The 493,996-nt window shown below is 42.9% G+C and overlaps 4 protein-coding genes and 2 long non-coding RNA genes across 16 annotated transcripts; 3 read left to right on the top strand and 3 right to left on the bottom strand.

The window, feature by feature from the left end:
• Positions 1-12,349: 12,349 nt before the first annotated feature.
• Positions 12,350-177,346, bottom strand: PRKCA (protein kinase C alpha). 4 transcript variants are annotated; one of them, XM_062612590.1, is made up of 18 exons: positions 176,622-177,346; positions 156,508-156,539; positions 102,042-102,124; positions 70,760-70,871; positions 69,904-70,032; positions 58,588-58,744; positions 58,358-58,492; positions 57,566-57,662; positions 49,907-49,936; positions 38,804-38,947; positions 37,904-38,077; positions 34,959-35,050; positions 33,299-33,361; positions 32,678-32,816; positions 22,938-23,018; positions 21,440-21,547; positions 18,895-19,035; positions 12,350-15,029 (listed from the first exon to the last, which is right to left on the bottom strand). In XM_062612590.1, the coding sequence occupies exons 1-18, from the start codon at positions 176,648-176,650 to the stop codon at positions 14,865-14,867; spliced, it is 1,911 nt and encodes a 636-aa protein (XP_062468574.1). In that variant the 5' UTR covers positions 176,651-177,346; the 3' UTR covers positions 12,350-14,864. The 4 variants fall into 4 exon arrangements, with proteins under 4 accessions (XP_062468574.1, XP_062468571.1, XP_062468572.1 ...); XM_062612587.1 differs by lacking the exon at positions 176,622-177,346 and adding an exon at positions 160,077-160,488; XM_062612588.1 differs by lacking the exons at positions 49,907-49,936; positions 176,622-177,346 and adding exons at positions 42,600-42,623; positions 160,077-160,488.
• Positions 174,010-180,923, top strand: APOH (apolipoprotein H). Of its 2 annotated transcripts, XM_062612591.1 has the most exons (8): positions 174,010-174,162; positions 175,311-175,487; positions 175,924-176,020; positions 177,364-177,440; positions 177,991-178,179; positions 178,755-178,934; positions 179,427-179,624; positions 180,519-180,923. In XM_062612591.1, the coding sequence occupies exons 1-8, from the start codon at positions 174,099-174,101 to the stop codon at positions 180,587-180,589; spliced, it is 1,053 nt and encodes a 350-aa protein (XP_062468575.1). In that variant the 5' UTR covers positions 174,010-174,098; the 3' UTR covers positions 180,590-180,923. The 2 variants fall into 2 exon arrangements, with proteins under 2 accessions (XP_062468575.1, XP_062468576.1); XM_062612592.1 differs by lacking the exons at positions 175,924-176,020; positions 177,364-177,440.
• Positions 179,462-183,422, bottom strand: LOC134160516 (uncharacterized). Its single transcript, XR_009963578.1, has 2 exons — positions 182,425-183,422; positions 179,462-179,654 (listed from the first exon to the last, which is right to left on the bottom strand). It is a non-coding gene; the product is annotated as an uncharacterized LOC134160516 (long non-coding RNA).
• A 363-nt stretch (positions 183,423-183,785) lies between these two features.
• Positions 183,786-368,827, top strand: CEP112 (centrosomal protein 112). 6 transcript variants are annotated; one of them, XR_009963570.1, is made up of 28 exons: positions 183,788-183,961; positions 184,709-184,829; positions 185,257-185,447; positions 186,062-186,228; positions 192,194-192,290; positions 194,433-194,507; positions 202,826-202,873; positions 203,007-203,075; positions 213,886-213,972; positions 216,042-216,141; positions 217,327-217,445; positions 219,714-219,857; positions 222,555-222,709; positions 222,948-223,077; positions 223,812-223,904; positions 225,054-225,113; positions 227,603-227,682; positions 241,565-241,700; positions 244,797-244,904; positions 256,342-256,524; positions 283,938-284,168; positions 298,462-298,524; positions 302,636-302,785; positions 324,874-324,963; positions 338,330-338,431; positions 340,756-340,820; positions 342,138-342,192; positions 368,743-368,827. XR_009963570.1 is itself a non-coding variant. In XM_062612572.1 (27 exons), exons 2-27 carry the CDS (start codon positions 184,730-184,732, stop codon positions 342,139-342,141), a joined length of 2,847 nt encoding a protein of 948 aa, XP_062468556.1. In that variant the 5' UTR covers positions 183,789-183,961; positions 184,709-184,729; the 3' UTR covers positions 342,142-342,575. The 6 variants fall into 6 exon arrangements, 4 of the variants coding, with proteins under 4 accessions (XP_062468557.1, XP_062468558.1, XP_062468559.1 ...); XR_009963571.1 differs by lacking the exon at positions 368,743-368,827 and adding an exon at positions 343,107-343,125; XM_062612572.1 differs by lacking the exon at positions 368,743-368,827 and having other exon boundaries at positions 183,789-183,961; positions 342,138-342,575.
• On the bottom strand, positions 303,299-321,166 carry LOC134160513 (uncharacterized). Its single transcript, XR_009963576.1, has 3 exons — positions 320,894-321,166; positions 306,277-306,537; positions 303,299-303,439 (listed from the first exon to the last, which is right to left on the bottom strand). It is a non-coding gene; the product is annotated as an uncharacterized LOC134160513 (long non-coding RNA).
• Positions 368,822-392,487, top strand: AXIN2 (axin 2). Of its 2 annotated transcripts, none has more exons than XM_062612577.1 (10): positions 368,822-369,672; positions 375,366-375,506; positions 380,760-380,862; positions 382,735-382,875; positions 383,086-383,573; positions 383,689-383,868; positions 384,153-384,371; positions 385,078-385,173; positions 386,439-386,606; positions 390,631-392,487. In XM_062612577.1, exons 1-10 carry the CDS (start codon positions 368,849-368,851, stop codon positions 390,755-390,757), a joined length of 2,487 nt encoding a protein of 828 aa, XP_062468561.1. In that variant the 5' UTR covers positions 368,822-368,848; the 3' UTR covers positions 390,758-392,487. The 2 variants fall into 2 exon arrangements, with proteins under 2 accessions (XP_062468561.1, XP_062468560.1); XM_062612576.1 differs by having other exon boundaries at positions 383,686-383,868.
• The last annotated feature ends 101,509 nt before the right edge of the window (positions 392,488-493,996 follow it).

The following is a 493,996-nucleotide window of genomic DNA, read 5'->3' as shown; positions in this document are numbered from 1 at the left end:
CGGAGCCCGAGCGGCAGCTGCTGCCCGGGGCGGTGCCCGCTCCCCCGGGGCGCTACCGAGGGCAGGGCAGGCTCCGGCTCGGGTTGGGGGGCTGGGATATGGAACATGTATAAATGGATCCATTGATCCCTCAGCCCCTGCCCCTCCGCACCCGGCGGCACCTCCCAGACATCCCCCCCCCGCTTTAAACTTCCAGGGCTTCACATCCAATTCGGGACCCCCCCTCCCCGAAGCCGCCTTCCGGGAGTGCTCCCCCCCCCCCCAACCCCGGTCCTGGGAGCAGCCCGGCCCCGACACGAGAAGCGGCACCCACCTCCCCCCTCCGCTCGGTCCCCGGCACCCACCGGCCCCTCGGGCGCTGCTCCGGCGGCGGGACGCGGCCGTCGGCCTCGGGGATGCTCCGCGCCGCGGAGGGAGGGGAGGGCATCACATGGCGCCGGCGGGGACAGCCCACCTCTCCCTCTCTCCCTCCCTCCCTCCATGCCCCTTTCCCTCCCTCTGTCCCTCCTTCCCTTTCTCCGTCCTCCCCTTCTCCCCCTCCCTTTTTCTCCATCCCCCCCCCCCCTCCTCCCTCCCTCTCGCTTCTCTTTATCCCTCCTTTCCCCATTCCTCCCTCCCCTTCCACCCTTTTCCCTTTATTCCCCCACTTTCCCTCTATTTTGTGCTCCTTTCCTCTACTCCCCTCCTTTCCCCAGCCCCTCGGCTGTAGCTGGTGGCTCCAGCTCACCACGGGGCAGGGGTAGGAGCCAGCACTGCCCCTCTGTACATTCTCCCTTCCAAGCACCCCCCTCCCAGCCCCTCTGCACCCCCTAACCTGGAAAGCCATGGTCCCCTCTGGGGTGGCAGCGCTGAGTGGGTGATGCACCCTGGGACACAACACATCTGGGAGCTGGGGAAAGGAAAACTGGCTCTGGCCACTGGGTTAAACACATCCACAGCTAAGGACAGAGCAGACAGCGGGGAGGGCTGAGGGCAGCAAGCCAGTGTGCTGGAGAAAGCCAGCTTGGCAGGGCTGGGACCAGGGCAGGGAGAAAGCCAGGGCTAAAGGAGAGGGACACAGGGGCAGATGCTGTGGGCTCTGGAAGCCACGTTCAGAACAAGTGATTCAGCCAAAACACACAGAGTATTAGCAGCAGAGCCAAGAATAAGCAGACAGCTCCATCAGTGCGTCCAGCAATGGGACACTTCAGTGGATACAGCAGGAAGGACGAGGAAAGGGTCACACACCATGCGGGTGACTCCTGCTACGTGAGCTGCCAGTCCCAGCAGCGGGGCCAAGGGCAGCTCACAGCACCATTGCAGTGCCTGCAGCTCAGATTTGTGCAGTGATTTCTGCAGTGAGAGCTTATTCTGTGCAAGGGCTTTGCATGTGCCAGGGTGGCTCCTGCCGTGGGGAGCTGGGCAGTAGCAGCAGTGGGGCAGCTCCAAGGGAAGGCACCTCTGACATCTCCCAGCAGGAAAGCAACAAAAGCAATCTGTTAATTACAAGTCTGAGAAATTCAGTTTCTAATAAGCACTTGGGGCACCAGTTCCCAGGGCTCTGGCTAAAACATGCTGCATCTCTGCTGGAGGCATCCTCAGTTAGCAAAACATGACTATCCTAGATGGAATAATTCAAAGTAAAGTGAGATATGAGATGCAGAGGAGGTGTTGGTTGGATGGCTTGTTTGAAGTCAGTGCTCTGGCTTGAGCTCTGCCTTGATTGATAGAGATAATGGAAAATGATGCAGATGTGCAAGATTTGATTTCTCCAACGAGAACACAGTGGAGCCCCCAGTGAGATGCAGGCTGGTGCAAACCTGCCTCCCAGTAGGGCCCCAGCTGGCAGCCAGGGCATAGTGGTTATTTGATTTGAGGGACTGCACCTCCACATATGTTCCTCTGCCCCAAATTACAGCAATACTTAAGTTACAGCAAATTCAGCATGTTTTCCTGGGCTCATCTCTCGGCCCCCTAAGGAAGAATTGGCTGGCCTTGCAAAGATGCATTTTTCAGCGTATCCTTCCTTGCAGCTGGAGCTCTCAAAACAATCCCCAAAGGTATTCGGTACCTCTCATTCACATTTGAGGAGGAACAGAAGGCAGCAAATCCATCAGAGAATGGACAGTAAGGAGAGAGCAGGGATTTGGTCACCAGTATGGATTCTGCACTGGAAAATGGAGGGCAAAGAGGTGATGCCCTCTGGTACCCCAGCCCCACGCAGCCCCAGAGAGGGGGCAGCTTCCCTGGGATGGAGCTAATCAGCAGGGAATTACCAATAAAGTCAAGCTGCAAGAGGCAGGCTAGACCTGGATGTTCATCATGTTCTGTCAGGGTACATTGTTTAATACAGTAATTGGCTGCTCTATATTGGTAAAAAAAACCCAACAGCAAAACAAAGCAGACCTTCACTTCCTCCAGCCAGGCAATCTGCTGTATTAGCTGCTTGGGCCCTGTGCAGGGTTATTTGAATACAGCATGAATAAAGGCTGCAGCTCATACAGCCAGTGACATAATTAACCATTACAGTGTGAGAGGCCCCCAGCAGCCATGCATATAATCAATTAGAAATACACATTTTGGGCTTCAGTCCCCCCCCCTCCCCCCTTTGCTTCTGTGCAAATGTGCTTGGGCTAAAACATTCAGATGGATTTTCCATTGCTGTTTGTCTCACACAGCAACTTCTGCCACGGCAAAGCACATGCATGATGCCAGCATTAACACCAGGAGTCTCCCACCAGCATGGCAGGGCTGGGCTGCAGAAGGGTACCAGTGATGCCTCCCAAAACTCCAGGAACACAGCTGAGTTTTCCTACCTCATTAGCAGCAAATCCATAATTCCTTCCCCATAACACCTACCTCCTACTGACAGCAAAAGATGGGGAATGTGAAATGGAAACCCCTTCTCCTGGCCAGAAGCTTGGTGTGGCTGCTCCAGGCAGGACAATTAACACTTAGCATCTTCTCAGCATCCTCCAAAACTTGGGGAACAGCTTTTGGATTGATGTGACACCATCTTGTGTCACATCTCCAAAGCAGCATCACTTCAACCACCCCACTTTTCACTATTTCCTGCCTTGCTCTCTCCTCCCCAAGAGGGAGGGTCCCTCACCACAGCTACATGTGGGGCCAGTGAAGCTGGGTGGGACCTTGCACCTCACAGGGTGTTATACAGCTGTGTCAGCAGGGCTGAGCTTGATCCTTGTGCTGGTGGAGCTGCCTTGAACACCATGGCCAAAACTAGCATGGATGCATGAAGTTCTAAGAGTGCCTGATCAGGCAGCTTTATGATGCACCCAAGATCAAATCTTAGAGGTGAGGAGGGATCTGAGCTTCATTGATGGCCCAGACCAGATGCAATCCTTTACATCGGCTCTCCCTGGCTGTCTGCAGTGCTGCAGGGTGTTGAGAGCCCATCTCAGCCACAAGTGTTTAATTCCTGCAGGTGGCATCTGCAGGGAGCCTCTTCCCTGGCCTTTTCCCTTCCAGCAGAAGGCTCTCAGGACATTACACAACAGAAGGCCTGGTCCTGTCATCCTGGGCTAGAGGCTGATAGAAGCCCTCAGGTTTGCCTCCCATCCCACTCCCTTCAATTTTATTCAGACACCAAATCTGCCCAGCAAACTCACTGGGATGAGGTAGGTGCCCACAGGCAGCCACCCCTCAGGCCCACGTGTGGCTCTGGTCTGGCATCAGACAACAGCTATCAACCAACTTTAACTGCACTCCAGGCTGTAAAGGAGCATTTTGGACACAGGAAGGGAAAAGCTGCGCCAGGCAGAGATTGCACTGTTTGGCCAGGGAAAGAGGGGAGCAGGTAGATGCAGTGATCTGGCGATGTGATGCTGAAGCTGCTGTGGCTTGTGTGGGAGGTGATGGCTGCTCCATGCCAGCTGCCTTGGTGCTTGCTATTTTTGTCATTTCGTGGGCAGCACGGCTGGAGGGAGGCTTGGGCAGACACTGGAGCACTGCAGAGATGCACAACAGCCTTGGCATGATGCTTGGGGGAACCTGCTGCCACCCCGCTGCCGTCCCCATGCAGCTCCACAAGGTTGGGAACCACTTGTTGGAGACTTCTGAGATGTTCTCTTTCCATGAGAGGTTTTTGTAGGACAGAGATCACACTGACAGCAAAACTGCCACCAGCAGCCTGGGTCTGGGATCCACAGCAGCAGCACCCATGGCTGCTGTGCAGCTGGGATGCAGCGTTAGGATGGGCAGCTCTAACCAGGTCTGGTTACATGGCAGCAGTCAGCACACCCTCAGCCAATGCCTGCTTCTTATCTCAGCAGCATCATCATCATTTTCTTAGCTTTCAAACAATGAATGTAGGAAAAGAGGGAAAACTCCTTGGCACCAAAGAACACCAGGGACTGGTTTTCATATCCCGCTGGCACCGTGACTAAATGAAAGGGATTAACCCCTGTGGGCTGCTGGAGCTGAAGCTCCGTTTGCGGTTTCTCCTGCACATCCCTGCTCCTGGAGCTGCTGCTTGGGAGGAAGCACAGGGAGAGATGTAACTTTATTTTTATCTCGGCACCCACACGCAGTGCAGAGCCTTTCGCAGCCAGCATCCCCGAGAGGCTCTGCCTCAGGGGTAACAACAGCGCACGTGTGAGCCAAGCTACATACTTGGTTCAAGAAGTAATACCTTCTGTAATCACATGGGTCTAAATGGAGCTCATCAAAGCTCAGGATGTGCCAGTTGAGGAGTTTCACCTTGGCAGCTTGGCCGGTAGCAGCCTTGGCCTGGGTGAGCAGGCAGCATTGAAAGGGCATGAAGTGCCCACATCCCATCACTTCATCCTACAAGAGGGCAGTGCCCTTCAATGAGACAAGCTAGAAGAGATGTGGCAGTAAGTCTGCTCTCACTGCTGGTGTTTTGTTAACCCTCTGTTGAAGGAGTGGATGTACCAGTAATACAACCCCTTTTGTGAGTAGTCTCTGGGACTGGGACCCACCTGGGCTCCCCATCAGCTGGAAAACAGGCTGCTTTACAGGATGAGGGATGGCTCTGGCCACAGCAATCAGATTGAAATGGTCATCTCTGGGAAGCAGTTTAGATGGCATTAATTATTAAAGCCTCATAACACTTGTATTAAGAGTAATAGTTTTCCATGTGATTTATAGAGCACTGAAATTCATTACCAATCTCTTAATAATGTTATGGTCAATCGGCCACAAGACTTATCCCAAAAGGACCAGGAACTGATCCAGACAGTTTTGGGATGCTCTCATCCCTGGCTTGTGCTCTTCTCCTCCTTCTGGCACTTGCACTCATTGCTGGTTCCTTGTATAACCATTTTTGATGGATTTGTCCCAAAATCACACCTAAGCAGTGTCTGAGACATGGTTACACTTGGAGGAGAAGTAAAAGAATCCTGTTAAAAGAAGAGTGTTTCTGGAGGTGTCACTGAAAGTGTTGAAGCTTTAATGAAGTTTTATATGGATGGTTGTGGAGTTGTTTTATGAGGATTAGGAAGTCTCCCTGTTATGGGCAGTTTTATCAAGCCCTCTGCATAGAGGAGCAGGGTAAGGGGTGATGGATCAAAGGCTCATCCCTGAAAACCAGCCTTTGCTGGGCAAACCCAGCAGCTGAAATCCTGCTACAAAGAACCGAGCATCCCAATCCCCTGAGCATCCCCACTCCCCTGGGTGTTTGTAATACACAGCCCTGGAGCTCGCAAGAGCCAAACGGCTGGGGTGGGGAAAAGCTAATGGGAATGGGGATAAAGCCATTGATCTTGGTGGAAACAAGGAGCTTTCCAAGCACCTCTGCATCCTGCAACCTCCTCTGAGCATTGCAAACCGCTCTGAGCAGCTCTGGCTTGGCCTCATGACGGGGTGTCAGAGGTGAATTAGTTTTCCTTCAACTAATGCAGGGAACATCAGAATGTGCACACGGACCCAGAACCCAGCTCCTTTCAAACACAGTTGAAACAGGAAATTTGCACGAACCCAAATACTCACTGGTGACTACAGCACGTGCCTCCCATGCTCCTGAGGGGCAGTGTCAGGCCCTCCATTGCATCTGCTGCAATATCCAGGCACAGGGGCAACGTACTTCATATGACATTAAAAGCCCCATCGCTAGCAAACAGCCAGGCTGCTGTTGTCTTATGGGAGCAGCTGAACTCTTGCTCCCTTGTGCTATGGGGAAGGTCTGGACCCTCCAAGGACCAAGAAATTCATTCCCAGCACATGAATCACAGCACAGAGGAAAGAGATGGGTGATTACTGCCAGCCTGGTTGGGTGAGAATAAGATCTAAAACACCTCTAAGCAAACTGCCAATGCAGGGTTGGTGTTTTTTCTCACCCAGGTATCGTGCTTTGAATTGCTTCTGGAATGTTTTCCTCTCCTTCATTACATTGTGCAATGACATCTCCTGAGGTAGGATGCTGGGTGCTGACTCAGGGACCAGTAATGAACACTGGAAGTGGCAGCTGGTGTCTGACACTGTCACCCTGGCAGCAAATGCGACAAGTCCCCGGAGAAGGCGACAGCACTGACTCATTTCCCATGAGATCTGCCTCATTTTGTGCTCCTCCTTTGGGAAAAGCAAGCAAAAAAGAAACCCTTGCAGGTAACTCCATGGGCCCAGACTTGCCCTTGACTGTTCTGGTCCGATTCCCACTTCTTTGGGTTTAGCATCACTTTGGGAAGGTGACATTTGACAGATGCAGTTTGGTAAAACATCCCTTGGAGGACAAGATACCCGCAAGTGGCAGGAGTTTTCCTGTTTTGGGCCCCTCATTGATTTGTCTTTGCTTTAACACAGCTCCCCAGGGCTTACTCAGGGCTTTTTCAGCCCAGCAGTGAGAGCTGCCCTTGCCAAAGCAGGTGAGACTTGTAATCACCTCGTGGTAATTAATGCAGCCATCAATTCAGCTGCCCTAGCAGTTCTCAGAGGAGACGGTTGTATTTGTGGCTCAGGAACCAGCTCTGTGAAGATGTTCTGATATTTGTCAGTCAAACACCCAAATCTCTAAAGCGATTCTGGGGCTGGGAAAGGCAACCACGAGTAACTGCTGTGATTTACCTAGAGCTGGGAGCAGATCTGATGGAGGCTGTCATGTATGGGATGTGGGTGGTGTGGAGAGATTCCGAAGTCCACCCTGAAGGGCACAACCAGGAATGAAATCCCACCCAGCTCCTGTCTGGACAGCCAAGGCGATGGGAGATGCAGGTCTAGCAGCACAGAGTGCCAAGGAACCCTTTCCTCTTGCCCTGGATGCAGCGACTCAGGCAATGATGTCTCCTTTAACTCCTGCTCTGCAGGAAACTCTCGAGGCCTGAGAGGAGACGTGTTTATGGCTTCAGGAGTAGCTAGGACATTAGATGAAGGCTGAGTAGCATGCAGCAGCCTGGAAACACTGTCTCTGTGAAAAAGGGAAATGAATTTCAACCATTCCTTTGGGCAAACTCAGCCAGGCTTTTCTGCAAATGAAGCTAACCCAATTAATGCACTAGCATGGGATTCAAGACATTTGAGATCAGGCAGAAAAAGAAGTCGTTTATCAAGTTGTCACAATATTTGTACATTGTCAGCCTGAATGAGGCAAGCGCTTGAACTGGGGGTGAGTACAGGTGGTGGGGCTGGGAGATTGTGATCCCTCCCTCCAGGAGTGTTAAAACAAGCATTTCATGGCAAAAGTGGGCCCCTGGGCATCCTTAATCACGTTAAAACTAAGCCCTCTCCCCAGGAAGTGGCAGAGGGTGGAAGGAACCACCTGGGCTCACACACACAGGGATGTGAAACAGAGAAGTTTGAGGTTCCTCAGGGTCTAACTGCTAGGAAGGAGGGCACATCCCTCCTCCATCACATCTCACATCGAGCACTGAATCAGAGCCTCCAGCCTCAGACCTCACTTCATCCTCGGGCTGTGTTTCCCTGCGGCGTAAGCACCCGAAGCAGCTCAATGCTTCTAACAGAGCACAGCAAGCAGGTCAGCCAGGGATGTGCTGGTCCAAAGAGCCACTGCTCACCTCTCAGCATGCAGAAATCCTCTCACAGACACATCTAACCCCAAGTTAAGCCTCTTTCCCCCCTTATTAACAGGAATTAACAAAGAACCCAGGTTAAAATTCCATGTATGGATGGAGAATCCAGGTCTGGGTCTGGCCAACCTCTGCGGCTCATCCCACTGTAATCTGTGCACCCTCTGGGCTGCATGGTGTCCGTTTTGAAATGGCATTTCATAAAGCCAGCCCAAACTCTCACCCAAGTAATGATCAGTATTTTTTATTCATACACAACTTGCTTTGAAACTACAATTAATATTTAACAGGAGCATTTCATGCAAACGAGGATTGAAGATACAGCGATCTGAGAAAAAACCCGATGCTGTGATTTATACATCGGTCCTGCCCACTGCACTTCCAATGACAGTGATTTTTTAATTACTTTTTGAAAAATGAATGGCCTCTCCAAATCCTCTGGTAGAATCTCGCAGATAAATGATAAGAAATAAAGCTCTCCCTCTTATAAGCACAAAATCCGGGTCTGAAAAGAACACTAAAAACCATGAATGAGTCCAAGGTGGGATTACTCCTTGTTTAAAAAGGTAGTATTACAGGAACATACAATCACTTTACAGGTTTCAGGTGTGCTCTGTGTACTAAGCCAAACGTGTGGGAAATGCACGTTTTTAAAAGATACAAAGAGCTTCATGTCATTGAAACTATTTTCCTTACATTCGTTTTAATAGCACAGGAGAGGATAAATGAAAGGCTTTGTGGGGAACTGTCACAGATTAAATTGGTATTATTACTGCAAGATTGGTTTTTTTCTGCTTCAAGTCAGCAAGTCATCCCAATGTGCAAACTCCACTGACTTCTATGGGATGGGAAGCCCAAATGTCTGTGCTCTGCTGAATACCATTGGGCACAAACACTTTCTCAGTAGTTTTACAAACTGGGGTTTATAAGCTCCAGTGTACTAAGCATTGTGTACTCAATGCACTGAGTATGCAGCGAGCTCCAAGCACATAGTGATTCCACTCCAGGGTGCCCCGGAAGGCCAAGACAGGAGCGCACAAACCTCTGGGAGGATGGAGCCATTGGCAGTTATTGGTTCAAACAGAGGGGAAATAGATAAATATAATAGATTTCAAATAGTCATAGAATCATGGAATGGTTTGGGTTGGAAGGGACCTTAAAGCTCATCCAGTTGCAACCCCTGCCATGGGCAGGGACACCTTCCACTAGACCAGGTTGTTCCAAGCCCTGTCCAACCTGGCCTTCAACTAGTCCTTAGGAGAAGGTTTATAAAGATTGGAAACATCATTTTCCTTCCTATTAACATATTTCTGTCACCAACTTAAAAGTATAAAATGAATGTAATGTCAGCTTTAGACTTTCCAATGTATCCCACAGTGAGAAATGAGCTTCAACAGAAGCAGGCTGGGGCTGGTTATCAGTGCTGTTGCTACTCTTACTGCACATCACTGTTTAAAATCATTAACAGACTCCTGATTTTATATTTTTTTTTGGTCAATTGACATTAATAGAAGAAAAAACATTGCTTTTAGGGCAGTTTTCTTTTAAATCTGAATTATGGTGTCACACACAAGGAAAAGAAACACATGAGGATACAAGACACATGGACACATTAATATATCAACGGAATCAACCTCTCATGGATGGCCCAGCTGCATGAAGAACATCACTTCTCCTTCAATAGGAGTCAGTGTAAACATTACCAGAAAACTGCTGTGCTGTCTTTATTCACCCACAGGGACTCTCACCCTCCAAGAATCAGTTCTGCTAAGACTTCCATCTACATGGAATTTGTCAACTGCACACAAATCTCAGTAACTGGAAAAGAGGTGAATCCTGCTCACCCATACCATCAGTAAGCATCACATCACCTCCACCGCACCCTGACTCTGGTTAACAAAAGCTGGACTCCAGGTTCTCTTAAGAAAGGTATCGGATTGGCTCTTATTTCTCTTCACACGTTTTCAGCTGAATTACTAAAGTTCTATAAAAAGTAGAAATAGCATGGTATATCCAGCAACACCACGGGAATAAGCTGATTTAGTATTAAAAATTACAATAATACTTACACAACTCTTTTCAGGTTAAAAGTGTATTAGAAACATTACCTAAGAAGTCCTCACACCTCCCTGTGAGATATGTAAGTATTATTATCCCCATTTTACAGATGAGGTAACTGAGGCAGAGAGGTTAATAACTTGCCCTCTCTCTTAGTTTTCTTAGGAACAGGAGGGCTGTAGTGCATGATGATTATTCATTATAAGGCTATTTAATTACTAGTCATTACTGGCACAGTTACTGGCTGATAGGAAATCACATATACTTAGGGAGTCAGTTCTTTAGCTCTTCAACTGAACTATTTCAGATCCCATTTAAAAGCGTGGAGCTGAGGAAAAAGGTGCTTTAGCTTGTCTGCTTTTCTACTTGGCCATTTAGTGCACAGAGGTACCACCGCCTAGCGCTGACACCCATGTTTGTGAAAAGACAAAACCTATGTACAGTAGTTTATGGTACTGACCAAAAGAACTGAAAATCACATTAGATGTTTCCAGAAGTTACATGGCAGGCCCAAAAGCTCACTGTAAACTCAATACTGTAAATATGTTTCTACTCATATCAAAGCTTTATTATTGGATTATTATTATTTCCAGTGATGTGTTTTGCTTAATAAGGAGGGTCTTCCCCCTCTGCTAATTGCATGTGTCTCCTGTGGCATCTAACTGGGATTGCATCTGGATGCACTGAATGAGGAAAGAGACTTTGAAGTTGTACCATTCCACCCCGGCCCCTGAGCATGTCACCCTCCCATCTAGAAGGCAAGCTCCTCTCTCTTTATCTTACCAATTTTACAGCATTATTCAATCAAATTCACCCCAAAAGACAGGATGGACTGTAAAGGCCAGCAGTGTAACATGAGTTTCTTTCTTTCTAAACAGCTGATTTCCAGAACTTTCTTCAATGTGTAAAAGGAAATCCAATTGTATTTCTGGAAAGAATAAAGGATCAGAAAGCTAAACTGCAGTTCTCCTCTAAACTGGATTAAGGGGGAGTATTTTGTAATGGGAACGTGCTCTCCTCTCCTCATCTATGTGCAATCCAAGACTGGCTGGTGGCCAAGTGGCTGTGCTGGAAACCCACCACCCTGCTCAGCTGACTCAAAGGTGGGTAAGAACACCCAGGTGCTTGAATAATGAAGAAATTTACCTAGGAGACAGTTAAATTCCATTTAATCCCTGAAAACACAGCTTGGAAGTTTACACTGCAGACCTGTGCTTCCCCCCAACAGGAATGGGGCTGCCCCAGAGCCCCTTGGGATTCAAGTGCATGTGGGATGGAAACAGCTCCCAAAACTTCCACCCCAGCTTGAGTGTATTGTAATTCTCAATTTGACTTGTAACGTGTCTTTTCACATTACGGCTGCTATGGAACACAAGTGAAAGAAAAGCAGTTCTAATGCCTCTCCCCCTGTTGATGCCTGTTCTCTAGAAATCTAAATCTCCTGAAAAACAGTATATAAATAAGGTCTGTATTTAAAAAGATACAAAAAGGCTGGCTGGATACTTCAGTTCTACTTGCCATTATAAATTCCTGATGGTAAGAAAGCCACCTAGAGTTCTCATTAAAGATTCCAAGCATGAGCATTCACATACAAGGGCATTAGGCAGAGCAGTGAGAAGGAGCACAAATACCGAATCCCTGCTTAATACAACCCTGTCTTGTTCCTGCAGGAGCCCTGAGTTCAAAATACCTTTCATAAGCTTTACAGAAACCTACAGAAGGTGACATGAGCCGTCACAAGCGCAGGGACTTGAAGTAACAATAATAAAGAGGAATTCCTGCTTCTACATCAGGAAAACTGGTGAACAAAATGCCCAATAAACCGGTTTTGAAAGTAGCCAAAAAATGAGCAGCTCTGTTCAGATGCTGGACCACCCCTTTAATGCCATGTTCTGGTGCGACCAGCACCCACCATCGCAGCTGTGCCAGAAACATCTGCCCGCAATGGGGCTTCCCTGTACAATGCACATTTCACCAGGAACACCAGAACTGTTTGGGCATGTCTACCCATGCGATATCCTGCTTGCTTCTGGCACAGCTCAGTTCTGCCCCTACAATGCTTTTCCTCCTTCCCAAACCCGTGTGCTGCGATTTCTCCCAGTATTTTCCTTTTTCTTAAGTGTCTTTTCCACTTCACATTCTTAGAACACACCTAACGCTGCCCCTCGCCAGACTGACTTACTTGAGAGCCCCTTCTTTATTCACATCTGAGCCTCAGTAATCTGTTGCATCTATTACCTTCTACAGCGTGATGCTTCTGCATCTTCCGGGCTGTAGCAGACTAATAATATTCAGAAAAACATAGTCATGAATGCAGAATTAGTCCACGTGCTTTATGGTGAGTACCATATATAATACACAGAGAGGAAAATGAACTCCCAGACCTGGCTGGTAACTTATTTGACACAGAATGGCTTAAAAATTTGACTCCTAAAATGTTTTAAAAATGGTAAGTTCTGTTTATTTAGGCAACAACCCGAGTTCTTGCTCGTTGGTCAATGCCCCTCATTAGCCGTGTGTTTTCCCATGCCTTGGAATGGTTCGGTTCACCCATTAAAGCCTGCTGTTTGCTCTTACCCAGGGTGATGCTCTTTGCTTCAAGTTGGGGCTGCAAAAGGATTATCACCAGGCAGAAGTGAGACCCCTGGAGTGTTGTGAATCATGTGTCCTAGGCACCAAGAATACAGCTTCCGAGCGTGCCCCAGGAGCAGAAACACAGCAGTGACCACTCAAATCCAGGTGTGTTTCACACACAAACTGTCCCGCTCCACCACGGGTCACCCCCGTTAGTCAAACCCATCCACCTGGATACCAGTTTGCAGGATTGGATCGCTCTAACAGAATCTTTGGCACAGGTTCCATGTTTTATTGTCATAAAAGATGATTAGAAAGTAGATTCCCCTCCCACCCCCTCCCCAGTTACATGTTCTAGTATAAATTTAAGTCTTTTATGGCAAATATCTTACTTTTTGAATATGTTTACATGCTGGAAAAACTGTAATCAGTCTGCATGCAGCAACAGAGACATCATGCTTCCGGCATCGGCATGCACATCTGACAGACAAAAAGTGCCTATGGCTGCTAACAGGAACAAGGCAGAAGGGAGAAAAAAAGAAGGAAAATGCACTGACTACTATTTTACATGCTGTAACAAAACCCAAATATGCACAAAAAGTATTCACTGATATCTGAATTAATATCTTCTGGTGAGTTGTAAGAAGATCTATCAAAATTTTTCATCTAAGTGATAGGAGAGGAGAAGATTGCATTAATTACAGTGTTCATCATTGCAAATAAAGTCGATTTCCTTCCCTGTAAGTGATAAGCAGACGTAAAACGAAAGCCTAATTGAACCTTGTATAAAACCTGCAGGTAGCCATTAGAGTTTAAAAGTATTTCTACTTTTAAAAAAAGAGATTATTCCCTAAGCCATTAAGAATATCCAAACCCTAAAGTAAAAATCAAAATGACAGCAATAAAACATTTAGCTAAATCTAAATGATGTCATTCAGAACAAGAAGGTTCACAAATAAAGCACAATTTGTTTTATAAAATCTTTATAATACTCTATGCTGGATAAGATTATGTTGATATTATAGATCTGCTTATTATTAACCCTTATTATTAAGAGTTATTACTAAACATGCAAAATTCATTGCATGAAGCGTATGTAAAATGTATTAAATTCCATTCTATCAATAAAACAAGTTTTAGGTGCTTCTTTTTTCAGGCTTTATTACTCGACAGCCCAAAGTTTCCTGAATTAAAACTGATTATTTTTATGTCTCACTTAATTTTCATGAGTTATTCTGAAGGAATCAGGAAGTCACTTGGGGCTGTATGTGTTGTGAATTTAGGATATGTAATGCTTTCTTCCATTTACTGCCCTATACTGCAGACTATAAATAAACACAAGTAAATAAGTAAATAAACAAGTTTTCTTTTACATTCCAGGTTAACAAATCCCATAGTAAAATACTGGTATTAGAACCGGTTAGCAGTAAACTTGAGGAGTAAATTAACTTAACTGAACAAACAATGGCACCCTGGATCACAGAATAATCTCATGGAGATTAAAATTCACAGAAATATTATTAAAATTATTACTATTATTATTATTATTAAAGACAAAAATTCACCCTTGAGTTTATCACATGCTACTTAGCAAAGATCCTAGAGATCTGGCCACCGCTGAAGTGCGTTTAAACTTGGAGTTGCTTATAGGATCATAGCCACAAAGGTCTAATTTGATTTTATCCCCCCCTCCCACCCTCACCCAACTTGGTTTTGTCCTATTTTCATAACAACTGCTTTCAACATTCCCTTTGCAATGCCTCTCCCTCTCAGTGATGCCTCCATTCCAGCCTCTTGTGCTGCCCACCTCCCTGAAGTCACCGGGAGGAGCGGTCCCTCAGGAATCGGTGCGTTCGTCTCCCAGCATCTCTACAGAAGGACTCAATATTCGAGGTGGTTTTATTCTTTCAGAGCACATGTTAGATGAATTCTAACACAGCAGAGTGGAAAAGGGAGCAAAAGGACAGCAGGAAGTTACAAAAAGATCAAACGTACCAAAAACTGGGTAAGTTTTGCCAAGTCAGTGGCACCTTCTAGAAGGGTAAGTGGGCACCGTGCACTGATTTATCTCCCATTAAGACAACACCGCTATTGCAAAGCCAAAAACCTGAATTAGTGGCCTTTCCCCCCCCCATCTTACACTTTCTAACCCTACAATTTCCAGGCCTGAATGGAATCAAACAAGGCAAAAGCCTAAACATTGTAGGGTTAAAGACCATTCCCTGCTGCGGGATCTGTTCCCGTTCTGCTGCTTCACGCTACATTTTGTAAAAGGGGGTGTATGAACTGGGGGTTGACGTAAGAGAACCCTTCGAAATCTGTTTGGTCTATGTTAGCAATGACCAGCTGATCCGGAGGCGTTAACACCGGCTGTCCTCGGGTGAAGAACTTGTCGAAGTTTTCGGCACCTTTGCCACACTGCAAGGAAACAAAGAGAAACAGGAAAAGGGCTGAAAAAGCATCGGCAATGGATTGGCAGTTCCAGCTTTTTGTGTGTTTTTCAGGACACATGTAAGCCTTTCCCTTCTTTCTCCTATGTAGTTAAGAGAAAATCTTCTTTTCAGCTATTTTAACAACAAAATCCAGGCAAACAGAGAAGTTTTTAACAGACAAATTCTGATGAAAAACAGAGTCTGAGAAGTTCCCACCTAACAGAATGAGGCGACGAGGTAAAGAGGGTGAAATATTCAGAATTACTGGGATATAAAAGGAGAAAGAAAGTATTTTTATGGACATGTATTGGCAAGAGATACTTTATCTGTGAAGTCTTTTAATTCTTCTTAAAACCTTTATGATGCAGAACTGAATTTTCCTCTTAGTCTCTGTTTCCTTCACAATCTGCAGAAAGCTAAATGCAATTCATCCGTATGCTCTGGTTCTCCATTGTACAGCATATAAGCTGGTAAATTCAAAACAGCAGAGCTTCAGCCCTGGGGACCGCCGAAGGGAGCTGGTGCAGGGAGCGCATCCTGGGATCCTCATCCCAAAATGTGCTATCACAGGTTTCCTCCATTTTTTGTCTAAGAGAAGAGACACATCATCTCACGAAGCCCAGCTAAGAAGGTGGTTATATATAGTGACACATGAACACAACCCATTCAGAATAGAAAACAAAAGAAACCAGGTTGCAGAAAGGATAGTTTTGAGTAATGCAGAGAACACTCGAAAAGGCAGGGCAGTAGCATTAGAAGCAAGTTAAAAAGGATGAAGGGGGGACCAGAACAAAATTAGCTTGGGTGCAAGAAAAAAATGCATGTCTGGGGACGACTACGCATTGAATACTGTGGAGAGGTCTAAAGGAAACGGGTCAACCTCATCTCAAAACTCTACTGTAACAGATATTCAAGCAAAATGTGGTTGTATGATAAAGCACTGAAGCTTTCTTCCTGTTGTCCCTCTTTCCTCTCTATCCATCCCTACAGTGTATCTATATGTGGATTTAGAGGCTATAACATGACACTATTATCTTCAGCCTTAAAGGATAACTTGGAAAGGGTAGAATACGGTTCATAAACAGACCAACATTAAACATTGATTTTTCTAAACTAATGCAACATAGATAAATCTGTGTATTTATAGGAGAAACCAACTGAAGAGGGCCCATTAAGGGAATTCAAGGGTGAGATGTTTGGCTGTCTTGAAAATAGCACAGTTGCCAGTGTTCTTGCAAAGCACCTGGCACATCCTGGACTGGCACATGCCATCTGATCTGAGCTGCAAAGAACTTTTGGTGCCTGAGGCACAAGCTGGTTTATATTTCAGATGCAAAATGCATGCTCAGGTACTGGACTGCAGTGCTCACAGGACACTTGTTCAGTCTTGGAAGGACACAAGCAGAGGGACACTTCAAGAGGTTAAAGGCTAAAAGTAATCTGCTTTTTCATTGAGGATTCTCACTCACCGAGTACCCTGGTGCCCACTGAAGCCAATGCATTTTGGTACAGAATCTCTGGAGAACAAGAATGGACAGAGCTCAACTTTGACAAGAGGAAATCTCTGCATCAGTGGAATGAAAGTCGATGTATCCCCAAATTAACAGTCAAATTTATTCAGAGGCAGTACAGTCAACTCAGAGCAGCAAAGAAGTGCTATTTATACAGGGAAGACTTTATGCTAAAAAGATGTTCTAAAGATACACATCACCCTTCTACAGAATAATGCTTTTTTGTCTTTTATTCTTCTTTTTTCCTCTTCTTTTTTTCAGCAAGTGGAAGCTATTCAAACAAACTGTATATTGAAACCAAAATCCCCGACTTCATTAGGTCTCTCACTATTGCTTACATTAGTAAAGGCTAAGAAATAACTAATGTGAAATTTGGGTATTTTTTTTTGTGTGTAAATATAATAATTTATCAATTATATTATAAAAATATATTTTCAATAGAATTTATAAATATTAATAATTTTGCATCTTCATATACTTATCTGTCTTCACATTAAAGATCAGCACTGTGTTAATGCAGTATTAAAGCAAAACTGGAAACAGGGACTCCTAGAACTCCTAAACTTACAAGTAAAACGTTCTTGCCAAATAACCACTCTGTGTCTACAGCCTGTGAAATGTCAGTCTGGAAGGGAACACATTATTTAAACTGACCAACTGCTGACCTGAAATCTGCAGCTCTGTGTTTGAATGAGAACTATTCCTGTGTGCAAAAGCAGCAGGATTATTCCCGCAGCAATGTGCTTCCTAGAGAAGATGCACCTACAAACAAACCCTATAAATACATCCACATCTTCAAACAGGTTAAGGGTTGTGTGATTTTTTGCTTTCTAGAATCAATATCCACCCCTGGAGGTATTTAAAAGACGTGCAGATGTGGCACTGAGGGACATGGTTTAGTGGTGGACTTGGCAGTGCCAAGTTAATGAATGATTCTGATTCTAATGCAAACAGAATCAGCAACCACAATAAAAAGTTATACCCAGGGTATGTAAAGATCAGACTTGGATTTCAAGTCCTTTTCATCTGGCAAAGTTAGGCTCCATGTGAATATGCCTTGGTGTATTTAATAGCAGCCTGTATAAACAAATCAGGTCCTGATAACTAGGGAGATAGAGCACAGCTGCTCTAAACAGGAGCCAGGATCTGCCACAAAGCGTGCTATGATGGAAGCAGACCACACTTCAGGAGTTTAGGACCTTCATGCTGGTGTTACTTTTAACTAGAAGGAGGCTCCATGGACTCAGCTCCTGAGCTAACAGAACGTAGAGGTGTGAAGGTAGGTTTCCTTTACGATTATCTTTGACTCAAGAAGCATGCAATGAAAATCTTCCATAAAATGTGCTTTCAAGAGGTGCAGCTCCCTTAGACAGAGAGCCCTGGGGATGAGCTGGTCAGGCCTGGCAGCACCACATGTTCTTTACCTATTTACACCCTTCCCTGCGTGCAAAATCCACAGCGTATGAATGAGGTTTTCCCTGGCACAAAACACTCTTCTCAGCATGCAGCTGTCCCAGTGATGTGAAACAATCACTTGTAGGCGAATGTGTTCTTGTGATACCACACCACCGGGTCTCTATGGGTAAAGGTACAGAGCAAGGATCCTCTACCTGCAGTGCTACAGCCAGCTACACATCTCAGTTGAAACAAAGAAAGTGTTGGAGAAGAAAGAGTCAATGTTAGGGCAAAACAGTTTACAGCTGTTCCTGGATGTTTGTCCTCTAGTGTGCAATGCTTTTCTTTGCCTGTCAATACAGCGGATGGTGCCCACTGAAAGAAATCCTGCATCAACAAACACAGATCTTCAAATTCCATTACACAAACAGCCCTCATTCTAAGAACATCTTTCACTTGTTTGGATTTCTAAAACACTCCTGCAGATAGACGTGCAAACCATGTAGCAAACATCAATAATAAACCAGGGATCATTCTTGCAAACTCAGCAGATGTCACTCTAGGATGGGGAATCCAAACCCCATGTGCTGTGTACGCCAGTAATTCAGATACCTTTAATCACTAACTTCGTATGTTATTCAGAGGAGACAGCTGGGAGCTGCCTTTATTACAGTGGCTGATGTGAATATGCTGATTTTCCCTGTTTTAACTTCTCGTGTAGCATGTCCAGACTCAAACCACTGAGAGACTTTTCCGCATGGCACACTGTACACAGGGTTACACCAGAACACGAGCAGATTTTCAGACTGGTCTGCCATAATCCAATTGCCTTATTTTAGCAGTGTCCCAGATTTGCAGCACCATCACGCCAACATTAATCTCACCCTGCGGGAAGGCATGACTGCAGACACCATTAGCGAGGGAAGTACTTGGCATCTCACTCACCACTTTAGGTTTGAAAGGTGGCTGAATCTCTCTGTTTTCCAGTTTTTCCCAGTCGATCCTTCTGAAGAAAGCATGTTCCCTGATGTCTCTTTCACCTTCAAGGCCACAGCCAAGGCGTTTTGCCGGGTGTTTAGTCATTAGCTATTAGGAAGAAAACACCAAGTGATTAAACTCAACGCAGGAATGAAAGTGAGATGGACTTTCCCCAGACCACAGCGCTCTTGCTCGTCTCCTGAAGATCCAAGTTGCTGATAAAATTGTTTTGAAAAGCTAATATTCACATTTTGAAGGTTACTTTTCTGGTTTGGTCACTGGAGACAGCACATCAGCAGGAGAATGAAGGTCTGCACTTGAGCAGAGGTTGCTGCTGGAGGTCTGGTGGGCAGGCAGTGCCCGGGGCACATTGCCATTTGGTTTCTTCACAACTCACTCCTGAATTTCCCCTTTGGTCTTCCAGTTCAGTCTTATAAATCTCCAGAACAGCTCCTGCCCTACCTCAACCATCAATTAAACTCAATAAATGCCAGTATACTAAAGCTGTACAAAGTACAACTCCCCCTGCTTCATTTTTCTGGGCTTGCTCAAGACATCTCATTACAGAGCCTACAGTTTGTTGGCACCCGGCTGACAATATCTAATCTGCGTTTCCTCCCTTGCATCCTTAATGACATCTTGGTCAATACTATACTCAGTTGCACAGATAAGCAGACGGGGAAAAAAAAGCAAAACCAAAAGCCACCAGCTTTGCATGCTTGGAAACAATAATGTGATCCCTTCATTAACAAGCTCCTCAAAATCTTTTCCACTGATATGAACCTGAGGAGCTGAGCAAGGCAGCCTTCACTTCTCAGTTTCAGCATTGTGGGGACTGTTTGAAGCTCCTTTAGAAATTCTATATGATTGATACATTGCTGGGAGTGATACCTCAACATATCTTTTTAAAACCTCAGCTGTTCTGCTTTAGCCTCCCTCCAAATGCCGAGTTGATCAGAGTCCAATTTTGAACCTAAAATAAAAGTAACTCTAAGCAGACTTTGGGAATTCAGCTGCGCACCGGGCTGGGAATCACATCCTACCGCAAGCCTCCCATTTCTGTTACCTTTTCTAAACCCCTTAACAGTAGGCGACAGAGGAAAACATGAACAGTGGTTCCAGGAGTTTCATTTTTTCCTGCATTCACCAAACCCAACAAACTGAATCAGTGGAACAGATGTCAAGCAGACAATTCAGCTTCAAGAGCACAGCGAGCACATTTGCCTTGCCCAGCGGTGCACGGTCCCAGGATTGCTGAGCTACTGCTGACTACAAGGTTCAGAAGCTTTCTCATATTGACTTGCTAGATCAGGCATAATGCCTACTGAAATTTGGGATTAATTTGTTAGTTTAATACAGATGATGAACATATTAATATCACAGAGACTTGACCTTAAACCTAGGAGGCAATGCAATTTTAGCTTTCTGACCTCCCTAGCAGAACAGCAGCAAGCAGGAGAACTGAAAACAGGGTAATTAGATCAAGTTCAAACTATGCTGTCTGAATATATGATTTTCATGGGAAGGCATCAAGAAGAATGTACTTTACAAAATCATCATGTTTAGTTTTTGTTGGCCAGCCATCTACACTGGGATGGATTCCACAAGTAGAATGGTCTTTCCTTTTCCTTTGTTTTTTCTAAACAGCTTTTCTATTCCTTAATGATTTTTCCTTAAAGGATTAATATCCAGCTCATGTACAATGCTTCATAAATGGTTGCAAAGGAAAGGAAGAAAGTAAACACCAAATTAACTGGCACTAAATGCAGTGATATTTTATCAGTGGAAATAAGATATCAGGGAATGCTTTATAGAAGGTGGTTTGAAAAAGCCACACACTGACAGTACTACAGGGAATCACATGGAGCCAAAGCAGAAGTCAAATGAGTTCTTCTTTTCTCTGAGCTCATCCCCTGAAGTCCAAAAAACCCCCAAACCTGAAAGCAAATTAAATTACCTAGGAATTTAAGATCAATTTCAGGCCACACAGGTTACCCCTGGGTCAGGATTTCCCCATGGTTTTCTTGCATTTACACTAAAGACTTTCACATAAGCTCATCTTTACCTACATTTAAATATTATTAACTCTCTAGCTCTGCTGCTGTCATTGGGCACACTGGGCTGAAGACACGCTGGACTACTTGGTATCCATCCAAGCTTGGAAATGTCACCTGCAAAACAGCAGTTGTGCTGCAGAGGGTTGAGAGGTGAGGTGGGTGGAGATATTCCACACTTTGGATTTGGTGTATGGATTCTGCTTTGGATTTGGATTTTGGATTTGGCAGCTACTGATCCTGACATTTGCTCTTACCATAAGAAAAGCTGCAACACAGGAAGAGCTCAATGCTCACCAGTGACACCAAGCGATTGGCGCTTCATGACAATTTAGCTTAGCACTGCCTGACAGAAGTTGCACTTAAAAATCAGCAGTGCCTTATCAAAGCCAGACAAATTTAGTTATTCACAAGGATTGCCAAAAAGGAACTTAAAGATAAAAAAGCATCTATCTCACCCCCTTGCAGATGGAGACGGCTTCTTTGGACAGCGACTTTGGATAGGAAACATTATGCTCCATTATGGACTGGAAAAGCTCATCTTCATCTTCTCCATCAAATGGAGGCTGTTGAAAATAAATCACAGCAGTTATTTCCTTTTTTAATAATCCTCCACTTTTTATAAAATGGCATGACAATCCCGTGGCCACACTGGGTCAAACAAAGTTGCATCCAGCCCAGCAACCTGCCTCCTGTCAATCACAGATGCTCAAAGAGATCGGTACACAGCAGTGGTCCTTACCCAGGAACAGACACCAAACTCCCAGCCATCTGCAGCTTGGGTATCTTCTGACCCAGAAGGGTTTATCAGGCTCAGGTAGAAATTGAGGAGAAAAGTTCATTTCTGCCCCCACACGGCAGCCAGGTTAATGAAATGTGTGCAGGATTATCTTTGTGTCCATCTTTTATCAGTTTTTAAAGCTACTGTGCGCTCAACAGTCAAAATACTTAAAAAGGGTGAACTCTGGAGACTGACTTTTAATTCCCTTGATCCATTCCCCACTTAATTCCAGTTATGCTCCAGTTTGTTTCACAAAACATGGCTGTAGGTTCTGCTTCCGTGAAAGGGAAGCTAATCACAAGAAACGGCTGCATTTTATGTTTAAAGATAGGTGATGAAGAAAGTGCCCGTGGGGGAGAGATCAGGAGCAGGACTCAGCTAATGGTAGATCTCATTTTCTGAAAAGCATTCAGATGCCTCGTATTTGCAGTGCAGACTGTAAATGTTAACAACCGCAATTGCTACACTCTAGAAGCTTTAAAAATGCCAACTGGAATTTGGTAGAGAAACTATTAAAGGCACTTGTTAAAAATGTATGTTTTAAGCTTAGGAACTGCATGCCTCTAGCCAACACCCATTGAAAGCCAACTGCAGAAATGTTTTCCAACTCAAGACTAATATAATTCCTTAAAGTTGGTAGTTATCTGCCATTCACTGCTGTACAGTATTGCCTTTCTACATGAGTGACTCAGAGAGCAGCATCGCATTAACTGCGCAGAATCAGGGGTCTGTAGCTGAGCACATTTCAAGTAGCGAGACCCCTACTTTACTGCTATTACATACAACACAAAACTGTATTATTGTGACTTAACTGCAATGCAGAGCATGTACACACTCTCATAATGTTTCCCCGTGCTTTCAAACTACTAAATGGCATTTCTTCAACTTGACACGCATTTTTCTGCTCAAGTGTCTCCCATTCAATTTTGAAGATGGCTATTTATAACATTATTACGGTACAAAGAAGCCGTATTCAAAGGCAGTGCTTGATTATGTGGGTGCAATGGAAAATGCTTAAAGCATAAATACATTCTTAGTTCAGTCAGTCAAGACTAGAAGGAGATAATGTATGAAATGCCCCAGTCTTGTCCTCTAATGGTCTAGGCTTTTAGGCAGCCTTGAAAGACAGCAGCTGCGGGAGGAAGTCACAGTGAGCATGAGAGGGTAACTCTTACCTGGCCAGCCAACATCTCGTAGAGCAGCACTCCATATGCCCACCAATCCACAGACTTCCCATAGGGCTGGTAAGCAATAATCTGTATAATCACAAAAACAAACCAAAGAAAAACCCCTATGTTAACCAACACCCAGTGACATATTAGATAGAGACACGCAGAGAAAACATATTTCCTCCAAAAAGCCCAGAACACCAGTCCTGACATCCTCACTCCAGGTAATCACTGGTTTCAGTCGGAGTTGGATTGTTCTGCAAATCCACCCACATCTTTTGGTACTCTGATAGCCTGGGAAATGTGGCTCTTGGGAAACCCCGGGACGTGCACTTGAAGGCAAAGGAGGAAGTACGGCAGCACAGTGTAGGAGACAAGGCAAAAGTATTATCCATCCATTTGTGTCAGCTTGAAATCAGGAGAGAAGACTCACTTCACTTATAGGCTATCAATAGTTAAGCCCTTCTTTTCAGTATTCATGTTTTTGTTCTGCTATAAAAGGGATCCAAAATGAAGAAAAGAGCAAAACCCTGAACAGCCCAGTTTAGCATGACTAAAATACTCAGTACAAAGCCAGATACCAGCAACACCAGAAAGAAAGGGCTTTCTGCTGTTCAGCCTAATGGAACTATCAGGTATTTTGCATCTTCTGGGTTCACATCTGCCTCAAATTGAAGCGCAAATTGAGTTCTGACACACTAAAAGGCTGTGTGCGGCAAGAGCACGCAGGTCCCCTCGTGCCATTTGCTTTAATCGAGGCTTCTTCAGAGGTGAGTGTTCATTTATTTAAGAGATGCACTGGGCATGCTAGAGAGGAGTTCTGAGGTGCAGGTTTCTCTCAGCTCTCTTTCTAAACCACTGTGAAGGGATACTGTGAATCGTGAAGAGATGCAGGATGTCCTGACCACTGTCCATCCGCAATGGACAAGGCAGTACCACAGCCTCCAGCCCCAACGCCACTGCTCCACTAGAATAAGCAGAGAACTGAGGCTGTCATGACTGCAGATGGGCTTGCATTTATTTCCCTGTTTACATGCTTTTTTATTCTTTATGAGACGAATTGCTAAAACACACATCACATACCCTAGACTTTTTAGTTGTCTGCAAGAGAAGTTAAACTGGCAAGTTCTATAGCTTCTCAGGAAAACAGTGAGTCACCAGTTCAATAAAGCAGGACTGCCTGGCTACTAAATAAAATTACAGTCTCTGGGAGAATATATGTTCTTCCTGGGGATAACAGCAGTACATGAATTAAAAATTACTGCCATGTTTCTAAGCAAAGCATTTCAAAACCAATCGTACTTTGAAATGTATAACACTGACTTTGCACCTCAGGACTGCCTCTGTTAAGAAAGAAAGAAGGGTCATTGTAGTAGGGGATTCCCTTCTGAGAGGAACAGAGGGCCTGATATGCAGAGTTGACCCTCATCATAGGGAAGTGTGTAGTCTGCCTGGAGCCCGGATCAGGGATATCACCAGGGCGCTCCCCAGCCTGGTGCACCCGACAGACTACTACCCGCTGCTGGTCTTCCAGACAGGTGGGGAGGAAGCTGCTTCCCGCAGTCTGAGGGGGATGAAGAAAGACTACAGGGCCTTGGGGCGGATGGTGAAAGAGTCTGGGGCTCAAGTGATCTTCTCCGCACTCCTTCCATCTTCCACTGATGATGTGGGAAGGAATGGGAAGATTCAGTTCATGAACAATTGGCTACGAGACTGGTGCTACAGGCAGGGCTTTGGATTCTTTGATAATGGCTGGTTTTATAGGGCACCAGTCTGGATGATGTCAAGTGAGAAAGGTTTGTCTCACAGAGGCAAAAGGATACTGGGGCACGAATTAGCAGGGCTCATTTGGAGAGCTTTAAACTAGATTCGAAGGGGGATGGGGTTGTTGCTGGGCTTGCCCCAGTGGGGCAGCGCTCCAGAATTAATGAAGACTGGGAGGCCTCCTATAATCCTAGGGTGAAATCGGTGTGCTCAGCTCGCTCCCTGAAATGTCTGTACACCAATGCGCGCAGCATGGGAAATAAACAGGAGGAGTTGGAAACCTGTGTTAAGTCAGGAGACTATGATCTGGTGGCAATTACAGAGACGTGGTGGGACAGCTCACATGACTGGAATATAGTCATGGAGGGCTATGTCCTTTTTAGGAAAGACAGGCCAGCCAGGAGGGGTGGTGGGGTTGCTCTTTATGTGCGGGAGGAACTACAATGCACCGAGTTCTGTCTGGGGACAGATGATGAGCGAGTTGAGAGTCTGTGGGTGAGAATTAAGGGGCAGGCTGGCAGGGGCGATACTGTTGTAGGTGTCTGTTACAGACCACCAGATCAGGGTGAGGAAGTTGACGAGGCCTTCTACAGGCAGCTGAGAGAGGCCTCACAGTCACAGGCCGTGGTCGTCGTGGGGGATTTTAACTTCCCTGATGTTTGCTGGAAGGACCACTCATCAACCCAGCCGCAGTCCAGGAGGTTCCTCCAGTGTGTGGATGATAACTTCCTCCTGCAAATGGTGGATGAGCCGACCAGGAGAGGAGCGCTGCTGGATCTCATCCTCACTAACAAGGAGGGTCTGGTTGAAGCAGTAAGGGTAGAGGGCTGCCTTGGTTGCAGCGACCACGAGATGGTGAAGTTCAGGATCTTGTGTGGTAGGACTAGTAGAATACCAAGTAGAATTGCAACCCTGGACTTTAGCAGGGCAAACTTTGGCCTTTTCAAGCAATTGCTAGGGGAAATCCCATGGGCAAGGCTGCTTGAAGGAAAAGGGGCCCAAGATAGTTGGTTGACATTCAAGGACTGCTTTTTCCGTGCTCAAGATCGGAGCATCCCGACACGTAGGAAGTCAAGGAAGAGGGCCAAGAGACCTGTGTGGCTAAATAGGGAATTGCTGGGTATGCTCAAGTGGAAGAGGAGAGTTTACAGGTCATGGAAGGAGGGGCTGGCCACTTGGGAGGAATATAAGGCTGCTGCTAAGGGATGTAGGAAGGCAGCTAGGAGGACTAAGGCTTCCTTAGAATTAAACCTGGCAAGAAGGGTCAAGGACAGCAAAAAGAGCTTTTTCAAGTACATGGCAGACAAAACTAACACCAGAGGCAATGTAGGCCCCCTGATGAACGGGATGGGTGCCCTGGTGACAGAAGATGCAGAGATGGCAGAGTTACTGAATGCCTTCTTTGTCTCTGTCTACTCTGCTGCAGGCAGTCCTGAAGAGCCCTGTACCCCTGAGACCTTAGATGAAGTCAGGTCGACGGAGCGACTTGCCTTAGTCGATGAGGAATGGGTTAGAGATCAGTTGAGCAATCTGGACGTCCATAAATCCATGGGTCCAGATGGGATGCACCCGCGGGTGCTGAGGGAACTGGCGGAAGTCATTGCTAGACCACTCGCCATCATCTTTACCAAGTCCTGGGAAACGGGAGAGGTGCCTGAGGACTGGAGGAAGGCAAATGTCACTCCGGTCTTCAAAAAGGGCAAGAAGGAGGACCCGGGTAACTATAGACCGGTCAGCCTCACCTCCATCCCTGGGAAAGTGATGGAACACCTTGTCCTTGGTGCCATCTTAAAGCATATCAAGGATAAGAGGGTTATGAGGGGCAGTCAACATGGCTTCACCAGGGGGAAATCATGTTTGACCAATCTCTTAGCCTTTTATGAGGAAATAACACGGTGGATGGATGATGGCAGAGCGGTGGATGTGATCTACCTTGACTTCAGCAAAGCCTTTGACACAGTCTCCCACAGCATCCTCACGGCTAAATTGAGGAAGTGTGGACTGGATGATCAGGTAGTGAGGTGGACTGCGAACTGGCTGAAGGAGAGAAGCCAGAGAGTTGTAGTCTATGGGGCTGAGTCTAGTTGGAGGCCTGTAACTAGTGGAGTGCCTCAAGGGTCAGTACTGGGACCGGTATTATTTAATATATTCATCAATGATTTAGATGAGGGAATTGAGTGTACTATCAGCAAGTTTGCTGATGACACTAAGCTGGGAGGAGTGGCTGACACGCCAGAAGGCTGTGCTGCCATCCAGCGAGACCTGGACAGGCTGGAGAGTTGGGCAGGGAATAACGGGATGAAATATAACAAGGGAAAGTGTAGAGTCCTGCATCTGGGCAGGAACAACCCCAGGTTCCAGTATAGGTTGGGGAACGACCTGCTAGAGAGCAGTGTAGGGGAGAGGGACCTGGGGGTCCTAGTGGACGACAGGATGACCATGAGCCAACACTGTGCCCTTGTGGCTAAGAAGGCCAATGGCATCCTGGGATGTATTAGAAGGGCGGTGGTTAGTAGGTCGAGAGAGGTCCTCCTTCCCCTCTACTCTGCCCTGGTGAGACCCCATCTGGAATATTGTGTCCAGTTCTGGGCCCCTCAGTTCAAGAAGGACAGGGAGCTGCTGGAGAGAGTCCAGCGCAGGGCAACCAAGATGATTAAGGGAGTGGAGCATCTCCCTTATGAGGAAAGACTGAGGGAGCTGGGTCTTTATAGTTTAGAGAAGAGGAGACTGAGGGGTGACCTTATTAGTGTCTATAAATATATAAAGGGGGAGTGTCACGAGGATGGAGCCAGGCTCTACTCAGTGGCAAACAATGATAGGACAAGGGGTAATGGGTGCAAACTGGAACACAAGAGGTTCCACTTAAACTTGAGAAGGAACTTCTTCTCAGTGAGGGTGACGGAACACTGGAACAGGCTGCCCAGGGAGGTTGTGGAGTCTCCTTCCCTGGAGACATTCAAAGCCCGCCTGGACACATTCCTGTGTAACGTTATCTAGGTGTTCCTGCTCTGGCAGGGGGATTGGACTAGATGATCTTTTGAGGTCCCTTCCAATCTCCAGCATACTGTGATACTGTGATACTGTGATACACAACCAGAGGTAATAACAAGATTCCCAGGTGGAAGGTCCTACATAAAGGCAATCTTTATTACTTGTCTTTTAGCAGTAATATGGGCTTTAAAATATATATTTGGGACATTCATTTCGTATTATTGTGGTTCACATACTTGGTTACTCTGCCTTCAATTTCTATCACCAGTAAGTTCCCAGAGGCTAGCTGGAATCAGTGCTGCTTCTCAAAAGACCAAAGACTTGCAAAATCTTATCCAGAAAGAAGACTGGTCTTTATATACAGAAAATGGTAAAACCCATTTTATCCTCAGCCCTTCTCTGACCATCTCTCCAGGCTTTACGGAAATGAGCATTTTATCAAATAAAAGGGATATTTTTCAGAAGTCATTAATTTATCAGGCAGAACATTTTGTACAATAAGGGCACTCTGGGAAAGTGGCTTTGATAGGAACAGTTTATTTCAATTAGCAAATGAGAAAAAGATGGACCCGGAGCAGCGAGAAAGAAAATGCTGCTACATCACCACAGCTCCCAGGCTGGCAGTGGGGTCTGTCCAGGAGCAGTCTGCTCCCTTCCTACTGTGAGAGTTTGATGGGATGACCGAGGAGAGGAAATCTTTTAAACATGGCAACGCAATGTCATAACGTTGGAGGTGTGACAAAGCATGGACTCAGTGTTTGTTTACCCAGCAAGAGGTGAGTCAAGATGAGGCTGCTCTCTGAATAGCATTGTCATCAGCAAATGTAATCTGCCCTAATTAAATCTGCCTGTGTGAGAGAATATCAAGCAGAATCATTGAGAGAGACAGAATCAACACGAAAAAGCTCCTACATTTAACCTAACATATGGTCAGTCACTAAAATTTGTGTCCTATTTGGTGCCACATGTCAACATCAGCTGAAGCATCTGACAAAGAGACCAGTGCCCCCTCTGAGCTGGCACACACTTCCCTCGCCTGAACCAGCTGGATGATGAAAGAGTGGGATTGAGAAGTAAATACGGACATCAAGGCTGGAAAGGTGCCACTGCAAATGCAATGAAGACACTTTTGTCCCTGAACCTATTGCAGTAGGAAAAGGTGGCACTGTCCATGTCTGCTGCTGTACACTGGAAGTCTTTTTCCTTTAATCCTAACCAAATACGCCCTATCTGAATCACCAGCTTTGTCCTGGCAAGGATATGACACAAGTGAAACACACAAAAGCCATCTGCCACGTTCATTCACCAACCTGCACGTTGTGCATAGGATCTGGTGCTTAATCATAATATTGGGAGCTATTCAAAGTGTTCATTGGAAAATGTAAATGAGAGGAAAGAACGCTCACTTCAGGGAAGGAGTTACATGTGGGAGGAAGTAGATGAGTTTTCAGTATACAGTCAAACATGCACTGGTACAAAGTCAGCAAATTCTAAATGTCGTATCTGCAGTAGTTCCCTCCTCCTCATCCAGAAATCATCCTGGTATTACCTCCCAGCTGCTGCACTCGGAGCCATCACCGGCTTTGCAGCAGCTGCCAAAATAATCCTGTCTTCATGGAACAACTCTGATACCTGGTAGAACAAATAGGGGTACATTAACATGACCTCCCCTCTCAGCGCAGTGTGCAGAGCAGACCCAGAGCGGTGAGGGAGCTCAGCTGTCTAGAAATGAAGACCTGTACCCTCCTCCAGATATGATCTCTGCCTTTACTGGCCAGGGAGGAGTGGAAAGTTGACAGGATGCTTCCCTTCCCCTCCTTCTCCATCATTAATTTCAATTACTGCCTTTTTCATCTCCTTTTCCATGTCACATGGCCCATTTTACCTCTCTATTAAAGAGCTCTGCCTTTCCAGGGTCTGTGGATTTGAGAGCTCAGGAGGAATTGCTTTCATCAAGCCAAACTGGCAGAGGAATGTGGATTGCTTTTTTCCTTTTTATTTTCTGTTTTTCCTCCAAGGAAGGCACAGTTAAGAGCAGGACACAGATTAATACCAGCAATTTGGAGGAATGTTCAGATCACTGCAGCTTGCAGCTGGTAGCCAGTTGGGATGAAAAGATTATATCCCAGAGGCAAGAGAATGTCTTGTGTGAACGCACCTAATGTCTACTGGAGAAGTTAAAACTCAGTTATTAAAAGAATAAATATTACTAGCACAAGGAACAGTCAAAGGTACGCTCTCCAAGCCTTTGTAATACCTACCAGCCTCCCAGCATCCTGGCAGATGCAAGTTAGAACTTAAGATTTTGAGGCTATTGGATGGAGGAGAAAGGAAACTGAGCTTTTAATTTAAGTTCTTTGGAAAGTTAAAATCAGCACCCCAGCTGCTGCAGGGATGCTGATGGTTCAGCACCACACCACAGGCAGCGGGCTGTGCTGGCAGAATCCCTTCCAGCTAATCCTTTTGACATCCATCTCCTTCTGTCTCTCTTGACTGGTCAAGGAAACACAAAGACGTAATTGATTTCACAGCTGTTTTATCAATCCAACCATAAATATTTGAGTTCAGCACATCAATAAGGAGATAACCACTTTCTGCCTGACAGAAGTGGTCAGACCTGGGATTCCTGTGGAGTTTAACCTCTGCACTTCTCTCGAATTGCACAGCATAACAAAATGAATATTAATTCCAGTGTGCTACACACCTAAGTAACAACAAATGCAAACTTTCCCAACCATTAAAAAAGAAAAGTGTAATTTTACAGTACTCCAAAGTGTGCAAGTCCACTTTGCTGAATGCAGCATCACATTCCTCTGCTTTTCTGTCTGGAGATTGTACACGTGAAGCCAGCTGAGGTGTCCCTGTATGGTCCTTCCAGCCATCCTCTCTCTGAACTGTCTGTGGATACCCCATATAGAGGCAGCATGAGCTCCTCCAGACCCCACTGCTGTCACATTATTTCCCAGATACTAATGAAAAGAGCTAATTCACTACATCTGAGTGCAACACACTCACAGGACAAGTCTACTTCAGATACCTTCAATGGTTCATTTAGCTCATTTATCTCTGCCCAGCAGAGAAATGGTACCGCGCAAATGCCTCCTCATTATAACCTATAATAAATTTAAGCCCATGGAAACATGCTGAAATGCTCCTGCAAGCAACACGTGGACTTTACTTTTACCACAGACCTAGTTAGCAGTTTGTCAGCTGCAATAATGTGTTCAGAAATGAAAGAAAATCAGCCAACTAAAGAAAAATAAGTCTATCTGTTTGTAATGCAATAGAAAGACTGATTTCCTTCCAGTTAGTGAATGTTTTGCTCAAAGGCTTATTTCTTTATGTGATATTTCCCAATAAAGTGAAATAAATCATTCCAACGCTGACCCATATTGAGCATTTTGGCACTGACAACACGTTCTTTGGTATTATCTGGCACCAGACTATTGCCACAGAAAGGACACTTTTTAAATGTGTAATATTGGCTTCATTTATGTTTTGACAGGCAAAAATGAAATACTGCTTTGGTTGTTCCGATATCCTTATGCAAGCAGCAGCAATTTGGGAAAAACAAGGTTTTGGAATACATAATATTTCACTCTGAAAAGCGTAAATAAGCAAGAGAAAAAAATCAAACTATTTTTCATCCCAGTTTCACAGAAATGACAAAATTTACCTTAGATACTGATTTACTTGTCTGTGTATAAATCTCCCATATTCCAGCAAACATTCAATTACAGCCAGAAATGTTCCAGCCAGAGCTGCCTCTTGCCCAGCACTCAAGTGAAAAAACTGAGTATCTTGGATGAGGATCCAGCCTCTTGCACTGAATTTGCAGCCAAACAAATCAAGACTCTTGAAAGCTCAGTATGGCCAAACACCAGATTTTAATATTCATATATTTGAATCATTTCCACATCACCACATGTGCTTGTTTTTAATGTTTTATACCTAAACGCTTAAAACACAAATCACATCCAGACTTCAAATCTTAACCCTAAGCTCGTATTGATCACAGTGCTTGAAACGAGAACCGTGCTGCTCACCATCACATTCTCACTTCGGACCCATTTTAGTTATGTTCGTGTTTGAATCTGATTTTCAGTGGCTTGAATGCAGCACAAGGATCACCAAGTCACACAAAACTCAAGGCAAATGATGGATTTCTTATGTCAACTCTGTTCAAGCCCTGATTTATCTTTTGGCTTTGTTCAGGCTTCCAATGACTGGAGCTTTCCTGAGATCAAGAGCAATAACTCATCATACCTGTGTACCATTTATAGAATCACAGAACAGTTAGGGTTGGAAAGGACCTTAAGATCATCCAGTTCCAACCCCCCTGCCATGGGCAGGGACACCTCACACTAAAACATCTCACCCAAGGCCTCGTCCAACCTGGTTTTGAACACTGGCAGGGATGGAGCATTCACAACCTCCCTGGGCAACCCATTCCAGTGCCTCACCACCCTAACAGGAAAGAATTTCCTCCTTATATCCAATCTAAACTTCCCCTGATTGTAAGACGTGGCCTGGAAACGACAAAGTAGTTTTGCAGGGAGGGCAGAAAAGGCTTCAAGACCTCACGAGACCCCTCCCAAAAAGCAACAAATAGTTTGTGGTGTCCTGAAAACGCCAAACAACCCTTTAAATGAGGGATTTTGGCAGCTGTAGGAAAAAATACATTAAAGAAGCTGGGTTTGCTCCCAATAAAACGTGTGCTGACCTCATCAACAACCTCAGCAACAAACTCTGAAGCTCTGATTTAATAAGAAGTCAGGTTTTCAATCAATCGGGTATTTTTTAGAACAGGGAAGTCTTATTGCTAGTACTGTATTAATTCACAAAGTTATTCGATATACCTGCAGAAATATAAATGGTACCATCCGCAGAGGATCCAGAGTGACAGCAATCCGAACTTGGTGGTGTGAGATTCGTGTAGGGACAATTTTCATCTGAGAAACTAAAAGGTTCTTGAAATGGTAAATATTTACCTCTGGTGCAATGTAGTCTGGAGTGCCACAGAAGGTCCTGGTTGTTACTCCATCTAACATATGTTCTTTGCACATTCCAAAATCAGCAATTTTAATGTGTCCTTCTGAATCCAACATCACATTATCTAATTTCAGATCTCTATGAAGAATCACAGTAATTTAATGTTAATGTTTAGGATCAACTAGGGCCAACTTATCTACATCTGAGTGTAGGTGAGGAACATGTGTGGCTTTTCTGAGGGGTGGAGGGAACAGGGCTGCACATGCACAGCAGCCTGGAGGGAGCGGGGCACCGCACTGCAGACACATAAGAAGGACCATAAGCCCTGAAAATGGAAAACCAATGAAGAGATGGCTGTGTATGACCATGAGCACACTCACACTGAGACTTCTGAGGGTGTGAAAGTGTTCAGCAACACACAGGAATTCACTACATAATGTTTTTCATTTTCAAGAGTTTTCATTTGCACTGGGCAGAGCACAGATGTTGGAAACGCTCAGGTCAAGCAGTGACACAACAAAAAGAACACTGCAGTGATTCCTTCTTACAAAAAAGGCTTTAAAAATGCACAGAAACTGATCCTTTCTGTTCAGAAATAGTTTATGTCAGATTATACTCACCTATAAATAATCCCTCTGTTATGGAGAAAGAATAACCCGATTGAGATCTCAGCTGCATAGAACCTGCATGAAAAAAAACCAACAGATTTCTTATTGCCTCATGATTTCCTTCAGGCAAAACAGTCTGGAAATGCATCACGGTAAAGAATGATGGCATAATAGCATATAAAGTATATAATATACATGGGGTATCCACATAAAGTAAAAAAATACATATTGCAGGCGGATGACATAAAAGATACTTCAAATTGGCTTTAACAGAAACATTTTGAGTATTTGATGATAAAATTACGTAGAATTTAGAAAAAAGTATGAAAATATCTCCCCAGACCACAAGAAAATAGTGCAGGAGCACAGCATTTTACTGCTTTGATCTAACTCTGCCTGCAAAGGTCATTATCTTTAATCACATATCAAGGCTGAACGCAGGATGCTGCTCAATGTACATCGCAATTTACATGCCCTGAAATAAGCTGCAGAAATGGTATTCCTTCATACAGGCTGTTAATAGATTAATTACATAAAGCTAATTAAAATGATTACCATATAAACTATAATTGCTGAATGCAGTTAAAAGATATGTAACACTGATGGATGTTTGAAGCCAGTTGCTGTGGAACTGTGCAAATTATATGCAAGAGGATTATTTAAAGATGAGATTAATTTTTAGGCTAGCATAAGGGAAAGGGAAGCTCAGCTCAAACACTTGATCAGAGGTGTTCGTGGATGCGTGTGCTGGAAGATGCTCCACAGGCATAAGCTGTCATAAAGTACCATAGCTTTCAACGGGTGTTGGCAAGTTACATTAGTTGGGAGTCAAGGAGGATCTGACACCTTCTAGTTTTTATTCAGCAAGTTGTGAAATCTTGCTCTCTATCTCAGATATTTATATTTAGAAGGCCTCTCATTTAAGGAAGCACTGATTACTTACATCAAAATGAGAAATTATTTCAGCTTAATTCTTGAAACAGTTGGTCACACTTGATTTCAAAGTTTCATTGGGAAATAATTTATGAAACACTAATAAATGAGGATGAGATGACAGAAGCATGACTAAAATGGTACTGATGGATGTATTCACATTTGATATGCTACAGATCATTATCAGTTGCTCACTGATATGCCAGATGTACAATTACCTAAAAGGGATCATGTATATAAACAACTTCTAATCATTTATTAGCTCCTCACAAAACCCCTTCAATAATAACACCAGAGATATTCTCACAAGCTATACATTGAATTTATCTTGTATAAACTATGATTTATATTGCAGTCCTGAGTCTATTGGTATTGCCTTTCCCTGTAACATTAATTCAGTCTGAAATGTTCTAATCACTTTTATATTCGCCTTGAAAAACAACACCAGCATAACAAGTAACATCTTTAATTTCCTGATGCCTTGTTTAAATTCTTGTCACTTTTAAAGTAGGCATCGCATGCCTTTGCTCGTGCTCTATTTTTCAATAGAAAGGCACAGCTAACCTTGGTCTATGTGTGCAATTTTTAACATAAATTTCAGCTTTGGGGCCTAAAAAACACAATTCAAAAGGCCAGCCTTGACTTCATACTGAACCTGACAGGCAGAAGAAACCTAATCCTCTTACTGTGTAGAATTAAGATGATGACATGATTTAAATATATAAACATGAACACTCACACTGCTTGTGGCTCCTTAAATTTTCCTACTTGCTGAATGTGATACATGAGATCACCACCATTCACATACTCCATAACAAAATAGAGACGGTCCTAGGATAAAGTATTAAAGATGCACATAAATACATTACAGAAAATATCAGATAAGCATTAATCAGGAAATAAAGTCACTACTACATCATTATAATGCTTTATAAGATTATTAGGACTGGTTGTACATTCTGGCAAAATTGATAGGTCATGAAATGGAAGTGGAATGTCTTGTAAAACCAGCAAGAGTATATGGACTGATGAGATCTGTCTTGATCTTGCCAATTTTAGTGATGTACTTTTACATAATACTAGTCTACAATGGTTCCCATAACTACTCACATGCAGTTCTGTATGAAAAATCTGACTCTCTAAAAATATATATATCTAAAAAACAAGGATGGTTGAACATTCTTGCTTTGAGGCCATTTCTAATCCATCCCAGTAAGTTTTCCTTTTGAGGATGGGAGGTATTCACATATACTTCTTTTATGATTACGAAGAGGCAAGAAGAAAAGTTGTGTAGGGTTTACAAAAGTATCTGGAACCTTTACAAGTGACTCTATATTAATCTCTTGCAGGCATGAATTTCAGCTAGAGGAAGATGGCAGTAAAAGTATTGTGGAGGGAGATTGTTCTTGCACAGTGAGGACTTTTAAAGGCCATATCCAGGTATCTCAAATCAAACACAACCATAACATATTTGGGTGCACTTCAGGCGTGTTTTCCACAGTGACCTTCAGACAGTAAGACTTCAAGCAGTAAGTCTATTCACCAGCTTTCAGAGGACTACAGCTGAGCTCTTCCAAGTGACTTTGGAAGATTACACTGTTTACAAACATGGGTGATTTAGAGTGGGTGACTCTGACCACCTAACGTTACCCTCTGCAGTTATACCATGATCCTGACAGCAGATGAGATACATTAACAGTCTTCCTCCCACTTATGGAAGACAGATTGTTGGCTTCCTCCCATTTCCCTTCAGCTATTTTGGACAGAATCACTATCCTGAAGTATTCGTAGGAAAGTCTGGATCCAATATTCTGATGGGAAAGAGATTCATTAGTAAGATGCTTTTGGTCAATCTCTTTCCTTCACTGATTGAAAGTCTCCCATCATCCAGTAACTAGGATTTCAGATTATTAACACACATTACAAAACTGTGATTTCCTAAGCTGGGTCCAACAGACAAGCCACGAGCAAAGTGTTCCTTTGGGTAGATCTGATTTATAAAATTCAGATTTTTGTAGGAATTGTGTTATTGCAAAATAGGAGCCCGTATCTACAAGCACTAACCAAAATCATCAATTTCCCTACGACCACAGTTTATGCCTCTTCCTTCACACACAATACCTCATTTTTACAGCTAATATGAAGCCTCCAGAATATTTCATAACACCAAGTGCAAACTACTCAACACTTTGGAAAACATGAAGTAAATTAGGCAAAGGTGTTAATGATTTATCTAGGCCTTATGTAGCTCCACTGCTCTTGTACATGATAAGACAAAAAGTGATACTGTCAATACTAAAACCCCACTTTTTTTCCTCCATTCCCCTTTGCCAGAAAACACCAGACATTTATACTTTTAAGATTTTACATTTAAAACACAGTTGCTCAAAAGAAAAATAGGACCAAACAAAGTGATTTTTTCATTTACTGCTGAAAATAATAGTAGGTTTTTGGCTACTAATAAAGCTATATATAGAACTAGAGGGAGATAAGTCTATTTCTGACTAGGACTTCTTATAAGTATCTTCATATTGTAAGTAGAGGCAGCAAAACCAGAAGAAAGCAAGCAAGCAAGAATTACCAAGTGCAATAGTTCCCACATTCATGTTTTATTGTGATTAGTTATGTCTGCAAATCTGCTGCATTCAGGCCATTTTCTGCTCAGAGATTTGTAGACATTAAAGAGAGTTTGAAAATGCCTCTAACAACACAGACAATTATGCTCTGAAATGGTGACGGGATGGCGTGGCTTGCTTGTGGAACATTACAATGTTATTCATCCAAACTAACTGTCTGTTGCTTGTTCCTTTGGTCTTAGAGTAAAAGGCATCAACAATGTAAGAGGTAAAAGATAAGGAATATTCAAGTGGAAAAACAACGTGTCCTTCCATCACCCCATCAAGTGACAACACAGCCCTGAGGCACCAGTACGATGCCACTGTCATAACCATCATAAGATGGCTACAAGTTAGCCAAGAAGAGCCTTGATTTCTTGTGAATAAATACCTCTACGCAGTCTGGAACATCTGGAGCCAGTTCACTAGTGGTGGGGTGTGCACCCATGCCCACACTGGAAATCAAAAGCACACTAAATGCCAACTCTCTACCACGCAGCTTTCCATATCATCCAACAGACTGGCACGGTGCCGCTGGACCCTCACATCCATCCTGCAGTCTGTCCCTGGGAGATGTTTTGCAGTGTGGTGGGGCAACGTCCACCTCAAGTATTCATAAAGAAGGAAGGAAACACCCCAGTGTTTTCCCTCTGTGCTGGTGTGCCTGAAAACTAAATTAAATCCACCAACACTGATTCATGACTATCACCTCATGATATAATAACAACCACTGAGACTTTTCAAGTTGCATCCTCAGATCCTTAGAAGCATTTAGGAACCTTTGGGAATTTGGGCTTAAGGCTCTGCCTTAGCAAAGCACACATTATTAACTTATGAACTGTCACACTGGTCTGCTTGAATTACTGTATGAAGAGCAGTAATTAAACCTAGGTTTTGTATTTAACACACAAAGTGTTAACTACATGCAGTACCTCTTTCTTCACCAATTTCCATGTACAGAATCTATGATACATAGGTTGGATGATAATAAAAGTTACTGAACTGATAAAATCCACGGTCACATAGTACGGAAAACGCCAGGGTTGCAAGAAGGACAGAGCTCACTCACAACTGTTTGGAAACAAGAGTGAAGCTGCGTCAGGAACGGTGGTTTGTCTTGCAGCGCCAGGACTCGCTTTTCAACCATTGTACATTCAACATCATCATCCTGAATCACCACATCTTTTTTCAGTATTTTGATTGCATACAGCTCCTCTGTCCCCTTCCTGTCTGCCAGCATCACCTGCACAAAGAGAGGCAAAAGGGTGAAAATCTTCCTTACCTGCCAAGGAGGGAAGGTGACTTTTATGCCCGAAGATTTGTACAGACAGCAATCCAGCTTTTCCTTTTAATGGTATAGACTAACTTGATCAAAACTCCAAAAGTACCATCATTTCTCACCCACTGCAATGAGCTGTACCAGTCATTTCAGCCAAAGCCTGTGCCAAGCCCCTCTGGTTGATCGCAGGCACATTGCCAAAAGGGCTGATAAAATGTTAAGTCCATGGGGACTTCTTCAGTAAAGGGCACTTTATCACAGAAGTACTTGTTCAAATAGAGAGGAAAACCAGCAGCCCTTTCTCTGAACTACCAGATTTCAAATACGTGTATGCTATTCCTGCTTTTCCCCCACTATTCAGCCTTACCAATGTTGATGACCTCCAGAAGTGGCAGTGACCTAGGTGGCAAAGCCAGAAAAGTAGACTTGGTTTCATTGAAACTGCCAAGAAGTGAGGATCTAAAAGGATGTTTCATCTGAGTGCTTGTATTTTTATACTGCCAATCATAACTGAAGCCTGCTAGTCCTTAAGGAATCCCCCTTTTCCATGTTAAAAAATCCTCCCTCAAAAACGCACATCCTTTTGGCTCTGGATTTTGCTTCTTACAGATCTATAAATTCATCCTTCCTCAAGGACAGAAAGATAAAAAGAAGAATGTGACTGAAGAGCTATCGAGAATTCATTCCTACCTTCCCGAAGCTCCCCTTTCCAAGAACCATGAGAAAGTTGAAGTCTGTCAGCTTCACCCTGTCCAGATTGTTGGATGGCACACTTGAGATCCTGTCTTCTGTTGGAGTAATGACTTTGTTACCAGCTGGCCCAAGTTTGGCTTTCTGAAGAACATACACACACATACACACACAAAAACAGGAAAGTAAGAAGAGCAGCCAGTTTCCTTGGCAGAACGGATCACCGGGTGAAGGTTAGAACTGAAGATCACTGGATCTGAGGTGGCATTCCCAGGAGAAAGGCTGCATAACAAAAGCTACACAGACACAACTTCAAAGACTCATTCCAGCAATACTTTTGACACCACTGAATGAAGTGGGAAACTGTGTTCATGTATAACCAGATAAAGGCAGATATCTGGTTAGAAGAGCAAAACCAAAGCGAAAACCAAAGCCAAAGGAAAAAAGAAATCACTCATTTTCATGCCAAACGCAGCCTCATCTGGTGTTTTTGTTTGGAAATACAAAAAATGCTTTTCCAAAATGTCATGCTACAATCTACAGATGGTATTTCAGGGCAGAAACAGACTCTTCAACACATTCTCTTTTAAAATGTAATTCTTCACATCACTGCATAGCAAGAGTTAGGGAATCTTTGACATGCATTACGAAAAATTACCTACGTTAAGAAAAAAAACCACACATGAGAATTAATGCAGATGAACATGGCCACTTTCAAACCAGCAACACAATCAACTTTGATTTTCAATCAAGTGTTGATCTGGAAAAGGGAGCGAGGGAAATATTACATACAAAGGCTCTGCCCCGGCAACAGAGTCTGGTTTGCAGAAGGTTGCAACAGTCTCAGTATTTCATCTAAGACACCATGTAATTGTTCAAGTAAATTGCATTTCAAATCTCAAAGTTAAAAGAAGAGAAAAAGTAAGACTCACCAAAAGCCAATGCAGGCTACAACATAATACCCCTCTTTTTCTCAAAACAATCCCATATACCAGCAGAAGTAAAGCCTTTGGGATAGAAGCGTTTTCCCCCCATCTATCTAGTGTGTCTGGCAAATCACTTTTAATACGGTCACTTTACTTTGTGCCACTGACATATGCTCCATGTTTAAGGAGAACTGCTTTTCTCACTGCAGAAGTACAGTATTTGTGTATTATCACTGTTTTACAAAGAAACTCACAGAAAGAAAAGTTTATTCAAAGTCATGCAACAAATCATCTTAGAAGCCTGGCCTGGCATATACCTTTGGCAGCCTCGCTGGAAACTGGAAGATACAAACTTTCCCCTCCACAGACAAGTTTAAAACCATTAAGATTGAAAGGGGAGACTCGATCCATGGACTCCAGTATTTTGCTACTGCAGGCAGTAATGTCAGGTAATCCTCTGATAGAATAACCACGTGTCACTTGAAAAGCATATTCAAACTGGATGATTCTTCCTTCAGCTTTATAAATGCAGACAGTCTGATACCTGGGATATGAATTTTGGCAATTGTGATCTCTCTTCTTTAAACTGCAATACAGCTTAAAAGGTGCAATTTCTTCCATTACCATTGCTTGCATGAAAGCAGCACAAAGAAAGGAAGAAAACCCCCAATATCCTTTATTTGTACAAGATGAAGACATAGTTTAAAGAAAGAGCTTTGCTGGCCATGCCTTTGTGATGCTCTCACATATGGGATCTCAGAAAAACCATGCTGCTCCTCAGACACAAGAAGCAATTTCAATATCCACCTTTTCACTGAGTTCTAAGTCAGGCACTGAATGGAAAACACCAGCTTTATTTCTTAGACTTTAAACGCACTGGGTAGGTTGTCCACAGCTTGGTCAAAAAATGTGTAATTCAGAACAACATTATTATTACATCATTAAATTATTGGACCCTTATCAAAGGTCCATATTTCCCTTCAGCCAGGACACATCATGAGCGTGCTCAGGAAAGTTTTTCACATTTAGATGTGAGCTCCTGTAACTGCCTTCTGGCTTAAGGTCCTAGTAAAAGCAGAGTGGGAATTTCACCACTGGCAAGCATGTAACAGGAGGATACAATACAATACAGGAGACAATAATAATCCAAATCAAGGCATTTCATAGATGATGCATTAAGAGCTTCCCAAGACACTACAGCAATGTGTTTCAATTATGACTTAGCTCCAGGCACATCACTTTGTCATCTTCTTAGTACTATTTAAAAGAATTTACAGAGATACTGGAGCAAAATTAAGCTATGGGCATGGAAATGAAGTTAGATAAACATAGGGAAGCCATTACAGATGCTACCACCTGTGCCACCAAGTTTGTGAGGGGGCAGAAATAAACCCTGAAAGATCTATTACTTATTACCTGTCTTTGAGAATTAGCTGCTGTGTATACTCCATGTTATTCAGTTCACCCTGAAGCACAACCCTAAACCAAACATCTCTTATGAGCTTCATGGAAGTTTCTATACTCAGCAGAGATGTCACAGCTCATCAGTAATAACTGACATTGATGGATATAAGGACAGCCTTTAACCTTGCCCTTCATTACAGAACTTAACGCAGAATAGGGGGCAAGACAAAAGTATGCCAGAAACTCAGCTAATGATGTCTGGTTATGACCAAAGGATCAGGAAAATGTCTTCCAAGTATTAAAACTGCTTTACATTAAAACCAGCAGATCTACAGCATTTTCTTTACAGAAAACCTACAAAGTGAATGAATGTCGTGCCTTATACACAGGGTGTTGACTTGCAAACTTCCTTCATACAGAGAAATGTTAATCTCTTCCTATGACCTGCCTGGGAAATAACTTGCTGAGCAGATATTTCCCTCAGGTTTTTGAATACCTCAATAATATCTCTCAACATGGACGCTGTCTTTTCACATAAAAATGAATTTATGTATTTCAGGCACTTCAAAGCTACTGTTAAAATACAGCCAGGGAGAGAAGCACAATGAAAATACATATAATAGACAAAACATTACATTAGTGATGCATTTTAATTCACATAGATTACATGTAAAAGCACACACCGTTACGTTTACTGTCACCTCTGCACCCACGACTGCCCATGATGAAGACCATTACTGTTTATTAGAAAGCAAAAGAATCTATTTAAGGCTTATGCTCTGTTAAGGCTAACTTAAGCACTAAACCCAGGACAGATCGGGGATAGAAGTGATTTCCAGAGCTCCTGGGAATGCTGATTCACCAACATGACCAATCACAGAGGGATGAGGAGACCCAGGGGGTATTCCAGTGTCTGTGGATCCACAGCCAGCTGCAGTACATGTGTATTCTCATAAGGTCAAGAACAGGGAATGTTTTAACATGCTCTCAGTGAGCTGTACCATGAGTTTGATAGGCCTTGGATAATGCAGAGAGAAAATGCCATGCAACCAACACACTCTTCCTGATTCCTGGAGCAAAACCAGTTCTGCAGCTACAGAAGGGACATAAATGCAAATGATTCATAAAAGCTTACTGGAAAAGAGCAATGATATTTTGCCTCTTGTACCAAGACTGAAGTTGAAAATAGCAGAATCCTACTTGAATCCACCTTTGCTTTTCATGGATATCAAAACTTGCTGACGTTGAAGATGGCATTCCAGGCCCTGGATTAATTTTCAGTTTCCAACTGCTTGGTTTAATACATTTGATGAACCCACAACATCATTACACTGAAGCCAGCTTGCAGCAAACCAACCAGGAAAACTGTATGTTAAAGCTAAATTAGTTTGCATGGTAGCAGCAGAGTTAATCTAAGAAGAAAACAAGACATGCACATCATCTTACTTCCTCTGGTTTGGACGCACCTTATCTCGGCCAGTTCGTTTACCCTGAAACCACAGGTGAGACACACTTCACATATTCAGCCCAAGTTCACCACTCCATGGAGTGTTACGAAGGTACAGTGTGTTACACTGCAGAGTCTCTCATTTGGTTATGTGCTTTTTGGAAATGATACTTCAGGTCGTGCAGTAAAACTGGTTTTTTACTGCACATTTAATTCAAGTGTAGCAATTTTCCTAGATATCTGTATCTAGATACAGATATTAGTAAGGGTATCTATAGGGATGCTGGGGAGGGACTCTTCATTAGGGACTGCAGTGGTAGGACAAGGGGTAACGGGTTCAAACTTAAACAGGGGAAGTTTAGACTGGATATAAGGAAGAAATTCTTTCCTGTGAGGGCGGTGAGGCACTGGAATGGGTTGCCCAGGGAGGTTGTGAATGCTCCATCCCTGGTAGTGTCCAAGACCAGGTCGGACAGAGCCTTGTGTGATATGGTTTAGTTTGAGGTGTCCCTGCCCATGGCAGGGGGTTGGAACTGGATGATCTTTAGGTCCTTTTCAACCCTAACTATTCTATGATTCTATATGAGAAGAAAAAAAAGTCTTCTCCAACACCTAATGAGAAGTGTGGTGCAAAGAAGCAAAAGAAGTGATTTAGGGAATAGCAATTTACTATTGCATTAAATTTTCAACTGCAAATTCTCATTGAGTCTCTTCAAAACTTTCTGTCTGATTTTTTATTGTGAAGACAACGTAATGGGGCAAAACAATAAATGTGCACTTTGGCTCCTCTGCCCTCCAGTTATTATCTCTAGGTCAGAAACGTAAGATTCCAGAGCAGAAAGACTGAATTGGTCGTTTTCCCCTTTAGCCAATAAATAAATAAAATTCATGAAGAATTTAAAAACCAGTCTACACAATCCGCATTCCTACTTTCAGTCTCTTTAGGGCAATGAGTTACATATCATAGTGTTAGTGCTTTAACACCCTGTATCGCTCAACTTCATTATTCCTTATCTCTTGCAGTCAGCTCACTAACACCGGATTTGTTCCCATGCGGAAAACCAACGCAGGGTTCCAGAACAACCCAGACCTGCTGCCACACCCCAGCATCCTTCAAACACAGCTCCAGAAGGGAGAAAGCCTCATCATTTCCCATGGAAAAATACTGCAGCCAACAAAAGGCAGGGAATCCGCAGCTCACCAGAGGATGCACTTCTCGGTTGTCAAGGCAACTTGCTCTTTGCAAGCCCAAGATGCCCAACGGGGAGATCTCTGGTAAATTCTCCAGGGGAGGAAGTGACAAAGAGAAAACAACGCTGCTGACTTCCCATCCTGTGTGCAGGTACACACACATACAGCACACACAACTTCGACATGGAAACAGCCCCATTTCATCATTACCGATTCGCTCCACTGACACCTACTGGGAAAAGAAATGGAAAGCTTTGCTCCCAGCAGCTGAGCCACCCAGGGACTCACAGCTCTGCTCTGCATCACACATCAGCATCCCCTCCCCTTCTCTAGAGCAGACTCCACCTAGCGCTGGCTGCTCTGGCATTCAGCTGTAAATAGCAAATGAAGGATGCGACAACAAAGCAGCACTGGCTTCAGTCTCCATTCCAGAAAATCAGTTTTGATAGCGTGAGGGTCAGCAGTCTAAGGCCTGACTGAGCAGGTTTTATCTGGGGTCCCAAGATCTGTGTCCTCTTGCCACAATTCAACCAATTCCTCTGCAAAACTGACAAAATCACAGCTTCTCACACTGCAACAGGTTCTCACCAGTTCTTTATTAGACCCCAACACGCTCTTTGGATGCCACCGGATGATGGAACAACCCATCTCACAGTAGCTCATATTGTTCCCAATGTTTCTATTCCTAATTCTTAAATTAACCCCAAACCGTAACACACCTGCAGGCAACACTCTGTGCACCACCTGAAGAAATGGCAAAATGGGCAGTGAGAAGGAAGGAAAGAACAGTCTGAACAGTGACATTCCAGTTTCACTACTACAGCACAGGAGGCTTCCGCTGCAAGTATGAAACCAACGCTCGGTTATGTCTGTCACTACCTGGACTCTACACCAGAAGCATCAGAGCAGCTCAGATCTCAGATGAACTGTAGATACTGTCACTGACAGACCTGGCAAAACTCATACCAAGGATGTAAAAAGGAGAAACTGAAATAATTTACCCAAGTCTTGAAGGATGAAAAGCCCTATTCAGGTTTCCAGTCATGAAAGCTCACTGGGGATTTTGATCAACACATTGAGCTATCAGCAAGCCTTTAATAAAGTAAATAAATGCAATAAATTACAAGTCAAATCTGGAGGAAAAAACCTCCCATTCACCAAATGTTCTCCATCATAGTGGCAGCTTGTTTCTTAGATTATTGCATTTCCAATTCCATGTAATTATAGATGCTATGAAGGACCATCAATTTCCTAGTTTATACAACTTAATTATCAGGATGCTGAGAATTTGAAATGAGAAAGCCCACTTCTAAGCCCCAGCAAGACCTAATACTTCACCAGACTGAGTCTGAAGCTTAATACCATAACCTAATGCAAGCTTATAATTCATTAGTGGAGAGTTTTGTAGTCATGGAAACAACAGAAAAGAGAAAGAGCCTAAGCTCTGGATGATTTAGCAGCCCATCAGCTCGAATGAAGGTGGGGACAGCACAAGCACTACACCTTGCTCCAGCCTGAGCTGATGTCATTGCTGTTACAAGTCAACAGGGGGAATGAACTTCCTTGGCCACTTTAGCTGTTTCCCTACAAAACATGCGCTGAGCAATCAGGGGAGATGCTTTTGCACTAAATTTCCCATGAAACAGAACAAAAGACGCAGTCTCAGACTTTTCTGCTTCTTTCCTTGGCTTAACAAATGCTCATAAAGAAGACAGCAACACGTGGCTTGTCCCATCCCGCTGTGCACTCTCACTGATTCTTATTTGTTCCTTTCAAGAACAAATTAACTAATGAACTAAATTACAGGAACACATTGCACTCAATGTATACACACACATATTTACCCGTACAGAAAGGAGCATACTTGGATTAGACTGGAGCAGACTGGGATGCCTACAAAAAACATGGCAGTATAGCAAGACACACCGGTGCTGGAGTGATGAGCTGGACCACAGGCATTACTGAGGATTCACAAGGTTTATACAGATCATTTTTCAGCCATGTATTCCTTGCTGAAATTACAACCTAGCAAGACTTCCTTGCAGCGAGAACACTGAATATAGGCAAAGAAGCAGAATGCTGTTTATATGCACTCATTTATCATTTATTTTCATGACAGCTGTCACTATGGTGAACTGTGACATAATGCAATATATAAAAATGGAAATGACTTTTTTACTTCAAAAGCTGAAGTAGTTATTGAAAAAGTAGCTAGGAAAAGAATTCTCATCATTCTCATTGCTACTAAAAAGGCATGGAGGCAAACAGGATGTTTCATAAAAATATAAATGGGGAGGGTGATAACACTCTACCTGGGAGTTAAATATGGACTATTTTATGTCTTTAGTTTACTTCCCCCCTCATTTCCTCTCCTCCTCCCCTTAAACTTGTGCCATATTTACCCTTTGTTTAATAACAGTAAGTTCATTTAAAGGATTTGCCTGAAAAAAATAATTGTGCCATATACAAAAAGGATTAGAAATGCCTTTCTGCAGAAATCCTGTGGAAGAACACAGGAAACCCACTCCTGAAGCCCACTCTTGTGCTAAACTGCTTTGCTCATCGCATAGGAACGATGGTATCAGGGTGCTCCTGAATGAATTTGGATTACAGATAACAGAAGTGGCGTGTCAAACAAAGGGTCCTGGGCAATTAGTAAAACAGAATTACATTTCCTAATCCTAGCAGGAGCTGGGTACTTGGATCCCATGCCTCTATTAACACCCTGCAGGCTCACAAAACTGATGAGCTTGTTCTACTCAGTGACTCACAGATTTCCACTGAGGTCCATTACTTGCAGATAGCATATAAAGATGAGCATGATGGAGGCAGAAAGACAGGGAATCATGGAATTCCTGAGGTAGAGATGAACTGAGCACCGTAAAGGTGAGCAGAAGCAGCGCTCGCCAGCACAGCAGCAAATGACTAAGTACTTTGATTAATGGAAAAGTCATCGGTTCCAGTTAAAAACCTTGAGTAAAGTATAAGAATGCTGCATTTTATCCAAACAGCAGTTTAATTTAACGGCTTTGTGTCTTTCTAAATATATACCTACAATCACTTTGCACGATTTCATTTCTTTCCGGACTCTAGTTTGCCAGCCGCTTGCTTTGGGAGCTATTCCACGTTCTTTACTGACCCCGTGTGGTTTCTTACTCCAAGCAGAAATTACTTTCGCAAGCTCAACGTCACGTTCAATGGGAGTTTACTTACGATAAAGGCAGCAAGAGACTCCTAAAGGACAATAGTTTAATACGCCATTCAGAGCTGCTTATTCTGGGGGGTTATAACCTCATTCCCTATTCATCTCTTTGTTAAATGCTATTTATGTTGCTATATAGAAGTTAAAACTGTATGAGGTACTTGAACAGATGATTTCCAAGTGATGCCCAAATCTGCCAGGCTCAAGACTAAGGTAACTATATCCCCTAGAAAATGTAGACAATGAAGTCAAATGACTATGAAAAAGAGTAATATGAAAAGGGATTTATCTACCTTAAGTTTAGGATTTTCAGAGGATACTGCCCTGGACAGCGGATATCTGGCTGTGAGCAGTGAAATGCAGAGAGGGAAGAGCTCCCAGGTTCCCATTTGGCACTGTCAACATGTTTAATCTGTTTAATAATCCTGTGGCCACCTGAGTCTACTTTGTTTTCTGCTTTTATTGCCAAACACGCCATCCCCTGCAACAGAGCAGTGTCTAACGACATGAAATGTAATTAAAGAGGCTGCCTAGGAATAATATTCAAGAATTCTTGCAGAAATATCCTGCGGTAGCAGTAATAAAAACCCCAGACAACAAATACGATGCTAGAACAGCAAATCCCTAAGTGACAGAAAGAGAATTGCTTTTATATATGCTCCCTCATCCTTTAATTATGCTAATTACTGCGAAGTTTCACTAATACAAAAGCCTGGAGTGTAGAATTTGCTTTTAAGCATAAAACTCATTTCTATATAGCTAAAAAGAGTAAAATTCTGATATAAAATAATCATCAATGACTTCAGTTCTACCTGAACTTAGTGCAAATCTCAGCCACCGAACACCGCAGCCATGAGACACTGCAGACCAGGACCGACTTTAAAACCTTGGGATTCTGTATCCAATGAAACTATTTAGCACACACAGGCACACACACAAAGCTGAAGGTGTTTTCTGCATGATGTTAAGAAAATAATCTGATTAAATATACATGTTGCTGGTGGAACAAAAGCAGCAGAAATGCGTCATGCTTCCCATGTCTGGTAATTCCATAAACAAGTGCTGCTGCTCTCGGACCTTGTTCACAGCATTCTCACATTTGCTGTGATATTATAAAATCATGTTTGTACATTTTACTGGCTTCTAGCTCCAAAGGGTTACCCTATCCTCGGGAACACAGCCTGCCTCCTTCATCAGCTCCTGCTGCTTCCTTTCAATTCCAATCCTGGGAACACAACCTCCCCAGATGTCCCACATAAACTGATTACTTACAAAATCATTTCCATAGACATGCTAACGTCAGTGGCGATTAGCCTGCAGAATGCAGCATGCAGTGATGCTTCTGAGCCCAGGTTAGTGATGCTAAGTCACTGCCAGCAGCAAGCAGAACGGGGATTGGTAATAAAGTAGAGAGAAAAGACAGACAATAAAGAAGCAGCATTTTATCCCATGGAAGTCTCCTCTTCACATCAGAACCACTTTCTTTGTATTCACATTTATGATTCGCAAGGACTAAACATGAATTTTGCCTAGGAAGCAGCTGTAGGAAACTGTTCTCTTTTCTTGGCAACACTTCTTTGGTGACCACACAAATAGACCAAGGATCCTGTCAGCTGTATCAGTGCACTTCGAGGTCTGTATTTTACAACAAAGCGATCAACACCATGTTAGACGTAACTTCACGTTTACCCCAGAGGTGTTATTTCAAGGTAGATTTGCTCTGGTTTAAAATACATTTACACAGAGAAACTTGTAACTTCCCTGCATTAAACAAGTTTCATCAATGAAACCACCATGCCATTTTACTTTCAAGTAAGAAGAGGTGTAAAGCATTGAGGGAGGGTAGTCCTCTTCTGTACAGGCTTTTCTGAGATAAAGATACCAGATAAAGAATCAAGGTTAAGAAAAAATAAGTTACTGATTGCATGGCAAATGATTACTGCACTAGGAAATACTTGCTAATGACAAATACTCTTTGTTTTTCTGGTTCAGCATTAAAGCATTTGGTAAAATCATGCATTAATGATATCAGCATCTCTTCAATCATAAAATGTGTCTTTTAAATTAAGTATTTTAAGCTTTGCGCTATAAGATGCCAACTGCTTCAGGTCAACTTAAATTGCAAAACCACTATCTGAAGATGATAATGGGTTCAATTATTACCAGATTCTTGAAACAGTTTACATCACAGAACTTCAAATGACGTTTAAATTGTAATTAACCAATGTCCGAAACTGAAAGCAGGATTTGTGTCAGTAACCTTTTTGCCTTAATAAAGCAAGAGGATTTGTTAGAGATACATGCAACAAAAAGTTCACACATGTACGTTCTCGATGCTGATGTGCGCCTTTTACGGCACTAATTCAGTGATGTGGTGATTAGTGAAAGAAGGAAAATGGGAAGTAGACAGGTGAATTGGTATTTCAGGTATCAGAGCAACTGTGCATATGGGTAATATCTTATGATATAATATACTCCAACCAAGATATAGCAATATATGTAGTATATTATGTAGTATATTATATCATAAAACATACATGCTATGTTATGTAAATTTATCTATTGAAATATACAGTGAACATGAGCATTATCAGATCTGTGGAAGCTAAAGTTCCATGAGTGTCTTTCAAATTAAAGATGCACCATTTTCCATTTTCCATGAGAAGGTGGCATTCATTTAACTAATTCCTTCAGAAGGAAAGGCATCTGCTGAGGTTTGAGTAAGAAAAATTTGGATCCAGGGAGTACTTTATGACAAATCATAGAAGATGCGTATTTGGTTTTTTTATCCATTAGAAGAGCTTAAACTGGGCAAATAACAAGTGCATCCTTAAAATAAGGTGAGAATGAAAGTGAATTTCATCAACTTCAAACACTGGTAAAGAGGACTGTGTGGAGAGGAAGGTGTGGGAGAACACCAAGGAGAAAACTACCTTGAAGAAGTGGATATTTACATGACAGTCCTGGAAGAGACAGGAAAGGGAGAAACACTGCTTGGTTAGTAAAGGGCTTGCAAAGCAGAACAGCAACAATTAGTAGCAGAAGTAAGCAAAATCAAAGCAGCGAGAATACGGAAATGGACACGTCTGCTACACAGCAAGTCACAGAATAGAAACCATGGTGTTAATACCCTGCCAGTACAGAGCATGATGCAGCACAGTGGTCTGCACGCAGCTGCTCTTCAGTGCGAGCCTGTCGTGTACATGCACACGCTTCATGCATGGAACACTCTGCAATGTGTTAAACCACTGCAATGCATGAAGCTACATGTATGCACAGATGTGTGCAGGCTGGGCTCTTCACAACTAAATAAGCACTGCAGAGGGGTGACAGCACAGAAGTTAGCTTTGATTGGGTTTGGCCTTGTTTTGAGACGCACATTTAACCTTTATGTATGGGATGAAGAAATCCCTGCTGTCAGTATGATTTTCTACATTCTTCACCTTAAATCACAACATACAGGCTGAGAAAAGCCTTACAGAGATCACAAGCTGATACAAACTGAGACCAGAGATGTATGTCATCTGGTTAGGAAATTTCAGGTTCTCTAGTTTCAGATATGATGACTCAATGGGAAACCTCCAGATAAGTGCATATGGGAATTCCCTGTGCCAAACTATAGCATAGAACAGATGGAGTCATCTAACAGCATCTCTATGCTGCTGCAAAGTATTCTCTAATGATTAAATATGCACAATTTAAAAATAGGAATGAGTGCCATGGCCAAAAAAAGCAGCTCATCTTTTTCTCTCTATATATACATAATGAGTGTGTATTGATGTGCCAGTGATATTTTGGCTGGTCATGATTTCAGTGCAGCTTAGTGCCTGTTTCCTGAAAAGTAAATTTAATCCTTCTGTTTACAACCTGAAGTGTCAGCAATGTTAATTCTCTTTCCCATGTCACCTTTGCTGACCTGCCTGAAGTTATGGGGATTGCTTCTCAATGGGAATGCTATTGGTTAGATACGGACAAAAACCATCGCCAGCCTTCAAAGACTTAAATGTCTTTCACAGCCCTTGCTAAGGCTTTAGGCAGAGACCTGAGGAACTGAACTCGCACATTAACAAAATCACAAGCTCCTCTACAGGACTGAGTGAAAATACCATATTTAATCAGAAAACTCACTGGGTTCTTCAGAAGCTACTGCAAGAGTCCCTGGAGTCATCTGCCAAAGCCCTGCCTATGGACCTGCAGTACTTTCACCCAGCCTCCAGCTCAGCACTGAAACTGCTCTAGGATGTCACAGACATTGATTAAAGGAAGAAAGCGTCCTTCTGACCTGGAACTGTTGTGAATTACCAGAAAAATACCAGATTAATGAGGAAGCGCTGGCCTTCTCCTTTCTAACAGAGCCACCCAAAACTGCTCGCAAAGAAATACTACTAAAGGGAGTGTTAAAGATCTAAGAAATGCAGCACCTGCAGAGAAACAAACTGAAATGATGCACTGATGCTCAAATGAAAGAGGTTTCTCTAGTGTTAGACTATTAACACTGAAAGTCACCATAAAGCCTTAATTGTGCCTTGAAATCTGTGGCAATTTTCCAGCATCGTTTAACACTGCCTGTGCTGCCACAAAGAGGACCCTGATGGTGTAAATACGTGTTAGCTTCCTATGCAACAGACTGAGATAGGCTTTTACATACAGACTGAGATAAGCTACTTGTTCAAGTCTGCACAAGGATTAACACACAAGTTTGGTTGAGCAAAATGCTGCCCTGCTTCTGGAAGAGTTTACAGCACACCAGAAGTGGAAACACCTACAGCTCCTGCCTCACTGGAGCAATTAGTGGCATTTATAAGCCTGATGCCCAAGCACACTGCCCCTGTTCTTCTATTTACAATATTAAGGCACTTTAGAAGACATTTTCTTTAGGATCATAATAATAGCTCTGTTTAGAAGCACTGAGATGTCAACCAAATGTCACCACTGACTGTACACTTCCAATTATCAGATGTATCTACCCTGTTCTGATCTCTCTTCCTTCTCTTGTTATGATTTGATCTGTTCAGTCTGCAAAAGGGAAGTACAGGTCTAGCTTCTGTACAGCTTTCATCAGTGATTCCACTGCACAAAGCCTCTGAAAGCATAACCTGAAAACGGCCAAAGCAAGAGTGCGGTGTGTCCAGAAGCACTGCAAAGCTGGGTCTTGTCACTTCTTGGCAGCAAAATTATCCCATCAGGCAACTGGACAATAATCATAGACTCACAGAATGGTTTGGGTTGGAAAGGACCTTAAAAGTTCATCCAATTCCAACCCCTGCCATGGGCAGGGACCCCTTCCATAGAGCAGCTTGCTTCAAGCCCCTGTGTCCAACCTGGCCTTGAACACTGCCAGGGATGGGGCAGCCACAGCCTCTCTGGGCACCCTGTGCCAGCGCCTCAGCACCCTCACAGGGAAGAGCTTCTTCCTGATAATAAATAAGAGCTGCTCCTGGATGGTTTATCCAGCAGCTGAATCAATCCCAGAAAGGGGAGACTGGAAATACAGTGCACAACCAGTATGGCCACTTTCCCTGGGTACCCTGCCTGGCCTTCCTACCACACACAGGTTCAGAGATCTGGCCCACGGTGCCAACTGACAGATGGAAATGGTACCTGATTTTAGGAACACTCACTGGTAATTATTTTGCAGAAAACATACTTATCAGGACAATGCCATTGTACTGTGGAGGGATTTCATTGTTATTCATTTCACTAAATGGAATGGTACAAAACTCACTGCCAGAAAAAGCCATGTGCACTTGATGTCTCAGCTGGAATCCTAATCAAGCTAGCAGCCGCAGCAGCAGGTGTGGATGGACGTCCCCAGGAAGCACATCCTGAGGTCCACCAGAATGGTCCCATATGGATCCCCACAGTGGGGACAGCAGTCTGAGCTCTCCCACAGAAACTAGGGGAATGATTTTGTTCTACTGAAACCCACACAGAGAGCTACAGTAAAGGAAATAATGAGAGCAAAGGAAAATGCCTGACATCTTTAGACTATGTACCAGGAGAACCATTACGTACCTTCCCATGGAATGCCTTAAGACTATATGAGCACTAACCTATTCCCTCATAACAACGTGCTTGGGTCACCTTAAATACTAAAGCTGACTTTGGCGATTCAGATTGCTCCCATCACTTAATGTACCTTGTACTTGGTAAATGTATCCATATGTAAGAATTACAGCTACTCTGCTCTTTTTCTAAGTAAAAAAAAGTCACTGCTATGGACCATAACAGCTGCTTTATTTTTAATAGCATCTTCCGTGACGGTGATGTGGAAAGAAGGGAACAGACAGGAATTAACCAGCCTACTTTTAAACCAGTGCTATTCTATTATTATTCTAAGGTGCTATTTAAGTACCAAGAAGTGCTTTGCTAAGCAGCAAATTACAGGAAACGGGGCTTGGCAAACTAAAAAAAAACTTTGCACAAGAAAAGTTTTAGAATTTGCACGTTTCCCCAAATAAAATAACGGAATAATGCTCTAAATGGCAAAAATTACTGCTCAGATCAGAGCCAGGTTTGAAAACTACAATAAGATTGCATTATGTCAATATTCTGCTTTTTGGACTGGCAAAATACTATAAGAAGTATATAACAAATAGTAGATATTGTGGTTAAAAGACTTGCTGGTTTGAGTTCACGGAGCCACCTGGGAATGTTGGGAGTTCCCATGGCAACCTCAGCATGGACAATTACGGAGCAGCTACAATTACTCTGAATATGCCTGTTGAGAGCAGGGTTTCGTTTTGAGATGGCCACAAATAATGCCACTCCGGAGAGAAAATTCACACCCAAAGGTTGAAACCAAACGAAAAACAGTGACAGATTTTATCCTGCCTCCACTTCCTACAGGAGTATATTTTTACCTCTAACTATTAATAATGATGTATCATCTATAAATCACTGAAGACAGATTTGATCGTACTGCTAAATGAGCAGATAACTGATTTGTAGGGCAAGATCCAGAACATAGATTCATTACAATTTGCTGCAGAGAAAACAGTGCACTGCACCTACAGGCAATGTAACTTCATTTCTATACAGCAGACAACTTCGTATGGTAATACATAACAGAGTATAGAAAAATCTACTTAGTGAGGTCTCTGTGATTCCATTAATGAAAGCACCATCCTACTTAATCCTCCTCTTTCTTTTCCACATTTGGTCCCATTTGTTGGCTAGGATCTCTAGCTACTGGGTGCAAGTCAGGTGTTAATTCATCTGGTTTGCAATTGCCAGAATGAGCCATGAGAAAACTTCTCATCACAAATAGTTTCTACTGTGCAGTTACAAATGTAATGAAGAGAATGTTTCAATTTCTTATTTATTTCTTATTTATAATCCTGTACAGTTACTTGATGGTAGATTTACACAGAATAAATGACTTAAAGCATCTGTGCCAGAAGGTCCAGTCAGTAAAGCAGCATATCAATGAGATCTGTGTGACTAAAAAAGCACATTTAAATAAGAAGTCTGGGTTGTTAAAGTGGAGCGAGAGGGATGCAATAGGATTGTGTAAACAGTCTGAAATCAGTGAGAGCTTGAGGCCAAATCTTAAAGATGCCCATTGAACTGCAGACACAGGCAGATACTTTACATTTGATTTAAATGAGAGGTAGCTCCTAAGTGCTCTTGGAGAGCTACTAAGTAAGTTTCTGAACTTGAGTCAAAAGGGCAAAGTCAGGTTTAAGGATGCCTTCGATTTACCTATTTTAAGACCAGAAACTGGTTTCAGAAGTTTCAGCCTGCCCAGGACAGTGGTTGTGTCACCATCCCTGGAAGGATTTAAAAGACGTGTAAATGCAGTGCTTAAATCCACCACCGTGGCTTAGTGGTGGACTTGGCAGTGCTGGGTTAGCGGCTGGACTCTTAAAGGTCTTTACCAACCTAAGCAATTCTATGATTAAATCACAAATAGCAGCATGTTTCTCTGCACTATCTACTTGTTCCTTAGTACAGGGTACCTAAAATAAAATGACTATTTAAGCCAAGATATATATGATAAGAAAAATAATGTAAGAGATGATCAGTCAGCACCACTTATGTGCCATACCAGAATAGCTAATAAGTTAAATACCACCATTCAGACATCTGTGATGATTATTTTTACAAGCTATAACAGTAATCCCCCTCGAAACCAAATATGAACATTACTTGGAAGCGCTACTTCCCCCTCTTCCTTTTTACAGTGGTATATGTTGGAGAGCATGAGGCTGAACCTAAACCCTTTTACCATGTAACACTGCATTGTACTAGCCTCGGTCTAGCTATAATCATGTATTTTGTTTGGCTACCAGTATTCCCATAAATCATCACTAAGCTTTAGAACTGTTCATTATGCAACTCTAAATGATACTGCTGGAGACACTGTGTTCACGGAAAACCTATTCCCTTTCCTTGATTAATTCAGACCATTAAAATAGCACCAACCAGGCTACCTGCAGGAGAGGGAAAGCTTCAAATACACAGTGCTGAAGCTGAACTAATTACACTTTGAGACAGACTAATTATTTCTGGGGCAGAGCTGACCCCATATGAAGCTGCCATTTCCGGGACCCAGTCCGGTAGCTTTACACAATGCAACCTCTCATGATTTCTACTTTACTTCATTGCAGGACACGGATAAACCCTGACTGTTTGTTCTGCAACCAGTGTATTTACAGTAGACTTAAGAAAATAACCTAAGAGATTGTAAATTCAATATGCAAACATACTGCATATATGTCCTCCTTCCCCTCTACTCTGCCCTGGTGAGATTTATTAAGGGAGTGGAGCATCATGAGGAAAGACTAGCTGGGTCTTTATAGTTTAGAGAAGAGGAGACTGACTATAAATATATAAAGGGGGAGTGTCACGAGGATGGAGCCAGGCTCTACTCAGTGGCAAACAATGATAGGACAAGGGGTAATGGGTGCAAACTGGAACACAGATTGTAGTGAGGGTGATTGCCCAGGGAGGTTGTGGATGGAGACATTCAAAGCCCGCCTGGACACATTCCTGTGTAACGTTATCTAGGTGTTCCTGCTCTGGCAGGGGGATTGGACTAGATGATCTTTTGAGGTCCCTTCCAATCTCCAGCATACTGTGTGTGTGTGTGATAATAGCTGACATTTTCAAATAGACAATTGTAGTGATCTGTCCTTGTGCTGCCTCTGTCCTGAAAATAACAGATAGATTTCTATACTTCTATCACCAACATACGCATATCCACCCAATTCCAGACTCTCTATATTGCACAGAGATGTGGAAGAGGTGAAAAGAATTATTTTTTAAGCTATTCTTTTTTTGGAAGGATAAAAAGCGAATATGATCTTGACTAGAAAATGACCTAGTGCAGCAAAATAAAATCACACTGGTCAGATCACAATTGTAAAAAAAAGAAAATGGAATGGAGATTCAAATACTTCTCAAATGTGTAACAGAAATCATAGTTCATGCTGCAGACAAAAATATGGTAGCTGATCCAAATGTGTTCAGAAGAAATTGATGCACCTTTTCTTTTTCTTTCTTGAAAGTTGAACATGTGCCGTTTTTCCTCACTTTCTTGGGTTAACCCATCTTTTATAATAACAATGTAGAATTCTGCCTGATGGTGAACATAAGAAATTGCCATTTCAGGTTGAAAGGTACAGGCGTGTTCGCTTATGCACAACAGGTACATTAATTACTTGCTGGATAAACAGCTATACCAGAGTTGTAAATGTTCGACCAGAAAAAAGGAAAACTCTAGTGTAGATTGGAAGATTTCAAATTCAATGCTGTGTATGCAGCTGGGAAAACCAGTCAGGTCAGATGAGCTGAATCCAGTGCAGACATTAGCAACACACGTCGCTTCCCAAGCCCTACCTTTCCTGTTGCTGGTTTTAATGGCCAGCAAGTGTTTTGCTGTAATACTGGCTACAGCTGCCAGAAGAAGCAGACCTGCTGGCTAAGTCTGCTCATTAAGAAGCAATTCCTTTGCGTGGCACAGGGAGACCATGCTTGTGACTACCAACCACTCCAATCTGCACCGCAGGAGGCAGGAAGACTGCGGGAAGTATCGCTTTATCTTCAGTGTTTCTTTTCTGTACGTAGCCAGCAATACTTCCAACCCTTCAAAATTCCATACCCACATAAAAGCTGTCAGAATCTCACATCTACAAAGGTTTGGAGGCTCCAAATAATCACTAATTAACACTGTAAATATTTTCTTTAGAAGAAAAAGCATTTAGTGTGAAACATTCTAAGTATTAAAATACCGTTGTTTCTGATAGTTTAATTTGTCAGCTAATGGAGATGAGAGTGATAAGGGCTGGCAGATTTTGCAGCAAGGATTAAAAGACATTGAAATTATTACATATTCTTGACAAAAAAGGTTTTCAAATACCAACTCACAAGTGTCAGGGGAGAGAAGCTGAACTGTCAGAAAAAATGGGACAACTACTGAATTACACCATGTGGTCCAACCTCCAAGAAACCCAAAGGCACATAGTGCTGTCACAGGCAACAGAAACAGCAGCACTCTAAAATGTGTCTTGTAATACATGGGTTTTTTTGGTAATACAGTGGAAAGTGCATGTAATATATAGTTGCACCCATCTGTGCTTAATCCTCACCTCAAACTTCTGCCGGAGCTCTGCGTTTCCATCTTCATCAGCATCTGGAATGGGAACATTATAATATTCACCTTCCTCTTGATTCAGCAGCTTGTACCTGTGGAACGTTTGAGAAAACAACAGTCACTGCACAGTTTAAGTGCTGCTAGATTTAACATGGGATTTAATCGTATTAAGTGTGGTTTGTATCAATGTCACAGATAAGTGAAGAACTGCTTTGAAAGATCTAAAGCAAACTCAGAAACAGAAGATGTTTAACCTAATGTTAGAACTTTAATCCAAAACTATCTGCCAAGGCAGGTTAATGGACAAGGAAATTCCACCATCCTGGGGTATGATGGGAGACATCAACCTTCAAGAACCTTTGTCTCCAGTGCTTCTACAGCCACAGGCAATTGACAAAAGGTACTTTTTGAGTCAATGCAATGAGTTCTATTCCTAGTTTACTTGTTAGGACATAAGATGGTACTTTACAAAATCAGTTCCCATGTACTTTGAATTTGCAGAGCTATGTATAACATGATACACTTTGTAATGAATATATCATATTCATGATAAAAATAAGTCTTAGCACAAGAGCATGTACACAGAACTGAGTGTACAGCAGAAGCTTCATGAACACCACCAAAGAAAAACGCTCCTTTTCTTATCCTCCTTTGTCATAAATAATCTGTTTCTTAGGCTTAGCTGCATTTTCAGTGCATTTACAGCAAGAAACTCCAAACCAGATTGATTATGTTGAAGAAAAATACTGGAATGTGTTATATTCTCTCCTCTTTCCAGAACTCTCACCATCCACTGGCGGGCATTTTCATGAGCTCTGACACTCCAAACGAAAGGGATCCCATGAAATCGTTTCTGGTCGTTCGATCCCAGTCCCAGACCTCTACTGATAACCGTCGATCTTTGTCTGTGGGTTTTAATTTACTAAAAAGGACAGAAACAGAGGAATGTTCAATGCAACACTGAAATAAAAGAATCAACCCGTACACAGGCGCTTCATTAAAAGGCATTCAACTTACAATGTGAATGATTCATTCCAGTCTGGATTCAGAGTAGAACGGATGGTTTTCGTTTTCTGTTTACTTTCATTCTTAGGATCAGGGATGAGCTTCAGTTTAACATAAGGATCTGAAAGTCCATTTGGATCCATGGGAATGAGGTTTTTTGCTTCTCGCACTGTCAACATAAAACATAGCTGATTTGTATGGGACTACAAATCAACGTAAAGAAAGCAGTTATATGTCAAACCAGTTATTGAAACATGCTGGAAAATAAAACAAGCAAGACATGAAACCCATTTGTCAGACTTGGCATGGAAGAAGCTACTTGCTGTAAAGTAAGGCTGCACTTAGCGTTATTTATAAGAACGGTAGAGAGAAATGACAGGAGAGAAGAGCAATTCACAAACAAGAAGCACCTTTCAGGCAGCTCTTTTCCTGCAATGGAATGATTGAATGCCCAAATATATCACTATAAATTTTTCAGTGCAGATCTTTTATTTCTTCATCAGTCTTAGGTTATTACAAATACAGGACTATCAGCCAAATACTATGAAGGTGATATAGCCAGATCATAATAGGTTTCAGAACACTGCTAATTTGCTACAATCCTTCCTTGGAAAGTACCTAACACTAAATGTCCCTCGGATTCCTGGTTTGTTCATTGTCAGATGGAATCACTGCAAGCATTTTATCATGACAGCAACCAAAGTAAAAGTGCAGAGAAGACAAGTTTAAATTCAGCTTCACAAAAAATGCTAATGTAGCTTCTATTTTTGCAATGTCAAAAGAAGGCATGAAGTGAGTTAATATATCTCTTGTTGCTACTGATCCCCAAAGAGAGACAAGAATAGTCAGCAATCTGAAAGGGGTACCATTCCTTGCAAAGACACATCTCTGGAACAAGGCAGGGATGATGGGTTACAAAATGGCTCTTACTGGGGGCTTGGCAGCTTTGGGGTTTCAGCCTGGCTGGAGTTTCTGCAGCACTTGTGAGGTTCATTAAGTAGCTCAGGAGTCACTGAAGGGGAGTGAAGTATTCCAATGGATGAGCAAAGGCAGCACTGCCATCCCCCCCTTGCAGAGGACCAGCTAACACCCACATAACATTTACACTACAGTAAGGTTTTATCCTGCATTAACAACATTGAGCCATCAGCTCCTGCTGAACCTCAGCAGAAGAGGTGAGTTTTCCTCATGCTGTGCACGCCCCATCCCACCCTGTTGTGCTGTGAGGAACTGCAGTGATTGAGCTGGGATGGGGAATTCAGTGATTGCAACAGGGCATCTCAAAACCTACAGGGAGCAGCAATCCCCTGGGCTTGTTTTGGACAGAAAGCAGCTTTCATTCAGGAATTCTTTTGTGGGATTCATAGTTTGAGATTAGAATTGTCCCTGGAAGGAAAACAACAAGAAGCTTTGAGGGTGACATGGTTCCTAGGGTATGAAGGAACACCAGCATTTAGGAGTCACTAAACTCCTACTGTCTGTGTTTTCAGCTACTGCTTTCAGAGAGTCAACCTCAGGAGGGCTGTTTAAATTTACCTACTTAACTGAAGAGATCTGAAAGGAAATTTAGGAAAGATCAACCCTTAAGTTACCCAATAGCTCTTGATGGAAAACATCTCCTACAAAAGGTTGAGCCTCAGAGTCACTTAAGAACTCAATCAGAGCAGATCTTCACCAAAAGATAGTTACGGTTTGCTCAAGGCTCTCTCCTTCTTTCCCCCAGATTTAAATAGCATTTCATATTATGAATGAAAATTACAGACCTTCCCAGGATTTCAACCTGTTATTTCCCAGAATGGAGACTGAATGGCATCCAAGCAACACAGACATTTTATAAAGTCTCATTTTCTCTCCTTATTTACAGAGTAAGGGGAGGACACTCTGATGACGTGTAAACCAGCTGAAGTATGTCTTTTCAAAGTGTCTTTTGTTCTCCCTTTAGAAATAAAGGCAGGGCTGGGGTGGACTGACAACTGTGCTGCTAAAACAGAAAGAGATGGTCAATGCATGTAAAGCACAGGACAGGTATGTATTCACACGCTGATGTAAGTCGCTCTAGGCTGACAGACTCCTTTTACATGATGGAAAGAGTGTTTCAGTATTGGTAAAGACTGTGTTCTTCCAAATGACATAACTGCTAAGTAATGATTTAGTGCAAATTTACTACTTAGCTGTTGTGTCATCTGATCCAAGCTGTAGAGGGGAAAAACTGGGGGAAAACAACAGCCACTGCCACAGAAAGTCAGTAATTCCAAGCAGTCCAACCTGCTCCATTTAATGAGAGAGGATCAGATGTGGTGGAACACGTTGGAAGAGAGAAATACCAGATATAACTGGTACCCTATATCCAAAATGGCTGTAGAAAGCAGGTGGAGTACAGGAATGCAAGCTACTTATTTGGAACACGGTAGTTTATTTGTCAAGATAATTCTCATGCAGAACAGATACCCTGATGTAGATTAATTATTGAAATTAGATCCTGTCTGGAAAGGCATCACATTAACCTGAACCAACAGTTGATAATGATTAAGTTTCGCTTCTGAAATCTGTGCTTTTAAAATGAGGCAGAAAATGTGTATGGGCTAAAATCTTAAGGCAAAATGTATTTCTGTTCACTATGTTACTCAAGTAATTGTACCAGAAAAAATACACCGTGATTTAAAAGAACAAAACAGAAACATGCATTTTTTCTTGCAGTGTTTCATCTGTAGTTTTCCACAACCCCTGCATGAAGCTGACAGTGCTTTGCAATTGGGGAAATGATAGCTTTCAGTCCAAAGAAATTGCCTCCACTCTCATTTTACTCTGAGTTTGCCTTCTGAGGGTCTCTGCATGCAGAGAAAACCTCTTCTGTTCTCAACTCATGATGAGAAACCTTCATCCAATATTAAAATTAAGCACACTGAAAGGGATTGTCAAATACTTTTGAGGAATAACATCAAGATTAAATAACTTGCTTCAGCTGAATATTTACAGTCCCAAAGGGACTAAGAACCATAAGTGAGTGAAGGATGAAGTGACAGCTTTCAATGCAAATTGCTCGCTCTCTCATCTTACACGTGGGTTTATTTTGGGGGTTGGGTTTTTTTTCTCTTCTTGTACGCAGCACTTGGGACTGCACTGCCAGGTTTGGCACATGAACTATTGCTTCAAAATCCACCCTTTCATTTTTATTCTCTACTATTATTTCTATACTGTAGTTCGGCATAAGTAAGGAGCAGAACACTCTACGCGTTCTCCAGCTTCTCAGGAATACACACTAGTAAGTTTTCCATTCAAATTCCTTGAACAAAATTGCTTAACAAGGTGCCTTCATGGTTAAATTTTACCTGGAGATGCTCGGTGTGAAACGGATAAGTTCTGAGGAACTGGCTGGGTGGATGCAGAGCCCTTCTTGAGGCTGTACTATGGACTGCTCCTGGAGAAAGCCAGCCCTGATTAGCCTTGATCCATGCCTAGAAACCAGCCCTGACAGCAGGAGAAGGTGGCAGCCTGTGTGAGACTACTTCTTTTCACAGCAAAAGGAAAAAAGCCCTCCAAATACCAGAAAAGAAGTTCAGAAATGAACTGGGAAGGAAAGAAGGAACATTACTAAATACAGGCTGCCAAAGAAGTCATTATCTCACTCCTTGTTTTAAACTATCTGGCCCATTTGCACTTTTGTCTGCATAATTAGTACCCTTAGACATCTTTCTTCAACTGACTTAGCACTTCTTTTCGTGAGGAAACAGCATGATGGTACTTGTGCTTATAAAGAATTAGCATCTATGTGGTCCACCTCTTTAAGAGCACCCTATTTTTAACAGGATAGGTCAGGTTTCTGTAAGAGGATTTAGAAGGAGATTTCCCCTCCCCACCAAAGGCACTACCTCTTGTGTGTGGCTGAAACAGAAAAAGTGAAATGAGAAATAAAGACATTTAAAGTGAAATGAAAAATAACACCACGAAAATACATCAGCTTACTGCGGCTGGATTCTGCTATAGCTGTAATGATGGCAAGCAATCTCATACTGCTCTATAATTACCAGTTAATCAAACTCAACGCTGTGATAGAGATGTCACTCTAATTTGCAGATGGCTGAAGTGAGATAACAGTTCAGCATCGCTTGGAGTGTAACTTGGGTGAAACTTAAACTACTACTTGACAGTTTTCTGTCACAACTATTAAGTTATAACTATCCATGACTTCTGTACTGAGGAAACATACATTTCCCAACATTTTGTCTGGATTAGACTCTTAAGAGGGGCTGAGAAAGCACTCATGAAAATACATTAAAGAGAAGTACATGTTGAAGTTTCGAACAAATCCAGCGTTGACCAGGTTTTCCTTCTGAAAACCAGAAATATTTGTCAGAGAGAAAAAATGTGCCACTTTCCTCCTCATGGCTAAAGAAGACAACACCATGGTGGTGATTCAGCAGAAAATGTAGAATATTTGATGACTGTCCTATGGCTGTTCTTATAGATGTGCTACTTATATCCAGCAGTATCCGTCCAGAAGCCATGCCTAAAACTGGGACGCCCACTTTTCCAGGAATAGTCTAAAGCCATAAGCAAATACAGAGCTGGTTCTTAGGCATCCGTACTTTAAATAAGTATCTAAATAAGACAGAGTGGGCTGGTAGGGAACAACTGACATTTTATGTAAAGAGAAGAAATTCAGGCAGCATTTTGAGGAGCTCAGCGTGCGGATGACGAACCCAGAACTTCTTTCATGCAATCTTACAGGTTACAAGTTGCGAGCCCCATGCAATTATGGGTTTATAACTTCTTGTGATACCAGCAAACAAATTTAGTCATGGGAATGAATCAATAAATGCTATTGTCCCTGTAACAAAGCTGAACTATCAACAGTGTGAGTTTATTCAGCTCCTTTTCAAGTGAGTCACAGCTACCTTTCTCCTGAATTCCCAAATGTTGATAATAAACCAGTTCACTAATCACAGCAACCATTTCTTGCCAATCTTTAACTCCCTGCAGGCAACTCAGATGAGCAGAAATCCCTCAATCACACATGAATAGCTGCTTTTAAAAGATGATTCAAGTCTCAAATGGTCTCTCTGGCAAACTATCCAGCAAAATGATTGAAATGGAGGTGGCTGTTAGCTCCAGTACATCCTGGAGTTCCTGCCTTCCCACAATAAAGCATTAGTAAATTATTCCATAATTCTTATTACTTCCTTAAGTAATTTGATACAGATTGCAGTGACCTGCCCACTACATGGGTTACTTAGGTGGATAACAGTATTCCCAACCAAAGAACTTTCTCCCCAGAACATCACCACACTCCCCTTACACACAGTTTAGAAGATTCACCTATTACAGAAAATACTCCATCTCCCTATCTGTGTACTTGTACTCTCTCAATGCAAAATCCAAAGCTGCCTCCAAAACTGCTCAGCTTTCACTGAAGATTTATTATAAGATTTTATTAAGGCCATCTGATTTTATTCAGACTGAATGCTTACCTGCTGGAGCTGGTTGTGACTCTTGTACAACTGGCTCCAAAACAGATCCTGCTTTTCAATGTCCAACTTCTATGCAGTTTTACATCACTAAGAGACCCTTCAGAGATGAGACTTTTCTCTATTCCATAACTACTGCCTCAGCAGCTAAAATGTCTTTTAATATCCCTCCTGAGACCAGCATCTAATGAATGTAGATGACTGGAACTCCTGCCCTTCACAAGAGTAGATGAACCAATGTTGCAGAATACTTCATTCCTATGTATTTATTCATATTCCCTCCTACTAACAAAATAACATACAGTCATCTCTAATGGTACTTAGTAAGTACTTGGTGTCTGCTAAAGGCTCTCAGGCTTTGATTTCAACTGGAAATCCCATAGGAGCAACTGTATTTGATAAGATTGAGTTTATAAGAATTACCACCATAAAAAAAAATGTACTACTGGGTAGGACAGGTACTTCATAAAACACAAGTCTTAACACAAGATGTATCTAATCATCTGAAAAGGGATTTGGACTATTAAATTTTAACTCTTATCTGTTTATACTCCTACATAAGTATGTAGCATTTTAGTTAAATTTGTTATATGCATGCAGATGGCCATTTCTGAAATGCTAATCTTCCTTTTAAATGCTACGCACTGCCCATTTCTTTATGGTAAATTAAATTTAATGAATGAAACAGGAAGATTTTAGCTGCTGCCGGGGTTGGCATTTGTAAAAGGCAGAGCTCTTTCTGTAATGAATGCAGTGACCCTGCAGGTTCTGGGAATGCCAGAAAAGAGATCAGATATTGGTGAGATAAACCATGAGTTTTGTACTTTTGAGATGTTAAAAATGCCTCCCTCGTGCAAGTCATTATTTGGGACCACTTTATAGGTACTTGGTACTAAAAGCTGGTCAAACAGAGTATTCATCTATGTTCCCTTTTAAAGTTGTGGATATTATGAAATTAATGCTAACAAAGACAGACTAATACTGACCTAGACAATCGGAAGTGGAATTATGTCTGTGTGTGTGTGGTGGGGGATCCTTTGAGGAAACAGTTTTACAAGCATCCAGAAATGTGCCCAAATTCCCCTCAAGCTTGTTTGGGCAGAGGCTCTTCACTCTGCTGCCTGCAGTGACCACTGTGACAAGACATTAACGTGCAGTGCCATAGGGTGGCTCAGCAGCCAGACAGTCACAAATGATGTGAAAAATGTAGGGAGAGGAGTACAGAACTCCTAGGGAGATGACTGCTGGAGAGCCTGTTCGGTGCTCCCAACCTCTGCCGAGGTCACTGCCAGGTTTCCTCTTCTTTTAAAGAACAGAAGCATCAGTGAAGAATAAAACCAGGTCTTCTGTATTCTTCCAGCTAGGAAAAACACACTTTGAAAACCCTGAAAACCCCGGGCTGTGTATATATGTATTTTAATAACATTTATGTAACAGCAGGGTGCATTAGCTGACAGCGAGTCACCAACACCCTGCCTCTAAACCAGTGCCTGTGTCGGGAGGCCAGCTCCTTAGTGTCAGCTCCTGCCAAATCCAACTTCCAGCAGCTCGCAGGTCACAGTTTAGGATCCCCATCAAGTGCCAGATGGGCTTATTTTCTCACAAAGGTTACTGTTTACTCACTAAAAAAAAGAGAAATCAAAACTGGGATTCAGCCACCTGCCAGCTCATTGGAAGAGCTCTGAATTATCACCTGGGTCAAGAAGTAAATGGAAGAGTGACAACACTTCTAATGCACATCAGGAGGAAGGAAATTCAGTGCAAAAGCATAGATTAAAAATAGCCAAAACGGCTTTACTTTGCCTAAAAGCAAAATCCCCAACTCAGTCCAAGCCATGAAAGGGTCACGAATTCAGTGATTGCAGAAAAAAGCAATTTAGGAGTGTTCCTATAAAAAGAGAACCACCATGTTGATTTACTGCAAGTGCAATGAATTATTAATATTCACTGTAACTCTCAAGCTAGTAGCTATAAAATAAACCACTGCTATTTAAGAACTGCAGCACAAATGAGCACTGAATGAGGCATACTGACTAGCCCTGGAATGATGAAGTTTGGCAAAGTGTGCCCATACAAAATTCCTACTTGTGAAAGCATTCAGTCTCTAACACTCACACAGAAAAGACTGAATGTCTACCTTCAAGCACCCAGGTTGAGGATTTGCCCTCATAAACTGGAAATCATTATGTTTTCATATAGGACTGAATCATTCCCACTATTAGTTCAATTCAAATCTTACCAAACTACTTGGGTATTTCAGATAATCTGACTGAACCAATAGCCAGCTCCATTCGGCAGTGCTCCGCTTTGATTTTCCCCTAGTATTCACTAGGAAAAAAAACAGTCCTATTTCCAATATTTTATCAGTAAAACACTCAATTTTACTCTGTGTGTGGGTATTGTGGCCTTTTTGGAAACAAAAGCTGCCACAAAACCCTCAAAGCAATTATGCAGAAGTGAAACCAAATTATGAAGGATTAAACAAGTGTTCCTTAAATGAGCACATCTTGCAGGCAGTGTTATGGATGCTGCATCATTGATGCGTGCCCTGGCTGGGACTGGGATGGTTGAGTTGCCCATCAAAGTGATTTGCAAGATGCCAACCAGAATGGCAGGTCTCCATTTAGCAGCACAAATGTTTTGCATGCAATCACGGCTGGCTAGGATGGAATCAGCAGGAGCTAATTAACAACCAAAACAGGATGCAGAGCAGAGATATTAAGGAATTCAGCTGAAGGATTTCAACACCTACAGAGCAATTCCTTTGATAAAGATTCAGGCAAAGGCTCAAACTAAACAGCCAATCATTCATTATTTTTCCTGCTGTTCATAAACCCTCCTGGGTGTTTAATTCACCTCCCTTCCCAAAGCTAAATGCAGTGGTGATGTGCTTGGCAGCTTGGGGAACTGCCTATTCTAGCAAAGGTTTTATCAAGAAATATGGTAGAAGCAGTGCCATACTAGGAGAAAAGGAGTTCAAATGCTTTGCACAGGAATATGTCCATGAACTACCTGACAACTACTAATTTTCTCTGCTGTTAAACATGCACAAAAGGTATCCGAAATGTCACCCTGTGTGGGTTTAGTCTGTATATATGTTTTTTATTGGAGAAAAGGATCTGCCTTTCAGGGTAACTGTCATTCTTATTTAAAGGAGTTTTCTGAAAGCCTGGAAATGCTGGCGAGCCTCAACCAAAAGGACTTAAGAGCACGGTAATGGTTATATACACAACAAGGTTCTAGTAAATGGTTTTTCTTGTTGTCCAGAAACCTACTTCACTGTAGGATGGAAATGCTTTATTTATAAACACAGAAGTAATAGCATTTGCCAAGCCCAACTGCACCAAAAAGAGCTACAGGAGGAAACCTACAAAATACCTGTAACAATTTTACCACATTCCCATAGAATCATAGAATAGTTAGGGTTGGAAAGGACCTTAAGATCATCAAGTTCCAACCCCCCTGCCATGGGCAGGGATACCTCACACTAAACCATGGCACCCAAGGGTAAACCATGCCACCCAATATCTTCTCTAATAAAACTGTGAACTGAAGGAATACCTATTTGTGTAACTGCTTTATAGTGCCTTGGTACCACACACTTGCGACAAACATTTTTGCCCCTAAAACAATTATAAACCTGTGTAATCATCAGAAAATAACTATGTGCTATTTGTCAAATTATGTGCATTATGGCAGGAAGTTTAAGCCATATTTAAGAACCTTGCTGCAAAGAAGCCTAAAATAATGCAAACACTAAATTTAGTCACTTGGATGAGTTTCGAATTAGTATCTCTCTCATGGCACAATTACTTTTAGAATCTGCATCAGCATCTATGCAATGCCTTGCTACTTAAGAAACCACCTTTCTGTTAATGACAGTACCTTGGACAACTTCACCCCTCCTACGTCAACAGGAAGCTATCAGAAAAGTTAAGCCACAATTAGGTATCACTTGGGATCTGCTCTGACCCTAACTAACATGCATCGTACTTCTACATTTTACAAGGTCTGTCAGGAGAACGTGGAGCTGTTTGGATTTAGAGACGACTAAGCCATGGATGAATACAGTGCCAGGAGTGTGCTGGTTCTGTGAGCTGTGAGAATTCGGTGTGATGGTCAGATTTGGTCTGCATGGAGACCTCATAGCAGCCTTCCAGTATCTGAAGGGGGCCTATAGGGATGCTGGGGAGGGACTCTTCATTAGGGACTGTAGTGACAGGACAAGGGATAACGGGTTAAAACTTAAACAGGGGAAGTTTAGATTGGCTCTAAGGAGGAAGTTCTTTCCTGTTAGGGTGGTGAGGCACTGGAATGGGTTGCCCAGAGCGGTTGTGAATGCTCCATCCCTGGCAGCGCTCAAGGCCAGGTTGGACGAGGCCTTGGGTGAGATGGTTTAGTGTGAGGTGTCCCTGCCCATGGCAGGGGGGTTGAAACTGGATGATCTTAAGGTACTTTCCAGCCCTAACTATTCTATGATTCTATGATTTCCTTTCTGTTGGCTACAACGGCTATGGTCTCTATTGAGACTCATTCCCCCCAGAAGAAATGCGGGAGTGGTACCCTGCTCCTGTTTCAGTGTGGACACTGAATTCAGTCTCTTGCAGTACCAGTTTTGCAGACGTGTCAGTGTACATGTAGATTTGTTGCCTTCAGTGCTGGCCACGTGCTAACCAGCACGCTCTCCTGAGGTAAAAGCTTTTGATGATTTGTGTTTTATGCGCATCTTCTAGTCCATTTCCTACATAAGGTCATACTTACTTATATTTTATATGTCCTTAAAATGTTGAGCCATAATAAAATCAGGTTTTTCTTTTAGAATTTGTTTTACAGACTTACCCCTACACTTATAAAAAATAATAATAATGAAGATTTTGTTGTTATTCCCTCCCTTATTTAACTTCTGTCCATCCTAATTCCTGCCCTGTGGCCTCCCTTTGAATAAATACACTGCAATGTGACTGGCAAAGAAAATTGTTTGCATTATTTGTGCCCAACAGAAAGGCAAAATCAATAATAAAGTTCACTCCCAACTTTACATTTCAGGTATCAGATACATTCATTAGAAGCTGACCCCACCTAAACAAGAAGGCACACACAGAACAAATGTCATGCTGTAAACACCAATTCTCATGCAGACCCTGAGCAATGAACTCCACTTTCTGACACAGAACAAGGAAGTCCTGCTGGAGTTAAACAACATTTCACGTGTCTATTTAGGGGGACAGAACAATCCTTCATCTCACAAAATACATTTTCCAGAGCTTTTTTCTGGAACCCCAGAGCTGGAATGGCTCGCTGGGATGTGCACAACCAAAGCTCACTCCTAAATCCTGGGAGAAATGAACTGCTACCCTCTCTTTCCTCCCCTCTCTCCCTCCTTCCCATCTGGGTAACCTTCACTTTACAGAATGTGGTGATTTCTTTTTCATTTCATAACTCACTGATAATATTTGGGATTGAATCCAAGTTGCTATGGCTTATTAAATACTCTGAAATGCAGGAAGCAACTCCTCAGCTGATGAAAGCCCAGAGTACTTCTGAAGATGATGGCTAACTTCCTGACCAGCTACAGCTATCCTACTGGGCTGCTCTCTGCATGAAAACCAACATCACAGTTATTTTCTAATGAATATTCCTAGGTTTTTAAAGCTATTGCTACCGCTTGCATTTGTCTGTCTATCTTTGTGAACACCAGTTCACAGCTTCTTGATTCAAGGACATGTCGAATGAAATCCTCACACTTCTGAAGGGCAAGACTCCATCACTGGCTTTAACACACAGAGGTGTGACAAAGATGCATAAGCCCATATTGTGTATTACACACTTAAGAATCTGCAAAATTCCAAAGTAAGTTGTGTACCTGTTACTTCCAGTTTGTCACCATTGACTTCAGCTTTCAGATAAATCCTTCCTCGTTTCTCTGTGTGATCCATGCCGCAGAGGCTTGGCACGTTTATTACACATTGCTTATGAACGTTCATATCACAGGCTGTGGGTATAAAAGCAGTTCAGACAGTCATGAGAAGCTAATAATACAACTACACTGCAAACACTGAGTGAAGAGAAAGTTAAGATTACAGTGCTTAACTGCTGGCAAGCCTTTCAGGTTACAGCTGTATGTTTTCAACTGAAGGACATGGCTAGTTTGCACCCTGGGTTTTGCAGACAGTGAATGAAACAGAGAATCAAATAATCTACTTCAGAAAACTAAAGGTATCATTAACAAAGTGCAAGGGAAACAAGTGAAAATGGACTAAAGATTTGCTGGGAATACGGTTAAGACAACAGAGCCCTCATGCCAGCATTAGCAACAATGGGAGCTAGGTTTAAATTGATTATTTGATTTTTCTAGCAGGAGACTCCCAAGAAGAACGAAATACAAGTGAAATATTGGACCTTGGCTACCAACTGAACTCGGATTTCAGTCTTCAAGAGCACACTCACCCTGACCAGTCTAAAAAGAGGCTATCTCAAAACTGCAACGGCAAAGGCTCTTCAGCCACATCAAACTGAATACACCGTGTTCTCAATAACACAGGTGATTTTCATCAATATATTATTACAGTACTGAAATACCCACTTGAAATGTAACACTGCTATAAATAGCTGACATTTGAAATGGTATTTTCCACAGAAAAGAGCTAAGAGGCTGTTACCCACTGTTTCCACTTACAGAAGAAAGCACCCTTTTGATAACACAGAAAATCTTCACTTACTGTCACATTTCATCCCTTGGTGCAGAAGCCCATAAAGCAGTGACCCACAATGGTCACAGAAGGTCGGGCTCCCATAGGTGTGGATCTTAAATTTGTGCTTGCTTCTGGGATCCTGTAGGGAAAAAACAGAGATTCCTTTGCTTTGGTGTTGTAAGAAGGACTATGTCAGAACTGTATCAGAGAACACAGGCTTGTTCCTGTGATTCATCGTCACTAAAATTCCCCCATTTACCGACTGGACATTGTCACCATTCTGATATGATGACACCAATTGTACCAGGAGAGGAGGGAAGTAACCGCCAAAGGGTAATCTGAAATACAGTCAAGTGGCTGTAAAATCAGGACCCTGAAGAGGGGATCGACTTGAAATGTTGCAATCTATAATGTATATTACTGTAAATGAAAGTGAACAAATTCTAACTTACAGACTACTATTCCCATCTGATTTTTGAATACAGCAACCTAAAGTGAGGACGTTTTAAGCCCCCAGCCTTCTAATTTAGGACCAGTGAAAGGGAATACACCCAAATCACTTATATGTACCACGTGTCCAAACACATCTGTTCTTTCTCCAGAGATACAGGTCCCCTTTGGAAAGCTAAAAACATTTGTATGAAAGGAACAAATCACATCTTCAATATCTTCACCCATGGCAGCCTCATTCCACGTATACACAGCCACAGAACTTCACATACACCAGATTCCCACAGCCTGTTCCCAACACCTGGAGATGCACACTGCACAAACACATGGTGCGACAGCTCCGTCCTCCTGGGCACATCACCTGTACTTTGGTATCCGTTAGGACCAACTTCAGCTCCAACTCTATTATAGTCCGAGCTCTCACTGCACAATTCCGATCAGAAGTTGGGAAGAGGAGTAAGTTTTCTTCATTAGGAAACATTCACTGGGGACTAAAATCAATTCTTGCTCACAGTCTTTTCAGCAAAGACCATGCAAATTAAGAAAAGCTGGGTCTTTCTTGCATTAAAACACCTTGAACAAAACCACAACCTCAAAATGAGACATCAAAAGGTTTTTCTTCTGTTTACATTTTATATTAATTTACTTTCATATCAGAATTCTCAAATGGCCTTAAAAAATTAAGTAACTTTCCAAGTTGCATCTGCTGAGAAAAGCTTTCCAAAAAATCCAAAGCATTGGGATTGTCACACAAAATGGAAAATCTGCCAACTCTTTCTGCACACAGAAAAGATTCCTCTAGGATAAGAACTTTCTCAACAAATTTAGGAACTTCTCTCAGTAATTATCATTAAAATACAACTAAGAAGGCAAAATCTTCCCTTCAGAATTTACTGGATTGCCATATTATGCTTTGTGAAGGTTTTCTGCTTGTTTCAGAACGCATAGTGTGAATTTTTTTGGCAATGATTCTAAGTTTTCTGACGAATCAACGACCATTGGTTTTCACTGCACAGCCAGAAATTCGATATACAGTATCGAGGAGAGCAAGTAAAGACTTTCCATTAAGAATTCAATTTGAGACTATTTCACTAGTTCTGTTGGTTATGCAGCTTGAGATATGACAGGCAAACTAATAACAACCATACTTCTTTTGTAAACACAGTTAATCTAAATGGAATGACATTCAATGCTCCGGAGAACATCTGTTTCGTTATTTATTAAAGATATAGCTAATGGGTCTTGTGGTGCAGGTCATGGGAACATTGCTTTGCTGAAGGATTATCTGATGGATTGCCTATGACTATATGCCTTCCAAACAAATTCGAACCCGTTTTCAAAGTTAATTCTTCCTTAAACTGTTTTATTTAGAAGACATGGGGGGACTTGTTGCCTTACAAATACAGACACTTAACCAGAATTTGGTGAGCACATCTGCTGCTGAGAAGGACAAACCCCCAGCAACTGAATAAACAGATTTTGAAAGTTGTGTTTAACATCTGACATAAAAGTGGCATTTATAAGTATAAAGTAATGACATAGAGGGGAAAGATCTATGGGAAATTATTATAATGAATGTCTACTAAACACATGGAACCTGTATATTATACTGAAATTGTATCAAGCACTTCCAGATAATTCCATTTCAATCAATGGAATATACATGGTAATTAAGTTAAGCAGGGGTGTGTCTGTGGCTTAAACATGCTGCGACATGTAAGGACAGCTCTACTGCACTCACTCCAAAACAGCCAGCGAGGGCCCATGTACTCCTGCACTTGGCCCTATGTAAGCACAAAACACCAGGAAGCGCATTATTCTAAAGCAATGAAGCAAAACCAGGCGTGTGAATAAATAAATCAGGTTGGATCAATCCTATTTTGTGCTTCAATCCTATGCACAGGTTTTGGTAAATTGAAGCACATAAAACAACTGTTATTTTGCAAGCAAGTCTGAGACCATACAGAGAAAGATCGCTATACATCCATCAGAGATGTTAAAACCTTTTCATCTCATTCCCTATATTAACAAGGGCTATTCACACACTCAGAACTACCCTTGAACCTATAGGGTACACTTTAAATACTGTATTACTAATAATTACTACATTGCCAGTAGTAATTACCTGTATTATTAACAGCAATTAAGTTATTAGTTGTTAATGCAGTTTTAATACTTCCCGGTGTTAAATATGCAATAAGTGACTTACACAGATTATTGAGGAAATAGCTTTGACATTAGTATTTTTCAGCTAGACGTAAACTCCTGAGTTAGAGGTAAATTCCTATACATTTTCTTCATATACCACCTTCTAATCAATGTAAACTTTCAATAGTTCCCCCAGCACTGCTGGCAGTCATATTTCATAGTAAACACAGGGAGCCAAGCCAGGATATGACAGATGAACTGCCAAATAGTGGCTGCTATTTGCAAGAGAACTGAACTTTGCACTAAACTTGGCATAGATTAATCGTGAAACTCTACAGGGAAAACCCACTTCTGTTTCCAAAATCCATCAAAATTATGAAGGGAGAAGTGGCAACGGGAAAGCAATGGGGAAGCACTTGTTAAGTGATGAATGATGTGTTCGATTAAAATGCATGTTATTTTCATGCTAAAATGTGAATTCTTTGCTGTTATTAAGACCACCCCCCATTTTTGTGTGCACAACTGAATGCAATATGCCATTCAATGGGAAAGGAGCAAATCAGTGTTGTAGACATTTAAATATTTGCCTTTGAAAAACCTTTAAATCGGCAGAAATCTAGTCAGCGCTCTGCAATTCGCCTGCAGTACAACAGAGTTTTCAGAGCCTGTAATGACACGCATGGGTGCAGCATCCCTATAAAGATGAAACAGCAAACAGTCTTCTAAACCCCATCATCTCTGGAAAAACCAAAATATTAGTCATTAGTCTCACAGCTGAGACATGCTCATGCAGAGAGAGGCAGCCACAGAATCGCATGGACCAGATCTGCGTTGCACGGACTTGTGCGATGTGGACCTATAGAAAGAACACTGAAAACAGAGCAGAAAGCTTTAAAACATAAATAAATGAGTTTGCAGGAGTGACTGGCCCAGTTAATCGGCTCTGCTCCTATTAAAAGAGGTTCAGATTTGCTCCAGAGCCTGGCCAGGAGATGGGCAGGAATCCTGCCGCACTCCAGCAGAGGGAAGCAGAACACAGAGGCATCTCACCAGACCCACACGTTAGTCACTCCATGTCCTGCCATCCAACTCCATCTTGCCCCCTGCAGCAGCAGTGCCACCACCCCTGCTTTTTTTCCTTTGTTTAGCTAAAATGAATCCATTTCCTTTATTGAGCAGCAACAGAAAGCACCCCTCTGTGAGGAATCATTCCATCATTTTTCTGGCTCAAAGACGGGGGTGTGCAGTAATTGAAAGTGCATGGTTAACCACCAGCACACGTCAAACTGTGCTTTAACACGCTACAAAACAGCTTATGAGTGTTATACTGCTGAATTGCTTCTAAAAGCTCTCTTTTGGTTATAATTTTATTCCTCTTGATAGCAACATTGAACCGGCTATAATTTTGCAGGCATTAAATCATCACGTTGCTTTGAAGTATAACATATCCAAACCCCCACTTTGTGTGAGGTTGCATCAGCGGAGATTTGATACACAAAGCAGCATCATATTATGACTTGCTAAAGTCCCATCAATAGTGTGCAACTTGATAGTACCAATAACTGTCACCAGATCCATGTAGCTAAGACCAAATCCTCTGAAACTGTACAGATCTTGTCTTTAATTCAGCATCTTCTGGGTTACACAGCCAGAACTGGTGGGGTTTTTGGAAGGGATTTAAATCAACATCACAAAGCTGATCTGTCAGTGCCAGAGTCTGTGCCAGCGATAAAGGCAGGGGAAACAATGACTGTTTTCAGTCATTAATACAACACACATACATTAACAAGGCATTAGGCAGGATGTAAGATTGATTTGCTTATTAAACTGCCTATAGTTGGTGAAAGGTGTTCGTTTGGGTTCTTTTCATTTCTGAGCTCTTTTGGGGATCATTAAGAAGCAGAAAATGCAGAAGCGCGAGTGCAAAAATATGCTGGGAGAAACAGAAAATTCTGTTTTCCATTACAAAAATAACTTTTGAGGAGTTCTGCAGCAGATGACCCGGAAGGTCCAAAGGTTGCACCAGGGCTTACAGCAACAAAGAACAATCTTGTGTAAATAAATGCAAATACATCCACTTTTCCATTTCCTACCTCCATGACAGAACCACACGAGTGCTCTTCATCCCCAACCAAATGCTTAAAATACATTTATTTACTAGTTGAAAAGGTGTAAAGGAAAAATAAAGTGAAAACATCCCTAATCCCTTCACTTAAGTGAAAGAAAAAAGTAATTTCTGGCATTATGGTATGAACTTTGAACTTCTACTGAAAACAGAAAGGGAGACAATACCTTAAATATATGCAAAACCCATATACAAATTGTTATATGAGATATGGGAACAACACCCCTCTTTACTAACAGAAAAGCCCTGCAAGACTGGCAGGTCTGTTTGCCTCACGTTAATACACAACATCCTTTAGACATTTCCTACTGTGATGGAAACACTGAATCCTGCATCTTTCTTAGTCCCCCTCCAAATGCCTTTAAAGTATTGATTGTGAGGGGTGCTGCTCTAGCAGATCAATGAAACCACTGCAGTTTGTACCACGTGTATTTTCCTTAAAACAGCTTTAATTTCCCCAGGTGAATACCAAGTTAATAAAACACAGTTAAGAACCTAGCATGTTTTTCTCTGTATGCAGCCAAACCCCACATTCAACCCACGCTGTCCTCAGGCAAACTTCCATTTCATTTATCAAAGTCTTCACACTCCACTTCAGACTTCAGCTTTTCTAAACACCTTCCAAACAGCAACTACAACATCTAAGACCCCATTCAGATACCATGTCTGCCTGAGCAGCTTTCTTCACTTTGCTATTTATTTTCCTGCAGAGATAACAAAAATTGGTTGGTAATGTGCATCTTCATTTGAGAAAGCAGCTTCAACCTCAAGGAACTAAATGCTTGCACTTAAATAACTTCCAGGACTTAAAATATGGCTTCTATGAACCCAGAAGTAAGAAACAGCAAAAAGTCATTGTTTAACTGGTCACCAGCTTTGTCCTTCCCTGACTGAATGAGGCTGCATACATGGATGAGGGAAAGCAAAGAGAATCTGAGACTCTTGGGAATGACTAAGATCACATCACTTTTTATTACAGAACGTACAAATGTTTAAAGTTTGTTTCACGTTTCCTGCCCCACAGCTGCCAATGTAGGGAACTTTTATTGCTTTTAGGAAAGTACAATAAAAGGTGAGACTTCTACTGCCTGAGGAATCAAAAACACTGCAGAAGGGCTGAGGCTGGCAGGACCTCTGGAGACCAGTGAGCCTGATGCCTGGCTTAAAGCAGGGCCAACTACCGATGAGCTGCGTTCTGCAGCGACTCATGGGGTTACTCCTCCCCATCCCAAAACTCCGCTGAGCTCCAAATCTAGCTGCCAAGCACTCCAAAAGCCTTCTACGTGTTGACATATTGCTGCTAAGCATGCCTTCCTGCAATTCAGCAGAGGAATGACCCAACCCGGCTTTCCCACTTGGTGAGGAATTATAGAGTGACTCTTTCCAGGATTCCCACCCTCCAGGCAGGATTTGGCATTTGACTGTCTGGAGTGACTCTGAGGAACTACTCAGAGAAAGCATTCACCCACCAGCATCTGCAGGATGAGAAACCATATGCACATCTTAACATACTAGTAGCTGTTCAGAGTTAAGAGAATGCCACAGAGTTGCATTCAACTCTACAGTAGCAAAAGAAGTGGTGACATAAGAAAACAAAGACTAAGCAAAAATATAGGTAATAAAACATATGTAAAGTAGTCTCAAAGACTGTACAAGGAGGCAATGGAGAAGAGAAGACGCAGGCTCTTTTCATGATGGATGTCAGTGGTAAGGAGAGCCCTGAGCTGCTGCACAGAGGCCACAGAGTGTTGTGCAAACCCTGCTGTGCTGCTTCAGACCCATGCAAGCACAGTGGAAAGCAGCAGCAGAACAGCAAGTTCTAAACACAGCCAATTCATCTATGGGTTCAAGGGCTGGGACTGCATTCTGAAATGAAGACTGATTCTCAAGCTCTGTAAAAGAAAAGTCTTTCATGATAATAAATGACACCCCAGCCAAAAGCAACAACAACAATGATCTGTTTTCCCATCACTGGTACTAAAACCACTTTTATTCTCTGAAGAGAAATAAGAAAGTACACAGACAGAAAAAAAAATCATATTTAATATTGATGCTTATCAATGAACAATTTCCTTCTCTACGCGTCTACTGAAGGGGACAACCTGACCACAGTCAGAAATGATTCCAGGCCAGAGTTTTCAGTCCCCTCCTGGAATTTAATAGTTTTAATTGAACAAAACAGGTGGTCATTGAATCAACTGATTCTGATTGCTGCCTTTTGTTCATGTTCTTCTTGTATAGAAGACTACTGATTTGAGTTGGCAAATGGAGAAAGGTCTGCAGGACTGAACTCACAGGGATTTGTAACTTCCTAATTACTGTAAGAACAGTTAAATTCCAAAGGGACTCACTGTTTACCGGCTATTTTTTCTTCATTGTTTTTTAATGAAGAAACTGCAGTATAATTACAGAAAGTGCATCAACAAAAGATCCTGTCGGAAACTGATTCATGACTAGGAACAAATGGAGCAAGATTCTGGTTCAGATACAACTCAGCTTCATGTTACAGTGAATGCATCATTTCAATAAAGACTGAATCCAGGGATCTGGATTCAAAAGGAGTACTAGAAAGACAGAGGCAAAGCTTAAAAACCTCGTATCACCTAGGCTGAGAAAGTTGGGGCTGTTCAGCCTGGAGAAGAGAAGGCTGCGTGGAGACCTCATAGCAGCCTTCCAGTATCTGAAGGGGGCCTGTAGGGATGCTGGGGAGGGACTCTTCATTAGGGACTGTAGTGACAGGACAAGGGGTAACGGGTTAAAACTTAAACAGGGGAAGTTTGGATTGGATATAAGGAGGAAATTCTTTCCTGTTAGGGTGGTGAGGCACTGGAATGGGTTGCCCAGGGAGGTTGTGAATGCTCCATCCCTGGCAGTGTTCAAGACCAGGTTGGACGAGGCCTTGGGTGAGATGATTTAGTGTGAGGTGTCCCTGCCCATGGCAGGGGGTTGGAACTGGATGATCTTAAGGTCCTTTCCAATCCTAACTATTCTATGATTCTATGACCTATTAGTTTTATTATTTAGACATTTATTGATTTGGAAGACAGACACTTTTCAATGCAGAGTATCCTTTACACCTAGAATACATTTTACAATATATAGTTTAACATTGATCAAAGGGAAGTAATTTAAACAAATTCCTGTTATATAAAAGAGTTTTGCTACTTCCTGATAGGTACAATATGCTGAATTGTTTAATATTAAAGTCACACGGCAGTTTCTGTGTCTTCCAGTGGAGCTGAAATGTGGCTGGGTGTAGTGCATCATGACCGTGATACAGGACTTACCACCACTAGGTAATGTCATTGTCACTGCACTGGGTGACATCAGGTTGCACAACGATTATTTTACATTAATATATTTATGCACAACGATAGAATTAAATCTGCTTTCCCATTATCCTCAGATGAAGCTTACACTATCGCTTCACTCATTAAAGAGAGAAGATGAAATGAGATAAAGGCTGAAAATTAATCTCATCTAAAATGCCCTGGCTTTGCTGTAAAAGCAGGAGAGGGGTACATATTTATCCAAGAATAAAGGGGAAAATGGCAACAAGAAACTCCCTTTCAGAAGCTATGGCAGCCATAAGGCAAGTTCACTGTTAGCACGGTAAGAATTAAGGGAGCATCTTCATGACTTCAAACTTCCTGGCTGCTGACAACTGCAAAAACGAAACAAACTCAAGATCTTATTGGTAAAGCCAAACGTGCCCGCAGGTAGTTCTGGCTAACGTGGTTTGTATGAAGGTCTTTGCAACTATTAAGTGATAGATCTGAGCCCAGAAAGATAAGTTGATTTGCAAATGTCTCAGAGTAAAGTAGCGGCGGCACTGCGAGCGTAGGTGATGAAAGCAGCTTGGAAGCTATGATTCTTGCCTCTCAGCTTCTTCAATATGCGAGGCCCTGGATAATAACTGGTTTCCATTTCCCACTCCTCCTCACATGGCAGAACTCTGCTTTCCCCTCTAAAATGGTGAACGCTACCAGAAGAACCCACTAATTTATGAATGCACACCTTGCACGGTGGCACCAAACCCTTACCCCTATTTACACGGCACCTTGTCTCCTTCCCACCTCCCACTGCAGCATCTGTATACTTCAGTCTACTTCTATGTAAAGACATTTGTATGTCTGCATGTACCGCTACCAAACGGAAAATGTAACATCCATATACATCAACATATGCTTCAAAATCTAAGGCAAACCCCACTAACTTCTGTACAGATTTGTTTGACACCAAGCACTGCAGGAGGGTGTTTCCTGAATGGTGAAAAAGAAATCCAATGAGAAGTTTGTCTGTCCTGGGTTATTGCACATCCCAGAGCTGCACCTCTATCTTCACCTTCAGGTTAAGTACTGGCACACTAAAAGATTCCTCTTGCATGCTCTCAGTCAATCCTTTGGAAGAGTTTTCTGTATTCTCTACAGAGTTTAAAAGGGATTTAATTTAAATGCTAACATCTGTGTGTCTCTCTCATCACAGACCCCAAAATCACCAACGCAAAACCAGTTCACACACACAGAATACTGCAATCCAGGGCAGTATTCTATGTACATCTATAAACCTATGGAATATCACTTCAAGAAAGATGGCACGATGAAGCTCAACAGCTGTGGAAAGGCACAGAGATACAGGAGTAAAATCAGAGTTGCAAAGAAGCTGTGCAGCCATGACAAAAGCCACAGTGCAAGAAGTGTATATTTCTCATCACTTTATTCAGCTCCTTATGTCACAGCTCAAGAGCTCACTTAAATGCCAGGCCGACGGTATACTTGCATTTCTGCAATTTGCAAAGAACAACCTTTTGTTCCTTTTCTTAACACCTCCATTTTAAAAAATCACATGCATGCTAATAAATATATTAATATATTACACTGTCCGTTGCAAAATTGGGTTTTTGCTTATTTTGCTATAACGGGGGTTGCAACTAGATGATCTTAAGGTCCTTTTCCAACCCTAACTATCCTATGATTCCATGGCAAAACTGTGCTGATGGTGCACAAAACCAGGAACGGTGATTTTTGAAAAGTCAGAGAAGTTTTGGGTTCAAACTCAGTCAGAATTTCATCACTCAACAGCCTCCTCGTGCAAGAACTTGCGGGGTGTCCTCCTGCTCCTCATTTGACAACTTTATTAGAGACAGACACAAATCTGAAACACCCAAGCAAATTGTCTTCAAAGTTCCTCACTGAATAATTCATTTTTGCCTGATATTTTATACAGTGGTTAACCACACACACAAAAAGAAAGGCAGGCAGGAAGGCAAAATATGCATAATTTAAACATACCCTTTCATTTTTGTTCTCCATCTCAGCTCTGCCTTTCCAGAAGGACGGAAGCTAGTACCTATAAACCAGGCTGTCATTGCACAACATGGGCAGGGTTTTGTTCTCCGGAGACAAAAATTCCATGAATGACTGCAGGTACAAATTCTATTGACAACTGAAGGATGTGATTGAAATATGTTTATCTCAAGATCTACACCTCAAGGTGAAGAACACTGCTTTCAAGAAATCACAGCCAGAATCATATCACTGTAGACACTAATTCACAGTGTCATTGAATGGTCTTTTACATTTACATATAACCCCTGAAACACTATTTATGCCTTGAACAGATGTTTTCCCATATGTCTGTATAACCCTTCTATACAGTAATAACTTTCTATAATAACTATAAAGTAATTCAAACACATTACATTTTGCAGAACAAGGAATATAGAGACATTGGACTCATTAGTATTTATAGGGTATTTGGTATCTTTTCTATAGTGAAGTATCTTCTCTTTTGGAAAAGTCACCAATCCTACTCCTCCAAGCAAAGCTAAAAACCCTATAAATAGGCAGCTAAGACTAATGTGCAATATGCTCTGACAATAGCTTTTGTGCTCAAATCCTGACCTTACAATGGCGGAGATCCCAGCCAAGCTGTCTGATCCACAGCGTTTTTCCATGGTCGTTATTTATTAGGCTGACCAAAAAGTCAGAAAACAATAGTGAAACTCGAAGGAAAAGTTAGTGGCACACAATAAACCCCTGAGAGAATGCCAGGCTTTTAGCACTGCCTCCTGATCCTCCAACATTTGGCAGTGCTATCCGCGATTTAAAATGAGAGAGAACTCGTGTGATTTAAAATGAGAACTACTTGGAGAGAAAGGTGCTTCATTGTGACCACAGTTGAGAGCACGCTTAGGTTAAAAATAAGAACTGACACAAATTCTCTGTCCCTTGGGGAGACTTTGACCCTTTTGAGGTTTGCTAATCAAAGGACCTGAAGGTGGTAAGGACTGTTGGAATCGCATTAGAAGGGTGAGCTCGAGTGCTTGAGGCCCTGAAAGAAGAATTTCCCCATGGCTGCCACCTCCGCTCTGTCCTAAGGCTGAATGAGTCTCGGCTGCTTTGCAGCATGAGGAAAAGTCCTTACAACATTTAGCAACGCATAATAATAAAATCCATAAATATTTAATATCTGCCAATTAACTCTGCACTGTTCAAATCAAGGAAAAAACACAGAAAGCCCTCACCAAACCATTCAGTACGACTGCAACACCATCTCCTTGCTAGGCATTTTGAGAATGCCCACCCTGAGACCATTCCATGCACACAAGTTTCTGTGACAAGCATTTTTCCTTCTCCTTCTTTAATGAGTGTTTTTCCCACGGCTGTTGATGGCAAAGGAGCTTCCCAGATTACACTGAAGGCTCTGCATTTGGAAGAAAGCCTGCACAGAAGTGTTCTGCTGGCAGAGCACTTCCAATGAAGGGAAGATGAGTTTAGACTCCTACTGTTTATTTCTCCGAAAACACTCGTGGGCAAGAACATTCCTTAGTAAAGCCTCCAATGATGAAGATTTCATAGCCATAGAAAGCATTGCAGTCAATGCCTACACTGGAGAGTGGGAATGCCTGTAAATATTATGTTCTCCTTGTAACTGGTAACTAAACTAACAAACCAAGGCCAAACTTTCAAACAAGCCTAGTCTACGGCACTGATTGTAAGAGTTCTTGAGTTTACAGGTCTCTTCTGCATACATTCCTCTTTCCTCCTTCCTTTGGCATGAAAGCTCCCAGACAGTATAAATTAATGGTATCCTACGTATTGCTAGGGAAGTTCATCCTCTTCAGTAAGCCTAGTTCCATTTTATACAGAAAACGTGTATCTGAGAGCAACAGACAAAAAAGAAAGAGCAAAAAAGAAATAAATAGGGTTTTTTTTCATTCTCTTAACAAAGGAATAAAATTTGTGCCATTTTGGCTCTATCCTGGTTTTACAAAACGCAGTCAAAATCACGTACTGGCACTCCCTACACTGACTACGCTGTAATTAATGGGCCAACATGAGGTAAGTCAGGCTGGATCCTTGTCTGCTCACTGCATCATGTACCACTTAGCCACGGTCTTTAGCCAGGAGCTCTGCAGACTGAGACTGCTATGGGGGAAATGGAACAACTGGAGAGATCCTCAGATGTATTTGTAAAAGGTATTACAGCGCTATGTTTAGTCAGGGATTACCAACCAGGCATCCATGAAAACTGCTTGCATGGCAGCAGAGTAAGTGCATTTTTCCGCATCTGCAAGTCATGTAATGTTCATAAAGAAAAAGAAGAGAAACCACTCTTCCTCTGTAATCCCAGTACACATATTAACATAGGCTTTTACTAACACAGGCTGGTAGCTAAGCCTTCGTAAGGCTGCAACAAAAGCAATCATTAAAATTAATCCCAGGAACAAATGGAACTGCACAATATTAGTCCTGCTGAAAGGTCTGATCTGATAAACATGCTGAGGACTGACACGAGGAGCAAAGAAAGGAAGGAAAAATAAATCTCTGAAACCCAGTTTTGCTGACACTGGTCAAGTGACGGGCCTGCAGAATCACACCAAAATTAATGCTGTCAATGAGATGCACATCTTTCCTCTGTTGTGGCCATCTTGGCAATGATTTAGGCATTTGCAGCCTGTCAAGAAGAAGCTTAAGGAAATTCAAGGTGGTTTTTTTACTTGAAGATAAAAACAAAACATAAAATTTAGGAAGAAAAATCCTTCCATAATGGACTACGGCAAGTGCAAAACATGGAAGAACTTGACTGCAAACCAAGTATCTATAAATTGGCAGCCAGAAATCACATTATGGCTCCTTAAGAAATCACAAAAAACCTCTCCTCACCATGAAACGCAACAAAGCCAAGACGACAATAACTGATGTCCTCCAGATGAACTTTCACATTTAAAAGAAAACAAACGGTTTCAGATAATGCTTTTACAATGTCCATAATCTAAGTTATTAGATGGCAGTATCATGCAGTTAGCATGAAGTTACTTAATACAAAAACAAATGCCTCTGCTACACTTTACACTGAGGACTTCACACTCAGGGAAAAACATCTTTCATACTCTGCTCTTCACTGGGCCTTTGATTTTGGTAGAAAGCAATTCAGATTTACACTAAATGCTTTATCTGCAGAGAATCTGCAAACTTCATCAAGTGGAGGGGACAGAATGTATGAAGATATAGGAAAAGCCTCATATAGCTCCTAAAATCCTAATCTGATTTACAGCATTTCCACCAAATTCATGGAGCAGTTGTGCAAATAAAAAGCACACAGCACAAAAATACATTACACTTTCTCAGATAAAATCAACATCTTAACCTCTTCCCCATATTCTGGACATTAATGTTAAGTCAAGACCCTGCCTGAGTGCTAATGCTACTTATGTTTTAGTTAGAACATTTTATGTTGCCCTTTATGAGATCAATGCCCAGCTATAACGCCTTGTAACAGTGTGTTGCAATGGGCAATGACAAAGCCATGCCTTAACACTCTCCCCCCCATAAACATGCAGCACTGCAATAGGCTTCAACTTAACATTAAACAGCTTGCCCCTGGTTACCATGAGCAAGGTGAAAAACTCCACAAAAAAACACAGATCTGATTATGACTGACTGAATCCAGCAGAGAAATCTATAAAAATGCATTATTTAAGAAAAAAAAAATCAATTGAAAACAAGAAATATGTCAGTTAGAAAAATAAAATCAAATTAGACTTGAAGTAAAACAAAACACATGGTTACAAAATAAAAACCTGCAATAATAATGTGTTAAATATTTACAAAATACTATGGTCTTCCCTAAAGTAAACATGCTCTTAAAATATTTGTCTCTGTTACCCACTGTTACTGTTAGTCCCAAATTCACCCAACAGCTTTAAACTCATTCATTGCCTTACATCCTTGCCCAGAGCTTCTGCCATTACCTGTGTGCCCGGCTCGTCAATCACAGTATTAAAGACTGGCACCTCTCTACTTACATTCATCACTTCTCCCTTTTCCTGCAGCACTTAGCATCATTAATTTATCAAGTCTCATTCCATTCAACTCCCACGGCTCCTTTAAGCATGACAGAGCAAGGTCTTGTTGTATTATTTTTATGTTTTCCATAGCTCATGTCAGGCACAACAAATGAGGCTGCTCTGCAGGAGCAGCACAGCGCTAAAAGGGAAGCTTTTAGCACAGCTTAATACAAATTGAAGTACCCAGAGTAGAAGCACAGCTCTATGCTGCGTTCGTATTCTTCCTTACAACGGAGCAGCACCCAAAACAACCAGACCTGTCTCATCCCTCTATTAGATGATCTATTTGTAAGGTTACATTCCAGTATTTAGTGGTTTTTATTATCAGAGTAATAATAGTTTGCTAAATAGGTTTTCTGGAGATTGAGTAAGTTTTGAGCCTGTCGACCACGTGATGCTCTGAAATCTGTTGTCCTACAGAAAGCAGCACACCTGAGCTCAGCACAATTCAGTTAACTCATTAGCTAATGCCAGACATGGTGCAAACCTTCCTTAGAGTGTCATCTGGGCAGCTTCAGAGGTTGCAATAAACCTGGGTTTTGACATGCCACATCTGATTCCCTGAGCAGAAGCTTTACCAGCAGTGCCAGGAGGGGGTTTTTAGGGTTTTTCAAGTAACTGCTGTTCCAGAACCACAAAAATAAACGCAAAAGAAAGCTCTCCCACTTTCTTTTCCTAATCAATTACAAACTAATTTCATTTGAAAGGCACTGAACTACTGTCCAGAGATTTTACAATATGCAACTGGCAGTCCTGTCCATCAGCAAACTACTAAATACCTACAACTAAGAGAAAGAGAAGAGAAAGCATCACAACAGGTCTGATCAAGTAAGACATTGATCTGTGCAACTAAGCCCACTGAGCTACTGATTTCATAGACTAAATACAGATACTAGATTTTCTCCTCTCTCATTATTACTTTTTGTATTATACTGCATTTTCTATAACACAGAACAAACAACTGAAGTCTCACCCAACAAATCACTGCAACAGCAGCAGTTCTCAAGTGCTCCAACAGTAAAATTCAAGCAGTATGCCCAATTGTGAGATATTAACTTGAAGTCCAACAGCTCTGCACTTATTTTTTCCCCATTATGTTTGACCTGGCTATGCTGCTGCACTTCATCTTCTGGCCAGTGTTTCAGATGTCTCACATTCATCTGTGCTCCCGGCCTATGAATGGTGACAGAGGCTAATCAAGTATGGATTTAAAACTGCATGAGTGACTTTATCCCATCATTTAGCCTATCATTTTTCCTCCACTACCAGCTACTCTGTCAATATACGTACCACATGTCTGATTTCTGCTCTAGACGCAGCAACCTTCTTGCTGGCCTGAACATTTATACTTTCTTTTTTAGCATGCCAATAGGTTTCAGACCCAAAATACGCTATCAGTACAGATATGTTCTCGTGTCTCCTAAAACATGAAACATTGCAGGACTGGGTTTTCTTTTTTAAACAATGCCAGGACCCAATATAACGTATTTATTTGATAGCCTAAACTGGGAAGTTTAGAAAGCAGGCTACCTACTGAGCCAGTAACTCATGCAAAGCTCTGGTTTCACAGTACAGAGAATAAGCAATCCACTTCCTGTAAAATTATTACCCCCCAAAAGCACAGAGCCAAATACATAAAGTCAATATACCATGTATTCAGTGAGACATATATTTGTGCACTCCTGCTCCTTTAGGACATGTTGTGCTGATTCCCAGGAAAAGCTTCCTTCCCAAAACCAAACAGTAGGAAAAAATGACATAACCTCAGGTCCCCTTTGGATCAAAAGATACCTGAGCAGTGCTCGGGATAAAGCTGCAGCTTCCACCCTGCAGTTTATAGCAGGAGCCCCCATCTATGCCCTACCTGTACCTATCCATCAGTGACCCCACCAGCCACCGGACCTCAGTGAAGGAGATACCAGCTTTGCCCTGGGGTCTCCACCAGCCCCATCATCCGACATGCAGAAGTGACCCGAACCAGAAGACGAGGAAGACTGCTTTATGCCCAACTACTTGCTTTTCTTTGTGATTCACTCAAGTCTTTCCCTGAAAAAATTTACATATCATTAATTTAACACAAATAATAGTTTATTTTCAGCCTGCTCCAAGACTCTACTAAGTAACTATTAAAAACAATAGGGTAACATTCTCCCTTCTGTCTAAGCAAAGACACTGCGAATCAGGTACTTTGTAAATCAAAGCCTTCTCTGTTAAAGAAAGAAATGTTGGATGCACAGATTGAAGTAATGCCTGAAATATTAATACTGGATGTTTCCTTCCTTTCTCTCCAGAGGATAATGTATACAATTATAACCCTCTTTACACAAACTGCATGTTAAAAAATGGATAGTAACAAAAGCCATGGATGAAAAACACTACAGGAAAGTATTAATTATGCTGGTGTTAACGAAAAAGAAACGTTAAATGTTAAATCTTTACCCTAAAGCTTTCTGCACCTCTCCTTAATTAAACATGTGCTTGTGTTCAGATATTACCGGTTCAGTTACTATGCCCACAGCATCATAAAGCTAAGAGCTTAGAATAAGAAGTCAACCCAGTAAAATGGTAATTTATTTTTGTGATAAATAAATAATTCTGTAATAATTCTGTCATTATTTATAATATAGATTATATTTTGTAATAAGTAAATCAGTCCCCTGCAGGTTAAAATTAAAACCTAACTCTTCCTTCAAAAAGGGGATATCTGTATGGAGTCACTGGAAACATTAGAACTGTTAGAGAAAGTATGTGACAAAGGAATAAAGAACAGGAATCAGAGGCAGCAAAATTAAAGCACAGAAACTGGAGATATCACACTAATGGAACACTGTGAAGAGTGGCTTGGGAAGAGCCCTTTCCCGAGCTCCTCATACTGTGTGATGATGAATATGCAACATATCCAGGGAATGCACTGGGCTTGGATCAGGCTCCTGTGCACAAAGGCCACCATCAGATCAGCCAACTACCATTTCTAGTGCACACTGAGCCAGCAGGAGAGCCTAACACATACTGAGCCTGCAAGTGAATGCCCCACGGATCTTGTGTGACTCCAGGCAGATCTCAAAACGATTTCCACTGGTTTTAATGTCTGGAAACAACCTTAACGTACAAAGGTTGAGATGCCTGTTCTGTATCTAAGAACGGAGCAGTGATTACGCCAAGCACAACGAACAAAACCCCTACCACCAACCTCCCAATCTCTAAAAACTGTGCTTTAACCAGTGCGAAAAAGAAACTTCTCCTTGAATAAATGGGTGCCACATAAACATGAAATCAGTATGCTGACAATGAGATATTCCCATTGTTGGGGCCTCATGAATCCTGAAGCACAGACATCTGCTTCCCGATCTCTGGGGTTTTGAAGTATTTTTAAACTCTGAACAAAGAACACTTAGTACCACATACTTCCAGTTTCACAGCTGGGTTATTTTAAGTAGGCAAAAAACCCTCATTGGAATATAACTTTCTTATTTTGAAATATTTTAGCTTGAAGTTATTAATCTGTCCCCTGAGAATTCAGAACATCTTAGAACAGTGCTTTTAAATATTCAATATCTTTCGAAGATACAATCTTTTCACATGGCCTTAAAATAAATGCCTGAAATATCACACTATAATAACCCAAATGGAGCTCTTGTTGAAGGAGGGATTCAGTTTCTTGATCACAAAACTCTCAGTCTCCAATTCCCTCCCCTCTAAAAGGTAAAATGCTCTCCCCATGAACATTTCCTGAAGATGAGAAGCAGGTACCATGCATTTTCACAGTGCTCTGGGAAGGCAGAGAGCTACAGACATGCACGCTCTGCAACAGGGGCGGGTGTAGGATGTATGTAAGGTCAGGAGAATGGGAATTCTCTCCAGTTCACCCCATGATCCAGGCAGGACTCATTTTCCCTGCAGCTAATTATCGATTTGTAAGATCCCTGTGTTAAGAGGCCCTCATCTTGCAGAGACACCGAGATGGTTGTGGAGCGCCTGAAGGCTTGTGAGAGGTGCTGTAAGAACGCGGAGTGTCAGGCTGACACCCACTCCTTGCTGTGCTGCAGCAGAGCAGGCACACGGTGAGGAGCATCAGGGATGCCTCAGCACAAAACCAGACAACTGAATTCCTAACCGGTGGCGAAACCAGCAGGAGAGAGAAGCCGTCGGATGAATTCACCCATGGAACAAAGACCGCCAAGTGTGGTGGGATGGATGAAATGTCCTGACAAGCAATACATGATTTCCTTATGAAATCAACCTAAAAAGTGGGAAAGAAGTGTGCAGCAAGCTGAGCAGAATCTGTGCTAATATTAAAAGCCTGCTTTCGCATTTGCTACAGTTTCATTACTGACTCGATGATTGTTTCTAGGTTCTTAATGAATTCAAACTCAATTTACTCCAAGTAACATCCAGCTTTAGTAAATTTTCATCTTACATATTGACAATGAAATTAGATTTCCCTCTTTAGTGCAGGATGACGAATTTTGTGGCTAAATCTCAAACTTCAAGTCCAAGCGCTAAGAGGTACTCCGTCAGCCTTCCCTGAATGACACAAACAGCCAGCAAGATTAATTTGCATGTGATACAGAACAACAGAGAAGACAAAAAGTCTTCTTTTTTTTTCCAGCAAAATAATATGATTTCTTTTAAAATGTCTTTAAATAGGTTTTAAAGAAAATCGTGGAATCCTATTGCAGAGTCACAGCATCTCACAATGTACGCACAGAGGATATTCTGGATGCAGCAGGCTTATGCAAGGGCAGGGCAGTGACATATCCCAAAGGAAAACCCAACACAGTGAAGAAGCACAGTTATGAAGCATTAACATGCTGTTAATGAACTGTTTGCTTTAGACAGAGTGGTTTAAGTCTGCTGGGCAGTTATTTACAACAGATTAATCTGCACAGTAAGAACTGGCTGTATGTTTCATTGTCTTTTCCATTTTTACCTCACTCTCCAGCAGAATCTAAGAATTCATTCTCATTGACAAGACCTGTAGCATGCTGCTGTGTTCAGCAGTTCTCGCTCTTCCAAGGGCAGCTCCAAATGAAATCTGAAGGCCACAAAGAAAATCTTAAAGGATGGCAAGAGAAAATGATTTTATTATCTGAAGGAAAGGTGGGCAACTGCTCAACACTTCTGCCAGCCAGTTAATGAAGATACTTTGGCAGCATCTTCCGCAGAGACTACTTCCAGCAAGAAATGAAACACCATCTGCATGCATAGAGAAGGGAAAAATAGTGGCTTTGTATTAAAGATGAGTTTCTGATCAGCTGTCCAATATGAGAGGAGAGTTAGGGCTTGATAAAGTAATAAAAGGCTAAATTTGTGTGTTAAAAATGCGATTAATTAATTAAAGATAGCAAACACTGAAGTGAAGGAATATACCAACCACTACCAATGTCCAGGCAAGTGAAACCCCTTTAATAATAGCTTCAGAATCAAAAATCATAGTTTACCTTATTTTAAAGTAACTATTACATCTGACTGCCATCGCCATATGACTTGTAAGGTCATAACTTACAAACCTATCAGCAGTTCATATTCTTTACTGATTGTACCTTTCGCCATCTATTCAAGAACAGATGCCCAAAAAGCTCTTAAATAGGGCTGAAACTTAAGATGTCACCCGAAGCACAGATTTAATGGAATAATTCAATGCTATTAATTATCATTAGAAAAGTTACATAGGAAATGCAAAAAGGCTGAAAGATTTTTCATGTCTCCTCATTGTAAGCATTAAGCATGGAACATTTGCCAAGTCATCATACATGGACCACTGTAGCTGGTTCTGTTAGCTAAGTAAAATACCTTATCTATAGTAAGAGCACCCTTGCATATTGTTTGTAGACAACTGGTCCTTTCACACCTGATACAAGAGACCCTCACTTCCCCAAAGAGCTCTGCAGACAAACTTCTGAGCATCAGGAAAACAGCAGCAGCAGAGATGATCATGGACTTAGTGCAAACCATGCCAAGAATTCCAGCTCCGATAATGACACCTGAGGATGGGATCTGAGTTGAAAACCACGACAAACTTCCCAGGGGTTTACTCTTTAAGTTTCTGTTGTAAATGGAAAGAGACACATTTTCATCTCATTTTAGTAAAGCAGATTGCCATCTCTTCCTAACTTTTTTCAAGCAGGCAGTAAATGTTGTCTCAAGAAATAAGTTGTCATAAAGGGACTGTACAGACTAATAACATGCTTTGAAGAGTATTAAGGAGGTCAATCTGCCCAATTCATTTTAATTGAACTAGACACAGATGGTATATGATTTCATTTAATTAGGCTGTAGATAAAGAACATCTCCACATAAGGCATGCCAGTCAAGGATAAATCATTAAATAGCAGTATATACTTGAAAACCCTTAAGGCCAAAAAGCTTGCTGCGTAACTGAGGACATTGGTGCAGTATCCCTTTCCATCAAAGGATCAACAGAAAGAAAATGGACAATCCCATCAGAAATACTACAGAAGACAATATACAAATGTCTAGTAAATTAAGAAAAGAGAGCATTTTGAGAAAACCATATTTATTACAAAACTAATGCTAGTTCTTTCATTATACAGACATAATACAATAAGGCATAGTGCTCTACCATAAACTATAGTTACAATTAAATAGATTATTCTACCCATCCATTAAGCAGATCTAATTATGGAATATCATTAGCAAGGCCTTAATTCAATTTTTTTCTTTGCTTTTTGATTACTACCTATTAGTTTTCTCCCTTTACTGACAGACTTCACTTTTAAGTTGTTATCTTTTAAGGCAGAATAGCATTAAGAGACTGGCCATACTTGGATGATTTTGCACAAGGCTGGGGCTATGGGAGAAGAATGCTTTTCCTGGTCTATTTTTTTTTACATTATTATTCTAGCAGGATTTTGGAATCAATAGTTTTCCTCCCCGTGGCCTTATTTATACCTCACCTCTTTTTATCACAATGAATAAAATGCATATAAAAGCTGCCAGGCTTACAGAAAAAGATGGAGGTGACAGTGTAAATGCTCTTTCAGGCAAAATACATGGTGCTTATGGGCACATTTACTTCCACAAACTCTGCAGAAGCTGCACAGCCCATCACTGTGGCCTGTGCAGGGAGACAGAGACATCCACCTGCAGAAGAAATGTCTCCAGACATTTGAGTCTCCCAGAACAGGAGGACTGCAGGAGTACACCATATAATACCTATGGCATCATTCCTTATCCCATTCTCTATTGAACAGAGTCAACGTTTTTTATCTGATTTTGTAGGTATCATTCAACATCATTATAACGGCAGCAGAGCGTGTTTATTCCATCGTCACTAAAGCCAAAGGTATTTCTGCCTGGGAGTTTGTAGATGCACAGAACCCCTCTATAGAATCAACATTTTCCTCAGCTCTCTGAAGGGAGTAGGGGCAACGCAGTACATTTTGTGTCGTTTCAGCTTTTATTACAGTTGTAATCTTACACCGTCTTTATTTTCCTGTTAAAGAAACAGTTTAAATACCAAGTTTGTAAATCAGGCACAGTTCATTAAGCACTGAAAAGCCTCCCACTGACTTGGATGCAGATTCTGCACTGAAGTTAGAAATGCCCAGAAACCCACTGTTTCTGAGACCTTTTCCTGGATTTGCCTTCACCATCATGATTTCCAAAGCAGCATTTTGCACTCAGTACATTTTACAGACCAGTTTGCCTATTCAATTCATTTAAACTCTCACTTATGTAGAGAGTTTTTCCTTGAAAAATAAGTGGTTTCTTAAACCTAGTGTGCTGAGCCAGTATTACCTGCAGCCCTGAGGGTCTTCTTTCCATCCAGATATCACTGTGATGCTGTTTAAACATGCAAGTACCACAAATACTTTATGATATATGGTGATAATGTTTATGCACAAAGAGGCACACGACTGCCTAAAAAAGGCCACTGCAAACAGCATGTATCTGATTAAACAGATGATTTTAACACACTCACACGCTCCCAGGTTAGGTGTCATGATTTATTAGTCTAATTCTCAAGGCATCAAGTGCCTACCTGCAGCTCCTGTTGACTCTGCTGGTGAACACAGGCACTCACGAACATGAGGAATGAACACTATCTGTGTGTACATGTCAGACGTGTGTCCATGGATGAGGAATTTAATATCCTCTTTAGAGCAGGGCAAATTTTGCCAAAGGCCTTACTTAAAATTAAACCCTAAAAAGCTCCTGTTAAACACATCTCCAACGACGTGCTCTCAGAAGACAAACAATCTTCTACTTCAGGAGGAACCTGAATTTTAAATGTGATCATTCTGAACCACAACTTCAGGAAATGTTTAATTTTTGGAAGTCTGTATTGATTAAGATGCATTGGTCTTTTACTGCAGTGACTAATAACCCAAATTCTTGGAGTGTATCCCAACAGTATTGGCAAAACAAGCAGTAATGAACCTGAGTGACTGGAGCAGATAGATTAAAAACAATAGAGTGCAATGTGTTGACAGCGAATGGGGAAAAAAAAAACCAAAATGGCACTTTTTTCATCATTTACTTTAGAATTACTTGAAAATAAGCTTTTATTATAATAGCCATTTCTGGACTATTATGTCAGTGATTTAATCTAGATATACACCGTATCTCCTCACCAGGGTGCATGGAGTAGTTCAGGTGCATGTTCTAGTGCAGCAGCAGTCTTCTCATTTGACCCAAGGGCTTTATTGTTACCCAATATAAAGCACTAGGAAATCCTTTGATTTGATTTGAGTTTACAAGATCAGTAAACACCTGCACCTCCTCATAGAGGAGCAAAGGATTAGGCTACAATGGTAGGGTAGAACATTTTCTACTCCTCTCATTATACAACGTGCCTCAAGCAAATAATAATAATAACGATAAAAAAGGATGTGTATTTCTATTTCTCTTAATTCTACCTCTGTGTAGAATGCTTCTAAATTAAGCATGTTAAATATAAAACCATTTGTGTTTGACTGAAGTCTTTCATATTGTTTATTGCACCCCCTTTCTGCAGGAATACTGAACAAAGTCTGTTGATTGCACAGTTCTTTCTCTCCTCATGAATGGTCCAATCACACTCTTGGCACATGAAGATACAAGTAACAGATGTTAAACAAAACTCTGAGGGATTACACATTTCCCATAAAAGCTACAGGACTGCGTTCATTTCTACTGGTGGGTTTTTCCACCACCCTTCTATCTCTTTGCTTCTGCCTCTCCAAAAGTGTGTTCCCTCTTCTTGCACCCTTTAGAGCCCAGAACCATTCAGGAGCTATCAACAGAGAATGTTTAATTCCCTTATTCTAATTGCCACTATTAATCCAGAGTACTGACTTCATTAAGATTTAGAATCAAACAGAGAGAACAAATAGAACAAGATCAACATGACAAAATGAATGAACTTTGATAACAACTACACAAAGGCTCTGGTTATTAACATTCTTATTTAATTAAATGAAATAAAAAGCTTTTTAATATTGTAAGGAAAAAAAGAATGCTATTCGTGTGTGTTGAGGAACAGGATTTTAGGCTTCAGATTCAATACAACATGGCTCATTTACTTGTAAGCAGGCCAATCTGCAGGTACTAATACAGACCTTGGGAAATAAAAGTGGATTTTGACTAAGGAAGGATTTCATACAGCTATTTATAAGAAGAGATAGCCAGGTCTTCTTCCTGTTGCATGTAGGATTATAGGGCTCAAATTGTCTTCAACAAAAGGCAAAGAAATTTCTCGGGAAGAAAACTGTAATTTGGGATAATCCCAGTTTGAAAACCAAAGACTTAGCATTTCCCACCTCATGATAACGTTCATTAAAGAGAATTAAGACCCTCAGATTCAAAAGATGCTTTTTAAAGAGGGCTTACATAAAAATCACTTTATAAATTATACTGCCTCGAGTAAGTTTAGATTTAATGTCTGTGAAGTTAACAATTTGCTATTACTCTTACTACTTATCCAGTGCAATAGGGTCTAACCTAAATAGTTACTATAATAAGTAGGTTTCAAAAAACTCCCAAGTTTGGGGCCATATGCATTTTATAACTATTTTTATAGAGGGTTTTATCTCCTTTCTGGTCCATTCGTTGCTGGTCTGATGCTCCTGTTGCCATAGAAACAGACCTGAAGGGAGCTTTGTTACAGATCACAATGGTTTTCCCAACACAGAGACGTTTCTTTCATACCTTAGTTCAGCAGGTACCTTCTCGGGGGGACAGAAAGAAGAAAGGATAAATCAATCAGTGACTCTTCTCTCTATTAAGTTCTCATTAACGGAATTTATTACACGCTTTTGCTTTTAGTTTATGAGATCAGCCTATGATCACTGGTACTTTAAGGGTTAAGTTTCATTAATTACATGGGCCACGCTACGGCTTATTTATTTGCAGGGGAATAGTGGAAATCCAATTACAAAAGGAATCCCGATTGCTGTGATGTTACTGCCACAGAAGCACCGTGATTTATTTTTTCAGGGCAGGTAATATGCAGTTGGCTTAAGATCTGTGTGCATCCAGTTTCGTCAGGTTGTTATCCTCTAATAAGCGTGCCCTCAGACCACTGGATGTTTCATGATAAATCCAATCTTTTTCCAAAAGCTGAAGAAATGTCTATGAACTACTTGGATCTCTTAAGAGCATCACCCCAACCACAGCAAAAAAGAAGAGGAAACAAACGAGGTAACAAAAGCATGTCCAAGAATGAAACCAAAGTGCTCCTGTTTAATTAAAGCTACCCAGATGCTTTACCAGGAACACAAATGGAAAAGGATGATGGCTGCTCTCCTGCCAGTCACGATGTTTCTCAAACCTCTCCTCCCTGCTCTTCTTCTCTTTGTCATCTCTCTTTTCCAGGGTCAAAACACCTTGATAAAAGAAACTTGTTCTCTCCTGCAAAGCACAAGTTGTTCTTTCCCCCCCAGCTCCATGGGTGGTTTCCTGGAGTTGGTTGGTTTATATTAAGAAACTGAGGCTGTAGCAGTTTCAGTGGGCCCCGTCAGCACCGTTCTGCCAGCACCCCAAGGAAACAGCTATTTACAAAGATGGGTATGCTCTCTGGTGACACATTTGAGAATTATTTGTGGCATTTGGATCTACAGTGCTTTTCAAAAGCAGCCCACTCGTTTTATTCCAAATTGAGATTTCATCTAATTTTGGTGTAAGAGCTGCCACCTCAAAACACAGCCCGTGCTAAGAGCATCTGGCATTCTGCAAGGTTTTCTCAGTGGTCTCTGCATGTTCCCTTGAGCTAATAAGTTCAGTGTGCCATAATTAGGCTTTTTCTTAAAGAACCCCCACATCCCCATTGTGGGGATGGTACCTGCTAGAAACGTCCATGGTACATCTGACACGTGACGTCTCATGCACGAAGAAAGCCTTAAGCACTCTTCCCCCTTAAACCCCAATATCATGTCCTCATATTTATAAAGAGTAAATATGAGATGACAAGGAAATAATCAAATTCAACTCAAACCGCAGAGCAAACACTTGGAAAGTAAGGAATAATGTCAACTTCAATTTGGGGGATTACAGACAGTTTTGATTGTGAAACCAGCACCCAGCAGATTGCTTCATGGGTTGTAGTTACGGCCACTACAATGCAACCCTATCAACAAGATTGCTTTCTACTATTGGGAATAACTTTGCTGAGAGTTCTCCTTTTATAATATCACTGCCTAATTGTTCTCCAGTGCTAACGTATGAAAATCACTGATATTTTTAGAGCCATCATTTATATACATTTCCTAACTGTACTGCCTCTGTTTAGCTATAAACTCTTACAAGGCTATATGTTGTACTGTAGACTGCACAGCAAAAGCACAGAAAATGAAAACATAAATTCTGGTTTTTACGATGCCGTTATTCGGCATTGTTCTGGATTGGGAAAATACCAATATTCTTTATAAATAAAAAGCTTTGAAAAGCTATGGACTTTCAAAGCTCACAGACTAGAATAAAAACTAGTTAAACCACATGCCCTGTGTGCCTCAGGTCCAAGCTCCATGAGCTGAAAGACGGAAGGGCTGCAATGGAAGATGTGCCGCTGGAGTCACACGCTGTGTGTAGGCAGTCACCCGTCACATATTTCCTACAAGGGGGGGGGTGTATAAGAGAGGATTCACACAGCTCTTGGCAACACTGCAGTAAAATTATTCCATGCATCTTCTGCAGAGGGACAAACTACGAGAGTCAGTTCCGGGATTGCGCCGTAGGCAGAGGGAAGGAGCAGGAATTAGAAGTAGTGATAAAAGTTTGTGAACCTGTTCCTTTGCAATTTAAATCTGCTTCTTGAGGATCATTCACTCCAGCTCAAACGCTGTTTTAGTTGCCACAAAAGCAGCCTGAGCTTTAATATAGGGAATAGATGGTACCTCTCAGTAAATGATAAGTGTCAGTACATGAACAGCTTTCAAGCAGAAGCTGCTTCCAGCTACCTAAACAAAGGCATTCAGGTGAGCAGTGCAATGAACACCTCTGTACAGCCACCTAAGAGCAATTAAAACCTGTCTCTGGAGGGCACTGAACAGTTGCTCAGTGCCTAAGCTGTGCCTGGGTACCAAGCGGTGGTGAAACTCCCACAGGCAGGTGAGCAGCAAAGCTCTGACACAGGCAGTGCCTGCCAGCGGGTGCTGAACATAAGGTGGAGAGGGTGACATATGGCTGGAATTTACTATTTGAGATGGGTGGGGAAAAGAGCACTTGGATGCTGAAGTATCCAGTAATGGGAGAGGAACGTCAAGGGCCATAAGATGCTGCTGCAGTTTAAAAGCAATTGATGGGGGAAACTGAGGCACGTCCTGCCTATCAGACTCATGAACCCCCTCTTCAGATGCCAGCTGAGTATGAGCAGAATATCTACTGAATATACACAGAGCCCTTTGTGGCAGATTTCCTCTGTAATTCTTTCTCTTCCATTAGAAACAGTCTTACCTCCAGAGTGATTCTGTTCAAAGTGAAATTTCATTGTCGATATACTCAGCTGCCCACATTTCCTACCGAGCCATTACAGCTGTGCACAGCACCATTTAAGAACTATTTAAATAAATTATAAAAGTTGTAAAACCTTTATTTCTCCATAAACTACTTTGGACACTCTGCAGAGATTCAAAAGTCTGGGTAATAGAAACATCCTTTCTGTTCTGAAACACGTTTTAAAGTACTGCATCGACTGTGATCTTGTTCATTTTGGGAACTTAGGACTAAAGCTTCTGGGAAGGGGGAGTTGTAATATAGTAAGGAATAGCATATTTTGACAAAAGTGTGCTTGCATTGTGATGGTTTTATGTAAGAGTATTATCTACCGTGCCCATCTAATCATGCCCACCGTAAACACAGTGGGATTAATGATTTAATTAGAAAACAGACACACAAACACACTGAGTTGGTACCTCCATTTTTAAATTGAGGGCGCTCTAGATTTCCTTTGTTTAGGGTAGACAATGAAAAACAAATGCATTTATTGCATCAGAGCTGTTTAAGAATCGCTTCAAGGAACCCATACAGCCTGTATGAATTCAAGCGAGCACTTATTGCTAACCTGGCAAGCAGTAAACTCTATCTTGCCAGATCTTCCTGCCTTTGTGTATCTTCTGTGAGGAAGTGAGAAGGGTTTTATTTTAATTAAAAAGAAGATATTTCTAGGACAAGACTGCCTTTTATCCAAAATTCAGATTAGCAATAATGTTCTCCCCCCCTTGGTGGCTCACAGTTGAACTTGATCTTAAGGTCCTTTCCAACCTAAATGATTCTATGAGTCTGTAATACACAGACATAAGATACATCTGTATCTTATCAACTGATTCTCTTCTAGGTGCTTAAATACTAAGAACTCACTGCAATTTTGAGTATCAAAGCCAGATTTAACCTCCCCGGACAGTAAAGTCACTTCCTCTCATTTAGGTTCTTTTCACTTTTTAAATCAATAGTGATTTTTTCTTTAATTCTATGTGAAATGGAATCGGGAACATTTAACACATCACATGCAGTGTGAAACACTTTCTGGTCCCTATATTCCATTAACAAAGGGAGCAAAGATTTAACTCTCAATTTTAAAGTATCCCTTCTGAAAGAAACCTGACAAGTTACTCCTTACACATCTTAACAAAGCAACAGTCAATTTCTGAGGTTGCTCTTAGATTTTTATAGTAATTTCCTCAAGTTTTAAAGCATTTAATCAATGACTTGAAATAGTTTTTTATGAACACCAAGCAATCTCCCAAAAGCAAGCAGCTAAATTAGAGATGATGCTTTGTGCAACTTAAGAGTATAATAGCAGCAGGAGCTGTTAAATTGTACTCAATAGCATCACCATAAAAAGAGTTGGCCATGAAGAGAAGATGAAAAATCTCTACTCAGACTACAGAGGGACATCAGATAGCAGCAAAATAACACCCTGCCAAGCATAAAGGAAACAAAGTTTTCTGGTTGCATGAATCCTTATTTCATCTGAAACAGGATATTGTTCCCCAGACACCATCATTTCAGTGCTAGTCAAGGACAACCACTTTATTTGCAAGTATTATCTTCCTTTTGGCACAAACACAGACCTTTCAACCTTGTATTGCAGCTAATCCGAATAAAGCAAAACCAAGGTGATTTTAAGCTTTTGCCTCTTTCACGCTCACCTTTATTAAGGCATTTAACTTTGAAGGAATATAAAGAACAGGTTCCCTTTTCTACAGCAACAGAATACTGCATCAAATAAAACTGTTACATGAGGAGACAATACGTGTATACCACTATTTTTAGCATGATACAGACCACAGGACTTCTATACAACTGAGTAGTCAGTTTATTAAATACTTGATATATAGGAAAGCCTAGAGAATAAGAAAAGGTCTGTGGTTAGCAGAGCCTGAAACCCCTTTTGTTTCCTGAATTATCTAGTGTATTTATACCTAGTGTGTAGTCCTGTGTATTTATATATTTAGAAGCCAAAAAACAACTTCTGTTACAGATGTTAAAGATACTAAGAGTCTACTGAAGCTGTCAGTGGAGCTCCCCTTCCTGCAGGAGGCTGCTACAGCCAGAAAACACGAGTTTTGAAAGGCAGAGACACAAATCTCTCTGTACACAATTTAAGGTAGCTCAATTCTCTCTTTCAAAAGAGCATTATTTTAAGGACACACTTTGACCTTGACCTTCAGCCACAACCACAGGTTTAGCTTTCATGGAAACCAGAATGAAATGCCTAAACATGAAGGGTTTTTTCCCCTTCCCAACCGACTAATAACCCCACCATAGAGACCTGCCATGCCCCGGGGCAGGCAGGGTCAGTGCCGCACTATCGCGCCTCAAGCCACATCTATAAATAAGTCCTTGCCATCGTGTTCCAGATACCTCCGACCTCAGCAGGGAGGACTGGGAACACTCACCTGCAAGAGCTGCCTGCAGGAAACATCTCCCTTGGCTGTGAAAGGCAGCTTGGCTTCCGAGAGGGAAATGCTTTGTCTGTTGTTCTGCAGTCTAACCTTGACCATCACCCATTGCAGGGCATCTATCTGACTGCCAGACTTGGATTCTCCTTAGTAAATGCAACAACTTCAAGTGATAGCTGTTCTAAAGGTGTATTTGTAAGGATTGCCTCATTTATGCTAAATGTGCAGTGCATGCTAATTTTGAATTTTTATAACAGGCAATAAATATTATAACAATTAATTTATAATTACTACTCCGGGAATTTTCATTTTATTAATGACAGTATTGCTCTTAAAATTAACAGAAAGGTTGCATCAGGCAAAGGCACCGGAGAATGTGAGTATGCAAATTAATTGTGCACCTGCACGAAATAATTTAGAAAAGGACTTTCTTATATTTAAAAATCTGCTAAATATTATGATAACCTTTTTTAACACACTGCATTTCAGAACAAAGCTTCCAGTAACTCAGACAGGGATAAGTTACTGAATTGTAGAAGGGGAGACATTACAGTCAAACATTTCAGTGAATTAAAGTATAACATTCTGAAATCCTCTTCGTGTAATAAGTCCCACTAATGTAGCAAATTTTAATAGACCATATTTATTTTCTGTTTGCTTTTAATCCTCAAAGTGGTTTTGAAATATTGCTTCTGTGTAAACATTGAAAATGATTATTTGGTAACCCAAATACCAAAAGAAGGCATTAGGCTGATTTATTTAATCACCAAGGCCCCCCCAGAATGAATCATGAAATGCAGTCAGCAACATTAAGGACTATTAACAACCTGCCACACAACCCATTCTACAGCCATGAATTGATTCTCAATAAAATTCAGTGGTCTCACCCGTAAGTGTTTGTTCTCATTTATGAACTTTAGGAAAAAACCCTAAAGAAGTCACCTTTCAAATGACAAAGAATCAAGAACACTTTCAGAAGTCAAACCATCCATGATAAGTGCAGAAGACCTACTTGTGCCACCACTACCAGTGTCAATCAGCAGTAACAACTGTATTTAAATGTAAAAACAAGATAACTTTTTAACATCCCAAATTTTCCAAAACCCCTTTTGGCTTCTGCCCATGTACTGTCCATTGATCTTATGGCTGGCATATTAAAACAATTCATGAGGAGCTCATTAAAACCTAGCAAGAAAGGTCTTCTGGTGCCTTTCATCAAAGGAGATAATAGCCTACAATCTAGGGCATGAATATGTTGCAAGAAACAAAACAGAGCCATTCAGACAAAGAACTCTTGGAATGCATTGTTCCCATAAGCAGATGTTAAATTACTTCACTGTACAGCAGAATCTATAAACCCCAAATGAATGTTATTTTTATGTGAACAAACAAGATTAGTTTATTATTTCAGCAGGGTGACACACGATTCTAGTGCATGTGTCTCACCGTGTAAGCAGATGTGCTCAAAGTAAAAACTGGTTGTTGACCAAGAATGCTATGGGTATGCAGAAGTATTGACACAGCAAGATAGAATGAGTGTATCCTGACTGGAATACAAGCTCAAACATCACTGTAATTGCTTCAAAAACCTATCTCAGGTAAGTCACTTGGATCACGATTAAACTGTCATTGCATTGAAGCTAGAGATCATTGTGTGCAAATGATAAGGACCAGAGTCAACTCTGAAGATGTACCTTGAGATAACGTGGATACAAAGAGTATCAACAAGCTGTTCATGATAGCTATTTGTAGTCCAAGTGGTTTTTAAAAGTTCTTAAGTGAATATTTATCATAAAGAGCTTATTGATAGTGCTTACAATTAATTCTCACAGTTAGGTGCAAAGAACATAAAACTATCTGTAAAAGCAACATATTAAATGTTAATGTACTTACATCAGTATCAGGTCCCTTGTCAGCCCCAGGACAGGAAAAGGTAACAAACTCATGGCATCTCTTATGAACCACAAAGCAGCAAACTAGTAGGAAAAGGGAAACCAACAATTAGAAAGGCATGTGTTAATTTTTTTCCTATTGTAACAAATATAACAACAGTGGAAATAAAACTTGCAGTCAAATATTTCACCTGTAAGTCAGTGAAAGAAAGCAGAGCCTAATATTAAATAAGGGCACACAAGAAAGGCAAACATCAAGTAAACAATATAAAGATGGACATCAGAAAAATCCAAAGACTCTACACAACACTGAGTATTTAAGAGAGCCCATAGTGTTAAAATACAATGTGGGATGAGCAGTTCCATAAAGCCATGTTTCCTGAGTCTAAATCCGTATCTGTAACAAGAACTGTCAAAGTGCATTCAGGCAAGAGCAGGAGGCATAAATAAGGAACAAAACGTGCTTGGGTATGGGATGTGTTCACCTGTATGCCTTGGTGAAGAGGTCTACGACATCCAATGTCTTTACTACTTAATTACTTGTGTAAGAAAGCAAAGTCTGGAGACTTTTGTAGAGAATAAAGTGTTCTCATATCACAGAATAGCAGGAGATAATGGGGGCAAAGAAAATGATTTCCCCATTACAATATGACTCCCATTTAACAATGGGCAAGGCTATAGGTTGTCACACAACACAGGGCATGCGTGTCCTCCCAGACCACATAAGAACAATTTGATTGGTCCCGAGTGTGCTTACTTTGAGAAGCAGGGATTTTTGCTTTTCACCCTCCCTACAGGTTATTTTTAATATTAAGCTTAGTTCAGCTACTCCAGAATTGCTCCACATTTTAATAAAATGGAACAATTTAGATTTGAGACTGTGCAAATACCATGAAACAAACACACACCAGCAAGCAATGAGTCAAGAGATGATAATGAAATGATTCAAAAGTAATTCACTATTTCTTTACATACAATGCATTCCCTAAAGACTTCAAATTTTGCCTTTCCAATACATAAAAATACACTATTTCAAAGGATGCTTCTAAAGAATAAAATAGATTTCACTCAAATGGCACTTGCAAACACTGAATTTCCTCAACTTCAGTGGAAACCAAAATAAATTATCTCTGTTTTTCCAAACAACTCATTTCCTGAGGCATCTTTAACAGCTCTTTCCCCCCATTTAATATGTATACAAATTTCTTTCACCTCATCAAGAGAGCCGAGAAAGATGTTATCAAGTGCAGCTTCATGTCAGTGCAGCACACAACGATGACTCCTCCATAATGCCAGACTGGCCTCATTTACATCCTTAAGTCAGCCGTCTGGCTTTAAAGAAGTCTCATCACCCTCATATCTTTCTCCAGCTATTTTTCATCCTCATCCCAAGCAGCAATTGTTTCCAACAGTTCTATTTCTGACACGGCATATGTTAATTCTTTGGGCAAATGGAATAAAATGGGCTTTGCTCTGCTGATTCCAGATATGCTCTGTCGCCTTCATATGAGCCAGAGCTCTGGCTCAATGTATGCTGCCCACTTGGTTGTCTAGTTTGTTCATCATTCTCAACCCCAATGAATCCTACAATTATCATTTCCATGGTTTGTTTCTACCAAGTGGAAGATCACTAAGTGGCAATTACTATTAATACTACTTGCAGCTGAAAAACGTTTCACTTCCAAATTGTATTTTTGGTTCCAAACCTTCCACTCTTGAAGACAAAAGCCCGAATAAATCACATGCAAAAAAAATAACATCCTCATTACATCCTTCAGGAAACAGAAAAGTTAGCTCATTACTTTTGTAGGCAGTGATCATACAGCTGCAAATGACAACGTATGCAAACGATCTCAGAAACACTTCAGGGAAGTTGTAGGACTGAGCTGCTCTACCAATGCCTGCTTTTCAAATCAGGATCTTAAGACTGGCTACTCCAGCTCTGCCTTTATTCAGCAACAGTCTGTGTTACAAGAACTCTGCATTTCTGGGCATCTATTTTGGGCAGTATTTATGAAATAGCACAGTCACATCCCACCTCTGAGCTGACAGCCTCACACAGCATGTTAAAAAATGCATTTAGCTGGAGAAAATGTCAACCTTGGTTTTAATATGATATATTCTAAGTGTCAGGATAGATACATAGGAAAATCACTGCCACTCTTTGCTACAGCCTCAGACCATGGTTATGAACTTTAGCTCCATGAAAACAATGCTAATCACACTACAATGGAAACTCCAGTTCAGCTGCCAAAACACACAGACCAGACAGCATTTGTCCTTTGGGACTTGTAGCTGCACCTCAAAAAAGTCATTCAGGTTTCAGTTATCAGTACTGACTACTGAACTTCTAAAAACCTTTCTGTTCAGCCAACAGACCAACTGGTGTGTGCACATCGACACGGGCAGTCTCAATTCTTTTGCCTTTATTTCCTATTTCTATCTGTAATGGGTTAACTCTCTCCAAAGAACTTGTTTCCTTAGGGAGCAATTCAAAAGCATCAGACCTATCTCACCTTTTGAGAATACTCAGATAGATTGACACAAAACTAAACAATGGAATGAGCACCTCTCCTGGAACCATAAATCTGAAGGGAAAAGAATAAGGGTGAACTCAAATCTCTTGTTAGCACTCATCATTTCCATACACCCAAATTCTCATTTTGAAATTCAGCCATTAGAGTGTATTTCAGCATCAGTTTTAAAGTTTTCTTACTTTCACAAGGCAATGCCGAGCTAGAGAACTCACGTAAAACATTCTTCATCCACAGAAGTGCAAATAGAATGCTATCTGCTTAAAATAACACGCCATTTTTTTTTCAGGAACAGAGATGAAAAATAACCCCTCACTCGTTACTTGTTTTGAAAAGATGTTAATAGCTTCACATCACTTACTGCAGCTGGTAAGAAGTCACATTATGCTCACCACCTTCTTGTAATGAAAGTTATTACTCTGCTTTGCAGAGACTGCCAGGGAATTTGTTGCTTTACATTTTAACAAGAGTGTAAGTGAGCTGGCACGCATTATGCATAGTAGCTCGAGAGCAAGTGGTATCTTGAGGCTGACAGTTATGATGATAAAGAAAATTATTGAGGTATTTTCATGTTTTGACAGCATGATTTTGATCTGTGGTATATAGAATATGGTTGCAGACATCCACCCTTTCCAGCTCTGGGCTTGCTAGAGACAAATAATCTCTCAGCAGCCCAGGGAGGGGGCACGGGGAGGAAGGGAGAGAACAAAACAGGCCTTGTGCTGCAAAACCAGAGTAGCTGCTAGTTCTCCAAGAGCATGCTGATCCCTTGCCCTCCATCCTCCCAGCAATGCTGCAGAGAGCAGAGAATGCTAAAGGGGGGAACACGAAAACAAGGAAGAATGTGCTACAGAGCACTCGGTGCGCTCTCAAAGCAAACAAACAGGAGACGCACTACGTGATAGCTGGGATTTATGGCACGCAATGGGAGGGCAATTCATTCTATCCAACACTTCTCTGTGCATGCAAAATACTGAGAAAAACATGTTAATAATATATATACTGTCATCAGCCAGAGTTACAGGGCACTGCTGTAAATTTCCAACTGTTTTCTCAACTGTGATGTGCTGAAGGTTATCTTGATATATATCGTTGGGTGAGAGTTATCTGCTGAAAACCACTGTTAGTTGTAGCTTTCAGATATGACGCGAGACTGATGGGAGAAATGAAATATTACAATAATAAATAACAGAAGCAATAGATGATCTATAAAGGAGAAAAGCCATTGTGGAGCCCCAGTCACCCACACATCCTTTAGGCGCACGCCTGAAGAGCTTCACTACCACAAACATTGCAAAGTGCAGTGGCAAAAACATCAAGTCAAAAGTCACAGACTTCATAATTTGGAGTTATCAGAACAGTCCAACAGACACTTTAAACAAAATACATCCTTTTTATACTCCCGCTGCTGGGAGGGAAACAGATGAGCTCTTCCAGACAGACATGAATATTGCTACCACACTAGCTATTTATTCAAGTAAAACGAATTAAGCCGCAAACCTAAAGGGCAAAGGGAATTCATTTCTAAGAGACAAACTGAACTGTCAGTTATTTGCTATAGAGAAATTAGTGAGGTTTTTCCAAGTCATCTTTGACTTGTTTTTCAATAGTCAAGGGTATTCTCCCAATTTTAATGATGAATTCATGAAACTTTAACTACTGTAAAAATAATGTATGAGCTTCCTGTTTAAACAAACTTTAAAGCTGTGGCTCCACTGTTATGACATTATTAGCTCCCAACAACAACAGCTATACATATTCTTGCCTCCATCATTTGTTTCTAGTAGTGTTTCTTCCCAAGGAAGCAGTAGAAGCAGCCTGGTTGGCCACAACAGGGAAATAACTCTTGTGTCCACTCAATATTTGTTGTTAGGCTTTGAGTAAGAATTCATTGTGAACTGGACTAAGGAGTTGCAACGTAAGTATAACAGGCATGAAAATCACTCTCTGCCATTACCCTCAGAGCACACTGGAGAACTTCAAGGGCCTCTACAGCAGCTTGGAGCACTGCGTAATTTTATGTTGCTGTTTCACATACTTTGCATTTCCAGTGAGGCCACAGAATTTCCCCAAGGGGCCCATATTACTGCCTGCCTTGTGTCTTCTGCACGACACCGAGCAATGAATGAATTTGGCACATGGCACGCATTAGTTCAGTCTAAGATTAAATACAGCAATTACATTAAACGGAAATAGGCACTACTTCAAAATAGACAAATCACTTAAATACCAACTACATTTGTTATTTAAATAAGCATTACTGTTTAAATAAATTTACTAGGAATAGATTAAACTCAGGAACAGGAAATATTTCCAGAGCAAGAAGAGCAGCAATTAAGAAACAGGATTTAGTAAAACTTGTCTTTCTCCTTTTCTGAATAGGATTATAACCCACAAGGAAGTAATAATGGAGATCCCTTTCAAGGCTGTAGATTCTAAACCAAACCCAAATCAGAAGGAGCCCTACCTTTGACTGCTATGAGCATACTGAATCCACAGGGAATTCTGCTAGAATTCCATTTCTCTAACTTTTCCAACATATATAATTTATAACATGTCAGCTAGGTTTTTCTGCCAGTGTTTCACCCCATCTAGAAGAGAGTGCTATCCCAAGAGAGTGCCCAGGCTAACTCTCACAACTGCTATATGCTATCTTTCCACTTGGCATTTACAACTCTTCTCACTAGAACAGCCTGCAGCGCAGTGAGATACAGCCTGTTCCAGGATAACATCGTTAATAAGAAACTGTCTCTCCCCATCACCTTAACCTGTTACTAAGCTGCTTAAAGCTCTTTTGTAATAGCATACGGCCACACAGCACCTTCATGGCACTAATCTGCATAGTGCTACACACTGCTTGCTCCATGGGTTACCTTTATTTCCCTTGCTATTTCTGCAGAACTCAAACTACCTGCTCAAAGCAGCGTCAAACACCTACCTTGAAGTCGACGTACAGAGGCTACACGAAATCGATACTGGTAAATTAGGGCTGATTCCTATTTCTAAGCACCAAGTCTAGCACTCAATAACTGGTTTGTGTATCCTCATCCATCTGACCTTGCTGCACAGGTTGTCAACTCTGACAAGTTCAATCAGGCTAAACAGGTTGGGGGAAGGACACAAGCAAGATCTCTACTAGGTGGTTTTAAAAGAGAAAGTAACGGTTAACTGCAACATCATCTTATTTGTGTGAAAGCATTACACAGATCGTCCGGACAGTCTTAACTACTCAGGTCATTAACTCCTTTACCCTAAGCATAAAGCAGATGGATGCTGCCGGTAAGCTGGCTTTGCCAGAACTACAACAGCGTGCAAACACAGCCTGCATGCCTGGCAGAGAACGCGCAGATATATTTGCATCTACCCAAATAACTCTGGCCGACCTGGTGGTTCTGTGGGATAACATTATAACTATATACCTGCGGCGACATGTCACACATTGTCAAACACGCTGCATTTAGTAAAGCAACCAACACGTTCAGGTTTGTCTGAACGCTATATTCAGATACACACCCCATTTGCCATTTCTGTCTTCCATTACAGGGAAAAGAAGGTTCATAGTACTGGTTTTTCCCCTAGAACTGTAGCGCGATGCTTGCAAAACTGAGGAAGAGCTTCAAAGTATTGAAGTGTTTAATGAAATATGAAATATTCAACACTGACTACTTGTTAATTATACACTTTTTAAATGACAGAGATCACCACCTCTATGTAAAGTCCTTGTTAAAGTTCCACAAGCTATTAATCTCCCTGCTTTGAGGCGTCCCATTTTATAAATGAATAATAACCCAGAAGTCATCTGTCAAAACCAGTGCTGGAACAGCTATTTCAAGAACTTGTAACAGCAAAAGAGATGACCCTCTTTTTTACATTGCTTCTGGAGTTTGAATTCTCTTTAGTTTAAAAATCTGCTGATCCGAACATGGTATATGCCAGCAACAAAGACACTCTGGGTGTCTGCTGTAACCTGCTTTGGAGCTGTGTACAAGCATATCAGCAAGGAACAGCACAGCTCTTTCAATTAAAGAGCTGACACAATATGAAAGCCCACAAACGGTTCCTGTGAACACTGAACATTAGTTCTTGATTTTCCAACTAACTCCGCAGCGACCCTAATTGCAGAACTGGGATGCCTTAAATGAAGCTGCTGCCTCCAGTTTGATGTATTACCTACTGCAAAAATAAAGGGCCGAGAGAGGCAGCACTGTGGAGCAGCACAGGCTGTACGCATATAAGACTGGGAAACAATGGGATTCAAGACGAAACCGACCTCGGGAATGCAGCTGTTGGAGTTTGTTTTCTAACACAGCTGGAATCCTGGACGGCGGCAGAAAACAGAGCTTTTGGAAAATCACGGTGACTGCCTCTGCCGATGCTACAAGACATGAGCATCACATCTAGCATGAAAAAAGAACGAGGTCCTCAACAACGAAACCTCCTCCGACACTAAGAGCAACCACAATGGCTTTGCTTTCACAAGCCCGGCCGCCATCCCAAGCCACATTGTTCCCATTCTGCCTCTTCACCACCCAGCCCAGGGCTGGCTTGAGGGAGCGCCAGCTCTGGAAGCTGCTGTGGGCAGAGCTGCTCCTCGCTGCCAACCAAGCTGAAAACTTGATTGTTCAGTCACGAGGTGCCTCATGCACCAAAGACAAACGTCGGGGAGATTTATGTGATTCCTTAATCTTTCATCTCGCATTAAATCACCCCCATGGCCGATTTAACCCAGCCTGCGCCATGCTCTGCGGTAAGCATGGCAAACTGATGGAATACAGAAGGCATGCTCCTACAGCTGCAAGGTTTTACTGGTTTAGAAATAGTTTACAGTATTTTGGTACTAATGTTATAGCTTGTTTTGCTCCGCACTTTACTCCATAATTTAATGATACCAAGCTAGTGGAGGCTGTAAACCAAAACATTTCCTTCCTTCAGTGCGATGTGTATGGACACAATAAATACAACAAGTGAAATGCCAGATCTGAATGCCAAGAGCTGCACATTAGGTATTTTAGTATATTTTGGATTTAAGTCTAGGCTTTCTGTTGTGTTTGAGAAACCTTACACATACTAATGAAACTAATGAGCCTTATTTGCCAGTAAACTCAATCCACGCACTGATTCCACTGTTGCCAAAAGACAGTATTTATTTTCTTCATGATGGGAAGAAGTGAGGCCAGGATGACACTGAACAAGCTGTTTGAAATACGAACAGAGCCATATCCCAAGTACTAAACTGCAAGAAATAAGCCTCCTATGATACCTGCTCGGGTACAACCCTGGTAAGAGAATTGTTTCACAGTTGCTGATACAACAGGGACAACCACATAATTCTGCATTTACTTACATATGCAAAAGGCCCTAAAAAGATGATAGAAGTCTTTGATATGAACTTTCACACAATCACGATTCACAATGTTTTTTGCAACTCTTATCCAATTACGTACATCTTATTAAAGGGTCATCTGTTAGAAACTTCGGTATCACTTTCCTGAGCGCATCAACCACTGACCACATAGTTTCTTCCCAAAGTAACTGCAAGTTCTCAGGAAGAAAAACAACAAACAAAACCCAAAGCTCTGCACTACATCCCTATTAGTTAGAAATCTATTGCCCATGTAAGACAATACACACGCAGCGAAGCCAATAGGCAGAAGACGGTTTTTATCTGCAGTATGTTAGAAGGGTACATTGCTTACTCATAACAGGCACATTAATTTCTATGGTTTGGCAGATACCAAAATTACATGGTTGAGTGAATAACACGTTATAGTAATTCATTCCAAATAGCAAAAGTGGCATTTAGAGGAAATACCTGCGGACTCAGAGGTAGGCAGTATATACACAGCTAAATATGAAACCATGGAAACATGTCATTTAATTACGAATGAATTATTTACATTTGCAGTAAGACATTTAAAGAAGAAAATAACTGAAACAAAGAAGTAGTTGAGATGGGAGATCTGCAGCAAGAAAACCTGTATGGCAAGAGGCAGTGGAATGGGTCACCATACAGTCACGGTTAACTTCTAAAGGTATATTTTGAGCATGAATTCAAGAAGATTTAACTAATTGTACCCCCGTCAGTCTACTAATTCAGCCGCAGGCTTTCACATACAGCCCTTCTTAGCTTACCCATCTTGGTTCCTAGTGCTTTGCCAGCTCAAACATTTTCACTCTGAGGGAAACACTGCATCAGCATGCAGAGCTGACATAGTGATGATTTCCCAAGTCATGCTTAAGTGACCACTTTAATTTGACATATGGCACACTGCTGTCAAAACCACTGGCCCCATCCACTTGCTTCTATGTCTTAACATTTATGCAGGCAATTTTTTTTGGCAAGGCTGGGTTTTAGCTGGACCAATTCCCCAGGCTAGCTCAATACACAGAGCACGAAAGTTCATGAAGCACAAAAACAGAACAACTACAAGACCACCACAGTAGCCTAGATTCATGCTAGAGGTTCTAGATAAAGCAGACAGGATAACAACCTATATGAATGGAAAAATGTAACCCACCGTGCTCAGTTAAGTCAAAGAACTGAGATTTCTTTGGTTTATCATAGGATCATAGAATAGTTAGGGTTGGAAAGGACCTTAAGATCATCAAGTTCCAACCCCCCTGCCATGGGCAGGGACACCTCACACTAAACCATCTCACCCAAGGCTTCGTCCAACCTGGTCTTGAACACTACCAGGGATGGAGCATTCACAACCTCCCTGGGCAACCCATTCCCGTGCCTCACCATCCTAACAGGAAAGAATTTCCTCCTTAGAGCCAATCTAAACTTCCCCTGTTTAAGTTTGAACCCATTACCCCTTGTCCTATCACTGCAGTCCCTAATGAAGAGTCCCTCCCCAGCATCCCTATAGGCCCCCTTCAGATACTGGAAGGCTGCTCTGAGGTCTCCACGCAGCTTCTCTTCTCCAGGCTGAACAGCCCCAACTTCCTCAGCCTGTCTTCATACAGGAGATGCTCCAGCCCCTGATCATCCTCGTGGCCTCCTCTGGACTTGTTCCAACAGTTCCATGTCCTTTTAATGTTGAGGACACCAAGTGTCTAAGTGGCTGACAAAGATCATTTTTCAAGTATAGGCAACATTCCTAGCCTTTAATCTTTGCCTCAAAATGCTCCCCAAAATTTAACCTATGTTTGAGTTCTAAGTTCTTAGAATAATTGCAATTCTTGTTATTAAGTCATATAGAACCTTGACTCTGAAAGTAGCATACAAGCACTTTCCACTGTATGGTGAGGACAGATTTGTGCGGTTTTTCCTGGCTCCCTGAAGCAGCAATAGAAGCAGTATTTCTTACTTTCTGTCAGACAGAATGAGTCGTATTCTCCTGATGTGGAAAGATAAACACTATTTCCTATCCCATATATTTACTAAAAGCAATACATTAGCGCAAGTGAAAAAACGAGGCAGGGCTGTCAGTGATGTGTTAGCTGAGATCCATCCCAGAATATTGCTTACAACAGGCCAAGAATTTCAAGCAGCAATAAGGGACTGGAATTCAGTAACCCATGACTCAACCCCCCAAAAAATCCCTCAGAGATCGCAACTCATTCCTCCTCGCCATGGAACACGCACAAAGGGTCTGCAGTCCAGAAGTGAAGCACATTAATTTCTGTCATCGCTGTCTTTTCAGCCTATTTTTATTCAAGGCTTTACTGTAGGACACGTTAGCACTTTAGAAGAGATCATAAAGGCCACTGGAAAGAATTAAAGCATTCTGTAATCGCACATCAAATCTATAACTTGTTAGGGAAAACAACCACCAAGATTTGAGCTCTCAGCTGACAGGTTTTAAAAGCAAAGATTAAGAGGTAAAATAAGAAATCTCTTTTTCATGTGTGTTAAAAAATAATACAGCCTTTATGAATATTTCTTGAGAAGAAACCGCTGAAACCACCTTCTTCTGAGCTTTAAAGATTTTCTGACATAAATAATAACTATTTTCCCTCCCTAACAGTCCCCCTTCTTATATACAGCACAACAAAGCAATTCAGCATTTTCATAATAAGCATTTAACATCACTAGAAACCAGGCTTTTACAAAGTGGGCGCAATGTGCTTATGGCTACCTGGGATGCTGTGTTATTCCAAATCGAGTAGAAGTACTGGTGATCTATCCATTCTAAAAGACAACTTACTGCTAGAGGTGTAGTACAGATCACCCCACCAGTGATATGGATGAAATCAAACAGACTTTTTTCCAGGAAGAATTAAGTATAGGCCAGAAATATCATTTATATTATTAATATATTAAACTTAATATTAATCTGCATAACTGTAACACTCCCAGCACTCCAGTGAGTCAGAGGTGTAGGGGGAAGAGGTAGAAACCCCAACCAACAAAAACCAGACACTCTGTTTGGCATCCAGCCCCAAAGGGACATCTGGGAGCAGTTTGTCACTAGATACATGAAGGATGAAGCACAGATCTGCATTCACTGGGCAGCATGGCAGTTGGTTGACAGTCAGGTGCCCACTTCCAAACCACACTGGCATAAGAATGGAACCCCATGCATCCATGCATACAAGCAAAACACAGTCAGAGCAAGGAGTGCCACTGAGTAGTTTCCATAAGCCCATATAGAGATAAGACATAGATACCAAAACCAAAGCACTTCAACAGGACAAGATTCCTTTGCCTGCTATGATGCCCATACAATGATGATGGAAACGGTAAGAGCTGAGAACCGGTGACACCACCTCAAGGTTTACTGAGCAGAGTACATGATCCAGAAAGCTTGTGGCAAGCCACCTCACTTAAGTAGTTTCCCCAGTACTACAATCTGTGTTTATGCATCTCTTGCTTCCCAAGTCACATAATTCAGACATTCAATGTTGCCTGCAAGTTCTAACGGATCAATGTCTGCACTTGGCAATGTTTCTCCTTAGGCCTCAGTTTAGTAACAAAAGTTAACCCATAGCTAGTTTGAAGCAAGAAAAAAGCCACTTTTTCCCTTGCAAGATTTGGATTTTAAGTCCTTACAATCAATAAGCTGAATAATGCCCCTTTTATATAATGCAGCTCATGCATTGCATCTCACCCACACTCCTTAAATGCTGTTTAAGGTTTCTGACTGTGAATATTCCATTATTTCAGCCAAAAATAGTCTTTATTTTCAATCATTATATGCCTTGTAATGCTGCACACCGCAGTGTGCTTAAATCCCTTGTGAGGCGAGTAAAATAATGCAGTAAAACTGTATGAAAGCAAGTGATTTCTATAAAACTGCATGTTCTCTCTGTAATCAATGTGAAACTGTTACAGACGTGAATGCAAAATAACACATCCCAGTGGACTCCAATTGGCATGCAAAGAGAGGAGTTCTACCTGAGTTACATTGAAGTGCTGTAATACATGTAGAACTAAATTCAGGCTCCAAAGGCTGAAAAAGTGCATCCCACATACAGAATAGTATCATACATCAACAAACTCTTACATAAGGAATCAAACTTCCATTAGTGCCTGGATGCAAGAAGAACTTTCAGTGTGGCAGGAACTTTGCTTCAAAGCTGTCATGATTAATCTGCAAATAGGTCAATCATCAATTCAGTTAAAATGGGACTAAACCGTGTCAGGGTTGGTCACAAAACACTCCAACTAGAGTCTTGCCATAGACTGCTTCTTTGGGAAATGAATTTTTTCACTAGTCTGGGTAAAAACATCCCTCCAAATTGGAGGGCAAACCTACAACTACAGTCTACAGTTTCAGTGCAGCAGGAATCCTCTTGTGACAGAGGCTGGCTGTGCTTGATGAGAAGGAAACAAGCTAAACAACCTCAACCTGTCAAATACTTCACTAGAGAAAGGAACATTAGTCTGTAGTTTCCTATCTGCTTCACATAAGCTTAAACCAGCATCACTGCTTAAAGAAACACTTCTGTTACCTGCCTCTCTCCCCAGCTGACTATTCCTGACCTGGACCAGGCCCTTCTTTTTACTGGTGCTTGCAGCTGAGTGGGCACATAGGGATTCAGTCAAGGATCCCCTCCTTGGCACATTACTGGTGCTTATATGCTGATGCAGTGAAAAGCCCTTGGATGGGCTGGTGCACAGACAATTAGCCAGGCAACTGCATGAACAGCATCTCTAGGGCAGGAGCAGACTGCTTTCAACTTGGAGCAGTGTACCTGGTTTGTGGAACGGCATCATAGTCATCACTGAGAAAGGCTCAGCATCTTCACAACAGAGATCAAGCAGGAAAACTCCTGGTTTGGGTTTTGTCCCCTATCCCCAGCCATCCACAACTCCTTCATTTTAACATTACATACCTCCAAAGCCAAAGACTGTCCTTCAAAATACTAGTTGTTGAATTCTAGGAAAATAATTACAGAGGCCGCAGAGTTACATTAGATGTGATGGGGGAGGATTTCTGCAGCTGGAAAGCCAATGGATGTGCTTGTTCTGAAAGTCACTGACTGGATGAAACTCGTTATGAACAGCTTTATGAAAGTGACTCAGAACTTGGAACAAACTGAGGATGAGTAACAAAAAAAGGGGAAGAGAAAAAGATGTGTTCTGTTACTTCAAAAATGCGCAGGGCTGACAATGTGCATTGAGGCTGCTGAGGACAGAGCCCTGGGTTCTTTATTTCAGTGCCTTTGTATTTGTTTCCTTCCCTGTGCTGCCTTAGGAGTGCAACTGCGGAACTAAAAGGGGGTTTTAAGGTTTTCTTCTTGGACATAATTCTGCTAAGCAACAGCTAACACTATTACTGCTGAAAATATAATACCAGGTATTACTATAATCAGGAAGTCATAGTTAATTTCCCTGACGCATAATGGAACCTCATTCTTATCACAGAACTTCCATACTTACATAAAACATCTTGTTTTACAAAATACAATTGCAACTGCTTTAAGCTGCTGTAGAAAAGCCACCAAAATTGTAAACTTTTCTGTTAAACTACTTCTACACTGGTATTTCATTCACTTTCATTTGTGAGATAGAACAAAGATGGCACTTATGTCTTAGAAGTACACAAAGGTTAGGAGTTTTAGTTTGGATTTTACATCCATTCACAGAGACATTAACACAGTGCATCTATGAACAAATGCAAGGGGTTTCACGAGTTCAATTGTGCTAATTAGTCATATTTCAGATTGAAATGACTCTCTGCTCGAAAGAAAAAGATTAGGGCTTTGCTTCTTGCTCTATTACCCAACTGGCATTTAAGTCAATCTGCTAAAAGTGTATCTGCTTCAATGGAAGCTCAAAATAACCCATTAAAGGAATATGCAAATCTCTGAGCTTTTATTCCTTTTTTTTCTAATACTTTAATCTAGTAAGAACATACTACACTACTAAGAAATTCTGGCTAAATCTGTTATTCAGCCCCTTTTTAGTTCTTCGTAATTCCACTTGTGCTGTCATGAATAAGACAAAACTAAGCTATTTTCCTGGCAAGATGTTTAGAACAACTTCAAGTACTTCAGCATTCAGAATGCTTAACAGGGTCAGGAAAGCCTTTCCACTGGCCAAGGCACATGCTCAATTGATACTTCAATAGAGATGAGAACATGGGTAACAACAGAAAAACCACCACGGCATGGACCTGAGGTGCCCCTAAATCAGAAGGCTGCCATAATAAGATACTATTCCCCAAATCCTACCAGGAAAGCTGGATTGCCTTTCAGCCATACTGTTAAACACAGCTGCATCATGAAATTCATTTAGTGATGTTATTAATAGATTTGATATATATAAAACATGTTGAACATGAGGAATATGCAAGAATATTGATTAGACCAACAGCCTGCTGAAGGAAGACATTGCCTGCCATGGTTTTGCTGCCTTTGGAAGAGACAGTGCATCACCGAACCCCATAGAGAGGCACAACAGGAGGCTGGTATCTACTGAGCAGTGACAAATAAGGCACTGTGAATTCACTAGAATGGCTGATAAAGAAAGAATGCATTTCATGGAAAGCGCTAGACCTACACCTTCCAAAACCCCCTCTACGTGGATCAAAATACCAGCTCTTTACATGAAACAGTATTCAGTCATTCAATGGAAATGGAAACTAAACCAAACAAACATAGACTGCTCCAAAGAAACTTTCTAACAGTCTGTGTTTTACATCAACCAGCTCATTTTATTTGGAGTAAGAGGCAACCGAACTTCCATTATACCCGTGGTGTTTTGACAGCAGCTGGCACATGCTGCTCTGATTTACAGGGATGCACATTCTAGCTTTTGTACAGAAATGGCTCTGCCAGGCTTTATGTTGGCCTCTTCATATCAAGATGTTACATGTGAGGCTTTGTTAAATGGGTTTAAAAATGGCCTATGGTAAAAGAAGAAAGAAATGAAACCCCATGTCTTTTTTAATGTGGAAAATTATTCCTACTTCAGGGTAGCTATTGGATTTCATACAAGAATTACTGAAACCTCAGGATACTCAAAAGGCTTTCAGCATTTTCAGTGAATGACTCTCCTTTCAGGCATACTTTGTCCATTTAAATTCTACTTCCAGTAATGCTCTACACATTTACCGTTTTGTTAAAGAGGGATTTACACTGAAGTCTATTTTGCTTTAAGAGGAAAACACATTTATGTACATGTGATGGCTTCTTGTGCCTAGTGCTTACATTCATGTTAATACACTCATGTTAATGCCCCCCTTGGCTTCCTCCAATCCCGCAGTCAGCAGAGCTCTCCTACCTGTTAAGTTAATGGCCACAGAAATCCAGGTCTTCACTTTTGCTGAGTGACACTTGACTTAGTTTCTCTCGTTTCCAGCTGACTTTTCTTTGTCAATAAAACTGTTATCCCTCTTCCTGACTGAGGCAGGATGATTCATCCAGTTACAGTAGGAGGGGGGTTGTGTTGGGTTTCCCGATGATTACAGATTTATAAATGAACACCAATGGGATTTATCTCATCCACATGTTTAGACATTTACAGGGATCAGATCTGTTTGAGATCATTGCTTTATAATCAATGGAGGGAAGCAGGCATTTCTTCCTCTTAAAAGAAGTGCTTTATCACACCCTGATGTACGTTGCCTGCATCATGTGGAAAGGTCTCCTATTAGAAACGATGGATACCACTCTTAAATAATGCTTTAGGATGAGATTAATCGCATCTGACGAGAGCCCGTTTCTCTCCATAGGCTATGAAAGGATTGAAGACAACGTGTTTAAAATTTACGTTGGCATTTAAATGTGAACGGATTAAACTCATCCTGTATGTTGGCTAAAGCAAAATAAGGTTTAAATTAATAGGATAATCTGGGTGTGCACTGTGCTTAGAACCAACTCCTGTAGAAGCTGATGCATCTGCCTCGTTCCTCCAAGCACACTGCCTCAAATAATGAGAATTCCCTGCACTAGTGGGACCAAAAGAGAACTGATGCACTGCCTCCTGCCTTCTGGATTCCATTAGTAGGACACTTACTGAAGATTTCTTTCCTAGGGATTTCAGGATAAAAACTGTTTTATCTTCATTCTGGTGTCTAAGTGCTACCCTCCTTCTACCTAGTGAGCGCTTTGGCATTTGATCATGTCAACTTTTCTATCTCATTCTATATACAGAAAGTGCAGCAGAAAGCTCTTTTAGGCCCAAGCAGCACATGTCTAAGGACAGTCAAACCAGCCCCCTATAAATAGAGCACATTGACTTTCATCATTTTCAGTTCATTCCTTCCCTTTTTGGACCAATTTCTGGACATATTATGCAAGCTGGAAGAATAGATGCTAATTCCCTGGTGGCTATTAGTGTGTCTAGACTCATTCATTGACCTAGATGATGCCTTAATTGCATCTTTTCTATCTGATGGGGAAAATATACTCCAACTTTTCCTGACTGCACCCTTTGTCATTAAGTTTTCTAACTGAAATCACCGAATTTAATGAAAAGCAGTTATACTCCATGTTCTCTGAAATTGAGTTATGTGGAACACTTAATATGATCCACAGGAAACCTCTGTCCATTTAAATGTCTGTTTTCAGGACCAGATTTTTTGGCCCTTGGCTAGCAGACAAGGCAGCGGTGCTACCTCTGAATCTTACCACCTTTTACAACATACGAGGTTAGACTGAATAAGAGAAAAAGCTGAATTTACATGTATGTTTTTACCAGCACATTTTCATGTTATGGAAAGAAACCATTTCCAGATGTGTTCAACTGTACAAACTGCTCATAAACTTACAGGTTCATAAACCAGGCTGTACCCTCACATCACGCTCTGCATAGCAATGACAAGATGAGAACAAAATAAAGCCAGAGGCCGCGGTGTAACTTCTGCTATTGTTTTTCAAGTGGAGAATTAACATCCTTTCTCTTTGCACAGCTCACCAAATGCCCGAGTACAGCCACTACACAGATTACCAATGCCATTTTTTGATTAACTGGTAAACAACTGGAATCTCTAGGTGCAAATCCATGTGCATGTAACAGTTCTTTGTTTGCAGCAAGGAACCTGTCCCTCAGATGAAGCCACGCATTGGGTAGATGCATTATTTCATGATTTTAAGATTAGAAGAGCCTAAGAAGCTTTTGGACTGGATGCTGCATCAAACTGACTCTGCTGCGTCAGTGAGCACTAAAAGCCAAAAAGTATTAGTAGATTTAGCAGACTTAAGCGAGGATGCATTTCACTGATTACTTCCTGCTAATGAAATTTTGTTTTAATCATTTAAACTATTAATGTATCATGTGTATCAAGAACGTAATAAAGAGCTACAGTGTGCGCTGTGTATCAGGTGCTGCTTACAGGATACTTTCACCTCTATGGAATAACAGGGTTTTGTACAAAAGCAATCAGCTTCTGATGTTAACCTCTTTTATCCCAATCCTTTCTCTGTGTAATACCCAACAGGAACAGCAATTGGAAACTGCTTTTAAATAGTCTCCCAGGTTTCCAAACTCAAATAAAGCATGAGGACTTTACCACTGCAAAGTCTGGGCAACAGTGGGAAGAAGTACCCTGTGTCATCCAGGATGCACAGACAGCTCACCTCAATTTAAGGCACAGGAATCCACAGGGATAAGTTCTCTCCCTCTGTGCTTCCTTTGTGGGAGTAGAATGCCTTCACTGCCAAAACATTCTTCAGACCTCTGATCCAGTGATGGCATTTTATGGGCCCATTCTAGCATATACACGCACACAGAAGATGCAATAAAACAATATCCCAAAGCTGTATTATAATAAAAACTTGAAACAAGCCTGCTTTGTAAAATGATCTTTTTCTTCCTTTACTTAATACATTAACACCCTTTTCCATTCTTTCAATGCCTATTTTTATTCTGCTCAAAACATGACTGTCTTCAGGGACAACACGCTCATTGAAAGTATGAATGTTTCATTCATGGCCTCTGACAGCCCCAAAAAAGAATTTTACTGCAGAATATATAATTGTGTATTTTCCTCCACCCGAGTCCCATCATGAATAACACTCTTTCACACCAGTTTAAGTGATTTCCTGGAAAAATATGATGACTGCAATCCTTTGGCTCTTCATGTTTGTGTTTTTTTCCCTTACCATGTGCTCAAAAAAATGTATTCAATGCTAAGGCAGCAAATCCTTTCTTGCTGTGGCTGATCACACTCCTTTCATATCAGTGTATCCAAAATGATTATACCAGAGCAGGTTCTATATCTAAGATTAGTTCTATATTGTCCAGGTAATATCTGCTGAACAGCAGCCAGCTTCCTAAACTGGATACAGAAATGGGTTAGGGATAAACACTGAACTTCACCTTCTGCTTTAATAATTTAGTCTTAAGAATGTTCCAGGGGAAATCTACTGCCTCTAAAAGGCAGTAACTGAAACACAAAACGACTTTGTCGTGGTCTCTGAAGGAGTTGGTGCAGATTATTTTAATGTGCCAGTCTGAATCTTGTCACGCAATACAAGAACGGCTTCTGCTGACAGCTGTATCTTGCCATGGAGCTCTCTGGATGCAGTTTTCATCCACTTCAAGTTGAATGCCAGGCAGCAGGAAGTTTGTAGGCAGCAACTGTTACAGCCAGATTCTAGGTACTAGATAGTAAAGGAGTTTTCGAGGGGTTCTTGGTTTGGGTCTAACAACCTAAATCCTAAAATACTTCTTTTAAAGCATTTTAACAGAATAATTCCAATGGTAGGTGTTGTGAAGAAATGTATGAAAACAAAAAAAAAAACACCTGTATTTTTGTAAAATAAAGTTATAATGAATGATTAATTTTGTCCCCTTTTAACTAGTCTCCAATTTCCACTATAGATTGCTAAGTGCACATTCATCATAAGCACGGTACCGTATTTTTCCCAGCGACAAACTCGCTCTGAACATCTTTCTAAAGAAGCTGCATCACAAACATGAAATGTTTAAAAGTTTCAATAGTTCAGTAAGAAAGGACCTAAAAGGAGATCAAAATAACGTAAGGATTTTTTTCTGGTGTGATGTCATCCAGCAGCAGGGAGAACAGGCTGAAATAACTGGAGAGTTCTCCCCTATCACTAATACATAAACCGCTTCAATGACTCACAGGGAACAACCATTACAAGTTCTACTGAAGGACATTTTTAAGCATTTTCTTACTTCTGGTCACAAAGTCACGGCTTTGCAGAGGCAGTTAACAAAGTATTTCTAAACCCTAAGTGGATTTTGTTAGCTCAGGGGCTGAAACCACGGTCATCTCCCCAAATTCTGACAGTCTGTAGCATTGACAGTAGGGCAAAAGACCCCATATAGCTTAACATTTATTCCAGAGCAGAAAACCATGCAGGCAGGTTTCATTTTAAAACAACAAAGAAGCATTTGAAGCAATGGACTTGAAGCAATGGACGTGTCTGCTGAGTGGAGCAGACAGACTCCGGCGGGATGCCATTTTCATTATTAGTTCAGTGCAATATCCCAACTTGCTGAGACAGCTACAACCAGAGAAGACAAACCAAAGCTTCTTGCACTGGGAACTCCTTACGTGAGAACTGCCTTGATGCAAACTGGAGGAGCTCAATGAAATCCTGTCTCATTTTCTTTAGCAATTTGGAGTTTCAAATTTACACTAAGACCACAACAAATGCCCTTTTCTATTACGCATATTATAATACTTTAGAGAAGTCACATTCAAATGTACTGAAATATGGTCAAATGGACAGAACAGACACATTCACTATGCTTTTAAAAAGAATTACTGACAATAATGTCCAAGTGATGATCATGTCTCGTTTTTAAAATGAACTAGTATTGGTAGAACGCAGTGCGACAGCTCCAGGATAGAGCCTGTGCACCATAATAGCTCTCTACATTTTCTCTTTAGCTTTTGACATCCTATGCCCTTTCCTTACTCTTCACCTATTTTACTAAATGTAGGCTGATGTCTGCCAGAACCAGCTTCTAATACATTTTGTAATCTGTTGAATTACAGTACTTCAGTGCTGTGGGGCAAGAAGAAGGACGATTTCTTTCTGACAGTTGCAGAAAAGCCTGTGTGAGCCTGAAGATGTAGTTAAAATTGGAACCAAACTAATGCAGCTGTTTCTGAAATAGGCAACATGGGACAAACATTTAAATTCTTGCTGCAAACTTCTCTAGCTTGGCCTTAAGAAGTTAAACTTGTATTTGGGGATCAGATTAGCTTAATTCAGAGAAAATCAGGTCACGTAAAAAACCATAGTATTATAACATCTGCAAGTTTCCCAAACTACCATTAGTAGCACAGTAACTTGAAAATGGCTTTAAAAAATAAATGTTAAAGTCTTTGGTCCTTACTGGAAAAGTGTATTTAAGAATCAATGTATAATTCCAATGGCTTGTTACTGACTTAGAGCAGCTCACTTCAAGCCTCACAGTTTTTCGGTTTAGGTTTTCTGTGGGCCCTTGTTTTCTTACTGGTTTTGCATTTAGAGATTAATGTTTGAATCAAAGGCCCTTAGAAGTTGCTAGGTGACTGAGCTGGAAAAGTCTAACCAAATAAGAAAAGCCCTTCTTGAAGATGAGCTGAAAAGGGAAGCAAACGCTATTTGTTCACCTCACTGCTGCCCCAGCCTGAATAAAAGAGACCTTCAAACTAAACCAAATGGTTTATTCAAAACATAAATACCTTCTTTCTTTCGTTTTTGGCAGAGCCCTCGAACAACCTCACTGAGCAGCAAAACACAGCATTAATGAATTAGAACTTACCCCTATGTACGTTTGCTTCTTATAAAAAGCAATGTCTAAACTTACATTAGTCTGGAAAGCTGGTAAGTTGCTGTTACCCTTCTACAGATAAACTGTTTTGAATGTGAGCTCAAGCATACTATTTTTGACATGTTTGGACGTTTGCCTTTAATAGCCTCATTCAGGCTAAAGCGGGTTATTAGGGAAGTCAAGACACAGACTTGCAGAATAGAAACATGAACAGCAAAATAGGGAGCAATACATGAAACCAGTAATTTAAGAAGGAATCCCACTTGGAAGAATATTAGTGTTGTTGCTCACGGGCAGGGTAGTACAGTATGTGCTGCTGACCTCAACTTCTGTTAGAAGACTCATCAGGACATAGAAGAAGGACCAAAAGGATTAAGACCATCTCCAGAACTGTTTATGAGGTGAAGCACAAGCCATGTCACATATTCTTTGTAGAATGCATTTAACCAAAAGTTCCTAAGAGAACTTGGATGTCTCACACTAAAAACTACTTTGAGCTGCAGGAAGACCTCGGACATTTTTTGTTCTTAAAACCTGAACATTTCTAAAGTATTGAACATCAAAATGTCACTTTAATATTTTTCAGTTACCAACCTTGATTTCAACCAAAAATGAGGTTCAGACAATTCTTACGGTAGAACTTGAAACCCCATTCTGAAATAGTAATAGGTAGTTTCCCCACAGGAATACATGTCAAATGTTTGTGAGTTTTAACCTTTCTTGCTGAACTGCTTTTGTTGTCATGCCATCCTTTGTTTCCAAGGTAGCAGGAGCAAACAGGAATGAGTACTGAGCCAATCCTGTGTGTTTTGTATGGACTCACGTTATTCCTCTAACTCCAATCTGTTCTTCTGTGCAAAAATACCAGTGTTCCTTTCATATAAAATTAGGATACAAGAGTCTCTTCGAATGGTAAGGGAATTTATTTCAGTCATTCCTAGACGATAGCTAAAAATCAAAGTCAACGAATTAGACAACTAGAACTGAAGTTGACAGAGCTACAGGCTCCAAAGTTACAAAGAACAACACTGTGAAAAGTTCCATATGGGAAAACACACTCTTCAGGTACTTCAGTGGCAACAGCCCTATAAAGGCAATTCACTGCCTGAATCCCACCAATTCCCCCAATATTCCTAGGCATCTATCGCATCTGAATTCTCCTCCCTGGCAGGATATCTGTTGATTCCTGCCAGCTTCGAACAACCAACCCACCATCTCTACAGATGACAAAGAAAACTGGGGCAAACATTCAATTTGACAGCTTGCTGGAGAAGGATAGAGGAAATCAATTACAAGAGATAGGCAAATATCTTCTCTTCCTCCTCCTCCATCATTGAGAAGAGCCATGCTGCACTGAACATTATGGCAACAGCCCCGTTCAGTCATCTGGCACCAAAAAGCAAGGCTGAAAGGTTACTGCAAATAACACTCCTGACCCTGCCTAGAGAGATTACTTGAAATAAAAACAAAATGTTAGCACAGCACTAATCTGTCTGCCAACAGTGCTCAGTTCCTTTGAGACCGAACTTAGAAAACCTTCTGTAGAGAAGCACACAAGCAACTGGGCTGCAAGTGCGCAGGAACTCGGGTTTGCTCTGAGGTCATTTCAGAAGTTTTAATTAATCTCATAAAAAGCCTTTAAAACCTCCGCAGAAGGTGAAGAACACAAAGACCACACCGAGTATTTTGTTTTGCCTTTGCACAGGCTGGAAACAAAGCAAATCACCATTTCCATTTAGCTTATCCAAGAGGCTAAAGAGAAAAGGGCACGATCAGGAAAAGGAGGGAAGGGAAAGGGAGGGGAAACACGTGCTGATTGCCGCACACTACAGAGATGAGAAAAGTGTTACCCAATTCTGGCCTCCATATGGAACTACGTATGCAGTACATGATACTGTGTGGGAAGTGTGCTCAGTTTCACTTGTTTAACAAATACAGTAGTATTTAATCCAAACAGTCACATCTAGTACAACATGTGATGAGCTTCTGGAAACAAACCTCTCAGAACAGCAAGTTTATGAGCAGGTGAATGTCTTCTCCATTCCCAGATCCAATTAGGAAGCTGCCCTTCATCGCTTTCAAAACTCCTTTTCCCTATTTATCCAACTGGGTTTTCTTCTCTTCCCATTTACACACAGCTCTTCTATGACTCCATCTCTCCAACAACACTCTCACTGTTGGGAAACAACTGCCCCTCTGAAATTTCCATAGTGAACTGTCTCATGTTCATCTTACTTTCAAGAAAGAACTTCAAACACTTTTTCCATCTCCTTTCCCCCCCTTCCCTAAGTAATTTTATAACTATTTTTTTTTCCATCATTTTCCTGTGGTATTTTCTTTTCCTGTGTTTAACAGAGAAAACAACTTGACATACAGCTAGAAAAACACCACACAAAATTAAGTCATTCTAATGATGCAACTCCTCCAAATTTCAGCAGATGGAAATGTTATTAAAAATAACAAAGTTTTCCACGTGTATTTAGTATTTACCCAATTTCATTTTGGATGTGGTCTCAAAAAGATTGCACAGGCTGAAATGAGAGCCACAGTCCCCATTTAGTTTGTGTTGCCCCAAGAAACAGAACTGCAGTCAACGCCCAGATAAAGCAATTCAGTTGGGAGCAGAATACTGATTTTGTCTTTCCACATTAACATGGACAATCCCAACAATGCCACCCAGAAAACATTATGTAAGGCTGTCTGAGATATTCAAATGAAGTTTTGTTAAATTTGTATTTAGAGCTAGAACATATGATCAGCTCAGCATCACCAAACTACCTCATTAGCCATCTGCTTCTTGAAATTGTTAAATATGTATTATATACCTCTAACAAAAGAGTATTTTACCAACCCATGTAGTCTTCTCTAAGCATATTAAAGCACATAACAATGAAGTCTCCTCTGAGCTAATGGGAAACCAGACATCTCAATCCATAACAACTTCTGATAGCCAAGAAGAAATATCAAATAAACCCAATTTAAACCCAAACTCAACCACCCATAGTCTTTTTCCTCATTAGAAAGAAAGCCTGTACACCAGTCTTCACTCCATGATGACACTTAGCTAGTTCCTTAGGTCTTTCAATTCTTCTCTCAAGGCATGAGGACTTGAACACCAAATTACACAACACTTTTATTTCCAGAATTTACTTGTTAAAAGTGTCCAAGAGCAATAAGAAGTTAACTTGCCCATTTCCCGGGGGGGGGGGGGGGGCTCTAAACACCTGAGATCCCTTTTTACAGCTGTAGGATCAAGCCTGCAAACAGAACCAAAAACTCTTTTCTGTGATGGCACTAACCTCTATGGCAAGGCAGAGACTAGAAATGGAAACACACACAGTTGCTGAACCAGTCAGAAAGGAATAATAAAGCATTCTGGCTAAATTTAGTCAAACAATATAGGTAACAGTAATTTCTTCAACAGCCCCCCTCCTTTTAAGAGCAGCTCCACTCTGAGGAGCAAAGACTCTAAAACCTGAAGTTTCCATTTTGCTGCTTTACTGATCTCTTAACCAGCAAAGGACCATTAGAGCTCAGCTAAACCAGCACAACAATCCTAATGCTATTAAGCAGACAATCCAATAAAGCCATTTCCAAGTCGTGTTTGTCATTAAAGAGAGCTGTAAGTGAACAGCAAGCATGTCCCTATCTGAAAATCAGTGATGCGAATATCTTAGAAATAGTTCTGCCAAGGCTTTTAGCTCAATATAACAAGAACCAAGAGGATATAGTTTCAGAATATTCTTATTTTTAATGCTGAGAAGTATTTGTGCTGCACAATAAATAACCTTTTTATGCAGACTGGGCACACAGTAAAATGTGCCGACAAACGTGTAGACAACTTACTTGGCCAAAATTCGACTGTCATGTTTGATGCCAAAGAACATTATCCTCCTGTATGTCTAATTCCAGTATTAACTTTAACTGCATTTCCAGCAGTCATGTTTCCAGTCATCATTACTGTTGCAATGTAAATCCCTACCGGATCCACTCTGCTTCTGAGGAATTTTCTCTCTGCTTTGTATCCTCAAAAATGAAACCAAAAGAAGTATCAACCTGACAGTGCACTCAGGTTACCACTGCAGAAAACAGCAGCAGCCCCAGTACCATAGATTCTTAAAAACAACCCCAAAATTTATATCTAGAGCTGCTTACATGTACTAAAATGGAAAGGATGGAACCAGAAGGAGACGTGCACATGGGCAAACTCATCTGCTAAGCAAGGGGACAGCCACTTCTTCACTACCAATTAAGCCTGCAAAGCTTAGTTTGAACAGACTAACAGAGATCAAGGAGCAGCAAGCTTTAGTGTTGGCAGACAGATCACAGGATAGCTAATACATTATTGCTAGTTTAATTATTATGAAAGTCAATTAAATATTTATAGTAATAAATTAATAAAGATCTCTAATTACATCCTTATGAATATTTAATATGTAAGTGGATTAATAAGGCAAAATTTCCTGAACTGAACTATACAAACTCCTGCTGGACACTAAATGGAATTATTCGTGCCTGATGCAGGGAGGCAAAACAATTGCTGCTCACATATAATACATTAAAAAAGAAAGAAAAATAGCTGTGAATGAGAAAGACCATGTCTCTGCACTAAAAATAACACCAGTACTTTAGCTGCAGATACCGACATATAAGCATTGCATACCATGGAAGACAAGAAGGATGGAAATTTCATGCTGCCTTGATTTTAAGGCAGCTCAATAGTTAAGGGTGATTCAAGGACTTCAGAGTCATAGAATGGAAGCATTCCTGTCCAAGTAAACTTTGAAGAGCTGGGGACAAGAGGAGAAAAAGAGTTTCTTTCCTGTAAGGAAAGATTCTGCAGAATATTTATTTAAGAAAAATAAATGAACTTTGAATCATAGATTTTAACCATCAAGACAAAAGAAAACAAATTGTCTGAAGTACCTCCTACCTGGAAACCACGAACAACCGTTTCATTACTTCTAATTTCTACTAACTTCAGCTTCAGTGTATCGCTTCAAGTTTGTGCTCAAGAGACGGAAGGCATGGCCATCTAATTCCATTAAAGAAATGATTCTGCAAATGCAGTCTGTATTGATCATTTTGGACATCAAAAACCCCAACTGACACTGTGCAATGGGGAAGTCAGAGCTGAGCTGTAGCAAGGGAACTATTTAGGAGACAGGAGAGATAAGGGAGAACAAATGAATTTATTGAAAACTTGATGCATTTCCAAGGAAAACACAAAAAAATGCGATCAAGTTGCATCTAAAAATTATTCGAGGGTAAGAAAAAGGCTGAATGAAGTTTTAATCATAAACCTGTATTTTTAATGGATGCGCCAAAGAGAGCACCTCTACGGCGTATTTTGAACCCAAATACCGAGCCATGAGTCACCTGCCTCCCGAGCAGGCAGCTCCTTTGTCTGCTGCAGCTCGCGCATTGTAAGAGAGGAATCACGATGCTGCACGCAAGGACTCCTGCACTTTGAGATTCAGCACATGAGTAAACAGAGGAGGGACTATTCCCACAGCGCTATGGGAAATGCTGCATGTAAAAGCAGCGGCGAGGGACACGGGTGCAGCTGCAAAAGCAGCTTACAGAGCTTACACTGTGTTTTTAATGAAGCAGCAGCCTCCAGCCCAGCTCCCTCCACCCGGGACAGTACATTTGTTCAACTTCATAGAACACAGTGACAGCTAATGCAAAAAGAAACACTACCACCGCATTTCTTCGTACATAGAGACCACAGATTTATACTGAAGTTTTCAGATAATGAGATTCGAGCTAAACCAGGGTCTGACACATTTATACAAGTTCTGACAATTCCCAAGTTTGCTGACACTACCTCCTACAAAACTCTTCCATATAAACCCCCCATTTCTAGTTATATCCCACTCTTAATTTCTTTTAGAAACAAGTGACCAAAGGATATCATGTTCTTCTTAACAACCCAGCCAGACTGAACCACCAAGCCAGCACCAAACCCCCACCAAATCTGAATGCATAATAATGCAACACAAGCTGGGGTGGCATGGGCGGGGGGGGGGGGGGGAGCACATGGGACACGTAACCCAGAATATCGAGTCACATCCCTATTTAAGCTACAAGGAAAGTCACAGCTCGTAGGACACACAAGGTGCAGGCAGAAGCTAGAAGAGTTTAGAAGCAAATACAACTGTGTTTTATCAAGCCCATTCCTGATTTCTGCAATTACAAAGTCACAGAAAGCTATAAAAACCTCATCATTTAGTGTAACAGAGTAATAAAATAAAATACTTTAATAAAAAAAAAATAAAGCATTAAAAGTAAAGAAGAATATAAATACCAAATATTACACCTAAAGAAAACAGGATATTAGGAATCCAAATGAACTTTTAGATCTGTTAGTGTAGATAAAGCACAACTGGGACTAATATATAGTTCTCAACTGGTTGTTTTTTCTTCCCCAGACACATTGAGGAAGTAATACTGGTTATTTGCCTGACCATATATCCAGGTCTATAGAAGCGATAAAGATCCTAATCATGCACCCTGGAGGCCTCCTCATGCAAATGATTTCCTCAAGACCAGGCCCTGTATTTTTGCATGTCACCCAAGGACCCGTGCAATGCATTACACTGAAAAACATCAAGTTTATCCATGGCACAAAACAGAAGCACTGATTCACCCCAGAGCCTAGCTCACGGCATCATCACTAACCCACACCATCAGCCCAGGTTCACTAAATGAGAAGTAGTAGATGAGACTGGGCCAGGGTCTGCCAGCCAAGCAAGTCAACCAGCCTCAGGGGTGAACACCACGCAACCAGAGAAATTCCAACTGGATGATAGGAAAACTATGTTCATGACGACGGTGGTCAAACACCGGAACAGCGATGCTCTGCTGCCCAGAGGCTGGGAAATCACTGTCCTTGGGAATATCCCAGCTCCAACCAGACACAACCTTGACCAAACCAGCAAGACCTCAAAGCTGATCTAAGTTTGAGGTTGGCGCTGCTTTGAGCAGACCAAATGACTTCAGGAGATGCTTTCAACCTCCGTTTAGTCCACATTTCTATTCCGTATCACAGCTTCATGGAAAGTGAGAGGTGGGGGTGAGGGGAAACAGTTCACTCTCAAAATACTGTGCAGCTTTAAAGAGTGATTCAAAAGGTCAGATTATTAGTTGGGGAAAGGAAAGAAATGTCATGTTCTACTTTCATTACCGCCCACTGTAACTTTACAGTTGAGTGATATTCACAAAGAATATGAAGAGTTAGATTAAAGCTTAATCTTGAGCAGGTAGTAAAGGCAACGCTGTCGGCAGAAGCTCATCTATTAACTAGAGAAGATGGTAATAGCACAATAACAATCTTAGATCATTCACCATCTCCCTTCTTTTATGTAGTCACTATTAAACACGTTACCAGTGTGTATCAGCGTCGCCAATGTTAGTGTCAAAATGTCAGACAAAATTAGTGACAGGATACAGTGAAGAGTTCTTATTGTTGCTGCTGATTTTAATGCAAGATCACAGAAATGCTGTGGCACATTCTCTTAGAGGATAACTGCACTAAGACCTCCAAGCAGCAAGGCCTGAGGCCGCCAGCAGGGAGCCTGCCTGGCTTTGGGGCAGCAACACTTGTCAGCTAGCAGGAGAATGCTGTATTTTGTCCTCATTGGTGGCCTCAGTTTTAACTTTCTAATTTCTGTCATTAGTAGAAAGTAGGGCAGCATGTCACCCATAAGCCACAGGCTTAAGCTGCTATGAACCCATAAGCTGCTATAAAACAGTCACACATTCAGCACTTCAGAACTGCCAAAGCATAAAGGTAAAAATACCCTCATAGCACCATCAGTCTGGATCAGCTCAAAAAGGTGATTTCTTCTGTGAGCACTGACAAAGGCTTAGCTATAGGATAAAGCAATAATGCTGCTACATCAACTGTATGGCAACAGTGAACTAAAGGGTTTATTCTTGTTGCACGTAGATGTCTACATGCTACAAATTCCATGCACAAAAAGTGCCTTCACACGTTCCTTCGTGTGTTACTGACATTCCAGCCGAGCAGGGCAGGGTCTGATGCCATTTGCAAAGGCTGCAAGCAACATAATTGCCTTGTTTGTTTTTGTCCGTGCCTCCCATTACCTTCACCGCAACATTTACATTGAAGAGATATTACCAGATGCAAATATATACACAGTTGTAATTCAAGCATAACAAACTGTAAAAACAGTTTAAGGCAGTAAAGCTGCCTGATAGAGCCAGGAAGGGAAAACACCATGTTCCTGACAACAGAGCTACACCAGAAACGACAGCAATTATCTTAAAGCAAATGTAAAACCTGCCTGTAATTAAAAGCACATGCAAGAGCATCCTCCTGGTTCAGTTTCCTGTGCTTATGTCTGCAAAGAAAGGTCTTAAATGTGCTATAAAAACTGTACTGGGGAAAATTAATACATGTAAGGAGTGTAGATGCTACCGTAACTGATTGTGAGAACCCTGTGTCCCAGTGCTTTGGAAGCATTGGAGATGGAAAAAAGAACTGTCGTGGTTTAAACCCAGTCAGGCAACTCATTCACTCACTCCTCCCCTTCTTTCCCTCCCCCTACTCCCAGAGGGACGGAGAGGAGAATCGAAAAGAATGCAACTCCCACAGGTTGAGATAAGAACAGTTTAGTAACTGAGGTATAACAGAGATCACTGCTGCTACCACCAATGATAACAATGATAAAGGAAATAACAAGGGAAGAGAATACAACACCTCACCACCAGCCAACCGATAACTCGCCCCCCCAGCCCGACCAAGCACTGACCGATACCTCCTCCAACACATACACATGTGCCTCCAACACACACAACCCCCTGTGTGCACGTGTCCCCATGTGTGCACACTCCCTTGCACCAGTGCTGAACATCCCTCCATGCACAGGACTCAGGCCTGCACCCCGGGCACTCACAAAGTCCTTGGTTGGGGTAAACATCACTTAGCAACAACCGAAAACATCGGTATCACCAGCACTGCTCCCAGGCTGGAAGTCAAAACACTGCACTGCACCAGCTACCAAGAAGGAGAAAAATGACTGCTACTGCTGAACCCAGGACATTCTGCTACAAAGGAGCCTGAGCAAAATGCACCTTGGCACATACTGAAGTGACTGCAGCTCACTGAGCAATGCCAAATTCACCTTTAAACTGGCATGCTCAGGGAGTAGCGTATTTTTTTCTGCTGAAGAGGGTAACTCAGTTTAAGCTGTAAAACCTACTTGAGAGGCTGAGTAAGTACTTGGCTGACTCACCCTATGTCACCACAACTTTATTGGTAGAGGTAGTTTAATCCTTGGGTACTTCTACTACTTGGAGTCACTGCAACATCTAAAGGTCAATGTAATTACTGCCACATGCTCCCAATTCTCAACATGAGGAATTCCAAGCAAGACTGGGACTTTTCATAATCCTGCTGTTAGGCACATACTAAATCAATTTGCTAGACCCCAGGCACACCGTTCAGTATCGTACACATCTGAGCTCAGAACCAGGAATTCAGCAACTCACGAAAGGCTGTGCAAGTTGAATGAAACAAAACCCAGAGGTTCTGGAAGTCAACAAGAAGTGAATGTAAAGAGAGACAGGAGGGTGTCCCCTGGAAGATTTCTCTCAAGAGAAAAGGTGATGTATAATGGAACACTTCAGCTACATGATCCAATGCACCTGAATGGTTACTTGCCTTACTTAAATGTTCTTACGTCAGCAAAACTGCTCCTGTTTAAGTACTTTTGCTAAGCCAGAAGTGTTTGGATTGAAGTATTTTGGATTGTTATTTAAGATCTGTTCCAAACGCTGAAAAAACAATTACTTCAGGAAAAAAAATGCTGCCATTTTATCTCAATAGCTTGAAAAGCCAGTCCTATGCTTTTCCAATTAAACAAGTTACAGCAGTAATAAAAAACCTGCTGAGTCCAAAGATATGTTGATGTTTCTGAGGAAAGTCAAACAGCAGACAAGAAATCTCCCCCAAGGTTGCATACAATACTGGCTTTAAATAGGCAACGTTACCTTCAACACTTAGAGAATACTCCACTTCTATTCATCAATAAAAAATTGCAGAACACTAAAAACTTTTAAGAACTGGGTTTGCTCACTCCAAACTTTTCTGACTCGATTAGCCATTATTTCAGGCTCCAAATGCAACTATGATTACACGGCTACGTGCATGGGTTGAACAATGAACTGAATCCACACCTCTGACCTCCCCATCTCACACTGCACTATCTACAGTTCCTTAAAGACAGCCAACTTGTTTTCTCCCCAGTCCATTTTTCAAGCAGCTAAAGAAATAACAGGGAAAAGGCAGATCAATCACCGTGTTTGTGTTCTGTTACCCTGACCTGGAGCTTGGAAACACAAGTGGTTCAAAATGGATCAGTTCTGATTTTCTGTTTAACAAATAACGATTTCTTTCTGTATCACTAATGGAGCCTGAAATGAAAATGGATTTTCAGTTGAGCCCCTGCTCAGACATTGGTGTCATCATCGAAACCAGCCTCGCTCTAGGAACAAGATTTATCTTGGCTACCCATTACACGGAGGCAAGCAGCTTACAAAAAGCATATTCCCAGGACTCCCACAAACGGAGCCAAACACCAAGGTTACGTAAAGTTTGAGATTCTCTAGGACTTCACTCATCAGGTTTATAAACCTAGAATGAGGCCAGCTTTGGCATCAAACTACCTCAGCCACTGCAAGCAACGGCTTAACACTCACTAGGGTTAAATCCTCATATACCCTGGGTTTCTTTAAAATACCTTAAGCACATGGTAAGCGCTCAAACCCGCTCCCAACAGAGAACCTGAGCATCTTTGCCATAACACAAGGGTATTTCCGCTACAAATCACTGCCAAATTCTGCTCTGTTTTCAGACACCTTTAGTGCAGGTAAGTACAATACAATAGCTTGCAGAAGCCAGCTGCACAATTCAGTCTAGCAAAAACAATCTGTACCAAAATGGGTGCAGTTGCCACTTCCTGAGACCTCGCTGTCAGTGTGGGAGAAGACAGAGGGTAATTCTACTTCAAATACTGCATAACCTGAGCATTTTAAGACCAGCACTGAGCTTTGCTATTGCATCTCTAATGTACCCCATGGATGGGAGCGAAGGCATCTCTCTAAATGCAGACCTCTTTAGAACTATATATATATATATTCCTTGAAACAAGTTACAGAGGAAATAAGATTGCAGGGAAAAGGCTCTAGCAAACTGTTTAAATCCTATCTGTGTTTTATTAACAAGAAAAAGACTCATTAGACAACCACTGTCCTCCCTCCCCTAATTCATCATTTAGGAATGGTAAGGAGAGCACTCCCTCCTTTATACCTAGAGGACATACCCATCTTACTGATATTTGGCATAAGAAAGGGCTGAAAACAATTCAACAAGACAACATCAAAGCCAAATTAAGGAGCATGCTGTACTCTGAATATAAAATACCTTTGAATACAGACTTTCAACACCACCTGTACATGGCTTTTACAAGCTCATGACACGCATTAGGCCTAACCTTTTCCTTCTGCAAATTAAGGAAGGTATTTATATTGCTTATAAGACCTGAAAGTAATCAGTAAGGAGATGGATATGCAGCTTTTAGCTGTCTACAAGACTTTGATTCTCTTAAAACCCAATGCAATCCTTACGGGAAAAGTCTGCACAGCAAGACAGCATTGAAAGATAAATGACATGAACAAGACAGGTCTGTCACAAGACAGAACCTGCATAAAGAGTGAACACTCTAAAATCATGCAGATTGTCTGCTATGGCTCCTAATGGGCTGATTTTAATCCAGGACATACCTCTCTTTCTCAACGAGAGGTTGATTAGGTTAATGCAAGGATAGCCACAGAGCTGTGAAGAGTATATCCTTTGAAAGCATGCTGTAAAATGAGACCGAAGGGGTCAGTCAACCGTTTTACCAACGATGTCTAACATTCTCCATCAAACTGAGCAGTTTATCATAGGATTACAAGAAGATTACTGAAATGCATCATATAAAAAACCCCTCCAAAACAGATTTTAACACAGCGACAGCCTGCAAGGAGGAAAAATACACGAAATCTGGTAAAAACTTCTGAGCCCTTTTACTTGCGCTTGAGCCTTCATCTCATCATAGCTTTCTGTTTTCACTAAAACAGCAGCTTCCATACATTACAATAATAGGATTTTTATTTCAATTCTTTTTTCCTATCTCATCAGCACTTACCAGCTCAATAAAAACATATGAGCTGAATAGAGCAAAATCCTACTTAATTAGACACAGAGGACTGAAAAGAACCTCCAAGGGTAACTGAATCCAGCTCCTTGCTCCTACCTACAACCATGACACAATTCTTTTCAGAAGGTCATATTAAAATCACTTGGTTCCTTGGTCTGCTAATCTCTTTGGAAAGCTATTCCAGGACAACTGTCTTCCAACAGTCAGGAGACCAGCAGCTCTCATCCTAAACCTCATCCTAACAAGAAATACAAGCTTATCTGTCCTTGGATGAACACACAGTCACTGTCACAACTGATGCAAGTACTTCTGAGATTAAAATGTCACTGGCATCACTGTAGGTGAAAAGCAGAAAGTACATGATAGAAATTAAAAGCCTATCAGTGCTGAAGCAGCCTGTTTTAAATGGACAGCAGCAGCCTTCGAGTACTCAATGAAGAAACGTCTTCAGTGTCTGTCAACCAATTCCAGCAGTTGCAGAGTACAGCAACAGCAGAAGCAGTAAACAAGCAGTACAGGATGGATAGAAGTGGCGCGTCCATCACAAAAGTAATTTGTAATTCTGAAATCGTTGTTGAAGAAAGACCAAAACTTTCAGCTCTTTCATTTAAAATAATCAGAGGCCAATAAGCTCGCCATTAACAGAGGGGTTTTCTGTTTTAGCATGGCAGAATCGGTGAAAATCTAGAGCACATCACCTAAGACTTAAGGCTTTGCAACACTGTCAAGGAGACACAGAGCTCAGAATAACCATAGTTACAGGAACCTTTACACTGCATATGCAGAGAGCACTACAGAGAGCATTTGGTTGGAAGCCTCCCCATTTAAGTGTTTAGTTAATAGACATTTGATGGCTGAAGGAAGTAACTATTACTTTGTAGCTCCTCCATAAATTACCTAATACAGCAAAACACACACACAATATAAATGATCAACACAGACACCTTCCCCTCATTTAAATTCCTGGTTTTCAAATACCAAACCCACTGTCAATACTTCAGTTTCCCACACTTCAGCCTCCCCTGGTTAAAGCTTCCTGTATCAAACACAGGTACCCATTTCTGTTCACATTTAACAGTGAAAACTACAGAGACAATAATTAACTTTTCCAGTCTAACACCGCCTTAAGACTTCTTACATCATATATTTAAAGATATTAATAGAGGCCCTAAAAATAAGCATCACCCAGAACAGCCAGGAGAGATACCTAATACTCAACAAAATGCAGTCAAGGGGATGAGCACCACAGCTATTTTTAGCAAGAATGAAATTTGCTTTTACATAGGAGTTAAAAGACTAATCCATTTTGTGGGGAAATGGAAAGGTTGAAAACAAAGTGCATGGACCATGCCAGAGCTGGCTGGGTCTGGGGGTAACACCTCACCTCACCTCCCCAGTACACAGATCCAGGTCAGACAACGCTATTTTTGGTATCACTTATGGCAAAATTCTCATGCATTTAAACTGTGAAGTGTATCCCTTCCAGGCCACCCAGCAAAAGCATGGAAAAGGGAGAGAAGATATAGTTACAATTAAAAATACATTTATATCTAAACATAAAGCTAGCTACATTCAGTCATTGTACACATGTATGTATCAATGTTCCAGAGCGTCAAACCACCAAAATCAAATACAAAAGAAATCTTCACTTAGACACATTTTAAAGGTTTGGGTGTTATTTAAAACAAAGAATAGAGAAATAAATTGATTTAATTCCAAAATACTAAAACCTACAATATTTGGGGAGAAATGCAGACGTTTCTTGTATTGTGACTCAAGTCTGACTACATCATGATTTCAAATTAGTATTATTTCAGCCTTAAATGCTGTAATTACACAACAACTTGATATAAATAAGCTCCAAAAGATTACAGAATATGAGAGATGACAGCGCTTGGTCCAACCAGTTTAACTTTAAAAGACAACTGGTGAGTTTGTCCCCTAAATTTGAGCACAGAATGAGAACTCCAACTGCTGACTCCTCTTCCTAAGTATAGATTAGTACCCAGTATAAATGAGTAGATTTCTGACACATTTTGAGGACAAAGTGGGCTTCAGCAATACTCAGTTTAACTATCTCGCACCTAAGCTTATGTAAATGACTACGAGAAGAGAAAAATAAACCCAGCAGGAACAGACCTTGAGAACTTCCCCACAGAGTGATACCAGACAGAAATAAACCCCAATTTGCTTCACTCACAGCAGTGTGCAAGCAATGCATTTCTTCCCATTACTTAAAATGATTCTCTTGGTAAGTAAAATCTGTTTCCCCAAGCATTCAAGACAAAGCAAGCTTCAGTGCATAGCTTCTGCTGCCATCACTATTAAGCTCAGGGTAAGAAATCTTCATGAACGTTGTAACAATCAAAGTAACCTACATACAGGATAACTGACAAAAAGGAACCAAAGGAAAACATCTCTATGAGAAAAAACCCCAAGCAGAAGCATTCAAACAATACCTCATAGAGAACATACAGTCCAGTACAATATTTAATGATCTCCAACAACCAACACCTCCAAGAGTCTTAACAGGAGGGAAACAAGGTGTTTTAAATGAACTTTCTGATTCCTTTTAGAGTTCCATAAATAGAACACGTGAAACAACCCACTGAAACCTTTAACAAGGAGGAAGTACAAGATGACACACACTGTTAATGCTCATTCAGAACTATCTCCACAGCAACAAACATTCCAAGTCCCAAGGAGAGCTTATCCGGTACCAAGATGAGGCTGACGGTATCAGTACTCCTTAGTTAATTATTTCTAAAGACTAACAATTAATGTCTGGGGGAAGTGGAGTGGTTTCCTCTAGATCTTCCTATGCAAGATGTTTCAAGCCTTACCACTTCAAATATGAAGTATGCTTCCGCTGGCAGAGGCGCTTCACAGGGAAAAGTGAGATATTCTCCCTATACAAGCTAAAACCAGCATGACACTGAAGTGTCAGTTTTTAAAGCTTTTAATAATTTTATTTAAATAAAAGGAGGAAAAAAAACAGTTTTAAGTATAATGCCAATTTTTCAGGTTTTTATCCATTCATGAATGAATAAAACCCAAGCATCTGAGGGCTGGGGGCAGCAGCGATCGAAGCAGTGCTAAGAATGGATGCTCTCTGATACAGGTCTGACAGACCCCTTCAGCAAGGACTGAACGCAGGGCAGCTCCTTGGCTTCCCAGGCAGGTTCTGCAGCTTGTGTCAAGCACTGTGCTGCCAAAGCTATGCTGATACCAATACCTGCACTACCTGAAAGGTCAAACTGCAGCTGTACCAGCTGCAGTCCCCATAGGAAACGCAGTGCTTACACATGGATGCCTCTCCCTGCTCTCCATTGCAAAACAGGAAATAATAGAACAGCATTTCATCAGTAGGGCTTGAAGGGATTCATAACTTTGGGGGTTCTTTTATATGACATTAATCTATTAAGTACTTCAGTTATATCGAGCGCCTACAGCACTGTTATGCAGCACTAGGATACTCGCAGAATCCCTTACTCTGATAAACATCCACATTAAACTTGGACCACGTTCCAAGACATCAAAATGTGCCATAAGAGTACCAGATTCTTCCTACACCACATACCATAAAAGTCACTCTTCCTCACAAGATATCCCTCAATAAAAGGCTGCAATGTCACAATATACAGGGTAGGGGTTCTGATTATTTTTAGCCCAGGCCAGCTGGACTGCTGTAGTTCAGTGCGATTTGTTGAGAGTAATAAAAGGAACCTGATAGTAAAGAAAAGGACTTGAGGCCACAGAATTTCATTATAAATTGATTTCTAATTATAATATTAAATGACTACACAACATTTAAAGAATATAAAATTGTTTCAGAATACATTTCTAAAGTACTTTTATTTCTGCAAAAATGGATGCTAGTGGCAAAGCAAGGTAATAGAAACCAGAAGATCCTGCCACTTACTAATTGCATTTTTGATGGAAGTGCTATCACAAGGCATTAAGGAGACTTAAAAGCACAAACTGCACTTCACTTATTGCTAATAATAAAACATGAGTCAAAAAAAGAGGTCTTCCTAAAGGCTTAATAAGAACTAGAAGGGAATACTTCAAATAAACGTGAATAATGAAAAAGTGATGAAATATAAAATTGACTTATTTCAAATCCATGCAAAACAACATCCTATGGAAGTTTTAGTTTCTTAGAGTATGTTCCTTCTCCGAGTTTGACATTCAAAGTGCTCTAAAACCACAGGAGCCTTGTACCAAAGCGCAGCCCAGCTGTGTGTGCACCCCAGGTCCCCAGCTCTCCTGGTCAAGGCATCTGCCTCCTGCCAAGGCTCTTCCTGATCACTCTTTTCTGCTTCCTGTTCGTCATTTCCTTCTCCTACATTTTCACATGGAAAACTACCTCAATGGCACAAACTCAGGGCAGGTGAACTCTTGCCAGGCACAAATCCCTTCCTGGCTGGGAGAGAATGAGCCCACACAAGTTCTACTCCAGACACTGGAACTATTTGAGCTCCAGAGGCAGCTTAGGGCAAGCCAAGGCATTTCAGATTGAACTCTTCTGCCCCACTGCTCCAGGCTCCAGCACAGCCCTGCTGTGCTGAGGTTAAGAGTGCGATTTCTACTCTTATTTCTGAAATACAGAATCCTCCTTCTAGACCACGGCACTGATTTGGGGTTGTGATTAACCCAGTAGAATTTTAGCCAGTCATACGAAGGGAATCAAACTGATGTGCAAACATTTGCCATCTCCAAGATAAGTTACACACTCTCCCTCCAGCTGCTAAACTAGAAAGAAACCGACTCAAATTGTGGTCAAAGGAGGAGCTGAAGATAAAAGGTGTTCCAGGATAAAAGCAGCGAGGCCATTAAGTGCACTCCCAGAACCGAGAGGGTTTATAGCTGTATTTTTAATACATCTGTTTCATTCCACCAGCTTCAAATAAGGAAACATCCCAAAGATGGTGATAGCATGCTGAATTTGTTGCTATCTGCAGAAATGAGTTACTATAAACAGTTTTTCCAGGCTTTTTAAGACGCAGCTGTACCGAGTTTCCACCAGAATCAAAATCGCTAAGACACTGATTTACTGCATCGTCTATTCCACAAAGGTGGTGACAGTATCCCACCACCAGCCCATTTTATGCTGAAGACACCCTCGCCACACATTTTAATCTTATTATCTTTAAAGATGGAACACCATCTGCAACAAGCTTTTAAAACAGACTCCAGTGATGATGACAAGATTCCCTTAGTATGACTGGGTAAAATTTTACCATGTTAATCATGACCCAAAACCAGTGTCATGGTCTAGAAGGATCCCAAATTGCAGAAGTATAGTAGAAATCACTCTCTAACCTTAACGTATGTTCGCCTCTTCAGCCCTTACACCTAACCTTCAGCTGCAGACAGTGATTTAACAAAGCCAGGGTAGTCGACACTGTTGGTATCCATAATAATGTGGGAGAGATCTCAGACCCACATGGGCTTCCTAAGTTAAATCCTGTAATGGACTAAACCAGAGGAAGCAGTACATTGACTTCCCAACCTAAATACATAAAATCTTTTAACTATGAAACCAGAATTTACACCTGTCAAGCAAGTGATAAAATGACAATACTGGAGCAGTGACAAGCTGGGGTCTGGCACGGGCAGGGCTGCTGCAGTTTAAACTCATCACAGAACTGAATTAATGCCAGCTAAATGGATGACCTTAGGAACAGATTACTCAGGAGCAAGCAGCCATTGAGAAAGTTATCCATTATACATTTGCTCTTATTTAAGCAACCCTTGAGTCATGTAGCATCCTACAGAAAGAAGGCAAAAGAGGTGTAGAAGAGAATACACTTCCCCAGCAGAAAACTAAATGGAAGGGTAAGATAACACAACTCACTCTTCAGGCATAACAAGTTATAAAAATGAGTCCTCAGTGAAAGCCAAAATTAACTGAATCTGCTCCTAGACAATAACCTCCTCGGAACGTTCTGCTTAAGAAACCACCCCACAGCTTCTCACCAGCCAAAAAAAACCACCTTATTCTGCAGAATAAAGAGCAAACACTGGAGATGCTCTGATCAGGCAACACTATAGACCACTGTGTCACCGCTCTGAACCGCACCACTCTGTACTGACTCATCCCTTTAATATTCAAACTCCCTAGGACAAGGATTCTTGTAAAGCATAAATACATCTTTGCACAAGACTGTGTAGCACAGCAATGAAAGACACACACAAAAGCCCTGTCTTACAGATTCACCTCGTGTCCTTGGTTCTGACACAACCTGTGTAACCTAAGCGCTGCTAAATATCACCGGTTTACAGGTGGAGACAAGATCAGTCTAACATACAAATGAGACTATGCAATTACATTGGTAATGTCTTGGAGAGCCTCAAATCACTCACAGAAATGCAGTGCTCCTGTCTAAAGACAAGACTTAAAAAAACAGAGACCTTTTTAGTTCAGAGTACCATAAGTGTGTTATGGTCTGCACGTCCTTGTATGAAGGGAAAGCCTAAGGGTATGTATAGAGAGGTTAATAAGCAAAACTAGAACATTTGGGTCTGATAAATTTCTGTCTTGCAAACATATCAGTAACCTATGTGCAAAGACTTGTGTTACCAGAAAGCTCAGTGTTTTCTCAGGAGACAGCATCCAGGGTTTTTTGACCCTACAATAAAACACCACCTTCACAAATGGCTCCCTTTATAAAGCTGATCTGGAGACACAGACACAGCTTTCAAAACCACACTGGTTTAGTGCATTCCTCTAGAGACAGCTTGGAGTTTCCCTTCAGAGCAAAGATCATTCTGGACACTGTTCAAACTCTGACATTTCACACTGTTCACCAGAATCTCTGTGTAAACTGGCTGCACAAGATAACTTATCAAATATGACACACAAAGGGAGGTTTCCACACCCCAGACTGACTTGAAAGCAATTCACATTTAAAACCAGCGCTGACTAATTTTAGAACTATTATGCACATACTACATGTGTTAAATAATAACCGTTTTCTACCTCTCCTAAACCCTAAGTCCAAAGTACACATTAGCAGAAGGATTGTCTTCTATTTCCAGTCTGAAATTTGTGAAGGTTTCATTACCAAGAGCACTGAAAGCAGCTGACATTTCATCCTGTGCTCCTTCTTAACACAGAACTCATTATCTTCCTTCAGGGCTCCCACTTCAAGTGCCACATCAATGCTCTGCAAAGTCCTGGCGCTGTAATTGCATTACACTTTCAAGAACAGGTAAAGAGGGGCTTGTGGCACTTGTGCAGAGAGGATGTGAAATGGTGAGGAGGGAGAAGGCTGGGAGCACTTCCATCAGGGCTACGTGGTAGGCAACTTCAGAATTAGGACATGCTGTTACAAACACAGCAGGACATCAGTTTCTGAGAGCAGACATGTGGCCTTGAAAAGCATCCTCATGGCAACATGGATTATGCCATTAAATCAAATTAATAAAATATCAAAGTTGAGGGCTGAGCAAATGGTAAAGGGTTGATTCAAAGTCTTAATGCTTTCCTTTTGAAGGCAGGAACAAAGACAGCATTCTTCCCCAAATAAGCAGGCAATATACCTAGTGGAGTTGAAACTAAAGCTGGAATTATTATCCAGGCCAGGTTGGACGGGGCTTGGAGCAACCTGCTCTAGCGGAAGGTGTCCCTGGCCATGGCAGGGGTTTGGAACTGAACGAGCTTTAGGGTCCCTTCCAACACAAGCCACTCTGTGACCCTATAAGCACCTAAACCCTGCAAGCTTTACCTGTTAGAAAGCCACTGCCCACCAACCCGCACACTGGTGGAGTTCAGACTGACAGAAAACCCCAGCAAACCACAGGGCTCACTTTGGCAACAGTCAGAGAAACAGAACAGTTGGAGAGAAGCCACAGGAACCCAACTCCAAGGGGGTCTGCCCATGCTTCTCAAAAGGGCTCATTCACATGGCCCATGCCGTGCTGCTCAGCACAGCTGTTCCTACGGCCACTCCCCAGTCCAGCAGTGTTTTTCCCATCCCATTTCACAGAAGGCACAAACTATTTCCAACAGATGCGTTTTGTACTCCAGTAATTTAGTGATATTTCCTGATGACTGCTTAATACAAAAGCTGTAGCTGGTTGATCCAAAGATGGCATCTGTTACCCTGCGTCTCACCATCAGGTCAGAATGGATTTCTCACTGCAGAGAGAGATACCACGGAAGAATAAATTACTCTGGTTTTAAGCCTCAACCCAGGGATAAATAATTTGCCCATGCAATGAGGGACAGAATTAAGGGTTCTGTTATTTCAAATATGCTGTAACGTATTTGTTAAATTTGTTATTGGGGGGGGGAGGTAATGTTCAGCATTTTCTTATCAATATTATAGACAGCACAACAGAAAATACCTCTTGATCCTTTTCTCAAGCAAGATCATTCTCTTCCTCATCACCCATCCAATTTCTGTCAATTTAATCAATGCTATATAGCAACATAACCAGGATGGAAGACCCCATCACCTTAAAGCTCCGTAGTAACTACAGACAAAACTTGGCTCAAGGAGCAAGCTTCTCCTACCACATCACTCATACGCAAACCCATCACCTGAGCTGTCCTTACACACAGCAGCACAACAGGGGAGTTGGGTACTGAGGATTTAGCTGCTGAGAAGAAGTTTTAGTGTATCACGTTCTGCTCCATTGATAACTGTATTTTAAAATCAGGGCGTGGGGTGAAAGCAAAGAATCATCTCCGCATCATTAAGCCTGGCAGAACTCTATTTGTTGAGAAATGGGGAGAGATGGAGGCTTCTCCTAAAAGGATCAACACTGTGCAGCATGGTAAAATCATCCAATTCATTTCACACAGCGTGCTCATGTATTACACACGCCCAGGGGATGAAGCTATTCTCCGAGTTTCCTAGGAAGTAAGGGTTGCCTCTTCTCACTACTGCATCTTAGCTACTGTTATGGGAGATGTGTGTATAATGCAAAATCTTTTATGCATGGTCCATAAGTCGGCCACTCTCTTCTCATGAGGTATATATTTATATGCAGTGAATGTTTCAGGTGGTGTTTACAGCTCTGTCTTTACAGCCGTAATGAATGTAACTTAAATTACATCAACTGTTTATAAGACAGGGTGGTTTTATGTAAATTTTAAGAGATATTATCATGCTACTATTGAAATTTCAATACCAAGCTCAAGCAAATCATTTCCATTTGGAAAGTGATAGGACAAGATGCGCATGTATCAGCATGCCTGGCATCCCTCTAGGTTACTAAACCTTCTGCAACAAGGGCATCTCACTTCACTACATATTAATGCAGAATTCTGCATAATATGAGGTTACAGTTATTCAGAGGATCTCTGCACTGCAAATAAACCCAAGTATTAAAGTCTATACTATTAACTACAGATTAAGGTCAGACCCCAACAGTTGTTCCATACAGAACAACGTAACAGACAGACATTCACTGCCCGCGATGCCGAGCCATCCACACAAAGCAGCTTGCAAGATCCAAGCTTTAAAATATTAAGAACATTTATTGGCTCAACATGAATGCAATCCCACGCTCTCACAAAGAGGACCCCTGACTGCACAACTGTGGTTTAGAAGGTGTGGAAATACATCAGTTGTGCTACCTGCTGGCCAGCCTCGTTTCGACTCCATACACTTCGCATTTGATGGCTCTAAAATTAACCCTGCTGATTTTACCACCCCTTTCCTTTTTCATTTTGCCATGTTAAATGTCAAATGGTCCATGTCTGACACTGCCCTTTTAATTATTACAACAGCTTAAAGATGATACCACAGCCATCCTCCTCCTTCAGAGCGAGGCTCAATGAAACATGGGCAGGGGTAAGAATTCAAAGGTCAATATTTGCATGAGTTGAATGACAGCCAAGAAAAAGCGAGATTCATTAAAAATCTGATTCTACAGGAAGTTCTACAATCAATCACCTTTTTGGGGTATGGATTTAAATCACAGAATAAGCTCCAGGGATAGTGTTTAGGGCCTCATTAATAATAACTGAGCATATTTATCAATACTTCTTGCAGAAAGCTTGTTATAAATACCAGCACAAACCTGATCAGACCTGCCTAATACATTAATGATATATGATGGAGTCTTTTATTTCCTTCAATCTTCAGCTATGTATTTACTTAGATGATCGATACTCCAAATTACAACGTGTCCATAAATTTGTGCCCCTGCATCAATGAATTTGTTCACTCAGTATCTTCTAACATGAAGCCTCAGTCACTGTCAGTCACATTAACAGAACAATAAAATGTGGGTGATGGGGTACCAGGATTCAGAAGTACTTAAGATGACAGTAGCACTAAAGAGCCTTGAGAGCTTATATGCCCATTATGTCGCTTAACAACTGAAGCTGTAGGTGCAGCACATGATTATAAATACACACAAGAACTCAGACCCAGAGAGGAGTTTAAGGCACAGGCAGGAAACTAAAGAATCTAAAGTCAAAGACCTACAGAAACCAGGAAAGGGATGCAATGGTGATGAAGGTTTGTCCTCCCTCTTCCCACTATAGAAACGGCTCTATTATCAAGTCTTTTACAGTGTTCTCATTACATTTTCTATTTATAAAAAAGGAAACCTGGACAAGGACAAGGCATATTAAGCAAAAAGTCAAAGTCAGGTGTTTCTGCTCCATTATATGTGTCCCAGATACTAAAGCAGTCCCAGGCTGCCAGGGATATCCTGTTTGATGGACATTCAGCAGTACTCCTGATGCTAGTGGACCGTGTCTTCAGAATACTTGTCAAATATTCAAACCCACAGAAGCTACATAAAGCATTTGCTGCCAGGAAATGGTGATGCAGCATATACCAAATTATGAATAAAATACAAGCCTAAAACACTTGTAATATGATGTATTTATAGCCTAAAATGGAAGTGACACCTGGTCTTGTACCAGCTTTAATAACATACAACATGACTCTGGTTTTGCAAAGTGTTTGAAGAAACCCAGGCTCAAGCTCAATTAACTGAACAAACCTGACAACTAAACTGCTCCTCATTACACAGCATCAGGAAGCTGACACCAGGCTTCAGTTTTGCAGAAACCATCGAAATAAGCTTTGCTGACTTACATGTCACCAACGGCAAACCTTGCAGGCTGTGAAACTGATGTCTCTCAGGCACACCTGCATATCTAAGGCAGAACAAAACACTTGAAAGTACTCCTCAGTGAAACAACTGGCAACAGCATACAGCACACCAGAGCGTAAAATCACCTAATGCGATCGCACGCTGTGCAGTTGGCATAATGACTGAGAGATCTATTAGGGAACAATACCGCTTCTGTGAATATGTATAAAACATATCCACCACTTGCACTTTAAAACCCTCCTCGGCATCCACGTGGGTTTTCAATGCTCCTTTTAGGAGGTAAATCAGGGATATTACTGCAAAGGCAACTCAGAAACTAACACCGAAGAACCTGGGTTATTTGTACCAACACATAGATCAGGTTTGGGCAAGCAAAGAGCAAGACAAAGAAGCAAATTACCATGAAAAAAACCACCACCTTTTTGCCCACTGACATACTGGGGTAAGAATGGAATTTTATTAAGCCTTTATATCTAACTAAATGCACTTTATTCCCCAGGGTCTTCAGACAGTTGCAGCAGTTGTGTTTGTCATGAATGTACAATGCAATGGAGACACCGCAAGAAGTAGTTTAACCTCACACCTGAGGATCCCTCAATAACAGCAAAAGGAATTCTGAGCAGTATCCAAGCATCACAATATTTGAACGAGAATACCCCAAAAAGTCCAATTTTCTCCCTTTTTTCTGTAATCTTGCAACATTTGTCTCAATTGGCCCATACACATACAGAGGAGCTGGAAAACATGCACCCCCAGGAGTGCACCTATTGCTTTCAGCTGTGTTCACATCCACTGGTATTAAAGAGAAATTCCATTTTGCAAAAATACATCCAACAGATGCAATTTGTAAAAGCCAATGAGAAGGAAGAAAGGTAAAACTGACATACTGGGAATGCCTTCAAATTTAATTCATTTCAAGTAAAAGTCGGCAAACAAGGTAAGAGCAATCCAAACTCTGACTCATTTTAGGGCACATCACACATCAGCTAACCTGCCATTAAGGAAAAACTTGGAAAAAATTATATATGCCCTTAAAAAATCACTCCTGCGTTAGCTTATTTCCATATTTATTGGAACATGATTGGTTTTTAACACTTCCAACCAAGCTCAGGGCATTGTCAGGCTTCATCTATTCAGATTATGAAAATCGGAACAGGAGAAGCTCGAGATGCCCAGAACCTGTCAGCACCTTGGTGACATCTGGCAGGATGTCACCTCCAGACACACAGGAGGTCTGCCTGGATCAAAGCTTGTACCTAGGAAATGGAAAACTAGTTTGGGTAAGACTTAGGAGGGCAGACACTGGGTCTTCACCCAGAGAATCGGGGATGCCATGGAAATACACACAGCGGGATGCAGAAGCAGAAAGAATGACACTGCAGAGATTGCACAAGCAATTACAAGGGGAATCATCCTGCACATCCCAAAAGTTAGTTTCAGCTTCTCTACAGAGGGAACTGGTAAGAATGCAGATCGTGATTACTAACAACAGTGCTTTGGGAAATGAAGAAGCCTTTAAAATCAACCCACTACAACACTCACATACGCAACAGCGTTCCATAAAGAAAGGTGTATTTCAGTACTCTGTGCCAGAGCAGAAAGATTCACCTTTTCCTTAAGATTAATGACCAATTACTTGAGAACAAAACTACTTTGAAGCAGATTCTGGTTGATGTCCTGGTGAGTAAAACAACGAATTAAAACCCAACACAGAACAGGAGCTGAAAGAAGAAGATTAACTATTCTTCCAACTCATCCTCGTACATGAGTAATGTTTTGTTTACTGAGGAACTAAAATAGCACATTTAGCATAGAGGTCCAGTTAGAAATGCTAGTCATTTTAAATGAGTGAAATACCTGCGCTTTGAAAAGAGAGCTACATTGGGAATAAATCTTAACACTCCTCAAAATGAGAGCACCTATCTTCAGTCTGTACCTTGTAACGTCTACGTTTCCTACATTTAATGGTAAAATAAGGAAGGACAGTACCTAATCCACTTTTGAGTCAATAATCTTTTCTTTTTTAACCATTACAAGCTTCATTTATCTATATGCAAATGCTTGAACGTACAGAATATTATTAGCTTTATATTCAATTCTTTTGATTGAAGCTAAAGAAACAAAAGGGGCAATTGCTGCAACTCTAGTTAAAAATTACAATTTTGGTTTCCAAATATGGGCCATTTCCTTCTCAAAAAGTAAAAAGAAAGCAACTTGACAATTATTAGGCAAGGTAATAAAGCCTTGAATGTGTCATCCGAGCTATTTGTATAGATCATTGTCCTGTCATAGATGCTCCTGATAGTGCCAAAACCTACCTATGTGGCTGTAAATGAAAAGCAAATAATCTTCTAAATCTTGACTGGCCATCATATAAAGACAAGCATTAATCAAACTTTCACAGCTTCCTTTTAAAAGCCAACAAATTGAGAGCAACAATGACCAAAATTGTATTTCTAGTTTAAAAAGTGTTGTTTCTTTATCAGTCTATGGAAATGTTAAAAACTTTTCTAAGCAAGAGGAGACAGACAACAATAATAATTCCAGTAAGCTTTTACATTTCCAGGGACACATCCCAGCCTTCTAATAAAGCTCATTTGATGGAAAGGTTTTTATTACTAAAGACAGCAATGCCATTTCAAAACCTGCACGAAGTCACTGGAAGATATCCTGAAAAAAAAATGCCTGTGTGTCTGCAGCACCTTACACTCCAACTTATATAAATTGGAGAAAGGAACCCAAAAACTTCATGTAAATCAAATCATAACCATGAGATCAGGGTGAGCGACGATGAAACCCACAGAAGGATACATATGCATGGGTTTGGTTGCCTGACTTACAAGGTAACTAATAGGAACACATTTATGGAAGGCAGTGCTCATACATAGCTGCAACTGGAAAATTAACAGTGGAAAACCAACCCCCAGCACTCCCAACCTCCAGCCTTCAACCAGCACTGCTGCAATCAGTTCGAATTACAATGTTCAGCATCTACAAGAACTTAAAAACACTTAAAGGGTAATTCCCGTTATTAATTATACACAAGAGACTCCTTTGCTCCTAGACTTCCATGTTTTCTACGGCAGATGTAAAAGCTGAGGAAATGAACCCAAAATATTTAAGCAACTTATTTTTTCTTACCTTTCACCCTAAAGAGAAACAAGCCACAAAGACAAGCTTAGAAGAAATCATTATCAGTGCATCCCAGCAGGGAAATCTGTGCCCTTTATCTTTCTGCAACTTTCTCTCCAACGTTTCATTAAATTCCACTCATGGCATAAATCACATCCGTGAAAATCTTGTATAAAATTAACACCATATGTGCCTGCATATCAGCAGCATCACACCAAAACAGAGGGGAAAATAGAGAATATGCCAAACTTTATCTTGCCCAGGACTCACACTGGTTTATCTGTCAACTCGGAATGTGCTGTCACTCCCACATGTTTAATTAGAAGCTGAAAAGCTTCACAGAACTACATCCAGGGCACTGGAACAGTCAGTTTCTTTTAACTGGAACACACTGCTGGGATGTCTGAGTGACTTCCAGTAAACAAAACAAAACTTAACATGTTCTAAGTGTGGGAAGGGTGAAGATGGTTTTGTCCTTGAAACTGAATACAAGAAAAAGGCAACAAACTTTTGCTGCAAGATAAGATTTATTTCTATTCCAGCTTTGATAAGCACAATATCAAGCAGGAAATCTTCTAGAGAAACAGAACACAATGGCATATTCCTCTATTGTATGGTCAAGTGCTATGTTGAGTGACTTGGGTATTGTGCATCTAGAATCACAGAATCATTAGGTTGGAAAAGACCTTTAATATCACTAAGCCCAACTGAACCCAGCACTGCCAAGCCCACCACTAAACCGTGTCCCTAAGCACCACATCTAATAAGTCTTAAATACCTCCAGGGGTGGTGACTCATCCCTCTCTGATGTATAGAATTTTTTTGTGGTGCACATCATCGTAGTAACAGAAAATCCTCACCAACATCCTCCCTCTTCTGACAGGGATGGATGTCCTTTTGTCCCTTCTATACGCAATGATGTCAGGAACAACATATCCCCTCCCCTGCACAGAAGACAATTATTGACAGCATAACCTGAATGTCCACATTATCAAGGAATGCTCCAACAGAACACTTGTGTAAAGAAAGACAGTGTTAAGAACCCACATGGCCTGCATCTCAGGGGCTTTCTGTCTGATGACCTCCCGGATGAAGATAGGCTGAGGAAGTTGGGGCTGTTCAGCCTGGAGAAGAGAAGGCTGTGTGGAGACCTCATAGCAGCCTTCCAGTATCTGAAGGGGGCCTATAGGGATGCTGGGGAGGGACTCTTCATTAGGGACTGCAGTGATAGGACAAGGGGTAATGGGTTCAAACTTAAACAGGGGAAGTTTAGATTGGATCTAAGGAGGAAATTCTTTCCTGCTAGGGTGGTGAGGCACTGGAATGGGTTGCCCAGGGAGGTTGTGAATGCTCCATCCCTGGCAGCGTTCAGGACCAGGTTGGACGAGGCCTTGGGTGCCATGGTTTAGTGTGAGGTGTCCCTACCCATGGCAGGGGGGTTGGAACTGGATGATCTTAAGGTCCTTTCCAACCCTAACTATTCTATGATTCTATGAGCTACAGCGTGATCCATGAGCCACTGTGCTGATCTACCTCAGCTCTGTCTGGTACGAGCCAAAGGAATCCACTTTCCATGTTCCACAACCACCCAGCAATGCAAATCAAAGCACTACGAAAGCAGGGATGATTGGGACACACATTCCAAAGGGCTTTCCTGGTCTGAACCAAGAACTCAATTTGCACTCATTAAGACTGAGGAGTTTTCATGTGTATCAGTGCTGTTCTCAGTACAAACTTGGTAATTTTCCTGAGATCTCCAAATTCAACTGCAGGGATAGGAACAGAATCTCAATTTATTATCAGGCAATTAACAGGACCCTATTTCCTCATACTACGGGACATTTGTTGTAAAGGGAAGGGAAGGGGCAGCCAAAGGAGGGGAGGAACAAATAAACAAAGCTGACAAGACAAACACACAACAAGCATTTTACCTGCATGGGTTTAATCTGCATGTCAGATTACCTGCATTAAAAGTTCCTTTGAGGAGTCCACAGACACAGAGTCCACAGATTAAGCTGAGGGCAAGAGGCTGATGGAGAGGACAAAGCTGGCTAGAGGAACCACGGAAACTGTGTGTTCAGGTAGAATATATGATCCCACATGGGGGGTTTGTTTTCTTTCTAGTACAGATACCTCCAACTCATATGCATGAAAATATATTCCTGAGTCAGCTAATTTAAGTACATCCATACAAAGTTTCCATTTCAAAAGCTGATGGTTCAGTTACATAGGAAGCATCCAGAGTCACAGACAGCAGCTTCCAAGGCATTCATTTCTCAGCCTTTTAGAAACACTGATGTAAACTGTAGCCCATGACTAAGAAGTAACATAGAAAGCACAAAGAAAAATGCATACATTGTTCAAACTGTGGTCTGCAATATCCGATCTCGCCACAAAAATCATCATGATACAAGAGAGGCAGCTCTGGCATGCAGAGGAGATCTCACTTTCCATCTTATCCACCCTTTGGCAATAACATTTCCAACAAAGGGAGACAGAAAAGCTTTTTATGAGAAGCAACACAGCAATGTAATGCATTTTTCTTTATTAGTTTTTTTGGGGGGGTACAAGGGAGGATGAAGATAGGAAAATTAACAAGAAGCTGTTGGTAGGGGTAGCAACTATCAGGATGGAAAACCAAGAACGAAGCCTTGATCCATACACAAGGAAGAATTAATTGTGCTGCTGCTTCTATAAACATGTTAGAAGTGGGGGTTAATGAAAACTGCACATGTCAAGCAGGCCACAAGTGCTCAGAGGGTTCACTGGTTCAAATCTCCAGATCACAGATATAGCAAAACAAAGTTTTTGGCCACCTCCCTACAGAGAACTTCAATACAGCATTTTAAATGAAAGTATGGGATTTAAAAAGGCAGCAGCAGCAGTGCGTTCTTTGGTCTTTTCGCTGTAGAACAGAGGTTAAGAACTAGCAGATACAAGATAACACTGAGGGAATGAAGTGATGGAGGGCTGCTTTACTGTGCCATTGTTATGGGATCTGCAATGATGGTATAAAACAATAAAATCCAACCATTTCCAGTTTTAGTGAAGGGGTTACTAGAGATGCCCAGCTAGCACAGAACCAGCCGTGTCAGGAAGGGCCACTGGAGTGACACGAGCTATTCCAAAAAGCTCACCAAGTCGACCTAAGATAAAATTCAACACACAGCAAAAAACAGCCTGAAAAGAAATTGAGGGAAGATAGGAGAAAAGTGGAAAGAGCAGCAGTGGCACAGATTAACTAACATAATAATCTGCTTTAATTGAATTTTAGGTTTTATTTATGTTAAGGAGAAAGCAACGGTGAAACACTTCCCTAGCTAGCTCTTATCCTGAAGCCAAGGATCTCCTTTATCCACCTCAGCAGACCCTGCAGAAACCATGGGAAAGAGGGAAAACTTGCAGTTAACTACAGACTTTGACCATCTGGGAGAGAACAAATGCTCCAGGTTAAGGGCCTGGAGTTGATCACGTTGATGCTACTGTACCTAAAACTATGTTCACCCTGAGGAACTCACGGAGCCTGCAGAGCTGAACTTAAAACAACCCCTAAACACACGTAAATACACATTCTTCAACGTACATGCTTCACGTCTCGGTGATCCACTATTGCTTGTGCTCTGTTCACCAGAAAAGCTTTGCTCGCAAATCAGACAAAGGAACAAGTACAGGGTATACTCAGAGTATTAAGAAATAGTATCAAAAGAATGATGAAGCCAAAATTGCACTGAAAAGCTTCCTTAATTTAAAGTCTGCTTTCTTAAAAGAGGAGCTTTCATACCGTGGCAGATTGAAAATGCTTTCAGTTATTCCATTTTTCACATTCCTCTTGCAGTAATTCAGGTGCGCAACAGAGAAAAGCTTTCAGCACTGCAGCCAGCCTGCTGTCCTGCTCGGCAACATAAGGGAACAAGACAAAGCTGCAGCTCCCTTACCTGATTTTACCATTGTGTTTTCACTACCACAAAGTGAGTCAACAGAAAACAGCAAAACCAGAACTCCTGCTTCAAAAGCACCGTGTTTTAGAACGGTTCATGTCTGTGTAACTGAACAGTAAAACACAAATATCCAACAGCTACACGCAGGAGGCAGTAAGAAATATATCCCTTAGGAGAGAGTTAATCCAGCTGGACTCTTCCAAGTTCATTTTCAAATTCATATACACTACAGACAGGCCCTGACTTCTCACTCTGCTAGATTTTAACCCCAAGCCCTCTCTCTGAAAAACTCATTTCTGATAATGCAGCAGAATTCTACAGCCTCTCCATCAAATAACGTATCACAGCTCCCACTTGGAAACCTAAGTTGCCATTCTGAGTAATTATTTGGTAGTATATACAGTAGATAGCCACTTCACGACACATGCATTAAGAGTGACAGACTACTTAGGATGTGGACTGTCTCTCGCTAAGCATTTGCACAGGAATAATGCAATTGCACCCTGAACTTCTGCTGCATCAAGGGCATTTAAAGTCAGACCAAAATTGAATTTGTCTTTTGCAAATTCATAGGGATCCCATAAAAATAAGGGGAGGGAATTTTGCAAAGCTTTTTTAACAAAATAAATGACAATACTTCTCTTCAATTCTGAATGAGATTATTTCTGACCTCACTGAAATGAGTTATTTCAACGAGAAATAACTCATTTAAATGGGTTTATGCAACGCTGAAGCTGAACATTACAGCAGAAATACAGGCATCAGAATCAGAGAACAAAAATGATTACAGGCAACTGAAAACATGTTCCAAAGCTCAAAGAAAAGGTATTAATGGTCAAAAGAAGATCATTACAATACAGCATTAAGCTTTAATTTTAAAAGAATTTAAACACAAAATAATGCCTTTCTTTTGAGGGCATCTCTTAAAAATAGAACTAGAACTGCATTTTGTGTGACACTTTTAAAGGAAACTTTCAAAATACAGAGAATACTGTGCAGGCTGCAGTGCTGAATAGTGCAGAAGCACTCCGGACTCCTGTTTAACTGAAGAATCACTAACACAAACATTCATGGAATAATTGCAGTTGCTTAGAGCAGAAGCATCATTTGAGTTTGATGCATCACTATCACGGACCTTCCCTCTTCCCTTTGGTAACAAAGGCCAGAGGAATTTAAAACAACTTTGGAAATAATAAACCCACCCCGCTCTGAAACCTGCCTGACATCAAGTTTCTGCCTCGCAGGAGATTTTACACCACCTTGAAAACAGAGCTAGAACAGCTTCTTATAATGGAAATTCTGACAGGCCAAGAGCTACAGTAAGAGCTGACACTGTAATAGTCTTTCCTTCCCTTCAGGTCATACTGAAATCTTCAGTTGTCATTCTTCTCTGTAAAGATAGTTGCTTAATTACAGAAACTGGAGGTTTTGCAACCTACCTCCTAGTTTCACACTTTAATTCTTCCTGTTCTCACTAACTCCCATCACTAATTTGTCTTTCCAGCTTCAGCTGGTGGCTTCTTGGAAGCTTCAGAAAGTTGAACAGCAAGAAATGAGATTCAGCTGCTTAACTTCATCACAGAAGCTTCATTTTTCAAATGTACTGTCCCTAGAGAATGAACTCTGATTTTGATCACAATCAAATCTAATGAACGATGGCAACAATCCCACTACTTCAATTTATCAGTGCACCAACACTAACTCACTACAAACTACCTGAAATTCAAGTATTGCTTAAGAGATTTTTTTGCCTGTGTAAGAAACCAGGCAAGAACAAGTCTCCATCAAAGAGGAAGAGCAGAATCTTGGTCTGATGCAGACAAAAGTCAGGTTTGAACACATTTAGATTCCTAGAAAGTTATCACTTCTGAAGCACTTAAAAATAAATCAAGCTGCTCTACTGCTTTTACCGTGGGTTATGTTCATGCATGGCTTTGGAGAGAAAATGAGACTGAACTCCAATTTTTAGCTACCTTTATAAAGATCAGTCCTCATCAGACAAAATTATCTGTGGCTAAGTCGAAGGACAATGGTAAAGGGATTCTGTCCACAGAATCCAAAATACTGGAAATCAACTGGAATACCAAATTTGGATCCCATCCAATCTGAGGCTCTAGCTGCCTGGCTGGAAGACAGCAGAAAGCCAACACTGTGCAAACTACAAGACTTGAGATAGATAATGTATAATTTAAAAGCAGCTCCAATTAGTTTCTGTATACCAATGGAAATCTGTAATAAACATCTAAATAATTCCTGAAGTCAGAACCACTGAGCTAGCCTGAACGGGACTTAGGAAGTGCCATTTCATTAGCAACCAAGGACTAAAACCCTGGTTGCATGCTTACCTTCATAAGGTGTGCAATGTTTTCACTAGATGTGTGTGCCTGCAGGTTGCTACTTGCAGAAAGAAAAACATTTCTTGCAACACCTTTAAAAGGCAACATTCTTTTACATTCAGTTTCTCAGCGCGTTAATTGCAAGAAGAACCAACTAGCATCAATTTTAACAAGAATACCACAGAATCCATCATTTCTCTAAGTAAAAGCAACATTCAGGATAGTCAAATATGCTCTGAAGCATTAGCAAATAACCATTAAGAATGCAATGAACTAAACAACCAAAAGGCTTGCTAATGAGTGCACGAGGTACATCTGCAGGTGAAACGAGAGGGAAGAAAGTGGGAGAAGAGAACAACAAGAAGCCTCATCCTTCAGTAAGCATACGACACTGGAAAATAACAGTTGGGTGTGGGGATTAAATGCTAAATAACAGTAAGAATTTACTGAAAACACAGGGTACGTGAGAATGCAGCCCGTCACGCTCTGGCTTTCACGCACACAGTTATCCTCCACTACAGCAGCTTTCAATTTCCAAGGTTAGCAGAATGTATTAAACTGGTGATTCTGTGCAAGTGGGTTTTTTGTAATTGAGTATTACGTAAGGCAGAAAAATGCTGCTTGTCCTAAAGTGGGAGTTCAAACCAAAGGTCCTCCTAAACACACCGCGGATGAGCATTAAAAACAGGGAGTCTGGGTTATGAAAAGAAGCCATATGACTAAAAAGTGAATCCATTTTCCAAGACGCCCACACAGACAAGAGCTTCTGATGTGAAAAATGGTCTCTGCAAAAGCTCAATTGCACAGATTATTTTCAGGAGGAGATAGAATCTGCACCACATGCAGATTATACGACATTTACTGTGATGAGGTTGAAAAACCCCACGTTATTCTGCGTTATTACAGTATGAACAATGACTTGATCAATGTATACGAGATAAACACCAAGCATTGCTTAACTCAGTAACCATCTTCCTTTCACATTTACACAGCAGAGATGCTTGATTTTTCCAGGCTAGTTTTGCCTACCTTTAAAACAAGGTACAACAATGTGTGTTAGCAAAGAGTTTGTGGCTTACCTTGGCACTGAAATCCTTGCTTCCCAAATCCCCTGTATAAAACAAGGAAAACAGAAAAGTCTTAGTATGTTTAGTCACAATTTCTTCTCAATGATCTGTAACAACATGAAAATTGCTTCATAGTCAATTACTTCACATTTTGCTAAGACAGCAACAGATCTGAAAACCTCAAACACGGAGCAGCCCACCCATTTCAGAGCACAGAACAATAGCTGTCACCAGCTCTGCAATTTCAGCTGCTGGCAACTCTGTTTTTATTATTATTATTTTACAAGCTATTTTGGATCGACAATTACAATCATCTGCGACTGCTGCATAATATTTCAACTCATTTCATGCCACACGTATACTTAACAGCAATGTAAAACACTCCAAGTTCTAGGAAAGGCATCTACAACAAAGCAGACTTAGTTTTGCAGCCAGATTTGGCGACCGCATGCCAACGGTGTTACGTGGCTCAGCAAGATACCAGTTGCTTGTTGTATGGCAAGGTTTTGCTTGTTTCACTATGAATGAGGAGGGGACAGGCCCAGCAGTTTCACACTGATTATTCTTCCAGCTTCCTTGCTTCATTTCCATAACAAAACACAAACGTGCATGTGATATTATACCAACGAAGCCAGTGACACACAAGCCTTGTATGTGGTAGCCAGAGTTCCAACACGTATTATACCTCTGGCAAGTTGCACTGTTGTTGGGTGTATTTATTTATCTTTAACCATTCAGCATTCTCTTTCCACAAGAATAAATATTTTGAGTAGCCTCCCTAGTCAACATTTCTCTGCATTCTCCCTTCTTTGCAGGATGTTTTTCATCTGGAGAGCTAGAAACGCTTAAACTCAAAGGGAAATGAACAAGAGGCATGGACTGGAAGAGCCAGCCAGTAGGCTCTATGCAATTAACAGCGTGAAGATTAATTATCAACTGTGGAAATTGGTTTTAAAAAAATTATCTCAATGATTTTCCCACTTTTTGTTTATTTACTTCAGGCCAAAGCTGAAATTACACAGGCTTGAGCACCTCCATCAATTTCTACACAAAAGTCTCTACGTGCTAGAAGTAGGCCTACTCACTGAATGATCTGGGTTGGAAAGGACCTTAAAGATCACCCAGTTCCAACCCCTGCCATGGGCAGGGACACCTTCCACTAGAGGAGGCTGCTCCAAGCCCCTGTGTCCAACCTGGCCTTGAACACTGCCAGGGATGGGGCAGCCACAGCTTCTCTGGGCACCCTGTGCCAGCGCCTCAGCACCCTCACAGGGAAGAACTTCTGCCTTTTATCTAATGTAAATCTACTCTCAGCTTAAATCCATTCCCCCTTGCTCTACCCCTACATGTCCTTGTAAAAAACCCTACCTAGAAAAGTCCTAATCTAACCGGAAGAAATGTAGCTTAGTTTTGTTACTTGGCAGCACCCACGACTGTACCATACTGGTGCTCTGCTGCTCTTATCTCTTGTCTTCACAAAAGCAAGCAGCACACACTGGAAGTGTGCAAACGTACCTGCAGGGAAGCTGACAGCAGGACCAAGAACACGAAACAGACTTGAGATAAATGTTCATCCTTCTAAACAGACGTATTTGTAAAGAACATTCCTGTATTATCTGCTCTGCAAGCTGAGCCAACCTTCAGGGTTTGAGCTGAATTCATATGCGAACCAGCTGCAGTCCACCCCCTGATCACTTACAGTGTATTTTAAGGAAAAAGTCTTTAAAATACCAACATTTCAGGAACAAAGAGAAAAGGTGTTTAAGGAGATAAGGAGGAACTGAACTATTCTGGCAAATCTCACCCAGTCTAATGTAATCTAAGAAAGAGACTCTATTTGCACAGTTCACTGAAGGGCTGTATTTACTATTCCTTATACCTTAAAGCATATGTTAATTGCCACATGTCATGCTGAAAATAGATGAAGCACTTTTTATGGTGTATGATGCTTATTCAGGAGTTGCGCATCTCCAAATGCAGAAATGAAACTGAAGTTTGAGTTGTCAGATGATGATCTGATGAATGCCAAGAGCTTCCTTAGGCTCACCAGCAAGAGAGGACAGAAGAGCAGAGCCACTCTGCCCACCACCAGTGACAGGACACCCTCTCACCTCCAAATGAATCCTGTCACCTCATGATTCCACTTCATTTTTTGATTGTGCTACTTCTGTGCACAAACACAGCCTGACAATAAGCCTGCAGCGGGTTCACACCTCTCAGCTCATCCTGGTTTAGATTAACTTTGATGCAGTTTCTAAAGGTCTCTCACTTTTACAATCCCAAACTTTGGTGCTTTGGTTTTCATTTTAAAATAGGAAAAAATAACAGAGAGAAACCAAGAAGTTGTCTTGTTTCTTCGTGTTCCCCACCATCTCATTTTCCTCCCTGACTCTGCAGACAGACAGATTTCAATCACTTCTGGAGTAATCACGGTCTTTCCTTCAGCACGCAAACCGAGGGACACTCAATAAGGAAGGCAAAGGTCTGTGCCCAGACACATTAACACGTGTGAGAAGGGCAAGACACCTGCGGCAGGCACAGAGCCAGCCGGGTGCAGACCCCCGAGAGCCTTCACAACTTTGGCCGAAACAAATCACAGCTCGTTTTCAGCTCGGAAACCTGCAGCGAGAGCTTCAGCAGCAGCGCAGGGCTGGGGCTGAGCCGCAGCTCGGGTAAAGGTGAGGAAGCCCGGGCTGTTTATGTCGCACACCCGCTGAACGTACCAACACTCACCTAAACACAAGGGCACACGCCCGCTCCTCCTGCCCCACGGCCGAGGAGAGCGGCTCGGCCTGCTCCGGCGCCGCAGTCCTGCCCAGAGAGGGCACGGCACCAACCGAGAGGTGCGTGTGTTCCCTAACAGCTTAGTAATAAGGGTGTTGGTAGGAAGTTTTCCTCCCTTCCTCCCCTCTCTTCTAAAACAAAAACCCTCCCTTTACTAAACACGTACTGTAGCAACAGCGTCCCTGGGCATTCCCGATCTCCCTGCCCTCCCCTCTGCTGCAGGAGGAAATAAAGCCGGCACTGATCTCAAAGTTGACGGCAGGGCTGCAGAAGTTGTGCCACACAGCAACACCCACAGCCTGAAACAGAAAACCCTCCGTCCCCACCGCGGCAGCTGTAACGCTGGCGGGGCTCCCCTTCGCTACCGGGAGGCGGACACCGGGACGGGGCTTCGCGGGGGAAGCCGAACAGAACCCGGGTCCGGCGGGTGGGACACAAGAGGCACAGCAATACCCGCATGGACTGTCTGGGGAGCGATGTCCCCAGCGCGGGTCCTCACACCCCGCTGATCCCTGCGGCACCGGCGCTGCCCCCGGCGAGATCAGGGGCTCCCCGAACCCGGGGTGGCCCCTCGAAGGATGCGATCGAGCCGGGGGCAGCGAGGCGATATGGGCTGTGCCAAGCCAGGGCTCACCTGCCCGCCCCGGGGGGAGAGCGGCGGCAGCGGGAGGGGAGCGGAGGGACGGGCGGTCACCGGGACCGGGGCACAGCGCCTGCCCCCGGCGGGGGCATCCCTTAGAGCAGCTCGGGCCCGGGCGGAGGATTGGGGAGAGGAAGGCGCCGGCGGGGTCGCTCACCAGATGAAGTCGGTGCAGTGGCTGCAGAACGTGGGCTGCTTGAAGAAGCGCGCGATGAATTTGTGCTCCTTCACCTCGTGCACGTTCTTCTGCCTCAGGGCTCCCTTGCGAGCGAAGCGCCGCGCCGCGTCCGGGGCCGCGCCGGGCTCGGAGCCCGGGAACACGTCGGCCATAGCGCCCTCCTCTCCTCCACCACCGCCGCCCCCCCTCCTCTCCTGCCGGCAGCCGGCAGTCACCGCCCCGCACAGTCCGCCCCGTCCGGCGGCTGCCGAGGCTCTGGCGAACGGCGGCGCTGGGCGCTGCCTCCGGCTCCCGCGCCTGACGTCGGAGCGGCGCGTAGGGAGCGGGAGGAGGATCCCGGCCCCGGGCCCGCGCCGGCTGCTCCGCCCGCGGGGTGAGCGAACCCCCGGCCGCCGGCGGGGCGGGGCGGAGCGGAACGGAACGGCCCCGCTCCGGGCCCGCCCCTGGAGCCTGGGCAGAGGAGGCGGGGTGGGGGTGTCAGCACCTGCTGCCTCCCGTCAGCGGCCCTCGCCCCGCCGCATGGGCTCAGCGGGGTCGCAGGGCTGCGCGCACCGCCCCGGGTCTCCGCGCACACGGGTTCCTCGCACGCATTGGCACGGAGCGGCTCCGTTCCGTGCCTCGCCCGCGGGCAGCAGCTGCCTCCCTTCACACACCCCCCCCCGCTCCGGCCATGGAAACTGACACCGCGGCCCTCGGCAGCCGCCGGCCCGCTGCCCCTCGCCGCTGCAGCACCGCCTCCTGCCGCCTTCCCTCCGTGCAGCTGCTGCACCGGGCCCCAGGCACCCCGCCCTCCACCGGCTTCCTGCACCCACCGTCGGGCGGGCTGTTGCACCACAACAGGCAGCGGGGCAGCCCAGGCGCGCTCCTCCTCAAACCTTTCCGCTTCCTGCACGTCCCAAACCCAAAAGCACGCGTGCAGACGGTGTCCGGGGCCGCTCCGAACAGCCGCACATCACACACCACCACCAGGCGGTCCAGGGAAGAGTGGCCTCACCCTCGCACCCCACTTACCTTTAATTTACCCTCAATTAAATGTGTAGGAAACACACAGCAAGACTTTCCCACCAGTTCATCCATCCAACACAAGCACAAAAGGCCTTTACTGTGTTTTTATGCATCACACCAACAATGTAATAAAGTATTCTATAAGATAATGTATCATGAGATCTATTATTCATCTTTGTCTATTCACATAACACATGAAATGGTCACAAGTCTCTCGAGACAGAAACATTATCTGCCTGTGGCACACCTACATCCTCATACAGCAATCTCCACAGGTTCAGAAAAACACCACATAAAACATGACTGCATTAACATAAAACCACAATATCTGCCTCAAATAAAGAAAACAAGGGCTAATCATATATTTTTATCATGTTTTTAATAAGTGTTATTCCCATGGCTACAAGTCTTTACCTATGGGAAACATGCACATTAAAAGCTTCTCTACCCCTATATATCATGGCAATAGACTCACAAGTCTGTCTGTGTAAGCACATGTAGTGTGTTTTATTTCACAAGAATGAGAGCAAGCTAATTAAGTCAAATTAAGTCTATTTTTTCCCTGATGGGAGAAGTGCACATGGATATTTACCACAAAACAGAAACAACTCGTTACACACTATCTTACTCTTGCTTTTAAAACCTAGTGCCAGCCCAGCCAAACAGGCAAGTCCATGGTATTTCATCAAATAACTGATGACAGGGTTAACCCCTTTAAGCTTTATTCTTAACCTATAGAATCAAAGCAGGTGCCCTATAAACTGTTTCCATATGCCTGTGCTTCATGGACTATTATTTTACAAGCAAGTGCTTTTAAATTTGATCTGAAAATAAAAAAAATAGAAACATTTTTTATTTGGTTTCTACCTATTCTACACACTTCAAATCTCTTATTCCTCTTCTGAGGAAATGGATTTTTCTTGCCTTAATTAACTTATGCCAAAGCATGAAGAGCACTAAGAAACATTTTGTTCTCTCATTAAGTGTTCTATCAAGAAATATGGAATGTATTTAGTTCCATCCCTTTAGTGCTGGATTACAAACAGCTATTGAAACTGGAGATTCTGAACCACACGCAACTCGCATTACATCAGATTTGGGGTAATCTCTGTATTTGGTTATTCCTTAAAATCTCACAAACCTGCTGAATCATCTTGGATTCCTGTTTCTTTCCTGAGAGTGACCCTGCTCAAGATTCATCCACTGAAACACAGTCGAGTTGTCAGTTCCAGGCTCTTAGTTCCAGCACCAGGAAATTGTTAGGCCCCGGGGAAGAGCCAGACAACACCAGTCGTGACATACCACGATCACATTAGGATCACTTTGCCTCTGTAAAGCAACCGTTTTATCTCAAACCTAATGATGATTTGTGCATTGTGATTATACACATCAGCCAAGAGAAAAAATCTGTTATGTCTGCATCAGTGCTCTGACGAGCATGTAAACCACTACCACACAATCATCCCTGACAGCATATAACTCCTCTTACTGCTGTATTTCGAATACATACCACTTACACAGTGCTTTTTTGTAGCTATATATATATTAATCTTGTCTTATATCCTTATATTCAAACGTCAAGAATTGTCATGATGACCAAGATACTACAAGGAGATACTGTGTTCCATTCACCAGGCCCTTCTGGTACATGCTATTGTAATACTAGCATCCTCTTGCTGGGAGGCTTTTAATTGCTTAGCCACCCATTTTTCCTACTCTGCACTCAGGTCCTGCGGGTGATGCTGCTCCTTCCTCTACACATTACTGGAGGAAAGACGTCTGCCACCTCTTCTGAGGACACACATTCCCCACCAGCAGCCCATGACTTGTTCTTTAGCTTAGGGTAGTGTTTGCAATTTGTTTCTGATTCAGGCCATGTGGACAAGGAGTCAGCATGATTGTTGTTTGTGTTCAGGTTATTAAATCAGAGCACCAGCTTTTCCAGTCTCCTGGCAAGCAGCTTCAGTATTCCTGACTCCAAAGTGCCATTTACAGGGTCTTGTGATGATAAATTTACTCCTATATGAATATGTGGATAATCTCCTAGAGAGTTCTTCCCCCATAGAAATTCCCATTGGATGGCTAATGAGGTTTTTTCTCTGAAGAATCTGATTACTGCTGTGACAAGCATAACTTCTCAAGCCTGTTCTATATTTGCATCGATACCATGCCAGGTCTGTAAGTGCAAGCATCTGTGTTCATTCTGAAAGAGGCTTCTCAGTCATTCTGCTGCCTGTGAAATGCCTTCTCTTTTTACTCATCTGCTGGGTCAGCATGTTACTGCTTGTATCATTTTTGGATCAAAAAGCAATAAAAAAGTGTCTCCTTCCTAAAGGAAAAGTGTCTGGATTGTTCTGGCCCTATTCACGTGTGCTGCACTGCGTCAACTCAAAGACAAAGCCAAGGAGAACACCTTTATCAAGTTCTTTGGCAGTTGTGGCCCTCTTTTATTATTTCCTGCTTGTGAGAAATACTCAACAAACAGGAGTCACTTCCTGCTTGAGACCTATAAGGAAGTCCACAACCTAATTTCTCCTCACATTTCAAAGCAAATTACAACCACTTCCTTTTCTAGAGAGTTATCAGAGCAAATAGCTATTTCCCAAATCCCCTTTAGGAAGGATAACGTGATCGTTGCAAACCTGCTGCCTGAAAATGATTTGCTTCACTCAGTCTCATTTTCCAAAGGAATTTCCATACAGTCAGGTTATGAGGCATTTCTACCAGGAATACTGATTTGCCATAATGAAGTCAAAAGCAATTATCAGCTTCCACTAATAGAAGGACTTCAGAGTAGGAATTCAGACGCCAGGTTTTCTTGATGTCTTTGTCCATGCAGCACATACTTTGTTTGAAATCACCTACAGAGTTCAGTATTGAAGCTCCCATTCATAAGTTTGTCATGTTTTGACCAGTAATTATGGGATAATGCCCACTACTCCTATGGGTTTTCCTGGTCCTACCACACTTCATTAACACACTGTTTGTTGTTTTTGCCCAGACACTTTGGCAACAATGTTTCCTAAAGGTTTCCCTCAGAAAAAGGTAGGATGTCCCAAATATATATATATATATTCTGATATATATATATTATAAATAAACACACTTGTGTATTTGCATGTCTGTTATCCCAGTGGTGAGAAGGAGGTAGAAATGTTTTGTCTCTGTGTATCAACACCAGTTTCTGCATCTTTTTGTGTCTTTCTACATCTGTGCGCTTGCAGTCTGCACAACTCTACCTGTGTCTCTGTATTCACACTGATTCTCTGCCCTTTTGCCCTCAAAGTTACCCAGATTGCAGGTTGGGAAATACTGGGTTATTAGATTTGATTAGTAAATTATCCCGCAGACAGCTTGCTTACACACAGTAGTGCTAATGTGAAAGCCTGAATGTATGTATTAAACTATGGTAAAAAAGAAGACTAAGTGCAGAAGAAAAGCCCTATGAGAAATGAAATATCACAGAAAAATATATTTCGGAGAAAACCTGCTGGAAAAAACTGGTATCTTATAATAACTAATAACTAATACCATAATAACTAAACATCTAATAGTAACTAATCATTTGCCAGGGTTGAAATTGCAGATCATTGAGACGTCCTAATCAAAAAAATCCTGTCTCCCTTTGTGACATGTAAATGATGCCATTATTCCAACTCGAGTTTCCTGGAAATTGGTGCCAACCCTATTCCTCCTGCAGACAGCTTGTAGCTGCCTCTGAATTATTCTCACAGCAGTTCTCCATAGAATTGGAAATAAATGGCTGATGATATACAGAACATTGCATGTAAATACATCCTTTTTCAGTATCAGTGTTCTCATCAGAATAGTGAGTGACAACCTATTGCTTTCTTTTCTTATATTTCAGGTGTATTAGGAGCACGGTAAAATATTTCCTAGTTTTATAGCTGAATCAGAGCTTGAATGCTGTTCTGCACTGAAATGCGATGGGGGTCCTTTGGGATGTTTCATGAGGTTTTTTCTCTTTCTAGATTGTATAAATAAGCATCTCTGCCTCAGCTGGAGGATTTGCTATCATTGTTGTTTTGCAGCTTTTGTCCTTCCCACCAGCAATCACTCTGGAAACTTTTGAACATCTCTACCAAAAAGCAATTCACATTCCTTTGAGTGCATCAGAACAATTCTCTTGTGTAGGCAAGTTTTCAGCCTTTAACTGTATATGGAAAAAAAAGCAGACTCAAACTTTGAAATACGAACGAAGCACTGAGAGGACGCAGAAGAAAAACAAACCTCTCTTGTACCAACTGAACAAGGGAGCCTTTATTATTTATTCAGAGAAACATGGCACACAGATTTGTAAGAAACAAAGTAGGTGGGTTTTGCCAGAGACAACTGAATCCCAGGAGAACCAAACACAGGAAGCCAGTGCTGGTGCAGGATGGTTCCACTGGCTCAGGGCAGCGAGGAGGCCTGGGAGAGACCAACAGTGGGTGTTACTAACCACAGACCTCAGGCAATGCTCAGAAAGTGAGAGATTCTTAGGAGGAAGTACCATACCTGCTTGCCCTTTTCTCACTTCTTCTTAGGTGTGTGCCTGTGGTCCCTGTTACAGACAAACTGCTCGAGATGGGTTAGATGGGCCCTGCCTGAACCAGCATCACCACTTCTGTGGCCTTCCTTTTTTAATTTAATTAAAAAGGATATGTGATATAGCACTACCAGTTGATGAAAAGTTACCCTCCAAACACTGTTTTCCCAGTCTTTTTACATTAAAAGGATGAGCTAAACATGGAGGGTTTAATTCTGCAGGTAAAAGGAACTGCATACACATCTATAGGCGATCCCCTGAAAGTAAAATACGTCTACCAAAAACCGGTTGGGATAGCAGAGTCACTAAGCCATTCTGAAGCCTTTTCCTGATAGCCTGATGGACTTTCCAGTGCGCTTTTCTGACACTAAACTGACAAAGAGTAAATTACTTTATACTGCTTGTTTGCTGGAAAACACCCATTTTGGAATACCAGCACGACTAGCACTAGATAGCTCCGTATCTATCTGCTATCTATCTGTCTATGGAGCTATCTGCTATGCCTGGATGGCATAGCAGGACAGCACGTACAGTTTCCTTATGCTAGTCATGGGCCATACCATCCCACTGGCACTGAAGTCAAAGTGCACTCTAAAATCTAAGTGCACCACTGCAATATGAACAGAAAGTGGTATATTTTATTTACCATATTCCCACATAGCTTCTATTGAAAGGGATGACAATTTTGCAAGAGTAAGCTGAGTTGAATTTTGCCATATGAAGCTGAAGTGTAAACAGGCATTATATATATTGCACTTGAAATTACTTTTGACAGCTGAATACCATTTACCACAGATACAAGAAATAGTAACTTTCATGTTGCATTTGAATTATTCTAGAGAATAGATGAGAGAGGCAAACAAAATCGTATCAGCTGGAATATACACGATATTCACTCCTCCTTCTGTGCCACCATTATATTATGACATGTTGACGCAGAGAAAGCAGAGCACCATTTTCAATGGTCTGATTTCCAATTACACCACGTCCGTCTGTGCTCTACACAAGTGTTTACACTTATGGAAACACTAATAACTGAAATGACAAGAGTTTGGCTGGACAAACACAGCTTTAAAATGTTTGTTTGCTTTAGAACTGAGAAGAGAAAACACTGACGCACAAAACCAAGCTGACACTAATTTCACAGACACCATTTCAAAACCCCAAAGTGGCAGTTAACTGAAAGATGAAGCCTGGAAAACCTCTCTGCCACAGAGATGTAACACGAGGAAGGATTCTGTTTCTTAGCATTTAAGTCATTCAACTCCCCACTGGAATTTTCATTTTCCAAAAATCCCAAGAATCTGTCCTTTAATGACAGTACTGACTATTTTTGGTCCTTTAATCCAGTATTGTGGATTAAAGACTGGAAAGATTAGCAGACTAATACATATCATAACAAGGGAACATCTCCTTAGGTTGCACTAAGAAGTCTCATGTTCCCATTCCGTTTCACAAGGCATGATGACCTTAATAGCCCAAACTGCTGTTTGTATGTGAAGAAAATGCTACAGATGCTTAAAATACTTTTGTTCCAGAAAACATAATTTTAACACTGAGACATTTACCCTGCAATGCTGCTGGGGAAAAAAACCTGGGGCAACATTTGGCATGTGCAAGTGCCAATGGAATTTGCTCCAGAGGTATTGTGTCCGATACTGAAAGAGGAGAGATTTAGATTAGATACAAGGAAGATATATGCCTCTTCCCTGTGAGGGTGCTAAGGCACTGGCACAGGGTGCCCAGAGAAGCTGTGGCTGCCCCATCCCTGGCAGTGTTCAAGGCCAGGTTGGACACAGGGGCTTGGAGCAAGCTGCTCTAGTGGAAGGGGTCCCTGCCCGTGGCAGAGGTTGGAACTGGATGAGCTTTAAAGTCCCTTCCAACTGAAACCAGTCTGGGATTCCTTGACTGTGTCACGTCTGTGAGACAAGAGCGAGGCAGCTTGCTTTCTGCACATTTTCAACTTGTATCGTAAATATTTTGCACTTTGTAGAGTACTTGGGATCTGTTCTTTCCAAAACATCTGGGCTTCTCTTTTCAAAACTTGGATTTACAAGAATGTCACTGATATCAGTTCTGGCAATGCTTGAATGATTGCAACCCTATTTCATTCTGTTGCCAAAATGCTGGCAGCATCTTTGTGTCTCCCTGTGCAGTGAAAAATCTCCATGTGCCATGAGTACAGCGACCGGTGATAGCTATTTTTGTTATTTTCACATAAAATTACAAAATAAATGCAAAGCTCCAACAAAAGCCTGGCTGAATCCTGATGCAGATTACAATGCTAGAGTCAGAACTTTCAGAGGTACACACACATGTGGGGATGGTCAGAGCAGCTGAGAGGCTTTCTGGAAACTGAAAGAGCGAGCTGCATTTTCCAAAGAAGCCAATATACCAAAAATGTATTTTAATAAAGTGAGCTCTCTAAAAACCATGGCCTTCATTTAGTTGTCTAAATAGAATTTGAGCCCTTCTGAAAACCTGATTCTAGTTACTGATACTGGCCCCTTCAAAATCTGCTTCCTCTTAGAAAGGCTTCACCCTGGATTTATTGCTGGAGATTAGAGGCTGTCACAAAGGGAAATCAGTTTAGCGAGATCTCCCTCCTCTCTAATGGTCCCCACTATAAAAGTACCATGTTCTGTGGTACAGTAGGAGTCTATTAACAGGATCCAGATGCAGAATAATGCTATGTCACGAGCATCAGCCACAGGCCACCTCGGCAGAGGTGTCTGAGGAGCTTCAGCAGCAGTGTGATTTTTCTAGCAAAATCACTCCAGACAAACCGATCTTCCCTATTGCGTTAGCCCTAAACTCATCCACTTCTGTTTAAATATTCAAGACCACTCCTAAAAATCAGCCTGTAAAAGTCAATGGCCTTCCTTCTGGATCCCACATTTTGTGACATTTTTAGTCCCAAGGCTACATTTTTAGCTTTTTCAGGCTTGTCAATCAACAGTGAAGTGAGGAATTCCGCTTGTTGGAGTACACTTGCTAAGAACAGCAGATTAAAAAGACATGAGGAAAAGTCAGAATCAACCATTTGTGTTGAGTAATAAAGATTGGGGAAAAAATCCTAATCCTCTGCTTTTGTTAACTGCATATAAATGGATTCAAATCATGCATAAAAACATTGATAAAGTCCCATTTAAAAAAGCCCCAAATGAAGCCAGTGACAATACTTGCGCTGGCTTGGGAAGGTTTTGGGTTAGACCGTAAGGGAGATCAGTATCTACTGTTTGATTACACTGTACAGGAGCTGAATCACAAAGAAGGTAAATTTATTCATCTGGAACACTCTGGACTTCTGCCCAGAAAGAATTTAACAGATGATATCCACGGGTTAATAGAGATCATAGGACCTATCTAAATCGACGCTGTCGATTTGTTAGATGATCCCAATGGATGCCTCTGACACAGCCAAATACATCAATTCTAAGCTGATTTTAGACACATACACTTTTCAATGAAGTTTTTAACGTGGATGAATATACCAAAAGCTTTCCTGCTTGTTAATCCTCTTATCCATCATTTGGGAAAACCAAAGAAGGCAGTGAATAAATCTGGTGGTAGCTGGGCTTTCTGACAGCATCATGGGTGCATGCCAAGGGAGGCACAGGCAAGTGAAGAGTGTTCTCATTCTCCCTGAGAAATCCTTTATTGTCAATCCTAGGATGACAGCTAGCAAGGATTGCTCGGCTGGATCACAGAGTGGTAAAATGCCAATGACAGTTCTGTTGTGCTGAAAGTGTAAAGTGCATTCCTGCAGCACACGCTTCCCTTGGAGAGCCTGCATCAGCTCCTGACCAGCTCTGAACTCTCCCCAGCTTGTAAACAAGATGACAACCTGAGGCAATACATATACATACACAGAAATTAAAAACCCCAAGGCCAGATGTTGCTTTCACAGCATGTGGCATTTGGTTTAACAGGAAGCAGAAGGATAATAATGAAGATAATCCTGAAAAGTTTGTTTCAAGCTTGATGAGAAAAAGAACAGTTTGGCTTGAGCTTGGAGAGCACCCTGTCTTTTCTGACCTTGCCATTATGCTGGCTGGCTGCTTCCTTGAGTGCAGTTGTTTATCTCTACATCTCTGCTGAGGGAAAAGGCAAAAAGGTGGGACAAGGCAGAGAAGGGTGAGAAGGTCTGTGTCCTTACTCTGCTTTTATGTCGGCATCTCAAAAGTTGTCCCTCGCAGATCTGTTCACTGTGGATTCAAACTCTCAGAGAGAATAATTTTCCCCCAAGGCTTCATAATTTAACATTCCCCATGAAGAAATGTAACAGAGGATTTTTTAGATGGGGTTTTGATAAATTTACCAGAGGAACAGACTGTTTCACAATATTTAGGTCGCAGTAGGACTGCAAGAGAGATTCTCCGGATTTTCTGTGCAGGAAATGAGAAGGCGGAGAGGGGGAAGGAGATTTCAAGTGCTCTCTGGTTTTGTACACTGTGAGTTTAATGTGTGTGAAAACCAGAACACCTTCATGCCTCTCTCTGTGAGAGAATCTAGGCCTGCTATCACCCAGAGAATTTGTTAATGCCAGCCCTCTGATATCTCAGATTAATGCAGGATTGGGTATTTTCATACTACGCTTCCTGTAAACTGGTGGGTGCTTAAAAGTGATTTAAAGTCAAGGACTAAAATGAGAATTATTTTACTGACTTCAGATAAGACATCCTGAAACATCAGTGCCAACAAGCACTGCAGTTTGCCCCTAAAATATGTTCCTAAGTGAAAATAATCTTTACTTATGTCACCAAGACATAAGGTTCTTTCAGGTCACTGTCTTGTTACTGTGTGCTTACTTCCAACATCTCCAAACACATGATATAGAAACCTTCATTGGAAAATAATACACTGCAAATGGATCTCGGCTTCTGGCTGGCTATTATTATTTTGCTAATAATAATATACCTGCAAACCATCTATGCATTAAAACATGAAATGCAGGTGATATAAAACAAGTCAGAATGGTCTCAACTTGTCCAGAACCAAAAGCAATTCTTTTTATTGGAGGCTAAAAATGACTCAGTTTACCTTCTTACTTTTTGTTATCTCTTTGGTGCAATGGAGCACTCACTTCAATATTGGATGTGTTGAGTAGAGGTGATAAAAATGTTTGTGCAGTGCATAAATAAACTTTGAACAAATATTAATAGAACTATCTTGGCAACATGAAGGCTAATGATTGGACCCATGACTTAACACCTGCTCCCACAGAGGAACATGGATACGTCCGTTTGCCATCTGGCCATCACCTCTTCATACTCCCGAGGAGAAATGGGTGTACACATGAAAACCCAGCAGCTGACACGTGAAACAAAAGGAACAAAAGGAATCTGAATATCTTATCTTTGCAGTAAAAAGACATGATTGTTGGTCCAAGTACAGTCCCAAGGCCAGCGTTCATGTCAGAAAGAGTGCCTCAGAAAGCAAGTGCTGGCACATAAGGGAGAAATGCATTCAGGCCTCTCTTCAATATTCTCCCTCAGTGTCCCTAATTAATACATTCCCGTGGATTTGAGAAACACCTGCACCTTAAACTGCCTGTGTCGTACATTTTCTGGTTGGAAAACAGCCACAAAATCTTGAGAATGGCGAGTAATGCAGCCCTGACACTTGTTTTTGGAAGGAGAGGCTGCAGGAAGCCTGTGGCAGGATAGGAGGTGTGACCTACCCTACGCTATCAGGAAAATTACTGCATCAACTGGAGGAGCAGAAAAACAGATTAGAGGAAGGACATAAGGTCTGGCTCATTAGCTGAGGAACTGTTACCTCGCACTGACCTTCAGGCTGTCTTGTTCTTGCACACTTTTTGCATATCTCCTGGAGAGACCAATTCCTGTCTGAAAGTCTTTGTCTACCTTATTATTTTGTGTCCTGATTATTCAATGTCTTTTCCTATTGCCATGGCAGCTCCAGTTGACCCCGGTGTCAATGAATGCTGCTGCCGAATAGACTGGTTTTCATCATAACTTTTCTTTTAGCATCTCTTTTGCTCCTTCGCTTCCCTATGACACTTTCACTTCACTTCTAAGGCCTTTGCTGGCTTATCCTCTTCCTCTCTCTTACTCCTTAGTGAAACCATGCTGATTGGCCAGTGATGCTGGTCTTCATCATTTAATTGCTGTCTTTGCAAACACACTCTCCTGATCTCTGCTATGCTGCCCTTTGTATTTTTGTCTGGGCAGGACCACTTCTGCAAAGCCAGTTTGTTCACACCCCTCCTGCATATTCTCCTTTCAGGTGATGCTAGCACAAACCCAGGTAACAACTAGACTGCTGTGATACTGATACTCTGTGTATCGCCCTAGCTGACATCATCTCAGGGTGTTCTCACACTATGTGCTCTGCTTGTAGCTACCATTTCTCGTGATAGTATTTATGTGTTCACTAATGAAATGAAATTTGCTTCATGATTTGGTTTTATAGGAGCTATAATACTAAATAGCACATGTGCTAAAGGAGTGGGTTGGATTTGATGGAAAATTAGATGATATATATAATTGCATATTATCACCAAATACAGAAAGAACTGGGTTGGTTTGCTCATGCTTTGCCAGGGTGATTCCATACAATAATAATTATGTCTTCTCCGGTTAATGGAAAAGACACAGCTATTTGTAATATACACTTTCATGTTTGCATTGCAGAGAAATACATTTGCAGAAAGAATCACAATATTGGCAGTTATTATGCAGTTATGTGAAATGCATACTTAAATATTCATTCCTCTCAAATCCACACACAATTACTCAGTTTTGCTTCCAATTTTAACAGCAGTAAAGTCATCACACAGAAAATCTATGGAAAAATTCATGTGTATGTAATTTAACCCCTTTTTTCCCCTCCTCTTCTTAAAGTACAATAGAAAACTTTTCAGTTCACGTTTACACCTGTATGGTACTTGGTAGAGTACGTTCTGCCATCTGCTGAGCACAGCGAGAAATGCTCGTATGGTCAATGTTGAAATGGATAAAATTGTGCCCATTTATTCCTGGGCTGTTTTAAACATCGAAAAGACTCTAATCAAAGTAGCAGGCGGACCTGAGGATGGATTTAAACCAGAGGCAAGAAAGTTCATTACAGAACTGCAGTCTGTTGGGAAGGGAAAAGATAGTTGTGAAATTTTGCAGAGGAAGAGAAGAGGAAGAAGCAGGCTGGGACAAATGGGAAAATAATCAGATGTAGACACAGAAAATGAAATCAGGGCTTCTTTTCTGCTGATTTAGCAGTGGAACTCTGCCCTTTGGCACTCTGTATTTGGTAAACAGTCTGAGCAGGACATTGCAGCATTGACTTTCAGAGAAGATTAGCGTGTTCCTGATCGCTTAATAATGTTGCTAAGAAGTGTGTTTTAAGTGGAAACAGAGAAACTTTCTAAAACAAAAATAAACAAACTATTTCAGATCACAGCAGTAAGAGTTTGACATAACCTAGCTGCTCGTTAGAGCTTCAAATGTCCCTCACTCCCCCTCACAGGCTGTGAGTCAGCAGGGGAGGAGGATACTGAGATTAGAAACACCAAACTGTGGAACAATGATTACACAAATGTTATTTTGGTTGCACTTCAGATGCTCCTGCAGTTAAAAATCTGCTAAATTAGGAGAACTGCAGTGATCAGAACCTCAGCTGGTACCTGTGGAGTTTTGACTCGATGATCCCAAACTGCAGCGCCAAACCTAATACCCAAAAATATGATTGAAGTCTGACTGCCTTGTCACACATAAGCACTGTCCAGAATCCCTACTTCACTTTCCCTGCAGCGCTGGTGTTGTGAGCACTGTCTCTGCTGTTTTTAGCTATCTGTTAATTGAAACATGCTCATTGATGATGTAAGTCTGTTCAAACAGGGCCCTGAAGCCTGAAATTTCAGGTCAGGTCTAATGTAATGTAAACTGGCATGAAGCTGGTATCATCAGTTATGATGAGGCATATGACAATATAAGTGTCACTCCAACAATTATTATTTTGCCTTAAATAGATTTTGTTAAAACTCTCAGGAATCATAGAAATACATGCTCAAATGATAAAACAAGAGTTTCTTGGTGACAGTTCTATCTGATCCAATGTCATATTCCAAATATCCTCATTCTCTAAAGATATTGGGAAGATAATACTGTTTTTTTTCAAAACGTGATGGTTTTGAAAACAGGAGATGCTCTGCAGTCCCAACAGGAGATGCTCTGTAGACACAACCGGAGAGGAGAGGTTTTCAGCAGAGATGGCTTTTTGAATCCCTGCATTATGTACCAATGCAACATGTGATGGTTGTTTCATCCTTAATTACAAGCAATACAAAGAACCTTTTATCTTCTGTTTACCAGGATGGGAATAAATACAAAGAGTTAATATGTAACCATCCCTTTGTGGGTGCCTTTATTTTTAAGGGAAGAAACACTGTCCCGAGGGTCATTTGGGACACTTGCGGGCCGGCAGCAATGTACTCCCTGGCACTGGTGGTGTGCGCCGTGGCTCTGAGCCACTGTTCTCTTGCAGGGAAAGGTAAGAGTCTTCCACTTTCTAAGGGCAATGCTATTCTCAAGTGTGAATGATGGAAGCTGGAGAAAGCAACAGGATTTAAAAGCTAACTTTAGACAATTCTGGTCAACTGGTTTGAATAGGAATTTTCTCTGAGAGCTGTAACCTCTGGGGTTCTTTTTCCCCTCCCTTCCATTCCTTCCTCCACCCCTTCCTATGGTGAGGTGAGATGCTGTATACAAAAGAACAAAATGGAGGAAAATGAAGAAGTATTGAGGCAAGTTGTGGACACCAGGCTGCCTGCAGGCCGAGGGGCACTGTGTGTGCCAGGAGTTAACCCTTGCCCTGTTCCTATGCCCAGCTCACCTCGTTTTCCCCTTCACTACAGGGGTGGCTTTGCACAGATCCTGCCTTGCTTTTCTCCTTCTTCCCCCACACCAAAGGCTTTGGGCACTGTTTCATGTTCTCTCTCCCTCTCTTTGCCATTCATTTCTACAGCACAAGCTTTGCGTCCCTCTGTTCTCTCCCCACAATCTCAGCAGGAACATCTCTCCATGTCTTCTGCAGAAGCACAGTCTGCACCCTCCATTCCTCCCTCGCGGCTCCCCTCTTGTTCGCACTCTCTGGGTGATGCGTTGTTCATGCTGTCACCATGTGAAAGCTGTTTTGGAATCAGAACTGTCTAATGTAACCAAGTGCCCCAAGAATAGAAAACTCAGGGGATTCAGAGAAAAAGAAATTTAATTAAGAAAAAAAGTCTCATTTTGGGCTGACCCCACCAAACTAAGATAGATAAGAAATGAAATGTATTAGTTTGTTCTAAGTCCCTCTCACCTTCTTTTACCCATTATAATTTACCATAACTGACTCACTTTGCAGAATACCTTCAGAAATCCATTTTGAAGCAAAAGTAAAATTCAGTACAAAAAAAGTGACACAAAATCTCACTGGGGCCATTGATAGAGCTACTGAGGAGAAGAGGACATATTTCTTTCTGGCTAAATGCTTACAGCAGCCACGAGCCATGTCAAAATGTTATATACCTATAGATTACAGAAGGACAGTATAGCTCAGTGCAGGAACATAGCATAGAAACCTGTGCTTCCAGTTGAGAAATAAAACCAACTCCAGTTTTCTGCCCAATTTCTTGTAAAGCGTCTCCTTTCCTCCAGTCTGTTCCAGACCACCACAAGTGCTATTTGCCACCATTGATGTAGATAAAAGCGTGTATGAAGTGGGTGAGGAAGTGGAATATACCTGTAGGCCTGGGTTCGTCCCCAACAATGGCCAGAGGAAGTACACCTGCCTCCCGACTGGCAAGTGGCCTCTCAACACGCTGCTGTGCCTACGTAAGTAAAACCAAATCAACCCTACAAGTAACAGGGGAAGGCTCTTCCCATGCATGTCCCATGCTGTCCCTTATAACTCTGCTCCCTGATGATGAAGGTTGGACCCTGAACCTTGATCTGACTCGGCCCAGCAGTTCTTATACTCTAATGACATATACCAGTTGATAACACCTGCATTCACTGTATCCCTCACTGTTCATTTTTGTCATTTCATTGCACAGGATTTATTTTCCTCAAATGCTAAAAATTATTTAATCACAAACACTTTGAACCTGCTGTATTTTGACAGACATGTAGAACAACTCGACTTCTGAAATATAGTACACAGAAGTGGAGAAATGTGAAATACACCAGGACCCCTTCATTAGCATCTTGTTTTCATTATCCTCACACCTCGTGAAATAATATTATCCTTTTTTTCATCTTTAATTAACAGCAAAGAGATGTCCCACTCTTGGACCCTTGCCGCATGGAAAAATTGATTTTGTAGACCTCCACTATCAGAGTTCTATAAATTTTTCCTGTGAACCAGGGTAAGAGTTCCCTTCCTCATGCTGTTGAATAAATAACCTAAATCACAGTATTACATTCTAGTGTCACCTGCTGCAGTATTGCAAACCAGGGAACTTGGAGAACCACACATAAAACCCCACCTCCACTTCACATATTAAAAAATGAAGCATATCTGGTGATCCTCCTCTGTTTGGTCTTGGCTGTAACATCCTAAAGCTTTGCTACTCCAAAGCAGTGTCTTACAGACATAGAAAACACTAAAATAGCAGAGTTTTTAGGCAAAGATCTATTCTGGACTGCTGTCCTTGCTTTTGAAATCCTCTTACATCGTAAAATGAAATCCTACAGCAGGGAGAAGATAATCTCCATCTAAATTGTTATGCTGTTAGGCTCTGGAGACTGAGAATTTTATTTCTATGCCTTTCTGAGCTCAATACACGAAAACATGAGGTTAATCCTACTTCAGTCCCTGGAGCAATTGCACTTGTACTCAAGGCTACTTGTTAGCTTTAGAAATGAGGATGCATTTAAAGAAAAACAGTTCTGTTAAATACAGGGAAATATTTGATAGTAGCATGCAGTGCATTTTACTTGGGTAACGAATGAATAAACAATGCTTACCTGTGAAGGCCATAGGTGAGACATAGCATAGAGTGCACTGAACAGTATCAACAGCCTCAACTGCCTCCTTCTCCTGCAAAAGATGAGCAAGGTAAGGAATAAATAAATTCAAGTATGACACCAAATATAGCAATGGGACTTGATTCAGTTTTGCTAATTGTAATTCACTGGTTTTTAGCTGTGTGATATTGAAATGGTAGATTCACTATGCAATTTAAAACTCAGAATGAGTGCAAATAACGTAAGTACAGAGGATGGGAGAGAAGCATTCAGAGTGCATATGGAAATTAAATGGGGCTATCTGGCACTAAAATAACGCACCTCAGTGACTTTAGCTCTTAATAGTGCTTAGACCTTTGCAATAGCTTGATCTGAACTGCCATAATTAGCTAGGAATTCCTCCCAAGAAACCATACAATACCATACAAAACCATACAATAGCAATCACAGATCAATGTTCACTCCTTACATATATCCACAGTACTAATTCATTGTAGAAATTAATATACAAGATGGAATATATAGTTCAAACAGCAAAGTATCAAGCCTTTTGTCTGGATACTTCAATACTAACAGTTTTGAATCTAAATTCCCTTTGAGGTCAGTAAGTGCTAGAACTAGAGAAGGATTTCAACTGACTCTTAGGTCTGTTTATGAAAAAAGGTAATGTTTCTTGTAAAGAACAACTTGATTCCTCTCTGTGGTCATAAGCTTCCTGATAATCAGTTCTTCTTGTTTTCAGTTACAACCTTGTCGGGACAAGAATAAGCCAATGCATGGCAGATGGAAAGTGGAGTGGAAGTCTTCCACAGTGTCAACGTATGTGTTTAAACACTAAAGAACTTCTCTATCATTACAGAAAGATTCCTTTATGTTGCTCAGAATTACATATACTCTTATTTAGAGGCCTCCCATAGGGCCATGCAAAAAAGGAAAAATCAAGAACTCTGTGTGTTTGGTTTCAGATGTGTGGATTCTAGTTTTAGAGAAATAGGGTTTAAAGGTCTGTACAAAAGGCAGGATCAGGGATGCTATTTACAGCCAAATGTAAGATGCTTATCCACTCAAATTCATTCTCCCAGTGTATAAAAAGAGGACACTGTCACGACTTTCCAACTGTTCCAAGTGGTTTTGCTATAACCCGTCCTGCATAAAGACTTCACTGAGAAAGCAATATACTGCATACTATTGTCTGAAAAAATACAGCAAAAATAATGAATTGCATCCTTTAAGACTTTTAATCTGATTTTTTTTTTCATAGCTACACTTCCACAACGGGCAGTGTGTGTCAGTTTGGTTGTAAGTATGTTGCTCCTGTTACTCTAGTAATAATTTATCTTTGAACTTTTATTCCTATGTGCTTTTCCAGCGGTGACTTGTGCACCTCCCTCGCTGCCTGAATTTTCAGTCCTTTCTTACCGTCGCTCAAAACCTGGAAACGTTTCTCATTTCCTGGACACAATTACTTTTGAATGTGTGCCTCCCCTTGCACTTATTGGGAATGAGACAGCCACCTGCATGGCCAATGGGAACTGGAGCAGCATTCCAGAGTGCAAGGGTAAGTGATGTACTTTTATCAACGCCTAACGATATTCCCTAGAATGGTATATATAAAACTGTGTGATTTTAGTTTTACAATTGTGATTGCAAACACAGAATTATTCTGGAAGTCAGACTCGTGCGTGCAAGGTGATGGCTAGCGAGATTACACGCAATGTGGGATTGACAAAATATTTGCTGCAGGTATAAAGGTTATATAAACAAAACCTGCTAAATGTAGTCCACAGGGGAACAGGGGCCTGGCTACAGAGCACAGGGAATATTTTATTCTATGAAGTGGAATTACATAAGAAACAGAAAACCTCACCCTTAGTCCTAAGAACTTCACTGCTTTCAGTGAAGCTGAAGTTTTTGGATATACATAGTTTTTGGTCATAACCACAGATTGCAATAGGTGTGTATTTAAAAAAAGTAATATTTAGTTATGATGGGGTTTAAACCATCTTCCTCTGGCTGTGTTTTCCTGTGCAAGAGGCTGAAATGAACCACCATGACAGTTTTATGTAGTTTTTGAAGTAGACAGTGTGTCTTTTGGAACCGCAACACTGATAAGGCTTTGTTTTTGTACCCCAGTTGTCACATGCCCCACTCCAACAGGAATAGAAAATGGATTCTTGGAGTTTGTTGTTCGTAGAACATACCACTATAATGAAAGTGTCAGCTTCGGCTGCCAGCCCAGCTATGTGCTGGAAGGACCTAAGCATTCCCGGTGTGAAAATACTGGAAACTGGTCCACAAAGCCAACCTGTAAAGGTAAACATATACTGTCTGTTAGAAACCACTATCAAACAACTTACATACATATAAAGAACACTAAATGACCACCACACTGACAGTGAGCTACTACTCCTTTGTGCAAGAAGACACGGAGGAAGGAAACTGAGATAGTAATTTGAAGGCCACTGCTAACATTGAATGTTGTATGACATGATGAATCTGAATTAACTTCAACAACCAGCCATGTACCTTTATTTTACCTGAGTGTTTCCTCTCCTTTTCCTACTTAGTATAATTAGGAATTTTACTGAGGCTGGATTTTCTCTGGATACTTTTGACCACATACTTGAATATCTGAATTTCTTTAGAATTGTCATACCAGCAGAAGTACTTTCTATGTGTGAAACACATTATTTTCTATTCCCAAATATCACTTGTACAGATTTCTGATGGGATCTAACCTACCCACTTTTCAAAATAAAGTTCCAATTATCCTTACACGCTGCTTATATCCGGATTGTTTTACAGGACCATGTAAAATACCTGTGAAGAAAGCTGTAGTATTATACAATGGTGAGAAGAAAAGAGTTCAGAATGACCTTAAGGATGGTGTTCAGCATGGTGAAACTGTATCCTTCTTCTGCAAGAATAAAGAAAAATCCTGTGCCTATACCGTACCAGTCCCATGCGTGGATGGCAACCTTACTCTCCCTGCCTGTTTCAAAGGTAGGAGCTAGGCTGATCACAGAACAGCTTCTGTTGCTGGAATAACAAGCACTTCAGCATGGGGGGCAATGTCATAATTCATCCTCAAGCCCTATTTGGCTAATTCATCAGCCTTGTACTAGAGCTATTGGGTATTTTGGAAGAAGTGGCCTGAGTGAAGGAGAGAATGCACAGCAAGACTTCTTTTGATACATCAGAGCCCCGCTTTAATTCCTGTTCTGTTCTCAGAAGGTGTTATATTTGGAGGTCTATATTTTAGGACCTATATTTTAGGTCTAGCCCAAAGTAAAATATGTAAAGTATTATGGGTTTTCATGAAGCCTTGGATCAACAAGTTCTCTAGGCGTAAAGATCCTGAACACTGCTGCCGCCTTGAGAACCTGCCATATTTACTCCTATTCTGGTGACATATGACTATGTGCATAATTCCCACATTATGCTGATTGGTAACACACTGGTCTGACTCTAGACCAAGAGTGTTATGAAGCAGCTAAGAGCTGTAGTGAGGAATTGCTGCTGGAGGAACTGATTCAGGGGCATGCAGGTGTTTAGAATAAATAAACAGACTAAATAGTGAAGTTTGTTAACAAGAGGAAATGCTTGGCATTTCTTTTATCAATATTCCTGGCACAGAATAGCCCTTGTAAGTTTTATTTTCCTTTTAAAGAAGTGAAGGAGAAGCACAGCCTATGTCTGATGAAAACACCTCACATTTGCCATGGCTTCTGGTGGATGTAGCTTAGCCTTCCTTAAAATAGAAACTGAAATAGTATATTTCTTCTAGTGGTTTTACTCAGATGCAAAGGTTGATTGCCCACCTAGGAGGGTCCATGAGACCTGTTGTTTTCAACTATCACATTTCAAGAATATAACCCAAGTTCTTGTTTTCAACAGAACGTGGCTTTTTTTCAACTCTTGTGAAGAAGGACCCATCAGACATGAAACCATGTGAAGATCAAGAATGAATCTCAGAGAAGCAATACAGTATGAATTTTCTGCCTTACTGAGACAAAACATTATATATAAGAGAGGAAAACTTAGGTCCTGTGAGTGTAAATTGTCAAGTGAACTCCAGACTCTTTGCCAATGCATGCTCAGCTCTTTTCCCTTCCACCATCTCTACCAGCCTCTCTCGCAAGTTTTGCCACATTATTTCAGCCATTAATTCTCATTCTCTTCTCTTTGCCTTCCTCAAAACCCCTGCAGTGCTGCTTCTCTTTCCACACTTCCAACATTTACATAAACTGTAAATGACTTTCGCAACAGTAGTCCCTTTACAATAAAGTAATTTTCAGCCAATAGTGTGTCCTTTTTTAATATTAACTAATCATCAATCAAATCCTTTAGCTCTTAGCTGCTTTATACAGAAAGGCCATCATTAGTTATTAGCTGGGTTCCGATTCCATTACTGCTCTCCTGTGATAAGGAGTGGACCTTTAATTATAGATGGACAGAGGGTCATTAGCCAAGGATTTTCCAGAATTTACCCAAGTAGAAAGACTCAGATTTCCAAATGTATCCATCTGTGGTTTAAATGTCAATAGCATCAGATAAAGGCTTCTTTTACACTTAAAAAAATCCCCCTATTTTGTTAAAAAAAAGTGAAAAATGAGACTATTTATGGTTTTGAGTTTTTAAATTCAATCTCCAAAGCGTAACTTGAATCTCTGTTTATGCTTTTGAGATTCTAACCTGAAACCAGTGATTTAAACAGCTGTTAATTTTTACCACTATTTCAATATTACACAAGGCAACTGACTCCTTTAAAAAAAAAGATAATCGCACACCATTGAGCAATAGCAATGATTTCTGGTCATTAAGTAGCTTTGAAGTAAGCTACACTTCTAATTTCATTTACGGTAGATCATTGGTATGATCCAGTCTGGCAAGTTTTGTGCTTATGTCTCTATTTCCATTGCATTTCCATGGTATTTCCATTGTATTTCCATTGTATTACATTGTACAAAAGTAATTCCATTCATAAAAAAAAATAATTATGATTTCTACATACTAGAAAGTGATAGAGAAATCTTCATTGTGCACTTACCATAAATTGTGTATGTGATAATAAATTGTGTATGCGGCTCCCAGCAGCAGTGATACAGTAAGCAAGCTACTGTTGAACTTTCCAAAAGGACAATTTACCATTACGATTAAAATACTTGTAAGATGCTACAGCTACTTTGAACGTACTGGAATTATTTTACTATTGAAGGCTGCATGTGCATATTTTATTAGTATAGTAAAGTTTAGTAGTATAGTAGTCTTTTAGTAGAAGCCTTATGCTTCCTAATTTTAAGGAGAGATTGAGGGAGATTTTATTAAGTATTTCATACTTTGTCCTCATCAGCAACTTAATTCTCTAATGCACAGATAGACAAATTCATGCTAGCAGCTGAATAAAGTGTTTTGTTGGTAGCATGCAAGCTGTGTTTTGGTTCCTAACATGTTTAAGTGGGATCCTTGAATGCCGTTTGACTTACAGGCCAAGATATTCATAACTACTTTTAACACATACCTAAACCAGCTGGCAGGAGCCTATCTGTGTGGACATCTAGTCTAAATGTTGTGTGGGTACATCGCTGGGATCGGGATGTTTGGGACGGAGCTGAGATACCCAACACAGTTTAATATTAACTTGTCTTTCACAGCAGAACACTGGGAAGTTGCCGTAAGTGAAGTTAGCATGAAACACTGCAGAAATGCCATTTTTCCCCTGAAATGATTTGTATTTTATACAAAACCAGTTCCCTCAGGAACATTAAGATTTTTCCAAGCAAATTTCCTCAGTTTTTCTTACCTGTACAGCAGCATAACAACTGATGGCGTCAGCTGGCTCTGCTTCCTAGCTGGATATGCAGTATTTGAGTACTTGAAAGAATCACCCTTAGGAACCAGTGTTCTTATGCTGAATTTATTATTTAGTCTCCTGCAGCAAGAAGAGGGAGGGAAAATGAATCTGTGACTTGCTAAGTCTTTGAAGCAGGGAGGTGTTTGTGAATCAAAACTTTATAGACATGAAAGCTTTTCTTCCAAAGTCTAAAAAGTAATGTCTCGCAAGTAGAGGTGTTCCAAAGGCTGGTACCAGTGAGTGAAATCTGCCAAAAAGATGTTTGAAAGAATGCCTTAAGCTGTGCTCGCATTACTTGTGGCAACCTGCTGAGACAGTTACAGAGATAAGAGAACATGGTAAAATGAGATGAAAACAGAAAAGTACTGAACGTGCTTTGCTTATACGAACATCTTTTTACAATTCAAATTGGGAACTTGATCTGTATTCTGGTTGGGACATCTATGTGTTCTATAGTGGTGTGTCTACAGGGATTCCCTCAGGAGGGCCACTGCACGTCAGAACTCAGCATGTCCCAGCCGCAGCCTTGGCTGGGGACAAGACCTCAGCTATTTCTTGCATTTTAGTTTTTCTTTCTCTTTCAGATAGAAGCTATGCAATTGTTAAATCAATGCAGGTAGACTTCGACCTCTCTGGCCACCCTGTTCTGTATTAGTAAACAGCGCCAGAAACTGGATCTATTCCATCAGGAAATGTCTCCTGGAATACTGGTCCCCATTCTGCTCTGCCTCATGTTCTTTTCCACCGCAGAGCTGATTCTCAGCCGGTAGCAATTAAGCCAAAGAAACACATCTCAAGGAACCCAAAAGTTCTCTCCCGCTGCTTCTGCACCCTCACTTTCCCAGCCCAGGCTCTCCTGCAGTGCTGAACACTGGGTCTGTCGCTGTGCAAGGGACCTAAATCAATTTCATTACATTTCTGGCATGCCCCTTTTCTCCCTTGGTGCTCCCTCCTCAGGGTTTGAATGTGTGTGCATAACGGAGTGTAATAAATAGTTATTTACACGTAAGTATATCTGGGGGAAGCGCTGGGTGATGATCGCGCCATTCGGTGCGCTGGGCCCGGCCGGCACAGCCGCTGCTGGCCGTGTGCGAGGGGTATCGATCGCTTCAGGCTGCAGTGAACGAGCACGGGCTGTGATTGTTTCCCTCCTGTAACAACCGCCTCCATCCCGGTGTCCTCTCTCGGACACAAGAGGCTGTTTCCGTACCGGCTCCCGGGCCCAAACTCAGCCCCTCACAGCGGCACCAGGGTAACGGCTCCCCCCCTGCTCCCCGCCTGGGGCCCGGCCGCGTCTCCTGGCGACCCGCGGGAGGCCGCGGAAGCGGAAACGCGCGGTGCCTGCGGGGCCTGCCGGGAGCGCGGGTGCGGCCGGTTTGAACTGCCGGCCGGGCCGGCTCAGCCTTGCCCCGCCGAGGGGAGCCGGGACCCGGCGGCCCGGCTCGCTTCCCCCGCGGAGCCGGGGCTGTGCGTTGCGGAGAGCGAGGTGAAGGGGGCGGCGTGTCCGGGGGGCAGCGCGGGGCTGGGGTGCGGGACCGGGGGGTGGTTTGTGGCTCCCAGCATCGTTGTGAGGGAAGGGAAGTAGGAACGCGGTTGGTTTCCCTCCTGCTGAAGCTCAGAGGGCCCCGGGGCTCGGCAGGGAAGCGGGACCGGGGTGTGTCGGGGCTGTCTGCCCCCAGGGAAGAGCCGCAGCGGCTGCTGTGCTGGGCTGAGATTGACAAGGAAGTGTGCCAGCGGCGAGCTGGGACGCAGAGAGGTGCATCCTACAGCGGGGAAGGCAGTGCCGTGAGCTGGGTTCAGGAGCTCTCGGTGCTCAGTTTCAGCTCTCCTTCGTTAATAAATCAGTTCTGACAACGTGTGTTGGTCCTGTTGCTCTTAACCCATAGGTTTGTCATTGGTTTTCGTTCCCAAAGCTAGTTCTCAGAAGGAAAAGCTACCAATGTGGCTATGAAACAAATGCCTGTAGGTGTTTATGCAAACTGTGTGTAATTGAATGCGGTTTTGTGTGGTTGAGTACGCCTTTTCCAATCTAAACTAGCACGCTCTTGTAAGTGTAATTCAATTTCTTCCCTTTGCAATTAATCACTCTTATTTCTGTGCTTGTTTAAACATAAAGAAGTATTTAGGTTTATTGTCCTTACAGTTAAAAACACATCTTTGCATGGGCTAAGGTACAGACACTGAAGTGTAGTGGGGTTTGATCTTTTCTATTCCGATGTGAATGCTTTTGCAGGTTACTTCATGCTCTTTCAAAATGAATGGTGAAGAGGAAGTATGGGGAAAACTCGATGCAGAATTTGATCGCTGTGTTGTGGATATGAAGCCTCATGTTCTAAACCTACAGCATAGGTCAGGTAAATGTGGTAAAATGTGCATCAATAAAGACTTTTAAAATGGATGAAGATTTATTGTGTATTTCAAACAGAAACACTCATGTAAGCAATGTGTGGTAGTTAATGGGGGCTCTCGCAGCGAGTTCAGAGCTCTTGGTGACTTGTGTGTTCTGTGCTTACTAGGGATTGATTCTGAGCATGCTGTTTGTAGAAGTCATAAACCTCTGGTAAACGTGATTGATAGAAAATGTGGATGACTTAAATTTCAACTCTTGTTAAAGACTTTAGGTATTTAACAGCTTTTGCCTTTGGTTCGGTCGTTTGGGGGGGTGTTTGTTTTGCCTTAGAAGGGAAACAGCTACAAAATAGGTGACTGGCTTCTGTTTTTCCTATGTGTTTGATTTGCTCTGGAAACGTGCAGTGCTTTTATGTGTATTTATATTCCTAGAACGACAAAGATGTGCCCTGTGGATTAAAAAACTATGCGAACCCTCTGGAGCGGGCACAGGAGTAGCGGGCAGGAAGAATCGGAACCTATATGCGAAACTCCTGCTCCACATGCTAAAGCGAGGTGTGCTGGAAGGTCCTTTTACACATAAACCAGAACCAGGAATGCTGAAAACTTTACCTTCGTACATGGTGAGTGTAGTTTCTTTATCAGACAAGCTTGCTTAAACATACTCTGTAAATGCTTTTGGGTCTTTGCTTTGGCATAAATGTGAAAACTAGTCCTGAATGGATGTAGGCATTTACATTGTATATCTTGTAACTGGTGTTGGTCAAATCTTTCAATGTGCAGAATCTTTTATTTTGAAGAACCTTCTTAAAGCTTCAGGTTCTTGGAAGGCATGTAAAAATAACTGTTCTGAAGGATCAGAAAAGTAATTTGTGTCTAATTTGAAAAGATGGAATAAAATACTCAAGGCTGTATTTTGTCTTAATCAGCAGATAGTTCTTATGAAAGGAAAAATATGCTTAAATGAGGTGACTAGTAGCCATCTTTAGTGAGATTAACAGTCCTAATCTATGCGAAAATTGCTCATATTGAAAGAAGAACTGGAAAACACTGAAACCATTGCCCATTGTACTGATTTCCATGGGTTGGGAAGGTAGTATGTGCAGGCCTCACTGACTGCAGTGGAAAAAGGATTTTTATACTTCAGATATGCCTGCAAGTAATGACCTTAGCAGTGTAAAGAATATATTTCTGTAAATGTATTCTAGTGTTAATCTTGCATTTATTTTAATTGTAGTCAATTTATTTTGATGAACCAAATTCGAGAAGCGTTCGGAGTAGTAGCCCAGACTGTTTACCTGACTGGGTAATGGGAGAACTGGGAAACAATGACTCTAAGCATGAGGTGTCGTGGAGTATATCTTCCACAGAGGAATTTTCTTTAGCAACACCACCTACGTATGGGTAAGACTTCTGTATTTGCTTTATTCAGTATTCGATTCATGTTTAACAGATGTTTATAGTGATTTGGACTGATGGTTACCATGGGGTGCCAGTGACTTGCAAAAAGAGCCTGTTTGCTCATATAGAAAATAGTCATGGTCTGCTTTTTTGCACCATTATCTCTCTTCATGTTAATACTTTCTGTAGACTGGTAACATACTCTGTAGACTTCAGAAGTAGATAATAGCTGCTGTTCTGACATTCTAAATGTCAGTCAAATAAGCTGCTACTCTGGTTATGTTTCTCAGACCTTGGATATTCTGATGGCAAAGCATAGTAGTCAAAAGGAAAGAGAATTCATACAGAATTACTTTACTTGGAGAGGAAAGCACAGACAAATGTGGACAGGCAGTAAGGAAGAAGTGATGTGGTTAAAGACTATAGATGCAGAAGACTCAGATTTTTCTTACAATAGGTCAAAACAGTCGCTGTTTTTGGAGTTCTTGTACAGTCCTGTTTTCTGCATGCTGATTTATGGAAACTGGAAAGTGGTGTTAATTAAGGAAGTTGAGGTGGATTAATCTTCACTGTTTCTGTACAGTTCAAAATATAAGGAATGTACAGTAAGCAAGTGACCAAAAATGTGGGGAGAGTAAATGTATGACATTAAAAAGCAATTGTAGTCTGAAGTCATAATGCTGAAAGGAGCATTTGCATCAAAGTTTTTAAATGGCTTTTTTTCTGTAGGGAATAGAAATATAAAAAAGCATACAGGTGGTAGCTTTAAAGGAAGCTCTGTCGTTGCTCACAGGTTTTATAGAAGACACAAAATAGTGGCTCTCCGCAGATAAGCAGGTGTTGCTGTTCTGTGACAGGAAGAAAAGTTAGATGCATACAAAGAAAGGGATTTGATCCATCTTTTTGTGACCAAGTTAATTTGTTTTGAACACCTGTTTGTCTTGTTTCTCATCATGGCTTCGTTATGAAATAGCAAGATTTCTTTGTATTTCCCATAAGCTTCATGGATCTTGGATTGCAGAAGGTCAAACTGGACCAGCTCTACTTGTTAAAACTTAGGAGGCTAAAAGCCAGAGGTGCTGTCTGTGAGGTACTCAGCCATGTTTTGTTCTCTTGTGTGTGGAAGATTGTTTGCATTGACTTCATCCTTGTCTCAACAATCTCTCTGAGTTTGATTTCAAGTGTTCTGATTTATATCATGCTGTCTGCCACGCATACATGTGCTTTGTTGGTGACTGGCACCCTCTATGTCTAGATCCTGCATGTTTGTCATTAGGGTAACACAAAAATTTCAGTACTGCTTATTTGCAGCTGTACAGCAGAGCCCTGAATACCTGTAGCTGCCCCTTGTTATGGCAATCCATCAGGTAGTCTCATTTTGTAGGTTTGCAGGAGCCAGTAAGTTTGAGCTGCATCCTTAGTTCCAAAGAGTTGCATATAGAGCTGTTCACAGAGCAGGTAAAGGGATGAAATGTATCAGGCTTCTCTTTCTGGTACCTAAGAAAAATATCCCTGCAGTACTGAAGTTGTGCCAAGCTGGCCGGTTGGATGGTGTTGGAAATCACAGGCTTTTTTCTGCCCTATTTTGTGTGAATCTGAAGCAAATTTTAGTTTAATCTACATTCTGCTCTTAAATCTTGACTTTCCTTCTAGTTTCTCCTGCGCAGTGCAACTCTGTGCTGATTATCGAGACCCCTGTTGCATTTTTTTTATGTGACTGCATTTCCGGCATGGATGGAGCTGCCTCTTGTTTGCTCATTTTGAGGTTTAGTTAATGTTGAAACACTCTGAAATCCCTGGAGAAAAAAGCATTCTTAGTGTGACTATTGCTTGAAACTCAGTTGGTACTGTGCAAGAGGAAGTAAGTGTTTGCTGTACTTCTATATGAAACTCCTGGCTTGGTTTCATTGCATTATAAATATGCACCCAGGTTTTGTTTCAAAAGTCTAATGCTTTTTTAAGTGTTCCCTTATATTTTTCATAAGTGGTTATTGTTTGCTGTTCTTCCTAGTTTTTAGGCACACTTATGTTTATGCTATATATCACAGTGCAGTCTCTTGGGTTTCTCAGTTACTCAGCTGTGATTTGGGTAGATGACAGACAGGCCCTCTTGCAAGTCACATCATGTTGATATTGAGTATCGAGAAACTTTTCCTTTTGTGTATCCATTAACTATGTAACTCCTAACAGTCATTACAAAAATTGCTCTAAGGACTGATGCAGCTCCTCTTTCTGAGTCCTGCTGTCTATACTGTGGGGTTGTCTGGTTGCTTGCACTCAAATGCTCTGACATGAACCTGTGATTTCGATAGCAGACTTGTGGTTTAAGACAAAGGTGGAGAACAGAGGAACTCCTAGCTGTGTTACCCTATTTCTGCTTTAGGCTTGATGATACAAAGAACAGTTGGGAAAAGCTGTTCAAATACCCTCAATTAAAAAAAGAATAGGTCTAACCTTATGAAAACAAGCAATGTGTTATGTTTTAGAAATGCTTTTAGAGGCCTCAGCTAAATCTGTGTTAGATAGCATTGTGCCATGTAAAGATAGCTGGCATAGATCTGATGAGGTTGTCTTGGTTGCTGGAGTAGCGCCATCATGATGCAGTATCAGTTTAGATACTAGGAGCAATAAAGCAGTATCAGCACAACTCTCCTATCTAGAGGTAGGAGATAGTAGATACAGTAGAATATTGGAGATCTGACCCTTTTACCCCTTAGCTGAACCTAAGATTCAGCTCGGTCTTGCAAAGTTCCCCGAAACATGGGCAGGGTGGTGAAGCTTTATTTCATTTATTTCGTTTACTTTTCCTTTTTTGTCCTGTGGGACTGTAGCAATCCCTCCATTGGCAATGGACAGATAGACCTCACCAGAGCCTTGGGAACTTTGGAGACCTGTATTACATGTTATTTCATGTCAGGAGAAGCAAGTAAATGTGATGGAGTCAGTTATGGGTTTAAAGAAATCTGGAGGTGAAACTTAGCTGCGTAGGCATGCTTCTGCTAATGATCAAGCATGGAGCTGTGTCTAAGGAAATCTGAGTTTGTGTTGGCAACTAGAAATCGTGATAGCTTTGTAGATTACATAAATAATCCTCATAGCAATGAGAAACTTAGGTTAAATGTGTGAGTTAAGCAGGAAGAATTACTAAAGGCAAATATTTTGTCTGCTATGTTTTGCAGAAATAGCTTATTTAATACATATTCACATGCGTTTATGTTAAGATGTTCGCCATACTCAACATACACATCCCGTCTTTCTTTGTGTTTACAGTTTGGAATGGGCTGTTCATGCGTTGTGAAGTGTTAGGATTTGTTTCTGGGCTCTGCAGTTTGTACAGAGAGCCAGCAGATGGTGGTCTTGTTACATTACACTTGTGCGTCTACTCAAAACTTGCATCGAGCAAGCTGTCCCCATAGGCATGTAATCTGTGTAGCTGGATGAACGTTATGCATTCCAGCCGTGTCTGTGTTCTTACAGATAGACCACAACGTTTTCTCAAGGCAAAATAGATAATGTCAGTGAGAAATATTTGAGTAATTTTTTGATGTTTGTTTATCTCAAGATTCCCTCCTTTAAAAGAAGCAGACAAATGGAGAACTTCTTTTCATAGTCATTCTTATCTTGCAGTACATATACTTCTATGTGTGAAGAGTCTGGCTTTTCTGTACAGAGTTGTTTATCTGGCTAAATAAGAAGCAGATAGACAAACCTTGCTTGCAGGGTGTAAATGAGTAAGACCAAGCCAGCTGGAGCTAGAAAGGTGCATCTTTATTTTGAAACATGAGAGGATTGGCTTCAGCAACGTATAGCTTGGTTTGAAGAGAAACCTGGGCTTTCTGACCCCATAGGAGATAAATATATGTATGTTTATAGATCATGCCTGGAAAACATTGTTCAAGGTTAGTGCTGTATACCAGGAGGAACCAGTGAGTTTCCCTTACTTTGTTCCTAGCAGGAAATTATTTACTGATCTCCATTATTAGCAGCAAATTGCTTCCTTCTCCCATGCTAGCTCACTGTTTTGGCTGAAGCAGGAGGTCACAGGGCTGGTGTCAAGACCTTTCTCTACTCACCTGCCATGGGAGGAAAAAGGAATAATCTTGTGATTTCTGGAGCCTGACCCGCGTTAGCAGAAGCCTGGAGAAGGGAGTGCATGGGCAGTATGTGGTTGATAGAAGCAAACTTGCAGTCCATCCTTAAGAATCTCTTCAAATTCAGTTTATAGAATCAATTAAAGCAATTTTCTTTTCAGCTCCTCTTCAAAATAGCAAATAAAGAACCAAGAATGTATCTCGTCTTCTCTCCCCATTTTGTCAGTTTAAAATACTGCATGTATAACTTGGATTGGTTTGCGTATTTATTGATATTCCTTAATCTCTTAATGATAGGGGCATGAAATCTCTTTTTCTCTCATTTTGAACAATTGGGGCTGTATTGAGTTGTTAAGTAACCTGAATACTGTTTAGAAAAGAAGCCTGATAAAAGTGAACATCTACTGACATGCAAAGCTTTGTCTCCTTTTAATGATTGATAATTCTGTGTCAAATGAAATCTGGGTAAGACAGATATGATCTGGAACATGCTGAAGACAGTCATTGTATTCTTATATTTCATTTGGGTTTTTTCACCTCTAATACTGTGCTTATTTAAACTATTTACAGCTTTGCAATAGTTACTTTGCATCCCTACCCGTTGTTGGTATTTAGTGGTGCTGGAAGGGAAGGTATGCTCCCAGTTGTTCTGTCTCACTGTTCCCTGCTGTTTTGTTGAAAGCTGGGGCTGTGCTTCATGAGAAGTTCGTCTGGGTTTGTCTTCCTAGAAGTGACTAGTTTATATTGTACATGCAACAGTTGTCTTTCTGTTCACAAACACTTAATTTGTCTGTGTTTTTTTGGCATCACGTACTGTATAATTTGCTGCCAGATGGAAAGAAAGGTATTTTAGTGGTCTGATTTGATTTTAATATAGTACAGTTAGTTCATTTCACCTTCCTGTGACTTAACAGGAGTTTTTAATTACATTAAGATGTGTGGGTTTGACAGTGGAGTATATGCTGAAGGGTGTTTCACTACTGTTTTGGATCTTTTGCTCCATCAGCCTATCTAATAAACTCGTATAACTTTCATTTTATTTTTGTCCTAGGCAGTTCTTTTCTTTCATTGTTCTATGGTTGAGAAATCTGTTGCCCAGGTACATCAGTGAAGGTTATCAGCGCCTATCTGCTGTTCTTAATTTCCTGTTGCTTATGACTAAACAACAGGACTTTGACTAAAGGTTTTCCAGAAAATCCCTGTCCCCTTCAGTACAACCAAACCACTTGAGTCGATAAAATAGAAATGCAACAAGTACAATCTTTAGGACTTTTCTTTGCCATGTTGCCCTCCACTTACAAGTCATCACTTTCCTGTTGAGCTCTGTGTAGTGCTTGCCCTTGTCTTCAGGTGTGTATGTCCTATGAAACATACCTTGATCTAGCCTCACGTATTTTTGGTCTTAAAAGTCTTCTCTTCTTTGGTGCAGCCAACCATCACCTTAATCTCTTCCCCTAGATGCTGGACTTTATCCTACGCTGTCTCAGATGTTCAGTGATTTTGTTTTAAAAACATTCTTCTAAATCATCCTTCTCAGTTAGCTTGGATTTAGTCTAAAAATCTGTTGGCAGATGCTGGGTCATTTGGTAACAGAAATGCAGAGAACACCGTTATCATGTACATCACAGTATATTAATTTCTGGTATTTCAGTTGGTGTGGGAGGTTTTGGTGTTGTGTCTTTCATGGAATGCTGAAGGCTTTTGTTTGCCTTTAATAAGAAATTTTTCCTTTTTTTTGTTCTACTATTTTTGATCTTTGCATCTTGACAATTATTTTGTATATTTTAAAAGATTTTATTTTAAGATTAACTTCCTTTGTGTGCCACAAGTTGCTGAAAATGAATTCTCTCTCTGCTTACTCTTTTGGTTAATAATAGGGAAAGATTCAAGTACAATGAGAAACCAGCATTAAGATCACATTCTATGAGTCCTCCTCACCGGACAGCTGAAGACAACCCAGCCACACCACAGTCTGTAAGACGCTCCTCCTTTTTGTCATCAAACTTGCTCTAGTTTCAATGTATTATTTCTGTATATCCCCATAAAGCTGTTATTTCTAATTGCATGAAGCACGATCCATGTGTACAAGTGCAGACATTTGGGAAAGAGTGATAGAAAGGACTAACGCTCATCAAAATGTGCCCTCTGCAAGTGCAGGGGAAAAGAACTTCTTGCAGGATGCTCTCCATTAATCCTAACAGTTGACCTCTGTTTAGTGTAGTGTGATTAACGTCTGCTGCATTGTTTTCCCTAGGCTTGGCAAGCTGACTATATTGACATCATTTTGTATTTTGCAATAGTAGATTAAAGAAAGCTGCATAGACGTCTTTGGCTCTCTTTAGTGATGGTTGACCTCTGAAATAGCGAATTTTGGACAGTTTGTTTTGTCAGGCTTTCCACGGGCAGCGTTGTGGCTGATAGAAGGACACTAAACAGACTTCACGTAAAACCCTTTTAGTCCAAAATATTGAATGGTATTATATGTATAATTGCAAGCATTTAAACTGAAAATTCCTCCTGACAACTACATGTTATCAACAAGCATCGTGAATGTATTCCGTAGCCTTGCAGCGTTCAGTCTTTATTACTGGAGAGGTCTGTCTGACACGGTTCCTTTGCCATAGCCAGTGCTTCTATAATAGCTTTCACTCCTCCATGAGACACTGAATTTGCTGTATGTATATTGTGGGCTTGCCTACAGTTATTGTTTTGATTGTATCAGAGGAGAGTTTAGAGAGCATGCAGCTGGAAGTGGGCTGTTGACACCCGAGCAGTTCATACAGACTGTTCTTGCCCTTCTTTACTGGGCTTATGACGATGTGATGTGTGAGTGGGATAAACTGGCAGCTTGCTTCTGAGGTCTTTGTGAGGAAATTTGTGTTCTGATACGTGTTTGGAATAGAGGACTAGCGAGGGATGCTTTACCATGGCAGGCTACAAGTGGTTTGTGGGCAAAAAATGAGTGTCTGCTCTATGCTCTGGTTGGTATGAGTGTACTTATGTGTGTGCTAATTGTGTATATACAAGTGTGATTTAAGAAAGAAATAACATGATAAAAAATAAAAACCAGATGCTGGATTTACTAAATTTCTCCTCATTGGTTTCCTGTTTATTTTACTTGACTTAAAGAAATAGCTTTTATGGAACAGCTTTTGTAAAGAAAAGGGTTTTCTTCAATTGAAACCTGGATCTGGGGCTTTAAAGCTTCTGAGTTTTGTTGTTTTGTTTATGCTTTTTGTTCTTGGCTCTGCCCTGGAAGCCTGTGGCGATGTTAGACAAGTCAGTGCACGTCATTGTTCTTCAGCTCCATATATTGGATTCTACTGTGATTACAGCTTTAAAAGGGCCTTTAAATGAAATAATTCTCTCTTGCGTTGCCAAACAGTTTGATGAACGTTTGGCTGGCTGGAACAAATAGTATCTTGTTCTGTTGTCAGTGATGCGCAGATGTTCTGGCATAATTCAGGCCCAGGTAGAGGAACAGGGAGTCTTTTAAGAAACATTAAGAACTGCCTCAACCAAGTGTTGATTAACTGAAGTCAAAGCTCCATTCACTGTATGTTTATAATGAATGAGGAGATTTAAGACAGATTTGCTTGCACGTCAATATGCAGTCCTCTTGCGAACAAAACTTAATGTGACAAAGTAATCCAGGCTTCAACGTTCTGATTTTCTGGTTATATCTGCCCACTGTAACTATCCCTGCCTTGCTGTGGTTTCCTTTAATTACTATTACTTTTCATTTATTTGGAGGCTTAGGGAGTGATTTCTGGATTAGCCACATAGAAACTCCTGTGGAGATGGATCATTCCTAGCTTGTTGCCTGAAGAACAGAGTAGTTTGATATTTGTTTAGTAAACTCACCCTTTGTAAAGGAGAGCCGTTGCTTTGGAAATAAGTAAAATAAAGAACAACATTAAAGTGAGGAGACAGCTAATTTATCCTTTGAATTCCTTTCTTAGTACAGTATCCTACTGGTAATGGAGCTATTTAGATTAAAGCTGCCAGAGGTGTTAGGAAGCACGGTGTAGGCATAGCCAAGTCAATGAGTAGCTTATTTTCTTGCCTATGTATCTGCCAGCCCTTCTGATCTGTTTGGCTTTTTTTATGTTCCAGGACCATCGTCATAAAAAACCCAGTTCTTTGGATGACAGCGACCTCGAAGCACGCCTCAATAGTTGGAATCTTGGGGTAAAATAAACAGAGTACATTACTTTAGCGACAAAAAGTCCTTAGTGATGTAGTTTGCATCTGGGAATTTAGTCAACAAAACTTGACGTAGGAATCAGGCTTTTAGACAGGAATTGGTAAACTTGGGAAGGTTAATTATGAACACATCTCATCTTGAGAAGAAAATGTTAAAAATGCCTTTTTTTAAAGCAATAATAATCTTATTTAATATTCTTACTGATAAATTAAGCAGAATAATGCTACCTGCTGGCCAAGACCAAGTATCTTACCCTGGACAAAAATCAGATTGTTTCTTATAACTTGATAATGTTATTTTAAATCTGTGCTTGTATATATGACAGAAGAGTTTGGCTTTTTGTATTACTGTTTGTTTTTTTTTCCTAAGGAATACAGAGTTTGCAAGCCATTAATACAATTTAGTGTTTTTTTGCCAGAGTTTGCCTCTCTTTGGTAGTGTCCAAGGTGCTTTTCAGTGTGTTAAACTCTTTCCTCCCCTTTCAACAATTAGAAACTTTAAACCAATGCTGTGGCTCTAATTCCTGGAAAGAAAAGCGTGTCTTTATCGAGGGAGGAATCTGAGATGCATTTAGATTTTAATTTAAGGCCACTGTTATAATAAGACTGTATTCCCTTGGTTGTATTTTCTGTTTTATTAGCCCACAACAACTCTTAAGATCATAATGTAAGTTCCTTCTCTCTGTAGCTGTATCCTGCTATTCTGTTGTTGTGTTTTGTCTCTTAAAACTTTTTACCTGTACCTCCAGATCTTTAACCTATTTGATTAGGTTTGATGTCCTCATAACAACATATTGAGATCACTTTTAATAAAGAGGGTTGTTTTTGCCTCTGTCATTTTCTGTGTATTCTCATAGTTTCAAAGCTCAGTTGTTTTTGGGAGGGAGGTGAAGTTAGGAGGGCTGAGTTTCTAATGAAATACTTCAGCTTTGGTTTTTGTAATGGTTATGTATTTTCATGTTGTCATTTTCATCAGTTGCCAAATAATCCTTATTCTTCCTACACTAGTGTCAGTCCAGAGGGATATGACAGCATTTAAAAATCTTGCCTATTACACTCAGTGTTTTGCATTGAGTGTTAAGTTCTCAGTTGAAAACATAAATGATGAGAGAATGTTAACTTTTTTGTGTCCTTCTTGGTGTTTCTTGTGCTGCTGTGGTGCCTGTTAGCATTCTGAATGCAAGTTGCTTGCTTTACTTGTGAGGGAGAAGGAAGTCTTGGCCTTGAGATGCTCCAGGAGCTGCCCAACCACTTTCTCTGAACTAAAGGTTGAGATTAGTGAAGATGTTAGCCTGGGTGCCTGGTGTTGCTCCTTGATGCTCCTTGTATTTGATAGAGTAATATGAGAACCATTTCTAGCACTTCTTGATTTAGGTGAATGTATTTTTGGGCATTGTAGTTCTGTTCTAGAGATCCACTCTCTGCACTAAAAGCTTTTCAATAGCAGCCAGCTCTGGTTTGTGAAAGCTCTGTGCAGGTGTCTGAAACAAGCATGCAAGCAGTCACTTGCAGGTTTTGGGATATTTGGACTGTATAAATACCTGGATTATATGAGCAGATAGTTGTAATACCTTGAGCTTTTAAAGCTGATGAAAAAAGGAAACTTGCTCATGGCCATATTACAAATTGTTCCAGCTGATGTTGACAAAGGATCTCTTCATATCCAGCATTTTTATATCAGTGTTGATCTGCCTGCTTGCTTATCTCTTTAATTTTATTTGGGGTTTGTTTCTTTTTCTAATTGAAATTCCAGTTTGCAATCATGTTGTGTTGATAATGGATGGTTATTAAACTGGGATGATCCGCCACCGATATGGGAGCAATCTTGGATAACAAATTGGCTACCGTGACACATAAATCAGTTTTTCAAGTCTCCTCTCCAGGGATGGTAATTAAACAAGTCGCTAGTGAGAGGCTTTGATTGCTTGATAAGACTTGTTGGGAGTTGGGATTTGGGGTTGTAAAAGGGAGGTCTGTAAGTGGTTGTTGTTGAACAGTGTTCCCTTGCTATGGATCATGGCCTGCAGTGGGCTCTTAAAGGGTCAAGGTTTTTTAAGTAGGGTTATGTACTTAAAGAAGAATATTTGATTATTAAAGATGAAAACTAAATGATGGCAGCACTTCAGATTCTGTAAGGTTTCAGTTCAAGATGTGACTGCTATTACTTTTAAGCATTTACACCGTCATAGGAGCACCTAGCTATCTTTTGACAGCTAGCCACATTTGCAGACCATTTGAGAAGCTTAATTTACAAGTGATGCCCCTCAGATACAGGAGACCCTTGACCCAAAAGGATACTTCAGTAGTGGGGGAAAGTTAGGGGAGGAAATACAGAATGGCTTTTGCTTTGGACTGCCTAATATAAATACAGTTGTTTTAAAAAAGCTTTCAAGAGTTCCTTGGGGTTTGTTTTTGAGTCCTCCTTGTGCCTCAAGGAATAGATGGTGAATCAGGGTTGCTAATCTGGCAAAGGATGTGTGCTGCTGTGTGTTCTTGCAGTGATGGGGACAGAGCTGATCCTGGGAATTTTGGACAAGTCTTTATACAAGGATTTTTCTCAGTAAGAGTCCTTGAAATTTTAGGAAGCTGTTCTTATTTCAAGCAAATGTAGATTATGGTAAAGAATCTGCAAACATCTAGGTAGATGCTGTACAAAAAGGTGAGAAAAACCTTAGCATCTTCCAGCTGTGAGTTCTTGCTAAGCCTTCGCTGTTCCACTACAGGCTTGTCTGGACTATAATGACCAGTTATACACTGTTAATTTATTTTTGCCCTTATCTCTTGGGCTTTGACTTTGATATATTCTAGATTTCCTCTTCTTCAAAGATGGTGTGTTTTTAAGGTTACATACTGAATGTGTTTCCACTCTTTATGATATGCTTACAGCAGTGGCTGAGCTATTATTATGACTATTATTATTACTACTATTAAAAGTATTGTGAAGAGTTTGGATAAGTAATTTTATGGTGTCTCTCCTAAGCAGGGAGGTCAGAGCTTAATAGAGAGTAATATGGAGGCTTCAGATACTTGTTGCTACTAGTAATAACTTTTGCTACACGAGAAGTAAGACTTTGCTAATATTGCTGCTTCTCATGAGTAATAAAAGAACTTTTCCAGTTGCCTTGCAGCATTCCTGATTATCTCTCAAACATTTTATTGTTCAAGTTCTTTAGATTCTAGTCATGCATGAATAAATGTTTAAAAGGAAAAAAAAAGAGCTAAGCTTTGATTGTGATAAATTTGCCTTTTATACATGGAATACTAATTTTAAATACATTATAACAATGTGCTTTTCTTAGCCCTTATTGACTCTTATCTAAACTGATGTGGGACTATCCTTTAGTAAGTGTTCATGCCTTGAGGCTGCGTTTGCAGTGTAGAAAAGACATCCTTTTGTATTGCCATTTGAAGGGGAAAGTTTCAGAGCCAGGAGTTTAGACAGGCATAAGTCGGCTTTAGTTGTGTTGTTGCTTTCCACTTTGTCATGATTTAGCTATTTCAGAACATAACACAACTCAGCTAGCTGATTTTATTAACAGCTGTCAGTAGACTTGTATATGTTCTTGCAGATTTAGTACATTTCATTAATAGGAAATCCTCACCTTTCCTTTTGTTATGTCTCAAGAATAATTAAATATTGCAGTATCAGGAAAAGAAGTTACTGGATAATGGAATTAAACTGGCTTTTTTTTTCTTCCTTTTCTTTCTTTCCTCTTGTTGTTAAGCTTTTTGGACTGTAGACAAACACAATTTTGGGGTAGAAAATTAATGTAAAGGAACATTAAAGAATTTAATCCTTGCATTTTCTTACCTGACCTGCCTATATATATATATATATATATGTACTTTTTCATGATGCTTCCGATACATTTTCACTTGTCACTGAATTGTAGCCCATTTGAGGTGTGACAAAGCAACTCGTTTAAACATCCCAGGAAATTCAGCACTTCATTTTAGGTTGAAAGCATACAAAGAGGTTGTACCCGCAGAAACAGCAAAGGGGTTTTTAATCAGTGAGAATACAGTTTTTCATCACTGGAATTCAGCCAGGACAAGAATTAACTCTTTAGCCTTTACCAGAAGTAATGGGGGATCTTCAGCACAAAGAACTGGGATGCTCTCTCTTAATATGGGAAATGTTTTTGCCTAATAAAGGTTTAAGAGGACTTGGACCAAAGTCTAAGACCAAAGAATTGCCTTACATTACATTACATTACAAGTGGCTTACATTACATTCTTCTTTTTGAAGAAGTTTTCTACCACACAGGGTTAATGTAGATGTGAGCACAGAGGATTCCTGGGTGGCTACAGCAGCAGTGTACCTTGTGCCTGTTTTGTGTACTTGGCTCACATCTCCCTGTGTCTTTCCAGTCTAGTTAAGCTCGCCCATTTCTGTACAAGGCATCTGATTATCTTTTGTTTGGTTTCTTAGTCTCTCTGCTTACAGTAAACATACCTACTGGATATGTTGTGGCCTCCGAGGGCAGCAGCGCTGTAAAAACTTTCCCACAGTGAACTCCAAGTGGTGGTGTGACTTCAAAAAATCAGTTCCACTTCCATGCTGACAAACAGTCTTCATGTGCTTTAATGTCCTTCCACTAAGCCTGCAGAAGCAGCATTAAAGCGAGCTTCCCTACGAAGTATGATGTTAGATAAGAATGTCCTTACTCAAATTTCCTGAAGCTACTCAGCAGTTATTTCTGTAGGGAACATGCTGGCTGGCCGGGTTTGTTAGATTAAAGTAAGAATTTAGGGCAAGGTTCAGTTTAGCTGTTTACCAGTTCAAAATCTTAAGTGTTCTTAACTCTTTCATGTGTGTTTTTTCCATCCTTGTTTTGAAAACAATCGCGTTTTGTCTTTGAAGGAGCTTAAGGGAGAATTTGCAGCAAGCCTGATGATCCAATTGTGTTGGTTTGGGGTTTTTTTTCCCCATTGAATCTTAATATATCCCACTCACCTTCTGACTCTGTTATTGAGCTGTAATAAGCTACAGTTGTGCATTATTGAAGATAAATATACCTTGATCAATATCTTCCGAAGAATGAAATGTGACTTTGGAAGCATTAACGTCGTCATCGTGGTATTTACTGTGTCCAAAGAGCAGAAGCTTTGGTCTAAGTTTCCAGGCTATGACAGTTATAAAGCCTGTACGGTATTTCCAGCCCAAGGGATGAAATGTAGGTGATGTCCTGAGGATGAGTCTTGCAGAAGTATTTAGGGCTTAGAATTGTGCTCTTTCTGTGCTGTCATTGCTTTTGGGGGGGAGACCATTTCAGCTCAGTTTGGTTCTGTCAGTGCTGCACTCATTGCTTGTGTTGGTAGCTTTAAAATGTTTACTTCAAAAATGCTTAGTTTTGACTGCTTCAGGTGTTGTTACAATAAATAGAAATTAAAAATACTGAAGTTAAAGATTATGACTGATTTCCCTCAAATTCTGTTTTGGAATATGTGTTTTTAATGCAGATTTCTGCCATTCCTCTTTCAATTTAAGGAGAATGGGTATATTTTCATGCAGTAGATTATTTCTGTGCAGTAATGGGGATCTGATCATCCAAAGCCTTCCCTACTCAAGTACTATAAGGTGACCGTGCCAGTCCCCACGGATTGCGACATGGTTTGCTGTCTGTTTAACTGCCTAACGGAGTAGGAGAATCCAAAAGCTTTCCTACAAAGAAACTCAAAATGCCATTTTTGTTAAGAAGTGGTATTTACAAATTCGAGTTCAATTCTAGTTCAAATAAAGATGTCTTTCATGATGACATTTATTTGGTTCATACTCTTAAAAAAGCATGTGATTTACTGTTCTTCTCATGGCAGTCCTTCAGTTTCATACATATGTATTTTGGTTTGTCTTTGACCTTTTGGTTATTATTTTTAAATTTGCATGTTTCTCATAAATACAAGCTGCTTTTTTCTTTTTTGGGGCATTCTTTATTGTGATACTCCTTCTTTAATGTGGTAGAATTCTGAGAACAAGAAGTTTTGCAGAAGACCAGCATGAAAAGAATGAATGTTGAGGCATTAAATGTTTACAGATCAGTTTAAGTGGATATAATCCACAACAAGTAACAAAGTGGGAACATTTAACTTCAAAGCACATATGGCTGCTGTTACCAAATCAAAAAATGCAAGACTTGGGCCATACAAAGTACTAGAGATGCATTTTCTTTCTTGTAAGCAAGTAGTATATACCTTAGTGTTTGGTTTTGAAATTAAGACTAAATAGCTTAATTTCATGGTCAGATAAAGGATTGGAATTAACTGTGAATATTTACAATCATTTTCAGCTTTAAAAAAGGAAAAGTGAATGATGATGTTTTACATGAGAGGGCTTCTGGAAAAGGGTTAAGCCTTTGAAATTTGGTTGGGAAAGGCTTTCAGTGCTATTGGCTGCTATTGGTTCAGGGAGTCAGATCAGGGTTTGCCTTGAGCTTCTGGCTTCAGGCCTTTGGTCCTGGGTATCTGTACAGGTGGTGATTAGAGGTGTAGGATGGGTGAGGATGCTGGTGAAATAAGCTGGAAGGAAGAGTATAATAGTGGTAAAATTAGAGAACTTTTAGACAGAAAATACTATTGCACATACAAATGTGTAGAACAAAAAAAACCCTCTAAATTTTTTCTGGCTTAGCATTTCTGTGCTTATTTCTATCTCTTCATTATTATTATTATTTTCTAATCGCTGTTATCTGTCTGCTGTGTTAATGCCCCGTGATGTTCTCACTCCTGTATTCCTCTCCTTGCCAATCTTCCGTGTCCAAAATGATTGAGTTTGGTTTTGCAGTAAGTGCATGCACAATTCCTTTATTGACTGCTCTCTGCCCATGAGTTTTGCATGCACAAAACCCCAAAATAAAACCAACCCAGGATGCTTTATATGAAGGAAAATATAATGTATCTGTTCTGGTAAACTCACTGACAGTATAGAGAAGTGGGGTATCAGTTAAATTATTGGTTTTCCTATACTTTCAGTTACAGCATTAAAATATTAGATAATATGAAATAGAATGGATGTGTTAAATGTGAATATCTGCAACTACTTCTGGGGGAAATAGGACGACTCTTCAACACCATCTAGAAATCCTACATAACCTTTTAGGATAGGAAATGAATAATACTATATCAAATTGAAATTTCAGAGGGTTTAAGCCTTCCTTTCACTGATAAATCCAATGTGAAACTTTATTTAATAGTCCTGGAGAAAGTGCAAGCATTTGATACATTTACCATGGCTCGGAGATCAATTTGATCTTAAATAAAATAAACTAAAATGCACCAAATGTTGTAAGATGTGCATTGCAATCACATTCACATTCCAGATCTCACTGCCACGTTTTGCAAGATTATACCTTTGAAAGCTTTTCTTGGGTGTTATGCATTCTCTGTGATGTGATATTTGAGCCTCATTGTTGGAGTAAATGAAAAAGATAGAGCTGTCTGATAGAGGAAGTGGGTTGTGAACATGTTTTGTATTCAGTTCTTAAAAATAGTGATTAAAAGAGCTGCTTTAATTATACAGTGGTGTTAATGAATGATTTCCTTATGTTTTGTCTCTGTGGCTTACATGTGTGGGTATAGTTTCAATGTACTTGACTGTAATTTCTCAAAAACACTAGATGAAAATCATTGTAATCTGTAAATTTATTCCAATTTTACCGATTTAAATGTGAGTTTATCCAATAAAGTTGGGATCTTTTGCGTAAGCCAGGTATTCAGCTGCCAAATTCCTTTAAAACATGCATTGATGGAATTTTTACAACCACAGGGGGTTGGGGGAGAAAAATAAAGTGCAATTTTTGAACCATTTCCATTAGGAAACACTAAAACTTTAAAACTTGCTGAGTAGATCATGTCCAGCAGAATGATCCCTTATGAAGAGTGTCTATTTCTGTAACTTGTAGAAGATGGATGTTTGCATTCCATGGAGTTCATTTCTTAGGGATCATTGAAGTGCTCTAAAGGAGAAAGAATTATGCACAGGAAAACTAATGTATGTGTTACTTCTAGGTTATAGCCGTGTGCCTAGAGACATGCTGATTTGCAGATAAGCTGTGTTTTAGTAGATAATCAAATCTTAGTGCAAAGCAGTTCTTGAACTGGTGTTTATAACCAGAGGCACACTTAAATCTGTTCAGTTTTTGTTCTTAGAGTGATAGAGTTACCGGGTTAAGTATTCCCACCCTGGTTCAGACCACTAGAAGTTGTCATTGCAAACTTGATTGAGTATTTGGAGATATTTCTTACTTTATAGAAGAAATCATAAGACATTGTTGGCGTGATTACTTTCTCTCTGACTTGTTTTTCAGTTAGAAAATCCAAGATACTTGCGGGAAAAACCAATGCCAGTGTCTTTGGTATGTATCTATATTCCCGCAATGTTTTATAAGGGGGAACAACGTGCCTAATAGTCTTCGTTTCTGGTTAGGGTGGATTTTATTTGGAGTTACTGCTTTGAATTAAGTTGTTTTGAACTCTTGCATTCAACAGATGACACCCAAAATGGGCCGAGGAAGAAGCAGCCCTGTAAGTGATGAGCAGGCGCTGTTTCGGAGAGAGGTAAGATCCTTTTTAGTCTTTTGGGAAAAAGAAAAGGACACCCAGATTAGTAAATTAGGACATTTTCTTGGGAAATCGGGTATTTACAAACCAGTTTGTTGTGGCAGAAGGTCTCATGGAAGAGAGCTTTTGCTGAAGTGCCAGGGCTTGTCATTAAATACGGAATGTATTTCCCAATTACTTAGAGAATAAAGGCGACTTTTGGAACATATTTAGTTTTCCTTTGAAGGAATTCTCAATGTAGAACAGTTTGAATTCTGGGAGATTTCCAAACTACCTTTTAACAGAAGCAATGGAAGCCTTGATTTAGTGACTGTTTTTGTTAACTTTCTGTATACCTTTAAAAATCTACAGATCTAGGCCTTGTTTCCATTAGGTAGGAGTTAGAAAGGAAGTGACATCATTTCTAAACCATTAAATTATCCCTCCTTTTACATGGTATCTTATAAGGATGCTTGAATTGTAACCTTCCTAAGGTTACTTTTGAGACACTTTAGAGTAAGTCTTTAACTGGGATGCAGGGGAGGCTAAACTTGGTTTGCAGGTATTTCCATTGTTAATAAAGTAATTGTAGAATCCCAGACTGGTTTGGGTTGGAAGAGTCCTTAAAGCTCACCCAGTTGCAATCCCCTGCCATGGGCAGGGACACCTCACACTAGACCAGCTTGCTCCAAGCCTTATCCAACCTGGCCTTCACAATGTATATGAAAGTCAGCTTTGTGTTGATAGCTGTTGGTCTAATTCAACACTTACCCAAGCAGCCTGCTGTGGCACTTGCGTAATACGTGTGCCTTTCACTTTCTCTGGTATAATGTTGGCTGTTCTTTTGTATTAACAATATTGAAACCACCATTGCCTTGGGATGAGGCAAGGTTTCATAAGATGTGAAAATAGAGCAAAAAATAAAGTAAATTGAAAGCACAATGCTGTCATGTAAGTACTATTTTCAACTGAAACAAACAGGAATGCATGCCAAACAGCTACATAAAATACAGCAAATACTTTGCTGGGTCAGTGGAAAAATCCTCGAAACCACACAGTAAAAAATCCTGTCCTCTTTGCTAATGGTACTTGACTGTGGGCTAGTTTAAACTGGAAAGGTTATAGCAGTATTTCACAATTGCCATGTGTGTGCTGTTAAGTAGAGAACTTCAGTGTGTTTTTGTCTTGTTTGGTTTGTGAAGCTCAATTAAGAATAAAGCCTTTTCACTTATAGAATGTGAATGTATTAAGAGAAAAATAGTGCTGTACCAACGGTTTGGGTAAACCTTTAACTGTTTTCAACCTCTTTGTAGTAGAACTGGAGAACATAAAATAGGATAACTGTGGGTTCTTTGCTTTTAACCTTTAGACCTTTGTTCATAAACTATTCCTGCACCTGTTTTGACTCTGTAATGCTGAACACATGGCCATTTTCAGTGATAGCCACATCCCAGATTTATGAAAATAGGAATATCATCAGGCAGTGGGCTTTAGTCATATTTTCCCCAAATCCTTCTGACATGGATTAGACCATTTGGGAAACTTGTCGTTACTGAAAAATCATGTGCTCAAGCAAAGAAGATGCAGGAAAGCAGGAATAGATTGGCTTTCAGCAGTACAGCAGACCAGAACAGATGGCCTGACTGCCTTATCTAGACAAATAAGAAGTGTCTCTTTGAACTTCACCTTTGGTCATCCTGAATGCCACCCGATACTGCACAGAGCAGAGGAGGGGAGAGAAAAAGTTCTTAGTTGTGATAGTTCAGAACAACAGAACGTAACTGTTGCTCCAGTACGGGCTTGACATTGTTCTGGAATTAAAGCCCAGATTTGTCTCTATTAATAAAACATGACGCTTGTTTAACCTTTCTCAAGCAACCAAAGCATCCTTTAAAGGAGTTTGGGGGTTTCCTTATAAAGTTCTCTTCATTTTTCATTTTGTCAGCCTTAATTTTTCTTTCCATTTTTCTCCATTTCCTTCTGTTTTCCTTCTGTAAGCAAAGATATTTATCTGTGTGGACTCGGCAAAAGGAACGTGAACAAACCTGAGGCAAGAACATTGGAAATGATTTTCTCTTTTTATCCTTTTAAATTAAAGGTTGTAATTCATACCAGGAGTACATTTGTACTGAGCTGTATAGCAGCCCCTAAATCATGTTGCTTTAGACAAATGCCAAGCTTGATGCTTTGTGCAGTAACTGTATTATGAAGTTTCATCTATTAACTGAGAACATGGAGTATTTACAGTGATTTTGTTGACTTTATCACTGTTCCTGTCACTTCTCTGTTTTGCTTTTTGGAAATCCAGTGATAAAGTCTTTGGACACTGAAGCGGCGGCTGCTTTTCCAGGTTCTTGTGTCCTAAAGCAGTCAGGCAGAAATGGTTGATTTCCTAATGTCAGCTGGAGGAGTAGTTACTGCAGTGCAACTGGAGGGAGGAATAACTCTGGGGCAGGCAATGGGTAACTTTGCAAGAAGATAGGGAATACCTGCAGGACAGCTTGCACTGCTTTGTCATGTGGAGTGAGGACTGTGAAAGAGGGAACATGTGCCCAGGGAAAGGAGAGATGAGCTGGGTGGTGAATGGAGTCTGGAGAATGGGAAAAAGACATCTTTTTTTCCCCCTGAAAATGCATTTTCATGGGTCAAGGACCAGAAGTAAGATGAAAATGAAGAGGTTTTAGTTGATTTTTATTATGTATCCAACAATTGTGTCTTCAAGGTGCAGCCTTTTTTAAAAAAGCTGTATAGAACCTTTATCTTTGTAATCATTATTTATGTTCTTCTCCTTTTTTTCTGGTGAATGAGCACTCCATTTATTGCATTACACAGGTATTCTTTGTAAAGACCATCAAGCTGTGTATATAGTATTACTGCACCAAAAGTGTTGGGATCTAGCAATGTGTTTATGTTAAGATAAAATCAGCACGCTGCAGTGATGATGTTATGGTTAAGTCTTGGTCTGGCTCAAAGTGTTCTGAATTTAAGGTGTTGAAAGCAGCAGATTTACTGTGCTTCTCGCTTATCTGGCAAGAGATTATGACTTGAAATGGGGAGAATTGCATAAGGGCTGCAATACAGATTTTCCCCAAAAGGGACTATATATAGGATATAAAGGAAAGAATGCAGGGAGGAAAGCAAGTGGGAGGGAGGGTGAGTAACACTTGCAGGTTATCATGGGAAAGAGATGGGGTTTTAGGAGAAGGAAAAACACACTTGAAGATAAAAAGATGTTTCCTTGCAGTCGGAGATGGTGTGCAGTGAGCACTGTCCTTTTGGTTTTGATTTCTTCCTCTTAATTGCTCTGTTCTGTAGCAAAGTATTTAAATACATGAATTAAATGTTTACTGCAAGCCAAATTAAAAGCAATAAATACAAATGGTATGGAGACAGTATCCCGAAGGAAGGATTCTTGTAATTAAACTGAGCTTTTACCAATGTAAAAATAACATTATTGTGATTTGAGCTATGTCGTGGATTTGATGTTTTTTCCCCATTGAAAACAGATATTTGGTAACAAAATCTATCAGTCTCGTTCTCTTGTATATTATAATGAAATAAAAGTGTTTGTGTGCTCATGCGTATGTACGTTGTGTATCTGCTTGGTGGATGGCTACAGGTAAGTATGTGTATGGAATTGGGAGAGCTGAATACAGCTAAAAGAACCTATGTAGGCATGTAATGGTTTATTCCACTTAAACATATTCCAGGCAGTGTGTATTGTGACTTCAAATAGTCTCTGGTTCATTTGAAGGTTCTTTTATCCACAAACCTGATGTCTATTTTGAATGCAGTGTCTGATTTATATTGACAGTTCACTTGTAAACTGATTCTCACCACCAAGTCATCATTCTGAATAGTGATCTGCTGGTTCGTGTTTAAAAACACAGCAGTCCTGACTTCTGTTAACATGATTCCTGCCTGATTAATGTCCTCTTCCTAAAAACATATGCAAGTTGTCCTTTGTCTTCCGTGTGAGGAAATCACATCCTGCCTTGCTTTGATAACTCTTCAGAATGCAATATCATAAACCCCAAACCTTATTGTACTGCTAGCCTGGTGTGAGACATACAGTGTGTGTCAGGATGAGACATGCTTCCATAAACGTACTTGTGATTTATAATTCCTGATGCTAATTGATCTGGTCGTGCAGCTCTATGTGGACATGTACAGTTCCTTATTTTTTTTCTCAGTAGTTTGTGAACTATGTCTTTAATTATTGCACATATGTGCTGGAGACATTGGCAAAGATCAAAGAGGTAGGTTAGCAATTCAAACTAGTGTTTTAACCAGTAGAATGTCCAGATGGTTGCCAAGCAGCTGGGAATTAATCTTTCCCTGCATGATTAATCTCTACCTCAAAGTGTGTCTCTCTTAGTAAGAAAAGAAGAAAGTTTGATTATTTTTCTTTGTCACATGTATGGATTCTGATTTCTAAGGGGGAAAAGCCATTGACTATTAAAAGTAGGTAATACAGCCTCTTGTTGCTGCATGTTGCACTTGTGAAATGAAGGTAGGAGCACAGTTTTAAGGGCTGTTTTAGGAGATCCCGAAATGAGTGTAAAAAGTCCAGCAGCTGCTGAAACACAGCGTGTTAAAAATGAAAAGGAATAACATTGGGAGTAAAAAGTGTTGCTGACTCAGTGTATAGAGACTCATCTACTTCACTGGACTCGGTACTGTGCAGAATTAGAGGGAGCTATCTCCTATTATACTCGGATTTTACTAACTCCCTTTGAAATCGGTGTGATTTCTGCATGTTCACAAGGTTCAGCTGGGTTCAGTTTTCAGTGCTGGCGATTGAAGATACGGTTTGTTGCCGTTTTGAGCTGTCACTTATGAAACTGCATTGAGAAGTTATTACCATGTATAAGCTTTCACAGTTTCCAAACATGCTAAGCTTTTTTGGTACCCCTGATGTCAGAGGCACTACTGCTAGTGGCAGGCGTATTTGTGACGTATAGAAGTAAGACGGACACTTGCCACTCCAAATAAAGCTGTTAAGTTGACGCGATGTGGTGCTAATACACAGGCTTTGTTTATTAGTTATATAAAACATCCTTCAGGGTAAAAGTACCATTTCAAGTTATTGTAGTTGTTGGCATAAAAAGCTGTACGCTTTTCTCCCTATTCCCACCATTCCCAGCTTGGAAATCTGTGGAAAAATACATTGTTCTCTCCTTCAAGAAACTAATGACATTTGCATATGAATAAGAACAATTGTCCAATTATTTTCCTGTATACAGTAAACGTGTATTACTGTTCAGTGTCATTTAAAAGCTGGCGTGATTTGATTTAGGACAAAGCCTGTAATTTTTAGTGGCTATAAAAATGGGGCAATGTCATATTAATTTTTTCCTTTAGTGAATATCCAGTTTCTGTTCACAGTACTCTGTAAAACTTAACTCGAACTGGAAGTAGCAGCTGTAGTGGTTTTAAAGAGCAAAGATACAAAGAAGGTTAGATTTGTGGAGAGAAGTAGAAGTGTTTGTTAGGTCAAATAATATAGTCCAGATCATAAACATAGACTTTCGTGGAGGGGCCTTTGAATCTGGGCAAAATGCCATGTTTATAAAGGGTCTTTTTACATTCCAGTTTCTGGCTTGCGGGTTTCACTTTTTTGATGCTACAAATCTCTTTATGCTTTTAAGACCTGTGGTCATATTTGATACTTTGGTCATGATGTGAACATTTCACTTCGCTGTAGACACAGCACATTGGTGAGTCTTCTCTCCTAATGCACTTTGCCTGTTTTAATTGTGGAGGTTTTCCAGCACTTGGCAGTCATGAGAACGGAATACGATCACTACGTGTATCCCGTGGCTGAAAGCTGGGGTGTATTTCAATGTGCATCTTACGTATTTGACCCTTCCCACTTTCTTTTCATACTATAATGTGTGTCCCTCTTCACTTAAAACCACTTCAAGAGCAGATATTGATCTGCAAAATTCCTTAAGCAAGTAGGTAGAAGCTGCTCATTAAATACAAGCTGCGATATTAAGTTATTCATCATGTGACAAGCATGCTGGTTACAGACATCTGAATGCAATGGAGTTGGAAGTGGGGAGTGTTTTTCTGCATACTGTAAACTCAGTGCAAGCTTTTCAGCAGTTCAGTTTTGAAACTGGAAGATCAGTCCAATATGATTTAAAGTTTATATGTATTGTAGAAGTTTCTATTAAAATAAATTGCTATAAAGGATGAATTTGCTTTCTTTTTTTTTTCCATGACAGTGATTTAGGTATTTAGGTGGTTATTCTGACTCTTCACTTGCTCTAAATGTTTAAAATATGAATACACTTCAAAGCAAGTCTTAAATATTTTTGTGGATGCAATATAAGCTATCGAAATAACACTGGGAAAATATAGCTTGTTAATTATGCTGTGAAATGCATTGTCCCAAATTACTTTTGTCTGAAGTCGGTGTGTCTTTATGTGGAATAAATCTTGACTACTTTGCAAGGACAGTATCTCCTGCCTTGCTCTGCCTGTATAGTTTAAACCTCTGTATAAATTATCAGTATTTATTTTTATAACCCTGGATGTGAAAATGGAGTGAACACAACTCCGTAGAAAGTCCTGGTTGTTTGTTGGTTTTGTGTTTTGTGGCTGTTTGCTTAAGAAACCTTTTTCTTCTATGGAAATATCAAAGCTTTGTGTTGTGCGGATTTCTTTTAGCAGCTGCCTAACACCAAGACAAATAAGTTTTGTTCTATATTGTAAGATACACAAGCCATTGTTCCACATTGTTAGTTCTTACTTTGAAGTTCTCATTTATTGTTTACATCCTTCTCCCCCTTCCTCTCTTCCTCCCTCCCTCCCCCATGTATTCATAGGCTTGGAAATAGCCCTGGCAAGCCACAAGTACTGTTTTGTCAAATAGCCAGAGAAGATCTCTGATGGATGTGAAACCTTCAGGATGCCACCTCTGGCCTGAGGGTATTCCCTGTAACAGGAGCAAGTGAACAGCGAGGAGTAGTTCAAAGTTATCTCGGATTGATATTGTAAATCTAATGATTGACTTAGTTTTGAATTGGGTGTTTAAGTATTTCTACAGGTTCTTGTAACTGGTGACAAGGTGAACGTTTCTCTTCCGTCATGAAAAGCTGAGATATCACCTTCCCCCCGCCCAGGATTTATGGCAGTTGCAGATCAGACTCTATCCGTTTAAGTCTGACAGTTGTTATTTCCTCTTTCATAGCACCTAACCCATGCTATGAAGTACAGGACAGTGATAGGATGAAACCCCTTTTCGGTAACTATTCACTGCTTTTGGTGGTGTTTTGTTGTTTTAAATTAGGAAGAAAGTGTGACTAGGCACTTAAAAGCAGTTCTGTGGATACCACCCTCCATGGCTTTAAATAACAGGGACAGCACAGATGTTTGACATCAGTGTTGTTTACATGGCCTTAGGGTTTAATTGCCTCATACTCTTTGTAAGGAGAATAAACAATGACAGAAATCCAAAGGAATGATGTGCAGGCAACAGCAATGGCTGCATTTCATACATAGCTGCAGACTCCTGGACTATAGCTAAATATTCTTGGTTTAGTTTTGTTTTGGGTTTTTGTCTGAATGGTACCGTGCCAGAAACTCGATGTTCTCTGCTGCCTCTTAGCTAGTAATAAGAGCTATTAAACCTGATGAGCATGAGCGCAGTTAATTGCTTCTAACGAGGTGAATGACTTTACTGAGTCGTTTTTATCTGTTTTCTCTAAACCTCACAAAGGGTTTTGATGCTGTTGTAGGTTATTTTGTTTCTCAATATGTGTTTAATAAATGAAATAACAGCTGAAGTGCGAAGGGTGCCGTAGAGAAGGGTAGCGCATAAAGTTACAGGGCGCTGTTGCACGGGACATTGAGACTAACTCAGCACATGAGGTTTGGCGTTTGGTAGCTACAGATACGTGGTATGGTTTTCATTTGAAAGATAACTCCTTTATTGAAATCAGTATTTAATAACGTGCTTAAACTTCAAAATGGAAGGGGAGAAGCTTCACTCCCACTTGTGATGAGCCCATTTACTTCATCCCCAGCCTTCATGAGATCACTGTGAAAAATGTGTTTACACGACTCAATTTCTTTATCTCCTTATGTGGTGAGGTTGGAATTCCATCTTATGCAAAGGGCGGGTCAAAAAGGAGATTTTGACATGAAGCCAGTACTCCAGGCTTTGCTGTAGGACGCTGGTTTGTTGTATGGATGTTTCTGGCTTTTCCAGCTGTTTTCCACAGAGAAAATTTGAAGTGTGGGGTTTTTAAACCAATATATCTTTAGTTTGACAGCACATGCTCAAATGAACACTTCCAGAAGCTGATATGTGAAGATACATTGTGTCATGGAGCTGTGGACCATTTTAAACTTGAAATGATGTTGGAGAGTCTCCTATTTTATTCTGTTTTTTTACCAGTTACTCATTACGAACACAGCCTTCCTCATAAGACTAGAAAACTGTGTGCACATCAACTCCTGCATTTCAAATACACAAGTAAACGTGAGGAGTCCCCTAAAGGGGCGAAATCATGGAAGCTGTGGATGAAGCAAAGAGGGCAGTAAAAACGGAGCACTGAATCTTCATTAATTTCACTGAGTTTATAGAAGCTGAGGACCGTGGGCGCTTTTGAAGGTGTCACCTTCTGAGCCCGCAGCTGGAGAGGAGTTGGTCTTTGGCATCTTTCAAGAGAAGAGAGATATTTCTTTTTTTAATCTTATTAAATTTAATTTAATCTTATTAAAATTAACCTTATTTAATCTTGGACACTTTTTTCCCATTGCTTGGTTGCAGCTACCTCTCCTTTTTTGAAAGTAGTCCCAAATCCTCGGGTTAAGGCATGGCTGTTCTACTGGGAGCAGTGGGATGAATGAACTAAAATTGATGAGAACAAGCACAAGTGCTAGACTGGTGCTAAGTGGGAGGTTAATGACCAGGAGCAGGAGCCAACTTCAAGTGCAGGCTTTTCTGCTGTCAACCTGTGGCAAAACGGCCACGTGGCCGAGAGCGGTCACCATCACTTGGAAATCCATGTCCGTATTTAATGCAAGGCAAATTTTAGCTTTTGATTGATCTTTATGTTCCTTCAACCTGTAGAATAATAATATGTGGACCAGATTTCAGCTGATGCAAACCACTGAGGACTAATTTACATCAGCCAAAACCTCATCACTTTATTAATGAGTTTTAAATGTAATGTGTTTGTGCGGATTTAATATCTATGTGAGTACAATAGCTATACATCAGTCATTCATAAGCTTTTAATGTAATTCAAGTAGATTGGAGTCTCTTTCATGTTTAGTTTCTAGTATCTGTGTTTTTACAACACCTTCATATTTATTTATGGAATGTTCACAAACTGTCTATGTGGAAGTGGATTTGCTGTGCTCTTCTTTAAAATCAACATTTATTTATCAGCTGGTACTAAGATTTTCTTCTATAATGTCACTTTGTTAGGGGGATATATGCATACATTTCTTTTCATAGATACATATGAGTCTATTTCATGAATAGAACATGCATTTTATTGTGATGCTTATTTCTAGATGATAAAAGAGACGGCTGACAGCCCAGAATATGATCTGTTTTCTTTGGATTAATTGTCAAGCTAACTTCTTCCCCCCTGGTAATTTGCATGAGACTGTGTACCTATTTAGTCTGGGAAGAGAGGTGGCCTTTCTGTATGCAGTGTAATAAGCAGGGGTATACTTTGGGTATCAGTGGATGTAAAGCCTGGAAATGGAAAGAATTTGCTGCTCTTCCTGCTTCTGTCCTCAGTTCTCGAGGAATATCCTATAGTTACTGCACAGCGTTTTGCATTTCCAAGTTGACTTGGATTTCTGTAAGTCACTTCCAAGTCACAATAAACAAACGTAACACAAAGTAAGCGTATGGAAGAACTTACTAACTTGCAGCGTGTCTATTGTTTGTATGTGTTAGATAAAGATTCATTTGTGAATGGCTACTTTTGAGAAGCCAAAGGAATAGAAATTAAGTCAGAATGAATAATGCTGTCTGCAAGCAAGGGAGGTTGCTGGGATCGGTCACTCTGAGGAGGCTTTTCTCTCCACTTAGCTTTGGGAGCAGCAGCAGTGATTAAATGTTGAGGAGGAATAGCCTGAATCTACACTTGAGGTGTCACTTGGTCTTCTAGAAGACAGAAACACAAAATACCTGTCATGTCAGCAGTCCTGAGGACAGACAGAGGGAAAATATGCAGCAGATTTAACAACACCTTAAAGAGAAAACTGGGTCTCTAAGAAGTGGCAATATGTTATTGTGTCGGAGGGTTCAAGTACACTGCTTTGAACAAGCACAAGCAAAAGCAGGAAATGCATGTTGGCGATCAAATCCAGCTGTGATCTCCTTAATTCCATTATAAGTAACCTTGAAAAGGAAATGTGTTGATGATGTGGATGAATAATAGAAAACAACCACAAATAAACACGCATCTGGGCTAAAGGACGTTCTTTGTATAAATGGGACACCTGCCTCCAGAGTAAAAGCAAGTTTACCGTACTTGGTGTATTAACAGAAGTATTAAAAGCTTCATTCTGAAGTGTTTATTTAAATAAAGGACAATAGCTTTTTCTGGGCAGTAGCAGTTGGGTTTATTGCCAACTAAAACATCTACATTTAGGTTGACATCTTTTCTAACACTCTTAGCAAATACATGTGAAAATACCAAGAAACTGAATATAAAGTTTTTCATAGGAATTATTTGTCAGTGACTTCCTGTTCCCTTCTCCATGCATAATTCAAAAGTTCTGTAAAGGTCATTAGTGTAATTTGCTCTTTATTTTAATGCAGTTGTATATCTCTCTTTTGCTTTTGAAGCTGGACATTAAAATGAAAATAGCAGAAGGTAAATTTCATGAAGACAAACTTAAATTACAGCAGAAGCACGATGCTGATGTTCAAAAGGTAAGAAATATAAGGAGGAAATTCTTTCCTGCTAGGGTGCTGAGGCACTGGAATGGGTTGCCCAAGGATGTTGTGAATGCCCCACCCTGGCAGTGTTCAAGGCCAGGTTGGACGAGGCCTTGGGTGATATGATTTAGTGTGAGGTGTCCCTGCCCATGGCAGGGGGGTTGGAACTGGATGATCTTAAGGTCCTTTCCAACCCTCACTGTTCTGTGATTCTATGAAATGCCGGTATCTTTTTCCCAAGTTACTATGCTAAGACAATGGAGATTCTGACTGTAATAAAGAATTAACACTTGCAGTTTAACTTCTTCACAGTTGCAGTTAATGTGCCTTGAAAGGTTGTAGGTAACAGTTTCATAAGCTGATAGGAATGCTGAATATTCTATGATAACATAAACTTAGGAAAAGAGAAACGCGTGCAGAAAGCAGATGAAAATAGAAGGTGATTTGTTTATTTGTTTGAACAAGACAACCTATTCTACCAGCCTAACAGCTTCTGTGGATTCCTGTGCTGATGAAATGTAAGCCCCTGATTTCTCTTGTAGCGCTTGTACTATAGAAAAACGGGAACAAAACCATTTAATTAAATGTTTATGGACAGAATGCAAGAAATAACAGTAGGCAAATCCACAAGTGTATCCCATGTGTTCCTATTAACACAGAGTAGGGCTTGTTCTTATGTCTCCATTTTGACACTGTATCTTAAAGCATGGGCTGGTCAATAAACAGTTCGTTATTTATGTTATTGCATTGTAAAAGCTCTATGTGGCTTTTAATTCTTCACAGCAATAAAGTGACACCAGATACACTTCCTTTGGGTTAGGCTGGATTTGTCTTTATTGTGTTGGGTAACACCACTTTGGGGAAGATTATAGAAAGCCTCTCAAAGAGCATACTGTTACTTTTAATGCCATGTTTTATACATGTGGGATAAAATTCAGCCAGGTCCTAAGCACCTCCTGAGCACTCAGATCCCTGTTAGATGCTCAGCATCGGGGTTGTGCTGACTGATCCTACTGTAAGCTTCGCATTACCGAGTACCTCTTGTGTTGTTTCTTAAGGCTGAATCACAGACTTGGAGGAAGTGAGTTGACACAACACTATGACACATCAAAGCCTCCTGAAAGGATGTTAATATTTGGTCAGGTGCATATTTGGCTCATCTGGTCTCCAAGTCTGCAAGCACAACTGGCTAGCAAAGCCGGGAGCCTAAAGGAAATGGCTTTTTGAGACTAAGAAAGAGTTTTCAATGCTTTCTCATCCCTGGACTTGTCAGCCTTTCCTTAACTGATGTTAGAATTCAGTCTTTTGAAGTTGTTTAATAACATTGGATATTTTAGAAGAGGTTAGATAGTGTCATATTAATCTTTCAAGACACAAAACATTTAATGCAGATGAGGTAATATTGTTTTAAGATGAAAGCTTCTGCTGATGCGAGATTTGGGGCACTGTTATAGAATTTCTGACTTTAATGGTTATCTTAAACACAAAGTTTAAATTAAAATTCTATCTCGAAGTGTGCAAATATTCAAGCGTTTTTTATCCCCCCCAATCAGCATGTACGGAACAGTGGATGCAGTTACACCTCATCTACTTGCTGTATTCCCAGTCATTGTTTCATGGAATGCATGCAAAGAATTGCACTTGGTGAGTGTAATGCAGCTCACCAATTACTTACTTTTTAAAGCTGGTGGAATTGTAGATGCTGTTAAATAGTATTAGGCAACGTAAGAATGAAAAAGGAAACAATCCTTTGTGTTGGCAGTACTGGCACCATGAAACTTCCAAACTCAGCAAAAGTAACATTGGGTTTGTCCAAATTTCAAAGAAAACAAAAAATACCAGCCTAAAACATGGGTCTCCTTTTTAATCAACATTGCTGCCTACATTCATCTAAGTCAATCCTTTGTTTAGGACTTGGCAGGCTTAGCTGTGAAGATCTGGTCACCTTGTCCTGCTTGACCTAAGCAATCCCTTGACAGAGATCAGTGTCTATTATTTGTGTACTCATTGTAGTTACGGAGTTTTTTGGATTTCTTATAAGGTATTATGAATTTTCCCTACAGATTTTGGATAGGAAGAATGATGAAATAGAAGCCTTGAAGTCCCTCTACAAAACCAAACAAGGTGAATCTGAGGAGACCATTAGAAAACTGGAGACCAAAGGTGCTTTTTTTCTCCATGGTGATGGATTTCTGCATGGTGGTATTGTGCTGCATCCTTCTTGTGGCTATGGGCTTACATGTGCCTTCTAGGTGCAGATGTCCCTTTCCTCTTCATTTGCAGGTCTTGACCTCTTTCCTTTATGTTTTTAGAGGTTTGCCTGGATCTTTGCTGTCCAGTTTCCAAGCCATATTTTCCAAGAGGCAGCGTGATGCTGTTCTGTTTCATACTCATAGGTTTCATGAGCATCACCAGAAAAAGTTTCTTTGATGATTCCCAAGTATTTTGACCACTTATTTCAAACCTTCTGGAATCTCCGAGGTTAATGTATTAAACCTTCTGGAATCTCAAGGTTAATGTATTTATACGTTCAGTACATTTTAATCAAACCACAACATACTTAGGACTGTTACAGCAAGTGTTCAAACAGGAGTAGTCGTCCTGAATATGTCATAAGCACAAACTTGGCCTGAGTGTGGCTTGTCAGCAGTTTTCGAATGTTATTTTCTTTTAGAATTCCTTGGAGTCCATTTACACTATGGGCTAAACCACAATGTAAAATAATCCACAAGTTTGGCATTCTACGTACTAAAAGCAAGTGAATTCCATGTATATTGTTTCCTGCTCCTTGTCAAAGTAAATTGTCCAGGAAGGGATATGGTGCTTCCGTTGGTTGCGCTCGGCTGTAACAGGTTGTGTTCAAGTCGCCTGCGCTCATGTCGGAGAGTGAAAATAATCAGTGACTTTTGAAAAGTGAATATGTACCTGCTTTGTTTTCCATAGAATTTGTCAGACTGAATTCTTGGTGCAGTCACTTAAATTGGGGAACTTAATTTCCTTGTATGTCTTGGGCATTCAACCTTCACAAGAACCTTCTCTCCTCAGGGTGCACGTAAGCTCAGGGTAAAAGTGCCTGTTTTCTTTAGATTATACAGAATTTTGATGTATATTTACTGCTTCAGTAAGGAAAACTTACTATGAAGTAGTTTATAAATAAAGAAGGGGAACACAGAATCCAAGTGCTACATTTTCCAGGAGCATGTGCATTGAGTATTTTTAAGAGAGAAACAACCATCAGAAAGCCAGGTCAATTGGAAAACGGATATAATCCAATTGCATCCCTTGCCAGCACTGGCAAATCCCAGAGGTATGTCTTGAATGGTTGTTTTATTTTCCCATTTTTGACAGTTCAGACCCTTCTTCGTGAGTCTCAAGTCATCAGAGAAGCGAAAGAGAAGCAGATTGTGGAGTTAAAGAAGATGTGTGAGCAAAGCAATGAGTCTTTGAACAATGAGTGGGAGAAAAGGGTAAGGAATAACTTGCTTTCTTTGAAAGATTCCTACAGTGCATATGTGAGAAAATGCATTTTGTTGCTTAAAAGTTGAAATAGAAGAAATACTTTTAGGACTATTTTCTTCTGCTGATCTTTTTGTTGCTGGAGTCATGTTGCCAGACTCTTTGCTGATGCTCACACCCCTGCACCCTGCAGCTGGGCACTCTATTCCTAGGGTTCATCTGGCCCTCTTGGCAAGTCCTGGGATGTATTAGGGACCTGTTTGTTTCTGGTTGACCTGACACGGAGTTTTAATCTCAGTAAACCTGCTGCTACCTGCTGCCACGGTGCTTCCTTTGAGCTCTTCCTTTTGCAATGGGTCGTGAATTCTTCAATGCTTTTTTATGTATTGTTACACTCAAGCCAGCAGCAAAGTGGAGGGAAAAGCATCTTTATGGTGAGACAGCTTCACCTTTCTCCTGATTACTGTTGGTATTGTCTTTCTTACCCCTCTCAGGAGAGGAAGGGTCACAAAAAGGGTAACACCAGCTCCCTCGTAGATGGAGTTTTGCCGCTCTGTGTGTGGAAGTGGTGTTGGTTTTAATTCTTGTCTTGTAAGAGCTAAGACATAAATCTTGTCCTTTGTTCTTAGGTCCTTGAGGAGTCAGCATGAGGTGGGGTTTTCTTGTTTTAGAGGAGCATTACTTTCAGCCCGAGGTCATTCCCCTTCTTGCAGTTACCTGGCAAGTGCTGTTCCTCCAGCTGTAGCTGTCATCAATGCTGCCAGTGTGCAAAGAAGAGGGCAAATTGAAATGCTAGTATTAACTTCATGGAATTATAGAAGTGAAATCAGAGCATGTATCTAATGGAAAAAAGTGGATATAGCGGGAATTACGAGGGAAATAAAGTAAAAGCTTTAACTTTTACAGTAACAATGCAATATTTTAATAGCTTTATAATTACTTCCTTCTGTATATAGATACAAGCTGTTTGAATAGATGTTGCTGACAATAACGCAAATATTATTGTAGTCCGGTGTACAGGAGGGAGAGACATTCCTGGGATTTTTGGGTTTGTTTATAGCTCATGCACCTGGAGATGAAATGTTGATTTATTTGTTTTCCTTGATTGCTTTTAAAAGGATCTGGAATTCAGCAGATCTTCTGAACCCCACAGTATATGCATGATATTTGCCATAATTTATTAGCATTCTTCTCCGTTGGATGAATCATAGAATCATGCAATCGTAGAATAGGAAACCGTTACGAGTTTCTGGATGAAAGCTTCTATGTTAAGTTCACGCTGTTGAAGTCTGTTAAATCATGGTCCAGATTCACAGACACCTCCAGAATTCTACATGATAAAAATCCTTTGCTCTGGCAGTAGGCAGGGTAATGAATAACTTTCTGCTTCTCCATATGTTGGACAGAAACCTCTATATTTGTGCAAATTAACCTGACTTTAGCAGTGCGTTTAGAAAGATGCTTTTAGAGTCTATGTTGCAGTTTTTTCCTTCAACTCCGAAATGGATTTGTTAGAAACTTGAGAAATACCCAGTAGCTGTTACACAACCAATGCCCCAGACAAGTTTTGTATGCTAATTTCATGTGACATTATTCTTTACTATTGTGTAGACAGAAAACTTCGATTTAAGGCTGCTTAACTAGAAAGAGAGGCCACTGGTGTTTAGGATATAAATCAGGCATTAATAATGACAAAAATAATCCTTTTATTAGACAAGTAGATAGCCAGAGCTCTCCAGCTTTTTACAAATGGAGAGGCAGATAAACCACCAGTGTAAGTAAGTGGGGAGAGTATTAGTGTTTCTGTAATAGAAAGTCATTAATTTTGTGCCACACCCACTGGTGTTCAGTTTAAAATATGCAAGCAAATAGTGTATCAGAGTGGCAAAAATGTGGTTTAGCATTCTGTGTGGATTGTTATGCATTTGAAAATTACTTACACGTTTAAATGACATTCAAGGCCAGGCTGGATGTGGTTCTGAGCAACCTAATCTAGTGGAAGATGTCCCTGCTCATCGCAGCGTGTACGGACTAGGTGGCCTTTGAAGGTCCCTTCCCACCCAAGCTATTCTATGATTCTGTGACTTGCTCATACTCCTGAATAACTGCTTTACAGGGTCATAGTGGACCTATTTAGTGAGACAGTGATCTAGTTTTGTTGTAGAGGTCGGAAATGTGGCCTCTGCTTCTCAGTTATTCTGTTTCTATACTATAATAATGCGATATTTATGAATGCTGTTTTATATACCACTTATTTCCTAACCTTTTTTGTGATGCAGCTTCACAGTGCAGTGGCTGAAATGGAAAAGGAGAAGTTCAATATCCGGAAGAAGCACACAGAAAATATGCAGGAGCTGCTGGAGGACACCAACACTCGTCTTGACAAGATGGAGGAAGATTATTTGGAACAGATAAAGTCAACTGTAAGTTACTCGTGAATATGTCACAATAGCAAGTGTCTTGTGCAGTGTGCACATTTCATGCACTTGTGTATGTAAGTGCTGTTGGGCTGAAAAGTGGTTTTGGTAGTGCAGTGCAGTTGTTCTCTGTTGGGAGAGAACAGTGGCCTGGAAGCTGGTCCAACCACGGATTTTCTCCCAGGTAAAACTCATTGAAGTACAGCCCTTCAAGTGAATGCTGCTCAGATACGTGTTTGTGCTGAAGGACTAGCATTTCTTACTGCCTTTGATTCAAGTTATAAATAAGGATGTATATAGTATGTCTGTTTTTGTAAGTACATGTGACTTCTTACTATGACCTCCTCTTTGAGCGATCAAATGCTTCTAGTAGATTAAAGAGCAAATAAACCATATTTTAATAATTATTGCATTGTTCCAATTTATTGCATTTCTTCCCTAGAATAATTAGAAACATGTGAGCAGGATTTTGTGCCTGGTATATAAATGTTGTAAAAAGGCAAAAAATTAACAGGTATCCTCAAGAAAGCATCCTGTACTTTTTATGAGGATGAGGTAGGAAGAAGATGGGATGAGCGGAAAGACAATGTCAAACAAAACTTATTTCTTTATTAATGAATGTTGTATTTAAGAATTAGCATTCAGATCATGGCATAGGTAGCAGTAAATACAGAGGGAAAATGGACACAGTCTGTCAGCAAGACTGAATTTAAGAACCATCAAAAGTAGACAGATCTTGCTGAGCAGCTTCTGATTTAATAATTAAACAAGGTAGAGTTCAAGGCAGGGCTTAAGATGAAAGATGAGTCTGTCACTGGAAATTAGTTTTCTTTTTTCTCTCTTCTCTTTCTTTCTCTCTGCTGATTTTTGGTGGTTTTGTTGGTATTTGAGTTCCCTTGTTCAGAGTTTCACATTGTTGAGAATGCCAGTGCTGTTAGCAACTGAAATTGCCTGAACTATTTAATACCATAGGACTGATAAGCAGGGGGTTGTGCATTGAACATGTATTAACTTCCTTGAGGGCTGGGAAGGAATTGTGGTGTTTGGTAACATGTTAGGTATAACTTTTCTTGCCTGCTTGTTTTTTTTAATCTGTTCTAAAAAAAAAAACCCTCAAACAAACCCTCACCCCCAAAATAGACAAAAAAAGCCCCCAAACCACAAAAAAATCCCAACCAAACCCCCACCATGCAGCCAGCTTTACAGTGATGGAAAACTTTGCTGCACTGTTTCTGAAGTATCTTAAGCCAGTTGGTGAAGTTCAGGTCACCGTTCTGGCTGTGTGAGGTTCTTGCATTAGCCCAGGCTCATTTAACTGTCCCATGCTTACTGGGGGTTGGAACTGGGTGATCTCAAGGTCCTTCCCAACCCAAACCATTCTGTGATTCTATGTGACAATTGAGGTGCTGGCTCGAGATGGCAGATGTCTGCGTTTTGGTTTTACTTTAACAGAGGGTGACAACACTGTTCCACTTCCCTTTGGACCTTTGTTAATGTAAAAATAACTATGACACATCCTGGAAGGGCAGCTGCATCTTAGTTTTTTGACTCCAGCTCTGGAGTTCTTTCACTTCCATGCTTATTAACATAAATGTAGGGAAGAATGGGAAGCAGTAACCTGCCTGTCCTCATTCTGCTCATGTTGAAATTGTTTATGTTACAGGATGAAGTTCTGGGGAAAAAATGCACATTTTAATAGATGTTTGTAAATCATTGTGAGGAAATCACTGTAATTAAACAAATGATGGGGAGAAGTAGCTTAGGGAAAGGTAAACCAGCAGACACTTGAGGAGTGCACTCTCAGTCCTGATACAGATTGTGCACAACACTTCCTTTTCTAGTAATGAAATGGAGGCAGTGCACTTACCTTACAAGATGATCAGTGGATATAGTTAATATTTGTTAATTGATTTCAAACACAGCTAGGTAGCATTTGCACTGTTAATGCAGCATTTGTGTTACAACCTTATATCCTCCAAATCTATAGCGGGCATTACAGTATCTTTTCATTTACATCCTTGGATGTGGTTTTTCCCAAGTGTGCACATAAAAATCTATCGTTCTTTAGCAACCCTAGTGCATTGCTCCTTGTTTTAGTTTAGGAATTTAAGATATATATATATATATATTTGTATGTCTGTAAACATATGATGGTTGTAGGAGTACTTTGAAGGATATTTCAGTATGAAAGAGCTACAGATTTCACTGACTGCTATACAGTTTGATAAGTTTCTAGCTGACTTTTATAGCTGCTCATTGCCATAACAATCGGTAAAATCTTATATATATATATATGGATTTTTCCCCAAATACCCCTTCCCACATACAGGTTGTGCTAGGGTGTGCTAGTGATAACACGCTCTGTGGTTCATGGGAGGTCTAAAATGCTTTCTGTGCATCCATTGCGGTTTCCCTTAGAAACGTCTGTTGTGTTTCCCATTTTAAAAGAGTAGAAATATAGAAATCAATTGCACGCATTCTTTTGCTCGGGGAGGAAGATTTGTTACTTTGCAGGGGGGAGCAGGCCTCTGTATTTTGAAGATTTATATACAGCATAGAATTTACGGTCGTGATTGATGACACTTCTGCTGTTGTAACTCTTGTGTCTCTGGACCACCAAAGAACCTTGTTGCTTTAGGCTACTGAATAACATCGGGAGCATCCCCTAATTTATTCTGGTGTTTTCTCAACCTGTTCTTTCAGAACCAGACTGTCAAAGAACTGGAGGCTCGTGTCCAGCAGTTGACTGTGGAGGCTGAAAATAGTAATTTACAGCGTCAAAAGTTATCTCAAGAAAAGGCTGATGCAGAGCAGCGTTACCAGGTGCTGTGCTCTGAACTTCAGGAAGCGAAAGCAAGGTAATTCGTTGGCTGTTGCTGGTTTTAACATTGTATTAATTGATGTAAAACTCATTTGGGAACTGACCCAAGTGACCACTGGAAGGAGGATGTTATCCTTCCATTATTTATAAGCGTTTCATTCTGCTACAAGCACGTGGTGCAGGCAGACTCGCGTACTCTGTAGAATTGATACTGAGCAGGTAAAATGCCAGAATATGAAGGCAATTTCCATATTCTGTTTGCTTACTGCTTGTAGGCACAGCTCCCTTCAGAAAGACAAGGACCATATTATACAGGAATACGAGAAGAACATTCAGCAACTACAAAGTAAATATGATGTTGATATAAATTTTATAAAGCAGGAACATGCTCTCTCTGCAGCTAAGGTATGCTTCCACATGTAACAGGCATTAAAATGTTGTTGAAGTGGTCTCTTCAATAGAAATGTGATGCTTATGAATAAATCCAAGGAACTCTTCAGTTCCCAAAGTTATTCATGGGCATAAGTTTAAAAACAAATTGTGATTTACTTTTTCATTCCCAAATTTGACTGAAAAATCATCTGAAGTTGTCTGAAAATTGTGGCGTGTGTGTAAGTACATACAGGTGGTATTTCCATAGCTGATTCAGATAAGGGACAATTAATACACTGATTTTGTTTGTGTACTTCTTTAGAAAGTCCAGATATCTACCAATATGCACAGGTAGATATATGGTATATATTTAATGCAATTTTCAAGGTAAACGCTTGTAGAAAAGGCTCATGTTTTAAATCTGCCAATCCTCAGAGCCATAGGACAGATGGGGCCTTTTGCATTTATTTACTGGAATTCTGGGAGCTTTGATGCTACTTTGCTCCCTTTAAATTCCAATTGTTAGTGCCAAGGGTGTTTTATTATTGTCTATTTCTAGTGGTTTTGTTCACATTTCTAAGTTAACCAGACAGACACAAGTGACATATCCAGAGTTGTAAACTCGTACATGTGTTTTTTTCCCAATTTGATATTTTTTTTCCAGTTTCCAGGCACCTTTGAGAAATAAATGTAAACTCATTAAAGATGTATCTGTGAGGCCAATGAGGAATGCAACACAAATTCCTGGTTTTGTTAAATCCCTGCAGGCATCCGATGCGATTGAAGAGTTACAGCGTAGTGTGGCTCTATTAAAACAGCAGCTACAAGATTCAGAACATCAAAGACAGCAACAGATGAGGGTGAGTCCTGAATTTCTTTCTCAGGAATGACCAGCTATTTTTACTTGTCCCAGTGAATTGAATGTTTAGATGGCCTTACTAAAATGCACTTATATATAACATGCATCTTCATGTATTTAATTCAAAGAAATGGATAAAGTGCCACCTCATGCTTAAAAGTTGATATAAAAAGTATGACTAAGGCATCACTCTGTGGGTAAAAGCAGAGAACTTTTTAACTACTTGTTGTAATTCGTTGAGTAGAATCACGGAATAGTTAGGGCTGGAAAGGACCTTAAGATCATCCAGTTCCAACCCCCCTGCCATGGGCAGGGACACCTCACACTAAACCATGGCACCCAAGGCTCTGTCCAACCTGGCCTTGAACACCGCCAGGGATGGAGCATTCACAACTTCCTTGGGCAACCCATTCCAGTGCCTCACCGCCCTCACAGGAAAGAACTTCTTCCTTAGATCCAATCTAAACTTCCCCTGTTTAAGTTTGAACCCATTACCCCTTGTCCTATCACTACAGTCCCTAATGAAGAGTCCCTCTCCAGCATCCCTGTACACCCCTTTCAGATACTAGAAGGCTGCTATGAGGTCTCCATGCACATGTTAAATCAATATAGAGGTATATAGATTTTATAGAGAAGCATATCAAAGAATTGCATATACCTCTTTTTTCTCCTAAACTTTAAACAGTTTTAAAGTAAGTCTCAAAATAGTTTAAATTTTTGTTGCTATTTAACAGTTCACTTCAATATTCCTTCTTCCTATAGGCTTTTAAATGAATCCTTCTATCTCAGGATAATGAGTTAAACATCCATATCATGTATCCATCCTGTTTGAGTTTGGCATCTACTTTTCCTCCTATGCCTTTCGTTTCACAGTTGATGTAGTACAGAATGGCATTTTAATAGTTCAGGAGAGCGAGTTGCTGTTTCTCTTTAGAAAACATGAATCATGACTTTTAAGATAGTTTTGTTACATGTGGGTATTTTTGCTGTTGTTTTAATTTGTATGTCAAAAGTCTTTAATGATATAAAGTGGCTCTTGAATTTGTATTGATTGTTCTGTACAATAGCAAATACGTGTGTGTTAAATGATGACTGAAATGAAAGGAAAATGTGTGTTCTAAATAGACAAATCGTATCTCTTCCCTTGCAGGATCAAGAATACAAGCTTCAACAGGAGAAACTTCACTTGGAGCGTGTGTATGAAAAACAGGTAACGTTATCAGGAAAATACACCATCTTAGCCATATTTCCAATTTTTTTTGGTATACAAAGGCTAAAGGTTGAAATTCTGGAATGCCTCAAGAAGTAAATTTTGGCATCTAAACATTTTACATGGGTTGGAAAAATAATCGGCGAAGTTCAAGGAGGATTTGAAGCACAGCTCTCTAAGGACAGAGATAGCGCCTCTGAGGCTGGGAGTCTGCTGTCAAACACTGGAGGCTGGGAGAGCCTTCCCAAAGATGTGCCACTGTGAGCCTGGCCTGTTTGTACTCTTCTGTTGGCAGCTGGTAGCTGCTGCTAGAGGAAAGATGATGAACTACATTGAACTTAGCCTGCCCTGTTGTGGGTGTTCCTGTGTTCTTCCGTACTTCTTTTTCCACAATATATCTTTATTCCATGCTTCTCCCTGATTTGAATGTGTTCTCTAAGTATTGTCAACGTGCATTGTTTTAACATCAGAAGCTGAAACTGAGAAATGTAATTTTCATCAAACCCACTTCATCTTAATGCACTTTGCAAATACTGTGTACTCTTTTAGACTTTAAACATCAATGGGTTTCATATTAACCTTCCATTTTAGTGACATTGAACTCGTGCGTGAGAGGGTGCGTTGGCTGCCTGTTTAATTGAAAGGATGTTATGCAAACATATCATTTCCAAATGTAATTTTATAACATAAAATAACAAATTGTGATTATTACTCATCATTTGGTAATAGCATTTGCAGCATGAATTGTGAGATTTTGGTTTGAGTTAGTGCCTTCTGCTTACTTGAATTCAAATACTTTTTCATTCCAAGATATGTTTTGGTCTGATCTTAGCCTTCATTTGTGTTTTTAGCCAAGTCATGTTTTTTTTATGAGTGTTGGCTCACTAAAAGCCTAGGATTTAACAATATTGCAGGTCAAAATAAAGATATAGTAGTATAATTTTGATATCTTCTAGCTATTGTAGTTTAGTAGACATTGGTTTATTGCAATACATCGCTTCCACTGCAGATAAGTACAGACTAAAAGTGACTGGTAATATTTGCAGGCACCAAGTCGAAATGCTATCAAATTGCTCACATCTAGACTATTAAACTTCACAATTCTGGGCAGTGAGGTGGAGGCATCCATGCTACCTGCTGCAGTGCTGCCTGTCCTGTGTGAATCTTGAATGAGGTTTGAGGATCATTTGGGAGGATGGTACATAGCATGGGCTAAGAGCATGTCAGTGATCCTTCTCCTCCAGTAAGGACAGGTTCTGAGTTGTAACTGGGATGTAACTGTGTTTTCTAAAGCAAATCTTTGAGACAGGAGGAGAAAAAAATACATGGGAAGAATCTAGGGATATAAATCCATAAAATAATATGGATTGGCCCATAAAATACTAAAACAAGCTTGCCCTCAAGTAAAGGAGTAGTGAAGTCTCTGGTGCAATCTGTTCGCTTAAGAACCTACCCATTATCTAATAATCTTTATTAGTCTACAGTGGCTATTGCCTGCTAGGATATTTAAACATCAAACAAAAACTAGGTAGTAACCCTAAATGTCACTGTTTGATTCAGTGTCCTTATCTGCTGTATCAGGAACCAGTTAAACTAAATGGTTTTACAAGCCAAGGAAACACCTGCTTTTTATAAATAATCTACCACTTGTTTTCCAAACACTGAGCTAAGGATAAGAACAGGGACACGTTACTCCTGAGAGCCCTTCTCGAGCCAGCTGTTGAATGCATAGGACTATACCAGGTTTGGCAGTACCTTCTTTACTCTGATAGGCAGCCATGGGGCTGAAAGCTCTTTCAAACCAAGTGTTCAGACTTCTGTGTAATAAACACCTGCAGGGAGCTGCTCATAGCAAAGCATCTCTACATTTGGTTTTGCATTGGATGACTGTACTCTTACACTTCTGACTACACAGAATTAAAGGCTTTCTATAATGATTCCAGCACTCTGGTTTGATTTCAGTGGGGCAGGACTTCATTAGTAGTAAACCACTTTTCCTTGAAGTGTTACTTTCCTTAGAGTATCTACCCTCAGATAGTTAATGCTTGAGTATGACTCTAAAGTAAAGTTAATTACTGCCATTATGTTTGATACTCTTATTGTGGAAACAATGGATAAAAAGTACTTTGCTTTGGGTATTCACAAATTGGTAGGTAGGAACTCTGCACCATAAGGAATACACGTCATTATTTTAGGCATTTTTCTATGTGCTTTCCTGTATGTATCTGTTTTATGTCATTACTGGTATCTCTTTATTGTAGAGGATAATACTCACTTTGACAAGAAAAACAATTGTATTTGCTGTATTTTCATACTTCATCTCTGTTAATTCTTATTCTTGCATTTTATGTTAGGAATATATACATGGTTGTCTGCATCCATGCAGGAGAAATATTGAAATAAATAGGCTTTTATAATTTAAAATAACTTTGTTTTCAGATCTGACTGTGTTTTAGCTAAAATATGTTTTTTTTTCGTTTCAATGGTAGATTCATGGCATCCGGAATGATCTTGATAAAGAAAGAGGGGATGCTCAGAAGAAAATTCGCAAACTGGAGGAGACATTGAAGTAAGTGAATATGGAATAATTGTTGAACCATCCCCAACTTTTTAATCAAATTTATTAACTAAACTCGTGCTCTGTCTCATGTAACTGCCTGCCTGTGATTTGTCTGGGTTATTGTCCCATCATAAAGCTGCATCTCCAGGGTTCTAGTCAGCCATAAAAATTAACAGAGTAAAGCAAGAACCGAGGCACCCAGATTTATGGGCTTTCAAGTGGCAGGAGTAAAACAGAATGGGAGTTGGTGGTGTCAGTGGGTCTTGCCTTGTCAGATGAATGAAGCCAGCTTCGACTGAGAGTAGATACAGAGCAGGCAAAGAATCCAAGCTAAAGACTTGATGCTTTGGATGATTTTAGAGGAAGGGAAATTTTAAAGAGGTATTTATTTAAGTTACATTTTAATTTGGTTTAGTATGTTATGTTTGGGCGGGGGTTGGTTTTTATTTCCATAAATTAGACCTTTAATGTAGATTTTTTCCTCTTCGATATCCCACTTTGTGTGTGAAAACTTGTGTTTCAAATGTGGCTCAGGCTCAAAAACGTTGTGCAGCAAAGAGAAGACACTTTTCATTAAGTAACTTGGAACAGCTCTTTTGCTGCCCTTGTACATTAAAAATCTAATCGGGACACAACAAGCCTGATGTTTTCTGAGCAGAGGAGTGGTTTACATACAGCAGATGCACTTACAACAAGATCCACTCTTGTTATGCTGCTTCCATTCTCAATTATGTAAAATATTATTTCCATATGTTCAGCCAGTTTAAATTCAAAGTTACAGGAATAATTTTTAGGGAAAACAGATTATTCTGAGAGGAACCAGAAGTGATTTGCTAGAACTATTCAGTTGAGTATTAGGCTGTATCTTATCTAGGCTGATAGAGGCACTGTGAAGATACTTTTATTCAATAAAAGTCACGGGGCTGAAGTCTGTATTCCTTTATTTTATAATCTCTTAGGTATTTGGCATAAATAGAGGCTATCTTAAATCACTGCAGACATTAATAAAATCTCTAGCTTTTAATCTGTAAATTCTTTACAGACAATTATTTATAATTTTAGGGAAATTGAATCGTTATCAGCTGAGCTTAATCTTTTAGTATTTTAATGTCTGATTCATTGATAATAGTCACATAAATTACCTTCCACATCTTTCAAATAACATGTCAGTTTGCACTTAAGTTAATACAATAAGTCTGACTTTGCAGTCCATTGGCTGCTCAGAATTTATTCCTCATGTGGGTGCTCTCAGTGCAGAGTGAACGTGGTTCTACTCCTCATCAGTCAAGTAGTTGTGAAGTGTGTTAGTGCGCTGTGGATTTGAATTTAGTTTTAGTTACTAGCACTGCACTGAGAAGCTGTTGTAGACAGCTGAGGAGGTCCACATGCATTTCAGATACTCCCGAGATGTAAGTAAGCTTAGGTTTAATGTATGGGTTAGAGTAAGGATTTGAAAGACTCAAGTTCCAAGAGCCCAGTTTCCTGGTGGATGCTTCAGGGCCCACAAATGAAGATGATGTTGGCAGAGGCCAGCCCTTGTGCTTGGTGTGAATGGGTCCTTTGGCCAAAACTGGGGATGGGTCAGTCCTGGAGACTTTGTGATGGGTTAAAGCTGTGTCTAGAATGTTTCCTGCAGCAAGTGATTAATGTGTATTCCCAGTTTTCAAAGTGTCTTCTAATATGAACTACTTCCACTCATATTGTAGAGTACTTTCCCATCTCTGCTTCCATGTCCTATGGCACTCTTATGCTTACTTTATTTTACTGATTCAAGGTGTTGGAAATACTGGAGTGATTTCTGATATTAGATGATATATCACTCTCATAATTTAAAGTGGAAAATGTTTTAATTTTGGAGATACTTGTTAATAGTGAATCTGTGCTACTGTTCTTTTGGTTGTTTTTCTAGCAGTGATTTGGGATTAGTAATGGAATTAGTAATGCTAATAAGTAATCATTTTGTAATTGAATAGGTAAAAAATAGCTTCATGTATTTTTGCCTGGATGGAGACAGAAGTTGGAAGAATCATCAGGGTGAATTTGTGTTCCTGAAGATGAAAAATACTGTATTTATAGAGGTGTAGTGCCCTAGTCTAAGCCCAGCGTATATTCAGCTGGCTGGTTCTTTCACATTTCAGCTCTGGTGCAGAACCCCTGGGGTCTTGCATCTGTACAGTTCTGATCTGTCAGTGCACAGGACTTAAGAAGAGACTCATGTGCCCAGTACAGGGGAACTGCTAATCCTGCAAGGCACACTTTCTGGAAACCAAGTCATTCATTTAGTACCAAGAGTTCTGGACAATATTATGATTTTATATGTGCTTATATAGGATATAGGTAATAGATAACAGGTGTAATATTTTTGTGTCAAAAATGGATGACTTCCTTATGGCTTCTTTTTTCCCCATTACTACAAAATTAGTCCTTTTGCTATGAATATGAATTCATAAGATCTAATGCTTTATGTGAAAATGCTTTGTTTCGCTGTATTTCTTTCCCTGTTTGGGGAATGGAATTAAGTAATTACAAGCTGAGGCAGACACAGTAAACCTTTAGAACATGGCCTTCTCTTCCTTGACATGGGTGAAAATAAAACAACCTTATCTTCCTTGACGTGGGTGAAAATATGGTTCACCATCTTCAATAGAAACGATGCCTTGTGGAATTGCAGCTCAGAACCCAGTGTGCATCAGTGATTTCTCATAAACCGCTTTGATCTGAATGCACTTTGATTCTGAAATGGCCACAGGATTCTATCTGGAGCAGCTAGTCAGCTGCAAGCACATAGAAGGGGAAGTGGCAGGTATTTTAGTGGGTTGTTTTTTTCGTTATTATCATTATTTTCCAGTGGTGTGACAGCAAACAGTGCTGTTGCAGTTTCAAACATCGCCACACAGATGCATAATGAAAGTGATTTGAGACATCGTGTGGAATAGTAAAATCCCTGTTTCTGAAAGTATCTTTCACTTCAGAAGACCCCCAGTGTTGCCAGAGTTTTAATGCAGAATAGTGGTTTCCATAGTTGATGGAAGGGTTTCTCTTTCTTCTTCTGAAGTTTATGGTAGAAATAGCTGTCAAAACCACATCTTTTGTGACAGAATTGCTCTAATCCTCATGACTGTTGGGGGTGACTTGTAGGTATAAATTTCCTCTTTAGTTGAGCAGTGCATGTCATAGGCAGTGCCTAATAACGCAAGTTACTAGAAGTGCTGTGAGGATTTTTCTAAAGTGTCATTTAAACTGTATTTATGTGCTAACAAAGTGTTCCTAAAAAAGTTCCTGTGTAATTGGGGGGGGGGGGGGGGGAGGTTGTTTCGCTGATCTCTCTAGTTTGGTTGCATAAAATGTGCAATGAGAGTTTTAATGCGGGTTACAAATAGGCTACATCTCTGTGGTTCTCAAACTTTAAGTTAGGGGAGTAGGAAATGAAGAGGTGTAGTTACATTACAATGTGTGTGATTCGTTGTAATTGTGCAGACTGGGTTGAGTACAACAGGAAAAGACAGTAAGAAAAAGAAACCCTGTACCCGTTTGTTGCTGAAGAAATTGCATGGAAGAGAAAGAGAAGCCCTAGTTGACATTGTACAGCACTGGTACCCGGAGTGGCTCTCAGCGTGATCTGTTGTGTCCTGCTCTGTGAAATTTGGACACCTGTTTATTAAATATGTTTTTTTTTGCTCATATTTTTAATATCTGATTTTTCATAACTTTGTTTACTGGGCTGTAGGGAAGTATTTCCCATTTTATGGAAGAATTGAAGTGTAGGCGCTTAGAGACTTGCGGCTATATTTAAGGAACTGGAAATAGGTATGGTGTTGATGTGGTTTAAAAGCAAGGCAAGGACATGTATGTTAAAGGCTCTTTAACCATTTTTACTCTTGTTTCCATTTCAATGATCATCTGTGAAACAACTTTACTTACCTGATCCAACCTTGAGTGTTGTTCCCAATAGTTGTATTGCAGGCAGAAGATTTATGCAGTTTTCCTAAAGACCTAACAAATGGCTGCTTTTGACAGTAAAGAATTGTGTCAAGAATAAAAATCAGGTTACACTGTGGTGTTTATCACTTAGCAATAATTCCATCAAGCTTAAAATGTCTCAGTGGGTAAGCTCCCTTCAGTTTAGACTTGCTTTGCCCGTTCTCTGGCTATCAAGACACCTGCTGTGTCTATAAGTAGCAGGTTTTAGTAAATATCTGTCTTGATTACTAAACAAAAGTGGCATTTAACTTGTCATAAAAAGCTGCAAACGTTCTGAGCTGCTGATGCCTTATTCGGTTTGATGTTGATCACAATATTAAATGTCTCTCTTCAACAGATGTTGCATTAAAAACTGACCTTTGGTGCTATTAGCCTTCAAAATATAGAAGATGAACTCCAGCCCTCTGACTATAGAATGGGTTGAAGGCATATTGAAGGTTCTATTTTCATGAGAATAATACCTTTCCTTTTTTACTGTTTCTTTGGGTTCCAAAATAGCATTGTAAGGCACAGAGAACAGTCTTCCTTGCCATTGTGAAAACAGCAGTAGTTTCATGAAACAGCAATGGCAGTGCATGTTCAGGAAGTATCCTGGAGAGAAGTCTCTGGTGCATTCACAATTTAAACATTCAGAAATTAGTGTTGGGGTGGTGTTCACAGCAATGATCCCAACGCTTCCCATGGAAGTATCACAGTTCTGTGGCATTATTTGCAGGCAGCAGAAGTGTGCGTACTTTAAGGCTGGCCTCCTTTATTTGCTGATTAACAGAAAGACTTAGACCCTTGTTGCTTAAGATCAGAGGTAAAAATCTCTTTTACGATCCCAAGAAAGAGCAGAATGTCCATGCACATTATTAACACTTATGTGCACCATCAGTGGTCGAGGTATAGCTGCCAGCCTGACCTACAGCAGGGAGGATATCAGGTGTACAGGAGGAAACATTTGGTTTACAGCAGTTAGTTTGAAGTCCATTTATATGCTATTAGTAATAATATATAAAACTAGAGATGAAACAGTAAAGAAGGGAGGATTTGGTTGTAGAAATAAATAGGCTTTGAAATGTTAATACAGTATATATTTAGACCACCTCAGTGGTAATGTGGTTTAGCTTTGCCACTTCCATTCTGGAGTCCATAATCCCTTTATGACTGCCAAGAAGTATAAGGTTTGTCCATCTTGAGATGGAGATTTTGGACTAAATTATAAACATATGTAAGAGTCGAGGCTCTTCTCTGTCACCTGCAGGGAAGTACAGACCTTGCTGCTGCTGGTGGTTGCTCAGGATGGTGGTTGTGATGGTTCTAACATGCTGGGAATAATGATGGAATCTGATTTAACGCTTTTTGGTTTGCATGTGTTGTAATGAAGTGTTCATTCATGTACGCTACTGAAATACAGCTTTCCTGGGTTCTTACTCCTCTAGTCTGTAGTGTCATTGAAGGAAACACCTTTTCAAAAAGCCCTGTTAGGAGAAATGAAATTAAATGCTACATCTGCAGGTGCAGATGTTGTAGTGGAACACTGAAGCATCGAGGGGTGCGTGCACACTATCTACAGTTAAATACTTCACAGCCTTCTTCCTCTCAATCTTTGCCTTTTAAACCAGTCCATGGAGCCAACTCTGAGCCCTTTGCAAGTGGTGATGAGATAGAGCAAATGTTTAGCAGCTGCTTTATCTAAAGTCACTTAATAAAATTGTTTGTTTCCATAAGAAACTGGCAGCACCCCTCCTTTTCCCTGTTGCTCCTCATCTGAACTTGTTTCAAACTCTTCTGGGGAAGAAAGAAGGGTGAAACTTCCCAGAAACCAGCAAAGCTGCTCCTGTCTATTAACCGGGTTTGTATTTTTACAGCAGTTCCTAAAAATACAGCTTTCACAGCACTGGTGAGGCCACCTCGAATCCTGTGCTCAGTTCTGGGCCCCCCACTACAAGAGAGACATTGAGGTCCTGGAGCAGGGCCAGGGAAGGGCAGTGGAGCTGGTGCAGGGCCTGGAGCACAAGTGTGATGGGGAACGGCTGAGGGACCTGGGGGGTTCAGTCTGGAGAAGAGGAGGCTCGGGGGGGCCTTATCGCTCCCTACAACTGCCTGAGAGGAGGATGGAGCCAGGAGAGGGTCTGTATCTTCTCCCAACTAACAAGTGACAGGACAATAGGAAGCGGTCTCAAGTTGCACCACGGGAGGTTTAGATCGTAAAAGGGGCAATTTAAAAGAAGTAAGGGGATGTGAATTTGAGAGAAATAAATGGTGCATATGATGCTTCTGAGCTAGTAAAGACGGAAACAGATGAAGGCAAGGATAAAGTGTGAAGATAGATGGCAGAAAGAGGTAGAATAAGTAGAAGTGAATAAAACTTCACTTTGTTTTGCTGCTTAGAGCTGCATAATTGTTGGATCCCAACATTTTTAATAAATTTGGACTTTTCAGAATGTACGGAAGTTATATTTTTGAAACCCTGAGATTTACAGTGGACCTGGGGAATTTGGTTATACCAAAGCCTTTGAGAGCTTTATTTTTAAACAGCTGCTTCTGCAGAATCCTATTGCATGGATTGTATCATATGGACTTCTTGTAGTGATGTATGTCATAAAGGCTGTGCACAGTGAAAAATACAACTGCCTGATAATCATCAATACAACAATAACTAAATGGAGTCATAGCTTGAACCACAAGCTAATTCATTAATGTATTTTTTTCCTTCCTTGTTCCTCGAAGCTGCATCCAAATTCTGAAGAATTGCTGTTGTTAATATTTTTAGGATAATTGCCCAAGTGAAGCTGTTTTGTCCTTTAGTTACTTCCATTCTTCCTTGAAAATGAGGTATTTGTGTGTGGAGGAATTCTTGTAGGAATGGAAAAGCTATTACTATTTAAAGCCGGAAATACTTAAAGAAATATGAGACGGCATTGTCTTTAATTCCAAATGTTGCAATAAAGAACACTGTTAAGAGTTTATGCTCATGTTCGTTGTGTTCATCCTTCTCTTTCAGTAACACGCTCAGTGTTGTCTCGTTAGAACAGTTGCAGCATGATGAAGAAAGCAAACTTTGTGATTTGAAACCAGGGGTAGCGTTAAGTGGCTGAGGAATGTGGATGTCGTTTTACTCTTTAAAGCAGGGTTGTGTGGTTTTGGTTGGGTTTTCTTTCCCCCTCCTGTAAGAATCAGTGGAAAAACACCCGGCTGTTCTCCACTTGGTGCTCGGCTCCAGCATCTGAAACCTTTTAGGGCAAAACCAGTCAAAGTTTCCAGCATATTGTAAACATTCCTTGAGCAGTGGTGACCATGCTGACATAACCCTCGCTCCGGGGGGCACGACGTAAAGCATGAACAGAGGACCAAAAAATGCGGTAGCTTTATTTAATAGTCTCACTTAAAAGAACAAATAAAGTGTTCTATTAACTATTTACAGCCTTTCATTTTCTTTCACCAGTTTCTCTGGAGACCTCCTGGCAATAATGAAATATGTATTCAAAGGAAAGCCCCAGCGGTACCAAGAAAAGTAACAGTTGATTTTTAATCCATGTCTATGGGATCGTTAAGTCCCTCAAGATGGTTATAGAGATGTCTTTTGACATCTTCTTAATGATATCAGCTAGGAAAATGGCTCGATGGAACGTATAGCTTCATGAAATGGAAAGTATTGCCTCATGAGAGGAACGGCAGCAGTGTATCATGCTGTAAAACTTAGGTTAACTGCTGTAAATCTCTATCCTGATAATTAATGTAGTTAGGGGCTTCAGTTAATTGCTCCAAAAGGCTGCCCTTTCACATTAGAGTATCTTTTAGCTTCAGTGCAGTACATTTCAAGGCCATGCCAGCCTCCTAGAAAGAGGTGATAAGCTCAGTAGTAACCCATCATTCCTCAGCACTGAGTTACTGTATTGTCCATTACAGCTTGGATATTATTATTCTGAATCCTAAACTATAACAGTACAGTTATTTTAGCCATAAGAATAGTTACCTTAAATATATAGAATGACAGAATGAAGACTGTAGCCTTGTACCTCCTTAACAATCTCACTGGTCTTATTTCAACATCTTTGTCTTTGATTTGCAGCTGCTGTTGGCTCTGTCACTCATCTTGGGCTGGTTTTTGTTAGTGTGAAGTGATTCTTCTTGCCTGGATCTCTTCTGCCTGGTGATCTCTCCCATAGTTTGTCCTTCAGATGGTTTATTTTAGTCACCCTCCAGCTTTCTGTGCCAGGGTAGTGCTCTCTGATCCCTCTCTTTTCCTTCTTTGCACCTCTTCTCTGGGTATCTCATGAATCTATTTCAGTAAATGTGCTGCTTTCTGATCCACCTTTTAATTACCATCTTGTCTCCTCCTTTCTGAGCCATCATCTATACCTGTCTCTCTCCCCCTATGTTCTCCTTGTTGCGATTTAGCTCATCTCATCATGTGAAAGCCATGGCTATTAGTCTCTGTTCTAATCCTCCTCTTGATAACTGAGCCTCTGTGGCCTTTCATATATGTGGTATATCTAAATCTTGGTAACAGTTTCTGCAGCGCTGAGCAAAATCATAACGTTTTCCTTTCCAGCCACATTTACATCACTCACCCAGCCTTTTAACCCACATCTCATTCATCATTCTGCAGTTGCTGGTTTTATTCTGTTTGCATATCACCTAGCACAACAGTACCCTGTCATTATTATAATGAGAAATAGTTATAATAATTATTAGTGTGTTTAACCAATGTCTAGTTAATTTGCCACCCATTAATTTTGAACGTAGTGCATTATTCTTCTTACTTCACAGAAGTGTGAAACTACACACGTGGAATATTATTTACTCTATATTCATTAATGGCTTTAAGTAGTGGCTTTATTAATGTTATCTCATGATTTATTTCAAACATAAGCATATAGTTTAATAATTGCATTGTAAATATCATTATAGCTTACTGGAAAGAATGCAGACCAGCTCTTTGATGTCAAATTATGCAAACTGTAAACTGTGGATTTGTGCTTTTTCTCGTAAAGACGAGCTCATCTTATACTCAAAATCAGGGTCTGAAAGATAAAATTGTTCCCTACTTCATGTATTTGCCTTTATTTCTTTGAAATGATGAAACAAGTTCGAATGCTTTCTAACAGCTTCAAAATATTAAAGGCCCAAACAGGATAGGGATGATGTTTTGAAGGCAATAAATATTTCAGCTTCACATTTCAGTCTTTCTTCTTTGTTCCTTTGATCTGGCTTTGGTTTAGTTATCATTCCGCTTGAATGACTTCACACTGTCTTTCTTCCTCTCCACACCAAAAAGAAGTGTTCTGCACATACTCCATATGTTTGGGTGCTCGCGTTGTAGGAGAGCCCTTGTTGTTCCTCATTGCTTGCTAGTAATAACTGCCTCTGTGTAAGATACTCTAACCACAGCTAAGATGGGTACATTTAGGCACAATATGTAGTTTACATGTGAAGCTGTTACTTAACTGTCACCATTTTGCTTGTGCATCGGAAGAGTGTGCATGTTTGGATGAAGGTTGTGTTTTTAGCTACTTGACTTGCTGCATATGATGTTGTTTATCAAGTCGTATTCTCCCTTGGGAACACATGTCTATATAGTTTTGGGTTCTTTTAAATCTAAGTGGACTACATAAATGGCGATAACTGATTTTGCTTCAACACAGACTTTTAAAAAAGTCAGTTTTTCATTTCTTGTGTCAACAAATGAAGCAGAAAGCTGTTTAGAAACAAACCCAGCAAGATTCACCTTCAGCTGCCTCCCAGCAAGTGAATAGTTTGCAGTCTGGGGGGTAGTGAGCAATTTTCCCTCAGGAGTATTAATATGTGGGAAGGAGAGGAGGGAATGGGCAAACACGTATGTTACTGCAGCAGATCTAAATGCGTAGGATCAGTGCATATACGTAATGCAGGATCAGGAGAGCCTGGCCTCCTGAAGCAGATCACTGTTTGAAGATCACTTCATCGGTGGGGCTGAAGGCTCAGCCATTTCTTTGCCTATACTTCAACCTTATAGAGCAAGATTAATTGTTATGTACAGGGATAAACCCAGAGTCAGCCTAAGCAGTGACAGACAAGAGCTGAAGCCTCTTGCTCGTGTAGAGTCCATCAGAAAACAAGCTCCAGGAGTTTCTTCAGTGACAAAATGCATCCTTACCTTAGAAATGATCCTTATCCTCACCAGAAAAGCTTTGCTTTTGTGCTCCAATACAAACAACAGTCTGCTTGGACATGAGTGGGCTTTCACTGTTGCCAGCAGCACTGGAAAACCTGGCAAAGAATTTGCATATTCATGAATTAAAGCCTGGTATGATTTTTACAAGGAAACCTCAGGAGTTTCATGGTTAGTTGTTTTTAATATCATTCAAAAGCTCTTTAAACTACACACAGGGAGCCTGGATGTGCATTTGCTAATGGGATGTGGACCTCCGTCCACAGAAGTTGTCCACATGTAGCTCGGGGACATACACGTTTTGTGCATGTGTGTGCTTACATGCAACCTAAAGTGTTTTAACTTGTAGAAAGAGGCTGAGACCAAGGCAGGTGCATCCCCTGCTCTTGTGGGCTGTTGGTGAACCCTTGTTTTCATAGTGGGAGCAGTGAGGACCCTGTGAGTAGCAATGCTGGTTCATACTACATTTGCTGCGACATCTTGAGTTTATTTAACCTCTCCTGTAAATCGCTGCGCTGCCCTGCGTTTCATTAACTTGTCTCGCAGTGCTGTAATGGCTTACTGTGTTTAGTTGTTATCTCTTGGAAGGCATTCTATGAAGCAAGGAAAATATTTATGATTAAGCATGAAGAGGAAGTATGTAAGATGTTTATATTTTCCATTTATCAGTACACTTCAGAGTGCTGCTCTCTGAAATTGCAATTCTGGACTTCACAGTCAACTTCCACTGCGATGGTTTGTGCTGTGCAAGATTGCTCATTCTGTTGCCATATCCTTTATACACTGAAACAAAGGGAATTTGCTGCTTTTTAAATTGGGGCCAAAGAGTAAATTCACCCTATTTTTATATTCAAGCCGGCTCAGCTTGAGGGGATTTGAGTGATGTAATTGTATTGTATTCAGCCCCACAACTAGTCCAACTGAAAAAAAATAATCTTCAAAGTGAATATTTTAGTGCTTCATGCAAGGCACATGGCTGAGTATCTTGGGGGGAAAAAAGTAAAGCTTTTCTTACATTTGTGAGCTGCGGTCCATTGTTGTACGTGGTTTCTAAGCTTCTGTACAAATCTTGACTGCACAGAAAGTAGAGCTCCCACATCCTTAAAAAGTGAAGTTTTATTCCTGGTTATAATGAGATGTTGCATTTATTCATGGGATTAAGTCCTTAAAGGAAGGTGCATAAAACCAGATTCCTAAAGGTTTGCATCATAATATTTCCAAATAAAAATATATTCCTAAGGAAGAAGATGCATAAATTCGGAGGCTCACTAACAGCACGAGGACTGACATATTGTCCTTTTACATTTAGATTTGTTGCATTTCTGTCTGACTCAACCAAACATGTTCCAAGGTCTCTTGACACCAGCGTGAATATTCTTGAACAAGCTTCAGGTTTTAGGTTTTGTTTCCAGTGTGGAGTTGGAAGTATTAGCTGTAGTTTGTGGGGAGGGAGGTTTGTTGCCCAGTGTCCATAACTGAATTAAGGATGCTGGGGAGGAGAGGCTGAGGTTTTCCTCTGTGTTCCCTCCAAGGTAACACATGCGGACAGCGCTCCGCAGGTGAACCTGATCCCATCTTCTCTTTCAGGATGTTGAGCTCTACACAGGTCTTATAAGAGGCTGAACCAGTTTCTATATTCTTTCCTGTGGTAGATTTTGTTAGAGATGGGAACAATGTGCTCGGTGTAATTCGGTATCAAACCTAAACATGTCTGTGTTCAGCAGCTCCCTGGTACATGGGTTTCAGGGGGATAATTGAGCCAGATGCCTTTGCAGCTGGAGCTGCTGCATAACTAACTCACCGGATAGCTCATCTCATTTTTAGCTCTGGGGGCATCTTTGGTGTGCCCATGCTGAGAAATGTCTGAGGATTTTTATACTTGCAATTTTGAACTTTTGGGGCCTATAAAGTAGAAATTTAAATCCTAAATGGTCATTCTTCCAGTTGAATTTAGACGGGGAGAAAAAAATGTTGATTTTAGTGGTGTTGGATTTTTGCTGTGTAATTTTTACTGTCTTGTAAATGAGTGGAGAATATGGCAAATTAATATACAGATATGCTTCCCCCTCAACGGAGTTAAGAAAATAGCATTGCTGAGGCAGTAGAAAAAAAGCATGTCTGTATAGGAGTGATGGATGCCATATTTGAAGAAAATTTGTTCATGGTGTTCTATGAATGCAAACCCTAAACCCCTGAACAATTATCACCAAAACCGTGGTGCAGGATTTTGTTCTGTTTTGCCCCAGTTTCTGCTGAGTAAGAAAGGTATTTCCCTTTTTCTAAAAGGAAAGCAGCAGTCTCCTCCGGTCTCGGTTATTCCGTCAGCTGCGAGTAAGGTACCAAAATCAAGTATTTTTTTCAAGTACACCTGATGAAAAAGCTCTAAAAGTAAACAGTAAGATCCTCACTCAGGGCTTGTGGCGTCTCTTTGATCTCTTTGCTAACAGAATTGCCCCGCTTTCCTACACTGCAAGTAGACGCCTTGTGAAGATGGAGGATTATGTTCTTTGTCCCATTGTCTAAGTCTAGTATGAAAACCACAGAAGAGGATGTGAATGCTGTAACTTTGGGCTTGGCAGCTTCCTGACCTTTATAAAAGGCTTGCTCAGTGCTGTAATAGCTGGTTCAGCGCTGGCAGGGTGACAGACTAGATGAATTAACAGGTCTTTTCCATCTCTTGTGTGTCAGATTCTTTGTTTTATATGGAAATAATTTCTGTCAAAATGGGAAATTCAGCATGAGGTACTTCCTCTGCCTGTAAAATGGAAATGTCAACCACAGGTCTGCTTGAGTGTGCCTTCTGTACCAAACCAGCATTGTCCATACCACCATTGGGTTCCCTTGTGTTTTGACTCAAAGTCAGGCAACTCCACTGACCTGCGGTAATAGAAATGTGTAGTAGAAAGTTAATACCGCTGCCTCATTGTTTTCTATGTGAGGAATCACAATGGGATTCCTTAAGTATTTACAGGCTATCACGATTTTTACCTGTGATGTGCCAATGTGGTGACTGTGTCCATTTTTCAGATGTTTGTATATATATGTCTCTATATGTGTCGTAGATATATATGTGCATGTACGTAAAATGTTATACATGCATTACTATTGATAAACTGGATGTCTTAAGAAACCCACACTGATGTCTCAAGTCTAATATGTCAGACAGTATAGGCTGTTAATATGAAATATCATTGCATAAAGATTTAACATCTGTCGTTACTTTAAAGGCTGAATAGGCATTACAGCATTATGGGTTTCTAATAGATTAAGAAGGTACTATATGCCACACATTACCCTGCTTTGCATTTTAATACATGTCAAGCAGTGAATAATCCCGCATCTTGTCTGAGCAAAGATGGCACTGGGATAATTTTGTGTTTGTTTTTAATGGGAGATGATGATGATGCTAAAAGGAATTAATTTAAATGGGGGGGGGGGCAATGCACTTCTAAAGGTGAGCCTAAAAAAGGGGGTTACCCAGCAGGCACTGAACCATTCAAGTCAACGCAGACTCTGAAGCTGGAGGTATTGTCGTAAGCCCCGAACGCCGTGTTTAGGCGTGCGAAATTCAATCAGAGAAAGCGAAAATAACTCCAGCCTTCTATTCCCTTCTTCAAAGTCTTGCAAAGGGAAGTTTGGCAGAAGCTGGGACAGGAAATTGGAATCTGAATACTATTTTAAACTGATCGGGTTAAAGGCCTCTCTTTTACACTCGCACACTTGTTCTTTTATTTGATACTTGAACTCTGAAAATTTTCTGTGACTTTCTAGGGAGAAGGAGGAGCAGCTGACTCGGGTGACAGAGGTACAGAGGCTGCAGGCCCAGCAGGCAGATGCTGCCCTGGAGGAGTTTAAGCGGCAGGTGGAGCTGAAGTCAGAAAAAGTCTATGCTGAAATGAAACAGCAGGTGAGGAGGTCACAATGCCAGCCTTTCTGAAACTCTGTCTCAGTAGGATAGCATATTCTGATCTTATAATGCCAGAAACATGCTTCACTTGAGAGTGCGACATCAAAATCTTTCACAATGTAGTGTCTTTGCTAGCAAGTCAGAAAGGGATGTTAGCGGATGTTTCATCTTTCTAACAAAGCCAGAATTGTCATTGTTATAAAGATAGCTGCGGTTATGATACTGATTAGGGATTTTTCAGGAGTGAGAGTATAAAGTGTTAGTTTATACACCCCTGCGGAACAACGGTTGTAATTTTCCACTTAAATGCGTGTCTCTTCCTACTCTTTTTGGGAGGACTCTGTCTTCCGTTAATGAGGTCTTGTAATCAGTTTGAGCCTAAACAGGGGCAGAGCCATTGTGGCTGCTGGCAGTCCTGTGCGCAGGGCAGAAAAATCCCATTTTCTAGTCCTGAAAATTAGTAGCACATATTTCTATATAAAGATTTTAGTGGTTTAAGTTCCTGATGGAATAAATAATAGTTAAGCCGTTGCTCCTGGGATATTACATATGCAGCGCAATGAGTGAAATAAAGAAAAAGCAACAAGTGATCAAAAAGAAGGGAAGAGAAGGGAATATTCCCTGAACTTACTCAGATGGTCAAAATCTCAGTGCGTAACTCAACCTTGTTCTTCCTGACCATGTGCTCAGTTCTCCAATCTCGCCTGTAGCCACCACACCTTGCTGTTGACAGTAGGATGCTGCAGTCTGATGCTGTAATGGATTTCTAACAATGTTGGGTTATAGTTTAACAAATTCCCTTCTCGTTCTTACGAAATTTTTCTTCCTGAAAATCTTCAACAGAAGTGAGACGTTGAATAACACATTGCTGATATTTTTAAGATCTGTGCAGACAGCAAATAATAGCATTTGGAAATACAAAACAAGCAAGAACAAATTTATAAACCCAGGATTTGTTCTGCACTCTAGATCCATGGGCAACACAACAAATCCTACGGTTCTCATCTGACATTGTCCGCTCTGAGACTCTCCTCCAAGCTCTTCACGATGACTTAAAGTAATGTCTTTCTTCTGCTCCAAAAGAGATATAGTCTAATTTTAGAAAGACTAATAATAGTTTATTCACTTTAAAAAAAGGCCAGTGAATAAAACCAGTCCAAACCGCAAAGATGTGCAAAAGAATTAGGAAAACTTGAAGTCAATTCTTATTTAAAAGTGACTGCAAATTTCTTTTAGAATATTGCTGTGTTCTGGGAAGTTTTGAAAGCAAATTTTCTTGTACTCCATGAATCAGCCATGGCTTTATTCTCTCCCTACTTGAATGCTAAAATCTAGAAGCAGTCAGTGATATTGTACGATTGAGCAGTTCTGTTCTACAGGAGCTGAGCTTCAAGGAAATACATCAAAGAAACACTACTGAAGCCGTCTTCATAGCTTTGTCCTTTCTCATTCTTGTGCACACACATCCTCTTTAGATAAATCATCCATTAGACTGTAACGTAGTGGCAAATTCTGTTTTCTTTTTTTTGTTAGGTGGAATGTGTTACTCCTAATGCAGAAGCCGTGGTAGCTATAGCAACACTGCTTTTAACTACTCTAGAAATATTGGGCTTCTAAAACAATGTTTTGGCGTGTGGTGAAGTTAATAATGGAGATAAGAAGGATGGGGCCTGGCATTTTCAGTTCTTGTAATCAATATTTGATTCACTAGTTCAGCTCTGGTATTTTTTTTGCCATCTGCTTCCTATTTTGTCAAGCTGAGATTCTTAAGAGTCACCTGATGCCCACTGACAGGTGAGTGGTACATTATAAACTCCAAAATGTACATATTTTCTAGTAATAATTAGACAAAAGAAAGACAATGACTGTGCCATGGGACTTTAGGTCTAGTATTTCCTGGATTTCTTTCTTTATTGGTCTCAATAAAATATGGGCATGGCCATGCAGTTTCAGTAAGTTTGGGTGCAGAAGAAATTAGTCCTAAAATATTCGTTGAAGTCCCTTTTCTTATTAGCACATAGTAGCAGTGAGGTTCGGAAGCTACTGGAAGGGTAACTTGTTCCTTTCTATTCTATTTTTCAGCTTTCTATCTGGCCAACTATTCCTTGTCCTGTAGCTTTCTCTTGCTGCAGTGTTTTCCAATATAATGCTTTTCCCATTCCAAGTACTGCCTTTTCTCCTCTTTCCCTGGCTTAGAAGTGATGTCCAGGCCGATTGGCAAAGACATCTGTGGAAGACTGAGCACTCCCTGGGGCCAAACAGGCTTTTGGCTCGTGGTTCAGGAATTTGGGCTTTTATTCTTTTGGTACAGCAGAAGGACTTGTGGCTGCACTGGTCCTCCTGACAGCTACACCCCTTCGCTCCCATTTTTAGGGAGATGGTTTATTTGCTGCTTGTGTTGGGACCTAGATCGAAAAGTCATTGATGAGTATGCATGGCTGCATAGTACCTTCTGTGTGCATATATATATTTATATGTGTATATATGTATTTTCCTCTGGAACCATGCCTGATGTGCATCTGCGGTTGTGCTTTTGATACAAAAGCCTTTGTTAATTGAGTTATGAAATTGCTTCCTTGATGCTGTGTGCTGGAATTGGTGGGACTCATTATTCACAGGCGATGACTATCTTCAGAGAACTTTACTTGCAGCCAAATAATTCTCTTTTAAGTTATTTTACTGATTTAATGTAAACTTACTTTAAATGTGGAGTTTGTGCACTGACTCACAAGATTTCCCTTGAATTTCCACAGGCAATGTAATTTTGAGTGAAATATATTTGAGTCTTAAATATGACTAGAAAAAAACATTCGCTTAATTTTGATGGGATGTTTCCCACTGTTGAGTGAAAAACAGAGCCAGTATTTTGCAATCAGGGAGTGGCATTGTATAGGTGGTCACTGTGTCCTTAAATAACTAATAATCCTGTAGGAACTGAATATTCCTTTCCACTACACACAAATAGCGTCATTATCATTCTCAGCAAGTTGTATTCTGCTTTGATGGTCTGTGAACAACTGTAGAAACATCAGAACGGTTTCAAGCTATGCCTTTTTAAAACAAAAAATTAAATATTCCCTTTCTTTTACCATGTAGATGGAAAAGGTTGAAGCAGATCTAAGCAGATCAAAATCGCTCCGGGAAAAGCAATCCAAAGAATTCTCCTGGCAATTGGAGGAGCTCAAGCAGAGATACGAGCAACAGGTCAGTCGGTTTGCTCCTTCAAGTGGAGGGGAGGAGGGACACCTGCTCACACAGATGTAGGTCAGATCCTGTTCTTGCTGCGCATTTCTGTGCTTTGTATAAAGACGCAATTTATAGTGGGCACAGTTTATGTGATGGGGAATGGAAGGGGAAAAAGTCTACATAGAAAATATTTTTGTTTCCCTGTTGTGATCCTTTGTACCTCTGCCTCTTTCAAACCATTTCCCAGGCTTACAGGTGGCAACACCTATTTTCATAGTGGCCAGATGAAATTATTCAATGTGTTATCTGTTTTTCTTCTTTTCGAGAAACAGTGTTTTACTCTTTTTATCATCTTTTAGCATGGGGAGTGTTCATATGAATGCTTGTTTTGGCCCACTGATAGTGAGTTTTCTGTATTGTAGTATAATTTCAGGGTTGGGAAGCATTCAGGAAACATTTGGGTGGAGACAAGAAAGTCAAATTCGGTACTGTTGTGAAGTGGAAATGGAAAACCAGAGAGAAAAGTAGACAAATTATTGTGCGATACAGGCTTGAGAGCTATGCAGCTGAAACAGCCCATGAAACACTTGCGTAAGGAGGGTACTTGGTCATGGAAGTGACGTGGCATCAGTTTGGGTAATGCCTGGTAAAGGATTGAATTTGTAATTTATAGCAGCGATATGGTTAGTCTTAATCTTAAAGTTCTCTTATCAATGTTTTTGTGTGGATTTACATTTACACCAGGTTCTTTTTGTATTGTCATTTCTGCAGCACAAAGCTCCTTCAGCCCACCTACAAAGCGGCATGAGCTCAGTTCTTCCACTCTTAATATTTCCTTTCAGTAGTTCCAACTACAGTTCTGTTTTGCTATATCAGTCTCTGTTTACGCTTCAGAACTTCTAAACCATTTTTAAAGCAGATTTTTCCTTGCCTTGTTTTACTGCATATTTCTTTGGCTGTTTCTTGGGGAGGAATAGAGTGATTTAAACTGTTTAAATAGAGCAGTAAGTTGGAACTGGTGGTGCATTTCAGCAGGGCTCCAGCAAACATCCAGTTCTGAAACAGACACCCAACCAAAACAAAGAATACTTTAGCTACCTGAGAAATGTAGTAATTGCTTTGAGATGTTCTGCTTCGAGTGCCTGAATCTAATTGTCAAATGGCATTTACACACAAAGGGAAGGAAAGCTGACCTTCAGATATATTTTGTGTAGGTTGGTGTGGTGAGTGGCAGAAGTGGCACTCACGGCATACTGGACAATTCAGTTGCCTGTAAATGAAGTCAAGTTGATAACGAAGAACCAAATTAACTAATGTATTACTAACCTGAGAAGCATCTTGGAAGTGTGGGAACTTGAGAGCTGCATCATGTGAATGGTTGCCTCTGCTTCACAGCACTCTCCTTGGATGCTGATTTCAGAGGTAATACCAGTGTGAACATGGAGTGTTGGTTGTGGGACTGAAAGATTGCCTGCAGGTTAGGCATACTGATATGTATTCATAATCAGAATAGTTAGGGTTAGAAAGGACCTTAAGATCATCTAGTTCCAACCCCCCTGCCTTTTGAAGTTTAACCATGACAAGTGCAAGATCCTACACCTGGGTCAGAGCAATCCCAGGCACAGCTTCAGGTTGGGCAGAGAAGAGATTCAGAGCAGCCCTGCGGAGAAGGGCTTGGGGGTGCTGATGAGAAAATGAACATGAGCCGGCTTCAGTGTGCGCTTGCAGCCCAGAAAGCCAACGGTATCCTGGGCTGCATCAAAAGGAGCGTGACCAGCAGGTCGAAGGAGGTGATCCTGCCCCTCTGCTCTGCTCTCATGAGACCTGACTTGGGAGCATTGTGTGCAGTTCTGGTGTCCTCAACATAAAAAGGACATGGAACTGTTGGAACAAGTCCAGAGGAGGCCACGAGGATGATCAGGGGACTGGAGCACCTCCTGTATGAAGACAGGCTGAGGAAGTTGGGGCTGTTCAGCCTGGAGAAGAGAAGGCTGCGTGGAGACCTCATAGCAGCCTTCCAGTATCTGAAGGGGGCCTACAGGGATGCTGGGGAGGGACTCTTCATTAGAGACTGTAGTGACAGGACAAGGGGTAACGGGTTAAAACTTAAACAGGGGAAGTTTAGGTTGGATCTAAGGAAGAAATTCTTTTCCTGTTAGGTGGTGAGGCACTGGAATGGGTTTCCCAAGGAAGTTGTGAATGGTCCATCGCTGGCAGTGTCCAAGGCCAGGTTGGATGAAGCCTTAAGTGAGATGGTTTAGTTTGAGGTGTCCCTGCCCATGGCAGAGGGGCTGGAACTGGATGATCTTAAGGTCCTTTCCAACCCTAACTACTCTGTGATTCCATGATCTTTATCTGATATTTAGATCAATATATATTGATATATGTATGTTTTATCTATTTTCCTGGAAAAATAATTAGGAAAAAAGTCATACAAACCATGGCAGTCAATATTTTGTCAACTTTTCAAACACATGGGAATCCTTTCGTAAAGCAAAGCAGAGATTGAGGATCTCGCACTATTTGGTTTCAGCTGTCACATTGTCACTCCTGGTTCCAGCTTCATCTGATTCAGTGCCACTTCCTTTTGAAGTATCCACTGAGAACACTCTTAGAGAGAAACCAGTGGCTTTTTTCTTCTTTAAATATCCTTTAGCTCAACTTTGTTCTCCTCGCAGCTGCTAGATTTGAAAGTATATTTTGAAGGGAAAAAAAATAACTCCAGCAGCACCACAGTTCCTATCTGCTGGGAGCAGCTGCTCTCGGCACTTCAAAGCCAGTGGACACCACAGCGAAGGCCTCAGCCTTTCCTGCCTTTGAAATGGTTGCAGTAGCTGTAGTGGGGCTTTGTGGCACCGTCAGCACAGGAAAAAAAACCTGTTTGGTTTGTTGCACCCCCTCCTTTTTTTCTGTTTTCCTTTTTTTTTTTGGCTACTTTTTAATGACATCCTCAGTTTGGCTCAGAATACCTGGGAAGTGTTTCTGCTGAAATCCTGTTCCACAAGCCCACATTTGCGAGAACACATGCCCAAACTTTAAAGTAAGTTTTTTTAGACAGGGAAATTTGACTGAAAAGTGAATGAATTTGCTTGGTTTTCTCACATCCACATCAGTTGGGCACTTTCTGAAAGCACATCTCTTATGGTACCCGGGGGAGCTCATGGTGGAAGAGGGCTTTGCTCAGGGCCATATCGCAGTAGAGTTATGGATGTCGTCACCTTTGTTTCAAGCTGATTTTCATAAATTGCCGTGAATGGAACTTTTCCAGTGAACTTTTGGAGATCTTGATGTTTAAATGGCATTAGGCTGCTTGTTTTTCAATAAAAAAATATAGTAATACATCACTATTACACCCCCTTTTTTGCTATGAATAGTTGCTGAAGAGCTATGATTAAGTGTAAAAAAAATTGAGATGCAAGATGAGCAAGAAAGACAAAGTCTATGAACCGTCGTTTTCCCAGCAGGTAAAATGCACTACAAAACACTCGATGACTTATTGTGATAGCAGGATGGTGTTACTTTGCTGAGTTAGGGACACATCATTCCTGAGATAGATGCCAAGCTGAATGTATAAATAAGCCTCTTGTTTTGGTTCCTCTTCAAGTGTTTATTCCATTTTAAAACAATAATTCTCCATGCTTCCATAGCAAAGTGGAAAGCTGGTACGTGATAGCTGAAGAATCTGCCCCTGTCTCAGGAAATCCTTTTGTGAGACATTTATTGTTGGGTTCCGACTTCTGTAAAACTTGTGAAGGAATAATTAGAGTTGTCTTGCCCTATTTAGCCAAGAAACGGGACACCTTCAGAAACATTTCACTGGGTATTTAACAGAATCGCTTTGAAATCACGTTAAAGATGAGAAAATGGTCTGCACTTTCAAGTTGGGAGCCAGGCAGAGGTCTGGCTGAGCTTAAATATGCCTTTTGTATTAAAGAAGGGAAAGTAAAGAAGTGCAGAATCAGCTGGTTAAAAGAGAAGAAAGCATGTCTGTAATCTTAGCTGCCAACAGCAAGGACAAGTACCTGAGGTAGTGTTGTGAAATGTCTTACTTTAGCGGGGTGCTGGAGCAGAGGAAAACACTATTGAGAGGAGAGGAAGAATATTCTTTAGATCTTTCTGTGTGTTTTATAACTTTTTAATGGGGTTAATTTAAAGAAAAGAGTGAAGCTCTCTCAAGTAAAATATGAATGTTGTAATCACAACCATTGTTTTTATACAGAAGAGTATATGTTTAAAACCAAACATCTCTCGCAGTGCTAGCAGCACCGTTTAATATTAAGGATCCAAGCACAATCTCGCGTGCTGAAGTGTTATTTAGATTAACATTTAATGGTTGGGCATCTCTCCTGTCAGCTTTTAGCTGTTTAACTCCGTGCCAAGAGATGTCTCCAGTGTTTGGATGATCAAGTCTGTGATGATGTTTTGCTGTTGGTTACGGCTGTGGTGATGGTTCCTTGAAATGCTGGAGGTATTAACGGCGTTTTGGACCTGGGTGTTATTTTATAGATTTGCCTTGGGGATTTACTCAAGGGTATTTCGGTAGGAAACGGTGTTTAATTCAGATGTGCAGGAGCTCAGCAGCTGAGTGTTCTAAAGAGCCTCACTGGGAATGGAAACGGAGCCCCCGCGGTCAGTGTATGTGCCCCCCTTCCCCCCAGGGGTGGTATTTACCCCCTCATCTGATGGCCGCCATTTTGTGCCCCCTCAGGCGCCATTTCAGCGCCCCTCACAACAAGAGAGACCTTGAGGTGCTGGAGCGGGGCCGGAGAAGGGAATGGAGCTGGTGCAGGGCCGGGAGCACAAGTGTGATGGGGAAGGTCTGAGGGAGCTGGGGGGCTCAGTGTGGAGAAGAGGCTCAGGGGGGACCTGATGGCTCCCTGCAGGTGCCTGGCAGGAGGATGCAGTGAGGTAGGGTCGGTCTCGTCTCCCAGTGAACAAGTGACGGGACAAGAGGAAACGGCCTCAAGCTGCACCAGGGCAGGTTTAGATGGAGCTGAGGAACAATTCCTTCCCCAGAGGGTGCTCAGGCATTGGAACAGGCTGCCCAGAGCAGGGCTGCAGTCACCGGCCCTGCAAGTGTTCACACACCTTGGAGACGAGGCCTCAGTGCCATGGGGCAGTGGTGGCCTTGGCAGTGCTGGGAACGGTTGGACTGGATGAGCTTAAAGGGCTTTTCCAACCCGGTTTATTCTGTGATTCTATGAGAGAGTGGTGTAAAGGCTGCGACCTGGTGAGAAAACAGGGAAAATAACAGCATATGTGGGGATTAAGTGTTAAAAACCAAGAAACTGCTGTGACTGGGGATGGGACCTGGAAAGGAAGCTCCTAAGGGAAAAATAAGTTCTGTTCATGAAAAGAATTTGAGTAGCTGTGAAAAGGCATTGCAATGGAGCCTAGAGCTATTTAGGCTGGAAATGTCATTTGGTCTCATGGACCAGGAGCACTGGAGAGGCAAGTCCTGCAGAAGGGGTCAGTCGGAGGCTTGGTGTGGGCTGAAGGGTCCGTTGAGCATGAGCTTGGCTCCTGGGGAGCCAGCGTCCCTCAGTACCTCCTGCTTTAACCGAGGCCACTCTGCCTTTCTAAGGAAGGGTGAAACGATACTTCTACACTGGACATGGTGAGTTTATAGTCCTGTTGTTCTTTGGTATATTACCTTATATATTATCCATTTTTAGTATGCTAGTTTGGTTCTAAGGAGAGGCTTTGTCAAAAGCTTTGTTCCTCTCCTCTTTGTCTATAGTCTATTGGAATCCAGCCTGTTCTTGCATGGAGGCCAAATGAGCGCATTAACAGAGGCTCTAAATTTTTCATGTCATCAGCAACAAGCTGCATAAATTTCACTTAATAAATTAATCTAGGATGCATAAATGTTTCCTTTGAACCATCCTAACATGCAGATGAACGCCATTTGCGCTGAATATCTGAGGAATAGTTTCTCCAGTCACCAATATCAACTTTTCACTTGATGATAGAGGTAGAACTCACAAATGGGAAAAGGATATGAATTTAACCTGCAAGTAAAGAGTGGGTGGAAATCTCTGTACCATTGCTGTTTACAGAATTGTTAACGAAACAGACGAGTATTTACACTGTCTCCTGCAGGCATCTAACATGTGTGTGATTCAGAGTTAAAAGCCTAAGCTCCCTGTATAGTAAACAGAATCAACTTTGGGAGGGGGAGGAGGGAGAGGAGAAGATGATTCCAGGAGCATAAATTGGTGCCTGCAGTAAATGGCAAGTCAGGCTGCGAGCGCCTCTGAAGTCAGTTCTCTGTGTTTAAAGGATGTCCTTGGATAAACTCTGAATCCCTAAACAAAGACTGTGTACAGTAAACTGTGTACCAGAGCCTGCTACAAGCAGGGATTTGCAGTGACTCAAAGTATATTAGTTTGAAAGCAATATTTCTGTTTGCAGAGCACATTGGGTTTACTGGAGCACGGCTGGGGAGGGGAGTGGGACCTGCTGATGGTGGTCGTGGTGCTAAGCATGATTTAATCACCCAGATGCAGCTTCATTTCCAATACACTGCTGATTTAAAAGCAACTTTACTCATGGCGGGAAGATAGGAGGACTGAGGTGAGGTTTGTGCTGCCCATGCTTTACAAACATTACAGTTCTGAAATGCTTTTCTAAGTAAAAATGTACAGCTCAGGTATATCATTTTATATGCACAGTGAGACCATGCAGGTATGTTGTAGTAGAGGGGAGAATAAATCAAAGTGTGGTTTGGCTAAAGACCAGCCAAATTCTCTTTTAGAGAATTTCTTGCAGTTCTTAGTTTGCAGTTGAAATAGAGTTATTAGTGATTGATTATAAGGTGAAGTATAACAGGAAACACAGTCATGCCTGTTAAATTATTGCAGCCTGCAATGAGGTAGTAAGTAAAATGCATTCGCTATGCATGTACATTATCCTAGATGTATTTGCTACTTCAGTTGTAATATGTGGTTCTGCATTGATGTATTTTCCACTGTCCCATTTGCCCTTGGCTTATTACAACCCTTGTATCTTGGGAATACTTTGAGTTCCAAATTATAGAAAAATCTCAAAAGAAGTGTACTTTTAAAATCCATTTAATTTTTCTGCTGCAAAGTAGTTCTGGTGCACTCCCTCCTTGCAGTGAAGATTCCTCTTTTCTGCCCAAAGTTATGCTAAGCCAGAGCCCAGCATGATTAATACTCGATCCTCCAGCCTGTTATATCAGATTACTTTTAGCAGCAGTGTATTTGTGGAGATGGGTAATCCCCATATCCTCATGAAACATGCACATTTATTTATAGGCTTAGGAGACAGAAAATGCTAGATTTTACCAGAGTTGTTGTGTGGGGATAGCTCATGTGTTGTGTGCTGTGCTGGGCAGAGGTTAGGGCTGGTTTTGAGCAGAGTAATGATAATGAAGACACCTGATTTACACTCTTAAATGCTTGTAAAGTAGAATCACTGAAAAATAGATGTGCTGTACTGAATGTGTTCAGCTAAAGAACTGACATGTATAACTTTCTGGTGGCTTCTCCTGCCCTCAGAAGTTCAGTCATGCCAAAATAGTGCTCATAAAATCATCCTGCCATGCAAACCCATATTTTATATAGGTGTTACTTACAATATTTCTGGAATTGGGGACATAAATTTACATGAATTTTCATACTTTGGTGTCAAATATTTATTGTAGCAGTTACATTTTTCAAAGAGGCAGTGAGCTAACTAATTTCCTTTGCCTCCTTTGGGGACTATAAAAAGAATTTCAAAGGCATGCTTGTTCTTAAGAACAAGTCAAAATTGTTCTAAAATTGAAAAGCCTAAAATTAGTGTGTGATGTAAAAGCACAAACTGGATAGTAGAAGGTCTTGTCTATATGAGGGGCTTTAAAATGGTATTTGCTGATGTTGATTATATTACAAGTATTTGGCTTCTGAAAATATCTTCTGCAACCAGTAGGCTATTTACTGTAGAGCTTTGTTCTTCTGATGCACAAAGTGAACAAGCACTAGCAGCAGCTTGATTTTACTTCAGGCCTTTATTAGGTTGTTAGCAAGTTATTCTAAAGCATCTCTGCATTTGGGTGCCATTAGGTCTGCCAGCATTAGAAGCCCATCATTCATCAGCAGCTGTGGATGTTGGTGTCCTGTGTAAGATGGGCGTGAACCACACTGCCAGATCTTTTTGGCAGTTTGTGTGTATTTCTGTGAGTGAATAGCAGAAGACTGTCATGAATTAATATTTTTTTGGCTTTTTTTTGTGAAGAATTTTGTCATCTTTTAAAGTTTTGGTTTTTTTTTTCTCTGCAAAAGTAAGGAAATATTACATTTCAGTCGAAAGCAGAAATGTAAAAACAAATGATGTCCTTCTGGTGGTGGCTTAGTAAATGGGCTGTTGGCTGTTGCCTTGAATAAGGTTTTATCATGCTGGTGCAGAAAGAATTAAAAAATGAAGGATTCATGTAAAAGGAGATCATAGTTTTAAAATATCGTGTTACTTGGTAGTAAGTGTTCCAGGGTAACAACAGATATGTCAGCTCAGTCCTGCTTGGTTTAGTGCCCAGGCCATGGCTGGAGATAGGAACAGATGTACAGAGAAGAGAACAAGAGATTTTCGTCTTTGGGAGGGCAAAATGAGGGAACATCTAAGCCACAATGAAGATGATCTGATTATGGTAATGGGGCACACACTATTATTTAATGAATGTTTCTTTTCAGCATTGCCAATTCACAATTCCCATTGTGAATATCGTGTTGCTTGCATGGCTACAATGTAGAGCACCTAAAACTGTCTGCCTTCTAGATGCTTATATGCTGTAGTTGAGCAGACATTTTAATGTCACTTGATGAAGTGTTAAGCGCCTAAGGGTAGATGCAGAAAGATCTCAACCCAAAGGACATGGTTTTGTTATCTCATTCATAAAGACACTATTCCAAATTGGAGACAGAACCCATAATGATTTATGAAGTATAATTTTTATGCAGTTTCCTGTTGCTGAAAATCAGCACGGGTTTATTATTTCTTTTGTTAGTATACATTAAATTTTTTTCCTTTAAAAAATAGCCCAGCAATAATACAAGAATGAGAGAGAGAGTGGAAAAGAAACTGTAGAGCTTGGCAGCAGTTCTGTGGAGAACAGGAGGTTCAGTGGGTGCTCACCAGTGCAGTCCAACAGCTACTCAGTCACTTCAAGTTATTTTTACAGGAAAGGCTGTTTTGTTGGTTGCAAATGTTGAGTACTTGTTAATATTCGTTTTCTAATCTTTGAGGGAAGAAAACGCTGTGGTCCCTGTCCTTCTCTCCATCTCTACTCCCTGTCTGTAACATCTAAAAGGCAAAACAAAACCAACATGGGGAGTACTTTGCATCAAGTGATGAGGGGTTTTATTCTTCAACAGATTTTCCTGTTATAAAACACCTTCCTTCACACCACCATCCTTCCTCTTCCCATGGGGCAGACTGAGGGACACCTTGCCTGCAGGCAGAAGGACCAGTCTCTTTTAGCTCTTTCCACCTCTTCACTTCAGAAATGTTGTGTCTATAAGATAAATGCTGTGAAGAGTTTATTAAAAAAACCTGTAACCTCTTTGGTTGGGTAAACTGGTGGTGGTTGTGTCCAGTGCAACTGGTTGAAGAGCAGGTTCTGTTCCTCCTCCCTTCCTTTGGGTGTGTGTTCCCTGCCTGCTGCTGTTTCTTGTCTTCAGTTTAAAAAGTGAAAACCTCAAGATTGGAGTTCCCACAACAAACTGTCTTATCCCAGACCTTGCATGGCACAACCAGCTGAAAATCCAGTAATTAAATAAACTTTGAATAGAAAGACCTCCCTTCTTGTTGAATCTTCTTTAATGAGGTCTGATTTATGAAAAAACACTAGACAGTTTTTCCTGTAACTCAAGGAAAGCCTATACAATTATCTTAGGGGTAAGAAGCCTTTCATTTAGGCGCACTAAGGACACTGCTGGCATCTGGAAAGAAACCAGTTTTGTACTGGTTTGTACACAAACTTTGGGCAAAACCCTTGACTTAAAGAACTTCTTGTAAGGATCCCAGGCCCAGCATAGATAATGTGTGCCTCCTGGGGGGCTGATGCCTTTGGGGACTTCAGACATCTGTTGATGAGCTCTTTAGTAATATTAAATAATGTAGATATGTTAAACCGTAGAATATTACATCTGTTCTACTCGCTTCGTTCTTGGAAGATGCTCCCAGCCACAGCATGGGTGATATATTTTACTTTTAAACCCTGAATATGCTCATCTGTAGCTTGAGAAACTGCTTATATCTTTTTTTGTTTCACTTGGCTTTCAGGTTTAAGGTTTGAAACGACACAAACAGCTAATATTATCCCAGAATTGAATGCTACAGCTTTAAGATAAGGTGCAGGGGCGCTCTCGGCGCACACACAGCCGCCTCCTCCCATTCTCTTGTTTTTTTTTCTCATGCTGAAAATACCCCACCATATTCACGATAACAGCGTTTATTTTTTTTTTTTATACTTTCCCCCCCTTTCCGAAATCCACCAAAACTGAAGAAAAATCCAAGTGACTGTTCTTAGCAGCTGTGTGGCCCGGAGTTCAGTGGGGAAGCGGCTTCCTGCCGTCCCTATTCATCACCTGCTTCAAAGGCAGCCTGGCTGCTCCAGTGTGCAGGCCAGGTAGGGTGCCATTGTGCGCAGGCGGGGAGGATTAGTATCAAAGCTGCGGCAACCAGGCCCTTGGTCTCGGGCTGCCATTCAGTCTAGCAGGGAGAGGCTAAGACTGGCCAAGGTCACAGCATCCAGTGTGGTGCGGACTGGGAAAGGATCCTGAGAATAGAGGGACTTCTTATGAAATCATGGCGCAAGCTTGCGGCACAGCAGGTGCCCTTCTGGAACACATACATCTGTTTATGTTGGGATAGCGTAGCTGACAACGGGATAATAGAGCTTTGTTTTTTATAATTTTCCCCTTTTTTATTATTTATTTATTTTAAAGAACTACAACTCTATATACGACAGCGTTGAGTATTGACGGGAAGAGCACTGGCTTTGGAAATCATAAAGAAATCTTTAAAAGGTTTAATTGCTGGGGTGGGGGGTTGTGTGTGTATACTTAAGCAAAGGGGAGAGCAGGCTGCCTATTAACCATTTAGGATCCTCAGCCCTGCTGATGAGCAGCAGCAGGATCCGGGGGGACTGTGCACAGAAGGCGACAATGCCATATTCTTTTTTCCCCCCTATCTTTTCTCTTTTTGTCCGCTCCGACATTTGTACTAACACATTGGTTAAAGGATGTGCTGGATTTGCTCGGTTGTCTCCATTGTTGGGATTGTCTGGAGGAATCCTGTCACGCTAGCGGTGGCTTTTTAAAAGGTGAGGTAATAGTGACGTAAAAATAAAATTGCCAACTTGATGAAATTAAGGGGAAATTAAGCTGTAGACGAGTTGTCATGACGACAAGGATGTTCTATTGATGAACTGTACTCCTCACTGTCCAATCAGATAGTGGAGCTGAAGCTGGAGCATGAACAGGAGAAGACGCACCTATTCCAGCAGCACAACGCAGAGAAGGACTGCCTGGTCCGAGACCACGAACGGGAAATTGAGAAACTGGAGAAGCAGCTTCGCGCTGCCATGGCAGAGCACGAGAGTAAAACTCAAGAATGCAGGAAGCGAGACGGGCAGGTAATGATCAATAATGCTTGAAAGGCGGCCGCTTATTAGGAAATGCTGATAATTAGTGGTTCCCGTTGGCAGCATTGTTGGTGCTGCACCCTGGGTGAGCATTTGCGAAACTGGCACATAGACGTGATTTAGTTTTTTCTTTTTCCTTCTTTTTTTTTTTTTCCGCTTTCCCCCCTCCTTTCCCACTGCTGAATAGGGGCTTTAACTGCAAAAACCACAGGTAGCCAGATTAAAAATCCCATGGTGCGCTATAACTCGGCCTATTTATAATCTTGTCTCATTTTCTTTCATGATGGATTTGTTTAAAAAAAAAAGGTATCTCTTCTTCTCTCCCCCCCCCCAGCCCTCACACTCACCCCCTCCTTTTCTCCTTCCTGGGCAAATCCATGTGAATTATATCTGCTTCATTCGGATGCTTTTTTTTTTGTTTTGTTTTGAAATCTCTGCAGGTAACTTACAAATGCCTTTATTTCATTTTGTTCATGTCCTTTTGTTTCAGTTTGGTATTCTAGATTTGCATTGTGTGTTTGCCTCCGTATGTCGGGTGTTTGATAAGATGATGTGGCTTTGGGCTTGCTCACCATCACGTTTATTTTCCTACACACACACGCACCCCTCCCATCCTCCATCTCTGGTCACTGTTGGAAGCCATTTGGCAGAATAACCCCCAGCTGGGGTAGTATTTGACTCTTCAAACTTCTGGATGAAATGCACACTGTCAGCATGGAAAATGATCTTTATGAGTTTTCAGTTCAAAACCTATCTGATAGCATTTTTTTCAACGTATTTTGTGAGGATGGCATGGTGTATTTTCCTAAGAGCCTATATAAAAAAAGGCCTGCAATGGCAATGTTTAAAAAGATGGAGGTGATTTTGTAGTTGAAAGAGTATTCAGAAAATAATCTTTACTAATCAGCATTAGAATTACTTATCATGCACGGATTATTTTATCCCAAAACTGGACGTTTTGGGAAGGCGTCTGTAATGATGTATGTTTTCCGCGCACCACCGCCTTCCCTATGAGATATACGACTCTGACATTGAGGCGTTTTCACTTTACTTTCCTGTAGACTAGTGGGCTGTGTCTTTCACTGGCAACTTTAACATAGCTTAACGAAATTGAACATTAACTTTAATTTTTTCTTTTACCTTTGGATGACTCAGACTATTGAAATGTGGCTTAAGTAAGTCTATTGGAAAACAAACGGCTGGTTGGGGGAGGATGAGGGATACGTTGCAAAGCGAGGACTTATTTCTCCATTTCCACCATTATGGTTTTCCAAGGAAAATGAGAGATACTTTTGTGAGAATGCTTTGAAGAGGATATACAGGTGGCGTCTGAAAAAGTGAACCTCGCCCTTTATTCTCCACTTTATTGTAACAGTGAACAAAGACTGAAATTGTTGAAGGGTTTTATCTTTGCATTTTTTACTTTGGCCCAACGTAGATGCATCGTAACTATAGAGCTCTTTGAGAGTGCCTTGTCAAAGTTGTATCATCCTCTTGCCCACATTCCTGATGTTGTGTTTGCATGGCACTCAAGTTAAAAAAAAAAAACCTGGTTTAAAATGATACAGAACTATTCTGTCTACACGCCAGCATTCTGCATATTGCTCTGCATAACACTGAATACAAAGGTAAAGAGACTATCTTAAGCAAATTCAGAGAATCTGGGAGGTTTCTTGTAAGTGTATCTATTTCATTCTGTTGGGGGTCATTTCTGGCAAAGGCTGGAGCCCGAAGTTGGATTGTGCTTTCTCTTTGCAATGGGATGTATAATGCTACTACAGGTGTTACATAGAAAGCTGGAAATTATCGCAGCTATTAGGGAAACCTGAACAGTCTTAATAGCAAAAAACTTTGGCCTTTTTACAGGGCTTTTCTTTGAATATCCCTGTACAGTCACTTGAACATTGCTGCCAATGAGAATGTCATGTAAATCAGGGAGGGAAGCGCGGTTGCCTTTGATTAGAAGAGCTGTTTATTTAAATTCTAGTAAGAATCTATCAGCTTTCAAGGATGCAGATATTTTTCCGTTTGGGGAAATAAATTGTTCTTCGTTCCTTCCTCTAGTCTTTGTGTTAGGATTCACTTTGTCTTTGCAGTGAGCTCAACAGACAATACTGGTGTTCTGTATGGAATTATGGCACGTATTTTTAATAACTTTTTAAAATATTTGCATATATTCTCCAAGAAGCATGTTTGACCATCGAATGTGCTATTGGCCAATGTCCTTTCTGAAACATTTGTCAGCCTCTGACAAAGATATCAGTGATTTAATGAGTTTACGTAAACAGAGCTTTGAAAAACCTGTTAATTTTGAACCATGTTTGGCAGCAATATGCTTTAGGACTGCTCTATGTGACAGTCGAGGTACAATGAAACAGGAGAAGAGGCCATTTTGCTTCGCTGAATGAAAAGTAGATTTGCTGGGCATTTAAAAAAATTTAAATAATAATTAGAGTTAATCACATAGAGCAGCGTGTTTTGAAGGACCTATTTGTTCAATGTTTAGCAAAGGATGTGAAAGCACTGTTATTAAAGGTATTTATTCTTCCTTAAATCCTTTTCCATATGAAAGAGTAGCGAATGTTTAGATTACATATTTCTTAGTATATTCCTAAAGACGGCTGTGATTGAGTATTGCAGAACAATTTATTACACTGTTACTGAAAAGATTAATTTATTCTTATATTGCCTATCCAAGGTCTCTACTTGCACATAGCTCTTCAGCTACTGTAAAAGATAGTATACAAAGCGGGTAGATTTTATTCAAATATGAATATATTAATGCTTTAATCACAGCTAAAGTACAAAAATTAAGATTTCAGTGCATTACCAGATTTTAATGAAATAAAATAATGTTACTGCTTCTTTGAAATACAAGTTTTAATATATTTTCAGGAAAGGAACTTGACACACAGGAATTACCTTTTGTGTTGCTGGTGAATTTTTGGGTAACAGTTTCATTCCACTTTAGCTCTTGGATTTCTCCATTTCTAGGAGGCTTGCTTAGATTTTTTTTCACCTAGGGTTATAATGCTTGGGGAGGAGTAAATTGACATGTAGGTCAATAAAAGTCAAAGCAGTACAAAGGCTTTTATACCATGCTGTGTTCTTGTAGTCTTTTAAATGCTCTACGTTTTCTATGAACTGCCATAATATTGTTATTCTTGAAAAAGTAACTAATAATACAGGATTCTTTCTCTTTTAAAGGGTAGTTTTGAATCACTACTTCTATTTAATTTAGATTTTTATGTTACCTGGCTTTTCTTTAGGAGCAGTTTGTTTGCTCATTCATTCCCCACATCCCTAAATAATTTTAGTTTATACGCTAGTTCGCAAAGCAGGGAGCCCCTTGGATGACAGAGATCTTCCTTTGTTTTAATAAAACCAGCCTGGCTACTGAATTGGTGATTTTTCTGAAGCAAGACTTACGATTACATAGAATAATACATCTAATTTGCTTCTGTGAAATGAGATAGCGAGGTTAGGAAATCCTAATAACCAGTGCCAGGTGGGCTGTGGTACCAGTTGTGCCCTTACATTGTCCCTTTGTCCTGTGAATGTCATTGTCTCCTCAGCATCTGACATGTGCCCTCAACCAGCTCAAAGATTTTCAAGTTCCATCTTCTGTATAGATATGGATCGTTTTTGTGCTTCTTTGATGTTGACCTTCGGGCAGGAAGAAGGGGAAAAAATATACCCCTGTAACTTCAAATGTGGCACTTGGCAGTGCAGCAAGAGGAGAAAAGTTTCCGTGAGGAAGCTGAATTCCCTTTCCAGGTTCTCTCGTGAGATAATTGGCAAGTCCAATGTTTTCATCCATTTGTAATTGGGTCAAGAGTAGCGCAAATGCTGAGGCACGTTTTGCCAGAATGTGTCACTGATGTCTGATCTGGGAAATGAGGCTTCTTGAAGAGAAGATCGCTGCTCTTTGTGGGTGTCTTAGGGCTCTCAATAAACCATTATTCATGGGGAAAGGAGAACCTTGAACAGTTCTGAACTCAGGCAAACACACACATTGAGAATGGAGGTTGTTACGAAAAAGGAGCAGGCTGGAGGTGGTGAGAAGAGTTAATGAGGTATTTTCCCATGGCTGAAGTACCCGTTTTTTTTTTCCTCTTTTGCTTTTAGCATTTCCGCTGATCCCCTTGGCCTTTACCATCCTGGTTTGCTTTATCTTCTCAGAACTCAGTGGCTCCTCCCCTGGTGCCCAATGTACAGGCAATTCTTTGACTTCTTTCTGGCTTCTCCTTTTTGAAAATTTGCTTCTTCCCACTTGTAAATGGTGATCTTTCCGCAACTGGTGTTCTGCACCTGGTTTTGTCTGAATTAATTCTGAGCTGTTTGAGCCTGTTAACAATAATAACCCAACCCAGTAATGATCATTAATTTCGTACCAGCAATAATAGTTATTTTTGTTCCAACAAGTCCTTGGTATATGTTTATAGCTCTGTAGAGATAATTACTGTATCTACAGAGTGGGGGGAACAGATTTATCTTACCTTCCTGTACATAGTCAGTCTGAAGTGTTACTGATATGTTTGATGGAGAGATGGAGAGCTTTATCAACTATTGACAAGAGAAAATACAGAAAAAATCAATAGAAACATTATATACTTGCTCAGTGATAACTAAATACCCCAACACATGTGTCTGCGTGTAAATATTGCTGTAGCAGTTAACTTTTCAGTATTATAATACTAATACAGAAGAATTTGGGGAGCATTTGTTCCACAACAGGACACCTTCTCAAACTTTGATCTCAAAGACCCTATTGTTATCATACAGATAAATCACTGATGAACTCTTCTGCTTCATGTAATTGTTCTGTATCTCCAAACACCAGTTTCCACAGGGTTGTTATTCTGGTATCAGTGGAAGCAGTTTGCCTAATCATGTCTGGAGGGTACAGATAGATGTAGCTTGTGAAACATTCAGATGTTGGTGATGCTACTGAAGTCACTTCTGTATACAATCAAGAGTAAATAGATTCTATGACTCACTTTTTTTCCTTTGACTCCTTTTTCTTTTCTTAATGAAAGATGTGTTTGGCATGAGAAGAAATGCATTGTTGGCTATACAGCCTTGCTCTGCAGACAGTTTAAATCATGGACTTGCAATCTAAATATTTGTTTGTTATATTTTACTTGGAAAGTGGCTGTTGGGCTGACAGTCAGGCTTCTGTAGACACACAGCCGTTCCCTTTTAGCCTTTCCTAAACAAAAGCTTTTGTCTATATTGCAGCATGTTTAAATTGCCACCAATCAACCCAGGAAAATGAACGTTGACTGTTGATGTAAAATATTTAAAGTACCAAATATTTGTTGCAACACTTCCGTGGTTTTCCTTGGTTGTTATTCATATTCTGCTGACTCAGGGTTGGGATGGATCCTTCTGATGGTGAAGCTGTACTAAAATCAAGGTTCTCATGATGGGTCCTATACAGATGTTCAAACTGGGCTTTAACTAATAGTGTAGCTGTGAAGTTGAGTGTTTAATAAAAGGGCCAAATGCACCAGTCTCCTGGGAAAGTGTTCAGATACTATACTGTGCTGGGCTCAAGTAATCAACACAGCTGGTTTAAGCTGTACTTGTGTAAATGCAGAGGAGCTGTGGGAAGAATCTGGCCTGCAGCACAGATAATCTTTGAGATTAGAGGAAAAAATGAACTTTTGCTCTAAAGCTGAAGCACACATTTGAGGCTCAGAGTTCCCTTCAGAAGTACCCCCATCAAGGTGAGAGTCTGGGCCTCGTGTGCACCTTCCCCTTCCCACCCTGGTGAAGCCACCTTGCCACGTTTGTAGTTTCACATCAACCACTCTGCTTCTGGTCCCCAGTTCTAAGCTGTTGCTTCTGTTTGAGCTGCCTTTCAAAAGACTTGAACAAGCTATAAACATCTGCCACTTCCTTGCTTAATGGAACCATCAAAGCACTTCTGTGCTGTACTGGGTGATCATCTGTGATCTCTTCCACATTTTTCCTTGACTCTTGCTTTTTACCGTAGGACTGAAATTAGTGAGGAATTAGGTGCAGGAGGTGGCACTTTACTTGCTACTCTGTCCTTTTATACTTCAGGCTTCTCAGCATTTGAAATGTTTACCAAAGATGTTTTTGGAAACCGTACATAACGGTGCATAAATTATCATTTGCTGATTAAAAATGTTGAGTTAGCTTAGGAAAGAACTGACATTTTGTGCTGTCTACAGTGTAGGTAAACGAGAAGGCAGTTGCCATAGAAACTGGCTCATCACAGAACAGGAACTCTGATTCTGAGATGGAGTTCTTTTCAGCAAAATGGACTTTCTGTTTGTATAATATGAAATTGAATATATGGTAATTATTATTGCATTGTAATCAACACTTTTCTATTATTTCTTGGTTTAATTTTAAATATTGGCAGCTGAAAAGGTGGAATACATTATTTCACTTGTGTAGGGAGAGGGCGTATATCATATGGCAGTAATTTTCTTTTTTTGCCAGTACTCCCTGTTTAGGAAAAAATGATTATTTCCTGAATAGAATAAATATAGAATAATTTCTCTGAGACAAAAAAATGAGATCAGTCTTGTTCATCAGCAGGGTAAAGGAGCTTTATGCCAGTGTTTAAACATATGCTCTAGGTGTGGCTTTGCAGATAGGGTTTGTGTGTGATGGCTGCAATGAATGATTACTAACAGACAGTAAGCTATACATGGTATAAAATTATTTTTTAAATTAAAATGATATAATGGAATATTGAAGTAATAAATGATCAAGTACATCAGTAAACACCAAAGAGGTAATAGTAACTGTGGATTTGAGATGGGGTAACATAATTCCTTAAGCAGAGAGGCAGAAATGCTGTGTTACTCTGCAGAAATGGTCAACTTACAGTATAAGCTCTTGTAGGTGAATTCAGTGTGGCAAAGCCAGACTCTGAAGTTGTTTATTGATACTACTTCCAAGTGTAAGAGTCTAAATCTTTGCTTTTGAATGACTTTCTTTGATATTAGATTGTTCCAAATGTTACAGCTAAACTTGTTTGGTAAATGTCTGCTGTACAGAGAAGGGAATGCGTCCTCACAACGTTATTAATGGTTTTTAGTTCTTTTGTGAATATATTATAGTGTGCTTGACAGAGTTGTTGTGTAGAAGGAAGTTGACTTCCCTGAGTCCATAGAACAAGTACAGCAATTTAGAAAACAGCAGTGATACTTACTTCAGATATTCCACTGGATGGCTGAAGGGACATCCTCTAATGGGAGATCAGGATTCAGACTGAAGTTTTTTCACAGCATCATAGAATGTTTTGGGTTGGAAGGACCTCTGGAGCTCACAGTGTCCAACCTCCTGCTCACAGCAGGTCTAACTTCAAAACAACATCGTGCTGCTCAAGGCCAAGTCCAGCTGAGTTCTGAAATCTGCAATGATGGAGATTTCGCAACCTCCCTGAGCAACCTACTGCAGGGCTTTACTAATCCGTTGTGAAACTTATTTTCCTTTATATCCAGTTGGAACTTCTATTATTACTACTTGGATCTGTAGCTTCTCATCCTTTCACTGCCACTTTCAAGAAAAGTCTGCCTCTGTCTTTTTCTACAATTCCTTACACTTGGTTGAAGACAGCAAGTGTGTTTTTCCTTACCTTTCTGTTCTCTAGGCTGAATAAACTGAGTTTGATGAGCTTCTTGAAGGTCCTATCAAGTGACAAATGCCATAAAAGTCTGTATCAAAAGCCTTGCCAAAGTAAAGATGAAAGTTGTTGACAGTTCCCAGTCATTCATTTCACTGTAGAAGACCATCAGTTTGATCAAGCATGATTTGCCCTTGGTATATCCAGGTTGGCTGTTGCCAGTGACCCTTCATTCCTCATGTGCCTGGAAATAATTCCATGGAGTTTTACTCCATCATTTTTCCAGTGATGGACATTAGGATATCCTGTCTGTGACTACCTACTAGCATGCTATGTATTGCAGATTAAATAGTTAAATTTTTTAGAGTGTGCTTTTTCTCTTGTCCCTTTTCTGGAGAAAGATGATCCAAAATCAATTTAGTCTCTCTTCCTTAGGTCAGCAGATGTTAATTCCATTCACTCACTGCCACCGTAAATCAGGGTTTGAACAGTAGTCTAGCTGTTAAATGATTTATCTGATAGGAGAGATTTTATGATCCATTCAGTTCCTCAATTCAAAGGTATTATAAATACCAAATGAAAGAATGAAACACTGGACGAGAAATTATGACAATCTGTAGTTTGGAATGTTAACACCACTTGTTTTGGCAGCATGACTGGTCTTAAAACAATAAGATCCATATGGATGCTAATTTTCCCAATTTTAGGTAATAAATACAACCTCTTTATGGTTTAAGTAATGATGTTACTCAATCCCACTGCAGGGTCCAGTAGACGATTTCATGATGAGGTAATAAATAGCAATTTTGGAGAGCTAATTTATTTGTATTTTTCTTTCATGTGGTTTGTGATGGGGGAAGAAGGAATCACAAAGCCAGTGAAAAGCTTTGCCCTCTCCTGTAGCTGACATGCTTTGGCTGAAGATATGTCAGTTGAGAAATATGAGACCATCCATAAAGCTCTGCACGCTCCCACATTAAAGTATTATAGAGAAACCTTCAAGTGGAAAACCAGTAACAAATTGCAGCTGAGATGGTTATGTTGTGCTGCACTGTCCTGGGTACCCCACCACGAACTGCTTCCTCCTCCGTATGTTGCTTTAGTCAGGAAGAAAACCGGAAAGCTTCTCTGGTTTTGCTTTTCATAGACAAGAGCTATGAAAGTTAAAAAAACACGCACCCCCTGATGGGTTCTCTGTGGATCTGAAGATGATGTTACTGGCACAGACACCAGGCTGAGTGCTTCACTGTTAAACATCTCTGCAGCTGTTTCCCCACAGGCCCAGCCCTGGTGTCTGTAGCAACTCTTCAAGGTCTCATTTTCTGCCTCAGATGTTAGGAATTTGCTAACCCATCAGCTGGAGGGGTAGCCAAGTGCTCTGCGCTCTTCTGTTTCAGCACCGCTCCTCACACTGCTGTGCTTGGTGTGTGCTCCCAGCTCCCTCCCCTTGCTTTGGCTTGAAGGCAAGTTCCAGATCCACCCCTTCCATGCTGCTCAATCTCCTTTCATACCAAAGCACCAACTCTCAGCATGCCATGCACAGTTTAGGCTGGGTTTTCTCTCCTGCCAGTTCTTGGCAGTGAGTAACAACTATGTGCCAGTGAAGCAACCCTGACTGAGCTCTGTGGGACATGCAAACCAAAGAAATGGGGGAAGTCTGTTCAGTGCAAGGAATCATGTTGGACCTGGGTGGTGGAGCCTGTTGGTTTGGTCAGCCCCGCTGTGCCCCAGCTCCTCCAGGGAGTCAGCTCAGAGAGACCATCGCCTATGTCCTCTCTTCAGAGCTGGGCTCTGTTTGGTCCTCAGGCAGCACTGGCTGCCCTGCGGAGCATTGGAGAGTCCACATGGTCATCCGCATTTCCCATCCTGATTCACTATCTTCTTGTCTTTTCTGCTGCCATTTTGTGTTCCTGTTTTCCCTCACACCCAGATAACAGCAGGGATTCTAGGTTCTGCATTTGGGGAAACTCCAGGTAGAGAAATCATCGTGTGTCCTCAGCTCTAGGCTTTGGACATGTGCTAGCCTCATACATTTAAGCTTAGAGAACCATATATATCTTTTTTGCAATTTGTCTTTTTTTCTCCTTGGAAAACTTTTTTAAAGAAACAAATTAGAAAGAAAATACATTGGTTTTATACAGTGAGTCTTTTCAATATGAAGTCAGGCAGCAGAGCTGCTCTTTGGTCCAGTCACCTTTGAAGAAATGATTGCCATCTCACTCGAACAAATACTGTTTCTTCATTCTGAAGGAGTGGCACAGCCTGTGACAGTGATACGAGGTCTTTAGTGTGGATTTCATGTGAAGAAGTTATTTTTCACAGTGTGACTTTAAAGTCGACTTTTTTCCCCCAATTACTTTACATGTTGGCAGCAAATTAGCTTTGAGGGAATATTGTGCACATCACAGCTCTCTGTTGATGTACTGGGGAGTCAGTTTTGGATCTTTTAGCTCAGTCAGACCAATGACTGACATTGTTCATGTCTCCGTTTCTGTAGATTTGAAAGACTTTCTTTTGACAAGGAAGGTGATGTGGAAAAAAAAGAAGCCAAAGTACATGGAATGATTGGCAAAGTGATGATATCATCAAATGTTCAAAGCCTTTGCAAATTGAAGCTTATTAGGCTGACATTTTGTCTTCTATTCACGACTAATTGGAATCATGCCTGGGTGCATGATGTGGAAGGTACTTAATACCCGAATGTTTATCATGACAAAATGACAGAAATCGATGTCAAGGGTGCTGTGGATTTCTGTTTAATGGAGAAAAACAATATATTTCAAACTGCAATTACATATCTCACAGTAATTTATATTCATATGGATGAAAGTCCTTCTGAACTATTGCAACTATTGTGAACTATTCACCCCCTAAACTATTGGCCTGATTGTGAATATTCCATTTTTAGGTTTGAAAGTTGCTGTTCAGAGTTCATAAAAACAGCACTGATGTAGTTTGAAAAAGAAAATAAAGAATGAGAGAGACAAAAACCCCTGACACAGTGTTTTTACTTGAAACGGATCTGACAAATCCCACGAAGAGTGAACTCCATCTCTTGCATGGGTGATACAATTCTTCTAAAGTTGCCTCTGACAGCTTGAATTCTTTTGTAGTCTATGCTTTCTGCTGTATTGGCATCTGTAAAATGAGTTTAGAAAAGAGAAATAGCAAGGAAAGTGGGTTTTGGAAAGGCAGCTGCTGCAAACACAGATGAGGCTGGAATATTGGAAAATAGCTGTGTTTTGTCTTGCTGTGTTTGGTATCATTGGGGATGTCTGAGCTCAAGGTGCTTACCCCTGTCCTGGGCACGTGCATGCTGTCTGGGTGGCACACATGGCCACTGTGTTGTCCTACATCTTCATCTTGGAACTTAACGAGGTTGAATTCAGATCTCGATTAAACCTCTGGTGTAACATATATATTTATTCAACAGTCAGTGAAAGATACTAGTTGTTAGCTGTAATCATCACCTGAGTGATTTCTAATGAAATACAGATTGAGCATTGCAAGTAATGTATTTAAAATTGAAAATAAATAAATAAATAAACCCCCAACACAAATCAGTGTAGTCTGGGTGCTGATAGGAATTACTGGTCATTATGGCACTGATACAGCTGCCTGTATATTACTGTAGACTCCAACAATCCTCTAACTAATAAGATGTTGACAAGCAGTAGTTTAGGGGCTGATGGTAATTATCTGTATTGCTGGAATTCTCTCAGGCGTCTGAGTCTACGCTGAGTTAGTGAAAATATGGAGTAACATATAGTTCCTGTCCCGTAACATAAGCTCATAACATAAATGTGCTTACAGGCTATTAGAAGTGGGAGCAGCAGACAGGAGGTTGAGGACCTATGATACACAACAAGGTTTATCAGTAGGTTGGCATGGTTTGAACAAGCAAGCAGAAGACGCAGCACGAGGTGGTTCCCTCAAGTGGCTCTACTAATGACATAGGGAAAATGCCTTTCCATGGTTTGTAGCATTATCAGGAACCTAAAGTATATTGGATACACGCCATGTCTGCAGTTGCTTCTATCAGAGGTTTCTTATGTGACTGAATAGAAAAGGAAGAGTGTTTGAATTTAAGAGGGAGATGAGCGCAGGAAGAACATTTTTGTCTGTTCAAAGTTTGGGAACCCTATAATGATTTACATGCTTATATAAATGCTGGTTTTCCATCTTTCAAGCTACTCTTAACAACAACTAACTGTAAGCTTTCCAAAACTCTATCTTGTATTGATTTCCTTGTAGAAAAGCAAATTTAAAGAACAATTTGTTACTGTACCATCTGATGGATACTCTTGTTGGGGAGTGGAGGGGAAGAGAATGAAACAGAACCCAAGTTGTCTATGTGCCACTGGTAATCTTAAAGAGAAAATACTTGTTTTCCTGCTAAAGTCAGTGTGTTTATGTGTGTATATGTATGAGCATATGTGTGTATGTATTATTGCCCTCTAATGGATAGAACCTGAATGGCTCAGCTTCACATGCTTATATGAGATTTCTGCAGCAAAACATTATTTTCAGGGTGTCTGATATTGCAATAAACATCTTGCAATGTTTATTCATGTCTGATACATCTTTTGTGTGTAATGTGCCTTAAGTTTGTAACATGAATTTGAAATGCAGTAGCAAGTCCTGCAGTTTAGAGTCCCACAACCTTTTCTTTGTTCCCTGCCGGTTTATTTCAGCTAAATTAGAACTGCTTAAAATTTTATTTTCTGATTTTACCATAGTGCTAAAACAACTGAATATGAACAGAAAGCACTAGATCTCTGTGCAACAGCAGCAGCAACATTTTCGTGTCAATGTTTTCTCTTCAAAAACAATTTGAAGAGAAGTAGATGAGCAGAGCTTCCTCCCCTTGCTTTATTTCATCCAAAGCTTACCCCTGTCTCAACACTCCTGCTGAGAGCTCCACATAACCAGGATCTTTCAAGCTCCTGAGATGTGGTTGGAAGAGAGAGCGAGATCTTCATCTCGTTTCTCTGTTTGACACCCTGACTGTAGTGGTTGTTCCCTGCAGCCATTTCCACCCCATCCTGCTGAGCAGCTTCCTGGCTGCTCACGTGCATGGTTTGTTTTCCAGAAAAAGTGGTGAAAGTGGGTAATGGAACATTCATAGATTAAGGCTCAAATCTTCATGAGATTTGTTATAAAGTCAAATGTTCTAGTGATGAATGGTAGAATAGCTTTTAAATATAGCTATCTTTGAAGGTAACTTTAGAATAACCTGACAAGGAAAGCTGCAGGTTAGTTGTAAATTGGATTTACAGCTGTTTGTACTGAAAGTACTCCACTTCTACATGTTTGTTATAGTGAAATCCTAACATAGTTGTATTTTTTCCTAGCAGGATTCCATTTCCATTCAGTAAATACCTTTGGGAGAATTAGATTTCAGAATTACATTTCTTTTCTCTACAGCTATAGACTATTCCTTTTCAAAATTTACAATGCCTGTGTTTGCAGTTGGATAACTATACAGTGCTGTGAACATGTAGCAGGACATCTGTTGCTAACAGCTTTCTTCATCTCCAGCTGTTGGTGCATGCAATTTCAGAGCAGCAGTGAGCATGCAACAGTTCTCTTCCTTCCCTCGAGGAGGTTCATGATGGTGGTGGTAGGCAGCACGGTTATTACATGGGAATATGGTTCCTGATAGGTACAGATTGCAACAAACCAAATATTCACAATTATGAAGTCATATAAATGAGCTGGGGAGACCAGCAACTGATTTCACAGAGCTCTGTGTTAAGGCACCTCCAATCTCTATATGTTAAGTTATTGCCATGCCCATCATATTTCTGTTTCTGATGCAATTAACGAGCTGACTCTAGGTTGGAAGAGCAGAAAGAACAGTACATTAATGAAATTCCCTTGTAATGGCTGTGTGTTCGTATGAATGACTTCTCCAAGGTGTGGTACAGCACAAGGGATGCAGTGCTTGCTTCTCATGGCCCTCCCAGGGCTGGGCTGCTTCCTTGTGCTCTACCTGCTCAGCTTGACAGCCACTTTCACAAAAGACTATTGTAGTGATCTGAGAGCTTACTCCCGGGAGCAAAGAGATTGCCTCTGGGTTTGGGGATACTACATTTTCCATTCTTGGTGAAAATAGAAAAAAAAATGCATTTAACAGAGTGATGATGGGAACTTCCTTTGCATTTATAAATATTGGTGTTTTTTTCTTCAAAACATGGTGTTTCCTAGCAATATGTTGGGTTTGTTGTTTTTTTTTTTTCTGAGAAGTGTTATTTTCCACTTACAAACAATGGCAGCCAATGTATTGTATTGTTTAGGATCAGTTGAGGAATTTTTCCAACTGTTATTTTGATGTGATGACCTTGTTCATCAGTGGATTATGAAAGCTCTGATTGTTTAGGGCACAGGAAGGGTACAATACATTACTGGGTCACATGTTCCCTTAATGCATGCACATTTTGATGGCAGTAGTAATAGCACCATTAAAGAACAAAAGGTAGCAGGCATAGTAGCTCTGTATCTGGCCAATCCCCTCAAATTACCATAAATATTTGAGCAATCTGAATAGTTTTGGACTCTAGTAAAGCTTTCCTGTTTTTATCTGGCACTGAAGGAATATGGAATAAAGTATTCATTTAACAAAGTATAAAAATATGTATGCTATGCAGTTATAATCATGTGTCATTAATCAGAAAATACTGCAGAAACTCTGACAAATTAAAAACACAAGGATGTGTCTGCAAGGGCTTTTTCAGTCATTAAAAAGCTGCTTCACCTCTCAGGCAAACTATTTAATGGCAACTTCTTGCTCAGTGTACTGACATCTTCAAAGGCTCTGACATCTGTCGGCCTTTGAACTACCATTAAAAAATATTATCCCATTTCCATTCTTTTATGCCCATTTTTTTAATTATAGCCCTTCTTTCAAGTTGGGAACATGGTTGGTTTAAATGATGCTGTCCTTTCGTTTTCAGCCACCCAGCTGCGGTTTGAATAAATTGATGTAGAATCAAAGGCGGGACTTTAAAGGGAAAAGGTTTGATGGACTTGGACTCCGAACCAGATGAGGTTTTATGATGAAAAGGGTTTAATCCCAGCACAGGCATCGCTTCTATCAGTCGAGCAGTACAAAGCGATTCATATATATAGGTTCACGAGAAATGATCTTTTTTTTTTTTTTTTTTAAACAGCACAGATCTCTTCAGGACTTGCAAATGTGGCATTAGCTAATATTCAGAGAGCTGATTTCCTTTCATCCACCAGAAGCTTATGATTATAGTACAGTTCTCGAATTGGAAATGAGAGCTGCAACACAGGTTTAAAGCTCTGCTGTCTGATTTGTATTCAATATACATGTCACTGCGGGACAAGCTAGTCTAGGCCGAGCTGGTTCAATAAAGGGAAAAACAGTTTCAGCATCTGAGATTCGGGGGGGCATGGGAGAAGGTACCAGTTAATTCTTACCTGTGCTACCCAAGTATCGCGGTGGATACTTAGTAGATTGCTATCGTTTCTAAAGCTGTGCAAACAAAACCTTGTGATAACGTTTCTTTGGCATCTTTTTCATCTGAGGCTGAGAGAAAATGCGCAGCATTAATCAATAATGGCTTCTAATGCAGTCATTTATATGGAAGGCAATGTTTGTTTTTTAGTGCATGAGTTTCAAGGAGGTTTAGCAGAGACTGCCTTGCTATTCCTTTATAGCAATAGCTTTCCTTACTGTGGTAATTAGGCATGCAGAGGGAGAAAGCTGAAATCTCTGCCTCAAAAAGGCATCAGATGCCATTTGTCAAAAATGCCGCCTCATGGTACGCAAGAAATAATCTAACAGTTCCCTGATCTTTGTGCTTCATGTTAGTAGAAATGTGGTACACAGTCATGATTCCTTACTTCTACACAGTAAGATCGTGTCCTTCAAAACAGTGATACTTGCCACTAAAGTAAAAGCAGTAGGTTTCAAACTTTGTGTCCTATAACTTATGTCCTCTGAAAAGACTGTTCTTCATTGTTGTACCAAAAGGAGACTACTCCACTTGGTGCTCTGCCTCTAGTCAACGGTTTCTCCTTCAAGCCCTTCCCACAACTGTTGTTCCTTGCCAGAGTATTCCGTTTAGGGATAATACATTGTTCCTAATTTCCAAATGCATTTTGGGGGGGGATTGGGGTTGTTTTGTTTTTTTTGGCAGGGTGTGAGTAGTAAATATAAACTGGGACCCATATAAATGGATATACATATAATGGGTTATTTTATTTTACTCTTATTTCATAGAATTTGCACGTTTAGTGTGTTTAGATTTTACATTTAAACTAAATATTTATTCAAAGTGCACAGTAGATTCAAAACAGTTGCATAAATAAATCTGAAGAAATTCCTGCCCCAGGATGCAGTGGCCTATTTGTCATTCAGAAAATGAAGTGGCATCAACTGCATTCAAGGACAAACCCAAGAAGGATGAAAAGGCTAGAGATCAATGTAAAGGTGCCAGAAGAAGATACTGAGCCAAAAAAAAAAAACCCACCCTACTCTATTCCAAGAAAAGAAATGTTATGCACACAGTTTTCATTTATTTTGTACAGATCATCCTCTGATCTTGTCTTTCTGAACTAGCAGCTGTGGAGTTTGATGCTTCCAAAAGGTCTCTGAACTTGGAAGAGCCACTGTCAAGATGATGGGAATAGTGCAACCAGCACTGGAGGATGAAGGTGCAGAAAGGGAGACTAGAAATGGTGTCAGCTCTATGTGTGTGACAATAGGTGCCATAATCTGATGCCTTTGCCTCCAGCCTAACAGCCAGGTTAGGCTAAAGGCTTCCTTCTCTAGGATTTTCATCCTTGGATGGAGGTGACTAATTTATCTGATTTGATATAAGGATTGGTACTAAAGGTAGTCAATCAGAATATGCTTCTTCCAATTAGGAGCTGATTTCAAAAAGGAGAAAGTCAAAAGTTGTGTGTCTGTGTAATTCTGCATCTTCTTTGGGTAAGCAGTTAATGTACACATAGCAATGTACCACAACTGATTTATTAACAGAAATATTGCAACCATTGTTCCTGCCTTGCAGAAATGAGGCTTCTTTTGAAAGTTAGAAAGTGATTATTTCTTTAAAGTCTAAACCTGCAAATGACACCATTTTTATTTCTGTACCTGCTGGATTTCAGGATTTCTGCTCACACATGTTCCATTCAGGAGACAGGGAATGAGGACTTCATGTTTGGTTAAAAACTGTCATCTTTGAAGTAGCAGCATGATGTCAGTAATGAGAGAGTTTCCTGGTGTATTAGGTTCTTTAGTAGAGCAGAACAGTACCCACACGCTAATGCATTTAAGTCATCTTTAGTCATCAGCACAGAGAATAACAGCATCAGGTGCCTTAGTTGGCTTCCTGTGGTTATCTGGAGTTCTGAAAAATTCTCTCTATTTCACCTTGATTAACAGTCAGGGCAGAGCTTGAGCAGTAGCATGAATTTCAGTCTTCCTTAAGTCCCTCAACTGTCTATTGAGGACATAGTCATGGCAGATGACTTGAGCAGGAGTCATTTGGATGCATTAAACAAATGGGGTTTTGTTTTAGCAATTCTACTTACAGTGAAGACTTTTCATTAGTTGACAGGCAAAGACATTTCTCATAGACAATACAGCCTGTACCTCTTCTGGGGACAAATTAGGAATTATAATACATTTAATTTTGCTGCCTCATAGAGATGAATGTCTGTAGTAATCCTTAAATCTGTAATACATCATGTCTGTATTTAAGTCAGTATTACATGTTGTTCAGGAAATGTTAATGCTTTTAAATTTAATACATGGAAAATTTAAATGCAAATGTTTTTTAAAAGCTTTGATTTAGGGGGTGCTGGACACAGAAACGCTCTCAGATTGATGGGTATTTCTTCCCATCCACTGCACAGATTTTTAGCCTCCATTTCTGTAATCCACTGCAGAAAGTCCTTCCTTAAATAGCAGTTGCTTTTCTTCACTTACAGAACAAGCTTTGGTCCAGTGTTATTTCAGAATTGAACATATCTTAACATTCATCCAAAAGGAGTATTTTCATTTCATATTCTGAACTACAAAAAATAAAGCTACAGTTTTCATAAAGGAAAGCAGGGAAGACTAAACATGTATTCCTTGTAATTTTCATCAATCATCATTTAGGGATAGGTTGTTACGGTTTTATGATACAGTAAACCTGGCTTTGGATATAGACTAATATTTATTTTTATTTAGCCATTCCATATTTTATCTATATTCTGCTTTCAAAAGTCACTGTATTAAGCAGGCATTTATGGCTGACTTTTTCTTATCTCCATTACATGGAAGTTCCATTAGTGCAATTATGTGGATTGTTAGGTGTCAGTTGAATGTCTCCATTGAATTTCTTAGTAGAACGACAGAAGGAAATGTCTCCTCACCCCTAGTCCTTTCTAGGTAGGTCTCTTAGCATTCTAATTCAAATCTCTTTGTTTGTACAAAGAAAATTATAGCTGTAAACATCTCTTTAATCAGAGAGATGGAAGGCTGGATGGTTTCATTTTTGACTATTTCAAAGCAAATACAGTAAATCAGGTAATAAGAAACTGTTCTGGAGCTGTATTCTAGGCAAGAGGGCCAAGTCTTTTACAGGTCTTAGAAGTGTTAAATGGAAAATGTATTTACATTTATCTCCATTTCAATTTGGCAAGTCATCCTTTCACTTTCCAGTGCACTGTATTGTTTAGTTACACATGTAGGCTTGAGGTTCTTCTGTTTGACTAAAAGTCGCTTTGTTAAGAAGGCCGTGACAATAACCAACCTACATGAAGTTCTGCTTTCTAGCTGCTGTTAACTAAATTGGAATCAAATGGACTTATGTAAATTAAGAAATCAAAATAAGCTCTGCTAATTTGAAGTTCTTTGTGGAGCTGTTCACATGGATGTCTGATTTTCTTTCTCCCCCTCTCTCCGCCCCTTCATTTTTTTTAAAGCCCAGTTTGTAGCTTAAATGTCATTTACATTAACTGGGATTTAAGCAGCTAACTGGCAGCTTTGAAAGTCCAGATCTCTTTAGGTGCACTCCTTTTGGAAAAAAAATGATCAAAATGTCTGTTTTCCTTAATGGTACTGCACACCATGAAAATTTGCTGCCCCTTTCTGGCATGTAGGCAGAGATGTAGGAACAAGGATTGTGCCAGGTTTTTCTGTGTAACTTGCATTTTGATACCTGTGTCTTGTGTGTTTCTTTTTAGCTTTCAGAAATACATATGGCAAAGTTAGTGTTTGTAGCAGTACAAAAGAATTCCTAAATTTGCTATTATTCCCTGCCCATGGCAGGGGTGTTTGGAATTAGATTATCTTTAAGATCCCTTCCAACCCAAACCATACCATGATTCTAGTATTCTACAGCTTGATTTCTAAACTCTGAACATTTGATTTATGCATGTATTAATAACTTCATCCCATCACTGCAGTGTAGTTATATAGAGGGTAAAGATCTCTTCTAGTTCAGAAGTTAGATATTATCACCAGTGTTATGGACAGAATTTTTTCCCTCAAGAATAAGAACACTTAAGTATGCACAAAATACTGCATAAGCTACAATAAAATGCATCTGAGTATTGAAGCTTCAGCTTTGCTGATATTTAAGTGTTTCTGGTAAGTACTAGACTACTGATCAGGATTACTTCTAATTATGGCTGTGCTAGCAAAGCTCCTGTACTTCCATGATTTCCTCTGGAAGAGCCTGCACAGCCCTGTGCTTTTTGGAAGGGCTCTTGAGTGAGGTGAGACCAACCTGTTGGTCCTTGAACTGTTGCTCATTTTCACTTCATTTCACACCATTTCATTTATCTGCTCCTTTAATTACCATATTTATGGGCCTATGTGTTCTTACCCAAAAGGCATTTAAATTTGACAGTGTAATGTATGGTGCTGTGAGAGCTAAATAGCTGTTTATTACTTATCCCTGTTAAGTTGTGCTCTGCCACATCATTACCCATGTGATAATGTGTGTGACATTTGTAGAGGTTTCCTTTGCAAATCAAATCTATCTTTTCAGGGATTTGTAATATCAACAGATTGCTGATTTTACCAGCAATTGGATTCTAAATTCTTAACATATTTCAATTGAAATTAATATGGTACAGGAAATATTTTTAGTATAGTTGGTTAAAATGGTCATAATAAAGTTAATTACAAAGCTTTATTTAAAGATGACAAGAAGCTTGAGCTATTAAATTTCAATGACTCTTGCTAATTCATAAATCTTTTAAAGTCCTGTTTGAGGTGTGATATCTCTTCAGGTTTAGGTTGTAGCTTAAACAGAAAAATTCCTCTTTCAGCACTGCTGTGTGTCCTTTTTATCTTTGTTGTTTTAAAACGGAGCTACAAATAGAGCTGTCAATGGGCTGAACTGGCCAGTTGAAATTCATCTGGCATGGAGAAAACAGGTATACTGGGCCCAGTGGGTCCAGGTGGGTAGGACACTCTGTGGACAAAAGTATCTGAGAGCTCTTAGGACTGCCTGGCCCTTGGTCCTGTGCTTGGTTGCCTAACTCATATGTTTTAAGGGTAAAAATCACTGTGATAGTTCCCTTAGACCACAATGAGATCAAGTGCCAGCCCAATTGTTGTGACTTGCCAAATTTGCAGTAGTAAGATTTCTTAATATAAACCAATTTTGTTTTAAACAGAAATCAGTATTACACATCTTTGAAGTTCTTACAGCTGTATTTTTTTCTAAGCATCAAGCTGCAAAAAAATAATGTTTGTTTACTTTTTAGGACTCATTGCTTATTTTTGTGATGGTGGAGAAACTTGTATTATCTGTTTCTCAGCACTTTATAAAGCTTTGTTTATTAGTAAGTAAGCTAAACTAGTTCAGTTTCCCACTTTCAACAGATAATCCCTTCTGAGGTATTTTACCACCAGTTGCTGTGTGACTGGGATGGGATATTCATCCACCTCTTCTGGGACATTGCACTGATCATGGGTTAAAAGGGAGTCATTGTCACCACTGGCTCACTGGGTGCTTCTACTTTGTTCCTCATTTTCCTTTTAATTCTCCATCATCAAAGCAAGGTTTGTTTTTACTTCAGACTTCCTTTCCCTTGACTGGACTGATCTCCTTTCAAAAATAATCCACTACCCAATAACAAATGTTATGTGTACCTCATCCATCTCTGTCACATCACACCAGCAAAACAGGACACAAAGGAACAAATCTCCCTTTCAGAAGGGTTCAGCTGATGGTTTCACATTGTGCTCTCTTCAAATGCATGCACTGATTTTAATGCTCTTCCAGTTGAGAAAATGCTGACATGAGTATTGGCACAGGGAGGCAGATGCTAGGTATCAGGGGTTCAAATGGGGCTGTTACTTACAGTCTAATATTTTAGGTTATTATCCTAGAAAGTATCATTGTGATCATCTGAACCCAACAGTTCATGTCTGAGTGAAGTCCATGGAATTGCTCAGAGGTTTTGGGTGGCTTCCTTGGGTGTTTTAAATGTTACACACAAGCAAAATTAAACACACCAAATTGAGACTTACACAGTCATCTGCAACTGCAGCCAAGACAGCCCAACATGGAAAACTTTTGAAACTCTGTTTGAAGGGTTGTCATGATCCACTTGAGCAATGCAGTGGTCTTTAAAGCGATGCCCTGTTTCAGCGGCCTGAGTACACTCAGCAGTGAAGGGTTATTGCAACTTCATCTGCTGGAAGATGTTAGTCACTGTACAAACTGCTGAAGCAACACCTAAATGACTAGATCTGAGCCTCAGGGAATAAGTTGACTTGGATTTGATTTTAACTCTGCATTGCTTGTTTTTGTGACTTTAAAATGCCCTCAACACTGAAGCTGAATGCAATGATGGGTGGATGTGGTTTGGTGTGTAATGCACTGAGACGGTGGAGTCCATGTATTCCACCACTGTGGGTCTAAAAGATGCAGTCATACTCCAGCCTCTTCCTTAGAAACTGATCCAAGTAACTACTTGATTGGGTTGAAGTAGGAGCTCCTGAAAAATAAAGGGAAGATTTATCTTTATTGTTTTTAATTAGACTGTAGTCATTGGGCCCTTTTCTCATCTCTGTTGCCTGTAACTGTAGCAAAGCTTCAGCCATCAGCACCAGATTTTAATTGAAACTTTTTGCCAACTTTATATTTTCTTATGCAATTTACTTTTTAAAATTAAGAGCACATGTTTTCCTTCCAAATAACATGCAGTACATTTTTTGGCATTTTAAATAGGCCAAAGTGAGTGAGCAACCTTCTTTTTTTCTTTCAAGTCTATTTTTTCCCTACAGGCAAATTGCTGTGGGCTTATGACCCACCCTTTTTATGACACTATTTCAGCACAGATATTCTTAGTTAGAATTCTGAGTTATTCCTTTGAAACAGAAATAGAAATCACCATATCAGCTAGCAGTTTCTTCAGCCATGGGGCTGTCATACGTGCACACACAGACAAGTATGCCATATAAGTTCATATGCAAACACTATCCTGTCACAGAGTTTACATATTTGTATTTTTGTTTCATTTAGGATACACTGTGAATTAGTGTTTTCTTTCTATTTGCTTTCCTATATGTGAATTAAGAGCCATTTTACAAGATGATTTCTTGTTTGGGGTATGCTGCCTTGGAAAAAATCACAGAATAGTTAGGGTTGGAAAGGACCTTGAGATCATCAAGTTCCAACCCCTCTGCCATGGGCAGGGACACCTCACACTAAACCATATCACCCAAGGCTCTGTCCAGCCTGGCTTTGAACACTGCCAGGGATGGAGCATTCACAACCTCCCTGGGCAGCCCATTCCAGTGCCTCACCACCCTAACAGGAAAGAACTTCTTGCTTATATCCAATCTAGACTTCCCCTGTTTAAGTTTTAACCCGTTACCCCTTGTCTTATCACTACAGTCCCTAATGAAGAGTCCCTCCCCAGCATCCCTATAGGCCCCCTTCAGATACTGGAAGGCTGCTATGAGGTCTCCACGCAGCTTCTCTTCTCCAGGCTGAACAGCCCCAACTTCCTCAGCCTGTCTTCATATGGGAGGTGCTCCAGTCCCCTGATCATCCTCGTGGCCCTCCTCTGGACTCGTTCCAGCAGTTCCATGTCCTTTTTATGTTGAGGACACCAGAACTGCACACAATACTCCCAAGTGAGGTCTCATGAGAGCAGAGTAGAGGGGCAGGATCACCTCCTTCGACCTGCTGGTCACGCTCCTTTTGATGCAGCCCAGGATCCGGTTGCTTTCTGGGCTGCAAGCACACACTGAAGCCGGCTCATGTTCATTTTCTCATCAACCAACACCCCCAAGTCCTTCTCCGCAGGGCTGCTCTGAATCTCTTCTCTGCCCAACCTGTAGCTGTGCCTGGGATTGCTCTGACCCAGGTGTAGGATCTTGCACTTGTCATGGTTAAACTTCATGAGGTTGGCATCAGCCCACCTCACAAGCGTGTCAAGGTCCCTCTGGATGGCATTCCTTCCCTCCAGGATATCAACCGAACCACACAGCTTGGTGTCATCGGCAAACTTGCTGAGGGCACGCTCAATCCCATTGTCCATGGCAGCGATGAAGATGTTGAAGAAGACTGGTCCCGACACTGATCCCTGAGGGACACCACTTGTTACTGGTCTCCAGCCGGACATGGAGCCATTGACCACAAGCCTTTGCGTGTGGCCATCCAGCCAGTTGTTTATCCACCGAGTGGTCCATCCATCAAATTGATGTCGCTCCAATTTAGAGACACGGATGTCGTGTGGGACAGTGTCGAACGCTTTGCACAAGTCCAGGTAGATGCCATCAACTGCTCTACCCCTGTCCATCAGTTCTGTAGCCCCATCATAGAAGGCCACCAAATTGGTTAGGCAGGATTTGCCCTTAGTGAAGCCATGCTGGCTGTCACCAAGCACCTTGTTGATTTTCGTGTGCCTTAGCATGCCTTCCAGGAGAATCTGCTCCAAGATTTTGCCAGGCACAGAGGTGAGACTGACTGCTCTGTAATTCCCTGGGTCATCCATTTTCCCCTTCTTGAAAGTGGGGGTTATATTTCCCTTTTTCCGGTCGCTGGGAACTTTACCTGACTGCCATGATTTTTCAAATATGATGGACAGTGGCTTAGCAACTTCGTTCACCAGCTCCTTCAGGAGCCGTGGAAGGATTTCATCAGGTCCCATGGACTTGTGCACGTTCAGGTTCTTAAGATGGTCTCGAACCAGATCCTCACCTAAATGGCTGTGCCATGGAATTGCTGTGAACACCTGCATTCTTGGTAAAAAAGATACAAATCTCTTATTTCATTTACTCGTATGTATACAACCAAAATAAATATTACGACATTTTGATCCATAAAAGGCAGTAAGGAGCAATAACATTTTGGATCTGTTGTACATTATGAAGTCTTCATTTCTTATGCTTAAGCCTTATGTTTAGCACTAGAATGAGTTGCTCTGGTAGAGCGTTTAAGATGTATATTTCTCAAACTAGCTTTTGTACTCAGTTTGTTGTTTGGACCATGCAAACAATTTGGGAGGCCTGGTTCACAAACATAATGCTCAGCAGCCAGGAAAAGGCTTTAAGAAACCAACAGTGAGAAGGAGAACTCAGTTTTACAAAGAACCCAAGCAAGCATCATGCCTTCAGATCTCAAGCATGAGAAGTGAGATTTTGTAATTGCTTCTTTTGTTTTTCCACAGAATCATTAGGAACAGACAGCTGCTCTCAAGTTTTATATTTCATGGATTTTTCACAACTGAGGATTATGTCATCTTGGGTTGTTTTTTTTCCTAGTAATGCTAATTTGCCTACATTTAAATCTAATAATAGTTTATTAAACCTGGCATGTGGCAAAGCAGAATCTTAGTGATGGAAAGTTTGGGATTCGTTTCCATTAGCAGTTTGAAGATATCCATGTCATACAAAGTTGTCTTATGCAGCAAGTTGTTCGGTTGTAAGCTGCTTCTGCCAGAGACTTTGTTTATGGGAAAAAGTAATCTGGCTGTGAGAACTAGACTTATTTCAAAGTAATGGACAAGAACTATGTCTCTGATCCCCAATATAAGCTTTTTCCAGTCACTTTGGAGAGATTAGATGTCTCTTAACATCATCTTACTAGCAGTGAAGTTGCTCCAAAAGGACTCCTTTAATCATATTAGTTTCACTGCCATCACCCCGTCTTCAGATTCTTTCTTCTTTCCTAATAGAACCAAATCTCCTTTTGCCATCTATGAGGTCCAACATTAATGCTCCTTTGCATGTTAATTACTGTTACTTTACCCTACTTCAGCCCACTAGCTATTTACTCCCATTTTGAATCCAAAGACTTGGAGCTGTTACTTTTTCCACGTGGCAGTAGAAAATGCTATATTGTGCTATTTGGCTTTTCTAACAGCTTTGTATAAGAGCTATTGATTATAGAACAAAGTAAAGGAGAAAGATGGAACAGTTGAGTTAAGAATTCACATCTCTATGGCTTGTAATATGATTTATGAATGAATTTTCCCTGTATTATAAGAAATTAGCCTTAGCTCCATATCCTATATATTTAATCAAACTTTTTAGGAAAAAAATACCTCAGTTTAACTTATACAGGGAGAAACAAAGTTTAAGAAGTTTTTTGTTTTAAAAAGAAGGAATAAAAACCAAAGGAAAGCAGTGGTGGAGGAGGAATGAGTTCTCCAAAAGAGCGCTCTCAGATGAGAATATAGTTGTTACTGTTCCAGGCAGGACTTGAGTTGGAGCATTTATTAAAAAAGCCAAAGTCTATGTATGTCTGGTAAGAACTTGGACTGTATCATCCCATAGAAACTGGAGTTATTAACTCCGTTGACTTAGTATTGCTTAGGTTTAGTGAAAGCTAGTTAGGCTGTCCTTTTATGCTCTTGAGATTAAATCATTTTCTGAAAGAATTACAAAAGTACATTGTAGATTATAATTACAAACTAAAATGCACTTTACATTTTTAGTCTGTATACAGATTTAATAAAACAATTAAACATATGTAGGGGAAAAGATCAGGAAAGGAAGGAAAGGATCTAGTGCAGATTACACTATATGAAACATATGTTTGAGATAATGCTGATAGAGTTGAAATATGTGGCCTGTGTTATACTTCTGTATACAAATGATGTGCTCATTCCATCTCCACGCATGCACACACACAATTTTACCTTTGACATAGTAGGGAATAATGCCAGTGAGTAATTAGGAAAGCATGGAAGCAAAAGTCAGTCCTGTGCTAAGTTTCTGAGATGGTTGATATTATTTAATACATATTACAGCTGTGATAGTTGAAGGACACAGCTGAAGGTTTGAGGGGAATCAACATGTCTTTTATTACACCATAGAGTTCAAATAGTTGGAAAAAACTAGGCAGACTTTCAAGCCTCGATTTTCCTCTCTCAGATCACAGTATTTATAACAATCTGTCTTGGGATATTAATATACAAGGCGATATATCTGATAGTCGTTCACTTCCCAACTTTGGCCAGAAATGAATGTTTCTTTTTCAAAGCTTTGCAGTAATGTGGTTCTCAGAGACTGCAAATAGGTGGTTTAGCTGGATACAGGTAGTATATTAAAAATGTCTGAAGAGGAAAAATAGGAGTTGGAGAGATCAGGGCTCTAGAATCAGTAACTGACATTCCAGGGCAATGGGATCTTTAAACATACAGTAATTTTCATCGGACTTTCTTGTGAAACCTTTAATAAACTGGAGCTGAGTTGCCTACCTTTGTTTGCTAGAACATCAGTCTCTCATCTCTATATTGTCACATCCTTTAGGAAGGAATTCCAGGGAGCTGCAAAGTTGCTTGTGAAGCAGGGAGGGAAAGGGGAGAATGCTGTGTGAGGCTTTTAGGGAAGATGCTCATTTTCCTAATTTATGAATGAAAACATACATGTGCTTGCAACATCACACATTCCACTTACTTGTACGGGCATCTGCAACGTCCAGATGCAATGCTCTTATACTGCATTTGAGAAGCTACAGAAGACATACACTTAGAAAAGTGACCAATAAGAGTTACTTGGAAGTGTAAATCTAAAGTAATAAATGTATACTCTACTGCTACTGCACAGCAGCAATGTGTATTCTATATAATCCAGGAGTAACACAGCTTTACTGGAGATAGATTTCATTCTTCGCCCTCCTGAGGTCCCCCATGGAAGGCAGGCAGTGAGATACTGTTCTGCTGCCGCTCCACCGCTCTGCCTTCTGCATCCCACAACATAGTTTGCTCCGAAGAACTGAAAGGTAATGTCAGAGGGTCGTAGATTCTGAAGTCTGTCTCTTGCATTTTGAAGGTTGGGCATCTTATCTATATTGTGTTTGCAGAGATTGAATGGTTCCCTGCACTGGTCCATGTCATCCTCTCAGCGTGGTCTGGTTCCTCACCCAGAGGAGGACGTTCTTTGATACAAATCCTTGTGTACATTATGATGAAATACAGTCTATAATCTGTAGCAATGATTGATGATACGCTGGTATCTTATTAGAAGTCAGCAGGTCATTTCTTAAGGGAAAAAAAAAAAACATGGTTAGGGTTAGGACATTACATAACAGACAGTATATGTAGTGATTATATGCCACAAACTATGGGGCACCTCCTCCAAAAAGGTAGATCTTGCTCCATGTATGCTTTAGGCAGGGAGGGTCTGTATTCATCTGCATGTATGAAGAGAAGGGGAAGAGCAGTAAGAGAAGCCAAGAAAAAGGATAGAGAATCCTTTGAGTCTGCTCCCTACCCCAGCTGACAGCCTGAGAAAATCAAGTGGGTTTGGTTTTGTAGGTGTGGGGTTTTTTTACACTTTGTTTCTTCTTTATTTCAGGTTATCTGTGATATGGAGAACCAAATCCACAAACTGAAGGAAGAGCTTATTCAGGTGAACACTCAGCGGAAGCAGCAGCTGCTGGAGCTGGGCCACCAGTGGGAAGAGGAGAAGCAGAGGGCAGCTCGAGACCATGAGGTGGTACTGAACAAGTTGAAAGTGGAGGCAGAAAAAAATATGTTAGACCTGAAAAGGATACATACAGCAGAAACGGAGAAGGCTTTAGATAAGGTGAGAGGTTCATATAGCTTTGCTTCTTGTGGTCTGGCCAAAGGGGAGGAATCACACCAAAAGGCAGACAAGTGAAGTTTCACTGAGGAAAACTGTTTAGAGGTCACCTGAGTTGGAAGAACAGACGTGTACTTTAGATCTGATATTGGATGCCACAAGCATGGCTTCTCCGTGCCTGTGAAGGGCAGCAGTGGCTGCTGTATCTGTTCTCCCTGTGAGCAGAGCTGGGGCAGCACCTTCAAGCCATGGGGAGTGTGGAACAGGAACGACCACAGCACTTGGGAGATTGAAAAATCCACATGATTTCAAAGGCAAAGCCAGCCAAGGACTAGGCTGGTTACTTTTCCTTTGCTGGAATAGATGGAGTAGAAAGGGCAGTTCCATCTAACCAAGCTTTTTCCCCCCTTAAAAAGAGGGAAAGTTCTTACGGAGGAAAAATTTCAGGCAAGGAAACTGGGAGATGGTAACAATGGTTGGTCTACTTCTGCCTGTGTGCATGGGGTGAGCAAGGCCTCTGTGAAAGGCTTGAGAATAGAGATTAATGTTACATCAGATAACAAATATATCAAGGCTTCCCTGTGCACTGGGGTCGCTGAATGCACATCACCTTGTTGTACTGGGGTCTGAATTGAAGTATTTCCCTGCGTTCAGGATGATATGAACTAAACCATGTGAGTTTTCTTTCAAAAGCTAAACTAAAAAAAACCCTTACTTAATATTTATAGTAGATACTGTGTATATGTAAGCAGATAGTCGTTGAGGTATCTTTTATATGCATTAATGTAATAAATAATACATTTTGTTGCAAAGCGAAATACAGTGGCACAAATTAACAATCCACATAGAGTGTTTGAACAGCCTTTGTGAAAGTGACATTTCATTTACCTGCGTCAGGTTCTTGGTCTGTAATTTTAAGCAGCGTTTGGAGGATTATGTTGGAAATCAGCCAGCCTGAAGCCATTAAAATGGCTGTGATCAACAATTCACAATCTTTTCTGAATGTAAGGAAAGCTCCGCTTGGCATAATTATTTAAAGCCAAGGTCACAGAAAGTATTTAAACCTTTGAAATTCATCATTAAAGGATTAATTTTAACTCAGGAAGACATTGTCATTTTTGCTTAAAAATGGAATTTGAATCTCAATTCTTTTCTTTCTTTGATCTTTTTTTACATGTGTAGTATAGCAAAAGAAAAGTTAACTTCTTTACATCCTCAAATTAAAGTTACAAATAATCCTTCATGCGGCAATATCTTTAATAGTCTTGAATTGTCAGTTCTGTCAGAAATACTATTTTTTTTAATTTGGTGGATTTTTTCCTATTTTTCCAAAGAAATTGCTAATTTGAAGCTATATTAGCTTCTATTGAATTATTTTTTATTATTTAACCTACTTCCCTATTTTTACTTCTAATGAGAAGAGCACATGTTGAGTAAAAGAGAAGAGGAGGGGGAAAAGGTACCTCTGATGGAAAGTCTCTCACAGACACGTGAAAATACCCTGCAGTACCTTCAAATCTTCATTTACCCTTCTGTTTCATTTCTGTCTTCCATATGTAGAGCTGTGGAAATTGGCTGCAAAGTCCAAAAGTCAAAGTAGCTTAGAGAGCAAGCTCCATTTACAGCTCAAAAGTTACAGTTTCAGCTAACCTAGTTCAAATCTTGATCCTATTAAAGTCCACAGCACTCAGATAAAATCTCCTTCATCAAAGGAAGGGGGGAAAAAAGCATCTTATTTGCAGCATGAGTCTTGTTTTTAAAAGTCTTTTTATTTTTCTAGTGAATCTTCTTGTCCTGAAATTTAAGATAATCTGGGAGAAAAAATTCTCCTCTGAATTTACTTTTTTCCCTTGCCAATTCTTTAAAGATTGCTTAAAAATCCAAGGGGAAGCTGAATTTCACTGTTACGGTTGGAACATCTGACTGTCCATATTTTCTGAAGGTCAGGCCATTCCCAAGTGAAGGATCTCATCCTTGTGGTCTGTTTTGTGAGTTAGAACAGTGATTTCTGTGTGGTTTGCTTTGTGTAATTGTGCACTGTTGTTCACATGAACATGATCAAATAGAAATGAAATGGCTGGCACTTAAGTGAAAGGTAAAAATGAGTAGAAGGAGATACAGAATCCCGATGGCATTGCCCTCCCCATATCCCTGCTCCAGTGGGGATGTGAAGGGGGAGAAGGGAGCAGAGATAGAGGAAAAATTTTCATTGCAAGCACACTGGACACTTAAATAGTTGTTGGTAGTTGTAGACAGCTTTTCAGTCTTAGGGACACATAATTTACTGAGGTCTTTAGTTTTTTCTTGCTTAAAAAATCTCAGCTTTAAAGGTAGTACATTGTCTATTGTAGTGTGCATTTGATTTTGTTAGTGATTCCAGCATATAATGCTAGAAAGTTGTTCAATAACCATACTACAGTAATGTTTTTGAACCTGTGATTTTAAAAGCAAGTATCTTTTGACAGTTGCTGCATCGCCCAGTCCCTAGGGAATGATAAGTGGGAAGGATGTAGAGAAATCAGGAGTGAAGTTAAGCCAGGTGCTGTGGAAAAAAAATATCCCAAACAAAACCAGGATACCTGGAAAGAAGAGAGGGGTGGGAGGAAGGTGTTTTAAGATTTGGTTTCATCCCTCACTATCCTGCTGATTTGATTGGTAATAAGTTAAACCGATTTCCCCAAGCCGAGTCTGGTTTGCTTGTGACACCTCCCTCTAGCTGCTCTGCTCTTGCTGGGGCAGGGCAGGAATTCATCTTCATCCTTGATTTTTGCTGGATCAGGTGCTGTGGCCCAGTCACATGTAATCATCTTATTGCTCACCTTTTGAGATGTAACATGGTAGTTATATTAGAACACATACCTACCTTCTCGGGTAAGGATAACAAATGTTAATGTCCTTAAGGTCGGGTAAGCCATGCTGGACATAAATGAGACAAAGCTGATAGCATGGAGAAATTGAAACTGCACTTACCATGGTCTGAGGACTTCAGTACTTCCATAATATCTGTTATCTGTCTCTAACATAAAAATGACTTCAGAATAGCTCCAATTTATTTCTTGACTATTAGTTCAGAAATCTTAAATATCATTTCAGAAGCAGACTTGTATTCAAGCATAATGATTTTGATTTACATTTAAAGAATAGATTTAATTCACTTGCACTGCATGGTATCAAATGTTTATCACATTTTCTGATGTGATGGTAATTTTATTTCTTTTATTTGACTCTATATCTCATTATAATGAAACAAAACATACACTGTTAAAGAAATAAACATATCAGGGTATGCAGAGTACTGTAGTTGGATTCCACTAATGACTGATTTCAGCAGGAGGCAGGTGTGTTGTACGTTGCATCAGCAGCACTTACGGCACAAACGCGAATCAGCCAGGTGTAATGGACTGCACAGAGCTGATGAGCATTTTCAGGTTTGCCAGAAATTGCTAAAAGCAAGAGACAAACTGCGTTTCTAACTGTGTGCAGATGTGAGGCTTGGCTAACACCACTGTTTGTAATGTTCAACTGTGATATTTTCTTGGCAAAGAAGATGAGTGTTCAGAAAGCACAACCGGAGCAGATCAGTAGACATGCTAACGATGCTCCAAGGAAGCAACCTTGGAACAATGAAAATATCCCATAGAAAAGTTCTTTGAGCAGCACACATGAGTAAATTGGAGTGGGACAAAAAGGTGTGGTGAGGTTTTTTTCTTCTCTAAATAATTTTCAACATTTAGCTTTTTATTGACTTCTTTTCTGTGTTTAAATAGGTATCTTGAGTCATCATGTTAAATCTTTACATAGGTTCCAGGAACATCTAATTCTCTTCCAGTGCTGCTTTTCTTGTGGAGAAATAATTGACGTTTTTGTGTATTGACTGTACTAAACACAGAGGAGATTTAATTACAGGATGAAGCTGTAGTCAAAAAAGTCAAACACTTCAGTTTCTGGGCTGCAGCTCTTCTGATATCAGGACAGTTGTAACATACTTCAATCTGGAGAGATAGGACTCCAAAATAGCAGTGCAACCTGCCCAGAGCAAGGCAACTCATGCTTGAAGACTTTAATGATGGAGCAGTTAGTTGTAGTCTGAGATTCCTATTGTTTTAAGTAAGTATGGACATTTACAATGTTTTCTAGTCTGTACCTGTTGCAATCACTCCACCTACATCTGGTGGGAAGTCAACATAAAACTGAAATGCCGAGGGAATTCAAAGATCACTGTGTAAGTGACCACGTCCCTAATTAAGAATAAGTATTCTATTTAATAGTTCTGGTTTAATATCATGGTTTTGTAACAGGGCCTTTTTCAATGATTGGAAGACAGTGGCCTATAACTGGAAGCTGCTTCATTTTTGAGCAGCTTCTACTTGCATGCAGTTGGCAAATAAGGTACTAATAATGTGTTCCAGAGAGCAAGTTAGTCCTTCCTTTAGCATCAGCTTTGTGATGCTGGATTAATTAACTAATACAGCCCTAGGATGGGGTCCAGTTGGACGTATTCATTGGGCATATTTTCATACTGCATATGGAGGAATACCTTTAATTCACAGTATCTGTTCTGGCACTGGACTCATATAGATGATGTCACACTGTTCAACACTGGCAAAGAAATAGAAGATGAAGGGAAAATATGACATCTTCAGAGATTAAAGAGATACTCCAAGAGATACTCTATTAAAGTATTGAGTTTCCCCTAAGCGATTAAGTTACTTCTGCTTATAAAGAATAAGCATTGCATGCTTTCCATTAGCTTACATTGTTCAATACTGTCTCTTAGCCCTTGTTCTTCTCTGCCAACTCTTCATTTCATTAACTACCAAAAATGATTTCATCTTTGTATTAAGACCTTCTGGGAAGGGGACCATCTCTGCAACAATTCCATAGGTTCCTGTGTAGACTTCTGAGCATAATGGAGCCTTTGATCTGAGTGACACCTTTCACTTCATTAACTTGAACAATAATAGCCATAGGACAGACAGCTTCATCTGTGTGAGCATCCAGATGTACTATTTCCACACTCATTGTGGTGATACCCTGGTTATTTACATGGGGGCAAATAGGTCAACCATAAAATGTGGACACATATTCTTCCTGAGTATAATGATACCATTAAATTGGTATCTAATTATAATGTAGATGTATGTTTTTTCTCCTTGCTGAACACATCCAGGACCTCTACCAGTTGTTGTATATGTGCCACTTTTTTTGACTAAAATTCTCAAAAGTTAGTTTGAATTTATTACATAGATTCTTTTGCTTGAGCCTTAGCTATGAATAAGCTAAAGAGCCTCTAATTCTTACCAAGAAGAATTAGCACAAGAAGTGTAGATTGTTTAATCTATAGCAAATTGAAGGCCAAATGAATCATTACCTCATTCTCTCCCTTTTTTTTCACCATACTATGTGTTTTGGAGAAGGCTGATTGCATGTAGGCTCAGTTTTCTCTAATTCACTAATTTTACTTATCTTTACATCCCAGGGTATGCTATAACACTAGGAAAAACACTGGCTATTTTTCAGTAATTCCAGCTGGTTGTAATGAGAGATTACTTTTTATTTATTTTTATTTTTCAACAACTTGGCCAATTCATTGTTAGATTCTTTGCAAACTGTTGAATGAGCACCATCTGCTCTGGGTGCCCAGCCGGGGGCGAGAGGAGAGATCCTACACTGATGCCCTAGTGCTGGATGCTGGTACCTGCAGCCATCACTGCTGACTTTAGTGGGGCTGGTTCATGCTTTTGTTTGTGCAAACAACAGTAACTGGTGTTTGTTGCCTGGAGTCAGTAAGTACTAAGTGGAAATTTCCCCCAAACCTGAGTCAGCACAAGCCAAAGCAAAAGCTGCCCCATGGAAAGTGTCCATCACATCCCTGCTTAGGTCAGTATTTGGGTATCTGGATTTTTTACTATAGCTTTATCTAGAAAAAATGCTCAGTTATCAAGACCAAACTAATAGATTACAAACTAATATAAAACATCTTTATTACATGTTTGTGTTCTGGCACAATTTGAAAACATTGTTTATACTTATTTGCTCTTTCTTCATATCTTTATAATAGAGAAAAGCTGCAGGTGGCTTCCCCCCCCGCTCCTTTTTTGAAGGGGAAGGAGTGTTTGGAAAATAGGGAAGGGGTAAAATGATATTATTAGTCCTTCAGAGTCTTTAATGTGAAGAAACAAAAGTGTTCCAAAACGACTGGCTTACAGCTGCAGAACATGTCACGGAGTAAAACCCACCTTCATTAAATGAGTGAGAAAGAATTCTAATTGTTTTGAAGTTCTTATGATCAGGCTGCGAATGCTTCATTGTAATGTGATACTAAAGTGCCTCAATTATGATTTGTATATTTTGGTGCCAGAAGGTTTTTTTCTTATGCTAAATTATTAAGTTCTGTCAGCTGCTGGGCTGTCATATAGAGATACAGTAAATCACATTATATTTTGTCATGGATTACACAGAGCAATAAATTTGGGAACAGAGATCAAAGTAGTTTCACAATCACATCTGAGTGTAGGAGGGGTGTTTAACTTGTAGAAAATCTGATTTAGGTGAAACTGTTGCAGTTCTTGTGTGAATTTGAAATGAATTTGAGTGTTTGCTTGAAAATGAGTAAGGTACAAATCCCCACAAGAGCTCTCCTGTATTTAGTTCGGAGGAGTCAATTCTGACCTACAGCTGCAGGATGGAGAATGGATAAATAATTAAACACTAGGAATGTTAAGAGTCTCGCAGTGTCTTATTTATGTTTTTAAATGCTTTCATGATTGAGCAATATATTCCATTCTCTTTTAATTGGGACTGTGCTGGACTTGTGCACAGTTAGTCATCGGGATGGTAATGCCTTCTGGCTCCATGAAGTTGTCGTTCTTTTGGGGAAGCTTTGTTGTATTTAAAACTACAAAAACTAATACAGCATAATCTTGCTAAGGAACACTGATTGCTTTAGATCAGAAATTTGTTAGGGGATTTTGTTGTATTTTCGCTGTTTGTCTTTCCAACTGTCAAAGCTTAACTTCTGTTTGGCTCACATTTAATGATGTAACTTAGTAATACCGAGTTAACTTAGTAATAGTGAATCTGTCCTTTCATTTCCAGTTTTCCTTCTATCTACTAAAAAAGTTCTATCTCAAAATGATACATATGTAGGATTTTTTCCTAGTCATTATCTTCTTAACACTTGCTTGTTATTGCCACAAAATTCAACTTAAAACAGCAATGGAGAATCTAAAGAATAAAACTCACATTTTTATCCCTTTACAGTCCTTTCAGGAGCTTTACAGTCTCTTCTTGACAAAAATCAAGGCATATAAACTTAGCTGGTATAATGATAAAGTGCATGGGTCTCAGAAATCTCTGATTCCTGAAAGAATCATGTATTGTAAAGCTTATACATACTAGTCTTTAGCTGAGACTACTCAAATCCTGGATCAGTGTCACATCTTGGTACCATCGCCTTCTATTTGGGGAGGAAACTTTAGCTTTGACTTGCATCTTCAAAGATGTTTAATAGCCTTTCCCTTTGTGATTCTACTGGGTGTCAGCTGTTTGGGTACCAAAACCATCTGGGCCTGAGTGATACAAGCTATTCTGTAAACTTCTTTGTGTTAGAGTGGGAGAGAAAGGCAGAGTGCACATGAGCAAGTGAGGTGCCCAGTATTGCTGATGAATAAAGGCAGCTTGTAAAGGCTCAAATAATTCTCTTTGGGTGCATATTTTACTTGTTAAGGCTCTGAAAAGGAAAATGCCACCACTTGTGATATAATATCTTAAGCCCACTTTAAATAACCATCTGAATTGAGTTGGAAAGAACAGAAGAAAACCAGGAAATACTAAAAATTGTAATCCAGAAATGTGTTTGTGCTGTACCAGATTGAGGCATGTAGCTGTGGGAAAACTGGGCCTGATGTGGAGAGTGTTGCAGTCTCAACATCTTCACTAGGTTTACTCAGTTCATCTTATTTGACTGTTGAGCAAGAGAAGGAATTGTGCCATAATGTAAAAGCCTCTGAACTGACAAAAAAGTTAGTATTAATGGGAAGTTAACAAGAAATCCCAAGCAAGACTGTCTGGCATGATAGATGGTAGATGCAGAACAATTACATATATTATGATAGAGTACGTTGATAATTGGAATCTTTTCATTTTAGGAATCTCTGTCATCACAAAATACAACATTGATTTCCCCGATAGTCATTTCTCAGATGATTGATGAGAACAAATCAAAGGGAAACTGGCCTGCTTTGCTCTTGCAGCCCAAGATCCCCCAGCCTGATGCCTATCAAATGAAGCAATATTTTGGCAAAATGTCACAGTACCTCTTCAGGTTAATCTAGAATTCCCTGTCTGTCCTTTAAATGCCTGGTGCTTGCATCAGTACTATCTTGTATAAAGTATAGTTAAGGCATTGAACAATTTCATGTGGCAAACCCCCACTATTAGCCTGGTTTTAAAACCTTGTATTGTATACAAGGCTTGTGTTTTAGGCCAAATTTTGTAGTTGGTGTTAACTAAGGTGCCTGGCTCACTACAGTTTTGAATAAAAATCAGTATTAATGATGCTGGGAAATATTTAGGTGCTCAGTACACACATTTAGATGAAGTGAGTAATTGCATATGAGGGTAAGGATGGTGGCATTGTCATCAGACTCCATGCAGTTAAGTCTCGTAGAAGACAAATGTCTGTATTTAATTTCTCTACAGAATTTGAGGATAATTACAAATACACTGTTGGTTTAAATGGAAAGACTGGAAATCAGAGATTTCCTAAGGCATGAATTGCAGAAGCAGCTCTTCAGTAGGCCCCTGTTAAGCAGAGAATTGCAATACACTGCAGAAAGGCAATTCTCAGTACAGGTAGAGTGTCAAATTCATTTCTATTCATTCTTGTTCTTTTCTCAGTGAGAAGTACTCAGCACATGAATGACAGGGTGTTTTTTTTTTTTCTCCTAAAGATATATGTTTAAAGAAAAAAAGAGAAAAGAAAGATTTATAGCCCTACAAAAGTGAAATGGAAAATAGAATATTAATAGGATTTTGGGATTTCTATCATTCATTTTCAAAACCCTTGAAGTCATTTGGTACTTGGCTAATTATTCTCTTAACATCATTTTGGATATTGAACTATTTTTAATGGTCTTTTGGGTGGCTCAAATTACATATTTGAACTGGTTTGCTATTTCCTCTGTGACACAAAGATTCATTTTTCCTTTTGGTATCTGGTTGGTGGGAACAGCAGTAGAAAGAACAAGATACTGGCATAGGGAGTCCCCCACTGCTGGTATTAGAGGTACATGAGGAAAATACATGTTTCAGGCTTTGAGGTCGAAATGAAATTTCTGTGTACAATCAGATGAACTTAAAAGGTGCTCTACTAATCTCTGGAGTTTAAACAGATAGGGTACAGAGCCGTTTAACATGCTTAATAACAAAAATTGCTCCAGTTCGCCATCCTGAAGGTCATTTTCGTTTGACATCTGTCAAATTACACAATCTTGAATTTTAGTACAAAGCATAATACTGTCAAACTTAAATAGAAATATTCCAGAATGCGGAGTGGTGTGTTGTTTTTTAAGGTAAATGGGCCCCATTTACATTAGTTCTTTGATGTTAAATTCTTTGCTGCACATCAGAGAACAGTTGCTTCTTCCCTGGAGCAAGTTTTCTTTCTTCTCCTTCCCCCACCCTTTGATTTTCTTTTCCTTCTTCTTTTTTCCCCCCCCAGTTTGCTTACACTTTTATCTAACTAATTACGGAGGATCAGCCTCTGTATGGCCATCATTTAGCTAGTTGCAGGCATTTTGAAAGAATTACTCTTTCATAGCTAGTACCCTAAACAGATTTCTTAAAGCTGCCTATTAGTGAATATGAGTGTGTGTGTATATATATATGTATATATATATAACCCTCTAGTTTATGAGAGTTATGTTTGCAAGGGTTTTCTGTGTTGGGAGATTGAAATCAAACTGAAACACCGCTGAACCAGTCACAAACTGTAATTCATAGATAGATGAACAGGATTTCCCTATGCATCCTTAACTCCTACAGATCTATGTGCATTTGGGTTGCAGGAATTAGTTTTCCTATTAATTTTGTGCATGATTGCAGTCTAACTTTCCAGCCAAAAATCACCATTCCAAAGCTGGAAGATAACGAGTTATGGAATCGTTCAGGTTGGAAAAGACCTTTAAGATCATTGAGTCCAACTGTAAACCAGACACTGCCAAGTCCCACTAAAACCATGTCCCTGTGCACAGATTTGGGCTGCTCCAGAAAATTCTCAACAGCTGCATTTTTGATAATCATTCAAGACGTCTTCAACGCCTTCATGGATGTTGGTGGAGGATGAAGTTGTCCGTGTGCCTGCCAACCCCACAGTGCAGCCAGAGCTACTACTGACACTGTGCTGGTGAGCAGCCCCTGGGGCTGTTCAGGGCGCGCAATCCATCAAGTAGAACTAGAAAAGTCCCCTTTAATGCATCATATACCTTAAAAATAGCATATAGAAACTTTGCAATTCGGGTAGGACATGGTATGCTTTCATGGTGTGGTCACACCATAGATCCTTTGCTCTTTTATTCTTAGCACTGCTGTTCTGTTTCATGAAAGGAAACACTGATGCTCAGCTCATGTTAGAATAGCAGACACTAATTCAGATACCACGTCTCCAGTGCTAAAACCAGCTTTAATATTCACGTGAAATGTTTTGTTGAAGTCGGTGCAGTTTTGCTCAGCAACCACAATATGATGCTTTGAGGCTTGTTATAGAATTATAGTTGGTTTTTAAACCCAATTAACTGTAACAAGGACATAATCTTTTTAATGCAAAAGTCCTCACTCTGTAATACAGAGTAACTGCATGTAAAATTGTCCTAATCAGATAATTCAGCTAAAATATGTATTAACTGTGTGAAACTAAACAGAAGTTAATTTTTGAATCGGTGGAATTCCTCTATGGCTTATCCAATTGAAACCTTTTTATTCTAAGAATGGGTATTACAATTGATATTTCTGACAAGTTTTTGCCAAGTGTGAATTCCAACAGCTGCCTCTCGCACACGGAAAACTAGTTTAAGACCATTAACTCTATTTGCAGCGCTGCCCATCTCTACAAAAAGAGTTAGACTTTAATGAATACTGGCTGACCCTCCAAATGTTCACCTTCCAGTTGGATTCTTATTCATTATGTTTCTGAAATAGCATGTAACCTGCAAGTGAGGGAATGCCCTTAAAATAATACAGAAGCAGCTTGTGCTTCATACAATGCATGAGCAGAGCAGCCTGTTATAAAAGGAAACTGCTGCTTGTGTATACCAGGCCATTTTGAACCTGCTCACTTGTCAAGATAAATGTAATATAAATCCCCTGTGATGTTCACAGTATGCAGCTATGTGTATTTACTTTGCTGTAAGTCATTCCTTTCAAAAAAAAAGGTAAAAAGGTGCTTTTTTGTGTGTAGCAGTGCTGTATGTGCCCCAGGGGAGGAGGTTTATGCCTCCCTAGGCTGCAAAGCAACAGCCTATAGGCAAGAGGTATTAAATTAGGTTAGTTGCAGGCTTTAAAAAGGGAAAAGTTTTATATGTCTGCAGTAAAAGATGAGGGAAAAGAGTGTTCCTGTGCATTGCCATGAATTAGCTCTTCTCAGCTGGCCAGTGTGCTGTCACATATGGTAACTGCTTCTGCAGAGCTTCCCTGGTGCTACCTGTGCAGTTTGTGATGATGCAAGACCTGTGCGGTGTTACAGATCCAAAAGAAAATCTGAAGTCAGCATGGGGCAGTAGTTGTTAGTGCCACAGGGTCGGGATGCAGCCAGTTTTAGAAGCTAGAGCTGTTCTAAATGTGTTGTCACCATCTCCAGTGGCAGCTTTGGTAGCTCAGTACTTCTGAAAATCAGACCCCTCAAATAAAGATGTTTTGGACTGCAGTGAATGCACTAATTTGTGGTTGGTTGATGACTGGGAGACAACTTGCATATATATTTTGCTAATTGGTATTTGTTAAAGGCATTATAAAATAAAATGTCATAATTCCCTTTAAATAAACTGGTAGGATGTACTTTCTTTGCCTTCAGTTAGGACTAAAGCACAGAAATTTGGCATATCTTTCTTTTGGCTGGCCTCTTTCATGTCTATAAGAGGTCATCCTGGTTCTACTCAGTGTGCACAAACCATTTCCAATTTGTTTATGGAACTTATGAGTGGTTTCTTATTATTTATTGGGATTTCTTCTATGGGTTCAGGAGGTTATAAAGCTGCTTCTATGAAAGATGAAGTCTTTTACCCCAGGCTACTTGAGTGAGAGCAGCTGTAATGTGATCTTCTCTGCGGTGCTTGCTGAATGGTATCTCTCTGGGAGTAACAGCAATTTATATTATTACTGTAATTTATATTTTTACTTTCTTTCCCTAAAGATAAACCGGCAGATTCAGGCACTTGATGATATGCAGTGGTGGTAAAACGTAATCTGAACCTAGACAATAGTGGAAGGAGTGTTAACATGGGTCAGCCTGAATACAAAGGGAAATGTAACACACACACAGTTCTCTGGCATAACCCCTTTTGTGTTACTGCTGTCTTTTCATTTATGCAACCCCACAATATGCCCCTGCAGTGTTTGTGGCACACTTCAGATGATAAATGTGGGAGTGGAATTGCATTTGGTTGGTACTCCAGAATTCTTGTATATGCTGTTTTAAAACAATAATAGCGCCATTATCTCTATTTATACCAAAAAAAAAAAAACAACAAAAAACACGTGTTCTCAAAAATCATGCATACACAGTTTTGATTGGGTTTGATTAACTGGCTTTGATAAGAATTGGGTTTAATTCTTAGTAGGTTTCTTAGTACCACCAAACAGATGACGTATGGACCTCAAAGAACTTCATAATCTCAGAATTTGAAGGGATTCAGAATCTTAAATTGTAGTATCATGTACAGCTGTAAGATTATTTTTAACTGCCTGTAATATACTTATATTAAGCTGCACCATACAGAACTGCCTGGATTGCACAGGATGATTTGAGCCCTATCAACCCCAGTGGTGATTCGCAAACACACTCTGCAACTTTAAGCCCCTCAATTTATAGTCCAGTAAAATCAATAAGAGTGTTTGCTTGACTGAAATCCCTGGTGTTTGCAGACATGGAGTTTCAGTCCTGCAGCTGGATCCAAGCAGGGTTCAGAGGCTTTGGGGTGGGGGGGTCTCCTTGTCTTCTGTGGTCCCCCAAAACACACACTGGCACATGGGCAGCTGATAGAGCATGTGTTTGTGTGCTGGATGCTGTGCCGTAAAACTAAGGACGACAGATCAAAGATTGGAACATGAGGTCAGATAGATTTTGAAAACTTAATCAGCTTAAATTTGCTTCAGGACTCGACTTTGTAATATCCTGCCCCCCTCAGAAAATAGTTCTCTTAGACACCTGTCCTCAAACTTTAGAGCCAAGAACATGTGAGTGTTCAGCAGTTCATCCGAGGACAGTGTTTTGAGGCTGCTCTATCAATATAATGCCATGGCATTTTGCAGGAAAAATACAAATCAGAGTTGTGCTCTGAAATGAAATTGAATCTATTTTAAATTGTTAGTATTATTGAATTATTTTTGAGATTAAATGATGTGAGAAAAAAAAAAAAAGAGCTGCTTTCCTCAGAGTTACAGAAATACTTGCTCATTGGGTTCCAATATGACAAAGCTGCCTTGTGTTCAGTTTGCTCTCTTCTTTATCTTCAAGTTGTGGAAAAAAATGCTAGGAGCAGGAAAGAACTGGGTGTCCAGGAGCTCCCAGTTGGTTCAGCTGTGTGTCGGGTCGATTTTCAGTGCTATCGCCACCTTTAAACAGGTAGGGACGCCCAATGGGACAAAAGGCAGTTGCAGGCACCAGGCTGAGACATGAAGCTGTGTCCTCCATGTCCCCGTGCCTGGGACTTTCTCCTTTGCTTCTCCCTGCATTCAGAAACGAAGTCACCCCAATAAACTCCTGTGTGCGTTGCCTCCTTCCCCCCCCCCCCCCCCCTCACTCTCTGGTTTTTAATCTGCAGAAGTCTTTATGTTTTTCTAATAATTGGCAGCAGAGGTACAATTTCTCCCCTCTTTCAAGTGATGAATAGTTGGCCCGAGATCAAAGACAAGCCCTCGCGGTTTTTTGGCTGCCACAAAAGGGCGTTGGAGTTGGCGCGGGTCCCAGCCGCTCCGCGATAGGCATGTGGATGAGGTGCCAAGCGGAGGGGTCGGTGGCAAAGTGTCTGTACACGTTCTTCATCTGAGCTAATCTGGTTGCCTTTTGTGTGTGTTTCAGGCAAACTGCCGGCTAAAGCAGGCTGAAAAGGAGTACAGTCAGAAGCTGGCTAAATCCTCGCAGGTAGGTAGCGAGAAGACAGGAACCTCAGGTGAACGCATTTGATTTGGAAACTTGATGAGAAGCGTAATTATTTCTGCTCTGAACTGTAGGGCTTGATGATAAAGAGAAGCCATAATCATTTCCCAATCCAGTGTCTGTCTTACTGATTTTAACCTTTCAAATAAGAAAGAGCATTAAAGCTGACTAGAAAATATGGGTGGTGGTTTTTTGAGTTCAAAATTTTATAGAATCCCAGCCTGGTTTTTGTTGGAAGGGACCTTAAAGCTCATCCAGCTCCTGCCCCTGCCACGAACAGGGACACCTTCCACTAGAGCAGCTTGCTCCAAGCCCCTGTGTCCAACCTGGCCTTGAACACTGCCAGGGATGGGGCAGCCACAGCTTCTCTGGGCACCCTGTGCCAGCACCTCAGCACCCTCCCAGGGAAGAGCTTCTGCCGAAGAACTCATCTCAGTCTCCCCTCTGGCAGGTTAAAGCCATTCCCCTTGGCCTGTCCCTACAGGCCCTTGTCTAAAGCCACTCTCCAGGTTTCCTGTAGCCCCTTTAGGCACTGGAAGCTGCTCTAAGGTCTCCCTGGAGCCTCTCTTCTCCAGGCTGAACAAGCCCAGCTCTCTCAGCCTGTCTTCACAGGAGAGGTGTGCTCCAGCAACCTACTTTTTCATCTCCTGAGCACTCAAGAGGTCCGAATCCTCCCCCAGTCAGTGGGAAGGGAAGGTGAAGTGCCGTGTTAACCAGCTCATCTCATAAAATCAGGAACATTCACACAACCAGGGCTTGCATTTAGTGTTACAAGGTGATGGTTTCCAGCGCAGCCAATGGCAGAATGGCATTCCCAGTTCTGCCATCTCCGTGGTCATCATTGCTCCTAGGCCCTTCAGCATTTCTGCCCAAAATAGCACTTTGAAGAGTGTCAGTGCCCTGAAAGCAAAGTGAGTTTGACGTGAGTTGTTGTTCTTCAGAGTAGTCCTTTGAACATGGAAGATGAAGATGGGTGTTGAATTTACATATATACTTAAAAATGTGAAGACAGGATGATTTTGAAATATTCCAGCTGTCAGTTTGATTGATAGGCAATATTGAAGTGTGAAAACTGATGGAGATGCAACCAGAAGTTAAGCTTTTAATAGTAAGAAAATTGCCACGAGGTTTTATGTGAAGGTGTCATTCTTCTCATTCCTCCCAACCACATCAGAATGCCTGCACTTGCAAAGTGTGTTTTCAGCAGTAGTAATAATAGTCTCATAATGCCCTTTAAAAATCAATAAAAACACTGCAAAGAATGGTTGAGAGGCCTCTAAACTGGGCAGAAGTGATCAGTGAGACAATAACAAGAAACTGCAAACTTTACTGGTTTACCAAAATTTATTAAAACACAAGATTTAAACTTTTTGGCTACCTTTGAGTCTCTGTATCACTTGTCCAAACTGTGACTTTAGTTGTTTCCCTGAAGTTTATTGGGCTATCACTGCTACACACTACATTTTTTTCACTGCATTTATCAGAAGCATTGGTAAATAAGTTTTTACATTATATTTCTAAATCCTGATTTATATTTTCTGCGCACGTATTTGCATACAGAGAGATTGTGAAGTCTCCATCCTTGGAGACACTCAAAACCTGACTGAGCAGCTAGCTCTGGTGACCCTTCTGCTCTCACCGGTTCCATGATTCTGTGATACATCAGAGAAGATGCTCTCCTAAATATCTTTTAATAATTTGTTTTGGGCCTTACATAGAAAGAAAGAAACAAAACCCAGCACCCCCCATTTTTTTATCTTGCCACCTGAACCTGAATAGCAGAAAAATTATAAAGCTCAAAATGTAACATTTATTGCATGCCAGACCTGAAGGAAGAGAACACTTTCATTGCTGATTCTATTTTACCTCTTGTCATTTTTATGCTGTTGTCATGCCTAGTGAGTGTGATCAGTCAGCCTCTCTGTGCCAGACATAGTTTACTATCAATACAAAAATGGGTCTTGGTCCATTTGTTGAAGAGAGATGGAATAGAAGCATTTAATAATTTAATTTAATAATTTAAGCCTTTCTGAATGTTTTAAACAAAGGCTGAGCGAAATTGCTGTAATTGTTGCAGGGGGAACACCTAGGTGCAAGGTAATGACTATTTAACCTCAATGTCATAATGAATTTTGTCAGACTGAAATTGTTTGGCCTGTAGAATAGTCTCAAAAGGGAAAATGTGAGACTTTCTCTTTTTTTCAAGCTAGGCATTGCTGTAGCTAATACACTGTTCTCTTACTGGGGAGAGATGGACGCAGTGGCCAGAGCTGGCATCCCTCCGTGCTCTCAGTGGCAGACACAACACATGCATCATGCATCAGGGCTATTTGGCACAATAAAGGAGTTTCACCCTGATGTCTGAATGTCTTTACTTTAGTGGGCTTGAATCAAACCCCCGAAGTTACTTGGACATAGGGGGGTTTGTAGCTCAGTATTAATAATAGGTCAGTTGCAACTTTTCTTGTGGCCATGTTGCTGACAACATCTGTCTAATCTTACTCTCTGTGGCCTCTTGGAACATTCACTTTTAACACCCACACAGAGGAGAGATTTCAAGACATTTCCTCTGAAGTTTATACAAAGTAAACATATTTTTTTTCCTCTGAAAAGCACTGCACAAAGCACATCTTTCTCCATCAATTCATGCTGAAATTGCCTCGCATGCATTTCAGAACTCCTGTGCGAGCCCAGGGACTTAACCTAGTCAAAGCTTTAAATCTCATTCTTGTGTTATATGAAAGGGTTTGTTACAGGTTTGCATGGCTTCAAGTTGTTATCTTAATATTTCATGTGGTTTTATATGATCCGTATAAGTGGTTACATACCAAAAAAAGCCAAATTTATGCAAATTGTGGCAGCTGAATGATGGCCTGAATTGCAAACCCAGTGGCACTGCTTAATTCTTCCTAAAGAGTTACACCTACCCAGATAATCTCTACACTTTGGCACACTGATCTTATTAATAGCCTTGCTTTTAATTGGTGTATTGTATTACTTAATATGTATTTGGTTTTAGAAAAGAAATACAGGAATATCCATGTAGGTTTTACTCTGTGTTACTCTCTTAGGTTTTCAGGTAGTAAAACAGAGAATTAAGTTTTCTGTAGAGCTTCAGTCAGTCCTGTTTCCCTTCCTCTGTGATTTTAGTACCTTCATTTGTAGCATCTCTCTTATTATGTTAGTCCTATCCTAGTAGTAGTGTTTAAAAGCCATTTTTTTTTTCCTAAAGAACTGTGTCCTTAATATATCTTAATGTTTCTCTACCAAAGAGGAGGCCTTGAAAACACAGAGGTCCGAGCACTCTGTAATCCCTCCCTGACTTGCCTGTGTGCTGAAGTGTTCTTAGAATTAGACTATATTATGCTGCTACAGCAGCTTTACCTTAAGCTTGCATATATACATTGAAGTCAGTGACTCTCCCATATGTTTAAGTGCTTTGCTGGGTGATGACATGTCAGCATAAAATTCTGTAAATATGCCGAAAGGATCAGGTTTAGTTATGACTTTTCCCAGTGATAAAAAAGGTGAAACAAGTACATTTCAACAAATCATGAGCGACTCACGTAAAAGGGCTGGTTTAAGGGTCCTGGACATTGAGTCAGGTCCCCACTGTATTGCTAAGCAGAATATGCTCCTTTCAGCAGCTCAGAAGTTTTCACTATCAAGTTTAAATTTCACTCCAGTATGTAAATGTGGGTGTTTTTCTTCTCTGCAGTATCAAGTCTCAAGCTATAAAGTATCCAAACACCACAACCACCATGTGAATTTGCACTGCTGGTTTCAGTGCAGTGGCAGGCTGGAAGCATGCTCTGTTCTAAAGATCACAGATGTGCTTTGTTCTCATGAGTAAATATTTTGGAATGTCATAGTGGAAAACCCTTCCAAATATTTTGTGTTCAGCAGTTTTTGTCATTTGCAGCTTTATTTCTTTTCTCTGCATGGAATTTCATGCTTGCTAGTGTGTCATATGTTAATTTAAACTATTTAGCTTGCGCAGCAGAGTTTGCCAATGCCATGCTTGTAGCGAGCATAAAAACATGCAAAGTACATGCCTTTAACTGAAGAGAGATTTAGCATGCTGTTTTCTTTTTAGATCATAGCTGAACTTAAGACAACCATTTCCTCTCTGACAGAGGAGAGCAGCCGGCAGCAGCTTGCCGCAGAGCAGCGGCTCCAGGAAGTTGTACAAAAGTTTGAAGATAAGAAGCAGCAGCTGATTATGGATAATGACAGAGCAATCAAGGTAATCTGGGGATTTTAGTCACTGATGCTACTGGCTGTTTGAGTGTAATTAAAAGTTCTGCAGTGGGCAGATGAATGCAGGTATCATTCCTGTTCACACAGCGCACACTAATTCCATTCACTGGACCTTGACTTTGATGTATCTGATGACTCAGGCTCGCGTTCCTCTAGCTGATCATACGCCTGCATAAAACCTTTGGGTTTGGCGAGTCTAATCCATCCACTTCAGTCAAATACTTCAGACTTTCCTGTTCTCTTTCTTCTAGTATTGACTCAGATGTTTTAACATATTTTCAGCACCTTTATATGAGTGCTTTTAGTACTTGGAAAAAAAAAGGTGAAAATAGGAGAGCCCACTTGGACACGGGCTTTAGCTTGGTTTTCACAACACTTTCTTAACTTTCACATTTAAGGCTACAATGAAAGAAAGTATGTTCTTAGGTTCCATTGAAAACTATGCAAAATCTGTGCTAGATATGAATGGAATAAAGTATTTCTCATGCACAACTTTTTTTTCATTAGATTTCTGATGCATCAGAGTTGCGTTGTCTGTCCTGTGCCAAAGAAGCTTTAAGAGACTATGTGTTCTGAATATTTGGGCTCTGCTTCTTGCTGCTTTCACATCTTGATTCAAAGCGACTGCAGAGAATCCCACCTGCAGAAGCAAGCAGAATCAGTTTTTAAACACTTTTCCTTTCAGACTAGTAAAGAGCAATGGAAAAAGTTAAAACTATGCAATCTGCAAGGGCTGACAACAAAAACACTTCATTAAAAGTTGTATAGAAGAAGGAAATTCCTTCCTTTTTCTTTGTAAAGACATTTACTAGTGCCAAACAATGAATAGTGGTGTTAAATCCAGAAACTCATGGTTTCTGCACAGGGTTTCTGAGCAGTGTCTCAGCACTGGTGCTGCAAGTATGTTTTGTCAGATTTGGTCAGCTTGGGGAAGAAGTTAGAGAAAATGTTATCCTTGGAGTTCCTGAACTTTGTTTAGTATCACTACTATTGTACTGCTAAGAAATATTCCTTTGAAACCACTGATTTAATGGAATTTACTGTAAGCCAGGTACCCAAACAGAAAATTCTTAGGAAGGTAAACGGCTGTGTATACTTCTGGAAACAGAAAGAGGTGGTTTTAATACTCAATCACTTTGTATTTTTTAAGAACCACACATACTTCTAGATGAGCATGTGTACAAATACTTTGCTTTTATTAGCTTGGGGCAAAAAACACTGGTTTTCATGGAAGTAGAATCCTAGATACGCTGGAGATGAGGAACAGCATCTATCCTAGGGCAAGCTGAAGACTTTGAGGGGTGATTAAAAACATTCTAAAAACAAAGTAACTCTTAATATAGCATAAGCCTTTGAGAAGACTTAATATAGTAGAACCTATTAAAAATACTACGGTTAAAATACAGGCATTTGCTAAATATAACATTGATTTAAACTAACATTGAGAAACACATTGCAATTTCCTTTCTATGGTATTGAGTGACTTCCTGTAAGACCTTCCAGTTATTATTTACTTTCAAAGGGAGAAATCCACTTTTACAGAAGCAAAGTAGCTCTCCAAGAAATTTTGGATGTAGTCAGTAAAGTGATATCCAGATCTGGATGCCATAACACATGAGGTCGATGTTAATTCATATTTTTGACTTGCTTTGCTAGTTAGATTTCTGCATTGATATTTCACAGTTGTATCTAGCTCCTTAATGTTGATTATTTTTTAAAATAGTATCTTAAACATTAGTAAAAAAGAATAAATAAAACTTTTAAGATCGTTTGGCCACTTTTGACAACCTAAAAACCCCAATCTGAGCAATGCTTTTTGGTTTCAGGTGGCCTCATTTTGGGTCAGTTTGAAGCAAATGCTTGGAGTACTTGCCATTCTGTATTACATGGTGATTTATCTGGCCTAAAGGCAAGTCAGACTTTGTGCTGTCAGAGTCATAAAATCAGGATAAAATCTTGGCTCACTGCGTTCCTTTCTTGTGGGTTATAAGGTAACCAGTTTGGATGCCATGGAGTTGCGATGTCTAATAACGAAGAGCTGAGCAGCAGTGGTCTGACACAGTGCTGAGCAACTGATGGACTCCTGTCACTGCCTTTCCTCTGCTGTTGAGTTTGAGCTTGTTGGGATTACAACGCTGTTGGCACAGAATAATTCCAAAAGTACAGCTCACCCTTCAGTAGATATCTTTGCTTTGAACTTACCAGGACTTGTATTCTTTGGAGCAGAGTACAAGGACAGTGGAATTGGCCTGGCATGGGGCAAATCCAGCAAAGCTCACCTGGTCTCTGTGCCATGCCTCTCCTGTGATGTGCTTACACTTCAAAGATCAGGAACCATTGGTTTAGACCATAGGATTAGTTGAGAGCACAATTATATTAATGCCCTGCAGATGCTTGGAAAAGCTGCTTAAATTGCCATGTCTGTTAACCCATTTATGATGCTTCAAACTGAGGTTTTAGAAGGCACCTTCCAGTCAGGGTTTGGGTGCTGAACTCCTCTGAATGCAGTGCAGGAGCTATGCTGGTCACTGAGGTGTAGTATAAACTTATTGAGGTTAAATTTATGAGTGTTCTGGCATCCCAATAGCAATCCAGCCACAACAACCCCAAGCTTAACACAGACAAATGGTCAAAGCATTTACCTGACTGTGCTGCTGCTTTGGGCAGTGGTTGCTGGCTGGACTTGGCACTAACATAAGGCTGATTGAATTGTAGAGATACCTTGAGGTTGTTTATGAAATCCCAGCCTTAGGATTTTTATTTTATTTATGAAATCCTTTTGGATTCTGGTATTTAAAGTGCAAAACAGTTCCTGGGATTGGAACTGCAAAACATGTTCAGAGCATTTTAATGAAGAAGTTGATGGCCAAGTGGGGACTCCACATCAAAAAGTAGATTCTGGAAAGCAAAGGATGATGGAGAGCATGCAGTGACAAACCCACAACAGAAAAGGGAGAAAATGATGCTTTTTTGCCAGAGGAACCACATTTGTTGTTTGGCTCTCATTCCAGATTCTAGGATTCTGTTATATCCCCTGAATTAACACCAAAATTTCATTAGCAAAGCATGGTTTGAAGATGACATATTTCAACACTTTGTGTGTCAGCCAGCTTATGATCAGTCTAATTCTGTTAATAAATAAGACTTAAAAGATTTCTAGGAAAGAATGTCATATAATAATGTTCCACTTTGTGTGAACAATTTTGAAACAGTTGTTTTCCTTTGTCGTGTTTAAACATGTTGAGAGGGCAGAAAAAATCAGAAGTGGATTTTATAACCAGTGCAGAACAAAGGAGAAAACTTCTGGTTTTAAGTTGTCTGGGCTTATGTGGGCATTGAGTGTTCTCAACATCATCATGTATTGTTAGATGCTGTTGTATCTTGGAGCAAAAAGATCATTTCCTCTGTGGAAGGGTTGGACTGGAGATTTTAGCAACACAGTGAGATTTCTCGATGCAACTATAACAAAATCCTCACCCTGCTGTAGCTGTGCTAGGGTCAGTCCTTGTATGGGGTCTCTATTTCTTTTTGTTCTGGAATACTATTTCCATAGGGGGGTTTATACTGATATTCCTCTATTTTAGCACGTCACAACGAGAGAACATGGTGTCTTGGGCTTGTTGCTTGCAGCACCCATCTGCCACCCAGCCCACCTCTCCAGTCTGCCCATGTCCTGCTGTGCCAGGTCCATGTGTCCTTGTTTGGTTTGCATTATCCTCCTCCCTTCATGTTTGGTTCCTGCTAAAAGTAAAACACATTATTTTAAACCTTGGGATGCTTGAAAGCATTCAGAACATTTCATTAAGGGCATCTCATATTTTTGTTTCCAGAAAGCAGTTGTCAAAATATACTGATGGTATTTACAGACATCTCTAAAACACAGTGAAAAAGCTAAGTTTGTGTGTAGTTACATTTCATTATCAGCCATGATTATTAGCAAATTCCATTTGTAATTACAAATAATATTTTGTATTAAAAGAACAAGCATGTCAGAGCTATGAGAACATTAACTAAATGACTAGAGTCCTGCAGAAGTATTTAGTCTATTGTCCTCAAAATACCTTTTGGAACACCACCATCATACTCTGCAATAGCCAATGTTGGGTTTAGTAAGAACTTATTTGTTGGGTTTTGGAGCCAATCACTAACAAAACTGTGCAGTGCTGGATGGTTGGAGTGATTCTAGAGGTGAGATTGCCCAGTGTTAAAGCCATGTCTGACAAGTGCATTTGCGGTCCCATCAGACCCTTTTGATGAAGCTGGGCAGGTTCAGTTCTGTACCTGGTTGGGAAGGCTGCTGACAAGTTTCCAAGCCATGGCAAGTAAAGGAGGAACAATTTACATGTTGAGTATTTTCTCTGTGTTTAAAGCACAAAGACTGGAATGGTTGGATGCAAAGCGATGACCATGAGTAAGTGAGAGCACTGAGGACATTCGTTAGGGAAAAAAGCCCTGAAAGCTTAGTGTAAGCTAAAAATTATAATCTAAACTGTAGGGTAAAGTGAAGACATATGTTATGTCAAGGACACTTTGTTAAGTGAGTCTTGACTTGCTCTCTTCTCCAGCATACACTGGTTCAGTAGGGTTAGCTGTTATAGTCTAGACTACTGTTGAATAGCTGCACGATAGACTTTTGCTAATAAGACCCACATTATTTATAAGCTTTTTTTAATATTTTATTATATTCTTTAACTTGTCTGAAGGTGGGGTGGTTTTTTTTAGCTAATAGCGCCTGTAAAAAGGAGGTCAGCATTTCAGTGCTGAAGCTGACACTTAAGTCTTACAGGACATCTGGTCAGAATATGTATTGCTGTTTGTGATGGTTCAGTGGCAACAGACATGCAGGATTCTGTCAGTCATCGACGATCTTCAGAGCTGTGTGTGTCACACAGTTCTCCAGAGAGATCTCAAATCCATCTAATTGCCTTTGTCACTGAACATTACCATGATAAACCATTTGGCATGGTGAGGTAAAGAGTTTTAAGGGACAATCTTGATGTAAAATACAGGGAGTCATTTTTCATGGATCTCTGTCGCTGAATTTAGTCTATAATAATACTAATAACTCTGCAGTGTCTTTTATTAGTGGGGAATTACAAGGCACCAACATTTGTACCTTAGCATTGTAAAGCAGGCATTAAAATTTACCAGGCAAATAACATTATCTTGCTCCTAATTTGCTGTATTCTGTTTGATCAGCAAAGGAAGTCATGTCTTCCACAAGAATAGGTAAATGAAATCTGCAGGTCTTTTCTGGTTTTGCTTTCTCTTTTACATGGGGTCAAAACTCTGAGGCACCTGTTTTTCATGGTCTTTGTTTATATGAATACTGGTTTCACCCAAATTTTGTCTGTTACAGAGATGAGGGTTTAGCCCCAAGCTTTTCAGCTGTGCTCATGCTCTGTCTCTTGATTCCATTATGTGGTTATCTTTAAAAAGCTCTATTGGCACACTCATTATAAATGATCATGAAAATAGGCTGATTTCCCTGTTCAGGTTAGATAAATATTGATCACAACTGAAATTTTGGGTTTAAAAAGCCCTCTCTCCCTTTCAAAATTGTATCTCTCTTTTTCTGTTGCCACAGAAATTATTTCATTGTCTGCAGCATAGTACCTTCTCTTCAGATTTACAGGGTTTCAGATGTTTGGCCAATCAGGCAATCCAAGTGGCTGAGCATCTGTAAGTACTTTATAATATCTTTGACATGCTTTGTGAGACAAAGAATTGAGTCATCTTTCTTTTTCCTGCAGCAAGCTTTGCACTCTGGCATTTTTCTTGACTTTTCATGTCTCAACACATTGAAGAACTTACCATGGCCAACAGCAAAATCATACTTACAAGTTTATAAAAGACTAGAACTAGTGCTTGCCTAGTCCTCTGAACTGCAGGCCAGATTTATCTGGCAGGTTTTACAGTTTGTATTTTCACTTTTTCCCACATTGTCATTGTTGTCTTCAGTGTTTTGCTTTCCCTCCACAAGGCACTTTGCCTCGTAACAAAATCTCAAGTCTTATATAGCTAAGCTATCAGTTTATTCTAATGAGTGGACTACACTGATTTTGCACTGGAAAAATGGTGGGAAAGGATGCAAAGCAAGCCGTAAAATTCACTGCTTTTAACTGACAAGACAGGAGTAATAAGGCTGAGTGGGGTCCAAAGCCATGAGAAAAGTACAGAGAAAACTCTTTTAGTAGTAACTTTAAGTAATGCAGTCTTAAGCCTACACAGCCAGTTAAGAAGGGCAGACAATGTTTATCACAATGATAGAAGAAAATGAGAATCGGCTTTTTTAAGGCTGCTGTGATGGTTACAGTTTACTGTTGCATTTCAAAGGCATTTTGCTCTCCAAAGAGCACAGGGAATTTTATGTGAAGGAGAAAGTGGTGCTTAGAAAGGCAGAGCTGAGGAGATACCCAGGAGGTACGAGGCAGACTGCCTGGGAGGAAGAGCCTGTGCTCCAAAGTCTGGGATTTTACTGGAGAGGGGAATGAAAAAGATGAAGATAAAACCAAGTTTCTAACGTCCTCCAAACACAGGGCATCTGTAAAACAGTCTGTGCATGGGACTGTGTAGACTTTCCAAGGCCTGTTCTTTGTTCCAGTTCCAGTGAGTTCCTGGAACACAGCCTCCTTCCCTGCTCCTGGAACAGCCTTGACTGCAGGGCTTCTCCAGCCGTGTAGGTGGAAACACAATATGTGTGAACTATATATTCGACCAACAAAAGATTGCTGGAGAAAATGACATCTTCAAAGCAAACCTTCTGTAGTCCACAAACATTTATTACTCTGTAGTAAAGGTTTTTAAAGCCTGGCACAGTAACACAAGTGCTGGGTTTGGCAAATAGAGATTTAGGGATGTGGACCCGGTCTACTTATCAACATGTATTTCCTTTAGATAGCTATCTTATCGCATGGCTCATCCCAAATAGCATCAGATTGCTCATGCCCACACAATTTCCAGTATTTGTGTAAACCTTTTATTTGCAAAACTGTATGTTCTTATACAGGTTTGCTTTTGATTTTGTACTATTCATGGTGCTAGCTGCTCCAGGGCTATCAGCAGGAGAGAGTCACTGAGGATTTCAGCTTTATGCATTAAAATGCTTCTGCCAAACTGAGTGTTGACTTTAGAAATCTTCAGATTCCATTTAGAATTTTCGGCTGGCTCTCCTGCTTTCTGTGTAACTGAAGCTCAAGCAGATCAAATATCAGAGTGTTTTTTACAAAACGACTGGCTAACACTTTCTGAATGGCAGATCACAGTGAAATAGAAATATCTTTGTTAAACTTCCCATTTTCATGATAGTTGTGCTTTTCTTAAGTGTAACAAGAGAAACCTGGTGAATCCAATAGCTGTACAAGTTAACTACTAATGTTTAAAGGCAGAGTAGCAGTAGAACCAAGTGGTCAGTTAGCACTCAGTTTTTAGAAGGCATTGCCTTATTTTCTGTAATTAGAGTGTTTTTTTTCCATACAAAATGAAAATACCAATTGTTTCGTTAGCATTAAAAGATTAGTTACAAAGAGCTACTAAAGGAAAGCAGCCAAAGCTGCCATATTTCTGCCACTTTCTTGCATCAGTGGAGTTGAGAAGAAAGGAACTTTCCAAGTTCCAGTACTGTACTTGAAAAGGAAAAAAGTATGCGGTGACTTTTATCTGTGTATTCAGTAGATCAGATGGCAAACTCCCCCAGACAGCCTAGCAGGGGAGCAGCTTCTGCTTTTCTCAGTAAGCCCCAAGTGGTGTGAAGCAGCACCAAGTACATCAAAAGCTACAAATGTGCATCGAGTGTAAAGTTTGGGGGTTTCAAAACCTCTGTCTAATTAGCACAGCTCGTATATTTGTGAGTTCTAGCTCTGACTTTCTCATAGTTGCATGCTCAGCAGAAGTGGCTTTTTCATCACACAACTTTGTGTAAGCAGTTAAACCTACAAATACTGTCACCAAACCTGACCCTTCGGATCCTTGGTACAGCCCTATCTTGTTTCCTTCTAGCATCAATCACCCCATTGTGCCCAGCTAGAAAATGTGAGGTGTAGCTCTTAGCCAGTTTTTTTTCTAGAAGAACAAGATCATTTTAATTGAATGTTATTATCAGCCAGTTCTTGTGGTTTGATGTGGATTCCAGATGAAGCAGTTCATCTGCTTGGAGAATGTGTAGGCACTAATATCATAACCTCAGTCAGTTTTTGCATGCTTCCGTCCTAAGGGAAGTTGGTTTGACTTGCCCTTCATTGGACATTTAGTGTCCTGTTGGCAGGCAAAATAGCACTAGAGACCAGAAACAGAAAAAATGCTATTCTTGTATCTCATGCTTTGCTCCTTTTCCCATTAAGTCTGTATTGTAAACATTTTCCATTAGGCCCTGTATACCTTGCTGCTGTGCAGTTCAACGGAACCACCTCTATGTGTTCATACAGTACATGTGTACATAAGAAGGTGAAAAACTAGGTGAATTTTATTGAAAATACACATTCTTCTTTGAGCCTTTTGCATGTGCATAATATGCACACTCCATCTTGCACTGGAGTTTGAGATGCCTTCCCTAAGAATGTTTGTTGTTGCTTATTCATGCAGCATCTATACTGTGTTGATTCTTATCATTGATGAACAGGATTTGATACAGTAATTATTTTGTTTACCCTTGAGAACATGCAGAAGATGACTGAGGACTTGAAGCTGAAGCTCACAGAGAAGACGGGGAGCCTCAAGGCTGAAACTTTTTCTTAAGCTCTTCTGTGCAGGCATCAAGAGTTTTGTATCTTTGGCCTCTTTAGAAAGCCTGAGATCCTCCAGTGAGGAGATTATTTTATGGAGCAAAAAGAGTTCTCCTGTTTTCTTCTTCAGGGGTCTGTCTGTGCAATTTATTCTCAGGAAACTGGAGTAAGTGTTGCCTACAGGATAAAATTCAGGACTTTAAATGAGCTTCTTGGCAGCATCCCCTTCGAAACTGCCAGATAACAGAGGACTGGAAGAGCAGTAAAGCAGAGATTAGTCAAGCACAACAAAAACCTTACTCCTCTGACACAACCACTTTTTAACTTCTGTTACTAAAACTGTCTCAGCTTATTTTTAGTTCAAGCATTCACAGCCCTGAAGTCAATAACTTTAGTTAAGTCAATATGTTAATGATTATGAAACCAAATCCTTCAGCACTGATGTATGCTCATGGATGAATCTGATCTCTGATAGAACAGTTATCTGCAGTGTGATGAAGATGCCTGTTGGAACTGCCTTCACCAGCTTGGCCAGCCAACCAGGAGACCCAACATTTGCACTTTTAATGTTGAGTATTTCTCCCGCATTTGGCACCTAAAGAGCAGTATATCCTCAGTGAAAGCCCCAGATTGCCAATTATGAAGAATTCATTAAGATCTGCTGAAGTTCAAAGCAAAAAGGCCAGTTCCTCACAGGTCAGGGCAGCTCTTTTAATGGTTCCTGCTTTGCCTCCAGCAGCAGCTCATCTCCAGAACCTGTTTATTTTTCTGCCAGGCCTGTTGGCAGGTGAATAGAGTCACATCAGATCACCCCGTGAGTATTTTTATGCTGGAAACCTATGCCCTGAGTATGCCATTTTCCTGGCGCAGCATGGCATGAGATCATGGGTTTCACACCTGTCCATGTTGGCCTTAGAAGACAAAACATGCAATGCACCATTCACTTCCCTTTTTGAGACCTGTGGTGAAGTCACAGCTCAGTTTTGCTTTGGGGTTTGCTCTCTTACAGTTTAAACTATCACAAAGGATTAATGCTTGCTGCGTGGGGAGGAAGGAGAGCATCACTTGATCATGTCTTGAAAACAAATCAGATCCTTTGTGAAACAAAAATGATTGAATGCAAGTTCTTCTAGAAAGAGATCAGGGGAAAACAAACCAGACCGTTTTCCTGGGAAATAATTAGTTAGGACATGTCAGCACCACATCTGGATGCACAGTACATCCACATACACTGTGGTTTAGGAAAGCACAGCATTTGTGCTCTTGCCAAATGGGCAGCAGTGCTAGTCCAGAATTCATCCAGGCTCCTGAGAGTCTTTGTCTCAGGAGTGCAACATTTTAATTCCAGTAGAAGGTTGCACTAGCTCCGTGTGAGAACTGCTGAAAAGTGATCAGATCCTGAAGTGCTCTAATGTTTCCTTTGTATTTTCTACTGCCCTGGGGCTGCCAGGGCTACCCGTGTGTGGCACCATGGTCCAGCTTGGCCTCTTTATTCCTGTTGCCAGCGTGCCTCCCTTCTCACCCATCATACACCCTTACCAGCAGGATCTAACCTGGAGGAGCTATGGGAAGAGGATGTGCTTATCCAGGGAAGGATGGTGCCCACTGGCGAGTGCCCGACCCGTTGCACCCGTGCCAGGAGCCTCGGGTGCTCTCCACACTGCTGCTCTTCCAAGTTTGTTATGTAAGAGAGGGTGAAAGTACAAACCAGAGAAAACTAAACATGAAAAGTGAGTTTGTTTGCTTCCTGAGGAGCTGGGGAGTGGCAGAATGAAACTGCATAAATAAATATTGAGGCTACCAAAGGTTAGATACCTGCAGGAACACCTGCACAATGGGACCAAGCCAGAACTCTGCAGGCAGCTCGAAGGAGAAAGCTGATGTGTGTTGGCTCGCTCTGGCTTCAGGAAACAAGCATTGCTTTTCTCAATAGGGCGATATTTAAATTCCTTATATTTTAGTTCCTAATGTTAATATCATTCGTATCCTTTACAGTTTTGCACTTGTTATTTGGCAAGGTAAAACAGCAATTACTGAAGGCTAAGTAGCAGTTTGAATCATATCAGTGGGTTTTATTTGTCTGCATTCCTGGAAACACCTTTGACCACAGCTGTTCTCTAAGCCCCAAGGAGCAGCTAATACCTGATGTCTTGTTTTCTTCCTCCTACCAGAATAACACATCACTTCTGCTTACGTTTGTGTCAATCTGACAAGTAAGCACACAGGAAAATGTGAAGTGAGGGTGTCTTGGTGTAACCCCAGCCAGCAGCTGAGCCCCACACAGCCACTTGCTCAACCCTCCTCCCAGTGCAATGGGGGAGAGAATCAGAGGGGTGAAAGTGAGAAAACTCACTTATAATGACAGTTTAATAGAGAAAGCAAAAGTCTTGCACATGAGCAAAGCAAAACAGGGAATCCACCCACCACTGCCCATTGGCAGGCAGGTGTTCAGCCATCCGCAGGCAAGCAAGGCTCCATCACATGTGACAGTGACTTGGGAAGACAAACACCATCACTCTGAACACCCTTCCTTCCTCTTCTCCCAGCTTTATATGCCAAGCATGACATCATATGGTGTGGAATATCCCTGGAATCAGCTATCCTGGCCGTGTCTCCTTCCAACGTGTTGTGCATCCCCAGCCTCCTCACTGGTGGGGTGAGGAGCAGAAAGGCCTTGACTCTGTGTAAGCTGCCCAGCAGTAACTAAAACATCCCTGTGTTATCAACACTGTTTCCAGCACAAATCCAAAACACAGCCCCACACCAGCTACTGTGAACAAAGTTAACTCTATCCCAGTCAAAACCAGCACAGTTGATGGGCAAAGGATACAGTGAGGTCTTTGCTGTCCCTGTTAACATTTATACGTGCCTTAAATGTTAAATGCTGCTTTTTCCTTTCAGCTGTCCTTTACCAGGTCTCCCCTCTGTCCTGAATCATATGGAAATGTGCATTTGCAAGTCGAGTTTGGTGTTGCTGTGGACTCATTTGCTAGCACCTGCCTTTAATAATCCAGCCTCCATGGTGTATGTCAGAAGGCTTCTGTCCCTTCTCCTCTCTTAACTTGCTGTTTGCGAAACCTGCCTCTGCAGAGGACAAGTTTATTTGTGCTGCCTTATCAGATCCTGAAACTGGATTGAGATTTATGCAACTTTAACAATACCGGAATTCTTAGTGCTTTCACCTGCACCATGTATTGTTTTTCCTGCAGTTTATGTCTTGTTTTGTGATAAGGAAAAGTTTTGGAGTGTGCATAAGTAGCTGGAAAGCTCTGCTCTGTGCTGCACAGGTCTAATGAGAGACGTTCAGATGTAGCTGCACAAATGAGAAACCGGTGGCGCTCCAGAACTCGATCTGTTTTCTGTTATTTTTAATGTTCTTGCATTTTAAAAATGTCATTCATACAAGAATATTTGGAACTACTTACATATAAAAAAACATAAGAGAAAATGAAAGGAGCCTGCCTTCCTTTTAGATGTGCCAAGCAGGTTTGGCAGTCTTTCGCTTAGCACTGATCAAGAGCTCCTCAGCCAGCTGAACTCTTGTAGCATTTTCTACCTGTGCAGAACCATTCTCACCAAGCATTGCTGAAACCAGAAGACACCAATTGCATTATTTCTTTTGTTCAGAAGGTTTGGGATGGTAAAAGAAGTGTATCGTGGATGTCGAGATTTGACGCTGGTCAGTCAGAAGCCTGAATGTCCTGTAGAAGATAAACTGCAAAGCTTATTTTGGTTTGGTTTGGCTCAAGGAGAATAGAAGTAGCTGTGCTGGGTCAAACTGGAGTCCATCTGTCTGTCTTCAGGGACATGGTGTCTGTCATAACAGTATACGATTAACTAGATCAGAAACAGTCTGGGATGTTCTCATCAGTTATGTTAATGTGTTTTTTAAAAAGTATAAAGCCAGTGCTCTATAAAATAGATACTTGAAAAACAGTTTTGGTTTTCCTCAGGCTAGCGAGATTACAGTTTCGTAATCTGTTTGACCAGCTGCAGAGCACAGTCTGTTTCATTTTGTCTTTTTAAGTAAATGAGTTTCATCTCAACATGATTAAAACAAAAAAAGAATCAAGCTTCAAAAATGCTGTTTTCACACATACTTTTCGATAGGAGCAATGGCATTGTCATGTCTCTTGCAAATGTAATTGGATCGGAGGTCATTAAAGATTTTGAATGAAAGAATTTCCAAATTTCCAAGTGAGCATCCTCCCCTGTCGAGAATCATCCCACTTTTGGCTTGCAGACATAGCGTTAGAAGATATTTCTTTGCTTCTCTCACATCTCACATGTATTGAGTGTGCAGGCACTGTAGAGTCAAGCTCGCTCTTGTGCAGTTCAAAAAGCAGTGGTTTCCCTTGCGAGTTAATATTGATGATTAAGGTTACTTTGAAAGGTATAAAGACATTACTAGTATTCTTTTTGAGTGCATATGTGTAAGAGAATGTGTGTTCTTTTATGTAACAGGAGAATTCCAGAAATATTGGGCAGTCTGCTAGTTCATTGCACAAAATAAATAGCTTTTCTTTTGTTCTTACTGGCAATCAGATTAGCCTATTGATTAGAAATATCTGAGCCTTTCATATTTGCTTTTAAAAGAGCATAGCAAAATAAGATACCTTGTAAAGCCTGTTACAAATGTTTAGTTTTCCAGGTCTTCATGCATCTGTGACAAGGAATGCATTTTAAGGAGACATTTGTAGAACACCAGGGGTCTGCTGGAACCTCTGCTCTGTCTCCAGGTGTAAAGTTTCCGAACACCCACTTAAAGTGGCAGTTTGGTGATAAACTTAGTTGGGAATGAAGCCCCAGGCGGTGAGAGGCCTGCCTTGTTCAGCAAGTGATTGATAAATACGCTTTATCATGAGTCAGGCGTTCTCTAAGTCATTGCAGGAAATTCTGCTCGAGCCCTTGATGTTTGTTTTTGCAGAGCTGTTGGTATAGAATAGAGCAAGCAGCAAAACCAGATGTTTTACAAGTTAATTTATATTCACAATAGCAATTTTTCACTAGCGCAGCGCATCCATTGACGTGATGGTTTAGATATTCTTACAACATAGCATCAAAAATTCAAGAAGTTGTCTGAAAATGTTGAAGCCAACATCAGGTCTTCACAGGAAACCTGCTCTGAGAGTGGCAGACTCCGTGCTGTTCCCTTTGATTGCAAAGTGTTTAATAAAAAGCAAATTAGGAAATGAAAATAGTCTCGTGGATCAATCAGGTGCAGCAGCTACACCTGTTCTGCATTATCTGTCAGACATTAACCTGATTGGGAATGGTTTACTTTGTGTAAGAGCCTCAAAATCAAACTGAAGGGTTGACTTAAAAAATACCTGATGTATTTTGTGTGTGCTCTGAGGCTGATAACGAACTCTGCAGTTCAAGTTTTAATAACTAGGGGGGAGCTAAGAAACTTCAAAAGGCTCCTGATAAATGTTTTTGACAATGCGTCAGCTGAACATTAGGCAGAATCTCGGTAAATCCTCTCATAAGTGGTTTAAAATGGAGTTTTGAACTTTTCCTTCATAAGTGTATGCTTAAGATGTCAGGGTATCTTTAGGTTTAAAAGACTCGGTTTATCTGGTGTATGTGAGCCATTGGTGTTTCTGTCTACACCTCCGAGAGTGAAAGGGGGGAAAAAGTTCAGCAGTTTTCTCCTTTGGGCAACCTCTGCCATTGCTCTTGACCATGAAACTCGTGCAGGAAAAAGGAAAAGCCAGTTTCAAAGCATACTAACAAGATACTGCAGGTAAATAACACAGTAAATCTTCCGAGCTGACAAGCTTTCCGAATGACTTCATCGCAACAGCGCTAAAACGTCCTGCTCATAGACAAAAGCAATGCTTGCACATGGCAACTGCTTGTTGGGTTTTGTGGTTCATTGAGAAAAGCAGATGAAAGCAAGTTTATTACTGCTCTTTGAACCTTGCCTCCCTCCCCCTCTCCTATCACCTGAGCCACTAAAAACAAAGCAAAAACAATTCCTTCCTTGGCTCCCCTTGAAGAAAGAGCCTGACTTTACAATTCCTGCTGCTGTTTTCTTTGAATTTTTATCTTTGCAGGACTTGCTCTGCCTCATGACATCCTTTATGTTTCAAAAGAATGGAGTTTACAGTGTCAAGCAGTGAAGCCCTGACTCAGCAAAATGCCTAGGCCCTCGCCTAATTTTGAGCCTATGAATAGCTCCGCTGGTGCTATCAAGGTTTTAGGGATATACGGCTAAAGACTGTGCAGAAAAATGGTATTACAGAAAGTGCTGAAAACCCACCCATATTTTATAGGAATGAAGCATGAAAAAATATGCATGTTGACAACCCTAACAGTGCTCAGGGAATCTCCAAAAGACACCCACCCCGATGAAGTCCGAAAGTGTTAAGAGACTGCTTAGGAATTATTGCTGATGATCCACTCCAGAGCCAGAGTGTATAATATACTGTCTGTCTCTTGCCTATGAATTGTGAAAAATGAAATTAGTGTAGCATTAGAGCCTACCACGCTGGGAAAATGTTTGCATCTATGTTTCTTTTATGGTAAGTTACCTACTTTAAATTTTTTCACTACTACTAAAGAGGCTTGATTTTGTTCCTAGACTCAAATTATTCCCTTCCTTCCCAAACCCCTTTCTTTCTTCCCAGAGTCCCTCAAGGGGAGAATTTGTTGTACTTCGACACTGGCATCTCCTGTTGGCAAATCTCAGTAGCAATATGGGATGATGCAGAAAGGAGCTGCTTGACTTGCGTGGTGGTGGCTTTGTGTGATCTCCATTTCCCATTCTGAGATGTCAGCAAAGTGGGCCAGACTTCCAAATGCACCCAGTATATGGGAGTTCACATTATTCCATGAGGGAGTTGATGAATTCTGTGCCTTTGGAAATTAGCCCTTTTCTCTAATTCTTAACCAAATAAACCTTTTTTCTTCATAATGATAGGAGAAAATGGGCAACCAGCTCTTCTAGGGGTGTATTTTAAAAGGTAGTACCATTTGCATTTTCATTCTGTGTTGTAATTTATGTTCACTCTTCATGAAATAGTGGTTAGTGGTTAAAATCCTGTATTAGGCATGAAGATTCCCAGATTTGCTGTTCTGACTTTGCATGCTAGGACACTGTGAAGATGGGTCTTTGCAGGACTTCTCTTTTCCCCCATCCATATGTAGTTGTTAGCAAATTCACCCAGGTAATGAACTGATTGTAAAAGGCAAGGAGGTCAGTGGAAGTAAAATGTTAGAGATGTAAAATATCGCTTAAGGTGGTTTAATTTCTGTTCCTGGGGAGCAATAAAGCATAAATTCTCTGTACAGTCATAATAGTTATTGTAATGTTACCTGTAGGATAGAAGAATAATTTGTGTTATTAAGCACCATAACAATTTTCAATATAAAAGAATGGATTTCTTTTTGGCTGCAGTAATGTTGGCCCCTGTCTATAGGTTGTGGAAAACTTTGTTTGCAAAAACAAAGCTATTGTTTTAACAAAAACCACAGAAATTTTGCCTTTCATATTGAATCAGTAGCATAATGAGTAGTGGAGCAATAGTTCAACATCAAAGGAGACTTCTTGGATATATAGTGTGTTGCAACAACAGCGAAAAAGTTCCCACCAGAAAGGAATTCTGCCATATGTGAGCAGCAAACATATGTATTAGGTTAAAACCATAAGATTTCCTTTGCTTTACACCAAAAACAAGAGACAACTTGACTACAAAGATTTTCAAACGGTCGTGCACTGGAATCTGCATAGAGAACAAGCAGTGTCTGAGGGTTGGAGCAGTGACAGTGGACTAAAGCTCTATGAAAACCTCAAAAGCATTGGGGATGCACCAACAGTTTGGCTCAAACATCAGTATTTCACTTTCCAAAGACACTTGTTTTGCTCTGACTCATGGCATTACATCAGTGATCTTCATAGATATGTCTTCCCAATTTATTTACAGTAATAATAATAAGGAGGTTTTGCCCAGATAGCCCATACTTCCAGCTTCATGGACTCAGGACTGAGCATTTTAAGGGCAAAATTTTAAAGCATCTCCACATATATTCCTGGAACAAAATCAGCTTTAATTTTTGTTAACGTCTGCATGGATTTTCTTTAAAGTTCCAGAGCTGGGTTTTCTTCTCATGATGGGGGAGAGAAAACACATCAATGGATGTAATTTGAATTTAGAAGACATTTAAAGAGGGGCCTGTATTCAGAATTATTGTTGGCACATGTTTTGAGGATGTGAAGTGGAAGCCGCCTTCTGTGGGCATTAGTAAGGAGATAATTAAAACTACAGTAGGTAATTATGGTGGCTTTTATTACTGCATCTTTCATTAACTAATTATCTTAATTTGGTAATGTCTGAAAAATTCTTTGAAGATCAAAAGTGCCAGTTATTGCTACCTTTAGTTACAGTATTACTCTGCACTGGTCATAAATACTGAGGTCTTTTCTTGATACAGAATTCCAGCTGTATTCTGGTACAGCTAATAAGAATTACATATGTGTATCACAAAAAGATTCTGCCATTATCTGGCATCATTTGATCAGGATGAGCAGTGACTTCCCTGCTGACACTATGTGTTTCAAAATACATTGTTATTTAACATTTTTAGATGACTTTCTTTCTAATTGTCATTTTATTTATTCAATGCTTGGTATTAGAGAGACAAATCAGTGTGAGCCCAAACTTGCCATTTGTAGGGTAGGAGCAGGAATCAAGCCCTGTCTACTCTCAGGAACACATCAAAAGTAGGAAGTTATTTCAGGTTGAAGAAGCAAAACATCCCACCTTTGGAAATACAGTATTTCCATCGTAATAATCCATTCAAAATAATAATTACTTGTTTATGCAATTCTCCCAGAAATTAATTTATTTCAGGAAATCCAACACTTCTTTTTTAAAATATCCTGTGGTCAAAGGATAATCAAATCAGTTTTCATGTATTAAAGATCAAATCCTTCATATATTCCCATATCACACTTGCTTATGTGATTCCTAGAACTCTTTTCTCTACCAGCTTTTAGTTGATTTAGGTTAAATCCCTGAAACTAGTGCCAAAAATTTATTCCTGCCTTGAAAAAGGACTGTGTGATGCTGGCAGCGTTCCTTTGTGCCTCTCTGTATGCCTTACAAGTTGTTTTGTTTTTAGAGACCCCTCTTCTGCAGCCTCAGCCTGGCACTCACAAGTCAGACTGAATTCCTCTGCTCTCATGCATCAGCCCATCTCTGCGAGCTGCTCAGGCCAAACCCCTCGCTATCTCCCCATGTGCTGCTCTCTTGTCTCCAGAAGTTCTGTGTTACCATGAGCAGAGTTGGGATTGAAGTAAACTTCATTCAACATTTTCCTGGTGATAATGAAGCCACAATAAAATAATAGGAAAACAAAGAAGTGCCTACCTAGAAACGTGGTTCAGATGTTCCTTTCTCCTTTCATATCAGCTGATACCCAAACGTTTCCTGTATCATAGAGACAATGATGGGCTCATCCACCAGCTCCACTTGAGGTCCCAGAACCTGACCATAACATTTCAGTGGTGTGTTCTCAAAGCCATTACTTTTCTCTTCTGTCCTTCTCATGCCTCTGAATGTTGTATGCGACGAAATCATTTACAATATGAATTTATTTTAGGATCCTTTCCATTTTTATAAATAAATGAACTGAACGTTCCCTTTATATGGCTGTAATTCAACCACATTGTTGCAGTCGAGCTTATTATCTCATTTACATTTTTAAGTGCTTTTCAAAGTGTAGGATATCTGGGCTGGAAAGCAAAACATTTCATTTCTTTGTTCTCAGGCCAACACAAAGCACTTCCAAGGTCAGGTATGGTGTAGACATTCAACAGCAAACATGTTTACATGGCATTTGAAAGCCAGTTGAACTGAAAAATACTGTCTCTATAACAGTGATGCAAGTCAGCTCAGCAAAGCCAAGGGACGGGGATTAAATCTGTACCTGGAAAAATTTAACTACAGCAGTTAGGCTTTGTTTTCCTTTCAGGGGAAAAAAGCTTCCGACACTTAAAAATTGTCCTGTGGTTTTTTTGTATTTTTAAGGTCTTTTTCTTCATCTCGACAGTTCTTAAACATAAATTCTGTTTTCTTTGGGCAAAATCCGACACTTTGAAGCTGTAAAATAAAAACTGCATTTCTAAACAAAACCAAACCCGTTAATTTTACAAAAGACATGTTCTGTGTGTACCTGGGGTAAGTTATCTCCTGGTTTTAGAGTATTCCGTGTGACAAAAGCTTCTCTGTTAGATACAGAAAAAGACTGGGGGGTACTGGGTAGCTTCAGAAGCAGCTATCAATGTTCAGGCTCTGGCCACTGCATATGAAGCTTTTTGACAACAGAGAAATTACAGTGTGATCTTCAAAAGAGCTCTTTATTCATGACATTCCTCATGATTCCTCCTAGGAAATGAAAATCGCGGGCAACAAACTTGCTTACTTCTAATTACTATTTTCAGAGCTAGTCGTACGCAGGAATCTATGGCAACCATGAGATTTTGATGTTACTTTCTCTTTTGGCATGGATTTGATCAAATCCTGATGTTTTACTCTTTTGTCCTTGTACTCATAGGAAAGCTGAAATACCCAAATTAATATTAATTACTCATGGAACATCCTTTATCTGCAAAACTAGATTCTACAGAGTGACCAGTGGGAGAGCTGGTGTGCGCACAGCAACAGGCCAAAAAGGGTCAAGTGAGAGGAATTCATGATTGATCAGAGGAGTCAGTCTTTTTTTCTGCCATCCCAATACAAAACGTACCCACAACCAGTTAGGATGTGATTGGAAAAGTCTGTAAAGTCATTCAGTGTGTTCTGGTTTGGACAGTTGGTGAATGGATAATTATAAGACTTGATATGCTGGTAAACACTACCTGGAGCAGGTGGACCTAACAAAAACTCTGTTATCTGACTTTCACAAATTCAGTTACTTTAACATTTAAAGGAACCTCTCATTTTATGCTCTGTGTATGTTTTTCTCTTGTAAATAAGGAAAGTAAAATAGAGAAATTAAGGGATGGAATGGCAGTGCTCCAGTTCTCTTCTTTACCACCATGTGGTTGCTTTCTTTACCAAGAACAATTTGAGATCCTGTTTTGTATTCAGTACTTGCAGGTTTGTGTGGTGGAGCGGGATATAAATCTGTTCCCTGAGCAAAGTTTGTACATACATATACGTGTACGCATTCATACGTATATGTGCTACCTCTTGACCATCTTCAAAGTCCTGTGAAGTAGTGAAGTTTGCTTTTGCGCACAAGGAGGGAGTCCGAGTAGGACGACTGATGTGTAGTGAGGTTTCCTCCCTCCTTATTTTTCACTATGCCAAGGTATTTGGACTGATCATGTGGAAACAGCAGGAGAAGACGGGTCACACATTGCAGTTCATCCAAAACGTGCTCTCTGAATGTTCCTGTGAGTCGTCCAGTACTCATTATGTCTGGAGTCATGGCAGGACTTGTGTCAGACTAATTGGGTCTTTGGTGATCTCCGTGCTACGTGGAACATCCCTGATCTCTATTACACTCCCACATTGCATGACCTGATCATTTTAGGTTTTAAATCAAAGCATGCTTGAGTTTTCCCTTACAAAATTAGACATACAAAAAGAAAACAAAAAGCCTACAATTCTCACATATATTTCATTATATTAATGCAAATTCCTAGTACTTCAAGAGTTGTTGACTATTGAAGACCAGTTACATATTCAAAGCCTGGATTTCAACATTTCTCAGAAGCAGTGATAGCATGAAAGTCCCTGGGCAGATTTGAAGTTCATGCTTGGGTCTGGTTACATTTTTTGGCATGAGAACATGTAATAGTCTTATAGCTGTAAGACTTTAAAGTTAATGCCTGGCATCACTTCAAAACAATGTTCAAGATCTATCATAAGTAGTCCTCTTATCTTATCTCAATAGCAATTTTATCCTGTAAATTATTTGAGAGTACAGTATTTCAGTGCTGTGGAAAAGAGCAAAGGGGTGTTTTTTTTCTGTTAAAACTTTGCACTGTGAGCACTTTCAGTGATCCTGGTTTATGTATAGGTATTCTACGTGGAGGAAGCAAACGCAAACAGTATTGCATGTTCTGTGGAGTGCACTGAGTTCATGGGCTCGCTGGGCTCCTTTCAAGGGTGCTCTGCAGAAGGTCTCTGTGCAGCTCAGGCAACACTGGAGGCACCTTCAATGACATTCATAGCATATCTCCAGTGCAAGTCCCTTCCCAGGTCCTGCCCCGCACCACGCTTTCCAGCTGATGGGTAGCAGTGCCCTGGTTTCCTGGCATACAAAAGATAACTCAAAATATTCCCTTTCTGCTGCCACAGCCGCCTCTGTGTCGATGTCAATCTCACATCCACATTGTGCACTTTGCTTCGAGTCAGCACTTGCAGTTAACAATGCCTTTATTCACGCTGACAACAGAACTAAGCTTTTAGTAAATGTGTAAGTAAATGTTAAGTGTGTATTCAAACATTAACAATGAGTAGGAAACTTGAAAAAAGAAATCTTTGAAACTTTGTATTGTTTGTTTGGTGTCTATCTGTTAGAAATAACATAGACTATCAGTTCCTTGGGGCATGACTGTTCTTTTGTTAAGGGTATAACAAAAAGATCAAGGCTCTGAGGGCCTGCCATAATAAAAATAAATATACAAGAAGAACAATAATGACAAAAGAAATTTGTCAGTGCATTTTATGAGCTTGGTTTTAGAAGTGATTATTTCTGAACTAAATAAAGACTGGATAGTTGTGGTAAAGTGACATGATCATAATATTCCTTTTATTTATTGCCATTTATACTTCATTTGTAGATCACATGCTCGACTTTATATGAACGGGAGGGGAGCCCCTCATCCCACAAACATCCAGTTTCAATAATATGGAATACATTTTCACTGCAAATTCCAGACATGGTTTTCCAGAGAGAGGATTATTCTTCGGGCTTAAAGGAAAAGTTATTGGTTCACGGCAAAAGTGTTCCTAGGAAGCCTGGATTGTACAAATAAGATTATAACAAAACTCAGAGGCATTTGCAAGTGCAACATTTCCATTTCTCTTTCAAGCTTTGAGGATATTTATTACATTTCTAGTGTGAATACTTGTGGCCTGTCATGACATAGAGCTACTAAGATTTCACTCCTCCTGTTTGATGGTTCTACCTGTGCAGAATAGCTTTACTCAACAAGGGTAAACTGTGTCTGTCACATCTCAGCAGCTATCACGTACGGCTGGAAGCAACAGCAGCTAAAGAGCTGCACTGATTCTGCACTGTTTTCTTAATCAGCTCATTAAAAGACATTACCTACAAGTTTTTCTGCCATCCCAAGTTTCTCACGTGTGTTCTGCATCCCTTGGTATTGTTTCAGGCCTTACAAGATGAAGTGGAAAGTTACCACAGTCTGGCACGGGCTGCAGAGAAGAAGCTGCAACGCAGGGAGCTGGAGACCCACGATCAGGTACCCGGTGCTGTCCCCCAGTCCTCTTCCCTTGGGCAAGGAGTCCAATGTTTAAAAACAATATCTTGCTTCAAAGCAAAACCACTGTTTTTTTATGTAATAAAACAGAATTAAACTGTCTGAACCCTGCAGGCAAATACTTATGCTCTCTGTTTCAAGTTGGTATTTCAGCTATCCTAGCTGTTAAATGATGCATTTATTCTGAACTGTCTATACTGTTTTAATAGAGGTTTCTGAGAGTATCCTAGCCTGTTGTTTAATGGCTTGTATGAAGAGAATTATAATTGGATGATAACTGAGCTAGAATAATCTTTATTCCTGATCTTACTCACTCATTGTCCCAGCATGTTGTCTGTAAACAGTTCCATATGATTAATAGCGCTAAAATTATTCTGGATGCTTTCAGTGGAATCAGAGATTTAGTGTGCTTTAAGCGAAATAGTGTATGCAGTTTACAGATGTGCTGAAACTGAGAATCAATGATCTGCATTCAAAACAGAGTGATTTGAAGCATTCTGGAAAATATACAGGTGGTGGCTGTCTGAATCACGGATGAATTTCCAGATTTGTAATGTAAGTCAGTTTCTGCAGCATTTGGGAACTGATTTGGTGCTGAGTAAACAGTATCCGTAACTTACATCCTATCTAAAGCATTTCTAAATCTATACCTGCAGGAATAGTAAGTTGGGGTGGTTGTAGAAGAGTAATAATGATTAGTTTCAAGTATTTTTTCCCCAGTTGTTGTCATCCCACTTGCACATGGGAGCCTTCACTCACCCTTGGTGTTTATATGTTCATGTATTTCCTCTCAGGAGAGCTGGTGATTCTGCTCTCCTCCCCCTCTGCCTCCCAAGTCCAGATGTTGGGCCAGGTTCACCCTTTGCTGCAGTGCCTGCAGGATCGAAGGAATTTGGTGTAATGAGTGAGTTGGCCCACAAGCATTGCGTTTGGCTTCAAAGAGTCTCCTGGAAAAGAAGAAGGAAAATTAGCTATTTGGGGCATGGTCGTCCCTCCCAGGGAGCAGCCCTGGCCTGCACGCTAGGAGGGTCTCTTCCAAATCTCTTGTTTTCCTTCATCTTTGCTTCTGCCATTTTGCTTCTTTTTCTGACCCATTTTGAGAAAGTATCCAGAAGAAGAAACAAAAAATGACTTGTGAAATACAGAGGTAGAAGGTTGGACATGCAGGATGGTCCCTGCTTTCTGCCTTGAAGGTTTTCTCTGAGCACAGTCCAAAACAACCTACAGGACTATCCTGCCCACACTAAATTACTGAAGGACTGCCTCAGCTGGTCCATTCCCCAGTATAAAGAGAACAGAAATGTTATTTAAATGGCACTGCATGGTCCAGCTTAGAGCTTTTCCTGCAAGGTGGATGTTTAGCAGACTTAAGGTAACGCTCATATCTATGTTTGTCAACAGTCTTGTCTCTCCCATTCATCTGTTGGGACTTTCCTAAGCTGGAGCTATTGAGGATGTTTTTGTTTAGGGGGCTTTGGTCTATTTTGCAGACAAATATGTTGCAATTTGTTTGTGTGTCTTCTGTGGGCCTGATTAATTCATCAGTTATGCTTATCTCTCCAAAAGAAAAATCGGAAAATGACAGCTCTGACATATTTCCAGTTGTTATGTCTTGGCCAGCCTACCTGTAAACATGTTCATCAAGTATTAACAGTAGCTAACGACTTGTCAGCCCATCAGGGAGTTGAAATATTTAAGCCTGTGACTGAGAGCTTGCTTTCTGTTTCTACCAAATATTGTCTGGATCAGAATTGCATAAAACATCAAAATCTGTGCTGGGGCTATTACAAAGGCCACTCCTCTGAGCTTTTCCGTGTCTATAAATAAGGGGGAGAGAGGGTTAAACGGTTTCTGGTTTTCATTAAAAGGAAAAATCTTGTGTTTTGATTCTGTAACAACAACAAACAAATGAATGAGACATGAAAAAACATTTTGTTGTGCTTTTAATTAAAAGTAAGAAGCTGTTTCTCGTTATGGCTTGTTGGGTGGTATCTTAGTGCTCCATGTTTGTCTTTTTTTCAGTGCAATGTCCTTATAACTCTTGAGTCTCAAAGAGTGACTGACAGATCCACAAAGCTTAACTCTTTGTTACAATAACCCTCTAGTGATTGCACAGAGTTAACCTTTCTTTAGTAGAATTATCCAGAGAGACAAACTATGCTGTAAAGAAGAGGGGAGAAATATGTTAGAAGGAGTCTGATGGCAAGCCCTGAGCTGTCTAGAGGCGAGTGTGGCGCTGTTGTTTTTATGGAGCTTTTTCATTCCAGTACTTCATGTTCTTGCATGAACTTGTGTTTACTCCTGTTTACTCTCTCGGTCCTCTTTACAGTGTGAGCAGATGCAATCATGTTGTATCTGTGTTGTTTCATCAGTCTGGCAGCGTTATCTGAATGATGAGTTCCAATCCAAATGAATGTACATTTGTCAAAAGTGCCTGCAAACTTCTCCCACTATGACTGACCTTAAATAATGTTATCTTTTCCATAAAGCTTGTCCTGTCTCTGCTAAATGCGGTTGTCCAGGACAATGGTCCATGTGTTCAGTAATGCTACACTTCTAGATTGGAGTCTCAGAACTGTATCATTTTCCTTCATGTCAAAATGCTGGATGTTTCCTTCAAAAATCAGATGTCCACCTTCTTGAAACATACGTAATTGTATTCATGGAAAGTGCAAACTAGCAGTAAATTCAGTGTAACTCACACTTAATATATAGGGGTTTATATATATGTTTTATATATATATATATAGCTCCATGACAGTAAAAGCAGTCTGGGAAGGTTCTTAGGAAATTCGGGTGTGTCCAAACCTCTTCCTTGCAAAGCAATGCTTGAAGTTTCTTAAATCTCAGTATTTTGAAACTCTGGGAACCACCTTCCCATCAACTAATCCCATTTAGGTTCTGTTCCTGCATCGTTATACTCTTGTACTGTATCACTTGCTTGTCTCTGATACATACCTAGATCAAAGGCAAGAGTTCTGATAGAAGGTGCTTTCATTGTACTAAAACCATTTCTCTTTCTTGAGTCACGCGGCTTTGTGCAGTCGTCAGTCATAGGTAAAAAATCTGCATTGTTCCTGCGGCAGACTGTATGTACATCCTGTGAAGGTGCAATTAAAAATGACACACATCACCCACCACTTAAGCATGTGCCCTAATGAATGGCGGAACTGAGCCATGGGCAACAAATTCTGCTGAACTGGGGCCTCTACAAAACTTCATGGTAGTGATCTTTTTGCTTTATTACCTAGATTTCTTTAGAATACCTCTTTTTATTTCAGATTCCTTTCATAGGGGTAGTCACCCCAGTGCTGTACACTGAAAAGCTCCAGAAATCTCTCTTTTGAGAATTACACGCAAGAAGCTTTTCAGAAGACCCTAGTTTTTTCCTTACTTGTTCTAATGTTTTTAACTATAGAGATGGATTGAGTATGATGTAAAATTTCTGATTGGGATTAATAGAGGAGAGAAAGATCCTGCTGTTCGCACACAACTGAAGTAGCAACACCATAGATACTCATACCATAGGAGTACTCCTCCAAGCAGTCAAGTCGCAAATAGAGTCTTAAAGGAGAGAGATTCTCTGAAGACAGAAAATCAATTATGTTCAATGCATGAATATTACTGCGGAAATGAAGGAGAATACCAATGTGGATTTCCAACCCTTTAATTTCTTCTTTTCCTTAAACAGGGAGTTATCAGAATATAAGCGAGTTATCTCCCTTGTAAAAATGGGAGAAAGGAGTTATCTGAATAAGGATGTTGTAGAACTGTTTGGGATAAAATGGAGCAGCTTAGTTTGTTAAGTGGCTTTCACTCATGTTCAAATGCAAACGGGAGTGATAATTGTAAAAGAGCTGCGATTCAAAAGCATTCAGTGAGTTTGTGTGCTTAATGTTTATTATTCTGACTTGCTCAATTTTTTATGACTGCTGGATATTTACCGCATCCAGCCTAACTTACTGTTTCCATGCCAACTAAATATATTTGTTCTCAGACGAGCGCTGTGATGCATCGCTCTGAAATTTCAGTTGCTGTGCAGCACAGAGAGCTTCTAACAGTTGCCACACCTTCTGCTCGATGGGAATAGTGCCACTGCCTGCAGATCTGTGGAGCTCTGAGCAAGGCTTCGTGAGACAGAGATGAGCAACCTATGCCTGTGTCCAGGGTGTGGGTCCCAAGTAGTTCTTAATACAACGATGGCTGGAAGGCTTGAGTAATAGTATCCCTTTACTTTAGGGGTTTTGGTCCAAGGGGGAAGAGCTTTAAAGTGAAAGACGGTAGATTTAGGTTAAATATAAGGAAAAAATTTACTGCGAGGGTGCTGAGGCGCTGGCACAGGGTGCCCAGAGAAGCTGTGTCTGCCCCATCCCTGGCAGTGTTCAAGGCCAGGTTGGATGGGGCATGAAGCAACCTGCTCCAGTGGAAGGTGTCCCTGCCTGTGGCAGGGGTTGGAACTGGATGAGCTTTAAGGCCCCTTCCAACCCAAACCACTCTGGGATTCTATTATTCTATGATTCTGTATTTCTTTTCAGATTCATTTTTAAAGGTATGAGAGTTTTAAATGCAATCAGATAAAATCACAGAAAACCTTTGCCCTCACTTCCATCACCCTGTCCTGCTATATATCCTTTGCAAAAATCATGTGGAAGCAGTTGAATTTCCTCCACATGAGCAAGTGTTTGGTGCAAACCCAGCCTCCCTCCTGTTCCAGGACTTTTAGCACAGGTGCCCTGGCTGATTGCAAGAGCCAGGCAGTGCCTCAAATTCCCAGGCTTTCTCAAAGGGTTGTCTTACTCAGATCATGTTAGAGTTCTCCAAAATCAGGCTAATAAGCTCTAGATTAGGTATTTAAAAATGGAAGTTGGCTTTGTGGCCAGCTGCAGGTGAGGAGGATTTAGGCATCCTTTGTTTTGCAGAGCCGAGGAACACTTAGACTGGGAAACAACAGTCAGCACGCACTGGAGTTAGTGGTGATACTCTGCCATTTGCTCTGGTTGTTTCAGCCCACATCACTGAAACACTTCCAGCAGTCTCCCCCCAGAGACCCATTCTGCTCCCACAGAAATGGGAAGCTTAGTCTAGATTTGAATGATCTTAACCACAGAAGTGATTCACAGAGAGCAGCCTCTGCACTGTCACTGCCTGCGGAGCCGGCGATTAACCCCTTGGGCAGGCTGTGCTGGCACCAGGGCTCAGCAGGCTCTGCTGCAGTGGGGGACTGAGGAGCTGGAGTAAATTTCCACTGGGACTTGAGAGAACAGCCATATTGTCACTTTAAACCAGTTCCTGTATGTGACCAGCGCAGGAGAGGATGTATTGGAAGAGTGTTGTTTTTCCATAGTTCTGCATAACCAAGGAGGGTCCTTCTGTCCATCCAGCCCTCTGCCGACACCCCAGGTGCTCGCTCAGGAGGGTACCATATACTTCAGCTGTTTTCCTCCCAGAAAGCATTTCATATATGCATATATATTGTGCAAAATGTGGGAGACAAGCAGCCAGGCATAGCTCCCCACAAGCTGGCACCTGAAGATCTGCTGGTTCCACGGCTGCAGGCAGCACAATAGAAGATTTCTTGTCAAAATACTTGTGGTGAACACATTTCAAGTTGAAAATATTTTTATTGAAAAGAAGATGTTGAAGAGCCACGGAGAAGCAGTGAAGAATGTGATGTGAGTGGCAGCACACTGTGCAGCGTATACAGCAGCCACTTCTTAGCATGTTATTCTCTTTTCAGACTTCCCAATAGAGGCTGATGGGGAAGAATCAAATTGATTCTGGTTCTTTCATGGATAGAGGTGCCCATATAGCTGGATGGCAATCTTGACTTCAGTACCATAAAATGACTACTGACATTGCTTGGAGACCACTTTTTTTTGGTTATTCCACTTTTAAAAGTATACCACTTTTACTTTTGTTAGTGTCTACCATTACATGCAATTCTATTGATATATTGATTAATTACCCCTCCAATTTTTAATTAAGGCTGAGATAGACTATATCATAACTTTGCATTTGGCATTTTGCAGTTGCACAACATTTTCTTTAACAACCTGCTATGAAAGGACTGCAGAATTAAATCGAAGATAGTAAATTATACTGTATAGCATGAAGTTTCAGATTAGCAGAAGGAGATGGAAGCTGAGATTCAAGCACAGGAAAACAGATTTGCAGGTGGGATTTGAAAGGAGCTGGAAATCAATGGAGTTGAAAGTTCTCAGGAGCTCCATATGGCAGGAACTGCAGGAGTGAAGGCTCTCACCAACTGTGCAACTGTCAAAGGGAGAAGAGAAAGATGGTGCTGATGTATGTGTGGAAGTAAGTGATCAAATGTTAGCTTCGGTAATCAGGCACAACTGGAAAATACACAAATATATACCTACTTCATAGGACAGAATGAATTACTGGAACGAAGTGGCCAGCTGGAAAAAGACTCTAAACCAGAAACTACAGAATAAATAGCTAAAAGGAAAAGGAATTTTTAACTAAAGAGGACTAGAAGCATATGCTGGCATGCAGGAATTAGAGAGTATTGTAAAATGTCAGTTTCTAGCTCTTTGTCTTAAGTAGCAGTGAATGAGAAAGATCTTTCAAGAGAGCAGTACATCACTTTAGAGTGTCTGTGGTTTGCTTGTGTGTTATTATGGGAATTTTGTTCTTTCAGAAGTGTTTAAAGCAGGACTGCAAGGGACAGCGATGCTGGTGTTTAATGCAGGGAATTAAGAAAGAAGAAGAGATGGGAATGCAGGGAGGAGCCATTCGGATGACAGCAAAGAGCAGAGACATCTAATCTCCAGTGTGGGCTCTCAGCAATGCCAGCTCAATTAGGAAACTGTCCCATTCATTTTTTCTAGGTGATGAGGTGCTTGGATGGAGCTAAAAAGACTGAAGAAAGACCAACTTTATGTGATCTTTAACATCATTTCAATTCCGAAGTGTTACTTTGTTTGCAATTTCATCAGCACCAAATGCCATCCACCAGAAGTCCATTCAGGAAGCATAGCCATGGCTGCCTCCTGCACCTCATCATCACCCATGTCCAAAGCAGAGCAGACTCTTACCAACTGCGAGGCTTTCTTTTCCTGGCAGCTTGTTTTCCAGTTGAGATGCTGATTAGATTTTTGTTCTTGAAAGAGGGGAAATGGTGATAGTAAAAGGAGCTTCTGATTATTATCTACAAGGATTTGCTTGTTCACACAGTCAGTGTGAAAATGCTGAGCCTAATCCTGCTGCTGAGCCTTGTCAGCTCTCACTGCCATTAGCGAGCTCTCAGCACCTTTGCGTATCACACACTGGAACCTTGACTTGCTGAACCTCCCCAGGATGGAAAGGATTATATAGAAGGTAACACATGCTGGAATGTAAAACCGAAATGCAGAAATACATTCCAGTGGTGGTGTCAGAGATGCTTATAGCTTTAGTTCAGGCTTAAATATCTTGATAGCGTTTTAGGAATCAACAGAGCCAGAAATGAGCACCATGTGTTTTCAGCTTTGGCCCAGCAGCGCTGGTTAGTGGTGGGCCTGGTTTAGGTTTTGTTCCTCTAGGTCAGGGTGTGTGAGCTGTCTCCCCGAGCCCCCTTCGCCCCATGGAGCAGAGGATCCTCACAGTGCAGCAGTGACCATTCCAGCTGATGAAAGGACAACACTGACGAACTGAAGGACCTAGGGCTCAGGGACAAATCTCAAATCTGCGATGAGTCATTTGGAAGGAGAGGAAAAGAAGTCAGGGATCCTCCAAATCCCAGCTGGAACAATAGCAAAGCCCTGGAGAGGGGGAGGTTGAGAGAACAGCGTGAATTTTCTAGCCACAGCATTCCTGGTTGTTCTATGGTGTTGACAGTGAAAGCTTTTATTCCTCTCCAGCTCATGTAATCCCAAGAATGCTGTTCTTGCCATATGCAGCCCACTGGTGTTTTTTTTCTTTGCCTGCCTTCCCTTCCTTTGCAGCTATGAATGATACAGGCTCAGACTGCTTAACTACAAACAGAGCGTTTTCCAGGTGGGAGATCTTGGTAGAGAAAAGAAAGATACCGAAATATAAGCCACTGAAGCAAGAAGGGCTTTTGGATGCAGGTTTGGGGGGAAAAAAACAACTTAGAGCAGAAAGCTCAGTGTGCAGCAAGCAGCTCTGTGTAACTGGAGGTCCCTGTGCGTTAGTAAAACAAAAAGGCAAAAATGTTTTGGATGCTCAAATGCTTTACTAGCTAAAGACAGAGAAACAAAGAGGGTGGCTATGCCACTAATTTCTGTTTTATTGAAACTATCAGAACAGGGGAGGTTCTCCAGCAGTATTTCCTCAGTGGAGAGCAACATGGTGTACACTTGACAAAATAACTCACTCAGCTGATCTTGCTCCATTGCTCGATCCAAATTCATGCGATTTATGGCGTTCATTACTTTTCTTACGAACTTGAGAACATTTGTATCAAGTTGCATTCCGTTTCTCTAAATCTGGATGAGCCATATTTCAACCTGCATTGCACAGTCAGAACAGAAATTCCCACTGCCTGAAATAAGACAGGATATGGACCGAAAAGCAGTGGATATTCCTATTTGATTATATCATGAAAAGACAAGTGTTCAGATCTTCATTGAGAAAATGGATGCATCAGTTGATTCTTCATTAGGAAAAGTTGCTTCAGAAGATTTCAAGCTCCAACAACAGAAACCTGAGAGTCTCATAATTTAAGGACATTCAGATCTCAATGGATTTGGTTCCTTGGATATAGACCAAGTGTCCCCTGGGCTGATGGAGGAAGGGGCCCATAGAGACTCAGAGCAGTTCTATGGGGTTACAGCTATGCTCACTTTGACGTTGAAAATGCTGAGAAGCAAAGGAGGAATCGCTGCAAAGGAGAGCACAAGCAAACAGTGATTAATCACCGACATTCTTTGCGTTGTTGTTCGGGGTTTTGGGTTTTGTTAATTGGGGTTTTCTAATTGGGATGGCACTGCAGTAATTTGTCCTTCGCTTGCCCTTTCCAAAGTGCTCTCAGAAAATTGCTTCAGCAATCTTCACACCACCTGAATGAAGTTGACCTACGCAATGTTATTGTTATTATCCTCATTTAGAAGGCTGAGACTTTAGTCTGAGATTAAATGATTTGCCTAAGGCTGAAGGAGTTATTTTTACCTTTTTGGTACCCTAACCTGTCTTCAGATTTATTACAGCAGATCTTTCATGTCTGCTTTCAGAGATGCATATTGCAGAACAGATGCATAACCTTTTTAAAGAGATTTCTCTTTTCAAGAGCTTTATAACACCATTGTGTAGAGGAAAGGATTCGAGAGAGTCAGGCTATTACTTATCTCACTCCCCCTGAAACACGGAGAAAATTTGATAACAATAAATGATCCTAATTACACTTTTTGGTCACTATCCTCGTATTTCCTGGCACACATGGAATTACTATCCTTCATACGTATCATAAACGGGCAGAAATTAAGATACCAAAAAAACACAACACCTTTTGATTCTCATCTGACATAAAATGTTAACTTCATGCCCTTCAAGATGAGATCTATGTTTTCTAAAGGAACTCGAACAGCTCCTCTGTGGTCCCTTCATTTGCTTTGGCAATGGATACTTCAGAGTTACTTTTGCATTTTCCTTTGGTTCAAATAAAGTAAATTACAGTTGGGAGAGCTGGAGAAGATTGCATTTGTTTAGTTGGATGATAAACTCCGCATCACAGACCTCTCACAAGTAAGAAGGGGAGAGCTGGCTATTGGGAAGCTGAATAAGATATGGTGTGGTTGTGGCTGTGCACAGAAGAGAAGCAGAGTATCCTCTGCCTGGAAGGCTGTTCTCAGCACATGGATTAAAATGCATCTGGTCATCTTGAAGATACTGTATTTCTTCTGGATGTGCTTAAGTTATTTCTTTCAAAAAGGAGAGTGACTACAGTGGAGCTAGATGCCAATGGGACTTGTTCCGTCAGTCCTGTGCTCCCATCTGCTTCAAACTCAACCCAACAACACCCCTCTTTTAGGATAAAGAGCTGCAAAACTGAATTGTGCCACCTGAAGACTCCTTGGAGTAGTAAAGAAACCCATCATGCGCTATTGAGAAGCATCAGACCAGGCCTGACTGCTTGGTTTGGAAAGCTCAGGTTTGAATGTTTCTCTTCTGGGCATCAAAAACCAACTTTTACCTCTTTCAAGAACCGGCAGTGCTCAACTATGACAAGTTCTCATTGTAGCCTGTGGAGTTGAAACTTCCCTTTCTGCATCACTTATAATTGTGTGAATATTTGTCTCTTCTTGTTTTCTCTAATCCATCGTGTGACCAAGCACACATGAGCTATGTGCCGCAGCCTCAGCTTTCAGTTGTTCCTACTGACACCAAAGATGATTGATGGTAAAACTTTAAACCTCATATGTTAGCCACCAACCTGAGTAAACAAAGAGCAGTGTGGCAGCTTAATATTAAAAGCTATAAAAAACCTTCCTGGGGGTTCCTGGATTAAATCAACTCACCAAAATGGATTTTCAAATAAAAAGAGAAGCTTTCTTGGGACCGAAGCAAAACGAATGCAACAGTAAATGAAATAGAGCTATCCCCATCCAGCAGGCTAAAGCCCTCCTGAGGGCTGAAGAATGGCAATTTTCAACGTCTCTCAAGAGTGCAAGAGGAGACACACTATTTGTGGATCCTAGGGAGGCAGCTTGAGGCTATGAAAGAACAAAAAAGCCTTTAAGGCACCAAAAAAAAATAGAGAGAAATCCCTGCAGACCCAGCTTTCATTGGTCAAAAATAAGTGTTAAAAACTCCCCATTCAAGTTAGTACACATTAGCCCCCTATATATTATTTTTCAGTTATAAGAAGTGATTTAGGGTTTTGCCATGCACTATTTTAATCTCTTGGGTCAATAAACCTTGGTAGTAACTTCAGCCAAAACCACCAGCATGTTGTTTATCATAATGTGACAGGAAACAGCTGGGATCTTATTTTCATCTTACTGTGATCCAATGATTAGTGAGCACAGTGGAAAGTAACGTGGTTTGTCTTAGCAAGCAAACAAATTGCACTTGTATCCCAAAGTGCATGTCTTCTCTGTGAAACAGAGGAAGAAATCGGCTCCAAGCAACACTTCAGCTACCAGGGCTTGTTTCTCATTCTCTTCCTCCATTTTCAGTCGAGCCAGTAACGTGCTTCAAAGCACAGTATTTCTTCCTGACTTTCGGAGAAACACCTTTATCAAATGGGAATAATCCCCTTGCTGCTTTGCAGAGTTAACAGCGAACATGGTCATGGAAGCATGAGTTTAGAGGACACTTGCAGATTAAACTGTTAAAACCAGTGACCTGGTTGAAAAAAGATTGATGCACAATTAGAACTGTATTATTTCAGTCACAGAGCTGTAGTAAAGTTTGTGCTGCATGTACTTAGAATTAAACTTGCTTGACTTTCCTCTAGGTAAAATTGGAGTAAGGGGCTCTTGCTGTGTGCCTGGCACCTGAGGAAGCTGGCATCAGTCCCCGATGCTCTATAGGCATGGCTAGGTTGTGGTGTAGGGAGTTATATCAGAGCCCAGGCTCAGCGCCTGACATCCACATCTCTTGCGTGCAAGTGAGGGAGAGTTTCTGTGCTGGTTGGGTCACCCCAACATATCGCCAAAGTGATCATACAGATCCTCTTGCTCATGAAATAAATCTTTAGTATTCACAATGTGGGAAATAGAGGCATTTTGCTTTTCTAGCTGCCTCTTTCTGCTCCCATCTCACCAAAAGCAAATGTAATGTGTTGAATTAACTGAAATATACGTTTCTGTTCTATCAAGGTCCCCACCCAAATGAGCTGTTGGCTCAGAAAATATTTATCCTGGCAAAGCACCTATGCATAACTTTGTGAGCCTTTATAGAAATGGTAGCGTGAATTTATTGGAGTAACTTTCAAAACCATAAATTCTGATCACAAGCTTCTATACAGGCAGAGTTCAAACAAGGTTTCCTGTCTCACCATCTCTTTTTTTTTCTATAGATTTACATAGTGGCAACACTCACTTGCAGTTCACAAGGAAAGCCTCTAATTGCCTATTTGCATAGAGATGTGGAGATTTGTGCTGCCTGTCGGAATGACTCATAGACCTTTCCTAAAGTTTCATCAGATTGTTTTATTCCTTTTGTATTGATAATTGTGTTATGCATAATTGGCACAACCTGCTTTTTACCATGGGCTGGTACTTGGCACGTCTCACGCTGAACTTGCTGTGCGGTTCTCACGTGTCTCAGCGCGTGCGCTCCTTGCGAGCTGGGAGCTGGAAGCTGGAACTCGTGGCTTCTTCAGCTGGAGGGCTGAGGTTTGATTTGTGGTTGCAATGGTAGATTTAAGCAATTTGGTAACTAAAACAAAATAAGCACAAAATGGCGTTGGCGTGTAAACCGTTGGAAAAATAGATTCAGTTTGAAAGTTTAAAGATAGTTTATAAGTTAATCTGATATTGAATCTCTTTTATCCTTTATTTACATGTTCAGCTGCTGGGCCAGAAAAACACCTGAGTACTTGTTTAATTTGAATTAAGAGGTTAATCCTATTGGAAGTTAAGTACAGATGGGAGGCACTGATTCAACCAAGTAATAAAGCTTTTCCTGGGTCAAGGTTCAGCAAATACAACCACATGAGAGAGATATAAAGCACAATCCTTCCAGCTAATCTCCCCTCATATACCTTTGCTTTGTAACTGTACTGTTTACTCAGCATCTGTTGAATACAGTTATAGACTAAAATGTCCTCCTTTAGAGAGTAACCATTTTGGTATGAACATCTGATATCGTGACATGTCTCAAACCTAGTTGTTAAAGTCCTTTAGCCTCAGTGAAGTCGAGAAAGACACAACATGCAATGCAAAATAGTTGCATGATGAATAAAAAGTTCTTAAAAGCACCTACAAGATGAGAAATGTTGTAAACAGATCTTGGGAAACAGTAACTCACCTTGTCTGAGGCAGTAAGGGGCAAATATTGTTCTAGTGACCTGGTTCAGATGCCACCAAAGACAAAAAGAAAACTGATTATCAGTTGCAAAGTATATGTCTATATAAATGCTCTGTTGAGATAGATTTAGGAATGATTATTGCTTCTTCTGCCCATGTCCCAGCAAATGCCTGTTTCCTTTTCATTATTTCTTCCTCCTTTCCATATATTCTTTATTCTTAGTGTTTTCTTTTTCCCTTCTTCTTTTTAACCTCATTTGCTTTTTACATGTTTTTGCTTATCTTTCTTCTCTCTCCTTCCTTTTCCATTGACACCACAGTTCTGTGTTTATTTGGACCCCAATTTGGGCAAAAGAAGCAGCTTCCAAGAGTAGCCATCTATATATAAATGTATTTTTGTTCTGTTACAGATGACCCATATACGACAAGAATATGAAGCCACACTCAAAGGCCTGATGCCAGCAACTTTGAGACAGGAACTTGAAGACACCATTGTATCTTTGAAATCTCAGGTAAATTCTTATTATTCATCTTTAACTTTTTGAATTGGATAAAAACCATCTTGTCTAGACAAGAAATTCTGACTGTCTAAAACTTAGCCAAAAATACTGAATAAGTCTCAAACCCAAATCATGGCAGCACTCACATGCTTCTCAGTCATCTCTCACAAGGCTTTTCTCCTCCAATCTCCTCACCTTGAGAGCTACCACATTGTATCTTTTGATCCCAGATTTTGCTTCCGTTGGCAGTTGAAAGGAGAAATTATGCTGTGTTCAGTATCAGGATTTTTTCTCAACCTTTCAAATAGAGCACACGGTTATCTCTCATCTTCCTTACCCGGTTTCTCCTGAAGGAATCGTTTAAAGGTTGCATGTAAAGGGTGTAGAAGAGAATTGGAAATAATTTTCTTTTCTTTCCAGCCTATATAATAAAGAAAATGGGATATAGCATTTAAGATACTAGTCCAAATAATCAGTGTGTTATTTCTACATTTTCCTGTCTAAAGAGGCTCTAATAACCTTCTGTAATGCTTTGTCTTCAATATTTAAAGCACTAGCTCATCTAGAATAATGCAGAATCAATATTATTTCTATGAAACAGACTTTTAAATAGAAAATACCAATATGTCATTCTGAATAGGGAGCTACTAATGAACTGGGTGTTTTTCTTGTTCATGGTTCCTGCAGAAGTTATTTGTGCTTCCTATTCTGTATATAGGGAGTTGGAAGAAAACAAAATGTCATCATTGCCTGAACTCACGTGAGGAAGGGTAAATAGCTACAAAAAGAGGTGATCATAGGTGTGGAATAACAGTAACCCAAAGAAAACAGTGTCAGTGTTCGCATATGGCCAAGGGCAGGACTGTGCATTTAAATGTGCTGGGAAGGACTGGGATCTGTCCTGGGCTGGAGGGAAGAAGTGAGAGGAAGACAGGGCAGTGCAGGTGACTCAGAGCTTGCCATGAGCGCTGGGAAGAGGGAAAGCCCTGAAGACACAGGATAGGTACCAGCACACGCCTTATACCAACTGTCAGAACCATTCTTCAACAAATTACTCATCCACAAACTCCATTTCTCTTTCTTACGCAATCTCTCTCCATGGAGATGGTTGGGAATTTATTGTATTTGGGGGGTTTCCCCCTATAATTTTTCTTTACAGCACATAAGGGTTATTCTGTAGGGTTTTTTTCTATCCATGGGACACTTCCCCTGTGCCTTTAATAGAAGTAGGAAATATTCATAGGGGAAACGTCCATATTCCTGTGTGCTGGTAGTGACACAACTTCAACACTGTGGTTGTAAACCCTCTGCTTACATATCAAGGGATACCTAATGGAAATCATTCTCATTTAAATGGTTGTGGGAAATAAGGAGTTAAGGATCTACTGGGGAGATCTATTTCCAGTTGATAGTAGAAAGCTGTTTTTAAAGTGTGGTTGTCTATTAGCACTGTCTGGTAGGAAGCGTTACTCCGGAGCCAATGCAGGAATACCACACCTTTTAATGAGTTAGAAAGAAAAAACAGGAGAATCTGATACCCACCTGCAGGGCCTCTGTAAGCAGGAGCAGCATTTCAAAAGAGTAGAAGTAACTACACACACGAAAACCTGGGTGCTATCCCAGAAACACATTGCTGCTGGCTGTATTTCCAGTGGGATGCTGTCGGCGCGGACCACTCAGTGAGCAGGGCTTGTACTGAAGCACAGGTGTCCCGGTCTTTGAAAATAGTTGGAATTCCAGTTTGAAAACAGCAGACAAGAAGGGCAGTGGAATCTCTGCACCTGTCAGGATTATTTATTGTTGGAGGAGGATGAAGAGGATGGGCTGGGTGAAAACACTGAGCAGTGATAAAAATAAAGAAGAAAATACTTGTGGCTTGGGCAAAGTGTTCTAACACCATTGCTAAATATAAAGCACGCTGCCCAATTGTCTGCTCCAGGTGAGTCCTCCAGGAGGGGTCTCAGTGTATTAATAAACATTCATTCTCATACACTTGAAGTCCAGGTGAGCACCTTCGTCACAAGAGCAAAAGCACAGAGATCAGAGCACAGGCATCATACACGAGTTGACAGTAGAAGTGGAGTTCCCAAACCCTTGTATAACCCATATGGCACCACCAGCTGAGTTTAAAAATTGTTTTGCCTCTGTTTCTAAAGGAGTAGGTAGCGTGCAGCTGGAGCAGGGCCAGGGAAGCCATACTAACAGTCTTCTACCAAGCATGAATTCTAGTTTGCGGCTGAATTGCTTTTTATTTCGGCAGGATAGACCAGAAAAACACCTTTTATGAAATGAGCCCAAATTTTGTCCATCATTTTCATGGGGGTTGTATTTTACAGGTAAATATTCTGCAGAAAAGAGTCTGTGTCCTCCAGGAAGAGCTGAACGTCTACCAGGCCAGGAGGTACATGATTATCTTTGATCAATTTGTACCATTTCACACCTGTGGATCCCAGTTATTGAAGTTTTACGGCTTAATTAAAACACTCAAATACAGTTGCAGCTTTAAAAGATCCTTATTTTCAGTAAACAAGCGTCTAAGACCTTTCCCACTGCTTAGTCAGTACTATTAGAGCAAGATTAGAGAACTTGCAGGTGCATTACAAGTCTGGGCTTTGCCTCGACATTCATGATGAGACAGTGGCTCAGTGCACAGCTGCAGCTCGGCAGTGATGCCACCTCCTTTCAAGATAGAAAACAATGATGCAATGCATAATATTACAGATCACATCTTCAAAGTACCGGATCTTCATGAGCCTGAGCTTTTTTTCAGCCGTTTACACCCTCCAATATAAATTATGGTGAGTGCTGCAGCAATAAAAAGCCTGGCTGTGCCTTTAGAGTAAGTGATTCACATGGAGAGGTGAGTAAAAGGAAACTTCCTAGGAAAGCCACTCCATCTTTTTTGTATTTATAGACTTTGATGAGACTTTCATAGCTCACATAAGGGTTTCTTGCAAAGAAGAGTGTGTGCTTGAAAAACTAGTGTAAGGATTTGTAAGATACTTAAACCTTTGTAAAAACGTTAGCAGTGTGAAAGTTGTCTGAAAGCATTAGTCCTGAACTATTTGTTAATGAGAATTAGCTAAAGCTAATTAGAAACTGAAAATATCAGAGATTCTTGGTAATATGTCCAGTGTAGGTAACTTTGTCAGATAAATCTGAAGCGGCAATGCATCTCTAGACTCTTTCCTTCAGCATCAGCAGCATTACCTGGGGATGCGTTTTGTCTTCAGCTTATTCTGAATCAGTGTCTTCTCAGTCAGGAAAATAGCTGTTTAAAAAGGTGAATAATCATGTAACATTAGAGCAGATCAGGCCACAATGTCCTGGTGGAGGGGAAGCAGGGATGGAGCCAGCACAGCACACAGCAGCTCCTCTCCCAGTGGGGCTGTTGTGGCGTTTGCTTGGAGACTTGGAGAAACTTTTGTGCTGCTTCTGGTCACGAAAATCACCTTCCTGACCAGATCTTTTCTCCAAGTGTACATTCATATTACATTCTGTGTTACCGTTTACTTGACTCTCACTCACTGAAGAACTGCTTTTTGCTGCTTTAACACATATGCATGCCTGTGGCTGCAGATTTGATGCAGCTCCCTGCGTGCTTCTGAACACCCGACAGCAGTGGGGCCACGTGCAGCCCCACTGCTGGACCAAACCCTGTTGTGTTTTTATAGTTAAAATAGTAAGATATAACTAATGAGATTCTCTTGGTTTTCAGGTAGCTGCTGGAGCTGTTGGATTTCTTCGGTTGCCAAATGGACTGCTTTGAATAGGTTTGAAGATTTGGCTCTTGTAAATTCAAATGCAAAGATCAGTGGCTATTTTGTTAGCACATAAAATGAAGTTCATGAAAACACATTCATTGCTTGTGCCAGCATGTTTTTAGTTGGATCTTCCTTCCATTATTTTTATCATTATCTTATTACAGACGTATGCTTTCAATGTACTGTGTTTGACTCCATGCTGAGCTTGCTTACTGAGCCCTTAGAGTTTCCTTTACTAATAGTTTTGCTATTACTTCCCAGTACCATTCTTTTCACTGTTATACATGAAGAAAATCCCATTTTCTGTTACTATTGTCCCAGATATTTTAACATATTTTGACATTGTTTTGTGTCCATGTGTTTACATAATATTAAAATATTATTATTTTGTACTATTTTGTTTTGACATTATTGTCCTGCTTGGGCATCTCACTCACCTCAGCAGCCACGGGTTTTTTATGGCTTTGTGAACTGAGGAGATGTTTTTATGCTGTGTTTCAAGGAAAAGGATTGGATCGAGAATAAAAACACCACGAGGACAAATGCAGCCACCATTGCCAGTTATATCTCTGGCTGGGGTTGCATATGCTGGTCATGGGGAAAGCTCTTTGTCATTTACTGATAACACAGTTATGGGCTGTTATTGAAAAAGAGTCATAATTGATTCAGCCTTGGTTTTGCAGGCTCTCTCTTGGGTGATCCTGGTAAATGTAAGCAGGTTTGGTTTGCAGGGATGAGCTTTGAGCAGCAGTGGAAAGCTGAAGGATCCGGACAAGGAATCGTCCTCGTAGCTGGCTCTGCCTCCCAGGCATAGGAAGGCTTCCTTATCTCTTGGCCATCCATACACCAGGGTGTACATTAGTACATTTGTAATGTGTAAATTTAGATATGCCGAATACAAGAATAGCCTTTTTCTTCCCTAGGCACCATCCTGCCGGCACAGTTAATGGTCTGAGTGCTTGTGAGAGGCCAGAAATTCCTGTCTTCCGAGTCCAGCCGTGGCCCTGAGACCCAGAGGGTCTCACTGCTGATGGGAACAGGCACCTCTCCTCCCTTGCCCCAGTGGCACAGTGATCCCCATGGGATTCAGAGGGGCCTGGTGTGCCTGCGGCTGGATGTGGCTATCCCGAGTCCCAGCTCTCCAGCTGCGTTCTTATCCCACCTGGCATGGAGATCAATGAGGAGAGGCTTTGGCAGGCTGAGCGCCATCCACCCCTCTGCCTGACAGCACCAGCAGGTAGCTCCTTGCCAAACACAGGCTTCAGCTTTGCTGATTGTCAGCCTGGTCTGGCCTGGGCAGGTTTTCCACTTTCCTGGAATCAACAAGTGATTCTTCTCATTATAGATAAGGGGTTGTCATGGCTCTGATAAGTGAGGAGGTGCTGTGGCAGGTGCCACAAAGACTCACCTGGGGCAACGGGGAGTTTTCGTAGGAGGACATTGTCAGGGTGTATTTAGTTCATTGTGATCAGTAAAATGAAATGGATTTGAGTGGTTGTACAAAGACCATAAGCTTCTTCACGTCACTTTTGTCTATAGTAGTTCTTAAACATTAAACTTATACAGCATTGAAAGTTATATGATGATGAAAAATGAGGAGAATGACAAGACTTTAATTCTCTTATTGCAGATTGCCTCAGTATCCATTCTTTTGACTTTCAACAAAAGCATCAAGGCCAGGTTGGACGGGGCTTGAAGCAACCTGCTCTAGTGGGAGGTGCTCCTGTCCCTGGCAGGGGCTTGGAACTAGATGAGTTTTAAGGTCCCTTCCAACCCAAACCATTCAATGATTCAATGATTCTATGATTCTACTCAAAGATGTGCAGGGCAGTGATGGTTGAGTTCTTTGGGAAGAGCACCAAGAGCTCATGCTGGGATTTACCCAGTGGTTATTGCCTGTGTCCTAATAGACATGGGAACAGTGAAATCTCTCTTCTCATGCATGAAGGAAATGAGGCATTTTTGATTCTGCTGTTCTGCTTGTGTGTTTGCATGATGTCTGGGTCGTTATGGTGCTTTCAAAAGTGGCAAGTTGGGTACATCCATACAGAAAGACATGGACCCTCTTCTAGCTACTTCAGTTCAGGCCTGAATTTCCTTATGTTTGATGGAATTGGGTTGCTGATGCAGTTTGAGAAAAGTAGATGTGTTGGTCAATCAGTTTTTAAACTGGAAAACTCTCTCCTACATCAAATACAGCATGAGAACCATTTTGGAGGTGCTTGTAAACCTGATAAGAACTTAGACTCAAGGTTGGTTGGAGTTCTCTCATAGTTATTAACACTTATTTGATCATTTTTGTACCAAGTAGTGTCCAAATGGCAGGATTAGAAATGCTTTTGTACGTATTACCTGCTCTTTATCTCTCTTTTACCCTGCTAGGTAAAGAATTGCCAGTGGCTAGTAGCTGGCTTCACTGTCCACAAAACAAGCTCTGGTGAAAACATCTTGCGTATGGTTACAGCTTTATTTGTATGTTTTATTTACTTATTTTACTGATTTTACTCTGTTTCACTCTCTGTAAAACCCCGTAAGAAAAAAGGCATCATCATAACGTTTGTCACCGGTGCCAAGGGGGGTGACCCTTAGCAAGGTGACACATTAGTTTAGTGCCACTCACAGTTCTTGTGTTACACGCAACGAATATGCTCGTTTCTGGTGCACTTGGAAGAAAAGGGATACAACCTCCCTCCTCCTGCCAGCCCTCTGCTTTCTGCTGCAACAGTGCTTTAATTGTGCTGGTGACAGCAGATACTCCTGGTACTTGCCCAAATCTCTGCTGACGGTGCTTTCAAACCAAGAGATGATTTTGCTGCAGAGGAAGAGATTTTATTGTCACCAGAGGAGAATATTTGCAATCACTAGAATATCTTGCAGGGTTTTATTGAATTTCCTGAAAACCACCACAGCTTTGATTCTAGCCATGAGAGTCTTGATGGAGAGTGTACATGGGATCTGATTTATTTCCTTTAATTATCTCAATGCACTGCAAGTCCTTCCCAAATCACAGAATGTACTGGAGGCACCACGCTACTAAATTATACTTGGTCTTGTTCTGAGGGTACAAAGGAAAAGGCGTCAGATATTGCATGAAAAAGTTTCAGAACACAAGGTCACTTTAATTCAGACTTTTTTTTCCAAGGAACTATCTTTTCTAAGCTTTGATATTTTGCTCAGAAAGGTCATTTCTTTTAAGCCTTTGTCATTAAAGAAGACTTGTTCTTTAAAGTGTGCTGTCAAAGGGTACAGAAATTGCAAGTTACTGAAACTAAAACGCATGATCAATTTTAAGTCTGCCCACTACAGCCCACTTAAAGTTCGATGTGCTCTGGGACTGGTGGCTCCTTTGATGGAGCCAGTGGAAGATGTGCATTGGTCAACTCAAACCAAAAAAAGATAATTAAATAACACTTTTCCTCCCTAAATTAGATGTCGTTTGGTGTGAAAAAGCATTGAATGGACTGAATAAGCATCTGATCCTGCAAAAATGTGTCGTGTGTGAGAGAAGGACAGGGAGTGCGCTGCGTTTGGGAGCAGCTTGTACCACTTTGCCATAGGAATTACGCAGCTCCCGTTCGTGTTATCTGACATTTGTAATAATGTAAATAAGGCAAGTTCCTGGACAAAATATCCCTTATTTACCATTTGCTACCACAAGACGATCTCTCCTTCACTGACAGACAAACGTGGGAAAGAACAGAGTGGAGATGTTGTGTCATGCCCTTGTTTGCAGCCCCTGACCTCTGCTGATGCAGCCTTTATCCCATGAACCTGTATTATGTCAGCACATGTATCTATCACACTTAGTCTCAGCACTTAGGATTGAAAACAAGGAAATATGTATTTGTAGAGGGAGCAAAATAAAGGAATACCTTTATCTCAGCTGGGCAGTTAAGTTACAGCACAATACTTCCAACTTCATAACATCTATTCACCAGATTTATACTTCAGGAATCTTGTTCTTTTCCCATTTGAAACCTGGTATCAAAGTTTAATACTGGGCAGATTTGTCCATCATTTCAAAAGAAGGTTGTGGGTCCTAATTCTGTTGGTGTTCTTATTTAAGCTAAACTAATGCTGATGTTCACTTTGTCCAGTTTTGCCCAGAAAGGCCTCAACTATTTATTAAAATTCTACCTAGAATCTATAAGAAATCTGTCTTTCAGAGTGATCCTGAGCTGAAACCCCGGTAATACCATCCTTGTCTCTTCACAGAGGATCAATGCTGAGAACTCCTGGAAGGTGCAGGTCATGTTTGATGAGGTTTAGCTGACAATACATGTCTCCTGAGAGGTAGCACCTACCCGGTAAGACTCAATACTGATATAGACCTCCACCATTAGCTGTAGAACAGACTCAGCTGTTAGCATGATTAACTTGAGGAAGTTTGTCTGCAGTGGCTGTGGATTCACTGGTGACTTCCAGAACAAGCATTTTTAGAAGGGAATTCCTCAGAAATGGCACTTTCTCTTTAAATTCAGAGCCCACCTAAATCTCAGTATGTTTTTACACAGTCAGGCTCTCATTCTGCATCTAAGGGTGGTGGAGAAAGAGACCTAAGAAGGCTAATGACTCCATATGGACTTTATGAACAGTCAGAGCCTGGGTGTTTGTAAGGCTGTGTTTAATTGTGCTCAGGAATAATGTTACATCTGCCGAGACTTATCGACACTTGCTTGTCATCTTCTTGTTTGTTCATCCCTCTTGGATGAGCTCATTGGGTGACTAATTTCAGTATAGATTCGAATCTACAATGAAAACTCTGAATGAAAACTCTGATTTTAATCAGCTCTTCCTCCCCTCTTCCTCATCTTCCCTGGCCTGTAACAGATGGAATGTCACTTGTCCCAGGTTCCTGGTGGAGGAAAGCACAGTAGTCAGTGAAGGGATGGAGAACTGGCACTGGGAGGCAGGAGCTGCATACCATGGCACAGGACTGGTAACACTGGGTATAACATAAAGCCCCTTGGGCATTCAGATACCTGAAACATACTGTAAATTCCAGGCTGGCACTGTATGAAATTCAAATCCTCCATAGTGTGTAGCTGAGTATTGCAGCAAAATGCTTACTGTAGGGTGCTCTGAGCACTAGAAAGGATGAGTTCCCCAAGCACTTTTTATGGAGCCCATGGTGCATTATAGCACCAGGAACCTGTTTAGCGCATGATTTGGCCACTGGGAATCCAGGCCTCATCCAGGTCCAGAGCAAACATTCAACAACTCCATTTACCGTTAATTACTGCTTCTAATAGAGCTGAATATTACAGCTGGAATTGTCAGTGACTTCTGCTGAGAAGCTCATGGTGTGTTGGTTTGTCCCCCTCTTACAGAGCAGTGTGAGCACGCCAGTCAAAGGTGGTTATGGAAACATTTCTGGAAGTCCTCAAAGCAGGTGGTGTGAATTTATCCACACTCATATTGTGTTATTTCAACTCTAAGTGGAAATAACACAAAATCAAGTGGTTTGCACTTGAAATAATTTGAGAAACATCTTCCATTTTTAATGCTGTTTGTGGCAGCATCTGAACAAGTGCAAAACAATAAGGACCTACCAGATTGTAGACAAAAAGCAGGAGGACAAACCAGTCAGTTTCCCTGCAGGGCACATCCCACCTGAAGCTTTGGCCCCACTTCAATGAAGCACATGTGCAAACACTTAACCTTAACCCTGCACTTAACTCCAGGCCTATCCCCATGCCTGGGTGTGCTAATAAACCTTCTGGGGGTTTTGGGCTCACAGCTGGGTTTGATGAGTAGCTTCTGCCTTTAGTGCAGTTTATACCTGAGCTGGTTTATGCTGCCACATGTCTTCCTCAGAGCTAAGGCTAGTCCTTCTCTAAGGAGCTGAATTCTGCATATAGAATTATTTAGGTTGGGAAAGATTGTTAAAATTATTGAGTCCAACCACATCTTTACCTTCAGCACTCCATGAGCTTTGCATTCAGCCCTCTGCATCAGCATCTCCAGCTTTGCTGTAGAAAGGATCATGCGAGCATCTTGTCTGCACAGAACAATGGAACATCTTACACTGCAGTAAGTTAATGGGGTTTTATAATGGTAGAGGCAGCATTCTGTGTGGAGTGGGTTTGTGTTTCAGTAGGACATGGTAATGTGTTGGTGGAATCGAGTTATTTTACCTTTCTGATGAATCTAGTAAGGGCTGTAGGCTGTTCCTCCCTATATATCTAGTGGGAGTTGGTATTTTCTCTCCAGGCAATGCTAAACTGTATTGATTTGCTTCATTCTATCTTTGCAGAGGAATTGCCTCTGCAGCATACATGTGGGGTTTTGGAACTGGTGGCTGTGGTTATATTAAACCTATAGAGCAGCATGGGAGGTGCCTGGGGAAGGAGGGACTGATAGTCCTTTGCCTGCAAGCGCTGTTGTTACAGAAGATGCTGGGGTTTGGCCAGATAGTCACTGTAAGGAAGAGAGTGGGAAATGCTACGCTTAAGCTGAAAGTGTTTCTAAATTCATGTGACTGCTTAGAAGCTTTCTGATCGATGTGTGCAGCTCTCTGGATCTACAGACTTTTGTTTCTCTTTTTCATATGATGACCATTTCTAAGTAAACTTATATATACTCATATGAATGAAATAGCTGCATGGGTGCTTAGAAACTTGCGTTTAGAGATCTAAAGACCAAAATGGACTTAGGAGTGGCCTAGGGCCACCACTCCTGAAACATCCCCGAATTCATTTTCTGCTTCAAATCTAGTGGGTTTGGCTGAAATAAACCATCTCTATTAGAAAAAGAACTACTTCCCAATATTGTTGAATCCTCTTCTGCGTTCTTACCGACTGTGATCAGATCCCTTCTGATTAAATCTTTTTAAGCAGAACAGACCAAGTTCCCTCAATCTCACAATTGCAACAGGTTGTGATTTCCTGGTTTCACTCATCATAATTTTCTCTAAGGTGTCGGGAAAATAATACCCAGTTAATTCAATAGGACATTATTAAATAGACTGAATTTAATTCTGTGATTCTAATTATAACACATTCACTTAAATCTGTCTTTATTGAACATCAGTCTTTTATCCCATTTGGAATTAAACTTGGGGCATAGGTCAGTAATTGTGTATATTTACCTTTTCTTTTTAATTTGTGATGATTATGTTTTTAATTCTACTTTTTGCTGCTTTCACTCCCTCTGCACACTTTACTCGCCTGCAATACTGTTCTGTTGCTATAAGAGCATAATTACATGGTATGCATTGGTTTGGTCTAGCTAAAAGTATGTTCAGAGGCTGCAGTTATCAATCGTATTTTATTGACAAAGTTGACTTTTCTTCTAATAGTTTCTAAACTGGTGAAAACCAGCTCTGTAAAATGCATCCCATGCAAGTACAGGCTCAGATCTACACTGAACGGGCACAAAAGACTGGCTTGGGAGAGCACCAAAGCAAATACAGTGGAGGAAACATCTCCCTCACTTGCCTGGTGTGATGGCTACTGCCAGTGTTGGGGTGAAGGCTATGGTTAAAGGTGCCTGAAATCACCCTCTTTATTTGTCCTGGGAGTCCCTGGAGGCTCCTGCAGATGTTTGTACCCCTGAGGTCGCAGCCTTTGCCCTTGCTTTGTGGTGAGGAGCCCTTCCAGGGCGTGTTGTTTACTGGGCAGGCAGGTTAAAGCCTTTCCCCTTCTCAGTGTTCCTTTGAAGCTGTGTTTTCAAAACAGCTCTGGGGTTTGATGCTTGCCTTGATTTGAATGCCCTAAGGGCTCTTTGATTGAGGCTCTTCACAACCTGATGTTCTCCAAGAAACCCAAACACCCTCAGTAATTAACGATGTGCAATTATGGATGCTTTTATTTGTACTCTGACCTGGGATACAGGGCGGTATTTATTCTGTTGGAAGACTGGAGGAGATTGGGCTTGGGAGTCAGTCTGGATCCTCCTTTGGGATGGGACTTTCGGGGGGCTCAGGCCACAGCTGGCCTTTGGGAAGGGATGGAGCAGGGGCATTGCACCCCAGCCAAGTTCACCTTTTAAATCTGCGGTCACCTTTGGTTTTAACCTGTTCTTGCCTATGGAGAGACAAAGGCCACATCCTGGTGGGGTGTCTTAGTGTCTGTTATTTGTCCTCCCAAGGCAGGGAGGTATCGGGGTTTACACTGAGCAGCTATAGCCCCAGAGAACACAGTGATGAGACAGAGCATTGCAGGGAGGACGTGAGGCTGATGTATTTACAGCAACGCTGCTTCCTCGATGTTCCTAAGACACAGATGAAAGTAAAACTGGCAGCCGCTCCCCGCGATGCAAATCGTGCGCAGAGGTAATGCCATGTTCAGCCGTGGTTATGCAAGACGCTGCTGCCAAACCATGTTTTCCTCTGTATGTGGCTTGACAGAACGTTGTGTTTAACCTCAGACTAGATGGGATAAAACACGGTTCTCTGTCAGGACTACAAATTCATGTGCCTGTCTGCACCTATAGTCTCTCTCCCACTCCTAACTGGCTATTGCTATGGTGTAGACAGGTGGAATACTTTCAAGGGAACATAAGAGCCTAAAATCTTGATCTTTTCAATCTGAATTAGGCTCCTAAGTCAAGTGACAGCTTTGAATTTATGCACCTAAACCATTTAAACACTTTAAAAATGCCTTCAGTCCCTAAGGAATGCCCTGCAGTGGCTTGCTTGTCAGCTCAGCCCACATCTGCTCATACCCAGATGTTACCCCAGCTAAAAGCAGGCTCTATTTACTACCGAGTGTTACATACGTGTTCAAAAGATTTCATAGAGCCCTGCATGGGGGTTAATGTGTAACAGGGCTCTCGGCTCAGCATCTGTGAAAGATGTCCAAGGCAAGCCCATCCCCAATGCAGAGCTTTCCCATATGGAGAAGGAGAATGGGGACCCAGCTCCATCCCCTGCAGTCCATGTATGGAAAAGCTTGAGTGCTGATGGTCTATAGCTCCCCAATATAACGGTGTAATAATGAACAACAGCCTCTGTGGTTACATGGCACCTTCTATCCGAGGGGCTCGCACTGCTTTACAAGCCTGCTTCCCTCAGACTTGCGATGCTGGGTCCAAGAGCCCCATCTTGATAGATGATCTCCTCGGGGAGGATTTGTGGCAGGGAAGATTTGTTGCTCAGGCTTTGACGTGTCTGTTTGAGAAATCGGATCCGTGCTTCCACTGGGTGCCAAGAGGCAGGAGCTGCTGAGAGGGCTGCAGTAGATCTTGCACTGCATGGGCCAAGGCTTGAGCAACCCTTTGTCGGCATCTCTTTATTGTCAACTCTAAATCTGGCCCTGCTCAGCCACTGCAGGAAAAAGCCCATGACAGATAACACCATTTATCTGCTCTGAGCCTGATGAGCAACCAGGCATTGGCACACGAAGCCAAGCGCGATGTCTTCTCAACACAGCCTTCTCGAGGTGGTTTCATTTCAGGGCTCCTCCAGGACAGCACAGAGCAGCCCCTGAGCATCCTAACAAGCCCCCTAATGAGCTTTGTTTGGGGGCTGCAAGCACAGCTGCTGTGGGGACAGCTGGGAGACGCTCGGAGCTCCTGAGCCCTCTATACGGATGCTCTTGACCTCTGAGGCCTCTGAAACTCCATGTGGCTGCTGAGGACACTGGAAAGGGTCAACCCCCTCTCTGCACCCCCAACAAAAGGAGAGGTTTGGTAGATGCAGCCAGCACCAGGCAGTGAAGAGGTCTTAGAAGGAGATGAGGAGGCTAAGACCTTGATTTTTCAAGGGGCATGGATTTGCAACACAGCAAAACTTGCTTGAAAATACAGGTTGGGAAAAGCCAGCTACCACATCAGCCACCCTCACTGGATACCCAGTAAGTGGGGCCAGACGGGTCGAACGGGGCTTGGATCCAGCCACTGCTGTCCCAGCAAAGGCTCTCGCAGCTCTCCCAGGCAGCACAGGGCAACTTTGAACCCCCTCCCCATCCCCACGGCTTTGTTATCCCTGCTATTGTGGGGCTGGCGGAGCCAATCCCCGCCAGCCCTGATTCAAAGTCCAGGTGCCAACCAACTTGAACTCTCCAGCATCCCCGCCGTGAAGCAATTATTCCCTCAGACACATTCATTGTTCTCATTACACCATAAATTGTGAATGAATTAAACATGCACTTACCACTATGCACCACAGCTGTCAAGGAAAATAACACACAAATACGCATGGGGCTGGACCCTGCTCCTCTCCCAGGAAGGTTTGCTGCTTGCAGGGAAGGAGGCAGCAGCCAAACTTGGTGGAGCTGGTATTTTCTTTATGGTGAGACCAAATTGCTGTTCTCAGTTACAGCAGTGCAGTGCAGGGCTATCTCCTTTGGATTTGAGGATCTAATAGTTGTTTTTTTCCTTTTGGCCACATTTATATCAATGTTGTGCAGAGGGAAAACTGGCCCCTGAGCTCTCAGAGGCTCCAGTTTGCCTGTGTCTTATGGGGCACAAAATCCTGGCATGGGTATAGGAGGACAAATCGGGTATCACTTCGAACACTCTAGCCCACACTGGGGATTTCATTGGATGTGACCAATAGCTCTAAAAGAAAGGTGATTCAGAGTGCCCAGCTTCATCTTGCAGGGCTATATTTGCTATATATATACATGCATGTACTTTCCCAAAGAGAAGGAAGGGTGTTTGTTTGTTTTCTAATCTCTGCTCCATGTCCATGGAGTTACAGAGCCAGGAACAATCTCCTAGCAGATGAATTCCCTCCTCCAAAGAGGGGACCTGGAACTGGCAGCTACCTTGAGGTACAATGTCGGGATTCACCAGACAGGATTACAGGGGGGGCTTTTCTTCCGAGCGCGGGAGCTGGAAGTTTGTCTGCATTTCTCTTCTTGCACCGCATCTCCAAGGAGGTTTTCACTTTCTAAGAAGGATGTTACCCACTGAGCTATTCATAGCAGCTAAATGAGAAAAGGGGTTAATAAAATACATGCTAGAAGAAAGAAAATAAGATTAGAAGGGCTGATGTTTTGGCTGTGAGGCCTTCTGTGGGCTGCGGGGAGAGGAGGGGGGGAAAGGAACAAGATTATTATTTTCTTTTTCTCTAGCTCAAAGAACTTCATGGCCAGAATGGCACCACTAATCCAATTTTCTTTCTAACAAGTATTTTATCAACGCCTCTTTCTTTCCCCCCCCTTCTCTTCTCCTTCCCAAGTTTCTACATTGACATATCATTAGTTGTATTAAAACTAGAGTTTCAGCTCGTGGTGTCTGCTCTGCAGAAGCTTTAAGGGTGGCTTGCAGGACCCTGTCATGGTTTAAACCCAGGACAGACCCCCAAGACTCTGCACATCTCCCCCTGCACACGCAGTCATTGCACTTTTGGGCACCTGGTTTTCCCTCGCCAACCACAGAGAAGTATCTTTTACAGGCGCTCAGTGCTGTTTGGCAGAGGATCAGATAGCAGCTCCACTGAAAGCAAACAGCCGCCTTTCCGAGGGAGTAAATATTTCGCAATGTGTTACTTCAGTGTTATTTATTATGAACATATTTTCCCTTTTATCCGGGGATTTGCCAACTCTTTGGAGTCACAAAACCTCACCGCGGCCTCGCGAAGGGCGGCTGCACCTCTCCTCCCCTCTGCCACGTGAAGGGGGACCCAGTGAGGTTTTACTCAGCCCCAGCTCCCCTCTGGAGAGGAGGGTGTTTGGCAGGAGCCTGAGGTCACCCCCTGCTCTTTTAAAGGCAAGGGACACCTGAGATAGATTCATGGAATGGTTTGGGTTAAAGGGACCTTAAAGCTCCTCCAGCTCCAACCCCTGCCATGGGCAGGGACACCTTCCACTAGAGCAGCTTGCTCCAAGCCCCTGTGTCCAACCTGGCCTTGAACACTGCCAGGGATGGGGCAGCCACAGCTTCTCTGGGCACCCTGTGCCAGCGCCTCAGCACCCTTACAGGGAAGAGCTTTTGCCTAATATTCCATACAGATGGAGATTTGTTTTTCACAGTGGGTCACGCATCAGAGTGAGGAGAAGTTGCAATAGGACCAGTCTGCCCCAGTACATACATGGTGTGGTGGCTGAGGGGGCCTTTTGTGACACTAGAGGAAAGAATAAATCATGGGGAAGGGAGTTGCTCTCTCTTGTTATCTGTCTTCTCTCATGGACAAAAAGGGAGGTCCTGAGGCTCCTCGGGATACCTGGTGGCACTGTTGGTGGCACTGTTTTGTCCCTTTGTCAAGGATTAAGGAAGCTGGTCCTCTCCCTGCAAGGTCTGCCTGGGTCAGGGGCAGGACCTGAGATAGGACTTGTCCCTCAAAGCAGTTCTTGGGGTGCAGGCACCGGTGCAGCTTTTGCCCAGGTCAATCACAGCCCCCCTTGGCTGTGATCTTCTGTGTGGTATTTGACTCAGTTCCTTGATATAATGAGCTTGGGGGGGGGGGGGGGGGAATTAACTAGTAGTCATAGTGCAAGAGGGTACATCACTGCAGCCAGCCCTATCCTATGGGATGGGGCTCAGCCTTCCATGGCATGAGCCCGTGCTCCCTACAACACAGCCACTGGCATCTCCAGCAGCAAAGAATGCTCCCAAGAGGCAGGCTGTGCCCTGACCGTCTCCGGGCAGGCTGACTAACAGTGTTACTACAGGAGCACAACAAGAACTTGAAAGTGTTCCTTTCTTCCTTCATTACCTCCCTTTGCCTGCGTATCCAGGTGCTGATAATTGGCCAAACATCAGAGCAGTTGGAGCAGGAGCGAGTGGCTCAGCCACCCTTTGGGATTTCTGCTTTGGCAGGAATCAGCCAGGACAAGGTTCCCTTTGGTCCCCCTGGGTTTGTGCATGTGGGGCGCTGGAGGTGGAGGAGCAATGGCCCACAGTGGCTCGGTGTATGAGGAGCCATCTCGGGGTGTTCCCATTTGTTTCTAGCCTTCTTGGCACTTTTCTTCATTAGAAAATTAGGCTGTGTTGGAACATGACTTTGCCTCAGCATATTAATTACTGGATGATGAAGATAGGTCAGCAGTTAAGCATAGACAGGCATGGTCATGCCCAATGTAGCATCAGGTGCTGGGAGTTAATCCTGTGATTCCAATCGAATTCACTGAGGACCAGATGGTGTGATTCCAACCAATTGACTTTTTTCAGTCAAATCTGGATTTTGGTGGGAAATCTGGTTTTCTACAAACAGAGGAGTTTCTAATTCATGGGTTTTTTTTCCCCTCCATGAAAAGCTGAAATTCTGACCAATTTTAGCCAAAACCCAGAATGCAAATCAGAAATGCAGCAGTGATTCATAGTGGTTGCCATCCATAGGGATGCCTTGTGCTGCCATTTCCCAGCCACTCACGTGCTCCTCTGCTCCCCCACGTACTCCTCGTCCGAGCACAAAGCCCAGCCTTTTGTGGGAAATGCATCTAAGTCTATGCAACAGCACAGAGTGTCAGACAAACCACAGCTCCCATTTGTATTGTAGTTAAAAAGCTGCTCTTTGGTTGCAGTATAGAGTTTATCAGGATTATTTTATTTTTCTCTTTAAGTCAGCATAATTTTCTTTAGAAATCTCTTCCTGCCATCCTTTTTCAACTGATTTGATGCACAAAGACCAGCAGGATCCCACTTAACTAGCAAATAACCATCTAGTCCAGGCTGCAGCAGCACAAGCATCCTCCTGGGTGCCTCAGCATCCAGCCGTTCCCTTCCTGTCTCTGCAAGCCTCAGCATCCCACATCTCGCTGCACTGCTTTTGGAGGTTTCCTTATCCCCAACATGGCATTTGATGTCCCTGGCTGGTGGCACCTCTTTCACCAGGCCTTCTGGTGTGGTCCCATGGTGCCAGCCCGCTCCATGACCACCCCTCGCAGAGCAAGGCTCCCGCGGGCGTGCTCCTTTGCATCGTGCAGAGCCTGTCATTAGCGTTTCTCAATCAACGTCTTCTTGTTAGTGACTGGGGCCAGTGGGAGCTTTAGGTGAAGGTGGAGCCAAGCCAGGAACAGATCCTCTCCTGAAAAGTTATAATGAAAGCAATAATGGTTGGGTCCTTGAGCAATGCCCGCCTATGACAATCGTTGTCTGGAGGCTACCTTAATTACGAAACAGTGTTCTCAGCCTCAGGCTTCACGGTCTCGGTGCCTTTATTCTCTCTTGAGCAATATTTTATTGCTATTGTCCTCAACCTATTTCATATGAAGTCCAGAGTATCTGAAAGTTATATGCACTATATGTTTGTTTTCTATTCTATTTGCACAAATTTCTTGTATTGTGTTTTGGGTTTTTTTTATCAGTATCTGAAAGCCTAAAGCTGGGATTATCTAAAGGATTATAAGAGAATTAGGCACCCAAAGCCAATTGATTTTTCACTGTGAATTAGCCAAGTGCATTTGGAGGGCTGGAGACTTTAGTCTGCGCTCATGGTTTCAGGTCCACCTTGTACCTTGTTGGTAAAGAGACCTCAGCATCACTTATACAGTGCCAAAGCAGGAGCAGTCAGTAAGAAACTGCAGGTACAAGGAGGTGGATGTGGCCTTGAGACTTTAAAGAGCCTTTGAAAAACCTCCTTCTGACTCCCTTAGGCTCTTTTGAAAACGCCACTCCGAGTTACCATCAATTTTGATAATTAAGCACTGATTTAATTTTAGAGTAACAATAATTGTCAACATTTTCCAGCCCAAGCACCTTAAATTAGACACGCAGATCCAAACGTTGGCACCGCATCAAAGCGGCGCGCAGTGATTTTCGGAGATGCTGAGCACACGCGGCTCTCGCTTGGCGGTGGTGGAGGTTGTGCTCAGGACTTCAGAAAGCCCAGGCCGTTTGGACTTGATCCCCTGCCAAGCTCGGCGTGCTCAACATGCATTTCAACACCTCGCTTTAGGCACCTCGGATTAGAAAAGAAATAATAATAAAAAAGAAATTGGCCAGCAGTATTACAGCAATTTTTCCCCTGACAGAGTGAAAGTGGAGGGAGGTTGGATGCTTTGCATGGCGGTAGCACTGGGACACACGCTGGAGTCCTCATAGGGTGTGATGAGGGATGTCGCCAGCATCCTCGCTGACAGGGAATGGGTAAGACCAAGACAGGTCATTCTTTAGCCCCTTTCTCTGGGCCTGCCTTCCTCCAAGCAGGGACTCCAGTGTCCCATGGTTGAGGTGGGTTTTGGGACCTTCTGTGTGGTCCTTCAGAGATCATACAACCACAGACTGGTTTGGACTGAAGGGACCTTAAAGCTCATCCAGTTCCAACCCCCTGCCATGGGCAGGGACACCTTCCATTAGAGCAGGTTGTTCAAATGCTGATGCATCCTATGTGGGCTGGGGGGAAATTGCACATCTGGTGCCAACGCTTGGCACAGGGACCCCTTGCTTTGGGATGGGGGGCATTGCATCTGGCTCCCTGCTGGGCTCGGCAGGGTGAGGTGCCATGGCAGACATCAAAGCCATGATTAAGCCAATACTTTAATCGTATCTCCTCATTACTCGTCCTGCGCCTTTGATGAGGGCTTCACCTCTTGGTGCTCTCCCCACGCCCAGCCCCACCCTGAATTAGTGCTTTTGCTTTATTTTTAGCAGCGATTTGGAAATTGCTGGGGCTCCTTTTTCTTTCTTTTGTTCCCCCCTTTTTCCCCTCTTTCTTTCCTTTGTTTTTTATCATTTTCCTTTTGCTTGTTGGGGTGTTTTTGAGGCTCGTGTCAGAGCTCCTTGTCCCTCCAAACCCCCAGCCAGCCGTTAAGGGAACATTCGCACCTATTTTCCCTGCCTTGTCTCCCCTTTATTCTTATGAAGCTCTCATTGATTATTGCCCTTAAATTCCTCAGTCCGGTCATAGATAAAAGGATAACCACTTCAAAGCAAAGTGTTAAGAGTTTAACCTCGAGCTAAAAGAGTGGACAACAAGGTAATTGAGGGTAATAACTGATCACAGACCTACTTTCAAAGGCACATGCAAGCCTCACTTTCAGATGGCTTTAATTTTATTAACATTTGTAGCAGCTCTAGATGCTTTTGAATCATTACAAACTTCAAAGCTTGAGGTAACACTCCAAATGGAGAACCTGACACCAGGTTTTTTGTTCAGACCCACATCATATTGATAGTCTCTGTTGCAGGCATGTAACATCTCTTCTCAAACTATAAAAACCTAGATGAAAAAAATATTGCCAATAGAGAAGATCAAAGCTTGAACCTCCCTTTGAATGATCCCAAAGATGTCAAAACAGAAAACAACATGGGGAAAAAAAAATAATGTATCTATATTATTCCAAGTATCTTTATCCATATTTAAACTTGTCTGCAGAAGCGGATGAGCATGGATAATTCCCCCTGAGTTTTATGAAGCTATTTGGCTAATCATCTGTTTCTTTTGGGGTGTTTGGAGCTGGCCCTTTTGCTCTCTGTGCATGAGGTATTTAGACCCAAGAATGTGGGAGCAGCACCTAAAGGAGCAGCCCTGACTCATCCGGGAGCGGCGCCATGTGAGGTCAACATGAAAAATACATTTAGACCCTGAACACGCATGGACTGAAATCAGGATTATAGGAACACCCAGAGCCCTCCCATCTCCAACCCCTGGCAGTTGTAAGAGAACAGTCACCTGTAGCTGTCGAGCTGTTTCACAGGTCAGTGGGTGTCATCCCCTTGTGTCAGCGGGCTGTGCCCATGGTCACCCCAATGGGTTTGCCATGGGGCTCCTTATGGCTTGCCCCAGTGCAACCCTTCCTGGGGCTGCACGGTGAATCAGCCCCAGGAATTGACCCAGGGTATAAATAGCCTCTTTCTTTGTCTATTTTTTGTGCAGGGGAGGGTTATTTTTAACTGGGTGAGTTCCTTGAGCTAATTCATGAAGCATTCACAATGAAGGGGTGGCCCAAGGAAACAGGCTGTCCCTGCTACCAAAACACACATCCCAGTGCCCCTCTGCAGAGGGGTTGCTGCCACTTGAGGCTGGTATCAAGGCTCCATGGGCCTCCAAATAGTCAGGGAAAACATCTCCAGCTGCTTCAGCCTCTGTAAAATCATAAAAGGAAGAAAAAAATCACTCATTGGGGTTTATTTCTTACTGGTTTATGGTGGTATGCAGCAGGTTTATATCGGTGACATCCTTTCCTCCTGCGTAATAGCAGAAAGAAGCGTGGGGCAGGTTATTTTTCAGTGCACTCCAGGACAAAGGGCTGAGTTTGAGTCCAGGGTATTAAAAAGTCTCTCAGCTGCTGAGTGGGGTTGTTCCAGTTGTTCTCCCTTGCTCCAAACTCTCTGGCTTGGGAATGCAAAGCCAAACCATCAGAGGCCCTGAAGCACGGTGGCTTTATTACAACTGTTGAAGGCAAGGGCTCAGTGTTGATTAACCCCAGGTATCTGGCCCACAGGTTTTTGTCATTTGCCTTGCAGCCACGCATGGCAGATCAGCATTTCCAGTGTTGGTGTCAGGTGTATCACATAAGAGTCTCATTATCTGTGTTCTCTTCAAGAGCAGATGTCAGTGAGTATAAGCTTGTGGAAACTGCATACTTTTAACTGTGTTAACTTCAGTTTTAGCCTGCACTGATATTACATTCTCTATGGACTGAAATCAATTTAGTATAAGCTGTTCTCTCCGTTTGCATGCTAGGTATGTGGCTGTGTAATGAAAGGACAATGGTATGTTGGTTATATCAATGGAATTTATGTTATTGTCTAAAGTTATGGCTAGAATAATGAGCAGTTATTTCAGCACTTCTGTTGTGCTTTTAATGAGTCTATTATCAGTTGCACAGACAGGGCGGGTAAATGGGACCCAGCACTAAAACATCTGTTCCAAATGCCCAAGGCAAGCCCTGACCTGCAGATCTGGATCTGCACAAAATGTGCTCAGAAACTGCTGCTTCTGGTGCCACTTTGTGTCTGCTGCTGCCCATGCTTGCTATCCTGGTGATGGGCATCTCGCTAAGCATCCTCCCTGCCTGGTGGGAGTGTGGAGCAGCAGATGCCCTGTTTTCCTGGGAGATGACTATCATTCCTGGCTCACTACAGTGGGAGACGTGGGTTGTGGCCATGTTCTCATTTAATTTAACCAACAAGGTATGGGAACAGGGATCATAGTCAGTTCCACTGATAGAAGCCCTATTCCATAATGCCATTTCCAAGCGAAACCCTTCATGCATGACTAAGATGATAGGAATGCTCTCAGTGTGCAGAGGAGGAAAAAAGGCAGCTTATTGGAGCCACGTTGGGAAGAGAGGGAGGAGGCCTTCATCTGAGGACTCAGTGAGCAATGTGGGGATGAGGCTTTCTCCATGCAAAGTCTCCTTTCTCCAGGCTGTATTTCACACCTGCAAATACAGGTATCCTTAAATACATAAACATATATAGATATATATATAATTTCTTTTACATTCTCAGTACTGGCCCAGTTTATGAGAGGCAGAGTGGAGGCATCATCCTGTTTCTGACAGCACCACAAAGGCTGGAGCCTCATACCCTTCACCATTCCCCTTGATACTGAGAATTGAATGGACAGGCAGAAACAAACCAAAACAGGTATAATTTAAGGGTACTCAGCTGTTGACAGTGCACCTAAAAATAACTGTGCATAAAGGGTTTGGGGTTTTTTTATCCTCTGGATGTGAAAAGTTTTATTTGACTTTGAGATCCAAAAGTTTTCCACTAGTCAGGAAAGCCTGTTCACTCGTAAGTGTTGTCTCTCCTCCTGCTTTTTCCATTATCATCATCCTTGCAGAGCTGTGCGGATTGGGATACTCAGGGTCCTGCTCTATGTGTGGGATGCCCAGTAGCAGGCAGGGGTCAGATGCACTGTGCCAGCCGAGCAAGCACCCTGCTGCATAGGAAGGGTTAAATTCCATGCTTGCAGCTGCAAAGCCCAATTTCTTTATTTCCTGTTAATGACATTATTGCCTACATAAAGCCATTGAAACATGTTTCTTTCATTTGTTTAATTTCAAATTCTGAGCACACTAGCTGGAAACTATGTTTAATAGTTAAACTCAAAACATTTGGGTTTCCTTTCCTCGCTGAGATTTGCAGTGAGTACACTTCATACTTAGTTGGGTTTTTAAGTAACCATTTTTACACAGCTATAGAAGCCAGCCAGAAAACAAAAAGGATTATATTGCAGAGTCAAATCACATCAGTTCAGGCTAGTAACACATCATATATTTCACTTCCTCCGCTCTTGTGCCAAGATACCATCAGGCCCAACTCGTTACCAAGCTGGCCGTGTTCTCTTCCAGGAGCGTCCAGCCTCTGCAGCAGTGGAGCCAGCACACCCTGCCTGCTCTGTGCACGCACAAAAAGGACTTCCCTGAGCAGGCATGGAAAAAAAGTTCCCGTTTCCATGAAAAAGCAGGATGGAATCTGGCCTTGCTCGCACTGATGCTCCCATCACCGCCCCTGCGTCCTCCTGCTGAACCTCACGTGCCAGGTTCTTGCTGCTAAGCACCCTCTGGGCAAGGGTGAAGGGGGAGCGCAGGGTAGGCAGGATGAGTGCACGTGTAGATGGATCTGAAGCATCTCAAAGTTAAAAGGAAGTCCTTAAATCTGAACCCATTCAGCAGATAAAGATCCAAGCTGCCAGAGACATGTTATCTGTTGATGATTTTAGTGAACTGCCATAACCTCTGCAAGGAGCAGGGGGGGTTGGCCTTCTCAGAGTGATGGACACCTACAAGCAGTTGCGTCAAGTTTGACTTCTTGCATGGTGGAGTGTCTAATAGTCACTTTATAAGCACTCATGGGATTAGTGGATGAGAACCCCAATGAAAACTGGGCATTAAACCACTTAAGAGTCAGATTCTCCTTGGCACGTGTATACTGTGCACAAAGCAAGCCCAGAATCAATATTATCCCTAGCAGAAGCAGTGAGCAGAGATGGAGCAAGGAGGAGTGTGAACCTGAATGGGACTCTCTTAGGAGTTATCACTTGGTCCTGACAAGAGGACCACGCTCGGTGCCTCTGCCATAGCATCATGCATGTGTCCCCCGCAGCCACAGCAGTGTTCAATTTTCCATCCAAAAAAATCCATATTTGACTAAAAAAAAATCAGTAGCACTTAAGTGTTACTTTCAAGGGTGCAATCTGGGCTCTGTGTTGCCAGTGAAGAGCTCAGCTGCTAGGACTAGAGAGTATACAGCATAGCTGCATATTCTGGCTGTCGTGCATGCGCCCCTTACTCCCATCCCAGTGTCTTGTAGACTTGGTTTCTTACTGGTTGCTTAAACAAGAAGCCAGCAGACAGGGCAATGTCTCCTTCATGCATCATGAGGAAGGGGTTGTGGAAGAAATAAGCCATAGGAAGTTGGTCATAAATACCCTCATCTGCTTCTTTTGCCCCAACCCTCTTTTCAGTCCCTGTTGGGTGCAGGTGAAGGAAGCCGTTCAGAAATGTTAACAGATAGCAAAGTGCTCATGTGAGTTTTATCAGCCCTCATCGAACAGTTAATGCTGATACGGTGCCCCTTTTAAGTCTCAAAAATCTGGCCAAGCGTGTGCAGATAGCAGGGAGTGCACTGAACAAAACATCAAGGCAAAAAAGTCTGTAGGGGGGAATGGAAATGTTAAAAGGATTAGAGGAAGAGAAAATGGATTGGACTTATCTGGCAATACTGGGGAACAAAAGTATGTCGGTTTATGAAATGAACTTCAAATCCCATAAAACTAATTGTGTGTTTTCTGGTTCTTATTTTTGAGTATCTCTGGCAGTGCTTTTTCTTCTTCCTCTCCGCTGCAAAAGCATGTCTGCATGTGGATAATACTCCGTGCTTGTATACAGAGAGGTTACACAGCCGATCGGGTTTGTAGCTCTTAAACTAATGATGTTAAACTAGTTTATATTAAGAAGAAGAAGCAGCAAACTTCAAAGGTTCACATGTGGGTTGCAAACCTCTCATGTCTTCTGTATACAAGGGCCTTCCTCTTATTTTGATCACGACTGTTCCCAGCACTCCTGTTGAAATCCTTGCCAGCCTTTGATCTTGTTATCAACATGACCACCAGTGTGAGCACCGCCGCTCGCTGTGTGTGACAGAGCAGGGGAGAGCACCCCCCGGCTAACACTGCTTTGGGGTTCGGGTCCTACTGCTGAGTGGGTCCTCCTCGGGATGTGCCTATCCCTGAGGAATCTTCTGGCCAGATAATGATCTAGGCCCTGAGACCTCAGCCCACCACGGCTTTGCATTTCAAGGTGGGAAGAGAAAAGAGCGCTGCTCACCCTCCTCTTGCTTGGCCAGGGAAAGGGAAGCAAAAGGATGGAGCAGGGGGAGGCTGGAGAGGTCTGGGGGCTGGTGAGAGGTGTGCATAGAGAGGAGGGAGCTCAGCATGCTCGTTTCATCTTTCCTTCATATTTTCCATCCATGTCCTTGTGTTTTATGGTAGATTTTGAGGTGCATCACTAAAATCAGTGTCAGGCAGCAGCAGCAGACTCTGGCCTGAGCAGGGGCTGCCCAGGGTTTGGTGGCATCTCTTGGCTTCATCACCACTGTGGTATTGTTCATCATGAAGGTGCTTCCCTGGTCTTTGTCTCCCTGTGCATAGTGAAGGACACCAGCTTTGATCTCTGGTATAGGACTTGTAGTTCATGAACAGCACAAGCTGCTGTTGAGGCATGACTGTTATTTGCTGAGGCTGTTAGATCTGATTGTGCTCCTCGTGCCGCTGTCATCTCCTCAGGGCCACATATAGGGGTGAACAGAACAGCCCTGGTGTGGTCCTTAGAGCCTTAACTGGTGTTTGACCCAGTTTTCTGCAAGACAGCAACAACCTGGAGACATCTCTTTTGGTACAAGACACCAGCAAAATACCTGCCCTGTGGGCAGAGGAGGCAGTGATGGAGCCAGGTCTGTTGTGTACAGTTAGGATGAGATGGGGTGTTGCATTATGAGCCCAGTGAGTGTGCACTGGCACATCTGTCACCGAGAGCGATGCTCTTGGCCTGGCACTTGACTCCTTAATAGCTTCCATGGATTTTTCTTTCCTATTTTTTTACTATCTGCTCTAAAAACCAACAGCAAAACCCATTTCTTTTATTGTGCACCTTCACTGCAAACTGACTCTTTTCATCTAAAATTATTCCTTTTTGATGCCACAGTCTGACTTCAGGCTTCTTTGTGCTGCCTGTGAACGTGATGCAGAGCAGCAGCAGCAAGGAGATGCTCTTGGCCTTTGCAGTGGCATGGTGAGGCCACACAGCTGGGTGACAGCACTTTGTACAGCTTTTTGCAGTCATTTTCTCACCCATTTACTGGTATTTTCATCTAAAATGCAGAAGGGCCAGGAAACAAAACATAAATAGTTAATTTTCCTTCTGTTCAGCCTGGGAATTCAGATTCAAGTTTAGACTGGAAAATCAGAAGGAAATTCAAAGATCCTCTGCTTTCTTGATGACTGCAGCCGCTACCTGAACACAGAGATTCCCTGTAGATCTACGAACAAGGACTTCCAGAAACTGATAAAGATGAAGAAAGCTCTGGAAGACCTTCTTGTCCCTGCCACCGCCTGCCTACTTCATCGGAATGCTTTCAAATCTCAGGCACTACGTGACTCTTCCCTGTTGGCAGGAAGAGAAAATAGACTCCCTGACTGGACACACAGAAGATGAACAGGGCTACTGTAGCTTTGGGAGGACAAGCTGCTCCATGGGCACTTCCACACAAAGCTATGTCCCCAGGGGCTTGCCCTCCTCTCATTTCATTCCCAAATTATCCCTTTCTGGTGGTGGCCATGAAGAGGATGGTGCATTAGACAGGTCTGTGGGAGGGCTGCTCCTCTGCACGTCTGATCCCAAATAATGCAGTAAATTAAGTACTGGGATGAGACTTAATGCATGTATTTAATACAAGTACTTCTTGCATGGTGCATTCCCAGGGCATCAGTGCAGGGCAGTGTTATTTATTGCACAACTTGGAGAAAACTAGTTGGTTAAATGACATTTTTATGAAATAGAATGAATGACACTTAATGAGATTTACTTCCAAAGTGGAGAAGTCCAAGGTTTTCAGCTTCCATTATAATGGCTTCGCTTTCCGTGCTGTAGTAGTGAATGGGACTCAACTTTCTATGCCGTTATTGTTTCAAAGCACCTTCAAGATGTAAGAGGCAGGAGGTGATCCACCAGCTTCTGGTGGCTGGAGGTGTTCTCACTGTCACCATCACAAAGGGTCCAGGGAACCCTGGCCATGCATTTTCCCAGGGAAGGATCATTTCATATGGCTCTGGCATAGTGGCATGTCGATGCTTGGCATCATCATCAGCAAATATATTAGTAATGCTAATAGTACCTAACTGCTTGTTGTGCTTCAAAATGGCTTTTACTGCTCTGCTTGTGGGGTTGGCAGCACGTTTGCTCTCCATGCCCAATGGTAGCCATTCCCAGGCCTGAAAAATGTGTAATTGGGCAGCAACAACAGATTGACCCACGTTATTTCGTATGATTAGCCCAGGCTGTCCAGCCCTGGCACCCAGTAATATGTGTGGCTGCCTTCTCACTGCTGTGCATGGTGCTCGGATGGATTCATCCATCCCGGAGCTGATGAAATCGCAGCTTCAAAGGCTGCCACAGCCAGGGCCACTGCGACATGCGGTGTTTTGCTGTCATCTTGGTGGAGGCAGTGGTTTGAGCAGGGCCTGGAGGAGAGGAAGAAGTGGGGAGCTCTTCATCGCAGGGCAAAGCTGAGCACTGTGTTTAGTGATGTTGCAAACCAGTTGCTTTTCCAATGGCTTGGGTAGGAAGAGAAAAGGATGGGTTTATGGCTGTCGCTGTGGTTTTAGTGCTCCTGTTCAGGATCAGGTTAAGCCCCTGGGACCCTAATTGGGGTTCCCCTGATGTACTGGTTGCAGGGGTCCCTTTAGGCTTTACAGTGGGGTCCCCCCTCATTGTGGAGACACAGGAGGGTGCCAGGAAGGAGGGAGCTGATGGGGATGAAGTGCAGTGGTGGGAGCAGGCTCTGTCTCAGCTCCATTTCTTGGGTCTGGAGGTGTTTTGGGGCTGGCATGGGCAGCTCTGACTCGGTGCTGGGGGGACAGGGTAGTGTGTGTGCCCCCGCAGGGCGTGTGCATGGGGAATAGGGATTTTTCCTAGGAAAAGGGGGATCATGGGGTGCTGAGCCCAGCTGCAGGCCTGGGTGCAGGGAGACATGGGTTTCCTTAGGTGTGGTGGTGCTGCCCACAGTGGTCCCTGCCCAGGGGCTTGAGGAGCAGGGATTGGCACATGGGGTCTTCTGCTTTCATATCGAAGTGCTTTCAAGAGTGGGGCTTGATCCCAAAGTCTTTACTCAGGGATATATGAGAAAAAATCCATTTGGGGCCTCTACAGCAGGCTGGACATTAATAATGGTAATCATGGTAAGAATAAGCAGGGTTTGGAAAGCTCACCCTTATCCCTGCTGTAGCATTACCCTGCATCCTGCCCTGCAACCCTGCACATGAGGCTGGGCTCTGGGAAGAAGGGAATGGAGCTGCAGGTCTGGGATGGGCACTGGGGAGGCGGAGCAGGGCATTGCCGGGGCCACAGTGGGCTCCACCAACCAGCAGGGAACCTCTGAGCCTTGTGTCCAGCCTCGGAGCAGGATGGGGAGGAGGGCAGGAGCCTCCTTGGATCTGGAGGACAGGTTTGGGGGCCAACCCCTAATTAAAACCTTTTGTGCGAAGTTAAAACCCCTCCATTCCGTGTCTGTTAAATATTAAACAGATGGAGGGGAGATGTGAGCACAACTGCAGATGGAGATGTGCCGGTTCTATGGCAATCACGTATTGTTCAATTAGCGCAAAAACCATGCTTTGGGTTATTCATTAAGAATTAATGATAACCGCGGACCCGCCCCGTTTGCTCTCTCCGATCAGAACTTTTCGCTAAGTTTTCACGCCTGGCCCTGTCCTCCGTCCCCGCAGCCCCAAGGTTGGCCGGGGGCCGAGGCAGCGCGGTGCGGCCGCGGTGCGCGGAAGGGCGCGGATCGGCGCGGAAGGGTGCGCCTGTCCCTTTAAGGCGTGGGGGGGGCGGCGGAGCGGCGGCTGCCGATCGCTTCCCTTTGATAAGGTCCTGGCAACTCCGTAACCGCTCCGGGATGGCGAGAAAAGGGGGCAAAACGCCCCAAAAAATAAACCAAAGGCTGGAAAATATAGTTGTTTTCCTCACGAATAATGACCCTCCGCCCTTCACCTCCCGCGGTAGCGCTTCCCCCCGTGCACACCTCGCACTGAGGATAGCCGGGGCGGCATCCCCGGGCGAGGCGGTGTGTTGGGGGGGTTTGTTCCACCTCGCGCCTCTCCTTCTTCATTTCTTTCTTATCTTTATTTTTTCGGGTCTGTTTTAACTCTTTTTGTGTGCGTGCGAGCGGCGCGGAGCAGCGCTACCGCCCTTACAGGACCGCTCCGCCGGCCTCCGCTTTGATGCGGGGAGAGCCCGGGGGGGGCGGGCGGAGGGAGGAGGAGGGTGGAGGGAGGGAGGAGGAGGAGGAAGGGGGGGGGGGGGGGAGGGACCATAGCTTTTGTATTTAAAATAAATAAAATAAATAGGCAGGGGCGGGAGGCGCGGATCGCAGTGGGCTCCTTCCCTCGCCGCTCCCCCCATCGCCCCCCCCTCTTCCCGATGCTCTCCGATGCGGTTGCACCGCCGGGGAGGAGAGGAGGAGGAGGAGGAGGAAGGACAGCGAGGGGCGCGGGGGGAGCGGGGCCAGCCTGCGCGCTGCTGCTGCCGGCGGAGAGCGGCGGGGCCGCGGGCGCGCAGCGAGCTCCGGCTCCGCGGTGAGTGGTGATGGGGGGGGGGGGGCGGTGTTTTGCTGTAAAACACGGGGGTTTTCGTTAATTATAGCGATTTTTGGGGGTGTTGCGCGCTCTGCGGAGCCTCCGCGGGCGAGGCTGTTGCACAGGGCTCGCAGGATCCAAGTCGCTCCGGACTTTTTCCCTCCTTCCCTCCCTCCTTCCCCCCCCCCCCCCAGGCTGCGGCCCCGACCTCCCTCCTCCCCGCCCGTCGCCATTTCTGGAGCAGGTCTTTTTGATCATTATTAGTGCTTTGCCGCCCGGTTGCGCTGGGGGCCGCCCCCCCTCCCGGCCTCTCTCCCTGTATTTCCCTCCTATGGGGCCGGGTGTGATGGCTCCGGCCGCGGGATGCCCCGCAGCGCGCAGGTACGGACCCCGCGCCTCACCCCCGGTGAGGTTTTGGGGAGGGGGGGGTCCGGGTTCCAGCATCTGTCTCCGCATAGAAGCGCCCCCAAAGCCCTCCCGTTGCGGGGGGGGGGGGGGGGGGCAAGCAGCGCGGTACTGCTCGGGCGCGCAACATGCGCGCAGGAGGAGGGCAAAGGGAGCGCGGGTTTGGGGTGCGGAATGGAAACCAGATGCCGCGGCAGGGCCGGGCTATGCTGCTGGACGGGGGGGCTGCGCTGAGCACCCCCGCACCTCCGCCCCGGCCCCGCTCAAAGTGCTCCGGGAGTTCAGCGGAGCGGATCCGATAGTGGCGATCGGGCTGGCGATGGAGCCGCGCTCGCTCTGCCCTGCCTTGCGCCTCTTCTCCCTTCCTCTTTTTTTTTTGCCTGTGAAGAGTTGAAAAGCCTGTTTACTTTTTGTCTTTGATGTTGGGAGGATCTGGTTTTGATTAGATCAATACTCCTTTTTTCTCCCCCCCCCCCCCCCCCCCCCCCCCCCTTCTTCCCCCTTCCCTCCCTTTGCAGAGAGGAGGCTCAGAGGATCCCCTGCTGACTCCAGGCAGAGGCAGGCAGAGGGGCAGGCAGCTCCAGGAGGAACTGGGAGCCCCACTCCCAACCGGGCTGCAGAGCCATGAGCAGCGCCGTGCTCCTCGCCCACCTCCCCGACCCCAGCACCAGCTTCAGGGAAGACGCCCCCCGACCCCCTGTCCCGGGGGAGGAAGGAGAGGCACCATGCCCGCATCTCGCCAGCTCGTTCCTCCCCAAAAGCCAAAGCTTCAAGGCCATGCCGGTGCCTCCTGCCCCGCGGAGGAATGAGAATGGACTCGGGGAGCCGGAAGGCAGCGCATCTCCAGACTCCCCTTTGGCCAGATGGACCAAATCTTTGCATTCCTTGTTGGGAGATCAAGATGGTGCCTATCTTTTTCGGACCTTCCTGGAAAGGGAAAAATGTGTGGATACCTTAGACTTCTGGTTTGCCTGCAATGGCTTCAGGCAGATGGACCTTAAGGATACCAAAACTTTAAGAGTAGCCAAAGCTATATACAAAAGGTACATCGAAAACAACAGCATCGTCTCCAAGCAGCTCAAGCCTGCTACTAAGACCTACATAAGGGATAGCATCAAGAAGCAGCAGATAGATTCTATCATGTTTGATCAGGCACAGACTGAGATTCAGACTGTGATGGAGGAAAATGCTTACCAGATGTTTTTAACTTCTGATATATACCTCGAATATGTAAGGAGTGGAGGAGAGAATCCTGCTTACATGAACAGCAATGGACTGGGGAGCTTAAAAGTGGTCTGTGGCTATCTCCCGACCTTGAATGAAGAAGAGGAATGGAGCTGTGCAGACTTTAAGAACAAAATCTTGCCTTCGGTAGTGGGACTATCCAGCAAGACACTGAGGGTTACGGCGAATGTCAGAGCCACGGAAACCATCGAGAACGGATACAGGTAAGGGAAGCCGTGGGAATGGTGCTTTGTTTTAACTTTAAGGACTTCTGAGAGTGTTGGGATGGAGTGCTGGGGAGCTAGCAGGGAGGCTGGGAGCTTCCCCGCGCCTCCAAACGCCGGAATGTGGGGGGTGTTGGCTGGGTTTGAAGGTGTCTGTACAGAGGAAAGTGAGAGCCTGTGCTCTTAAGCCCCATTGGCTCTTTCAGTTCTCTTATAGATCAAAAACTTCATAGCAACTATGTCCTCCGGACATACGTTAATTATTGGTTCAACTTTCAAACGTATTAAGAGCAGTAGTAGAGTGGATCAAATAGACGCATGAATAATGTAACCTACTAGTTCCCCAACTCCACCATCAGCCAGTGTTTAACTACATTGGTTATGTGGGAAGCAATTGTGCGGTCATGGAGGAGGAAATGTATGCACTTAGTGCATCAAACTCTGCAACTTGCACACAATCTGCTCTTGTTTTGTGTATGTGATGTACAGCCTCTCCCACCGCGTTGGGTGTTGGTACCGTGTCAAAGGCAGTTAGGGTGGCTTTGAGCCAGTGCGTACGGGAGGATACTTAAAATTGAGTGCTAATAGAGACATTCCAGGTATAGAGTAATAGTAGATCATTGGTGCTCTCCTGTTGGCTGTGTGCTCAAAGTTAAGCTCATTAAAACGTGGTTGTGTCTAATGGCAGCTTGTGGAAGGTGTTGTGTGGTGGCAGGGTTTTCTGCCCTTGACTTGGAGTGCATCTGTGATGCTGAGCCCATCTCTTGTTGGAGATATTGATGGCACAGCGGTGTGAGGATGCAGAAAGTAAGAACCATCTTCACTTGAAGATGGGGGGTTGGGAAAGAGAGAGTGATGAGCAAATGATGAGTTGTATAATCCTCTGAAAATGTATTCTTTCCTCTCCCCACCCTTGCCATAAATGTGGATTGTTGAATCAGGGCTGAGAGGAGAGGGCTCTGCTGGCAGATGCGCGCTCTCCTCTGCTGGCCCAGGAGCCTGGGCTTTGCTATGGTGAGTGTTTGACATCTCGTTTACAGGAATTGTGAGAGCGTGTCTGTGATTCACGGACATCAAAGGGCATCAGGCTTTTCCTGGGAAGGCTTTGCTGGAGCGAACCCTCCTCTCCTGCCCTGCGGAGAGCTTCCAGCTGTGCCGGGCTTCCCAGTGCCGAGACACCTGGAGCTGGGAGGCTCCTATTGCCTGTGAGGGAGCTCTGGAGTCAGAGGCCTCTTTGGTCCTGTCCCGGAGGCGTGGGTGCAGACCAGGGGGAGGGATGGAGAGATGGATGGATGGATGGGTGTCATCCTGGCATGGCCTTTGGACCTGTCCTGCTGTGGGGCTGTGTGTGGGGGGGCACTCGCTGGCAGCTGGTGTGTGGAGGGCTTGGGGTTTGGGATCTGCATCTCGTGCCTGAGTGTTACTGTCTGAGCATCTGCTGCTCTCCAGAACTTGGTTTGAACTGCTGCCCTTCGCTTGCTTTCCAGGAGGGGGATGTTTGATGCTTTTATCTCTCAGCCTTTGTTGGTATTCAGTGCTGGAAGGGCTTGGCTGTAATGTTCTACCAGAGCTGCAGGCCCCGCTAAAAAACCCACATGTGCCTTGTCCAGGGGAGTGCTGGCAGAATGGTGGCTGCTTGCCTGATTAGTGCTGGGATTTTTCCCTTTTCTTTATTCCCTTCCTTTTCTTTTTTTATTTTTTTTGTCCAGGGATTAATGCAGCTTGCTCCTCACATGTCAGAGCTACCCTCCTAGGACATTAGGTAGTGCCTTTTGCTTTGATCACCTTCTGTTGAATTTCCAGGAGCTTTTGCTCTCCATGGGGCCAAGAGATCTCAATGCAAAGAGAGGGAGGTCAAGCTGAGATGCTTCTCAGTTCCTCCCTGAGCTATCCATTTGTGAAGCCACTTGTGCGTGCATGTGCTAGAAGCTGATGAGCATATGGATGGGTTATCTCTCATCACCCAGGGCTTAGGATTGCGTTCAGGATGGGAGCTGAAGCTTGCACAAACTCTTTCCTGGTGAGTGGCCAAACCACACCTCCCTCCTCGTGTGTGTGATGGAATTAAGGATTTCTGCTGGGTGTTATGGTTTAGAAGAGCAGTGCAGGCTCTTGCCACTCACTTTGGTGGGTTTCCATGTGATTAGAGCAGCAAAACCCTGTGCTGAGCATGCTGTCATGGTGGGAGCAGAGCAATCTGGGGCCAGCCTGGTGTTTGGATGGGAGACCACCTGGGAATCCCTGGGCAAGGAGTCCCAGCCAAAAACACAGCACATGGGAGACTGCAGGATCTGTACAAGCTGAAAGACTTTGGCCCCAGCATCATTGATGGACAGGAACAGGAGAAGTCGAGTAAAAACATGGTGTATGCAGGCAAACTGCTGCCCGAGACAGGGAATGTTTTACATGCAGAACCTCCCTCTTGTCCTTCAAAGTGACTCCCCTCCCCTGGAGGTTGTGGTGTGGTTAAAAGTGGCCTCCCCACACGCTGTGCTGGACCTGGCCCCATGCTCCAGGAATTCCAGCTATTATTTATATGCGCTTCTATATTTATCAGGCACGACTTTGTGTACACAGAGAGGGCTCTTCCTTTGCTGTGCCGCCGCGTAACGGGGCTTCGTGCGGTCCAAGGTGGACTCATCTGCCTCCCATTAAACTCTAACATCAGTGGGGCTGGCCTTGCTTGGGGAAGGCTGGGGCTTGCAGATGGCCTTCTGCCGGCTCCCAGTGCTTCCTGGCCTTTGAAAGGCCCCGCCGGTGGAGCTCCTTGTGTGTGAAGTTATTGGAACCAAGTTTGGCTTCAATTATCAAAGTAAATGATGCCATTGTAAAGCTATGCTCCAAGCACTGTTCTACAATTAGAGCATGCAAGCTGTGATTAACATAGTTTTGTTCAAATGTACCTTTTTTTTCCCCTCTCAGGTTTGTGCATGTGTGTTTTTCCGTTTCTTTTTAATCCCATCATTGCCCAGTGCTGTTTGTCTCAAGAAAACCCTTAATGAGATTCTATTTTACCTCAAAATGCTCCTTGTAGATATTCTCCTCTCTCTGTATAATGTGGTTTGAACTGCCAGAGTGCTCTTATTTCTAAGGAGCAGTGTCTGACAACAAAAATCCCTTCGACGCTCTGAAATTGCACCCTCATAACAGGGGATACAACCAGGAGCCCCTGAAATTTTCATGGCATTATAATACCTCTGATATGCCCATTGCCTAACATAGCATAGAGAGAGGGTTCCATGCTGTGTGTCATCGCATCAAGATAAGAATAGGCTGAGAAACATCAGACATTCTCCTTGAAGCTCCAGAGCAACTGCTACCTGACAGCTGAAAACACTTTGCATATTGAGTTTGGAGCTGGGGAGTGTGTGTTTGTGATTGCAGCATCTGTGGCAGGAGACCACCGCTTTCCCCTGGAATTCAGAACCCTCCCAGGCAACTCCATGCATCTGGGTGCAATTAGTGTAGTAAGGTGGTCAGATTAAACACGGCAAACCAGCCCCCTCTTGGTGTTTGTAAAGGGTTCTCTTTGGGGCAGTGTGTTGGAGGTGGACTGTAGGGGGTTACTTTACAAATACACCAGCTTCAGGGTTGGTGTGAGGTCTTGGTGGGTGAATTGGTGCTGATGGAAATGTGAGTTCCTTCTGGCCACTTTCTCTAATTGTATCTTCCCAAACACTGTGTTTGGACACACCTCCCCTTCTTCTCCCTGTGCTGTATTCATACAGACCCTCTGCCTCCGCCCCCATCCCAGCCTCTCCATCCATCCATCCCTGGCAAACCAGCCCCTGGGTGCACCCAGGGGTGACACAGGCACCTCCCAGCAGGGTGGTGATGCTGTGCAGGGAGCATCCCACAGCCTTATGGTGCTCTGGTTGCTCTCAAGCCCTGAGATGGTTTCAAATCAAGTAGTCACGAGATGTGCATCCTTTACACTGTTGACCCTAAAGCCTCCCAGGATCTAGGAAGAGTTGCTTGGGCTGCACATCCCCACTCTTAGAATAGAAGAGTGCATGGATTTTAGAGGGACTTTTTGTAGTAGTAGTAGGATAACTTTGCTTTCACCCACATGTGGAATTAATTTCTCTTTGAAGCTTTAACTCCTTTCCTGTGGCATTCCCAACTATCTTTCTTTTATTTTTTTTTTCCTTCTTCCCATATATATATATTATTTTTTTTAACATCTTGATCTCCCCATCAGAAATGCCTTGGCCTCCTTCAGAAAGGAATGCAGCCCTGTCTGGGCTGAATACCTGCCTGCATCCAGCCCCGCGCCTCTCATACCAGAGAGGCCCATCTTCCCCATTCCCCACCGTGCTTCCCCCTCCTGGTTTTTTTTTTATCCCCCCCCCCCCTTGTTTTATTATTATTATTTTTGACTGAAGCCTTTGTGGCTTCTGGTTTTGGTGCTGGAGGAGCAGGAATGTGCGGGGTGCCTGGTTAAAGGATGGAGAGCAGGGTGATGGAAGGGTATTGCTGCTCACTTTAACCCAGCTGGTCCCCTCCAGCCCCCCATGGGGGCAGGGAGGTGGAAAGCCCATTAAAGAAACCTGCCGAGCCTGCTGGCACATTCCTTAGGCCCCCAAGTCCTGGGGAAGTGGCCCTCATTATTAAAATCAGCAGTTCTTATCAGATGACAAGGCCTTCTGCTTTGATATACAAAGGCTGAAGCTTAACGACCCCATCTTCCCCTGGAAGAGGAACAAAATGTGCACCTTAACATGCGGCTTCCAAACCTCCCTGCATAATCCCCTTATCGCCTGCTGGAGATATGTATATTGATCCTGGCTGGTGTGAGGGGAGGTAGAGGGCAGGGGGATGCTCAGGTCCCCCCCTGCCATGGTGGCCCTGCCATGCTCCATCACAGCCTGTGTCCCTCTGCCCATGAAGTTTTCATGCATCCATTCTTGGGTGCTCAGTTCAGATGCCCAGACTGGGCTCTGCGTTTGCTTCTCCAAGCAAAGATGAAGGTGTTGCTATCAGTAACCCACGTGCCCGTTAATACAACCTGTCCACGCATCCCCATCTTCTTCTTCCTCACCCAACTCCACACAAGTTGAATGTGTAGTAAGTTCTCCTAAAAACTGGGCTTTTTTATAATGCCAGGAAGATGGCACCTCTCCTTGGGAGGCCAAGCCCTAGACAGGAGGTTTCAGCCCTATCCATGCCTCTGGCACATGGTGGTCCTGCTCCAGTGGTTTCAGGCAGTTCTGGTTCAGGCAGCACAGGTACTGTAATTTGTGTTCCCAAAGGGGCCCTAACCCCTTTATTCTGAGTAGTCTCAAGCATTTATTAGCTGGTTCCTCAATGGCTTTCAGTGGGACTTGAGCTATGAACTTCTTGATCTTTTGCTCGCTGATGCCAACAGCAAAGCTCCTGTTGACCTCAGCAGTGCAGCATCAAGCTTTAAGGACTGGGTCTTTGAAGGTATCAAAGTACATAGAGGTGCTTCCTGGGATTTTATAAAGTGCACTTCCAATGCTAAAAGCAACCTCTTTGAAGTTGGATTTGGCTGTGTTTGGACAGAGCGTGCCTTGGCTGCTGCTGGTCTGAGCAATGGATGGTTGGTTGCTTCTCAAGAGGTTGTGCAGCCGTTGTGCATGGCTCCCATAAGGAGGGTGCTACCATGAAGCTTGTCTGCTTTTCGCAAGCCCAAGACTGGCTGGTAATGAGATTCCTGCTCTTGTCCCTAGGTGCTTCAAGAGGAACGATCCCGTTAACCCCTACCATGTGAACTCTGGCTATGTTTTTGCCCCAGCAACCAGCGCCAACGATAGTGAGATATCTAGTGATGCCCTGACGGACGACTCCATGTCAATGACGGACAGCAGTGTGTAAGTAGCTTGTGTCCTTTGGGGATGTCCAGCTGTGTACCTGATGCACCTTGGGGGCTTACAGGAGTGATGGGTTCAAGATAATCACCCTGCTTCTGCTGCCAAAACTGAGGTGTGCACCCAAACTGGGAGGTGTAGCAGGGCATGGTGGCCTTGCTCTTCATGCAGTCGCTGGAGGTATCAGATGGAGTAAAATAATGAATCCCTCTATTGCTGTTTTGCAACTGCAGCTGAGCAAACATGTTTTGCCCTATGGTAATGGTGCTGCCTGACTAATCCAAGGACCATATCTCCCTGAGCCTTTGTCTTAAGGCCAGGCTTCCTTAACTAGTTATCAGTCATCAAAGAGGAGGAGATTACTTCCTGTAGGAAGTACTTTCTGTAATTAGCGTTCATCATTAATGTCAGAATGTGCATTAATAGAGCCAGTGACCTGAAGGGGCAAATAGCTGCTCATCTAGTGTGGCTGGGGCAGTCTTCAAAGAGCCATTTGAACTGGAGCTGCATGGATCAGGCCTGGGTGTTTCAGGGGCACTGGCATGAGAGATGATGCTGTGGCTGAGCCCAGGAGTTGCAGGATCTGGCTTTTCCTCCTGACTGTTGAGTGTGCAACTGGGAGCAAGTCATTTGACTGTTCTCCCTCTGTTTGCTGTCCCCAGTGATGTTTAGTGTCTGTAGAGAAAACACTGAGACTCACTTAGTGCTCTTAAGGACCATCTTCTTGCACTGAGCAGAAGGCAGATGTTGCTGTTTGTAGGTTGTGATCTTCACTTATGTACAAGTGCTGTAGAAAAGCCCACCTTAAAACAGAGTGCTGCATTCCTGGTCTTCATCTTGGAGGTGAAACTTCTCCAGTGTCTCTGTGAGAGATGCCCAGTGATTACTGTGCACTCCTCAGAAGGGTTTGCATGCTGGGTTTTGAAAGTCAATGTGTGTGATGATGCACAACAGAAACCAGGATTTACCAAAACCCCTTGATGTGTAAACAAAGGCTTTATTTTTTTAATGCACATGTGTGTTTTGAACTGATATTACGGAAAAAAATAGTTTGTTGTCCCACCAGATTCCCTTATTGAACAATATTGGCATTAAATAAAAGAGCTGAATCATAGGGTGACTTCTTTATTTCTTCTTACTGGCTCTGGTTGCATGTGATCATGTGTCAACAGAGCATTCATTCGGTTAGTCATTTCTGGACCAGTGTAGGGTCACTTGGGATTCACAGGGCTAGGATTATACCCTCTCTTCACAGCAATGCCAATTGTAGGCCTTATACAGATGAGAGCACTGAGTGAGAAATAAAGTGCATGGTGGATGAAAGGCTTAACTGAATCGCTTTCAGCCCATTGTTAGTCCAGGGGAGCTTAGCGGGGATGAGAGGGCAGCAGCCCGCTTTGAAATTTGCTTGAACAAGTGAATAGGAGCTCCCCATAAAGCAGGGCTGAAAGGAGCCTGCCTGTTTTTTCCTGCTGTAACAATAGCCCGTGCAGGCTGTGAGAGTTTGGGGAAGCTTGGCTGATTAAACTGCCCCCAGCTCCAGGCTGGGGGGCGGCAGGAGGGCTTGGGGGGGGGAGCGTGGAGGATGCTAAAAGGAGCATTTCCTGCTGCAGAACCGGTCCCGCCGGGCATCCCCGGAGCAGGCAGGGATGCTGGGTGCTTTTGGAAGTGGGAGAGGTAAATTGGCACTTCTGGAAGCTGGGCTTCAAGTTAAGGCTGATGTAAAACTTCCTCTGCAGAGGCGAAGGGGCCGCTGCCAGGATCGCAGGGAAACGTGTGGGATTCGCAGGCTCTTCCTCACACTTGGCTGGAGAGATGCTGTGCATGTATGTGCTTGGGGCACAGAGCCGCTGTGCCTTCACATGCTGAGCCCAGGTGCTCCTCTGCCTGCAAGGTTTTACCCCCTCGAACAGAGGACTTGGGGTTGTTCTGTCAGTGGGGATGCAAATCTGATCTTCTGGTTTATGTTGGTATCAACGGAAGAGGAAAAACTTGTTCTGGAAAAGTCTGTCAGTAAAGTGAGGGGTTTCTCTTTTTAAGTACATCTCAATCTGAACTGGAATTAGGACTCCAAATAATGCATGATCTGCCTTTTTAATTGTATCATAGCTAGCCAGGGATCAGACTGTCCATATATATTTTGTAATAGCCACAAAGCATCATGCAAATTTCTGTTTCCATTTCTTGATTGGGGAGGGGGGAGAGGAAAGGGGATTTTTTTTAATTTGCTTATATCTTATTTATGGATTTACTTTGGACACAGGGGAATGCTGCTGAGCAAACTTCAAATATTACCTTATCTTACAAACCAGGCTTTTGATGTTGGCAAGATCAGAGGCTTGTTTCAGAGCCGTTGCCAAATGAAGAAGGGAGTGAATGCATATGCGCATGAGTCTGATATTTCAAAGCAGCAGTAAAACTACATTCAGGTTAGGTCAGGCACATCTGAGTCAAAAGGCTAAGATAATTGGCTCAGCTTAAATGGCAGCTGACTGGGTAGAAGACTTCAAACTAGTGTTTCCCCCAGAAACAGATTGGCTTCGCCCCAGCCTGGTTAGCTGAAATGTTTATAATTAAACTCTACTATTTAGTGCCTAAACTCTGCAGCTCTTCAGCCCGCAGCTTTTAGGAGCCAAGAAAGTGAGTGCAGATGTTTGCTGCTGGAGCAAGGGGAGAGGTGGCACCTGGAGAGCTGGGGTTAACCCTTGTGCTGCCCCAAAACCTCTGCTTTTCATTTCAAAGGCACTTTCTCCTGGTCGGGGGGTGTCTGCTTCAGCATCAAGGTACCCCTGGCCCCCATATCTGCTGTACTGAGCCTGGCTGCAGCTCCAATTGTCTGTCCCTTCCTCACTTGTTGGTCACCCCTTCAGCCCTGGCCTTGTCCATTTCCCCTTAGGTTTAGACAGCACCCATCAAAGGAGCTCTAAAAGACCCTCCCCATTCCCAGGCTGCCTTTTCTGAGCTGCTCCACAGCTTTCCCATCCAATGAAATACCTCTTTTTATTAAAAATAAACCTTTTCTCTCATTCTGCGTGTTGTTACAAGTTGTGGAACTCTTCTGAAAGGCAGGGCTGCAGAAGCAGGGAGCAGGAGGTTTGATGTGGGGCTCTCTGGTGCAACCAGAGGAGTTCTAGGAGGAAGCAGCAGCTTTTGTAGTGTCTTGAATGAGGGCAAATCTTAACTAGAGGAGCTGTGCTGTTGGGTTTCCTCCTCCTTTTCAAGCCTCGGAATGGTATGAATCCCTGCTCCTGCTCCATAGCCTGTCCTAGGGCTTTCCCTTTTGGCAGGGATGGTCCCCCCAGTGCTGGGAGCTTGGGGATACACTGGGAGATGAGCTCCCAGCTTGGTGGCCGCAGCAGAGGGGGTTGGGGACATCTCATGCTTGCAGACCTGGAGGGATGTGGGCAGCACAGGAGGGCTGCAGGGCTCCTGTTATCCCTTGGTTGTGTCCTTGGGTACCTCTTGCTGAGCACAAAGCCCTTCAGCTGCTCTTCCCCATGTGGCCTCTTGGACTGCCATTTGCAGAGGACACCTCCTCTTCCATTGCATATGCTAAAGGGATTAGTCTTGTATGGATGGATGCAGGTAACGTGCTCTTGCTGGTGTTTTTACTTACCTTTACAATGCCTGCTCTGTTATTCCCTGTATTGAAGGTCTTCCTGAAGAGACCTGTATCTCAGTAAGCCTCAGTTAGCAAATGCTAGGTACCGATGATTTGGTTTTCACCTTAGATTGGTATTTCCCCCATCCTCTCCCACAGCTAAGGCATGTCATGTACCTGTTGTCCTATGGGTTCATGGAGCAGAAATGCTTGGTGGCCACCAGTGGCAGTGGTCAGTAGCCATAGCCAGCTGTATAGGCCAGTGCGTGCTGGGTTCTTCCCCATAAAGTGCATTTTGGGGGACATTAAGACAGTCAACTCCTTTCACTTGTAATGTAACGTGAGTTCATGGACTGTGGCTAGAGGAGGCTGATGTTCATCCTGTAGCATCAAGGCCTTTCTCTGCAGTCCTGGCGTGCTCTCTTTTACGATGAAGGTTTTTCCCAAGTTTATTAAGATGGAATTGTACTGATCTTTCACTGCAGGCTTTGCAGCTCCACCGTGCTCATTAAAAGAATTTAATGGCAACTGAACGCTTTGGCCAGGGCCTTCAAACCTGGAGTGTGGAGCGATGTCACCTCATCATCCTCCTCCTCAAGAGAAGGGACCTGGTGTCTTTAGGAAGGCATTCCCTTGTGCCATGTCTCTGTCTATGCATCCAAAGCACGTTGGTGTGTCCCTACCATCACTGTGGCTATAGGAGGTGGCACACGGGGATGCTGTGCTGTGTTGGCTCCTCTGGCAGCAGCATGGGGCCACCGCTGCCTGCTCGGCCGCTGCTGCTCCTTCGGCAGGAGCTGTTTTCTGTGCTCAGGAGATGAGTCAGGTGTGGGGGCAGGTGGCTGAAAGGGCTGGGACCGGGGATGAAGGCTGTTCACCCGGGCTGAGGGAAGAGGAGGACGCAGACATTCAGGATCTCCAGGCACGCTCTTCCGGCTGTCCCCGCTGCCTGTGGAAGTTCCTTTAATCCTCACTGCGGGAGGTCTTTGCGTGGCTGGATGAGAACACCCCGCGTTGCCTCGAGCAGGATGTGCAGGGGCTGTTCCCACCATGGCTTCCTAGCCAGGAGCTGGTGTGGTCAAAGGGAGCAGCGTTGTGCCCGGAGGGTACAGCCCAGCTTCGCTCGTGCCTCGTGGTGTCCTGTCTGTGCTGGCCAGCCCCAGGGCAGGAGAAGCATCTCTGGTCTAGGGATGGGGACCAGCCTTTTGATGGCCATCCATCTTCAGTCCCTTCTTGTTTCCAGCACTCCATGGGGTCTTTCAGAGCCTGATGAAAGTTGTGGTGTTAGAGAGCATAATTCAGGGGTGAAAAAGCAATCAAAATAAAGGGCAGAAGCAGAAACCAGGCACTGGAAGGACCTTTTCCTAAGATGCCTCAGAAGTGAAGCTGATGGGTTCTTTGGGTGTCTTACCAGGCAGAGTTGCCTTCAGCTTGCTTTGCAGCTGTTGCTTAATTACTGCACATCCGTGTAGATGGTGACATGGGCAGTTCCCAAGCTTCCAGCTGTTTGAGGCTTCAGGTGCCATCCACAGGGCTCAGCACCTCTGGGAACACGGGCCTGTGGATGCCTGGGTGGTTTCAGAAGTGATGGAGAAGCCTCTTGCTTAGAGCATGGGGAGAGCCCTGACTGATGGTGACCTCTCTTCCATGTGCAGAGATGGGATCCCCCCGTACAGAATTGGGAGCAAGAAGCAGCTCCAGCGGGAAATGCATCGGAGCGTCAAGGCCAACGGTCAAGTTTCTCTACCTCATTTTCCGGTAAGTTCAGGTGGGAGCTGCAGGGAATGGGTTGGCCATGGGGAAATGTTGGGATTGGGAACTGGCACACGCGGAGGGAAGGAGCAGGGGAGGAGAGTGTTTCCATCCCTACGTCATGCCAGAGAGGAGATGCCGCTTGGTGTTGGGCAGGAGCCATGTGCTCTCAGCATCCTTGCAGAACCCTGCTTGTGTACAGTCTGCACAGCCCTGTTTTGGTCCTTCCTTGAAACCCAGGTGCTAATTAGGGCTCCTCAGTGGCACTTCATTTGTCCTCCTGGGCTAAATCCAAGCAGAGATGCCCAGGTTGGGTCTGGTGAGAGCCTTGGCTTTGGCCGCCGCCCTCACACCTCTGCTGGTGCTGGGGCTTGGCCTCATCTGCATCGCCAGTGGCCTTGGAGAGCATCTGCATCTCCTGTGAGTGATGGGAAGCAGGAGCTCCCAAAAAGAGGTGTTTGCAGTGGATACAGGCCTGGCTTTGAGGGGGGCTCTGTGCTCTCCAGAACTGCCTCTCTGACTTGCTAATTCAGTTGACTCGCAGGCTCCCGATTCCTGCAGCGAATAAACTGTTTACACAGACAAGTACAAACTTATCTTGTCTTGAGATTAATGTGCTAAAACTCCTCTTTCTGCTGGGTTAAGCAGCAAGAAACCATAGATGAGATTTCTGGGGTGTGTGCGGGGGGTGGTTTATGTGGTTTTTTCTTTTTGGTATCTTTTTTTTGCTCCCTTCCCCTTCCTCCCTAAAGAAAGTTCTATTGCCTGAGCTTGTAAATTAGATTATTTTGTCCCAGGGCGTGCAAATCGACTTTCTCTGTAAGGCAGTGCTTTGATCAGGGACTGAATAGAGCCAGCTTGTGTAAGAGTGACAATTTCCAGCAGAGTGGCCTTTTTCTACCCTCACATCATTTCTGGAGCTAAGTGGTTGCCGGAGAGAGGCCCCACCTCATCTGGTGGGTAGTGTGTGAAAGAGTTGGCAGTTCAGCTTTTGGGGGGGGGTGATGGATAAGAAGGAAGAGGGGCGAGGAGTGGGGTGTTGGGAGGGAGGGCACAGGCCGGTGGGTGGTTTCTTTTTCCTCTTTTTCCTCGGTTTTCCCTCCCCTTTTCCTGCCATGTTTGCTTCTCTTGGCAGAAATCCGCGGTTTTGCCTCTTTATATTCTGCACTTGATTTGGAGATGTTCCCTTTTTCCCTTGATAGATCTGCTTGAGGCAGCCAAGCTCAGCAGTGTAGCACCACTAGCCTGCAGCAGCTTTCTTCATTTTCTGTACAAAGAGATGGGAAGGGGAGGGGTGGGGGGGGGAAGAGATCTAGGACACTGTTGAGACAACACTACCTCAAAGGTGCCCAGTGTGTAGCCAGGAAATAAATTACCAGCACTTCTCTGATCTGCAACCGTTTGACTTCTTCTTTCCCCCCCCCCCCCCTTGCCTTTTTCTCCCCCATCTTATTTTTTCTAATTTCCAACTCCTTTCTGTTTATCCTCACTTTATTCCTTGAGTTAAAGCCTCCCCCTCCCACCTCAGAGGCGGGTTTTGGGGGGTTTTTTTTCCTCTTTTTCCTCTATTTTTTTGATGTTTGACAACAGTCTTTGAAGATTTTCTACTTCAGAGTAGCTACTGATGGGCTGGTTGTACTACAGAGAGAACAAGCGGGGTTCCTCAGAGTGCGACCAACTGCTCCTGCCGAAGGCAAACGCTGGTGGGGAGGATGTCACTCCATGAGGCCACAGCACTAGCTCATAAAAATCCAGAGCAGACCATGCCTTGTTGCGGTCGTCTTTTCATCCAAACATGGAGACACAACAAGCGTAGCGGGGCCAGCGATGCCGCTCCGGCTAAACATGCCTTGTGCCTTCTGTCCCCGCTCCTTGTAGAGGACCCACCGCCTTCCCAAGGAGATGACCCCGGTGGAGCCAGCTGCCTTCGCCGCGGAGCTCATTTCCCGCCTGGAGAAGCTGAAGCAGGAGCAGGAAGCCATGGACAGTCTGGAGGAGAGGCTGCAGCAAATCAAGGAGGTAGGAGGATTAACCCTGCCGGGGCTGGGCACAGCTCGCCGCATGCTGCCCTGCTTGGGTTGGGACGGGAGGGGGCCGTATCCTGCCCAAGGGGAGGAACGTGTTTCGGTGGCACTGCATTCCGTGAGCCCGTGGGGGGGACGTCCTGGCGCACGCCTCGCTGGCTCCCCACGCTCTTGCATTGATTGCTCGCCATCGCTTGGCCGGCAGGACGAGGAGAAGGAGGGCTCGGAGCTCCCCGCCAGCCTGCAGAGCAGTCGGGAGATGGCGAACCCGCAGCACCCGCTCTCGCTCCTGCCCTCCAGCAGCTACGAGGAGGACCCCCAGGCCATCCTGGACGAGCACCTCTCCCGCGTGCTGAAGACCCCCGGTTGCCAGTCACCGGGCATGGCCCGGCACAGCCCCCGCGCCCGCTCCCCCGACCGCCTGCCCATGGGCAAGCTGCCACCCGGCGCGGCCTCGCTGGCGGCGTGCACCTTGCTGGGCAAGGGCTTCATCACCAAGCAGACCACCAAGCACGTGCACCACCACTACATCCACCACCACACCGTGCCCAAGACGAAGGAGCAGATCGAAGCAGAGGCGGCTCAGCGGGTGCAGTGCTGCTGCCCAGCAGGCAGCGACTTCTACTGCTACCCCAAGTGCAAGGGACACCCCAAAAACACCGACCCGCCTCTCCCTCTGCTGGAGCCCTTCGGGTAGGTCCTGAGCATCTCCCCATTGCATCCGCCCCAAACCATCACACCCCTGCCATGGGGATGATCAGCACAGGGGGCTAATGGTGGGCTCCTGTCTCCTTTCTGCCATCAGCAGGACAGGGACGCTGCTGAAGAGGCCGGGCAGAGGAATGGATAGCGTGGCCCTGCCACCCGGTGATGGGGGGCTGCCTGGCCCCGGCGGGGTGCAGCTACCGGGGGGCGAAGCAGACCGGGCACAGAACGTCTGGCAGTGGATGCTGGAGAGCGAGAGACAAAACAAGCACAAGCCCCATAGGTAAATACTCAGCTGTCTGCAGCAATATCGCTCCCGGTAAATATTTATATATTACATGGCCTGTCTATTTTTACAATCGCTAAAAACAAATGAGACTCTTTGCTCCTCCGGTTTAATATAAAAGCTGTTCCGCAGAACCAGAAAAACCACAAAAATGTCATGTTTTTGGCAATAAACCTCCTTTCATGTTATGACAGACTTTTGAGAGGGAGCGAGCAGAATAGGAGCTGCTATTAAAGTCATATTTTCCAGCTTTTCTAACCCGACTTCTTCCCCTCCCCAAGCACACAAAGCACAAAGAAGGCCTACAGCTCCGACTTTGCCAAGGGGGCCCCCGGCCGGCACCACCCGTGGGGGACCAGCAGCCACCCGCGTGGGGCGCAGCCTGCCCACCCCTTCGTCCAGGACCCCGCCATGCCACCGCTCACCCCCCCCAACACCCTGGCGCAGCTGGAGGAAGCCTGCCGCCGCCTCGCCGAGGTCTCCAAGCCGCAGAAGCAACGGTAACGGTGGTGGGAGGGATGGACCTGGTCCTGCGCTGGGAGGGATGGACCTGGTCCTGCGCTGGGAGGGATGGACCTGGTCCTGCGCTGGGAGGGATGGACCTGGTCCTGCGCTGGGAGGGATGGACCTGGTCCTGCGCTGGGAGCTGGGGGAGCAGCAGGGGCTGGGGAGGTTTGGTGGGTGCTGGGTGCTGGTTGGGCTCATCTTCAGCCAACACCCAGGTGGGACGTGGGCAAGGAGGTGGGTGAGCATCCCCGGTAGGTGAGCATCCCTGGTGGGCGATGTGGACATCATCCTCCCCGCCTAAGTAAAGGGTCATCCATGGCCAGGCTCGTAGCCTGAGCCTCCTTATTCCAACCCCACCCTACACGGGCACACGTAGTTAGAATCCTAGACGATTACTTCCACTCTTTTGCTGGCTGTAATTTGCCCATTTTTCCTCTGGGATGGACTCCAGCTACATACCAAGTGGGGAATTGGCCTGGTTATCATTCATTTGGGTATGGAAGGATGAATTAGCCCACAGCATTTTTAATTCTTCCTTTGATTGTTTACAACATGTGAGGCTTGATACAAAGAGCGAACTTAATGACCCACAGGAGACTTCAATTAGAGGGAGGTTGTATTTCAACTATCGTTTATTAAAGTTTGGGGTTTTTTTTCCTCTCCTCCTTCCCCACTTGCCCTCCCCTCTCCCCACTTCAGATGTTCAACCTCAAATCAGCAGAGGGATCGAAACCACTCCGCTGCCGGGCCGGGGGGAAACACCCCTTTCTGCAATGCAAGTCTAACGACGGAAGAGTGAGTATTGCACACAGAGAAAAGGATTAGGAAATACATATATAGAGATGTAATAATTCATTTTCATTAACTGGCTCGCGCTTTGAGGACATTCTCCTATCTGAAATTTCGTCTTTCAAACATTCTTCTTGAAGAAAGAACAAAACATTTTCAAATCTTGTCTGTGGCTCTTTTAAACTCACATTCCTGTAAAGTGGACAAAGATTGGATTAGTCTAATTACAGGATGGTTCTTTTAACGAGAAATCTGCTACAGAGAGGTCTAAAATGGCCTAAATAATTAAAGTTTTCTTTCTTACCCTCTTCATCTTAAGCAATGAGTAATGTTTGAAGTCCAGGCTGAGCCACCTGACTGGAGCCTTTCATTTTTAATTGGTTGACCTTAAGTCCACCAGCTGTCTTTGCTAGCAGCTTTTTTTCTGAAGCCACTCTACAAAGACTTAGAACAAATTAGGAAGACTAAATTACTGCGGACTAACACTTGGTGACCTTTTGACATGCCAAGTGTACATTGCCTCAGCAGCAGTTGTAGATCGGCCTGCACCGTATTCACCAGAGCGTTGCCATTTGGCTGGGTAATATTGGTTTAATTATTCCTGAAGAAGGGTTTCTTGGTGCACATGGCAAGATCGAGTTAATTTTACCCTCGTTGGGCAAAACTAAGGTTATTTGTGTGCCGCACGTGATGGGGCTGGCACTGGTTTTTGCTTTGTGAGCAGGTGCTTGCAGGTGGTTTTGTGCATGAGAAGCAAGTTTGGGAGATGTGTTGTAGGGAGGCAGATGAAACAAGCCTTTTAAAACCAGGGATGTGCAGAGGGGGTGGGACTGGATGATCTTGAGGCCCTTTCCAGTCCAAACTTATTCTATGAATACTGGGGCTCACTGGGTAGGGGTTAGCCCATGGTGAGCCCTACACTGGCCTGTGGTCCTGCTCTGATGCTTCCAGCAAGCCCTTAACCTCCATCCCTCCATTCTCCCATCCATAAACTGATAGGAGGGCTTTGCTGCCCGGAGCTGGGTGCCTGTAGTGCCACAATTCCCATCACCCCAGCGAGCAGGAGCTGTTGTGGGAGCCCAGCAAAGGGCTGTGCAAACGCAGTGTGACAAATGCACAGTGAGTACAGGAATATCCGAGTGCTCAGGTCACACCCAGGGTATTTCTGACCGGCGTTCCCAGTGGCAGGAACATTGCCGCATTGAGTGCGGTGAAGCGGTCTGGTCCTAAGTGATAAAATAAGAGGGTTTTGTGTGTTTGGTGTTTTTCAGTCACAAAGAGCCAAAGAAAGTGCCAGTTGTTCACACCTCTCAGTCCAGTGAGCTGGTTGTCACCTATTTTTTTTGCGGAGAAGAAATTCCCTACAGGAGGATGTTAAAGGTCCAGAGCCTGACACTTGGGCTCTTTAAAGAACAGCTGAGCAAAAAGGGAAATTACAGGTGAGAACCCGTGATTTGTTTGTTCTGTAGTATATTGCAGTAAATAAGTAAGCGGATACTTTGCAGGTCTGTCCACAGTGATGCATTTACCTGGATTTTCAGAGGCTGCTGCTCTTCTTACTCTCTTCCTATTCAAACCAAGAGCATCTTTGTGGGGCCAGCTCCACTCCGTCTCTCCCCCTCAGTAGCATTAGGGTGCAGGATGGCTGCATTCATGCTCCAAACCTTGTCCAAAATGTTTGAATACCAGGAAGGGCCTTGTGGTAAAGGCATGGAGCAGTGGTGTTAGGTTTCCAAACTGGGCTCTTTCACCTTGGGGTGGCCTCCTTGCTTTGCCTACTCATTCAATTTCTTAATGTTCTGCAATGGTGTGGCCATAAATGGGGTCAGGGAAAGGTTGGGATGCTGCATCTGAGTGGACACGGAGCTGAGATGCAGCCAGCTTGCTCTTCATGAGGGGAAAAAGAAACCTTTGCCCTGCAGGGAAAGCTGCACCAGTGCTAGCCAGCTCCTCCTCGGGATTGCCTGGGATCCCTGCCTGTCTGGTTTCCAGGGCCCAGCTCCCAGTTTAAACAGTTTGCCCTTCCCATGGCAGTAGCTTCACGTTGGCCATTTTTGCAGTACCCTCCCTAGGGATCATCTCCTGGCACTTCTGCAGGGTGAGCAGGAGAGGGAAGCTGTGACTTCAAGTGGTGTTTCAAAGAGCAGAGGGCTTGTCCTGTCACTGCTAGCCTCTGCTTTAACCTCCACATGGTCACTTGGGCTTGGTATGAGGAGTTCCCAGCTGCTGCTCCATCACTGGCCTGTCCCTAGCTTTGGGAAGTCTGCCTATGCAGATCAGAACTGGGTCACCCAAGGATGCTCTCAGGCCTGGGGTCTGTCTGTGGCTGCTGTGTAGTGGGGCTGGGGCTGAAATCCTGCCAATCCTTGCCCAAAACCACCTTTGCAGCCGCCCAGCTGCCATCAGATGGCAGCAACCTGCAAGTACACCCAACCTGGACAACCTGCAGGATTGATCCCTGTGCTTCCTGCACCCTTGTGCCGTTTCCCAGCCCCTAAAGCCTGTCCCATCCTGCTGGGCTCCTCCTCTGGCTGCCGGAGCTTCATGTCCCGGTTTTCCTGACCTCCCCCCTGCTCTACTGCTGCTCCAATGGCCGTGTAGTCCCACCCCCAGAAACATCCCTTTTTGTGTGTGTGTTGTTGTGTGACATGTTCAATGTGATGCCCCAGTGCAGGAATAGGCCACTAAAACCTCTGTGGCCCAAAAGCCCCTCCAGGTGCAATTATTTGTGCCTTGTCAGGCTGTAATTACTTTAGAAACAGTTTTTAAGTGACTGACAAGGATGAAACACCATTTTGCTCAGATCTCGCCCCTTTACACCTGGGTAAAGACAATACTGAAATGTATAAAAGGAACTTGGGTACGTGCCCGGTATTTTATCTTGCACAGACACAAGGTGAAACTAATTACACAAATGTGTGCACCTCCAGGGAATCATTTTGATCTAAGCTTTGACTTTTGGCTGGACTTTGAGTGAAACTGTGGGTGACCTTCAGGGGGAAGAGGTCCGCAGTGCCCGGAGTAGCGTGTGTGTGTGTGTGTGTTACGGGGAGGCACTAACTAGGCTGCTTTGGTCACATCTGGCATTGATTTCTTTTTAAGGCACATTTAATAAGCATGGCTTTGAAGCCGATGCCTTTCATTTAATGCACAAAGACACGCAGAAACACTCCGCTCTCCAAATTCTTTATTGATTGGATCAGTTTGCGAGGCGGGTACCTCGGGCTCCCGCGATGCCAGAGCCGTGGGGCAGCCGCCGGGAAAGTGCTGCTTTGCTTCCCTTCCTCCCCCCCCCCCGAAAAAGGAGGAATTAAGCAGTGATTTAATACTGATGGCGTTAACAAAAAACAAACATCCACGCACAAAAAGGCTGGGTGGTGTCGGGTAATGTGAAGATGGCAGCGGTTCAGAACAGCGCTGAAGGGCCCGGCCTGCGCGCCTCGATTGGTGCCAGATGTCCCAGAAAATAAAGGAAAATAGAAAGGAAAAAAGCAAAAGAGCAAAGCTTGCCACATAAAATCTGCTTCAATGGAAAGCCCATTGCTGAGCAAATAAGAGCAGGGTGACTTGTTTGAAGATGTGTGGGGGAGGATGATTTTTTTTCCCTTGCTTTGCCTCCTCTTTCTCTTGTTTTTTCCCCCCTTTTCTGTGCGAAATAAGGTTGTAATTATGGAAAAGGTCAGAGCCTGTTTTCCCAAATCCAAGCTCAGTAAACACAGCCAGGGCTTGGGGTGGTGGAGGAAGTGATGGGGAAGAGCGGCTCTTATCGGGAGAGGGGCGGAGGGAGAAGGGGAAAGGGAAGAGAAAGTTCTTTGTAACTCAGTCAAACTTGCCTTGGGTTTTGCTGGGTTTGGTTCAAGGCTGCTGGCCTGGGGAATTGCGGCCTTGACCTGCAGCATCAAAGTTGGTGGGAGCTGGGCCATTGACTTCAGTGAGCGCAGGCTCTGAAGGGCTTAAAGAAGATGGTTTTTATCCTTGCTGAGCCATTAAAGATGCAACATGTGTCAGTGCAGCTTGGAGTGACTGTACAGAAATAAACCCTCACCATACCTGGGCTACATGGGGCTGGTTTCACCTCTTTTGACTGAAAAGGCAGCTTTTATCCCCCTACCAAAATAATTCTGCCCTAAAAATACATAGGTTTGCAGGCTGTTGGTGCTGGGTAGTTTAAAAGGGTGGAATAGAACAGTCACTAGAAAATAAATCAAGCAAATTCTAAACCCCTTCTGTAGCTCTTCAGGTTTTTAATAGTAAAAAGGAGCTTAATTTGATCTCCTTTCCCATCCTACTAAAAGAGGAAGTGCAAAACCCTTTCCCTTAACGAACATCTGCCAGCCCCAGTTGTCTGGATACGACAGGTTAATTTTATATATATGTATATGTATGTTTTATTCTTTGTAATCCATCTGATGAAGGTTTTTCCATCCCTGGCGATCAGATGGCAAAGCCCTTTTCCAAGGGAGCAGGCATGTCCGAGGAGGTGTGCGGCGGCAGACGGACAGGCTCCCTAAATGCTACCCCTCTGAATGGAAGCCCTTCATTTGTGCATATGCAATTAAGCAGCCTTAGAAGGAAGAAAGCTCCAAACGGGATAAAAGGAACCTTTAATCAAGAAGCTGAACGGTCTAATTCAGGATAATAGAGGGGTCCTTACTGTTTGACACAGGAGGGGTGGGGGTGCCTTTTTGTCTCTGGGAGCATTGGCTTCATGATCTAACGACCCGGAGCAAAAGAGCAGGAATGTGGGACACTGCTACTTGACCTCCCCGTGTCACGTCCCGCAGGCTGGACCAGGGCTGCTCCGTGCCTCCCAACTGCTAGGAAGCATGGGGAAACAAGGGCAGGAGTTTCTGTCACTTAAAATGGATCCATGAATTAGGCACTTGGTTGTTTCGAATGCGAGGCTCCCGGGTTGTTTTCTCTCGGTAGGAGGACTGCAGAGTTGCAGCTTGTGCGTTGCAGGAAGCTGGGACAGTTTTCTTTTAATCCATCCCTCTGCCTAAAAAGCCTCTCCTTTTAATAACAGTTGCTAATTTTAATGTTGGTCTTCAGCTTTGAAACAAGAAAACACATGAAAGAAAGAAGGTGGGGAGAGAGGGGAGCCTTAAGAATGCATTGCTTTGAAATGCTGTTTATTTATGTTTTAAATAAGATATTTGACCAGAAATCACCGTGCTTTCTAATTTTCTTTACGGCTGAGGATATCCACTGCCAACACGTACAGTTTACTCACTGTGGAAGAGGTTGTCGCTGCTCCCTCCATCCCATCTCCATCCCTGCAGCTCTGGGGATGCTTTCATGTTGCAGGGCCTGAGCAGCCCTGAGGTTTTCCTGGCCACGCCGGGTGCTGGAGCAGCATCCTAGGAGGGGGAGATTGGAGAGTTGTGGTTCAAAGAGCTGCCGGAGCGTCCCTTGCTTTTCCCTGTTGATTTTTAACTGTGTTTTAATTCTCCTTCACCACAGATACTACTTCAAAAAAGCAAGTGACGAGTTCGACTGCGGCGCGGTGTTTGAAGAGATTTGGGAAGATGAAACCATCCTGCCCATGTACGAAGGGAGGATTCTTGGGAAAGTCGAAAGGATCGATTGATGGCATCTGCATTTCGTAGGGGAAGTTAAGCTGGAAAAGGCTTTGGACACACACAGCAGTGGTGATGACAAGGAAAGGAGGAAACCAGAAACCAAACTCTGAAGGGAAGTTTTGAACCAATGAAGAAAACAAGTGAGGTCTGGGAAGGCTTTGCTGAATTAGCCTTAGAGGAGGAAAAAAAATGGCATTTATTATTCATGAGTTGGGTACCGAGGTGATAAAACCCCTGAACTATTTATTAGAAACATGACCACTGTTGGCTATTGGAGATGCAGACCCTGTTTGAGAGACTTCCATGCATAATATATGATTTCCTGGGGATCTGAAATCTATGGACTAAGAGAAACTGTGTATAGCTTACCTTAACAGTAATCCTTATTGATATTTATTGAACAGTCTGTTTTCCCTTAAGTCCAGTTTTTGGATATGCTGCTTTAACAATGGAGAAGAGAGGGGCTGGGAAGAGGGGTGATGGGAGGAAGGATTATTCTATTTTTCTATATTGTTCCCACTATCTAAAACTGGGGAGTTTGGCTGTGAGCACGTTCATGCTTCAGTTCTGGTTGGAGGGGGAGGAGGGAAGGAGTCTCGGTGTGCCCAGTCTCTCTCCCAAGTGAAATAAGAGATAAGAACAGTAATAAAAGGCAAAATCAAGACACTGTCCTGCCACTCACCTGGAGACCGGTGCATCTTCATCTATGCTGCTCTGATTGGAAATAAAGGTCTTAAGCATTAATGTATCTTAGATGCAGTAGAAGAACAGCAACATTGTGGTTTCTGTCCATGGATTTCGGCGGTGTGAGGTGTTTGCTTTGCTGCTGTCAGGGGTGAGGGTACCGCGCGGTGGCCAGTGCCTCTTGGTGGAGGCAAGGTAGAGCAGAGCCCTGAGCCTGGGAGAGCTGTAGAAGCCATCCAGTTCCCATTCCCGTACTTAGCGCACCAAAAGGACCCGTTGCAAAAGCCAGGTTAAAAGGAAAAGTATGTATTCCACATAGCTAGCTAATTTTTTTAGCCATTCTACTTCAATGTTAGCACTACTTGTATTTCAACCACGTGTAGCTGGGATGGGGCACAACTTCAGGCCGGTGTGGAGCACGTGAATCGTTGTGTGGTGGTTCCTAGTTGGGGTTTTTGGTTGGGTTGGTTGGTTGGTTGGTTGGGGGTATTTTTTGCCTTCCCTTCAGAACCCCCACGTGAGCCCGTGGGAGATGAGGGGGAAGGCTCTCTGCATCCCTTTGGCAGAGCTTCGTGTGTGCATGTGCGTGGATGTCGGGGGCAGAGCGGCCCTTTCCCGATGAGAAGACCTTGCATTTCTACAGTTGGGTTTTGTGTTGATTAAGTTAATCTGTGCGTTCTGTTTGCCATTGCTACTTCGTGTAAGTCTGTATATATTGTAGACAACGTATGGTGAAAATATTAATACACTATCTCTAGTGTTTCTAAAATTGAATCAGTACAGTACCTGTGCCTGCATGGTGTTACGAGGCCATGCGTCGCCCTATATTCAGGGTTCAAGCTTTCCCTTGTTTGTTTAAGGGGTTTATGTATAAATCTATTTTATGCCTTTTATTACAAGTCCTGTACTCATGACTTTTGCCATGGCATTTTGTTCTACTTATACTGTAAATTATGCATTATAAAGAGTTTCATTTAAAAAAAATTACTTGGTACAATAATTATTGTAATTAAGAGATGTAGCCTTTATTAAAATTTTATATTTTTCAAATTAATATTGTCTGACTTTTTTTCCCCCTTAATGCCTTAAATTGTTTTTTTCTCATATAAGGTGGAAACAGCAGTTGAGCTTTACGCTGCCCTTTCCCTCTCCTACCCGGGCAGGGGCTATTCCCATTGGGAAGCTCAAGTAAGGCAAGGCAAAGGCTGGGGCTGCACTTCAGTGCAACGATTAAATCATTTACAGCTCCTTCAGGTAACAGCTACCAATTTAGCATGACCTTATTGCAACACTAAGCCTACCTGATGGAGAGAGAAGAGGCTGATGGAGGAGTGAGGACTTCCTCTTGCTCTCTAAGTGGGTTCATGAAGGCAGGGTGTGATGTTCAAAGGGATAGAGTGGTCCAGGAGCATTCCTGCAGGGTCGTGGCACATCAGAGGGTCTTCATCATTGGGCGATGAAGGGTGGTCACGGCCTTACCCAGGTGGAGTTGAGCTGGCACTGCTCACCTGCATCACCTGCCGGAGCAAAACACACCTTTGTCAAGTCACAGAATCATAGAGGGGTTTGGGTTGGAAGGGACCTTAAAGACCATCCAGTTCCATAGGCAGGGACACATTCCACTGGACCAGGCTGCTCAAAGCCCCATCCAACCTGACTCACAGTTAGCCAAGCCCTGGCTAATGCGGCTGCATCTGCCAAGATGAAGTGGAGAGAGATGTGCTGGAAGGTGCTGAGCAGGACAAACACTGGGAAGCTCTCACCCCTGCACCTTCCCCCATTGGTATTTATGGCCCAAACCCTATTTTATAGCTGAACGAGCTTAATTTGTTCCTGAGGGAAGCTGCCCATTCCAGGCATGGATTTGTCTCCCAGCTGTTGCCCAGACCTTCCCTGGCTCAAGCGAGTAACCCTGGGAAAGCGATTGTGGAAATGCTTTTGGTCTGTCCTGTTGGTAACCAAAGCCAGCCTCTTTTCTTCTGCTGCACCAATGGCACCAACCAGGGCTTTTTCTCCCCCACCCCCCCACCCCCTCTCTCCACCCTATTTTCTTCTATGAGGTTTTAAATGATCTGGGTTATTTTGTGTGTATGAGAAGACTTCATTTAAAACATCAGTAAAACTTCTATCAAAGGGCTCCGCTTCACACCGAGTACACAGAGCTCCGGCCCGGATCCTGCGGTTCAAGGGAGCTGCAGGCACTTTTACACATTTAAATGGATGGTGCCTTGTTTTAGAAAAGCCATCTGAAGTTCATGGGGTTCATCTTAATTGATAAGCTGGACATAACGGATGGGTGTAGGGAGACTTCAACAACATAAGGGAAGAAAGACAGAGTTTTTTTCCCCCTTCTCTTTTTTTAGTCTCCCATCAAAGGTTGGGAACTTAGCACTACACCGTAGTATTATTTTTCTTCTGCTATTAAAATGAATCACACTGTGCCTAATTCTTCTTGGGAAGATGAATGTGTTTGAGGCAGCTTGAAGCCATTCAGCGCCTCGCAAGCCTTTGCATCTTTCTATCAATGTTCCAAAATACCTCTGTTTTTTGGATGTCTGTAGAAACAAAATAGAAAATGGCTTCAAATACATGGCAGGCTGTTTAGTGGAGATGAAAGGGTATTTGAATCGTCTTTTAAAGTGAATGAAAAGTGAATCCTCTCTTCTGTTTCAATTATAAGTGGGACATGGAGCTCGTTAGACGCCACCTTAATGTGTGACACTGAAAACGCTCACCTACCTCCAGCGCCTCGGAAACAGTTGTTTTGCCGCTCGTCTCGGGCTGGAGATGGTGATTGCAGGTCTGCCTTGTCAGCTGCTAAATGGAGAGGAGTTCTGCTGGGAAAATGCAGCATCCAACCTGGGTTTAAGTGGAACAGGAGGTGGGGAGGGAGCGAGAACCTTATTTTGACCCGAGCGCTGGGTTTCTTTAGTTGAGCTCAAGTTTATCAGGTTAAACAACAACAGTGCCCACAGAGCCCCTTGCCGTGCTGTGGTACTTACCAAAATGTCCTGGTTTGGTACTTGCAGTGGAGGGATCCAAAATGTCCCAGACTGGGGCCTTCCAGAGGAGGTACATCAATAGCAAGCACCCTGCACTGCAGAAAGGATGATGTGAGTGGGACCAAACCACTCCACACACTTAATTCTCACTAATACTTAAAGCATCTTTCGTGCTGGAAACACTCATTAAGCCCCACAACACCCATGGAGGAAGGTAACCCGCCTGCGTTAGACCATAGCATGGTGGAGAATTGGCATGGATAGGCCCAGGTGAGCGTCAAAGCATCGTGTGTGCTCTGTGTTCCTGTCACCATCCAGCACAAACACCAGCCCTGGTGTCTGCACAGTTAAAACACATTGATGGATCCTTAGTGGTCCTCAGGAGCTTTTAGGGCACAGAGCCTGGAGGGAGGAGTGGGCTGGGAATCATCCAGGGAGCTTCTTTAGGGAGAAAACCCCACTTTCCCAAGTGTTCCACAGCTGGAAGTTGTTGGAGGGGCAATGGGCTTGCTCAGTCCCCAGTGAAGGCTTGAAGCAGTGGGGAATAGGGCTGGGGAGGGCAGAGCCATGGGGTCCATTCTCTCTGTGATAAGTGGGGACAAGGACCCTGGAAATGTGCCTTCTGCTTCCCTCAGCATAAACCCAGGCTGTGTTTGGATGCAGAAAGCATCCCAGCCCTTGCTCGCAGGCCTCTCCGCTGTGCCGCAGTGGATAGGAGGGACAGATTTGTGCTCTCCTCTCTCTGCCCTCAATGCGTGGCATTGCCTGGCTCAAAGAGTGCAGAAGGTCTGAGACAGTGCCCAAAACCACACCTGAGCCTGCCCCCACAATCGGGAGCTTACAGTAAAATGATGTTACAGCCCCCTCAAGTCCTAACCTCCCTCTCTGCTCAATTCCAGTTCGCAGCGAGCACAGGAGGTGGTGACAGTGTCAGTACGCACTGAGGACACTGGCTCACAAGCACTGGAACATCCTCATTGGAAGAGGTTTGTGCCGGGAAGAGGCGTCCCAGCCCCATGGCAGGGTGGGGACACGTCCCTGATACAGGTGCCTACATCCAGTGGTGTTCTCAGTTGGTAAAACCAGCTCAAACTTCCAACGTTCCTGGAAACGGGAAGCACCGAGGACCAGCAGTGGATACAGGAACTTGGGAATCCTTCCTCCATAAAACCAATGCACAAAGTGACCTGCCACCATCCTGCAGCCCCTCTGCATCATCAGAGGGGATGGGAGGCTCCCATCCTTCACAACACACCATTTACAGCATCCCGAGGCACATCACCTCTGTCCGTACCCTTCCAGAGCCCTTCTGCAAACCCAGTTCTTGAACAGTAAAAGACCCCAAAACAGTGACAAATTCCCTTTATAAGTAAACAGATTGTAGGCTCGGTGTTATTTTTAACAGTGTCAGTATTGGGGAGGGTGCTTTGAGCTGAAGTCCCATGAAAACTCCCTCCTTTTCCCAGATGCTGGAATCTGCAGCACTTTCCTTTCCCAAGTCTCCCTGAGGTTCATCTCTCCCCTTTACCTATGGATTTTATTCCCTCTAATCCCATAAATCAGTTGTGCACTGGATGGGCTGGCGGTGCTGCTGGTTCACATCAGCAGCATCATTCCCTTTCTCTTTCACCTTCCATTAACCTCCTGTTCCTCAAACACCTTCCTCCAAGCACTGCACTCCTGCAGCAACCTCAGATTAATTAAAGGGGAAAACACGAAAGGAGCACTGGGGCTTTAGACGGGGCTCCTATCCCATCGCTCTCAAACGCTCCCTCTTAATCACAGAGCCCAGAAAACACTCACACAGAGGAGGATGGAGAATTATTTAAGGCAAATCATCTCCCTTCCCCTCTGAAGAGGGGACCAGACTCGCTCTGGATGCTGAAAGCAGCTCTAGTTCAGCTCCTTCCCAGTGACATCCCCGATTGCTGCCCGCAGCCTTGCCCAGCCATGCACACACACGCTCCTTCCCCCTTGCCTTCATTAGCACGCTGCTAATCACGATGATGAGTCCCAGGCTGAGGCTCTCTAACACTTAAACCCTGCCATGCCGTATGTTTTAGCCTCTCTTCTCAATTAAATGAGTGTTGTGATGCGTTTAATCTTCAGAGAGCGTTGAACCCACGCAGCGAGAGGGGAGGCTAATTTTGGACATCACATCTAGGCAATAGCATAATTTCAGCCAGTTTTGGCTGACCTCCCTGGGCAATGCCCTTCATCTCTTTCATGAGGAGGAGCTATTTTTAGGGAAGAAAGCCCATTAAGTCTCAGCTCCCTTAATTCAGCACTTCACTGGATGAGGTTTGACAGGTAGATCTTGCCTTATTGTTATTATTTTGGGTTAAAAAAAATAAATAAAAAGGAAGCAGAAAGACCTCTGGGAATTCTGCCTTTCAACGTTTGTCTTGGGCCCTGCAGGAGTCGGGAACATCTCTGAGCCCTACAGCTCATCCTGCTTTGAAACGGCCGCCTCGTCATTCCTGATGCACGGCACCAGCGCTGCCTCCTCATCTGCAGTCACAGCGCTCCCTGCTCCCGCTCCCACCAGCATCGCAGCTCTCCTCACCTTCCCTTCTGCTGGGCTGGCTCAAAGTGAGCTCTTATTCCCCCCCAAATGCTTCAAAAGACCCGGGATAAGCAGGATGCATGGCCGGGATGCTCCTACTTCGGCTCTTCCCTTTGCCCTCGCTTTCAGAGCTGAAACCTCAGCATCACCCCTATGAAGGAGCCCAGTTGACACTGAAGGTCTCATCCAGCCCTAAAATATGAACCAACAAAACCCCTCCACCCCTTTGAAGTACTTGCAGGTGGCTGTAACAGCCAAGAACAAAAGCTTTGTGCCTTTTCCAAAGCTCCTGTTACCCAAACCCCTTCCATCTCTAAAGGTTTTCCAGCACAAGCACAACGTCCTCTTCAGACGTTTCACAGTGAGCTGTCAACCAGAAAGTCTCTCATCTACAAGGACAGACATAAAGGATTACACAGCAGGTGATGGGTCTTTGCCTTCAGACATCAACCAACCAACCTCCCACCGGCCCCAGCAGGGCAGAGGCGAAGGATGGGGTTTGGGGACCGGACACGGCTCCTGGGACAGATGCTGTAAATCCAGCTGGTATCCAAAGATGATTTGGGAATAACAAGGGGGCAGTTGATGGCACATGCAGGTGGGGAATGGCTGGGCAGGGGTTAAACCCTGCCCTGTGTTGCTGCCATGCAAAAACCAGGCAAAAGCACCAGAGTTTTGCATTGAGATTCAAATGCCCAGATCAAAGCAGAGCTCCAGGAAGGAAGGGCCAATTTAGGTTGGAACCAGAGAAAACTTTCTCAGCTAACTTCTGGGAAGTGAAACAACCAGGTCTCAGAAAGCTTCCATCAAAAGGGTACCTTGAAGGGAGATGAGTTTCCGCAGGAGCATCCTGCAGGGAATTATTACTGGATCACAGCACACCCCATCACAAACCTGCCCTGCTCTTTTGAACCTGTCACCAAAACGCCCTTTGTTCTTCCAGAATAGGATGAGCTTGAGTCCTGCCACGCACAGCCCGGTGCTGATGTCCCTGCACCACCCAGCACGGTGGCATTCCCATCCCGGCATTCCCGAGAGCCACTGCCCTGACCGAGCCAAACGCCCAAAGCCTTCAGGGACAACTCGTGTCCAAGGCGTGCTCCATGGCCTTTCGGGATGGCAGCTGGCCCTAACTCAGCATTTGATGAAGCAGCCAAAAGACTATTTCCGACTTTTTCTTCCTCGCTGTTGATTCCAAAGCAAACAAACAAATGGAGAGAAAAAAGGAAAAGTTTGAGAGTTCAACGTTGCTAATTTATGGCTCTGCCCTTTCTCCTTCGGGATTCACTGCCCTGACCTTGGTTGAGCCGGGAAGAGGAGGGCTCGCTCTCACCTTGCCTGTGCGACAGGTTGCCAAAGTAGAGAGAAAGTGTCTACTCCCTCACTCCAGTAGCACGCAGTGCTTTTGTGTTTGAGTCTTTGTAGCTCCGAAATGCCTTTAGAACCCCCTTGCCCCTGTCCAACGTGGGGCGTTTAATTACCAGGTAAAAGAAGTTTTGTAGACTCCATTTAATGATTTGATTGCACAGTAACCAAAGGGTGTAAGAGGGCTGTAGCCAGAAGGCACTTCAAAGCGCTGCCTTGATGTTCCTTAGTGGGCATTAATGGTTTCTGAAGGCAGGAGATTGTTTCAAAAACCCCTATATTAAAACCCTCCTCATGATCCCGCCAGCAAACTCCCAAAAATGCATAAACACTGGAATCCTCTGCCAGGGAGGGAAAAAAGAGTTCAAAGGGATCCGAGAGTTTTCATGTAAAGTTTGGAGTTTAAGGCGTGACTGTTGGCTACGGAGCCCCACTGTTTGAACTCTTGTTTATTAAAAACAGTTTCCCAGCGTTTCACAGGGTTCAGAAAGACAACAGCAAAGCGCAGCCTCTTTCACAGCGCCCTGTTTAAAGGCTCCATTGATTTCTACCTTTATGTTTTATCTTTTCTCTCTTTTTTTTGTGTGTGTGATCAAATGCTGAAGTTTAGCACAATATCCAAGAGGAAAGCAGAGCTGGGGCTGCCGAGGAGAGAACAGCTCGGGAATAAGGCTTTGACTTGCTTTTTCAGAAGGCTTTGTAACAGTTCACTCCACACTCCTCAGTGCCCCAGAAGGCTGGGTGACAGCAACAGCAGCATTAGGAAATGACAACTTGGCTGGCCCCAAGCTCCAACTGCCTGTTTGATATCATCACCAAGCCTCCAGCCTTTATCTGAGCCCGAGCACTCAATCCACATCCAGCCAAACAATCGGCCACAGGGGAAAGAAAAGTCTCTTCTTTCATTATTCTCAGGGTGGGAGATAATCCCGCAGCCTGGCCTGTCTGGGCATGCATCTTATTTCTGGTGAGCCCACCACGACTGCACCAAGAGCGGTCTCGTTCTTCCCTGTGCTTACACATCCCTCTTCCCTGTGCCTTCAGCCAGCCTCAGTTGCTCAGAAAACCTCCTGCTTTTTTAAATCAAGGGGTTTTAGCTAGGAATGAAGTGAAAGGGAACCTGCAGCATGTAGCAGCCATTGGGCAAGCTTGGGAAGGAGATGGGCTTTGAAGGGGCAGCACCTGGAGCCACTGAATGGCTCGCAGTGAGATGCAGTGATTCCTGCAGGGAGAGGAGCCCAGGGACATGCAGGAGCACTGGGAAAATCCTGTGCTGTCCTGGGAACAAGGCTCACAGCAGAGTGTTTTTGCAAGTTCTTCAGTCTAACTGGAGAGATCTGAAGATAAGAGAGCTCAGAGCTGCCCGAGCTTTGCCTTAACTACAGAGGCCATCATCCACCCCGCGCAGGTCTACCAGTATTGCCAGAAGACATTATAAAAGGCACATTAGGAGCAGAATGAAAGTAAACACGAACCCAAACAAACAGAAACAGCTGCTGAGCAGGTAGCCTGAGAATAAACTCCTTGTTACAGCTGCTCTCCAGGTTCAATCCTCAGCTCCGAGTGACCAGGGCGCTGCCAGGTGACACCAGCAGAGGTTCTGATGCAGGAGAGAAAGAGCTAATAATAGTGTCATGTCAAAGCCTGACTTTGCCTTGCACAAACACAGCACAGGGAAGGGAAAATGGGATGTGGAAGGGAACATAGGAAACAGTTTTTTTGAGTCTCGGGGCTCAGTCCTGCCCTGGAAATGGGGCTGGGAGCTAATGGGACACCACTCAGAATGTCAGAATGGATTGGGTTGGAAGAGAACTTAAAGCTCATCTGCCCTGCTATGAACAGGGACACCTTCCACTAGACCAGGGTGCTCCAAGCCCCATCCAACTTGGTCTTGAATTCATGCTTGACCACTGATCCTACAGAGAAAGTCTCTGTGCTGGAGCAGGATGGGGTAAGATGAAGAGAGGATTTCTAGTGCTCCCTCAAGAGAAATGGGGGTGTGCAGTGGAGTAAGGCAAATCGAGGTGAAATCAGACCCTGGGCATTGAGATCACTCTCAGGACTTTGCTCCAGAGGAGTCACATTCAAACCTGAGGACAAGAAATGCCATGGTCTTGAATGAGGAGATGCTGGCTATGAGCAACTGCATGTGAAAGCGTCTCGTGTGCTTTATAGTTATGGAGATAAACTCAGATTTTAAATGCTGTGGGGAAAGAAACTGCAGAAAACCCCCAAAAAAGCAGTCTAAAAGGAAGGAGCACCTTGCTTCTGCTCTAAGCAGCTGATGGCAAAGCGCTGCTCCAAAGATTTCCCTGCCTCTCTCCGACCATCCACCCAGCACAATGATAGCAGGGAGCTGAGGTTATTCTCCTGCCATCCCCACTCACAGGAAAAATCTCCTCCTTCCAAACTCCGGGGACTGATGGAAAATATGAACTTAATTTTGGGTTCTGTTTCCCTTAAATCGGCGCAGTTCCAGTAAAATCAGATTAAAATACCTCCAGTTCCTGATGTTTGGGGATATTTAAAGGCAGATCAAAGCACTTCTAACCAGTCCTTTTGGTAGCACGTTTGATGAGAAACACAGGTGCACTAATATATGAAGCTAGCAGCCAGGCTGATTTAAATGCTGCCTTGCAGTCCTGCCTCTGATCCCCTTAACCATCAGCTGGGGGAGGGAGAAGGAATGGATGGATGATGTTTTCATAGAAGACTCTTTTTTTTTGCTGGATGCAATTTGAGCTGCTTCATTTTCTGCATGAAAACTTTGTCTTTTTTTATGCCTTTATTTCTTTTCCTTCTAATAATGACAAATAGAAGGAGACTGTCAGGCAATGGAGACCCATGGAAAGGTGGAGGGGAAAGGGAGTTACTCTTTCAAGTGCAAGGTGTTGGCTTGTGCTTGCATGGAACCAAGCACAAGCTCCACATCTCATGCACAGAGCCCAACCACTGCATCACCATGGGGTTGGATCCTGCTGCATAGGATCAGGGTGGGCTCAGCTCTTCGGCTGTGCTCCTGTATTGGATGGGGAATGCTCTCCAAACCCCACAGAGCTTCATGGGGGGGGGTTATATGGATTTCCCTGGAGGCATTTAGCTGGGAATTTTGAGGTTTGGAGACCAGAACCAAACCCAACTGTACTCAGTGAATATGAATGGGGTTGAGACAACTTTCTGCAGAGTTAACCCAAACCCAAGCAGTGCAGGGCGGGGGATGCAAAGCAGAGCTGTTCCAGGGGCATGGATCCTCCCCTGGTGTTCTGGATACCAGTCAGGGATTCTGAGATGCCACACTTCACCCAAGACTTGGTCCTCTTGGGTTTTCCTTGTCCTGCCTCCAACCAACAGCTGCTCCCTTCAAAACACACCCAAACCAAAGGCAGGTTAAAGGGAACCGTTTGACAGCCCCAGTTAGAAGTTGCTGCTGTTATACTTGAGGGAAATCAGAGTGTTTCCTACAAAGGGTTCAGCTCTGCTTGCTGACAAACGACATGACCCCAGCAATTCGTCCCCACTGGGACAGGATGGGAAGTGCTATAGGATTTTCTCTGCTGGGAGCTTTCAAGTTTTATTGTGTGCAATTAAAATGCAGATGAATAACACAGTAAAATAATAAAATGCTGCTCATAAAAGTGCCCCAGTGAAACAAAACTGTCAAAACACAGAGGGGAAAAAGCCCAAACCAACAAAAGAGCAAACATTGCTTCCTCTCAAAAAATCATGGAAGTTTAAACAAACTCATTGTTATCAGGAGATGGCAAAGGCAGTGGTTTGGTTAAAGCTTCCCCCCGCTCATCTACAGCTCCTCAATAAGGGAACCAGAGCTTGAAGTGATGCCCTGCAGAAGATGGGTCCCCATGCAGGCCCCCAGCCCTACATTGCCCCTAGGACATCCCAACCCCATCCCAAACCCAGCTGCACTCCACTATCCCCACCTTCACACCAAGAAGCACGAAGCCACCATCCTGCCCCGCACCAAGAGCCTGCTTGGGCCAAGTGCTTTTGCTGTGTGCAGTGATGAGCAGTCCCTAAGACAGAGTTGGGAACTTTGTGCATTTTCCATGTGATTCGGCTGCAAAAGGGATAACTGGAACCCTGCTGGCACTGCATGGTTAGGGAATTGCTGCATGTGTGTAAGAGAGATTGTTTTAACCTAGCTACCGTCCAGTTATTTACTAAAAGGCATAGAAAAAGCCAGGCTTAGACTGTCAACTCGAGTGCTGGCAAGTCAGAAGATGGCCCTGATCCCTCCCCCAGCAGATCCAGCCCTGCAGATCTACCCATCACTCCCCCGGAATCCACCCAGACTTCCACAGGAACAGGTTTCACCCTGTTTAAAGCACAGTAAAACCCTAATGATAATAAAAAAGAGCTGTATTCCCTTGTGATAAATTACAGGGCTGAACAGAAAACAAGGCCAATAACAGAGAAGAAAAATAAGCAAGGACGTACAGCCTGGACATGGAGAATCAGATATTAAACTGAATGGCAGCAGTTGCTTTGCAGCGGTTTGAGCACTGCTCCAACAAACCCAGGCAAAGCAAGGCACAGCTTGGACAATGTACCTGCACTTTGCAGTTCAGGTACATGATCCAGCAGTGAAGTAAAGAGCAAGAGAAAGGGCAGAAGGAACCTGCTTCTGCATGGCACAGGAGACACCAAGTGATGGAAGTTGTTCCTTTTTCCTCTGTCCCTCCCAAATACTGCAAAGACATTTAAATCATCTTCAGCAGGTTGTTCTATCCCATAATAGAGTCCACAGGGGCCTTTCCCATTATCAGAGAGGTCTTTCTATGTTGCACTGACCCTGGCTGCATCCCTCAGCAGACAGATGCTGTGGTGGGGCCAGACTTACTCTTACATTCAGCCCTTCCCATCTCCTTCAGAATGTGCTCATCCCATGGACCACTTATAGAGCATCTCACATTGAGCAGCTGGTACCCAAACCCCATTGGGCAGCCTGTCTATGAGCTCCCTTGCTGCTGCACAGGCAGCTCACGTTCAGCACTGCAGAGCTCCTGGCTGACCAAGCTGGGCTCTGGGTTTTGTCCATGACACAGGAATAGATTTGTATTTATTTCCCTCTTCACAGCGTTGAGCAATACCCCAGCATGTGCACATCAGGACTTGTGCAAATGCTGCCTCAAGCCAGCGTTCTGGGATGGGAACCCAGGATGCTGACATGCTTCATCCTGATTTCCTGGCCTTAGCAATGCCTAAGCTGCAGCTTGCTCAGCCCCTCACCCTGTCTCCTGCTGAGAGCCCTCTGCAGATGCTGCTGCACTAAAATGTCCAAAGAGGGGCCACATGAACAGGCTCCAGGGAGGTTTTCCTCCCTGCGCAGCCCAAGAGGGATGAGGTGATGCCCATCCAGGTTACTGCTTTAGTCTAAATCCATCCTTTCACTGCTCTAAAGCGATTGCTTCAGGCAGAGCCTTCTCTGGGGTCCAGGATCTCTTTCTTGCTTTTTATGAGTTTTTTGCCTAATTATGGAATCTCTTTCAATCTAGACCTGCTTTGATCACTGCTGGCCCCAGAGAGAAGTCATCTCATCTGGATCGACTGAGGAAAGAAAAGAGATGATAGGCAGAAGTGACCTGCCCAGATGACTAAGAAAATAAGCAGCAAAGCAAAGATCTGAACGCAAGCTTTAGAGAAACCTTCCTCCTTGTGATCAATCACCACATCCTTCCAGGTAAACCACATTCAAATGGGAGCGAGGGGCGAGCCACCACTTAGCACTTTCTGTGGCTATTCTGCTCACCCTGCTATAGGTGGGATGAGGATGGATCGTTCCTGGTGCAATCTGAGCACCCAGAGGAGATTTGTGAACCAGGACATGTTACTGGTGCAGGAGGAAGCCACCCCAGTTCACCAGTGTGGAGGAGACCCAGCGCTGATTCAGCTGACAGATCACAAAGTGCTTCCTATCAGACCCAGCTAAATGAGATCTCTCCAGAAAAGGGCTATTTTCAGTGCCACTTGGATTATTTGCCCTCGGTTGTCTTCCATAAAGGATACTGTGAAGTTAATGATCCAGCCATGGAATTTTAAATAGCTGCTTCATGACTAACAACATGTGCTCTGGATCAGCTCGAGCCTGTATTTACATATTTCCCATGATAAGTCAACATATGGTTCTTGTTTGTAACATGGACTTGCTCTCTTCATATTGTTACCATTTTTTTTTAACTTCACAATTACAGGGGGAAAAAACCCTTTTCTTATGATTATTGCTAGAAAAAGCACTGTACAAATACGAAGCTATTAGAGGATCTAGAAGCCTGCTAATTGCTCTAATTTGATTCCCACTCCACCCCGAGCTGCTTTGTTACACAGGGGCTGATCCATGAGCGCTGTTGGATGCAGGAGGTCAGCTGCCTCCCCATCACGCCACGGGATGGGGTTTCACAACCCTTCCTGACAGCTTGGCAGTGGCACTCTTTGGGAATCTTGCACTAGCGGGTTGAATTTCTTCCCGTTGGAATTTGCAGCTCTAAGGACATAGATGATTTGTACAATTGTTGTTGTTTCTCTCCCCCCCCCAGTTTTCCCTCCCCACATCAAAGCATCGGTTAATGGCTGGATATAAACATCCCAACTGCTCTCATGGCACGGATGGAATCACAGGAATTGGCTTTTTCCAAACTCCCGGTGTCGTTCTCCCTGGTGCTTTGCTCCCCCCGACTCCTCTCAATGTAAGTCCTGAGGTTTCACCTATTTCCTTTGGGAGATTATTCCACATGGAAACGGGCTCTAACCATGAAGAATTTTTTCCTTCAACCCAGTCACAAAGATTATTTCCTTTATTTAATCTTATTACTCCCACTTCAACCAGGCTAAATAATTCCCATCCTCCCTGGGTATTTACACCCCTCTCATACTTGCAGACAGATACTGCATCCCTCCCTTAGCCATCATTTTGCCAAGCTAAACATATGTAACTCTTTTAATCCTTCCTCATAAATCAGGCCAGCCCTTTCATCATTTTTATTGCTCTTCTCTGAATCCCATCCAATTTGCTGACATTGTTCTGCTCTTTAGGTGCTCGGAGGATGGATATCTGACAACCTGCCCTAGTGGAAGGTGTCCCTGCCCATGGCAGGGGGTTGAAACTGGGTGAGCTTTAAGGCCCCTTCCAACCCAAACCTTTCCATGATTCTATGATATTCCAGGTGGAATTTCACTGGTTACACATTACAAGGTTAATTAACACAACTTTCCTACCTGAACACAGTTCACAGATCTAAGGCTTGATGCTGCAACCTCAACTGATAGGAAGAAGATACCATTCAGGGTCATGAACAAGTGATCCTGGGATGAAGCCCCCATAAACCTCAGGGCTTTGTTCCCCTTCCCCATGCAGACCTTGCTGGAGGGTGCCTCCTTCCCAGTCTCATACACTCAACCCCTTGGGGCAGCTCATGCCTCTTCCCCTCAAAAACTGCTCTATGGGGTAGGAAAGGGCTTGTGCAGAGAGGGGACAAATACCCTCCACCGCAGCACTTCCCAGGGAGGGCTTTGCTCTCTGCTGAGTTATGAACATCCAGCCTATCCAAAGGCAAATGCGGCCAATGCTGCTTTTACTGAGGGTTGGGATGTGCTGAAAGGAGGTGGTGCCTCTGTGTGAAACCCTATGTGGGACCGGGGAAGAGGGAAGAATCAGTTCACAGGCGGTGGCTCTGGCACTATTGTTTTAAAAGGGTCCATGCGTTGCTTGGCACCGAACTTGATTTACAGCTGCATGTGGGGCTCAGGCAGAGGGACATCACCAGGAGCCCCATCCCGCTGCTGCACCCTCAGGATGTGCCACCCTGCCCAGTTCACAGTCCCGTTGCCTTTCACCCCTCAGTAAGGGTCTGCACCCAGCACCCTTCATGCTATGAAGCCCCAGGGCTTTGTGCTGTAAAGCTAACCCCCTTCAGCACAAAGTTAATTCTCTTTGCTTTTCAATGGTGCCACCATTCATAACAAATAGTCTATGATAATAAATACCTCAGCAAGATCAAAAGAACCTTAAACAGCCTTAATAAAGTAAAAAAAAAAAAAAAGAAAGAAAAAAAAACCGAGGGAAGTGCAATTGGGTTCTGTTCTCCACCACTTTTCTTCGCTGCTCTTTGCGGAAGGCAGCGGCTACGTAACTTTTGCATTTCAAAGACCCACATCCCATTGTAGGGAGAGGCGGGCTGAGCGCTTTGTGCTGTCCGCAGTTTTGTCCAGCGGTTGTCCCACTAACCAGCCTCCTGGCAAGGGAAAGGGATTTCTCCCTTCGCCTGCTGACAGCCTTTCTGCTTTGAAAGCGAGAGCTGACTGCTTCTTAATTAGTGCTGCCATGAGCTGGTCACCGAGGGCCGGGACTCTCGCGCAGGAGCTGGGCTATTCACTCCCGGTGTGTCCTGGGGATGCGAATCCAGCCCAGCCTCAGCTGCTACTGCCGGGAGCTCCCGGGGATTCTCCTAATGGCCCCGTTTCAACCATGAAACACGGCTCAGAAGCCTTGCAAATAAACGCAGTGCACTTTAGAGAGAGCGCCGAGATTGATACGGTATAAAAGAGAGGCTCCTTTCAGACCCCAGGTATCCCGAGGTGCTTTACAAACTAATGTTAGGGGCCTGCCAGCACGGATTTTGCCATTGTGATTCTGCTTGCAAAGCCCAAATACTGCTCAACCACACACACAAAAAAAGCATTAAGCTCTGAAGAATACAGATCACCCATTTGCAGAGGAACAAGGGAAGTTATCGCCATCACTAGTGTTTGTGTTTGTTACAAAAGCACCTAAGAAATGGGTCCCTGGCCACACTACCCTGAGCAAACAAAGGGACTCTGATATGACAGCAGCATCCAGCCCTGTGCTCCATCACCGTCCTCTTTCACCCATAGAATACAATAAAAGCAATCCCACCGTAAGTGGATGCACTTAATGCTTCATAAAATTCCTACTTGTTTTTTTCCTCAAACAACATTTTACCTGCAAAGTATTAGCAGCAAATCAAGATGGGGACTTTTTGACCAGACAAGGTTGCAACCAACATCTCTCCATCTCCCATAGTGCAGATTCCCATCTGATTGCTGGGCTTACAAGCATGCATATTTTTCCTTTGTGTGTTGATTTGAATCCACACAAAATACAGGATAAATGTCCTTTGAAGAAAGTGGGAAAGCAGAATGGCAACAAGCCTACGTAGGTATTGAGTTACTTTCTGTAATTCATATTTTCTCTAATGAGAAGCTTGCAAGAAAGATATTCCTCTGCTCGCTCTTCAAGTCAGACAGGTACAACAAGAAGTAACCAGACAGGTATATGTACTCTAGAGGTGGCTTTGAACCAGCTCCCAGGATACGAGCACTCCTGAACTTTAAAGGTATTTAGATCCAAATCTGGATCTGTGCTTTGTGGTTGACCATTTATCCCACTCCCCCACCGCGTTATGTATATAAGTATTTATTTTCCTCAACAATGACCCAGATCAAACAGGAGATATGAACTTCTGGCATCTCAGTTTCCAGGCTTACATCTGTGAAAAGGAGAGGGCTCGCACAGATGTGCCTAGCGTGTGACTTGCAGCATTTGCCTGACAATGTCACTCAATTTTGCATACAAGCCCAGCTCAGAACAGTTAGAAAACAGATAAAACACAGGGATGCAGCAGGATCACACGTAGCTTTGTGTGATCCCTGGGCCAGAGCACTTTGCCACATCCCTTTTTCTTGTTAGGATCAGCACAGTAACTTCTAGTGCCGAGACCACCTCCAACATGAGACTGGAAACGGGGCAAAGATCCTGAACAGATACAGGATTCCCAGCTTGGTACCTTCCTAGGAAAATCTGAAGTTCCATGAATTTATCCAGAGGTTTTCAGTCCAGAAGGAGAGTAATAAAGATACAGAGCTCAGGCCCAAGCAGCTCCCCGAATGCAGCCCAATGAAATGCAGATCTTGGATGAGAATGCTGCTTTTAACCTTTTAGCATCATTTCAAGTTCATCGCTCCCCAGAGTGATGCAGGTTACTCCAGGAAGGTTCTGCCTGTGCAGCTCCACCTGCCTGCCCCAGCCACACCATGGCCTTCTGCTCCTTGGCTGAATAAGCTTGCAAATATCCCGCCCTGTACATTGCTATGAATTAAAACAATCAGTTCCCATGCACTCAGCTTTGAAGCTTTCCCTTTGTGAGCACTGGGGGCATTAAGAGTCATGTGTTGCAGGGGCTGCAGGAAAGGAGCTGGGATTCAGAGGGGTAAGGACAGCCAAGGAGGAAAGGTGTCATCTGGAAACCTGATAATCAGCTTAGAAGAAAGCATCCCACAGGATTCTGTGGCACCACTTGTGATGTTTTCACAGTGGGTTTGTATTACAAGAGTGGACAATGGGATCACTAAAAATCCTTTAGGTCTTTTATCTCCACAATCACATTTTCAATGGGCTTTAAAAATACACGACCTTTCATTAATATTCTCTTTCAATGGGAGAAGCACCCATGAAACCACCAGCTAAATGTGGGCCTTGAACTAAATTCAGGCCTTGAGCTAAATTCAGCGGCTCTCACAACCTCGGCTGTGCTAACAGGGAGAAAGACATACTTGGAAGAGGAACTTTGCCTTCTTTTGAAGTCAGAATGGATTTGCAAGGGTCTTATATGATGAGGGGACAGTTTTAAGTAGAGGGGATATATGTGTATAATTTTAACCATGTAAATAGTCCTTTGCAGCCTGGGAATCTTCAGACTTTTTCAAGGCTTTAAGAAGTTGGCCCCGCATACTTGTTAAAATCAGTTTAACCACTTGCCAAGAGGTTTAAAGAAAGACGACACCTATTTTGCATGAATAGTAATATTACTCTGATGAATTTAGTTATACTAATGGCAGAGCATAAAGAATATGCTCCTGCCTATGATGGATTTTTTTTAAGGCAAATAATAAGGTTCTGGAGGGTGTAACCTAAACCAGACATTTCATAAAAGATCCATCCTCGAACAGAAATGGCATGAAAGCATGAAATGAGAACTAGACGACAATCAGAACTCCTCTTCAAGTGCTTTGTAGTAATTATTTTAAAAAGGCCCCACAAAAGCCTCTATTCAATTGCAGAATAGCAAAGTGAGGGCTCTATGGTTCAAGGCCAAATAATTTCTGCAATGGAAAAAACAGCTTCAGTTCTTCAGTTCTGATGGAAGGTATTTTAAATGGGCAAGAGGCTTCAATTATTGCTTTCTTTTCCCCAGCTTCTGTGGGACATGAATTGCCCACAGATAAACCCCCCTGCTCTGCAAAGTGATGACCAACATCCTTTGCAGCTCGAGTGCTCCCAATTCCACAGGGACACTGAGTATCACAGCCTTCAGATAAGGGTCGGGGGCTTGTGGCACCACACGTGGGGCTCAAGATCCCTTTTTGCCAGGTCCCAGCTGGTCCAGTCATGCTGGTGGATGAAGCCTGCTCCTGAGCGACTTGAAGTAGACCAGGTTGGGAAGGTTGGACTCTTTCTTTTCTCTCCTGCCCTCCTTGTGTCCTTCTTGTACCCCAAAACCAGCTCTTTCCTCTTTGAAAAATACACTGGAAGGTGAAAAGAGAGCCATGGAGCCAGGGAAATGCTGCACTTCCAGCCCTTATCCTCCTCATTGCTGCAGGGAGGAGACCATGAAAGCAGCATCTCCCAGCTCTGTCATGGAGAGACCAGCGCAGAGCCAAGCACAGACACGATACTGGTGTCTAGCCATCTAACAGCTGTGATCAGATGCACGTTTAGTGCCAACATGACTGGTGCCATCTTTAGATACCACCTTAACTTACTACTATGATGGAAGCTCATCACCACCACTGTGGTGACAGATCTGCTCTAGATGAAGACATTTTCCTACGAAGGAGTTGCACTTTTCAGTCATTCAAACTGTAAATACAGTCTGGAAAGTGTCAGCAACTGGAGAATCAGCCAGGATTCATCCAATATCAGATAAACACTGCTCATACATACCACCATGAGGCAGGTACACACCGCTTTCCTACCTCAGGCCTTAGTGCTGGCCCCAGCAGAACTGGGGGGAGCACTATGTGTATGAGAGCCCTCCAGTATCTCCAAGAGCCCAACTGCCAGCTGAGCTTGCTGTGATTCCCCTTGGAAACGGGCCCGTTCCTGCCTGTTATGGCTTTTTGTAGCCATGCCCAAGCAGCACAACCAGGTGAGAACCTGCCAGCAGCCCTGAGCACTCCCCAGTGCCTCGACATGCAGGGTCCTGCTCGGCAGGGAGTGATGGAGAAGGGCACAGCAGGCCGGGCTTGGCTGCTGCCATCTCTCCCCCCATCCTCCCCTCTTACCCAGGGCTGTTTCACACTGTCTGAGCTCACCACCCTTTCATCTCTTCATTTCCCCTTCTTGTGCAGGAAAAAGCACTTCCCAAACTGCCAAAGCCCAGCCTTGCTCCAGTGCTGGATGAGAGCAGATACAAGCACAGACCTTGGGCACAGCCATGATTTCCCAGGTCCTCAGCAGGGAAGAACTGCTTGTGCATCCACAACACAACCAGTTCCCAGGCCTGCTCCCACTGTCCTTTCCCCAGCATCCTCGCCCATCTCTCTCCTTGTTTATGCTGTTTTCCCTTTGGCAGTTCTAATTTTGCACTGAAAATCCTTTTTGTCCTTCCTAAACTGAGGGCTGACCCACCTTTACAACTGGGGTGGCTGAAGCAGAGCCTATTCCCCACCAGAATATCGTAATTCTAAGCCAAGTGCTGTGCTGTGATTCCAAATGCTTTATTTAAAATTGCTTCAATGTGTAGCTTTTCCAAAAAATTATTTCCCCTTTTCCAAGGCTTTTCTGAGGCTTTTGGATTTTTAGGACTTCTCTTTCTTCATTCATGAGGAAACACATCCCCTGAACCAGCCCTCCTGCAAACCGCCTCTGGACTTTCCCGCAGATGCATAACCTCTCTGTGCCTCAGTTTACATAGGTGTAGGAACCCAGGGAGCATAATTTCCCTGCCTCAAAGAAGTAGGGCGAAACTTAATTAAACTAATGCCTACAAAGGGATCCTGTATCCTCAGGTGGACAATCGGTACGGAAAAAACACTTCTAAGAGAGTGCTATAAGCACTTCAAGACGAAGCTGTAACAACAGGAGATCACAGGGACTTGGCTGCACTCCTCTTCCTCCAGCAACAGCACGGTCTGTGCATCTGTTCCCCTGGAGGGATCTTGGTCAGACCCTGCAGAGGGAGAGCTCCAAGGGAAGCCCATCCTTGCCCATCGGGATGCTCTTTGGCTGGGGACATGGGACCAAGCAGGGGTGGCAGTGCCTGTGTGCAAGGTTTGTGCTGACTTTGGTGGATCTGGAGGGCATAAACCCAGATTCTGGGTCTCCCCTTTCTCTGTGACCTTGGAAGTGGATGAAATGCAGCTCTCCTGGGATGTGACAGCAAGAGGAGGTTGTGATCAAGGAGGAGCAAGAGCAGTGAAAGCGGCCGGTGCTCAGCCTGTGTTTAACACAGCTCCTGTCCCAAGGCGGCAAGGGGAGCATGAGAAGGAGCAAGTCCTGGAGAGGGACTGGGGACTGTGCTGGAGGCTGAACCTTGTGAGCTTCAGGGGAGGAAGAGGTGACCCAACCTGCTGCTGCCACAGGCAGGGCTGTGTGTGTGGTATGAGCACAGCCTAGGGCTGTGCTGCACCCGTACCCCAGCATCCATGGGAGACACTGCACCTCTGCCAGAGGTGCGGCCACTGGTGCCTTGATCTGCCCCAAGCATCACACAGCACACACACACACACACACACACACACACACACAGAGCTGGGCTTCTATAGGTTTGCTCCTTCCCTTTGCAATGGGTTTTGGAGAAGCCTTTTGTGCCTTGCTCTTGCTGGGTACCACCGCCCTCCTCCTGAGCATCAGGAACCCTTCCCAGGGGAAGTTAACTCCGTCAAGATACACAAACACAACCCAAAAGCAAACAAAAAAGGATACATTTTCCCAGACACAACACCAGACCTGCCCCTCTCCTCTGAGCAAACCTACTGCTGCCTACGTGATGCACGCAAAGCCCTGGCTCTTTGTAAGTACAAGGAAATGCATATTTCATTACGCCGACATTCCAGCCACCTACAACAAAAATAATTAATGACTGCTTAATGGCCCCAATGAGGGGTTTTCTTTTTGAAGCATTTGAATAGATTAAACTTTATTGCCAGTGAAAAGGAAAAGCTATAGATCATTTTGAGCCAGAACAAATAGATGTTGTATTAGTCACTGTTCTGCGTTTATCTAAGTCAGTTATTTCTGAATGACTGAAATAACAAGTGCCTACAAGTAGGAGTAACAAAATCAGTGCAAAACACTGCCCAAGCAGCTACAGACTGACCAAAGTAATTGCAGGAATAGGAGCATCCCTGTGTCCAGGCACCCCTCGTGCTTTCCTCCCTCTCCATTCCAAGCGCCCAGCACAACCCAGTAAGGATGCAACACAGCGAAGCCAAACGGCGCAAGCTGTCTAAAGGGCAGCAGCAGGACCACTGCCACATCTGAGCACTCGGGAAACCACTGCCAGACAAAAAGGATTGCTTTGTACAAAGCCTGAAGGAGTTCAATTAACTTCCTGGGTTCAGAAACCTTGCATTTCCTATGCTGGAGCTTTACTCTGCCACAGAACCCTCTGGTCAACACTCCCCACCGTCCCCAAGTGACGGCAAAACCCCTTAGTGCCACCGCCCTCCCTTGCTGGCTGCTTAGAAGCATCAACAAGAGTTTTCCCCCATCCTTTGGACGCTGATGTTTTCTTCCCTAATTTCCCAGTCCACCTCATGCGACTGAAGCAAGATCTGGGCCAGCCTCATGGAAGAGCTTGGGAAATCCCTTCACCCCTGTGCCAGGAGAGCGTGCCCCTGGTGACTGGGGATCAGGGGTAGTTAGAAATACCTGAGGTGCACCAGGTATTGTCGTGCACTGCAGGTTTAGTGTTGAGCATTGCTGCAGTGTTTATGAAGTGGTTTCAGTTCCTGTGCTACACTGACACATTGTGAGCAGTCATTAAATTCCACTTGAAAAGATGGTTTGTTTAAGGTGTTTTGCAGTGTTGTGTTCTCTAACAGCCCCATCACTTGCAAGGCAGAAACATTCAAAGTTCAAGCCCTGCAAACACATTTACTGTTTTGTTACTACCATTAGCAGCGGTGTAACTCAGCGGGAGAACAGGTCCAGATCACATCTCACCACTGGTAGTACATCCATCCAGCCCCTTAAACTCTAGTTTAGAGCTAGGCTTAGGTTAGCTCCAAATACAAGATGAGTCTCATGGAAAGTTAAAGCTAGCAAGAAGCTCTTAAGAGGCATTTAAAAAGTAAAATGCAAACTTCAGGCAGACACCATGGGGATAAAAGTGACAGTTTAAACTGTCAAACATTAACATAAAATACTATTTATTGCTTTCCATTGGCTCCCTTCTGCACATCACCCATCACACTAATGGCTGCCCCGTTATTAACCATGGATTTCATGGTCATTAACTTGAGTTCAGCAAGTCACAGATGACTTTATTAGGCATGACGTTGATAATCACTATCTTAATTGCACAAGCTGTCCTCTATACCCACCCTGAACACCAGCTGTTTTCAAGTTGAGGCAACATTACCCTCTCCATTGGGCAGCGCAGCATGCCATCCCATAGGCTGCTTTGCCAGCTAAAGAAACTAAGGGAAATAATTCAGGGTAAGAGCTTCCCATTTTCTGTGCTGCTCTGAGGCACAAGCCACAGCTGATAAGGCAGAAGTGAGGCCACAAGAACCACATTGTGCTCAAGGTGTTGATAACAAGGCTAATGGAGAAGGGAAGGGAGATGGGGCTCGGTCCTCAGACTGGATCAGGTTTGTGGCCACCAAGCCCAACAGCCAACAACAGAGAACAAGCCTGTCTGCTTCAAAAACACAGAAAATAAGCTTTTTAAGCAGATGCTTGGGCCTTCTTTATAGCAGTAGCACAAGCAGACTGACCAGGAGCAAACACCACATTGACATTGCTAAAGCACTAACTGTCCTGCTGCAGCTTTCCCCCTCCTTGCACCATTACAGACCCCTGAGCCGCTGTGTCCAAGATGGGCAAATCAACCCTCTTGGCTGGGTCTCATAGGAGAGAAGCAATCTTCTCTTTCAAACAGAATGTGGTTTAAAACTAAAACCAAAGTGAGAGCTATACTGGTCATGCACTAGCCCATTAGCTTTGAAGCAGGCCTGTGCCCAAGCGCAAAGCATCGTCTCCTTGTCATCATCGTTAATGGAGCTCAGCTGATCCCATTGTTCAGCCTCTCAGGGTAAGAGGTTCCCTCCTCCTTGCCCCATCAGCTCTTTGCGTGGAAACCCAGGTCTCTAGGGTTGGTGTTTGAATAGGTCACCTGTGGCAAAGACACCTCCCAGTACCTTGCCCTTTTCTTTGCACTGGAGACAGTATGACTTGTTTCGGATACCAAGATTACAGACCCCCAAAATCTACTCCCAAACCCCAAATTTAAACAAACAAACAGATCCACCCCCAAACAGAACAGAAAAACACTGTTCTGAAAGTTCATATTGCTCATATTACACTGTAAGCAGCTGACAGGATTTTAGTGAAACTTCAGATTTCAAAGCATAAGAAAAAGGTGGATGAGTATCCCCCAAACCGGATTCCACACCAAGCTGGGCTGTACGACTGGCAGGGACAAATTCATTTCTGCCCGAGCAGCGTTAAAGCACATTCACCCCCTCAGGGCATGTAAATGTGAGGTTACCATGACACAAGCCCTCATATAATCCTCAGCTCTCAACCCTCCCCTCCAAAAAATCTCCCCCCCCCCAAAGCACAGCCTTCCCACATCAACAGTTTTCCACAGGCACAGGAAGTCTATGGATGCACTACAGGACCGCAGCCTTAGATCTCCTGCTCAATCACAGCTGTGGCACTTCTGCGTTTTACATAGACCCTGCCTGATAACTTTTATTGCACATTTAGAACCGTAATGTAGCATGTGATAAATACTTGTGTTAGCTCTGCATACATGAATGGCTTTAACTTGCAGCTTATACGTAGTAATGAATGTCAGAGTATGTGTTAATAAAAAATTAAATCACCAGAGCGTGGTGTCAGCGTACGTACTTCGGTAACCTGATGCTGTTAAGTTTTCATGTCATGTGAACTGGAATATACAGTAGCAAGGAGCAGGCTTTCCTATTCCCTTTGGATGGTACAGATGTTTTGCACTCCCAGATATTATTCTGAAGAGGGACGTACGCTTTTAGTATGTATCTATTATAACATTATTAGCCACACTCCTAATTAATCTTTAGGAATTCCAGGCATATTTCATGTAGTTCTTAGCAAAGGAAAGGGGTGGGGGGGGGAAAAAGTGCCTTAACAACTATTTGCATCGTAGAGTTCATAAATGAGCCCATCACCCTATACCAGAACTGCTATAATTTTATCGGAATGAAAACCATTCTCTTTGATCTCCTCCAGTTCTTAAATCCAGCAGTTGTGTATTCAAACATCAATGGAAATGTGGTTTCAAGCTTCCTCTTTCATTATCTTTCTCAAAGATAAAAAAGAGCAAAAGAAAAAAAAAAAAAGTTCTGAGCTTTAGAGATGAGGCAATATTTTTACAGTAATTTCTTTATCTGATTTCATCCTGTTTACAGAAGCTGCTGTTTGGAAGATTCCCCCCCCTTCTGAGATGGCTTTTCTTTAAATAAACGTATATTAAAAAATAGAACAGACAACAGAGGCAGCTTCCTGCTTGCTCTTTATTGTGAAGGAGATAAGGCTGCTAAATGCTGTGCTATCTGACTTTGGTTCAGTGCGTGACCTACATGGATCAAGATGGAGATTTAATGATTAAACTTAACTTCTTTATCTTCAGCAAAGAGGGAAGGGGGGGAGGAAGAGTACCCAAACAAACTGCTTATGTTCTGGCATGACAGAATTACAGTTCAACATGATAATTAACTATCTGACACATTCCTGCGAGGCTGCACATGGCATTAATGGCTCCGAAATGCCCCCTCTCTGTTGTCATAACCCAGCACTCTTCTCAGCAGCCAAAACAAGCACGTACTCTAAAGAGCATCACAGTTGGCAAAATGCATTTCAGCCCTCCTCAGCTGATTCAGACAGACACAGGTGTGTTTGATGGCTCATGTGCCACTGATAACACAAATCCAGGAGCAAATTCAATTAAAACAAACCAGATCCTTAATCTACCAAACCCATAAAAGCATCTTAATCTGCTCCATCCAAGGCCCTGGACTCCAATCTTTCTACTAGCTTCTTTACAGCTCTTGGAACATATCTTGATCTCTCACATCCACATAACACAGTTATCTCACAGTTACACATCCAGCATCCCTGAACAAACCAGAAGACATAAACTTCTAGAATGTTCCCAGGCTGCTCCTCCTGCACCCTCAAGCCCACTGCAAGTAGAGCCTAACAATCTTGAGTTGATCTGCTACAATGAAAACTTCAAAAGGTCTGGCACTTCAGTTCCGATGGGTTGTAAAAGCTGCACATACTCATGCATGCAACCCTTGTGCAAAAGAAACCCAAAAGAGACCGGCAATCCATTCCAAGAAACCAAGCAAGCTCCAACCTGGCTTCACCACAGGGGCCACCTGAGCTTTGGAAGCACCCAGATCAAAGTGTGGACACTTTCATTTTGCATGAGAGCCACATGACATGCAGCAGGTTTAATGAAGTTTGTTCTTAGCATTGTTTCAACCCTCCAGGGCTGCTGTCACCCACATGGATCAAAACAGCAGCACCTATTTGCATCAACTCCCAGTGGAAACAAAACACAGCAGCCATCAGCTTCTGCAGCATCCAGAACAGCAACAAGCTCCCTGTACCTTCCATACCATAAAGACATGGACCACATCAAGAGCAGAACTCACTCTCCACCTTGGAGTACCAAAGTTCATTGAAGGAAATAGTGAATTTAGGGTCTTACCTTCCAAACCATCCCTGCGGAGCTGCAAGACCAGCTACCTCAGTGCCAGAGGAGCTTCCCTGCCAGGAGTCCCAAGGCAGCCCCAGCAGCACTCTCTGCCCACTCAGCTGGAAGCATTTACCTTAATTAATGAACCCACATACAGCTGAGAGCAGCATTTCTGCCCCCTCCTCCTCCCAAGGGCTCAGCAGAAAACCCCAGCTGCCCCCAGACAGGAGGGGTTGATTGGTATTAACAGGTTCATAGCAAAACTGGTTTTGTCCTGCTGCTTCCTCCTGGGCTGGATGGGGTGGAAGAGCACTTGTCCTTGTGCTCCTCTGTTTTCTGATAAGCAGCTTGGATAAAGACTGAAATTGTTTGATCACTTCCCAGAGCTCTTTTCTCCCATCTTTCATGGCCTTCCTATGTTCCCCATCTCCCTTTGCCCACACAACAGCATAATGTCACAAAACTTTGACTAGGAAACCAAGTGCCATCTTAATCCCATAGACCAATCCTGTCTAAAAGTGCTGGAAAGAAGCAGCCTGGAAATGCAATGCTTGCTCCTCATCAGGGGAGAGGAATTTCATCCTGGAATGCCATGAATGCCATCACAGCCAGAAACTGAGCTGCTTCCAGAAGATGCTCTTTAGGACGAGGGGAGATGCTGCCACAGCAACTTTCAGGCAGCTCTGCAGTTACGTGATGTTGGCCTCTGCATCGCCTGGTATTAGATCATTGTCTTTTCTTGTCAGCAGTGGAAAGTTTGTAGCTTTAGATTCCTACGGACAACCATCACAGCGAGACATTTTAGTGCTACGGAATCAATTAGCAAGGGATGGGAAACCAGATTTTGGTGTAAAAAAGAACAGAGAGGACAGCCCTCACTGATTAGCCCTATTGCCCCCACGTTTCCCTAAAGAAGCGTGGAAAGCAGAGTGTGGATTTAGGGCGATAGCCTGGATGGAGAGGTGCTGTAATGGGCTAAAGCTGTCTTGGCCTGAGGGATGGGAAGCTGAGAGGATGCCCAAGTCAAACTTCAGGGGCCAGTTTTGGAGTCATCTGGAGTAGTGAACATGAACCGTGCTGGTATTTGGGGACATCTGGTCTGGAAGCTGATTCAGTTTCTAAACTTTGTCATAAAGCTTCTTAAAAACATGAGGCATTTGGCAGGGGAGAGCCAGAAGATGGTAGATTTTTCCAGCCTCGTGGAAAGAGCCAGAAACGCTTCCATGATGCCACATGGACCAGATCAGGGACATTGCATGGAGGAAAATGGAAACCAATGCAAAGGCACGTGAGTGCGGGAGGGGGAGGTTTGCTTTGCAGGATTTGCATCAACATTGTCTTTGGCTTCGGTCCAGGCAGCTCTGCACCCCTTTGAGTCGCTTAAACAAACCCTACTTTGAAAGCAAAACTCCGTCAGGACCTCTGAGTGCCCCCCAGCCTCACGTTCGCGCCGGGGGAATGGTAAATCGCATGTGAGGTGGTCGCAAGGGCCGTGGCTCTGCTCTGAAGGTCTCTGCTCTTTTCACACACATGAAAAGATATTCACAGGGGTCTGCATGTGGGCCTTAAGCTTTGTGATAGAGATTCAACAGTGCCGTGCTAATGCAAAGTGTTCTGGGCAGGGCCTTAATGGAGCAATAAGGCTCAGCTCCACCTCCAGCTTTTGCTAGGTTTAAAGGAGATGGTCAGACTGGGGATTGGCTCAGCACGCTCCAGAAGGGTGTAGAGGGATCTAATGCTGGATCCAGATGTACGCTGATGCTGAGCAGTCAATGGGTGATTGAGGGCATCACTTCAGATCACCAGTGACACGAGTTTTGGTGCCGGATAATGAACAACCCAGTGCATATTACAGAACAGCCGTAGGTTTGTTCCAGCAGATAGTTAGGATTTCTCCATTTTATGGCAAGGTTTGCAAGGGCAGAGGAAAGTTTCTGCTCTGCAGAGCTGGGAGCAAGCTGCTGGCTGGGGCTAACATCAATATTTGGGGCCCTGTGATTATTTTATTTAGAGCTTTTTTGCAATTAACCTCGGCCCTAAAAGTCTTTCTGTTTTGATGAGGTTATTTTCATATGGCACAAGTTGAAAGGGGGCTGAGACAGCCCCACATATGTATTATAATCGTGTTTGAGCCATTTTTGTTCCTCATCTGTTTAATGTCATCTGTGCTGCCAAAGCAGCTAAGCTCCTTCAGGGCGAAACTGCGTAATGGGAAGTGACTTCCCTGATTTACTGTCCCTGTATGCAGCTATGGAAGTGAGGCATTGCTGGATCAGTCTGAGCTCCTCTATCCTTATTACTCAATTACCATTACTTTTACAAGTGGATGTTAACCTCCCGATAACCATTAACTCTTGTCAGTCGTTGCATGTATATACAGCAGTCTCAGCAGCTAAATTTGAATTTGAATTAAAGTCCAGGCTTGGATTTACCCAGCACTTTGGAAGAAGTACAAGGCCACAAGCAGGGTTTAATCTGGTAAGTAATTGGGGTGAGGAAGAGTTTGCATGGAGGCAGGTCCCTCCTCACTCTTGGAGTCAGACCATTCATTCTCTGGGATAAGGGGGCAGACACTGCTCTGATACTGCTGCTGCTGCAACCTGAAGTTTTCAAGCCTGTATCCCTTTCACACATATGTGATCAAGCTGTGGATGTGGAGCCAGCTCCAGCCTCCTGGAAAAGATGCATGGTGGGGTGTGTGGAGAGTTTGCATCATGGGTTCTGCTTTAGACTCTGCCTTTAGAAGTGCCTATGCCCCAAAGTCCCAAGTGATGGACAGCAAGAGTTGTGGGATGATGGGGAATTGAGATAGATGGGTCTCTTCTTGCTGTCCTGCTCCATGAAGCCATCCTGAAGCTTCCTTCGTCCTGAAGCTATTGGGGGGGGGGGGGGGGAGGTTCTGGAGTGGGAAGGGGCAATGTTTAATTTTACCCCTGACCTGTGCAGAAGCTGTGTTCATCCCTACCAGCACTGCACGCTCCTTTCCCATCACCTCTGCATTCCTCTTGCCCCCTTCGCTCCTAAGGGAGTAGTGACAGTGTGCTGTCATGCTTAAAAAACATGTCATGTAGATTCATTTCTCAGGTCCTGCTCGCTTTCCTTCATGTTCCCTGAGTACACACAGACATTTAACAACCTAGAACTGTAATTGAAGCAATTACATGAACACAGAGGCACTAGCACCCTCCCAGAGAGGCTCTTTGTGCATTTGCTTAATGCTTTTAATTACAGCTGTTAATATGACAGATTGCTACGACTTTTGACTGCTTCTGTTTAGGTTGGGATGTTCTGGTACTCAGCAGATGCTCCAGAGATGCTTGGCAGCAGCAGCCTGCACAGGAAGCAGTGTTACTGAGTCAAAACCATATCCCAGGGCATTGCAGCAAATTCAACTGATTTTTTTTTCTTGTTCTCTTTTCAGTAGGGAGTTTTTCCTCCTTCACCTCCCGGTGTGAATGTGGATGGATGAGCAATGGACAGCAATGGGAAAGGAAATGCAGAGAAACCACACAACCATTTACTGGGGCTTTAACAAAATATTATCATTCTTCATGTTTGTTGTCATGTGGCACTTTGCTTTGAACCAGGGATGGTTTAAATTCCTTCTTGCTTTGAAGACTTCATTTTCTCCCATAGAGATTATGGGGACTGTCTTGGATAATTTTAGGACTTAGGCTCACTATTTGCGGAGCTCAGGCATGGGTTTGCACCATGTCTATTTTATTTGCCACCTGCCAGCTAGTGTCCACATTTTCCCAAAGTCTAGAGGTCATGCGCACATCCTGAGCTAAGGCTTTTGCTCTGGCTCACACCCTGTGCTGGATGTGCATGGCCCAAGCACCCAGCACACACAGAGACACAGCTCAGCACCACTCATTAAACAGCATTCCACTTGTTAAATAACATTTCCAGGCGTGGTGAAAGCCTCCACCTTGCACACAGTGACCTTGCAGACAGACCAGACATACGCATGACAAGGTGTTTTGCTGCTGATGCAGAACCCAGGCTCAGTGAGTCAGGGTTAGTAGGCAAGAGAGGTATGAACCTAAAGAACTATCTCAGTTACTGTGAATAGAGCTGGGCCAGGACTTTGCTCATTCTCTGATGTGGCCAATGCAGACTGGACAAGGAACATTTGGAGGTGACATGAGAAACCACCATGTCCCAGGCCTGGGGACTGTTACCAAGCAGAAGATGGGGATAAGCCTTGAAGAAAGCATGTCAGTGTAAAATACACAGCAGTTTGGTCAGGAGGGGAGCACACTGAAAAGGTCTAATAGATGAAACCCGAGACAAATTCAAAATGAAGCCTGTAGACACAGCAGTCATTGTCGAGTACTGCTGAATGACTCTTGTGCCTGTGTTTGTGTCTGCAGACAGTAAAGTAGAAAGAGGTTGTTGTCTTTACTCACACACATTCCCTCGCCCTGAGTTAACTTCCTTGGGTAGAAGAGTGCCCAGAAATAAACTGTCATAGCCACCAAGTTCAACTGCCAAGGGGTGGTGAAGTGTCCAGCTCCAGTGTCTTCAATCGAGACCAGTTTCCTTCTTTGAAGATATGCTTTTGCCAAGCACAAGTTGTACCTCAGTCAGGCCTCAGTTACTGGACTTGATACGGCTGAAATCTAATGGCCCATGAAATAAAGGTCAGCAGAAAGGCAAAAGATTATTGAATGGTTTCTTCTGGCTTCAAGTGTATGAATCTGCAAAAGGTTGGTAACTCCTACCCACCGTCATGGTGCTTTTCATGGTATCCTTTGATAACGGGATTAGGAAGTACCAATATTAGTTCAAAAGAGCTGCTGAAACATCGCTGACATTTGGTCATTACCAGCCTTCAGTCACTATTGATCGGTGTCTGCACCGGAGCCGGTAATCCAGCACGGGGAGGGATCCACAGCAGCTGCAGACACGTTGGAGATCGATATGGAGCCTGGCCAAAGGGATGCTGCTTGGCACTGCTCTCTCCAGCGCTCGTGATGGGAGCCTGAAGCTTGCTGTGGGTGTTCAAATAAGCTACTCTTGGGTTTTGTGCTGTAGCAGATTATTCCGCCAAGCAGTCTGGCAGCATCCTCACTTCTCAGAACAGAAGAATCACCATTTCACTTCTCCCAAAGCATTTACTGTCGGCAGCGGCCGCCCTGCATGGAACAGTGTTCCTGAAGCATGAATATTTCATGGGGGCGGTTCTGGGGACTTTACTTCTGGTTGAGTTTTCATGGCCAAGAACTAGATTTTTTGTGCCTATCAGCACTTCTTTGTTAATTTAAAAATAACTTGAAAAGAAACAGAAGCAAACCAAGGCTGCACGGGTACAAACAAGGTCTGACAAATACCACGATAAAAGTATATTGGTTCATAAGAATACTTTGAAATACTTAAAGAGAGCATCAGCAGGAAATATATCCACATGTATATGTATAAAACTAGCACTTTGTGAAGCATGTGGGAAGGAGCATATCTGGGAGTCAGCACATTTCTCACCAGCTCTATTAAGTGCACCCAAGGGTGAATTCTTTGTTTAGTTAGATTTTACTGTACAGCTACCCCCTGTGAATTTCTGGACATGGGAAATAACAACAAGCTTTACAAACATAAAGTCACAAACCCATCCTTGACATGAAGAAGGTGCTGAGCCTGCCCAGCCCCTGCTCGAGTGGTTGCCCTTCCTCTGCACACACTGGGGGAAGCTGGTCCCAAAGACCTGAGATCTCTCCTCAAAACTGCCAGACCTGCCTGGACCTGATGGCTGGGATGGTTGGAGGCTTTTTCTGCTGCCTCGCTGAGCTGTCCGACCACATCTCCCCCATTATCCACCTCCAGCAAGTGATATTTATATCTGAATTTTCAAGTTCCTATTTAATGGGAGGCAGCATCTTTGTGTGAAAACAATTCTGAAACACCCTTGGACTTGAGTGGTGCAGAAAGCTTTGACAAAATATTTGGACCATGTTTAGTTCCTTGGATACCTCAGTCTTGCCAGAAACGTAATGGTTTTTATAAGCTCTTACTTGGAGACATTTCTCAGCTCCCTCTTTGCTTCCCAAACAGAATAATTAATAAACCAGGAATACAGAAGACCAGCATCCCAAACAAGCACTATCCCTTCCTTCTCTCAGTCACTCCTATTACAGTCACATCATAGAACTGTTTGGGTTGGAAGGGATCTCAAGGATCATCTAGTTCTAAGCCCTTGCCGTGGATTATTCCACTTCCAGAAATCATCCAAAGTTCATTTTTTCAGGACCTTGAATCAGATCTGGTCTAAAAGCACAATCAGGGGATCAGTCACAAAACAAGGGGGGGTTTGTCCTAGGGTAGAACAGTCAGATTCCAGTTCTCCCCTCTTTCTCATCAGTGTACCATGGTGCACGGAGCTACTCCTGGTGGCCAAGGATGAGAAGTGTCACCAAAAGAGCCGGTCTGGCTTCCTCTGCCTTGCCTCGGCAAGAAGCCAAGATCAAGCTGCTATTTATTCCCCTCTGCCTCTCACTTCCAGGGTATTTTGCCTTCACATTAACTAGTCAGTAGCCTGCCTGAGCGTGGCCAGGTTTGTCTCCCCTCCTCGCATCCTGTCGGGGATGGGCGCCCCTGCCTAGACATCATGGTCCACTGAGAGCCTGCAGAAGTGACCCTGAGATCTTCCTGACCCTTGCTGCATTTGCTCATTTCCTCCTCAGCTCCCTTTCTATTGCTTTTCAAATTAAGGTGCACAGGAAACCGGAGCAGTTTCTGATCTCTCCTCCACCTAAAAAATTAGAACATCAAAACCAGTTTTACCAGCAATAAACGAAGCTACTTTGAAAAGGGAGGCAAAGGGATCTATCTGGAGTCAGTAAGACATTGTTAGGATCTCTTTGATCGGGAGCTTTAAATGAAAATTATCAAATGGAGCTTTAAAACATACACCCTTTTGTTTGATTAGCCTGCTGCAGATAACCTTTATTAAACCTGATCTAAAATTACAGCCATGCACTGGTGGTTCTTTGATGCCTTGGCTGTTTCATTTCCTGTTTATACTATGATACACGTTGCACTAGGAGATAAAGCACTTCTGAAGGATATTAAGACATGAAAGTCCCTTGGCTATTTGCTGGCACTGTTTTGATGTTTTCTTGCTCTCTAGAAATTAGCATATCCTTTTCAAAGCCTGCCTCTGATGAGAGTAATCCTTTGCCATGATGTATTTGCTAAAAGTCATAAATGATAGTATATTGTGTAAAGAAATGACACATAAAAGGGACGATGCTAGATTATTGATAATGAGGCAACTTGTGCAACTCTGCTTTTGGCTTTTATAAAACACATTTTTGACACCATAAATACATTGAGCTTCTATTAATAAGGATTTAATACTTCTGAGATTTTAGAAACTTGCTCAGAACAACTTTTCAAAAGAAGGTTTTTTGGGGGAAGTTTCGTGTTCTCGCTAATTTGGATAAGATGGTCTGTTAAGCACGTTTTGCTGCCTTCGTCGTGAGGGATGATGGAAAGGATTTTAACACGGCTTTGGCAGAATTAAACTGTGCTGGAATATTTATTTCCTTAATTTGTGTAGTGTCTATTGCCATAGAAACGAGGGGGCTTCATTAAAGACATTTGCAACAAAATGTTACCTTTCAGGGAATAAAAACAGAACTTTGACACACATAAAAGCGAGACATAAGGATCTGATATCTGAAGGTGTAAATAAGTATTGCTCCATTGAAGCTTTGAAGTGACATTGATTTACATCACCAAAAGATCTGTCTCCTTTTGTCACTAACAAATGACCTGAGCGTTTTCACAGAAGAGAAAGACAGGCCTGGATGACCTAGAAAACCAGGACCAGGGTGTTGGGATGAGTGGGATGAGTGGGATGAGGATGAGCAAAAAGGGCTTGGAAATCTTAATCAGTCTCTTTTCAAAGGCACTTTTTCAGGACTTTTCCAGGTGCTTTGGGTGACATACGGACTATAAAATTCCTGTAACTGGATGATAATCATCATATTCACTGAGTGTTGTTTGCACACTCTTCCATCACTCTCTCTAGTTGGTCAAGAAGGTCTGGACTCTGAGAGAGGTGATGTGGGTCAGGCACGATGGCACTTTGGTGGAGTGTGATAAAGATTTACACTTTGTTTTACATAAAGTGCTTTCTGTAGATGGATAGAGAGAGCCGGATTTGGTATTTTTCACACTGGGTGACCCAGGTTACACCTGAGGCTCTGTGGAACACACCCGAGGATGAGGATTTTGGTACCTAAATTAGTCAACAGAATTTGCAGCCACTCTGAATACCTGAACTCACCCTTCTGAAAATCCAGTCCCTTATCTGTATGCCTTTATGTGGAGCTGAGCCCTCACCTGAGATATCCCGGGTTGATAATCCTGCCCTCAGGAACCACAGATCTCATCTGATATCCACTGAAATCAATGGAACAATTGACTGTGGGTGGCTGCTCCAAGGAGCCCTGGAGGGAATAAAGGTCACAGCCAGCCTTGCAATGGGAAGGTTCAGGTCTGCTGTCACCAGTCCCTTTCCAGCATGGACCATTGAGAGTTGCAATCATGCTGATCAGCACAGGGCAGCTTCATCTCTCTAGCTTGGGGCAGGAGCTGGAGTTTTATTAGTTCAGGTAGACTGCAGCGGGAGATGAGAGGAAGGGAGGAAGGAGCAATTGGAAAGGCAGAGACAAATTATACCTCCAGTGATGAAAGCCACCTTGACTGCAGCGAGGCTAAGACATTGCCAAGATGATTGCGAGTTAAGCATGCATTAAGCAAATATCTCCCCTTCCTTCCAGCTAGGCCTCCAGTGGGATTGCCTTCTCCTACAATTTACTGGATTGAAAGTGCATAGAGTGACAAAATTACCTTTTTTAATGGCTGAAAAAAAACCAAAATCACAACCAGTTGACAATTCAAGAGAAAAAGGCTTGTAAAAAATTGATAGTGTTTTTTTCTGTATCCTTGTCAGAAAGCCTTTCAACTCCCCTCTTGGAAAGCAAAGACATGAAGAAGGTGCTAGGAAAAGGATTTCTGCATGGGCACCCGCTGTTCTTATTGCAAGCTGTGACAGGGAGCAAAGGCATTTAGGATTAGTCCCTAAGAAGTGGTGATTATCAAGTCTCCTTTCTGCAGGACCTTTGCTCATTGGCCTATGTGCCACCCGGTAACAGGATTTGCATGACTCCAGCCAGATGCTTGGAGAATAAGTGTCATTCTAGTGCTGTACCATATGCCATACAGGACTGAGGGCAATGAGCATGACTCACAAGATCAGCTTTATATAAGGTTGTCTGCAAATTTGGGGTGATTTAACTACAAGTAACACATGCAATATGATGCTGAGCTCATATTCTAACCAGAATACAAAGGGGTGGAGAAAGGCAACTGTGAGAAAGCATCCGATGTCCCCAAAGCCAAAGGACTGTCTTGGAGCTCCTTGGCAGCGTCCTGCTGTTGTCCGCTGATCCATCCACAGGTCTCCATGTGTCCAAGCCAGAAGCACCAGGCGCTGCTCTGGAATCCATCCCTGCCCTGCTCAGCCGGCCCCAAAGGCAGCTGCGATTGAGGCCGGACACTCCCTGCAATAACGGCTCCTTCCAAGAGCCTCCAGCCCCGCCAGCACGCGCGAGGCGGCCAAGTGCCTTCTGCTGCCAGGATGTCACAAGACCGGTGAGTCACGGGAGGATCACAAAGTGCTCTCATAATGGAGCTTAATAACAGCCAGTGTCGAGGGAAAAGCACCTGTAAACGGGATGGTGCATGGCTTTACAGGCTTGCAATAACACTGCTGGGCAGCTCCAGCTCACAGCCCCTGCGCTGCTTCACCCATGCTCGGTCTTGCGCTCTGCAGCGGTTTCGGGGCTGTGTCATTGCCACAATGGTCATCCATAGCACAGTGCTGCCTGGACTCTGATATCCAGGCAGATAACACGTTCCCTGCTGTCCCTGAAGGGCAAGCAGAGTGTGAGTGTGACAGCAAATGTTGCTGGTGAGGATGCACAGCTTTTCTGCCCAGACCATCAGCAGAGCAGGTCTGGAATTCATGGTCCAAATGGAGATGAGCTACATGGCAGCTCTGAATGGGAGGAGACCTCCATGCACCCTGACATGCCGTGCTTGGTGGGGTGAGGAAGAGGAGGCAGCTTGTGCTGCAGTCACTGCTGGTCCCCTCTTGGCCTGCCACCCAAAACGTCACATCCTGCTTTCCCAGGCCTCCAGCACTCCTCCAGTCACTCTCCCAGGCTGCTGCTTTCACTCCAGCCCCCATGCAGGGTGTCCCCCACGCAGCTGCACTTCTACACAGCGTAACTCCTCCTTCCCTCCATCAGCACATCCCTCTGTCCTCCCCATCCAACTGCCTGAAACTTCAGGGAAATCCCCCTTCTCCTTCCTGACACACAAGTAACTCCCCTGAGAGATGTCACTTTTACCTCAACCCTGTTAGCCAGGCAGGAGGTCCATAAACAGCAACAAGACCCCACCAAATAACACCATCATCTCTAAACCTGCCCCTTCAAGTGCGTGGGGGAGGATATCTGCTCACCTGCAGGTTTTCCTGCCTCTTTGCTGCAGCTGAGGATGCCCTTCACTCCTCCTCAGCATCCTCAAGGCTGCATCCCAGGCATCTGAACACTGCCCATGAGATTCAGTCCAAAAGGTGACCTTTCCCTTTGGAGCTCCTCTGAAAACACATCCAGCATCCACCCTCTCCCTTTGCTTGTCTCCTGAGCATCGTTACAGTTTGATAATGATCTCAGAGGTGCTAAGCTGATAATCATCTACCTCAGCTACTCCGCACACTTTGTCAGGCACATTGGTAATGAAAACATAGAGTGTAAAGATATCCCTTTCCCAAGGTAATGGAAAACTTGAGAGGAGATTGACATTACAAACAAGATAGGCAGACGGAGAAGCCAAGTAGAAAGGAGTAACATCTGGTTCCGTTTTTCTTTGTGAAATTATCTCACACTGACCAAGCAGTGCCTTCTCTGAAGTATATAAACGTTGAAGACACACACACATGGTTGTTATCAAATGGTATTGTGCAAAATTAAATTGGCTACTTTATGGTGAAATGGAGAAGGAAAGCAGGCATTTCAAACACATGCGTGTCTCTCAGTGAGGTCTGGAAGCGATCACGATACAAGGATGGCTACTTTAAAATATCTACAAATAGTTAGGGCCATTCTGTGAGATGAATAAGCTGGGGCTGAATTTAATAAAGTTATCAAGGCCATAATAACACGGGGGCCAGTGCCTGAAACTAATAAGCGGTTTGGTGAGCATGAGATAGTTCATATGTACAAAGCATTCCTCCAGCACTGCTTGCAGAGGTAAAACACCATGCCAAGTGCCTCTAACCTCACCAAGATGAGCTGAACCCTTTGGCCAGGCTTAGCCAGCCTGGCTGGAGGGGACATGCGGCACATTGTCTAAGAGGTAGTCACAAGCTTGGCATGTCCTTCACTGAACATCGCTGGTAGGTCCCCTAATGCAGGTATGTGTCAGCCTGTAGCACAAGTGCTCTAAATGCCTGTCTGTAGCATGTTTGTGGTTTAAGAGAATCAGAAAAACCTTTACCAGAAACAATCTATTACATCAAATTCTTATCTAATGTTACCCCAGTAGCTTCAGAGCAGGTTGTTCCAGACCTTGCTGGTCCTTCACTGTTCCTTGGAGGTGGGCAGGACACAGGGCAGGACACAGGGATGCCACGCTGGCAGCTGAACATGGGTGAGGAGGAATGTTCTCTGTGTTCTCCAAAAATGAAATTTTCCATTTGTGGAAAATTCCACATCTCTGATTTGATTTTATTTTTCCCAATCCAGAGGACTATTTTAGATATGAGAAATCTTCCCTGGACTGGAAATTCCCGTTACCGCACATGCCGAGAGGAAAGTGTTCAGTTTTTCCAGTAGACCGGTGGCAGAGCAGGAAAAAGGGCTTGATTTTCCTGAATTCCACCCCAGAGTTCTGTTCATGGAGTCACAGAGCCACTGCAGGCCTTTTGTTTGGATAAATCCTACCTTCCCACAGAGCTGCAAACCTGGGCGAAGGGGGAAGCAACAGCCCTACTTGTTTTATCCTTTTTCATTTGAGCTTCAGAAGCAGAGACCCAGGAGCGGTGTTGGGGCTGGCTTCAGGGAATGCAATTCCCATTCCTTTGAAAATTCTCGTTCTGCCGGTTGGGAGTTGTGTTCAGCATTTCCCTTCCCGGTTGGAATTGTGGGGCTGAACTTTCTCAAGGTGTTGACTGTGCGGAAAGAAGAATAAAGGAGGGCAGATTTCATCTAGCTTGGATTTACCCAGGCAGTGATTGTCTTCCAGAGATCCTAATCTGAAACCACTTCTTCCCGCTCACTCCCCCTGTAGCAGTTCACAGCTCTGACGTAGGCAGGGATGGACTGGGGATCTGTTGGCACCAATGGGACTGGCCAAGTACTCAGGGAAGGGACAAGACTGGCATTTTGGCTCATGGTATTAAGTTTATTACAGCAGTGGCTATGCCTCAGCGCTGTGCCGGGCACTGCGCTCTGCCTGACAATCACAGCATTCATGTAAGACACCAGTTAGGCAGAATTTACTCATCAATCACCAGTTTTGCCAGGGCAGAGGAGTCCAGCTTCTGGACATCCGCTGGAGCTGGTTCTCTTGCAGTTAACTTTAAAATCCCCTCAAACAGCTCCCTGGGAAGGTAGGAGAGGAGCTGCAGGCATGTCCTTTGGGGAGGAACTGTTACAGAGGAGACTTTCAAACTGCCTTGGGACACATAACTCTGAGCCCCAAGTTTCAATGGAAAAGCAGCAAAGAAAACCTCAAAAAGCAAACTACAAGCTCCTCTCCCAGATTTCCTTTTCCTTTCATGGCGCAAATTAGAGAATACAAACTTAGTGGAATTGCAAGCATCTAAGAATAGCTTTGATTTTCCTAAACATTTACAATTCTGTTTTATGTACATCGTCAGAAAAACAGCAAGGAAATACAAAATGTAAATCTTTAAATGAACCTGAATACCAAGGAGGCTTTACATATCTGCTTGTAACAAATGGGATGTTGCAGCTAAATCTCAACAAGGGGAATCAGAGAGTTTCAATAGCCGTGGATTCATGGAGTATAATCAGACACGGGATGTCTTGTGTAAGGTCCTTCCTTCCATCCCTCCCCTCCCTTGCAGGTTAAGAAAACTATTGTGACTTGCTACAGCTTTTGCTGCCTGCCATTCAGTTTGGTTTCACGGCTCCCAGAGCCAGAATCCAATCTCCATTTCAGAGAGCTAAGCTGGACGTCAAAACCCTCCCTGCCAAGGGGTCCCCCTCGCTGCCCCAGGATGCGCCATGGATAGTGTCCCCACTAAGCAAGTAGCGTGCCGAGTCTAATGAACCCAGAAGCTATGGATCTGAAACCACCTCCAGACATGGAAGATTTGCAGGAATTCTGGAAAGCCTGTTTGATAAAAAGTCGCATTTACAACAGGGATACTGCTCTTGGTTATACTGCAATGCTGAGAGAAAAGTTGAATGTGGGAGAAGACATTAGCCCTTTCCTCAGCAGGACAGCCCTGATAGAGCAGAAAGCATTAAGAAAGCAATTTGAAAAACATAATCCTCAGGAAGCACCTAATTTTACTACCAGCTGGGTGTTAAATTAATTGTGTGCGAGCTGAACGTGGCACGAGATGGAAAAGTCAGGCTTTAAAGTGTGTGTGTGTGCTGTTCTAACAGCAATTCTATTTCTTGGTTGAAAGCAAGGAGCGTATCTCATGGAAAGCATCAGGTGATCAGCAGGATGATATCATGATGGATTAGCCCAGCACATACTTGCCTGCTCAGAGGTCAGGAGCAGGTTATAACTCTCTCCAACACTGAGCTATGAGCGTGTGTTACTGTCGGTGTGCAAGAAGAGGTTGATGCTGGGAGCGGGAAGGATGAGCCTGAGGATGGGCAGAGCGATGATTCACTTGTCTCAGCAGACACATACAAGTGAAGTCTTGGATGCTGCAGAGGCTGGGTGTTACCACTCCCATTTTCTCACTAGGTAAACTGAGGTCAGAGATGCTTTTTGACTTGCCCAAGGTCATGCATGAATTAGAGGCAGAGCCAGAAACAAGACCTAAAAGACCCAGCTTCCTTTCATTGCCGCAGCGTTTTCAATTGCAGATGCAGAAACATTGCAGGCCTGTTGTTCAAAAAGAACCCATTACCATCTGCAGGGCTTGTATCAACCTCAAGAGAGATCAAATAGCCCCGTGGTGAAAAGGCATCCAAGAACAGCTGCCTGCCTGCTAACTGGTTTTTAGGCTGTGATTTCTTCAGTAGCAGCGATTCCCACTGAACACCCTTAATTTAGATTGATGGAACCACTCTGCAAAGCAAGAAACTTTCACTTGCAGATATGCAACCCCTAAACTTGTTCAAAACAGCCAGAAATGTTATTTATACCAAATTAAAAGCTGACAGCTGTTAAAGCCCCTCCCTGCCTGCTCCTTCCATCTCTTTTGTTTTGTTTTTTTTCTGTTTCTGGTCAGGATCTTGTTTTGGAAATACCCCAAATCTGTACAAGTTTTACTTGTACAGAATGCCTTGGCTTTGTTCATCTACTGATGAAGTGCCAGCTCCAAAGGACTGCCAGATGCATGTTGGCATCTTAAAGCACTGAAGGGAACTTTCCTGACATCACTTATGAATCGAGACTCCATGTGAGTGTTCTGAACTAGCAGCAAGTCTGCCTAAGTGAGCTTACAGTGGGAAGGTGCACAGAAGGGCTGATACATGGCACCCATCAGAACCCAGGCAGGAGGCTGCAGCCTCAGCTGGACCTGGCCAAGTGGATGAGCAAAGGAGCAGTAGCAAAATTTCAGGGGAACCCAAGCCTTTCATGGAATCATAGAATCATAGAATAATTAGGGTTGGAAAGGATCTTAAGATCATCCTGTTCATGGCTTACATGTGGGGTGATTTGGGTCCTCAAGCAAGTCTGTCCACCATGTAAAGTAGCAATCCAGCCTGGGGATGGGGGAAAATCCAACCACCATCTACTCAGCATTTCATCCTGCTCCAGACACTTGCCTCCTGGCTGGTTTGAAGCCCAAACTCTGGTTAGTTCAATTCTCAGGCTGAGATTCACTGCAAAGATCTGAGTCTTGATAAGCCTTGATGAACGTTTTAACTAACTTGGCCCAAACTCCAGGTTCATAAGAGAACACAGATCCAGGCACTTTCATGTGGTCTGAGGTTTTGTACAGAAAGGTTCATCTGGCTCTTGAGTTGACGTTGGGTTTGGCTGTGCCTCCTGGGTCACTCCAGCCCGTGAAGGCTGATGTGAGCTGAGTTGTCACTGTCACAGCTGGGAAGAGACCAGCTTTTGTCATTGCAAAGTGTAGAGAAGCAAGAAAATAGCAGGCTACTGACATGATTAACGCTTTGCATGGCAATCTGCTGCAAGTCCTGCCAGAAATATAGTCCTGTGATGGTCTTCTACAAACAAACCACATCTCTACAACAACAGGATTTAAACAAGCAGATCATTTTCTTGGTTTCAAATGATTTTAACAGTCTAACTCGCATCTTAGTACCACTATGATCTATTCAATGTTTACTTCAAAATCTAAACACCACTGTTTTCTCTCACCGTTTTCCCCTGCACAGATTTCAGGGCATAGGTGCAATAGCTTAGCAAAGGAAAGGAATTCTTTTACTGGATAAACACGATGGACAGCAAGTAAAAGAGAACGCCTGGTAAGGGAAGTCCTTTGGGTACTGTGAATGTCACTACACTGGCACATCAGCTTGGCCAAAGTCTGGCTCAGCAGATCAAACTACAAAGGGCTGTGTTTTTGAGGGACTTCTTTCTTGCGAGAATATACAAGAAGCCTTTCTAGGAGCAATCACTTAACTCCTGTAATCTCACACGGTAGACCTATAAAGTAGATAAAGAAAAAGTAATAAGCTAAAGTTAAAAAACACAGTGCTTTGGCTCATTTATTTTATATATTAAGGGGAACGCTGACCTTCAAGATCTCTTTTTTTCCCTAGTATTCATGTTGATGAATAGAATCTATTCTGACTTTAAATGAAACAGAGTGCTTTGAAAAGTCAGAAAATTAGCAACATATGGACCAAAGGACCTGAACAGATGAGAAAAAAAGGAAGGGAAAGAAAATGACATAAGGAAAGTTTCAGATGCTGCTGTGATCCTGCAGCGGAGCATTTTTATGCTACTGCTATTAGGGGAGGTCAGGCCCCCTTTGGACATCCCCTTTGCAGCCCACATGAGGAGGCCTTTCTGTGTGCAATGCAGAGCAGAAATCACCCTTCACTGCAAATGCTCCTTGCCCAACCAGACCAGCGAATGACACAGAGGAAAAGGACAGCATGATCTTACAAACAGGGTTATTTTTCTCCTCCCTATCCCCTCCCTGCTGTGAACCAGAGATGCTCTACAGTGTAAGATACATTCTTCCCTGCCAGACTCCTAGGCAGCCTTGGAGTCCTTTGATTTCAGTCCCTGGTCCTTACCCTCAGGTAAGTGTCACTTGGCAGGACTCAGACACTAGCAGACCATCACCATCAATGTTCACAGTTGCTTTTTCCACCTCCTCATGTGCTCTACCCTGTGCACCACACACCTGCAACCTGCACCAGAGACAGGGCTTTCATTGGCCTCGCCATTGCACTGACGCATGCACGTTCTTCTTTGCATGAAATAAAATCAATCACAACAAACCCATCATGTTGCCATTTATATTGCTACCATAACTTTTCCTTGCTTGGGGGGGGGTGGGGGGTGGGGGGGGGGGGGTGGAATTTCCTTGTTTTTCTCTAAAGTATGTCTGAAATGTTCTGTTTCTAAAGGAGGAGGATGTGCACTTGGTAAGGGATGAATGGTTAAAAGTATCTTATGCAAACATTAATTACCTGAGTCTTTTTGATGGCTGGGAATCTCCATCAAATCAGGAATAAGCTAAAGCAGGGGTCGAATATCAAACTGTTCACAGCAAACTCTGTGTAATCATTTAAGTGTCTCATTAATTGAGTCAATGTTCTTAATTAAATCTTAATTTTAAGACTCCCATTTTAATTAAGGTCTGCTGCAAGCCAACCAGAGAGAACCTGGAGTTAAGGCTCTCAGCTTCACCCCTAACTTGTATAGCAACGGGACAAGGGGTGATGGGTTCAGACTGAAACAGGGGAAGTTCAGGTTGGATATAAGGAAGAAGTTCTTTACTGTGAGGGTGCTGAGGCACTGGCACAGTGTGCCCAGGGAAGTGATAAATGCCCCATCCTTGGCAGTGTTCAAAGCCAGGCTGGACAGAGCCTTGGGTGACATGGGGGTGAGGTGTCCCTGCCCATGGCAGGGGGGTTGGAACTGGATGATCTTAAGGTCCTTTCCAACTCAAACAATTGTATGATTCTGTATGTGTTCAGAGAGCCACGTGCTGATATATCTCCAGTGGAGGGGGAATTAGAGCAAAGCTGACCTGGCCATATCTTGTCAATTCAGTGACATGGGGAAGTGCCACATTTATACATTACGCAGACAGCTCTGAGAGACAAAGTGATGGTGTTTTCCCAAGTGAAACGAAATCTGGGTAAAATTAACATTCTATCCCGCTAGTACATTTAGTCCAGATCCACGTCTGCTTAGTTTTTCCAGTCTGTCTCTGCCATTTTATCTCATTTGTCTCTCAGCTGAAAAAAAGAAGGGAAGAAAAAGTACTCTGCTGTTGCACAAAACCTGTTCTGTGCTCCCCATAAATCTGTGTATCCTCTGCACACCCTATAATATATATTACGTGGCCATACTTAGGTATTTGCACAGACCTGCTATCACTTTGCTTTACTCCCCTCATATTTTGGAGCGTCTAGTGAAAAATTCCTTTGGGCTTTGCTTCTCCTCTTGGCCATTGAGAGACTTGGCTTTTGCATGGGATGCACAAATAGCTCTCTAAAAGCTTTTATACAAATGCTGCTGCTTCTTTCCAGAGCAGCATGTGCTTAAATCAGCCAAGTGTTAAAAGCAATAAAGTAAATAGGAGGCTTTTGACTGAAATACTCTATCCAACAGCTCTTGCAGTAATAACGTAAGCCCCCTTTGGCATTAACCATGGCCTGCTTTGGGGAGAGACAGGAGAGAAATTAAGCCCCTATGGGCTCTGGCTTCTCAGCTAGGTTTGCTTGCTAAGGTGCCACTTTGTGTGGGGATGTTGATGGTTCATGGATTATGGAAATCCTTTAGGAAATGGGCTCTCTGGGCAGCCCCACATCTCTGGCATTATTCAAAGAGGAAGTCAAAGTTCTAGAATGGGGTTTGAAATGATGTATGCCAGGGCCAGTCAAACACAAACTCCTCCAGACTTTGGTGGGACAGATCATGGTTTGAACATCACTGGCTCTTATAGAATGAGAACTTATTTAGCAGTGTTTTACCTGGGAAAAACTGCAGCCACCTCCACCTGCCTCCCGGTGCATGGGAAGAAAGCCCAGCTCCTTACCCAGATTTCCCCAGATGTCCATGCTAGGGATAGAAAGAGTGAAGGAAACAGTCCCCAGAGATCACATTTTGCCCTCAAACCAGCACCATCCAGGATGAAGGCACAGTGCTCCTGATCTCAGCAGGAACGACACCTGCAGCTTGAGGACATAAGGCCAGAAAGCAGCATCCTGAGCCGTGTGCTGTCCTCTCCTCCTGTCTCAGCAATGGTAACCTTCAAGCTTCTCCCAGGCTGCCTTTATAAGACTCATTTGCAGGCAGCCTGAGATGTTAATGGTCTGTCAACTCATCCCACAGTCCGGTTTAAGCAACCTCATACAGCAGAACTGCAGGTGATGGCCATGATTTTCCTATAGATATCCTATATGTATATATATATATATATATGTAACCAGAGCACTGTTCTTTGCACTCTGCCTGTTAGGTCTTCCCTTGTGGGGCAGCACAGTTTAGGGAGAGCAAGTGCCCAAGCCCAATGGTGCCCCCATCTGGCTGAGGCTCCTGTGCCATAAATACCCACTGCAGACACCCATCTCCACACCAGGCTTTCCCAGCTCCCCCTGCCAGCCTCTCCTCTCCACACTGTGCAGCACATGGAGCATGTAGCCCTCAGAGCAAAGTCCTCAGGTAATGATTTTTAGGGTCAGATAAATGCTGCCCTTTGCTTCCCCAGCAGGCATCAAGAGGAGCCCCACTGCCGATAGCGGGACCGATGTGCACCAAGCACCAGCCAGCATGTGCCAGCCATGGATTTGAAGTGACATCAGGAGTTCCTGTGGGTTTTCTTCCAAATGGATCTTTCCAAATGCACTCTTGTGGTTCCTTCCACTGATTTTGCTTGAAGAGATAAGGCTGGCTTTGGCAAGCAGCCAGCTCAACTGTTGACGGAGCTGTACAGTTCAGCTTTGAGCTGTGGGACTCTTCCTCCAGAATAAAGGGTCCTTTTCAGCTTAGAGACACAAATACATGAATAAAGGCATATTTCATGCGTGATGTCTAAGTACATCAATCAGATAACTGGAACTGGTGTGCGTGTGGAGAGATTTCTGACGTAATACAACTTGTACAAAGAAGAAAGGCGCTTTCATTAATCCGGCGCTTGGAATGTCACTTGTGCACCAACAAGTGATTCAGTAAGAACTTGGAAAAACAAATGAAGCCATCATTTTCAAATGTGCAGGAGCCTCCCAAATTACAAAAGGGAGGGAGCACACAGGATTCACAAATGGAGACTCCCACATCCCACTGGGGTCTAGAGAAATAAGTGGAAAACACGGAGCAGGTATGCATGAATTAGGCCGATGGTCTGACACAAAATCAGCTCACAGTGTTGTCTCTTTTTTGGGGGGGGAAGGAGGAAGTCACTGCAACAAATATGAGCCTGAGGATTGGAGTTTGCAGCAATCTTCATGCAAATTGGCTTTTGTAGTGTGAGTGCAGAAAGGACTTGCTGACTCCTGCCAAGATTAAGAGTCTTCTCCATTCAGATCCAATGTCCTGTTGAGATTCCCAGCTCCTCTGTTATGTGAAGACGGACGCTTCCATCATGTCCTTGTAGCCTCGAGAACAAACAATAATCAAAATTCATCGTGACAAACACAAATCCTAGCGGTGGATTCACACTGCAAAACTCAGTCCTGGGTGTAGCTTTAAATATCCCAAAGCCTGGTAAGTTTGGATTTGCTAAAAAGCATTAAAATTAAATGAAAGGTTTTATTTGACCCAAAGAAAGGAAATGAAATTTAGGCGGAAATTCCATCATCAAAAATTCCAGCACCGTGTCTCAGGGTTTGGCACTTCCAGAATGGCAAATACAGTTCTGTGTTCTTTGGACGTTTCCACTGCATCTTAAGTACCTTTTGTGTAGGCACAAGGTGATGGGTTAATAGTGTTATTTCTTCTTTAACTGAGAAACATTTTCTTGTCTTTGAAAATGAAAGGTAGGCTCTTGAGATTACTTCCATGTCTATTTTCCTTATTTATCACAGGTATTTATAAAGTGCCCTTCACGTGGGCATCCAAGTGCCAGGTTTTTTCTCATGGTATGTTCTTTTTATTTCTTTCTTCACAAAAAGTTAATTTCATACCAAGAAAATGAAGTTTTCATCCTAAAAAGTATCAAAAGAATTGTTATAAAACAAGAGGAAACATCTCTCCAGGGATAACACAAAAACTGTATCTCCTTTACAGCTCTCATGGCCCATTCCAGCAGTCTCTTAAACGTGGTCTCGCACCATTGATGGTCCATAGCATATTTGCTGGAGCTCCACAGAGACCTTGGCTTTCTTCTTTGTTTTCAGCTCCTAAACTCTATAAAGAGACAGCTTAAAACTACACATTATTCTTTCCTAATGCAGCTTTCCCACTCTGGCAGCTGCTGCCCTTGACAGAGGGAAGTCTGTTAGACAGAGGGAAGTGGGGCAGGAAGGCAGCAAGAAAACTAGAGCTTTAAATCTAAAGAGGTAACTGGGAGTAGTGGAAGATCCCTCCCCTCTCCGGACAGGCTGCTGACCGTGCAGATGGATGCTGTTATCATGTTGGAGCCTGGTACCATCAGCTCTTGCAAGTGCCCATGCCAGCTTGATGAGGGGAACACAATAGGCACGTCCGAGATGAGCTCAGTGGGCTGTCCCACTGAAATGTGGCATTGTCACACAAGCTGCAGAAGAAACACTTGGGCCCCTTGCCTGTTTTGCAGGGTAGAGTCAGAAAACGTGTCTCCAACCACCCAAAACATCATGGATGCTGTTAGTGCTGGATCACACTTGCATATGCAGTAGCAGCAACAGATGCAAGTATCAAGATAAAAGAGGGCAGTTAGTAAAGGGTTAATTTCCCTAACACCAGCATAAAAGATAATAGCTCTGTGTTAATGACAGTGCTACGATAGCAACTGATAACAGTGAAAGCAGTGATCAAAAAACATGCCGGTGCTTTGGGGTGAATAAACTGATTTTAGTGATTGTATCTCACATGTTGATACCTCTTCAGTGACTTTATGCCATTAAAAGAGGAGCTAAGGAAAGTGGAGTTTGCATCTTTATTGCAGCCTTTTCACAGGGAGGGTCTCAAGTCTGGCCATGGCCGGAACTGGAGCTCACTATCACCAGCCACTAGTGCCTGTGCACATGGGGTTGAGTGGTGATGGAGGAGCAGCTCTGGGGCCATCCAACCTCACATCTCCCTCCAGCTCTGGTTTTGATCAGCTCCTCCATAAAGCACCGTGTTTCCAGCCAAGATACTCATATATGAAGCTTTAGCTCAAACCCTGTATGGTATTTATATGGCTTTTATAAACAACTTTATGCAGTCCTGGAAGCAGGCTCTCCACCAGCCATACAGTTACAGTCCTCTGATGGCTGGGAATCACTGCACTGCCACCACTTGGGTCATCTCCATTTAGGAGGGGATGCTTTCTAGCTGCTGGGTGGGAGATCACACAGCCTGCCAGTGTGAATACACAGACACAAGCCAAGGACCAGCCCAGCGTCCCTCACACACGTTATCCCAGTCACGCCATTCCCCCTCCTGCTGCTGCAGAGCAGAGCAGCGTCATCAGAAAGAACTCTGCCCACTTCAAAGGGGAAGGTTAGCAATTATGCCGAGCTAATTGTATCCCGATAAGAACACCAGCTTCATTATTCCACCCGCATTTTCATCTCCAAGTTCTGTTTATTTTAAGTAAACACCCTCAAATTAGACTTTCTTAAACATACAAGAACCTCAGCATTTTATTTCCAGGGATACATGTTCATTAGAGATAAGGTGATTTAGAGAAAAATATCATTTTATACTCCTAATTGTAAGCAGAAAACAATAAGCTCCCTGTGAATAATGCAGCACACAGGCCTACAACGCTGGAAGTTCAATAATTGCTTTTCAGATATAAAAATAACATGAAGTTGAAAACATTTTAACTAGAGATCTCAGCGCTCAGACAATGGGCTGGGAACCTGCATTCCCTGCATGGTTTAGACAAATAACACACTCCCGATGGAAAGCAATGGGAGAATCACTCCTGCCCTGTGGGTATTATATTTTTTAATCTACCACTAAGTTGGCTTTTTTCTTTCATTTTTTAGTTTTACATCAAGCCATTCCAAACTGTAAGCCACAACTGACCTAACTACTTATTAAAAATGCTAATATGCTTTTGTGCTTTGATGTCTGGAGAACAATAAAAGGGAGAGAGTTACTCTGGGACACTGTAATCCTTTATTTGTCACTAAGTTATGACACCCAGCAGAGCTGTGTGACAGTCCAAATCAATCATCCCCCGTGCACTGCAGGCCTTCTCTGCCTCCTGCAGAGCCTATGCAGTTTAATTAGCTTTTTTTCACACTAGCATAATGTACATCTGCAGCTTCAGCAAGAAAAAGAAATGGAGGATAGTTCACTGGGATACGGTGCCTTAAAAAAAGTTCATATAAAAAAAAGTCTGAAAGAAGAAACATCACAACCCTTTGTAGTTTACTTCAGAGGAGTTTGCGGTGGAAATCTACAGGACTGGGTACTCTATATTGTTAAATGTAGATTTTTTTTTTTCTTTAACCTAATAAAGGCCTTTTCAGCTAAAATCTCAGATGGCATTTAAAGCCTTGTTCTTTTCTAATGGTCTCTATCTTTTATACCTTCTTCTCGCGGTTGATCATGCAGCAGCTCATTATCTGCTCCTCTTCCCCTCCCCACGGTGGGTTGGTACAATGGAGTCTTCAAATCCATATTTGCTGGTTAGAAATCACTGGTTAGAAATTCCCATCCGTGGCAGTGCCCCAGGGGTAAAGCCATGCTCCCTCACACCAGCATCAAGCCCATGGCCGGAGCATGCTTCAAGTGGTGCATCCATAGCAAACAAGAGTTCTCCATGATTAGCCAAACACAAGCCTTCAGGAGCATGGGTTGAGATGAGTATAGCCAACCCAGCATCCTCTCAGCTGCCCTGCTGGAGAGCAGACAAAGCCACTGGACAGGAGACCTTTGGATAAATGGGATTGTGTCATCCCAATAAAATAGTTCTGGCCCTATTAGGCTAGTGGTTGGATCCGGTGGTGTATCGAACAAATAATGACTCAGGCACTGTCTCACTTCAGAAAGGGCAGTATCCCTTTCCAGCCACTCCAGCTGATGCGATAGAGCTTGCTAACTTGATGGTGCAAGCTGATGCTATTTGGCTTTTATTTATCTTCTCTACCCTTTGTGCACCCTGATGAAGTTTAAAGGTATGCCAGATCATTCCTTACACTATTCCTCCAAGCGTGACCACAAAGAAGTCACCTGCAGAACACAGCAGTTGCTTTATTCAAATGATAGCTTACATTACTAGAGGCTTGTCACTCTTAATAACCTCCCAACAGAGAAATGCATTTGAGGAGATGATGGGTTGGGCTCAAACGGGAACATTCAGCAGGAGCAAGCACTTTCCACTCCCTGGTTTGGAGATGTGCTGCAGTGCAAGTGCTTTACAAAGGTTGTGGCTGCAGATGGACAAGGGCCAATGGGTCACAGTGGTGGAGACCATCACAAAGGCTGGAAAGCAAAGACTTTTATCAGCCCCTTGATTTTCAAGCAGAGCTCCATCTTCAAGTAACACAGCTCTTTGCTTAAGATGTGCCAGGACTACTTACATTCATCTCCATTGCCTTCGCTCTCAAAACAGAGGCATGATCCACCAATCCTGGGCACTAAGGAAAGTGCAGGAGCACAAGCCAGACCCACTGTCAAAGTCCCTTTTAGAACTGTACCTTAAATTGTCTTTTGAACAGCACCTCTCTAATCCTTCAGTGCAAAAATAGTTTATCCTCTTGTGGGAATTATACATATTTCCCAGTTCAAAGAGGTATAAAATATAAATGTATTTCTGTACAATTCAGCATTAAGAAGAGTAAATAGTGTACAGTGCCTTTTCATCTTGAGATTTCAAGTTGCTTAAGCATTTAGAGACTACAGTTGGCATTTCTTGCTGTGCTTCTTCTTGGTCTAATGCTATTATTGAAAATACTTTTATCCTGGGCCTTGGCTGGGGTAATTCCTTTGAAAAATCTTATTCCACACTTACGCCAGCAATTCTTCACTGTTTCTCCTTTTAAAACAGATAATTCATTAGGAGCATAATGTGCAATTTTAACATACTTCCAGTCTCGTGTTTAACAGAGAGTTCCAGTTTGGGGTCTGGGGGACATATGCAGTGGGAATTCTAGTTCAGAAGTGAAACATATTGAAATCACAAGAATAAACTAGCCAAGCTTCCCCTTATAAAGATGGAAGAGCAGCGATGCTCCAGGTGAGACCCTGAGAGGCATCTCCCTTCTCACACCACAGCCCTCTCCTGGGCATTTCAGTGCAAGCATCCATTTCCCTCCCAAAGTACCCCAAAGCTAGGAAGACTGGATCTTCAAGGATTTGGAGAAAGACAAGCAGAGGAGGAACACATCTCTCACCAGCTATGCTCTCAGGAATGCAGCCCACATCGGTCTCCTAAGGAACGCAACCAGGAAGTGATGCACAGACTCCTCCTGCCCTTTATCCATACACCAAATGACTTGCAAGGACATTTCATTAGCCAACACCTTTCTCCTGGCCTGTGTGCCCAAACCGCTGCACTCCCAGTTCCTCTTCCTGACAGAGCCTGAGGGATTTTCTTTTCCACCCCTTTCCTTCCTGGCCAGAGGACAACCCGCACCCAAAACAGGCTCCAAGACAGGTACTGCAGGGTGCTGAGAAGTGCCACTTGATTAGAGGAAAGGATGAAAAGTGAGATGAAGCCTCACTCCTTCCTGCTCCTTAAGCCTTGTTAGTGGAAATCTTTTGGGGATGAGTTAAAATAAGAGGTTTAAATCTCCTCTGTAAGAGAGAATTTAGACCAGAAAGTAGCTTTTCCTTGTAATTCAGCAGGTCATTAAAGTGAAAGGTGCCTGATCAAATAATCTGTGAGACACTTGGTACCCTGCCTAGTGTGGGGAAGGCTTTGTTTTGGTGAAGAACAGCCTGAGGAAGAGGAGAGGATGAAGTGACAGGATCTCTTCTTGGGAAAGTCAGGGAAAAGGTGGTCGAAAGGATTGTGTTCCCACTGGAAGATGCCACAATGACACAGTGAAAACAAGCCTTAGCATTTCCCCTTGTTTGCCACACCATCATTTCCCTTGGGGAGATCTTTGCACATTAGGGCTCCAGCAGGCAAGATCTACAAAAGCTTTTGGTGCTGTTACTGCCCCATTATCTCCCTGCCCTACCCCTGTGGGAGGCTGCTGCTCCTCCAGCACAGGGAATCAAAGACTTTGCCCTGCAGTCTGGTACAAAACCCTCCCTTCCTCACCCAGCTCAGAGCCACTGGGTTTCCCCTCGAGTGCTCATGGTGCTTTGCTCTGCCAGCTTCACAAGGGAGTGGCGAGTAGAGGGTAGGACAGGTAGAAGGGAAGTGGAGGTGTGATAACATCTCCAACCACCCCAGCAAGATCTGCTAGGATTCACCTGCCAGACCCCTTAGTCAGGCAGAAAAAGGTCAGTCGGATCCATCTGTGGGTTTGGGGGTAGCCTCCAGCAAACCCAAGACCTGCTGTTCCAGTGAGGGAGCATCAGAGGGATCCCACCCCTCTCCTGATTTTGTAGCTTCCAGTTTGCTGACACTGGAAAGGCATCAGAGGAGATAGGAGGATACTTATGCAAAGACTTCTATCAATGGGGAGGCCCATCTTCAAAGCTTTGATTTTACCAGGTGCTGGCATCCCTTCTGAGAGCTGTTCTTGCTTGGGGGGATTCCATCTCAAAGTCTTCACATCACAGGAAGGGGAGTCCTGCTTTGAAGAGTCTCACCAGCAATGGGCCAAACCTCCCATTTGCATTTCATTTTTGGCTGCTTGAAGCCTGCTCATTGGCACCAAACAAGCATTTGGCAACCTTTTTAAAGCAACACGGCCCAGGGTTTGCTGACACAGCTCAACACCAGGACATGTACCTGTGCATCCAACTGAGAAAGTCACCAGCAGTTTAGGCAGGTGTGGATGAGTGAATTAGAGTTAAAACAAAGCAGTGGTGCATTTGGAGTATGTCTGTCAAGTTGCAACAAGCAAAAGTTAACCTTAAATTAAAGGATCTCCTTCCAGTGCTTGCACTTGGCAGCTGCTTTGATTCCTAAAGTGAAACCATGAAGGGAATTTAAGGCTGAATTTCTTTTCAGGCTGCCTTGAGTTGCTTTGGGGATGGGTCCTGGGAATGTGTGTCACACTGGACTCCAGCAGGATTTCTGCTGGATCCTCAGCATTGCCTGTGGGACCTGCCTGGTCAGGAAGCAGCACCCGGCGATGTTTCAGAAGTACAAAAGGCATCACCAAAGGCCACTTAATCTTGTTTTTAACTTCAGCTTTGTCCAACTCAGTTTAATTTCCTAAAGGTTCTTAGAATATAGGGCAGTGCTGACATAATCAAAGCAGCCGAGTCTCCTGGCACAGACACTGTCTTTGACCTTTCAGTGTCTCATTTTCCCCTCTGCCACTTACTTTTCAGTGGAACTGCAGAGCTTCACCCTCTAGTGTCTGAGGAGGAGTTTTGGAAGGCATTTAAGAAATGAAGGTCATTAGACATTACCTTTCCTGTTGCAAGCCCTTGCATGATGCACAGAGGATTATTATGCCATTGCCCTTTGGTGTAAACAAACCTTAGAGATGTTCTTTGCTTGTAACCAGAACAAAGCCCTTTGCGTTGTTAAACCTCTAACATAAGAGAGACTCAAGGAAAGCCTATTTACCATGCATAACACAAGAAAGGTTCCTGAATAATCCAAGACAAAAGGCCTATGCTGGGAAAGTACAGAGGTGGGACTGCTGGTTTCCCTTTCATGAGGATCCCCAGATTCCCCAGCTCTCCATTTGGGTGCTACAAAGAGCCTGGAGCTGCTTGTCCTCCCTGCTTGCTCTCTGTCCATCGAGGACTTCAAGGAGATGCAACAAGTTTCATGCCAGGTTCAGAAATACCTTGTGCATTGGGTGACCTCAGTGCCTGGGGACAGGTCGATAGAAAAGGGGGTTCCCTGGAGGCAGAGCTTTCCACTGAACACAAAACCTGCTTTGAACTGTGTGTGACTTGGGTTCTGCTCAACAGATTCTCTTGGTTGGGCTGAGCTTGAAGCCAAAGACTTAGTTCACTCAGCATCACTGGGGGGAGTGAGAGCCAGCTCAGCTCCCCATGGAGTACCAACACCATGGTGGTTGGGCCAGCAGGCTTTTAGGAACTTTCTAGCCCCACTGGGGAACCCTGTGTCCGTCTCACAACCCCCTTCATGAACACTGCAGCACAGAGGTAAAAAGCAGAGCTCATTTTGCCCTGCTTCCCATTTTATTCACCTTGAACCTCCAAGCACAGATCTGCTGTAGGAGACCACTCTTGCCCCTTGTTGGCAGGTATGGGACCAGTCTCCAGTGGGATGCAGCTGGCAGGTAGTTTTCCAAGCACGCTGCTTCCCCCATCACACGTGTGGCAATCAAAGCCCCTCACACAAAGGCCCAGAGCTCAGCTGAGGCTTTACCCAGTGGGTCTGAAAGGGCAGGTCTCCTGCTTCTTTGTTTAAATGCTGGCCCATCTGTTGACTTGGAGGCACCCACTCCTTAGTGGCGGCAGCAGCAGCGAAATCATATATCACTCTAATGAGCGTCCCTTCAATAACCATTGCCCTGATTTTTGATACCTGGAGAGAAGATGCACCAGCAAGGGAAGGCTTTATCAAAAACACGCCACTGACTAGACATCAGAGAGAACCTCAAAGGGACAGTGAACTAGAACAAAGAACAAAAACATTTACAGAAGTGCTATGCCGAAAAAAAGGGAAAGGAAAAAACTGTACTAACAACAGTAACAAGGTCAGCTATAAAACCAGAATTAAAAGGCACTGCCGGGGAAAAGAAGGCGACTCAAAAAAGCACCGAGAACTAAGAACACAGCTTGCCAATCAGATCCACACAGATTCCCCTTGATATCTTCCCACTAACAGGCTTTCCTGCAGGACAAGTAAAAAGTTTAAGCGAGTGGCTCTGTGAAGGTGGGCTAGGAGCAGGATAGCAGCATTCAGAGCTTTTAACACAGAGCTTCAGGTCCTGCATCAATGGGATGGCTCAAAGGTGCTGGGGCTCGGTGAGCGGAGCTGTGCAGCAGCTCCAGTAAGGTGCTGCAGCAAAGCCCATTTAGGCCAGTTTGTAATCTGAATAACTATTAATGATGGCTCAATGAGCACCTGGACAGACTGGCAGCACATGCTTCCTTTGCCACTCCTGCTGCTCGCAGCCAGGTGGAGGCACTGATTTAAACCAGGGCAAATAAAGGTCCAGCCCGGAGCTTCTTCACCAAAGTGGTGTTAAAACAAGCATTGGTTTAGATCTTGCAGAGCCTTTCCTATCCAAATAGAAGTTTTCTACTCCCCAACAAAAGGATTTACTTTTTTTTTTGTGGGCATATAAAAGTTTTCAGCATTCCACTAGAATATTCAAGGACGTTTCTACACAGAAAGGTCACTACATGCAGCTCTGCCTCCTGCACTGATCCCACCATCTGTGCATCCATCCAAAAGGGGATCATTTTCCTCCCTCCCTTGGCACCTTCTGACAACATCCATGCAACAAATAAGCTCTGTTTCCCCATGGCTGTCAAAACCTGGTATGCCCCATATGAAAAAACTAGTGGAAGAAAATCACCTTGAGATCTTAATCCTGAGTTTTAAGGCAGCTTCAGAGCTTGGACCTGTACTTTGGGCTCCTAATTTCTGCCTACAGAAACTTCAGGAAAACCCAATGAACTTCCCCCAGAAGGAAGAGCTTTTCCATCTTTCAATCCCTGATGCAACCCCATCACATGGGCCTGAGAAGTCCAAAGCAGCACGAGATGCCCACACTTAGGCCACTGGACTGCTCACAGAGGAGCTTGAAATACCTCCTAATACAACAGGCACGCTGCATGAGCAAGGGAGCTGGTTACCCCAGCTTATCAATGGAAACGGACAGGTACATCCAGAAGAGGATGAGCTCAGGAATGAACCTCCACTGTTCCAAGCTGCTCCCAAAGGAGCCCTGCTCTCACTGGGAGCTCTGAACACCAAGCCCAAACATGAAGCAGCATCAACAGCCTGTCATCATCTGCTTCCCACCAATCTCTCTCTCAAATCAGGACAACTTCCGTGAGCTAATATCACAGGGCTGGGTACTAATATTTCATTTGTAAAGCAGGTCCTGCTTGCTTTTTCCCCCTGGTCCCTTCCCCACGATGCTGTGCTTGTTAGTGAAACTGAAGAGACTTTTGATTTCTAAAGCCAATGTTAGAATGAGCATTTCCCCGTGAGAGCACCTGGTTCTTGTGTTTAATGAGTAAACACAAGGAAACAGAGGCTTGAAGAATGATTGTTCCCAACATCATTACTTCTGAACCCGACATTAAAGCGAAGGCAAAGACAACAGCACAGCAGTTCTTTGTTTTTCCACCGCTCTCCCTAAAAAACGCCTTTAATGAGACGCATTTGAAGTATAACACGGGGCCGTTCTCCTAGATTATAATTGATAAATCTTCCAAATTGGTGTGGGGAGAGCGTTGTGTAATAATTACTTGTTTCTTTTGAGGAAATAAATAAAATATGAAAACTCTAATTACTAACCAGCAAAATGCAGCGAGCGGGTTTCCCGCCGCTCCCACGACCGGAGTCGGGATTTCAAGCCTCTCCGGGTGCAACATGACACAAACCGATGTCGCTGCCGCTCGTGTTTGCTTTCCAAGTGCCAACTTTTCCAGTCGGAGTCACCGGTTCATTTGAAGTCCCCACGTTTACTCCTGCGCCACAATTAATTCCTCTTCGAGAGGGAACAAATTGCTCTTCTTGTCGGGAGGGGGGGTGGGAGCTGATGCTTTCAGAGCAGCAACGGGGCTTCTCCCAGCAGTTATGGAGGAGGATGGGGTCGGCACACTGGGGTTCCTTGGGCAGATGAGGGTGATGGAGATCTGTTCCACCGTCATGGTAGGAGGTGGGATAGTCACTGTGTGCGTTTTCCCTGCATCCTTGCTCCATTCCCTGTGCTCCAATAGGTGCTTATTTCCAAGTTCCCTGATAAAACTATGCTGTGGTTTCACCTAACACCATCTCCAGTCTGGGCAGTTTCCCATCTTTGTCTATGCTGGGGGTTTACAGCACTGATCCTGCCTTGGGAGTTCCCCCCCCTTGGCACATGCACCCCAAAAGCCCCCAAGAGCAGCATAACCCTATGGTTATGGGGTCCTTTATCTGGTCCTTAGTGTGTGCATCCCCACAATGCAGCAGGGAACCTGCTGGCCTTGGAGCTGGCAGGTTTACCACCTCCTGCTGCTCACTCTGGAGCATCATTCTTGCTCTGAGTGTTTTAAAGAGATGAAGTTTACTGCAAAGTTGCCTAAAGACACTTAGACTGAGAAACTTGCTGTTTCTGATGAGATGCAAAACTTTTTTCCTGCACTTTCTGCAGCTGGTCCATAGAGCAGCCTCATCACTGGACTGGGCTGTGCCCAGTATCTACTGAGAACAAATATCTTCTCTGTGTAACATGGAAAGTTCATGCATCATTAATTGTTTGGAATTTCTCAGCCTAACCCAGAGATAAAACTTTTGTTGAGGCCTAAACTCATTCAAGCACCAGTTTCTGATCCTCAGATAAAGCTGTCAAATACATATCCAAATCTCTATATATTCATACCCTGTAGATCTTTTCCTTTTGTTGCCTTTTTAACCACTGTTTTGAACAACATGCAAATTTAATGGCTTTAGCAGACTTCAAGCCAATTCTCCCCTTCCCTTCCTAATTTTGTAAAATGTTATCATAAATGTTTTATGGTGTTTCTTTAAAAAAAATAAATCTTTCCTTAAAGTAACAATTTGAATTTTTCATGCACAATGAAGACCTTTATCTTATTCACAGTTGTCATTTTCTGTTCAGCATCATAACACAATGCTAATAAAGATGCAATTGGATTGCCTGAAGCAATTTTGGTGATTTTAATGTGTGGTACAGCTTTGTTTGTGTTATTCCTCTCTATAGAGTATCCTCAGATCTTTGCTCTCCAAGAACATCATTTATTGGCTTTTAGAGAGGGCAGGTTACCTACAGAGTATGCCTCCCCTACAAAAAAAGGGTGACTTTGATTCAAAGAGCGTGTGGTAAAACTCTAGCAAAGACAAAGATGAGCAAATTGTAGTAGGTCTCTAGATTTGAATCAGTCTGTTTGGTCCTGGCCCCGCAAGCTCCTGTCTGCTTAATACCCAGGAGCAATTTCCAGCATAGTAATATAAAGTATTCCACCATGAAACCACAGACACACCACAGTGTGTGCCTGATGTGCTGTCAACACAGCACAACTTTCTAGGTTGAGGTTCCTGCTCACCCATTGCTCAAGAAGAGCATTTGTCTGTGAATAAGGTTGAAAGGCCCTGAAACTTCCTCTAAAGCTAAGCTGCAGGTGAACTGATCCTGGAGTGACCTGGCTCCAGGGCAGGACATGCAGCCTGAGTGCAAGGGGTCTGGGAATGGTCTGTGCAGCAGCAAATCCCCTGCGACAGAAGCTGTTCCCTGCAGTGCTGACAGGAGAAATGCAGCTGATGGGTCCCCATTGAATAGATTTGCAGGCTCTGGGTTTAAAAGACCATGATTTTCAAGTTCCCAAGCAGCATATTCTCTCTCCATCTTTTGCTTTTGAGAATTTTAGGAGCATCTTCCACTAAGTACAAAGATGTTTAGCCTTTTAACCCTCTAAAAATGATACCACAGGCTCTACTGATCTATTGTCAGCTAAATTCACCCTCTACACTCTCTACTACAGCCTCTCTCATATTTTCCTCCCTGCTGTGTGCACTTATCCCTGCATTGAAAATATGCTTTTAAACCAACGCATTCTATTGGGTATTTTTAGGTATCAAAGACATTTTCCTCAAGATCTTTCTTCATTAATTCACTAATTCACTTTTTTTGTCTTGATCCCATTTGCCCCATGTTCTTTATTGTCTCTTAACCCTGGTGCTCAAAAGACATCAACACAGATTAACAGGGAGTCTGATAGCATCTGGAGAGCAGCATTTTATATTCTCCTGCATCCTTTTAATCAGGCCACTCTTGTGGCCTTCTCCTTACATTCAGTTTGAAAATAGCCAGCAATCCTCAAATGAAAGCCCAAGTAAAACACGTCAGCATCCCTTTTTTCTGTTTTGACACACATTCCCGATAAGCAGCAATGCAATAAGAGGCAGAAAAGAAAAACACCATAGTGGGAAAGCCTTGCCCTTACTATTAGTTCAATAATTAATTATGCTTAAATTGGTTAATAAGAAGGGAGGAATCATAATGGCCTGGTACAGAAAACCCTCCTGTCTCTTTTCCTGCATGGCAAGGTATTGAGGGCAAGAGATAAGCGTTGCAGAAGATGTGCCATAGACCTTGGACACACATCTCTGGAAATCCACAGTAATAGATCCCAAACCTCCAACTCAAATGCTTCTCCATTCAAGGGTTTTCAGTATTCAGTCCTAGCAGTGCCTCTGGATTTACAGCTTGAGTCCATCTCAAATCACAGCCCAGCCCTAAATAATACATTATTGTAAAAATTGTAACTATCCCCTATAGGCTGCCTGCCCCAGTAATAGCTTCTTATTCCCAATTGCTTTTCCCATGCCAGAATGAGCAAAGGCTGAGCTAGCAGTTAAAGCAAGGGATTGAGAGCTGGGGGTCTGGGGTCTAATCCCAGCTCAGCTCCTTCTATATTTTTGAGAAAACACTTTACTTTTCTGACCTGAAAAATAAGGTGGCACTTCTTCCTGCTCAGACTTCAGGAGAGCTTGCAAATGGCTTTGAAGTCCCTAACGGAAAAGTACTGTAAAAGGTCAGAGTATAATTATAAAATAGCTAATAACCTCTTCTTATTTTCTATTGCTGGGCCTAGCTTAAGAAAAATGAATCAGACTAAAACCTCAGGAATGTCAGAAGACTCATGAAAAACCTGAACTGGCACAAGCCCTTGCTGTATGGATGCTCTAGTGATTGAGCTGGATGGCAGCAGCCCTGAAATTGTTGTTATCTCTTTTGGGAGTTTCAGGATGCTTCTCAAACCAGAGAGACTCAAGAGGCTGGAAGTGATGTGAAGTTGCTTTGCCTTTAGGGAAGTGGCCAGCAATGGCAGAGCTGTACAGCACTGGGAAGAGAGGGCAAATTCAAGGGGTGCTTCTGCCATTAGTTCATGGTTTGAGCAATGCCTTGGCAGTGATTGTTACAGAACAGACTGAAACAGCTCAGCACGAAGGATTCATATAAGAGCCCAGGGTCCCCATCTAGCATGCAGAGCTGCCACACCAGTGCTGCATGGAAAACGTCCTCAGAAAGCACCAGCAGCTCTCTCAAGAGACCAAAAAACTTCATCCTCAAGCCTACGAGTGAGTGCTTTGGGAAGACCATGCTAACATGGAGCAAGTGAAGCAAAGGATTGCTGCAGCCCTGTCATCCTCCACTGAGCTGCTGGTTTGAGGTGCACGCATTATGTTTTCTGTTGGTATCCAAAAGAGAGAAGTAAAAGTCAGTTTATGCTAAGCAGCATACCCCTGTCACCCCACCTCTGCCAATCATCACATAAAAGGAGTCATTATTTTAAGACCCCTGCAGATGTCTGTCTGTCTTTTGTAATGAACTCATGAGCAACAGTGGCACTGTTAATTGGAGCACCCACCGAGCCGGCTTCTGAAAGGCGGCTGTTTGTGTCACACGAGTGATTCTTCCTTGAGCAGGTTTGGTTTGCAGACAGACACACACATCTGCACGTACCTGCATCCTGGTGGCTCCAGAAAGCCAGGCCAGGCTCCTTTAGGAGATTTCTTAGTGCAGTGTCCTCCAGCAACCCGCTCTCTTGTCTTCTCCCAGGAGGCTGGGGTTGACCAGGCATCGCATTAGCTTTATGGAAACCAGTGGGACCGGCCACCCAAGCACCTTAGCTTCTGACTAGCTTCCACCTGCAGCAAAAAGCTCAATCAGGTAATTAATACCAGGCTTTAGTACCTGCACTGTTAGAACTGCTATGGAGAAGACAGTTTTGTTATGATTTTAAAGAGCTTTCATGTGGTTACTGGTGTTTATGAAAGAAGCCCTCACCCCCTATGGCCGTCTATACAACCTGCTTTGTGTTTCCCTCCTCCACACACCCCCTTCCATGACTTTCAGGCTTTCAAGTCATGTAATATTCCAACATGGCACAACGAGAACAGAGGAAGAACAGAACCATCACACAGATGTTTGAAACCCCAACACCACACTGCAGCAGCTGGGCTGGGCTGGTTAGCAGGCTTATTTACGAGAGAAAACTTGCCTCCAAGAAGCTGCATCTGGAATTCCAGTGAGAATGTTCCAGAAAACTTCCTTTTTCCAAGAAAGAAGGAAAGATAAAAGCCCAAACCTGTGGTTCTCCAGAGGGAGGTTAACACAACATCTGGCCCAAGTTACGTGTCTAGTCAGTGGCTGAGCCCTACATGAGAAAAACAACACATTTCTTCACCCCAGCCCCATCACTGCTACGCCTCTTCTTCCCTTCATCTTAATCTCTGGGCCATCCCATGCTTCACTTGCAGTGCAATGAGGCCAGGATCCAAAGATTTCAGCTCTGTTTAAACCACTTAATCTACTGTTTTCTATCAGCCACCTTGACACCCTCAGATGCATCTAATATATAACTGCCAGCTCAGAGGCTTGGGTGACCTTAAAAAGATCTAATGTGGACTCGAGACTGCCTATACAGAAGACCAGTTCTGAACCAGGACCCTGGAACTTTGAACTTCAGCTTAAAGTAGTTTTCCCTACAGAAATACTCAGGCAAGTGCAGTGATTATGGAGGTACTTCATCCCAAGTGATGCACACACCCCATAACCTACCACAACATCAGCTCCATCTTCTAGCTTGGTGGATACATCCCACTGTGGGAATGAGCAGACTTGACTTCAGCTTTGAGAAATATTCAGTCCTTATTTGGAGGCTTTAACTGATAGGAAATCTACCACAGATCTGAACAGGATGTTGTGATGATTAATTATGCTCAGTACAAAAGCTTCTCATCTTATTTCTGCTTTGACCTTTGGTAGCTCCAGTTTACTGGATCTGGCTATTCTTTTGTCTGTACGTTTAAAGGACCCTCCAACTAGAATTGATTACTGTGAATAAAGGGACCTTCTGCCACCTCTGCTACTTCAAAATGAGAACAAGGTGATTTCTCAGCACTATAATCAAGGGGAACCAGATGTGACTAGTTGCCATCCTGCAAGAGGAGCACAGCTGGATTTCAGCACACACCTGCTGATGGAGCACAGCTTTCACAAGCATCCATATGGGCATGAAACCATGAACAGAGGAAACAGGAGCTGCATTTAGCCACTGCCTTTGGTTTTACAGTGTCTGAATTTCATGCAGGTCGCTGGTGATTTATTCCCCTTCCAGCTTTCAAGGAAGGAGCAGCCCAGAAGAGCAGGGAGCAGAGCTGCCCCTCTCCTGGCCTGGGGTGAGATGGCAGGAGTTCAGGAGGAGTGAGGAAATCAGCGCTGCAGCTCTGAAGTGATCAGACAGCCACAAATTGCAGCTCAAGAAGGGATGTCTGGACCTGAGCACACAAGGGGTTTGCTTCTTTGTGTTTTTCCTTGTTGTTATTTTGGGCTTTTTATGAACTAGCACAAAGTTGCCTCCTTTCTGAAACCAGGCTTAGCGGCACAGGGACGTGATGAAAGCTGGAGGTCAAGGCTGACACTGCCTCTTCCTAGGTTTTTACAGACAAAAATATGTAGATTCTATACAGGGAACAGGAGAGTTACTGTAGCCCTGCACATCCCAAGGTAAACCTGGATCAGACCATGCTGCCTTCCCCCTTACCTTCAAGGGGAATTACTACAAGGCAGAATGGTGTGGCAGAGGCCTTGGTGGGAAGGAGGCATCACTCAAAAGCAGCAGTGGGAAAGGTTTTCTTTTCAATTCTTATGAATAAAGCATGTATTTTGAAATGAAATTTCGTTATTTCCTGAGGGTCACGCTAAGATCAAACGTATTAAATATCCATCAGCCAAATCTGACCTCACTTTGAGCACACGTTCAGGCACACATTCTTCTGAAGTGTTTAGATGAATACGTGAGACATCAGATTTCCCACATGTCTGCCTTATCTAAACTGAATCCCATTTATTCCCTGGAACCAAAGACCCTTTCTACAAATCCTGCAAGGCGCCTTCTGATTGTTTAGGCACACAAATACCTTTAGAAATGTGGGCCTGCAGCTGGGATCCATCCTGCCACATCCAGTCAGGTGTATGGTCTTAGCCAGTCACATCGGCAGCTCCTATAATCAGTGGAGAGAGTGGACATGACCATGGGGCATCTCAAACCTCCCTTGGACATCAACCTAAGGACTGCAGCACTCTCCCTTTGGGCAGTATCTCTGTCTATTCATTGCAGAGAGCAACAGTGTCTGATTTCATCTGCTTAAAAGTCGGGTTTTAAGTTAAATGAGACAGATCCCTCCTCCCACAAGTACACTGTAGACAGAAGTCATGCTGGAAACACACTGCAAGCCAATTTCTGCATTGGCAAACGGGGAAGTGTGATAGCACACAAGATGCTTTGGGTTGTGCTTTGCAGGGATGCTCAGAGTTTACCAGCAGGCAGACTCTCCAGTAATGAAGCTTGGAGTTTAAACCCTTGAACATTACCCAAAAGCAAATCTCAGATCAAGTATTTCAAGTATTTCGTTAGTCAATCACTGAAGTCATTCAGGAGGAAAGAGAAATGATACCATATGAGAGAGGTAATTTACCAGTGCTGAAAGATGTTCAACTCTTTCAGATTAACCAGAGAGAAGAAATAAGGCACAAAACCATGTGCAAATGATTTTGAAAACTAAGTAGAAGTGGTATTCTCTATAACTGACCACATGGAGCTATGTTGCCTTTGCTGAGTCATTCTGGTAAGCTCTTTGCTTCAAGGAAAATTCAGCTTCTTTTCCTTAGACATCAGCAGCAAAAACATCAGCTGCAGCCTCAGAGCAATCAGTTTGACTGAGAAGTGAAAGCAGTGGGGAACTGTGGCTCACTCTGAAGCAGCAGAGGATCACCTCAAGGACCATGCCAGCCCCTTAGCAACGCACCCCAGACAAGGCCATTCTAATGACACCCCTTCATCCTTCACACCCTCCTGAGGACAGCTTTATAGCCATTAGGAACCAGACTGGTAATTACAACACAGAAGTGAAGCACGCAGAGTATTGTGAGACCAAATGGCACAGGGAAAGGAAGCAGCAGCCTGCGGGCAGGCATTTGCATTTCCATCTTCAACCCGAGCAGGTCCTGCTCTCATGCTGGCCTAGCTCTAGAGCTGCTCCGTGGAAGTTAATGTGGCTACACTTACTGCAAGGGGCAAAACGCAGGCTTGGAAAGCCTGTGCACTAAACACATTAAATACATGTCGCTGTGACTTGCTGTGCCATATGGAAACAGCTCCCCAACACCTGGATGGGAGCAAAGTGTCACTCTGCGCTGGAGGCAGTGTGGTGGGATGGATGCGAGGACCTCTCCCTCACCCTGCAACAGTAAACACACACCAGGCCAGGAAAAACAACTGGAAACACTCTGCTGTTAGCTCTGCTGCTGGCTACGCTTGTTTGTACCCAATGCACTGCTTGAGCAGTGGCTTTAAATCCAGTTCCAGTACTGGGATCTCCCACCATGTGTAGGGATCGAGAGCCTATGACAATGCTTACATCTTGAATTGGAAGATCCCCATTAATTACAACTTTGTAGACAGGTTACCAATGGGAAAGAATACACAGATCCAAGAGCTGTAACTTGTGCCACCCCCTTCTTTTAGGCTTCAAAGATAGCTTCATATGCTACCAGCTCATTTGGCCTATCAGTTTCTGATTATTCCCAAAGCCCTTGGGTCCTTCTGCACAAAGAGCTAGAGTTAAACTCTCCCTGGAAGGGTAACAGAGCATGGATCCAGACATGAAAATAGCCAAGAACACAGGATGTTTGCAGTCTGTGAGAAGGGCCCGAGACCCTGCATGTCAATATTTAGAAGTCTGTCCAAAATCCCAAGTTCTAACCTTAGCTCCAAATATAGCACTTCCAGCTCTGAATCTGTTTTGTCTCTGGCAATAGACACGTCCTGCAAATTCTAGTATTTGTTCATCTCATTTGTTTTCCTTGGTCAGCCTGGACACAGGATGGGAATTCTTTTCAGACAAGATTCTGGGTAGCTGTAATTAGTCCTGTATCATTACAGGAAAAGTGTGCTCTGCAAATGGGAGATTAGGAACGATAAAATGTGAGATTTGGAAAGATGGAGGCTTCCCAAAGTTCCACTGGCACCCAGCACAGTGAGAGCCAACAAAAGCAGCACTGCAGAGATTTCCATGGTGAGACTGGCTTTGCAGGGCCCACCAGCTCTGAGACCAGGTCCTGCACACCAGCGCACAACATGAGCTTAGAGAGATGGATGCTAAGCAGTGCACAGAGGATATACTCTACTTCTCTAACATGCATTTCTTACAGTAACCGTCACATTCTCGTTGGTTTTCATCAGGATTTCTAAGTGTCTGTAACATTAATTGCAGCTTCAGTGTTCGTGACTTGCCTATTTTGGCAAGATTGTGGCTTATCCCATGGGCTTAATCACTGCAAGGATCTGCCCGACATACTGATGACTTCCAGGGTGGTTGGGAAGCACAGTAATCCTTGTCAAACACCAGCTAAGGACATCACTTCCATTCCCAGTTCTCATTTGATTTTTCCAGTACCAGAATCAAGAACACTTTGACTCCTCAGACCAAAAGCATAACCTCAAAGGTCCGCAAAGCTTCCCAAAGGGATTCAGAGCTGCTCGAAATGCTTGTTAGAGAAAGGGAAAGAACTTGCAGTAAGTGTTGGTGGCAGCTTGCCCAGGTCCATCAGGAGGAGCCCCAGGCAGGGCAGATGCATGGCTCAGGGGTGCACTGGAATTACAGCAGTGACTACACCAGGCAGACAAAACCTAAAGCAGATGAGGAAAAGTAATTTGGGCTCTGGCTGGCCAAGAAAACAAATGGAGATCCCAGGACACAGCCTTAATGCAGACACTAAAGAAAACCCACACTGTCTGGGAGCCTGGCACAACATGAAGAGGCCAAAAGCAGGAGCAGCATCTTCCTCTTCCCAAACCTGGCACCAGCATCTCGACAGCCGGCCAAGCTCTCACCCCACTCCCAATATGAATACTGGCAACTTGTCTTTTCCCAGGCCTTTGGTACAAGTGGAGCAACTGCTTCATTTTATTGCTCCCAAGATATCACTAGTTAATTGTAACCAGCAAAATCCTCCTCGCTCTGCCTCCGAGGGCCGGAGCTGGCCCTGGGCAGGGAGCACGCTTGTCTCTTGGCTCCACGTTAGCCAATGTGCCTCTGGAACTGTTTGCATTTCCAAACTCCTGCCTCTTTTTCTAGCAATGGGATCAGTTGACAGACACCCTGGTCCAAGGCAGAGAGGGGAAGGAGGTCTTGGCATGGTCACAAGCCAGAAAGCTGCATTCAGCGTGCTCAAAACCACCCAAGCCCAGACTGAGGGACAGATGAAAGCATCAACATATATCTATAGCAGGCATAAGCTTGCATACAGCATATAGATCTAATGAGATCTATTCAACAGTTATACATTCAGCATGAGAAAAAATTGCCCTTTGAAGGTGTGGATTACATCTCCATCACCCAGGGGACAAAACAAAGGGCATTCATTTTAACACTGTCCTGTTGGATTGCAAGGAGAGCTCACCCAACCCATGCTTTGGTTGCCTCAGCTGTGCAGGAGGGAATGGCTACAACTGACAGGAGAAGGTTATTGTATTAATATTTATACTTCCTTTGAGAGTCTCAGATCACAAGTGCCACTAGAGGAGGGCAAAGCATTCTATCAGTAAGAGCCAGTTGTTATCCTCCTCTCTTGAGATCTCTCACAGGTCACATCCGAACACTGCACCACGCATGGGCTGCTCCTGCTGCTCAGGATTTTAATGTCTTTTGCATTTACCCTAAGTGAAAACTGGCAGGTGGAAATGCCAAGTGCCTGTGTTCAGAGGGATCTGCTTTCTTGCTGAGCAGAGGCAGCCCAGATCTGCCCCTGTATGTATCTCTTATCGGCGAACTGAACCTACTTTAATATAGGCACAAGAAAGGGAAGAGGCTTGAGCTGGAACATGGGTTCAGCCCAGCTCTTAGATCCTGAGAATGGAAAACTCATGGTCCCTGAAGAGGAGAGAGGCTGGATTGTGGTTTCTAGAGGGAGAAACTTAATACAGGCTTGCAGAGTAAATAAACTGCAATCTCATCCCTACGCCTAGCGCGTGAGAACCTACAGCCCCGGGCAGCAAGGAACAAATCCTGTCTTTAATGGGTGCTGGGGTGAGGAGCAAAGAGAAACCAGATGCAATGGTAGGATTAACCCAACCAGGCTGGTGATGGGCACAGCACGCAGCTCCCATGGGCTCTGCTGCGCCTTCACAAGGACATGGCTGGGGCATCCACGGGCTCCCAGGATGGGGATGAGGATGCTGCCTCCTGCATCGTCCCCCACACCAAGCAGGACCTGGCCCCAGCACTCATGGTGGGTGGGGTAAGAGCCAGGGACAGGAAGCTTCCCCAAATCCTCTTTAATCCCTAGGGACACTCACGTGTCACAGAGCGAGAATCAGACTGTGGAGCATCATTGTTAGCTTAAAAAAAATACCCACCACAAACTTCCCCTGCTATAAAAAGCCGGAGCTGAAACCATCCCAGAAGACAGCGTTTTAAATCAGTGGCCAACTCTGTAAACTGCTGGTCCCGGGCTTTAATTTCCTGAAGTGTCGCATTTCTCTCCCTCGCAAAAGGGAGCCAGAAAAATCCCTTTTTCTTTCTCTCCTTTCTCACAGTTCCTCTTTGAGCAAGGCCGTACCTAACAATTACTCAAGGAAACATTATGTTGACATTACTGTTTAGAAAAGAAAGCAGGGTTTTTAAAGCTAGAGAGTCACATCGTGACCATACAGCACTAGTGAATGATTAAAAATTTAGATGACTGCCTTTGAAACAATAAAAAGCTTTCGAAGCTTCTTAATGAGCAGCTATCAGAAATAAAGCATTTAAAACTTCACAAAGTGCCTCTGTGGAAATTTCATTGTCTTTGATGCTGTAAAATAACTGCAGGGTGGATTCATTTCAAGTTCTTTTTAGCATACTGGTCGTTTAGAAATATTGGGAGATATCTTTCTTAGCAATATGTGGGGAAAACAATGTCTTGGTCGCTTTCATTTATCTGCAATTTGACAGGAGTGCAGTTTATTAACTTGAAAAGAGACAGATACATTATCTGAAACACAGAGAGTATAGTGGGTATTGCCTCCTTTTTATACCAGTGGGAGTCCATGACACTTTGAACTTGCTCACCATTAAACGCCTTCCTGAGTTGTTGAAGAGGCCTTTAAAAAGGGAGCCTGTGCATTTATGATGTAAATTCGTTATTTTGACAGTCTTTGAAATCTGTCATATTCACATCCAATTTAATGCACCGCAAAAATCCTTTTCTTTTAAAATACTTTGCTTTTAAGATTTCAAAGCCATTTTCATGTAGAAAACTATTGTTATACCTAATATATCCTGAAAGTGTTTTAGCAAAGGAACTTATATGATTCTGTTTTAAGTCATGTCAGGTTTTAAAACATGTCATTTCTTCAAATAAGCTTTGACCACACTATCCTCTTTTTTTTTTTCATTAGTTAAAGTGCACTTGATTTCCATGGATACAATTAGTCAGAATATATGCTATAGGATCATCACCGGATCAAATAGGGCTCTTTCAGGCTGTATTCAGCAGAGCAATTGCCCACATATCTGAGAGCAATCCAGAGCAGCACACAGGCAGAGAGATGCAGAGAGATGAGGGCTGGGTGGGAAAGTGGAGAATTGGACTGAAGCATTGAACAAGAACCTGGACCAGTGGGAAAATTAAACTGCTCCTTTTAGAAGGGTGAGCTCTGAGTATTTACTCTAAGCATGGAGTGGGGTGAGGAGGAGCAGGACAGGAGGGGGCCATGCAGCATCTGATGAAATCCAAGTTCAGTTTAATTCCGGTCCAATCCAAGCCTCATATATTTCAACTCCATCTTCAATCCAGACAAGCCTCCTTCGGCTCGCTAATCCTTATTACACAGTGGATTTTAGCTGTACCTGCACTTCTTTATCAGTTTGCAAGATATTTCCAGCCAGCACAGAGGTCTTCATGCAGCTCTGCTTCAAAGCAGTGTACAGAGGAGGTTCTGTACAGAGTTTCAGAGAGTGTTTACAGATGCCTTATCACTTTGGGAGAGGAGGTTGGTGGGCAGAGGGACACATTCCTCCAAAGCAGCAAAGAATCATCCTAATCTAGGGAAACGATCAAATAAGAGTTTCAAAGATCTCCTGCTACAAAGGAAGGCATTAAGCTCACTCATTGCTTGCCCAGACGCTAGGGCTGTTTTGGAAGACATGGAAATATGTCTGTTATATGAAGGAACCTTGCACTGAAGGTTTAAGCACCATTTCTCATGTCCCCAGTGGATGGGTTTTAAACGCAGTGTATCATGAGAGAGATAAACCAGGAGAATCATTACTTCAGTGGTGTTTATCCTTATAATTGGGAGGGTTTTTTCAGCACTGATTTTATAAGGTCACCCTGTTATTTCCTTTGCTGGCTGGCTTGTGATGGTGCTCTCACATGTTATTACTCTCTTCCATCACAAGGAATGATATTTCGGGACTGAAAGGGCAAAAGATTTGTAAGGACTGTCCTTTTCCACACTGTGATTGTCTGAAAGCTTCAAATAGTCAAAGGCTGAGTGTAAACGTGTTTGAGATGGTGTCTCTGGGGCAGAAATCCCACCTGGTCTAGGGGTAGGAAAGAACTAACACCATCTGATCATCTTATAGTTAGATCCCCTTGTCCTTCTACAAAGGCAGAATATACTTTCCTGATAGATCTTGTATCAGATATTAAACCAATACTACACTTGATCTCAGCAAAAAGGCCATTAAATCTCACAACTTGAAAAAGGCACCGTGATCCTTGAAGCAGGGAATCCTGCAGCGCCGGCTGCCTGCTAACCCGATGGCTTGGCTGTGCTCACTCACACAATTCATCTCTGCTATCATTTCCCCGAGTTATGGATTTCGTTGGCACGAGCAAAACCTTGGGCTGCATGAGAAAAGACTTTGAAACGGTGCCTAATTGACTTGGGCCTGGTTCAGAATATAGTATGCCACATAAACCACCGTAACATCCATCAGGGGGAGAAAGGATGTCCCCATGTTTAGCTTAAACTACAGGGTATTTCCTTTGCCCAAAGCATTTTAATCACACTTAAGTATAGCCTTGCTGTGGCAAAAAAGAACTACCCATTCCTGTCCTTGATTTTTCCCACAGAAAGGAAACTTGCGTAAGGCAGGAACGTCCCAGGGTTTGTTGCACCAACTGCATTGACTTCACCAGCCTTATCCTGTCTCTCTTCTCTCCAGCTTTGCGCTCCCACAGTAAAAGGCATGTTTCTGTGGTCTTCAAGAGTATTATTTCCAGCCAAGTTTGATGGTATTAAACTTTGTCTCTGGGATCCATGCTTCCCTCTCTCTTTTTCCTGGGTTTTACGCCCTTTTCCCTCACCTCCCCATCCCCAGGTAGTGCTAGTTGTCCCTCCCTGGTAGAGGAGAAGCAGGAGCCAGTTGTTATGAATATAAAACCTGTTATTTCAAGGTGTTGTTTACTGAAGACAAACAAAACCTGTGATTCTCTTGGGCATGTCTACCCTGCGCAACAGAGCCCATCTGCACCCCAAATCCTGGCATCTTCATGCCTCAACATTCAAACTAATCATTTAATTACTCTTATTGTCAAACCCAAGTGTTGGTTTTAAATATCTCAGGTTTTGGTCATGGAATTGTCAGGCATTTTCAGCCAGGTTTGAGTAACCTCTGTGAAAACGAGGGCCCCCAATCTAAAGATTCAAACCCCTTGGGAATCCACGCCAATAGCTGATGTTATAAACTAACCAAGGGCCTGAGCCTGCTGTTCTATCAACAGCTCAGTGACAACACCACCTGGTTTTGAGCTGATTCTAGAGGAACTGAGCTGTAAACTATGCTATTAGTGTATGTTGCCATAGCTGGAATAACTAAGAAATCAAAGTCATGTCTGGGCATGCAGAGAGCAATCACTAATAGCTGTTTCAGTCATCATCTGCGTTGCACAATGCATACAAGAACCTCACTTTATCTTTCACTTCCCATGAAACAGGAGTGATTTGCTTACGAATATCAGCAAGAGAGAGGAGGAAAAAGGGGGGAGAAATACATGTTCAGCCACTCTAATAAATCAGACATACAGCAGGAGAAGGGATGAGAACTGTGAATGAGAATAAAAGCACTGTTCTCCAAGAAAGCCATATGAAAATCCAGTCATCTTACGACATGCTGTAGATCATTCTCACACACTTGTGTGCAGACAGCAGCACAAACACATAAATGACAATTGCATCCCAGCTGACACCAGCCTCAATTTCTAACCTCTTGAGATACCACCTCTGGGAATAATCATGAAGTCAGAGTTCTATTGGAATGAGGCTTCAGTGATAATTCCAGCTGGACAAAGCTAGTTAATGAATCATGCACATTCATGTCAGAAAGGATGGAAAGACTTCCCCAAGCAGCTTTAGCCATCAATTCCTCCTCTGCCTCACACAAGAAGGGCTGTTAGCTCACATATATTTGCCTTGTGGCTGCCACCACATTACCCACAACAACAGGAGCTGTTCCACACGTGCCCAGGTCCAGACTGGCTTGGATTGAGGCGTTAAAGCCACTGCCTTTAACCTCACATGAGAATTGAGTGCAAATGCAGAACTCTCTTGAGAGTAATGGGTTTTGGCAAGAAACCCACTTAATGGGCAGGCTACTGACTCCTGCACTCCCTGCAGTTTCTAAATGGCTTTCAGGCACAGCCAATGTCCTGCCCTAAAGGGAAAACCAGCTGTTTCCAGGGAAAAAACACACAAGGAACAAATATTATCCTGCATCACTATGTCCCAGACTTGAAGCCACATGCCCAGGTCCAAAGTCCTGTACTTCACTTCTGGGACTGGAAGAAACAACCACTCACATTCATTTAGGAAAGAACTGTTCATCTTGATGCAAGTATTACCCAATCATGTGAAAGGGCTCAGTGCATCAGACACATGGATGCAATTCAGGAAAGAATCCAAACAAGGCAAGATCAAGGAGTCTTGATCTATTGTGCAATGTCAGGCGAAGAACAAATACAAAGAGTCACTCAGGAACATCATGGCATTGGGAAATAAGCCAAGACATCCTGACATAGAAGCTTAACCGTGCCTAAGGGCAACTGTGAAAGAGAGAATGTTGTGGCATAGAACAACCCCAAACACACTTCTCACAGCTTCATGCTCCTTTGCTTGCTTATCTTCCCACAGTGATGGCTTTGGTTCGGGCAGGTTCCCCCAACACACAACTTTTGCTAATATTCACTTGATATCATTGCTGTTTATCATCTGATCTTTCCTTTTCCCCTGTCCCCTGGAGCAGGCTGCAAATGCAAATCCCACTGTTGGGATTGTTGACAACAATAAGAATTAAACCACACAAAAATCAGAAGGAAAACATGAAACTGAGACACAAGCACATCTCTCCCAGATGGAAAGGGAAAAAGTAAAACTGCAACAGTGGGTTGCAAAAGCAGAATCCACTGAACTCCACAATCCTAGCAACACATCCCTTTGTTTATGAGCCATCTGAAGCAAGTTTCACCCTGCAAACTCCGTGGGGATCCTTGATTTCTCTAGCCAAATTAATTTTCCTAACTCGCACTAAAGCCTGGTCATTTGATCTGTCACTCAAAGCCTCTCCTCCACGTAAATCAAAACACCCCACAGTTTCAGTTCCACAGAAGACCATAGAAAGAATGACAGTGTCCTAAAGCAAACAGGGCAGCGCATGCTCTATCCGTGCATCTCTGTGCGGTGCCTTTTATCCAGGAGGAGCCCACCTTCAGCAGGAAAAGGTCTTGAAAATGATTAAGAGGAAACTATTTTGGGCTCTGGCACAGATACAGGACATTATATCCTTATAAAAGATAAAGTGATTGTCATATAAAGTCTCAAGCAGGCTGAGAAGGAGACAGGGTGACCTCAAGGTACCTTCACCTTGGAACCCCTTTTGCATCCAGAAACCTGCCCCCAGGCACTGAACGACTTCAGCTACAGCTGGAAAAACCAGACACCCCGTTAATGCCGGCTACAGCAGGGATATGGAGCAAAAGCTGGCCATAAACGTAACGGAATAACCCCAGTGAGACAGACCATCTGAACTAGCCCGTGCAGTCAGCACTGGCACAGGACTGCTATGAGAAGGACAGTCACCATCATTTGCCCCTTTGTTTCACAGCATTTTATACACAACAATCTTCCAAATGCTCTGCCTGAGCACCTGGCACATTTAACTGACCAGAGGTAGGCAAATTCAAAAGGAAATCCTTGTGCTATCCCTGTTCCACAGACACAGAGTATTCCTCATCCAGCTGCCTCATGGAGAGACATGGACTTTGTGCCCCCACACTCATGGGCAGGATCCCACGAGCCCCTTTTGAGTTGAGAATTTCAACACACATTTGATACCCAGTTGATAGACTTCATCCTTCTGCTTCAGAAACAATAAGGGGAAAAAAGCTGGAAAAAGAAGAAATGATGCTTGGAGTGACCAGATGCAGTACAATGACTTAGTGACATGAAAATTATGGTCCAATTTGTATTTTATAAACTATAAAATCCAACAGGTTCAGAGCTGCTTTCCCATCTTCACACGAGACTCCAATAGCTTTGAAGCCCTGCTGGGGCTGTTTTCTTCCACTAAGAAAGCTTTTGTCCACCAGGACCAGATGGAGATCTCAAACCTCATTTGCAGTGAAGCTAACGTACCAGACACGACACAAAGCAATAACAGAAATGGAAATGCTGATGCTACCTTTGGCTTTAAATATTCACAATATCCCTGCTGTCATTTCAGCATCAAAATGGTAAGCCCAGGTAGACAGACACACAGTACACAGAGCTGTAAAAGAACCTGGCACTTTTTCTAATATCCATGTTTTTATAACAGTATTTGATCTGTTTCCCCAGCTACTAAGGGATGACTAACTACAGAGAGGCTTGACATAAGTAGTGTATCGTATCTGAAATTCATGTCATGTAGGTAGGTGTGACTGGGCACTTCAACCCACAGACATGCTCCTACCAAGTGAATGATTCAGTGCCACGCTCTCAGCGCCTGTAGCTGGACATGATTCTCCTCCAGCGTTGTTCCAAATGATCCATTTACCGAGTCACTTCCGCAGACAGGGCCATGACAGTAGTATCTGTAGGTGAAAAGCAAAGAAGAGCAAAGAAGTTGGTTTAGATGTATGAGGGGTAGACAGGGACATCTTGCATTCACCCAAGGCCAGGTTGGACAGGGCTTGGAGCAACCTGCTCTAGTGGAAGGTGTCCCTGCTCATGGCAGGGGGTTGGAACTGGACGAGCTTTAGGTCCCTTCCAACACAAGCCATTCCATGATTCCATGATCTCTGGGAGATAAGTGCAATACCATGCCCACAGAACCCCAACAGCACACTGCATCTCTGCCCTGTCACCCATCCTTTGCTCCTCAGTCTCAGAAGCCTGTACCAGTGCAAAGCCCCATTGCTGTCCCCAGCTTTCCCTGTGCTGGCCATGCACATGCTCCTCCCTCCTATGGGAACAGACTATCAAGTTTTATAGCAGTAATGCAGGTAGGCAGCAAAAAAGGGGGAGTTGAACAGTTTCCCTGTGCAAGCTCTCCCTCATCCTGCCTTTGCAGGAGCCGTGGAAGGATATGCTGATACTCAGCCTCTTTGAGTTTTATTTGGGGACGGGGGGAGCGAAGTGCTTGTTTCCCAGTTCCAGATTTTCCCCTGTACTTACATGTTTGTCCATGAAAATATAACCTCCTCTATTGTAAAACTTGTCAAATGAGACCACCCAAGCAGCTGCAGGGAGGGAATTGGGAAGGAGGAAGAAATGCCTTGAAAACCATTTTCTTTTTGATGGTTTAGAAAGGGAATTGAATGTTACTGTCTCGCTTTATGTTCTTTACGAGGAGGTCATGGAGCAGGCACATCATTTTCTAATTACAACCACGCAGATAACATGGAAACAAAATATATGGAGGGTTTCCAAAACAGAGGATGCATTTGCAAGCAATACAGTGTACAGTTCAGCTTCCAAGTCTCAAAGAGCTTTACTGAGAAGGAACTAGATATAGTTGTAAGCTGTTAATAGCTTCCTTTTACCCACTGTTTTATTGTCAATGAGAAACCTAAACTCAGTCACTGGATAATAACTGGAAAACGTTGTCTGGGCTTTGATGGAGTTTTCTCAGGGTGTGCTGGTGCTGCCCATGGAAACAGCCTCACTAAAGCCACTTACAGGAAAGGAGGGATTCAGACCCACTGTAACACCACTAAGAGTTTTCCCAGCAGAACTTGCTCACTGCAAACTGTGTATGAAGGGAATTGTGTGATCAAATCCCATTAAATTGACAGGAAATGAGGCTTAAGTGAAAACCAGTGCTCATTTTCAAACACCTCAGCCAGCACTGTGGAGCAAAGAGGGGACCTGGGGCTTTGTTTCCCACACGGAGATAATGGATGAGTGATGGAGATCCTCTGATGCTCCCACTCACACCATAGTCACTAAAGCATGCACTGCTGCATGCCAGTGTCTTCACTGGGGCTTCAGAACCCTCCTGCTTGGCATTAGCAAAAGCAGGCTTCTCCCTGGGATGCTGTGAGTTCAATCCTTTGCTTGGGATGATGCAAACCCAGCATCTTCCCAGCTGGCAGATGGAATGAGGCATGGATAAGGAGGGATACCTGCAGGGAAACCTGCACTCTGTGCAGCAGCGAATGAGGTCAGATGTAATTTCAGGATGGAAGGGACAAAGCAGAATCAATCGGACTGATTTTCCCCATAGTCTCTCTGGTACTCCATCTCCCAGCACAAGTTTACTGGATAGGAGCAAGGTTTCCACACGCCGTGGGACACCTGCAGGGTCACATCCATGGGGCTGGCTGCAAGGTTAGGTGTGCTCTGGACAGGACCCGTTAATGCATGGGCCCATTGCAATACCAGTCTCTCCACAGAGATTGAAAGCAATGGGAAAGGGCTGGGAACGTGACCGCAGGATGGCCTTCTTGGTCTGTCCCACCTGCTGAGGTCAGAGGAGGGGATGCATTTGGGTATGAAATGGGGTCATAAATTATCTCTGCAGCTTTGTCCCTCCCCAGATTTACCTCCAAGAAAAAGCATCCCATGAGCTGCAGTACCGATACTGATTTTGTGCAAAGCATCATCTCTGCCCTAAACAGGGAGAAGTCACATCAGAAGCAGCAGGATGAAACAGGACAACTGCCAACCAGTACAGGATTTCAACAGGAATACCCTCCACAAGAGATGGCACCGTGACTGTGTTTGTTCACCGCTCTCCAATAGGCATTTTCCCAGCAGACAAACCTTCAAGTGTCATTCCGGCTCCATCCAGCTGGATTTAACCATAATGAGTGATCAGGGTTTCCAAAGAGGGTAATTTAAATGTGTTTACACTGCCACTAACCCCCCTGCTTTGTTTGTCTAAGATGCTCAGGATAAAGGGATGTGTCTCTGGTCTCTTTGTATCTGAAGTAACACAGTAGCATGTAATTGACTGGATCACTTTTAGGCTAAACTGTTCTGGTTACAAACTCGTATAATAAATTATAGTGGAGTCGAAGGGAAGATGAGGGGCTGGATTTGGAACTCTGAAAGCCTGATTTGGGAGAACCCAAAGATGTCTTTGGGGTTTCTTTACTCAACAGCCTTCCCTGTAAGGAGTAAACCCATCCTTCTCCTCCACAACATCTGTTCCTGATGCTCAGGACTGCAAACCCAGTACAACAGATTACACAGTTGAGAGCTTCTGACCACATGCAAAATAACCCTTTATGGCCTGAAGTAACCCATCTACCTGGTGCGACCAATACACCTACTGCTTTTGCTGGTTCCAGTTACAACCTTGAGTAAAGCTCAAAGCAACCTGAATTTCCTTCTGGCCTTTTCTTTAGCAATTTAAACCAGGGATACAATTGAATAGGTTTGCTCCAGGATGAAAAAAAAGAAGGAAAAAACACTGAATTAAGCAAAAGGAACCCACATTGATTAAGGAAAGCAAAAGAGCAGCAAAGGAGGGTAAGGGAAGGCGGGAGCACACACTACAGGCAGAGTAAACTGCTCTTTTGTTTAACTGTTTTCTGTCCAAGCCTCCCCAGCATGAAAAGCCCCCTTTGAAAAGGGGTCAGAGCTGGAATTCACACCTGTAAGCTGGACCTGCTGCTCCTGGCATCGGGATGGCCACAAAGACCCGAGTCAGCTTGGATCAGTGTCAGTGCAGCGGGTGCATAAAGGGAGCTGAGCCCTTCCCTTTACACTGGATTACTCCAGAAGAAAGCTGCATTTGTTCGAGGTGAGCTGAATAGGCTTTGGGATTTGGGGAGGAGTGGGGGGTTTTGTTTGGGTTTTTTTGCAGCTTGGTTTTGTTTGGGGTATTTGGTTGTTTTTTTTGTTGGTGTTTAAAGTGTTCACTTTGTATCTGTTTCTATCCCCAAACAGGGGAGGGGTTCTGCACATCCACACTAAAGCTTCCTTTGACAGCAGTGAGGAGGATGTGCTGTCAGTGGGCTCATTCTCCTTGTGCATGAGCACAACCTGCCTCGATGCTCCAGCAAACCACCATCCCCAAGGACCAACTTTAACAGATCACAGCGGATCAGCTCCATCCCAAGCTCCCTTCACTGATCCCACAAAGATCTCTTCATTACAAACAATTTCTATCATTTCCAGAAATGATGATGCTTTCCCAACATGTCACTGATCCTTTTGGGCTTGATCCCTATCTCACCTTGGCAGTGTAAGTTCAGACCTGGCACAAAGCAAACCCATATACATTTAATTCCACGTGATAATGACAGGAGGAAAGCAGCAACGTTGCAGTGCTGCACTGCTCTCCTACAACACCCCTGTCAAGGACAAGGGTCCACAACAGGGACTCATCACCCCACGTGTCACCCTGGCTCTGAGGAACAGGGTTTGAGCAGCTGCAGTGATTGTAAAGTCTGCATTTAGGAGCTGGTCCTGACTGTCCTTGTAGCTAGGAACCCATGAGACCAGAACTCCTCACACAGCCCCTGATGCTCACACTGGGTAGAGGCTTTTCTCCTCCTGGCACTCACCCGCTGTGGGAAGGTGGATGCTCCTAACACAGCTCCATGGAAGCACTCAGGAGAAGCCAGTCAAAGCATTCATTGGCTTAACTGCCAGGCCAGGTTGGACGGGGCTTGGAGCAAGCTGCTCTGGTGGAAGGTGTCCCTGCCCGTGGCAGGGGTTGGAGCTGGAGGAGCTTTAAGGTCCCTTTCAGTACAAACCAGTCTGGGATTCTATAAAGTCTGGAACCCTTCAAGGCCAATTCACCACTTGTACCCCACACATGCACCCCCTCCTGCAAGCAGGAGGGCTGGGCTCATCCTCTGCTACCTCAGCCTCCCTCCCAACGCCAGGATACATCTCAGCATGCATTGCTTCCTTTGGATGCTTTACAGAAAACAGCTAGGCTTCCCCAAATCACACTCAAAGGCACTGTGAGTAGCATCACTTCTCCCAGTCCCAATAAACTGCACCAGGAATTAACAGCCAACCAATGCTGTGATTTCTGTCCTTAGCTTTGGACAATTCAAATCCCAGCATCTCCCTCACTCTGCATGCTTCTTTCGCCAGGCAATTTTAACGAGGTCAACATTATTTTCCTCCTTTTGCTCTAATCTCCTCAAAGAACACAAAGAAGTATGAAAAGAAAACACAATATTTATTGTAAATCAGTGACTTCTGCATTAACATGATCAAAGTGTGTTTGCTGCACACTTGAAGTTCAGATGCAAAGGGATTTCCAACTTAAATAAATAAAAGATTGTTTTTCTGTAATGCAAATTGAGAAGGAGAGATCCACACAAAGTAGTCAGACATGCGCTGCAGAAGGACTGTCCCACTCCTACAGCCCACATCCTCTGCATGGCTGATGCCCTTAATCTGTTCAAAAGCAGCACCACTCCACCAGGGCATGCTAATGCGTGCCAAGGGGATGAAGTGGACTCCACTTGATGTATTTACAATATGCAGCTTAATCATCTAATTTCTCAGTTCAGATATTGATCCTTGGGAGGGAAGCAGTGCTGGGAATAGAGCGAAGCAGGGGGTGGAGAAATATCTGCCGCCTGTTTTCTCATCTAACAACTCCCTAAAGAGGCAGAGCTTTACCCATCCCACAAAGCCAGGCGTGACAGGAGATCAGAACTCGCTGGGGACATGCGGCTCTGCCTCTCAGGTAACTTATACTATTATTAATGATCATAAAAGAAACTATCAGGGTATTTTACATTCCTTTCATCTGGCAGGCCTGTGAGCACGTGTATTAATTGGGGAAGCCCCACTTTACTGCAAGGTGTGTTTAGTGTTTCCTTTCTACAACCAGGAGGCCAAGGCACAGGGATCACATTGCTCACAGCCTGGCCCTGAGCCCAGCCCTATCACAGTGCAGCATCAGAACCATGAAATGGGAAAGAGGCTGACTGCCCCACTGCCCCCAAATTGAGGGCAATACCCTGCACCCAAAGCTCCGGCATAAGAACAGCCAATATACCGGGTTCCAGCACACCAGCATCGTTTGTTTTCCAAGGAAATTTCTCCCTCATGGCAGTGGCACTTCAGTAAATGGGATGTTTTCCCCCCCTCGTGTGCTTTTGAAGGTTGTTCTGGTTAACCCCATGACCACCACAGCTACTACGCTCTTGTGTGTCTCATTCATCTCAATGAGACATATGGAACCTGGAATCACTGGGAAAAATCCCCACTGTAGATTAGGGACATGCTCATGTTGATACATCCAAAGGGCAGGAAGGGGATTAGTGCATCAAAGTGACTCATTAGGGTAGCGGTTGCTGAAACAAGACCAGCTCCAGTGTGAAGTGGAAGTTGAACCTGGAATATCTGTGGCAGGCTCTTGGATCTGTGAAAACCAGTACATGTGTTTAACTGGATATAAGTGAGTACTGCCATTAAGTGTGTGAAGCAAAACATGTGCTTAAGTGTTTGCAGAGTTCAGGACTAAATCTAAAGCTGATGGGTAATAGGGGCTCAAAAATTGAGGAGAATAAGTTCACTTGCCCTCAACAGCTTTAAGCAAACCATTTCCCAAGATCCACTAAGAAAGGGTGAATTTAACCACAACACAGCCCAAGCTACTTGTACAAGTCCCAACTCTGTCAAAAGCACACTAAGTTCTTACAGATTTCCACTTGGCCCTGGCCAAGGATCCTGCTGCAGAGCTCGGATTCAGGCCAAAACCCCTCCAAAGTTCAGGAATCTTCTATCCTTCATGCACACAGGACATGGTCTTGGACAGACCTTGCTCAACCCAAGGACAGTCCCCAACAGCGCTATGGGACATGCTCACCCTGTAGGTGACCACCACCGCCAAGAGCTGAGCATGGACATATTTAAGTCAGCTACAGCATCATCTGCAGCATTGCAGCTGGCAGGAGCAGTGATGGACTCAGCTTAGCAGGATGCTGTTTGTTTAGCTGGAAGCCTGGAAGATGTCTTTTACTTATGCATCTGGGTGAATTCAAATAGAATGAAAATAGGCACTCACATAAATGTGACATTGCTCTGTGGATATGGTGCACCCCATCATTAGCACGTAATAGTCGTTCTTTAGTTTAAAAGAGCTATGTTAAATAGAAGGATTTTTGCTTAATTACAGACAAATCCCATTTCCTCAGAACATGTGATATTTCCTTAACTCCCAAAATGGAAAAGGCACACTGGAATGAAGTATGTGTGTTATCCTATGACATACAAAATCACAGGGGGGTCTCTATCTTCTATAGTGCTAGAAAACATCAAGGCAAGCTCTAAAGCATTATAGCCCAGGAGGCAAAGGGGGCACCTTGGTTTGGCCAGTCCTTGCTTCTTAATGGCTTGCATCCTCTTCAAAGCCTCCTATGCGACACTAACCATCAGCAAGCCTGGGGATGACTAACTTAGATGCTTTCTCTGTTAAACAGTTGATGCATGGGCCCTCCTGCTGTAAAACCTCAATCTCTGTTGCTAAGAAGGGGACAAAATATTTCAGGAGAAGAAATATGCTGAGGACCATGCACTGCTGCAGCAGTGGAGACCAGGAGAGCACCCCTCATCCCAGTGCTCACTGTAGCCTCGCATCAGGTACCCACAGTTGACATCCTTGGTGTCGTGTCCAGCCACGGATGGGAAGGTCGAGCAGCCTAATAGGGTTTTCACAGGCATCATGACATCTTATATCTTGCAGCAAAGTACTGGCTGCATTTGAAGGAGGGGCTGGTTAAATAAGACATCCTATGTAATGTCCCAAGGAATCGAAAATTGTAACTAAACCTGACAAAGTCTTTCAGCTGTAAGAGTTATCCTGCCAAATTATAGATAAGAAACCCCAAGGTCCAGAGAAGCAAGGCAGCAAACCTCACATTGCATCCTGAAAACAACACCCAGGCGCCTTCCTCTAACCACCGGCCTCAGTGGCTTTTGTGTTTCTCCTTTCCATTATGCATCCCCTTCCTTTTCCCCTTAATGATTTAGTGATGTTTGTTCCCTCACACTGCGCGCAGACCTCGCAGATCAAAATAGCCAGTCATCTAAAAAAAATCCCTCCTCCTTTGTTCTTCAAAGAAACCAAATCATCTCAATCCTTTGAGAGAACTCAAAGGGTGAAGGCAAAGCATCAGGACTGATGAGAACAATAGCGGTGTATCCCCCGATGAACGCGCATCTCCAGTGCTGTGTGGTTATTAAAAATACTCCTTGTAGTGAAAATTCTTGGGTCAATTACTTGTTGCCACAGGGAGATTTCCGAGGAGTTTGATTGTTATTGTCACTAAGCAATGATTCTGTGTAGCAACACAAAGGTGAAATTTTATGTGAAGAGATGCAATGTTTGGTAAATCTTAAACAACAAAGTAGGAGGAGGTGGAGTGATACGGGATCAAAGTCCTTGTGATTCCTGGGTTTGGAGCCAATGCTAATCATTTACTGATGCTTTCAGGGGTCTGAAGGATCTTTCCCCACTTTGGAAGGTTAAATAGTGTGACAGTAACAACAAGCCATGTAACCACAATATTTCTCATTTCTTGAGGTGGCAAAGGAAAACCCTTCAGCTCTCAGGGGACAAAACCCCCAAGCCATAGCTTTCCAAAGCACACACCATATTGCCATTCTGAGGAGACAAACCCCTCTGGACTGAGGATACAGTTTCTAACCATCACCTGCCTCTGGCTTGGCCTTTACCCATTGCATTTTGGAGTGCTTCACACCCTAGTAACAGCAGAGATGGAGAGGCCGTGTCCATGCCTTGGGCCACAGAGCCAGCTCCAACCCACACCAGCTACACTCAAAGGGAAGCTGCACAATGCTCCTAACAGGTGGATCCCCTCACCACAGAAAGCACCTTTTGGATCCAAACACAAGTCATCTATAAATCCCTTTCTAATAAATGTTTGCACACATGAAGAACTGTCTTTGCAGCAACATCCTCCAGGATGTGACAGGGCAAACACCAGTTTGCCTTTTGTTTCTGGCTAAAGACAAAAGGAAGCATTGGAGAGGGAAGAGGCTGAAGTGTTTCCCCCCACACTGTGGGCTGGTGTTTCCCTTTGGAAAAGTAAGGAGTACATTAATTTTCTTTTTCAAAATGAAAAATAGGGTTTTTTCACCCTCTGGTGTGAATTTCTGTGCATTTTCCAACCAGGTACAACAGAAATGCTCCAATCCACACTGGAATTTGCATGGAGAGCAAAGCTTTGATGCAAAGCACACCCTCAGACTCCCCCCACCAAAGGATTCACAGGTAACAACCCCTCTGGCATAGGGACAACCAAGCACCAACTCAAACATGCAGCGTCTGTCTGCAGGAGCCCTTTGGCAGGGCAATGGGCATCTCCCCAGTCCCACAGCATCACACAGGGATGGGATAGATGTTTACCCCATCCTATTTTCTGCATGCCAGGAGATCTGGATTTTGCTCTGTTCACACTACCGCAGTGCAGGACCAATGCTTTTCCCAGTAACTTAATCCTAATACCCCCCCCCCCCCCCATATTCCTGCTTGGAACAAGATTTGCACATCTGAATCACATCCCAGGGGGCCTGAGGGTGCCTGCAGTTACTCACAGGAGCAAAGGTACTCGCCATCACAAGGCAGGAAGAAGCAGGGCCAGGGAAGGAATGGCTCCCATTTAACACTTTGCCTGAAGAGAATTCATCGAGCAAACGCGTGCTCTGAAAGAGACACGTTTGGATGTGAGGGCTGATATGAAACACCGACTGGGTATCAAATAGGAAGCTGAAATGTGTCTATCAAGACAGCACCCTTTGATCATCAGAAGTCACTCATCATTTACACATCACAGGAGGATGCTCAACTCCAGAAGGCACAGTCAGCCAAAAAGGAAGAAGCTGAGTATTTGTGTCTTAAAGATGTGCAGCCATTACATAAATACCCAAAACCCCTCTACTCAGCCTCCCAAGGGCACTGGCATCTGACACTCCATTTATGCACATTTTACACAGCTACTAAGTGCACTGCTCACCTAAGAGTTTAGAGATGTTTTCATTCCTAATGTCAGAGTAGTCGCAACTTCCGATTCCTCCTACAAAGCCATCCCGCAGGATCTCTCTGCATTATTTACAGCCTCTCAAGAGCTGCACTGTGGCTGAATGGAAGGACAATGCTTCAGAAAGCACATTTTGTGTCTAGGGGCCTATTCCCACCATTCAGCCCATGCTTCAGAAGAACAGCCGCCTGTAGCTCATGGGCCAGCAGGACACTGGTGCCAGGCTGGCACCACCACACACAAACCAAGCTGGGGGCTCCAGACAAAAGCTGCCTTGCACCTCCTCAGCATCAGGAAAGCCAGGAAGAGAGCAGAAATACAGAGTTGCTTTGCTTACGGTATCAAAAGTGAGTGCTATATAAGGGATTTTAGACTACATGGTTAAAACCACCCTCAGACCAACATCTTTTAAGGTTAAATAAAGCAACAGGTAACAAAGGCACAAAGAGTCCTCAGCCTGCTCTCAGACAGGTACCAGGACACCACACACACTCTGTACATGGCAAGGACCAGCTCTTCCTGTGCTCCCATGGCTGTGAGCAGGCACCAGATCAGACACAAAATCCCTCATCCACAATCACACCCCTCCATACACCCAGCTCACCTGCATGGCCATAGTGCTGCTTTTAGCCTGATATCAGACATCCACGGGTCCCCATCATCCTTTGGCTTCATAGGGAGTGCTCATCAGAGCAGTGCCAGCATAGGACTCTCAACCACCACCATCACAGTTGAGCAGTTAGGTAGAAAGCCATAACAGGAGATACACAGCCCCCCATATCCCAAAGAAAGAGCTAGGCTATGCTGCATCTGCTCTTAAAAGCAGGGTCAGTGGGAAAGGCTGGGAAGATGCTCACAGCCCCATCAAGGCAAAACAAGAGGCACCTGCAATGCCCTCCCCGCCCCTCTTAATGTGTCCACCTGAGCTGCATTGCCCTCCCCTTCTCACTTAATGTGCCCACCTGAGCTCCATTGCCCTCACAAAGAATTCCCTAAGGGAAGGACATCCCTACCCACACCAGTCCTCTCACCCTCCATTGGGCATAAATCAGTTCCAAGTGCCTCTTTGTTAGCAGCACATCTCTGGGACACATTGAGTCTAAGCCTTCATGCTCCCTTGGCTTGTTGCAAGTCCAGCATTTGGATGAACTTTATCCAAAGCCTTTTGCTCAAGTATGCAAACCCCTTCAGCAAACCTGGTCTCAATTTCAAGCCGGTTTGAACTCAATTGGAGCTGAATTATAGTTTGGCATTAAAAAACAACAACAACAACAAGGTCTGCTCTTTAAAATGGCAACTTTGACCATAATTTATGCGAGGCCAGATGGAACTTGGTGTTTTCAATTAAAATTCAGCTGGATTTTGTAATTTCAGGGGGTTTGTTCAGAGAGTTAGAGCAAAACAAGGAAGAAGGGATGGGAAGCACAATTAATTCACATAAAACTTAATGCGAGGGTAGATATATAAATGTCTTGCAATGGAGTGATGTCCTTCCACGTACATCCAGCTGCAAGTGAAAGACAACAGTGGAAGCATTGCTTTGAGCTTGTCCCTGTACTGCTTGATGAGGATTCCTTTCCACACTCTAGACCTGATTCTGTAGCCCCCTTTGGATCAAGTGTTCCATACACAACACTGGTCTGAGCCATTCTGACACTGTCTTACAGCTACTTTACTTGAGACCCCAGTATTTTAATATCTGGGATCAGATCACAGTAAAGCTGGACCTTTGACATTTCATCCTAGCAAGTAACTCACAAATTGATGCTAATACTTGCCTGTGCTCACTGGAGCACAGATCAACACTTACAGAATCCCCTCCTCCCGAGGTACCCAGGATGGGTATTTTGGTGGGTTTTTTTTTACAGGGGAATACCTGGAACCTTTTAATGGATTAAAAATAAGTTGCAGTTGATCATTTGTTTGCAAGGCAGAAAAGGCTTCAAAGATACACAAGCGGATTAGGCAGGAGCGTTCAGATGATTCACAAGCTGATACAGGCCACCAGGCAGGAAGCGTCTCAAATGACTTGCTCTTTTGTGCCCGCATCAAAGCAGCACGAGTGACTGGCAGCATCCCCTCTGGCCGAGGGCCTGGGGGGACCCGGGTGGCAGCAGTGTCACTGCACGGAGCAGGGGTTGGGGAGGAAGAAGAGAATTTGCATCCTTGCTCACCCAGCATCTGCAGTTTCTAGGACAAGCATAATGTAAAGTGTGTTTTATAGCCATAACCTCCTCCTCATGTTGTTTTTCTGCCTTCTTGCTCTTTCTTTGTCTTCTCAGCCCTGCTTTATCCCTTTTCTTTTTGGCTGGCAAAAGGAAGCTGTGTGAATGTAAAAGTCTGCAGCTTGATGTATGGTCTGCTCTTTGTTCTTGCCTTATAGCCAGGGGTCCCATGCCAAGAAATGCCATCCCAGAGGGCATGGTGGGGTGTCTGGCACCGAGGTGGGGGACAGCGGAGGGTCACCTTCAGGGATTTGGATTTATGGCCCATTGGACACAATGGGAAGAACATCACTGACAGAACTGGGCTGTGGATGAAGCCTTGGGCTGGCCAATTCAAGAAAATATAAGCAAAGGGCTGGAGGAGACAATGTTGTTGTAATGTCAGTTGTAAAAGTGCCACTGACAGTTCTGGTCCACAATTGCTCTCTTTTTCCTTCTTTCTGCCTTTATTCTGAGGCTTCTGCATGGGGAGAAGGGAGATTTCTGCAACCTCAGTCTTCCAAACCTGGGCACGGATGAGCAGTGGCAAAGGTGTGGGGTAATTGCAGGAACACAGGAGCAATGCAAGCCTTGGTGACCCAAGGCTATGCCTCATGGAGAGGGTCCTAAGCTGACCAAGAGACACCTCCTGGCTCATTCAGCTCAGTTTCTAGGGGTTGGCATTTCCCAAACTGAAGGAGGTCAAACTTCTGCTCAAAGGCTGCCAAGAGAAAGCTGGACCCAAGGGTAAGAGGCAGAGAACAGCTCACAGGAGGGGATTTGGGTGCCTCTGAGGCCTGATTCTGGAGGCCAAGGATTAAGCCCATTGATCTTTGCAGGAAGGCTGCAGGAGATGAAGGCTGCCCGCATTAATTCAAGGCAGATACACAAGCAGCAGCCACATGTTCCATGTGGCAGCAAGAACCTCTGAAGTTCACAGCAAAGGATGGTGATTTAGCAGAGTATACTGTGAAATTAGCTAGGAAAACTCTATATAAAGGGAGGACAGATATTGCATATACAGTGTGTGAGAGCATTGTATTACAGAGACTTTTAACGCCATCTCATAAGGAGGCGCTGAAACAGACCTTACAAGAGACTAAAAAAATCCTGCACCTCTTAACATCCTGCACTTTTAACCAAAGACTTAACTTGCACAGAGAGCAATGCTTTTCATATTTAAATCCCATCAGCACGATGGCAGGCCAGGAAGAAATATATCCAAGCTTTGGAGCCCAGCTAGGAAGGGGGAACATATAAAAATGGGGTCAGCTGGGAAAAGAAGCTGACAGTAACCCCAGTGCAGCCTCCAGTTCACTTTCTGGTTGTGAAAAGCAGTAAGTCACCCTCTTCTACCAAGTGTCCTTCATCCAAAAGTGGATCTGGAGCTACAGCTGCTCTGTGAAAGAGCAGAAGCTGCTTTTCCTTAGCAGGGGAGACTGATGCCCATGACCCTTGCGCTTTGCAATGGTTTGTAGCAGAGCTGAGTGCAATAGTGATGGAGGCTGTGTAGGTCCATGACTGTTCTCTCCCATGTCAACCAAAGTGAGCTCTGCACCAGGCAGAGCAGATGAGGGTGGCTGCAGTCTCCTTTGCTACATCTGCCTCTCAGTGCCTGTCCCTCCGGCAGCCTGCACCCTGGTGATGGTGATGACGATGGTTCCCATTGAAACTCACACAAGAGCCAGCAGGTTTCTCACTCAGCAATGCCTTTGCCAAGCACTCCAGCCCTTCTCCTTTTGGATTCATGCTCACAATGCTCCCTCCTGTATTCTGGCACTCTAGCACACAGGCAGCTTCCAGCTACTGTAGCTGATACTACTTTCATTTGCTGCCAGAGAAAACTCTGAGCCCACAGCTCTGACCAACCATCGGGCTTGCAGCTTCCCAGCTCTCTGAGGCCTTTCAAAGTAGCTCTTTCTTTTGAATGTGGTGAAACCCCTGGCTCTGGTGAGATCTGCTGTTTCCCTTTGGATCCGGGGTAACTCTTCGAACAAGCACGGCTCCCTCTGCTCGTGCAGATGGTGCTCACAAACCATCAGCATGCAGGCAGTTGAGAGGATGCTGTCCTGTCCTGCTTCCCAGCCCTATGCTTGGGTCCCTTTATCCTATGAATCACAGTAAGGATAATGCCCAGAATGAAGACGAATACGTATTTGGTCCTCAACTGGAGCCAAAGCTAGGAATGGGGTCTAGAACTCCACTTCCTTGAAGTTTTGCAAGTCCTGGCAGGTTTGGTTTGGATCTGAGTCTAGATGTGCAGCGCCCAGCTCCCAGAGTGCATTGGCAGCAAGGGAGGCATTAAGAGGCTCACAAAGGGAAGTCCAGTTTATTAAATTACTCTATTTTAGTGTTTCTAAACTAGTTTTTCATTGAGGATGGTGAATAGACCCAGGAGAGAAATGACTGGGATAGGTACAGTCACCTGTAAACACTCATGTAGAACAGGATATACAAGCAGAAAACATCAGTGATAGGAGTGGGACTGTGTGACACAGCCTCCCCTAGCTTCAGCAACTGGGGAGCTCTGGAGAGAAACAAGCTTACAAATAGTCATCACTTTCCTCAGAGATAGCTTTGTGTACCAATACTGGGCTTTAGGATCCAGCTCTGTTCCTGAACACCATAGCCATTACTCCTAAGGAAGATGGATGAACAAACCCTAAAGGAGAGGTGTCCTGGTGACCAAGTAAACCCTATAATATAAAGGTTTGGGAGCAGAGGGTTTGTTCAGGTGACCAACACTTTCAACCATGGGAAGGAGGACTGACTCACTGCACAGCAATGAATTGCACAGACGTTTTCTTGCCTGCTCTTCAACTTCAGTTTCCCAGTTTCCCTATGCATGGTGAGTAACTGTGCATCTTGCTTCAGCTCATAGAGACTTACAGGCATCCTTACCCACCCACGGCCACCCAGGAGGTGCTGTCACCAGGTGCAGAGCCAAGGGTCATGCAGGGAACCTGTCTCTAGGATGTCTCCAATTCACCTTTCCTGACAAGGCTAAAACGACCTTCCAATCAGAATGAGACGGGGAAAAATACATCAAGCTCATTACCTAATTACAAGGGAAAGTCCCTGCAGCAGATGGTTGGATTGCCTAAAGTGCTGCTTACTCTTAACTGCTAACTTTGCAAAGGGATTCTGCTATTAAAGCATTATTTGGTTCCAAAACCACAACAAAGTCATTTAGTTTTTATCACACTGTCGTGGTTTAACCCCAGCTGGCAACTACAGTACCCCACAGTGAATTGCTCATCCCCCCTTCCTGTGGTGGGATGGGGAGGAGAAGCAGGAAAAGGTGAAACTGGCAGGGCATAAACTAATCCCTTACAGCTTTTATAAAGTGTGTGTGTGACAGGCAAGGGGCTGGGAGCATGAGAAGATGTCCTTACAGCTTGCTGGGACCGCTCACAAATGGCACCGGTTTCCTTTTAATAGACCATCCAGCACATGACACACACGGGCCAGGCTTCAGCTGGTGCCTCCACAGCTCTGTCAGGAGCAAAGTATTAAATGACCTGAGGGATGAGGGCTGATAACAAAGTTATCAAGCAGCCAAGAATAAGCTCAGCCAGTAAACAACCTGTGATCAGCAGAAGTTCCCCCTTTCCTTTCCAGTGTTTAACTGTGATGGATCCATCGTGGACCGGGTCCAGATTTAAATCCCATCCTGTGTCACCCATCGATGTGCAAGAGAAATAACCTTTGGTTTTGGGCACTTACAGACTAATTTCTTTCTCCCAGTGTGAGGGAACAGCTGTGAGGGCTGCAGGAGGGGTAAGGAGCAGCAGCACCAGAAATGAACAACACCGAGGAGAGGAAGAAGCGGCTGCCTGTGGAAAACAGAGCTTTGAGGCAGGGATCAGCTCTTTGCTGTGGGATTCTCAGGCACTGCACTCACCCCAATAACTCCGGACAAGAACTGGAGAGGTTTCAGAGAACTGCAAAAAATGACCCAAATTTTGCCACAGTTTGTCCCAGCCCAAACTTCCCAAAGCCCCAGGGACACTGAATCCTCCATCAGAAGCTTGAGCTCACTGCTGCCTCCCGGCTTCATCCCTTGGGAAAGAGGCAACGCCTTCCACGGTCACCCCTACGTAGGAAAGCTCTTCAGATGTTTGTGCCCTGAACTACTGACAGCAAGCCTGAACTGTTTTCCCTCCTCCCCTCTTGGGGCTGAAGGAATGCCTTAAAACATTTCGAATCATGTAATCTCAGCTGTCAGATGACCTCAGCGAGAGAAAACGGCCAAATTCAGAGGACACTGTTTGCTCAAACCTGTCATTAGCTCCCCCCCCCCCCATTTTAAACAAACAAACAAACAGATGAAAACCCCCACAGCCCGTATGGGTGGTGGTGGTGTTTTCCTTTCCCTAGAAAGCCAAAGGAATTGCATGGCCAGGGAACTGCAGCTATTCGAAGATGCCATGAAACCCACACCCACACCGCTGGCTGACAATCCATCCCTCTGCTTACGGGAGCATTATCAATAAGGAAAGTCATAAATTGCCCGCTGAACAGGAACTCAAAGACCAAAGTCATGTAACTCAAACAGGCTCAAAGCAAAAGAGTGCCTTCAGTGTGAGGGTGGTCTGTGTAAAGTTAGGAGACACCTGCTAGCAAGTCCTGAGACACTAGCATCTGTGTAAACTTGCCCCCTCCCTGCGCCCGCAGCCCTTATAAGGTGTTGAATGAAGGAGTTTCATGAAAAAGGCTCTGTTTGGGGCAGTTCTAAGGTTTACATATACCTAAGTAAAACAGAGCTGGTGCTGTGCAGTGCTGGGATGGATTACCAGGGACCACAGGGAGGCCTATTAATTATTGTGACAAGCTGATCTGCTTGCTGACTGGTGGCTTGAGTTGCATGTGGAGGGGTGGGTGTCTGGGCGATAACAGCCCTCTCTGTGCGAGGGGTTTGGGATAGCACAATGAAGCCGAGAGGATCGGAAAAAATCAGAACATGAGGAGGGAACACAAAGCTGCATGAGCACATCCACCTGGGGCTGAGAGCTGGTGGGGTCAGCCCCAGCTTCCCCTGCATCCCTGGAGCAGGAGTGGTACCCGGCCCTGCTCCACCATCTCCTGGCTGCAGCATCATAGGCAACACAATACTGTGGCAAGGAAGTGGGTTGGCAGAGCAGACCTTAGCCATCCAAGCTGTGGTCCTTCACCCTCTCAGATCAGCAGCATGCAGGGTTTGAACACTGGTTTATATTTAATTGGAAAGCAAAAGCTAAACAGTGAAACTTCTGCACGCGAGGTCACCACACTTCCTTATGAATTAAACAGGGAGAATACTTTAGCGCTGGCAAAGCTGGAATCTGGAAATACCAATATTTCACCAAAGTGGGTTTTTAATATGCTGAAGTGTCATACATATTCAGAGTCATACAAACTCTGAAGTTTCTAGCTGTAGGTGAAATCTTCTCATCATCAGCTCTCAATATAATGTGTGCTTATCTTGAAGAACATTTACTTTCCTGCACTTACCAGCTGTATTTGAATTGTCAAATGACACTTTGCTGAAATTATTAAAACTAAGAGGTCACAGAGAACCCAACTTGAAAGCAAGAACACACATTCTTTGGTCTGAGCAAAAGTGCATATTTGGAATTTTAAATGCTAATTCTTTTTTGGGGGAGGAAGAATCATTTTTCTGGCAGTCAAGTGCAGAAAATGGAGCATTTGAAAGAAACTTCTGCTTTAATTTTTGACAAGTGCTGTGAATAGAACCATAGAATCAACTCCATAGATGCTCTGCTCTGCTGTTAGAGGGAAGGGATGGAGCAGAGCCTCGGCCGCAGTGCAGTGGGGTGCTGGGGAGGGTGAGTGGGGAGAGGTGCTGTCACACACCAGTCCTGCAACCTCAGGCTCTTGTCCTCAGCCCCAGCAGCGAGCAGTCTCTGTGATGCCCACACAGCTCCAGCCGAGGAAATGCAGGCAGTACCTGGCTTATATACCCTGACTGCAGGAATGTTTTCTTTCTGAGGAATAAGGCTCATCTCTTTCCCTTGCTCATACTTCCTTTTAGGGTTGCTCGATGAAGAGATAAGAGTGGAAAGTGAAGATGTTTGGCATCTGTCCCCAAAAAATCCCAGAGCAAAACCACCTCACTCAACATTCGCAGCTCAGCCGTAACCTTCCTGTCCCGCGGTGGCTCTCGGTGGGACGTGCCACGGAGCATTCCAGGACGTGCCTAGCTGCGAGGCCAGACCATGCCAGAAATGCTCAGGCAAGGAGCAGTGAGGCAGCAGGCCTGAAAGAGGATGAGAAGGAGCCTTGCCTGGGTGCAGAGCCAGGTCGGTGCCTCTGATCGCGTGTTAGATTGCAGCGCAATGAGCTGAAAACAAGAGCCTCAGGGCTTTTGAGGGCAGAGCTCTCCCGAAACATCTCAGTTACCCCTGGGCCGGTTTTTGGTCTGTACCTATTGCACCAAAGCTTCATAAGCTGCTCCTATTCTGATAAAGCTCTGCTTGTTTGAGAGCTGCAGTGAAGAACAGCAGTAGCAACATAGGGGTATCTTTGGAACTGCCTCTTCACAGACCTCATCTCAGCATCATTTCACAGATGGGGACACAAAGAGCTGGAGAAGAGGTTGCACAGAGGGATCCAGACAGGGTTTGGAGCACGTGCCCTCTCATCACAGCTGAGTCTATAGCCACCAACAGCCACCAATCCTATTGAACCTCCAGACCATGACCTCCCCTCCCTGTCCTCTCCCATTTATACCACTCAGACAAAGGAGCAGGGAGATGCCAGAGCTCAGGTGTTCAGTATGTCAGCTGTGTGTAGCTAAACATGAGATACTCGAGGCAAAGGATGAAGATTCATGGCCCTACAGCCTTGAGATGAGTGTCTGGTGGCTTTTGCTACCTCAGGGACACACTCCATGAGAGGGTCAAAGAAGTGCTGCAGCCCAAAAGTTGAAGGTGAGCACCAACATCACAGAGGTTGCTCTGAAGAGGAGGGATGGATGAAACCTGCACATGATCACAGAGCAGAGCTAGGGAATGGCCCTTCCCTTTCCTCCCCTTCCTGTACTACCAATAAAGAGTGGTTTGAGGTATGCAGACTCCAGCTGGTAACAGAGGGCAGTGACATTATCATCAATACACCTATCATCTGCAAATATACTCTGAAATCCAGGTTGTTCACCGCTTCCCGGGCATTTCACCTACACAACCTGAATTATTTGGGTTAGCTGTGCTCACAGTCCCCACTTCATTTTGCTGTGAATCCAGAGCCTTCTTCACCAACATAATGCAACCTGATTTAACCATGACATGCTTCATCCAGTGAGGAGGAAGGCAGCGCTGGAGCCTGGCAGCTTCACACCCTCCTCGCTATCAGCAAAGCCTGCTCCTCAGCAGTGCTTCCGTGCCTCCTGGAGAGCTCCTCGGTGCTGATCTGAAGTTTGGATGCGGTGTTGTTTTTATATATAAATGACATTATGACAAATGATGAAGGATTAAATTACACTTCAATCAAATCAAGCCAAACCAGTAGGGATCGAGGTCCCAGTGGAAAGTATACATGGAGTTCCTCAGCTTCCTGATTTGAATGACTTTGTTCTTCTTCCAGAGAAAGAAGGGGGGGAAACGAAGGAGAAGAGAGGGGAAAGGGAGAGGAGGGGGGGATTTGGCCTAAAATGAAACATTTTCCTTTTAAGTTGAACATTTGAAAATGGCTGGGAGGAAAGAACTGAAACCCTGTAATGGCTGATACTGAAGAACAGCCTGGGACTTTTGCTTTTCGAGAACAGAAGCCCGGGAGAGAGCTGTGGTGTGAAAAAGGCAACACTGTGTGCCTTGAAGGGGAAGGTGTTTGCAGCAGCCCATCTCCTGCAGACACTGAAAACCCCCTGCAAGGCACTAACCCAATTAGCTTTGCGAAGAGCTGCGCTGTGAAAAGGCAAAGGCACTGACAGTGGTTTTGGTAAAGGCTAAAGACAGCTTCACTCTGCCTTGCACTCCCATCACAGTCACTTTATTATCTTTGTATTACTACGCCTTGCAAAGGTTGGCTCAAGAGCCTTTAGCTCTGCATCTCTGGCCAGCTAGAAAGCCTCTCTTCTCATCGTGCTGTTCCCAGCACTGTTTTGAACAACAGACTGTTTCTCAGTTCTGCAGAAACAGTCATTCCATGAATGAGTGCCTGTCGAGAGACACAGAGACCCATGTGCAGGCAGACACTGCGCTCCAGAGCATGCAGTAGGCACCTTGCTCCAGAGGTTGCATTAAATACTACTCCCTGCCTTGGTATCTGGCTGCAAATCTTGGGTATTGTGTCCAATAGAACCCATCAGTGAAGGTCCAAACAAGTCAAGCAGAATACATCAGGCTCTCCTTTGGCATGATGGTTATCCTGAGGGACAGCACCATCAGGTTGACTTAACTGTGACAGACTTCACCCTCCTGTCTGCAGATGGTACCTGCAGGTCATCCATTAATCTGATGAAGGAGTGATGGGCAAGTTCCTCTCCCTTTAAACAGGGCACTTTGCATTATTCTGCTCATAAAATGCATTGTCAGCCATGTGTGTAGCTGCTAGAAGACCCTCTTCCATTTCAGAAATGAACATTTTCACCTTAACTGAAATTAAAGGCAAAAAGAGCACTTTACCAGGTCTAGAATATCTCAGCTCATGGTAAAGCCACTTAAACTGGATAAAGAATGAAGCCTACAGAAGCACACACATGTCCACGTGTCTACACATGTGCCTAGGCACACGCTCCAGCCTGCAGCTCCACAGGATAAAAAGCAGGAGGTCATCCATCCCTTTCCTAAAGCCTTTTTGCTATGCACTTTCTCCCTGTAGTAATGGGCTTTGCAAAGTATTTTAAAGAACAACTTGAGCAGTAATTCCCAGGAAACCATGTGTTACCTATGGTTCACGTCCAACGTGTTCACATTACATCTCAACTTTCTGACACAGAAATCAAGGAGAACACTTGCAGAAATCAAGATCCAAATTGGTTCAGCCTCTGAGGATAAGAAAGCCTTAGAAATATGTATAAATTTAAGTGGTTTTGAATAAGGACAGCATTTCAAAAAGCAGCTGAATTGTTACTTTGAAATAAGCCATTATTTTCTGCTTTTTTAAATTCCAGTCTTTAATAGGGAATGAAATCCAGACTGCCAAGAACCAAGGAGAGGTTTTGATGCAAATGAAAAGCAGCATTTAAGAAGTGCAAGTATCCCATAATAGAGCCCACACGGAATTGCCAGCTCCCAGACCTGCCTGGAACATCCAAGGGTCCATCCAGCCCAGCAGCTCGGAGCAGGAGGGTCTAGAGGATGTGTGCTCTCAAGTGCTTGACCTCGGGATTCACCTTCTTTCTCCTGGTGAGCCCTCAGGGCTCACACCACAGCCCCATATTCAAACATCTCCAGTCAAAGTGCATCTAACCTGGGGTCACACCCAGACACACAACACGGGCAGGTGTTGCCATGACAGGGAAGGGATGGGAGGAGAGCTCCTGAAGTCTCCTCGGACTGTTCTGCTAATCCTACCCCTGCCCAATGTCCCAGGGAAACCTCTGTGTCTCAGTGGGGTTTATGAAAGAAAGCCTTCCTTTCCCCCAGTGCCAGAGAAAAATCCTCTCCATGGAAGCATCACTGGCCTGAACATGAGTAATTCACATGAGTTTAGGACCTTCCTGCCCAAGACCATCCATGGACACCCACTCCTGGCAGCAGGAAGATCTTTGCAAAGCTTTGGTTGATGGGTTGAGGGGAAAGAACAATATCTGGCTATGGTGAAGCTGAGAAGGCAGCAGAAAGATGTCAGATCCTCTGTCCTCCCCATGCAGACAGAAATGGAGCAGCGTGATGCCTTCCTTGCCCTCAGCCATGCCAAAGGGTCTTCTTTGGCTGCAGGACACCCCTTTCTTGAGCTGGGAGAGCAGAGCTTGCTCTGCTGAGGGCATGGAGGAACTGAAGCAGTGGGGATGAGATGGCAGACAAGGGAGGAAGGCAAATCCAGCTGAGGATGAAGCTGCCCCACATGCTTAGGGCTGCCCCATGGCATACATGGGGACAGGGAGGAGACTGCTGCAGTGGAGCAGGGCACAACAGGAGAGCATCAGCAGAGTGAAAACCTGGACAAAAAGCCCAATTACCTGTCCTGCCACAAACAAACAGCCCCTTGCCTGACTGCCAGAGAAAGAAAAGGGCCACAGGATTGGAGGGCTCAACCTAAGCCATGTACATCTATTTAATAAGAAACCTCATTGATAAGCAAACCACCTGATGCTTGCACAGCAGCAAAGAAAACACCTGGTTCTGCCTGTGGCTTGATAAGCCAATATCTTTAATCTTTCCTTTTTTTTCCCTCTTGATGACTGAAGTACACACTCTGTGCGGCCCTATGCTCCAGCCACATTGGTAATAGTAACAAAGCTTTGATGTCCCCCTCATTCAACAGAATGTTGTTTAGTTCAAAGCGAAGAACAGAGGCAATTCTTTGCTTTTAAATTATTAGCTCCCTAAGTCTTCTGTAATGATATAGTTTGACTGAAGTGTGCAGTTTATTAACTACATAAAGACGATATTATTAGAGCGGAGAAAGGCAGCCGAAAGTTTTGCCTTTCAGCTCAGCAGCAGGGGTTTTTGATACTTTGATCTCAATCAATGCTAAATGTCTTTGTGAGATAGAGGGAGCAGCAGAAATTACCTTTGGCACCATGACTACATCAATTATTTAGTTCTTTTTCTTATAAATTAAAGTGTTCTTCAACTTTTACCCCAATTCTTTTTCCTTCTTTTTTTTTTTGCTTCCCTTCAGTTGATGGGGGGAAAATGGGAAAAAAGCTGCCTGGATAAAACCTGGCTGTGAGCAGTAATAACAATCCCACTGGCCTCTCCCAGCCCTGGTCTGGAAGGGTCTGCTCTGGACGAGGAGATGGATTCATATGAACAACAACAGCAAAAGGATGGCTCGGGTAATGTGCTATTTAACCAAATGACTGCAGAGGTTGTTATTACAAATCTGTATCTAGCCTCATTTCTTTTCATTTTGGTCTTTTCCAGTATTGCTGGCATGAATTCAGCCAGAAAAAAATGGGACACCTGATTGAAACCAAAGGGCTGCTCTAAGCAGGATTTGAAGTGTTGGTGCTTATTGAAGTTTAGGAGCAAGAATGAGGCAGCTCCACCTTGAGTAACAGCGAGAATTAACTGAGGCGTCCTAAGGGTTAAAGCAAAAAGCCAGAGCACTGTACGTGGAGCTGCAGCAGGTGCCTACACACTACAGAGTGCACTAACTCTCATTACAGCCACTGGTGTCAGGCAATCCCACCCATCTATAAGCTGTCAGCAAATCCTACCCATACAGAAGTTGTGTCCACTCCTGAGTTAGTCCCCTAGAGCAATGGAGGGAATAAACCACTTCCAAAGATGATTTATCCCGAGAGGGGTGGCTGATTCCTCCCCTGGGAACAAAGGGAATCCAGCATAATGGACTAGAGGTGAGCAAGGATAATGCAGCTCAGTGCTTCTGCTGGATAGCAGAAATAGGTAGATATTCTAGGGGAATCTGTGTTCTTTTACTGCTCAAGGAAGAGACCAAGCTGCTGGCCAGGGAGCAGAGCCAAGGGAGGAGGTATTCCTGCAGTTCTGGGGACAGAAGCTGGTGGCTGGGCTTCAGTGCTGTGGTGAACCAGAGCATGCTAGAAACCACTGGAACCAGAACTCTGGTGGGGAACAGCAGCAGCAGGACCACGGTGGTGCTGAGGAACCAGCAAGACTGAGCCCGCTGCAGCTCATGATTTAAAACACAGTCCTTTGGCCAGACATGTTTGTTTTGTGAGTGAGTAATAAGAGAGGTCTTTGCAGAGATGCTGAAGTATGAACTGCGGTAACTTCGATATATCTCTATGTAGAATGTGCTGGAGAACAACATAATTCTGTTTTCATGGTGATCAAAGTTTTGCAACAGGGAGGACTCGAGACAGTGTGCTAAGCTGCTATGGCAACAAGAATTTTAAGAAGTAAACTCACTTTCAAGAGCTTATCTCTTCCTCTTTAGTGCAGTGCAGAACACATCAGGGAACCTCTGCCCTAAAAGGAATCCTGTGAGGTACTCACCTCTGGGCCAGGTGTAGTGGAAAACACATAAAACATATCCCCTGTGGCAAGGGGAAAATAATCCTGGTGACTGGGTTCCTCCTGCACCCCTGAGGCTGCTGCGCCCCAAAAAGCCAAGTCACGATGACTCTTTCATCATCTATTTATCATAACTCAGGTATTTATATGCTGGGGTGAATGCACCATGAACCACTTCAGTTCGACTGATATCCTATTCTGGACCTGAGAAGGATGTAATGTGATGCAGCCCCTGCACAGGGGTGAATTCCACCCCCAGAGCACCATTTCCAAGAGCATCATGACGTGGGCTCAGTTTACATCTCAGCTTTCAAGCCACCCTCTCCAAATGTGAAGGCAGCGGTGTCAGGAACACTTCTGACAGCTCCTTTCACAAGGGGATGCTGTGAAGAGCTGTCATGCTCTGAGTCAGCTGTTCTGCCATGGCTGGCATTTGAGGCAGGAAGAGCCTGCTCGAGGAGCTATCCCAAACACGCCGCCTGCCAAAACCACACTGGGAATCTCACGGGAACAAGCCCTCTCCTGAGCCAGCTGGTACTTCCTGCTCCCGAGGCCTGATCCTGCTGGATGCTGAGCATTCTTTGTTCCATTTTTAAATTAACGAGACTTGAGCAATGCGCGGGCCAAGACTTCAGAGGAGGAATGGGCCCTTGGTGCTTTTGGCACTTGGGCTGCATGTCCCAGCTGGAGAGGGGCGGAGAGAGTGAAATGTCAGACTTGAAGGGAGACTTGAGGGATACCGATCACCTGGAAAACACATCTCTAACCGGGATGCTTTAATCCGGCTGGCCATGCTCCTGCATCCTCCTTCCCCTCCACCCTGCGGGCTGGATGTAGCGTGATGTATACCCAGCCCCATGGCACGACCACAGCTCACCAGTGCAGCTGGAGCAAGTTACCCCAATGCTGTCACAACCCACGCCAGGATCCACCTCCTGCCCCTCTCTCCAGCAAGAGGCTCACTGAGATTCACTGCATGGGGCTCACTCCCATCCTATCCCAACAGTGTCCCCTTGAGGTTGATGGCTGAGGCAGCCTGGGAAGAGCCCGCATAGAGATTTGGGGAACCTCAGGAGCCGGTCTTGCTTTTCAGGCTGGCTCAGAACTGCAAGGCGAGCACAGACATGAATCCCATGGATCAGCCTGAGCCCGAGGAAAGGACACTGGAGGAGCCCACCTCAATGTGGGGTGTGGGACCTCCCCATGTGGGATTGGAGCTCCTTGTCAAACCACACGGCTAATGCATCATCTTCCTTCCAAGTTCATCCAAACAACATCTGAAGTCCGATCACTGCAGCCCCTCCTGCCGCACATCAGCTCAGACCTGGAGCATGGGAAGCACTTCCAGCACGGATGAGCTGGAGCAGGACCACGGCTGCTCCGTGGGTCTGTGCCAGCCACAAGGAGCAGCGGGATGCAGGGTAGCAGAGCGCTGTGGCGAGGGCACGGGGCTGCCTGCTGCTGCTGGAGTCTCCTTTCTTCTGTCAGCCGAGCAGCAGGGAGTTTGCTGAGAAACTGCCCCCGGGGAGCGAGCACTTTTCCCAGTCATTAACCTTACACATCCCTCACATTATCGGAATACCTCGGATGTCGAAGTTGCTGCAGTGAGCTAATTCCCCCAGGTGACTGCAGGCAGCGTTCAATGGGCTCCCGCACAGCGAGGGGATCTGAGCTGAAAGCGCTCCCGACTCCACATGCTAGGCCCCCAGCGGGGGTGACATCCTCAGATGTCACTGTGTGAGCTCAGCGCTGTGGCGCAGGCACCCGGGACCTCTAGAGTAGTGGGTTTCAACCTGCAGTCAGCAGGGGTCTGGGGGTGACGGCAGGAAATCAAGGCATGGGCTGGAGATGGATGACACAGGGGAAAAGGCTGTAGGAGTCCTCCAGTTGAAAGATATTGGAGGAAAAAAGCAGTGCCCTGAAGGGACAGATGTTGGGAACCCCCGGTGCTGGCCTCTGGGCCATGTATGTACCTGTCTGTCTGGATGTGATTGCAGCAGGGTTTCCACGCTCTGGATCTGGGATCCTGAAGTGCTTCCTCCGGTTCAGAAGATGAGCATGAGGCCAAGGCACTATTTGATTCCTTGGCAAGGAGGTGCACAAGAGGAACCCCAAAGCAACGAGAGGAATATGAACAGTAGGATAGCTCTTATTATATGTACATAATATTAAATATAGTATTATTAACTCCTAGACATCACAAAGTTTTCCCATCGTGTTCCCTGGATTATCCATGACCACTGTCCCATCAGGAGCGGCAGAGTAATGCTATTAACAGAAATATTCACAGAAGACACCACATTTGTCTCTCCTTAGTAATAGGTGGCCACCTCTAGTGACTGCCAGAGCAGAACCAAATCCTTCCAACTAAGCAAAGCCAGCAAGAGCAAACGCACATTCAGACATAAGAACATTCTTGGGCAGTGCAGGCAGCACCCTTTGCTTTGGGGTGCTGCATCTTTCTGACCTTCTGATTAGAAGTTTCATCCCAGCCCTCACCACTCACCATATGTGAGGAGAGGCTTTAAGTCCCACAGCAGGAGTCAGCGTGATGAGCCACATCAGCTACACAAGCAAAGATCCATTTACAATTAGAAAGCACCAAACAGCAACACCAGAAGTCACAGGCCACATGAATCTACAGAATAATGACTCACATCACACACAGGAAACCCCTCCATGCTCAGACAAAAACCCATCTTCAAACACTGACATGACGTAAGGAAAGCAGCGGTCTAACGGTCTTGATAACAACACAGGCAAAGACTGGCACTGCATCAACCTGCATTGGAGAGGCCCAAAACACCAACATGGATTTGGTTTGGATTTTCCCAGGAGTTCAGGTAATGGCTCCAAAACCCATCCTGGCACTGAGAGGCCACAGAAGGGAAGCTGGAGCTAATGCAGAACCACTCTGGAACCTTTGCTCTCTTGCACTGCTTGCTCTTTGGGATCGTTTTTGGTTTGCATTAAGGAATGCCATTCAGTACACAGCTGCTTTCACTGTAATTTCCCCAGCAATCAGCTGCTTCTTAATGAATTTGCTTTGAGATTACAAAAGCATTATTAATAACAAGAGGTGGACCCAAGCTGGGGACACAAACATGCCCCCATCTTGGCACTGCAGTCTGAGTCCTCCCCTGAAGAATGCCTGCAAGCTTTGCTCCAGCTGTTCTGTGTACAGTGTGCTGACACCTCATGGTCAAGCAAGTAACTCAGATAAGACAGCGTTTCCCAGGATATAGATATACATACATTCTCCAGCTGCTATAAGGCAAGAAATGAGGTTCATTTATCAAGAGGTTTGTAACTAATAGATCTGAATATAGCAGATAGGAAAGAAAACCAGTCCAGAAATGCTTCACATTGTTGAGTTACAGCTGTGTGCACCAGGGTCCGTTATCCATAGCTGTGGTAGTCTGAGCTTTCTTGATGCTGAGGGATGGCTTTAATGCACTTCTTCGTTGGCATGGCCCATATACTGAGCCATAGTTGGCAAACCTTGTGGTCCCAGGCCTGGAAAGAGTGTCCCTGTCTGGGCTGTGCATCACCCAGCTCTCCCCTCTTCCATGGGGCTCTCCCAAGGGCAGATCACCTCCTTCACAGAGCCCTTCCGAGCCCAGGCGTGCTTGTCCTCTCCCTGCTTGCAGTCTATGGGGTGGATGTGGCTCTCTAAGGGCGCATCTGTTCTTACCTGGAAGAAGCTGTGTTTTGAAATGAAGACTCATCACGCACAGGGCACTGCTGATGCGCTCTGAGGCAGTGAACGTGCAGCACGGAGCCTGGCTTTGAGCTTTACACTGCTCAGACCCCAAATCCCACAGGAAAACTCCTGGGCACTCATGGAAAATGAAGGGAATGGGCACTCACCGCCCTCTGAACACAAAGTGCTCCGTGGTACAGCGCTGGCACTGCCGGAGCACAGAGCCAGGTGGAGAAGGAGCCCTCAGATTTGTGTGTTGGAATTGATAATGTGGACTCATCCACTTACAATGAAATGGGTTAGACCAGGGTGAGGACACAGTGCTCGTAGTGAGGGACATGGCCAGGGCTTGCTTGCCTGACGTGAGGCAGGAGCAGAGCAGGAGCCCGGGCCTGGCAGCCGCCATCACACAGAGCCCCAGGGCAGGCCGAGATGGGCAGTGACAGCTGACTGCAATGTGGATCCCAGCCTGGTTTGGGTTAAAGGGACCTTAAAGCTCACCCAGCTCCAACCCCTGCCACAGGCAGGGACACCTTCCACTAGAGCAGCTTGCTCCAAGTCCCTGTGTCCAACCTGGCCTTGAACACTGCCAGGGATGGGGCAGCCACAGCTTCTCTGGGCACCCTGTGCCAGCGCCTCAGCACCCTCACAGGGAGGAGCTTCTGCCTAAGAGCTCAGCTCAATCCAAAGCAGCACAATTCCCACTTTCACAGGCTCAGCACATCCTACTTTAACCTCTTTAACCCAGCTAATGCCAAACCAAAATGGCGCCAGAGACAATGCCCTCCTGAGGGGATCCACCTGCCCGCGCGGTCCTTACCTGCTCACGGCCCTGGTGTCCATCCGGAGCCGCCGCTCCCGCCCGCCCAAGGGCTGCACCTTCCCGTGGGGCACAGCCGAGCCCGCGGGTGACACCGCGGTGAGGGCAGGGGAGCTCCAGCGGCCGCGCCTCAGCCACCGGCCCAAGGCCATGGCGGCCGCACGGGGCCTCCCTGCGCCTGAGGGGAAGGGGCCGGGGCTGGGGCCGGCCCCCTCAGCGCCGCCTGAGGCCGCGGTGCTGAGCAAGGGGCAGGTGGTGCTGTGGGGCAGGGCCTGCGGGCTATGGGGCCGGCTGGCGGGGTACGGCGGGGCGCTGGTGCCGGTGTAGATGGCCGTGTGAGGGGAGCAGAAGGCACGGTGGTGCGGCTGTGGGGAGGAAGAGGAGAGAGGCTCGGTCAGGCTCAGGGCGGCTGGCGGCCCCACGGCTGCTGCTCCTCCTCTGGAGAAGGGCTGGGTGCTGCTGGTGCGGACAGGGGAGACAGGGCCCAGCTGGGAGGCAAGGCAAGGCAAACCTGAGCCCGTGTCCC

Source organism: Pezoporus occidentalis, unplaced genomic scaffold (genome assembly GCF_034315485.1).
Source record: "Pezoporus occidentalis ecotype Australia unplaced genomic scaffold, CSIRO_AGI_Poc_V1 ctg160, whole genome shotgun sequence".
Lineage (NCBI taxonomy): Eukaryota > Metazoa > Chordata > Aves > Psittaciformes > Psittacidae > Pezoporus > Pezoporus occidentalis.
This window is presented reverse-complemented; position numbering and strand designations above follow the sequence as displayed.

Coding starts and splice junctions, on each gene's coding strand:
- PRKCA (XM_062612587.1), bottom strand. CDS start 160,249: ATGGCCGACGTGTTCCCGGGCTCCGAGCCCGGCGCGGCCCCGGACGCG. Junction 32,817..33,298: donor AACAGAGGGATTATTTATAG/GTGAGTATAATC, acceptor GATTCTTCATAG/AGATCTGAAATTAGATAATG. Junction 15,030..18,894: donor CACCTTTCAAACCTAAAGTG/GTGAGTGAGATG, acceptor GTTTCCTTGCAG/TGTGGCAAAGGTGCCGAAAA.
- APOH (XM_062612591.1), top strand. CDS start 174,099: ATGTACTCCCTGGCACTGGTGGTGTGCGCCGTGGCTCTGAGCCACTGT. Junction 178,180..178,754: donor CAGCATTCCAGAGTGCAAGG/GTAAGTGATGTA, acceptor TTTGTACCCCAG/TTGTCACATGCCCCACTCCA. Junction 179,625..180,518: donor TCTCCCTGCCTGTTTCAAAG/GTAGGAGCTAGG, acceptor TGTTTTCAACAG/AACGTGGCTTTTTTTCAACT.
- CEP112 (XM_062612572.1), top strand. CDS start 184,730: ATGAATGGTGAAGAGGAAGTATGGGGAAAACTCGATGCAGAATTTGAT. Junction 184,830..185,256: donor AAACCTACAGCATAGGTCAG/GTAAATGTGGTA, acceptor TTATATTCCTAG/AACGACAAAGATGTGCCCTG. Junction 284,169..298,461: donor CGGAGAAGGCTTTAGATAAG/GTGAGAGGTTCA, acceptor TGTGTGTTTCAG/GCAAACTGCCGGCTAAAGCA.
- AXIN2 (XM_062612576.1), top strand. CDS start 368,849: ATGAGCAGCGCCGTGCTCCTCGCCCACCTCCCCGACCCCAGCACCAGC. Junction 383,869..384,152: donor AACAAGCACAAGCCCCATAG/GTAAATACTCAG, acceptor CCCCTCCCCAAG/CACACAAAGCACAAAGAAGG. Junction 384,372..385,077: donor TCCAAGCCGCAGAAGCAACG/GTAACGGTGGTG, acceptor TCCCCACTTCAG/ATGTTCAACCTCAAATCAGC.